The sequence below is a fragment of the Vulpes lagopus genome, chromosome 3 (genome assembly GCF_018345385.1).
Source record: "Vulpes lagopus strain Blue_001 chromosome 3, ASM1834538v1, whole genome shotgun sequence".
In the NCBI taxonomy this organism is placed as follows: Eukaryota; Metazoa; Chordata; class Mammalia; order Carnivora; family Canidae; genus Vulpes; species Vulpes lagopus.
This window is the reverse complement of record NC_054826.1, coordinates 36,576,239-37,152,954: the sequence shown is the minus strand read 5'-3', so window position 1 is coordinate 37,152,954 and position 576,716 is coordinate 36,576,239. Positions and strand designations below refer to the sequence as shown.

The 576,716-nt window shown below is 39.6% G+C and overlaps 3 protein-coding genes and 1 long non-coding RNA gene across 9 annotated transcripts; 2 read left to right on the top strand and 2 right to left on the bottom strand.

Moving 5' to 3' along the window:
* Positions 1-16,191: 16,191 nt before the first annotated feature.
* On the bottom strand, positions 16,192-35,109 carry UBLCP1 (ubiquitin like domain containing CTD phosphatase 1). Of its 2 annotated transcripts, XM_041750359.1 has the most exons (11): positions 34,790-35,096; positions 31,465-31,662; positions 30,594-30,685; positions 30,112-30,197; positions 29,913-30,028; positions 28,806-28,904; positions 26,083-26,120; positions 25,490-25,588; positions 22,215-22,331; positions 18,659-18,786; positions 16,192-17,303 (listed from the first exon to the last, which is right to left on the bottom strand). In XM_041750359.1, exons 2-11 carry the CDS (start codon positions 31,616-31,618, stop codon positions 17,276-17,278), a joined length of 957 nt encoding a protein of 318 aa, XP_041606293.1. In that variant the 5' UTR covers positions 31,619-31,662; positions 34,790-35,096; the 3' UTR covers positions 16,192-17,275. The 2 variants fall into 2 exon arrangements, with proteins under 2 accessions (XP_041606293.1, XP_041606294.1); XM_041750360.1 differs by lacking the exon at positions 25,490-25,588 and having other exon boundaries at positions 34,790-35,109.
* A 42,723-nt stretch (positions 35,110-77,832) lies between these two features.
* On the top strand, positions 77,833-136,551 carry RNF145 (ring finger protein 145). Its single transcript, XM_041749299.1, has 11 exons — positions 77,833-78,137; positions 84,101-84,303; positions 93,512-93,620; positions 105,973-106,064; positions 113,592-113,827; positions 116,681-116,856; positions 120,304-120,444; positions 123,214-123,396; positions 130,899-131,046; positions 132,118-132,474; positions 134,921-136,551. Exons 2-11 carry the CDS (start codon positions 84,120-84,122, stop codon positions 135,305-135,307), a joined length of 2,013 nt encoding a protein of 670 aa, XP_041605233.1. The 5' UTR covers positions 77,833-78,137; positions 84,101-84,119; the 3' UTR covers positions 135,308-136,551.
* A 25,926-nt stretch (positions 136,552-162,477) lies between these two features.
* LOC121488068 lies at positions 162,478-180,133 on the bottom strand. The gene is made up of 3 exons (XR_005986976.1): positions 179,013-180,133; positions 176,322-177,325; positions 162,478-163,128 (listed from the first exon to the last, which is right to left on the bottom strand). It is a non-coding gene; the product is annotated as an uncharacterized LOC121488068 (long non-coding RNA).
* On the top strand, positions 177,613-558,797 carry EBF1 (EBF transcription factor 1). 5 transcript variants are annotated; one of them, XM_041750331.1, is made up of 16 exons: positions 177,613-177,881; positions 180,006-180,162; positions 180,704-180,767; positions 181,412-181,467; positions 192,000-192,073; positions 202,118-202,186; positions 417,688-417,769; positions 434,134-434,251; positions 461,110-461,240; positions 480,439-480,565; positions 524,163-524,251; positions 540,701-540,766; positions 541,759-541,936; positions 542,607-542,786; positions 546,566-546,760; positions 555,606-558,797. In XM_041750331.1, the coding sequence occupies exons 1-16, from the start codon at positions 177,748-177,750 to the stop codon at positions 555,635-555,637; spliced, it is 1,752 nt and encodes a 583-aa protein (XP_041606265.1). In that variant the 5' UTR covers positions 177,613-177,747; the 3' UTR covers positions 555,638-558,797. The 5 variants fall into 5 exon arrangements, with proteins under 5 accessions (XP_041606265.1, XP_041606264.1, XP_041606263.1 ...); XM_041750330.1 differs by having other exon boundaries at positions 461,107-461,240; XM_041750329.1 differs by having other exon boundaries at positions 434,134-434,275.
* The last annotated feature ends 17,919 nt before the right edge of the window (positions 558,798-576,716 follow it).

The window sequence follows — 576,716 nt, the reverse complement described above, 5'->3', positions numbered from 1 at the left end:
AGTCATTCAGAAGACTGTGAGGGGAGGGGGTTAAGAACTGGGAAATGGGGATGTGCCTTCAAAAGCTTTCACCTCCACCTTTTTACCTTGGGAACAACCCTGAATAAGAAACAAACTGAGCACTTGATTCTTCAAATACTGCTGGCTGAGCCTGGTGCCAAGAAGCCCAGGGTTGCTCAATAAAGGTTAATTGAATGAAGGAATGACTCAAAATGGAACAAAATGGACCCCAGTGGGCAATTCTCTCTGATTATTTGCTATAAAATGGAGGAAACATTTACTCTCCACTTTTCTTAAGTAGCTCCACTGCCCCTAGATGCAGTCCTGCGTGATTTGAATGACTGAATGTAATCCCAATACTCACTTAAATTATTAGCCCACTTTCAAAATGGAATCTCTCCTTGGATGACTAATGCTCCTTTCTTGGGAGGACTAAGATGTCAGATGTTGAGTGTTTCCAAATAAGCAGATGTTTGATTTCATCAGGCTGGTGTGATTGTAGAGAAATAAGTGGTGAATAAACAGGATTTGGTATCCCCATGTGTACTTTACTATTTTTCATCCCTGGAATTTATATAGAAGGTATAAAGAGAAACTAATCAAAGGCAACCATTTCACATCCCATAAGAAACCTTTGGGATTGAAAGCCAGGAGGGGGCAGCCCAGATGGCTGGGCAGTTTAGCGCCACCTTCAGTCCAGGGCGTGATCCTGGAGACCTGGAATTGAGGCCCATGTCAGGCTCGCTGCATGGAAACTGCTTCTCCCTCTGCCTGTGTCTCTGCCTCTCTCTCTCTCTCTCTCTCTCTCTGTGTGTGTGTGTGTGTGTGTCTCTTATGAATAAATAAGATTTAAAAAAAAAAAAAAGAAAGCCAGGAGGACGGTGTCAGACTGTAGAGGTTTTAACCCACTTGGCCATGTATTTAGCTATAGTTCCTTACCACTTGTAGCCTCAATTCTCTTAGCTATCAAATGGAAGCAATAGTAGCACTTACTGCAAAGGGCAGAGTAAAGATGAAATGAAATAATTCATGTAAAGAGCTCAGAATAGAATGTGTGTTGTATGTTCTCGATATATGTTAACTAGTGTATTTGTTTGCCAGGGCCAATTAACGACGTACCACAAACCAGTTGGCATAAACAACAGGTACTTATTGTCTCACAGTTCTAGAGGCTGGAAGTCCAAGATTAAGCTGTCAGCAAGGTTGGTTTCTTCTGGGAACTGTGAAGGGAGAATCTGTTCCACATCCTTCTATGAGCACATGGTGGTTTGCAGGCAATCTCTGGTGATCCTTGGATTCTGCTGCATTACCCTGATCGCTGTCTTCATCTACACATGGCATTCTCCCTCTGTGCCCGCCTGTGTCCAAACTTCCTCTTTTTGTAAGGACTGCATAAGCTTTACCTGTACAATGACCCTATTTCCAAGTAAGGTGATATTCTGAGGGTGCTAGAACTTCAACATGTGTGTGAACTGGGGGAAGGATACAGTCTAATGTATAACAGTATTACTACTACTAACATTACTCCCATGCTTGGGTCAGATTACCAATTAAATATACCTATCTTTGTTTTTGATTTTTTATTTTGAATTCATTTCAGAGAAAAAAGACTGCAAAACCAGTGCAAGAGCTCCCTTATAGCCATTACTAAGCTTCCCCTAATAACATCGCCCGTAATCTTAAGGCAAGTATCCAAATCAGGAAATTCTTGTTGATACAATACTATTAATTAATCTCTAGACCACATTCCAGTTTTGCCAATTGTCCCACCAATGTCCTTTTTCTGGCCCAGAATCCAATCCAGGATGAACATTGCATTAAATTTCATGTCCCTATAATCATCTCAAATTGAAAATAGTTTCTTGGTCTTGTCCAATCATTTGTTACCTTGACATTTTTTGAAGCGTGATAAGTTATTTTGTAAAATGTTATTTTGTATTTGCCTGATGATTCCTCATGATTAAATCTGACCTCTGCCTTTTGGTCGAGAATCCCCCACAAGTGACATTTGGTGCTGGGAGTCAAGGTATCTCAGGACTGGTGATTTTTTTTTTTAAGATTTTTATTTATTTATTCATGAGAGACACACAGAGAGATGCAGAGACACAGGCAGAGGGAGAAACAGGCTCCACCCAGGGAGCCCGATGCGGGGTCTCCAGGATCACACCCCGGGCTGCAGGCGGTGCTAAACCGCTGCGCCACCAGGGCTGCCCAAGGGACTGGTGATGTTAACTTAGATCACTCAATTTAGGTGGTGCCTACCACGTTTCCCTACAGGAAAGCTTCTTTTTTTTCCCTTTAGAATTGATGTATCTAATAGAGAGATACTCTGAGAGTATATTAGTATTCTCTTTCTTGTCATACTTTTCACCACTAATTTTAGCATACGCTGATGATATTTGCTACAACAATAGCTTTGCCTGATGGTGGATTTTTTATTTTCATCATTCTTTCTATATTTATTAATTTGAATTCTACCATAAGGAAGGCTTTCCCTTCTTCCTATATTCTTTTCAATAAAACATCCCTAAACTTGAGGTTATATTAGAATGGGCCATGTGTCAACTTTCCCGGGATCCTTGATATCTGATTCTTGGGTCTGCACATTTGGGAGGTATTCACTTATACACCCACATAAGTGAAAAAAAAAAAACTCCCTTATTTTGTATTTCAGCCTCATGGTTTTAGTTCCCATTAATAGAATCTTTGAGGGAAGCTTGTGCTAAATGCTTTGCAGGGTGAAGAAGATGTTTAAATTATTCAAGAGAATTGCTTTTATACAATTTGGATGTACCCGTTTACACATAAAAATTAATGCTAATTAGATACAATTTCCATTTGTTCATTAAAACAAATCCCAAAGCATTCCAGAAATCCTTAGTTAGCCTAACGTTATTCTCAGCACTTAAAAACAAAATTGCTTTTCTTCAAACAGAGAAATCCTGACTCTTGTCTTTTATGAAAACCGTGTAGCACTAACGGTAGGGCCTGCAGCTTCTCTTTCTCCTGGCCACCTGCTAGTGCCCTCCTCCTAACCAAATGGGCACTCATTTGACAACTGCATAGAGACCCTACTGTGCACCAGCCTCTTGTCTAAGTGCTGGGGCCAACTGCCAGGAACAAAACAGCTCCCCCGCCCCCCCCGCCGGCCCCGCCCCGAAGCCCTGACCTATGGAGCTTCCAGAGTCATAGAGGCAGATACACTGCAAACAAAATAACAAATCCCAGAAGCGGTAGCTTCACAAAGAAACATGAAAACAACCAAGAGAGGAGGAGAATAAGGGGCCAGGGAAGCTCTATTCATGAAGATAGTGCAGATGGGAGGACCCCTCGAAGAAGAGCGAGGAGGTAAAACCTGATGGAGAACCGAAGGACCTGAGAGAGGAGCCCTGGAGCTGGCATAAGGAGTGGGGCTGGAGCCTGGGCAGAGAACATTCCAGGAGAAGGATCAGCAAGTGCCGAGTTCTATTTCAGGGGCAATGATTGGACCATATTTGCTAGTGGGAGGGGTTGTTGTGTGTCCTGCTCCAATCTAGTGCACTTTTGCTATGCATACATAGCCTTGTTCACTAAGTCGTACGCTTTTAGTCTTCCAATTTACTTACCCCCTCCCTATTTAATTTTTTTAACATGTAGTTTTGAGTATCTTTTATCATCTGGACATATGGAAGAGTATGATACATATGATAGATATAGATAGATAGATAGGTAAACATACATATACAAAGAGAGTCCAATTCCTTTTTTTTTATGATTGACAGTCGATGGCCTTTGAAGCCTCACCCCTCGTTCTTACCTCCTGCCCTACACCCACATTTGGGTAAGCTCATAAGAAAGCCTGGGTGCTCCTTCCTTTGGTATAGTATCAGAACCAAATTTTGAGTGAAGGTTCACAACACTACACACACACACATACACACACACACACACAACCTGCACTGTTCAGTACTGGCACCAGTCATATGTTGCTCAGTAGCACTTGAAATGTGGTGAGGTGTACGATCCGTGTAAAATACACACTGGGCTTCAAAGATACTATGAAGGAATGTCAAATATCCCAATAATAATTTTTATGTTGATTATATGTTGAAATGATATTTTGTGTATATTAAGTTAAAGTATTCTTAAAATTCATTTCACTTGTTTCTTTTAAACTTTTTATTTTTAGTTTTTTAAAAGATTTTACTCCTTTATTCATGAGAGACACAGAGAGAGAGGCATAGACACAGGTAGAAGGAGAAGCAGGCTCCCCACATGGAGCCTGGTGTGGGATTTGATCTGCAGACCTCAGGGTCTGCACATGCTCTGTGAGGGACAAGCAGCCTCCCGTAAGCTTTGGAGGAAGTGACTTTCTAATGGTGCTGGTAGGGCTTGCGAATGCATTGATGTGCCCAGGCCTTCAAGCCCTGGGTCCTTAGATATAGGACCTGCTAAATCTGGTGTGCTGTCATCTGAAACAAGGTGTGGCTGGCTCCATTTTTTTATATGCATCCCTGGGGTGGCCATTTGCACTTGACCCAATCCATGGACTCAACTGCTAAGCCACCCAGGCATCCCTCTCTTAAACTTTTTAAATGTGGGTACTAGAAATTTCTAAACTACATGTATAGTTCATATTTGTGGTTCCTTTTCTCTTCCTGTTGGAAAGCACTTATATACCAAGGTATTAACAATGGGTATATCCTAAGGTTTTTTAAAAATATCCTTCTTTCATCTTCTCTGTATTTTTTGAAAATGTATTTAAAAGTAAAAAGCTACTTCCATGCAGTCATTGTCAGTGGAGGTTAGGGGAGCTATTTCAGGGCTCAGAGGAGGAGAGATTGCCCTGCTCAAGAATTCCAGACAGTGAAAATATTGTCCAGTCTAAAACTGAGGTCCATCCCCTGTCTGCACATGCTCTGTGAGGGACAAGCAGCCTCCCGTAAGCTTTGGAGGAAGTGACTTTCTAATGGTGCTGGTAGGGCTTGCGAATGCATTGATGTGCCCAGGCCTTCAAGCCCTGGGTCCTTAGATATAGGACCTGCTAAATCTGGTGTGCTGTCATCTGAAATAAGGTGTGGCTGGCTCCATTTTTTTATATGCATCCCTGGGGTGGCCATTTGCACTTGACCCAATCCATGGTCTATACAAACTTTCAGTGTTTAGATTCTTCTTATTCACAAAGCACGAAGACCAAGCTCAGAATGGTGATCCAGGCACAGACTAGCCTGCTTTCCTCTGTAATGTTTTGGAACAGAGGAAAGCTGTATATACTTAATGATGCAAAAATGCTATTGTTTTGAAGAGGTCAGAATTCAGAATATGCTTGGTTGGTCCAGCAACTAAGGTTTTTATTGCCACTCACTCTCAACCCAGCCATTTGCACATAGGTAGCCAGCTCTTCCTACCAGAAGAATGGATAGCAAGAGAAGAAGGAGCAGAAGGAAAATAACCAAATGGACTTAACTGGATCGTCACACAAAAACTGCCAATGTCGTATCACTTTTCAGAAAAATTCACTGTCTGCTTTCAAATGATTTTGCAATTTGTCTCTTCTTTACATAAATGAATTTAGAAAATTCAACCTGAGTAATTTCAATTCTGTAAGTCTTAAAACTTCACTGGGTAAGAGAAATACTGAGTACTGAATCTCAAAAGGCAAGTGTATACAAATAAGCAATTTGTGAGTTTACATTTGGCCCTAGATCCAAAAAAGGGAAGAATTCCACTTTGAAATAATAACAAAGTTACTCAAATATATACAAACAAATTCTCATTTTTGGCTTCACTCTTTTAACTCTGAAAAGAAGACTGAAGCCATCATTAGCTACTAGAATTCGAATGCCAACTTTTTTTTTAATAGCTATAATGAGTATAATCCACATATTACACAATTAACCATTTATTTTTTTCACAATTAACCATTTAAAGTACACAACTCAGTGGCTTTTAGTGTATTCACCAAGCTCTGCACCCATTACCACAATTTACTTTAGAATATTTTCAATACTCCAAAGAAGAAACCCAGCACTCCTTAGCCATCAGGCTTCAATCCCAGGATCCCAAAACTCTCCAGCAGCCCTAGGCAACCACTATCTACTTTCTGTACATTTCATATACATAGAATTACACAATATGCAGTCCTTTAGGACTTCCTTCTTAGCATAATGTTTTTGAGGTTCAAACCTGTGATAACATATATCAGGACTTCATTCTTTTTATTGCTGAACAATATTCCATTGCATCGATATGCCATATTTTATTTATCCATTCATTGGTTGATGGACATTTGGGTTGTTTCCAGTTTTCAGCTATTATGAATAATGCTGCTATGAATATTCATGTACCTAAGAATAATTTTAAACTTAAGTAGTTCTTGCTTTATGGCATAAATGCATCCAAGGAAAGTGGGTATAAAGCAAACTTTGCTTATCAGAGCTTGCCAATCATAAATCAACTTTCCCAGGGAAACATCTCATAGCCTGATTTGGAAACATCAAGAAAGCCCCTCCTAGGCAGCCTCAGTGGCTCAGGGGTTTAGCACCGCCTTCAGCCCAGGGCGTGATCCTGGAGACCTGGGTTCGAGTCCCACGTCGGGCTCCCTGCATGGAGCCTGCTTCTCCCTCTGCCTGTGTCTCTGCCTCTCTCTCTCTCTGTCTCTCATGAATAAATAAAATCTTTAAGAAAAAAAAAAAAAAGTCCTTCCTAAAATTGTTTAGTCCTTTAACAGATTCAAACACACACCTGTTTATTGCATGCTTACTAAGTGCAACATGCTGTTTGTGGTGAATAGTTTTGAAATGTTAAACAATGTTTTTCTTTGTATTTCTTTGCACCCCCTGTCCCCCTTCCCAGTCAGTCATTGTCTCAGGGAATGGATAATTCAGAAGAGAAGAGAAGCAAAGAGAAGGAAGTGAAGAGGAGGAGAGGGGAGGAGAAGGGAGGGGAGAGAGGAGGGGAGAGAGGAAAGGGGGAGGAGAGGAGAAAACAAAGGAACAAAGTAATTGGCTTTTGGCTTTTGAATTTCAAAAGCCAGCTAATAAATTTGGGAACACAGATGTTGAGTCATATCAAAGCTTCCTGTCTCTCTGCACTCTATGTTAAGTTCTTCCAAAATTGAAGAAAAAGGAGCATAGGAGGAAAAATGAGTCCAGGAGTGGAATATGAAAGAACTCCATGAAGGTGTGTGAGGTCAGAAAACACAGTGAAAACATGCCTCTCTTCTCAGGTGGGGCCATGAGAGGCACCAAGATCTCAGAGAAGATGGGGCTGCAGGGTCTGCCTGGGGAGAGAACCTAGACAGCTTCACAGTCTTCCATTGGCTCAGCTTCACCTTCTGAGAAGGCAAAAGAGTGACCTGCTGCTGCTGAGAGAGGCTCTGAGGTAAGCACAGGGTTTTAGTGCTACTGAGTGTCTCAAGGCTGAGGGAAGCACAGGGATTCTGTACATTTAGCACAAGTACAGACACGAGGCGCATCCTTCAGACCTGACTTGGAATGAAGGATGATGTAGCAGAAACCTATGTGGACCAGTGACTAGGTCCAGTGTCTCAATCTCCTGCCCCCAGTGTCTTGGCACACAGTAAGACCACAGCGCTAAGACTCAACACTGGGGAAGGATAGGGAACTTCAAAATTGACCAGCTTACATTTACATTTCTACCACTCAGAAGAATAGGGGCTCCTAAGAGAAATTTAAGAAAAGTATATTTCTGAGTTAGTGGTCTAAGATTTGTACCTCTGGGGTTTTTTTTGTTTGTTTTTGTTTTTGTTTTTTTTAAGAGTACTACTTCAATGACACCAGGAACATAGCTCTAACATTGTTAAAGTTCTTATTCCCTGGATCACAAGATTTTACCTCTTTTCTAGAGGTGACCTACCTGTTCTCCATGTCCCCCAGAACTTTGCTACTTTCCTGTCCTTAGATCTGACCTCACCCATCCTCCTCATTATATCAGTTTCCCCTTATAATTTACATCCCATACTTGGAGTTATTGAATGCCTATTATCTTTAATGGACTGTAAGTTCCATGAGGGAAGGGACCATATATCTGTCTTACCCACCCAGCACTTAACATAATGTTTGATACACAATAGATGGTCAAGTAACTTTTTCCTACAGAACACACAAGCACACAGAATAGAGAAAATTTTTTTATTGCAGGATTGCTGGTAATAATACCAAATGATTCAAACTAAATGACCATCAATGGGGAAAGAGTTAAGTGAAATTAGAGTAGGATGAGCACTGGGTGTTATATATATAGAATACTATATGTTGGCAAATTGAATTTAAATAAAATACTAAAAAAAAATTAGAGTAACTAGTATACCTCTGTAAAATGGAATAATGTACCTAAGCAAAAACAATCAGAGAAAGAAAATAAATCTTAGAATTTATTTCAAAGTCAAGTTAGATATTATTCCTGAATTATGTCCTGCCTTAGATAACCATTGCCTTTGCCTTTCTCTCTGTATCACATAGATAACTGGTTTTGATGCCACCCTTTGAAAGACTCAAGTTCAAAACTGGAAACTGTCTATACTCTAAGAAGTTCTTACAAGGGCCAAGACTTAGGAAGACTGAAAGTAATTATCAGGATATTCATTGGTTATTACCAACAATTATGACACCCATCATCACTGACATTTATTGAATGCTCACTATGTGCCAGGCACCATGCAAACTTCCTAAGTGTCATTCACTTTAAATCTAATCACCTTGTGAAGTATTTTGATACCAACTTTACAGATTAAGGTCAGGAGTTGTGGCAAAGAAACCATTAAATAACCCTCAACGATTCTACCTTCTGGTGTTCGCACCTTTGTGCAATCCCCTCCCCTAGGTGGGGGGATCTGTCACTTGATTCTAACAGAATATGGCAAATGTGATAGGATGTCACTCCCAGGATTTTTTTTTTTTAAGATTTTATTTATTTGTTCATAGAGATGCAGAGGGAGAAGCAGGCTCCACGCAGAGAGCCTGACGTGGGACTCGATCCAGCCTCCAGGATCACGCCCTGGGCTGCAGGCAGCGCTAAACCGCTGCGCCACCGGGGCTGCCCGACTCCCAGGGTTCCTTCATATTATATAAGGCAATTCTGTTCTGGCAGATTGGAGTCAGACTCTCCTTGAGGGTTTGATGAGATAAGTAGCCATACTGGAGAAGCTCGTGTGGGAAAGAATTATGGGAAACCTCTAGAACCTGCGGGCAGCTAACAGCCACTAAAAAGTAGGGGGATTTCAGTCATACATCCAGCCACACAGCCCCAAGGAAATGAATTCTGCCAACAACCTTAATGAGCAGATTCTTGGGAAGCAGATTCTTCCCCCGGCGAGCTTCCACATGCAGCCTATGAGACTCTGAACAGAGGATCCAGCTAAGCTGTGCTGACTCCTAACCATGGAAACTGATGAGGTAATAAATGCCTGCTGTTGTAAGCCACTAAGCTTGTGGTAATTTGTTATGCAGCAACAGAAAACAAATACAGGAAGGTTAAGTCTTTAATCATAGATCCTCCAGAAGTTGTGGGGCTGGCTGTCCAATCCAGACCCGTTGACTCCCAAGCCCATGTCGCCAAGTGGTGCCTTCAAGGTTGTGTGAGATCCCAACTGGCACTTCAAAACATGATCTAGCTGAGTTCCTCTAATCACTCAAACCACAGGATCATCCCTGACCTGGATCCCCTATGGGATCGAACTATCTTTTCAAGTACGCTGAAGCTGCCTGATGCAGTAACAATAATGTGGGTCCACCCACTTTGGGCCCTATTCGAGAAGCATCAGAGCTCAGTGGCCCCGGAAGGGCCTTCCTTGGCATGTGGGCTCCCATGCACATTCACTGCTCTGCACAGTGGGGCGGGATGCATGGACGCTTGGTTAGTTACTCAGTGAACCGGATGGCAGCCGGCAAACTGTAGCACTTTGCTTTCAATGATTTGCTGTTTGGTGGCATCAGTATAACACATACCAGTCTCCTATTAATCAGAAAGGACAATCATATAGTCTTGAGCTCCCAGAATTCCCTGAGAATATCAATGTATGAGAAATAATTACAGCATTAGATATGGTGCTCTGCACTTCTATTACTGTCTAGTGAAGGCATTTGTAAACCACATGAATCCATTTACTACACTAAAGGCAAAATGTTATCTAAGAGACAGATGAAAATACGTCTCGTATATCATGGAGACATACAAGAGTGGTCCACCCATCCAACGTCATCATACCGGTAACCAAAGCTTACAAATTTCTTCTTTAAAATAAGCTTTCATGAAAATATTTTCCTTATTTCACTATATCCTCCTACTAAGGTGGATGGAAAAAAATCAATACAGGGATTGATTTTTTTGCAGGGATACAAAAAGAAAAGGGAAATAAATACGTGTATTATATTCTATCAGAGTCTTGTTATAGTTGGAAGCACTTAAAGAAGCAAAGGTAAAAATAATGACATTAAATACATGAATATTTTATGGGTTGTTTATTTACACATGTGTTATCTTAACTCTTGTTACAGATCTACCAGGTTCAGAAGCTTACTATGTACCTGGAAAGAATACAAAAGTAATAGAAATATGAGCTCTGCTTCCAGAGGCTTTCAATTATATGGATCTAAAAATAATCACACAAGCTAATTCAAGCACAGAGAGCCACTGAGACATGTCTAGCAATTCTTATACAAATATTTCATCAGTACATGGAGGATGAGAAAAGCCTGGAAGGAAGTGCATCACTATGTTAACTGGGTTACCCTTAGATGGTGAGATTATATGTAACTTTTAAAAATTATTTGTATTTCTCAAATAAATAAAAATAGTCTTTAAAAATTAAAACAAGGGTGTGCCTGGGTGTCTCAGGGGTTGAGCATCTGCCTTTGGCTCAGGTCATGATGCCAGGGTCCTGGGATGGAGCCCTGCACTGGGCTCCCTGCTCAGCGGGGAGTCTGCTTCTTCCTCTTCCACTCTGCCTACTTGTGCTGTCAAATAAAATCTTTAAAAAAATGAAAACGAAAGTTCTTTTAAACTATTAGGTCTGGGATCCCTGGGTAGCGCAGCGTTTTGGCGCCTGCCTTTGGCCCAGGGCGGGATCCTGGAGACCCAGGATCAAATCCCACGTCGGGCTCCCGGTGCATGGAGCCTGTGTCTCTGCCTCTCTCTCTCTGTGTGTGTGACTATCATTAAAAAAAATTAAATAAAAAATAAACGATTAGGTCTAACATTGACTAAACAGATTCACCAGATCCACCAAAACAGTGATGTACACTCATTCTTCTTTGAGCAAAGAGCCATATAGGGAGAAATGAGGAATATTCATAGTCCCATATTCTAATTATATCTTTAAAAAAAGATTTTATTTATTCATGAGAGACATAGATAGAGAGGCAGAGACATAGGCAGTGGGAGAAGCAGGTTCCCCACAGGAATCCCAATTGGGGACTCGAACCCAGGACCCCAGGATCATGACCTGAGCTGAAGGCAGATGCTCAGCCATTGAGTCACCCAAGTGACCTTCTAATTATGTCTTCTTATAACTGAGTAATATCAGCAATAGGGCTTAAGTGTTCCTTCATTATTTCCCCTCAGTAGAAGCTCAGGCTTAGTTTATTATTTTATGCTCTGACTAAAATTTCAAAAATTTTATAGCAGTGCATGCTCTGAAAGATCTGGTTGTAACACAGCACCTTTGAACCAGTTTGCTGGAAGAAGGGTTTCCTGGGATTGAGGGTTGAGAAAATACATGGCAGCAGAATTCAGCCACAGATTTACAGCACACACTATAGCCTCATCAGATGTTGGAAAGGAAGTGGTTATATTGAGCAGAAATGCAAAGTACTCTGTAAATGACTTTCTCTGCTGACCATGTATGAAACAGCTAGAAGATGTTCTATACTCCCCGCAACACTCTCCAGAGAAATGGAAAGGGTCTTGCTGCCTGACTGCTCCCCTCTGCACTGTCACAGGCCATGCAAGTTTATGCTGGACACTTCACCAGAGGTCTAGCCTCTGGACAAGGGGGTTGGCTGAAATCTCAGAGGGCTTTTTCACAGTTGTAGGTGGAATAAGAAGGTTCTTCATATGTTGACTTCTGATATGTTGTTCTCCATTCTTCAAATTAAATACCTTAGCAGGTGGCAAAGCCCAGAGGGATGAGTTTGTCAGGCATGGTCCTACACAGCTGCATGCTCCATAGGGCAGGGATCATGTCTGTCTTATTCACCACTGGAGACTTAGCACCTCAAACAGTACCTAGCACATTATGGGAGCTCAACAAGTAGTTAGGAAGTGATGCAATGAAGGAGTGAAGGAATGCAAACTTTCCTTTGGTCACTGGAAACCTCTCACCTGATTAACTGTAAACCTCCTAGCTGATCTTGTCCTTTCTACTTTTGACCCGCTATAATCCCTTCTCCACACAAGAGCTGGAATGATCTTTTTAAAAACAAGGTTCTGGGGCACGTGGGTGGCTCAGTGGTTGGGCATCTGCCTTCGGCTCAGGGCGTGATCCCGGGATCAAGCCCCACATCAGGCTCCCTGCAAGGAGCCTGCTTTTCCCTCTTCCTATGTCTTTGTGTCTGTCTCTCAAGAATGAATAGATTAAAAAAATCTTAAAAACAAAAATAAATAAGGTTCTAAAATTAGATCATGGTCACGGCGGCACAACTCTGTAAATACACTAAAAATCATTGAATTACACACTTCAAATGGGCCAATTTGATTGAGAGTCTGTAAATTTGATCTCAATAAGGCTACTAAAAAATTGTTCCCCTACTTAAAATCCTCCACTGGTTCCCCCCGTTTCACTTAGAATTCACCAGGGTACTTACTGTGACCTGCAAAATCCTATCCCATGAGCTTTGCCTACCTCTCCATCCCCCACTCCCACCAGCCACCACTTACCTCCCACCAGTCCCTGAATCTGCCTATCTTGCTTCTGCCTTAAGGTCTTGCATGTGCTCCTAGCTCTGCCCACACTACTCTTCTCCATATTCTGAGTGATGCCTCTTAGCATTCAGGTCTTCCCACTCCAGCCCACGCTATTGCCAATCACCTTCAATTCCACTTTCTATCATACTACGTTTTTGTCTTTTTTTTTTTTAAGATTTTATTTATTTATTCATGAGAGACACTGAGAGAGAGGCAGAGACATAGGAAAAGGGAGAAGCAGACTCCTCGCAGGGAGCCTGATGTGGGACTCGATTCCAGGACCCCAGGATCATGACCTGAGCTGAAGGCAGATGCTCAACCGCTGAGTGACCCAGGCGTCCCCATACTGTTTTTTTATAGCACTTCTCACTCTTTGCAAATTATCCTATCTTACGGTTTCCTTTACTCAAACACAAATTCTGTGAGGGAAGAGAATCTTCTTGTGTTTACCTCTCCGGCGCCGGAGACACATAGTAGGTACTAACAAATGTGCATTAATGTTGACTACGTGGTTCCTGCACAGTTCATTCTGCCAAGCCTGTCAGGAAAAAACTAGTATCTACCTTAGTATGGCTTTATAAGAAAAACAAATGTTTAAAAAAAATTATTGCTATTGCTTTGGAGTAATTTTTTATTTTTTACATGCATGGCAAAGTTAGCTAGCTTCTATCCAGGACCAGCTGCTTCCAAAATTAAAAGTGTTAATATACTGCTATACAAGATGTAATTATAATGCCCCTAAAGTTTTAAACATATCTACTTTGGGGGATTAGGAGTGGGGCTGGCAGGTCTTCTAGTCCAGACGATTACTAAAAGCAGTTGGACACTTACACAAACACGTAGACCATAGGAAGTCATCCTTATTCTACTTTCCTTGTTTAGAACTCTTAGGAAGTCATGGTAACATTTGTAAAATATATACTTAATTACAAAAGGTTTTCCTCTTAATACTACATTCTTGGTAATTATAATTATAATTATAATTTGGGCTGCTATTCCAGGTAATAAGAATGATCTAGCTCAGGGACGCCTGGGTGACTCAGTGGTTGAGCCTGCCTTGGGCTCAGGTTATGATCCCAGGGTCCAGGAATCGAGTCCCATGTTGGGAGGACTGCTTCTCCCTCTGCCTGTGTCTCTGCCTCTCATGAGTAAATAAATAAAATCTTTAAAAACAAAATCTGTATGTTCCTAAAAAGTCATCAGCTTGGCCTTTAGTGTCACAAATTACACACATATACAATGTTACTCATTTGTTGTAGCCATACTGACCTATGGAAATATCACTAATATTTAAGCAATCTGTTTTTGATATTATGTTTTCGAGATTTTTAATGATTGTGTTTCCACTGTTAACAGTTTTATAAACAATGGGTTGAACTTTTAAAGCTTTTCAGAAGGAAATCTGGTTTTAATAAGTAACACCTCATATAAGGAAATATCTTTATACCAGCATTTAAGTGCTTGCTTACTTCCAGAGTTTTAAACCATCATCAGTGTCAGAGATTTTGTAAGATTTTACATTCTACAGAGAAATTCATTGGCATTAGGTGATTGATAGCCTTTCTTAAACCCACAGGATGCCTGATATTTCTGTTCTAGTTCTTATCGTGCATTAATTTCTCATAAGTCTTTGGTAAATTTGTCAAATTAATCTTCAAGGATTTCTCCTTAAGCTCTAAATACTTAGTATTCCCATCAAGAATGACAGAGCTTCTCCAAAGCAATTCCAAAAACTAGTATATACTTACATAAATATCTAAGTGTTTAATCTCTAGAGACACCTCTTGGGCTGCTATTCCAGGTAATAAGAATAAATTTTGATGTAGAAATACTTTAGGGGAAAGTGTAACAATTTCTTCCTCAACCAGTTTATTCACTATTCACGTTTTATTACTATCCTTGACAACCAACTGTCATTTAAAAACCAAGCAATAACCAAAATAATTTGTTTTCCTTTTATGTGTATGTATCCTTCTTTCCCAGCCCCTCTTCCCCTGCACAGCTCCAACTACTCCACAAAACTGACAATCTTTACTTTCTGTGAATAAAGAATGTTTCAGTTGCTCACCGTTAATGATCCATTTATCTATTCTTTGCCTTTAAAACTGAGTAACCGGGATCCCTGGGTGGCACAGCGGTTTGGCGCCTGCCTTTGGCCCAGGGCGCGATCCTGGAGACCGGGATCGAATCCCACGTCAGGCTCCCGGTGCATGGAGCCTGCTTCTCCCTCTGCCTATGTCTCTGCCTCTCTCTCTCTCTCTCTTTCTCTCTCTCTCTCTGTATGACTACATAAATAAATAATAAAAAAAAAAAAAATTAAAACTGAGTAACCTCTACAGGTATCATTCGTCCAATAACTGATTTTCATAAAGGACCCAAGGGGCTAGAGATCTCAAGGTGCCCTCTGAATCAAAGGTTTAATGATGGTCTGCAGTTTTTAGATTAAATATACTAAGAATCTATTGCTTAAAAGTTTGGAACATATATATCACAGAACTAACTTGCTGTTTCATCAGCAAGGATATGTATCTCAATTAAGTCATCTCCTGGTTCTGTTGTGTGAACCACATACATAGAGATAGATAAGAGTGATCTAAATCATCAAATGCATTAGACAAAGTGAAACTCTAATACGCTATTACAAGCTGACACATGTGATCTCAGTAAGCTGCCAGTGACAATGTTCTCCCAGAATTGCTACATTTTGCATGCCAGCTAATAAACTTTGGTTTCGGCACCACCTAATGGCAGAAAATTTTTTTTAAAAAATCCTACTTTGCTTTCTGAAGCTTGCTCACTTTTATATTTTATATTGATTTAGAAAATGTTCTGCTCCTTATTGAACAGTTCTAAGGGTTCCATGCCTATCTTGGAATGATAAACTACTTTTTACAATGGGAAAATGCCCCAGTGAAATGAATATTCCAAAAAATTCTACTTCATCCTTAAATACTTAAATTTAGCCTCTTAATTTAGAAACATGTTTTTAATTGAATCATTTTAGTTACTTAACGGTTCTCAAACTCTTCTGCACTGTGTAACTTTATAATAACCTGTCAGAAAGAAAAATGGCTTATCTTCCTGAAAATGTGGTACTTATTAGAACTAAGTAATTTAACATATCTGAGTAGCTGCTAAAAACAATCCTGAATGAATAGTGATATACACACTTTTAAACCATGTACATTAGTTTCTTTCAAGAAGTCCTTGCCTCAGCCTAATGTTTATTTTACTTTATGATTCAACAAAGAGGCAAAATACTTGCGACAGGAGAAAGCAAAACCAATGTTTTAAGAAAAAGTATTTATTATTTACACCACTGAAATAGTCCCGTAAGAACAATATACACCATGTTTATTTGAAAGGATCAGATTCCTTTCAAATACAGTAACTGTATAAAGCAATACTGTCAACACAAAACAGTGGTCACATTACATATCTGCAGGCGTAAGCATTGCAAAACTTTTTTTTTTTATTCTTATGGCTAAATATTTTCACTGAAACACAGTGTTTGCACTTAGACAAGAGATAGCTGGAACAGAACAAAAACTTTTTGTTCATGCTTTTTAGGGCTGAACCAGTGATGTGTCCCACTTAAAAATGTAATGCCTTTAATTGCTTTTATGACAATGGTTTTAGGCAGAAGTGCTTCTACTTAGCCACCAAAAAGAAATAACTTTTGTTCCTTAGTTTTTATTGTTCATATTCAGTCTTATGTTTTCTATTTCTCATACTATGAGACACACTTGTATCACAGCTGACGTTTTCCAGTTTTACTCAAAGAACATGGACCCACATATAGACCAAACTGAGACAGCAGAAAAATTTAGAGATGTAAATAGTGCACAGTAAGAAAAGAAACTGTGTCTATGACAAAAGAATAAAAAAATCTTGGTGATTTTAAGCATACCAAACTAGGTTCCTTATTCAAAAACTTATTTTTGGGGGGTTTAAATGGGAAAAAGCAGTAGTTTCAAGATGGGTTTGGTCTTAGATTTAGTCAGACAATAACAGAATGAGACAAAAACACAAGACATAACTTGTTTCTAAAGCCACAAAATGACATTGCTGAGTATACATTTTTGTCCACTTTTGTGTGTTATATAGGGGAAAAAAACTCAGTACTCAATGCTGGAGAAAATATTTTTCAAGAGTAACAGTATATTCATATAGGGGGGAAAAGGATTTTTTTTTTTAGCATATTGCTATGATCTTCAAAAAATATAAAATTAAATTTACAAAAAACTGGAAGACCAAGTATAAGCAGTCTGATATTCGCTGCAGTGTCCAGCACTATCATAATGATGTCTAGCATAAAAGCAAGAAGTTCGTGATCTCAAGTATCCTCAGTAACTGCCAATATAACTTGTAACTACTGTCCTTGCTTCTTTGACAGATACCTGAAAGAAAAAGAGTAAAGATGTCTAAGCTATTTCATGATAAACTCACAATAACAATCTAATTCTCTTCCCAAAGGAAGCAGTTCATTCAAAATTTCTCCAGATGAGTAATAATTTTAATAGTTGTGAATACCTGTTGATTGTTTAATGTACCAACCATTGTTTTAAGTATAGGTATTAATTCACTCAGTCCTCACAACAGCTCTATGAAGAGCTTTCTTTTAGAACTTATTTTACAGGCATGAAGAGGCTAATTTTCCTATTTTTCTTGAGTAAAGACTGTGGAAACAAACTAAAGGACTCTGATCAAGAGTGTAAAGATACAAAGACTTTAATTTACTAAGTAAACAATTTTTCTTTCATGTTATTTTATAGGAATCTATCATTAAATCCAAATTTTTACATTTCTATTTCTTACATTTACAAATTACTATACTCAGTAGTATGGCGGTAGGGAAAGGGCTCTTAAAATCAGAAGATCTGGACACATTTTAATGGTGCAAAACTTGCTTGCTTTGTGGCATTTATTATCTCTATGCCTTGTTACATTATCTATAATTTGGAGATGAGGATAAAAATGCCTGCCTTTCCTTCCTAACAGGATTATGAGAATCATCTAATAAGAAGCTATATGTCAGAATGATCTAAAAAGCCAAACTGTCATTATTACATCAATAGTTTCTTTTGTTGCTGTATTAATGCAAGCAGATCTTTAAAGATCGAATTCCAAAAAATTAATTGCAGTACACTATAATCTCATCCACTTCCCCAGGGGTTTTCCCTGCTTCAGAATCTTAATGTTCATATGCAGTCTGTATGTAGATGTGTGCATATGTCTGCACTTTGAATAAAGACTAGAAAAACATACATCAAGATGGTAATGGTGGTTCTCTTTGGAAAGGAAAATCATTAAGTAATTGTTTCTCTATTGGATTACAGTTTTCTAATTTTTCTGCTATACAGAGGGGCTACTTGTAGAGCGATTTTTAACAGGAAATTTTTAGTGTATTTTACTTTATCCTGACCTTATTTTATAGTATGAAAAAACAGGGACTATCTTCCTATATGATTTATAAAAGAGTGACCTACCCAGTATCACAAAATAATTTGTAAGCGGCATCACAAATATGTACCAGTCTCAAATCCTCTCTCCTACAAGTATTAAAGATCTCGAGAGATGCAGGTTTATGAACAACGTAGAGGTTAAGATTAAAGGGAAAAATACTTATGGGGGAGATGTCACTGCATTAGAAAATCGTTTTAGAATTTACCCATCTTAAATAAAAGTTCAGAATTATGTGTATACCAGGGTCACCAATGTTTTCATTCATTATGAATAAGCAATTAGCACTTACCTTTCCCAATATTTGTGATTTAGGTCCAAAAAGTCATCTAATTTTGCTATCTCCTTGAGGTACTGAGTTAGTTTTAAAAGTTCTTTGTCTTTATCTCGATTTAGGTGAGCTTTCATAAAAGGCCTTATCTGTTAGAAAATAAACATTCAACATTTCACATTGCAATAAGGAAACTAGCACAAATCTATACCATCCTCTCAATCAAATTCAGTTAATGAGATTAAAATGTCACTTAGGGATGTCAGTACTAAAAATGACTCTTGCACTATCTCAGTGTTATAAACTGGCAGTCAATGTATAACATTTACAGTGCGAGGTTAAGAGCTCTTCCACCTCATTTACCTTACATTATCTTTTCAGTCTCAAACTAAGAACACAAGCCTTCTTACAGCACTTGAGCCCTACATGGCTTCTCTACTAGAGAAACTACTAGACTTTTTCCTCTTTGGTCAATCCTTAAATAACTTAATTCATGTCACTCAATTTGTAAAAAGCTAACCCAAATATAAGCTTGATCTAACAGGAGAGTGAGATAAATTTAACAATGATGATTTTCATTTCAGTGTTTTTATATAAAATTTTATATACCTAAAATATTATAGATTTATATAACATGTACCCTCATTTTATCACAAGCATTTTTATCATTAAAGTCTCCATAAAAATATTTTTTAATTATACAAGTTTCTCCATAAAAAGAAGTCATATTTTCCATATTTTTAAGGTTGTTATATTTTATGATAAAAAGCATTCATTTCAAAAGCATAAGAGTCAGGATGGTAGATAGGATAGAGAATTGTAATTAGTAAGGGATATTAATATCTTGACTTGGGTGGTAATTACATGTGCTATTTTTATAACAATTCGTTAAATTATAAGTTAAATTATAAATTTTATGTACTTTTCTATATGTCACAGTTCCAATAGAGTTTGGCTTTTTCAGATATCAGCTCAAAAATCTTTATAAAACTCAAGACAACCTTCCAAAATTTTTTCATTAATTTTAGGTGAAATGGTATGTCTGGGATTTGCTTCAAAGTATTACAGAGAGGGAAGTAGGTAGGGTACAGAGCAAGCATAATCATCTATGAATTAATAAGTTGTTTAAACTGAATAATGCATATAGGAGTTTGTTACATAATTCTATGTAGTTCTAATTATATTTGGCTTTTTTCATTTTATAAAAAAATGTTTCTTAAAAATCATCCTTCTAAAACACACATGTAAGGACTAAATTGTACTTAATAAAGTACTAATATATCCTTATTATGATTTAGAGAAAATGCAAACTGCTTATTAGTTATTAATTTTACATAGCAACACTGAAAAAAAGATGACATTAAATTCTGTCACTGGTTGAGAACAAAGAAGTCCATATTCTACCTATCAAGAATAGGAAAGATTTAAAATATGTCTTATACACTTTCTTCTCTGTTATCAGAAAAAACACACCATAAGCCTGAAATGCATAGAAGAAAACTTTTCCATGTATTCTACTCGCATCAGAACAGGTGCCGGGGATCTCCACAGCTATTGGTCAGCTGGGCTCCCACAACCTGCACGGCACCGGAGTGAGTCTGTGCAGAAGCAAGTACTTGCAGGAGTTCCTGCTTCCAGACAGGTAGAGTGGGCAGTGCTGCTTCACAGCAGCACCAATGAATGTGGGAGATCAAGATTCTCTTGAGGAATCAGATCTTGCTTAAGCCCTGGGGCTAAAAGTTAAGAGGCATGATATTGTGACGTAGTGAAATGAGTTTCTGACTAATCTTGGGCAATACTGTAATGTTTCAAAATCAAATAAAAATTATAAAGAAAACATGTTAACTTGTAAACTATTAATATATATAAAGTACAATGTGATTCCTAGTTGCCCAAGGCCCTTGGTCATAAGCACTATTAAACAGCAAAACTAAAATACTCCTATGACTCTGGATTTAAAACTTAAACAAGTGAAGTGGGGGAAAAAAAAAAGTCTATTATTCATCTTACTTCACTTGTTCTAGCATAATCACGTCTTATTGTACCATTCTTCAAAAATGATCTCACTAGCAGAGAAGATGACTATATATGACCACTATAGTCTCATATCAAAGAAACATTTTTAGAAACTTAAGATGGTCTGAATTATCTGCATTCTCATATCATTTCCTTGTATAAATAAAAAGGAAGTTTTCAGAGTATCTATTTACCCATGACCAAAACTCAAAATTCAGTCGTGTATTCATCATTCACAAAGCCTTCTATATTCTATGTCAAAGCTTAAGATCGGCAAGCTTATATTATTATAGGTTTACTGTTTTAAAAATAAGCAGTCATCTTTAAGATCTCTGTGAAATCTTTTTTGAGACTTCCATCAAGAACATTATGAAACTATGACAACAAAACACAGTAGGAATATTTCTCAATTTCAAACCTGCTTGTATGTCAATATGGGTAAATCATTAATAACTATCTTCTTGAAAGAGGTTTCAAAAGGAGACATGTGAGAGATTAGTGGAATGTTTAAAAATACCTCTCTTGAATTAAAACTTGGGGGGGGGGGGACTGTAGATATGTATTTTTAGAAATTCCTTCAGTGATTCTACAGAATGACTAGTTTAAAAAAAAAAATCCTGCTCTAAAGTAACATGAAGAACTAGAAATTTATACCATCTCTGCACCAGAGATAAGTAGGACCCAAATATGGGCTGGGAAAATAAAAGTTTCTTCTAAACACACACAAAACCAGTCATTGTATTTTTTTTTTTTTAAAGTTAAAGCTCTCTTCAAAAATCATTCCATGAATATTACCATTTCACCTCCTTTCCTGAAGAAGTATTAACCACTAATTTCATAAAGAATTTAGTGTAGAGAAACTGAATCTTTTCTCAAAAGTTTTTCTGTACCTTGCACCTGGTAAACACACAAGAAAAACACTTCTTCCAAAGCTACCAGGATTAGATGTTACTATCATGCCTACACAAGATTGCATATGACTCAATGCAATGATAAGATCCATCACTGGCCTAGGAATCAAGCCACCAAGATTTTAACTCAAATTCTGTCATTAATCAGTTGCATACATGATTTTGGGCAAGTTACAAATTTTCTTATCCTCAGATTGTTTATATAAAGAAGGCAGACAAGATGACTGAGATTCTTAGCTCTGGCATTTTATAGCTTTAAGATCTTTAACTGCCCTGTGTGAATTTTCAAAACCCTTAGTTTCAGTTTAAAAAGGAAAAAACAAATCCTTACTGCCAGCTTTCCAACTAACCAGAACATCAGAAATCCCAAGATTTGTATCCCTAATAAAATGTCTGTTGCTTTTACTGAGTAAGTCCATGTTGTTCCAGAGAGCTAACTAAAAAGAAAACACCTGAATGAGTTGGCAAACCAAGAAGATATCAATGTGGGAGAGAGAATGTTCAACTGTATATGAATTTTTCTAAATATGTTAGCTTTCTTGCCTGTGACCATAATACAATACTTCAGAAAATTTATGAAATTCAACAGTGCTAAGGTTCTACCACAAATTACAGATTACATAAGCATAGCAAGTAAAATTATATCTTACCTTTAGTCCATTCTGTGGGTTCATTAGAAAATTTCTTCCTATGTCATCAAACATTATAGTGTTTTTTTTGCTGTAAAACTCCGAAAACTTTCCCCATATAACACCGAGAGGCTTTACCTTAGAATAAAAATTTAGATTTAATTGAAATTTTATCAGTAATTGTTCATCCTTCCTTAAAAGCAGAGATACCTCAAAAATGCCCAAAATACATCACAGCACTGCTGCAGGACAGTGACAGCTGGCTGTGTGAACAGACCATAGCTGAGATGCAACACACTTTAAAGCACAATGGATCTCACAATATTAACTTCTGAAAGGTCTGTTCATGTCTACCTAACTAAACCTACTATAAGACTTTCCATAATTTTAAAATGAAAATTTGGGGTCAAAGGAGGAGTAATTATTTAAAATGTAAGAATTTATAATACTTATTTGTTTGCTAAGCAGTCACTGACTTCCTGGGCTAAAACATGACCCTCAGAGGTTAACTGTCACATGGGGTCTGTTTTCAAAACCAGAAAACCATAATAACAAACAATGTACCCAGTTCTATTAATACAGAATTTAAGTATTTTGTAGAGAAAAACGAAAAACTGATTCTGTCTTGATTGGCACAGGTGCACAATTTCTAGGGCAACTGGTTAACTTCAAAAGCACTATAATTTGTAAATTCTTAACTTTTGTTTCTGAGTTGTTAAAATGAGCCTTCAAAAAGATAACTCTTTACATATTCATATCAGTTGGTACTTGCATAAAGTCTCCAAAAGACCACATGAGAATAGTAGGAAGAGAAGACTAAGTGCCTAAAGGGCCAGGAGGAGGAATACTTTTCATTACATACTTTATTTTTATTTTTGAATCATGTGTTTATTTTACAATTCAGAAACACTTTTTAGATAAATTAATTTTTAGAAGTACTTTTTGCTGAAGACAGGAGTCTCATTTATGGTAATATGCGATTTACATGATAAAAATAGTTATAGGAGATTAAAAGGTAGTAAATGATAATAAAGGTTGTCATTTGGGCAGCCCCGGTGGCGCAGCGGTTTGGCGCCGCCTGCGGCCTGGGTTGTGATCCTGGAGACCCGGGATCGAGTCCCACATCGGGCTCCCTGCATGGAGCCTGCTTCTCCCTCTCCCTGTGTCTCTGCCTCTCTCTCTATGAATAAATAAATAAGATCTTAAAAAAAAAAAAAAAGGTTGTCATTTGAAAATGTTTTATTCTCTTTCTAGAACTTATTTTAATAGAGAGAAAGCCTTTTTTTCTTAATCTCCTAGCTACTACAAAGAATGTTATTGAAATTATTTTATTATTTTAAATAGTTTATTTGCCTTAGTTATTAACTGTTTGAAACTGTTTGTTTGTTTGAAACAAACTCCCCAAATACTTCAAGACAAGTATAGAACTGATACAATAAGCCAGATTTTTAATTTTCTTAGCTAACAAAAGCCTCAAGAAATAGGACAAGAGCTTCAGTTTATGACACCCAGGGTTAGAAATCCTATATCCTCTTAAATAGTCCTGTCATTTTCTAATTATCTCAAGTGCCATCTGTTCCATAAAACATAGACTACTTTGTTCTCAATTAAGAATTAATACTGCTGAAAAAAAAAAAAAAAGAATTAATACTGCCGACTATAGGGGGAAAAAAATGAACACACAGGAAAATTTTAAATTACCTATAATCCAGCCATTACCCAAGGATATATTTACCTCGGCTTTTTTTTTTTTTTTAAAGATTTTATTTATTTTAGAGAGAAAGTGCACACGTGGGGAGAGAAGGAGACAATTCCAAGTAAACTCTGCACCAAGCTTGCCTCTATGCAGGGCTCAAGCCCAGGACCCTGAGACTATGACCTAAACCAAAACCAAGTCAGATGCTTAACCGACTGAGCCATCCAGGCACCCCACCTTCAGTCTTTTTTTGTAAACATCAACAGCTTTAGAGTTCACAGATCCTTTGTTAAGGGGAAACCTGAACCAAATAAGGGATGAAATTTTTTTCTAATGGTCTACAAATACTGCTAAATACTTCCTTTTTTTTTTTTTTTTTTTTTTGCCGCCGCCTCCCCTACTTCCTTAACTTTAATGATGTATCATGAAAAATTTTTAAATCACTAATATTCTGTTACATCAAATGATTGGATGAACAAAAGCTTTTATATCCTACTATTGAATATTTACTCATTTTTTTCTTGAAGTATAATTAATATATAGGGTTTTATTACTTTCAAGTGTACAACACAGTGATTCAACAATTCTATACGCTACTCAGTGCTCACCATGATGAAGTACAGGCACCATCGGTCACCATACAACGTTATCACGTTACTGACTATATATTCCTTAGGCTGTATTTTTATTTCCATTACTTATTTCATAACTGGAAGTTTGTCTTTCTTAATCCCCTTTATCTATTTCATCCATCCTCTCACTTACCTCCTCTCTGGCAACCACCAGATTTTTATTTCTCAAATTTTTCATTATTATAAACACAACTATGTTTAACACTCCCCAAACTTTTTTTACTGTTTAGATTTCATAAATGTACTACTTTAGTAGGTAATGTCTTTCCCTTGATGTATGAAGTATTACCTTTATTGAATACATCTCTATGCACTTAAAGGATTCTGTTTTGGATTTCGATGATTTCAACAGTCCCCCCTATGCTTTCCTAGTTTGCTAAGTTTTCCCCAGTTAATCTTAGTTCATGTCCTTTCCAAAGGTATAGACCATGTCTCCTCATCTCCAACAGTGACTATCACAACACTTTCTAGAAGGAGTTCAATAAAAGGACTGGTTACTTGATGAGTAAACAAAGAATCCTAATCTTTTTAGCTAAACCCTTTTCTTTGATGATTCTTGTTGCTCTTCTCCAGTGCTACATGTACATCACACTGAAGTACATGCATCATGGTATCTGCTTTTACTTATCAGTTTTATGTAAGACAGGGTGAATATGCTTTGGCTCGCTTCTAGTATCTTCCTTGCTGATATTCGGTATTTTTCCTCACCTACTCTTTTTTGAGCAACAGTGTGCTCCCATCATCATGGGACAATTATCCATGACTTTTCTTGACAGTCTTGCTCAAGATCTATCATTAAAATTCCAATTTATTAAGCTTATATACATCTTCCTATGTCAAACTCAACTGATACTTCACTATCCAGTCAAACGTCCTTCTCAACTTTCTGTACTTTATTCCATCAACATAAATACAAAAAGTATTAGAAAATAAACAAGTCTTCAAACAGAAATGAAATGATTTCTTACGTCTATTAATCCTCTCCTTGGAGTGTGCACTGTTATCATAGCAGCACTGTCCAACATGAAGGTAATCTTATAATTTGCATTTGTGCTCACTCCTAGCTCCTATAAATAGATATTCATGTGGTTAAAATACAATAATATGAAAAATTCCAGGCTTTCTGAATATTCCAGCTACAATTTTCCACAATTTCCCAACTTTCTACTCTAGTGGCTACCACACCTTGCTCAACAACTACCAAGTTTTTTAGTCTCCTTTTGCTAAGCCAACAAATGGTAGTCCAAAGAAAATAAACTAGAAACAGATTATATCCCTTCTTCAATACAGGTATTACACACCAAAGCAAAAGAAGGGGGAAGAAAGCATTATTGTAAAATGAGGGAAAAAGGAAGGGGAGCTCCACTTTTTCTTGAAAAAGACTTAATTACTTAATACAATCCACCACTAAACAAACTTTAAACACATCTCAACTCCTGATAAAGACATTTGTTTACCTACTAAATGCCCTCCATTGAGAATGAAATTAATTCAACTTGGAACTTCCATAAAGACAAATGGCAATTTCAAAACATTCTTAAATGGATTTTCTAACACTTACTTTCATTTTAGCTTCAATCCACTTCATATTTGTTGCAGCTAAAATATGAAGAATGATAATATGATACAAATGAAAAGCTTCAACTTCATTTACAAAATTTTTCTTCTGTATAAATAAGTTTTCTAAGCAAGATTAAAAGTTTGAATTAATCACAAATAATAATTCCTAACATATTTACAATAATTTTAAGTATTTATAAAAATAAACTTAAAAAATTTTTTTTTAAGATTTATTTATTCACGAGAGACAGAGAAAGAGAGGCAGAGACACAGGCAGAGGGAGAAGCAGGCTCCACGCAGGGACTCCAGGATCACCCCCTGGGCTGAAGGCGGTGCTAAACCGCTGAGCCACCCGGGCTGCCCGATAAACTTATCTTTAGTGTATCAATACAGAATAGAAATTTAACAACTTTTATCTAAAAGATACAGGTAACCAATATTCAAAAGAATTTTGAATCTAGGAAATTTATAAATCAAGACCAAAACTCCTGTTTAAAAACAGCCCTGACACTATTCTCTATCAATCCAAACTTAAATATAGGGTGCCTGGATCTCCAATTTATCTCCATGTTCCCACTGCCATACAATGCACTGGCATATATGTCAATATAAGTAGATTAATGTTACATGCCAAAAGTTGATGTTAGAGATCACTAGGGCCAATGAAAATCAGCATTTTGCCAGGCTCAGGAAATTCAGTGCTCATTGAGCCTAGGAGCTTTTAACAATGAGTCTGAGACAACTGAATTCATAAATTCTGTCATGTATTTGCTCATTGTCAGACATCAACCAGTTTTGAAATCACTGATATTAAAATTCAGTCCTCGGGATCCCTGGGTGGCGCAGCGGTTTCGCGCCTGCCTTTGGCCCAGGGCGTGATCCTGGAGACCCGGGATCGAATCCCACGTCGGACTCCCGGTGCATGGAGCCTGCTTCTCCCTCTGCCTGTGTCTCTGCCCCTCTCTCTCTCTCTCTCTCTCTCTGTGACTATCATAAATAAATTAAAAAATTTTTTAAAATAATAATAAAATAAAATAAAATAAAATTCAGTCCTCAATTTTATATGCCCTTCTCGTCCCAAGTTATCGGACTAAAACTACATTACTATTACCAAGTAAAATGTTTAAAAAGGGAAAAGGAGTTTAATTGTTAAAGCATGTATACGTGTGTTTATGTATTTTTTAAAGGCAAAAGAGGTACCTGAGTTCTCAAAATAAAAATCTTTAGCACACATACACAAAAACTGAATCACCTAATGCACAAAACTGATCAGTTAATAAATATATATCTATATATATATATAGATAGATACGATATATATGATAGATCTATAATGACAACAATCATGAAAAAGGGAAAAATTTCTTAAATTCAGTATCTATTTTGGGTCTACAATCCCCAGATGAAAAACAAGTCATAGCTAATAAAAGGGTTTCCAATTAAGTAATTATGTCAGACATGGTACTAGTTGCTATAATAATATTTTTATTCTTATAGCTACTCTATAAAGTAGGTTTATTTATCTTCATTTCTCAGATGGGGAACTTAAGGCTCAGAAAGATTAACTGACCTGCCCAGTGTCACAAAGTAAGGACAAAGTTGGAATTTTAAAAATTTAATTTATTTAGAACAAAGTGAAGGGCCCCTTTCAACATACTACCATAAAATATCATACTTTACAAAAATAACTTATTTTAAACATATGACTGTAAAAAAAAATCTCTAAATTTCTAAAGCTACGTTAATAACATTTAGAGGAAAAACTTTTTTCTCAAATGTTATCTCAGGTGTCAGTTGCTAAACAAAAATTTGTTCCCAGGAAGCTTTCCTCCTTGTATCTCATAAGCCAGAAAACTATGTATTTAACTCTATATTTAATCTTAATGGCTGCAAACTCATATTAATACTGAACAATGGAGATACTCTAACTAAAAGGAAAAGTACAAAGGAAATTTAAAGACTGAAGTACCAACTATGTAGTCACTCATCAAAAATGCAGCATTTTTAACTGGTAAGATTTCATTTAATTCACAATCAGCTCTTTTCTGCCTATGGCTTGCCAAGAAGCCACTTTAAATGTTTGTAGGGAGGTAAGATATAAATTAATACACTGTTTCCCTTCTCAATAAAGTCTTGCCACAAAAAAATGTCTATTGAACTAAAAAGTGTGCTCAGTAATGTAGTAAATTTACTTTGTGGAGCAAACTCATGATCTTATCACAGACCTGTAAGTTCCTGGAATGGTCCACAGACCACAATTTGAGTAATACTGCTTTAGTCCATTTAATTTTCCTTAAGTAAATTCATATTCCTTTATTTCTGAAGAACAACATCACTGTGATTTTTTTTTATACGTCTTTCTCCAAGTGTTTTGAAACTAGAGTGATAAAGAAAGGAGAAAGCAACAATATCCTGAAGCATCAAAGATTCTATAGTAAAGATGAGAAAGAAAAGTTCCTAATCATGGTAGGGTCTTATGAAAAATAAGATCATTTTTATTCTGACACCATAATCTACATTCTTTCTGTATTTGACTACTTCAGTGGTATTGCTAAATATACATATAAGTTTATACTGTAATGCAAGAATGTCAAACATGTTTCATCAGAAATTTGCTTAAAAAAATGAAAAATGTATCATATTTAACTACAGGCCATTTTATGTCAGATTTTATAAAATAGCAACATTATTCCCATGGAAATCTAAACAAAAAATATAGCTTACACCAAATAACAATGTCATAATCCTCATATGCAGATGTTAGGAATTCGTGAAGATATGGCCGCATTAATTCCACTCCAGTCTCTGCACAAGACCTATGGTCTAAAAGAAAATCAGTTATAGATGTTTACTAGTTTCTTACCATGGACAAGTACCTGACATCAGTGAAAATTATGAAATGTAATACAAACATTCAAATGTAAAATACTTGAGACTGAATTACACTGGCTGACAAACAAGTGTCTTTCAAAGCACGCAATTTAATATCTTTGTGATCCAGTTTTAATGAATGTCTTTTGGTTAATTTGTGAGGAGCAATGTCCAGAATTCAGGCTCATATAGTAACTGTAAATTTAGTTTTCAGGTAGTCTTTAAAATACAGACGTTATTTTGTGACATGAAAAACAAACTAGAGGCACCTATACTCACTTTTAGCCATTCACCTTCCAGACACAATCACATTTTACTAAAATGACAGGCCCAACTAACTTAATAATCAAATTTTTAAATAAGTATACATTAATTTATGATCTGTACTTAAAGTTTAGGGTTAGAAGTAAATAAATTCATGCTAATATCAAGAGTTAACTAATCACTTCTTAGCAATATTACAGTATGAGATTAACATCTTTCTTTTTTGCTATTATGAGAAACTTTAAATTTAAAAATCTGCCCTGAATATAATTAAATGGAAAACCAGGAATAAAATACCAAAAATGATTTTTAAATAATCCTCAAAAAATTTAAATGTTAATCAATAGAGAATGACTTAAATTAAGATACATCCACAAACTAGAGTAGCGGTAACCAAAAACTGTATTTAATTCACAAAGAATAATATTAAATGACTGAAATATTCAAAATATCATTAAGCAAAAGTAGAAAGGATATACATACAAACACACTCTGGAAGATACACATCAAAATATAAGAATAGTTATTTTGGGGGTTTGAAATTACAGATAATTTTAGTATTTTCTACAATAAATGATATACTTTTTATAATAAGAAGAAAAACTTTTAAATATTTCATATTGGAAAAAAAAAATAAAAGGAAAAAAAGAGTTGTTATGGGTAACAGAAGGTAAAGCGCAATTTTAGCTGACTTACCAAATAATGTATAATCAACATCTAGTACCAAAAGCTTTTTCCCTTCCCTAGGAGGATTCAAAATTTCCACTTTATACTCTTTCACTCTACGAGAAATTTTCAGTAGGTTTTCTTCCCTAATGGAAAAATAAAATAAGGTGAAACATTCAGTTTTTTCAGACATTACAACCCACTTCCTTTGATAGTATAAAGTACTTACCTATTTTCTACTTCAACTACTTCATCTTCAATATCAAAGTCGTTGACAACATCATCATTGTCAGGAGGTGGACCTAAGACATCTTCCTATTAAGATGAAAAAGAGTTTTGTTTTACCAGATTATCTTTAACATAACAAATACATGCATAAAAAGCAAATAAAAGATACAGTCCAAGATCAAGAATCTTTCAAGCACACACTGTGAGGAAATTTCCACGTTTTATAATTCATAATATACATTCACTGAGTAGATTTACCGTGTTAAGTTTGACCATTTGCACGACTACTATGCTTATGCTAACTATATACTAAAAGTTCCCTAGTATTTGTTTTCTGCTGAGTTAATACCACATATACCGTGAAGCTTTTATTTTTCACGGACTGCAAAACTGACAATTTTACAATTAAAACCATGATACAACAGTGTAACATAAATCATAATACCTTCAAAGGGACAAATGGTAACAAAAGTAAACATTTACCAAGCTCTCCTCACGAGTTCCCATCATCATGATTTTAGTATTTGGTTTCAGTTTGAGAGCTCCAAGCTTAACATCATTTTCTGCAGGTTTGCCTACAATACAAGCAAATGACTGTTTTCTCACTAAAGTTCAGGTGCTGATTTCACTATCCCATTATAAAAAACCCTAATATCAAAAGGTTTGGTACAGATTCCACAGCAGTTTTTTTTCTTAAATTAACAAGCTTTCACTGCTGAATTAGCAATGTCTAACACACTAACAAGTAGCAACTAATAAGAAATTTGTTTTTTCCCCAACTCCATCTCAGAGGAACATCTTTATTCAACTAGCTAAACAAAATATTTTAGTTTGTTGTTCAAGATGAAGATGTTTTCCAGAAAGTCTTGAACACTGAGCACCTAAGACAAAACTCGAGATTTTTTGCTACCCAAAATTCACTCTTCAATGATATGCCAAACACAAACACCATGAAAGTCCCTTTCGAACTGGATATAAACACTGCTTATAATTTTTAAATCATCATTTTAAAACATTACTTTTGAAGCAGAAAAGATAACTTAGGGAGAGTATAAGAACCCAGCTGTAATGAAAAAGCTGTGCTAGAACACAGATGTCAGAAACTACACTGTTTTACCTGAGACTTCTGCACCACAGGTTTAACAAGCAAACACCAACTGTCAGAGGACTCAAAAGTAATCTTAACAGCGGTGGTATTTTCAAGTAATTTTTAATATTATTTTTATCATACAGCAATTTTAGGGATATCCCTAACAAAGAAATCTAAAGGAGAAAGACTTATTAAAGAGAAAAAAATAACATGAAAATTCATAAGTGTATCGATGCAAAAAGTTTAAAGTGAGGAGAGAATTACCTTTAACTTTGAGTCCAAGTAACTTTTGGCGTTCTGGTAGCACTCCTGTAAGAGTCTTAAGAAACTGTTTGAGATCTAGCACGGTATCATCTTCTGAAAGTGTGGTCACTGAATATTCCTGTCCACCCCATTTTACAATGATAGGAAGAGCCATCCTTGAAACATATGATCAAGCAGCTTTCACTCAGAAAAAGATACCTAAAAAGAAAGGGATATACAAGTAAATAAGTTAAAACAGATACATCAAAGACAGCAGCTAAATTTGTAACTAAGTTTTAGAAGCAATGCAGTTTGAGTCCTACTTTACAACTGGATGGTGGAGAAACAAGATTTTCTCCTTACAGAAATGTTACCAGAACACCAAAAGTTATTAGGCCTCAAAGTTAAAATTCCCCTACCCTCCCAATTTTTGGCTTAAAGTTACTACTTCCTAATACTCTGCAATGATCAGCTACCTATCCCTCCCTCTCTGTTTGACCAGGTTTATGTTACAGGTCAGTTCCTCCATCATGGACCATTCATAGTAACACTTGAGAAGTGGCACAGTGAGTTGTTAAAAGTGCAAACCCTAGAGCCATAGTACCTGGGTTTAGATCCCAGCTCTCTCACTTATTGGCTATTTTACTTTGGGAAGTTACCAGACTTCTAGTGCCTAAGTTTCCTTCTCTGTAAACTGAGGATGAGAATATTTCTACTTTGGGGTTCTTATGAGGCTTAAATTAGCTAATATTTGTAAGTCATACAGACCTGACACATAGTAAGCACTACAAAAATAAGCATCATCTAAATAAATTTTCTTAAAAATCTGAGCTGACGGTCAGCCCGGGTGGCTCAGCAGTTTGGCGCCGCCTTCAGTGTGTGACCCTGGAGTCCCGGGATTGAGTCCCACAATGGGCTTCCTGCACAGAGCCTGCTTTTCCCTCTGCCTGTGTCTCTGCCTCTCTCTCTCTGTGTCTCTCATTAATAAATAAATAAAATCTTAAAAAAAAAAAATCTGAGCTGATGTGTTCCAGGCACTGTGCTAAATAAAAAGCATCGTCATTATTTGTTTAGTATTTAATAAATTGGAAAGTTTTTATGCAATGTCATTTAACAGGGTTGATAAGAATCATCCCTCTTTTGCAATTAAAAAAATGGGACTTCAGAGAGGCTAAGTAATCTGCTAATGGGCACACAGGCGGTAACTGAACAGGTCTTCTGACTAAATCTCATGTTTCTTCCTCTACATCACAACTGCCTCTCTTGAATTGGGACCTACAGGAGGCAAAGCATCAAAGATCAGTAAATAAAAACCCACAGGCACAGATAAAAGTACACAAGATTAAATAGTGGTTGTTATTCTCATCAACAATGGCATGTAGGTCTTTTCTCTCTTAATACTTTTTATCAATTTTCCTAAGTCCATTTCCCCCCAGGTCAGAGAACTGAATTTCCTAATCTCCATTTCCAGATGCTATCACTTGTTTAAGGAAACATTTGATTGCATTCTCCCTGGATAATAACCAATGCAAGAAGACAAACTGTGAATCATTACATACAAAAATAACGTAGGAACTTAAGATGTCTTCAACGTGTCCACTAGAGGAAGCACTAGAAAATCAATTATACTTACGCTCATAGGTTTGTACCTGCTCTACTGAAATTTAAAGTAGTAATTTAGGGCAATGCATTCTGTTGAGATAACTTGCTCTAGGAAATGTTATGATTCTCAATATTAAGTGCCAAAAAGACCTTTCGAGCCAAACTAAAATGTGATTTAAACATTATTCCTCTGTGAAGGTGGCAATAAAAATGAAAATTTACAAGAGTTAAGAATGCAACCACCACTAACAGAGTTTACATTGTGCTGGGGGTGGGGCGAGAGCAGAGAGTTTGGAGTAACATCCTCTGAGCTCCAGATGAGCCTGGGCAAGTCATTTCACCTCTAGACCAGTATTTTCAAAGCATCGTCTAAGACCAAGCAACAGCATGACTGTACTTGGTAACTTGCTATAAACATAACGGGGGTTGGAGAGAAAAGAACCCAGCAACTTGTGTTTTAACAATCCCTGTCCCAGCCTCCCCCTCACCCCGTCTCTGAGGCATACGAAAAGTCTGAGAGCCAGTGCTCTAAACTCTTCAATTTTCTCAGCTAAAAAAGAAAACATACCAGATGGCAATGGGCTCTGCATGCTTAGTAGAGTAGTATACAAATGCTATACACTGTACACCTACACCCTGGTGGGAATTCCAAGTTGGCAATTGCTCTGAACGACCAAGCGTTAACAAAACAAACACCCTCGAAATCTTAAATGCAGAGTCCTTAAAACTGCTTTTGAACCTCATTTCTCCAATATTCAGATCACTCCCAAGGGAACACACAGCGCAAATGCAGGAGTCATTTTATGTTTTCCCATTTAAGCTCCTCTCTCACACAATTCTAATACTTTGTATCAGTCTAGGTCCTATCAGGTTAATACACCGAAAAATGATTTGGGGTAGGGGTGACGGCAATTAAAACTACTACCCAGGTAAGGACCGCAACCTCTACGGCGAACGTAGAGTCAAGAACAGCTGTTTGGGTGAGTTCCGCCTACCCTACTGAACGGACCCGTCCGGCCAATTCCAATTCCAAAACTCCTACCTCAAAATGAGGCGATATTGAGTTAACAAGAACAGTGTTAACGGATGAGACAACACCTGTGACAGCACTTTGTGAACTGTAAAGCCCAAGACGACTGGTGGCGATGACCACAGCCGCCACCTGCTGAAACAACTTATCTCACTTGATCTTTGCATTCCTGAACTGACGACTATGGCCTTCATTGTATCCACGTTAGAAAACTGAAAAAGAAAACAATTTTGTCCAAGGCCGCAAGCTGCGGAAACCTGAAACTAACAGCAAAAGCGAACGCCGGGGGCGCCGAGGGGAGGTGAAGTCCTCAACCAGCCTCCGGCGCAGCGGCGGCAGCTACGGGAAGCGAACGCCCTAGGCCGCATGCGGGCGTCGCAGGCACCCCAAGAACCCGAGGCCCAGGCCTTCACCGGGGGGGGGGGGGGGGGGAGGCGGAGCGACGGACAAACCCAAAGGGCGGAGGAATGGAGTCTGGGGACGCAAAACCCACTGGGGCTCGGGGAGCCCCCGGCACCAGCGCGGAGGCCAGACGGGAGGGCGGAGGCCCGGCGAGGAGCTGCCGGGGGCCACGGCCTGGGCCGCACACCAGGGCAGACGCGGCCCGGGGCGCCCGCAGGCCGCCGTGGAGGCCGCGTCGCGCGAACTGCAGCGCTGCGCGGCGGCCCCCCGGCCCCGACCGCCTCCCCCGGGGCAGCGCCCCGGTCCCCTCACCTGGAGAGCCGCGGGGCCCGCAGCAGTGGACGCAGGAACCGGCCACAGCGGAACCGACGGCGGCCGGAAGTGAGGAGCGGGGACCGGAACCGGCTAACGAACCGGAAGTTCAGGTTTGAAACGGAAACGCGCTGGAGACTGCGCGGCGGCTTCCCGCGTCCGTCTCCGGCAGGGTAATCCTAGAGAGCGGCTGCCAGGGATCTCCCGACCGGGCGCGGGAGCCAGGCCTTTCCGAGACTGTGGCCTGCGACCGCGGGGCGAACAGCTGGGGTCCTCGGACAGGGGCCAGCCCTCGCCGGTCTGCGCATGCGCCCGCCCGTGGGCGCGGAGCGGGGCGGGGCGCCGCGGGGTGACGTCTCCCGTATTGTTGCGCTGACGGCGGAGGTGGGTCGGCGGCGTGGCCCCGGCTGCCGAGGTGTGCGGAGACCTTCGTAGGACTCGAGCCTGGGACTCGTGTGGCTTTGCTGTGTTCCGGATGAGGGCTGAAGACTTGAGCCCCCTCCCCGGCACCAGGGGCCTCCAACTTGAGTGGTTTTAGGAGCTTGGACTTCCGCCCGTTTTATGCAAGGGTAGACTGAGGACCCGCAGAAAAGGGAAGGGGCAAGCCTAAGTCACTCCGAGAACCAAAGAAGCAGATCTCAGTACGAGAGCTGCCATCGAGGCCACCAAAGCCGCGTATCGAATTTTACCTCCACTTGCCCGTCCCCACCTCCACTGCCTCTTCCCTCTGAATGCGAGGAAAGCCAGTTACAAGCCCAGACAAAAGAATTGTAGACTTCAGTGGAAATTCAGAGCAGCCCCTATCTGATGCATACAACAAGCTCTCAACGGGCGTCACTTGCTGTCAGGCAAAAAAACAAAAACAAAAAATTGCCGCTAGATTGTTGCATATGGCGCCAAATAAAACTTAGATTTTGATGTGGAAGGGAAAATGCCGACATAATATTGGTCTGAGCTATGCACCGGTCTTTGAATTACATATATTTTTACTTCTACTTCCCAGTGATGTAAATAATTCACGTTCCCGTTTTGGCCACGATGGAAGGAAAGCAAAAAGCCAAGTTTCGTGTCTTCCCAGTTTTTTAGACAAGACAAACACTATTTTATGTTCTTACCTCTTTCTTTTGGTAATTTCTATTGCATTAGTAGTGTATGAAAAGCTGCTTGTTTTTAAAAATGAAACATCTTCAGTGAAATAAAAGTATACCCTCCTTACTTTAAAAAAAAAAAAGGAAGTGGGGTGCCTGGGGGGCTCAATTGATTAAGCATCCCACTCTTGGTTTCTGCTCAGGTCATGATCTCAGGGTGATGAGATGGAGACCCCCTCCACTAGTGCTGGCTGGGGAGCCTGTTTAAAACTCTCCCTCTCCGTCTGCCCCTCCACCCCAGCTCCCATATGCCACACACACACTCACTCTCTCTCAAAAAAAAAAAAAAAAAAGAAAAGAAAAAAGAAAAGAAAAAAAGGCAAGGAAAACCCCAAGTTAAAAAATTTTGTACAAAAATCACAAAATAGCAATCCAACCAAAAAAAGATGGTCGATAAACAAGAGACTGAACTCCAGAATGAATTATCATTTTCTTTCAACTCAGTCTGTTCTTTATTCATGTGCTAACCAGCTGCTTGGCCACTGTATATTTTTTCCTGTTACTAGAGAAGCTTGTTTTTGTTAATCATAAATGTCAACTAAGACATTTAAAATTTTAATTCTAAGCAAAAGGATGCATAAAGAGATTCTTCTTTTTAATGATAAAATAGCCATTGTACAAAAGGTTGATAAGTTTGATGCTACTCAAGTGTAGATAATTTTAAAATTGCAAGTGTTGAACAGTGAGTGGTATTTCTTAGAAAATAATGGTAGCAGAGTATTTTTTTAAATATTTTATCTTATTATTTATTCATGAGAGACACAGAAAGAGAGAGGCAGAGACACAGGCAGAGGGAGAAGCAGGCTCCATGCAGGGAGCCCAACGTGGGACTCGATCCCAGGACTCCAGGATCATGTCCTGAGCTGAAGGCAGACACTAAACCGCTGAGCCACCCAGGGATCCCCAGTAGCAGAGTATTTTGGACAAATACTCCAGTTACCAGATGATTTGCCCGTATCTCAGTTCTTCCATGTCCTTTTCTAGTTAGCTATATATTCATGAAATAAAAAAAATTATGTTAAGAATAAAGGACTTCTGGTAACTAGAAATAAATACAAAGTGGACTTAAAAAAAAAAGTGCTCAGAGCAACCCACAAGTGCCATTAGGAAAAGAATAATTAAATTTCTATTGCTCACTAGATCCTCCTTTTTAATGTGTGGAAAGTAATATACTTGTGCCTTACTCATAATTCTTTGCAGCAACTGAAGATGCCTGGAATTCCTCCCTAGGGTTTTGATAGGTTGTTAGGTCTAAGAGACTAAAATATGGAACCAATTTCGTAAAATCAGATGATAAACTGCTGACATCACTGTAATCATGTTTGGATTAGAAGGCTAATGGACATTCCTGCACCCAAGCCAGAAATCCCGCCACGTTCCCCTGACCTGTTTACCTCCTTCCCCTTGTCTCTAGGGCATTTTGTTTCCTCCCAAGTAAAAAACAATCCTTTCTTCCTCCCTCCATACCTCCCTCTTTCTTCCTTTCTTCCCTTCTTTCTTTCAAGTTAATGTTACTGTTTCTCCTAATGCCTGTTCCCTTGCCTTTTCCCTGGCTGCAGTCAGTGTGCTGAAATGATTAGAATCTGTCCCATAGGGCAGACTCCACAGCCTCTTAATTCAGCCTGGCAAGTTTACTGTCTTTCTCTATTTAGCTTGCTTTCCCAAATGACAACTTAAAACCACAACTCTCTTTAAACCTCAGATCTTCCAGTTTACGTGCTTGTTCTTGGCAAATGACATCGCCTTATATTTTTGATAAGAAAATAAGTCTCAAAAAAAAAAAATAAGTCTCAGGGTGCCTGGGTGGCTCACTCATTTAAGCATCTGACTTGATTTTGGCTCCGGTCATGATCTGAGGGTCATGTGATTAAGCCCCACGTCACATTCTGGGCTCAGCAGGGAGCCTACTTGAAGTTCTTTTCTTCTCCCTCTGCCCCTCTCTCCCTGGAAAAACAAAAAAAGGAATATAGAAGATCTCACAGAGGAATTGCCTCAACTTAAGATCTCTGAATCTATGAACTAAGTTATATCTGCACCTGTCTTTGCTTCTTTTGCTTCTGTTTTTATTTGGCAATTTCCTTCTACCTGAAGCCAACCCTTATACTTGTGCTCTGGCTCCTTCCTTCTCAGCCTTCTTTAAATCTAATATCTTTTCTAGCACTTGTATTTTTAATCTTTCTCTCTACTGGTTTATTTCCATCAATGATAAACATGCCATGGTATCTTGCCATCAAGATACCTTTCCTTTCACAGTTGGGCATTTCAAAACATTGTTTACATTTGTTTAAACTTGATACAATCTATAACTGTGTATTTCAGATTTTTTTTTAATGACAGTCTCTCACTGTACTGTAAACTTTGTAAAGAACCAGCCCCTGTCTGATTAATTCACCATTATATTCTTGGAGTCTAACATGATATTGGCTAAAGCAGGTAATCAAATATTTGCTGAATGGATGAATATTAATGAATAGAACATCAAGTAATGAGAGCTTATTATATAATATATATTATGTGCATAATAATCATATCCATGAATGACTATAATTTGTGTATGGCTCTTGATGCACAGGAAAGTTCTGAAATATACACCAAAGTGTTAACAGTTCATGGCGCCATGGGATACACTCAGTTGTTAAATGAGTGTATTGAAATTATCTCTTGATAGCATATAGAGCAAGTGATTTTCATCTTATTTATGTTTTTCTGTGTTTGGATATTTTACAATAATTTTGCATTCTTTTTAATGTAAGAAATTCATGAAGGCATTCTTTTTTTAAAAAAATTCAAATAATACAGATATATCTTTACTACATAATTTTTATGCCTATCCTTGCAAGTCTTTTCTATGCTTTAGATGTATATACATTTGTATATATAGTTTATATTAATGTTTAAAAATAATTATGGATTTACAGGAGGTTGCAAAGAGAGAGATCATGTTGCATCATTCACTGAATTTTTTCCTAATGATTATGTTTTTCATAGCCTTAGTATGGTCAAAAGGTTGACATTGGTACAATGTGTGTGCATGTATGTCATGTGCTATCACATATAGATTCATATAACCACTACAGTCAAGATACAGAACTCTTCCATCACTACAAGGATACCCTTGTGCTACCCATTTATGCCCACCTTTATTCCTCCTCTTACCACTCCTAACCCTTGGTGATTAATCTGTATTTACCCATGTCTTCACTCTTTCCATGGTTCTTCCTAATGTCCTTTTATTATTCACTTGTTATTTAGAGAACTTCTTTTAGCCATTCTATCAGGATAGGTCTGCTGGCGACAAATGCCTTGAGACTTCCTTCATTTGAGAATGTCTTGACTTCCCCTTCATTACTAAAGAATGTTTTCATTGGATATAGAATCTGGATTGATAGTTCTTTTGGCACTTGAAAAATGTGCTACTTCCCTTTGGCCTTCATAGTTTCAGAAGAGAAATTTCATTTGAATTGTTCTTTTCTTTATAAGTTGTTTATAAGTTGTTTCTTTTTTGCACCTTTCAGGATTTTTTTTTTTTTTTTAGAAGTTTGACTATGATACGTCTTGGTGGAGATGTATTTAAGTTTATTCTGTTTGAGGTTCACTTAGCTTCTTTACTATGTTGGTTTATGTCTTTTGCCAAGTTTGGGAAGTTTTTCAAAAATTATTTAAGTACTTTTTCAAGTCCACCTTCTTTCTACTGGCACAAATGTTAGATCTTTTGGTATAGCCCACAGGTCCCCAGAACTGTTTTTTTTTTTTTAAACTATTTTCTTTATTGTTCAGATTGAATCATTTCTATTATCTGTATTCAGGTTCACTGATTTTTCTGTAACCCTCTGTTCTTCAGTTGAGCCCATCCACTAATTTTTTTTTAATTTTATTTTAGGATATGGTTATTTTTCAGTTCTAAAATTTCCAACTTGTCTTTTCTTATATCTTCCATTTATTTGCTGAAACTTTTTTGTTTCAAGAATGTTCATAATTGTTTATTGAAACATTTTTATTAAAAAAAGAAATACTTTTATGCTGTTTTAAAATCCTTGTCCAATAATTCCAACATCTATCTTACCTCTGTGTTGACATTTGTTGTCTTCTCGTTCAAATTGAGATTCTCCTGGTTGTTAGTCTGACAAGTATCTTCTTATTGTAGCCTGAACATTTTTGGTATTATGATACTCTGGATCTTATTTAAATCTTCTGTTATAATAGGCTTTCTCTGATACTGCAGGGTGGGGTTAGGGAGATGCCGCCTTATAACTTCTTGGTTGTGGTACAAGTACCTATCCCCATTAGCCCTTCCTGTCAACCCATGTGGGCAGGAAAGGGAACCTCATTACTGTTGCATAGCAGTTGGAGTTAAAGTTCTCTACCAGGTTTCCATTTCCACTGATACCTTCCCAGTTGGGAGGTAGAAGGATTTCTGGTCACTACTCCCCACATGGCCTCCACTGACATTATGGGTGGTGTAGGGGAGGATCTCATTACCACTGGAAGACGGTAAAAGTTCTAGCTTTCTACTCAGCTTTCTCTGACACCATCCTGGTAGAGGGGCTGGGGTACCTCATTATAGTCTGGCATGATATTGCTGACAAAGGTGGGGGTGGGACCATCACTTTTTCTGTGGTACTTGGTTGGAGTATGGCAGTGTGCTGGGGTCTCCACAAACATTCTCGTGTTCAGTGATCACTAGAAGTACTCACAGGACTCAATGTACAGTTGTATTCTCTGATGATATTTTCAGCAAAAGATTACAAAGCATAATCAGCAAAGGGAAAACTTTTATGGAGTGAAGTCTAAAGAAAACCAGGCACGCTATTCTAAGAGTTCTTTCCCAATAGAATTGCCCAGGATGCACTAAATGTTTCCATCAGTGAATTGTGATAATAGGTATAAAGTATTGTCTTCCAGGAAAGTTTATTAGAGACTCAGTGCCCAAGGTTTTTTGGGGGCTAATCATATAGATATTCATTGCCTAGTACCAATTCCAGACTCCCAGAAGGAAAGTAAGTGTATAACTTAAACCATTATCATTTGCATGAACAGTCTAGGTGCAGTGAGACATCTATATAATTTAGGGAAAGTTTAATATCAATGTAGGGAACTGTTTTATCAGTGAAGATTCCCAGATGATTAGCCAAAGGCCAACCTTACAAGCAAGACTTTCTATGGCTCAGGCCTCCCACGTTAACTTTTTTCTGTATGAGTGGTTATTAACTGAATGATTTTTTTCCTTGTTAGGCTATGCCTTTCCTGGTCCTTTGTCTAGAGAGAGCAGACTTTTGGGGGCAGTTTTTGTCTGAGCCTGCTGGCGTTTCTAGGTTGCTTGCATTTCCAGCACCCAGTCTGAGAAATATGAAGCAAAAGGAAAACCCAGGGAACTCCCTGCCATGTCTTTTGAGGTAACTATCCAGTCTTCCTTTTCTCTATCTTTTAGAGTCTTCATGTATTTGTTTCATAATGCCATCCAGTGTTTTTAGTTGTACTTAGCAGAAGGAATGGGGAGGAGTGCAACAACTCTTTCTTGTCCCAGACCTGGAAGTCTATTACTTTTATAATTAGGAAAAGAGATTTAAATTTTTTTCATTGTTTTCATTAAAAACAAAACATGTATATGACATAGATTTAATTTTTTATTGAATTAAGAACACTTAATATGAGATCTATCCTATTAAAAAATGTTTGAGTGTACCATATATTCTTGTTAACTATAGGCACAAAGTTGCACAGTACATCCCTAGAACTTAATTTTAAGCCTAAAATTGGTAGGTATAACTTAATATGGTATCTAAAAATACCAACTGTAGGAAAAAAAATTGTGATTCGCTTCCACTTATTCTAGTAATAAAGTTTATTTCTCCCAATTATGAAAATAATATGTATTCATTATAGAAAGTTGATTTTAGGGATGCCTGGGTGGCTCAGCGGTTGAGCATCTGCCTTTGGCTCAGGGCGTGATTCTGGGATCTGGAATCGAGTTCCGCATCGGGCTCCCTGCATGGAGCCTGCCTCTCCCTCTGCCTGTGTCTCGGCCTCTCTCTGTGTCTCTCAGGAATAAATAAATAAATAATCTTTAAAAAAAAAGAAAGTTGATTTTATTTTTCATTATTTGGTAAATGGAGTGAGAATTTTAAAGTCAATAAAGAGGGCAGCCCCAGGTGGCTCAGCGGTTTAGTGCCGCCTGAAGCCCAGGGTGTGATCCTGGAGACCCGGGATGGAGTCACATGTCACGCTCCCTGCATGGAACCTGCTTCTCCCTCTGCCTGTGTCTCTGCCTCTCTCTCTCTGTGTCTCTCATGAATAAATAAATAAAATCTTAAAAAAAAAATAAAGTCCATAAAGACTACAGAGTGGCAGAAGATCCAGATTCATTTAACTTTGCCATCATTTTATAGGGTAAATATCAAGAGGAGAAATTTTCCTGTAAATGAAACTTAAACAGGCCCCCATAGTTGGTCCTGCAGGCAGTTTCCCATGCCCAGTGTGTTAATGACAAAGCTTGTGCTTCTTTTTTATATCCAAAGTTCGTGCATAAGAGATGGTATCTTTTCAATCATGGGAGAAATAATTACGAATGTCCCTATCCACAAATTCTAGACTAATGGACTATTTCTTGAAATGAAAATGTTAGTATAATATATTGCTAACTAATCAACATTCAATTTGAAATCTTAAACAAGAACATCAAATTGTTATTATGTTGCAGCATTTCACATTATGAGGGCAATTTCATTTATTTGTTTTTTTACATCCATGGTGACTCATAAATGGATAAATTAGTATCTCCCATTGTTCAAGAAATATTAATGAAATGTCTAGACTTTTACAATCTAAACATTTACAGCATGACAAAGCAAGTTTTGATTACCATTAAGCTATCTGTAATGAATAGACTACTGTTATTTATTCATCATATTTCCAATTATCAGGAAACATTTCTTTAGCAATGTGTTTATGTCCAAAGAGCATTATACAGGGTTCTAGAAGCAGTCTTGCCTAAAATTATCCTCCTGACCTTGAGGTAATCAATTTCCTCTAACCACAATCCCTGTTTATAAAAATGAGCTTATTGAATAACCAAAATATTTTTTTAATTCTATATTTCAGAATCTCTAGCATTTAATTCAGTAGTTCTCAAACAACAAGGTATAGACCTGTACTAGATTGTTACATAGTTTCCATCATTCTTCCACTTGCAAAATAAGAAATAAAAAGATCATATAGTGTATTAGTCATAAAGCCAAATGGGAAAACCATGTTCTTTCTTTTTATTAACTATTATTACCTTTCTGTTGTCCACATTTCTCTTCTTTGGAATTTCCAGAGCTTCATTATACACATTGAAATAGACTTTACAGAAAATTTACACTTACTATTTAGACTTTCATTGATAATGTAAAAGTGGTACATTTTTTGATGCTGCATAAATATTACCTGAAATGATTTGTTTTGAAATATTTTTCTGATTTTAAATAATGGAAACTTAATCAGGCTAGCCTGAGCCAAAAATATGGGGCTAAGAGGGCACAATATCTGGCATGGGGAATTAGTTGGATGTTATTGAACCAGGAGTCAAGGCAAGTTTAAGGTCCTCCATAATAAATCTACAGACCTTACTTATCCCGCAAGTACCACTATTAATATGACTCTGACTCCCAATCTCTCTCTCATTCACCTCTAAATCCCCAAATCCTGAGAGGCTCTTAATGTCTAACTTAGGTCACATTATCTCTGTGCATTGGGTTCTCCCTGAGCCTGCCCTGTGTGTGCTGTGGAGGGTTCTTAGTGAAGAGGCCTCTCTGTGGGCCAAACACTCCCAAAGTATCCTCTCCCCTGACAGTTAGTGGTGTCAATTCTCTTCAATATTGTTCTTTTTCTCAACATTCTAGCTCATTCGGTATCAGTATTCATTTATTCACTATCTTGTTTAATGATAGTCACATTGTATCAATAAGCAAATCATTTTCTTTCTCTCCATATCACAGCTCTTTGGATTTACATTAATTTAAAATTTTGCCACCTGCAAATGTATTTTATGCTGTTGCTGTTACTAGCATTTGTAAGAGGTACTAGACCATTCCAAATCACTCCATAGGTCTCAAATATTGACATGTTTCATATTTTAAATTAACATGAGTCTCTCCATTAAACTGTTTCTTAGAATTGTACCCTCTGAATTTGATTACATTTTAGTAACCCCAATGTTGACATGAGTCACAATTATTATTCTCTTTTGGTATGAATTTAACCTGTAGCTTTTTTTCTCTTCATTACTTTCCCATTATAATATTTCTAATAATGATAGCAGCTCTTATTTATTCCTGCGAGCACCATAGATGTGTTATTTTATTTAATTCTCACAACGTTATGGAAGTCAGATTAAAATTTTTTTGTCCTAAAAGAAAAAAACAGCAAACTATGTTCTAGCATTTGACTCATGGTTTGAGAAAAATCATTGGCAGCAGTCTGTTTAAAACTAGAATTCATTGCTTGTGCTCTACCTCTGACCTCAGTTTCTGCTGGGGAATGCAACCTTGGGACAGTTAACATCCACAGACATCTCACTGGCATTGCTTTTTACATGTATCAACTTTTGTTTCAAATCAACAGTTAATACATTTGCCTGATACCATTTTCTCCAGATTTCTTCTGTAACAACTAATATGGACATGATGGTTTTATGACCATACTATTGGGAAGTTTAAGTTAAACAATTGAAATACTATCTTCAGACTATCTAGAGACAGAGAAAATGACATTCACTTTTAAATAAATTTAAAACACTATCTTAAAAATTACAGTTCTGTTGTGCTTCCATTTGAGCAATTGTGTAATCACATAATGACAACAGACTAAAGAAGAGAAAATTGAAAAATACTTTAGGAGACAAAATTATTGTGTTTTTCTGGATCAGTAGAAGAGACTTGTTTAATAGCAACATCAAAAATAATATATTTTATGTAGAAATTGAATAAAATGCAAGTAATTTACTAATGAAACTCCTATTTATGTAATGTATATTTGTGAAACACTGTCCTAGGAATTGTGATTCTATCATGTTTCCATTTGAGTACTTGTATATCACTTAACTAACAGCAATAAGACTAAAAGAGAAAATATTCAAAATTATTTCATAAGGCAAAATTCTTGCTGTGTTCCTGGATTATTTTAGTGGATTTGTCAACAATAACAAAAATACCGTAATAACTATATCTACAAATAGAATAAAGTGGAAGCAAATTCCTCTTAAGATTCATGTTTAAATAATCTACAGTAATAAAACAGTATCTTAAGAATGATAATTTTCTCCATCTTCCACTTGAGGGATGGAATGATCACTTAATAGCAGTGAACCTCAGAAAAAATATCAAAATTACTTTAGGAGAAAGCAAAAATGCATTTTTCCTATGATTCTGATCTTTGGAAATAGGCTCATTAGACGGCTAGGTCAATTATGAATGTGCCTCGCTTCTGTTTTCATGTGTGGACAAAAAAAACAAAATCCGGCATTTGTTTAGAGATTTTTCTTGTTGCCAATGGAGGATGTGCTGGGCCACGGGCACTCCCTCTGTGGAAGAGATTCTTGAGGAGGCCCACACTGGCTTCCCAGAAAAAAGAACATGATGGGAGGTCTCTTGTCAGGAACTATTTCTTGGGACCCACCTGTGATATCTGACCTTTGATAGGAGGATGACTTAGAAGAACAGAGCCTGGGTCAGCTGCCTTCCATTCAGGTGAGAGGATTGAATCTTGTATTATTAAATGACCAAGATCATCTGTGGCATCATTCTATTGGCCTATATTTCTGAAAATGTATATGTCTCAGAGTTGTCCAAGGAAGGTCTTGAGCATCTGCCAGCATGCGGAGCACCAGGACAAGTTCTGTCTTGCTGTTGTAGAGGAAATGCTGTGTCAGGATGGAGTTGGCCTGATTGAGGAATGTGGTCCACGCAGGCACAAGATCCTCAATCTTTGAGCCACCCCAACTCCTTCCTTATACCAGGGAATTCCAGCACCTCTTGAGCCTCTGCCAAATGCCCCCTTTAGAATATCAGGGACATAAATATACTTTTTTTTGCAAAGTTGAGATTTAAATTCTTCCTATATCATTATTTCTCTGAAGTATGGATTTTTGTTGGCTGTTTTTTTTTTCAGCTATCTCACCAAATATCATGAGCATTTTTTCTTCTTCATTATAATTGATATTCAAAGATCCAATGGTTCTCTCTGATTTGCTAAAAGTACTTGGCTTGTATTCTGTAGGTGTCCATTTCTTCACATGCATAAAGGATCTTTTCATCTGCTTTGGACAGATTCTTCCTTTCCATAGTAAATCACTTTAGGTGGAGTTCTCCATAGTCACTTTATTTTATTGATGCAGTTTAGAACTGACTAAGTTTCTGCTGAAGCTCTGGAATCTTGCTTTAAAACTGGATTATTCTGACTGCAATGAAGCTTGTGAGTTTTTATGACTATTTAATATGATCTCTAAGTACACTTATTGTTTTTACTTCTACAGATAATTTAGTGTATATTTGGTTGCCTCTTTAATAGTCTTTAAAGACACATTTACTTTAGTCGCATAAATCCAGTTTCTTCAAAACTCCATTTAGTTAACATAAGTAAATCTTCATGACCTTAGTTTAGGCAATGATTTCTCAAGATACCAAAACCTTGGGAATCCCTGGGTGGCGCAACGGTTTAGCCCTTGCCTTTGGCCCAGGGCGCGATCCTGGAGACCCGGGATCAAATCCCACGTCAGGCTCCCGGTGCATGGAGTCTGCTTCTCCCTCTGCCTATGTCTCTGCCTCTCTCTCTCTCTCTCTCTCTCTCTCTCTCTCTCTCTGTGACCATCATAAATAAAAAAAATAAAAAATAAATAAAACTTAAAAAAAAGATACCAAAACCTCAAGCAACAAAAGAAAAAAATTGGTAAGTTGCATTTCACCAAAAGTAAAAACCTTATGAATCAAGGACACTATCAAGAAAGTGGAAAGATAATTCACAAAATAGGAGAAAATATTTGCAAATCCTTTATTACATTACAGTCTGGTATCCAGAATATACAAGGAACTCTTACAACTCAACAACATAATGACAAATAATTCAATTGCAAATGGGCAAAGGATCTAAATATTTCTCCAAAGAAGATATATAGAGGACCAATAAACTTGTAAAAAGATGCTCAACATCATTAGTTGTTAGGGAAATGGATGCAAATCAAAACTACAATGAGACTTCATGCACATTATGATAGCCCTTAAAAAAAAAAAGTAAGTGTTGGCAAGGATGTGGAGGAAATGGACCCTTATAAACTATTGGTCTGAATGAAAAATGGTGCAGCTAGGAAAACAATTTGGCACTTCCTGAAAATGGTAAATATAGAGTTACGGTATGATCCAGCAATTACATTCTGAAACATACCCAAGAGAAGTAAAAATATGTCGGAAAATAAAACCTTGTATGCAAATGTTCATAGCATTATTCATTACAGGCAAAAAGTGGGAACAACCCAAATGTCCATCAGTGGATGAATGAATAAACTGTGGTAGATTCTTAAAATGGAATAGGGGCAGCCTGGGTGGCTCAGCTGTTTATCACCACCTTCAACTTAGGGTGTGATCCTGGAGGCTGGGGATCAAGTCCCACGTTGGGCTCCCTGCATGGAGGGAGCTTCTCCCTCTTCCTGTGTCTCTGCCTCTCTCTCTCTCTCTCTCTCTCTTTCTCTTTGTGTGTCTCTAATGAATAAATAAATAAAATCTTTAAAAAATATAAAATAAAATGGAATAGTATTTGGTCATTAAAAAAATGGAACAGATACACAGATGAACTTTGAAAACATTATTTTAGCTGAAAGAGGCCAGATAAAAAAGGTTACATATTGTATGATTTCATTTATATGAAATATCCAGAATAGGCAAATCCATAGAGATAGAAAGAAAAACAGTTGCTGCCAGGTGGGGAGAGGCAAGACTTGGGAAAGCAGTTGATTGCTTATTGGGTATGGGGTTGCTTTTTGAGATGATGAAATGTTCTGAAACTAGAGAGTGGGGATGGTTACACACATTGTGAACGTAGTAAAAGACACTGAATTGTAAACTTTATTTTTTTTTAAAGCTTTTATTTATTTATTCATGAGACACACAGAGAGAGGCAGAGACACAGGCAGAGGGAGAAGCAGGCTCCCTGCAGGTAGCCTGATGCAGGACTCAATCCCAGGACCTTAGGATCAGGACCTGAGCCAAAAGCAGACACTCAACCCCTGAGGCAGCCAGGTGCCCGATTCATAAATTTTAAAGTGGTGAATTTTATGTGACTTTTACCTCAATTTAAAAACTCTGTTAAAAAAAAAAAAACTCTGTTAATATTCTGTGAAATCTCCATTGTCTGATGCATTCATTATGTCCAGTTCCAAGATCTCATCAATCTTTTGTTTAAGAACTGCAGCCCAATCTCCTATCTTTGGGAAGTTTTTCTTTTTATTAAGTTTTTTTGCTCTTTCTTTCCATCTAGCTTCTTTTATTTTATTTTATTTTATTTTATTTTTTATTTTATTTTATTTTATTTATTTTATTTTATATTTTATTTTTTTGGAGGAAACCCCTTTATTGTGTGTGGGGCCTCAGGAACCATCTAGCTTCTTTTAGAAGCAGATTTATGCTTTCCTGCAGGTAGGCATTTTCTTCCAATCCATGCTTTATTGCCACCTTGAGTTGTTCATTAGCTGTTGTACTTTTAAGATTGTTTTGGTGGCAGCTACTTGAAACTGATTTTGTTCTGATACATTTTTTTAAGTAGGCTCCACACTCAGCATGGAGCCCTAGGTGGGGAGGGGGCTGAGCTCACAACCCTGAGATCAAGACCTGAGCTGAGATCAAGAGTCAGATGCTTAACTAATAGAGCCACCCAGGTGTCCCTTGTTCTGATGCATTTTTTAAAGACTAAGTCTCTCTTATTTTTTTAAAAAAAGATTTTATTTATTTATTCATGAGAGACAGGGAGAGAGAGAGAGAGGCAGAGACACAGGCAGAGGGAGAAGCAGGCTCCATGCAGGGAGCCCAATGTGGGACTCGATCCTGGGACTCCAGGATTACACCCTGAGCTGAAGGCAGGTGCCTAACCGCTGAGCCACCCAGGTGTCCCCTAAGTCTCTCTTATAATATCAGCCATCAGCTCAACTTGTTCTAAATGCTTGGATATCTCTTCATAGTCTCTGAGCACCAAGTAAAGAGTTGGATATTTCTAGGTATTTATTAATGGTCACCAGTTTTCATATTGATGATCATGTTTTGCATTAAAAAAGACTGAAACCTCCAAATTCTCTCTGAATAGGCTAAGCTTCTAAAAATATTGTCTTTTCTCCGTAAGGGCAGAAACTCCAATGGACAGTCTTTTGTTTTTATTTGCTTAAAATTGTATTTTTAATAGAAATCTATGACTGGAAATACCATTATATCTCACAGTTATTGGTGGGGATCTGTGAGAAGCATTGTTCTAATTAACTTTTATTCTTCAGCTATCAGCTCAAATGTGCTTTTGTAAACTCATAGACTACTTGAGGCCCTTAATTATGAATTCCAGAGAAACACAATCCTTTCATTCAGAAACTTATCATAGTTCATAATCATAGGTCCCATCTCCACCCAGAGAGAGCCATCATCTTGAATTTGGTGTTAAGCATGCCTTTCTTTGCTCACCACAAATGTATATACCTCTAAACTATTCAGTTTTGTCTATTAAACTACATCAATTAAATCATATATGGCATGTTGTGATTACTTTTACTCTTGAGGTTCAGCCATTTTATGTGTGTGCTTCTTTTTCACTGCTGTATAAAAAAATCCATGACATAGATAGATCACAATTTTATTATTCATTTTATTGTCAATAGAAATTTGAATCTTCCCAAAGTCTTTGTCTATGGGGAGCTATTATGAGCTATTATACATCAGAGTTTCTTATAGGTATCTTTCGCTTCACACGTGAACAGATATTTTAATTTTATACTTAGGAATAGAATCACTTGTATATGATCTGTGCTTATTTGACTCTACTGGGTGATGTGATGCCCAATTGCTTTCCAAAATTGTACCAAACTGGGATGCCTGGGTGGCTCAGCGGTTGAGCATCTGCCTTTGCCTCCGGAGTTGCTGGATTGAATCCTACATCAGGCTCTTGCATGGAAGCCTCCCTCTGCCTGTGTCTCTGCCTCTCTCTGTGTCTCTCATGAATAAATAAAATCTTAAAAAAAAATTGTACCAAACTATATCTCCATGAAGAGAATATCAGTTACCCTGTTCTACATTCTTGTCAAAACCTTGGTAGTATCTCATTTTACATTTTTACCAGTCTAATGAGTTAAAATGGTTTCTCATTATGGCTGTAATTTGCACTTTCCTGATTAGTTATGAGATTAAGATTTTTTTCCCATTTCTGGACATTTGGATTTCTGTTTATATGAAGAATCTTTTTGCCTATTTTTTATATGGTTTGTCTATAGATACTAATATTTTGTGCATTATATGTGTTGTGAACTATCTTCTTCCAGTTATGTTTTTCCTTTTCATTCTCTTTATCATGCCTTGTTGAACAAAAGTTCTTAATTCTGAGTATGTTTAATGTTTTACCTTTTTCACTATGGGTGGTTCTCTTTGTATCTTGTATAAGAAATTTTTCCCTAGCACAGTCATAAAAATATTCTATATTTTCTTTTAAAGCTTTCAAGTTTATCTTTTATATTTGATCCATGGAAATTAAATTTTGACTATGGTATTAGGAATCCATTTTCATATGGGTTTGTTTCTTGTGTAAAACACAAGGTAGGCAATCTAGCAATGCTACTCCAAGGTATATACCCTGGAAAATGACTATTGGGCAAATTCTCCATTAGACATATGAACAAGCTTCTTATAACATTGTTCATAAGAGCAAAAAAAAAAAAAAACCTGGAAGCAACAGAAGGAATTTAATATAAAGAACTAGTTATAGAGCATTGGCAGAGCTGAAAATGAGAAGGTGAGGTATCTCAGAAATCAACAATTGCAGGGAGCTGCAGCCATCCCTGGGGAAGAAGACAAAAGGAAGATAGTGTCATTAGAACCTAGGAACCAGGGTATATGGTAGGATATAGAAGTTAGAGGAAGAGCCTTCTGCACCACTGGATGGACTGTGCAACCGGAGTTGCCAAAAAGCTGGAGCCATGGTAGGGTGTGAGCAGCAAGAGCTCAACCATGAAGAAGACACAGTCACTGCCAGGAATCCTGCCCAAAGCAGAGAGAGAAATACAGTCTTCTCCTCCTCGTCCTGCCCTCTAGTCTACCGTCTGTGCCTCTATTAGCCAAACCTAACCAAAAGCCAGCGGACAAGGCAGCCTGAGAAATGTGGGCTACCAAGGTCAGCGCCCTGTGATACAGAGGTAAGCAAGCAGGAAAGGGCAGGGAATGGATCTGCACACTAACAGGCACAAGACACCGCTCATGTCTGGCCCTAATGTATCTTCCTTCTCATTTTCTCCACTCCCTGCCCCCTTATACTGCTGTCTCAGCCACATCAGATTATTGAATACTTCTAGGCTGTGCTGTGCACATTCCCACTTTCTAGCCCTTTGATCAAACCATCCCCTCAGCATGAAATGCTCCTTTGTCTCCCTTGAGGTTTACTCATCCTTCAAGTATTAGTTTATGTCCTCATTCTTGAAACCTTTCTTCCCAGTCACATAAGTTTCTCACCCTCCAAACATCCTTTAAGTATTGGGGTGCCAAGAATTCTGTCGTTTCCTCTTTTAGCTCATGTTACTGGGTGACCTTAGTGGGTGATTTCACCCATCCCCATGACTTTCAACTTCCACTGAAGTAGTGATGATTCACAAATTGGGTCTTTCCTAAACACCAGACCCACATATATAGCTAGTGATTAGACATTTTCGCTTACCTTTTTTATAATGTCTCAGACTCAGTATGTCTAAAACTTAACTACTAAACCCCCTCTTCCAGTATACTTCTACTATATTTTACTCAGTTGCCCATGGCCAATATTTGGACATCACCCAGTGCTACTCCTTTCCTCTGACCACTTCCCCAGTTATAATCATAACAAGTTATTTCAGTAGCTACCTCATTTACATCCCTCAAAGATGCACTCTAAAAATTAGGTGACACATATTAAAAGTCTTTTTTTTTTTTAAGATTTTATTTATTTATTCACGAGAGAGAGAGGGAGAGAGAGGCAGAGACACAGGCGGAGGGAGAAACAGGCTCCATGCAGGGAGCTTGACGTAGGACTCGATCCCGGGTCTCCTGGATTGGACCCTGGACTGAAGGCAGCGCTAAACCACTGAGCCACCGGGCTGCCCGACACATATTAAAAGTCTTAAAAGACATGTCCAAATTTCTTATGTTGGAGTTCTAACATTTAACACATAAGAATATCATTTAGAGATAGGGTTATGGTAAATGAGATCATACTGGAATAGGGTGACACCCCCCAATACAATATGGCTGTGTCTTTATAAAAACGGAAATTTTGGACACAGACAAGCAAATAGGGAGAATGCCATGTGAAAATAAAGAGAGATTGGGGTAATGTAGCAGAAGCCAAGGATGGCCAAAGATTGCCAGCGAACCACCACAAGCTGGTAGAGAGTCATGGAACAGATTCTTATGCACAGCCTGCAGGAGAAATCAACCTTCTGGCAGCTTGATTGTCAATTTCTAGCCTCCAGAACTGTGAGACAGTAAAATTCTATTGTTTAAGCCTCTTGGCTTGTGACACTTTGTTCTAGAAGCCTTGAAAACTAATATAAATATGCATACTCTTTGACCAGAATGATCACACCTAGTAATTAATCCTTTGAAGATAACTGCACAAATGGACAAAGGACAAGAGTGTTCATAATTGTATAACAGGAAATAACCTAAGTGTCTTAACAGTGGGACACAAAGTCCGTGCTTGAGAGAAAAAGACATTCACCATATAATGAAAGGAGGCTACAAGAGTTATTATGAGGCTACTTTTTTGCAGCTTAAATGTACATATGTTATAAATGCATAGGAAAAAGTCTGAAAGTGTAGTAGACATATTTACAATAGTACAATTTCAGGTAATACACATTTTCATCTTTTTGTTTATCCACCTTCTAAGAGATGTGGTTTAAAAATTAACCAGTGTTTCTAGTCTTTTTTCCCCACTAGCCTCTTATAAAAAGGATACTATCTTCGCCTGGTTAGTCACAATCTCTCCCTATCTCAACAAGGAGGAAGGAAGAAAGAGTAGGAGGGAGAGGGGAAGGGGAAGAAGGAAAGGGAAATTGAATTGATTAAAGAACTAGAATACAAAGATTAAGGAATTTAGAAAGCAAAATATCAACATGAACTGTTTCCCCAGAAGGAAAGTTTTGGGGGGAATCCCTGGGTGGCTTGGTGGTTTAGCGTCTGCCTTCAGCCCAGGGTGTGATCCTGGAACCCGGGATCGAGTCCCACGTGGGCTTCCTGCACGGAGCCTGCTTCTACCTCTGCCTGTGTCTCTGCCTCCCTCTGTCCTCGGTGTCTTTCATGAATAAATAAAGAATCTTTTTTTTTTTTTTAAAGAAAAGTTTTGGGGAGGTAGAAATGTGAATGACAGAATCCAAACCAATATGGTTTGTGGGAGAAATGTGGAAGACAGCAAAAGGACACAGGAAAAATGTACCTGGGGGTTAGAAATGAGATCCTCTGGGTTTGCCTGCCTGGCTCAGTTGGTACAGCCTGTGACTCCTGATTCTGGGGTCATCGTGAGTTCAAAACATTGGGCCTAGAGCTTACTTAAAAATAAAAACCCTAGAAGAATAACAACAATAAAACACTTGTTTAAAAAAAAAAAAAAAAGAAATGGGATCCTCTGTAAAGATGTTTAAGTAATGCAAGTTAAAGTTCAGGATTTCATTTCATTTTTAAATCATTCTTAGCTGTTTAGACTGTACCTTTTTGAATACAGTGTCCATACAGAGAAAAGACTCAATGAGTGGAGGATTTAGTTTATTATCTTTTTGTGATAAACATACAGACTCCACGAAATAAAATATGCAAGAAATAGAACTTTATTTTTCTATCTTTGAACTTAATTTTAGTTTTTTGTAATTATTCTACCAGTGGTAGAAACTTAGCTTCTGATAATGCAAGTCTTCTGAGGTAGTATTTCTGAGGTAGGGGGTAAACACAGGCTTAGCTAGAGTGAGTCACATGGAAGGCCCACCCCACATGGGCTTCAGTTCTTAGGACAATGATATCTTTCGATATGTGCATTATCCCATCTGTCTTTGGTCATCTGTCCACCCATGTTTCTGTCTTTTCTGGTCTGGTGAGTCTCTTTGCTAGGGCCATGCTGTTTTTGAGGCAAGGAAGGACACTCACTGGGTCTACTTTACTCCCCGAGTCACACTGAGGCCATATCTACTTTACTCCTACCACACTGGGCTGTGGATAAACTCTGAGGTCTTGTCCCCTTCAGAACTTATTATGGGACCAGAATAAGGGCCCATAAACCCATTTAAGCTACCAGATCAGAGTGTCACTCTCAATTCTTTCTAGGGTTTCTGCAATTGCATTTTTAACCCCCTAGCTAACTCCCAACACATACCATGAGTTCTTCCAACTTCTTTCTCAAAGACACTTACCAAAAAAAAAAAAAAGACACCAATATTTATCTCTTTTGCATTATCTCCAATTCTCTCTCTCCTCCTTGGCCCTGGGAAGTCTGGTCACAATTTTGTGCTGTCTAGAGTCTTCTTAGGTTTCTTTTTTTTTTTTTTTTTTTTTAAAAGATTTTATTTATTTATTCATGAGAGACACAGAGAAAGAAAGAGAGAGGCAGAGACACAGGCAGAGGGAGAAGCAGGCTCCATGCAGGGAACCAGACGTGGGACTCGATCCTGGGTCTCCAGGATCACGCCTGGGCTGAAGGCGGCGCTAAACCACTGAGCCATCCAGGCTGCCCTCTTCTTAGGTTTCTTAGCATCCCTTCATTGTCTCTTTCTTAGACTTTCTGTCTTCTGTCCATGAAATATTCAGCTTCCTGGCATTCTATCTTTAGACCGTTATTTCTCTATTTTTCCAGGTTCCTCTTCTACCCCCAGTGAGTTAACTACCACTTCTATGCTGACTCCTGAATGTATATAGTTCCAATCCAAATCAATGTGTGTTTGCTATATATCTCTTCTTGATCTCCCACAAGCCAATAAAAAGTAAACTTATCCCAAATTCTATATATCTTCTACAAACCTATTATTTCCCTCTTTCTCCTGCATATTCTCTCTCTCTCTCTTTCTCTCTCTCTCTCTCTTTCTCTCTCTCTGACTTTGGCTCTCTCACTTGGTAGATATGATTATAAACTGATGAGATTATTAAGGAAAAGTGCTCAGTGCTCTGAGGATGTTCAGTGGAAGAGCTCTCCATTTGTTTGAGATGGGGAATGGGGACGTAAAGAAAGAATTTCTCACTTAGATATAACTGCAGCTGGCATTTCTGTACCTGCACAGCTCAGGAACCTGACCATGTCACTTCTTTGCTCCACATTTTGAGGAAGAACATAAAGTGTTCTACCCAGGGGAGTGGCCACTTGATAGAAGGGAGTATTTTCTCATTATTTAGAATTGTTGGCAATGTAGTCATTCTTATCATTGTTTTCAAATACTCCACAGAAAATGCACTCCCTTTTGTCTACACCCAGAGTGGACCATTCCAATTGCCTCCTCTTTGGTATGCTACTGAGAATTTGGAGGTCTCCAGCCTCCTCTCCTTATTTCCTTCTGCCTTTCAGGTAAGGATCTAAAGATTGTTTTGCTATTTCTCACTTCTGTGTTTTTTTTGTCATGCTCTCCCCTCTACCTGAAATTCCCCCATTCATACATATACTTCATCTAGCTTTTCCCTACTCTTTAAGATTCAGCTAAGTGTCATCTCCTCCAGAAAGCTGCCTATGTTCAGTCAACTCCAAGTTATGTGCCCCTTCTTAGGCTTCCATATCTTCTAAATACTGAACTGCATTGTCCTCATGGTGTTCTAATCTGTTCATGACCATGTCTTCCTCAGTTATTATGCACAAACCTAAGGTAGTCTTTTTTTTTTAAGATTTTATTTATTTATTCATGAGAGAGAGAGAGAGAGAGAGAGGAAGAGACACAGGCAGAGGGAGGAGCAGGCTCCATGCAGGGAGCCCGATGTGGGACTCGATCCAGGGACTTCAGGATCATGCCCTGGGCCGAAGGCAGATGCTAAAATGCTGAGCCACCCAGGGATCCCCCAAACCTAAGGTCGTCTTATTCATTTTTATATCTCTAGGATTTAGGGAAATACTTGTTACTAAGTGTGCCTTCAACAGAAGTTTACTTAAAGATGAAAAGATAAAACTATTTTTTGTATTTCACCTTTTTATATTGATTAAGATTAACATATTTAGTGTTTTTGAACTGTTAAGGATGTACAAGTTGATGAAAAAGGGTGTTTAGTATTATTCTTAAGACAGAAGTTATAAATTCTGCAGAACACTTATTTTCATGGAAAAAAGTGTTTAAAGCAATCTCTTAGTATCTTAATATCTTCCACTTCCTTTCCTGATACCTTTTAGAAACCCTCATATGAACTTTCCAACATATCCATTTAATGCCTGGGTCAGTCTTCACACATGCTGCCTTGATTCTGCAACATTCACAAATTGGAAAGCATTTCTGAGTTTTAAAAAGTGTTGTTCTCTAGATCTCTAGAGTTTTTGTTTTAGCAAGACAGTTACACTCAGTGACTGAGAGTTTGGGATTCAATTATTATTCCATTCAGTTAACTATAACAGGAAATGATGATAAAATTCAGATTCTATGCTACAATAAGGTGGAATTTTAAAGAGACACTTGAAATCTTTGACAGCTGAAGCAGGGACGTTTAAAATACACATGACAGGGAACCAAATTGTGAAATGTTCTCTTTGCAATCTTCTCCAAAGAGATGTGCTTGGAAATGATTCCTTTCTCCAGGGGAGAAATACAATCTGCTCCTCTCTTCCAATTGCTGCCATTAATAAACCACCAAGTCTTACAGAATTTTTCCTCCCAGTGTCTCGTATAACCATCCTGTGTTTTTTAACTGCAGCAGCTTTATGCATGTTCCACCACTTCTTACCATGTCTTATGTAGTGATTCTTTAGTGTTGAAATATTTTTAAAAATCTAGAGCATTGGGTGTTATGCTATATGTTGGCAAAGTGAATTTGAATAAAATATTAAAAAATAATTATAAAAAATAAACTACTGTTAGACATGGAAAAAAAAAGGCTGGAAGCAGTGGTGTGCTAATAAATGTATCACAACCAGCTCTTTGGCGGGAAAGAAGCTCTGTTTGTAGCACTTTCCAATTTCCATGGTGTAAATACCCCCACCAAGGCAGATTTCAAACTATCAACTTGGTGTCACTGAATGAAGAATTGGAGAGAGATGCATATATTCAGCTTTCATGAGCCAGTACAAGCTGCTACAGGTCCGCCCCAGTACACCACTGTCTGGAAGACTAATTTTTCTCAAGCACCATTTAAATCAGGCTACTCTCTCAAATTTGGGAATCTACCTGGACCTCAGATGTTGATTGTGGAAACCACAGATATGGTCTGTTCACTTTTCTCTATCACAAGTTTTATGCTAGATCACTTAATTGAAGACTGCATTAACCATTTAAATGATCACGTTGCTTCCACTCTGGCCCTGAAATTATTCTCCACACAGCACCCAGAGTGATCTTTTAAAAATCCTAATTTGGGCAGCCCGTGTGGCTCAGGGGTTAAGCACCTGCCTTCGGCCCAGGGTGTGATCCTGGAGACCTGGGATCGAGTCCCACATCAGGCTCCCTGCATGGAGCCTGCTTCTCCCTCTGCCTGTATCTCTGCCTCTCTCTCTCTCTGTCTAATGAATAAATAAAATCTTTAAAAATAATAAATAAATAAATAAATAAATAAATAAATAAATAAATATCCTAATTTGAGGGCAGCCTGGGTGACTCAGCGGCTTAATGCTGCCTTCAGCCCAAGGTGTGATCCTGGAGTCCTGGGATCGAGTCCCACGTCGGGCTCTCTGCTTTGAGCCTGCTTCTCCCTCTGCCTGTGTCTCTGCCTCTCTCTCTGTGTCTCTCATGAATAAATAAATAAAATCTTTTAAAAATCCTAATTTGATTATGTCACCTGCAGGGAGGCAGGCAGGCAATGTTGTACCATACCAGGGACAATGCCAGCTGTGTTCCATGGAGTTATATAGTACCCAGGCTGTAGAGTCACCTTAATTAGCACCTCTGGCCTCTGCTTAAAATGCTTGGTGGTTTTTCATTACCCTTTGGGATTTGTGTAATATTAGTATTTGTGTAATAGATGGTGTGACATGGCCTCTGAGGGTCTATCTGATCTGACCTAAGCCCCCCTCTCGATACAGCTCCATCTATTCTGTTCTCTTCCCAGGGCCCCATCTGGAACTTTCCTCTCTTTGATTTTCCCATGTTAATCCTTTTTTACTTTTTTTTTTTTTTAAGATTTTATTTATTCATTCATGAGAGACACACACAGAGAGAGGCAGAGACACAGGCAGAGGGAGAAGCAGGCTCCATGCAGGAAGCCCGACATGGGACTCGATCCCAGGACTCCAGGATCAGGCCCTGGGCTGAAGGCGGCACTAAACTGCTGAGCCACTCGGGCTGCCCCCCTTTTTATGACAACTCTGCTCACAAGACAGTTTCTCAGAGAGACCTTCCTTGAACCACCTAATCTAAAGTCCCCTCAATCTCTTTTTTCTTCTAGAGAAAAACTATTAAAAATATAAATAATATATTTTTTTATTTCCGTAAGAGAAGGCTTTGTAGTTTACTGTCATCAATTCTCACATTTAAGTTAAAATAAATACAGGGGCGCCTGGCTGGCTCAGTCAGAGGAACCTGTGACTCTTGATCTTAGGGTTGTGAGTTCAAGCTGCATGTTGGGTGTAGAGATTATTTAAAAATAAAATCTTTAAAAATAAAATAAAATACAACTAGGAGTTATTTTCTAATAGCCTCTTTCATGACACCATATTCTTTCCCTTAAAGGCACTATTGTGGGAACTGTCAGTATGCACTTTTTGGTGTCATTGATGGCAGTTTTATGCCCAGAAAAGATTACATATGATTAGTTTGGTTTTAAAAATTAAGACTCCCCTTAAGGTTATAAGATCAAAAATCTATTCAGCCATAAGATTCTAAACTCAAACTAAAAATAATATCATTCTATTTATAAGTAGACAAGACTTTTAACATTCCCTTTTTTAAAAAATTTTTTATAGTTAACGCACAATATTACATTAGTTTCAGGTGTACAACTTAGTGATTTGACAAGTTTATACATTATTAACATTTGCTTTTAATGGGGCCTTGATTAATGCATGAGCCCATTTACAAACTTAATGTGGTTTCTCAAACATTTAAATTACATTTATAAATTTAATGTAATTTTTTTAAGACATTCAATTGCCTAACAAAAATACCTTAAGTAACTATAATATATCAAACACATAGATATGGTGAATATTAGGTTCTCTTAAACATTTCAGTGCTGTCTTCAAATTTTTTTAAATTATTTATTTATTTATGATAGTCACACAGAGAGAGAGAGAGAGAGAGAGAGAGAGAGAGAGAGAGGCAGAGACACAGGCAGAGGGAGAAGCAGGCTCCATGCACCGGGAGTCCGACGTGGGATTCGATCCCGGGTCTCCAGGATCGCGCCCTGGGCCAAAGGCAGGCGCCAAGCCGCTGCACCACCCAGGGATCCCACTGTCTTCAAATTTAATAAAATTTTCTTACTGATCGAACTTAAATCACAAGTCTAATCAATTGCTCAATTATATAGTATAAGTTGAAACCACAAGGCAATTTTGTTTAATTCATTAAGATGCTAAATTCTCTAAAACATAACAAGTATTCCAAATAGTAAGCATACCCCTATTATTCTTCTAACCACAAATACATAAATAGATTTGAATTAATCAGTTATCATCATTTACTCCATTATCTTTAGTCTCAATTCTAAATCTTCCTGGAATTAAATGGACAGACGAAGCAGACAATTATATTAAACCAAACAATTTAGGGTTATTTTTCGAGGAGGAGGGCACTGAAGATACAAGTTGACCCATGGTTTGTCTGGAACTCAGGATTTTGTGTTCTCCCAACACACTACGGGCTATCTGTGTTCATGGTAACCAGAATTCCATAGCCAACAAGGGCCCTCTGCCCACTTCCTGAATGCTAGTCAAATTTGAATCTATAGCCTCTCAGGTTGTTTCACTTTATGATTGGATGCATTTAATCTCTTAAATTGTCTGCTAAATTAAATCACTCCTAAATTCTTATTCTTCCTAGCTGGCCAGGCTCCACTGTTTTGATATTTCAATAGTGTCTGATTGGATTTCACCTATCTCCTCTAGTTTGTACACCTTTATTTAGCAACAGGGATGGATCTCAATCTACAAACTCAGTATGTAAAAACTCTAAACTTGTTTTTATATAACTCACCTTCATTGATGATTTGACTCTCCATTCAACCAGGAATTGAAAACAATATTCGGGTCAGTACACACTGCTCCTTTTCTTCCTGGGATTTTATCTAGGTGCTAGGGAGCTTAAGTGCCGTGACATTAGGGGAGAGGAATCTGGTCTCTGACAGCCATCCATTCAAGCTAACCTCTGCTGTGAAGTCCCTCATCCCCTCAGTTTCACAGGAACAGTCTACTCTGGCCTCTGTTATCTCCTGGCTCCAGTCCAGAGGGCCCTCCGGGCACTGCTCTGCCTTGCTCCTTCCATATACGCAGTAAGGCTGAGACAATCCATTCTGCTCCTCCTGCGCCATACTGAGCTATGGAAAATTCTTTGAAGCCATCTAACATTTAATGTGTGATATGATAAATAAAAATATATATATATATTTGGTTTTTATTTCTGGTTCCTGGCACAGTGCTCCTAGAACTCTACAAATTTCCTGATAGTAGTTAGTGTCTTTTGTCATTCATGACAAGCCCCTTTCCACCACATTGAATTTATTCTAATGAGATGATTCTTGGTCTTTGGATAGCTTCAGGAGGGGGCTGGTCACCAGAGGAACCAACCACATGATTAGAAGATTAGAACTTTCTGCCCCAGTCCAAACCCTGGTCAGAGGAGAGGAGCTGGAGATTGAGTTCAATCACTAATAGCCAATGATTTAATCAACATGCCTCATCATTAAGCTTCTGTAAAATCTCTAGAACAAGGTTTGGGAATCTTCCATTTTAGTAAGCACATTGTTGTGTTGGAAGGTGGTGTGCCTAGAGAGGACATAGAAGCTCTCTGTGTGGGCAGCCCAGGTGGCTCAGCGGTTTAGCACTGCCTTCAGCCCAGGGCCTGATCCTGGAGACCTGGGATCAAGTCCCACATTGGGCTCCCTGCCTGGAGCCTGCTTCTTCCTCTGCTGTGTTGTGTCTCTGCCTCTCTGTGTGTGTGTGTGTGTGTGTCTCTCATGAATAAATAAATAAAACCTTAAAAAAAAAAAGCTCTCTGTGCCACTCCCTACATCTTGCCTTATGCATCTCTTTCATTAGCTGTTTCTGAGTTATATCCTTTATAATAAAACTGTAATGGTTAAGTATACAGTAGTTCTTCCCTTATCTGTGGGCTTTTTTCTTTTTCTTTTTTTTTTCTTTTTTTTTGTGTGTGGCTTTGGTGACCCATAGTCCACTGTGGTGGTGACCACAGTCTGAAAAAAGATGGTCCTCCTCCTGATGCATCATCAAAAGGTTGATAGTAGCTTAAGGCTGTATCACAATGCCTTTGTCATTCATCTCACTTCATCTCTTCACATAGGCATGTTATCTCATGTGATCACAAGAAGAATGGTACAGTACAATAAGATATTTTGAGAGAGAAACCACATTTACATAACTTTTTATAGCATATTATTATAATCGTTCTATTTTATTGTTGTTGCTAATTTCTTACTGTGCCTAACTTATAAATCAAATTTTATCATAGGTATGTATGTATAAGAAAAATACAGTATACAAGGGGTTCAGTATTATCTGTTCTTGGAATGAAAGCTTTGTGGATGAGAGGGACTACTGTAGTACTTTCCTTGAGTCACTCAAGTGAATTATCAAACCTGGGTGGGAGGGGTCATGGGAATTCCCAAATGTGTAGTCAACTGAGCAGGTGCAAGTAGCTTGGGGACCCCATTTGTGGCTGGCATGTGAAGTAGGGGCATTTTTGTGGGGGTGAGCTCTCCACTTGTGTGTCTGGCTAACTCTAGGTAGTTTGTATTGAAGCTGAATTGGATTGTTGGGGGATTCCTGGGTGGCTCAGCGGTTTAGTGCCTGCCTTTGGCCCAGGGCACGATCCTGGAGTCCCGGGGTCGGGTCCCAGGGTCGAGTCCCACGTTGGGCTCCCAGTATGGAGCCTGCTTCTCCCTCCTCCTGTGTCTCTGCACCCCCCCTCTCTCTCTATGCCTATCATAAATCAATCAATCAATCAATCAATCAATCAATCTTTGAATTGGATTGTTTGATGCCCAGTGAGTATCAAAAAATTAGAGAATTGGTTGTTCTTAGAAAATGACAGAATTACTGTTAACAAAACAATGCTATGCTTCTTTGGAATATTATTGCTCTTTAGATCACTTTGCTTTTCTGCACCAAAGGGAGGCACAGGTAATTCTTTGAGGCTTTGCAGGTCAAGTGCCTAGACCTATCACAAAGCCATTTCTTCTCTGAGGTGGTTAACTTGCTGAGAAGGGGAGGACTGTTCTCCTCTGCTCTCCTGTGCCAAAAACCCATCTTGTATTTCTGTCACTCACAGGAGCATGGTGTGGGCAATGAGATAGGATAGAGTCTCCCTTCTCCAGAGATCCAACAGCACCTAAGCTCCAATCACTTGGCTTCTGACCCTCCTCTCCTCCAACCTTTGGAAATGGTAATCTAGTAGACCCAGAAGCCTTTCTGACTCATCAGGTATTATGCTAAATCACTATTCATGCCAGAGTTATATTCTGTGCCTTCTGAAGCCTAGATTTTGAAACTCAAGAGCTAGGATAAGATTCCTGTTAGTTATCTTTGGATTTCACTGTCTCATACCTGATTTTTTATATACAGAATATTGAGCTGAATGAATGGGTAAGGGCCAAAGGGAAACAGATTGTACGAGAGATAAAAGCCACATTGATTAACATCACCAAAATATTAACCCAGCACATACTTTGGCAGTTTGTTTGGCAATTCCAAATGTTTACGGAATATTAACATTTGATGTCAGTCTTCCACTAGATTATAAACACTGAGGGCAGAGATATATCTCTGTTGTTTATTATTATATTAAAAAGTACCTAGAATAGTACCTAGCACACAGTAGAAACTCAATAAATATTTGTTGGAAGCATAAACTTAAATCCCTTAGGTTGATATTCAATGTTAAATGAAATGATAAGCTTGCTTTGATAAGCTAATTTTACTTCTGCACCGGCCAACTTTCCGTGTCACCTGAAGTAGTATATTTACAGCCTCTGCCACTTATCCATCACTTTTTTTAATATTGTGTTTCCTTGCTAAAAATGTTTTCTCTCCTCTCTAGTAATCATCTTTTCTCCTTTCAAACTATGCCTTAAAAACAAAACAAAAACCAAAACCTATGCCTTAAAACTGACCTCCAAAGAATCTTCTATGATTAGCCTTACTTGTCTATTCCCTCAGTTTCATTCAGTCCTCCTTTTAAAAATATATATTAAACTGAGTGAAATAAGTCAATTGGAGAAGGACAAACATTATATGCTCTCATTCATTTGGGGAATATAATAGTGAAAGGGAATAGAGGGGAAGGGAGAAGAATGGGTATGAAATATCAGAAAGGGAGACAGAACATGGAAGACTCCTAACTCTGGGAAATGAACTAGGGGTGGTGGAAGGGGAGGTGGGCAGGGGGTGGGAGTGACTGGGTGGCGGGCACTGAGGGGGGCGCTTGACGGATGAGCACTGGGTGTTATTCTGTATGTTGGCAAATTGAACACCAATAAAAAATAAATTATTACAAAAAATATATATATATTAAACACTTACTGTGTATTAGATACCACTTGAGGCATTGGAGACATAAATTAGAGAAAGTCTTTGTTCAAATAACCAAATACATAATTAAGGCATTTCTAAATAGTAGTGAATGCTTTTATTTTTATTTTTTTATTTTTTAAAATATTTTATTTATTTATTCATGAGAGATATGGAGAGGCAGAGACACAGGCAGAGAAAGAGGCAGAGAGAGAGAGAAGGAGGCTCCATGCAGGCAGCTCAACGTGGGACTTGATCCTGGGTCTCCAGGATCATGCCCTGGGCCGAAGTAGGTATCAAACCGCTGAGCCACCCAGGAGTCCCTAGTGAATGCTTTTAAAACACAAATACAGGATGGTGTGTTAGAAAGTGATTGGGGCACAACATTAGGTCAGGATTTAGGAAAGGACTTTTTTGAGGAGGTGATGTTTGAGCTGATGGGAGGAAGATGTGAGGTTGAAGCATTTCCAACAGCATTTTTGGCATGAAGATGAACAGGTACAAAGTACCTGGTACAGGCATAAATTATTCCTGGAAAAGCAGGGGTGAGATCATAACTGGAGCTGCATGAGCAAGAAAGTGGTAGTAGTCAAGGTAGAGAGGCAGGCAGTGCCAGGTCAAGCAGGGACCTGTAGGCTAAGAACAGGAGTGTGCATTTTATTCTAACTGTAAGCGGGAATTTTGGAGGCTTTGAATCTTGGGCATGTCATGGTCTGATTTATATTTTAAAAAATTCATTTGGTTGTTGGGTTGGCTATACAGACTACAAAAGCAAAAGTAGAAGGACCAGGTAGAAAGTAATTACAGTAATTCAAGAGATGGAACAAGGGTGGTAGTGAAAACGGAGCAGACAGATTGGGGATCTATTCTAGAGGCAAAGCTAATAGGTTTCCTTGGATTTGTTGCAGTGGGAGTGGAGTCTGGGATGGATGTGGAAAGAGCAAAATAAAATTTGATTTCTAGATTTCTTTTTTTATTTGAGCAACTGGGTGTTGGTTGTATCATATACTAAGATGTGGAAGCAGGGAAAGAAAGATTAAGGTGGGAAGGCAGGGGGAGTCAAACTTTCTATTTAGTTCATATCAAAGATGCCTATTAGACATGTAGGCACAGATGTGAAGTTGAAGTTGAATGTATGAACCTGGAGCCCAGTGGAAAGCCAAAGTGCATATAGCAGTCAAGAGGAGAGGCTGTGAGCCCAGCTTACCCAGTTTCAAATCCTGGCTCTCTCTCTCTATGTGGGCTTGAACAATTTACTTAACCTCCTTGTGCTTTACTTTCTTCGTCTATACATTGGGGATAAAAATAATATCTCACAAATCTGTTGTGAGGATTAAATTAATACACATAAAGAGCTTACAGTTGGGTCTGACACGTAGTAAATATCCTATTGGATAATGGTGTTAACTATTATTATTAATATGGGTACAGGTGAGGGCTGGAATGTAAATTTGGGAGTCATCAATGGAATCTTAAAACTGTGAGATTAAATGATTTCTCCTCAGGAGACAGTGTATTTAGAGAAGTGAAGGGGCCCTGGGACAAGCTTTGGGTCCCTGCAATGTTTAGAGCTGAGGTAGTGGAAGGAAAGTAGCCCCAGAAGAGGAGAATGAGGAGGAGCAGTCAGTTGGTAGGAAGAAAACCAGCAGTGTTAAATAGGGTGCCCCCAAATTCATGTCCACCTGAAATCTCAGAATGTGACCATCTTTGGAAGTATGGTTTCTGCACATGCAGTTAGTTAATTCAGATAAGGTCATACTGGATAACAGTGGGCACTGAATCAAATGACTGCTATTCTTATAAGAAGGCCATGTGATGGTAGAGGCAGAGATTGGAGTGATATGTCATCAGTAAGTCGAGGAATGCCAGGGTATCTGGGAGCCACCAGAAGCTGGAAGAGGTGAGTAGTAGTTTTTCCCTGGAACCTTCAGAGGGAACATGGCCCTGCTGATACCTTGATTTGGGACTTCTAGTTTCCAGAACTGTGAGAGAATACATTTCTGTGGTTTTTAGCTTCCCAATTTGTGGTACTTTGTTACAGCAGCCCTACGAATCCAGTGCAGAAATTAAAAACTGGAAGTGTTTCTAGAAAGAAGGTGACAGGCTCTCTGAATGCTACTGGTAGTAGGAGTAGAATAAGATGAGGACTGGCCAGGGACTATTGGAACTGCCTATGAGGAAGTCTTTGATGCTCTTGTTGGGAATGGCTTCAGTGAGGCATTTAGGGGGGGCTTCCAAGTGGAGTAGATTAAGGGACAAATGGAGGGTGAAGAAGTTGAGACAGCGGCTATGGACAATCTCTCAGAAAATCTTCAAACTGAAATGGGGGTGATGGTTGCAGGGCATGAAGTTAAGGGATTTTTTTTTAAGATTGCCATCCTAAGCATGTTTGTATGCTAGTGGCAGTTATCCATGAGAGAAGGAAGAGAAGATGATGGTACAGGGAAAAGGAGAATTATTGCAGGTTCTAAGCCCTTGAGACAGCAAGAAAGGCTGCGATCCAGATCGCTAGTGGAGGATGTGATCTTTGACAGGAGCAGGGAACTTTCTCCCACTGCAGGGAAAGAAGGCCCAGAATATTACCACAAAGACTGGTGGATCATAGCGGAAAGATGAGAAATTTGGTTGACTGTGTCCATCTTCTTACTCACTCAGGTGAAAGTGAGTGTAGGACAGAATGGGTGGTATTAGAGGTTTGAGAAGAAAGCAGAATGAGTCATTCTAGGGAGTTGAGAACAGTCTTACCAGGACAATGCAGTGGGTTTGTGGAACAGTGCTGAAGGCTAAGCTTTGAGATTCATTGCTTATGGAGTTTATCCAGCAGTATCAGCCTCTCAGATGCAGGTGCCAAGCAGATGGTTAAGAAAGTTAAGAACATTTATAAATGAGAAATTTAAATGATACACTATAGAATCTATGCTAAAGAGCATAGATTCTAAAGAGAGATGTAGGGGCCTCAGAAGGGTATGTAAAGAGTTTATAGGGTCAGTGGATTGGAAGCTTGAGGCTGAGAAGAACGCGTGAGTATATATATAAAAAAGTAAAAAATCAGAATATTTGTAGGAGTAATCAGAGAGAAAGATGCTCAAAATTGAGGTTTTGGAAGTTGACATAATGACAGTTTAAGATGTGACTCTGAGAGAGTATGGGAAGGAGGCAAAGATCATTTAAGAGAGGGAGTTAAACGAAGAAATGAAGAAGGGGAGAATGAGAAACAGCTGCTTAACAGGCATGGGGTTCTGTTCCGGGGCAATGAAAATGTTTTAGAACTAGGTAGAGGTGTTGTTCGTACAACACTGTGAATATACTAAATGCCACTCAGTCGTTCAGTTTAAAATGGTTAATTTGATGTTATGTGAATTTCACCACAATTTAAAAAAAGAAAAAGAGGGATGCCTGGATGGCTCAGTGGTTGAGCATCTGCCTTTGGCTCAGGACATGATCCCAGGATTCTGGGATCAAGTCCTGCATTGGGTTCCCTGCAAGGAGGCTACTTCTCCCTCTGCCTATGTCTCTGCCTCTATCTGTGTATCTCTCATGAATAAATAAATGAAATCTAAAAAAAATAAAATAAAATAAAAAGAAAACCCCACATGGATTATCTGTTGTTGAAGTCACCAAGAATGAGGACACATTTAATCTTACAAAAAATATATGAAGTGCATTGGGTAATTATCTTTATTCTAAAAATAAAGGAACTGAGGTATAGAGAGGTTAAGTAACTTGCCCAGTGTCACCTAACTAGTCAAGAGTAAGGCTTAGATTTAACTGGAGTTTGAGTTCTAGACTCAGAGATGTGGAGGCTCCTGGGTGGCTCAGTCAGTTAAGTGTCCCACTCTTGGTTTTGGCTTAGGTCATGATCTCAGGGTCCTGGGATTGAGCTTGGCATCATGCTCTGTGGTCAGCAAGGAGTCTGCTTGTCCCCCTCTCTACCCTCTGCTCCTCCCTGTTTGTGCCCTTTCAAATAAATAAAAATCTTAAAAAAAATTAAAAATAGACTCAGAAATGTGACTCTGTGTTACTTCTTCTGGCATGGCTAGTCTGACATGAAGCAGGGTACAATGTGATAATTCATGTGAACCACTGACAGAGCCTAGAACACAGTAAATAACCAATAACTATTAAACTCTCTTGCACAAACTCCTCAGTATTGCTTCATTTCCTTTGAAGTCCAGAGTCCTTAGCATGGCATAGAAAGTCTTTGCTGAGCTCGTGAACAGAGCCCAGTTTACTTCATCTCTCCTTGTATTCCCTCTGTAAATCTTAGATCCAGTCATAATTGTATTGCTTTTCATTTCTTACATGTACTTTACACTCTGGGGGTATCTGCTTTTGTTACCTACTAGCCCTTAGTATTTTTATTCAGAAAATTTATTTTATTTTTCCTGCCCTCCAATGCAAACTTGGACAGATCCCAAGACTTCTTAATTAATGAGCAGTCCTACTCACTCTAAGTTACAGATCTAATTTGGTAATTAGAATGTGTCCACTCAAGAGATTAATTAAATGCTTCAATCTCCCTTCAAACAGTGAGAGTTCTCTCCATATGTGAAGTGGTAGACTTCTGCTCTGTCCCCACTTCCTTCCTTCCTGTGTACCAGCAGCTGCATCAGACCCCACCTGGGTGAAAGCTCCCCAAAGCAGGACAGGTCAAGAATGGGGAAGTTCATACTTGTTAGTAGCATTCAAACTCTCTGAATCTGGCAGGTAGCTAAACTTGAATCTTTCTCTGCCTAGTGCACATCTCTCTCTTTTTTTAATAGAGGCTGATTGAGAAGGATATATGGACAATACAACTGAAAATGATAAATATCACTGACTTGCTAATGGCTCAGGATGCTAGTCCATGAAGTGACTTAGATGGAGGACCTGGTTCCAAGAGTGCTTAGGCTATTTCTATACTGGTTACTAGTTACTTTGTATAATCTGAACAATTAGTACCAGATTGCTACTGGTATATAAACTAGGAGAAGCTAGCTCACTTTTTATAACAGATCAACTAAAGCATGAAGCTGGTGACCCTCTGTGAGTTGTTTGAAGATTTCTTAATTATGGTATCAATGACCTGGATGGATATATATCTTTATTCTAGGTAGTCACATGTGACTCTCAAAATTGGATTTTTATCTCTATCCAATTTCTTATTGTCAGGGCCCTCTGCCCTTCTATGTAGTCCTACTGTAAAAGGCCCCAGACAATTGGGGTCAGCCTGCCCTGTTTCCCATGTGGTGCACATTTGCTCCATGGGAAACACCCACATACCTCTTACTTCCTTTGACAAACTCTAGCAATGATCATCCATCCCACAGCCACAGGTTGCTTTCACTCTCTCAGGTGGACATCAGGCACCAGCCCTTTGCAGGGAACACATTTCAAACTCTGTGAATGGTCTCATGGAAGATCTCATCACTATTAGACCAGAGGAGAAGGAGGCAGTATCCCCATGATGTCTCATTTGCTTGAGAAGAAAGCAGATGAGTCAGTACTCATCTGACAGCAACAGCTCTCTCCAAAGAAACTTTTCTCAAATCCTTTCTTTACTCACACTTTTACAGCATTTAATAACCTTATCTGGCTAAATGGGTCCAGGAGTCTTAGAACTAGTTTGCTCACATTCCTTTTGTAAATTATGCCCATAGGAGAATTTGCTTCACACCCATGCTGACATCTGATTCTATTGTTTTGGCACCTCATTTAACACTAAGGCAAGAAGTGTTCCACGTAAACATCCTTTCTGAAATGTGTATATAAAATGTGTGCTCTTACCCTCTTTGCCTCACCCTGTAGTCACCAGCTGATTCCTACCTATTTTTAACACTTAGAATGCCTTTCCCTTTCTTCCAGCCCATGACCCCACAGAATGGGTGAATCCATCCCATTTGTGTTTCCATGGTAACTTCTGCCCACCTTAGCATAACTAGTCCATTTCACTTTACATTAAAACATTTAATATGTCTGTCTGCAAACCCAAGAGATTGGAAGTTCTTGGGGACAGGGATTCTCTTGAGATTTACCGTTACATATTCAAAGACTAACACAAAATGTAAATTACCATTAGCAGTAGTGTCAAAAACATAAAATATCTAAGAATTAATGTAACAAAAGGTAATGTAAGACCTCCATGTTGAAAACTAGAAATCTCAACTAGATCTTAGGTAATTTAACAAGCACAAATTCCAAATTTGATTCCAAAATTGATAAAGAAATGCAAAGAGCCAAGATTCTCTTGAAGAAAACAAAATAAAACGAAGCTCAGGGGAGAGGACTTGCTCTACCATCTATCAAGACTTCTTATTTAGATACAGTAATTGAAACAGTTTGGTATCTACACAAAGACAGACGAACCAGTGGGATGGAATAGTTCAGAAACAGACCTACTCAAATACACACATCTGACTTGGGATGGCACTGTGGAGCAGGCAGGAAATAGGCTTAAAAGAAGCACTAAACATTTAAAAAATATTAAATTAAGGATTTATGTTCATTAAAAACACCATTTAAAGAATGAAAGGGAAGTTATGGAACAAGAGAAGTTTTTTCAGTGTAGATAATTGACAAAGAGCTTGCATTCAGAATATAAAGGATTATAAAACAACTTTTATATAAAACAATATAAAGGAAGACAAACAACCCAGGAGAAAATTGGGCAAGAGCCTTGAACAATTATACAAGAGGAAGTCTGAAAGGCTAGTAAACATATGAAAAGGTACTCACCCTCATCAGCAATTGGGGAAATTCAAGTTAAAAACCCCAGGAGAATGGTTAAAATTTAAAAGCTGACAATGTCAATTGTAGGCTGAAATATAGAGCAATAGGACTCTGAGGGATTGCTGTTGGCAGTGTAAATTGGTGCAAACACCTCTGAAGACAATTTGGAGTTACCTAAGAATGTTGAATACCTGCAGACTATGGCCCAGCAATGTACTTCTAAGAAAATGTGTGCCTGTGTGCACTGCGAGACAAGTGTAAAAATGTTGATGGCATAATTTGTAGTAGCCCCTGGGATTTGGGTGTTCATGAACCCAAATGTTCATACATAGCAGAATGAATAAATAAATAATGTTCTCTGCATGTGATAGAATTCTATACCACAATGAAAATGACTGAACTACAGTTTCACATAAGAATATAATTGACTCTCAAACACAGGTTAAGCAAAAAAAGCTGGTCACCGAAGAATATATACTGTATAATTCCATGTATATAAAATTCAAGTAGGGCAAAACTAAACAACATTTAGAGATTCATACTTAGGTGGTTAAACAAAGAAAAGGAAGTGACTATATTAAAATCAGAGAAATGGTTACCTTTGTGGTGAGATAGTTGTGATGGGAAAGAGTATTGGGGATTTTTTGGGGTATTAACAAGCTTCTATTTCTGGAGAGTAGTTAAATAGTTGAGTTTTATAACAATTTGTTAAGTTGTACAACTGTGTTTCTACCTCTCATTATTTTTTTTAAGTTACATCCTATGTTTATAACAGCATATTACTCTAACAAATTAAAAGGATCAAATGCCTTAGGACTTTCTTAACTGCAAACAGCAGAAAACACAACCTGACTGTCTAAGCAAAAAAAGGTAATTTATTGATGAATGTAGTTAAAGAACAGGAGGTGGACATGCTGGCTTTGGATGGGGCTTAGAACAGGACTGATACACTGGGACCAGATCCTGGTTTCTTTTTATGTTCTTTTACCTGCTTTGAGTCATTTTCAAGTTCTTACCTTTTAGATCCAAGATGACTCCCTGTAGTCCCTGAAATTGTAAGATTCCTTTTTTAGATTAAGCAGGAAAGAGAAACTTTGTTCTTTCAATAGTTGAATCCAAAGCTCTGGTGTTGAGTGTTGCCCTGATTCTCAGGTCATGGGTCCTTCTCTGGACTAACCATGTTGGGAGATAGGATAAACTGATTAATACACCAATAGACTACATGGCTAGAATGTTCAAGATTGTATTAAAAAGGGAATAATGGGTATGGGGAAGCAACTAACAAATGCCTATGACAATATCCATTTTATTCAGCTGAATATCATCATGCAGCACACAATTTTGTATTACTACCCATCCCAATCTCAATCAGAATCAATACAGATAAAGTGAGTGGGATAGAGGTCCACCAGAAGAGCTTAAATCTAAAAACAATGGCAACAATACATTTTCCTTACCTTGCTGATATGTTAGAGATTCAAAACAGGCACAAGCACTCAGATTGATTAAAAGCAAAGCTGTTTTGTAAGGTATAACAACTTAAGGCAATGAGTGAAACTTGCCTGGGTCTTGGGTTAGGAAAAAAGTTACCTGTAAAACATATTTCAGGGAGAACTGTGATAGTAAATGGTAAAAGTAGTAGGGAATTAGTAAAAGATTAGGGAATTATAATTCATTTTCTTAGGTGTGGTAAGGTCATTTGATAATATTAGAGAAAGCTTCAGAAGAGGCAGGCTGGAGTACTGAGGGGTGCAGTGTGTTGATGTCTGCAACTTATTCTCAAAGAGCTTAACACACAACACACACGTATAAAGCAAATATTTAAAACTTTAACAATTGTTGAATCTAGATGGTGAGTATATGAGTGATGATTGCAATTAAAAAAATCTTATGTATCTTTGAAACTCTTTAAGATAAAAAAATTGGGGAAATAAAAAATATTTTGGGGAAAATCCGAAAAATCCAAACCAAACAATGTATTTTTTCCTTTTGTCTCAGGCATTAGGTCTAAAGGAAGAAGAAAAAGATAACTTTAGGGGCAAATTTAGGAACACCTGGGTGGTTCAGTTGGTTAAACATCTGCCTTTGGCGCAGGTCAGGATCCCAGGGTCCTCGGATTGAGCCCTGGGGACTCCCAGCTCAGCAGGGAGTCTGCTTTTCCCTCTGCCCCTTCCTCTGCTTGTGCTCTTTCTCTCTCAAATAAGTAAATAAAATCTTTTTTAAAAAGATAAATTTAGGGCAGCCCGGGTGGCTCAGTGGTTTAGCGCCACCTTCGGCCCAGGGCCTGATCCTGGAAACCCGGGATGGAGTCCCACGTCCGGCTCCCTGCATGGGCCTACTTCTCCCTCTGCCTGTATCTCTGCCTCTCTCTCTCTATCTCTCTCTCTCTCTCTCACTCGCTCTGTCTCTCATGAGTAAATAAATAAAATCTTTAAAATAAAAAGATAATTTTTTAATTAAAACTATATAAGTTCTATTGCTTTTCCAATTATCCATGAAAAATATTTATTTGCACCAATTGTGTGTATGTATTTCTTATTGTTTAAAGGAAATTATAATTTTATCTCTGATTTTAGTACAGAATAAGTGTTGCTGGGACGCCTGGGTGGCTCAGTGGTTGGGTGTCTGCCTTTGGCCCAGGGCGTGATCCTGAGTCTCGGGATCGAGTCCCATGTCGGGCTCCCTGTGTGGAGCCTACTTCTTCTGCCTGTGTCTCTGCCTCTCTGTGTGTGTCTCTCACTAATAAATAAATTTTAAAAAATCTTTTTTTTTTTTTAATTTTTATTTATTTATGATAGTCACAGAGAGATATAGAGAGAGGCAGAGACACAGGCAGAGGGAGAAGCAGGCTCCATGCACCGGGAGCCCGACGTGGGATTCGATCCCGGGTCTCCAGGATTGCGCCCTGGGCCAAAGGCAGGCGCCAAACCGCTGCGCCACCCAGGGATCCCAATTTTAAAAAATCTTAAAAAAAAAATGTTGCCAATCAGATACCAAAGACAGAGGGAATAACATATATTGAGGACTTATTTTGTACCAGGAATACTAGCATATATTGTTTTATTTATTTTTTATTATAATCCTGTAAAATAGATACTGTCATTATCCCTATTTTACAGAGGACAAATGGAGATGTTTGTAAATTATGAACATTTGGCACAGGGTCCCATATTTAACAGGTAGGGGTATCTGAATCTAAGAGAGTTCTTTCCTCATATACTGCTGGTGGGAATGTAAAATGGAGCAGCCACTTTGGAAAACAGGTAAACACAGAGTTACTATACGACCAGGTAATTCAATTCTATTCTAAGTATATACTCAAGACACATGAAAACATGTGTCTACACAAAAGTTTGTATATGATACTAATGATTATAGTAGCACTATTCATAAGAGCCAAAATATGGAAACCACCCAAATATCTATCAACTGATGAATGGCTAGACAAAATGTGATATAGCCATACAAAGGAATGTTATTTGGCAATATAAAGAAATTAAATAACTCTCCATGCTACAACATGGAGGGACCTCGAAAACATGTTGCTAAGGGAAATAAGGCAGACAGAAAAGACCACATCTTGTATGACTTAATTTATATAAAATGTCCAGAATAAGCAAATCTGTAAGACACAGAAGGATTAGCAGGTGCCTAAGGCTGGAGGGAAAGAGAGTTTTTGTATTTTGGGTTTTTTTTTTGGAAAGGAGGTGGTGATGAAAATGTACTAAGTTGATTGCGTGATGGTTTCACAACTCTACGATAATCTACTAAAAAGCACTAAGTTGCACACTTTAGAAGTGTATCGTGTGGTATATGAATTCTATTTCAATTATATCTAAAAAAGAGTTAATTTCTCTTTACTGAACCATGTTGCCTAAGACTACAGTTTTCCTCTTAGAATTGACTTTCAAAATCAAATCATGAGGGTAGTCAGGTTGAATTAAATTTTATATATCATTTAGACTCTTCTACTCAAGAAAGTTAATTATTTTGGAATTAGAGAAAACCTCATGGTGCCCATAGGAATAAAATGAGTAAATACATTGAATATATGATAAGCCTCCTTTCCCCTGTATTTCTAGTGTTGGTTATCTGAGTTTTTTGGATTTGGGCCCCATTACCTGAAGTCTGTTATATGAGCTCTTTTTTTTTAAATTTAATTTTTTAAAATTTTTATTTATGATAGTTACACGGAGAGAGAGAGGCAGAGACACAGGCAGAGGGAGAAGCAGGCTCCATGCACCGGGAAACTGACGTGGGATTCGATCCCAGGTCTCCAGGATCGCACCCTGGGCCAAAGGCAGGCACCAAACCGCTGCGCCACCCAGGGATCCCTGTTATATGAGCTCTTATCTCTGGATCCAGAAGGCATAGTGAATTGGCTATCAATTATCTGCAGATTTGCAACAGAGGACAATTTCTATGGGATTATTAGCAGTAGTTTTTTTTTTTTTTTAAGATTTTATTTATTTATTCATAGAGACAGAGACAGAGAGAGAGAGGCAGAGACACAGGCAGAGGGAGAAGCAGGCACCATACAGAGAGCCTGACGTGGGACTCGATCCGGGATCTCCAGGATCACGCCCCGGGCTGCAGGCGGCGCTAAACCGCTGCGCCACCAGGGCTGCCCAATAGTTGGTTTTGTAAGGCATTCAAGCATTAGTCTTTTGGAATAACTAGGGCTGTAACAAACATGCACTTTTCCAAACTTAGAGAACAGGAGAATAACCTTTGGAGTCCTAAACAGTCTCCCACCATCATACACATTCCACTTCTTTCCTTCTAGCCCTGAAGATAATTCCTTTTATGGCCAGGTTGTAGCATTTGGGCATTTTCTTAAGCCTGGTTCCAGGTACTTACAAGTTTTACTCTTGACCTTTGCTGTTTTGGGTGAGTTGGGTGCTTGGGTGCCTCTAGCAAGTCGTTTCTACACTGTGCTTTTTATTTGGGCCATCTTCGGCAATCTTCTCTATAGCCCCACCCCCAGTTCTTCTCTCTGTTTTTTTTTTTCTTTCTAGTTTTATTCAGTTACCTGCATCTGGCAATGTGGAGCTTTCCCAAAACTGGATTAGCAGCAATATAATAGCAGTAACCCTTTCATTACCAGAGTAATTTTCTTTACTTGTTTTGAGCTTTAGCATTTATAGGCAGCTACTGTAAAATTCAAAGGTGAAAAAGACATGTGATTTTTTCCTGCTTTTACAAGTCTGGAGTACTTATTATTAGTGAGGGTTATAGGATTTTGAAGCCTTTTTTTTTTCCTTTAAAAAAGGAAACTTGAGAGCTGAGGTAAGCTTCTCCTCCATTTAAACAAAACATAAATCTGGTAACAATATTAAAGGAAAATTTCAAGATTCTGCAATTTACCCTAAAAGAATAAATAAAACCAATTAGAATTTAAGGTTATATAGATTTTGACTTTTTGCAATGTTTCTGACCTTACATTTTTTTGCCTGAGTCAGTAGTAAGGTTGTTAAAATGAGGAGGAAACCAAAGAATAAGGCTTTGCTTTCTTGGGCACTTTTCTATTCTAGTCATTAGTCATGTGGCCTCTGTAATTTCTTACCAGACTATATATAAAAAGACTCATAAAACTGCTGCTCTATCATGTATCAGGCTTGGTTATTCCAAAGTAGTCTAAGGCACCAGGATGAAAGGTGTCTATGGAAAGTTATGAACACACTTCCCAGAAATTTTTAAAACTTCATTTCGATAGAGCTGTCAAACTAGTGGAAAGAAAGTTCCTCTAAATCTGACTGAATGATACGTCCAGGAATTATATTTGCTAAAGGTGGAGCTTGCTTTTACAATTTTAGCAAGATAGGAAGGTTGTGAGGACTTGGAGGTCTACTATTTAAAGTACAGAAGACAGACTTGAATTTCCAAGGGGGGCCCCCAACACAGAAATCTAGACTGGAGTAGGTTAATTTCTCTGGTGCATGCAGAAGTGGAGGTTTCACAATTCCAGGATGATCTAGTATAGTTGCAACATCTTACCTACTACTGGGTGTGTATTTTCTGTGTACATACTGCGCTGCCAACATCAAAGGCCAGACTGGTTTCTAGTAGCGACTGGATCTCCATCTCCAGGAACTCACCAAAGACACAGCAAGGAACAGTGTAGGGTTTTTGTTGTTGTTGTTTGTTTTTGTTTTTTCTCCCCGGGGAAAAAGGAGGCAGATGGGGTGAGGGATTTGTGGAGAGTCGTGAGGCCCTAGAAAAACTGGGGAATGAGGAGTCCAGCAAAGCTCAGAAGCCTACCAACATTCTTGTTTTGTTCTGCGCACACGCGACGTGCCTCAGGCTTTGTTTGGGGAAGTGGGGAACAGTTTCTGCCCTAAAAGATGTTAACATTTAGGGTAGGAAGGCTGGTCAGTTGGGGAGAAAACAACCGAGCCTCCTTGACCTTGGGAACGGGGTGTATACACTGATCTCTGTTTTGACCCTTGAACCAAACGAAACAAATACCATTTAATTTCATACAATAAAATTCCTTGAACAAATTCTTTAAACCAAGGGGCGGAAATTTAAAATCAAGGGATAACCCGTGAACGTCTTCACTGATGCATCCACTCACTTATTCGACAGAGGCGTTAGGAGCCCCAGTTGTGTGCTAGGCATTGCTGAGCCATCTCAGACTTGGTTCCCGACGCCATGGAGTTGACAGTCGAGTCCAGTCAGCGAGGGAGTTAAAAAAAATTCCGGCATCGTTGCTACTGCGGTTGCACCGTGAGGATCAGCCCCTCCAGTCCTCCCACGTGGTCCCGGCAGGTGAGTGTGGGTGCGAGCGCGTGCGGCTCCGGGTGTCGGGGGAGTGTGAGAGCACACGTGTGTCAGAATGGCGCGTGTCACAGTGCGCGTGCAGGTGTCGGCGTGGTACGCGTCTCCATAGCTGCCTGAGCCCGGCCGCGTGGGCCGCGTGTCTCCCGCCCACGTACCGGAGGCGGCGCGGGAAGCCCCGGGCCGGTGCGATTGTGAGTGAGCGCGGGAGCGCGCGCCGGCGTGTGCGCGTGCGCGTGCGGCGTCGGGGTCGGGGGCGGGGCGCGCGGCGCGCGCAGGCGCAGAGCGCGAGAGCGGACCGCGGCCGCCGCAGAGCGCCGGGGGCGGGAGGAGCGAGCGCAGTAGGCCATGGCTGCCGCCGGCTGCTGAGGGGCTCGGCCCGCAGCGCCTGCTGCCGCGGACGATGGTGACCGCACGGGTCGGGCCGCTGCCGCCGCCGCTGCCGCCGCCTCCCAAGACGCTGCAACCAAGGCCCGGCGCGGAAGAACCGCCGCTGTGAGCCGCGCCGCCCCGGCCCCCGCCGCCACCGCCGCCGCCCGAGGAGAACGGGAGGGCGGGCGAGAGAGCCGGGGAGTTGCGGAGTCCGCCTGCCCGCCGGCGGCTCGCTCCCGGGGAGGGAGGCCACAGCCGAGGTGACCGAGCCGTCCGCGCCGCCGGCCCCCCGGCCCCCCGGCCCCCCGGCCCGGTCTGGTCGCGGCGCGTCCCCGCCCCCCTCCCCTCTCCTCCCCCTCCCCTCCCCTCCCCTCCCCTCCCCCTCCCCTCCTCCCGCCGCCCTTCCCCCAGCCCTCCGCCCGCTCCTTCCTCTTCTCCCCCTTCGCCCCTGCCCGGGTTCGTCTCCCTACTTCCTCCCGGCGTCGGCGACGTGCCCGCCGCGCCCCCTCCCCGCCGGCCCTCTCCCACTCTGTGCTCGGCTCCCGGACCCCCCCGAGGCCCCTCCGCCAGCCCCCGCGCGCTGGGCGCCGCCTTCCCGACTCCCCACCCTCCTGGAGGCATCCCTCACCTCCCCGCGGCGTCCCAGCGATGCCCCCTCTCAGCTCTGCCCCATCGCCTCCCAGGACCCCGTTTCGAGGCTGTGTCTAAGCCCCTTCGGGAGCTGCCTCTTTCCTAGCTGCTGCTTCCCAGCTCCTTTTTTGCAGTTCCACTTCCAACTTTCCCTCTTTTGCGTCTTTGTCCACTTTGCTTCCAAGCTTTCCCTCCCATTTTTCTTTTGACTTCTCCTCCTTTGGTCCACGCAGGCCCCAAACTCAGTCTCCTCCTTCCTCCTCCTATGCGGTTTGAGGGTGTTTGGGGGCGCAGAGAGGCCTGCCAAGCCATCCTTCGAGTGGGGGCCCATTTGCTCTCCATCCCATCTGTCCTTTTTTACCGTGAGAGCGCTCCCCATCCCTTCCTTTTTGTCCCCATCGTTTCCTCTCTCGCCTGCCATCCCTTCTCCAGCCTACTCCTGTTCTGCTTTTTCTACCCGAGACCCTTGCCCTCCCTTTAGGAAGGAGTCCCCTTCCTGCTCGGGGATGATGAACTTCTCCCGCATCTTTCTTTGGAAGCTTTTTGTTTGGTGCGTGGCGCCGCGGGACCAGCACCCTTGGCCAGACAAGAGGGGAGCTCCCTGGCACGGGCCTCTCTACTGGCAGAGTTTTTGCGAACGTAATCCCCTAGCCCCGCGGCGGCAGCGGCCCTGCTGCTGCGCTGCCTGCTTTGCGTCGAGCTGGGTTGGGGTTACTATAGTTCAAACGCAGCTGAGATCAGCAGGCGGGGTGGGGGAGGAGGTGCCGGGAGAGAGGAAGGGGGCTTTGCAGTGAGAAGGCATCAAAGATTAATGGATGGCTTTGCATCGCAGTCTGCAGTAAACAGGAAACTAGTTTGAAAGGAAAGGAGAGGACTGCGTGTCTTTTTATTTTTTAAAATACGGACCGTGCCGTTCTACTGAATCTTGAATCATGCCCAAAGGATGAGCTGTCGGTGCTGCAGTCGTGACCCAGGCTGAGGGCCCAATGGCAGAGAGAGCAGTTTTTATCCCCTCAAGTGTTGAAAGATGGTCCGGTTATTCAGAGTGGACTCCATGTCTTTGCCACTTTGGAGATATCGAGAAACCACAGAATTGCTAGTAGTTTATGTGGAAATCATACATGCAAAGTTAGCTAGGAATAGTGTGGGAGTGGGGAGGACCAGCTATATTTAAAACATGTGCCAATGCTTATGTAAGAAATGCGTTCTCCTCCCGGGTATCTCAGTTTTGAGCTGAGTTTACCTACGATTTTAGGTTCTAGTTTTGTCTCTGATATTTGCAGGGCTCACCGTCCTAACATATGGACAGCCAGAAAACCTTTCTAGATATCGGTTTTAGCCCATGGTGGAATTTTTTTCCCCATTGGATTGGACAAAGAAAAAATGATGATTTTTAAATTTTGGTGGGAGAAAAAAGTGTAGAAAGTTTCAGCCTTAAATTTTCTATTGTACTGAATTTAAAATTTGATCATACAACTTTCTGATTTTTGCCTTTTTTTTTTTTTAAGGCGTTTTATCTAGATGTGAATACCCTTCTTTTTTTTTTTTGTAAGATCAGATTTTGTGTTTCTTAACATAATTTTTCAACAAACTATGACTTAAAGAAGTGTATGATTTCTGAATTGTTCAGGATGATTTGTTTGATTTCTTCATATTCAAAACCCAAAATGCAGTGTTTTCAGGAATGTGTAGAATGAGACTCCTGTGTTTCCTAACCCACAAATATGAATGGTGAACTGTGCAACGTTATACTTGTACAGGACATTACTGTGTAAGTGGTGCTTGCTGCTTCCAAGTCTGGGAAAGTCATTTAATGAAATCATTGTGGTCCCTGTTTTTGGTTAGCATTTGTTGAGTCTTTTTTTGCTGTTTTTGGAAAGGTTTTTTTTAAAAGCTGTTCCACTGTGTAAAACATCTTTAAGTTTGAGTCACATTTAGTTTATATTACTTGCTGAGACATAGTTTTTGCATATTACTTTCCAAGTTCTTCTAACGTATCAAGGAGGCAATATAAAAATCTTTCATGGGAAAAAAAAATCTTTCATGGAGGAGAAAATTTGTGTAACTGTACAAGGCAGGAAATAACGTATATTTGGCTTTAGGAGAGTAAGGACTTTAAATTTTCGTTCAGTTCCTCTGCTTATTTGTGAGGATTATTTGATACTGTTTTGATTTTAAGAGAATTTTAAGCTTCCTCTGACTTGGAATATGCTCATTAGCTCTGATAATAAATCTCAGAAAAAGATAAGTTAGGCTTGAACCAAGCATCATAGAAGTATAATAATCTTTTTCCCCCAGGAGATGAATCTCCACTTTTACTTCATGCTTTTAATAGTGTGGTTTGGCAAACATGAGTGATTCAGTGATTTTACTTTATTTATTTTTTTAAAGATTTATCTTATTTATTAGAGCTGAGCAGAGGGGCAGAGGAAGAGGCAGAGAGAGAATCTGAAGCAGACTCCCCATGGAGTGGGGAACCCTGAGACAAGGCTCCATGCTGGGCTCCATCTCAGAGTCCTGAGATCATGACCTGAGCCAAAACAAAGAGTCAGACACTTAACCAACTGAGCCACTCAGGCGCCCTATTTCAGTGATTTTAAACAAGATAAATGTTTCCACATTTTGTTTAGACGATATTTTAAATTGTGTGTGGTGCCAGATTGTAGCGTGCAGTATTTATTTGTGATGGTGATCACCCAATCATGTGGTACTTACACTTTAGGAAGATTCAAGATTATCAAGTTTTAGCCGGGGGGGGGGGGGGGGGGGTGTTAATTTTTTTCCCCACAGCTTTTGTGGGTAGCATTTTAGATTTTTTTTTTTTTAAGTAGGCTCAATGTCTAATGTGGGGCTTGAACTCACGACCCTGAAATCGAGACTTGAGCTGAAATCCTGTGGGATGCTTAATCGACTGAGACTGAGCCACCCAGGTGCCCTTTGTAGGTACCATTTTAGATTTGGTTTTCCATATATTGAATTTGTCCAAATACAGGGCCTGCTTGCTAATGACTTGCTAAAATACCACTCACATACAGAAATAAATGTTTACTGAACAGTAGAATTTTTTTTTTTTTAAGATTTTATTTATTCATGAGAGATACACAGAGAGAGAGTGAGAGAGAGAGAGGCAGAGAGAGAAGCAGGCTCCATGCAGGGAGCTGGATGTGGGACTCCAGGATCACGCCCTGGGCAGAAGGCAGGGGCTCAACTGCTGAGCCACCCAGGAGTCCCTAGAGTTGTTATTAAGTGGGCATATTTCATTGTATCCAAGGTCCTTCTTAATTCAGACATTTGAATCTTGGGTTTACTATGAAGTAGAATTTGGGGATCGTCTTGGATATTCTTTTGTATTGAGAGCTATAGGAACTCAAGACCTTTTTTGTTATGTTTTGTTCCATTTGTGAGGTGGAATGGTGGTAATTGAGAAAGAATTTGTACCCTCCTGCTAATGGCCCTCTTTTGTAATAGAATAATCTTCCATAAAAATTAGGGAGGTCCCACCCTGTCCTGCTAAGCTGTCCAGATGTTGATTTCTGATGCAGGATTGGTTGTTTACATTTTTTTTCTTGACCCTTTTGAGAGTTACAAAAAATGGTGAACAAGTGGATACATTTAAAAATAGCAAAATATTTTTAAAAAGAGGAAGGCTCCTAGTCAGATGAAATAAAAATGGACCACAAGTATTAACTCAGTAGCAGTACCTGCAAAAACAATAGAGATTTATATTGGATTCTACATTATAGGAAGAGTGTTAACTTTTTTCCATTATAATATAAAGCCTCTTGGTGATATTATCTCAGTCTGTGATAATTTTCACGCATGACTGGTGGCTTGTGAGAAAAACCTATTCATGTACTTTGAAATAAACCAAACTGTTATTTATTTGACCGCCTGAGTGAGTAGTTAGGTTTTGTATATTTCCTTAAGTCATATAGATAGCTTAGATGTATTAACACTTTCTACAAGGAATTTCTTTTTTTAGGTCCCAATTATGGGTATTTTACAACATTTGGCAAACAGTAAAAGAAGGAATAAAAATCCCCTTGGCCTTACTGTGATATTTTGGTGTATTTCTTCTTAAGATTTTAAAGAAATTTAATAATATCATGAGCTGTGAGAAATTGAGGTTCCTGAATGCTGCAATTTACAATAAATGTCAATTATAGAGTTTTTATCTTTCACTGTTCTTTTCCCCGTAGGACACAACTACGTGGTTAGGATTCTTTCACAGTGTTTATTATGTAGGAAAAATTTTAAAGTGGTTTTGTTTATTTAAAGTAATTAGAATTTAGTATTTATTTATGAAAATGTTAACTCTGCAGTCTTAGGTTATATCACTTTTGAGTAATGAGAATGATATATGATAACTCAATGATCGATACAATGGATCAGTTTTTCAGTGATTGAGAAACTTAAAATAATGGTTTGTCAAGTTGAGCTCCTTTTTTGTTTTTTAACTGAGCTAGAAGCTATGAAAATTAGGGTAAAATGGAAATACTGACAAATATTTAACCGTAGCATAGCAATCTGTCACTGTAATTTTCTTCAGAAATAAATGTTTTCATTTGTCCTGTAATGTCTGAAATTACTGCCAAAGCTGGAAATATGTTTAGCTTTCTCAGCAAAATTCTGAAAAGGATATTGTTAGAGCCAACAATCCAGAATTATCATTACTCTTAAAATTGTCTTTAACCCACTTCTGTTTACCTTATTCTCATAATTCCTTGGATTAATTTAAAGCTCTATCATATAAAGCAGTGTTTCATAGAATAGTCCTTTTAAATAATAAATTGTTCTGGAGATCTTTCATTTCCTTCCTTTTTATTTATTTATTTTTTTTTAATTCTGTTCCTACAACTCATCAATAGCTGAGCAAAGACCGGGGCTGCAGACTCCAATGCCTTTTTCCCTGTGCCAGCATATCTGTGAATCACAGGAAGAATTTGATGAGCATTATTTCCCCACTTTGAAGGCAGATTATGAGAATTTCAGATGGAGAGTTTAACTTTAATGGTTCAAGGAAACAGTATTGCAAACCATGTTTTATTTACCTGTATCATGAGTTCTCTGAATTATATATATATCATGTAAATTCAGTACTTCAATTCTGGTTGTAAGCAGTAAGGAAAAGGATACACTGTGAGATGCTGCAAACTAAATGTGCAGTTACCAAATTTTTATTGAATAGCTTAGGCTTTTTCCTATAATAACCACTTAAAATTTACTCTTTTTTAAGAGCTACATAAATCTCAGTTTTATAGGAGTGAATTTTTTCTTTCAAGTTAATTGGATAAAAGCTATAGTATTATTAGGGTGTTTTATTGCTAGTGCCTAGAGTTGGAGTTAAGCTTTTTAAAAATAAATTTGAGGCCTTAATACTGATTCAGTTTGGGAAGACCTGAAAGAGTCAATGTGAAAACTCAATACAAGGATTATTTCATGAATAGAATATCTGGAAGTAGTAGTTGTGGCTAAAGAGTTATAAATTGTTACGTAGTTTTTGTATAGTATGTGACCATCCATTAGATTCATAGGATACCTAAAAGCTATTTGAGGTGACTTATTTTTATCTGTTATGTCTCCTGAACTTTAGGTCTGCTTCAAGAAAAAACATGGCTGCAAAGGAAAAACTAGAGGCAGTGTTAAATGTGGCCCTGAGGGTGCCAAGCATCATGCTGTTGGATGTCCTGTACAGATGGGATGTCAGCTCTTTCTTCCAGCAGATCCAAAGAAGTAGCCTCAGTAACAACCCTCTTTTCCAGTATAAGTATTTGGCTCTTAATATGCATTATGTAGGTAAGTGTCTGCATTACCTTTTCTTTTCTTTTTTTCTTTTTTTTTTTTTTAGAGAGAGGGAGCGAGAGAGCACACGTGTGGAGTTGGGGAGAGGGAGAGAGAGCATCTTAAGCAGGCTCCACACTCCTTGTAAGGCTCTATCTCATGACCCTGAGATCATGACCTGAGGGGAAATCAAGAGTCAGACACTTTACTGACTGAGCCACAGAGCACCCGTACATTACCTTATCTAATATTTTAGTGAGCATTCTGATTTATGTCTTTGTATGTTTTTGAATTTGAGTAAAATGAGATTTGGTTACATTGAGATGACAGTGATACAGTCATTGATGAATGTTTATGAATATGATTTGTAGTGTAATTTGTCTTACCATTGCACATGAGTTATTAAGGCTAGAGGAAAACAGTGTTGGATTTATTTTACTGGATGAAACTAGAAGGAAGAAGGAAACGTTTTAGATTTTAATATGATAAAATGTAAATAATGGAAACTACCTTTCCAGACATTTAGCCTGTTCTAATTTGCCTGCTTTGGGTTTTGTTAGTAATTCAGAAAGCTTTTTATTTATTTATTTATTTAAAAGGTTTTATTTATTCATGAGAGACAGAGAGAGGCAGAGGCATAGGCAGAGGGAGAAGCAAGCCTCCCCGTGGGTACCCCGATGTGGGACTTGATCCCAGACCCCTGGGATCATACCCTGAGCCAAAGGCAGACACACTCAACTTCTGAGCCACCCAGGTGCCCTTCAGAAAGCGTTTTAAATGTGACATTCTTTATTGAACATTAACATCAGTTGAACATAAGGCATTTCAGTTACATACGTTGGAAATGACATTTATAATATTAAAAAATATTCCTTGAAATATAAATGATATGATTTGGCATTAGCAGTAAATGTAATGTTAAAGAAATTAAAGGTTAAAAAGGTTAAGTGGTTAAAGAAAATAAAGTTGAGAAATAAAGGCAGTAGGGGCACCTGACTGGCTCAATCAGTAGAGCATGTGACTCTTGATATCAAGATTGTGAGTTCAAGCCCCCTGCCTTCGGTGCAGAGATTACTTAAAATAACCTTAGAAAAAAGAAAAGAAAAAAAAGAAATACAGGCAGGAAACATAAAAATTCATCTAGAATGAAAGTCATAATCCTTAATTTTTAGGTTAATTTTTTATATGTAATATTAGCAATAATATATTTTAATTTGACATTGCTGTTGCATAATTCAAGATGTGGTTTAAATAATGTACTATAGTGATTTAATAATATTTTTATTATTAGAATCACCCATCCAAGTATATGTTTTATAAAATTGTGAAGGGTTTGTCCTGTTTCTGTGATATTTATTTTTATTGATAGGAGGACTTTTGGATTCCAAAGCTTAGCCCTGAAAACCCCTTGCAGCTCTGAGAGATTTCCAAGTAAGCCATTGTAGAAAGAAGTGTGGTATAGTAGAAAAGGCAACACACTAGAAGCAGAACATTTGGGTACAATAAATTCATCTCTCTTACGTGGCACCACCTTGGGAAATTCTGTGAAATGAGAAGGTTCTTTTATGCTGCAAAACACTGTAATTCTCAGCCCTTTATTAAAGGGTTTGTATGTTAGCCAATTTATGGAAAATAATTCTAGTCTGTTATAGATGGGCAATTGGGTACTTGGCTTAGATTTTTAGCTTAATCAGCAAAGTAATTCATATTGTGATTTAAAAAATGTGCTTACCACATATATTATTTCTGAATAGATTGAAATATTTATTTTAAAACAGCTGCTAATAATCAGAAACATTAATTTTAGAAATTGAATGGATTCAAGTACTTTGAAGTTCATACTCTGGCTTATAACTTTAGGAACTCAATTGAGCCTTCTTAAATACACTTATATGCAATGGTAGTAAAGTCAGTGATTACACGAGTAGACATTCTCAGCGTGAACATTTTTTTTGGTTAGAGTAACTTCTGTGACAAAGTATTTAGGTAGTGTTTACAAAATTCCACCCCTAAATATTCTTACTTTTTAAAAAATTAGTGATGTATTTATACACTTGTTTATGTTAAGAAATCAAAACTTGGGGCGCCTAGGTGGCTCAGTTGGTTAAGCATCTTCCTTTAGCTTAGGTCGAGATCTCAGGGTCCTGGGATGGAGCCCTGCATCAAGCTCCCTGCTCAGTGGGGAGCCTGCTTCTCCCTCCGCCTGCCGCTCCTTCTGCTTGTGCTCTCTCTCTCTCTCTCTTTGTTATTATGTAAATAAATAAAGTCTTAAAAAAAAACATAAAAAATATACAGTGAAAAGTATCTTTCTCCAGCCTCTGTTCATCATCCACTAAGTTCTCCAAGCCCCAGCAAGTAGCTTTTTTTATTTCCTTGTGAAAAATTCTAGAGATGTTTTTGTGTACATATGTCAATATAAAAGATATATTGGTAAATACATGTATATAGTTATAAATGTATGTCTTTTGTACAGATAGGAGAATATACACTATTCTCAACTTTTTAACGTAATGTTACATCACGGCCATAATTACTGCTTTTAGATGTTCATGAAATAAAGCTCTGTATGCTGGTTTTATGTTGATGCTCTCTATTATGACAAATTTTAAGATTCTGATTAAATCTTAAGGGCTCATTCTCCCCCCAGCCCTCCAGTTCTGTTTTATAGTGGCATAGTTTATTCTTGTATGGCCATACCATAATTTATTGAACTAATTACTGTTTTCGTGGACACTCTAGTTTCTTCTGCTTTTTCATTCAGTGTGGCACCAAATAATTTTTTTTTTAAAGATTTTATTTATTTATTCATGAGAGACACAGAGAGAGAGAGAGGCAGAGACACAGGTAGAGGGAGAAGCAGGCTCCATGCAGGGAGCTCGACATGGGACTCGATCCCGGGTCTCCAGGATCACACCCCGGGGCTGCCCTGAATAATTTTATATAGCTATAATTTTGACAGGTGTAAATATAACCTTAAGATAAATTATTAGAAGTGAAGTTGCTGGGTTAAAGAGTATATATATTTATAATACTGATCGATATTGCTCTCCCTAGGATTTTGCTGTTTTGTACCTCCACAGTTCTGCAGTCTTAACATTCTTATCAAACTTATATTGGCTACTCCAGTAGGTGAAAAATGGGTGTGTTCTAACTAGTTTTAATTTGTATTTCTCTTCTGAGTGAGATTGTGTTTATCCACATGTTTAAGAAAAATGTGTTTCCTCTTCTGAGATTTGTCAGTTCATGTCCCTTGCCCATTTTTCTATGGGATTTTAGCCCACTCCCCCTTTTTTCCCCCAAAGGTACATGCAAAGCTTTATTGGGGGCTACACATCAATCTGAAGGGAGACACAGAACCAACAGAGTGGTTAGGCTGGCCTCCTCTGGATTTTAGCCTTTTCTTGCTAAACTTTGTGGGAGTTTGGTATACATTAGGGAGATTAGTCCTTGTCTTGATTTGGGCTTCTGTTTTTTTGTTTTGTTTTGTTTTTTTGATATATAGATTTTTGTTTTTAATGTGGTCGAATTCTTTTTTTATAACAGAATTTTGACTCAGTTATTTTTTTTTTTAATTTTTTTTTTTAATTTTTTATTTATTTATGATAGTTCTAGAGAGAGAGAGAGGCAGAGACACAGGCGGAGGGAGAAGCAGGCTCCATGTACCGGGAGCCTGATGTGGGATTCGATCCCGGGTCTCCAGGATCGCGCCCTGGGCCAAAGGCAGGCGCCAAACCGCTGTGCCACCCAGGGATCCCCTGACTCAGTTATTAAAAAAGACTTCTCTATCATGTTTTTTTCTCCATTATTTTTGTTTTATTCTTTTATATTTACAACTCTGCTCCACTTAGGATTTTATCTGCATGTACATTGTGTTATAGGTATCTTTTTTTTCCCCCAAATAACTATCTGGTAGCCTTCATGTATTTATTAAATAGTTCAACTTTTCCTGAGTGATTATTATATAACAAATTCTCATGTCTATTTAGTTTCACTTTTTTTTTTTTAAGATTTTATTTATTCATGAGAGACGGCGAGGGGGGAGAGAGAGAGAGAGAGAGAGACAGGCAGAGGGAGAATCAGGCTCCATGCAGGGAGCGTGATGTGGGACTCAATCCTGGGTCTCCAGGATCACACCCTGGGCTGAAGGTGGCGCTAAACCGCTGAACCACCCAGGCTGCCCTTTACTTTCATTTCTGAATATTTTTTTCCCTTTTCTTTTAGTGTGTGGTCTTACTGAATACTTAGACTATATTTTACTGTCTGGACTTAATCCCTTCATTGTTTTCTTTTATTTCTTTTTCACAGTTTTTCTGATATTGTTTGCTATGTGAACTTTAGAATTACTTGGTTTAATTAGGAGGAAGAGATAGCTTAAAGATGCTAACTCTTCTCTGTGTATGAACACAGAGAGCCTCCTTATGTTCCAGATTTCTTTTGAGTCCTTCTGTAGTGTTTTAGAGTTTTCATTATATAGGTCTCGGACATTCATTGTTAAGTTCTATTCCTAGGTATTATATATCTTTTATTACATTTGTGGTTTTTTTCCCCCTTTATATCCTTTGTTACTAAGAGCTCAAAAATCAAGGTAGGGTGTGGTTAAAGTTCATGTTTATGGAATATGTTCCTTCAAATTGAGAAGCTTTCCAGTGTGGGTTCTGTCTGAGGACAGCAAAAAGAAGTGATTGTTTAAATATAACTGGTGGAATGTTAATTATACAACTGTTTAGCAAAGTGTAGTATATAAAAAGGAAAATGGAAATAATATTGAAAAGCTAAAGTGGGGCCATTTCTGAAAAGACCTGAATACATTTATTAGGTATTACATTTAATTTGGTAGATAATGATAGGCCAGTGAAGGATTTAAAGCAGGTGAGCTGCATTTTAAGATGGATTAGTGGGATCCCTGGGTGGCTCAGTGGTTTAGTGCCTGCCTTCGGCCCAGGGCGTGATCCTGGAGACCCAGGATTGAGTCCCACATCAGGCTTCCTGCATGGAACCTGCTTCTCTCATTGCCTGTGTCTCTGCCTCTCTCTCTCTATCTCTCTGTGCGTCTCTCATGAATAAATAAATAAAATCTTAAAAAAAAAATAAGATAGATTAGTGTTGTATAGGCTGCTGCATTGGGGAGGGGAAAATCCAGAGGTAAGAAGATGAGTTAGGATTTTCGGCAAGAGGTAATGACAGCCAGAACTAGCTTTGTCAAAGTTGAGAAGGGAAGAATGGGTATGACAATAATTCTGTTGGAGCTGCAGTCATTAAAATGATTAGTTACTAACCTAAAATGTAAAACTCAAGCTTCATTTGTGTCCACATTCTGCAGATCTTCCCATGTTTATAAAGTTGTTGACTGCTTCCTCTTGACAGTGTTTCTGAATTCTTGTAACTTCCTGACCATTCTTTGAGTTTTTGCTATCATTCTTTAGACTTAAGTGTCCATAGGGTCCCGAATTTGTGTTTAATTTTCATCTTTTGTTCGTGTGATCTCAAATAGTTTCGGCTGCAAGTCTCTATTTCTGCTTTGCATTGCCTTTTTAACCCTGTAATCTGGGGTTGGTGTTCCTCCTCTATTATCCCACAGCCATCCAGTTATACCTCTGCCATAGCACTTATTCTGCTGCATTCTAAGGGTCCTAATGCTCACCTACCTTCGTAACAAGATTGTGAGCTCCTTTAAAGTAGGAATGGTATGGTCTGTAATCTCAGTATTTCCAGCACCTAGCTTGTGCCTGGTACTGAATGGATTTCTAATTACTGTTCAGCATCTCCACCTAAATATTCTGTACACACTTCAATTTGTGATTACTAAACTCATCTTTATCATTTTTAACTCAAACATCCTCCTCCTTCTGTGTTTCCTATCTTAATAGCAAAGTTGTCCTCTTGATTACTTCTCAAGCTAAAACATCAGACTCATCTTCACTTCCTTGTTCTCAACCACTCACCCATAGATAACCACTGAGACTTATTCAAATATGTATCTCATAGCTGATCCTGCCAACTCCATACCAAAGCTGCTGATTTATTCCAGGTCCTCATTTTTTCCCCCACTACTAAAATCACCTTTATTTTTTTTTATTTTTATTTTTTACAAGGATTTTATTTATTTATTCATGAGAGACACAGAGAAAGAGAGGCAGAGACATAGGCAGAGGGAGAAGCAGGCTCCATGCAGGGAGCCCGACGCGGGACTCGATCCTGGGTCTCCAGGATCAGGCCCTGGGCTGAAGGTGGTGCTAAACCGCTGAGCCACCCGAGCTGCCCTAAAATCACCTTTAAATAGCAGAAATTCTTGCATTTTGTTAGGAGCATTCATTAATGTTATTTTAGGTAGGTCATTATTTTTAAATACTGCTGGCCTTGCGTTTTAATTATAAATTACTGTTGGGTTAGCTTCATCATTATCAGTTGAGGTTGTTGAGGTTTGTTAGAATGAATAGTGATGCGTATTTGCATCAGCAATAGTTTTGGCTGGTGTTTTTCTTTTTTCGGCTTGTGTTTTTCAAATGATTAAATTATATGCATATTGTGGTTCAGTTCAAATAACTTATACTGTTTTGCTTTAGCAGTATTAATAATTCCTTAAGATTCTTCTTGTGTGGGGATCCCTGGGTGGCGCAGCAGTTCAGCGCCTGCCTTTGGCCCAGGGCGCGATCCTGGAGACCCGGGATCGAATCCCACGTCGGGCTCCCGGTGCATGGAGCCTGCTTCTCCCTCTGCCTATGTCTCTGCCTCTCTCTCTCTCTCTCTCTGTGTGACTATCATAAATAAATTTAAAAAATAAAAAAAAAAAGATTCTTCTTGTGTGATATATTTTATCAAAGTTACTTTTCCACTGGAATGTGAAAGAGGATATAGATGAGCCATAGGGTTTTTTGTTTTGTTTTTTTTGGCTTCTTACTTTAAGTATATCTAAAAGACTTGAGAACTGTTAGCACAGTCTAACCTCCTTATTATTATATATATTTATATTGAGGCATTAGTCACCAGATCTGTTGGTATCATCTGCCAGTACTTTTTTATTTACACCAAATTGTATTTTAGCCTACTAAGTTTATTGTTTCCCGAAAATGTCCTTTGGTTTTCATTCCTGCCATTCTCTTTTCCCAGATTGCTGCTGCTTTTTTCTTGGCCTGTGAAGATCCATTCACCCTTCTAGGTCCAGGTCAAACTTAATCATTTAACCAACCATAGCCCTTCTATTGGTTTATTACAGCACCAATATTGTATCATACTTTTGTCCATGTTTATTTTTTCACTAGACTGTGATTACTTTATTCTTGGGTCTTCCATGTCTAGGAATGCATATGGATCACACTTTACATGTAATAATCGGTTGAGTGACTGGATAATTGAAAGAATGAATGAAATCTGTATGTTCGGTCTAGAGGATTTGGCAGCTGTTTTATAAGATCTACACGAAAAGGGAAAGATAATACTTGGAAAGAGATATGATAGTTCATTAAAAGAATTTAAGGAGACGTTTCATGCAATAGATTGAATCCTTCAGCCACAAACACTAAACATGCTTGCTAAATAAACATCCCTTTAAATACAAAATACAAAATACAAAACCGCCACCCAAGGATCCCTAGAAAAATTATTTTAAGAAATTAAAAAAATAGAAATACTTCTCTCTGTTTTTGTTGGATTGTTCTTAAAGTTAGATGTGTGGGGAAATCTGAATTCTACCTCTTTAGTCCCTAGCATATTGCCCCTGTTTCTCTAGCTTTAAGTATGATTAATTCCTTAGCTTTAAGCCTGAGAGGTATTATTAGGGATATCCATGCCCTAATAAAGACTCATTAATAGAGTCTAGATTGGTGATGACATTAAAAAGATAACTTGGGTTTGAGTCAGAGTGAATGGGATTTAGGAGAAAGAGTGAGCTAGCCTGTTGAAGGAGGTGGTAGGAAGTTCAGTTTGTACACATGCATGAGAACATTTAAGTGGAATATATCTCTGGCATCATAAGGTAGGAGATGTCTGCTTAGAATAAGAAATGATTACTTTGTGTGTGTGTGTGTGTGTGTGTGTGTAGTAGGTAGGTTTTCAGTAACTTTATTGATAATATACATTTGGAATGGTATATTCTAAGCAACAGCATAAATTCTTTGAGAAACTTTATAGAGAGAAAAGCAATTATTCAGGGACTAGATTTCCTATGTTTATTTGAGAGAGTAAAAAGAAAGTGGAGATTTAGAGGAAATCCACAGAGCCAATTTTGAGTTTGGTTGCTTCAGGTGCAACCAGCCTCAAAAAGTTGTGCTGGCACAAGGATAAGCAGGATGTTTTGGATTTAACAAGTTGGCAGTGGTTGATTTCTGAGGTTCTTTAGAGTGGAAGGGTAAAGAGGGCTCATAGAGATTTTGTAGAGGATAAAGTGGGAATAGTGGATGGTTAGAAAACAGAAGCATTGGTAGAGGTAGTTTATAACATTTGTCAGTGGAATGAGAAAGGTAGGTAATAGAAAAAGGAAAAATCAGCACAAAGAGGTTTTTCTTCAAGATTAGAATAAGAGCCCTCTACATCCTTTGAAAAGAAAGGCGTGCACTGGTGTCAGGGAATGTTGAAAGATACAGGAGATAGAGGTTGTTCAGGAGTTGGAAAAATAAGATCTTGAGTCAAGTGGAAGAGGCAGCTTTAGAGAGGGACATTACGGACAGTTCTTCCTCTGGGACTAGAGAATGACAGAATTGATGTAGAACTAGTAAGTGGACATCAAGGAAAGGTAGGTAATGAGAGGAGTCCTGGTGTACCTTTGTGTGTTGTTTTGATTATAAAGTAGAAAAATCTACCAAGAGGGATCCCTGGGTGGCGTAGCGGTTTGGCGCCTGCCTTTGGCCCAGGGCGCGATCCTGGAGACCCGGGATCGAATCCCACATCGGGCTCCCAGTGCATGGAGCCTGCTTCTCCCTCTGCCTGTGTCTCTCTGCCTCTCTCTCTCTCTCTCTCTGTGACTATCATAAATAAATAAAAATTAAAAAAAAAAAAAAAAAAAAAGAAAAGAAAAATCTACCAAGAAAGTGAAAACTGCTTTCTTTTCAACAGAACATCTATACTGATTTATACTGTATTAAACTTATTTTGATAGTGAAGTAAAAAACCTCAAGGTTGTTGAAACCTAATTGGAAAGTAATTTACTTCAAATTCTTTTTATGTGTAATTATTTGGGAGACTGAATTAGAATCATTTTTTATTTATAATCTCTTTTTTTCTACTACAGGTTATATATTAAGTGTTGTGTTACTAACCTTGCCCAGGCAGCATCTGGTTCAACTTTACCTGTATTTTTTGACTGCCCTGCTCCTCTATGCTGGACATCAAATCTCTAGGTAAGAATGTGACCTTGCTTTCGAAATGTATGACTAAATTTGAAGTTTTTCAGTACTGATAAAATACTTTTCTTATGAACACTGTTAAGAAGCTGAGGCTTTGCTAAATATCCAAAACAGTTTTTTTGATATTTGTTTTCTAAGTAAATATTACTGTATAGAATTAATAGCTGGGGTTGTGCTTCAAATTTTATTTCCTGCTTTGAAAAACAATCCAAATATGAAATGGGCCCTAAGATTATGTTTACAGAGATACTTAGGAGCTTTTCTATATTACCTAAGAAAAGAATTTCTGAAGATAAGCCGTAGAACATTTAACAGTTATGGACTTGATTACTTTCATCATTTTACGAAGTCAGTTTATGCTGCATAAGAAACAGTGCAGCCATGTATATAGTGGATGATTTATATGATTTATTTGATGAGGTTCATGGTATAGCTCAGAATTCTGCATCTTTAGTAATACTGTGTTTGCATAGGTCTGCTAGTCCTAAATTTTAAGACTGTGATTTGCCAGTGAAAATGAACTTCCTACTTTGGAGCAAGAATGTTAAAATACTGGAGAACCAAAAGCCCACACAATAAATGTAATAGAGGTATAAATAGATTTGGGAGGTATAATTTTCTCTCTCTCTCTTTTTTTTTTTTTTTAGAGAGAGTGCAGGTGCAAGTTGGTGGGGGGCAGGGCCAGAAGGAGAGGGAGAGAATCTTAAGCAGACTCCACATCCAGCATGGAGTCCCATGCAGGACTTGATCTCATGACCCTAAGATCGTGGCCTGAGCCAAAATCAAGAGTTAGACATTTACCTGACTGAGTCACCCAGGCTCCTCTAATTTCTTTTGTCTTAACTGAAATGTATAACCATAATGAAATATACTCCCAATCCTAAAAAGAGTGATGGTTACTTTGCATGTATAAAAAGATGTAGCTTTCTATAGTTTTGAAAAACAGATTCTGGTATTGGCATTTAATGAATCTTAAAATTAATCTTAAAACAGCATTTTTATATTAGTAGAATTGAATTGACATAGAAACCTTTTCTACTCTCTGATTATAAAATAATACTGTTCGTTGTTGATGACTTTTGGGAAATAGAGAACATTTAAAGGCAGTAACAATCACCTGAAATTATGCTACTCAGAGATAAACCTATTAAAATTCTGGCATTTCCTCAATTTTTTTTAATACCTTCCAGTTTTCACCACTTTCATGGATACAAAAGAGTTTAAATAACAATAGTCACTGACTCTTGGCCCCTCTTGTTGAAGAAAGACTTTCATCCTCCGTAATACTTCATCCAGTTATTTCTTAAAGGCTCTATAGTATTCTGTAGAAACTCAGTCTTTTCATTTTCCACTCCTTTGTTCCTCTCTGATCAGTTTCCTCTTCTCAAAATGATGCCTGGAAGGTGGTGTTTTGCTCTCTAACTTTTGCTGTTTTGCCCAGGGCATGTCGCTGGGTGTCAAAGTTGGAAAATCTGGAGCTGCCAGAGTAGGGCTACATTTTTTATAATCGTAACAGTGCTTGAAACTGAACTGTTTTACTCTAAATTGAAGGCATGGGTTTTCTAATTTTGTATCACACAAGTGTGTCCCTGTGTCTTGGACTCTTTCATGGGAGCATGAAGTAGATTTGGAGCATCTTTCTCCACATAGTTTAAAATAGTTCAGGGACCAGTAATAACAGACAACATGGTTTCCTTCCTATTGCAGTACCACCAGTCCCAAACCCTGACACAGTCTGTTCCTGTGGCTTTGCCCAAGATACCTCTGAATCTGAGCTCAAGCTCAAGGTAGAGACATTTCTCTATCTTTATTCATTTTTAAGCAAAAATTCTATCTGTAGAGTATAATGCAGTAGAGTAGATAGGCTTTTTTTTTTTTTTAAAGGTTTTATTTATTTATTCTTAAGAGACACACAGAGAGAGAGGCAGAGACACAGGCAGAGGGAGAAGCAGGCTCCATCCACACAGGGAGCCTGATGTGGGACTTGATCCCGGGCCTCCAGGATCACGCCCTGGGCCAAAGGCGGGCGCCAAACCGCTGAGCCACCCAGGGATCCCAGTAGATAGGCTTCTGATTCATAATTTTTTTTGTGTAGATGAGTGCCTAGCCACCTAAGAGTGCCATATCTTTTGGATAAGTGCGTGGTGACTGGAGAATTTCGAATTCTGTGTTCCTTATTTACTACAATATAACCTTTGTGTCACTTATTAGAGAGATAGGTCTCCTTTTCCTTAATCTACAAAGTGGTAGTAATATCGTAAGGGACTATTGTAAAGATTCAGTAAGATAAAGGATATAAAGCTCTTAGAGTAGTTGAGTGTAGAGCTCAATGACTTTTTTCCTTTTTTTTTTTAAGTTTTAATTCCAATACAGTTAATATACAGTGTTATGTTAGTTTTAGGTATACAATATAGTGATTCAGCAATTCTATACACAGTACTCAGTACTCATCATGGTAAGTATACTGTTTAATACCCATCACTTATTTCACCCATCTTCCCTACCCCTGCCCAACTCCCCTCTGGTAACTTTCAGTTTATTCTCCATAGTTGACTCTGTCTTGATTTGTCTCTTTTTTCCCCCTTTGTTTTATTACTTAAATGCCACATATGAGTGAAACCATATGGTATCTGTATTTCTCTATTTTATTTATTATTATACTTGATAGCTCCATCCATGTAGTTGAGATGGCAAGATTTCTTTCTTTTTTTTTTTTTTGTGGCTGAATAATATTCTGGGTGTTGTGTTTGTGTTGTATGTATGTATGTGTATGCATGCACATACACCACATCTTCTTTATCCATTTATCCGTCAATGGACACTTGGGCTGCTTCCATAATTTGGCTGTTGTAAATAATGACACAGTAAACATAGGGGTGCATATATCCTTTTGAATTAGTGTCTTTGTATTCTACTGTAAATACCCAATAGTGGGATTACTGGATCATGGGGTAGTTCTATTTTTAATTTTTTGAGGAACCACCATAGTGTTTTCCAGAGTAGTTGCAACGGTTTGCATTCTGACCAACAGTGCAGGAGGGTTCCTTTTTCTCCACATTCCTGCCAACACTTGTTGTTTCTTGTGTTTTAATTTAGCCATTCTGACAGGCGTGAAGTGATATCTCTCTGTAGTTTTGATTTTTATTTCCCTGCTGATGAGTGATCTTGAACATCTTTTCATGTGCCTGTTGGCCATCTGTATATCTTTGGAGAAATGACTATTCATGTCTTCTGCCCATTTTTTTTTTTCTGCCCATTTTTTAATTGGATTGGTTTTTGGGTGTAGTGATCAGTGAATTTTTTTTTTTTAAAGAGAGAATAAGAGCTTGAGTGAGCAAATGGGTAAGGGAGAGCACAAGGGAAGGGAGAGGGACAAGCAGACTCCACATGGAGCATTTACCCCATGATGGGGTTTGATACCATGACCCAAACCAAAATCAAGAGTCAGATGATCAACTCATTAAGCCATCCAGGCCACCCCTCTGTTCAGTGAATTTTAACTAACATGTCTTTTTTATTATGTAGAAGTCTTTTATGAGCATTCTTTAAAAAATGACTTTAAATCAGAGTATTTTATGATAGAGCTATATAATGATAGCTTTTTAGAGTTGATGTAGTTTCTTCGATTATTTTTTAAAATTCTAAACTTGAAGGTAGGGTTATGAAAATTGTTGCTTTTATTAGTTATAATTCTGGGTGAGAAAACAATGATCCTGTACTTTCCTTCATGCTTTTTTGGTTTCTATGTGGTTTAGTGGTATAGTGATGGCCGAAGGCATGTAGCTCTGTTTTTATATGTATATATAGTATTACCATCCAGGCTTTTTCAGAGGTCAGAATTCTATTATGTAAGTATAAACAGAGCCCTGACATGTCAGAGCTGAATACAAACCTTTTTCTGACCATTTTTATGGTGGCAGTTTTAACTTTAGACGTTTAATTTATGGAAATGTTTTTTCTAATGTTTAAAGTTTGTTTTTATTGGGCAGCCTGGGTGGCTCAGCGGTTTAGCGCCCCATTCCGTCCAGGGCCTGATCCTGGGGACCCGGGATCGAGTCCCACGTTGGGCTCCCTGTGTGGAGCCTGCTTCTCCCTCTGCCTGTGTCTCTGCCTCTCTCTCTCTCTTTGTGTGTCTCATGAATAAATAAAATCTTAAAAAAAAAAAGTTTGTTTTTATTATTACAAAATCAAATGTACTTTAATCGCAGCTGTATTTAAATTTTAGAGTGTACAAATCATTTCCTATTTTTTATTTCATTTAGATCGTTTTTAATAATCCTTTCATATTTATAGAAGGAAAAACCAAAGTGGGCAAATAGCTGGGAGGAACAATCCCAGACTTTAACTTGATTGTAGATTTTTCTAATTGGTAGTTTATTCCCAGGGAGGCAGCATGGTTAGTGGAAAGAAAATAAATTCTAGAATTAGACTGAGTACGAACTAGTTTCCCTATGTTACCTTGGCAAGTTGCTTCTTTGAAAATGTAAAAGGAAGATAATGTCCATCTTAAGGTGTTAGTTTTGATATTAACCTAACAAATTTCAAGAAATGGTGTGTTGAGAATTTCTTTTCTTAGTATAATTTATACTAAATGATGCTGTCTTAGAAAAGGTTAGCAAAGATGTGTTACCCTTGAATTATTCATAATATGTCACATTTATAAATATTGAGGCTTGAATATTACATTTATAAAATTTTAAGGCTGAAGTTTTTTAGTTTTAGAAAACGTAATGGTTCAGATTTCATGTAGCAACCTTATAACTATCTTTTTCTTTAACAGCTTTATTGAGATAAAATTTACATACCTATTTAAAGGATATAGCTCAGTGGTTTTAGTACATTTACAGAATTATACAGACCATCACTATGATTGATTTTAGAACATTTTCATCACTCCAAAAAGAAACCCTGTACCCATCAGCAGTCACTCCCCATTTTCCATCGGTCCCTTTCCCCCCAAGCTTAGGCAACTGTCAGTCTATTTTCTGACTCTATGGATTGGCCTATTGTGGACATTTCATACAGATACATACAGTATGTGGTCCTTTGTGCCTGGCTTCTTTCACTTAGCATGTTTTCAAGGTTCGTCTATGGTGTAGCGTGTATTACTACTTTTTCTGTCCAAATCATATTCTATTGTACGAATATACCATGTTTTGTTCATCCATCTATTGATGAACATGGGTTCTTTCCACTTTTTGGCTATTATAAGTAGTGCTGTGAACATTATGGGTAGGTGTTGTGTGGGCATACTTTTTTCCTTGGGCATATGACTTTGGGGTGGAATTGCTGGATCATAAGATATTTGTGTTTAACCTTTTAAGGAACTGCCATAGTATTTTCCTTTTTAAAGATTTTATTTTTAAGTAATCTTTACACTACATGGGGCTCAAACCTACAACCCTGAGATCAAGAGTTGCATGCTGTACCCACTAAGCCAGCCACGCGCCCCTGCTGAACTCTTTTCTAAAGCAGCTATATTATTTTTACCAGCAATATATGAGGGTTCCAATTTCTCCACATCCTTGCCAATACTTATTGATAAGTCTTTGTTAGTATAGCTATCATAGTGAGTGTGATGTGATATTCCATCTGATTTTGATTTGCACTTCCCTGATGGCTGATGGTATTGAGCATCTTTTCATGTGTTCATTAACCATTTGTAAATCTTTTTTAGAAAAATGTTTATTCAGATTCTTTGCCAGGTGTTTAATTGGGTTGTCTTTTTTTTATTATTATTATTACTGGGTTGTAATACAACTCAATTCTAGATAGAAGTCTTTTATCAGTTACATGATTTACAAATATTTTTTACCATTCAGTCTAGTTATATTAAGGCAATGTGTAGTATGGTATTAAGGAGAATCAGTACTTGGATAATTTAATTAGTTCAGTACTTCAGAAATGGACTATATAAAAAGTCATTTGCAGTTACTAATTTCTTAAACTGAAAATTTCATAAGCTCTTGGGGTACCTGAGTGGCTTAGTCGATTGAGCAGCCGGCTGCCTTCTGCTCAGGTTATGATCCCAGGGTCCTGGGATACTGCTCTGCATAGGGCTCCCTTGCTCAGCAGAGAGCCTGCTTCTCCCCCTCCCTCTGCTGCTCCCCCTGCTTGTGCATTCTCTCATGCGTGCGTGTGCTGTTTCTCTCTCTCTGCCAAATGAATAAGTAAAGAAAATCTTAAAAAAAAAATTCATAAGCTCTTGAAAAGCTGGGTTTCTGTTTTCCCTTAAGACGTGTACTCAAATAGGGGTGTCTGGGTGGCTCAGTTGGTTAAGCATCTGCCTTTGGTTTAGATTATGATTTCTCGGGGTCCTGGGATTGAGCCCTACATCCACTCATTGGAGAGTCAGCTATTCCTTCTGTCCCTCCCCACCCTCCCTCTCTCTTTCTTTCTCTCAAATTAATATATAAAATCTTAAAAAAGACATGTACTCAAATAATGAAGCTGATTACCCTTAAATGAATAAAAACGTGTTTAGAAAAATAAACTTGTGTAGAATATGCTAGAATGGATATTGCTTATAGTTCATAGGAATTAAACTTTAGAAAATCCATGGTCTCAGGTCACATAGTATGGACATTTAATATTCTGTTTGAACTGATTAAAATTAGATAAATTTCAGGTTCTTGAACTCTTAAAAGTACTAAACTGTGTTTTTCATTTTGAGTAATATAAGGAATGTATTTTCCAGTTTCAATCCTGCTTTCAAATTGAGACTATCCAGAACTATAGGGGAAGATAGAAAAACTCTACAACTGATAGGACCATTCCTGCAAGGGTATGGTCTTGATTTACAACACAGTTGTGTGTTTTTCTCTAAAATTTTTAAATTCCAGTATTGAATTCCTTGTCTTACTGTTTGATTTATGAACCAACGTGTCCATTTTATGTGTGTATGAGTTGAATTAAGAGCCCATGGGTTTCACAATATTAAAAGTATACTCCTTTTTATCCTGCCTTGGTATGTAAGTAGGGTTTCAAATGTAAAATTTTACCAAGAATTATTTATATGTAAAATACAGATTATTGGCTACCCATTTTATGAAAGTTTGTCTCATTTAAGGTTTCTCTATTACAGGACTATTAGCATTTTAGGCCAGGTCATGCTTTGCTGTGGGGGCAATCTTGTGTGTATGTTACTGCCTCTGCCCTCTAGATCATATAGCACCCCATTTCTAGCAATTGTGAAACCAGAGTGTCCCTAATTGCCAAATGTGCTTTTCTGAGTAACAACATTCATTTCGTTCTTTTTCTTTTTCTCTTTTCTTTTCTTTTTCCTGGGTAACACAATTTAAATTTAACTGCTGTTAAATAAAGGAATTAATAAAATGAGTTTTGTCATTATATACTCTGCTTTTAATTTTGACAGGAATAAAATAGACCCATTTCAGTATTTGATAAATTTTCTTCTTTTGAACATTATCAGATCCAGGTACTAAATATTTCAGTGAGGGGTCAGAAAGAAGCTAAAGAGAGAAGCAGGGAGGCAGAGATGATTTAAATAATTGAGCCCAGGGTAAATGAACTATTCAGTTACTAGCACATTGTTTAGGGTATAGTAGGTACTCAAATACAGGTGCTAGAAAATCTGAGTATCTGGGATTCCTTAAATTGAGCAATGCCTTTTGTTTGCACACATTGCATAAGATAGCTTTGAGAGTTCACCACTTTATTCTCTGTAAAAGTAGATTAGGTTTCTTTAGAATTACAGTTTGAAAGCTTTAAGTGGCCGGAATGTACAAATTATACTAAGTCGTTCAGGCTCTTTAAGAGATGTTACCAGGTCAGTTGTGAATTGGTAAGCTTCTAGGTTTTGTTGTTATTTTTTGTAACTTGTATGCTTCTCTTTATAGCAAGAATTTTTCTAATTGCAAGCTATCCTTGAGGCTCTTTTCATATATCTCCTACATTCTTTTTTTTTTTTTTTTTTAAAGATTTTATTTATTTATTCATGACAGACACAGAGAGAGAGGCAGAGGGAGAAGCAGGCTCCATGCAGGGAGCCTGATGTGAGACTTGATCCTGGGTTTCAGGATCACACCCTGGGCCAAAGGCAGGTGCTAAACCGCTAAGCCACCCAGGGATCCAATCTTCTACATTCTTATGCCCCCAAACAGTTTCAATTGCTGTATAATAGGCTACCACAGGGGACAAGAGAAGTAGATTTTTTTTTTTTTAAATATTTTTTTAAATTTTTATTTATTTATGATAGTCACACAGAGAGAGAGAAAGATAGAGAGGCAGAGACATAGGCAGAGAGGGAAGCAGGCTCCATGCACTGGGAGCCCGACGTGGGATTCGATCCCGGGTCTCCAGGATCGCGCCCTGGGCCAAAGGCAGGCGCCAAACCGCTGCGCCACCCAGGGATCCCAAGAGAAGTAGATTTTCAAAGTGTTTAGTTTATTAGTGCTCAGGGTTGATCGTCAGTATTGTACAAATTGCACAAATGAAAAATGTTTAAGAAGGTAAAGATTTTATTCAGTTATAAGTAGACAGCAGGGATTCTTGCTTCTGACCAGCCTAATACATTTTACCATTTAAATCTTCTAAATTGAAAAAACAAATAGTACTTTTGAACATTTCATCTGATTCAGTCTTAAAATAGTTATTAAATTCTATTAAAAATTAGAATTTCATGACTCTTGCATCAGATTAATTTTTGGCTTAAAATGACTCATGGAATTTGGGTAATTCCTTGTCTGGAGCCTTCTTATTTGGTTTTACTGTCTTGTTTATTTATGTTGTGAATGACCCACTCTGTTGAGAGACTGAGTAATCAAGAGTTTTTATTGTCCAAGTAAGATGCCATGAAGTTGTTCATAACTTAGATATAGAGATCTTTGTTCAAACATTGATTCCTATTACAGTTCTTCTGTGTACTTTGGGATGCAATGTCTGGGTTCTTCTTTCAGAAGAGATAGCTCAGTAGAGGTTACTTGGTGAGACCAGTAGTTTAGCATTTAGTGAAGCCAATGCCCTGGCTCTGGCAAGCCAGGCTCAGCTGGCCCATAGAAGTACTACAGGCTTTCTTGGCATGGCCTTCTTTACTGAGGGGGGATTTACTGGTGAGTCAGCCAAACAGGGAAGATTCTGAAGGACTGTCTTGAGAGACAGGAGTTGAGCCAAAGGAGAAAGGGTCTAAGGTACCTAGAGAAGGTGTTAACTTCTTTGGTAGGATGATTGGACCAGTGGCTCAGGTCACACAGTAATGGGGGAGGTTGGAGCATTGAGGAGAGCTATTCTTATGGTCCTAGAGGAAAGCAGCACAGAGAGTTAGTGGGAGGAAATCGTGTAACACCATGTTGTTGTCATTAGGGCCTAAAGGATGATTCTTCTGGAAGGCAGTTCTCCCTTAGTATCCCATAATCTTGTCAAATCACAAAGTCATGAAATACAGAGACTGAAAAAGAAGTAAAAAGAAAATCATTCTCGATTTTTTAGAGCATTTATAAAATTGCAATGATTAGATTAAATAATTTGTTTAATGTGTGTTTCTCTTCCTGGTTTGTAAGCTCGTGCTAACATGTGTTTCTTGTGTGCTGTAGTATTCCCAAAGTTTAGCAGTGTGCTAGCAACATATTATGTATACAGTAAATTCTTTTTTTTAAAAAAAAACAGACTTTATTTTTTAAAAGATTTTATTTATTTGACAGGGAGAGCGAAAGAAAGAGAACACCGGCGGGGGTGGGGGGGAGCCGTAGAGGCATAAGGAAAAGCAGACCCCTACTGAGCAGGGAGCCTGACTGGGGGCTCCATCCCAGGACCCTGGGATCATGAACTGAGCCACCCAGGTGCCCCCAGTAAATTTTTGAGCTTAAAAGAAAAAGTATAGAGCTTGTTAATTTTCCTTACAAGTTTTGTTATGTGAAGTTAGAATTCTTAAAAGAAAGGCAAAGAAGCTATAAAAAAGAAGATAAACTAAGGTAGGCTAGGAAATAACACAAAGTAATTAAAAATATCTCAGCAATAAGAAATTTCTAGAGTAATGGTTTTGCTGAGTTATATATAAGATATCAGTAATAGGATTACAAAAGCAAACAAGGGAAAGGAAACATGTCAGGGAACCCAGCTCTGCAATCCTCCCACCCCCACCCCCTTAAGAGATCTGCTGGGGAAAAAAAAAATCTGGGGACTGAGCCCTCGGGGAGCAACTTTTTGGCTCTTCCAGGGAATAGTGCTCTTATAGGCGTCCCTACTCCCTTTTTATTGAATTCACATAAAACAAAAGTAACGTTTAAAGTGAATAATTCGGAGATCCCTGGGTGACTTAGCGGTTTGGTGCCTGCTTTCAGCCCAGGTCGTGATCCTGGAGTCCTGGGATTGGGTCCTGCATCGGGCTCCCTGCATGAAGCCTGCTTCTCCCTCTGCCTGTGTCTCTGCCTCTCTCTCTCTGTCTCATAGATAAATAAATAAAATCTTAAAAAAAATAAAAATAAAAAAATAAAGTGAATAATTCATTGGCATGTAGTACATTCATAATGTTATGCAACTATGACCCTTATCTAACTCCAGAACATTTTCATTACCCCACGGTAAAAACCAGTACCCATTATGTGTCCTTTCCATTTTCTCGCCTCCAGCCCCCAGCAAGCAGCAATCTGCACTTTGTCTTGGTGGGTTTTCCCTCTTTATAATTGGACCTATTGGAGAGGGATCTACTGTGTTCACAAGAAATTATGTGGCTTTTAGAGACCTAGGACTCAGAGCTCTTTCAAATATAAATTTATTTCTTACAGAAGTCATTTTCAAAGACTTCATATATGTTAAGTAGTATTTATATGTTTTCATTTTAAAGTTCATATTTCTCTTAATTCTTTAGTTTTCTGTCTTAAAGCTTTATAAAACATGATAATTTTACATTGATGGTTATGTAGTAATGTAGGCATCAGATATTTACATGTAATTTGCATGTGTAGCATTTATGCCTCTCACAGGGTTTCAACCACTGACCTCTGGACTGGCTAGTCCTTTGTTGTGGGTGCTATCCTATGCACAGTAGAACATTGTGGCAGCATGTTAGCCTAGGTCTTTTAGCAGGCCCAGCCCTTCTAATTTGTGACAACTAACAATGTCTCCAAACATTGCAAAATATCCCTTGGAGTTAAAATCACCCCTGGTTGACCACCACTGCTATAAAATCATTCTTTTTGAGAGTTTCAGTAAAAAGGACTGTTAACATATTATTTGTTAGAAATAGTTATCATAGAGTAATAGAGTAAAATTACTAAATCACCTATGAATCTAGGGCCATTATTGATTTTATAATTGTACCCCAAACTACTTCCATTCATAAAATGTATCGTAGTTTTTAATTTTGATTTTTTTGGCGGTACTCTCCTTGTGAATTATGTAAGAGTCATTTCTTGTTTGGCTATGCTACACTGAAGGATTTCAACTTGATTGCCTAATAGGAAGTAATTTCATGGAAAAAGTAAATACAGCCGTGGGTTTGTTCAGAAATACTAGAAACATTCAAACTGTTTTAAATACAGTGAATAAAGCATTCAGTAAGTGAAGAAAAGGAGGATTTTTTTTAACACAAATTTCCCTACTATGATGTCAAAAGAACTTAAGACAATAGTCTTCTAGTGTTATTATCTAGCTTACTGATAATAAATTCTCCCTTTCTGTGCTTCCTGGATGTGCACTCAAAGTTCTGTTTTCTTAGTTGTGTAAAGGTTTTTGTTACTTAAATCCTGTTACTTCTTAGTAATCACATGTTAAATAAATTTTAAAAGGAATATTTGATGTGATTTAAAATTTGTTTCAAAATAAATCTGTAGCTTGCTTACATATTATAACCCTAATTATAGATTCTTGAGAGTCAAAGTGACAGTTTTTAAGGATTGTCTTGCTGTGAGCCAGTTTTCTAGCTAGTTTGTGATTTACCTGTAACTGAGTACAATTGGGGATAAAACTGGGGAAAATAAGATAGGTGGGATGGTGGAAGAGAGCCCAAAGAGGGGAAATTTGTTGTAATATTATTGAGTATATCAGTTAAGTAGTAGGGTTGAGGAATGGCATATCAACTGTTCTTTTTTTACTGGAAATAATTTTTTATAAGGCCTTGGGAAGAAAGAAAATCCCATAGAGTGGAGCTTTGGCTGTCTTTTCTACGTAGTAAAATTCACCTTTAGTAAATCTGATCCAGTTCATGGAAGAAGGAAATGAAGTCCATCCTTATATAATTCTTTATACTTCACTTTTTCTTAGTATACGTGCGGAAAGAGGTGTTATTAACATAATATGCTTTTTATAAGAATACTGTGCTTTAACTACTTCTCTTTTCCATATGTGCTTGGAATGTATCTAATACATTCTTACCATTTTACTTATTCAGGGACTATGTCAGGAGTGAACTAGAGTCTGCCTATGAAGGACCAATGTACTTAGAACCTCTCTCCATGAATCGGTTTACCACAGCCTTAATAGGTAAGTATTATAAAAGAATTAAAAGTGTAGGTGGGGACCAGCCAGTCTTACCATTGTCTTTACATGCTTACAATCATACATAGCCTATAGTTGCTTGTGTTTTTTAATGATATTTTAATTATTTGGAAGGTTAATAAAGGCAATTATTACTATGCAATGTTTTAAAGTCGTCTATTGTTATTGAAAGTCATCACTGTAGTCCAAAATAAATTGCCAGAAACATCAAGAACTTGAGACATGACTGAAATATTTAGGTAGCAGAATGTTAAAAATAGGAGTGTTGGCTAAGACCCCAAAACAATATAACAATATAGGTATAGTCCCAAGTGACATACCAGACCCTACCTACTGTGACAGAATTTAAAAAGGGAAGTGAGAGAAGAAATGTGTGGGAAATATCAGAAAGGGAGACAGAACATAAAGACTCCTAACTCTGGGAAACGAACTAGGGGTGGTGGAAGGGGAGGAGGGCGGGGGTTGGGGGTGAATGGGTGACGGGCACTGAGGGGGGCACTTGATGGGATGAGCACTGGGTGTTATTCTGTATGTTGGTAAATTGAACACCAATAAAAAATAAATTTATTATTAAAAAGGGAAGTGAGAGAAAACATACTTTGCGATTCTTAAAGTCAGCATGTAGAGGCTGATAAAAGGTTGAATGTTGGTAATTAAGGAGGATTTCTACATAGAGCTGTTTTCTCTGAAATACCTCCCCATTTAGAGAATTCAGCCGTAGACCATTTGGAGAGTCACATGTCTTCTGTGGCTTAGTGGGGATACTATGAATGGGTGTCTGACCTATGCCTTCAAAATCTTAAGCTGCACCATCTAAAATTAGCTACATGTAGCTATTGAGCACTTGAATTGTGGCTGGTCCAAATTAAGATATGCTGTAAGTATAAAATACTAAGACGTAGTGCAAATATGGATGCAAAATGTCTTGCTAATTTTTTAATGTAGATTGAATGTTTATATGATGATATTTGGGGCATATTAGATTGAATAAAATAATATTGTTAATTTCACCTGTTTTTTTTTTTTTGTTTTTTTTTAAAAGGAAGCTCCTACAAGGTTAAAGATTACAAATGTGGCTCGTATTATAATTCTAATGAGGTTTCAAGGACAGCAGTGGGCTGACTGGCTGTTGAGTTTTCTGACTGCGGACATAGTGAAAATGTCTTGTGGAGTCCTCTTATATCTTCTAATCTGTGTAGGCAAAGGATGTTAGTTTCCTATGAACTATATAAGGGCCCCAAGAGTCAATGGTATTTTTTTAGGTCCTTCTAAGAGAGCCTTTAGAAGGATAAGACTCCAATGGGGATTGAACTTCCAGGAGTTAAGCAAAGAACCAAAAATAGCCAGAGAAGGGTATATAACAAGCACTAAGGTGGGAGAGCCACAGTGATGGTAACAATCTCAGAAGAACCCATAAAAATGCCCAGGAGAAAAGGCAAGGAGTTAAAAAAAAAAATTTTTTTTTTTTAAGGTGTAGGGCGGTGCATATGGGGAGGGAGGTGGAGGGGCACAGGGGGAGAGAATCTGAATCTTAAGCAGGCTCCACAACTAGCTCAGAGCCCAGTGGAAGGCTTAATCTCAGGATCCTGAGATCATGATTTGAGTAGAAATTAAGAGTCAGACACTCAACTGACTGAGCCACCCAGGCGCCCCAAGGGAATTTTTTATGCCCCAGCTTCAGGGTGCACCCACACCCTGTCATTTTAAGAGCATAGTTGAGTAACAATTTCCTACTTCCCTCTCGCCTTCCCTACATGCTTCAACCCTGGATAAGTCAAGAAGAGAGGGCGATGATGCTGGCAAAGAAGATGAAGCCTGCCACAACCTTTCCACCCCTCTCACAACTGCAGGTTTTCAATCTGTAGTCCTGTAGGAGGCCTGAGCTAGAGTAAGGGAAAAGCCTCAACTTCAAATCATTTTCAGAGTATTGGCTATTGTTCAATTGAGAGTGTGTAACCTAAACTAGATTAGAAAAGTTATAGGACTTACTTAGGGACAGGAGAACACTAATCTTCAGAGAGTGGATTTTAAAAGACGATAGGGGAAAAAATAATGTTTCTTTAGGACTGTATCCTAGGAGTTAGTGTATTTAATAGCTGTAACATTCAAATGTGAAAATACAGCTGACCCTTTAACCAACACGGTTTTGAACTGCGTGGGTCCACTTACAATCCAGTACTGTAAATGTATTTGCTTTTCCTTATGGTTTTCTTAATAACATTTTCTTTTCCATAGTTTACTTTATCGTAAGAGTATAGTATGTATTGCATATAAAATATAAAATGCGTATTAATTGACTATGTTATTGCTAAGAATGCCAGTCAACAATAGGCTGTTAGTAGTTAAGATTTTGGGGAGTCTAAAGTTCTGCAAGCATTTTCAACTGTGGGGTCTTGGCACCTGTAACCTTTGCGTTGTTTAGATGTCAACTATATTTGCTAGGTTAGAAAGCTTGTCAAGTATTATTTTACATTCTATAATTGGTGCAATATAGCATAAAATTGAAACATTTCCTTAAATTTTCCTATCAGTGGCTATGATATTCTGTTTATTCAGCTAAGATCCAGTTAATTGGAAATAAAATCCATAAACTACTAAATACTATGTTTTCATCCAATTTGGATGTTAAAGGTACTTTCTTATTTTCTTCCATTTCATTAATGAACTTTTAGTGAAAAACCAAGTGATAATAATATGCCATCATTTCTTAGAGTTGCAGACTTCTTGGAGCTATTTCTGATAGTGGAATCCTGACATCCAGAAATTACTTCGTGATTTTGATTTATTCAGAATTACTAATTGAAATAGGCACATCCAACTTAAACAACTTCCAGGTTTTTTGGGGGCTATAGGAAAGATTTCCACTCCTTTTCCACTCACCTAAATACAAGAAGTGGTCTTCTCTTAAAGAGAATTACAACATATGAGTCATATTCTTCTATGAAAGAAGATAAGTGAAGCCTATAACCCCAGAGTTGAGCACTGAATGTGCTGGCATAGACTTAGGGGAATTTTCAGAGTGTAGAGGAAGTTTACATCATGCTGAACAAGGAAATTTAAATATCACAGCTATGAGTACAGTGAAAGATAAGCCAGAATAAAAATTCCTAATCATTCCTAGTATTGAAGCATTTCCTCCAAGTACTTTCTTTTAGAGTTTCTGCTAATCCTTTCATCAAAAAAATACACTTATTTTTAAAAGTCAAGACCTACCACATCAGAGTTGTATGATGAAAATTGGCTCTCTCCTACATCACTTCTCTTCACATGCCTGTATCAATTCCCAGAGGCCTTTCTCCTTTTCAGTCACAATAATGTCTTCCCTGCTATTTTCTCTTTTGTTCTTCTCTGGAAATCTTATCAATTGGGTAATGTTCCTCCTACATTGACCTTTCTTACTGTTCTGTTTTCCTTTCTCTGTCTTTGTCTTTTGTTTCTGAGATTTCCCAACTTTATCTTCCAACTGTTTATTGTACCTTTTTTGTTTTATATTTTTAATAACCAGGAACTTGTTTCCATCAAATGCTTTTTACTATGATAGTCTTTATTTCTTAAATATATCATTTATCTCTTTGAAACTTTCTTTTGTTCCTTGAATTATCCATTTCCTCTGAGATCTTTTATTCTGTTTTGATCTTTGTCTGTCATGGGATAGTAGTGTTTCTCAAGCCTGGATTTGAAACACCTGGTTATATTAAAGATTTATAAGTACTGATGCCTAGGCCTCCTCTGAGGCTGTTTAAACAATAAGTTTTACTTAAATATCTGGGAGTCCTTGACTAATCATTTGTATTAAAGTAAGTTAAGTTGTTGATTGGAATCTCTTTAGGTTTACCAAATGGTGTGTTTCACAGTTGGTGTTCAAGTGGAATTGGCTGGTTTTGAGTATTTGTGTGTCTTTTCACTTGGACTTGATCATCTTCCCCAAGAAGGAAACTTCCTGTCCCCTGTAGGGGAGGCTATTATTAGTCACTAGAATGGGTGACAATAAACATGGCATCCATTCTTGCGTACGTAGAGAGATCTCATCTCTCAATATGTAAATTTTTGTTTTAATCCCCTCTTTTCATTTGGGCATCTTTACCTCTGCTCTGGTGTCCAAGAGCCTGTTTTGATCTCTGTAGAGAGCAGACTTTGGTTTTACTCCTGGGTGCGGAAAAGAGTAGTGGCTTGGCTAAGTTCCTTGCCTCCTATCTCTTCATTCTTTGTCCTTTAAAGTGTTCTCATTACACACTTGGTGGCCTCTCCTCCAGGTTTTCTGTTGTTGTTGTTGTTATTGTTTGTTTTAAGTATTATGAGTTTTCCTCCTTTTATGCTTTTATGAATATTTTTCACATTATTTAGATATCCATTCTTTAAAGGTTAAAATTAGTACTCTGTGGGAGAAAATACCACATGTTATAACATGGTAGATTGTTAACAAATGTTCAGCTTTGTTCAGAAATGGTTGCCATTTTTTTGTGTTCTTTTAACAATTGTATAGATTGAACACAAAGTAAAAATCTCAAAGTACTGTTTCGCTTTGGCAAGAAAGAAGAGAATTTGACTAAATGATTCCTATCTGGAAAATAACATGTTTAAGAATTTTCAAGAAATTCTAAAGGGAGCTAAGAGACGGGGCTTGTCCAGTCAGTAAAATGGGACAGTGTTGTATTGTCTTCAGAGTAGATAATTGAAAAAGAATAGCAAGGGGGCACCTGGGTGGCCCAGTCGATTGAGCATCTGACTTTGGCTCAGGTCATGATCTTGGGGACCTAGGATCCAGCCCCATGTCAGGCTCTCTGCTTTTCTGGGTGTCTGCTTGTCCTTCTCCCTCTCCTGCCATTCCCTGCTTGTACACTCTGTCTCAATAAAATCTTAAAAAAAAAAAATAGAAAGTTCTGATATAGATACAAATATATGAAAAATGTAAAAGTATATTAGAATGGCATTTCAAAATAATGAGAAAAGAATTAGATGGTTCTTTTTTTTTTTATTAAAGATTTTATTTATTTATTCATGAGAGACACAGAGAGAGGCAGAAACACAGGCAGAGGGAGAAGCAGACTCCTCGCAGGGAGCCCGATGTGGGACTCGATCCCAAAACTCTGGGATCATGCCCTGAGCTGAAAGCAGACACTAAACCACTGAGCCACTCAGGTGTCCTTGAATCGGATGGTTTGTTTGTTTGTTACTTACTTACTTACTTACTTACTTACTTACTTATTTATTTATTTATTTATTTATTTATTTATTTATTTATTTATGATAGTCACACACAGAGAGAGAGAGGCAGAGACATAGGCAGAGGGAGAAGCAGGCTCCATGCACCGGGAGCCCAACGTGGGATTCGATCCCGGGTCTCCAGGATCGCGCCCTGGGCCAAAGGCAGGCACTAAACCGCTATGCCACTCATTGCTAGTTTTAAGACAGCTGACTAAATATCTGGAAAAACCAACTTAGATCATTCTTACCTTATTCTAAAATAAATTCAAAATGTATTAATTTTTTTTAAGATTTATTTTAGAGAGAGCTAGCGTGAGTGAGGAGAGGAGCAGAGGAAGAGGGAGAGAGAGAATCTCAAGCAAGCTCCATGCCGAGCTGGACTTGATCCCATGACCCCAAGATCATGACCTGAGCCAAAATCAAGACTTGGAAGCTTAACTGACTGAGCCACTCAGACACCCCTCAAATGTGTTAATTTTTAAATTAAAGAATACTAAAAGAAAATGTAGGTCATTACTTGTATAATCTTGAATAAGTGAACTCATGATTTAATCATGGCATCAAAGGTAGAAACCAACAAGGAAAAATATTGATATCTTTGATTATTTACTGTAGAATATCCTGTAAGAGAAAAAAATTATTAAAAGATTCAAATCACACACTGGCAAAATATAATCACAAGACAAAGGAAAATGAGTATCTTAATCAGAGAATTCTAGAAGGCTATGTTCTCCAGTGGAAATGGCCAAAGACTGTGAACAAGCATTTCACCAAATAATTGCAGATTATTTTTGTAACTTATTTGTAATTGGTAATCAACAAATGTAAATCTGAAAAAGCTTAGAATATATTCATTGCTTTACCTTTTCTTAAATTATTTTTACTGCTGGCAAGTCAGTGGGAAAATGGGTGCCCTGTATATACACTGGGTACTTTTGTTTCTATGTGTCAAAAGCCTGACATGTTTCTTTGACTCAGTAATTCCACTTTTAGGAAATTAGTGTAGGAAGATACTAGGAAATGCACTCCAAGTAGTTTATACAAGGGTGTCATACATGTATAGGCTTATTTATAACAAGCATTTATAATTATGAACTATTTGAAAATAGCCAAGTGGTAGTACTGTGTCATATGTGTTCAGTGAAATATAACCATACAATTAAAAACAACTGTATGTATATATGAGTGTGTACACATATATACATACACACATACATACATTTTCTGATGAGACCCATGCATTGTATGTATTAACTAAAAAAACCTGGTTGTAAAATAGTATGTACACTATAATCTATAAAACATTTGTATATGTTCACATAGAATAAATCTGAAAAAGTGACAGTATGAATATGTAATTTAAAAAAAAGATTATTTGAGAGAGAGAACGTGCTTACATGAGCAGGAAGGGCAGAGGGAAAAAGGAAAGAGAATTTCAAGCTTACTCTGCACTGAGCTCGGAGTGGATGTGGGGGCTCGATCTCACAACCCTGATATCATGACCTGATCTGAAACCAAGAGTCAGACGCTTAGCTGCCTGTGTCACCCAGGTGCCTCTGAATACCTAGTTTTTACTGAGCATTTAACTAGGTTTCAGATACAATACTAAGGCTTTCTATGAAGTGCTTCATTTAATGGACCCAAGGTATTAATGGGCTATCTTTATGTGATAGGATTATAAGATACTGAGTTACTTCTCCTTTTTATTTCTCTGTATTTTCTAGCTTTTCTATAATGATCATGTATAATCCTCTGGGAAGAATTTGTTGCTTAAAACTTTTGGTGTTAACTTTCATTATTGAGTCATTTTGAAAGAAGGTTTGTATAGTCCTATAAATGCAATTAAAGCTTGAAAATCTCAGGATAAATTTTGTTACAGCATAATCTTAGAGAAGTAACTGTATCTCTGGGATTTTATGCTTTCACCTATAGACCAGAACAGTTAAATATTGAGGGCCTTTGTAAAAAGAGCTGTATATAAATAATAGTAGCTGAATAAATATAATATTGAATTAGACATTAAAAAAAACCTTTTTGAGTCATATATGTCATCTGAAATCTGAAGAGTATATTTGTGCTGCTTTTTTCAGATCAGTATCTAGGGAATTGGTGCTCAAAATTGACAGAACATGTAATAATTACAATGCATGTAATTACGGTCAGATGAGGTAAAAATTTGATTTAAAATATCATCTAAGAGATCTTAATTAGATATCTTCAAAAATTATGTCATCATTTTTATTGTCTTTTGTTTTTATTTTATGGATAGCAAATCTTAAATGCATTATGTTCTCCTCCCCATTTTAGGTCAGTTGGTGGTGTGTACTTTATGCTCCTGTGTCATGAAAACGAAGCAGATTTGGCTCTTTTCAGCTCACATGCTTCCCCTGCTAGCACGACTCTGCCTTGTCCCTCTGGAGACAATTGTTATCATCAACAAGTTTGCTATGATTTTTACTGGATTGGAAGTTCTCTATTTTCTTGGGTCTAATCTTTTAGTACCTTATAACCTTGCTAAGTCTGCATACAGAGAATTGGTTCAGGTAAGACTGACAACCACACCCAGGTCGATAAAGTTCCACACAGAAATTAGTTATATTAAAGATTTAGTTCATTATTTCACATTCATGGTCATGGTAACATTCTAAATAGCACCTGTTTTCTGCTAATTCGGAGCATCTGGGATTTTTTTCTGATGAAGTGTTCTGTAGAGAGGCAATGAAGTGAAGTGATTCTGTGGAAGCAGAGTGTCTGGGTTTTTACTCTGGCTCTACTGTTTATTAGCTGTGTAACCTGGACTTAGTCACTTAAGTTGGCTTATCTATAAAATGGAGCTAATAATAACAGTTATACTCAACTTGTAGGGTTGTTGTGAGATTTAAATGAGTTCAGTGTGGCAGACAGTATTCACTATGTGTTAACTATTATGATGAAGACAATACAGATTTGAAAACCTAGAAGTTAAAATCCTTATTTTTCTTCTGATTAAAGTCCTACAATTTTTTTCCACTGTATTTGCCTAAGTTATGTAAACTGAGAAGTTAAGTAGTTCTGGGTTATAATATGATAGATTTTGTCTAGATACATTGATTTTGCCAATGTCAATATGCTTCTATCTTATTTTTTTTAGCCTTTGCTCTAAAACAGATTATTCTCAGACAGAAACAATAGATACTTAAATATTTCGATTTGACTTGATGTTTCAGTATATAAAATAGATATTAAAACTGACATTGATATAAAAAGGGTGTTTTAATTAATTATCTTTTAAAGATTTTTATTTATTTATTCATGAGACACACACAGAGAGGCAGAGACATATGCAGGAGAAGCAGGCCCCATGCAGGGGGCCCAATGTGGGACTTGATCCCTGGACTCCAGGATTACACCCTGGGCCAAAGGCAGATGGTCAACAGCTGAGTCACCCAGGCGTCCCAAAAAAGAGAGTGTTAAAATAGGCATCCTTTTCTACCTTTTGGCTATGTGTATATGACCGTAAGGTACAAGAGGCCCTCAGATTGACTAAACTGAAATCACTAAGTGAAGTGGGATTTTTTTGTAGCCCCAGGGGCAGATTTCCCAAAAAAATTTCCCTGACCCTTGGCTTTAAGTTGATTCTACCTTCTTTGTTCATCGTATCTAATGATTAATTTGGGCAGTTTTCCCGAAAGTAGATCTTTCAGAGAAGAGGAAGTTCTTTTCATCCTCAGTGAAGAATTTTTTTCATGAGGAAGGGTTGTAGTTGTATACAGAGTAAGAATGAGTAAAATGTATTTTTTCTTTGAATTCTGTCTTGTGGAGCTACCTCAGTTTGTAGGAAACTGCAGATAATCAGTAAACATTATTTAATCATCATAAGGACAGAGCACTCATTTCTCAGTGTCATGTTCACCTTCTTGGTTGCCTTAAGATTCATGCATTACTAGATGTTGTAGTTGAAAATATAGGTTATGAAATCCGCAACCTGGAAAGAATTGGATAGGCAAGAAATGGAAACTCTCAGGCTTTTTAGTCATCTGTTGCTTGAATGGAAAGGAGGAAAAGTACTCTCTACCTCTCAATAATTAATTTGCTGCTAGTAATTTTGCTGCTAGTTGGACAGTCACTTTTTCTTTCAATATTTTCTAGTAGGGGAAAAAATGGAAGTTATTTTGACTGGATTTCAGAAAGCATTTGATTTACAGATAAATTTAGAATAATCTTAAATTTGAAGTCATTGCATTTTAACTTAAAAGATCTAGATCTTCCTAGGGATCGGTATTAATCAGAAATCAGGTGTGTATTTTAATTTAGTCTGTGTATTTTAATTTAAGAAATTTATAGTTTATTAAAACATTCTGGTAGCACATTGAGAGTTCCAGCGAGAGACCATTTTGCTGTGTAGGTTGGAGTTTGTAGCCTGCCTTGCAGAACTCTGTTGTGTTACCACGGTCTGGTCCCTGGCATAGTAACTCCAGAAACTTGGTTACATGTATGCTCTTAGGCTGAATCAGGTTATGATAATTGATTCCTCCTAATCAATCTCATAAGAGATTGTTTTACAAACTAGACAGCTAATTTGCTAATTAGTAGATTAATAAACTTGTTTTTAGTTGTACCTTTTTTCCTGGCGCTAATGCACTAGACAAATCAAATAAATTGAGAAATGTTGTTTGATAAATACACAGGAGGAGCAAGGGGAATCAATCTGTCTGGGGGAAAGACTTGCTAATAATTATCTTTGCTCTCCAGTAGAGTAAACTGTAGTTTTTATTCTGTCTTCCATCACACTGTTTCTCCCCTAAGACATTTCCTAAATAAACCCTGAAAAGTTCTTCCTGTTACATTGCTCCCTTTTCTAGCCATTCACACTATCACATCATTTATGGTAGTCCTGATCATTTTGATTTAGAGATGAGTAAGTTTACAAAGTCTTCTTAACCTGCCTTTGATACCTGCCTTTGATGTAGTTTTACTCTTGAAAGCAACTTTACTCTGAACCCTAAGGGCAGTTTATGATTGTCATTTGTGTTTTGTTTTTTTAAAGATTTTATTTATTTATTCATAAGAGAGGCAGAGGGAGAAGCAGGCTCCTCGCAGGGAGCCTGATGTGGGACTCGATCCCAGATCACACCCTGAGAGGAAGGCAGACACTCAACCACTGAGCCAGCCAGGCATCCCTGTGATTGTCATTTGATGAGTGTGTGTCAAGTGTTAATAACGCAAAATCAGTGAATTTTAGAAAATGTACTAACTCTCTGTGTAGGCTAATAACTTCAAAGCAATTTAGCTGAAACAATCCTACCATGAAAGAGAAGCGATTTAATTTTTCCTTTTAAGTACTTGAAATTCTTTTGTGTTTAAAAGTGTTTATTGAAGTGATACAAGATGTTGTCCTATCTTATGTTTTTATTTAGGTAGTAGAGGTATATGGCCTTCTAGCCTTGGGAATGTCTCTGTGGAATCAGCTTGTAGTCCCTGTGCTTTTCATGGTTTTCTGGCTCGTCTTATTTGCTCTTCAGATTTACTCCTATTTCAGTACTCGAGATCAGCCTGCATCACGTGAGAGGCTTCTTTTCCTTTTCCTGACAAGGTAATAAGAACATATGATACTGTACATAACCTTAGGAAAAGAAAACTTTTGTCTGGGAATAGCAAGTTTTGTAAATTTCCAGTTATATTAGAATACCCATATCTAATTAAGATAGGATTTTCATTCGGTGGATGCCTAGATTTGGCAGTGTAGGGAGGTGCTAAGCTAATAATGGTATATATTTGACTATAGCAAATGATTTGTGAAAAGGAACATAGCAAAATTTAAAAATACTTTTTCAATTTCAAGTTAAATTATTGGTTGAGTCAATAAAATGTTATTAGAAATAATTATCATTTACTAAGTATTTAATATGTATCAACTATGCTCCTAAACACTTTTTCTTCACACTTAACCTTGACAGCAACCCTGAGAGATAGGTGCTTTTGTTATCATTTACTATTTTAATAGCCGAGCAGACTCTACCAAGAGTAACTTGCCCCAGGTGACACTGCTAAAAGAAACAGTGCTGATGTCGAACTCCATCTTGAGTTCAAACCCAGTGACTTACTTTGTGCTGTGCCCCCATTATTTTTAATGTTTTGCTTCATTATTCAGATATAGTCAAATAATTGGGGAAATGAGTATATTGTAATTTTTTGCTGTTTACCCCAAAGGAATTCTAAGACTTGTTTTTTAAGATTTAGTTTTTTTAAAAAAGGTTTTTAATCGTTGAAGTCCTTTCTATATACTAAAGTATCTGTATTGTGAGCTTATGCTATATCCGCATTTGTTATTTTCCCACTCTTGAGTTTAAATCTGAAGCCCTCAGAATCTAGCACATGGCTATATATCTTCATTCTCTGGCACATAAAGACAAGAATGAAACTCTGTCCTTTGGGAAAGTATGTATAGGCAGATAAAAGTGTTGAGTTTTAGTTAATAGAGCCATTATTTCTCAGCCAAGCAAGCGATGGAGCAGTGTGCATTAAGTGGTGTAGGGAAAATGTTACACAGTGCTAAGTATCAATAAAAATGTCATAGAACAGTACCTATTTTATTTTAGTAAATAAGCAGAATAAATTTATTGGCACTGAGTCAGATTTTGTACTTTCTAAAAATAACACTTTTAGTTGATAAATAGCTTATAAGCATGCAATAAATTGATATCAAATACATTTTAATAGCCAGTTCATTACTGATTAAATTTCACTGCTGTTGTTTTTTTATGTAAATATTATGGAAGTTTTATGAAGAATTTTAAAATGATCCAAAATAACTCAATTTAAAGAGAAAGAATCCTTTGGTTAGGACAGTAACTTAAGTGTGGCACTGGGATTGGTCATGTCTTTTTTTTGAGAGAGAGCATGAGCAGAGAGGGGAGGCAGAGGGAGAAGCAGACTCTGCTGAGCAGGGAACCCCATGTGGGGCTTGATCCTAGGCCCCTGAGATCATGACCTGAGCTGAAGGCAGATGCTTTTCTGGTGAGCCACCCGATGCCCCGGGATTGGTCATGTTTTAATGTTTTAAACTAGATTATTAGCCATTAAAAAGCACAGATCAAGTGTAGCATAGTGTAAGGCTTAACAAAGCTGTGAAAGCTGTGTAGTAAGCTGTGAATGAATTTGGACTTATTTACAATTTGGACATATTTACAAACTGAGAAAGTAATACTGAAATTTTTAGATGAGGTTTAGGTATCTTTCCAAAATAATTTTCTCTCTATTCCTTTTTTATACATAGGATAGATTACCCCCCTCTTCAAAATAGGAATGTTTTGCTTTTTGTGAGAAGTTCTCATATAGTTCTTCTGTTCATTTATATCTCTGTAAGCATTGTTTGTTGTCCTTGGTGCTCTTTTGTGCCAGGTTACATTTGTGTGTTGCCTTGGTAAAGAACAACTTATTTACAAAAGGAAGATTGCAAGTTTATCAGCATACTCTGACTAAACAAACCAACTAAAAGCACATGCAAACAAAGGGTTTGTTTTTGCAGCCAGAAAATAGAAACTAAAATCAATAAAACCTTTCACTGAAGAGAGGACGAAAAGTTCTATGAAGTTTTCCAAACTCTTTCAGTTCCCTCAAAGTTAGGTGGGAACTGAGAGGCTTTTGAAAAATAGCCTCTTGAAAATGTAATTAAATCATACTGCTTGGATATAAAAGATTTCTCTAAATATGGAGTCAAGAATAGAGAAAGAGTCTGGATAATCCGTAAAATTTTCAGACTCTTCCAGTGAGAATGAAGTAAAATTTGTAGTATATTATTAGCCATGATTATCACTTTTTTAAGTTACTAGACAGTTTGTTTAAACTTCATATATAGTGATTTCTCTGAGAAAAATGTCACATTTCAGAAATTAGATTTGTAAGAATGCCATAAAATCATTCCTTTAGGTTTCAACCACCATGACTCATAGATATTTTGGCTCCTAAAAGAAAACCAGACATTTTTTTCTTATTATAATGTACATTGGTTTATATAAAAGTAGATGTTTTCACTTAAAAACTTACTTATAAGCAATTAATTGTGTAGGAAGGATAACTATTTAGCAAAAGCATAGAGCTATGTATTAAAGGATAGGTATTGTTTGCCTGAATGAATTCCTTATGTATACAAATGAAATTCTTCACTGGAATTCTAAAACATCTCTGAACATTTGTTAAATGCTGTTTAAGTGCTAAGTCCAAATTATTATTACATAATATTAGATATGTTTGTAAAATAATTATTAATAAGTTTGTATCTAATATGTTCAGTGAAAGAATTGAATGTATTTCTGTAAAGTGTGAAAGTATTTCCAAACTTTAGTTAGTGTAAGGTCTTTCAGTTCTCCTTGTAAGTAGTATTCATAGCAAACTTTTATGTTAAAAACTGATATTAAAATAACTTTTGAATGGTCTTGAATTATATTCTTGGATATGCTTTTGAAATAACCCAGAAAAAAATTCAATTATATAAACCTAAATTAAAAAGTATCAATAGTATGGAAAATACTCTAGTATTGAGAGGAGTTAAGGGTTGCAAAGTCGATAATGGGCCTGGCCTGATAGCATTTGGTCAAATAAAGAGTTTTGATAAGTCATCAAATTAGCACAGATCGTTCATAGTTTGAACAGTTTGAATAGCCAACATTTTTCAGGGGGAACTGTGGGCAAGTATACGAGTCTCTTCAATATCAGCACATTAATTATATGTTTCTTAGGGTTTGAACAAAATTTAAGCCCTTACTGCATTTGAAAGAGGTGATAGAGTAAAAATACTTTATTTCAGATATGGTGCTCTATACTGAGTATTTGCCAAAGAGATTTTTAAAAATGTAAGTTAGGATAATAGGGATTTAAATTATTAGTGGAGAGGTTAGGTGAATTTACCTCAAATTTTGGTTTAGGGTTTTTGAATTGATGAGGATCAGATCAAGGTTGGTGATTATTTGAAGACTTAAGATGGTTTTATTTCAAATGGAAAATTTTTATCTGTCGATATTCCCCCTCCTCTTCTTTCTAGTATTGCTGAATGCTGCAGCACTCCTTACTCACTTTTGGGTTTGGTCTTCACGGTTTCCTTTGTTGCCTTGGGTGTTTTGACACTCTGCAAATTTTACTTGCAAGGTTATCGTGCTTTCATGAATGATCCTGCCATGAATCGGTAAGTTCTTGACTATGGTTGTCTCTAGACATTCAAATATTATATATAACTTGAAGAACTAATAATGAATTTCAGAGGAAATGGATTTTAAGATTTTTTTTTGAATGGTTGCAACTATTTGGATTTGAATACTATGAAAAATACAACTTTCCATATGTAAAAGGTGGATTTCCATATGTAAAAGATGGATTTTTAGTGTATGTGCATATCAGTATATATTGGACACTTGTAGATTTAAGAGATTTGGGGTGGGGGGAGAGGGAGAGAGAGAATCTTAAGCAGGCTGAATACCTAGCATGGAGCCCCATGCGGAGCTCGATCTCATAACCCCTGAGATCATGAGTCATGAGCCGAAATCAAGAGCTAGACACTTAAACAACTGAGTCCACCCAGGCACCCCAAGAGATTTTTGATAGCTTGCTTTTTCCCATTTGAAGTTTATGTGCAGCCCTATTAAAATCAAATTTCTATATTTGATACTTAAAAAATTTTTTTGTGTGTGGACAGAATTTTGATAATGAAGTTTCAAAGGATGCATTAATGAGAATGCAGAATAGTTAATCTAGTTATTAAATCAGTAAGATCAGATATTGGGAAACCTTATTTCTAGAACTTGTCATGATTTCGGTTTAACGTAGGAATTTTTAATGGTTTAATTTATATAAATTTATGTAATCTCTTAAAATCTTTATGGAATATTTCAGAATTAGTAGATGGTGAGTACCTTGTAAATTAGAGGAAACAAATTGTTTTGGGTGTACATTAGTTTTTTTAACGAGAAAAAAACCTATGCTTCATAATCTTTCTGCTAGTCTCAGCTAACACCTTTATAATGGCAAAAGAGGGAGGAGGACAAGAAAGAAAAATTTGTGTATAAACTCACAAAATTCTTACCATTCAGAAAATACGAAATGGGAAGTGAAACTCTTCCTCCGCCTGCTTTCCATTTCCTCTCCCCAAAGGTAACAGCTATAGACTGTTTATTTTAAAATTTCTTATGGGAAAAAGTGCACATATGTATATTTTTGCTATTGTTTTGGTTCATCTCCACATACTATACACAGTTCTACACCTTATTTTTTCACTTAAATATGTTTTAGATATTTTTTATGTCAACACAGAAACCTCATCATTCTTTTTGATAAAGACATAGTATTCCAAAATACAAATGTTTTTCTTTTTTTTACTATTAAACATGGTACTGTTGTAGGTTTTCTTTTTTTTTAAAACTCTTAATTAGGAAACTTTCAATTAGCAAAGTTGAGAGAATAGTAAAATGAACCTCCATACACCTGTCGCCCATTTCCAGTAATACGGCCAGTCTTCTGTCATGCGTGCGCCTATCTACTCCACTTACTTTGTCTCTGCCATAATCCCCAGCTGCATTTGTTTGGTGCAAATACTATTTCACCCATAAATATTTTAGTCTCATTTGAAAAAGCATAACTACAGTAGCCTATTCATTCTCAGTAAGAGAAGAATTCCTTGACCTCAAATTCCTAGTTGGTGTTCATATACTGCCCCCCTCTTTTCTTTAACATTTTGTTTGCTCAACTTCAGATCCATAAAGGCACATATTGCAGTTGGTTAATATTTTTTAAGTCTTTCTTTAATATTTAGGTCCCTGCTGTCTCTGTATTTTTTCCTTTTCATTTTATTTGTTGAAGACACCAGATTGTCCTATTTAGTTTTTCAGTCTGGATTTTGCCAATCGTATCCCTGTGATGCCACATAACATGTTCTATATTATTCACTATATTTTTTTTCTTACACTTACATTTTTTTGTATACATCCATAGGGTAAATTACTACTAATAAGATTATTGAGTTGAAGGGTATGTACATTTTAAATTTATTAGCAAGTTTTTCTCTAGAAATATTTTATCTGTTTTATCAACATCAGTCTCCCCATTTTTTCTCAAATTCCTTGTCAATGCTTGCCTCATCAAACTTTGAAATATTTGCTCATTTGTGGTTTTGAAAACTGGACTTATCCTTTGCTCAGTTATTTTTGAGAGTTCTTTATAAATCAAGTTAGTATGATTTTGTACATATTTTCCATATGGAAACTGAATTTCAAAAAAAAGTTTATGTCTTCTAGTTCTTATAGTCTGCTTAAAGAGATCTTTCCTACTGCAAGATTATGAAGACATTCACCTATGATTTTATTTTTTATAATCAAGATATAGCTCATGATATAAATGTATATAATTCAGTGGCTATCTAAGAATGGTAGAGTAGCTGGCTCATTAGCAAAACCTGGTTAGAACACTTCTTTTTGGGCAGCCCGGGTGGCTTAGCGGTTTAGCGCTGCCTTCAGCCCAGGGTATGATCCTGGGGTCCCGGGATCGAGTACCGTATCAGGCTCCCTGCATGGAGCCTGCTTCTCCCTCTGTCTGTGTCTCTGCCTCTCTCTCTCCCTCTCCCTCTCTCTCTCTCTCTCTCTCTCTCTTTCATGAATAAATGAGTGAAATCTTTAAAAACAAAAAACAAAAACATTTATTTATCTTAGAAGTTGCTTTTTTTCCTTCCTCATTGTATGCTAAAATAATAGATATTATGTTTTCCACATATATAATGGTATGATTATATATTACTATTACATCAGTGTTATATATGTTAATATTCTGATCAGATTTTTTTGTCTAAGTCAGAATAGATCACAAATACATAACCATCTACATCTTTGGATTATTTTCTCTTGGAATGAAATGAAATTCTGATTATTGTTTGTTTGTTTTTGAAAATGTATGCTTTTTTTTTTTTTAGGGGCATGACAGAAGGAGTTACGCTGTTAATCCTGGCAGTGCAGACTGGTCTGATAGAACTACAGGTTGTTCACCGGGCATTCCTGCTTAGTATTATCCTTTTCATTGTTGTAGCTTCTATTCTACAGTCTATGTTAGAGATTGCAGATCCTATTGTTTTGGCGCTGGGAGCATCTAGAGACAAGTAAGAAACTTCCTAAAGGAAATTTTTGTCATATTCTTTATATGAGTTTGTTGTCTGAAGATTAACATAATGTTTAGAGACAGAAAATGGATGAATAATTGGTATTAGTTTAAGGTAACAAGTTTCCTTTTTTTATTTTTTCTATGTGTTTAACTTTTCTGGTTTTTCTCTCAAGATTGTTATAGTTAGAAATCCTATCAAAGGCCATGTAATTACAAGTCAGCTTTTTCTTCAGAGACATTTAATTAATACTTTTTATATTTGTCCAGTTTTAAAATGAAGAATGGAAAGCATCAAATTTAGTCCAGGAAATATAGTAAATAATATAATTTTGTTCTGTGTAATACTAACACAGAGAAAGCATTGGGAGAAAGGAGAAAATCATTTGAAGGAAAGAGAAATAAAGGCTCTCAGGAAGTCATTAAGATAGGCATCTATGGGATAAGGCCTCATCTGTTGGCCTTTAGACAGTTGCAACTTAGGTTTTAATGGGGATTCTTGATACCTTATGGGACCAGTGAAATTAATAGCTGCATTCATGTTCATGCCATATTTCAGAAGTTTTCTTAAGAAGTAAAAGTCAGGTTATTATTTAGCTCTAAGATTGTACTTCTTTTTTTTTTTTTTTTTTAAATCTTTATTTATTTATGATAGTCACAGAGAGAGAGAGAGAGGCAGAGACATAGGCAGAGGGAGAAGCAGGCTCCATGCACCGGGAGCCCGATGTGGGATTCGATCCCGGGTCTCCAGGATCGCGCCCTGGGCCAAAGGCAGGCGCCAAACCGCTGCGCCACCCAGGGGTCCCTCTAAGATAGTACTTCTAATTCTATCTTAGAATTAGTACTAATTCTCAGAATTCTAATTCTAAGAATTAGAAGTACTAGTTACAGTATAAAATTAGTTTATACAGGACATTTTTATAAAGAATTACTAAAAATTCACCTGTTGACATTCTGGTGATTTTTGAAATACCTGAATTTATTGCTGCTTCGGTAGTGTTTTATGAGTAAGGGAACAGGCAATCTTTTGGGAGATAAAATTTCTACAGCAGATTTTTAAAACATTCCAAATTAACATTTTAATTACAGTTCAAAAGATTTATCTTTTTTATTTATCTTTTTTATTTATCTTTTTTCAGCAATGTTCATTGCTGAACATTCTGAAATTTTTCTCAAATGGTAGAATGGCTGCAAGAATCAATTTAAATAAGTTCAGAGCTCTTCGATTTGTTTCAGATAATTATAATTAATTATCGTTATTTGAGATTTGGCTTTGAGGTTTAAGGTATCTCCATGGAAGCATTTAAGATGTTGAACTCAGTGGTGAACTCGATTAAATGCTCATTTAAATGATTGAGTTGTTTTTGACCTAAGTACACTATTTTGTCATTTCTGGGGATATCATTTAGCAATATTAATTATACAAATTAATTTAGCATATACTGATAAGAGTAATATAATACTATAGAAAGTATTAGAAAAGAGAAAGAAAAAAAATATAATTCCACTGCCATAAGAACCAGTAAATCCAGTTCTGATTCCCTCCAGGATGTTGAAGTAGCCTCATTACTGACTTTTTCCTCCAACGTCAAATACAGAGGATAAAGGAGCAAAACCAAGAAGCCTTGTGTGTGGGTGTGGGGGGGTTATTTTGCATTGGTGTCAGTGTTCTTGCTGGCGTCTGCTGCAGCATTAGCCTTAAGCAAGAGGGGCTCTTAGCTGTCAAAGGATGAAATAGGGATGGATTGGGATCCCTGGGTGGCGCAGTGGTTTGGCGCTTGCCTTTGGCCCAGGGCGCGATCCTGGAGACCCGGGATCGAGTCCCACATCGGGCTCCCGGTGCATGGAGCCTGCTTCTCCCTCTGCCTGTGTCTCTGCCTCTCTCTCTCTCTCTCTCTCTGTGACTATCATAAATAAATAAAAAAAAAAAAAAAAAAAGAAAGAAATAGGGATGGATTGATTGTTAGGGTTAGGTTCTTGTCTCCTACCATCACCTGCGGTAATGAGAGAGTACTATCAACAGCTATATGCCAATACTTTTTAAAATAAAGGAAATGGAAGAGTATGAGAAAAATGTAACTTACTAGAACTGACTCAAGAATAATTTAAAACCTTGGATAGTTAGCTGTTAAAGAAGTGGAAGCAAATGGCAAACATCTCAACCCAGATGGTATTATAGTCAAAATTTTTTTTTTTTTTTTTTTTTTTTTTTTTAGTCTCTCCAATTTTATTATAGGACGAGTGGGGAGGGGAGGGGAGTACAGATGGGTAGCAGGAGGGGGCTGGAGGCCCTCCCCCACCATGAGCTTCAAGGCACAGTGGGGGACAGGAAAAGGTATGAGATGAAGATGAGAAAGCCAAAGCAATCAGTGCCTTACAAGGGACAAGGACTGCTCACTGTGGGGCGGGCCCTCCTGGACCTGCACAAGGGGAAGAGCCTGCTGGGCATCGAAGCAGAGTCTCTGCTGCCTCTGTGTGGCTCATGGGACTGGCTGTGGCCACCCATGCCTGGAAGCGCAGAGACAGACCTAGGTGCCCTCCCTCCAGTAAGGGGAGTGGAAGCACTCCCTGTATTGAAATCAGATAGACAACTTGAGAAAGATAGTTTTATTTCACTCATAGTAGTGGGTACCATGCAGCTTTTGTAATGCTGGCTTCAGTATATACACCTTGAGTGTTGGAGCAGAGAGCCCCAAACGACCCCATGTATGTTGAACTTTGGTACATGACAGAGGTATGTCCGATGAGTGGGGACAGGTGGTACTCTTCCATTAGGTTGCTAGAAAAAAATGGTTTCCACTTGGAAGAGGATGGAATGGGTTCCTATCTCACATCATAAACAAGAGGATCAACTCTGGAATGTTAGAGACCTAAAATGTCAACAAAAAACTAAAACTCACATAGCCTAATATACTTTGGACTTTTTTTTTTTTTTTAGGATTTTATTTATTTATTCATGAGAGACACAGAAAGAGGCAGAGACACAGGCAGAGGGAGAAGCAGGCTCCATGTAGGGAACCCAATGTGGGACTCAATCCTGGTACTCCAGGACCATGCCCTGAGCTGAAGGCAGATGCGCTTAACTGCTGAGCCACACAGGTGTCCCTATTTTGGACTTTCAAGTAGGAAACAGTTTCTTAAACTGATAGAACTGCTGTGGAAGACCAAGACTAAGAATTAAAAATGATTATGATTGTGAGAGGAAAGAGTGATAAAGTTAATGATTACATAATAACTTTTTAAACCTAAAGTTAACTTTACGAATTGAGAGAAGATATTCATAGTATTTATACTTGCCCAGGAATTGGTATCAATATATGAATAGCTCAAATGAGCGAGAAAAATGGATGAAATTAATTTTTATTTTTAGGCTTTTGGTGAAAGAGGAGGCACATTAATATGAAGAGAGGCTTGCTATCTTTAGTGATGAGAGAAATGTAAATCAAGACCACATTGAAGTGCTATTTTAAACCTGTGGAATTGGCAAGGAGTAAATAAAGTAAGGAAGAAGGGAGAGAGAAAGGAAAGGCAACTGATACCTAGAGTGGAAGAAGGTCTGGTTTCTGGTGGGTGCGTGTAAAGTGGTGTAATCACTTTGGAAACAGTGTGGCCATTATCTCCTATGTGTATACTCAAGACATTCTTGCACAAGTTCAGTAAGGATATGTAGAAGAATGTTCATAGCACAATTCACAGTAGCAAAAATCTGGCAACAACCCAAATGACAATCAGACAGCAAAGTGGGTGAGTGAATGTGATGATAGTCACTGTGGAATGTTAGAAATATGGTGACACAGAAAACACTATGTATGATTCATAGTGTTATACAGTTAAAAAGTAAATCCAAAAAGATGACAGTATAGAATGTTATTTTTATGTTAAAAACTAAAGATTTAACATATTTTTCAGAAATACATACAGATTAAACATAACTAGAAATAAGGAAAGCAAGAAAATAAAAAGAACACAGATTCAAGTTAGTGCTTTCAATGGGTGCAGGGAGTAAGGATGTGGAATAGGCATGCCTGCTATATGGTTAAATGTGGGTTATTGTCCATGTCCTCGCTTTTGTATAGAGGTGGGTTCGTTACAATATTAAAGATAGCTAATTAGATTACTAATTCAATAAAAGAGGGACACCCACAGACCAGTGGTGACAGTGTATTCTGAATCAAGGATTATGATTAATTCAATATTCTGGGGATTGAAAAAGGAAATGAAAAGTATCTTAATTCTCAAATTAGAGAAATAAGAATATCGACATTCGTATAAAACTGCTCTCTGTCATTAAAGAAATAATTATTAGGGGAAAAAATCCTCCTATGTCTTTGGAGTTGCTTGGACTAGAGAGAATGCCTAGTGTTTAACTTAAAAAGGTGTCTCAGTTTTAGCCATAGGGATAATTGTTGCCTTTATAAATTTAATTCTAGTTTTTAACAAGGAATTTTAGAGCAATGGTCTCTTTACTCAAATTATACAGATTTTTAAATGACAAACTTCTGAGAAAATGGATTGGGGTGAATATAAAATTTTAAAACTTTTTCTAGTTGAATAACCTATTAATAAGATTTCAGGGTCATTTTATGTTATTTAATCTGAAATTAGATTTTTGATTGAATTTTAACTACTTAAATAAGGATATATATATTTGTGTATCTAACATCACACCTGTGTTTGTGTATATGAATTTGCATGTTTGTATGTATACTCACTTATGCCAAAATTAAACATAATTTATAACTCTTGGCATAATGGTGTCTATGCTTTTCTGTGTATATATAAATACACATTTGTGCCTATATGTAAATATATACCTGTTTTATACAAATGGATCATTGCTTGATTTTGAAAATATATTTAAAGTTTTAAGGCAAATTACCCTATTAAAATAATTTATAATTAAACATCTAATAAAGTATAACAACTGTTATAGTAATCCCTTCCTGCCTTTCTTTAAAAAGAATAAAGCTTTAACCGCTGACAAGTTTGTCCCATAACTTTGGAAGGTAGAAATGTTTTCAAGAAAAGATGTAAACAGTTCTAAAGTACCTAGCTTTAATTTGTATCATAATAATTCACTTTCTTCTCTGAATTACTAATTATAGATAGTCCCACACAGTCTAGCATTTAACTTTGTGGTTATTTTTCCTTCCCACCTATATTATTATAGCTAAAGGTAGAAAGGATGTTTTATGCCCCCTTTTTTTTGTCTCCTTGAGACTCTATGGATTTGACATCACAGATGATTTTTAATTAAAACCGATTAATTTTTTTGCAGCCATGGACTAAAAACTATTTTGGTTGAAATCTACATTTCCTCATAATGATTTTATTTATTTTATTTTTAAAAAAGTTTTATTTATTCATGAGACAGAGAGAGAGAGAGAGAGAGAGAGAGGCAGAGACACAGGCAGAGGGAGAAGCAGGCTCCATGCAGGGAGCCCTCCGCGGAACTCCATCCTGAGTCTCCAGGATCACACCCCGGGACAAAGGTGGCGCTAAACCGCTGAGCCATCGGGGCTGCCCCTCATAATGATTTTAAATAAATGTTCATGTTTTATAGGAAATCACTAATAATTCTAAGTCTTGATGTTCAGTTTACATAGATTGTAATTTCAATTGAGTTTTATGTTTTAAGAGAGAGGAGAGCTGTTTTGGGTTCATGCTGATTTCTTTTTAGATTTGTAATCACTATGTTAAATTATTCCATCTTTGGCTTTTATTTACCCAGGAAATGGAAATAACTAATATCTTTTTTTTTTAATCCTTGTGATAGCCCTCTTACCATCAATTTGCTTGTAAATTGGATATATAAAGTAACTATAAGTAAACTTGCAGGGGATGGAAATCATCTTTTTTTCTATTGTATGAAAACATTTTTCAAAGTTCTGCTTAAGGCACTTGTTGGGGAGGGTTTTGTTTATGTATCTTTTAATTTTTTAATTTTTATTTTAAAAAATACTTTATTTATTCATGAGAGACACAGAGACACAGGCAGAGGGAGAAGCAGGCTCCATGCAGGGAGCCTGATCTGGAACTCCATCCCGGGACTCCAGGATCACGCCCTGGGCTGAAGGTGGCGCTAAACCGCTGAGCCACCTGGGCTGCCCTGTTTATGTATCTTTTAGAACTTGTATACAATCTGTCTTACATTGGAGTGAATTTAAGGGATGATTTATTAGAATATTCTGAGGTATAAAGAGGTACACAAAAGAAAAAATTACATTCCTTCTCTACAGGGCTCCTTTGTATCCTCCATGAGATAACTATGATAACTTTTGTCCTGGTTATATCATAGGACTTTGCATTTGGTGGATAGATAGGTTAAAACAAAAGTAGTAATCAGTGGAAAATAATTTGAAAAACACAAAGCAGAAATAACTTTCAAGTTTTATTTGCCACTTCAAACAAGCCTTTGAGCTTAGAAACTGAACTTTGCAAAGGAAGAATTATTATTTTTTTCAAGGAGTTTAAATTTGGGTGTTAAGACATTTTGTGTGTGTACATTTATATTATTTAGATAATAACTGTAAAATAAAAATATAAATAAAAAAATATAAGTATACAATATATAAATATATCGTTGGAACAGTACTACAATTTTAGTGTATGATTGGCTGGTAACAGTGTTAAGAATTCTGAGAGGGTCAGTGATTCCTGGAGGAAGGATTCATGTTACCTGATTTGTTCAGTTTGAGGTAGCCGAAAGGGTTTAGAACAAGAGAGAGTGGAACAGAATCACTTCTAGTCAGATGTAAAAGTGCTTGTGTTTCTCTGGGAGTACAGTTCTTTAACCATCTTTGCTTATAGTGGGGAACAGATGTGGACAAGTTTGGATCAAAAAATTAGAAGTCAAGGAGCTCAGATGTCAGGCTAGAAGTTTAGAGAAGGCATTGACAATTTTAACACTAGTAGAACATTGGGAAGATTAATCAGGCAGGCAGTGTCCAGGATAGATCCGACGCTAGAGGAAGAAGACCAGCTAATAGGTCCTACAATGCAGTGGTTCATAGTTTTTCGCTCACAGACCCGACAGATGTGAGGATTAATTTAGCTGTTGGAGAACCAGTCCTCTTAGTAATACTGTGCTCATGGTAAGAGGTTTTCATCACAGTGCAACAGGTGGGAAGATGTCTCATGACTTAAGATCTCATATTACTTTTAAGGAATTGTTAAGGCTTAATGCTTCAAAAGCCTGAAATCCCTTTGAAATTGGTAGGAATGAAAATGGAACTGAAAGTTAACTATTGGAAAAAAAAGAAAGAATTGATGGTGCTTGGCAGTTTTGACTAAGTGGAGAAAAGAGAAAAGGTGAGTCATGTAGCTTTGAAATACTAGGGCTATGACCCTTGTCCTGAAATCTAGTACAATGACTGACACAGAGAAGGATGCTTAGTAAAGGATTTGGGAAATGTCGGTGTGGCCCAAGACCTATCACGTGCTAACGTGGTTGTTGTGGTCCTGGGTGACATGTGCTTTAAAGAAATATTTTTCTTTTTCTAGGAGTTTATGGAAGCACTTCCGTGCTGTGAGCCTTTGTTTATTTTTGCTAGTGTTCCCTGCTTATATGGCTTACATGATTTGCCAGTTTTTCCACATGGATTTTTGGCTGCTTATCATTATTTCTAGCAGCATTCTCACCTCTCTTCAGGTAAGCCTAGGAATAATTAACTGTATATAATAACTGATTTTTTTATTTTTCCTTCCAGAAAAGGAATTAAGCTATTTCTAGATGAATGATTATAAGTAGCCTATTTAGGTAATTACTTTCTGCCCTACTCATCAGAAAAACATTAATTACACTGATTTGAGCATTGGCATTAGACAGATGGTAGGTTATTAAAACCACACCTATCTATTTCACTGTATTTTTTTTATCAAGGTAAACTTTGCAAATGTTTAAAATGATACAGATCAATCATAAAGCTTAAATTGATAAGTCACTAAAATAGTAAAATATAATATAGCTTGTTTGGAGCTTTTTTTTTTTTTTAGATTTTATTTATTTATTCATGAGAGAGACAGAGAGAGAGGCAGAGACACAGGAAGAGGGAGAAGCAGGCTCCCTGCGGGGAGCCCGATGTGGGACTCAATCCCTGGTCTCCAGGATCAGGCCTTGGGCTGAAGGTGGTGCTAAACCACTAAGCCACCCAGGGATCCCCCTTTTTGAGCATATTTTTAAAATAAAAACCCACTCGAAAATATCCTTAGTTTCCTGATGTATATGAATATATGACGTGTGCATAATACATACAACAGACAATATTGCCCTGGAAATGATAAGCTTCTTGTAACTTGAAGATGGATCTTTGCTGCCTGATCAGTAAGCTATAAAAGGAGATATAGCACTGCGAACAAAGATTTATTCATTGTTCCTTGTAGAGGTAAAGGTTCTTTGAAAGTTGAGAAACAGGTATGACTACAGAATTAGGAAAATGTAGATAGCATTTTAATGGGTTTTGTTGATCTGGGGAATAAAAGGAAAGGATGAGTCAGGGAGAAGTGATGACTAATCAGAGTTCTGTCTCAAGGTATGGCTTTTTGGTATCAAATCCTTGGATTGCTGAGATCACCCACATTTTAATTATACCATGGTCTCCTCTGATATTAAATATGGTATCCTAAAAGTATTGAGAATATTGTTATTGCTTAACATCTATGAAAAGCCTTTCTTAATGGTCACACTCTGTTTTAAAATACATGTATTTTTTTTTTCCCCCAGGTTTTGGGAACACTTTTTATTTATGTCTTATTTATGGTTGAAGAATTCAGAAAAGAGCCAGTGGAAAACATGGATGATGTCATCTACTATGTGAATGGCACTTACCGCCTTCTGGAGTTTCTTGTGGCTCTCTGTGTGGTGGCCTATGGTGTCTCAGAGACCATCTTTGGAGAATGGACTGTAATGGGCTCAATGATCATCTTCATCCATTCCTATTATAATGTGTGGCTTCGGGCGCAGCTGGGGTGGAAGAGCTTCCTTCTCCGCAGGGATGCTGTGAACAAGATTAAATCATTACCCATTGCTACAAAAGAGCAGCTGGAGAAACACAATGATATTTGTGCCATCTGTTATCAGGTAACTCACACAGTAAGAATCCATTTGGGTGGGTTGTCTATGTTTTCCCTGGGACTTTAACCACATTAACCAAATTTAAGTTAAATTTCTAGGCAGAATTATTTCCTTGGTTAAAAAAAAAAAATAGGTCTCAGAAATTACTAAAGACCTGATACAATATTTCCATTTTATTTCTAAACTAAGTTTTTAATTTAGTCCCTCAAGTTCTAATTTATTGTTTTTCAACATTGCTCACCCATAAATAAAGGAAAAACAGGTCAGGTGTATTTTATGTTTACTCCTGAATACACACACACATACACACACACATACATATATATATATATATATGTACTATCAAATATATACTATCAATCAGGAGTCAGCAACTTCTGAAAAGTGGTGTGCCAAGATTTTGACTCTTTTACTTCTGGAATTTCCAGGATGGGGAAAAAGTATTCATTTACTTAACATAGGTGGAGAGAGTATGTGTTTATACATATAGATATGAGATGGATACAAGCTTGTGTTTATGGAAGTGGGGGCAGGAGGATATCGTTTAGGCAGCCAGTCAGTGTGCCATTGTAGTTGGCCTTTCTGGCATCTTTGGCATGTTTGTCATGACAATTAAAATTGAAAGATAGTATTTAAATGAGTTTGGAAACATCACAACAAAAAATAGGCCAGGAGTTTAGTCACCAGTAACCTGTGCAAAGGGGTGGTTGAGTAGCAGCTTTTATAGCTATACCGTACTGTTGGAAGTATGGGCAGAAATTAAGGGCAACAACACAAATTCTTCCTTTGAAATCACTCTTAAAGAGTGTAGGCTGGTGGAGTAAAACTATAGACTGTCAGTGACTGAGGGAATGTTCATTGTCAAGGCTGCTTTACAGTCTAAAAGGGGGTGTATATGTATTTGTATGTGTTTAAGATTACTTAGTATAAGAATTTTGTCTAAGAATAAAATGCAACTACCACTTTTTTATTGTTATTAGAACATACTTTTGGGTACTTGTAAAATAATGTGTTCTGGATTGTTGGTGCATTTGGGGGACTAAGGAGTATTGTAAGGTTACCCTCAAGTGAAGTGGTCATTGTCTTAGTTTTGCTTCCTTTGTGCTTGCTAGCATCATGGTACACAGAACAGAGCACATTAAAGACAGGGCACATCAGCTTCAGCAGCTGATGTCTAAATATTCCATCTCTGGGATTTAAGAGTCTTTCTTTTGTATTTCCTGTTGTCACATCACTTTTTTTGAGGTGCTAGAACTACCTGTTGATACCACACAGAAAATGAAAGTCAAATTGCTTAATTTCCCAGCTGGCTGCTTTTCCTTGGATGGCTTTCTGCTTAAAAGTTGACTCCTAGGTTGTTACCAGCTCTTGGCAAGGAATTTCTGTGACAACTACAACTCCTTGTTTTGGGACTTCAAATGAAATTAATGGTTGAGTCACCAAGTGTATATTCTTAACAACTGAAACATCATGTCCTCAGCCTTCCCTCCCCAAGCATATCTTCTGCAAGGAACATTAATGCAAAGTGTACCACTTCTTAATCCAGTGGTTATCAAACTTTACTGTGCATAAAAGTCATATGGGTGGCTTGCTGTTACTACAGATTTGTGAATGCCATCTTCAGATACCCCAATTCAGTAGGTCTGGGGTGGCCCCGGAATATGCATGGTTAACCAGGGTAATTGTGATGCCAATTGAGAAGTGCTAGCTTGTCCAGGCCATATTTTGAAGAGTGTATTACTATATACATACAGTTATGTCCCTTATTGAAATTGCCACTTCCTTGCCAATACCCTGGTGTTATGTGGCTGATTTTGTTTCCTTGCCAGTAATTTCATCATAGAATAGTCTGTTCAGCTGTGTTGAAGCCTAACTGTGGAAAGTCCAGTCTTCATCCAATTTTCTGAAGTTCTAATTACACTCCTGCCATGTGGGGGAGAGACCCAGTAATCACACTGCAGTAGTTGTGTGATGCTCATGTTTTATACTAAGGCAGAAGCCAGTTCGTTTCTTTCTCATTTTTGGTTTTTGCTTCTTTATTTTTTTTTTTTTAAACTGTTTAGCCAGTGGTTCTTGCATTGTTGGTATAAAGGGGTCTCATGGGACACCTGAGTGGCTCAGTGGTTTAGCGCCTGCCTTCGGCCCAGGGCGTGATCCTGAAGTCGCGGGATCGAGTCCCAGATCGGGCTCCCTGCATGGAGCCTGCTTCTCCCTCTGCCTGTGTCTCTGCCTCTCTGTCTCTCATGAATAAATAAAATCTTAAAATAAAAAGGGGGGGGGTCTCTTGATGGCAAGAGGATTATCACTATAAAATGAGTTTTATTCTAAAATCTGTGTTACATATTTTCTCTGGGGGAATTTGTGGAAAAGAAATGTTGGACCTAGAGTTTGGGGTTAGCAGCAAAGCTTTGAGATAATAGGCATTTATGAGGTATCTTTCCTCCCCTTCTAGGACATGAAATCTGCTGTGATCACACCTTGCAGTCATTTCTTCCATGCAGGCTGTCTAAAGAAGTGGCTGTATGTCCAGGAGACCTGCCCTCTGTGCCACTGCCATCTCAAACACTCCTCACAGCTTCCGGGGTTAGGAACTGAGCTGGCTCCACAGCCTCATGCTGGAGTTGAGCAAAACATCATGCTTCAGGATGGAACTGAACCTCCAAATCAAGAGCACCCTCCAGGGACCAGGATACAGGAAGGTTCTAAGGACAATAATGAGTGCATTGCCAGTAGATCAGATAGCCAGGAAGGGACTTGTGACCCTAAGGAATATCCTTTTAGTGCAAAAGATGAAGCATGTCCTGTCGAGGTCAGCCTAGAAGAAGAGAAGCAGAAGTAACACTGATACTCTGGAGAAGTTAACTTACTATGAAATTTGAGCTCAGATTTGAGGAATGAATGTATGAGATGATGAGGCAGGAAACTTGACATTCCAAGGATCTGATCCAGGAAGTACTCTGAGTGGAGACTGCTTGCTTTCATCCCCTTGACATTGTGGGAAAAATTTTGCAATGTATGCTAATCGAAATGTATTTATATATCCTATGCTGATATTTTGTAGAGGTTTGCCAAGAGAATTCAACCTCAACAACTTCAGAAACTGCCCCTAATTTGTAAGGGATAAATAAAATCGGATTTGAGTGTTTGGAAGGGGCTAAAGAAAGGAGGATAAAGAGCATCAGGACAGCATGGGAAGAAGCAGGCAGAAGCGGAACTGACATTTCACTTTTTATGGGACAGGATCATTCCTATTGCAGAGTATGAGTAGTGACCAGCCCTGTTCACCACCCCCCATTTCTCCCTCAGTTAATTGGAACTCAGTCAGGTGATAATTGAGTTTTGTACAGCACTGAAATTGAAATCAAAGACGTTAAGAGCATTGATTGTATTCAAAGATGGAAGCACGCTCATACTTCGTATGTGCTTTAGGGGAGTGGGTGGGTGGGCACTTGGGCCTTGCGGGTGCATTCATGTAATCTGAGACTCTTGAACTTTATGATGGAGTCTTCAATATTTTGATGTATATGAAACTTTTGTTAATATATTGTATACTGTGTTGGCTGTGTGAAGTAAACTAAAACTCTAATGAACACTTTGGGGTCCACATTAGTGTAGGAGACCAAAGTGGGAAGGGCTTTAGGGCACTGATAAAGGCCCTAAGTGTACTTTTTGATCCTGTGTAATGTTAAATTCTTGCAACTGAATCAAAACAGTGTTAAATTATGGCAATATTTGCACTTTGGGAATGAGTACATAACTGTATGATCACACTCTGCAAATGCCACTTTTAAAGCTGTTAATAGACTTTGCACCTTTTCTTTGACAAGGATGTGTCATATTTAAATTTTTACATTCATCATGGCAACAGGTAGAACTGGGGAGGGGGGAATGTAATTTTTTATGGGAATTTTGATATGAAAAGAAACTAGTCATTTATTTATACAATAGGCTTGGCTCAAAAAGTGTTTTTCAGACTCGATATTCCTAATGTGGGATGTGACTTTATTTTATTTTTAGTAGCAAATTTGGATGTAGACTGACAGACATAGCTGAATGTCTTAATAAATTTAAATTTGAAGATAACTGTTTTGTTCCTGTGATGATTATTACTGTAAAGTGTTTGAAATTCTCTTCTTAGAAGGTTTTGTTGTTATCTAGCCAGGTTTCTTTCATCTTGATCCCTGTCAGAAATGCCCTGCAGATGGCAGAACTTTTTGATTGAAAATGACCAGCTCTTTGAAATTGTCTACACCAGGGGAAGCAGACCTAGCTCTGCAGTAGAAGCATTTGGGGAGCTTTTAAAAAAAGTACACATTTCATGGATGGGCCTAGAGGGTCTTACACTAAGTGAAATCAGTCCGGCTGAGAAAGACCAATACTGTAGGAATCTGAAAAACAAAACATGAATAAGCAAACAAAACAAAAGCAAAATCAGACCTATAAATTTAGAGAACTGATAGTTGCCAGAAAGGGAGATAGTGGGATGGGCAGAATGGGTGAAGGGCAGTGGGAGACACAGGCTTCCAGTTAGGGAATGAATAAATCACAGGGATAAAAGCTACAGCATAGGGAATATCGTGGGTATCGTAATGGTGATGTGTGATGACAGGTGGTAGCTACACGAGTGGTGAGCACAGCATAACCTCTACAGAGGTGTGGAGTCGCTGGTGCACACCTGAAACTAACATTGTCTACTCTACTCCAAAAGTGCTTAAAAATTACACGTATCTGAGCTCAACTTCAAACCTAATGACTCGGCAGGCTTTGGGGGTTTCTGGGAATGTGCTTTTCAAAGCTTCCTGTTTAGAAAAAAGCTAGACTAGAGTGTGTTTCTCCCTGGGTGTAGCTAAAGTTGCTCACTGTTGTTGGCAGATGGCCCCCTCTAGTGGCAGGCTGGTAGCGATCTCTGATTTAAAATTGATTTTTAGCCTTTGTGCAAAAGGTGCATGTTCAAATATTCAACTTTTTGTTGCTTTGTTCAAAGAACTAAGATTGCAGTTAAAGTTGAAATCATTCTTATGGCATAGTGAACTTGGCCATCTTTTAACATTGTTTACACTTCTGACCAAAAGACTGTTCAAATAGATAATAAGAAACGTACTCAACTGTTTTAATAATAGTAGAGACTTCTTGGACATGTTTCATATAATAAGCTTTTTTACTTCCTACTAGCACAGAGACCCTAGCTCTACTCCCCAAGTCACGGGAGCCTCTCAGTTCACCAGCCTGGCGAACGCATAGCACAGCGTTCTGCTCTCTTCGGTGTAGATCCTTTTGTCTCATTCAGGAGAGCTATATTCTGCTATAGTAACAAAACCCTCCGTATCTCAAGTGGCTGTAAAGCAACAGCAGTTTGTCTCGTGCACACTGCATACCTGACTGCCGAGTTGGCAGGAGCGATCTATTTGGTACCGGCACTTGGATCAAGGCTGATGGAAGAGCCACCCTTGAACCTTCCCGATGGTCATGGCTGGGACAAAGGGCTGTTGGAAGACCGTTCATTAGCAATTCCAGGCTCCTCTTAGCAGTGGACACCTGCCCCTTCCCTTTTCCCCTCACCAGCATGGGAGGTGCAGAAGCTTGGTGTTCTGTGCGGCCTGGCCAGAGCACGTTAGCAGTGCTGAGGACCAGCACACCTCAGCTGTCGCAACACATCATTCTATTTACGTATTACCAGATTTGGGGAGCACACCTGTTCCAAGGATACAGACTGAAAGCCTGGCTTAATTTGCTACTTGTTTTGACATTCTGGGACCTTCCCCTCGTGTATAATGCCATCTGGGTTTCAAATTTCTGTTTCTCAATCATTTTTGTAATAGTTTCTAACTCAGACGTCTGACTTAAGACAATGTTTAACCATCTCTACTGCTGAAGAGAAAGTTTGATTCATTTTCTCTTCTCTTACATTTGCTCAGATTAAGTGAGAAAACACTACCCTTTTTGGGCCTTTTTTGTGTCCAGTTACTGATTTCCACTGTTTTTTTCAGAACATGTGTACATCTTTGCTCATAATCAGTTTTCTCTTCTTTTTATCACCCCATGAGCTTTGAGATCAAAGTTCATACTCCACAGTCTAAACCCTCATACTAGTTACATGTATTCCCACTTTGTGGTGTTTGCATGTTATAAGACTTGTTCCAGTGATCTAAACCATGCTGTTGGTGCTGTTGGCACAGTATGTCTCTAGAGGTCTGGTTTTCAAACACTAGCCCAAACACGAGGCTCCGAGATCCCTCATTAGGACTTCCATGTTGTCTCTGAAGTATGGCATGTTTTCATGAGCATTTTGCATCAGAAACACTCTGCTTTCCTGAAAGCTTTTGACGTTATGTCAAATTGTGAATTTAATTGGCTAGTGGAGAAGGAACAATTTTGTAGTTTCCAAGTTTAAAAGGGAGACCTTTTTTTCTATGGCTCTGGTAATGGGAAAAGAACCTTACAGAGATTGAAGTATTAATAACTTATATGCTAAGTTTTTTTTTTTTTTGGAGAAAAAAACCTTGAAGAAAATAAGTTTTACACTCTAGTTGCTTCTACTCTGGCTTTCATAAAAAATAGAGTAATTTTAGAATCATGGCAAGTTGAAGATAGGCATTATAAGGTTTCGATTATTTTTTTAACCCTGTATGATTTTTGAAAATACCTTTTCCTCTTTTTTTTTAAACACTGCTTATGATTTGGAAAGCAAAGTATTTAAAAAGAATAAAAAATCACCCATAATTTCAGTTTTGGTATTACTAGTATTTTCAAGTTACTTTTATAGACAGTGCTAACAGAACTCCCCTCATTGACAAGTACATCCCCACTCATCTGGGAGTCATTTTTACTTCTATTTTTAAAGTCTGTTGCCTATCGTTTGGTTTCTGAAATTCAAACACATCCCAAACAATTCTGTAATTCATCAGTTAAGGTACACCTATTCTCCCAACGTTGAAAATACAGAATGCTGTGACTTAAAGTTGCATTTTATAGGTAGCATTTGCTTGGAAAATAATTTTTTAAAAAAAATACTAGGAGCAGCTTACAGAACTAATTATTCTTGTGGCCACTCAGGAAAAGACTCCCTTTCTTCTCTAGGAGATTTGACATTCTGTTGCTATTGTTCAGAGGGAAGGCGGGACATTTTTAGTAAAGACCTAGTAAACCCTCCTTACTCCTACTCTAGAGTCCTATCCATTTTCCTTGCACTTGCTAAAACTAATATTGGTGTTCACCTAATCTTTTTTATGAATGTTGGCTGTTTGACCCTTGGTTTTTTTCTTTCTATTCTTAACTCCTTGCTTTTCTGTTGTTCTGTATGTTCTAAGGTAAGAGAATGGCTTCTGAGTAGCTGGAAATAATAAACCCCATGAATCTAGAAGAATTTCTGTGTCAATTCTAGATGGAATATTCTATTACTTTACAAATGAGAACTTGCCAAACTGAAGTCATCTCTCTGCGTGGCACCAAGCCTGCTAGTTTCCTCTGACAATCATTTATCAGTCCCTTTGGTTTTAGGCAAATCGGCACAGAAGAGGTGAGAGTAGGCCTAACTAAAGACTAGAGTTCTGGGCTATAATTTTTATTCCTTTTTTGAGCTGTGTGACCCTTGGCCAGACTTTGTTTTTTTCTGGGCTTCAGCGTCATCTGACAAAATGATCTCTGAGGTGTCATTCTGCTCTTAAGATTTTTGCCTGTCAGTATTTTTAATCCTTACCAGGGACTGAGTGATAAGCTTCATGGATTTTTTTTTAATCTGCTATGCCAGATATTAAACTTAGCTAAGGTTCCAGTACTACTTTGTTTCCAGTGCCTGCAACAGAGCAGCAGCTCTCTAAATACCTGAGTGAACAAATGAACTTAGTATGTGGCTCCTTATATAAACCCCATAGCTTAAAAATGGCAGAGAATTCTCTTAGTTCTAGGGGCAGAGAGCATAACATTACGTGCCAGTGAGATGAGGTCATTTCTGTGAGTGGTTTTTGATTCTCCAACTGAATTCAGATACAGAACTCAGAGCTTTCTAGAGGAGAAATTACAAACCTGGGACATTCAGATGAAATCTGGGCTGATGAATTTTTTTCCCTTGGTTTTATTGTTTGGCCTCAAAGATGCACTTTTAAATGACATTTTAAAAAACAATTGGAGTTAGTTGCCAATCATTTAAAAATTGCAAGCCTGGGGATCCCTGGGTGGCTCAGTGGTTTGGCGCCTGCCTTTGGCCCAGGGCGCGATCCTGGAGTCCCGGGATCGAGTCCCGCGTCGGGCTCCTGGCATGGAGCCTGCTTCTCCCTCTGCCTCTCTCTCTCTCTCTCTCTCTCTATGTCTATCATGAATAAATAAATAAATAAATCTTTAAAAAAAATTAAAAATTGCAAGCCTATACATACAAATCCAATATCTGGCTTTTCTTGGAAAATCAGAAGAGCTGGCTGCATGAGGTTACTCATTCCTGCCTGGCGACAGTTGGCAGAGCTGAAGTGAGTCGAGTCGGCTTTCTGATTCACCCCAGATCCTCTCCCCACCATTACCTGTTCTCGGAAATTAGGTTGTTATCATCAAACTTCTGTCCAAGTAGGAGATGCTGGGATTACTGGCGAGCTTGGCTTCTCATTTAATGACATTGTATAGTGCAAATATTCTGTATTCATCAAAGTGAAAAATAGAAGAGAACCAGGAGCAATGTGGATAAATCTAATGTTCGTTTGTGAAAGTGTAGAATCTGTATCTTCGTTTTTCTTTCATTATAGTAGTCATTAAAAAAAGAAAATCAGTGACCAGGTGTTTCATTTGAATGTATTTTCAGTTTGGCTCTACACTTGAAGTTTGTGATATCACCACCTTATTGCATGGACCTGGGCCAGAGTTCTTTCATCTTTGTTGGGCACTGGAAGCAGGTGGGAAGCTTGTGAAAACTACAGATGCTTGGGCCCAACCCCATAGATTCTGACTGGGTCTGTTTGGGATGGAGACTGAGTATTCTCTTTATAAATTTTGCAGGTGATTTTTAAAAAATATTTTAATTATTTATTCATGAGACACAGAGAGAGAGGCAGAGACACAGGCAGAGAGAGAAGCAGGCTCCATGCAGGGAGCCCGACATGGGACTCGATCCCGGGTCTCCAGGATCACGCCCTGGGCTGAAGGTGGCGCTAAACCGCTGGGCCACCCAGGCTGCCCCCAGATGATTCTGATCCATCAAAATGTGAGAACCTTTGACCTAGGGCAAATATTCCTGCTACTTTGGTGTGTGTGTGTGTGGGGGGGGTGGTGGTCCTTGTTTTAGGGACTATTGCTTTTATGGAAGAAGTTTCCTAAAGAAGAAATATACATAGAGATGTTTGCCGCTGAGAAACATTTATGGGTCAGGATTCCCATAGCTTATAGGGCTGCTACAGTGAAGCAGGAAAGCCTGGCGGGCATGTTAGGGCAGGTGCACGTGTGTGAGACCTGATCTAGTCTACCAACCATTGTGGTTGATTAACTACCCAGAAACATCTGCAGCTATTTATATTTTCAGTTTGACACTGTCAGTTTTTTCCCACAAACATACAGAATTAAAGAACTGTATAATTTTAGAAGTAAACCAGCCTTCAGAGATCTAGATCAACTGGCCCTATTTTATAAGGGACCATGCTGTCCAGCTTGTCCAAGGCCACACACAGCTGATGGCTGGCCTGGGCATCATTCTTAGATCTCTGAATTCTGGTCTAGTGCTCTTCCTATTATTTCTGCTCACCTCAAAAAAGTATCAAAATATCCATGTGTGTTATGTTGTATTCAAGAGAGCTACTTTGTAATATTTTTTTTATTTTTTAAAGATTTTATTTATTTACGAGAGAGAGACAGAGACAGAGACACAGGCAGAGGCAGAAGCAGGCTCCATGCAGGGAGCCCGACTTGGGACTCTATCCCAGGTCTCCAGGATCACACCCTGGGCTGAAGGTGGCGCTAAACCGCTGAGCCACCTGGGCTGTCCTACTTTGTTAAACTAAAAGGTATTGCATGGGAGCTTTGGTGAAAAGATGGAAGAGTGAAAGTTTTCTAAGCTGTCATAATATTTGAAACTATCAATATGACATCAATTTTTAAACAAATTGTCTTAAAAGGGGAAATGATTAAATAAAAGTTAAGGTGCAGAATGAACCTTACTATACAGCAAGCCAAAGCCCATCAAGACGTGGAAGTAGGAAATGGTTAGCTATGAAGTGTCCTTGTACCACTTTTTAGGAAAATGCGCTCTGTGTAGTTAGAGGCCACAAATGGTACAGACCACGCGATCGTGCTGTTTGCAGGAACAGATGAGCAGTGTTTGGGACTGGGGACTCAAGTCTTGATTTAGGGAATTTTAAAATATAAAACTACTCCCCAACCAAGAGGAATTTACATCACTGAGAGGCAACATGTAAGGGATAGATACAAACCTTATAAATTCTCATTTTCCTTCTAGTTTTTTTGATAAATCTTTTCCAAAACCTACTAAGTCTTCCCTAAATTACTCTGAAAGTTTTCCTTGTCCCTTAGAAGAGATGAAGCACAACTGAAATTTAAGGGGGCACTCACATTCCTGTTACAAGCTGTACTGTACAACCCACAAAGATGAGAGTCTGTGTTTGTGTTGCTGCGGGGGGGTGGGGGGATAGGTTTCTGGAGGGCCCTGTGTTTCCCCCATGCCCCTCTCCCACCCCAAACCTTTGTATCCTCAATGCCCTATCTTTTCAGGCAAGCTGACCTCAGATGCCTCTGCCACTGTTGGGGCTCAGAGCTGGCAAACTGGTACCTAGGGGGATCAGTCAGAGTGGCAAATATGCTTTGTTTTGCTTAGACAATGTTTCTTTAAAAATTTGAGCTAACATTTAAAAATTGGTAAATTTCACTTAAAAAATCTGGATTCTTGGGATCCCTGGGTGGCGCAGCGGTTTGGCGCCTGCCTTTGGCCCAGGGCGCGATCCTGGAGACCCGGGATCGAATCCCACGTCGGGCTCCCGGTGCATGGAGCCTGCTTCTCCCTCTGCCTGTGTCTCTGCCTCTCTCTCTCTCTCTCTCTCTCTCTCTCTCTCTCTGTGACTATCATAAATAAATAAAAATTAAAAAAAAATCTGGATTCTTGACCTCCCTAGAAAAATCAGAAAATCTATGTCCATTCCCACTGTGATATTCAGTAGAAGCATAGGAGCCTCTTAAGCTGGCATCTACTGCCCCCTCCCCAACTACCCTCTAGGTAATGCAGCTTCATAGAACATTCTGTGATGACAGAAAAAGTCTGGGTCTGCCTTGTCCAACAGGCTGGTAGCCTTTAGCCATGTGTAGCTTGAGCACTCGAACTGTGGCTAGTGTGACTGAAGAACTGTATCTTAAATGTCATTTAATTTTTATTAATTCAAATTCAAATAGCCACATGTGGCTAGTGATAACCATATTGGAATGAGTCTAGCAGATTATTGCTGAGCAGAAGTGAATGTGGGTCCAGTGTGAACAGATGTTCTGTTTTTACCAGAGCATCCAGGAGTCCAGATTTTTAATGAAGACTCTTCCATTTAAAATTTTGGCTCCATTTTAAAAATGTGATAGCCAAACAAAACACATCGATGGCATGAAGAGTGGCCTCTGACCACCCAATGATGCCTTCCACCCATTGGCTTAATGAACTGCAAGGACAAAGAGAAAAACATCTTGCACATCTGTCCATGGAAATCAAAAGGGCACAGTTAAATTGTTATTGCTCTGAAATGTAGCCACACTTTCACAAATTAAAGTTGGTTGAAATTTTGTCGGTGGCAGAGATTATAGGCCTCCTATCCTATAAAGGCATTTAACAAGTGAAGTGTAGGCTGAGACAAAGGACAAAAAGAAGGTCTTTGAATGAGAGGAAACAGCAAGGGCAAAAAGATCCAGAGGCAAGTGAAGGCATAGTTGGTTGGGACCCTAAAGAAGCTTCATGTGTCTGCTCCGTCTAGTATGGTAGCCATTAGCCACAGGTGGTACTTAAATTTAAATGAACTTTCAAAAATTAAGAATTCAGTTTGTCAGTCACATTAGCCGGATTTCAAGTGCTCAATAGCCATGGAGCTACCATATTGGATCTCCAAGTTATAGAACATGTCTATCATTGCACAAAGGTCTACAAGACAGTAATAGAGCTTAAAGCCTGGAGATAGAGAGGCTAGAGAGACACTCAGGGACAAGGTCGGGAGGTCACAAGGGGGCTAGCACACCATAATAGGAAGTTTGGACTTAGAATGAAGATTTTCTTTTCTTTTCTTTTCTTTTCTTTTCTTTTCTTTTCTTTTCTTTTCTTTCTTTTCTTTTCTTTTCTTTTCTTTTCTTTTCTTTTCTTTTCTTTTCTTTCTTTCCTTTTCTTTTCTTCTTTTTTCTTTCTTTCTTTCTTTCTTTCTTTCTTTCTTTCTTTCTTTCTTCTTTCTTTCTTCTTTCTTTTTTTCTTTCTTTTCTTTCTTTTCTTTCTTTTCTTCTTTCTTTCTTTCTCCTTTTCTTTTCCTTTCTTTTCTTCTTTTTTCTTTCTTTAGATTATTTATTTATTTATTCGTGAGAGAAACAGAGAGGCCGAGACCTAGGGAGAGGGAGAAGTAGACTCCCCGCAGGGAGTCTGACATGGGACTCGATCCTGGGATCCCGGGATCATGACCTGAACCAAAGGCAGATGCTCAATCACTGAGCCACCCAGGTGATCCTGAAGATTTTCTTTTAGGAAGGTCATGCTGCTTTCATGTGGAAAATGGATTGGAAGAATTGACAAAAGTGGATGGTAGAGCCTCTGGTAAGAGGCTGTGGCGGTGCAGGTAGGGGGTGAGGAGGCCCCAGCAGTCAGACACATCCATTTCCTACCATCACATCATGCTGGGCCTAAGACCTAGAAGGCAGTCACTGCTTACAGTGCCAGGTATAGAAACACCCGCTTGAAATAGCTCTAATTCTGCAGGAGAGACATTGGGGTTCAAAGCAGTGACATAAAATCATTCCGCGGATCACACAGCTAGTCAGTTCCACAGCTGTATTCTAACCCATGGCTATTTAGTTCCAAATCTGGAGATTATTTTTTTATTTTGTATTTTTCTCTCTATACGATATTCTTAACGACTTCCCCCCACAGCCAGTGAGATGCTTTCTCCAACTCTATCTTCACCACTGTATCTTCTTTTTCTTTTCCTTTCAAGGATGAGAATTCAATTTCAGAGCAATTTTTCTTTCATAGCTGCTTCTATTCCAAATTAAGGGTAATCACAGCTGGTTGGTTCAATGCCAGAACCCAACCTGGATGAGTCCTTTGTATGTGATGGTATTAAATGTGTGAGCTTTTATAAAAATATGTGTGCCTTTGAGGAACTCTTCAGATGTCTGGGGAATTTAAACTAGAAATTTATAATAGATTTCCTTGCCTAGCATGATAATTCCCTAATGAAAAAAGTGGGGCTTTCCCTCAAACTGTAGGCAGCAGTGGGAAGAGACTTAGTAGCTGAGACTTTGAAATTCTCAAGCCTCTGCGTACAGTTTTACTGATTTGCTTTGCACTTTTTTCACTTTTTTTTCAATAATAAGACATTTAAAATACCCTTAAACTTTATTTTCCCCTTTTTGGGTAACTTTATTTTGATGTAATTTCAAACTTACAGGGAAGTTGCTAGAAGACTACAAAAGAACCTCTATACCCTTCACCCAGGTTCACCAACTGTTACCATTTTGCCACATGGGCTTGTCATTTTTCTCTCTCAACACACACATTATTTTTTTAACTACTTAAGAATAAGCTGCAGACATAATGCTGCTTTATCCCTAAATACTTATTATTTATTTTTAAGGATTTTATTTATTTATTCATGAGAGACAGAGACAGAGGCACAGACATAGGGAGAGGGAGAAACAGGCTCCCTGCAGAGAACCTGATGTGGGACTTGATCCTAAGACCCCAGGATCATGGGCGGAAGGTAGATGCTTAGCCATGGAACCACCCATCCCTAAATATTTTAGTGTACATTTTCTAAGACAAGAACATTTTCTTATATAATCCAGAGTAAAATGATCAAACAAGGAAATTTAACACTGGCAGAGAAATACTATTTAGTCCACAGTATCCAATTCACAGGGTTATCCAAATTTCATCAATTATCCCATTAATGCCTTTTTAAAAAAGATTTATTTATTTATTTTAGAGAGAGAGTGCACATGAGTTTGGGGAGGGGCAGAGGGAGAGGAAGAGGGAGAGAGGAAACCAATAGACTTCATGCTGAGGGTCAAGCTCAATGCGGGGCCCCTCTCATGACCCTAGGATCATGACTTGAGTGGAAACCAAGAGTTGGATGTTCAACCTACTGCACCACCCAGGGGTCCATTAATGTCTTTTATAGCTGTTTACAACTCTTTTCCCCATTCCCTGTGCAGAATCCAAGCCAGGGATTATGCATTACACTGAAGTGTCACATCTCTTATAATTGGAACAATTTCTCATACTTTTTGACTTTTGTGACATTTGAATTTTTGAATAGAATAAAAAACTGATAAATAATGATAAATAATAATGATAAATAATGTATAGTGTAAATAATATATAGTATAAACCTTTATATAGTCTATCATGTATTGATTATATATAGATTATGGTCTATAACCTATACATGAATGCATAATCTATACTCTATATAATATTTTACATATATTATCTACTATATGGTACATTCCTGAATATACTCATGAATTTTTACATAATATCATCTACAGGGAAGAGGTCTTCAGGTGAGAGGGAACAGCAAGAGCAAAAACCCAGAGGCAAGAGAGGACATAATTGGTTGGGAACCTAAAGAAATTTTACTTATCTGCTCTAATTATGGTAAATACATGGTAAATTTATAACCATAAGTATATGGATATTTATACATATAATCTATTGTGTAGATTTTAGATGATGTAAGAATTCATGTGTACATACTAATAAACATATACAAACATAAATAAGAGAATAGGGAAAGCTCTTCTTTCTGTAAAATGATAATTAATAAAATGTAAAACAGCATGAGAGAATTAGGAATACCAGTTGGCAACCATTACAAAAATAAATAATTCAGGCAAGAATTATCAATGCATACAAAAACTAGTGGATGAAAGTTTGAAGAAGAAAAAGATATTTATAGGGCCTCAAAACATTGTCTCACAAATCACTTATTAGTTAGAAAGGAAAAGACAGTAACTGGGAGATAGCCTCTTAACCAAGCAGTCACAAGTAATACATAATCAGCGATAGGACAAATGATCAACAGGTGCCTCTTGATATGATGCACAAGGAGGGCAAGACTTCAATTACATTTATTCCGGTTGACAATAAATCAATTCATGAGGAAATAAACCCAAACAGGGATGTTCTAGAAAATGTTCGCTTTTTAAAGAAGCCTGCTTTTTAAAGAAGCATGCTCAAACCCAGGGTTGCCTCGGGAGTTGCATTATCAAAGAAAACCACTAGATGTCACTGTGGTTTTGCAAGTTGCACAAAGTTTTCACCATTTCAGTAAATCTCCATTCCTATGTGGCCTGCCTCCTTGCTTGGGCATCATTGAAGACTGGATATATGTAGCCAATTCCAACACAGCTTTTGAGAAGGCTACAAGTTAAATAATAGGAGTCTAAATAACAGGCTTAGATGAAAACTTGTCTCTGCATTACAAACGCTGAGGGCAGGTCCTGGCCCTGCGCAGGCTCTGAGTCTTGGTCTCCTCCTATAAAATGAGGGGATTTGGATTGCAGGCTCCTAGTCACCTCTAGCTCTAACAGTTTATGATTTTAAGCTGATGTTTTCTCAACAAAGATCATTTCAGGGCCCTTTGCAAGATTTTTGCTTAACTGTGCTGGACCTGCTACTGATTTTCCCTATTTTTTTTTTTCTCAGTGCTCTAATTTATATAATGTTGGTCTTTAAGTTGACTTGGTTTTTAAAAATGCAAATAAAGGAAATAATTTATAGGCCGATTACGAATGGAAACCAGTTCACTTGTCATAAATAGAGGGTAACCACAAAAATAAACATCATAAAAACAACATAATATAATTAAATTTGAGTAGATGTTATTGTCTGCCAAAGGCTCAGAGACTGTAGCCTGCTCTGTTTCTTCTTTTTAATAGGGAGGTTTGGAGGTGTTAAAGAGAAGGTGAAGACAGACTAGCCCTGAGACTTCCCTCTTGATGTAAGCAAAAGAATTGAGACTGAGAGACGATCTTTGTCTGTGTGGGTTCAGTATTACTTAATTCTGTATCTGTGAACTAACCACAATATTTCATATCCCATCTAAAACCAGTCCCATGCTTCCATAAGCTGTTCTAAGTTCATTTGTTCTTTTTTTTAGTTCATTTGTTCTTTCTTTTCTTTCCACTCTTGATTCTTCAATATTTCTAATAGACTCTAAAGAGTATGACTAGTAATCATACATTTATTAATTGTTTTTTCCAATCCGTACTTAAGCTTTTGTTTTATTTTGATAATCCTTTCCGTTTCGTATTGGTTTAGCTTCCTTTTCGTGTTTATTTAAATTTGCTTTTGGAGTCAGTCTTCTTCCAATTGATACACTCACTCCCTCCTTAACGGAGAAGATGATATATACCGCTCTGCTGTCAATGTCAAAGCAATTATATGCCACCAAATGGCTTGTGATTTGGCATCTTCTCCTGATAAAGGCTTATGATAGATAGGTTGTGGCAGAGGTCAGGAAATCTGCTGAGTACAACCTGAGGGTATGCTTCAAATTGCTTGAGCTTTATCCAAATCCCCTAGGACACAATCAGAAAACTGGTCCCCTTCAATTTTGGTGTAGAGCTTTCTTCTTCATTCTTCACAGAGATTCAGAGTGAAGACGTCTAAAGCTGAGCCATCTAATTGCACGCTTTACTCCCTGGCATTAGTGTAGCCCTTTCCTGCTTTGTATAATCAGTTATAATTACTAATTTACTGGCCACAATTAGCATAGAGTTTTATAGGAGCGGGGACAATTTCTTAGCTACACAGCGTTACTAAATAATTTAAAAGGGGAGACAAAGAATTTCTACCAGATGTGTTTTGTTTTCTGAATGCTGGTGTTGCCATCAAGGAAAACCATTCAAAGGTAAAGAAATCAGGAAATTCATAAAGATCAGTATACCAAATATTTCCCACATTACAAAAGTTATTTTTTTTATAATTTAATTTCCTTGGCAAGGTGGGTTTAACTTGCCATTAGAAACCCAAAAGCTGTGAGGTCAGTTGTTTCACTGTTCAACGGAACAGAATGCTTTTTGTCTTGCATTAAACACTGTTCCTATCTGGAAAAAAACCCCAAAAAACTAGAGGGATTTCTTTTCAGGAGAAATTTTCATTGAAAGGTTTATTTGAATCAGCGGAGTTTTTTTTTCTATACCGAATTTAGTAGAACTACACTCTGACCGCCCACTCCCCCAGTGCAGAGTAAAATCCCGCTTTTTCCCCCTCTGTTCATGACTGTATCTGAGTGGAAATCCAAACCACAGTGAGTAGATATTAGATTTCTCAATATATATAAGATACACTGAGTATACTAATGACAATCAGATTATGAAGCATGGTTATTTTCTGGTGAAAGAGTTACTTGAGCTTTGTTCAAGAATTTTTCGGTTTTCCTTTAGCTTTGTTTTGTTCCTGATGCCAATTCATGTTTATGATTCCAATATCCTCTTTATGTTTACAGATGCCCCCCCCCAACATTCAGTCAATTATTTTATTATGTGTTGACATTATTCTCAATGGAATGGATGATGGTATTCTGGGAGAGTCTCCTTCCAAGTTTTGCTGAGTATCAGTAGTAAGGGTACTTTGAGCCAATTTCTGGAACTATATCCCAAGGGCTGCAAATTATACTTTATTTCATTGTTTTAAAGTGTCTAGAGCCAACATGTCTGCTTGAGATACTAAGTCAAGTAGTGTTTTCCTAGCACATCTGTAACTATTGATTCCTATGAGAGAGGTCTGATTATATCTGTGCTTATCTTAGGACCACAGCATCGAAAGAGGCTTTAAAGATCCCTTCATCCCATCTGGTGCCCAGGTCCCCACCTGTGGTGCAAGTAATAGAAACCAACTCTGGGCGAGTTAAACCAAAAAGAGTATTTATTTTACTAATACAAGATAGCTCATAGAATTAAAAAAAATCCAAAGAATCAGCTAAGAAAGGTCACCACCTGTACTGACTCTGGGGATCCGGGTACCAGGTACTAACTGGCAATGTCTTTAGGAATTATCTACTGGTGACTCCAAGATTATTTTTTGTGGGGAGACTTTAACTTCCCCTCATCAGTTCTTAGTCTGGGTAGTCAAAATTTCTTGCATTTATTCAAAATGTTATGTAAAAGTAGTGTAAAATTGTTCCCCCAAACTTACCTTCAACCGGATTGCCACCCCCATCCTTTCTACAGAGATGTAATAAGGCTGCCGCTTACATTAGATGCCTTTGCATTTTCTACAATTTATATGATTGAAATCCAAAAAAATTTACTCTTTTTTTTCTTGTGGTTTCTTTGACATTTTATAGTTACTCTGAGGTTCATCAATGATATTCTGTAAATTAGCTCATTCTGTTTTGTTTCATTTTGTTTAGTAATATTCTTTGGATATACCATTGTTACTTTATCCATTCACCTGTTTATGGACATTTGAGTTATTTCCTATTTTTGACTTTTAAAAATGAATATACAAATATTTGTGTATCATTATTGATCTAGGGGGAAAAGGCTTTTATTTTTTCTGCCTCAAAGGAAATCTTTATTAATCATGTAAGGTTCACATGTTCTCTTTATAAAAGCCCAGCTTTCTAGGGGCACCTGGGTGGCTCAGTCAGTTAAGTGTCCAACTTTTGATTTCATTCAAGTTTTGCTCTGAGGGTTGTGAAATCGAGTGAGCCTCACTGAGGTCCACACTCAGTGGGGGAGTCTCTTTCTCTCCCTCTCTTGCCCTTCCCCCCAAAATAAATAAATCTTAAAAACAAACAAAACCCTCAGCTTTCTAGAGAAGCACTGTCCTCAAGGATGGCCTCAGCTTTGTATCATGAGTCTTAATTAAAAAAAAAAGACAGTGGTATAATTTGTTTATATTATGATACTTCTTTTCTTTTTAAGTTTATTTATTTATTTATTTATTTATTTATTTATTTATTTATTTATTTCTAGTTATCTCTACCCCCAACAGAGGGCTTGAACTTGTGACCCTGAGATCAAGAGTTGCATGCTCCACTGACTGAGCCAGCCAGGCACCCCTATATTTATGATGCTTTCTAAATAAATTAAAAAAATCTGGTTGATCTTTCCTTAAATGTGACACAAAATAGATGTAAAATGGGCAACAAATTAGAGTTCATATTTACAAAAAACTCTAAGTGCAAACAGTTCTAGATCATACATGCATTATTTAATCAGGTTAGTGTGAAATTGATTACCTGGTACATGATTGTGAAAAAGACATTTAAAAATATTCAAAAAATTGGGGGCGCCTGCGTGGCTGATTCAAGTAAGTGTCTGTCTTCCACTCAAATCATGATGTCAGGGTCCTGGGATCGAGCCCTGCAGAGGCTCCCTGCTCAGCGGGGAGTCTGCTTCTCCTCCTGCTCATGCTCTGTCCTTCTCTTAGATAAATTAATAAAATCTTTGGAAAAACTATTATAAGATTTAATCTGCACCTTCCTTTCTCCAGAAGAAAATTATGATTTCAGGTCATAAAAAGCAGGCCCACTCGAACTCATTCCTAAAGGCTGGGCGACTATTCCTCATTTTGTTTCCTTTGTTGGTATGCTGTACAGTAAAACGCAAAGAACCATTCCACTGAGATAGATGGCATATTGCAGCCAACATTCTTGACGTTAATATGCTTTTCAAAGAGCCATTCCAAAAAAGAAGAGGTGCAAAATTGCTTTCACATGGTACACAGTTAAAATGATGACTATAAAAACGCTTCTTGCCCCTGGCATCAAAGTATGATGGGTCTGCTCGAGTTCTGACAGTTGCCAAGTCCTGCCTTTCCTGGAGCAGGATTCGGCCTCCCTCGGTTTTCACTCACTGTCCCTCGCTCTGCCCTGCTTTCTTGAGTTCCTCCAAAGCAAATCCTTTAGATGATGGATGTCAGCTTGCAAGTTCCTCTCATGTCACTCTCTCCTTCTCCAGACAGTTCTGAGCTCTGGACTTGTTATCTTCTCTCTGTGGGATACCCTTGCTCCCAATCTTTATATGGCCCGCTCCTTCTGGGTCTTCAGTTTTTGGCTCAAATGTCATCTCCTCACAGAGACCTGCTGACAATCTGGCTTCAAGGCTCTCATCCTTGATGCCTCCCTCTAGCCACCACCCTGTTTTTCAGACTCTTTACTGTAATCTGAAAATGCCTTTTTTTTGGGGGGGCTTGCATTTTGCCATCTATCTTCCCACTAAGCTGTAAGCCCCATAAAAATAGAGATCTTATCATTCTATTACTGTATGCTCATTGTCTGGAACAGTGCCTTTCATACTAAGGTTGCTCAATAAAGACTTATTGAATACATTAACAAATAAATAGTATGTTTTATACAAGTCTTATTGTAAAGTATAATGTACATAAAGAAACACGCATAAAACTATATATATTCTTTAGGCAATGGTTATGGAACCTTGTTAACCACCATATAGGTCAAGAAGTAGAATAGTATTGGCTTCCCAGAAACTATCCCTGCGTTCCATGTATCCATTTCCACCTACAAACCCTTCCCCCCAGAGGTAACCACTATCCTCACTTCTAGGATTATCATTTACCTACTTATCTTCACAGTATTACCACTTAAACACTCATCCCTAAACCGTGTAGTTTAGTTTTGCCTGCACTAGGAAATCAATACATACAAAATTATACTGCATGTACTCTTCCACACCTTAGTTATTTCCTTCAAGATGATGTTTTTAGACTTCCAGTTTCCAGCATGATGGAGTGGGAAAGTTGACAAATCTTGTTTTCAAAAACAACAATTAAGTTGGTTAAAAGTTCAAAAACAACCATTTCAGTGCTCTGGCAATTGATCAGAAGCATACCACACTGATGAAATCCCTTGAACTTTGGGTAAGATCATATGACTATGTGACATTGTTGCGGGAGCTACTCCCACCCCTTCCCTGGGCCCCAGTTCTGTGGTAGTAGTTCACCCTGGGGTAAGGGGGGTCAGGCCTTGAAAGCCAACAGCATTATTGCTGCTACCAGAATGGGCTCTTTGATTTGGAGCATTGTCCGCCAAAGTGGCAATCTCGGTGCCAAGCAGAGGGGGAGAGCCAGCAGCGGGCCACTAGCCTGAGCTTATGGCCCTGTCTGGGGCAAGCAATGGCCTAGCAGACTGCCAAGGATTTAACAGGAATGTCCAGATGTGAGACAGCCCTAGGACCGAATGCATGTTTTTTTTTTTCAAATGCACATGTAACGTTCTTCAGAATGGATCCTATAGTGAATCATAAAACAAACCACAGTGCATTTTATTTTATTTTGATTTTTTGATTTTTATTAAGTTTCTAATTTTGATTCCAGTGTAGGTAACATACAGTGTTATATTAGTTTCAGGTGCACGATACAGAGATTCAACAGTTCTGGATAGTACTCAGTGCTCGTTACAACAAGTGCACTTTTTTTTTTTTTTTTTTTTTTTTTTTTTTTTTTTTTTACAAGTGCACTTTTTAATTCCCATCCCCTACTTTCCCTACCTTCCCACCCACCCCGTCTCTGGTAATCATCAGTTTGTTCTCTATAGTTAAGAGTTTATTTCTTGGTTTGTCTCCCTTTAATTAAAATCCATGAGTGAAATCATATGGCATTTGTCTTTCTCTGACTGACTTATTTTGCTTGGCATGATACTCTTTAGCTCTATCCATGTCATTCTTTTTAGGATTGAATATATATATCATATCTTTTTTATCCATTCATCTATCAATGGACACTTGGGCTGCTTCTATAACTTGGCTACTGTAAATAATGCTCCAATAAACATAGGGGTGCATATCCTTTTGAATTAGTTGTTTTTGTATTCTTTACATAAATACTCAGTAATAGGATTACTGGGATCGTGCAGTAGTTAGGGTAGTTCTATTTTTAATTTTTTTGAGGAACCTCCATACTGTTTACCATAGTGACTGCACCAGTTTGCATTCCCACCAACAGTGCATGAGCATTCTTTTCTCTCCACATCCTCGCCAGCGCTTGTTGTTTCTTATGTTTTTTTTTTTTTTTTATTTTAGCTGTTCTCACAGGTGTGAGGTGATATCATTGTGGTTTTGACTTGCATTTCCCTGATGATGAGTGATGATGAACATCTTTTTCATACAGCTCTTGGTCATCTGGATGTCTTCTTTGGAGAAATGTCTGTTCATATTGGATCATTTGGGGTTTTTTGGTGTTGAGTTGTAGAAGTTATTTATACATTTTGGATACTAACTCTTTATCAGATATGTAATTTGCAAATATCTTCTCCCATGCATTAAATTGTCTTTTAGTTTGGTTATTTCCTTCCTGTGCAGAAGTTTTTTATTTTGATGTAGTCTCAATAGCTTATTTTTGCTTTTATTTTCCTGGCCTCAGGAGACATATCTAGAAAATGTTGCTACTGCTGATGTCAGAGAAATTATTGCCTGGGCTCTCTTCTAGGATTTTGATGGTTTTAGATCTCACATTTAGGCCTTTAATTCCTTCTGAGTTTATTTTTCTATCTTTTTTTTTTTTTTAAGATCTTATTTATTTATTCATTGACACAGACAGGCAGACATAGACAGAGGGAGAAGCAGGCTTCTCGCAGGGAGCCCGATGCAGGACTTAATCCCCAGACAGGGATCACACCCTGAGCCAAAGGCAGACACTCAACCGCTGAGCCACCCAGGCATGCCAAGTTTATTTTTCTATATGGTGTGAGAAAGTGGTCCATCTTCATTCTTTTGGATGTAGCTGTCCAGTTTTTCCAACACCATTTGTTGAATGGTGTTGCATATTTTTGCCATTTTTCCCATTGCATATTTTTGCCTCTTTTGTCAAAGATTAATTGACCATATAATCATGGGTTTGTTTTTGGGCTTCCTAGCCTGTTCTATTGATTTATGTATCTGTTTTTGTGCCAGTACTATACTGTTTTGATTACTACAGCTCTATAGTATAACTTGAAATCTGGAATTGTGATACCTCCAGCTTTGTTTTTCTTTTTTCAAGATTGCTTTGGCTATTTTGTTTTTTTTTTTTTTTGCGGTTTTAGACAAATTTTAGGATTATTTTTTCTATTTCTGTGAAAAATGCTACTGATATTTTGATAGGAATTGCATTAAATCTGTAGATCATTTTGGGTAGTATGGACATTTTAACAGTATTTTTTTCTTGCAATCCATGAGCATGGGATATCTTTCCATTTGTTTGTATCGTCTCAACTTTCATCAGTGTTTTATAGTTTTCATAGTACAGGTCTTTCATCTCCTTGGTTAAGTTTATCCTAGGTGTTTTACTATTTTTGGTGCAATTGTAAATGAGATTGTTTTCTTAATTTCTCTTTCTATTGCTTCATTATTAGTGTATAGGAATGCAATGAATATCTGTACATTGATTTTATATTCTCTGACCTTACTGAATTCATCTATCAGTTCTAGTAGTGTTTTAGTGGAACCTTTAGGGATTTCCATATAGATTATCATGTCTTCTGAAAAAAAATGAAAGTTTTACTTCTTCCTTACCAATTTGGAAGCCTTTATTCCCTTTTTCTTGTTTGAGTGCTGTGGCTAGGACTTCTACTACTATGTTGGATAACAGTAGTGAGAGTGGACATCATTGTCTTGTTCCTGATCTTATCAGGAAAATTTTCAGTTTTTCCCCATTGAATACGATGTTAACTGTGGGTTTAATACATTTTAAAAGATTGAAATCATACAAAGTTTGTTCTGTGACCAGAACAGAATTGAATTAAGGATCCATACTAGTGAGAATTCTGGGTAAACCTCAAATATTTGGAAATTAAGCAACACACTTCCAAGTAACCTCTGGGTCAAAGAAGAAAACACAAGGGAAGTTAAAATATTTAACTGAATGAGAATGAAAACACAATATAATAGGGATTTATAATAGGGATTTATGGGATGCATTAAATAAGAGCTATGGGGGAAATTTTTAACTTTAAAAGCCTATCTCAGAAAAGAATAAATGCCTCCAATCAATAACCTAAGCTTCCTTCTTAAGAAGCTGTAAGCAGAAGGAGGTAAATAATAAAGATTAGAGCAGAAATTAATGCAATAGAAACCCCTCCAATAGAGAAAAGTCAATGAAACCAAAAGAGTTGACCTTCTGATAATATTAGCAAAATTGGCCAATCCTCAGCAAGTCTGACAAAAAAAAGACACAAACTACCAAAACTCAGGAATGACGAATTGACATCACTACCAATCCTAAAAAAAACTAAGGATTATACGGTAATATTATGAATAACTTTATACCAACCAATTGGACAACATAGATGAAATATACACACTCCTACATAGACATGAGTTGTCAAACTGAAGAAAAAATAGAGACTGTGGATAGGTCTGTTAGAAATAGAGGAAGTTGTAATACATGCTACAACATGAGTGAAACTTGAAGACATTATGCTAAGTGAAATAAATCAGTCATAAAAAGACATTTCTATGAGATGGTAGAGTAATCAAAGTCTTGGGCATGGAAAGTAGAATGGTAGTTTCCAGAGGCCAGGAGAGGGAAGAATGGGTATTGTTTAATGGGTTTCAATTTTACAAGACAAAAAAAGTTCTGGAGTTTGGTTGCATAACAATGTGAATATATTTAACATTACTGAACTGTATACTTAAAAATGGTTAAGATGTAAGTATGTTATGTATGTTTTAGCACAATTAAAAAATTTTTACTGGTAAATTATACCAAATACTTAAAGAAGAAATAATACCATTCCTTCACAACTTGTTCCAAAAATAGAGGACTGAACACTTCGAAATTAATTCTACGGGGCCACTGTTTCCTGTTACTCAAATAAGACAAAGACCTCACAGAAAAAGAAAACTGCAAACCATTTTTTCCTCATGAACATAGATACAAAAATTCTTAACAAAATATTAGTAAGTTAAATTTAGCAATATGTAAAAAGGATTATACATTATGACCAAGTGGGATTTATCCCTGGAATGCTAGGTTGTTTTAATGTTCATTTCTATAGGGCATATTCCTGGAAGTGGAATTTCTGGGGTATAGGGTAGAAAGTTTTATAGATAATTCTGGACTGCTTTTCAAAATGGTTGTATTATTAGCAGTGTAGGAGAGCTCCTACATGTATTGGGCAATGCTTGGTATTGTCTGACTTTTTAACTTTCACCTATTTGATGGGTATAATTGTATTTTGTTCCAGTTTTATTATGTATTTGCCTGAATCGTAATGAGGGTGCACTTTCTTATCTAGGTATTGGTCATTCCGATGGTGTGTGTGTGTGTGTGTGTGTGTGTGTGTGTGTTTGTGAAATGCCTGCTGGAACTGATAAATAGCAACAACAGATAACATGCTATTGAGTATTTGCTGTGTGTGAGGCACTGTTCTAAGTGCTGGATAGAGTCACTTTATCATCACAATAGATTTAGAAAGTAGGTACTGTTATTATCTGTATCAATATCTATTTTCTCTTTCATGATGATGATAACACAATTCTTCTCTTTTAATCTATTAATGTGGTGAATTGTATTACTTGATTTTCATTATGTGGCATCGACCTCAAAATCAAAGGCTAATCCCTACTTGTTGATGAGATATTATCTTTTCTATGCAGTGTGAATTCAATTTGTTAATATTTTGTTAATATTTTTTAAAAATCTGTGTTCAAAGGGGCTCTTGGATGACTCATTCAGTTGAGCCTTGGACTCTTGGTTTCTGCTCAGGTCATGATCTCAGAGTCCTGGGATCAAACCTCTAGGTGGGCTCTCTGATCAGTGAGAGGTCTGCTTCTTTCCCTCTCCCTTGGCCCCTCTGCTCGCTCATGCTCTCTCTAAAATAAATAAATAAATCTTTTAAAAAAATCTGTGTTCATGCATAAGATTATTCTGTAATATTCCTTTCTCATGATGTTCTTGTTAGGTTTTGGTATCAATATTATTTTTAATCTTCAACTCATTTTCTTCTCCTAGTTTGGAAGTGACATACTCTAGTTCTACAGTTTTCATTGTTACATTATTTATGGGTTGGAGTATGTTTCCCCACCCCCACCCCCAATTATATTGAAATCTTAACCCCTGGGACCTGTGAATGTGACCTGATTTGCAAATAGGATTTTGAAGATGTGATCAAGCTAAGATGAGGTCATTGGAATGAGTCCTAATCCAGTACTACTGGTGTCCTTACAGGAAGGGGAGTCAGAAACTCACAGAAGGGAGATGGCCACGTGAAGTCAGAGGTGGAGATCAGAGGTATGATGCCACAAGGTTGGGGCTACCCAAGGAAAGACTGTGAAGGAAAGAGTCTTCAGAGGGTGCTTGGCTCTGCCAACACCTTGATTTTGGATTTCTAGTCTTCAGAACTGAGAAAACGAATTTCTGTTGTTTCAAGCCTGTCACTATGTGGTAGTTTGTTATGGCAGCCCTTCTGATCTAATACGTCTTAGAATCTACAACCTGCATCATCAATACACCTGAGACTAGAAGTCACGAGAACCTTTACCCTCTCCTGGATGAATAAGGAGCACAAGGAAACTGCAAACCAGAATCTTTCATCCCTTCTCTTTTACTCATGCGCTTTTGTTGTCTAATATCTTAAATTAATCCCTTTATCCCCCACTAGAAATTCTCATTACTATTTTATACAGTCTATGCTTTTTTCATTTAACCACATTCTCTACTTTCTTTGGTCCACCAGCTTTCTCACGTCTCTGATCTTTTTTCCAGAACTATATTCTTTCTGCCTGAAGCACATCAATAGAGATCTTGCAGTGAGAACCCGCTGCTGACAACTTCTCGCAGGTTTAGTTGGGTTTTCACTGGGTGCAGAACTTGCTCTCTGGCCATTGCATTTGTTTGATGCACTAAAGAGACCAGTGCACTGTCTTCTGTCTTCCGTTCTTGCTGTGGAGAAAACATCTAGCTGTTTGCTAGCTATCTGCCGCCCTTTTAAAGGTAACTTCTTTTTTTTTATTCTGGCTGCTGCTTGAGTTTTTTCACTTTACCTTTGCTCTTCTGCGATTTCACTATCGTGCATCTAGTTGTAGATTTATTTTCCTCCCTGTCTCCCTTCCTTCCATTTTCCTGAGGTATAATTGACAAATAACACTGTATCTATTTATGTGTACAGCAGAACGACTTGACATTCCTATATATTGTGAAATGGTTTCCACAATAAGTTTACTTAACATCCATCCTCTCATATAGTTATAAAACATTTTTTTTCTTTGTGATGAGAACTTTGAGGACTTACTCTCTGAGCAGATTTTTAAAACTATTTTCATGGGGTTCCCTAGATTTTTTTGACCTATAGATTAATGTGTTTCTTCAGTTTTAGAAAATTCCTAGTGATTTTCTCCTCAAACGTTTCCTCTGCCTCATCGTCTCTTTCCTTTCTTTCTAAGGCCTTGGTCAAATGCATGCTAGATTTCTCATTCTATCCTCCTGTGTCTTATTCTCTCTTTATCTATTACTCCATGTTTCACACTGGATAGTTTATTCTAATTTATATCTAATATATATTATGTTGTATATAATTTGTAGATACAATTAGATATAATTTTATATCTAAAAATCTTCCTAGTTTGTCAGTTAATTACTTCTCCCTATGTTTTATCCAATCTGCTGTTAAAATATTTCACTGTGTTTAACATTTGTTATTTTAGTACTTATTTATAAAAGTTCTGTTTCTTTTTCCAATTTGCTATGACAAATTTTATAGTTTCCCATAATACAAAGTTGTTGTTAATATACCTGTTTCCTGCAGATGTTATCGGTTTGTCATTTGGTTCTTTGAGCATGGTAATTCTGGTGATATTTTAGTCTGTTCCATACTTTCCAAGTCTGAGCAGGGTGCTGGTGTGTCTGTTTCCCATGGGTTCTGCTCGATTTTATTACATAGTATTTCCTTGTGTTTCTGCTAGTCTTTGATTGCTTGCCTTCTTTCCTTTGCAAAGTTTTTGTAGGGATAACCAAGGCCTGGCACAGATATGCCATCCTTGAGACGCTTCAGGGTTGCTCCATTAGGATCCTGGGTGCCCTACCAGTTGGCTACCATCTTAAACTCAGAATCCTTAGCCAACTCTGGCTGTGAGTATCTGAGTATAAATCCTCCTCAATTCTAGTCTGGAGCCAAAAGTCTCCCAGCTTTGGGGGAAGTGGGATAGGTTTAGACTCACTTTGATCTGACATTGATAATGTATCTCTTTGAAATCCCAGCTTATGGTGAAAAGGTCTCCTGAAAATTGCCCACCTTGGAAGGGCTCTGAGCCTTGACCATTGCCGCTCCTCCCCCCATGCAGGTGCTGTGCAGAAGCCCAAGTGAACAGTAACCAGAAATGCTTTTGGGCATAAGTGCTGTAGTGCACTCATTCACTAATCTCTCTGGTTACAGGTTTTTCTTCACAACCTGATCTAGAAACTCCCCACTGTTGTTTTGGCACTTCAGCGTTGTTTTTTTTTTCTTCTTTGGAGATGTAAAAAATATTTGAACTGGGGGATGTCTGGGTGACTCATGGTTGAGTGTCTGCCTTTGGTTTAGGTCATGATCTCGGGGTCCTGTGATTGTGTCCCACATCAGGCTCACCACAGGGGTAAGCCTCCGTCTGCCTATGTCTCTGCCTCTCTCTTTCTCTGTGTCTCTCATGAATTAATTTAAAAACTTTAGAAATATATATATATAAATATATAAATATTTATAATAATGTATTAAAATATATAAATATAAATATATAGATATGTTTGAACCAGTGGCAGGAGTAGGGTAGGGTGTTGATCTGAATGACAGCTGCTATCAAACATGTCCATGATCTCTCCAGAACATAGTGAAATAGGAGTATGTAAATGCTTGTAAAGGACTATACACTATACACATAGCCATGGACTAGCACAAAAGAAAATGAAGAGAAAATGAAAATTCCAGGTATTTAAGAATATGGTTCAAGTCTTTACTAAACATCTGCTTGCGTGTCTCAAGGCTGTATGATTTTCACAAATCTTTTTTTTAAAGATTTTATTTATTCATGAGAGACACACAGAGAGAGGCAGAGACATAGGCAGAGGGAGAAGCAGGCTCCCTGCAGAAAGCCTGATGCGGGACTTGATCCTGGGACCCCAGGATCACGCCCTGAGCCAAAGGCAGACACTTAACTGCTGAGCCACCCAGGCATCCCATATTTTCACAAATCTTATATAAGAAGCTGAGCTTATTCAGTCTTTTTAAGTGTTAACATATTTACTGAGGCTAAAATAGGTTCATTTGAACAGATGATTAGACTTGTGAATAGAAGCCTTTAAAGACACACAGAGAACCCACAATTGCTCTTATTGATTAGGAAATGAGGCTATATTTCATATTTGAAAAACATCAATGTTTTCTCATACATGCCCTGATACAAAGTTAATGAAATAGAATATTTTCATTAAAGTGGTTAAGAATAGGAGCACTTGGGTGGCTCAGTTGATTAAGCGTCTGGTTCTTGATTTCAAATCAGGTCATGATCTCAGGGTTGTGGGATAGGGCCTTGCATCAGGCTCCCCACTCAGTGGGGAGTCTGCTTGTTTCCCTCTCCCTCTGCCCCTGCCCTTGCCACCCCCACTCTTTCTTAAATAAATAAATCTTTTAAATGGTTTTAAAAAAAAATCAAGACTAAGACTACTGTGAAGACTAAACATTTTTAAACCCAAATTATAAAATATTTGGGTCTGAAGATGTAAGTATATTGTTACATGTCCTCCGCTTATCTATTGTCAAGTTCAAATAATTGGAAGCAATAGTGTCAGCCTTTCTAATGATGTGGCCCACACATTTCAAAATCCAATCTCCATTCTGTTTTATAAGGTATGCTTTTCAAAGAGTACAGTCCAGTACACCAGAAAATATTTTATTTTTCTTACTTATAAAACACACATGCTCATACCATTCAATTTTAGAGAACAAATACTGACTTGATTGTTCTTTATTTTTTACAAGCGAAGTAAGAATAATGAGGTAAGAAGAATGGCCATAAAGTATATATCATAGAAAAGTTGTTTCCTTGTCTTGTGGTTTACATCAGCGGTGATGAAGTTGACATAGGGGATAGAGTGAATGTTGTGAGCATTTTCAGGGCCCCGGGCAGTGGTGTTTAGCAATGACAAGGGCTTCTTGCCTCAGATTGTGCAAGAAACCAGACAAATTCTACCCCTCTTGACTCCATAGCTTTCAGATGATCCACCTCAAATTCTAGAGACTTGACGTTCTGAATGGCCCTTGAGTAGCTGACTCAAGTCATCTTGCCTGAGTTTTCCATATTGGCTTTGCCCATATACTCAAAGGGGAAAGTATATTTCTCTTCAGAGTCAGCACAGCAGAATGGTGAAGAGAGCAATGTGACCTCCAGGGTGGCTGAGGATCAAATATTGACTTCACCACTTACTGCCTTTGGAACTTGGACAAGCTCCCCAATTTCTCTGTATCTCAGTTTCTTCATTCGCTCGTGGAGAATAATGACTATTTCCACTCCATAGATTTGCTGTGAGGAATAAACAAGATCATAAATGGAGAGAATTCAAACAGTCATTGGCATATAAAACATGCTCAACAAATGTTTGATATTAATATCCAGACTAGAGAAATATTTTGCACAGGTTTGGTTAACTCACCTGGGGAGAGTCATATTCTTGAGAGAGAGTTTTGAATATAGTTCAGAAATAATTAAATGCCTTCCTTGATTGAAATAGAAAGGCAATTAAGACAATGAAGCATTTTTCTCTGTATTATCTAGGACATATTTTTCTCATTTTCTTTGTGTAATGGGAAAATTTGAAACGCACACAGAATGGTGACAAATTACTCATCCTGAGGTTAATTGTTCCCCAACAAATACATTTCAAGTAGGGAAGGTGGATAAGATTCCAGAGGCTGCAGAATCCAACTTTTGATAGCAATGATGTTTGGGACTCAGGCAGGCCTAGGTATAGGATATTTCCAACATATGATTTTGGAAAAGTTTTTTAACCCCTCTGAGTCTCAGGCTCCCTGATTATAAATTAGGAGTAGAAATACCAAGCTGCAGGTTTGTAGGTGACCAGCGTAGAGTGCCATTACATAGTAGCTGAGCAAAAACCCAAAGATGATTTTGCAACATGTTCCAGAGACTTAATGTAAGTGGGAGCAAATTGTTCGCAGAAAGCAAACCTATTAACCAAGCAAACTGTCTCCCAAATGTGTGTCTGGTTAACTGGAAGGGGGCACAAAACAATTCAGATATGCATCTAGGTGCATTTAGGTGGTGAGATGGAGAGAGGTGACAGTGACAACTTGGAATGTCATAGATTGCATGATATGCATGTTCCACGCAGACGATTATCTGATGGCGTTTTATTTATCTCACTAACATGTATTGGGAAGGTTCTATGACAAATGAATAAGTCTGTTCTCAAAGGAATGTGGGGATGAAGAGGAAATCTATTATTTATAGAAAGTCATCTGTGTGATGGGGTATTATATCTGTTGGTCTAGAGTGAAATCTGGCACTGGGTCTGGTGCATGGAAGGTGAGGAGAAGCCGAAGAAAGTGGTAAACCACTCTTGGTAGGTGGTAGCACTCTTGGATTGCTAGATGGCAGGTTTCATAAGCAAGGGAACTTCCATATGAGGCTCATCTGGGGAGCTCACAAGACAAGTAAATCTCTGCATCTACCCACCTGAGCCTTAAAAGCTTATACAGAGGCCTTAACTGGGTTCAGTCACATACACAGTCCAGATGGTCTCAACAGCACATTGTTCTCTTAAGACTGCATCCTTGAAAACAGTTCCCATTGAGGGAATGTTGGGCAAAATGTACAGTCGAAGCACAGGAGAGGATGAGGATGAGGAGCTTCTGATTGCGTAGGGACAACTGATAGGTCAACCTGAGGTCACATGAGGTTGAATACTCCAGCAGTATTGGAGGACTCAGTTAATGCTGAAATACCCTTAAATCTCAATGACTTGTCATAATAGAAGTTTATTTCTTGCTTGAATAAAGTTTATTACCCCATGCAGTCACTTATGGACCAGATTTCTTCTACCTTGTGATCCTGACATATTCTAGAGTAGGGTCAGCCAACTATGGCTCATGGACCAAATTTGATCTAAAGTTTTGGTAAACCTTTTTTATTTTATTTTTTTTTTTGTAAATAAAGTTGTATGGGAACACAGCCATATTCATTGGTCATGCATAACCTGTGCTCTGTAGCTGCTTTCACTCTAAGATGGCAGAGTGAAGCACTTGCAACAGGGACTCTATGGCTCATGAATCATAAAATATTGCCTATCAGGACCTTTACAGAAAACATTTGCTGAGCCTTGCTCTAGAGCATTGGACTCTTGTGTTGGATTTTCTGATTCAGCTCACAGAAGTAGGAGGAAGAGGCATGAAAGACTATGTGGGAGGTTTTTATGAACTATGGAAATGACTTCCATCAATCCCACCTACGTGTTTTTGGCCAGAACTCAGCCATATAGCCAAAGTGGCTGCTAGGGAAGCTGAGAAATAAGGTCTAATGGTGGCCCTGAAGGAAAACAAACAGCAATTCTGCACAGAATGGTACTGCTCTAGAGTCTTACATTCACTCTGTCCTCTTTGTTCTTCAAAAGAACTGTTAAGTTCAGCTAAGTCATTACAAATAAGTTATTTAAAAAATTAAGCACCACCAGACTTACCTGAATAATTACCTTAAAACTGAGTGCTGACTTTAAATTTCTTTCTTTTTTTAAAAAAAGATTTTATTTATTTATTCATGAGAGATACAGAAAGAGAGAGGCAGAGACATAGGCAGAGAGAGAAGCAGGCTCCATGCACAGGTTCTGATGCAGGATTTGATCCCAGAACTCCGGGATCACGTCCTGAGCCAAAGGCAAACGCTCAACCACTAAGCCACCCAGGCATCACTGACTCTAAATTTCCAAGCTCAAATTTTAGTTTGTGCTTATTGGTGCCAACAATAGGCTGGAAAAAAAAAAAGGGACAGATCAGGATGCCTGGAGTGTGATCCCAAAGTCCGGGGATCGAGTCCCACATCTGGCTCCCTGCATGGAGCCTGCTTCTCCCTCTGCGTATATCTCTGCCTCTCTCTGTGTGTCTCTCATGAATAAATAAATAAAATCTTTTTTTTTTTAAAGGAACAGAGGTGGATTTGATACTGAAATGACTCCTTTAAGCTTTTCCTACGCATATGAATTCAGGAACGCTTTGAGGTAGTTTACAGAAAAAGAGAAAAGTGGTAGAAGAATTGAGACATTACACAGGGCATAATTATGTAGACAGGCCGTTTTCAAAAGAACCTATTTTACCAAACTCAGAACCATGTTGATATTCAAGTGGCAATTTAGTTTCTACAAAATGTTATCCAGCATTTTATAGTTTTCATTTATAAATCTTTGGTTTTGTGCAGTTTTTCTTTTTCATTAACTTTGTAATTTGGTTTCACAGTTGTTCAAATGTTATCTGCATAAAGAATGTGTCCATAGTTTTATACTTGTGCTTCTGTAAGATAGTAAAATTAATTTAAATAAAAACATGAGAGATCCAGAAGGTATTTTCATTCTAAAATTTAATTGCATATAACTCAAATTTATAAGAGTCCACCCATGAGAGATAGCTCTCTTTTACAAAATATTTAAATTTGAATTAGGAAACTCTACCAGTCAGGACAGACTATGTAAAGCTGCAATAACAAACATGCCCCAAGTCCTAGTGGCTTAACCACTTATTTACATTAAATCTATTGCATATTGCTAAGGAATTCTGTTCATTGTGATCATTGGGTTCTGATCATCAGGACCCAAACTGATGGAGCTACCCTCAGAAACCCTCTGTTTAGCAGAGCAAGTCCTCTGGGGGGGGCGGGGGGGGGAGGTTCTCTCACCTTTAAGTAAATGCTGTGGCTCAAGTAAGTCAGGTGATCACACCTACCTTCAAGGAGAGGACTACAATCTTTCTGGGTGCCCAGAGAAGAGAGAAATCAGGAATTGGTTGACAGAAACAATGTCTGCATCTTCTGTAAAGGAGTGCCCTGTGGCCTGGTTTCAACACTCTCTATTCCCCAGTAAAGTTGCAGACTGCTTTCTTAATTTCATAGGCAGTGTGGCTCCTGGGCTACAGCCAAGCTTTGCTGCTGGTGAGCCACATGGCATGGGTAAATCTAAACCTCAGCATCTCCTTGGTGAAATGGGGGAGAAATGTCAGTTGCATGGTTCCTTGAGAGGAATCAAAGCAATAACTGATGTGAAACCTCTTTGTCAGCTGTAAATTATTATCCAAATGAAGGTAATAGTATTGTTTCTGGCAATCAGTTATGCCACACTAAGGATAAGGAACAGATAGTAATGATTTCACCCTATAGCACTTGCCACACAATCAATATTTTGTCACACAAGTTTCCTGAAAATTCACAAGAAATTTCCTTAGGTCAGATAATGAAAACTGAAAAGAATAATTCTCGAATAAAAGTAAATTTTCCCTCTTAGCTGGAAAGTGACAAAGCATTTTACATGGCCTCAAATCTGTATGGCCCACTTTTCTACAAAATTGAGGTTGAAGAAAAAAAGCACTATCTATCTTGCCCAAGAAGCAGTTAAGTTAGCATCAGCATGAAAAAATTTTTTAAATGTCTCACAAAATAGTGCTGAGGATAGAAACACAAGACAATTCTTACACTGTAGCATCAACTCCTGAAACTGATATCACTCGAATATCTCAGAATTCCAGCTTAGTAGAACAGGATGGCATCCTGAACATAATCATGCCTCACACTTTTATTTTCCAGTTGAAGAAATTATGGTCTAAAAAAGTGAAATAACTTTCCCTAGGTCATGTTCCTGAAATATAAGTTGATTAGCCAAATATTTTTCACTTTCATCATCCTGAAGTTATGGAAATGAACACACCGAAGGAACAGATGTTTCTCTGTCCGCTCATACAATTGCTAATAAAATTTCTTCAAATCAGAGCTTATGGCTTACCCTTCACTGTGTATCTGCAGGCCGGCAAAGGGCCCCCTGGAAATTCCTGGGGAGGTCCAGCAATGATTCTGAGATTCCTTTTCAGCACTTCTAAAATTCAGTTGTCTTCCCCATTTCAGAGTTTTCTAAATGATGTTTTGACCCACAGGAAATGTGTGAATTGCATAAGAAAGTGAGCTTCTAGTTGAATAAATTGCATTATCTGATTATTTAATTAGATATGGAAGTCTTTCACTCTAGGAGAAGAATTTTAACATTGTCAAGAGAAAGAAAGAAAGAAAGAAAGAAAGAAAGAAAGAAAGAAAAGAAAAGAAAAGAAAAAAGATGAGTTACCTTCCTAGGCATATTAGTCAGGAAAGGCTCAGTTATGCTGCCATAAAAAAAAAATCTCTGGGACTTACAAAAGATTATTTCACATTCATGTTAAGTGTTCGCTGTGGGCTAGAGGGGCTCTACTCCATGTCATCTTTGCAGAGAGGGGTAGGCTGAAGGAAACTCCATATGCCTGCAGCATGGCAAGGGGAAGGGGATTGGGTGAATTGCACATTGGTTCTTAAAGCTTTTGCCTCTAAATAACACATATTACTGATGCCTCCTCATTTATCAAAGCAAACCACAGGGTTTAGTATTTAATATTCTTCTAAATGCAGAAGAATCAGAATACTCTACTCTCACTATGCACCTGGAAGAAGGAAAGCCATAATTTTGGTGAGCATCTCTAGTGGCTGCCATATTAAAAATAAAGAAGAAAAGAAAACAGAACAGACACGCCCTCCTCCCCAAACTGTGGGAAACAGTGTCTCGCTGTCAATATTACTCAAATCCCCAATCAAGGGTAATAAAATATCCGTCCGCTGTACAATAAAATCTCAACACATTAATTTGCTGCAGGTGAAGCTTCCTGAATTCATTTCTTCATCTGCACAAAAGGGTATTGCATAGAATGGGAAGCAGGTACACATGAACTAAAATAAATTGGGGTTGGGATAAAGTTTCTGGAAACGCATTGTGGGTCAGTGACATGGGGAGACACATTTATGCCTTTTGTGGATTTTATCAGACTCTTTTTGCTTATTTATAAGATAACTATACTGGTTAATAGTCTTTCTAAAATAATTTGTTAGTAAGAAAGTTATAACCTGACCAGACAGAAAAGTTCATTTTCACTTTAACTGCTGATAGTGGTAATTATTTAATGAATCATTTTAGAAAGAAACCCCAAACCTCTAAAACAGCCTTTTTGGGAAACATCTGATGTCTGGAATATGTTGAAACAACCCTCATTTGTTTTTTATTCGGGTACAATCATTTGCTTAGATACATATTTTTAAACTTTTAGTGTATTACTAGCAGCAAAGTGTTTCAAGTGGGGGAAAACTCAAACCAGCCCAGAATGTCCCCTAAATTAAAAAATAGAGTTTTGTACTTTCCAGAATAATAAGCACTTTTATAGTGTTTCTTTAAATCTTTCTTGGTAAAAAGCTACAAAGCAGGAGGAAAGGGTGAGAGTCAAAGCCTGCTGATTTACTGTTTAATTATATCTTTCCCCCCTGCCCCTTAAAATTTTATAACAGAGCAGGGTTAACATTAACACCCCAACCACAATAAACTAAACATATTTTATTACATACTTTATGTCCAAGATGAAAATGAAGATATAATAGTGAGATAATTTTATGCAGAGGTATGGTGAATTCTGTGTGACTAGAGGTAAGTCAATTTTGTGTTCTGCGCTTTAGTTTTTAAAACTATCCTTAATAATTATATGAACAGCCAACTTTTACTGAGTATTGATTACAGTACTAGGGCTTATATAAAATACCTCCCGTTTTTTCCTCATTTAATACAGCTAAACATACTTCTAAAAATGAGGAAATTGAGGATGAAGTGACTTGACCAAGGTTATCTAGCTCATTAGTAGTGGAATACATTTTTGGGATAAATCATTGTGGTACCATTTCAATCAAGGTATCTGATAAGTGCAGTGTTTTTCTAGCTTAACTCTCTTGGAGAAGAAAAAAACTTATTATATTGGCTGTGGTAGACTTATTCGTAAATATATCAATGCCCACTCTGTGCCTGGTCCTGTCTTAAAGCCTGTGGCTATAAAGCCGAGTAAGTCTGCAAGGCATAGAGGTTAAAAAAAAAAAAAAAGAGAGAGAGAGATTAAGACATATCAGACAGGCAGACTTGGGTTGGGCTCTGCAAAGCAACCTTAGACAGGAACGGTCTAGCCTCATCTGCAAACTGGGGAATTTATATTGATGTTTACTCCACAGTTATGCTGGGAAAATTAAGCGAGATAATGAGTAAAGTGGGTGGCATAGCACATTGCATTGCATGAGATGCTCCTTAGAGCATCCTTAGTGCATTCGTTAACACCAGGTTTTATTGTCATTATTGTTGCTAAGACGCAGAAAATACTGTAGGTGAGCTCCCTGATTAGGGACGGGAAAGAGACACTTGAACAAGGTTTCCTGTCCAATGTGATAAGAGCACCAGAGAAATCAGGGACCGGCACGAATGACTGCATAGGCCGGGTCTGCAAAGGTTTCGTGAAAGAAGTGAACTTTGGGCTCGTGCTTTTAAAGACAGAATTTCTCCAGGTGGACCGGGGAGTCGGCCTTCTGGTCGTGCGCGGACGCGCTCAGCGAGGTGTGTTTGCGGAATCTCGGGGCTCCAGCGGAGTGACACGTTCCAGTGCGGGGAAAGAGGAGTGGCGAGAGCGAATGGAAAACCAACCGGTACCGGGAATCTGGGGGCGCTGCGCCAGGGGGGGCTCTGCCCCGGGAGGCAGCGACGGGAGGGAGGCTGGGGACCGCGAGGTGGCGCTGTGGCTCCATGTAAGGGAGGACTCGGCGGCGCGCGGGTGCCGAGGCGGGGAGGGCCGCGCCGGTGGCTTTGGCACCACCTTCATACAGCCACCAAGTCGTGACGGTGACAGAGATGATACAAACATAAGCAAATAACCCGGAAGCGGTCTCTTTCGGGACACACGGCATCAATAGTCAGAAACTGTCCGCGAGGAACAATTAGGCGCTGGGAGCTGCCCAGCAGGGATCCCTGCGAGCGCAGACCCGGTAGCCGGCGGGCCCGGGCGGGAACCGGCCTCTCCCGCCCGCAGCCGGGCCGGGCGCTCACCCTCCGCCCCGCGCGCCCCGTGGGCGGCTCCCGCTCCCGCAGGCGCAAGGAGCAGCAGTGTCGCCTCCCGCCTGGGGGTGCCCGGTCCGCACACCTGCCTGCGCCTTTCCTTTCACGGGACCTGAGATTTTGGGGGCTTCTTCGCCGGGTTTCACATGCACACGTGGACAAGCGAACCACGTGTGAGCTCAGGCTCGCACAAAAGTGTACGATGCTCTTGCACACCCAGTGTTCCTCCACACGCACACCCACTCACATATGTGACACACGTCTCCACGTAACACATGCACCCACTCTACACAGGCTCACGTGTACTCACGCTTGCGTGCAACAATCCTGCTCAGCCAAGTGCGCGCTCTCCCTGGCACACACGCACCACCCAGGCCCACAAATATACAAAGTTGCACGCTCACATCACCCTCATCTGGCATCTCGACGGCCGACAAAGACCTCGAAGGGTCGAACGGTGAGTAAATAACTAATGGAGCGTGCTTCAAAGAACATACAAGTGCGAACTTTCTGTGACCCGGGCATCTCGAGCTCCTCTGCTAAACTTCCCTTTCCTTATCCTACCTTCCCGGAGCAAGTAGGCCTGCGTCTCCCTCCGTCCGCCAAAACCTCGCAGGCCTCAGTTCCTTCTTTTTGAGTTTGCACTACTGAAGAGATGCTAATTTCTAAACAATCCGGTTGCTCCCTTCTCGATTCCTGGGCCCCCTTTCCGCAGCGGGGGCGAGGGCCCTTCGCTGATCCGACTCCAAGCAGGACGGTAGGAGGTTGGTGGGGGAAGGGCCAAGGGCGGGGTATGGGGCGCGCCCCAGGATAGCCTGGGATTAGGAGACCCTTTCCCGCGGTGTCCCCCACTGTACTCCCCGGCTCGGTATAATTTTAGTTTTTCGCTGTCTACGGTCAGGCTAAGGCCACATGGTCTTCCTCTATTAAAGCGCATTCGCGGGTGTGCAGATCTTTGCCCTCTGATGGGCGTCGCAGGCATCCCCGAAAAGTCTTGTTTAGTCAGGAGGAATTAGAGGACTCTGCAGGCGCCAGGAGCTCTAAGACGTCAGCTGGGACTGGGAGAAGCGGCTGCCTGGAGGTCACATAGCACTCGAGGCAGAGTCAGGGCTGGAGTTAGCAGCACCCTGGTGTGCCCTGTCTGGGACTGCCCGGAGACACGCGTGCGGGTGGCTGCCCGAGGGGATGCGCTCCCAGTGTACGCACTGGAGCTTTTCAGGACAGGTTTCCCCTCCTCCGTCCCTTCTGCTGCCTGCCCGTGGAAAGCAACCTGCGCCCAAGCTCCTTTGTCATGCGGGTTACCCGGGGGCTCGAGGGCCGTGGAGATCTGCCCTGGAGGCGGGGCGGGGTTGGGGGGGGGCGAGGGCGCACCAGGGCAAACTCCAGAGATAAAGTGCCACCGCGGCTGGGTGGCTGGTTTGGATCCTAGGCCAAGGGCACAGACTGGGGAAATCTGGGCTCGGCGTCTTTATTTGCAGTGAGGCTGGACAGGTGGTTTCATTTCAAACATGAGACGTCAGTTTCCTCACCTGTAAAATGGGGGGTGGGGGTGGGATCTTACCTGCCTTCTTTGTCTTGTGGGAATTCAGTGAGTTTATGCCCGTAAAGCCTTCAACAAATGTTATCTATTATTATCTGGGGACCGCCCCAGGGGAAACCCGAGAGAGTCGGCAGGCTGGATCCGGGAAAGATTTGTTCGAGCTTCTCGCCCCAAACCCTTGTCCTAGCCGTCCGTGGGTGTCTTTGTTCCTCTCTAGGCTCAGTTTCCCTGTCTGCACTCGTGGGGAGACGCGGGCTCCCGGAGACTGGAGCTGTCGGTCTGGCTGGGCGAGCAAGCCCGCCGCCTCTGCAGCACTGGGGGGTCTGTGAGAGGAATCGGGGTCCGCGGGAATGCCCCCTTGCCCTCTGCGGCTCGCCGGCGAAGGCTGGGGGCCTGGAGGCAGGACGGACGGATGGCCGGTGGCACCGCGGCCTGCTGCTCTCGGCCGCTCTCCCAGGGCCGCAGGGGAAGGTCTCCGAGGGTAGCGGCAGGCTCCGCGCGCGGGTGGCGGGGCCACTCCGGTCGGCCTCCGGCTGCGCCTCGGGAGCCCTGCAGGCTGCGCCCCGCTCAGCTCCTCCATTTCCCGGGGACCCGCGGCGCCACCACCCCGCGCCTTGCCCCCGGGCCGCCCGCGCTTTGGCCCCTGCCACCCCGGCGGCCGCGACCCCAGGCCGCCAGCCCACGCCTTCAGGGCGGCCGCACGCGGTGGAACTGCAGCCTCTGGCCTCCATCGCCCCATCTTTCCCTTCCCCTTCTCCCCAGCCCCGAAGGAGGGGTCTTGTCTTCCGTCTCACTCTAAGCCGACTCTGATTAGCCGCCGGGGAAGGGGGGCATTTCCCGGGGCAGGCGGCCCTTCTGGGGGCGCGTCTTCGTAAGGAAAACAGACGGAGGGGATGTTCTAAGGACAGGTCCCGAGTCCGGCCTCCTGGGGGCGGACGAGCCGAGAAGATTCCCTCTTTCCCCGGGACGTCCCGCTAGTTCTAGTTCGGTGCTATTTATCTCCTTTCTACTCTGTTTTTTTTGGGGGGTGGGGATGGGGGTGGGGGGGGAGGGGGGAACGGGGACGCGTGTGTTCCCACCTGCACCTCCGGGAAGTTACTGGAGCAACTGATGCCCTCCGGGAAACGGAATGCTTTCCCCAGACTTCTGAGGCTTGGGACAGCCAAGAGTGAGAAGCTTCCAAAGTTCGAGGTGGAGGAGGGGTCTTGCCACCGGGTCTGAGCTTCCTCCTGCGCGGGGAGACCCTGAGGCCTGCGGCGCCTGCCTACTGTTTGGCGCAATGGAGACGGAGGGAGTGGGCGCCAGCCCTCCCTTCGGAAGAAACCCTGAGAAGCTCAGCGGGACGCTTAACTCCAGAGGAAATATCAAGCCTTTCCAATCGCTTCCTCCACATAAAAATGCATCTTGCTGTACATTTTTCTTATGCACTGGTTCCCCCCACCCCCATCACTTTTTTCCCTCCCTAATTCTGCAGATCTGGACAAGGCCTGGAAATCTGCATTCCCCTCATCAGATTAGGCTGATGAGCAGGATTTGGGGATTACTGTTATAAACCACTCTCAAGTCATAGCGCAGGTATTCTGTAAAGGCTGGCCAGTGCTAGAGCACAGTATTTTTCTTTACAGGATAAGTGAGGATGAAAAAGTGAAAAGATGAAGTCGGTCTCAGTGTAACTTCACACTACTCCTGCACACACCTGCTTGGCCTTCTGGAGGTGATGCTAACCTCACATGAGGGAAGATGAACAAGTGTTTAGGCAGTTTTTCAAAGTTTAAAGTTGCAATTGCTATTCAATATTCACCAGCAGAAATCCACAAAAACGTGCTACTCTGCTGGCTGGGGTGTTGTTCCCAGTTTTCTATCACCCTCTCAGTCTTTTCTAGCTTCTTGTTAGCTTCCTACCTACTTAAACATCTATTACTGGGTGAGAAAGCCAGGTTCAAAGTACTAGGACACCCAGAAGAAAAGCTCTGAATACACTTTGGCTGATTAAATGACAGTTGCCCCCTATCCCAGGTTGAGGTATCTGCTGCTTCTACATGGCCAAAAGGAATCAATCAGTGTGATCAGAATATTCCTGCCCTCTTTTGTTTTCCCTCCTTCTAGGGCCTGGGAGATGTGGAGATTGCTGCCCTCTTATTTAGTTTCTGGAGGTTACCTACATGGGGGGCAGGAATCAGGCTGCTGAAGTCTTCTTTCTCTGGGCCAATTTCTCTTTTGGAACAGGCCCCTCAACAAACACATCACTTGCAGAGTGCTCCTTAATTCTGTCCGCCCCCCCTAGAAATCCATCTATTGTATGCTTCACACTGATCTTGGTCCTCGCAGTGGCTGTGTCTCTCCTTTCTCTGGCACCTTTGCTGCTCCCCTTTGGCAGTGATCTGATCCCCACCATAGTGTGTACTGCCCATTACTGGGATATGTAGTCACCAGACTCAACTTGGAGTCCTGAATATAGATCACTGGCAGGTAAAATGGAGGCTCAGGCAGTTAAGGAGAGGGAGGCTTGAGTCTTTTGCTGTGGCTATCTGGGGCTCATTGATGGAAGGGTAGCCTCTGCTTCCTGGTTCCCCTTTCCTGAAGGATCCCCTCAGAGAAGGCAGGGGATGGTCCAGGCAGGGGGAGGGATTGGCTCTGGGGACTCTGGGCCTTGGGGGTTAAGCTTGGAGCTTTGGAAGTTTTCAGCAGGCCCAGTTTCAATTATGCATTTAAAATCTATAGAGATGGAGAAGGTCCAACTCCCCCTTTCTCCTCCCCACAAACCTATAATCCTTCCAATCTCACCACCAAGGTGAGATAACCATCCTGAACACGTGCTGTGTGCCAGGAACTCTGGTAGACACTATGGGGATCCTGATAGTTGCAGACAGATCTCTTCAGGAGTGTCTTGGTGGAGATCAAATGAATTATTATTACCAGGGACACAGTACCCAGTACATTAGCGATCCAAATTAAATGGTATGAGAGCTGGGCAGGCTTTATGCACAAAGATAAAGTAGTGTTTAAGCACAGTGGCCATGTACTCGCAAGCCTGAAATAGTCTTTTTTTTCCTGGTACAGGAATCAGGAAGTGGTTCTCACTTTCCTGCTCTGCCAAGAGCACAAAGTGAAATTCTTGCCTGTCTCCATCCATTCAACTTGGGCATGTGCACTGTTCCGTCACTGACCCCATGAGCTTCCTAAATCAAAGGGCCAAGGAAGGCCAGCAGAAAGGGGACCTGGATTTCTGGCAGAGAATTTCCCCCAAGGAGTCCTTAGCAGATTTGGCTGCAGTCAGGGAGTTCCTTTGAGGGCAATGAAACAGAAGTTCACCATGTGCTTATTAGAGGTTACAACCTGCTAAAAAATGATGGGGCACATTACCCAGAAACTTCTAGCTATTTTGTTTGCTAGCCACAAGCATATATACAGAAAGGTCTGAGGTAGGAGATTATTTGTCCCTCCTTCTCTCCTATCCCCACTCCCCACCTTCTTAACTCAATCTCTTGCTTTCTGGACAACTGGCAGGAGCAGAAGTTGGGGAGGGGTGTTCAAGTCCCCCATTTTAACACAAAGAATGAGGAACAGAGAAATCCTACAACAAATAACCAACTAATCAGAGACGTTGTTGCTTTGGTAGTTATTCAAAAGAAAAAAAAAAACCATTTTGGGGTAGGGGGGAGGGGTTGGGAGTTGAATCTGAATAAATTTTAAGACGCCTCCTGCTACAACTCCAGTGTGACAGCATTCAGTCCACCGTTTACACATCCCGCAGATTACTCGAGATAAGTGAGCTTGTTGAGGATAATGCCTAATACGGCGGGCTCGAGGCTAGCGTCTGAGCGAGAACCATTTCCGAAGCCAAGCTACGGGCAGAGTCGGGGGTCCCCCTACTCTCTGGGGGGACCCACAGAGCCTCGCTTGCCGGGGCCCAGGGTCCACCCACCTCTCCCGGCGTGGAGACAAGCGCCCTCCGCGATCTCCCGCCCCGACATCGAGCACCCATTTTTCCACCCCACCACCCCCTCCTCAAAGCGAAGAGGTGGGCACCTGGGACGCGCGTCCTGCTTTTTCTGCCCGAGCTCTCCCGTCTCCTCCACTTTTGCCCCCGACGTCCCAGACCAGCGGAGCAGGACGCAGCCTCAGCCCTGGGAGGGCGCAGCCAGTGCACCGCGAGCGCGCTCAGGGCGTGGCGAGGATGCTACTCGGACCGCAACGACCAGGATGCAGACCCCAGCTCAAATCCCTGAGAAAAATATCGCCCTTCCCTTGCGTCTGTTTCCCCTCTCCAGCCCGGCTCTGCCCGACTCAGCCCAGCTCTTCCCCAGCACAGACGCCGGCGCTCGGCGATGCTCCGCGCGCCACTTTGCAGGAACTTTGGCGAGCTCCCCCGCGCCACCCGGAGAGGGATGGTAATGAGGGAGCGTGGCCCGGCGCCGCGAGCCAGCCGGCTCCTGGAGCCCCGATTGGCTGCAGCGAGGCGGAAGGATGACGTTATGCAAATGAAGGGGCAGGCCTGCGAGGCGCGAGCCCCGCCTCCTCCCTTTGGGGTTAGTGTGCCTGTGTTTAGCTCTGGGGAGAGTCAAACTGGATTCCATAGGGAAAGCCTGCAAATCACTTCTATTTTAGCAAGGAGAAAACAGAATCTCCATCCAGCAGGGTCCACCCCTCTCTCTTTTTCCCCTCTCCTCTCTCTTTCTCTCTCTCTCTCTGTCCTTCCCCCCCTTCCTCTTTCCCTCTCTCTCCCCCCTTCCCCCCACCCCACTCTCCCTCTCTGGTGTATCTGTCTACGGCAACCAGCGTCCTCCTCATCTATACGCACTGAAAGGAAAGAAACATCTTTGGTTGGGAGAGAAGGAGGAAAAAAAAAAAGAGAGAGAGGAAAAAACTTGCCTGGTTGTGGAAAATGACACTTGAAGTAGCAAAGCCGGCAGCGCGAGTTGAGTCTATTGTTTCTTAAATTGCCATCAGGGCTTTTTTTTTTTCTTCCTGCTTCTTCAAGTGAAGGGTACCTCTACAAAAGGAAACTCCAGCCCCTCCTGTCCTCCACCGGCCTGTGATCATTACAAAAAAAAAAAAAAAAAAAAAAAAAAAAAAAAAAAAAAAAAAAAAAAAAAAAAAAAAAAAAAAAAAAAGAAAAAAAAAAAGCACCCAAACCAAAAATTAACCAACCAAACAACCCCCAACAGCCAAGCATACATCTCTATTTTTTTATTTTGGTCTTTTCGTTGGATTTTCCCTTCTTTTTTTTTTTTTTCTCTCCTTTTTTTTTTTTTCAGGTTATCGCTCAGTTTTGAGTGAAGGTTTACATTTTTAAAAAATTTGCTTTCCAGCCCGCCTTGATCTTCTAGAGCGAGTTCATCGTCTCAAAAAAAAAAAAAAAAATCTCTGGCTGGCGTTTTTCTTTCCTTTTTTTTTTTTTTTTTTTCAATATTTTCAAGGGGGAGGAGATTTTCCACAAGAAAAGGTTGTTTTCATGTTTGGGATTCAGGAAAGCATCCAACGGAGTGGAAGCAGCATGAAGGAAGAGCCGCTGGGCAGCGGCATGAACGCGGTGCGGACGTGGATGCAGGGCGCCGGGGTGCTGGACGCCAACACGGCGGCGCAGAGGTGGGTACCGCTCGGGGACCGCGGCCGGGGAGGCGAGCCGCAAGCAGAAGAGCCGGGAAGCGGCGGCGGCGGCCGCTGCGGGGCCGGGCCGCGCTCCGGAGTCCGCCGCTGCGCTCGGCTCGCCTCCGGGGCTCCGCGCTCCCCGGCCGCGCTGCCTCGGTCGCCTGCGGCCGGAGAGCCGCGAGCTGCCTGCGAGGAGTCCACGCTTTGCCGGCACTTTCTCCTGCTTCGCCTGTGACTGTTTTCATTTCGTTTTAAGCCAGAAGAGGCGTCTCACCAGCACGATGTTGGATATCTGTGTTTTTATGTGATTGCTCTTTCTTTCCTGGCTGGCTGTCTTCGCTTTCTTTTTCTTACTTTCTTTCCTCCTTTTCTTTTTTCTTTCTTTTTTCTCTTTTCTACCTTTTTTCTTTCCTTTCCTTCCTTGTTTTCTTTTTCTTCCCTCCTTTCTAAACTTTTTTCCTTCTCTTCTTCTTTCTTTTCCTCCTTTCCTTTCCTTCTTTCCTTCCTTCCTCCTTCCATCCTACCTTTCTCCCTTTCTTTCTCCTTTTCTACTGCTTTCCTGTGTCTTTTCCCTTCCGTCCTCTCCTCTCTTCCTTCTTTCCGCCCTCCCTTTCTTCATTCTTTCCTTCCCCTTCTTTCCTCACCCCTCCTTCCTCTCTTCTCCTTTCCTTACCTCTCTTTCTCTCCCCTTTTCTCTCTCCATGTGTCCCCAGAACCTTCTCTTAATTCCTCGGTCTGGTTCTCTGTCCCCCCCTGTCCCCCTCTCGCTAGCTTTCAGTTTTTCTCGGTCCACCGGTAGAACAGCAACTCCCAACTTTAATTCTGACATCCCCTAAGAGTCTTCTCCACCCTCTGTCACCGGTCCCTTCCAGCCCCTCTCCCACTCTCAGTTCCTGAGATGCTAGACTGTGTGGCCTGGAGGCACTGCCCTTGGAGATTGACGTGGGGGAACTTTTCTGGGCACTCTTATCACCCTTTCCGGGGACTCCTGGTCCCAAGTGAGAAATGGTCTTTTTTTTTTTTTTCCCCAGACCACCAGCTGGGCTTGGGGGAGTAGGAGATCTGGCGGCCCCTGGCCCTATCGGACTCGGAGAGGGCGGAAGGGGAAAAAGGAAGATGACTAATTACCTCATCCTCATCTTCTCCGGGCAGGGGACAAGTGTCTGCAACCCTGTTCCCATCCCCGCTGAGTACACGGATGGGGGTGGTTAGTAGTGAGAGTGAGTTGGGTAACTGGCCTGGGAGCGAAAGAGTGTGTGTGTGTGTGTGTGTGTGTGTGAGCGCGCCCTTGTGTTGAGCAGGTCGGGTTGTCAGTGGCCTCCCGGCGCCCCTGGCACCCGAGCCTCCAGGTCCCCCACGGGCGCGCTCAGTTGGCACCCCTGGTCCACAGGGTTTCTGGAATGAGTGTGTGGATTTCTGTGGAACAGCGAAACTTTGTCAGGATAGGTCTTTTAAAAACACCCCCAGCTCCCGGTTCCACAGCGACCACCCCTGACAGCTCTGAGCCCCCCCCCCAGATCCTTTTTCTCACTTGCTTTATTCGGGGAGGGGGCATGCGGTTTCCCGAGGCCGGGCGCCCGCGCTTGGCGGGGGCACATGAGGTTTCCTGGAGGCTGGCTGCGGCGTCAAGAAGCTGAGCCTGTTCCCCATCCATCCTCACCTGCCCTCGAAGCTGAGGCGGGAGGCTCGTGGGGGTGGCGGGGACCGATTCCCCTGCTCCCCTCCTTCCAGGTTGTAAAGGACCGGCTGTATTCCGCGAACGCGGGTTCACCGCATCCACCTCCACCTTTCTGCCTTCCCACGCAGCGCGCGTCAAGTCGGAGTAAACGCTTGCAGGGTTTTATCTCCTGCGCAAAACCCAAACAAAACTTTCGCGGCTCTTCCGCGAGTTGGGGGGGGGGGGGGCGCGCCCTGTGCTCGGCGGGAGGATTGGACACGCGGGAGCACGCATGTCCGCGGCCCGGTGGGCCCGGGGCGCCGGAGGGGGCGTGTAGGGCGCCCACTGGGTGCTCTGGGGGTAGAGGAGGTTGGTGTTTGACGGGCCTCCCGCGTGTGAGGGGTGACAAAGGGTCGCGCGTGGGTGTCCCGCTTAGCCGTCTAACTCTGCGTCTTTGGCCGCAGCGGGGTGGGTCTGGCCCGGGCTCACTTTGAGAAGCAGCCGCCTTCCAATCTGCGGAAATCCAACTTCTTCCACTTCGTCCTGGCCCTCTACGACAGACAGGGCCAGCCCGTGGAGATCGAGAGGACAGCCTTTGTGGGGTTCGTGGAGAAGGAAAAAGTAAGTGGGCGCAGCGCCGCTGCCCCTCGCCCCCCGCCGGGGAGCAGGCCCAGCCGCTTCGGGAGGCGCGCTCCTCGGCGAGGGCAAAGCATCCCTAACACACTCCTGAGGGGGTCCCCCAAGCCACTTCCCGTCCTGGGCGAACCCGGGCTCCTCGTCCGTGAGGTTCTGCTCCCAAAAAAGTTCGCGTGGAGCCCCAGAGCTGGAGAGAGGCGAGCCCGGCTTCGCACTCCAGAGTCAAGGGCGCCCGGGATGAACCCGCCCTCAACCGCGCCACCACGCGCGGCTCCTGCCTCTGCTGGCCCAGGCCCGAGCCCCCAGGCCCCACGGAATTTTCTGGAAGGGAAGAGGGAGCAGTAAGGGTCGGGAGGGCGGCAGAGGGATCACAGGTGGCCGCAATTTCTGCTGCTCCCGGGCCTGTCCGGCTCCCCGGCTGGGGGTCCGGTCCTTGGGAAAGTTGCCTCGAAGTCGGTCCACACTCGCTCACGCCGCGCTCTTTCCTGCGTCTCTTGTTGTGTCTTTGCGTCCTGCTGCAACCCAGGAAGCCAACAGCGAAAAGACCAATAACGGGATTCACTACCGGCTCCAGCTCCTCTACAGCAATGGTGAGGCTCGGGTCGGGTCCGCGCCGGCACCCTGGGGCCCTGGGTGAGGGCAGGGTGCGCGGGAAGATCCAAGCGGACCAGAGCCCCGAGCGCGCGCAGGCGTCCACGGTCCTCGGGGTCACCGGGCCTCTCCTAAGTTTCGCCTAAGGAGGTTTCACCCGAGGAGGCCCCGAGGAGCCGGAGGGCGGCCGTAGCGGGCTCGCGCATACCTGGGGCCAGGTGTGCAGGCCTGGCCCTCGCAGGGGCCATTTCTTTCCTCCTCCCATTCCTAAGGCCTGTTTCCTTGGCTTAGCCCCGACTCCAGGCCTTGAGTCCTTTGGGCTGGGCTGGGCTGGGGTGGGGTGGGGGGCTCGGGGCCTTGATGGCTCCCGGAGAGCGCGCAGAGGGGCTCCCATGGAGAGAGGGGAGGGCAGCCAGGTGGGGGTCCTGCCGCATTCTCAGCTGCCGCGCTTGGGGACTGGCCCCTCTCTGGACACTGGGGAACGTGGGGGTGGTGGTGTCCTGCCGGTGCTTCTCCGGGACAGTAGGCGTTGCATAAGCCTTAAAGCCCCATTCTTTGTTTTTTGTTTGTTTGTTTATTTTGCGGCAGATCCCCTCTCACTTAATTTTCTTTCGTTCCCCTTTCCCCTTCCCCTCTTCCCCAGGGATAAGGACGGAGCAAGATTTCTACGTGCGCCTCATCGACTCCATGACAAAACAAGTAAGTTTCTTAATTTCGCGCCGTGGGGTGACTCTAGGGCCTCGAAATTTGGGGAAGTCAAGAAGCTGGCTACTCTTTAGCGCGGGGTCTGGGACTTGAACTCTCGACGCCAGGGCGGACCTCAGACCCGGTTTCTCAGCGCAGCCTTCCAGGTGCGGATACACACACTAGCGTCCACCGCGTGGGGAAGATGGCTCGACGGCTCCTTCCCACCAAGGGAGACTCAGGCCTTGTGCTTTAAGACTACAGGGTCCTGAGTGGGGAGAGTAAGTGCTGAACTTCCTTTGACCCGCCGAGAAGCCCCAGGGGGCGCAAAAGGTGCCCGGGGGGCCTTGGTGTAGAGTGGGCTGAGCCTGTGAAACCCGAACCCCCTCCGGGCCTCTCCTGGGAGATACAGTGCAGGGAAGGGTGTGGGGGGCCTAGGGAGCTTACTCAGGAGTGCTGAGATGAGCTGAGAGCGCAGATGACCCACTCCACAGATTTTTTTTTTAAAGGAGGAGGTGGTGGTGGTGGTGCTGTTGGAAGAGGGAGCGGCAATTGTTAGAGAGGATATTTTGCAAAAATCCTCCTGCTTTTGCCTCCAAGTTTGGCAAGAAGCCAGGCAGCATGAGTGAGCTTGTGGTCTTAAAGGTACATAGACGGCATTTTCTTAAACTCTCCAACACTCGGGTGTCAAGCAGTATACATTAAGGTTGAGTTATGGTTTAAAAGATACAATTATGAGCCGAGTCAGAAAAGAGGCCTGACGTTTTAATGAGGCACAGGAGCCTTTTTTTTTTTTTTTTTTTTTGATTTTAAGAAAAAGTTTAGTTTCAGAATTAAGTAGCTGGTTAGGTAGTTGGAGGACTTAGGCACAAAAAAGAACCCAGCTTTATTGGGTGGAGGAAAGAAGTTAGAACAAAGAGAAAAGTTATCCATTGTGTACTAAAGAGGAATAAAACTTATTTGCTTGATTGCAATTTTAAAATATTCCCTTTAAAATAAGGATAAAATAAGGGTATCCCTTCTTTCACAGATACCGACTTGGAAGTTTTCAAATTATGGTACATATGCATATTTAAAAATTATTTTTAGATAAGCGCGGCTTAAATATGTTGTACAAAATACACATTCATAAGCTGCTGGAAGTTTTAAAATCTACTCAGCAAGAACCTTTCAATAATAGCTAATTTTGATTGTTAGGTCTCATATTTCATTGTCAACCAAGTAGAAAACATGAGGGTGGGAAATGTAGTTTTAAAAATAATAAATAAATACCTATTGAAATCTATTTCAAGTTATGTCCTTAAAATATTTGATTTTCTTGAAGATTTATTTCTTGGTTGATTGGTCAGAGTAAATTCACATTTATACTTTTAGTCTTGGTCTTATTTTCTTTACTTATTTTGATTATTACATAGGATAATTCTCTTTCATTTGGACACATTGGATTTTGTTAAAAAAATTTTTTTCCCTGCCAAGCAGAAACACAAAAGCCTGATTTCAGTAACTTTTTTTCTTTTTCTTTTTTTTTTTTTTTTTACTGTATGAAAACAAAAATGTCTTGAGTGGAGTTTTGTTTTAAAAAATTGTCTTTGATACCCTAGATATCTTTTCCTGCCATTTTCATCAGAGGAAAGAAAACAGGGGAGGAGGAGGGAGAAAGTATGAACTCAAATACATATTCCATATGCATTTATTAGAAATTACTTTTTAAAAGATAAAAAAATCCCCACAAATCAGTGTGAAAGGCTTGTCTACTTGTGCAACATTGGTCACTTAAATATGCAATCATAGGCAGCACTATGAAACAAACAATTGTAAGGAGTGCAAAACTAGGACACGTTTGAAGTGATTAACTGCCTTCAAAACTTTTAGACCCCTTAAACAACAAATGCCACCAAGAACTGATTTTTCCCATTATGAAATGAACTGACTTTACACAGTCTCATATGGTGGAGGAATTATCTTGATTTTTATAAAGCAATACATCAAATATCATTTTACTAACGAAGTCATTGAGCTTAAGGAAAAATGACAGCATAGGGCATTCTTTGACTGCCTGGTATTATAAATTCTATCAATTGGAGGTGGGGGCCTAGAACAAGATTTAGTTTATTTTTAATAATAACAGGTATGAGAAAGTCATTTGCCATAATATGACATCTCAGTAAAAGTTACAATTATAAATGTATGCAATTGTGTATTTTGATGGGGAGGGACCTGAAAAAGGTTTAAATGGTTATCTGAATTTGTTCTAAAAATATCAAAAGAAAGGGATTTCTTTTCTGAGGCATACCTGTTTGCTTTCATAATAACGGTCTAATGCCTTCTGTGTAGGTTTCACTTTGAAAGGCAATCCCTGCCCATTATCTGTTTGTTGATTATGTGCTGTAAGAGTTTGGGAAGTAGGTTAGCTTCTTGTATACACCGTTAATATAATAGTCTTAAAAAAGCAGATCAGTGTGAAGAAGCATAACTTTTCCTGGCTTTGACATAATTATTATATTTTAGTCTTAATGAGTAAAACAGCAGATTCTCATCTAGCTTGAAATTACTGTGATTTAAATTTTTAAAAATTTCATATTTTCATTAAGTATGCAGTGGCCCCTTGAATCTTGAATCAGAAGTAAGGCTTGACATTAGCTGACTGATTAAATAGTTAAAATTTTGTTTCCCCTGTGAAATTCTTCCAGATAGACTCAGGATTTTTATATTTAGAGTACAAAATAGGATAATTTGAGTGAAGTTATCATAAAATTTTGGAGGGAATACCTAGCCAAAGTTCAAGTGTCTTCTCTTAGCTGCTTGTTTGTAGCATTTTTCATATCAGAGATGCAGCTTTATGTGTGTGATGTCTTATCTTGGACTCAGAAGTTGGGGTTAAAACTCAAAGAGAATCTTTGGCAAGCAAAATCCAAAACTATCTGTGCACTCAATATTTTTATAGAATGTTCCTGAACTTGAGTGGAGTTAGCAGCATTGAAATCAAACAGAAATGTACTCAATCAACCAAGATGTATTGGCATGACACAGTATTTCACACCTTTTCAAAGTGTCTCATTACACTACCTTGGGTAATGACTCTTAATTTTGGACTCAAGCAGGAAAGATGAAGTTTTATTATAAGTGAATGTATAAGGATCCGAGCACCCTTATCCCAATGCCTCTCTCATAAAACACAAAGGATGTGACGATATTTAAAAAATTCATCCACCAACTAGAAAATGAGAGGCTTGCTTTTGGGAAGGGTTGTTCAAAACCAAGTTTAGCCGGACTAAAAATAGGTTGTTTTTGTGTCATTGCTGTTTTTGGTATTCCATTAGTGAGCATGCAAAAAGGCCTGTAGGATCCAGAAGTTTATGGTTGTTGCATTCAGAAACAATATCTACTGCAGAAGCTCAAATGAACCCAGTGGGGAGAGGTCTGATGTTTAATGTGCCTCATTTCAGACTTTCATGTAGTATTTGAAATATGATTACGTTCTGTGATTGCTTAGGTGGGTTAACATTAAATAATTAAAAAAAAAAAGCCTTTAACTTATCTTCTCTCCTACCATCTTGCTTTTAAAAAAGTGACTTTTCTTATAATTTAGAGAAAGAGTACTAAGTTCCATAAAGTTATCAAAAACAAAGTATTCCTGCCCACAGACAGAAGCTCTTTTTTTGGAAAGGGAAAAATAACAGTCACATAATCCTTGTCGAGTATGGGCTTGAAGGTAGATGATGTGGTAAGGGGACCCTAAAAAGTGGAAAGCATAGTGGGAAGTCCAAAGTACGATGATCAGAAATACTGTCCTATTTCTCTTACAAGCTAATCTTCTTTATGTATTTGTTTTGTTGTTCCCGGTACTTTAAGTTATTGATGCAAGCACATTTCTTCCTATTGATTGTTTCATTATATCCTGCCACAGCTACGTAGATTTGATTAACAACCCTTTCAGTTCATGGTTCTTCATTGGTAGATAAACACATTTTTAGTATATCAATAAGTTCCAAAGGAATTCAAGAGGCCAGCCGGGAGATTCTTTCCTACATTTGGAAAAACCTACAAACAGAAAAAGACAGGGCAGGTTTAGAGTCAGGAGCCACCTTGTAGCAGCTTTCTCTCTCCTTTGGTAACATGTCAAAAATGCAGGTGATTTAAATTTCCTTGCACATAGAGGAATGAAGAAGTTTGGAATTTTTATGCATGATCAGGACCTGTGTTTGGGAAAATGTAAACTCATCACAGTGGAAAATGTGTTGTTTGGAGTCTGGGGGTGAAAACAAAGCTGATGGTTTTGGAGAGATTGCCGGAGCCAGATGGCCTAGTACTTCCCCAGTCTGGCGGCCCAACTGCTCCCTCCTGGATAATATACAGCCATTTGTTCGGGGATATTTACGCTAGAGCTGTTTCCATGTGAATGTTTGAACAGCATTAAAAACGAACATATTAGTAGTGATGCATTTATCGAACTCAGATGACTACACCAATAGTCTGTTCTTACGTCTTTCCTTATAATGCTGAGAGGAGTGAAGGAGTGTTTGGATGTGGGTGAATTGTTTATATAGTTGTTGAGCAAGAATGATTTGATCTCAGAGTAATTAAAATATGTAAGCATTTGGAATAAAACTAATGGAAATAATGATAACACCTACCTTGAAGCTCTTTTGTGACAATTAAATGAATTCATACATGTGAAGTGCTTAGAATAGTGACTGGCACATATTAAGTGCTTAATAAATTAGCTGCTTTTATTATTTTATTATTATTATTATTATTATTGTCCCATTGGGTTGACAAAGCCAGCTGTATCTACTAATATAGATGTAAATGTAGTTATCATATGAGTGAAATATCTCTTACTACTGTTAGAAAAAGAAATACCATGTGGGATTGTTAGAGTGATTCAGTTTTTATCTCGGTGCTTGAATAATATCGGGGATTTTATTTCTTTGAGACATTAAAGATGTATTCTAAAGCTAACTGCTTTCGATACACATTCTCTTTTTATTCAGGACTGTGATGTAACTGAACAGCATACTGAATATGATATCATTCCTTTGCAACTTTCCTAATTCAGTTCTGAAAACAGGCCTTCTTAGCTGCTAAGCTGAAATTACATCTTTATAATTTGTTCACCAGTAGCCCAGCTGCTAATTGAAGCAAAATAATTTTTTATTTTATCCCACTATTAATGTTGGATTGCTGTTTGACACAATTGTTTATGAAATGTCAGATTTGTAGTGTTTTCTTTGGCACAGGTTAATTTTTAACTAGGGCTCCTTCACCTACTGGAAATTTCTGGGATCACATAAGCTAGCACTTTTTTTTTTCCTTAATGACAAGTAATATAACTTGGTGGTTGAATGCAATGATTAATATTATAGTACATTGATATTGTAGGTGTTCATATTATTTTTTGATTCGTTCCAATTCTTGGTAATTTGCTACCAAAGGCTTGTTGACAGTCTGTATTTAGAGGATATTTTACTTCTGTTTGAAGGAGGTACTTTGTACATTCATGAACTTATTTTTGAAGGTGACAAATTCGGTTTGGCCTTTATTTTGTATGTAGAAAAAGAAGTAACATTTTCAAGGTTACTGCTTTTACTTAAATGGAAAATTAGGAGTTTTTGTTAATTATGAATCACCCATCTCTCTCTTTTCTCTCTTTCTTTCTTTTTTCTTTCCTTCCCTCCTACCCTCTCTCTCTCTCTCTCTCCTTCCTCCCTCCCTTCCTTCCTTCATTCCTTCCTTCATTACTTCTTTCCTTCTTTCCTTCTTTCCTTTCTTCCTTCCCTCCTACCTTCCTTCTAATGATGACATGTATCCTATTGTTTGCTTGTAAACCAAAAAAAGGCTTCTCATGAAAACATTTGTTCCTAAAATGCTTTTGGGTTTTGAAGAACTAAAGTCAAAACTATTTTCCTCACCCTCTTTGTTTTGGCATAGAACAAAAAGAGTTAAAACTATTAGAAGAGTAAACAAAGAAAAGGCCTGCTTAATTCTCTGTATTTCCTTTGGCATCCTATTGAAGTGTGATCCTGGTGCGTGTTCACTGTGTATTTTTCGTTTTTTCTGTGTGGTCTTTATCCATAGTAAGTTTCAATTAACTTCTAAGACCCAGTGATATCCTAGAAAATCAGGGATGAATCACACTTTACAAGATGCTATCTAAAACAGTGGCAACTGAGGCAGATTTTCTCCATTGATTGATTTATTCCTTTTCAAAGGCTGAATAGGTGGATTTATAATTGGGAATTTGAAATTAATGGCATTTTAGTCTTTCCCAGTAAAACTTCGGGCACTGCTGTTGCATAAGGGTATGAAAGTTTAACAATTCCCATTTTTTCCTCATTTTTGTTCATTATGAAAAAGTATTCTAAAAGAATCCTCAGTCTGAAAATTAATGAGGTGTTATAAATCCTTGGATATTTTCTTTCTGCTTCTTAGAACAGGACATTAGGGAAAGGGGAAAGAGGGCCAATATGTCAGGAAACTAAATCTGCTCCACATAGGTCAAGTTTTGACAACTTCATTATCAATTTCACCAGGTTTTTAAAGTTAAGTTGAAGTTAGTGCTGTTTATTCTTTTAGTTTTCTTCCTGCACAAGTATTTCTGCCACCTTCAGGGATTTACTTGCCATTGGCAGAATTAAGGTCAATATCGTTTTCTGCTTGATACTGTATTTTTCATTTCTTAGGTGAAAACCTGCACTTGCTTTGCCATCAGTTCATTTATTTAAATAATATATTTCATATGCTCTCCCTCCCCCTCCTGCCCATGTCTGTAACAGGCCTCTGGTCCTTACTCCTGATAAACACATTGATTTATTTAAACCACTGTTGTCTTTGTCACTCTCACAACAGACTACCTTCCTCACAGTGAGCAGACACATGATTTACTATGGAGGATGAAAATAAAATAAGCCTTCTTCTTCGTGTTCCATTGTCTGGGCCCTAAACCAGCTGTCTATTAAAATGGTTTCACTTAAAATAGTCAATGCTGTTTATATGCTTCTGTGATCTCCCAGCTGATCCAGTCCCAGCAAGCTTTATTCACACCCCACAGAGACACATATTTAAATTAGTAAGAAAAGCAGAAACTTCTAAGTTGGTATAAGAAGCTCCTTTTCCTTTTAGGCTTAAAGTCTGGGTTTGCTGAACTGTGAACCCATCTTGACGTGTGTACAAAATGTAGATGGTAGAAAGTTGATGTGTGGCTCTCAGTTGTGTGTGTAAGCTGCAGGGAAAGCCTGGTGACATTTTTCAAAAGTCTGTCTTACTAAAGACACTCTGCTTCAGATATACTCAGCAAAACAAATTTATCATATTTTACCATTTTGGATCTCATTAGAATATTGATTTCTTGGCTCATATCTTTTATATGATATTGTATGTGTGTGTGTGTGTGTGTGTGTGTGTGTGTTAAGTAGGCTTTTCAGTGACAAATATTGCATCAGTGAGGTCAGAGGTAGATCTGCCTGTGACTGAGGTCCACTCTTTAACTAATTCTGTTATACTAATGTTCTAATCTATTGTACTTCCAGGATTTTAGTTCTACTTCATAGGAGAATGAAAAGACTCCCCGTTTCTCTTACTTTTATTTCAGAAATCATAGAAGTAGCACTTCTTTCCCTGTGTTTATGTGCTAAAAAATATTGCTCTGTTGAGGCATCAAAAAGAGGGATGGCAGAAACTTTATGCTTCCACTCCTCTCTAGAATTCCTAACTATTTCTGAGCAAATCTGAAGTCATGCTTTTATTTTTCTATGCTTGATTTAGAGGATTCTCCATTTTGATTCTGCTGCCAGAAGTGAACTGGCAGCTTGGCATTTAGTAAAGAGTTGCATTACAGAGGTGCTGGGCCTTCAACAAATGATATTCAGTCACTAAAGATAAAAACCTGGGATCCCTGGACATCCATGGGTCATCTACTGTTTAGGGCAGTGGTGAGCATATCTGCACTGTGGCATGCCTTTCATTGAATATCACCATGGATATCACTGGTTTTGGTGGAATCAGCAGCCTCAACAAAAATAATATCATCTAGAAAGAATCAAAGTGAAAGGCTGATATAACTGAAACACATTCCTCTTAAAAAAACCAAACTTTTTTTTTTTTACAGGAAGGAAAATCCTACCATATCTGTGGATATATTTATCAAGTTACTTGTATCAGTTTAGCATAACAAAAAACTGAAATTGAAACAGAGGGTTATTGGGATATTAAGAGAATATCCCAAACATGTAGTGATAATAGGATGTCACAAAAATGCATGATTAAAATTTTTGATCAAAAACATTTTTTTAATCACCATGTTTGATACCTAATTGGTTACTTACAGTTATTTCTTTGATTTGAGCAGTGATTGGAATAAATAAAGCAGACAGGTAAAATTTTTGGCTTTCAAAATGTTTTTGATTTACTCTGCATTTTCTTGAATAAAACAACTTCTTGGGTATTTGAAAAGGTCTCTTAAGAATACAGGAAAGAATCATCAGTGGATGCTGACACTTGTGGATGAAAATTTTAGGCATCATATGATATTACCATAATGGAGATGATCTCTCCAAGAGGATGGTTATGCATTACATAAAGTGAAGTAGTAATCTCACAGTGGGGGAAATCTGACTATGATCTCTAGTGGATGGCAGTCACCACCTTAACCAAATGGTCAGGGTTTACTGCCAGTAATGGAACTAGTTGACAGTGTGATCTGATATACTGGGAAGAACCCAGAATCACATCTGTAGCATTCTGGCCTTGAATCATGTAACTTTAGTCTAAGTCTGAGGAAACATCAGACAAACCCAAACTGAGGATACTGTACAAAAGAACTGGCTTATCGTCTTTAACAATGTCAACACCATTAACTCGACTCAGGAACGTTCTATATTAAAGGAGACAGCACAACTGAATGCAGTGATTGGTACTGGATTTTTAAAATCATTTATGTATGTATGTATGTATGTATGCATGCAATGAAGGACATTATTGGGTAATTGGTAAATGTCAGTAAAGTCTAGATTAGCTTATGGTATATCAGTGCTAATTTTCTAATTCAGATACTTGTACTGTGGTTATGGAAGAGAATTCTTCTTTTTAAGGAAAATATATGCTGAAGTATTTAAAATATGTCTGCAGTATACTTATAAACAGTTTAGAAAAAAATAGGAAAGAATAAATGGTTTTAGTGAAGTGTAAATATTTGATTACGAGCTGATTAAGGAGTATCTTGTAATTCTTTATATATTCTTGCAGCTTTCCTGTAAGTCTAAAATTATGTCAAAATAAAATGTTAAAAAATACAAGGTTATGATAGACTAACCATAAAAAATGGTTTTGACGGCTAGTGAAACGTTTTCTCCTTATACAAGTACTTTACATCATGTTTTTATTTGTTGCAATTTTTGTTCTGTAATGGAATTAGATATTATACCCAGAGCCTGCTCTAGAGTCTGCCCACACTGTGTCTTCTAAAAGTCCCAGGTTTATAAACAAAGCACATTAAAGCCAACTACAAGAAGGTCACCATAGCATCTCTGTACTAAATAAAGATAGTCTCTGGTTAATTTAAATAGTTTTGCCACCAAGAAATTGAGAGTTATCTGAATGTGTGAAAGTAATTTTATTAATAATTTGAAGCAGTGTTTGTATTATGCACTGATAGAGTGTTAAGTTAGTTAAAATGTATCCTGATGTAGAGCGTTACTCTACCAATAGTTGTGTTTTTCTCCGGCCCAGGTATTAGCTTGTCAATATTCCAGGAGGCTGCCATCTCAGGGAAACTTCAGGGTGATTTTAAGCAAAATGTTTGTATGCACATTACTAAAAACAGACAAAGACATACTGGCTCATGAGGTAGTTTGGAGTCCAAATTTTGGGAGTCAGATGTAATTCTTCTCAGTTTAGGGAGATAACTCCATGGCTTAAGCCCACACACACACAGCATATGCCGGCGCGTATTACTGTTTGGGTGGGTGTACACCCTGGAGAGCACATGTTTTCAGCCTGTAGGCGGGAAGAAGGATTTTCCCTGATTGATGAATCATCTCAAAGAAGACACAGTTAGTGAACGGACTCATTAACCATACCCCCACTTGTTTTTTGCTACTCATCTCTAGAACAGTAAATGCTGGGGCTGGAAGTAGTAAAATGAAGTGACAAATGCATGTTTAGATGTCAAATCCACGTGCTTTTCTGTATTTTAAATCACTGGTATCTGAATCTGCTAAACCTTCTGGATTTTTCTACCTTCAATGATTAGGTTTATCTTATTCTGAATTGAAAGGAAAATTGTGGTTGTCTTGACAACAGAAGTTCATCTCACTTACTGATCCAAAGGTGTGCGTCATAGTAATGTAGTTTACGGGACAGAGAGGAACATATGCCCTCTACTTGATTTGAGTTGATCCTTAACAATGTATCTTGAAATAGCTCAGTGAGGCAGCTCCAGAGAGCTAATTGGCTCTCAGCAATGTTGAAGTGGTCAAGTACTCAATTGTTAATAGTTTGTTCTCTTTACTTAGTTCCATTTTTAGCTCAAATCATGCCTTTGTTTTCAGGCCATAGTGTATGAAGGCCAAGACAAGAACCCAGAAATGTGCCGAGTCTTGCTCACACATGAGATCATGTGCAGGTAAGAAAAACCTTGTTCTCTCCCTTTAATTAGCAGAGAGAAGATGAGTTCGCATCTCAAATCTAGGTGAGCTCAGGATTATTTAGGGGTATATATCTTACTTGTATTAGATAATTTAAAAAGAACTGTTAAACACGAGTATTGGTAGTAAAGTGTCACAGACATCTCAGTAGTTCTTGACTATCAGATTTCATATTGAAAGACATATACTTCCATTTTGATATCACACTTTTAATGGGCACAAAGCAGTGCCCTCTCCTTCTTCCTTTCAATCAAACAAAATACAGTATATCCTTTTAGTGTTAATATATGTGCTCAACTGCATTGCTAGTAAAATGAGTAAGAGTTCTATTGATGTCAGCAAAGCCTCTGTTTGGATAAGACTTGAAAGTTATAGTTCCCCTTTTTAATTCTCCCACTTGAAAATGTGACCGTCGGTGCAAAGGCATCATTCCTCCTTAAGTCAAGCGTGGGTTTTTCCCCCTTGCATCTGATCTCTCATCTTAGTGACCCAGTATAGAACTGTGACAGTGTAGCTAATATTTTTCAGTGACAGTGAGCTTTTAGAAGGATGGCAAATGTTTACACCTGAAAGTTATAAAAATTCATGTCACCCACAAATGAGTGTATTTATTTTGCCTGTAATCAGACATAAGCCACACATTTGAAAATAAGAGCAGACCAAATTCACTTTCATGGCCTCAGCCAGTCCTCCACATGTGAGAGAGTAGACCAGAAAACAGCCTTTAAACTTGCAGTATAGGATTCTCCTTCTTCATAAAATAACACCAGCATAAAATAACACCTGATATATTCTGAGTAATTGGACAAAGCATGAAGATGCCACTATGCATCAGGGAAAGGCTACTAATTGCTTTGTTAGCCATGCAGGCTCTCCCTGGCACAAAGTATGCTTGGCTCCTGACTATTACTGACCAGTCGTTTTAGGCTTCAGCTGCCACTTCGGCATGGGTGGGCTTTATCTGCAGCTCATGGACTTATGGGGAAAGCAGTCTTAAAACTCCACAGGTGGGAATAAAATAAAAAGGGCTTAGTGTGTTTTCTTACTGAAATCCCAAATATTAACTTCAATATCTGTTATTATGGATGCATGTAAAATTATTATTTTTCTTTTTAAAGAGCATACTTTCAATAGATTATTCCAGATTCCCCAGGTGTTGGACAAGTTTTCACTTCAGTGATTTGTAAAACTTGTCAATTATTCCATGAACAGGTAGCTTTTCCTTGCTTTTAAAACAGTAGCACAACCCAAAAATATGGTCATCAATTTCTTAGAAGATATTATTAGATAAAAATTAGTGTTGTACCATATACAGCAATTGTACAGTTAAAGCTGAGTTACACTTTTCAGAATTAAATGAGTAAAATCATTTTGAAAAGCATTTAAAAAATGACCTCCTTTGTATTACTGTTTTTCTGATCATATCTCTATTTTAGCTTCCTGCAATTAGCATGTCATTAGAATGAATTTTCCATGTTCTGTTATATGTGGTTCTGGCAAAGAGGGGACAGACAGGAAGATGGATCTCCAACAATAGGCCAACTAATGTCTATGTATCATAGATTTGCATCTCATATCTGTACACGTTTGGACTGTGCTAGAAATAATTCTGTTCTTGAAATACTTAAAGATATATTATGCCTTTCACACACAAGCCTACCCTCTATTAGTGCAGTTTATATTTTTCTTGTTCTTAAAATTCATTGGTCCAAAGTACTTTATTATGCTGGTTGGCGTGCTTCGCTGCTGATGTTCTTTCTATTTTTCAGAAACATAAAAATAGCAAAAATAAAATTCTCAAGCCACTGAAGGCAAATGATGATGTTTGTACTGTGTGGCTAAGAGGGAAAAGCCATATTCAAAATGTCATTCTGCTAATGTTACAGATTACGGTTTTCCTGGCTGCCTATAGATGTGTAAGGGGTACTGTTTGTTTACCAGGCCGCCATGACCCTATTACACAAACCTGTCATCTATTGTGTGGCTAACAGTCTTTTAAATTGCAAATCTGATGCTCTTTAGGGGGCTTTAGGAAAAAAATTCTCACTTTCCACACCATCCTATTTCTCTTGATTTCTTGCCTGTTGTAAGTGGAAGTTGGGATGTGCTGAATTTGCACCAGGGGTGCAAATGCAGGCTCAATTATAAGCATAAAATTAGAGTCTGTTCACCATTAATCAGCCTGGCTAATTGCTATGCACCACCATTAGCCATATGGTGTGAAAGACAGCTTGCTCTCCCCAAGATGAAATTTCTTCATTGCAGACATGAAATAGTGAGGGCCTTGGATTTTAAAATAGCTTGTTTTAGATATTTAATTTCTAAACAACTTTCTGCAGTGCTTTCTATCAAGGCTAACGGCACAATAAAACTTTGCATTTATGTCACAAAAGCTGTATATTTATAGTACATTGGAGCTATGGTAAAGGAGACACAGAGAATTTAGATCGACAAGAAAGGGCTTGGATGATTCTGTTTTGTTGCAGGCAAAGAAAAAAGAAAAAGAAAAAAAAACAACAACAAAAAACACCAGGGAGTTGTGTCTCAGGTGGTTGCAAATTAAAAAAAAAATTATTTTATTCTGTTGAGAGGGTAACCCCATTGCATGAGCTGGCTTAAGGATTTACTGCCATTAGATTATAATTACTGCCTCTCTTTGAGACAAAACCTCTTTGACTTGATGACATAGAACACTTTTTGTGGGATTCTGGGAGAGTTTCTGCATTTCTGGTAGTTTGGAATCTATCATACCAATTATCATTATATTTTGCTAATACTTAGTAGTTAAATTCTTTAAAAAATATGCCCCCCCCCAAGGATTTTGTAAAGTGGGAGTCTATAAGGGATTTGATTATATGTGCATCTCAATATCCTGTGTTTAAATGTAAATGGAAAATAAGAAATATGCTTGGTGGGTGAGCCCTAGTCCCCAGCCCTCCAGGCAGGCCATAACTGATTTTCTCCTTATCTAGTGCACAGGATGATTGCAGAGGATAGGTGCTCTGTTGAGGAAGGCATTCTTTTTCCATTAGCAGTGCCCAGCCTCTTGGGGGACTGTGCGTTCCCAGGGCAAACCTGGCCCCTTGAAATAGTCTTTTCTTTCTTCCTCTTTTGCCAACTTGTTCTGGTTTTGTCCTTCAGATTTCTACTTAAGCATGGGTTCTTCAGCAAAGCATCCCTGGTCCTGGGCCTGAGTTATGTCCCCTTGCTTTGCACTCCTATTATATCCTATGCTTTTCCTTCATAGCACTCAGCACGTTGGAACCATATGTCCAGGACCTGTCCTCCTTTGCTGAACTAAGAGCTCCCTGAAGGCAGAGAAGTCACTCAGCTTTCGTCTCTGCTTTAATTGTCCTATGTGTGAAATGGGGGGAAAATGTGACTTCTCTCATAGGGTGGTTGTTAAGCTTAAATGCTATAATCCCCATAAATATTTAGCATAGTCAGTACTGAGTGTCTATTGTTACTCCTGATAGGAATAGCAGTAGTATTAGCAGTAGCATCAACAGAAGCGGTAGTAGTACCAGTGGCAGCAATATCTGCAGTGTCTAGCTAAGTACCTGGTACATAGTTGCTCAGAGTGAAGGATGATAAGTGAACATTGAAGGGAAGTGAGGTGCCTACTACAGCATTTACATACCTTGTTCATTGGGTATGGTGGTTAAGGATATTTTCATTCATTCTTGTAGTACCTGCTATGTGCAAAGCACTGTGGAATGCAGAGCCAAAGGACTGGTCCTATAGTAGGAGTGGTTACAGATCAGCCCAGGAGATGAGATCTGTAGGCAGATGACCAGACTGCAATGTAGATAGGGTTGACTGTGATGAGGGGTGAAGCGAGGGACTGTGGTTGTTCAGAGAAGGGAGGATGTACCTGATGGTGGATAGTGGCCACAGGAATGAGGAGGAGGGTGAGATAGGACAGGAATTTTAGAGGGTGTATAAAGAAGTGTTTGGGCCTGTTTGTTGGTGGTCTGGCATGATTTCTCTGGGGATAGGATTGCAGGTGGGCGGGCTGGGGCTTGGAGCTGGGGAGAGAGTAAGGGTAAAAGAAAGATAACCAGCATCAGAGACATCTTTTCCCAACAGTGGAAGCTATAGGCTTACATGGGATTGGAAAGGGTAAGAGAATAGAAAGAGTAGAGGCCACGGGTATATTCTTGGGGAGTGGTAATATTTAGCAAGGAGGCAGGGTGTTCAAGAATTAGAAGAAAGGGAGCACTGGGTGGCTCAGTGGTTGAGCATCTGCCTTCGGCTCAGATCATGATCCCAGGGTCCTGAGATGGAGTCCTGCATTGGGTTACCCACAGGGAGACTGCTTCTTTTTCTGCCTGTATCTCTACACCTCTCTGTGTGTCTCATGAATAAATAAAATCTTTAAAAAATTTTTAAAAATAAAGGAAACATTAAAAAAAGAATTAGGAGAAAGAACATTGAGCATCCAGGGCATAGAAGTGAAAGGAAAGTTATTTCCAAGATGCGGAGCCATCCATATGATAAGTCCTGGGAAATCCAGATGGATTTGCACAGAGAAAAGCACCAGAAAGTCACTGGTGAACTTTGAAAAAGGATATTCAAGTAGGTGCTGAGGCCTGGAAGTCAGATTTTGTGGGATTAGATGGCAAGGAATGATGGCGACTCTGGTGAGGAGAGAGGTAGGCAGTGAAGAAACTAATTCAAGAGAAAAGGAGAAAAAATTTTTTTTTAAGATAGTGGGAAAACTTGACCTCTAGGTTACAAAGGGAAAGAGTGAACCTATCCTTATCACTATTAATCAAACTATTCAGATAATTCATGTATCTCATTCTGTAGCCACTTGGGCTAAACAGGAAAGATAATCTTGTTTTCTGCTGTAAAGCTTAGAGATTGAGGTGATCCTTTTCTCTAGTTGAGAGAGCCTCTACTTCTAAGAAGAGATGCCATGTCTGTAAGATGAGGATCTGCAGGTCCTGTGACGGGGAAGCGTATAAATGTTGCTTTCCCTGATTTAGGAAGCTGTGTGTCAGCTCCCTGGAGATATGCCACCTTGTGTTAGCTGCTAAGGGGGAAGCTCATACGTTGGCTTTGCCCTGGGTGTGCAGAATTATCTGGGAGATGCACCATCCTGCCAGGGAAAAAGGAGGCTATATTTGAGTCCACAGTGTTTGTAGATACTGGGTGCTGGATACCCACTCCTGTGACCCATGCCACATTGCCATCCTGCCTCTTGAGTTGCAGGTTGAGAAGGGATGTGAAATAGTGGGCTTCCTGCTCTATGACAAAGTCAATCAGGAAACTCTGAGCCCTCTGATAGATGCCCACTTTGGGGGTCAAATGCCAGGTCTGTGCCTGGTACAGTAAGAGCCAAAGAAACAAGTTTTCAGTGGATGAAGATCCATCTGTCATGCAGTGATGAGGACATAATTGTCACTGCCATTTCTTTCATTGACACGATAAATTTCCCTTAAAGAGGTTTCAGGTCTCTTGTTCCATGCACTGTATTGTTTCAGCCTGAGTGTTCTGCCTTAAACAGGAGCTAATCTGTTCTCCTTTCAGCCTGTCCTCTTCGGTTAATGCCTGTCTTGTGTGTGATGGAGGTAGTGCCTACCTTTCTTGATCCTTCTGAGTTCAGTAGAAGGAACTAGGAGGCACTAGGTTTAAAGAAGAGATGAAAGAGAAGGGCGAGAAAGACTGTCATGGGGAGGAAGGGCTAGTTCCTGCTCAGGGTGGCTTTGGGCTCGGAACTAGGGAGCTGCATGTGGGGGGCAGGCAGTGGGGAGGGCAGATGTCAGTTCAGCCTAACAGAAGACATTTGTTCCCCAACTTGATTGATTGGTTGATTTTCAATTTTTTTAGTAGGAAAGTAATATTGCAGTACAAAGCAGAAGACTGGGGGCAGGGCAAGATGGTGGAAGAGTAGGGTCCCCAAGTCACCTGTCTCCACCAACTTACAAAGCAGAAGACTACAGAAGTGTGGAAATAAAATATATACCCTCCATTCCTCCCTGCTTCTTATTCTATTCCCTACAGGTGACTTCTTTGAAGTTTCTATTCATTTATTCAAAACCCATTTCCTGAGGGTCTGCTGCTGTGCCCTGGGCTTTGTTCTAGTTGCTGGGAATATGGGGGTGGACAAAACCGTCTAGGACCTTTTCCTCATGGAGAGGCAGACAGCATAGGAGGAAGCAAATAAATATAAAATATGATGTGATGAGTGCTAGGGAGAAAAGTGAGACAGGATGAAGGAGAGCTCTGGGGGCAGTCAATCAGGGAAGGGCTTGCATAGAGATTTGAGTGAAGTGAGGGGTGAACTGGCTTGTGGCCAATTCTCTCTTCCTCTCCTCTTCCCCTTTCTCTTTCACTCTTTACTTTTTTACTCCCAGAATTAGGACCATACCATACATACTATTTAGCAACTTGGCTTTCTTGATTCATAATTTGATTTTGACTTCTTTCCATGAGAGTGTATAAAAACCCACCTTCATCTTTTTAATGCTGTACATAATTCCGTATATACATGTATATACACACACACATATATGTATACACACATATATGTGCAATATCTATGTCTTTTTAAAGCAGGGCTCATCCTGTAGACACTATTCTGTCACCACTCCAGGTGCAGAGTAGAGCCCAAGGCTCCCATTTGGGGAATGATGGCCATGTGATGCAGGAACATGACCCCACCCAGAAGATAGGAAACCTGATAGGGGGGCCATTTTTATACTTTGCCTAAAGTTTTCTTTTCATAGGTGTTAAGTGACCTTCAGCCCCCTGATTTTGTTTTCTCTTCTTTCCTTCATTACCTCCTTTTATTACTGCTCCATCTTTCCCCTCTACACCTCTGTTCTTCACATCTGCCTTTCCCAGGGGTCCCTTGGGGCACAGCAGAGAGAAGTGGTTCTCATTTATGCTGTGCTTCAAATCATCTGGTTGTGCTCAAGGGCATTTTTGTTTTAAGGGGATGAAGAAAGACAGGGCTTAAGTCAAAGGACAAATCTCAGGCCTTGTGTGGCACTTGCTTGGGGGAGGTGGTTTGATGCATGGGGTGGGATGGGAGTGAACCTTCCTTCCATCAGCAGTGCCTGATCAGAGGGTCAGCTTGGCTTCCTCTACCCGTCACCTTCCTATTTTCTTGGTTTGTATTTCCCCTAGTACCTTACATCATTCTTGAAGTCATTCGATCAATCAATCAATCAATCAATCAATCAATATTTGAGCATCCCCATTCTATTTCAGGCCTTACAGTACTCATTAGGTAAATAAAATTGACAGTTTCTTCCTTTATGAAGCATCTGGATTAGTAGGGGAGGAGGTTGAGAGTAGAAGGAGAGTAACAACACAGAAAAACTTATGTAAGAATAATTTGCATTGTGTTACATGCCATGTTACATTGTGTTGCAAGGAAAAACCAGGAAAAGCCCAAAGGATGTCAGGGAAAGCCCCCCCCTGGAGATAGAGTGTAGAGGCTGAGACCTGAATAGGAAGTAGAGGCTGGTCAAGTAGGGAGGGGTTTGAAGAAGAACAGGCCAGGTTGGGAGACCTGCCCAGGCCTGGGTGCAAGGTCAGCCTGAGTGAGGCCTATCAGAGAGACTGGCCAGTGGGGTTGGAGGTTGGCAAGTCAGAGGAGAGTGACAGGAGGCTGGGAGGTGGTCTGACATCATGTCATGCCATAGATCTATTCTAAGTGCTGTGGGAAGCCATGAAAAGGTCTTGGTTGGTGAAGTGACACAGTCCCATTGACATTTTGAAAAGATCACTCTGGCTGTTATAGGAAGTAAAGAGTGGAGGCAGCAAGGCTAGATGGGAGGCCACTGCAGAAGTCCAAGTGAAGAATGAGAGTGACGTGACATGGATGAGGGTGATGGCAATGAGGAGAGAGAACCAGACATGACATATAGATTCTGCTCTGAACTTGCCATCATGTAAGGTAGAGCCCCTGGAGGGCACTGACTCTGGTGAGGGTTCAACCATCAGGAACTTGCCTTGCCCACTCACTGTTTGGGGAAAAAAGTGGGGGAGTATGGAAAAAGATGAAGAGAAATAGGCCTTCTCACCCACTGGTTTTCTCCCTGGGTAAAGGGGACATGAGATCTGTTGATAGGCAGCTATTGGAGACCTGCTGCTTTTGCAGAGTGCAGAGCAGCTTTGCTCAGGTTCAGAGGAAGAGGAGGTCAGAGGAGGAAGGAGCAAGGAGTGATAATGATGCTATGATGCTAACCTTTGTGCAGCAGCTAGTAGGACCAGTCGCAGAGCCCAGCTTTATACCCTGATTGCATTGAGTCTGCACCCTGGCACTTGGAGGTGGGCACGAAAGTTGTCCATGGTACAAATGAGGAAACTAAGATTCCATCACCTTGCTTAAGGTGGTACAGGTAGCTCTGTCTGATTCTGGAACCATTTGTTCTTAACTACCACACTCTTCTGGCAAGCCTTTGAAATGTAAGTGTAGGGGATCACAGTGGAAGGATCATGATGTTTAGTTTTTAATTTTTTTTTTTGCAAACATTCCAATCAGGGCACTTCTCATTCCCTTGTTTCTTCATCTGCCTCTTCATTGAGATACTTTGTGCTTTCTATCCCCATAGTCCCATTAGAACTTAGGGCTAAAGGAAATAGTTTCCTTTGAATCAGAAAGGGAAAGCTATAAGGTAGGTGTAGTGACGTTCAGCTGGGGCTTTGACAAAGGAGATAGAGTTCTTACTATTGCTTTCTGAAGATATGAGAGACAAAGAGAATTAACACCAAATTTGGAAGCTGATTCTTTTCTCAGAGATATAGTCATAGTCAGGAAAGAGACTTCCCAACTTTGGTGAAAGACTCTCCATCCAGGAGTGTATTTCTGGGTCCTGCAAATGCAGCTCAATGTTTGGTTCCCTCTAGCAGCTTTCTAAATTTAGGCCCTATGATTCACTAAGTCAAATGTGTGTGCGCACGCGCACACATGTGCGCGTGTGCGTGTGTGTGCATACATGCCTGTGTAAGAAAGAGGGAGAAAAGCGCATATTTTATTGGTGGCACATCATAATGTAGAACCCTTGGATAACTTTCTCGCCTCCTTGACTGATCAAACATGTGCCTTTATAGTGTGCCCCTGGGTGTAGAGTGACCAAGGCACACATATTTTATTTGCAAACAGGTTTCAGACGGATAGTTCTCCATCGATCATGGATAATTTTCGAAAAACCTTAATTTTTCACCGCCTGGAAGCATCCAGGTTTTACAGAAACCGACAGCCTTATCATCAGAGCTGGGGTGGGATTTTGATAGTGGGTGCTTTTCTTGTCCTTCGCTGCTTTTTCTCTAACCTAATCAAGAGCATCCACTGTCAAGGCTGTACTAGCCTTTGGATCAACTGTCCATAATGCTTCCAGAAAACTTAAATGATGGCCAGCATAGGACATAGAAGCCAGACAACATGTGGATGTCCACTTTGTTTTATCTTGCCTTTTCTTCGTCTTCTTTATTATGTTGTAGTTTTATTCTCATGAAGATGGTTCAAAAGCAAACAGTTATAGCTTTAGGATTTTGGGCAGGCTACGGTTGAAGAAAGCATCTCCCTTGAAAGAGAAAGGAGAGGAAAAAGGAATCCATTTAATACAGAATGACTGGAGGGGGAGAAATCACTCATACCTCATTATTGACGCGTTCCACACAATTAGAGTGATCTTGAGGGAAGAACGTTTGAGCCACCCACAACCCTGAATATTCTCATTGGGTAGATATAATAATAATGCATTTCACAGTGAACTCCTCAATGCTGCGGGCAGTTATGGGGAGACCCCATCTTAGGGCTGTCAGTGTGGCTCCAGGAGAGTCTCTCTTCCTCCCTCCTTCTTTGTTCAGGGAGAGGTTAAGCCTGGCCATTAACCCATAGGCGACCCACATACAATTTTCTGTCCCAGGGATCCGTTGATTGCCAGGTATGGCTTTGTGGTAATTCTAGCATTTGCAACCCAGCAATTTGAACCTTCTGTCTGCCTAAATGATGATTTTACATTGTAATGGTTGTACTAAATCCTTTCGCTTTTGCTCCATAGCCGCTGTTGTGACAAGAAGAGCTGTGGCAACCGAAATGAGACTCCCTCAGATCCAGTGATAATTGACAGGTAGGGACCACTCTACTTTCACTGGATTCTTATTCCTCATTATAATGAAACACCTGCCTTGTGTCGCTCATGGGTGAGGGTGAGGAACGCATGTGGCCGAAATTTGCCTGTTGGCCATGACTAGTCTGCGCCGAGCTTTTGCGATTCCTGGGAAAACCATATGGAATGTTCTTTGGAGGCCTGTTTTCTTGGATTGCTTCGGTTTCGTGTCTGATTCATGATCTTAAAGGAATATTTTTTTCTTTCCTGATTTTCTGTGGCTCAATCCTCATGCTGTGCCAGGAAGCTTCAGAAATAAAATAATAATAGTTTGTGATTTATGAAATGTGGTTGGGTGCTTATAAATATTTAACTTTTATTTGAAAAATGTTTGAATCATTATCACTTTTAGCTACAGTAGTTGGACGTAATCCATCTACATTTTAGGGTTTTATTTATGCATAAAAGCAGTTTTAAAGAGATCTGTGAACCAAGACTTTCCACTCTTATCTCCCGGCATTTGATGGTAGCTCATACTGTATTGTAAGTTGATTAATTTATCCTGCTTGTCTTAATTATTGTGTTTTTAAAACAGATCCATATTACTAATCTGACATGACCAAGTAAATCACTGTAGAACAATAAATCTGTTTTAGTTGTTTGGTGCAATTTGGAATCGGTGTGTGCACATATTATGCAGAGTTGCATCCCAAATATTCATTTTACATTTTAATTATTGAAATTCATTGTATGGAAACATGTATGATAAACCATTTGTTACATAGCATTACTCATTGAGAATTAAATGGCCTGGAAGGTTTATAGATACTGTCAGTTGTCAGTTAGGAAAAGCTAGCACCCTCCACTAGCTGGTAGAGTCTTGCAAATTAGACGGACTGATCTGATCCCTCATTGAGAAAATTAACAGCTGAACAAAAGTTCCTTTTGAGTTTGGTAATAATGATTTTTACCAAAAACAAAACAAAACAAAACCCCAAACATACCCTATCTATCTGTCTTTCCAATTCTTTACCTTTTGGGGTTTACTTTATTGTTTTTAGTTGACTGAAAAACTGCTTCATTGTAACTTATGTCAAAACATTGATTTGTTCATTTGGATTCATGTGATTCTTCAGGCTTAAACCCAATTTTGATTGCCAAGTAGCTTTATAATGCTTACATTTCAATCAGGTATTTTCACTAAACATCTCTCTAATAGTCACTCAAAACATACACCCTTGTTTGATAACTGAGTGTTGTTAATATGCTTGATTCAAAAATTAATACATGTGGATGTTTTAGTGTGAAGTGAGGTTGTGTGCTGCCTATAGAGCTGGAATAGCATGTTTGTCTGCAAGAGCAGACGCGCCATTCGTGTAATTCCTTTTTCTGCAATGGAAGATAAATCTTCAAATGAAAAAGGTCAAAAATAAATATAACCTTTATGCTGTTTGTTTTATTTAAACCCATCTCTCCGAAATACCATTTGTTATTTTAAACAAGTTTTTCTTATGCTTCCGTTAAAAAGAAAGTGTTCTGATCAAAGGACCAGCCCAAATATTCCCCCAAACTTTGAAACTATAAGGATTCTGTTCTCCCGCGCAGTTCCTTTTGGTGTACATGATGACAAGCAACCGTACTTTGCCACCCGCAATGAAAACACTTCTTTTGCTTGTGAATGGGTTAAGCTTTTAAGTTCTTCATTTGGTTTTAAGCCGTGACTCTGATATAGAAGGTTGATATGACTGTGGTTTGAATAACATTTGATTTTGACCTGTTCTTGTGGGTTGCGATGGCATAAGAAACTTGACTCAGCAGCGCTGTAATTAGCCCGGCCCGTGTTTTTGAAACAGGATTGTGTTACCTGGATTGCATTAGTGTGGCTTCTATTGTTGCCGCCTAGCATCTGTCCCAGTAGGGTACTTAAAACCTTTTCTTGGCTGGGGTAGTTCAAACAATTTAGGCAAAATAAGTATGCACTTTATACTGTTGGTGGCTTGAGAGATATTACTCATGACATTTCTCCTTTTCATTTTTTCCCTTTTTGGTTTGACAAAGTAGAAAACAGTGTGTAGCCAATGTTGGTCTCTTAAGAGAGGAGTATTTTAAAAACGGCTGAAACCCAGTGGATCTGCAGAAGCCTCAACATATGTTTATTTGCTGGCGATTGCCACTGTCTCCCATGAACTGTCTTTTCAAGCAGTGATGCCAGCTGATATGCAAAACCCCATTTAGCTATTTTTATTTGCATCTGAGTTTTCAGAATTTATTTGTCCTTGAGTCTGCCAAAGGTTTTAAAAGCTCCAGCCCTGTCTATGCTGATATGTGAAACTTTCATTTTTAACAATGAGGGAAGAAAATAACAACAAGAAAAGAACTCACACAAGGAAGGGCAAAATAGAAAAGATTTTTCAATTCCATAAAATTGCTGCAAAGGAAAAAAAAATGATGGCAACTGTGTTTGAATTTCATAGTTTCCAATTTGATTCTATATTACTGATTGCATAATATCTGCGTTACGTGCTTAGGGTTTGATTTGCTTTCAGATTTATGGATGTGAATCTCTGCATATTTTGCAAAAATAGGTTATGGGGCCTGCATTCAGTAGCAATAGTAACTGTTTTTACAAGATGCATACAATATGCAATTATAGAGCTGAAGGTATAGGCAATCACTGTGTTAGGATTTAGCATAGTTTTAACACGAAGTCACCTTTTGGGCACCAATAATTTTTAGCTCCCTTTGCTTGTCCTTCGGATTTTGGAAGAACACTGCTATTTTTATCAGTCAAAAGACTTTTAGCAGTGGTTATTCAGGAAAACTATTTATAGGATAGATAGAAGAGGTTTTCTGGTCATACGGTAATGGTGCAGGGTAAGCTATTTTCTGTGTTGAATTTTGGCTAGATTATTTGCTGCCAGTGATTTGGGGACATCACCATGGCATATTCTATCAAAAAAGTGGGATTAACAAAATCAGCAGTTGCATGTCATGATTTAGAAAATGGGTTTCTACTTCCTTCTTTTATAATAGCATGCAACAAAGTAAGAAAAACATGACCCAAATTCTTTTTTACATTTGTGACAATTTGTCAAGTCACTTCAAAAAAGTTTATAGGAAAATTTCTGTGAATGTAGAAGGTTTGTGTGTGAAGTTGACTGCCAGGTCATATTTCAGTCTGATGCCAAATGGCTTGATTAAGAATTATAAAGACCAGGATGTGCCCAATGATCCAGATATTTGGGCTATGTAGACATGGAAAAAGTCATATGTGTTATGTTTAATAACCGATGACCAGGAACTAAAAAGAGCCAATTTCATTATCATTGAGGTAAACGGCTATGTGTGGTAATTGTTGTTAAAATAAAAAAGTAAAAACCGACTTACTGTTATTAAATTAAGGTGGAGATTGATTTAACATATTCACACAGTAACTCATATTTGAATTTAAAAGGTTTGCAATAAAATTCATGTTTAGAAATTGAATAAATTGTAGTTTTATTACCACATTGGATATCCTTGTGTCCTAACCTTTTTCCTTGGAGTTATCTTAGTTCAATAAATAAAACCTCATTAGACTATTCCCATTTCAACGAGTTTATTAAATTTTGCAGGAGTAATTAGCATAAGCTGTGCTAATTTTTCTGGAAGACTAATGAGGGAGGTTCTTAATTAGGTTTACTTTGTAAGAATCAGAAAAGATGGTAATGACAAAAGTCACACAGGGTAATCTGAATCGGGAACCCAGTTTTTCTGAATCTATAAAAAAATCTTCCATTTTTAAATATGGAAACTTCTTTATAAATACTTGAACTGAACATATGAAGTGTGCAGGCTGTTATTGCATATCTAGTTAGTTAGGATTACCATCCATTCTTGTTTTGCTTCACAAAACTCTTTATTTTCCTATCTTTGACTCACTAAGCTATCTTTGAGCGATGACATGGGTGAATGCAGATGGTCTTACAAAAACATTTCTTTCTCCCAATTATATCATAGGATTCCTTTTACAGAGAGCCCTGAAGTTTCCAGCCCGATTAGTTTTGCTTATTTCCAGTAGGGCAGGTTAGGGTATGGCTCAGTATCTGTTTGTTTGTTTCTTTGGTTTTTCAATTTAGGATCAGTGTGACTGATGAAATAGACCACCAAGTAAGGGGAGAAAATAAGTGCCCAATTCTTCATGTCCTTGTACTGTGGATCCTGGGTAGTCAACAAGTGGCATTTTTTCATTTACTAGAAGTAATAAAGGGTGAAATTCTTCCTCAAATTATGTTTTCCAGTCTCATGTGAATTTAGACATAGTCCTTTTGAGATATAACATGCTTGAGTAACCTGCAAGTTTGGAGTTCCTCATAGCTGGTATTAAAAACATGGATTTTTAAAGCCTATTGACTAATATACCCCTAAAAATTTTGGATTTGCTTATTATAACTTTAACAGATTTGTCTTTTTTTTTCCATTTATAAGATCCTTATATCTGTGTTTGAGATGTAAGCCTTGTGATACATTTTTAAATATACATGAATTTTATAACATGAGAAACCTAGCTTGTTTAGAATTACTTCTCTTCAGGCCATACTGACCGAAGGAAGTCCTAAAAAAGAAAGAAAGAAAAAAGCCTGTATTTGTCTTTTCCAAGATTGTCTAAAGATCTAGATCACTTTCATTTAGGCAATACTAGTTGGATTTGCTTTATGATTATTAGCTGATATAGAATGTTAAGGAGTGAAAGTAATACAAAGCTTACCTTACCTGTTGAATTTACATGACACACATCATATGAAAAGCTTGACCATGTCAGGGTTGTTCAGAGGAGAAATTTTACTTAAGATCCATTCTTAAGCTGAGAGGTGTAAATGCTATGACTGAACTTTCTAGAAAAGCCCAATGTTGTCTTGTCAACATCTAATTTCCTGAGTAAATTGGCCTGATGTATTTGTATAAGATTATGTGTCCACCTATATAATAAGACAATAGTAAAACTTTAGAATTATCATAGAGTAAGGTGGGGCATATAATCAAGTCCTCAATTACGGAAATATATACTTTGTTGCAAATGAGGCTTTTCGTCAGAGTTTCATTTCATTGACCTTTCAACTCTTTTTATTTTGGCTTCTACCCAGTTTTTAGAAGGACCCACCACTACAGATAATCATGCTATGAGATACACAAACTGTTGTCTGGGGCGTGAGCAACCGGAGGTGTAAATGCATTTCTTGGAGTTTTGATAAACCTTCATACCATCTGATTTCCTAACCTTGAATGCTCGGTTAAAATAAAAAGAGGGAGAATTCACCCTTGAAAATTGCCCCAGGCAGGATAATTGCTGTCTTCTTTGTTGTATTGAGAGGTTTGCATTTTTCCAAAAGTGAAAAGCCAGCATTGACATTGAGCATGAATTTATGGTTGTTTATTAACCCTAGTGTATTTAAACATTTGTTTTCTCAGTGGGAATTCCTATGTGATTATTAGCGATGAGGCTTATGTGAGAAAGTATCATTCTAAATTTTATCACATATCAGATAATACCATTCTGAATATGAGATGAGCTGGGTACGTTTGTGTGCTGTTTGCTACCGTGATAAGAAAATAGCAAATACAATAAGCTAATAGCAGTCTGTATTCCATTTGCTACCAGCTATTCCCAAATACACAGCCAGGATACATTAACATGCATTTCAAATATGCTGACAATATATCATAATGCAAAGTACTTTTACATGGTATTATACTCCTGCAGACACTGTATAATGAACAACAGTGGTTTTCCTGTAAAGGAAGTAATGGCAGCAACTTCCAAGAAATGTATTTAACGAAGCTTCAGAGAATCAGCAGTGTATGTGTGTAACTGGCCCAGGCGTCTGCTTGTAGTGTGTGTTTTTATCCCTTGTCCTCATAACTTTGCTTTTGTGACAGTTTTGAAAAAATACAGAAAAGCAGTACAAAGTCCCCTGTGTGTCATCTAGCAACTTTGCATAGTCAGTTTGTGATGAGAACATATCACTATATTAAATATGCTTTTACTTTTCTAACAGAAGTTGCTTAGAATGGGAAAGAAAACCCCAAAACCCTCCCCAAGTGCAACTCTCCATTGATAAATTCCCCTCACTCCTCCCTACTGCCAGCACCTGATCAAACTCTCTAAGAAGAATTGACCAGATTTTAAAAACCTCATTTAAACTTTTCTTCATATAAAGAGATGGTATTTTAGTCATTTTAATTTGCATGAGGCATTATCTGAAACAGACTACTAATTCCTCATTCTCCCCTCTCCCATGTCCGTCCCATCCTTCCTTTTACAAACTGTGTAACTCTACCCTGTCCTGGACAATATGAAAGTGACCTAAATACTTCAATTGCAATCAATGAAATATGGTGAACAGTACAGGTTTGTTTTTGGTTGCTTACTGGCTTTAAAGGTGTGGGTAGATGAAGATAAATCTCCCTCGCAAACTCTCTAGTTACAAGCCTTTGTCCAGAAGCAAATGAAGGTTTTAACGTTACAGTACTTATTGTAATAGAATTTTAATTGCCTTAATCCTGCTAAAGTGTGAAGCTGAGTGTGTGTGTGTATCTGCCTGTGTGTGTGTGTGTGTGTGTGTGTGTGTGTTCTTCATGGGAAGGGGAATCAAGCCAAAAAAAAAAAAAAAACCCTGCATATTTTCAATTGGAGGGTGTATGGGGGTCACATATGGTAAATGATGCAAACTTAATGAATCTGATTCGGAGGGAAAAGAATGCCAGTGGCGTTTCATCCATGCCATCTACACTCCACTTTCAGTGGGAACAGAGTGGTCTTCGCTGTGCTTTGCGGATTTTTATTTTTGAAGGTGAAGTGCTTCGTTTCAGTTCCAAACTTGCCTGCAGACCCTACTTGGAAAGACTTAACTAGACACGCCGGCAAATGATATAGCTCGATCCCACACAATAACCTCCAAAATGGCACTCGGTAACTATACCATCCCGCTAACTGTTTGAGGCACAAGAGTTTTGTAATATAATATAAAGTAATAGTGTTAGCCAACACATCTTTAATAAGATATTGTTCGTGCCTTTGCCATATGCTACAGAGCAGCCTCTCACTCGGTGGGCCTTTTGATTCCTCTCAATAAGATTATTTCAAATACTCTAATCCTGAATCATTGACATGAATACAAAAGCCTAGTGACATCTAATAGATGCCTCTTAGCTTTGCTTTTCCTCTTGTTCCTTTCCTTTTTCTTCTCTTTTTACCTGACAAAAAGCTTATAGACACTTGGGCTCTGTCTCTCAGTAGCAGCATGGGGGGCTCCTCATGAAGTATAAAGGAGGAGAAAGCACTGACAGAGGCCCGATAAGCTACAGAGTGAAGGACCATAGATTAAAAGTAAATGCCAGTAAATCCTACCCTGTACACTTACTTGTTCTTTTATTGTTTTCTTTAACACTTTCAGTGCCAGGGCAGAGAAAAAAAGAGAAAATAATAATTAGATTGCACATTGCATTTTTAAACATAGACCTGGTTGCTATACAGATTGTGGAGAGTTTTGGCAAGATTCTCAGATTTTGGTTCGTGTAAAGTTTGTAATGGTTAAAAAAAAGCCCTTTTAATCAGTATCAAGAATCCCCCAAGAACTTTTTTGCTCATTTGCTGCTTGATTGACCAAATATTGATAACTATGTGTATGGGGAGGTGGGTGAGTAGACCAGAAGAGCCCTTGTCTGGGATGTGTTGAACACTCATGACATGACATGTCAGGATTGAAATAACTTTTTGTCTTTCTAATCAATGAATTGGAAATTAACAAAGGGAAATGTTAGGATGTTTTACTCCACGGTATCAGCTGCTGCTTTTTCGTATGGCCTCAGACCCCGCTAGTTCCCCGAGCACTCTGCCTGCACTGGATGGTGCTCTCCACTCAGGCGGACAACTTTTCAGATGGTCAGAGGTTGTTTTCTCCTCCATCTTTCTTAGAGCAACCATGATTTGACTAATGCTTTTTTTCCCCCTGCTTTATCTAAATATCAGACAATCATTCTATTTGCAACTTATTTATTTTGTTCAATAGAGCAATAGTTTCCTCCTATGTTCCATACACTTCCCTTTTATTAGTATGCTGATGTTTTTAGTGTCTTAAAACACCATTTTAGTAGTCTCAGATGCCTTATTGAAGTTTTCTCACAAAATGGGAAGTTAGTTTGGAGAACCTTCGTACTACATCAGGTTTGATTTCTTTCACACCCACACCTACATACACACACACACACACACACACAAACACACATACACTCTTTACAAAGACAAAAACAAAGATGAAAAATGAGAGGTCTCTTTTGTATTTATTAGAAAGTTCTTTAGAAAGTTGGTTATCTTTTTTTTTATTTTTAAAAGATTATTTATTTATTTATTTATTTATTTATTTATTTATTTATTCATTTGAGAGAAAGAGAGAGAACACAGAGAGGGAGAAACAGACTTCCCACTGAGCAAGGAACCCAATGCGAGGCTCAATCCCAGGACCTTGGGATCATGACCTGAACCGAAAGCAGATGCTTGACCCAGTGAGCTGCCCAGTTGCCCTGAAAGGTGGTTATCTTTGAAATTATTACAGACAATGTTGCAAAGCCATGTTTCTCTATACAATCTTGGTGTTTTCTTAAAACCAGATTATAATCTCAGATGAATGGTGTACATTTCAGAGTATCTTTAAAAATTTGAGTCCTTGGACACCTAGGTGGCTCAGTGGTTGAGCATCTGCCTTTGGCTCAGGGCATGATCCCAGAGTCCTGGGATTGAGTCTCCCATCAGGCTCCCTGCCGGGAGCCTGCTTCTCCCTCTGCCTATGTCTCTGCCTCTCTCTCTGTGCCTCTCATGAATGAATAAATAAAAATCTTTAAAAAATTGACGTTCTTTTTGAGGCTGTGGAGGTGGGAGTGTCCTATTCTAGCCATTCATTGTTCTCTTAAAGACTAGCATCTGAATCCTGGCCTATAAACACCTTACCTTAACACAGAACAAATAAAATCCTTGACTGTTATGAGTGGCATGGTCGCTTACATCTGAATGGTACTTGAAAGTTTTGGAGACCTTTATAATATTTCAGAGAATTGTCTTCACACAAATGTGAGGGCACAGATTAACTCCATTTTACAGTGGGTATACTGAGGCATGCAGCCTAAGGAACTCTGTTAGTGACAAAGCAAGTGATTAGAAATCCTATCTCTTAGATCTCAGCTTGATTTTTTTCCCTTCTCAATTGCCCAGTAAAGAAACAAATGCTGTTTTCTGTAGTTCATGTAGTCTTATTTTTCTTAGTATCTATAATTCACCCTTGGTCCATGGATTAACCCAAACCTTTGTATCTAAACAATTTTTCTAAGGAGATTTGGCACTTTGCTTTCCAGATTTTTAATATGTTAATAATAATAACATGACATGTAAATTATTGAACCCATTGCTGGGACAATATTTGAATTCTCATGTCCTCATCTATTTTGATGAGTAGATGAATGTGTGTCTCATTGGGAAAAAGCAGGCCTTAATCCAAAGAGAAATCTGGGACAAAGGCAGAGTATGATGGCAAAGGCATAGGTTTAAGAGTCCTTTAACTGAGGATCAGATCCCCTCACTGCTACTTACCAATACCTGTGTTTCAGGGGGTTCAGCTTTCCCATCTTTAAAATGGGAAAAGTCATTTCAATTTTGAAGAGTTGTGAGGGTTAATAGATCTAGTACAGGGCCTAATATGGTGCTTGAAGTCATATTAGGTGCTTGCAATTTGAACGTAATGTATTCTGTGTGGATTGTTATTCCTAATGTGATGATGGCTATGAGACTTTCTTATAAGCAAAATTGCCTTACTGAAGTTCATCATAGTAACTAAGTCCCCTTGGATGAGGATTCATTCAGTTTTTTCTTTCCACAAATATTTATTGAGCCTCTACACCAGTCACTGCTTTCAGGGTTGAGGCTGTAACAGTGACTAAGACATGCATTTTTCCTGCCCTCATGGAGCTTTCAGTGTCTCAGAATTGAAAAAACCCTCCAATAATTTGGAATATTAACAAAGAATTAAGGTTAACAAAGGTTAACAAAGAATATATTGATTTAAGGAAAATAGAAGACTGCTATTTTAGATGGGGAACACAATCAGAGGAAAAAGATCCCTACATTGAAGTTGCCTTTTAGCTTTTACTCAGTGGTATTGAACTTGGGCAAACTCCGGGGCTTTATATTGCAGCCTAAAGGCAGTCCACACATTGGTTAAGACCACAGGCTGTGGAGTCACAGCACCTTGGATCAAATCCCAGCTCTTCCACTGTTGACTTGGGCTGTGGGTAAATCACTGAACTTTCCTAAGCCTCAGTTTCTTCATCTGTAAGACCAGGGTAAGAGTAGTAGTTCATAGAATTGTGGTGAAGAATAAGTGGATAATACATGGAGAGTACTTAGCACAATACCTGACACATATATCATATTCAAAGATGGATGTTATTTTTAAAAATAAGGACTGCAGTGAAGAGATCACTAAGATCCTTCCCAGCTCTGAAATTCTAATTTTAGTTCCCTCTGGTATTGCTGAGGCAGGTGAACTCTGGGAGGTGGACTGGAAGCCTCAGAGGGCAGTGATATGTGTGTGCTGGTCGAAGCTATATCCCCAGCACTCAGCTCAGTGCCTCACTGCCTTGTAGTAAGTACTTGGGTATGTTTTTGTGAAATGAAAGAAAGGATGAAAGCTAGAAATGCAGTTGTTGAAACTGGTGGTCTCATCTCTCTGCATAAAGACAGGCTTGTTATAACTACACAATAAAGTGAAAATGCACTGCCATTAAAGAATGATGAGAAACAGAAAATGTAAGATAAAATATTAAATTTGTTACACTTAAAAATGTTAATCTTCACACGATTACCATGCAAATCCCCTCATTGCCTAACTATTTAATTGATGAAGTAAATCACAGAGCAGACAAGTAAGTGAAAAACCCTGCTGTTGACATTCTCACAAAGCACATTTTCAAGAATATATTCTGTTAACTACTATGTCTATTACACACGATCACGTGAATTTAAAACACTCACACACACACAGAGACACACAGCATCCTTTGCAAACAAGCAGATTTCAGAGAGTTTGGGAGAAAGCTTTATTTTTGTATGGCAACTTTTGTGATTCCCATTATTACACCAAATGTGAAGTCAGTATTAGGGTAACATGGTTCAGCAGTGTCTTTGTTTTATATAACGTTAGAAGACTGAGGAATTCACCCCTTTTTCTTTCAGGCAGGTATAATTGACATGTTACTCCAGTGATTGAAGGGTTAATGAATTCTCTCCCCACCTCCCCAACTCTCTTCCTCTCTCTCCCTCCCCCAACCCCCTTGTCCCCCACCTCAATCCCATCATGTGCCTGGTTGACTCTGAAAGAAGGGGCTTGAAGTTGCCCACAGGGCATCCCTTTTCCCAGCCTTCTCCAAGGCCACCTGGGCAGACGGGAGCTTGCCTCCTGTCCTTAGGACACAAAATCCAATCAGGCAGAGCGTCTGCCGGGCTCTCTGACCTGCTGGCTGGGAAGAGGGAGGAGAAGCAGAGGCCGCTCACATTTGATAGGCTGATCGCTGTGGCTTTAGGGGGCTCCTGTGTCTACTGGAGGAAGGAAGTTCTCCCCTATTTTCAAGATAAGGTGCCATCCATGAGAGCGATGTGCTGAACTAATCAGGTTAATTGAGAGGCCCCGAATCGTCTTCATTGAGTCCATCTCTCCTTCCTGGTAAAGGCAGATAGTGCAGACAGACAGATGACATGTATTTTAGTTTTTCCCCCAAAGCCCATGAAGTCTGCAGGCGTTCAGGGACTGTAGGTTCAGCAGAATGTCATTCAGGCCATTTATTTAAGCATGGGTTCTTACTGCACGGCATAGCATTAAACAGCACGGAACGAAACAAAAACAAAACACAAGCTCTCCTTGAGTTTGAGAGGAATGCCTCCAAATGTCTAATTTCCTCTTCTTCCTCCTCTCCCCCCCCTTTTTTTAATGTTAAAACAATCTCAGATCAATCTTTTATTGAATATTGAAACTTAAAAAAACAAAACAGAAAACTCAGGATGTGTCATCAGTGATAGGGAGTTTCTCAGGCTGTGTTTCGATTCTTCTGTGTCCAAGGCGGACACTGGGGACTGTGGCCCTGAGTCATGGCATCTTGGGCCTCCCCCTGGAGCAGCCGAGTGGAGAAGAAAATAGAGCTGGTTCAACTGAATTCCGTGAGGGGCGGGGGCTCCTTCTCCCTTTTCTTCATTCCACATGATTTGTCATAGTTTAATTTCAAACACTATCATTGACTATTCTTTCTTTCGACCCACCTCTTCCCTCACCCCCCCGCCCCGCTTTTTTCTCGTGGAAGTTCCAGGAATGACTTTAATTATCTCCACAATCAAATTCTCATTGCTGCCTCTGTGAAAGTGTGTAGTCATAGATGGCAGGGATTATTTTCTTTAGCACTTGGGGATAGAGAAACCGGTTGTTTCAAAATGAGAACCAGCTGGTTCCACAGAGCCCTATTTAATGGGGAGCCACTTTGTACACAAACCTTTGCTCAGGTCAGCCATTACGCCAAGGCCCAAATCAGCAGTGTTTGGTCTATCACCCTTTATTAAATGTCGAGTGAGGAGTGATTTGGCCGATATGATAATAATAATAATAATTAAAAAACAACACACCTTGCATCTTTAATTTTACCTCTGCTGAACGCTTGGGTTTAGAAGAAGCATATCTCAAACTTCTTCCTATGGTGATTATATTGTAGACCTAGTTTACCACTGCTCTGTCATAGATGGCTGGTGTGTGTGTGTGTGTGTGTGTGTGTGTGTGTGTGGCTTTAACCCTCTCTAAATCTAGAAAATAAAATTAAGCTCATCTTTCAACATAATCTTTTATCTGACAAGCACAGTAGATAGATGAAAGGTAGATAGCCAAGTTGTGGGTCCCATTAATAGAACCAATTGGAGGGCAGAGATAACTGCTATTATCAAACATCTTTTATGCCATCCTGTAAAATAAGAATGAGGGTGATATACCATATATATTTTGCTGTCTTTCTCGCTTGTAGAAATTGGTTTGTTGTCATACCATGTTAATCTCTAGCAGCACCAAATTCAATTTGAAATGAAGAAAGTACTTTCACTAGTTGACTGTACAAAAGACTTTTGAAGCATGCAAAGAAGGAAAAAAAGCATAAAAGACATAAAATCATGGTAGATATTCAGTTATTACAATGATTTGTTTTTAGAACTCGGGTTGCATTTTATAAGATAAACTAATTTTGGGGCTGCAATGTTTATTAAATCAGGGTTTGAAGGATTAAAAAAAGAACAGCATCTTAAAGATTTTTTTAAAAAATCTAACAAAATTTTGTCTTACAAATGTGAGAGATTACTTTGTATTATTAATAAAATACTTGGCTAATTAAAAATATTTTTTACATTGACATCAACACAACATAACAATTTGAAAGGAGGGTAAAAATTTAGAAATTTATTCTCACAGGGCATTTGATCAGTAAGCCCACCCTGGTGTATAGCTTTGTTTTACTTGTCTTGTTTTTAAAATTTCCATACTTTGAAACATGGTTTGGGTAAAATCCTATCTAACGATTTTTTGTTTGCTTACCAACTACTTTGATTATGTAATGTCTCTTTAGTTCAAACTGTAATTCTATTGCATATTTCCTATATCTGTATTTAAGGAAAATTCTGTGGGTTTTTTAATATAAAAAACAAATAACTGTTATATTTCCAGTCACTCAAATTTGAACTGAATTTTACTTCCTGTTTCAAAGGTCAAGGCAGGCTGACCTCAACAGCAGTGTGGAGGCTGCTGAATTATTCATATCATTGACTTTGTGTCAGCTTCCACATTTGTGGAGAGGGATGTTTTATTCATTTATCTCATTTAGGGTTCTTCTCTGCACCTGTTTCTACCATTAAGTACCCTATAATTTGCATTTGATGCTAATTTAGTTTCATATCAGCCTGGTCCCCCCTTGTTAATTTAATTTTCTAAGACCCTTTTCATTACAGTAGAACTGTTTTCCTCTTTAAAGCAAACATCTATACAAGTAATTGTATAAACTGCCTTTTAAATAATATCTTTTAGAAGATTCCATCGTTTAATTCCTTAATTCCTATAATTAGCCATGGTTTGATTAATGTTTCAAAGGGTTAAATTAAAATGCAGAATTACTCAAATGCATACTTGAATAATTTCTTATATATGGCAGTGTTCGCGTTTTGGTACTCTTCCTGATAATTCTCAGAACAGTATGTCTTAACAGCAGTAATTTTCTTTATTTAGAGTGCAGTTTAGTTTACTAATAGTAGTTTCTTTCAAATCATTATGGTGCTTTCAACATTACGTGTGAGATGTTAGTTTTTTCTTTCATCAAATTGCTGATAGACAATGGCTTAAAAATGTTTCTGCAACATTAATCATGACATACCCAAGATAATAAGGGCAGAATTAGGTCTGATTCTTCGAGATATCATGAAGTTTGGTATTCTGAATTTCAGGATACCGTGTTACATTATGTGTCTTTGTATTTCTGTCTGCTGTTCTGAGTAGACTGCCTGGCTATTCCTCAGTTTCCCATACACAGTGGTTGTAGCAAGCTTTTGTTTGGATCTATGAGTACCCATTGGGCTGCACTTGCCAGCTAGATATTGCAGAAATTAGGAGTTACTTGTGTGAGGAGGTCTGATTGAAATGGTGGCTACCCTGGTAGGAGTAGCTGTGTCCCTAGAGTGTTCACTGGGGATTAGGAGATCATGAGAACTCGCAACTCATATAAACCAGGTATGCAGCCTCCTGATTGTTGGGAAAAGAACTCTACCCTCAGTGCTTTCCCTGTAACTGGAAGTTTTTTTTTGACACAAACGTGTCAGTATTTCTTACAGGCTCCCTTAGAGGTGGGGATTTAAAATCAGGAATATGAATTATGAATGCAAATTCTAAGGTACGTGGAAATGACAGAGAAAGGAAAGTTGCAGCAGTGCCTGGATGTTACTAAGAGCTTAGTTTGAGCTCTACAGTGACCCTTCTTTCCACTGGGTTGGATTAGTTTTATCTGTTGCTCATATTCTCTGGGGATACCAATGGCGCAGTCGCTTTGGGTTTCCAGAAGGATTTCAGGCCCGTTGAAACCGGAGTTTGAAGGTGGCTTCTCTTGTTCTTTCAGTTATAAATGATGCCGGGGGGGGGCTCCCACAAACAACTTTGCAATTGTGGAAAAGTGAAAGGGAATCTCAATTTTCTAGCAGCCAGCTTCATCTGTCTGGTTTCAAGACAGAGTTGTGGGTGGACTGCATGCTTCCCACAGGTCTCCGTCAGCGGGGACTTCTCGAATATGCCCCATCGCAGTGCATTTTTCACATCCTATGGTTTATTAAGCTAGCTTTGTGCTTGTGCTGGTGGGCTTAAAACAACGAGAGAGTTCTCAGGACGGAAATGTGGGCTCTTTATTCATTAGCCGAACATTTGCTTACTGACCTTCTCTTTCCCCCATACAGATATTCTCTGTAGCTTGGACAAGTCTGTGAGCTCCACCAGAAAAGTCTCCTTGAAGTTTGATTAAACAGCTGGGTTTCAAAACAATAAGGAATATTTGCAGAGCTTTTCAGAATGCAAAGTTTTCCCACCCGAGCCTAGTTGGTGCTTGGCATTCTACTGTTAGAATGTCATTCCTTTAGCTAAGAGCCTTTTTGATCTTTCCTAAGACATACATAACTTTGGGGAGGCTAACACTTTAATTTGATCACCCATCTACCTCTGAGGGAGTGAAATAAAGATTTTATAGTGTTTAGCTCTTTTAATTGTATAGAGGTCTTTGACCTACATTGCTTTAGTTCCCACAACAATACTGTGAGATAAGCAGGGGTTTTTGGACCCATTTCACAGATATAGAGGATGAATAGTTTAGCTTCATAAAAGTAATAGTGAACCTACCCAGGTCTCAAGGGAAGGTTTTTAGAAGAATCTAGGTTCTTGTAGGAAGAGACCAGGTTTCCCTTTGAGCTGAAGAGACTCTCAGAGATTACAGTCCCAGTCCCAGTCCCTTCATTTTACAGATGAGAAAGGTGAGGCCAACAGAAGCTCAGTAACATTGCCCAAAGCTCTAATTAGCCTCAGAGCCAGGACCTTAAGCCAAGTCCCTGGCTCTGATTCCAGTGGCTTTTCTGCTACTACTCTGGCCATCTGGGTCCCGCTTCGCTCTTCATTTCACCTTGTGTGAGATCAGCCTCAGGGAAGTGTATAACTTGTATTTTCTGGATTTGGGTCTAGGAATACCTGTGAGACCCATATCTTCAGCAACACCCAGAATTGTACACTGGACATACAAAGAGCATGTGTTAAATTGCTTCTAAGAAATTATAACAGTCCTGGGGAGGGGGAAGCTACAGAATATCCCATCATAAAATATTACTTTATTTTTAAGAGCTTACATATTTCACTCATTTGCAACTGTGCTTATTTATGCTATGTCATAACATTTGCAAAAGAAAATAGCAATTTTGTTTATATTTGTCAGAGATATGTCATCAATAGCCATCTTTCAGTAGGAATTTTACAAAAGTTCTTCAGTTCTAGACATCTCATCACAAGCAGTTGTCTCTGACTATTATCTTTCTCTGGAAGGCACTGACATATGTAAATATTGAACTTGGCAATTTTCAAAGTAAGTTCTCAGTTTAAAAATTATCTTATATTTAAACCTAAACAAATTTAATAAACCGTCCTTTCCAGAAATAATAATAAAGGAAATGAGGTATTGTTGTACAATCTAATTCTGAAGAAATCGTAGTGGAAGAGGGAAGAGTACGACGAACTTCCCTCTACTCATAATTGCCTTTGTCTACCATGTTGCCCGAGTACGTTGGTCACACCTCCTAGACTGCCAGGGAGGGGCAGAAGTCATGGGTGTGGTGCTGAGAGAAGCTAGTAGCCCTGGTGTAGTCTCCAGCTGAGCCTCACGAGAGTGATTCCAAAGGGCAAAGGCTGTTCGCTGGGGAGGCTGGAGTGGATAATCAGCAGCTTCCGTGCTTTTTTTCAGGATGTGGGAGAAAGGAGGAAGCAACATACACCTCAGCCTCTGGATTATATGTCTATTCAGCTTGCCTAAATGTATTTGGAGGAATTTCAGTTTTCCATCTTGTTTCAAATATGTGACCGACTGTCACTTAGCTAAGGGCTAAGCCTTTTTCTCCCACATCCACTATTTGGTCATTAAAGGCCAATGCCTAGTTTAAAAAGGATGCAATTTTGAATTTGTCTATCTTTCCTTCTCTTTTCCTCTTCTCACATTATCACAAACCATTCAACAAGACGAATTCCCTTATGCTCCCAAATGTTTGGATGTTGGAACCCAGAAAGAATAATTCTGCTAAACCTATGAAAAAAGTGTTTCTTAATGGGGTCTTGTTTGGGAGCCATTGTTTTCATTCACAGCGGCGATGGAGACAAACATCCACTGATTTCATTGACCTCAAATAGGGAAGATGAGCTGGCATGTTAATTTATTCACTAAATGTTTGGGAAGCATCTACTGTATGACATAAAATGTATCCCCTGTCCCTGAGAGGGGATTGCCCTAGAGGTATCATGTGGCACTTCCAGGGCCCTCACTCACCAAAGAAAGAGCATTTGATATAGAATCGCTTTCTCCTTTCCAAATCACTCCCAATTCCATTGAGTCACATCTTTTTCCCTCATCCCCTGGCCCCCTCCCTCATTTTCATGAAGTAACTCATTATGCATCAGATTCAGCATAGGTTAATGTCCTACTATGCTAATTTTTGATCTTCAAGATATTGTTACCTCCATCACAAACCCAAATTCACGAATATCCTCTGTTCAGGAGTGAGAGTGCTTTGGTTCTATTATAGGCCTGATAAGTTAAATTGCTCACGCTGAAGTTGGATTTTCATTTATAATGAAAATGAGAAGCAACCTGGTGAAGATGCTGAACTAGGACACAGGAGACCTGGTTTTTAATACTGCCTCTGCCATTATTTAGATACGTGAGCCTCAGCAAGTCTCTTAACTTCTCTGGGTTTCAGTTTCCCCATTTATAAAATGAGGGAATTGAACGCTTAGGATTTGTAAGCCTCCCTCTCTCTCAATGATTTTAATCCTCTATACTCCTGTAAATCTGTCACCTCTTATATCTAACATTGGACAGTAGTCTGTTCTTAAACATTTGCTTGGGCGGCAGCTGCATGATACAGTAAATAGTAACCCCACAGTTTGAACTGAGCAATCAGCAATATTCACAACCACCTTTCACTCCTTCATTACTTTGTCCCAGGTATCAGCTAGGTAATAAGAGGGCAAGGCCCACATGTATTGCTGAGATCTACGTTAAGGCAGGGGGCTATTGGGTGAGGTCATTAGATGATGTACCTTACAAGACTAATTGAGTTGGTATATTTAAATTTACTGCAGCTTAACTTGGGCAAGATGGGAAAGGGAGCTAGCAGGAAAAATTGTAGGCTTGTAAAATATGAAGCATGGAACCCCAAAAGGCTGTCAGTAGAGGCAACCTATGTGACACCATAGCACGTCTAACCAGATTTTCTGGTTTAGACTCTTCCAGAAGAAGCAGCCTAACTGTTGATACATAACGATGCACACTGAGTTGCACATAACATGTGCTTATTAAATAATTGTTAATTGCCATCAGATATTACTTCCTATCTATACTTTCCAGATGGATAACTCTCTTTAAGACCAAATAACTGAGTATCTTTAGAATAAAGCTATGAAATTATATGCTAGTATACTGGACTTGTGCTTGTATGTGAGAATACAATGTATATCCCTTAAGCTTAAAGAAATAAGAATCTCACAAAATCTCAAAAACATGTTTTCTTTTGTTACGTGAGGAGATGCAAGACCAAGAAACAAAACTTTGTCCAGGATTCTGTATATGCAGAATATGTACATCTATCTATATATGTATATTTTAAAATTTGAAATGAAATTCCTGAACCCATACATGTAAACATTATAATATTTTGGCAGATTACCAAGGAAACAAACTTGTGAGCCCCATGGATAATGACTTTCTGAGAATTCCAGGTACAGAAGAGGCCCTCTCAGGATTTCCTGTTTTTCGTTTTCTTTCCTTCATTTCTTATTTTATGTCCAATAAACCTTTACTTTAAGCGGGATCAAGTGTTAAGACAAACCAACTACAAAGCTAATGTATTGAACATTAATTCTATAGTAATGCCCTATAAAAACCAAAAGAAATAATACTAACTATTAAAAGAAATCCATAAGTCTCTGGAATTTTTATTAGTGATAATGACCTTGGTTCCAGGGAATTCAGTAACAATTAATGACCAGCAAGGGGTCACTGGCCCTATGGTGCTTTGGGCCAACAATCCTTCCCAACGTGGACAAGAACTGGTCATTTATCCCAAAGAAGTGCCCTGGGGTGAGGTCCTTATCCTTTTGCCATCTGATTATAATTTAACCTCAGCTTTTAAAGGGCCCAAGAGCAAAATACAATGGGTCATGCTTTCTGTATTTTAAAGAGTTTATTTTTGCCATTCAGTTCATAATTGAGTATCATTTAATTGAATTGTCAAAGTAGATAATTACGTTCCTTTCATGCTGAGGTGTGTGTACTGATTTTCTGTGTATCTGCTGGCTTGTATTGGAGTAGGATGCATCCATGTATGCTTATAGTCATATTCCTGTGTCTGGTGTGTGTCTCAGTGTGTGTTTGTGTTGTGTTGTGTGTATGTGTGTGTGTGTGTGTGTGTGTGTAGAAGAGAGAGATGTTAAAAATATTCAGTGGAGTATAAACAGAATAAAATGAAATTTGGATTATAGAAACTTCACATATAGCAAATACCAGTCTTATCTGCAGCTTGGCAAGGACATAGACATAGTTGTGTAGTATATAAAATAAGAAGCAGGAGTCTGAGTAGAACTAGCCTTTTCCTGGGGTACACATGACCCATGGCATGGTAGCTGGCATTGACTTTTACATGTTCTATATGCTATTGTTGTAATTACGGTAATTTCTGGGGATGATGATGATAATAATAGCTAACATTTATTAAGCTGCGTATTTGCTAAGTATTCTCTCTCTGATCCTTAACAATAACTCCATGCAGGGAGTATTCTTATTTCCTCCCATTTTATAGATGAGGAAACAGGGACTCTGAGAGGTTGAATCACTTGCCCAAGGTCACCATAGCTATTACGTGCTGGAGCTGGGACGCCAGCCCTGCTGTGTTGGATCCCAAAGATCAGGGTCTTAATCATGACACCATTCTGCCTCTATTTAAAAACTAACATTTCCATTTTCTGAGTGCAGCCTTTAATATATTCATTTAGGCAAATTTCCATCCTTTGCTGGCATAATCGCTATTCCTTTTGTTGGTCATTGCTCCCTTGGGCTTTCCTCAAACATGGTCAGAGGTGCCCTGGACTTTTTAAAGATGGAAGAAAGGCCACATGGCCCTGCATAATTTGACCGAGACAGCTGTGCAGTTGGTTGTCTCATTTAAATTACAACCACAAAAAAGATGTGCCAGGCTTCATTGACACAAGGCTAAGGGCAGGAACACGAAAGAGTTTCCTGAACCTGCCCTGGGTTACTGCCAAAGGTAAGCCGCCACGCTCAGCAGGGTCTCACGGACCACTGAGGAGGCAGTGAGCTTCACTAAAACAATTATCCCTCCCTGGGCCTCTCCCGAAGGTTCGAAGGTTCGCAGCTCCAAATTCTCAGGGTAAAGGATCTGTCCATCTTTTAATTCCAGCTTGGAATGGCTGATGGAGGCAGGAACTTGAAGACAATTAAGCTGAGAGTTAGTGGGGAAAACAAAGATGCGGGATTTAAAAGGCTCGTGTTGCAGAGGGTCATCTCGACATGCTGTGGCTCAGAGTTAGAGGAACCCCAAACTAATTTGCAGAAGGCTGACCCCCACATCGGGTACCCACAGACCGGGAAAGTATTCACTAGACCTGGCAAGCTTACTTTGAATACAGAATCTGTTACAAAGTTTCATGTGTGTATTTTTGCTGTGGGCTTTTTCTATATCTTTTGGAGTTGAGTCTGATAGTCCAAACGGTAGCTTTCATGTGCAATTTTTTCCCCTTTGCCGTGGGGTAGTTAAGAGGTTTTGGGGGTGTGTGTGAAGCAATAACTCTTTGTCTATATGACATTCCATTTCTCCTTTTTTTGGTAGAATTTTTACATCACAGATTCTTTTGCTCTGCTAAATGATTTCCAACATCAGTTGCCTTGTTTTCTTTCCCATCTTTCTGAGACTTCATTCGTGGTAGATGCTTCCCAAGTCAGGTTTATTAAAATTATATTGTCTTTCTGAAACAAACATGACTAAATCTCCCAGGAAAGTTCATAATAGCTGTATGATTATTTTTGCATGTGAGTGTGTTATGAGCCTGTGTGTGTGTGTGTGTGTGTGTGTGTGATATCATGTAGGTTTGTGAACACATAAGGATGTAGAATGCCTTTTCTCTTTCCACTAATGACCAAAGAACCTATTTTAAGCCTGTTGGATTTTTAACAAGTTATGATAAAGGGGAGGTGGTGGAGATGATTTCTCCCGGCTCATGGAGAAAAAAATGATCATAAAATGAATGAAGATAAGCTGCCCAACTGCGCATCGGGATGGGCTGGGAAAGAGGCCCAGGGAGCGAGCCCACGGATGTTCCTTCCCCCCCTCGGTGCCTCTCAGTAGTGGCATTGTGGGGACTCATGAATTACTTCTTACAGTCGGGCTCCTCGCTATAAATCCAGCCTGGTGCCGAGCGCACTGTGGGCAGCGAAGCACAGAGCAGGGGCCGGCGGTGTTTGTGTTGTTGTTAGCGACACAGAGCGAGTTCCTCCTGAACGGAAAGGCCCCGGCTCCAGTTTGTCGCCAGTGAAAGCCGAAACATGAGTCGCACATGTGGCCGGGAGCCGCCGGCCGCCTGGGGCTGCAGGGGGAGCGGCCGCCTCAGGAGGGGGGAGCCCAGCGCCCGCCTGCCCACCAGGGCATTTGTTTGGGGGGGTGGAGGGGGGAGGGTGGGAGCAAAGAAAACAGCTCCAGAGGAACTAGGCGCAGGATGCCCTGACCCTTCACTGTTCTGTGCCTCCCCACTACATATCACTGTTTGTCTGCCTACTGGAGAGAATAAAAAATATATATATATATATATATATATATATATATATATATATATATATATATATATAGTCTTTAGTGGCGTGGCTTTAAAATGGTTTTCTTTCTCAGGATATCCTGTGTCTGTCTTTGGGTGGGTCTTGCATGGGTTAGCTGGTTAGGAGATGTCTTCTATCCCTTTAAGAGGTTAAAACATGAAAAATGTAAATGTAGGGACTTTAACACTTCCCCCCTTTTCTAACATTCATATAATTGCTGTTAAGCCACATTGAAAACCCTGGGGCCTGGTGTGCACCAGGGTAAAGTTACATTTCACAAGCAGAAAATTGACTCACCACTTAGGAAAATTGGCTACCAATTATGTGTCAAAGGCTCTAAAGTCAGACCTGAGGTTTTCTTTTTGCCAAAATGTTGAATTAAAAAGAGTACAGGCGTCCAGCTTTGTCCCCTCTACCTTCTCCCGGGAGAAACTTGTTTCTTGCAACTGAAGATTCTGAGTTTCGTTCTGAGATGGCTTCTGGGCTCTGGCAGGAGGGCTCCCGGCCCACAGAAAAGGGTGAGCTAGCAGGAGGACAGGAGGCAGGAGGAGAGGAGACCATCAATAGTTAGAGGTTTGTTCATTCACAGTATTTTAAAAATCTGCTTATGGCACGTGGGGAGAAAGTTACTCTTGCCCTGGTTACAGTTGACCCAAGGTCTGAGAGCTGTGTGATTGAGGGACCCCAGGGATGAGGGGGAAAGGAGGTGTCCTGGGATACCTGCTGTCCCTGGTGACTTGGCTGTCACACCCTCACCATGTGTGAGCCCCTTCAGGAAGCTCATTGATTGCTCCTGTTGGAGGAGAAGTTGTCTGGGCTGGTGGAGGAGGGGGTGACCAGTTCCAGGATCTGGAGGTTCCAGGGTCCTGGGGACGAGACAAGGAGGGTAGAAGGCAGGAGACAGAACGAGAGTTAGAAAGAGAGAGACAGGGAGACAGAGCAATGGAGGGAGGAAGGAAGGGGGGCAGGCGGGAGGGAAATTATTGAGAACGTGGGAGAGAGAGGAAGGTGTGGAGGAGAGGGTGAAAGAGAATGAGGTGCAGATAGGGAAGAGTGAGAGGAGAGCGCCAGTGCTCTGCACCTCCCCGTGTCTCCTTACCACCCCCCTTGCCACTGTCCCCCGTTTCTCCTTTATGCAACTTTCTCCACACACTCCTTGCCTCCTGTCGAGGCTTTCTGTTCCCGTTGGCCTGGTTTATCCGAAGTTTTATTTCTAATGCCTTGCAATCAAGCCTTATTTAGTGCTTCGATTTCTGCCTCTAGAGGGAGAGAAAGAGAAAGCATTCAGACCTGCCAAATTGAATGAATCTGCTGTGGTGTGTTGGGGAGAGTTAGTTTTGCAGGACAACCAGGATGCAAATTCATACCGGAGATTATCCCGAGATAAGCATCCCTCCTGACAACAGAATGTGATATGTAGTAATTTTAGTGAGAAAAACCATCCTAGTTTTCCCTTCTGGGAAATCTTATGCTAACTGTTTCTGTTTGATTCTTGCTTTGGAAAATTTCCAGAATTCCCAAGAACTGTCTGAAATCCTCAATGATTTTGACAGAGAAGACTGTTTTGTCTAAGGGGCAGCGATTCCACAGCCGAGTCTCACCCAAAAGATCTAATTTCAAGTTAGTCCTGGCATTTTAGCTGGAACAAAGAGAGCAAAAATTTATACTCTGCAGAATATTTAGTTCACCTCAGAGTCTTTATTGGTTTTAAAAAATGTATGTCTATGTGAGTTTTTCCTTATTTAGCAGTTCAGCATGTGAAAGTTTATGTTTTTCTAATCAAGATGCAAACATTTGGAGTGGATTTTTTTCCTCCACCATCCTATGTATCTGAGACATCTTTTCTAGTTTTAAGAATCTTACAGGCTCCCTCAAGTGATGTTAATTAGAGAAGCCTTCTATCCACTAAGTATTTTCTTAAATGTATAATTGATTGTGCAAGGAAGGAAGAGCTGCAGGAGTGGAAATCATACATCATTTCATTATTAATGGCAATGTCTAAATAAAATGCAGACTTTGTCATGCTAATGGATAGCTGAGTATGTTTAAATCAGAAGCTTTTTTCTTTCTTTCTTTCTTTACCATTCTGGGATCATTTGAGGAAGTTTAAGTAGCATTTAATACGTTGATAAATATGTTTTAACATCCTGGGCCAGCGTTGGAAAAAAGAGTCAAATTGAACTCTGAGGACTTGAGTGAATTGTGTGATAAAACCAATGATTTGGGAAGCCACATACATAACCTCCTTTTTACTATGGTGAAAAAGCTAGATTTTTATTTGGATTTAATGCATAAGCTATGTTTAGCACCTACTATGTGCTCTTTTCACGGTAACTTTCCACAGATGGTCCTCATAGGCAGTGGAACTAGAAGAGTTTCTAAAGTTTCTGTTTTCAGTTTTTCATGGACACTGAAATGGCAATTCCCATTGGAATCTGTCTCAGCTTGAAGTTCTCTTGCAAGGAGACCTTCCACAAGGATTTGGATGTGGGTAGTTTATGTGGGCATCATCCTAGGAAGCAGGGAGTGAGGAGAGTGAGAACGGATAAGGCGTTAAAGGAGGACAATGGGGCAGTCTGGGTGGCTCAGCGGTTTTGTGCCAGTCGGCCCGGGGTGTGATCCTGGAGACCCAGGATCGAGTCCCACATCAGGCTCCCTCCATGGAGTCTGCCTGTGTCTCTGCCCCTCTCTCTGTGTCTTTCATGAATAAATAAATAAAATCTTTTTTTTTTTTTTTAAAAAGGAGGACAATGATGCATTATCCGAATCACTGCTTAGTTAATAGGTGATCTCATTGGAATGTCCTAAGAGGCAGAGTAAAATATGCCCCCTAAAATTATGCTTTTGAAGGACAAGAGGCACTTATCTCCTGACTCCTATACCCATTGGTGGAGGGTTGTCCCGGGATGCATTGACACCTTGACTCTTGTAGGCTGGGCTTCTGTATAGACAAGGTAGCTCTTTCAGAGCTGGCATGCCATGGAAGGTGAGATACATGGGTGAAATCAGAGTGGACCATGGAGATGGGTGACAGGTATCAGAGGCGTCTGTTATTGAAGCTCAGTAGGAAGCACCTCCAGGGAGGGAAGCTTCTGATGCCTGAGTTCATCCTTTCGTTTCTTAAGGAGTACTTGCTGTGTCTGCATAGTAGGCGTTCAGTGATTGTTTATTGAATCAATCAATGAGCATACGGATGCATACACAATAAATGTTTGATGAATGTGTAGTGTATGTTTGGGGACTAGTCTGTCTTCTTTATCTAAGTGTGTTCATACTGTCAGACCAGGTGTTGTGGTTTTGCTTTAGAAAATATGGTACGAAAATATGGAAACTGGGTACCCATGTCTTGAAGGTCCAAGAGATACAGAGATGAATGAGACATGATCTGAGTTTCTTCAGCCTTAAATACAGACAATTCTGGCAGAGATGACTCTGTTAGATCTTGCATGTTTGCCATTTACCAAGAAGCAAAGATCAGAAAGCAAGTTTTGATGGGGGATTTGGGGAAAGATACAGATAGGATTCCATGAATCTCCTAAAAGTTTTGGGGAAGTAGATACTGTGAGGGAAGGGAAATAGCAGTGCATGGTAACTGTTGGAAAAGGAGGCTGGGAAGAAGTTAGGGGCCAATGCATGAAGGTCCCTTAAGGTGTGTTAAGAGATATGGCTTTTCTTTTGTAGGGAGCCATTTTTACATAATTTGGGGGATGTAAAATCCAGGTTGAAAACTCAGTGTCCAAACCTGAACTCTCCATTCTATTCTCCAAACCTGGTCATCTTCTTCAGATTATCAACAGATTTGTCTATCCCTTCAGTGGTCGAAACCTGGGAATCACCCTGGCCACTGCCTTTTCATTTATCCCCACAGCCATGTGAAGTATTTCTCAACACTGTCCTCTTCAAACCACCCCACTCCTGCTGTTAAGTCCACAACAGTGTCCTGCATCCATTTGGCCTCCCTAGAATCCATTCTTTCCACACAGGAGCCATAGTAAGCTTTTTATTTTATTTTTTATTTTAAAATTTTAATTTATTTTTAAAAATATTTTATTTATATGACAGAGAAAGAGAGAGAAAGCATAAGCCACGGGGAGAGACAGAAGCAAACTCCTTGTAGAGCAGGGAACTGGACACCGGGCTCAATCCAGGAACCCTGTGATCATGACCGGAGCTGAAGGCAGATGCTTAATGACTGAACCACCCCAGCACCCCCATCATAAGCTTTTTAGAATTCAAATCTGATAGTGCCCTTCCTTTGCTTAAAGCTCATCAGTGACTTCCTGTTGCCCTAGGATAAAGGGCAAATTCCTTATAAGCTATTCTTATTGCTTCTGTCAGGGATGCTCCCTCCCTTCTTTGAACACTTAAGTTCAATTCATCCATCAGATTCTGGCTCCCTTTCCTTAATTTTCAGAGACATTTGCATTGACCTTCCCAGCTGGGTCAGTATCTGTATCCAGGGGCCATTTGTTCACTATTTTATCCCTACCCAGCGCAGTCTCTGACACATAGTAGATGCTCAATAAATGTCTATTGGATGATTAGTTGGGTGATAGGAATTTACCTCGTAGCTGTGGGGTGTATAGATCCTGTCCAGTGGTGTGCTGCAGCTGGCTTGCACTGACTCATAAGAAGCAACTGAGCAAATCCCTTCCCACCTCTGTTCACTAATACTACATTTGTAGCTTAAAATCCTTCATGGTGGGAATATTCACAACATGGAAATTGGCAAACACGTCAACATAGGGTTCCCTCTATCCATGTTACCAGAACTGCTGATCTTTTTTTTTTTTTCTGCTGATCTTGTCAATCATTATTACTATTAAATCTTTTGTTTCTCAGACTTTCCTTCCATATTGAGTCATTGTCTTTAGTTTTCTGGAGGGCATATCTTATTAGGCTTTGAGTTGCCACCATGTAGTAAAGTGTACAATTCTAGAGCATTTGTTTCAAAAAACAATTCTAGCATGTTATATTGTCTGTACTACTGAACATGTTCCTTCAGAATAGGATTTTGAAATGATACTTTGACCTACTGTGGGCCTCTTTCCATCTACCTTTCCACTTAGGCCAATGTCTCTTACACATTATGTTGTAGAAGCATATTTTATTAAACAAGATGCTTGTCATCATGGACAACTTGGCACAGTTCTTCAGTGAAGAACTGAATTCCACAATAAAGCTTATGGATTCAATTCAACAAGATTATCAAGGATGTCTTTTGTGTGAGACCCTGTTGCTCATACACTAGTGAAACAGAAGGTTTTCCTGCCCACAGGTGATAGTACCATTGAGAGAAGTATGCAGAAAGCTATCCAATCAGACATGTAAGGTGGTATAATTCTCTATCAGGGAGCACCCACATCAGGGAATGATGAGTTCTGTGTGGGCTCAGGGAAAACTAGGAAAAAAATATTTGAATTGGAGTTGGGGGGGATGAGCACTGCTGTAGAGAGTAGATCCCACAGGCATGGAGGCCAAGTCTGGAAGTTCTATGATAGTAAGGCCCAGAGATAATGAAGTCTTGGTTAGTGCTAGTGGTGGCAAGAATAGAGGAGAGTAAGCAGTGAACAAATTGGTTGTAGGGAGGTGAAAGAGAATAGAACCAATAAGAACTGTGACACTTGGCTGGTTTAGTTGGTACAGCATGTGACTTTTAATGTCAGGGTCATGAGTTCAAGTCCCATGTTGGGTGTGGAGCCTGGTTAAAAAAAGAAGAGGAAGAAAAAAAAGAATCAACAAGACTGCTCAGATCATTTTCCCACCCCCCTTTTATTGTGGTGGTAAGATGGGAGAATTGAAATGATCTAAATATGGTTTCTTAACGTTCATGTTATTCTGACTAATCTTGATAAGACTTTATGACAACTTTATCTCAAGCTGTTGCAGTTTCAATAGAAATTGGATTGTAGAATGCACAATTTGATTTAGCCAAACAGCTTTGGACTTACGTTCTAATTCATTGTCCCCGAGTTTCATTATTCTCATTGTCTGGAACTTAATTCCATTTCTATTTGAACCACTCATTAGGCACCTTAAAATTAAGTATGTGGTATATTCACAAGATAACATATGCAAATAAGAAGCACCCCTCACCCAGTTCTAAATAAACACTGTGGGTTTGTTAAATAAATTTGGGAGTTTCAGATCATTTCTTTTATGTAACAAAATTGTAACCTCGCACTTCCAATACAGTTAGGCTTTTTTTTCTTCCTTTAAATACAAGGAGAAAAAAGAATAACAATATTTTCATGTTGAGTCAGAAGGGTTGGAAGGGGGCGGTGATTGTAGTGGAGAGAGATGAGAATGGAGGGAGGGAATGTATACAGCTTCTCTTTTGGGTTTTGGCAAAAAAGAGTAATTCCCATCAACTCAGCTTGGCTAAGAGAGGCCTCCAAATAAGAATTCTTGAGAGCTCTGACTTTTGTCCACATAAAAATTTTTTAAAATAATAAAAAAAAGAAGAAATTACAAATGATCTGGTCTTGAAGGCCAAAAGTCTAACCTTTGATGTTGGCTTTTCGGAAGTTAAATAATAAACCACAGTTTCTTTTTTTCCTCTTTTTAAAGAGGACTACTTTATAAAGCCTATCTTTATAATAAAAAGAAAGAAAACATAAATAAAAGACGCTCAAATATTTATACAGTTATTCAAAGGATTAAATGTATTTGGTAAGGTCCTAAGGTTATTTAATATTTTTCCCTTCTTTTGAGTCTTTGTTTTTAGCTCTGGTACATTGAGGATATTTTTTTTCCTGTGGTTTTGTTTGTAGAAATTAACTAATTCCCTTATGGTCCTGGCAGAAGTTACTTTAGAAACTTGCAAATACGGGGGATCCTTGGGTGGCTCAGAGGTTTAGCATCTACCTTCGGCCCAGGGCTTGATCCCGGAGGCCCAGGATCGAGTCCCACATTGGGCTCCCTGCAAGGATCCTGCTTCTCCCTCTGCCTGTGTCTTTGCCTCTCTCTGTCTGTCTGTCTGTCTGTCTCTCTCTCTCTCTCTGTTTCTCATGAATAAATAAATAAAAATTTTTAAAAAAAGAAGTTTGCAAATACAAATGAGTAAGAAGAGAGATATGGCGTATATGAGACAAATTTCAACAATTGCTATGCTCTTTATATTACATTGCTTAGTTAACACCAAGAATTATTGAATAAGTAACCAAATAAAAAAAATTAGTAACAGGCTACTTATTTGACTCAGAGATAAAAATCTCAGGGATCTATAGTCTCACAAAGTGTAATTTTGTTTAAAATTTTTATATTCTCTATGACAATGTCCATGTTCAGAAGCATTTTTTCTTACTTAAATTGGGAAAGAAGAGGAATGGTTAGTTTATATGTTAAAAATGCAGTGAATTTCTATTTCACAAGTCTGGGCTAGTTCTGTGAACTTTCTTCCCTCTCCTGCACCCCAGCTAGGCTTCTCTTGTGAACACAGACAGAAGGTACTTCAGAGTTTTGGTTTGTTTTATTGTGTCAGAATTTAAATATCCAAACAGTAGTTTCTGATATATTAAAACAACAACAACGGTAAGGCTACCAGACACAATACCTTGATTAACTTACAGCTATTTGAAAGTCCTGACATTGTAATTTCTTAATTGGTTAGTAAATCTCGGAGGTTGGGGCCGAATATCTTCCACTGAGATTGTCACTTTCTACTTAGGATGAATTAGATTTCTCTTAACAAACATTAGCAGGTATTCTATGTAGCTAAACATTTTGGTAAGTAGATAATTTCTTCATATGGTATACCCAGAACATCATTTTCAGATACAATAACATGGTTATGATCAATATAGTGTTATTCAACAGTTATGTGTTGTATAAAGCCTCTGGGTGAGTTGTATAACATGGTTTCTACTCTGAAAGAACTTCTCACCTAATGTCATTTTTCTGTAATCCAGAGGATACCTTAGTGACTTGCTGTGAATTAGGGTCATAATTATGACCATCATTTATCATCGTACTGTGGCTGTACAAGTGCCAGTTAATAGAGGGTTCAGATGATAGAATGCAGGATAAATCACATCACCTTTTCCTGGAGCAGTGTCTTGGTGAGCTGAAGCAGAAGCAGAGAATGGAACTGATATGATTTCCATCTGCAAGCCTTCATGACATATGAAGTGCCGTGAGACATTTATGGTTTTGCTGCTACCATCAAGACCTTTGGCAGAGTTCTAAACTTATTTTGGTCTCTCTCTCTCTCTCTCTCTCTCTCCTCCCCCCTACCTCCCTCTCTACCCTTCTTCCTCTTGTCAGCTATTTCCAGCTGTTTATTTTTATCTTACTTTGAGATGTTTAAATGAAAGACATAATTTGGATGTAAATTGTGGTAGTTATCAGATCTGGCTAGAACAATAAGACAGTGATAGCAGTTTGGGTTCTCCTGGCTATGGATTTTGCACTAAATTACCAAGAAGGTAAGGTGGAAGTAGTGGCTCATTCATTCATTCAATGAACACCTACTATGTGCCAAGCAGACTGCTTCAGACCTTTTTAGACTTCATAACCTGAAAGGTAGTCATTCAAGGAATCATATAAATAAAGGTTAAGTTGAAAGAATCACATAAATAAAGGTACTGTGAAGCCTAGTGCAGGAGGATGATTGGAGTGTATATATCAGGGAGAAGAACGGATTTACTGAGGGAGGAGGTCAGGGAACATGCCTCCAGGGAAGTGATGAACAGACCTGGAGCAAATCTCTATGTCTGTGTGCTCCTTTTAGTCAGAGTACGTGTTGCAGAGCAGAAATAGCATGGACTCTACTAGAACCAGAGAGACAAGGGTTCCAAACCTCCATGTGACCTTGGATGAGTAACCTCATCTCTTTGAAGCTTAAGGTTTTCATCTGCAAAATAGAGACAGCAATATCCATCCTTCTCGATTGTTTTGTGTTGTAGAAGTAATGTGTTCTTTAAATGCCTGAGTCAGATAGTAGGTGCTTACTATTATTATTTCATCTATGACAAAAGGTGAGTTGTGTAAATGAGGCCTTACCCATTCGGGAGAGATCTTTTTAAAGATGCCTTTCCAGCTCATGTAACCTAAAGCAGCTCCCCACCACAACATTGTGTTTAACTTTTAATTTTTCTATTTTTAATATTTGATAAATAAAAAATAGTATATGGGACACTTCTCCTATGAACTATAATAAATCAAGACCTGACAGTCTTCCACTGAACTTAAGAACTTAGTCTTTTTAAAATGAAAGCTATTAACGCCTGTGAGATCTATGATATAATACTGTTGAGAAGATGGATTTTTTTTTTTAGAAAAATTAAGATGGTAATTTTGTTAAGCTTCAATACAGTTTTTGTTGCTGGGGGACCAAGAAACAAGCACACACACAGCGCCCCTCCCCCCCCCAAACATAACATACAAAGAAAAAAATTATTTTTCCTTTGGGAAAATGGTAATATGCCTAAGTTGGTTTGGAGGAAGTAAATTGTTTTCTAATCAGAAGGATATTTGGGATAAAATTTGAATTGGTTGATCATAGTTTTAGGTAAATGAACTCTGAAGTAGGGTCAGCTTTTAGACCTATGGAGGAGGAGGGCTCTGGGCTAGGATAGTAAGAGCAATGCTGAGTTTTGGTCCTGGCTTTGCCTTTGTCTTTGGTTATGTACCTGGGATTTGTTTATTTTGCTGTCCTGGGCTTCAGTTTCTTCAGCTTTAAGCTGAGTGGATGAAGTAGCCTCCAAAGTGTAACAGTCCTTCAGACTGTGCCTCTGTGGTCTTCTCAGATCTAGGTTCCTTGGTAAGCAGAGAGTACAGGCAAGGGCCAGGTCCCAGGGAGCGAGAGAGACCGGCTGCAGGTGTGCATCCCTGAACGCAGTGTGCTGGCTTTGATGGGTTGGCGCTGACTACAAGCTTCTTTGCATGGGAAAAAGTTCTCTTCCAATTACACAGCAGTTTTGTGGTGGCTGAGGGCTATAATGGGAATGCTTTGCAGCCAAAGCACTCTCATTCATAAATTCCACTGTGCCACTCTCTAATTTTTTTCTTTTGGATAGATCAGTATTTTGTGGTTCTCTCTACCACAGCCATGCAAGCAAATGTGAGTAGTTAAAAATTGTCATGGCCTTTAAGTCTCTGTAATAGGTGGACATGATGGTGTCAATCATAAGCAATATATGGTGCAGTAAATAAAAATGAACTGACCCAATATCTTCTAGGAAGCTGTCTTAAAAGGAAGTAAAGAAAGAAGATGGGAGCTGATTTGTTCTCATTTATGGATTTCTCTGAAAATGGATATTTTATCTAGGTAGAAGGATATAGCCTGTGTGTTCATCACACACAACTAGATACATATGCTGACTGTCAACCCCTTTGTGTAAGTGTGAATATCTATTGTAAATTATGGAAATTTAAGCTGATTTTTAAAAATATTTTCTACATCTGTTTTTGTAGCTTGCATTATTCCTAAGTTCCCTTTATCGAAGTCTCTAAAATGCAGAAGGAAAATCAAAGTAAATATTGTTCGAAGAAAAGTTACATATATTTGTTATATATATTATATATAGATATAATAACCACATAGAATCCACATGTGACAGACTATTTTAGTATTTATTTATTTTTTAAACATAAGAGGCATATTCCCTTAAAGCCAGTGTATTGGTTCCTTTGGCAGGGATCTAAAAGATTTATGCCTCATAAAAAACTTATTCCTCTGAGAATCTATAACCTGTGCTTGCATAGGTATGCATGTTGCACAGAGCATTAAAAAGTTAACATTTGCTTTCTGCCATGCAGTGTTTGCTGTGTTTTCATGGCAGTGATGAGGGATATTGCAATTATGTTTAGCTTAAGTGTAATTTCAGAAGTACTATTAGCTTATTAAAGCCTTGAGGATTGGTCAAGCTCAGATTAAATGATTGTAGATATGTGTGAGAATGGGTACCGTGTTGTGGTAGTGAACTTGTAGATCGTAACTCTGCCAAGGATTTGCCTCTGTATTTCCCTTCAAAAAAGATGACTGTTCCTCTGTAGATATGTAGCACAGAATCTGTTTCTAAACAGCTCCAATAAAATCTGTTTATTGGTGTCTCTTGTCTACATACAGCCACCTGTCTAAAAGCATAAATTCACATGTATAGAGTAGTCTATTCTCTCCTGCATACGTATATGTCACCCCCATCGGCATCAATGAAAGCTGTGTGCTTACCAGCAGGAGAATAGATTCATATGCTGTGAAAAGGTATGGAATTCTGATTTATGGTCTGTGTTGCTTTTAATGGATATACCTGCAACAGCCATAGAGCTAAAAAACTGTAAGGTGTTAAAATAAAACATTTTACAGTGCAATATATTGCCTGCTTGTTAGTTAAAAGCACTACCAGGGAGCACATTTTAGCTAAATTTGATGGTATTAAAAATACATGTGGAGTATCCTTGCTTTCTTTTCTCCACTCTGGTGCTCTGTATTTCTCCAAGCATGCCTTCCCTGTGCAAGGACTGGCTGCCTGTGACCTCTAGGGCGCCGAGGGTGGATATTCTGTGTCGCTCGAGACAAAACTAAAATGAGAGATTAAAGCAATTCTGGAAGATTTCAAGATAGGCTGCTGCCAACTCAGCTTCAGAGGAGGAAAAAAGAAAAGAAACTAGTTTCTGGAGTCGCCTGTAATCTGGATCATAGATAGCCATTTTGGTGGCATCCTCAATGGATGTAAAGTAGCTAGTGCTTTCAGACTCTTCATGCCAGGGCTCAAAAGCCTTTGCAGAAATGTTTATTAAATATTTAAGCATTTCCTCTTTCTGCCTCTCACTCAGCCACAGAGAGAGCCAGAGAGCAGCATTTTCTAAACCCAGGGAGGTACCAGTGTGCGATGGTAGTTCCTTGGGTTTACAGGCGAGGGTCAGCTTTGTTTTGTGGATTGTACTGCAGCCAGTGTCCCCCACCAGTCTGTGGGGGCACCCATGGCCAGAACTACAAGTGCTAACGAAAGCCTTGGATCCATGTCCTTCTGTATAGTCTTTAATTGAGGTGCCCTTTTAAAGAAATTCACAGCGCTTTAGAGGATGGTTAATATTATATTTCAGTGGAAAACAATTGCTGGCATAAAATTTAGGATTACCTCAAGCAAATTTTTTGTTTTGTTTTGCCATCCTTTAGAAATACCCCAAGAAATATTTTAAACCTAACCATACCCATCAAGAACCCGTGGGCCTCATTATTAAAAATGCTGGATTGTACTCATTTGGTATTTTATGCTTTACATGTTTTACTCTCTGCCCGATTCTTGCTTTTTAGGTGAGCATGAATCAAATCCAAGGGGACATTTTTAGCTATTCCAAGAGCTCTTGAGAAGGAATAATAGTATGAGTTGGTTTTAAGTTTCCTGGTAAAACCGCTTTTAATATTTAAATAATTTTTCTTCTGAAATGGAGAACTTCAATAAGAAAGTTATTTAATAGCCAAGTTACTTTAGCAACTGGCTTTCCTATTTCTTCCTTAAAATCTGGAATAGTGCTAAAATAAAATATAACATAATATTTAAAATAAATATACTGAGGACCTGCGAACATCCCACTTCACAGCATTTGTAGGGAAATGTAATGCATGCAAAAGTACACAGTAGTTTATATAGTAGTTTTATTTTAACTAGTACAATATAACAACCTGACATGCTGTGAAAAATAAATAACTTTTTGAAAATGCATTTTCCAAGTATGAAAGTAATATTGAAAAACGACTGAGGTAATCACTTTTGTATAGATTCTGAAACTGGAAGAGAGGGGAAGGATAATTTATGGCTTAATGCATAGAGTTACACAGAGGTGTGAAGGATTTTCTTTTTTTTGTGGAACAAGGGAGAATAAGCTGTGCCATTTTGCAAAAAAACTCAGGGAACACAGCTTGCTTATGAGTGAATGCTTGTAGAAGTCTTGGCTAACTTATTTATACCACGGACTCTCTCTGTTTTGGTTTTGGGGTTAGCAGATTGGATTCCTTTTTATTCCTTCATAGGGAAAAAAACAAAACAAAACAAAATCTCTTTTGGCTGTTAAATTCCAATTTTCCAAAGGAAGTAAACATTCCATCTTGGGCTTCTCACACATTCAGATAAACAAACCACTTTGAATTCCATAATGTTTATGGAAAGGAAGTAGCCTCTGCATTTTATATGTGGGGGTCCAGAGAAGATGTGACTTGCCTAGGGTCACACAGCTAGTCAATATCTAGACAGGATCTCTTTCTACCCAATCCCAAGAATTTGGTGGGGTCTGAGATTTTTCACAGGTGATTCTAGGTGCCCAGGCACCAGGTCATGGCCAACACCAAAAGTATTGCTGATAGTTTTGCTGATGTGATTAGATCCCACAGCCCAAAGCAAACCAAGCATCATTAGATCATTGGCGCTACCAAGGAATGGCTTGGTGGTGGTGGTGGGGGGGGGTAGTTGAGGGGACTTGGTTTCTTTCCCTTAGTCTCTATCAGATCCTCCTAGTCCTTTTCAAATAAATATACACTCTAAGTAAAAACTGTGTTTGCTTGCTGTGGAGCTTAGCTTCTATTCAAGTTTGCAAACTCCCCTCACCCTGTAATAATCATGCCCTAAACTCCTTTTCTCTTGATATTCTAGAGCTACCCCTGCATTTGATTTTAAGTGCTTTGGCCTCGAGTCTTGATATCTCTTGTTGGTGTTATTTGCTAGGTTCATCTTAATTGAAGAATATATACATAAAATGTTATTTTCCTTGGCTTTAAATGCCTAGGCTGTTATTTAAGTGGTAGGTAGAGAGGTGGGTGGATATCCTTCCTCATTTCCCTTCATTGCTTCCCATGGTGTTTTGACTTTTTACATGAGGTTTGTAGGTTGAAGGAAGAGGAAGATGAGTCTACATTTCTGTCTCCTGAAAGGGGTAGTGGCAGTGGGTCATGAGCCAAGGGAGAGAGGACTACTGAGACAAGAAAAGATTGCGAATTCCTAGGACAGCAGAGAGCAATGACGGATGAGAGGAAAAATCAAGATACTCTCCTACCTTAGTTTCTAAGGTCCTTATCACTCTGGCACTGCCCAGGTGAAGGCATTTGTGCAGAAAGAGTCTTTGCAAATGGAATTGGAGCCTAGACCTAGTCTGTTAGTTCTAAGGATGTCTGATGTGGCAGGTGGGAAGATGACAGTGGTCCTTGTTGCAGTGGAAGCTTATGGGATTCAAGAGATGAGCTTTTCTTCCTATCTGGAAGTGCTGACCCACCCCTGATGAGATGATGGAGCAGCTGAATGGCAACTCTGGCATCTTTCTCAAACTCCATTTGTGCTTCTCCTTTCCTGCATTATTAACTCAATCTCTCATTCTGCAATCTCTCATGATGCCAGTGCTCCCCAGAGCCCAAGTCTCTACTGACCAGGACAAGGTGACAGGAACAGAAGGAAATGGTTTCACGTTCTTTACCACTGAGAAAAGGAGGAAGGAGAAGAACTTCCATGTTAGGACTTTGGGGGAGAGTAACCCAAGGACTGAATCTTTAATGATAAAATTTGAGGTCCTCTAAACCCAAGAAAGAGCAATTTTGAGGAGTGATTGGTTATCATAATACTTTCCTGTTTATGCAAAGCCGGGAGAGGTGATAATGTGAAAGGTACATTCTGATCAGTCATATCCTTCAGTCTCCCACTTGTAAAATGACTTTTTACCTACTCATGTCAAATATCTTGGGATCTGATTAAATAATAAGGACAGCCAACATTTCTTATTACATGCAAGACTGTTGTGGTCATCCTTATGTATAGATGAGGAAAATGGAAGCTCAGAGAAGCAGAGTGGCTTATACAAAGTCTGTGACTAGTTAGTAGAGACACTGGGATTTGCATCTAAGTAGTTTAACTTCAGAGTCTGTGTACTAAACCACTATTCTCTATAGCATCCTTCAAATGTGGTCTAAGATTACTCCTTTGATTTATGGCATAAAATTGCTGTTGATAATTTAACCTTTAGTATTGTTTAATACCCAGAGCTGCCAATTGGATTTCCCGAGTTGGAGCTCACAGTTCCTTCCGGCATTTACTTTTCATTTATTTTGGTGGTTTTTACTGATGCTTTATACAGTAGAAGCAAAGCTGAGAAATTTTTGGTGATTTAGGAAGCTTCCCTTTCTCGAATAAGCCTTCGTTGTTGATGGTTGATGGGCCTGTGTATTTATTGCTCCCTCGATGAAACAGTGTCCTAAACTCAGCTGATTTGGTTCTCTCGGGCTCCATCTCTGCCTCTCTCTTTGATGGCTTCAGTGAGCCAATAATATAATTATGTGACAAAAATAGAAAATACCTAAGGCTTCTGGTTTGTTTTTAATTTTCTAGGAGGAAATATCCTCATTCCTTGATGTTCTCTTGCATATGTTTCCAAAAGAGCTCCACATTGAGCCAGATTTTATTGACTGGCCTTTGTTTTTATGAGGGAAAAAATGGGGATGTGGCATCGTCCTGAGCGGACCAGGTAGGTAGGAACCGTAGGGCGGGAGGATTATGAGCTTTGCTCTTGGTTTTTATTACCTGGAGCTCCATCATGAGTCTCAGGGTGGATTGAAATCCTATATTGAGGCCAAAAGTGAAAGGAAAACCAGGACAAAGAAATCCGCAGGGCAAGGGGTGTGGCTCGCTTAGTAAGAGCAATGGAAAACAACAATGAAGTAGCTTGTAGCTTGCCGCCTAATATGTGTAAAGCGTTGGTACAGGCAAGATGGAGTTAATTCAATAAAATAAATATAAAATACTCTCTCCTCTGTCAGGCCGCGCTGGAAGCAGGTCAGAGGTCACTGAGCCGCTTCACTGGAGCACTAATCGATTTGCTGTCAAGGTGGCCTGCTGGGGTTTCAAGCCGGAGAGGAATTGAGAGGCGCTCTGGCCCAATTTCCATAATTGTTCACTGCCTTTAGTGTACAACCTTTTATGAAACACAAAAAATATATCATGGAATTGTATTGATTAGCCATTGGGCTGAATAATTCACTTAGTATTTATTACCTGACCCCAAGAGGTTAAATAAATCCACTATCTAACTTGGGTTTGTGAGAAATATTACTTATTCATTGAAATGTGGGCTGATTATTGCACAATAGGCCTAGATCTTTGTTTCTTGATTTTGCAAACAAGGTTAAGCCTTCTTGAATTTTGGGGCCAATAAGTTGGGGGCAGGGAAAGCATTCTTTGAGTGCTCCCCAAAATAAGCCCAATAAAATCACTGCCGGATCCAATTTTGAAGCAGTTTTTTGATCTTGAAATTGAATCATTTGAATCAAGTTTCAAATTGCCCCAAACTTTATGGATGGCAATGAAATATAGGCATAAACCTGGTTTTCATCGCAAACACTGCATTTTATAATAATAGACTTAACTAATGGTGAGATCTAAGCTCAGTTTTATTATTAGCATTTTTGGAAGCTTATCCTGTTGTACTAAATTCTCTTAAATTAAGGGTCCCATGAAATGAAGGTGTGTGAGGAGTGGGTAGGTAGGAAGAAGACTCCTTCTGTCTTAACCATGAATTAACCATGGCCAGAAGATGATTTTTGTCCTAAAAAAAGATGATTTCAAGTAACTTGACAATATGATGGAATTTAATCCATAGGGCATTTTTTGAATTTATAAACTTTGGGGCACTCGTTAATTATTTACAGATATTTGCATATTTCTTTTACTCTGACTGAACAGTAAATCCGTTTTGATGTGCTATACATCCCAGTCACTACTACATGACATCCAAATTTAATTATGTTATCGGTTGCCATAAGCTCTCACTGTCAAGATGCAACCCTGCCTTGCTCTGGCCCTCCCTCCAAAAAAGATGTTTTTAACTTTTGTGTAAAGTCTTTCTTCAGTTTCCTGTCCGCATCCTCCAGCATCTCAAAGCATTGTTTCTGAAGTTTAATGGAATTTGTTGTAGGTCAAGAAAAGGAAGCCATGTGAAGCTTTTGTTTTTTTCTCTCCCTTCAATGAAAGGGAAAGGAAAAAAAATTCATTTGAATTCAGTGCTAACTTTATGTTTGTTGATCGTTTAACATTTCTGTATCCAGGATCTAATCTTACGATTAATGGTAGGAAAAGCCAGGGCTCCGGTGTTGTACTCAGAATCTGCCTTTCCTGTGCTGTGGAGTGGAAGGAAAGAGCGGGCTGCAAAGCAGGGGTAAATGTGCACAGAACTTCCTAAAGCATGTTCAGGTGTGCCCCATTTCCCGTCTTCCATGTGGCTGCTCATGTGAATTTGGGCATTGCGTTTAATGTTTGCGTTCCTGTTAAAATGATTTGTTGATTATCACTTTGGGAATGTTTTAGTTCAAGTTTTGGTATTTGGTCTCTATATTTAGTTTGGGGGTGGGGCGGATGTGGGAGGGTGGAGAAAGTAGGGGAGGCAAAAAGAGAGGGAATAGAATATTTGACTTTTTTTTTTTTTTCTGTGACACTTTGAGTCTTGCTTTCTTTCCCCTCCCTTCTGTCTGTGTGGGGCTCAGTGAAATGGAGAACATAGTTAACGAAATGACTTGAGAGCTCTTGATAGCCTCTTGAGATAATTTGGTTGTAAGCACTGAGCAAAATGCATTCTCTGGATATGCTCATTCCAAGTGCTAATTGTGAATGCTAAATTTTTAAGGAAGCCAATGTCATAATAACTGTTCATGGCAATTCCAAAATAAATATTAGTGAGACACTTTAAAAGGACAGGGTGGTGTAAGAGAGAGATAGAGAGTCAGACAGTTTTTCTTGCCATGAAATTCTTTTGTAATTTAACATGGGCTCTGCCATAAAGACACAGGAGTTGCCTGTGTTCAATAATAATAATATATAGATATAAGAGAGCTATTGAAGAAGTTAGAAGTATCACTTTGTTTGATGCCAGCTTTATATAACAGTCCAAGGAAACTAGTTAGGAGCTGATCAAGGAGCAGTGTTGGTATGTCTTGGTTTCTAAATAGAGCTGTTTTGGGTACATGAGGGGACTCAATTCTTATGATATACATTTAATGAAAAGAGGCTGGATTTTGGAATCAGATGGTGTTGTGTTTGAGTCCTGACTACCGCTTGTACCTGAGCAGTTAGTTAACTTGCCTTGTTTCTTTAATTTGTACAGCGGGGGCGATACACAGGCCGTGGATTGAAGACTGAGGATTACAGGAGATGATTCTGGCACATGGTGTATAAATGAGTAGTAGTTGTACTATTATTATTCCTCAGGAAATGAAGCAGGGGTATTTGTTAGAACCCATTGGTGTTGACTGGACATTTTGGTACTGGTTTTGGTGGAGATTCTAAACCAAAAACAATCCACATGTTCCAGAGCATCCAACAACGCATTCACCAGAAAACCTAAAAGGAAAACACAGTTCAACATTGAAAAAACAAGAAAAGTCTTTTTAACCATTAAAATTCCTTCAAGGAGAGGAGGACTATGGCAGATTTTCAACTACCCCCACAAAGACAGAGGTTTTGTTTTTTATTTTAACTAAAAGTGGCCAAGATTTCCCAACTGTTCTATTTTTACAAATTTAAAAGTTTCATCGCTGGGTCAGAGTTAGGGCCTGTGTGGGAAACGGAGATCTCTGCCAGCAGCTCAGCAAGATTCCTGCTGTGTTGTGGTTTCCATGTATTTTTACATTCCATGCATTGCTGAACTGTGTATAGAAGGGGGCTCTAAATCACCGGTGCTTTATGCGAGTTTGCAGCCTTTTGATTTGGGCTTCAGAGTTAATGCATTATTTTAAAACAAGATGGTCCACTGGTGAGTCCGCCACAGATTTCGCCTCCTCCCCTTCTCCCTGTTCCACCCTCACTTCCCCAGTGGAGGTCAAAGGTAAACTTTATATAGCACAGGAAACATTTGGGACTGCTAATAAACAAACGTGAGACACGATGAAGCTTTAATTGTTGGAGGTACACACGCACTCAGCACAAAAGTAAGCCTGGGTGACATGGCAAGGTGAGGAGGGGGTTACTGCTCCCCTTGAAGGGACAGATTTCTTAGGGACAGATTCTGTGTCTTAGTGGATTTCAAGCATGTTGTTGGAGAGTTTGAAAATTACAGTCCCTTCCCAGCGGGGTGTCCTGGGCTGTCCATTCCTGCAGCTGCAGACCTGGATCTGCCCCTGCTCCCTCAGTGCCCCCCCCCCCCCACAGCCCCCTGCTGGTCTCCTGGGTCCCACTCCTCACCATCCATCCGCGGTGCCTGGCCCAGCACACATGACAGCCACTGCGGCCTCCATTAAGTCCAGTTCCCAACATTCACTTCTGCTCACAGATGTCTAATGGAGCACTCTGCCTCCCCAGTAAAGGCAAAATTCTTGGGCCTGTAGGCTCGAACCACTTTTCTAGCTTCATGTTCCTGGAATGTCCCCCAGGTGCCTCATGGGTCTGCGACCCAGACTTCCTCCTTTTCCCAGACACATACCCTGCCTTCCCACCTCCACCTTCTGACTTCCCCTCTGCCTTCTGCCTGGGCTTACCTTTCCCACCTGGTCCTTCTTCATGAGGCCTTCCTCTAGCCCCTCCAGAAGGAATCCCTCCTGCCTCTTTCTACTGCTCTTTTTTTCATGGTTGGATTTTAGTTTAAAAATATGTCTCTTTATTCACCCAGTATTTATGGAGTGTCTCTTCTATGCCAGTCCCTGAGATGTAGAGAGATGCTGAGATGTAGAGAGAAATAATAATGCATGGCCCCCTGGCCATCAAGGTTATTTGTACTTTTTTTTTCTTTAATAAGTCATAAAAGTAATTTAACTACGTTACTGAAAAATTGGGAGAGAAATAAAAAAAGGAAAGAAAAACCCCACAATCTAACCGTGCTCATCATATTGCATTTTAAATTCATGGGCACTTTTAAAAAAGTTATGATGGTATAACTACAATTGTGTATTCTTTGTTTTAAATTCCAATTATATATATGATTCTGATATTATATCATATATATTTATATGTAATCTTCCATTTCTCTAAATAGCTAATATTTAATGGTGAATAAATTATTTTCCTATTGTTTAATTTTTTTTTCATTTTCACTATTATAGTGCTAATTAAAATATTCATATTTTTATTTATTTTTATAACTTGGATTATTTTTTAAAGAGAATAGTTAAAAAAAGAAATATCAGAACTCCCTTTGCAAGTAAACTCTGTTATATAGGATCCTGAATTTATAAAACAGACTATGCTGGCTGTCATGCGGTAGGGTATCTAAACCCCCTCTTCACCTTTTATAACCACCAGGGGCCTTGTGGCTCCTCTGCACAGGTGCCTAAGGGGTGCTTGGGTGGCTGGTCTGCCTTCAGTCTCCGTCATGATCCAGGATCGAGCCCCACCTCTCACATCAGGCTCCCTCTTCAGTGGGGAGTCTGTTTCTCTCTCTCCCTCTGCTCTTCCCCCTGCTCAAGCTCTCTCTCTGTCTCAAATCAATAAAATCTTCTAAAAAAGAGAAAATATTTTGAAAGCTTTGTGTTACATCTCAGAAGAATTACTTTTTCAGACATTATAAACATTTTCATAGCTCTCAATGCATAACGTCAAATGGTTTTCCAACAACTTGAGATCCCTGTGCTCAGTTCTATTGATGATTTGTGTGAGTACCAATTTCTCTAGATCTTTGCCAACATTGTGTATTATCATTAAATTTACTTTTTCCTAATTTAATACATGAAAATTGGACTCAAGTGTATATGTTTCTTATGACCAGCTTGGTAGGGCATTTTTTTCAGGTACGCATTTGTTATTTACATATTCTTCTTCGTGACATCTGTATTTCCTTCTCACTAAGGATCTCTTTATGGGAATCTTAGTATTTTTATAATCTGTTTAAATCTTTATGTAATAAAGATAATAGCTATAAAAATAATGTCTTATACATATTTTAGGTTTGGGAACGCATATGATTGATTCTTCCATTTTGTTTGCAAAAGTAATACCTGAGATTTCATTCTTATAAAACTCTGGCTGAGGCTTTGTATTCTCTGTAGTAGCTGACATTGAGTCATTTATGCATCAGAGGTTCTGAAAGTCCTGGCTGAATGGATAAAGTTACTACCACAACTGCCTACTGTTTTCTGTCCTTGGTCCTCATTATGTTCCCTATTTGGGCTCTGGTCTCTATCCCTGCCACTGTCCTCATTGCCCTGGGCTGTTTCCACCATGCTCCAACCTCCCTGGCCTTCTTCTGATCTGCCAAACCCATTCATGCTTTGGGATCTTGATGTTTCTTCCTTCTAGAACTTTTCTTGCAGAACACTCATGACTGCTTCTTTCTTGCTTTTCAGCTCAAATGTCACTTTCTCAGAGAAACCTTTCTTGGTTGCTTTTTCTCTTGCTTTTCTTTCTATCCCTCCCTCCAGCCAACTTTCCATTCATCCTTTAAGAAATGTTTATTGAATCCATATTACTTTACTTGGTTTAGAGGATGTGGTAGTGAGCAAAACAGACGAGGCTCTGCTCTTATTCAAATATCTTATTTGTTTACTTGTTAATGGTATGGTCCTTTCACTTCCATCCATAGAATGATAATTCCTTGTGAGCAGGCACTTTATTCTTGTTCATCATTACAGTCTAGCCCTGTGTACACTAAATAAATATTAGATGAGTGAATAGATATTTCACCCCTCCCCTGCCCCCAATATGGTACCATTTCAATTGCTTGGAATGTTGATGGCATCATTTTAGAAGCTTAAACTTTCTTAGCTTAGCAGTCTATTTTAATTGGTTTTTCTCTCTCTAGCTCATCACTAAGTTCCTGGATAGAATGAAATGAAGTGCTGTTCTCTCTTTCCCTCATCTCCACCCCAAGTCTCCCTGTTCCCATCCCGCCACCTACTAGGCTTGGCCCAGAGGATGTGTTCTTCCTTTAGTGCATGGGCCCACCTCCCATTAGTGTTAATGAGGATGATCGTCTCTCATCTAGAGCCTGCTGGGATTTCTCAAGCACTATACACGCACTTAAAATAGAGACACTTCAGAAAGTAGGAAGCAGTTGCACAAAGCTCCAGCTTCAACCTGCTTTTAATAATAGAAACCCTTATTTGCCAAGTTCATGTCAGTTTTTCCCTTGCAACCTTTATTTGGAAAAGGAATGGGCTGAAGTTCATTCTCTCAAAAGAGAGTAAATGAAAAATCCATATGGATTTGGGGAACCCTGAGCATGACAACCTCAAGAGCACTTTGTACGACTTGGGAGCTGCAGAGATCTCTGTGAGATTCAGCAGTGCTTTATTCTCTTAACCACCTGTTGTATGAGGGCTGGAATCAGAATGTCTTTGTTTCAGTTCAGTGTTTATCAAATGCCGGCTATATGCTAGGCATAATGCTGAGTAGACTGATTAAGACATGGACTATACTCTCATAGGGCTAACATTTTAGGGCAGTTCTGAGGATCACCTGTATGGGAATCTCCGAATCACTGTGGTCAAATGAAGTTTCCCAGGCCTCTGCCAGAATCAGAATTTCGGGAAACAGGTGACTAAGAATTTACATCTTCAAGATGCTTCTCTTAGGATTTTTTTTCTTTTTTTTTTGCATTCTCAGGCCTACCAACCACAAGTCTAGTGATGTGAGAGAGAATGATAGTAAATATTTATTGAGTGTTGACTCTTAAGTGTTGCAGGCAGCCTAACCTGATGAGGGAGTGAGCGGTGGTCTCGGAAGACTCCTCAAAGGAGTGGTATTTTTTCAGTTGGTGACTTAGAAAAGAATGGTTTAACTAGGAGAGGATGGGGCGTAGGCCTTGTCTAAGATAAGCCATATATTAATAGGAGAAAAAATTTAATAAGTCTCAGAAATATTCAGGTCATCAGAGTGTATGAGCATAATGTCCATGTGTTTACCAACAATGAAGAATGAGAGTAGTGTGCAAGTAGGGATCTCTTACTTATGAAAACATTCAGGGTGTGTAGACAGTGGCCCTGCCTCTGCTGAAATGCTGGGTATACCTTCTTCCTGTTTTCTAATGGAGTGGCATATGGATCAGGGGCAGTGATCAAAATATGCACTAATGGTCCAGATAGATTCTTGAGGCCAGAAAAGCCAACTGGGTGGGGTTAATGGAAATTTGGCAGGGCTCAAACCAAATAAAATAGAACCTATCTCTTCTTTCTCTTCATTTTTTGTTTTGTTGGATTTCCCCCCAGTGGAAATTTGTGTGTGCTGTAGACAGATGCCTATTTTTCCCTCTTATCTTAGAGACACAGGGAGGGTGAGGGGCAGACAAAGGAAGGTTTGATGGTTAGAAAATAAAGAAAGTGGCACTGACCTTATGCTTGTCTATCATGCTATATTCTTCGCAGGTAGAACTTCTAAAAAAAATGCTTGTCTGATGTCATAGATTTCAATTATCTAGGGTTGTACTAAGCTCAGGGAAAGAAAAGTTTGAGAACATGCATTGCTTTAAGGCTTGTACCTCTGACTTATACAGAGCATGGAGAACTTAAGTCCAGCTTCTGGGTCTTTTCTTTCCTTTTTTTTTTCTGTGCCAGAAACAAAAGCATGGAGCATCTTTGCAATGGTAAGGGCAATAGTGGCTAGCCTGGATTGCTCGTTAATGGAGCGCTTGGACTTTGTTGGCTGTTGGCTCAGGTTTTCCCATCTTTGCTGGTGGGAAATGTTATTTTTGCCACCACCATTGTTGTTTACTCTTCTGTTTGCTTGGTTTGTTAGCGCTGACTGGCTTCCCTCTCTATCCTCTTCCGTCTCCTGTGGTCTTAAATGTTCTTACCCTGACCTGGTTACTTAAAAGTGTGAATTTGCTGATTTGGGGATATTTGTATTCAACCTAGAATTTTTTTTCCCTAAGTCTGAGTGATAAGAAAACTAGTCTTCATTAACACAGGAGTCTGCTCACCAAAATACTTGCTAAATCTGGCTGTAGAATTTGACTTCATGACCTTTTAGGGTGGTGAATGTCAAAGACTGAGCCCGGGGCAGTGTGAAATAATAAACAACTGGGCTGTAAGATCCAGCTTGACGGGCATCATCTGACATCACCTCCCTGAATTTATTAGAGTTAATCAATCCAGGCTGAAAAACGGAGCTAGCAAATCCCACCCACCATGCTCTATTTCATTCACACTTACACTGAGTAATAGAAGTTTGTGGGTTTGTTCCACTAGTGGATTTTGTTGAGACAATCAAAAGAGTACCCAAATGGACAATCCTTGGATGTAACTTGAAAAGTGATAAAATGCCCAAGAAGAAAATCATTGAGTTGTTTCAGTTGAATCTCTCAGGCCTTTTTTTTCCAAAGGTAAAACTTTTTCTTCCTATTCTAAGGTACATGTTGGCGGTGACTAAAGTTAGCAGGAATCACATCTCATTTCAAACATCCAGACAGACCTGTAGAGATACATTAAGGAGACGACCCATTGAAAGAGAACTACCTATAGAAAAATCTTTCAGGGTTCAGCCTAGGGCAGCTGCTTGTGACCTCAAAGATTGGAAATAAAAGGGCTGCTATTAGTTCCACGTCGGTTCTCAGAGTGAATGTTGCAGAGTGATGGAGGGTGTTAAGCTGTCAAATACTAGCAAGGGTTAATAAGGTTAAGGAAGAAATAAAAGCTGGTCAACAATAAAGCAGTGTGGATAAATCAGCTCCAATAAATAAAGCATGTCACATCATGTATACACTCTGCGGGAAAAACAAAAATCATAACTCACATACTCAGGCAATAGTTATAGAATTTTGCACTGGGACATCCCAGATTATTTCCTTGGGCATCTTGCATGCTCACTTAGAGACCTCTATAGCCACTTTTCCTCTCTGGAAATCACTTAATCACTTTCCTTGTGGGAGAATTCTCTAACATCAATCAGAGAGTGTAAAGTATAAGAAGAGCAGAGCCAGGGTAGCTTAGCACCTGATGTCAAGGAAAGGCCATTATAAGCTACCACACCAAGGAGGTGATTCACTTTCAGTCTCCTTTGCCCTTTGCCCTGGAAAGGAAGGTCAGAGAGATGCCTTCTGTGTGGGCTGAGTTTGCCCAGCTGACTGGAGAAATGCAGGGCTTTGGTGGCCAAATGATTTTGCAATGTCTTCTGTATATTTCCTATAAGTAGTGCTAGATTCTGAGGACTATGCAGCTGATAATGCATTTACACCAGTAGACACTGGCCATTTGGCCACAGCAAAGTCTTGGGAACAGAAGTCTTGCAGAAGACGGGACTCTTTTTACCTATGTAAATGCCAAGTTTTGGCTCAGTTCTAAGTGGTTGATGACTGACCATTTTAGCTGGCCCATGAGCCTTACTTTTATTGTTTCATGTCTACTTCCAGACCCAGGGGCCATGGAGAATACTTCTGATTAGCAACCAGTCTCATTTAGAAGTGATTCTATAAACCATAAATAACAAGTCATATGACATATTTATTTTTTAAAGAAGCACATCCCCACTTATACATCTAAGTCAGTAAATGTCTTTGGGAAGCCATGGGCTTAAATGATTTCTTTAAACCTTGATTTGCCCTCAGTCTGGAGCACATTATTTTGAAGATCTTCGATAGAGATAAGTCTTCATTTTGGGAGGGCTGTGTTTAGAAAGAGCCAAATGTTAGGAATCAAGCAAGTGGTCAACTTGGATGATTTTTCTTTGTTGGATCAGATTATAAAGTATGAGTGATGGTTTTTTTTTGTTGGCTTTTGTTTGCAGTAGAACTATAAGGGAATTTCTAAAAGAAATTCCAAAAATATATCAAGCAAGGGCCATTAAATTGGAAAAATTGCGTGGTTACACCAAGGTTTAAGTTCTGGTAGGCATGTTAGTTAAGCATCAGCCCTATCATATTATAGTCCAGGTTGTCATCAATTGTTGAGCAGGTAAAGTTTATGAAGGTGAGGCTTCTATTGTCAGGAAGAATCTTCTAGCAGGCAATTATAAATCTATGAAAAGTGACCCTGGTGGCTTCTCTGCTTGGATCTGTTGAGCCTTTGGAAGTTGGCTTGTAGGGTATAGAGGCTTCTAGGATCTCAGCGTCAGGGGTGGCCCAAATCATGGAGATTTTGTTGGCTTTCCCATTCTAGGAAATACAATTCTTACCTTAAACTGCTATTTTTTTCCCCAACCATTCATCTTTCCTTGCTTGAGTAATCCCAGGAGCAACCTAAAGAAAGAATTTTGATCCCAAAGAAACAAACTTGGAAAACTGAATTGTTAAGAAAACATACTTGTTTCTCATGTGCCTGTGTCTTCTCTCCCCCATTCCCCCACTCTCTCCCTTGCCTCCACATTTAACCTAGAATGGCTTTATTTAGACAGCAAGGCCTGATTATTTTCATATGTATTGATTTCCTATCAGTGGGTTTTCTCTGTCATTCTTCAAGCTATTTCATAGTAGGTAATACACTTGGCTGTTCTTTCAGGATGCTTCTGGCTTTCCCTATAAATTTGAACAGAGTGAGAGGTATGGAAATTAGTTTCTAGAATTTTGTTTCTGTGAGTAAAAGAGAGTAACATAAAGATTAAACAAACACAGTTCTTTCCTATTGACATCTACAGGTTCCAAACCATACAAATTAAGTGACTTAACAAATAGAATATGGTGGAGGATGGACTCCTACGTCAAGGCTTAACTCCTTGAGAATATATTTTCAGGACCCACAACATAATGCATATCCATCTGAGGAGAAGGACAATGGGAAGATGTACGAAAAAAATAACTTGGGCATCAGGCAGACTGGGTTTGGGTTTCAGCATTTTCCATACCCGTCTAAAGACTTGACTTGGTTCAAGGTGAGCTTCGTTTCCTTATCTGTACAATAGGCGTAATTCCTGTTTCATAGGTTTTTTAGTACCATATATATCATGTAACTATTGTATCATATGATAAAATGAGCACTCAGTGGTCTCTTCATCCTCTTCTTTTGTTTAAAGTTATGTGCTAAAAATGAATTGCACAAACTTAGTTTTTTTTGTGAGAAAATTCTGGCACTGATATAGAAAATAAATTAATATTTGCTTAAAAGTTCTCTTTTCTACAAGGGAAGGATAGCTTTTTATTACTGTAAATGACTCCACGCTTTCACAATTCCCAAAGCTGAGAAGTAAGTCCAGGAACTTTGCTATATTGAAGGAAGAAATGGGAAGGCAAGGTCCAAACCCAGGGCCATTTGGAAATATAGCCATTTAATTTCACAATTCCTTTTCATATTTTATTCAGCGCATTACAAAACATTTTTTAAAGTCAAACGCAAGGAAAGAGAAACCTTCGAATAACAAAGTTCTAGCATGTTCTGTCCTTATCCTGTCCGTTTGCCCATATGCCCTCATTTGGTACCACCGGGTCACTTTGAGAAACACATGACATCACATTGTTGAGCAGCCTGTACCTTCCTCCCAATGTCCGGTCTTCAGAAAAATAGAGAAGACCCTTCCTAGTCTTTCTTCCCTATATGCAAACTGTGAGGCAGAGAGCCTTTTTGCCTGTCCCCTAATTCCTTAGCCCATCCTTAATTAGTGTTTTTATGGTTAATCCCTACCATATATCTTTAAGAGTTTCACATGAGTCGGCTCCCTACAAGTTTTATTGCATTCAAAATAGAGGCAAGCTGGCAGTGTGTGATGGTGGGAATATATACAGTCACCGAGAGGGGGTTGGCTGTTACTTGTAATTGATTGCTCACTGAAGCCTGCCCGCACACTTTACCCCGAGGCCTCGCTCTCGTCCATATGCCTAGTGTCAGAACGTGGAAGCCAGCTGGTCAGTCAGCGCACATCCTGTGGGAAGCGGCAGACACAGGCGGCCGGGTAGCCATCAGCCTCCCTGAGCACATTTCCTCTGTGTTTTGATAATAGTTCTGTAAGCTTTAATTATGCTGTGTGACAACACATTCATGAACTATCAAAATAAATCCTTTGAGGAGATGGCTGCTAACAAGTTTTGAAGCAACAGTGCTTGTTGCAGAGGAGGAAGGAGCGAGAAGGAGCAATCAGATTTTTCAGGATCCCCCCTCGACGTTGAAGCCAGATGAAATGTTCTCTTGCCTTTCCTATCGTGTTGACAAATGCTCCTTTTAAAGCCATGCCCTTAAGAAGTTAACTGAAGACACTTATTGCAACACTTGAGTGTATCCAACACAAGGGCTTTACAATTAGCAGCTGTAATGTGAGCATAAAAGCTGTGCCCCAATATCGGTATATAATCTGAGGGAACACTGCAGGGTCCATTAAGACCATTTACAGTTGAGACGGAGACTAATGGTATTAAATTATTACAGCTATTGCTAAAGGGACATTGGAAGTGAATCCCTTCCAGCTGGGTTGGTTGTATATGCTCTTTGTCAACAGTACAGTCCTTTAAGGATATCCTTATTGTTCATGATCATTTAGACGTGATGCCATGTGCTTTACTGAAAGTATAAATAACACCCAACAAAAAGACTGGGAATTAGTATTTGATTAAACTTGGCTCAGAGTTAAGTGGAGCCGGGTAGTTCTTAGGCAAAGTGCACTTGCCTTTACACACACGTGCGTATGCCTATGGGCTCACGTATGGGATTATCTGTGTTCGTGAACTGTGTGTGATGGTGTTCTGTTGCCTGGCTACCCGTGCGCAGGTGAACCAATAAGTTAGAGTTGTATCATTGTTCTGTGTGATTGTTCTGTTTGGAAATTGGCAGAATTTAGGGAATTAGAGCACCAGAAGAGAATTCTGTGTAGAATCCAACTTTTTTAAAAATAAGAGGAATTTATAGTCTTAGGCACACGTGAGTCTCTTTTTCTCCCCCCACCCCTTGAGTGTGATTGCCTTTTATTTGGCTGAGGAATAATAGGAATGTCCTTCAAGGTTAAGATAATTAATTAATTTATAGGTAGGCCCCATGCCAGGCATGGAGCTCAAACTCACAACTCTGAGATCAAGACCTGAGCTGAGATCAAGAATCAGATTTTTGAGGTGCCTGGGTGGCTCAGCGGTTAAGCGTCTACCTTTGGCTCAGGGTTCTAATCCTGGAGTCCTGGGATCAAGTCCTGCATTGGGCTTCCTGCGCAGACCCTGCTTCTCTCTATGCCTATATCTTTGCCTCTCTCTCTCTCTCTCTCTCTGTGTGTGTGTCTCTTATGAATAAATAAATAAAATCTTAAAAAAAAAAGAGGCAGACACTTAACTCACTGAGCCACCCGGGTTCCCCAAGCTTAAGATATTTTAGCTCCGCCAACATCCAGTCAAACATGGGGAAACTCCTTTACAGAATCATTGAATATTAGGGTCTTTGGTTTTAAAGTTGAAACCAAATTTAAAAATTAAAAGCAAGGAAATTGTAAAGAGAAATTTGGGAATAAATTCAAAGTTGCTACTGAGCTTGAGTCATGAACAAGGCATGAATTAATAACCTGAAGCACAACACAGAAAACACAGAAATACACAGAAGAACCCTGCTTTTCAGGCAGGGAACAAAGATCATTGCAAATAAGATTGAGTTGGTTGCCATATTAAGTATATTCATATTTATCATCATAACTATTATGCTATGTATGTGTATTTTCTTCCTATTGTATGCATTGATTACATAATTAGGTAATTAAATCATTTTTGTTAATTACCCTCATAATTTGCCTTGGTCAGATATATTTATTGAGCATCTACCTGCTTACTTTGTGAGTTGCACTATACCAGGCTCTTACAAGGAAGAGGAGAACCATATCAGACATGATTCTTGCCTCAGAAAGTTTGTAATCGGGTTGTGAAGGATAAACAGCAGAAAAGATAAACTTGTTCAATGGCATTATATGGTACTGGTTATGATTCTGATACAAGTTTAAAGAAGGGATAAAGTGTATATAGTAAATTTGTAGCAGCCTAGAACTGCAGCAAAGAGGAAGTGAGGAGAATGCAGAGGATCCCCCAACAACAAGAGCATGAAGGGCTGCAGGGGGATTGAACAGAATGGGTTTGGGGGACTCCACGAAGGACCTCTGGGTTCAGGCAGAGCCTTGTCTTACCAAGTGCTGTGCTGGGCTCTGGGGACACTAATGGACAGGACATCGTCCTACCCACAGGGAATTTGGAGCTTAGTGCAGCCATTCTCAATATCTGCACTGTTCCACTGAAATAAAAAGTACGTTTGCATGAAATTCAAGGAATTCCTGTCCCTTTGAAGCCCATTCATGGGTTCTTTAACCCAAGGTTAGGCACTGTCACCTCATGGAAATTCTGAGCTATTAAGTTTAAGGTGGGGCTGGTTTGAGGATGGCAGAGGACCAAAAACCTGGCAAAGGGATGTGATTGACATGGAAGACACCAGGGAGCCTCTAAAAAGACCAGCAGAGGATGAGAGAGGTAGGCCATTGTCTATCTGCCTTGTTTTCAGAAGGGGAAACTGAGAGCTACAGGCAGAGATCACTGCCCAAGTCCCTACATCTGTTCCTAGGAGCTCTTTATCATCCTCCGCTAATGGACACTGCTGCCTGGGTCAGGCGCTCTTAGGATCTATCAGGGTAGCAGCAAAGGGTGCAAGATGAAAAACTGACCTTAGGCCAAAATCTCCTTATCAGAGATGCTCCCAGAACAATCAGGGGCCACAAGAGAAAAGGGATATTTAGGAGGAAGCTAAGAACAAAGGATGGAACCACTGGCATGAAAGAAGCTCTACCAAATATAGTTTTCATGCACGTCGCTGTCGGCGCTTGAGACACTTTCAGTGGAAACCTCTTCTTGAACTTTGTGGCAAAGCGGAGAATCTTTGCAATCTTTGAAACCTTTCACTTTGGAAATATCCACAAAACAAATGAGAAAAACAAACATTAATGAGGCAGATATAAAACACTTTGGAGAAAAAATAATTTAGCATTTTTATAGTTGCTATAGAAACACCTCAGCCCTGACTCTTGCTAATTAGTTGAATTTTACACATTTTATATTTGGAAATGCAAATCAGTTTTCATAAATTATTACTTATTTTTTTCACTTATATTTACAGTACTGTTACCAGATACACACAGAAAGTCTAGGATATTATTTAGTTATATAACATGATATATTTAGTTATATGAGCATGACATTTATATCCACAAGACATTTCTTAGTTTAAATATTCTCCTGTTAAATGTTGTGGGAAATTATACAAAGATTTATAATTTTTGCAGAAGAAAATGAGAAAATGTAAATTATGTAGTGGGTTACTAAAGTGTTTTCTCATGGAGTCTTGAGAGAGAAGGAGGGAGTCCTCCCTCCCTAAATAATAAACATTTAAAAACTTCTCTCTAGTCGTGGGAATTATGGTTGGTTTGGGTGTCTTCTGAACTTTTGGTACTAAACACTCGCCATCTGTAAACACTTACTGGACTTTCACTGATTGGAGAAGACACAAAAATGTTTGGAGAAACGGAAATGTAGGGCAGGTCCAAGATCTGCAATGGCTTATAGTCTTATGGAGAGGAGGTGAGTAAACACTCAAATTCAATCGATGGGAATTATAGATATATTTTCAATATATAGTCATAAGACCAGAGGAATGAAGCTGCAGACTTTGGCTTTATTACTGAAAAGGGGAATTCTTTGACAGACCTGGATCCTACTCCTGACCCCACTACTCACTAGCATAAGATTTGGGGCAAGTTAATGGACCACTCCAAGCCTCTTCCTATACAATGAGGAGAAATAGAATGAAAAAAATCAGAGAGTTTTTTGTGGAGATTATAATAGAATATAAAGTTGGGGCTCAATACATTGTAAGTATCACTTAGCCAGTGATATTTATTGTAAAATTATTATCATAGTTGATTTTCATTGTGCATACCTTTATCAGATTTCAACTATGTATGGTTGAACAAAAAAAAAAGAAAGCTAAGAGCAAAAGAAGAGTTTAAATAGTGTTCTCCATCCCACTGTGTACATGCCTCTGAGCGAGTGAGCTCTAAATGTAAATCTGCCAAATCAGACCTTTGTATATAGATATTAACAAGTAAGGTTGTAAATGCATGTATACCACACTCAATATGTAGTTTAAGGGATTTTCAAGGATTATTTTGACTTTATGTAGTTTTTATTTTATACACTGACTTTAGAAGCGGAACTCCCACACCACAGTTGAAGCCACTGTATTATTATTGTTGCGTGGCTAATGTTATTATTGGCTTGATGTGAAGAAGCCAGTAGGGTAGCTGATGGAATGGCTTGAACTTTCACTTGAGCCCTTGGAATAAATCTGGATGTCCCTGGAGGATTTTGATAAGGCAAGAAAACAGGTAGTAGGGAGAAGTGGTGGAAGACTTAAACCGCCAGTGTGAGAGAGAGGGAATAAAGGACGTGAGGCTCAAAGTGGGAGATGCTGGGATAGACCATGACCCCTTGCCCAGAGGTCTCGACAGGGGTGGTGGCAGAGAGGAAACCAACCTCAGAGAAACGGGAGCCACAGAGAGGAGACTGATGGGCGATTAGCCACATGTGGGAAATAAGCAACACAGACAGAAAAATGTTTATATATCCTAGTATTTTTAGAGACCAAGGTCCTTTAGTGATGTATTTGAATAACAAGGTGCCCTAATGCTTCATGCCTTCTCAGTTTTGTGTCTTCAGTTATTTGAAAAGCAGAGTAAACAGGATCACTTCCTTCCCTAGGCTGATTTCCGTCTTTTCCTGAATCAATAAGCAAGGATTTGTTTCTTCTTTGTGTATATGACCCCATTTAAATTCAGGGTTCATGGTAACATAAATGGCAAGTGGGAGGAAAACAAATAAAGTACAAATACATAAATACATTGCTTTTTCAAAATTCACCACATTAAACAAGCCAATAGTTTGATGTTATCTCTGTTGGTGGTGGCTGTGCTATTTATTGCGCCTACTGGGGTACAGCCAGGCAGGAAGTGTAAGGAATTAGAGCAATGGGGACTGATAGGAACTCTGGCAATTGGAAGAGAATGGTCCTTTCAGAGGGAGGCGTTATGGGGGGGTTCTCAGCTCTACTTGCTCCTTGCTATAGGAGCATTGAAACCCAGGGCTATCAGATACGACCTTTCAATAGTAGTCAGAAATTGGAATTTTAATGTGAAATCTGACTTTGAATGATGGCAACTCATTAAAAAGTTAAATCACTCTGAAAGCCAAAACCAAATTAGTCTATGGGCTATTGGTCTGTCACCTTTCTTTTAGAGCTACACAGCTCAATATGGGATCCACTAGCTGGATTTGGGTGTTGAGCACTTGCACAATGGCTAGTTCGAATGTAGATACAAAGTATAAAAGACACACTGGAACTTTAAGATTGTAGATATATCAATATTTTTAAAATATTGATTGTACATTTAAATGAGAATCGGGCAGCCCGGGTGGCTCAGCAGTTTTAGCGCCACCTTCAGCCCAGGGCCTCATCCTGGAGATCCAGGATCAAGTCCCACGTCGGGCTCCCTGCATGGAGCCTGCTTCTCCCTCTGCCTGTGTCTCTGCCTCTCTCTCTCTCTCTCTCTCTCTCTCTCTCTCTCTCTGTGTCTCTCATGAATAAATAAATAAAATCTTAAAAAAAAATAAATGAGAATGTTACAGATACGTTGAATTAAATAAAACATCTTTAGTAAAATTAATTTACCTGGTTATTTTCACTTTTTAAAATGCAGCTACCAGAAAATTTAAAATGGCATGCAAGACTTGTATTTGTGGCTTTCATTCTATTTCTGGTGGACATGCTGCTCTAGAGTTTGAGCTGCGTTGTCCCACTAAGACATTATTTCAATGTGTTTGTGGTTTTCTGTGGATGAAGGTCCATAACCTTATTAATCTGTGCAGCCCTTTCTTCCTTCTTAGATCAACCTAAACATCACAAAAGATCTGCCTTTTTGGTGAGTCCTCCAGCCAGGTCCGTTTTGATCCAAGGATAGAGCTAAAAATGGATCTCATGCCTCGAGTTCAGGTTTTGGTTGACTGGCAGGTGTGCATCCAGCTGCCCACCCCCACCGCAGCCCCAGAAATGTGTCCCAGTCATAAGCACAGAACCCTTGGTAGTTAGGTTCTTCAGAAGAAATGGTGAACTCCTGGGAACCACAGTTCTTTTGTTTGCCTTAATGTTGCTTAAAAGCTTGTTTATGTTGGGAAAAAAAAAGCCCATTTAATTATGTAAATTAAATTTGCCCCAGGTGAGTGTAAGCTGTCACCAGAACCAGATGAATGATGCTCACATTTTGACTTGAATCAAGTAACTAACAAAGGATGGTGACTGGTTGGCAGGTCAGTGGAGCCACAACTGGAAAAGCCAACTTGGAAAGAGCAGAAGCTGCTGGACTCTTCTCCCCAGATTTTCAGTGAACACTGTCTGTGGGTCTAATTGAGCAAGTACTAGTTCAAATTCAGGAAATATTGATCTACCTGCTGGGTCCTTGGTTCTGTACAGAATGTCTTCATAAACATGATCTCATTTCTTATTTCACAAAATACATCTAGTACCTCTACTGAGGTTTTGTATGCTTAATATCAAGAGAGGAAAGGAAGAACTTGTCAGAGTCTCCTTCCATCCCCAGACATATGAGAGATACAATAATTTTATTTAAAGCAGAGGAGTTTGAATGTCCAGATATAAGCATATAGTCTTTCTTTAGTCTAGTTCTATAGTTCTCAAATTTTAGTGGGTTGTAAATACAAACCCACCTATGTAATACTTTATGGAGGATCTAAGTGATTTTTAAGGGTCATTTTGACTATGTGTGATTTTTGCCTTTCACGCTAACTTTAGTATCTGACTTCCTGGCTAAGATGTAACTCTTCTACATGTGCAAGAGTTCTTAGCACATGATTTCAGGTGGTTAGACCCAGATATGTATTGTAATTGTTACTGCTCCCAGTGCTTACAGAATAATGTCTGTTCTTGAGCAAAGGTTGATGGGATGGAGAGAAAACCCATTGAAGCTTATGTGGTCTCAGTGCTCCTGAAGTTAGGGAGCAGAGGGCTGGTCAGTCTATGGGGGACACTTTCTGGAAGTGGAGGTGGCAGCAGAAGGCAGTCTGAAAGGGAAAATGACTGGGTCCCACAGCTGCCTAGGTTCAGGGATCTACAGACATTAATTACAGGTCCCCTCTAGGTGGCTTTACTTAAGCCATATTCATGTTATCTCAAGGAGGATCTTCAATATCAGCTCCAAGATGAGCACCTGCAACTTCCAACAGTGTCAGTTATGGGGCTCACAACTCAAAATACAGGCTGAATGTTGGAGCTTTGGTGATCCTTATGGAGAAGAACTCAGTGAAATTTATCAACTCTGTGAGAGTTTGCTGTGAGTTCTTGTGTGAGGAATAGGGTGGTAGTAAGCTAACATTTATTGTGGGCTTATTAATGTCAGGGATTGTACTAAATATCACCATTACATCTTATCTTATATCAGTCACACAATACTCTGAGATAGGCATTATCCATCTTGTTTTATAGACTAGGAAACAGAGAGGTTAAATAATTTACTCGGAGTATCCCACTTACCTTTATGTGACTGTGACAGCCATGATTAGAGTTCACAAGTGAGGGAGCCTGTGCCCTGCCCTGCCCCTCCAGAATCAAAGAAAAACAGTGATCTAAATAAGAGAAGTTTATTACTTTTATATAATTGATGCCTAGAGAGGTAAGTAACCCAGGGCTGTGGCAGAGGCTCTGCCCTACAAAGCTTTCAAGCCAGGTTCCCTCTACCACATTCTTCTACCATATGGAGAGTGGGCTCATTCCTACTGTCAAAAATGGAACAATGGCTGCCTCAGCAGCATTCCTAGTAGCAGAATGGAGAGAGGAAGGGGCAGGGCAGACGTGGTCTTCTTCATGATACTAGATATTGCATACAGCATTCTGCTTATATCTGACTATCTAGATTTTGGTCACATGATTATCTACCAATAAGGCAGTCTGGTAAACACAGTCTTTATTCTGGAAAGTCATGTGCTCAGGTGAATAGTGGAGATGTTATTACTTTAGAGGAAGGAGAAAATAATATTTGGGATCAGCAATAGACTTTGGTCACCACAGTGACCTTGGGCAAGTCACTTTAGCTACTCTTGATTTATCTGTAAAATGAAAATGATGATGATAGTAGATCCTAACTCCAAGGATGTTATGAAGAAGAAATGAAGCTATTTTTCCAAATATTTCCAAATATTTTTCCAGCATTTGGCGTAGTGTCCCATAGCTGGCATCATTCAGAACATCATAGCTATTTTTAATTTAACATGACTAATCTTTTTCTTATTTCTGTTAATTTTGTGTATATAGTAACATAGTCACTAGAGAGAGATGGTGGTTTTCTATATTTTCTCCCTCATGTTCTATTTTCACTATTAAACAATACTTTTGAGTCTCTTGGTCCCCACATAGCTTTAGTTCAGTATCTATCTCCTATCAAGCTGGGGTGGTAAGATTTGGTGCTCATGACTTCTAGAAGATTTAGAGAAGAAATCATGAAAGGCAGTGTTACACTGGTTTTCTTTCTCTTTCTCTTGATACCCTCACAGATGGTCTCTTTTTCTTGTAAAGCTTAATTTTACACTGTGTGCTTGGAAAGCTGAGTGTTAATATAACGATAATTTAAAATAATTTTGGGACCTGCTCATTAAAGGAAGGGATTACTTGTGAAATTCTATATCTGTATCTGTATCTCTATCTATCCTGGTTGTCACTAATTAGATGGGCTTAGAAGAGAGGCATACATTTTAAATTAGAGGCTTCTACTCTGTTTGGGAACACTGAAGACTGTCATTAATATCCAACACCTTTGATTGGAAGGTGTATGAGCTAGATATATGCATGGGACAGAGAGTTTTACACCTTTTGTTTGGAGCAAATCCTGACAAAGTGATGCATTGGATGCTAAGCCAGAATCCTTGAGTGGAACTTCTCTGGATGAATCCATCCGGATTCAGTGCACAGTGCACGGCAAGGCCTAGCTCTGTTGACCTTTCCACCCCCCCACCCCTGCCTCATTGGCCCAGCACTGTTGACCTTCTAACCCCATCCATGCTCCCTTTTACCTTGGGTTCTTCTGCAGTTTGATCACTCTGCCTGCATTACCTACCTGCCTTCTATGCCTACATACCTGCTCCTCATCCTTCAAAATCCTCTTTCAGAAAAGCCTCTTGATTTTTACTCTCTCACTTTTTCTTCAGAGCACCCGTCTTGGTCTGTGAAAATATGCCTCTTAGGTGACAATTTGATTTTCATCTGCCTCTTCCTTTAGTCTGTGAAGGCAGGGACTGTGTCTGATTTGGCTCTTCACCATGTCCCCTGTGCTTGGCCTGGTGCTTAACAAATATTTGCAGAAGAAATGTATTTGAAAATCAATAAATTACCCATAGATCATCCTCGAGTAAGACATCCTTGGGTAAGACATACCTATAAACAATTTTAAAAAAATCTTAGTCTTTTTGGTGGGCATCATGGACTCTAGCTAACATGGAAGGCTGATGTTCTTCAAATCACATGTCAGTGTTTTCTGAGCAGACACCAGAGTCACTGAGGCCCAGCCTGGCCTGGTTAGAGAGATGCCAAGCCAGGCAGCTTCTGAATAATATAGCAAGGAAGGCAAAGAATAGGATCCTAAGGTTATGTGGTTCACATTTCAGAGCAAGATTTATTTTCATTATATATTTTTTCTTAACTGAGGGCATCTTATCTAGTTAGACAGGTTTTTTTGGAACCAAATTTTGTTCTTTGTGACATTTGGAATTAATACGAGGAAACACTCTTTGTATTGCCTGGTATTGAAAATGTCAGTAAACAAACTTAACAGTCAGAGAAGGGGGGCTTAGTAACAAAAGACATTGTTTCTTGGTGCAGGAGGTAAACAAGAGAGTTTAGAACAAAGGTTTTCTCAAAATAGGCTTTTTAGCAAACTTTGGAGCCTGGCTCTCCAACCCCACCCACCTCTATTCTGCTGAAGTGGTGATGCTGATGATAATACTTATTATTTTAACCAGCCCCCAAAACTTACCAACACAAACACACTCTTAATGTCTGGGCTGACAGCAGGGCTGGGAAGGTCCTTATAGGATCACAAAACAACTGGGGGGCAGTTGAGGGCTTCCGGCAGCCAGCTAACAAAAATATACTCTCAGAGGATGCAGCTCAGGGAGGCGTGGGACCTGCACAGCAGTGAGCCTGAAAGTCGGCCTTTCCGTTTTTATAGAGCTTCACCCCTCACATCTGGTAGAGTTGTGACAATCAGCGCTGGACCATTTTAGAAATCAGATACCCTGGGTACCAGGAAGTTGATTTGCCTTCCACTTCCTTAAGAAAACACACATTAATATTTAAACTCAGTTTTCATAAAAGAAGATTGTGTTTGAGATGTGAAATAAAGTCAGGGGGCTGGGAAAAACCCTCTCAGATACAGTGACCCTGATGCAATTCAAATCATCCTCCAGATTCAAAAAAGGAAAAGGCTCACCCTCACGCCCCAGACCCCTGCACAGTCCTTGGTGGCATTTGGTATTGACTGTTTTATGGTGTTTGCCTATAGTTTGGAAAGAGCTGGACTTGAAGTTGTAACTTCCTTATCCTTAAACAGAAGTTGAAAGTCCATGAAGGTTACTTTCTGAACTGATCCCAAGAAACAGTGTTTATGATTTCCCCTTCGGTATTGTTTCTTTGCAGCTTTTTTTCAATTAGAGAGCTGTGTGGCACACAACATCCGATAACTGGGCTCATGGTGGCCACTGGGCTCCTGATCCAGCCCTCTGCATTTTCCTGCCCTACTTTGGGTCACTGTCCAAGGAGCCAGCATCGTGAGATCGCGTCAGATAAATCAGGCATGACAATTCTGTGCCATCTTGAATAAAGTATGAATTTGGTGTCTCTAAAAGAGACAAATACAGTTCTTAAAGGGTGAAAGGGTTTTTTCAAAGATCAGTGTAAATGGTTTACTTTAAAAATAAACATTTTAAATCACTTTGATCTTGGCTGTCCAAAAGATGCAAACTAGTCATGCTTCTGGGGGAGTATTTTCCGGGGTTTTAAACCTAACATAGACCATTTCCTCTTTGCTTGCAAGAAGATAAATAATTTTGGGAACAATAGAACACATGAAGAAACAATTCTGCAAGTAACAGGCAGGTAGGATCTTGAAGGTGCTATAAGAACAGAAGCTGGTTTTACATTTGCCAATGGAGATTTAGGAAACTTGTCTCCGTCAGATTACTTATCCAGATTGGAGTCCTGCAAACTGCATTTCCTCTCTACATGTCTGTCCACCCACCCACCCACCCACATCCATCTCACCTGCAAAGAGTATACTATGACTTTTCTTTGTCAAACACCTTAACAAAATTTTTTTTTTCACCCTGTGCTTTGGCATGTCTTCGGTCATTTGCTTTAATGATTAAAGTTTATTCTTTTGGATCATATATTTGTCTCCTCACTAGGCATCATCATTTAAAGATAATTCTAGCATTAACTGATACCTGAAAGCACTTGTATCTGGTATTTTGGTACAATGGTTAATATTTGGAAGATTGCCTGGATTTTAGATTTTGAATTCTTTTTAGGATTTATTTATTTTAGGGGGGAGGGGCAGAGAGAGATACTCTTCAAGCAGACTCCTTCCTGAACAGGGAGCCCAATGCGGTGCTTGATCTCATGACCCTGAGATCATGACCTGAGCCGAAAACCAAGAGTTGGACACTTAACCCACTGAGCCACCAAGGTGCCCCTGGATTTTAAATTTTGATTAAGTAAAACATAATTGCAATGGGAGTAAGTTCTGATATACTTTGAAAACCCAATTATAAATTACTCAGAGATAAAATGAAACATATTTATTTTGCATGGAAAAACAAATGTCAGTTGTACCACTATCACATACCATTTAATCCTTAAACTATTTTTTTTGCTAGTTTTATATGTGATGTATGAAATCATTATCTCATAGATAACAGAAAGCTGTCCCAAATAGATCACCCGTCTTTTTCATATTTGCACTATGAATTGTTATTCTAAAGATTAAGTTGGTAAGTGATCATTTTCAAAGAAGAGGCTCTATAACCAAGATTGATATAGTAAAGGAAGTCTGATATTTCATTTCAACTGACTTCTTTTTTTTTAAAAGATTTTTATTTATTCATGAGAATACACAGAGAGGAGAGAGAGAGAGAGAGAGAGAGAGAGAGAGAGAGAGAGAGAGAGAGAAGGAGAGACACAGGCAGAGGGAGAAGCAGGCTCCATGCAGGGAGCCCGACGTGGGACTCGATCCCGGGTCTCCAGGATCACGCCCTGGGCTGAAGGCAGCGCTAAACCGCTGAGCCACCGGGCTGCCCTCAACTGACTTCTCGTGGCATTTCTTAAAAAGTGCTCCTTTTTCAAGCTCTGTAGTCATAGGGGGTGGGTATGGGGGATTCTGTGCAAGAAAAATGTGGGTGGTTGTGTGTGGGTTTCTTACCACTGTGAAGCAATTAGCTGACAACATGTGTTCTCCCTTGGACAGACAGAACCAGATCCTACAGTGGACACAGGAGAAACGGAATTAGGATCTTTGAGTTCTAATCTGAGATCTGCCACTAACTATGTGATCCTTGGCAAGACCCTTAACTTTTCTAGGTGGTGGTTCCCTCATCTATACATTGAAAAGAGTTTGACTTGACAGCAAATTAAAAATATAAGGAGAATAAATAAAGGCAAAGCTTCTGTAGTAAAGGAGAACATGAGTCTGGGGTGGCATTCCACTGGCTAGGTCTCCCCACTCAGCCATGCTGTGGCCCTCAGACTCCTGGAGCACCTCGGGATGGTATACTCCAGCATGTCTTCAGTCTTCTGTTTTAATAATTAGAGTTTATTGTTTTGGATCATATACTTGTCTGCTCACCAGCCATCATCATTTAAAGATATTTCCAGCATAAACTGAGTATCTGAAAGTATTTGTATCTGGTATTTTGGTACAATAGTTAATATTTTGAAGATTGCCTGGATTTTAGATTTTGAAATTTTTAAAAGTATTTATTTATTTTAGAGAGTGCGAGCAAGTTAGTGGGAAGGGCAGGGAGAGGGAGAAGGAGAAAGAGGACACCAAGCAGACTCCCCGCTGAGCGTGGAGCCTGACATGGGGCTCTATCCCATGACCTTGAGACTATGACCCAAGCCAAAATCAAGAGTCAGACTTAAAAGTGAGCCACCCAGGTGCCCCAAAATAAACCTATTCTTTTTTTTTTTTTAAGATTTTATTTATTTATTCACGAGAGACACACAGAGAGAGAGAGGCAGAGACACAGGCAAAGGGAGAAGCAGGCAGGGAGCCTGATATGGGACTTGATCCTGCGTGTCCAGGATCATACCCTGGGCTGAAGGTGGCGCTAAACCGCTGAGCCACCCAGGCTGCCCAACCCTATTCTTTTATGTAGAAATCTGATGAATTGTTCAGATGGATAGGTGAAATAATATTCTGAAAAATCCTGAACATGAAGCAATTCTTAAGGATTACAGAATAAAATATATCTTCTGTGTCATTATTAAATGAATTATTATCCTCATTGAACCTTGTGGCAGAGAGTTGCTTTCCAATTTGGAGAAACTGACCTGCAAAATCAATGCTAACATTTGCCATATAACTGAGATCTATCTGATTGCTAAGTTTTTTCTTTCCTTAACATCTTATGATACTTGCTATTGGTTTAAGCAAACAGAACTTAGGTGTTTCCAACTCCCCTATTTCTGAACTCCTAATTTTGGAAAAAGAAGTTGGAACTGTGCATTTTGGGGAGAGCATAAATGCATGTTTAAGGTATGAATGCTTCTTTCAGGAATTGATCTGCATTTTGGCTGGCAAACCTTTCAGGTGCGTGAAAGGACCCTGATGGAGGAATATATTTTAAAAATGCTTTCTTGACCTTCTTCTAACTTGGAGACAAGCACATTCCTCACTTTTTCCCAACCAAAGCGAACAAAATTTTCATGTGCAGAGTGTGTTTTCAGTGGATTAGACCCAAAGCTATGTTGTTCTAGAGGTCTTAGAACTGCTTATGTAGTGCACAATAAGCTTCGTAGCACAATTTAAATGTTGATTTTAACATATAAACAGTCATCCAAAAGTGTTTCAGAAAAGCTGTTTTAGCAGTTGGCTTAAAAGTACATTGGATAATGATTTTCTAAGCATGTTTATTTTTTCTTTTTTGGTGTCTTTATTTAGTCATATAAAGTTTTTCCTTTTACTTAGAGCCCATAAAGAAGTTCTGGGTCCATTTTCTCTTTCTCTCTCTGTGTTCTTTCCTTTCTTTTCTAGCTGTTTCTTTTATTCATCTGAGACATTAGACAGCATTCTTTTATTTTGCCGACAATGACTTATTTATACCTAATTGCCTGGGTTCTGAGATTGTTAGGAAACTGTATTGACAATGATAATTTTCAGTTGTCTCACAATGAGGGTACATGAATTAACACAGATCCCAATCAAAACATGGCAAGTGAGAAACAAAGCCCCCACCAATGGCATGTTTCTGACATTGCCTTTGTTAACTGTTGCATTAATAGGAAGGTGACATTCTTTTGAGAAGTAAAGCATATGTAAATAAGAAGAGTTTTTAAAAATAGAATTCTGCAAGTCAGACTCATTTCTACAGCTTTATAAGGCAGAGAACAAGTTAAGCAGAAACCTTCTCTTAATAGAGAATTGAAAATTGGAATTGTTTTCCTGCTTAATTTAGGAGCCAAACTTTCTTCTGTGTTGGGCATAGTTGGGTATATATCTGACAAATCAATTCAGTGTTTGAATTTCATCATCAGGGAGAACCCAAGATAGGCCTTTTTAGGTGTGACTATGACTGTATGAGTTTGTGAAATTGCAGACCTAACTTTAGGCAACATTAAAAGTGGTATTTACCTGAAATGGAGTCCCTGGCTGCTTTGTGATTTGGCGATTGTGGCTCTTGATGTATTCTTCTCTCCAAAAAGGGGATCAAAGTGCTGCACTCACTAATGACTGAATTGGTCTGTTCCACTCATATGCCCCATCCAGCCTCTTTGCCATCTAGCCTTTTCCAAGCTAATCTATTGTAAAATTAGATTGTAGAAATGGACACAGTTACTACCACCCCAGGACAATGGTGAAGGACTCACAGCATCAGTCCCACGAAACTCCCCAGTGGAAATCATTACACAGTTCATTTGTGGTGTCACCCAGCTCCCCAAAGAGCTTGGCTTCCTTTTCAGCCCCAGTTATCTCTTGGAAGTGTGACCCTTTTGGTTTGCTTGCCCTGAGAATGCACACTGTTTTCTCTTGATGGTGGAGCCCCCTCTCTCAAGGTCTGCATGTTAAGTGGCAGAGATGCAAAAACAGCTCTCCAGACAGTGTTTCTAATTCAATTCTCCCTTAAACAATCATGCATAAACTGAGTAATGCATCCAGTGAAGAAGAGAGGAAGAGAGGGGTCAGGAGGTGTGGGTTCCAGTAAAATTTAAATAGCCACTGCACTTGCAATGTTAAACCGTGAACACCATCTGTAAGTGCTAGCACACAAGACAAGTCAATTAGATGAACTGATTTTTCATGGTTTTGGGGATTATAATTCAGGGATGCTTAACCTACAGGCAATTCAAGACTAGATTTCAGGGGGCAGAGAGCGGTGAAACTTTTACAATGGATGGAACATCTTTTATTATCTTTTATTAAGTAATAGGCATTTTCCTAAGGAAAGGCTTTTATTAAGTTCTCACAAGGGTCCATAGCCCATAAAAGGTTAAGGAACCACTGCATTCTATCTTCATAATTTTTTAATGTTTTATTTCAAAAGTTGATGTTATGTTTCCTTTTATACAGAAAAGACAAAAGTGTGCATAACTCTGATATTCCTTGATCTTTAATTTCTTCTCTGTCTTGGATGTCCCATAATAAATGTACAGGAAAGAAATATAAAATGCTATCCAAACTCAGTTAATAGCTCTGAGAAATGCACATTTGGAGTGCTTTAAAATCAGGTTACAAATATAATTTTCAATTTGCTGGGGAGAAAATAGGAAGGAAGAGTCCTTTGGAATACAGAATAAATTCATTGTATGTACATTATCGGTGTTGGCTCATTATATTCTTCATTGGCCTTCAACTCAACATGTCTTTAAGAACCAGAAAGTGCACACACTGTCCCAATTGTTAATGTTTAGGAGAAGGGCTCACACATTGTGAACTACTGTGAGTTGGGTTCTTGGAGTCAAAGAGATGGTAAGTGAAGTTACATTCTCTGGCATCATAAATTTCTAAAGGCAAGCATTATCAGTTAGGGACACTTAAAAGATTTGACGGAGAAATTTACTGCTTTTGTAGTTTATTTCCTCCATTGTGGGGTATTCTGAATGAATGTCAAGGCTTGGCCTGATAGATTCCAAAAAAGTACGTTCATCTTAATTTCCTTTGAGCTATAGGACCTTGTATGGTCATCTCTGGGTCCCTGTGATATGTAAATCCTGGAGTTTGTAGGAGCAGACTTTTCCCTCTTTAAAGTTTCTTATGTCCCACAACTGATTTTTATTATTCTCTGACATTCTGGAAGTGTTGCTGTGACTATTTAAGATGTGTGTGGGGCAGCCCGGGTGGCTCAGCAGTTTAGCACCGCCTTCAGCCCAGGGCCTGATCCTGGGGACCCGGGATCGACTCCCACATCGCGCTCCTTGCATGGAGCCTGCTTCTCCCTCTGCCTGTGTTTCTGCCTCTCTCTTTGTGTCTTTCATAAATAAATAAACAAGCAAACAAATAAATAACTAAATAAAATCTTAAAAAAGAAAGATGTATGGGCAGATATATCGCTGAGTGGCTACTTATGGAAGAGTTACAATGTGTTGAGTTTGGCTGTTGGTTGTAAGCAGTTTGATGGCTTCCACCTCAACTTCTCAGCACCCTAGGGACTTCCCACATCCTGAGAAATCCAGGCTCCCATCACCTGAAGCCATTGAGATGATATGACACACAGAGGGTCTGGAGAATGCCAAAACACTTGGTTGCTAGTAGGGTAACACTGTACTTATTCTATGACAAGCTAAGCAGTCGCAAAATGAAATACAGCAACAACTACCTTCCCGCCAAGGGACTTTGGTAGGCTTTGATTATTTGTTTTTCAGGTTTGCCACTTTATAGCAAAATAATGGTGTATGGGAAGACCCAAATTTTGGTCCTGGCTCTTGTAGTCATGCCTGTTGAACCTTAAGATAGTTTATTTTTTAACGTTTCTGGACTTTCTTTTTCTCATCTGTAAAATGAACATAATATTTGCTCTGTTGACTTAATGTTGTTAGAATGAAAAGGAAATGAGAAATCATATGGATGTCACTTCAAGAAGCATTTTAAAGCCAAGTGGAGATTGCTCTTTCCCTTAATACAAATCCTCCCAACATTTCAGTCTTACTCAGAAGTCACATATTTTAGTGCTCACAATTCTGGCTCCGAAGTCAGACAGAGTGGGATGAGCATCCTGGCAGTACCACTGACGCATATATGACCTTTAATAAGTCACTTGTATAATCTGAATCCCCTCCTGCTCATCTTCAAAATGGGAGTAACGATAGTTCAGACCTAATAGTTGGAGTATGAACTGAATGAGATAACTATGTGAAACACGGTCCTGGTGTGTCGTCGGTGCTCACTGTCAGCTGTTGTTAAGGGTTTGAATCTTTTTACCTACATTATTAAGAATTAGGACATCCCAGAAACTGAGCCCTGCATATGTGCTCTAAGAGGCAAGCTGTCATTTTAAGAAGAGATCACCCAGGGTCTCCTGGTTAGTCTTCAATCACCACCTTCTATTCCAATCAAATTGGATCTTCCAATGGTGGCAGGGTGCCAATTTTTCCTACCATTCTCAGTTTCCCATGCCATCCAGTGGTATTTAAAATACTTCACAATTCGACTCAAGAAATTTAGCACATCTTCAGAATAAATTATTATTGTCATTAGCACATTACCACCCAAGAAAATCTGTACAGGAACAGGATGCCCAGAGTGAAATGTCGTATGCTCATCAACTTGTGAACACCATATGTACAAGGATGTTTTTGTTTCAGTTGTTGCTTTTTGTACACCAAGCTAAAAACAAGACACACCCGATGGTGTTTGTTGATCTTGTGACTATCAAGTTAGCAAAGACCCAGTTAAGACAGTTCAAACAGGCAGGAAGATAAGGGTGCCAGTGTGGAGAAAGGTCACAGAGGCCATACCTCCTGGCAAAGGGCAAACATGACAACGATGTAACCATCTTACCTTTATTCAGCGTATATATGACAATGTGTCTGGCAGTGACAATATTCCTAACTTGCATTATGAATAAAGGAACAGAAAGGAAAATCTTAGTTATTTCCATAAAACTTCCTTTTTGATGTGGGCTGACGTTAGTTAACTTTCCTATCCACCCGTAAATCAGTTGGCTAACTATCCATCCACCCGTTGCTTTCTTTCCTTGTGATTCTTGTTACATATGGCTTAGCATGTGACAGATCATTTTTACCTTGCAGGTTTCCAAAGATGATAATTTCTTGCATTTTACATGACTGTGTATACTAAACATGAAATATTGCTTTAAAGTAGGTACAGTCTCAGCTGCCCAAATTGCTTCATCCTTTTGAATAGCATTCTTTCCTTCTTCTCTCTATTTCAGCCCTGAACCCCCCTGCCCCAAAATTTCTTCTATTAAAGGATATGTTCATTTTTTATTTTGAGATGAATGCCCTATGGATCCTTAAAACTAAACCTGGAAAATAGGAAATAATTCACTCTGGCTTGAAAAGGGTGGGGATTTCTTTGTTTCTTTTTATATTTATTCAGGAAAAGCTGACAATCGTCCTACATTAATGAACTACACCATCAATCACAGTGTTGACAATGAGCGGAAAAGCGAGGTATATGTCAGGCTGACGGCATATTGCCTTTTTCAGTGAGGGCATGGCTGTTTATAGCACTTTCGTTGGCAAAATTCTTTTTGCGCTGGAACAAGAATAGAAAGAAGAATTAGAAAGGCAGCCAGTGGAAAGAGCTTTATGTTTTCAAATTATGGAAAAAAGTGATAGGGGAAAAGAGAGAAATGATTATTTTTGTAGTTTGTGTACTTATCCCACATGACTTAAAGAATAAATGGAAAATGAGGAAAAAGTTTTTTGTTTTTTTTCCTCTTACCTCATTCTACAGGGCTGGTTGCCTTTCCCTAAGAGCATGGCAAAAAAGTTTCAAAGATTACATATGTCAACTGCAGGTGAGTCCCAAGACTATCACAAAAATGAATTGGAAGTGATTGGTTTACTGTGAACATCCACTTCGGGCTACACACGCATACATGCCTGCATGCACACACACACACACACAGCTGGTGATTGATAATGGAGAGGACTTTGGTGGCCTCAGGAAGTGATAGAATTTTCTCACTCTTCTTGGCTTTTACTCTCCTTCAGTATGAATTGGTAGGATAGAGCGCTTGGCATGGTGGGATTACTGTGTCAGATAGTATTGTGGTAAATTGTGACTCAGGCCAAACAGCCATGTGGCCATATAACCCATGAGAGGTCACCATCATCTTTTGTTTGGGGGGCAGTTTCTGCTCTCCTTCCAAATCCAAACAGCTCTCACAGGTGTCAACTTAAGAAGTTGGAGACAAGGACAAGATGAAGGTGCTATCAGCAGCTAGTAATTTTGAAGAATCTCTTGTGTATTAAGGATAGTGTAGACATTTACTTCTTGGAATTCTCAGAAGAGCCCTCTGAGATGGGTTGGGGGAAACATCTTTACTGTTACATATAAGGAAATGAGGTTCACAGAGATGAACTGACTTGTGCAAAGGATCACACAGTCGATGAATGGCTGCATTATAATTTGTGGGTTTCTCTTAACTATAGACTCCAGTCCCTTCTATGCTACAGCACTGCTTCTTAAATCCTTTGGCTTCAGGGCCCCTCTACATTCTTAAAAAAAAAAAAGTATTGAGGCTCCAAAGAACTTCTGTTTATGTGGCTAATGTCAAGTCAACTGTATTATAAATGAAAATGAGAAATTAAAAAAATATTTATTATTCTTTTGAAAAGAAAATACCAAACTGATCACACTTTGAATATAAATAACATTTTAAAACTAGAAACAACTCTGTTTTCTGCAACAAAAATATTTAGTGAGAAGATTGGTATTATTTTATATTTTTATGAATCTCTTTAGTGCCTGCTTAATGGAAGACAGGTTTCTCATATTTGCTTCTGCATAGGTTGCTACATATTACTTTGGCTAAAGTATAGGAAGAAAATCCAGGGCAGCCCCGGTGGTTCAGCGGTTTAGTGCCACCTTTGGTCCAGGGCGTGATCCTGGAGACCTGGGATCGAGTCCCACGTCGGGCTCCCTGCATGGATCCTGCTTCTCCCTCTGCCTGTGTCTCTCCCTCTCTCTCTCTCTCTCTGTGTCTCTCATGAATAAATAAAAATCTTAAAAAAGGAAGAAAATCCAGTGTTATAAATACATGTAGTTGGAAAAAAGAGGAGTATTTTAATAGATTTTTTAGATAATTATAAATATTCTTTGATACTATACTAAAACTCAACAAGTGGTAGTTTAAGAGTTAGTTGCAGTGTTGAATCTGAAACTGTATCAATGAATTTTTTGTACTGTTTATATTAAGATCCATTGGTGTAGCTTTCATTTTGAATGGATCTTTTATCTATCATGAATTTGTAACATCATGCTTTGGTTATTTGGAAAATATTGGTTTACTGAGTTACATGACATATTTTATTGTACAATATTAAAAATTCATATTTGTTATTATCAAAATCTCAGCAGAAGAGTTATTAGTAAGCTATCAAGTTCATACTGGTGGATATAGGTTTCACAGAATTCCTATTTTCATTTGAAAGCTGGAATTTTATCATTGGCAATACATGATTGTCAATTGTTTTCCTTTCCCTGAAGTGACAATCTCACTTTGCTCATTTTTGGAAAGCTGTTTGCCAAGTATCCAAGTGTGAATGACCACTGTTTGTCAGTTGTACTTGCATGTAAAAGTGGTGTTCTGCCAAAAAAACAACTGGTTCAGCTCACAATTCAAACAGTTGCACAAGTACTTTACCTGAACATGCAGCAGAAAGCTTTATTTGTATTTCCCATTTGGGCTCACAGAATTTTAAGAAGATGTAAGAAGGGTTGAGACTTAATAAAACATAATATTTCCATAAAGTTTAATAAATTAATAATTTTTACTACTTCATCAGGAATATTCTTAAATGGAATGGCTTTTACATTGTGTACGTATGTTTGTGTGTGTTTACTGTGAGTTCATGGCAGTGAAGAATACAATGATTACTAAGTACAATTTGGTGCCATTGTCTTGATTCTAACTAAGCCATCATTTTGCTTTATGCATCATTGCTTTTGCACCTTTCATTCAAATGTCAGCATAGTATTATGTATATAGTATTATGGGGAAAATAGTTTTGACCTCACGCGCCTCCTAAAAGAGACTCAGAGACCTCCAGGATTCCATGGGACCATTTGAGAACTGCTGCTCTTCACAATACTATCTCTTAAAAATGCTAGTGATGTATGAACAGCTCTCTGAAGCAAAACAGCAGGAAAAGCAAACAGCAGGACAGCAAAACAGTAGGGAAAGAGCTGGATATTATTATTCTTATAATAAAGTTTTAATGCGTATTTTCATACACGAATGTCTGTAGTGGCAAACAACATGTTGGTTGGTTTTTAGTTCTTATTAAATCTTTGTGCTTCATTTCAAATAAGGAAGATAAAAAATCTACGGTGGATTAGCAGATAGCACACGTTTGAAGCCATCAGTGACTGCTGAACTTCGTTTTCTCTTTACCATGTCGATGTTGGAACAGACTGATTCTCTGTCTGTTTATAATCTTGAAGACTAGCTACTTGGAATAGATTTAAAATATTTGTGTATAGTTATACCATTTTAAGAGGCAAAAAATCGCCGATTTCTCACGAATGCTTGGAAAAATGTCTTTTCTATAACTGAAAACATCCCATGTTCCCTCTTAGCCAAGAGAGAGAAAGTTTGAAGGCTGATATTTCAACTAGATGTAGGGAGTTTTCTAAAAAGCTAAACATTGCAACTAATTTTGAAAGAATCTTGAAAAAGAGTGCTGACTTTGTTGAAGTGAAGAAAATTTGGGATTTTTATAAAAACTGATTATAAGTACTAATATATATTTTAAAGCTATCCCACCATTGTTTGGAATGACTCTTGGCCACATTTCCTATTCTAGGGCATCACAAAGACTCAGAAATTGCTAGTGTCTCAGGCCACAACATAGATAAATCTTGGAGTTAAGTCTCTGGGCAAGAGTTGTCAATAAGGGTCTTTCACTCTGTTTCTTTTTCTGTGAGAATTTTTTTTCTTTCAGAGAGAAAATGAAACAGAAAAACTCTTGTGTGTGCTTGAGGTTCATTCACTGCAATCTGAGAAGCATGGTATTTGGGCTAAGCCTTTGAAGCTTCCATGACAGAGAAATACTTAGGGTGTAGGTACTAAATTTTTCAGGTTGTGGATATTTTTCAGTAGTAGGTGAAAAGCATGCATAACATACTTTGCAATCCGGCACAGTTGGGGAATCGAAGATTTGTTTGATCAAGTCAATGCCATTTCCCAAAGTGTGGTAAGTTACCAGTGTATGTACCAGCATTGATCTATAAGATGATTTTAGGAGACATGCATTTTCAGTTTAATCATCATATGCCTATTTTTATGGTTGTCTTCAATTTACTGGTTTTCATGTATAGTTTCCTTTAAAAACAATTATAATTAAATGAAATCATGAATCTACTTAAAGTAAAATTATTAAGGAAATGATAATACCTGTGGTAGGTGGGATTGGCAAAAAAAGATAAACAATGAATTGAAGCTTTAGGAAGCTGAAATAGTTTAAACATGTTTAGTGCATTCATTTACTTATCCAGCATCATTTATTGAATGCCTGCCTATTCTAGGTACTGTAGATTCAGCAGTCAATAATATAAACAAAGTCCCTGTCCTTGTGAAATTCACATCCTGTATGGAGAAGATAACTACATAACGAGGTGTCAAGCATCTAACGTTATAAAGGATAAAGAAGGGTTAAGTGCTAGAGCTGGAAAAAAGTCTTATTTTAGAGGAGACTGAGGGGAAGCATTGTTGAGAAGGTTGCATTTGAGAATATAGCACTATGGTTTGAGTTTAGTACATTTTAGCAAGCATGTATTGGGTGTTTGGCTTTGGAATACAAATAGAAATACAACTGGTCAGAGAAGCTCAGAATTGGGAGGCAGAAGTTATATAATTAAAATTTAATAGGATGGAGTGCAAGGTAGTGATATAAGGAGGATGACTTTGGTACCACCGAGGAGGGGAATGGCTGTTCCAAGCAATCAGAAATGAAGTCATGGGAGGTGTCCTAGAGGAAGTGGTTGCCCTGAACTAAATCTTTCAGAATGGGGAGGAGTTATCAAAGGAAGCATATTGCGGGAGGTCAAAGGGAATAGCATGTGCCAGAGTAAAAAACATTCCTAGTCGGTGGAATCTGGACTTTTGGGGATTAAGAAATAGATGGAAGGTGAACAACCACTAGGTATGTAGATTAACAAATTTTAGAGAATTGGAAACTGTAAAATACTTAGTTCTAAACCATATAGAATGCTCAGTTTTTCCATTGATTGAGAATGTGTTCAATGTTCAGTATCAATCAGTTAAGAGAGTCCTCTGCTCTGGACTCTGCTCTTTAGAGGGCCTCAATTTGGACCTCTCCCAGCCATACCACTCCCTATGGGATGAGAGGTCCTTGGTGCGAAAATGCACACCCTTTAGATCACATTGAGAGTTCTTATACCCAGGAAGTTGATGCCTCCAAAGTCCTGAGTCACTTTCCACATGGGTCTCTCATCTGGGCCTACCTTCCCAGGGTGTCTCCTGGTGTGTGTGTGTATCCTAGTCTTGAGAGGTGGACAAAGCATTGTTTGTAGAGGATGAGGAAGGAGATGGGCTGTGAGGGCTGGAGTGTTCCTCTGTGTGTGCAGAGCCCCTTGAAGTGCTGACCTGAGCCAGAGGTGGAGGAAGAAGAAGGGTGGCAGCATGTGATGAAGCTACTCTCCCTAGGCCACCAAGCTTCTGAGTGGAACTTTGAAGAGTCCAAAAGTTCTAAAATCAAACCTGGCCTTCCAGATTGTTATGAAGGAATGAATGTCCATCAGATAAGGAGTATGGCATATCTCCTTTAGAGTTTGTCTTAGAGCTTTGATATATTTAGGCATGTGATATGAGTCTCCTTTTATTAGGGATGGGCCTGAGTATCATGATTTTTAATTTTGGTTGCCCTTACGTTAGAAATATAGTAATAATTGGTAGTGGTGTTCAGTTCCTATAAGGCTACTTAAGCAGACTTCTACTAAACTGCAGGGTGATGGTGTTACTTTGAGAAACTACATTAAGATTTTCCTCCCTTGCCATCATTTCCTCATGTCTTTGGCCTCCTCACTGCCTCATAAATTCACATCCAGAACTGAATTAAAATTAAGAGTAAGTTCACATTTTGAAATCACTTTTGGAAAGCAGATTTGGAAAAAGTAAAAAAAAACACCACTTTTTTGGGGAATAAAAGACAGAAATCACAATTTCCCAGATCCAACACCTAAAATATCTTTGTGATTAACCTATAAGGTGAGAATTGATGAAATAAAATAAATAAAAAGAAACTAAGGCAGAGTAGGAAATTGCTCAAGCTTACACAGACAGTAAATAGCAGAACTGAGATTTGTCCCTCTGTCCCCATGCCGTTAGTACTGGGGCACTCTTTCTGTGATGAGAGGACACTGAGACACGTAGCAGGTTCTATGGCTCAGGCTCAGTGTTGGAATCTGCTTATGGAGTTCTCATACATTTCAGTGGCTCTTGTTATTGCTTGGAAAATGGGAAGTGAGGGCTTTCATTGACATCAGCCCATGTTTAGAGTTCAATTCTGCCATAGAAGCCAAGAAAATACAGAGCCTTCTAGAAAGAGTGTAATTCTGTTATTTTACAGTTCCTACCACAAAGCAAAAATACATTCACATCTGCTCTTGCTAACAATAATTTTCATTAGGTGTAACAACAGATAATGACAGACAAGGAGACCAAGGTGCCGAGAAGTTAAGGGATTGGCTTGACGTTACACAGCTAGTTTTTGCTTGAGTTTGGGCTAGAAACTAAACTTCCCCTCTTGGAGCTCAGTTTTGTGTGGAACCACATTGCCTCTTAAAACCAAGCCCAGTGTTTGTTTCCCAGGACTGAACTGGTGACATTTCAGTGGCAGTTGGTCCTTGCGTGATGCTGGTCTGGTCTCACCACCATAGTTCGGGCCTGCCCCGGTTGCAGGAGGCTCCCGACTTGCCTCCCTGCCTGATGTGTTCCTCCACACTGCCGCCAGAGAAGCTTTTTTTTTTGCTGTGCGCTTCTGGTAGTCTCTTTCCAACCAAGAGACTTACCCTCGTCTCACAGAGCCATGATGGCTGAGTATTGTCTCATGGCTTTCCTGACAGGAATCCAGAGGCTGGTTTACCTGAGGAGTCTCTGCAGCCTGTTCCACCCCAGCTGAAGAGCACCACTGGGGTGTCATGTGATGTTTTTCTGAGTATGTACTTTATATTGCTGGCTCTGCACTTGGACTGCACCACCCGCACACTCCACTCCTGAGTTTATTTTTTTTTAATTATTTATTTATGTAGTCATACAGAGAGAGAGAGAGAGAGAGAGAGAGAGAGAGAGAGAGGCAGAGACATAGGCAGAGGGAGAAGCAAGCTCCATGCACCGGGAGCCTGACGTGGGATTCCATCCCGGGTCTCCAGGATCGCGCCCTGGGCCAAAGGCAGGCGCCAAACCGCTGCGCCACCCAGGGATCCCCACTCCTGAGTTTAGAATCGTTCTCACACTGTGCCAGGAGGTTCATGTTTTGATTCCACCTTGAGGTGTCCTCATCTGTCTCTTAATCCCCTCCTCTACCATTCTGTTGTTTTTGTTTGGATCTCTCATGTCACTCATTACTCTCCACCTTGCATCCTAGTTTTTTTTTTTCTCACGTTTTAATCCCCCTCCTAGGACTGTAACCTCCATAAGGACTGTGCCATCTAGAACTTTGCATAAAAGTAACATACCCCATGGCACTTAGCACAGCAACCCGGGTAATCAACCTGTGGCTGTTATCTTTAACGAAGGAAGGAGTGAGTTACAGCACGTCTTGGATGCTGTTATAACAAATTAATATGTCTTGAATAAATGAGCACATGTGTGAATGGTTGGATAGACCATTCATTTGGAGTAGTTGTTGCTGTCCTGTACTTGGTGCTCATGGCTACTCTGCTCTCATGGCCATGAGCTGGCTTTAGAGCTGCCCACAAAGGGAGAAACACTTGGTAAGAAGGGCTACACCATTGCTCCAAGTTTCTCTCTCTGCCTTGATCCTGGGGATGCCTGCATATGGTTTTATTTGGTGGTGGAGTTCAGGGATCACCATGAATAAGTACTTTGACTATTTCCAAGAGCCTGATGGCCTTTTGTAGCCATCATTTGATATGAAGAGATTTGTGCCTACTCTACAGCCAGACAAGAAATTGCCCATCATTTGGCATAAGAACAGTGATCTCCCATCCCCACAGTCTGTTTTCGGATCCAAGGGTGTATTTTATTTAAAGCCAAGAATCCCAGCTTTCTGACCTGGGGTTTGAAGAGGTGGCTTTGCAGAAAACCCTCCTTCCTTCCCCAGCCCATCCTTTCCTGTTTCTTGCTGGCATGGAAAGTGCAGGCTACAGCTGTGCAACTACCTTACTATTGGAGGATTATGGCTCAGTTGGGTGTTGGGGGCAGGCGGGAGGATTCACAGGGTATCAGAGAGCTGGGAAACCAACACATTGCCTGGTGTGCCTCAGAAGTAGGGAAGCAGTGCTTGCATCCCAGGCAGGACATTTTAACAATCTTTTGTCTAGGCAGAGAAGGGGGAAAGCCTGTGGTGGACAAGACCAGTGGCTGCCAGGGGGCTTTCTGTTGGAACTGGGTAGAAGTTGGTTCAACTGGAGACTCCAGCTGCTGAGTGAGGCAAAAGGAGAAGACCCATCTGAGGTTCTTTTCCTCCTCTTCTTCTCTGTCACTTCATTGGCTCTATTTTGCCCAATTCTAAGCCAGATAGAAATGGAGCGAAGTATTTAAAGTGGGTATCTCTTGTCTGCATCAGCTGGGATAACACACTATGCATGTCTTCTCTATATTTATATTATTGATACGTCCTGGGAGGCAGACTCAGAAGAATGGCAAGGCCTATTTAAAGGCTCTTGGAATTGCACCAGCTGATATGACAGCAACCGTACGTACTCAGCGGCTCACTTCTAAGACGGGTCACCCTTTGGGGATAAGCTAGAGCATTTGACTCTTGATAACTTAAGCAAAACTATAGGGATTTACTGGAGAAATAACTGGTAAGCTTAAACGTCAGAAGAAGAGTTGAATAATCAGGCCTTGGGAAGCTGAATACATAAGGCAGCCCTAGGGATCTGGGTCTTAGGAAGTAACAGTCTCTCAGCTGCTGCCAGCCAAAGGCTTGGACTCCTACCATGTCCTCCCCTGTGTCCTACTCTTCTCAAGATTCAGCATCTTGGGAAGCAGAGTTGGATTGATCTGACTTGGCTATCAGTCCCCCTAAGACCACGAAGAATAAATCAGGGGAAATTGACTACAGGGTGGAAGGATTGGGCAGAAAAAATGACAGACATCTACTAGAATGGTCTAGATTTGCTGCAGATGGACTCACAGTTTCTTCCATCCTCCTCAGCAGAGTCATTTATTCATTCATTCAATCAGTCCACCTACTATGAGTACCTACTATGGGGCACATAATGTACTAGATGCTGGTAATACAGCACTTAATACTTTAATTGTCCGTCTCATGAGATGTGCTCCAGAGACAGAGGAGTTGGGGATAATGATGTGCTTTCCCCACAGTGCTGCTCCAGTCAGCCCATAGGATGCCATTCCCAATTCTAGAAAGTTTGCAGCAGGCATAGAAGGGCTCCTAGGGCCCTCACTGTCCTCCAGGAAGTCTTCAGATGTCATCATCCTGGCTTCTACTCACATTAATAATTGCTTTTAGTAATTTTCTCCTGGGTGTATTTATCTGTATAATTTGCAGTTTATTAATTCCAAATCATTTGTGCTTCTTCAGAAGTATTCTTGTGTCTTTTTTTCCTGGGCAGTTGTGTTTTAACCCCCATTAATTTTCCAGGCACTCAAGAACACATATAATGTTTCTACTTTTGGTGTTTCTACCTACTTCCTCCTTGAGTGTCTCATAATGGAAGAAAGCTCAGGGTTATGGAGCCTACATCTAGCTGTGTGATTTTGGAAGTCTTCTGAACATCTCTGTACCTTCTTCATTCACTCATCTGTCAAATGAGGTAATCTCTGCCCCACCTACCTCATCAGGTTCTTTGGAGGATCAAATGAAATAATGGATGTTAAAAGGCTTTGAAAAGTTGAAAGTGTTCTTAAAGCCCAGGGGAATATTAGGATTCTGTGGCTCTAGGGTACAGGGTTGAATATGAGGAGTGATGACTCATAGTAAAGAAAATAAAAATAATAGCAGTAACAGTCCAGTTTTATCGAGTTTTTTTTTTATCCAGTTTTTATTATCCTTCAGGTGCTATGCTAAGTATTGACATGGATGATCTCATGTAATGCCCATTTGACTAGCCTATATGAGAAATAGCAACACGACTTCTAATTCACAGAAGAAACGGAGGCTTAGAAAAGCAAAATAATTTGCCCAAAGGCACATAGTTGGTGTACATGGGAAGCCTACATTTTACTGAAAACCTGTCCTTTTTATCTCCCCAACTAGACCAATAAAAATTGCCTAGTGATCTTCTCAAGACCTCTTAGTTCTGGGATGGGAAGCTGCAGTGTTAATACAGGGTTAGAAGCGTGGGTGCTGGAATTGCACAGCCTCAGCTTTAAATGTGTCTAACGCTTTGGAGCTGTGTGGTCCAAGTGAGTTTTTCAGTTTCTCTGAGCCTCAGATACCGTTTTGTGAAATGATGATGATAACAGTACCTTATTCATAAGGGTGTTTAGCAGAAGTACATATGAAAAACTATAAAAATAGTAATCATATTCATTATTAATTAGATGTTGAGTGATTGAATTGCTAAGCTAGGGTCCAGACAAGGGTCATGTAAGTCTGGCAAATCCAATGAAATGGAAGAGATTAAATTCATAGGAATTTGCTCTTTCCTTCCCTCAACCTCACAGCTTATAGATGTCCCTAAATGTGTGACTCCCTGACTTAATTCAGCTCTCAGATGCATTTGGTTAGGTCTGCAATATATATGAAGCACCAACATGATAAAACCAGAAGATTTCAGATTTAAATCTGTATATCTGGCTTTTTGTAGACAACTGGAGAATATATAACTATGGGCTCAAAAAAACCCCCCACAAACTATGGGCTCAGATGCCTGCCTGGCAACCCCCACTTTGCTGGTGATAACTCCTTTCTTTATGTGGGGGTTGGGGTGTAACCCTTTTGTGTGCTCCTGTGGGAGTTTGAGTTTGAGCTCCCTGCTTGAGAGTCACCCAAGTCAGCCCAGGAAAACTAGAGGAGGAGATAGAATTGACTCTTTTTAGTGAAAGAAAGGAAGGAAGGAGAGAAGAAAGGCAGGAAAGAAGGAAGGAAGGAAGGAAGGAAGGAAGGAAGGAAGGGAGGAAGGAAGGAAGGAAGGAAGGAAGGAAGGAAGGAAGAAAAAGAAAGAAGGGAAGAAAGAAAGAGAGGAAGGAAGGAAGATAGGAAGAAAAGGAAAGAAAAGGAAGGAAGGTATCTAGTCCTGAAAGGGCATCTGTCCTTGATTTTATCCTGATCTTATCATCAGTGTTCACTTGTACCTGCTATATCATGAAGAAGGCAGCACCCCTACCCCCAACCTCTTGCAGACTAAGGAGGGGGAGATGAAAGGGAAAACCAGAGAGGGACGGGAAACATGTTGTTTCTTAATTAAGCTGGGGAAGGAGACAGGGGCTGGAAGAGACAGTGCGGCTTGTGGCTTGGCATTTATCACGCTGTTGCCCCCTGACCTGGGGGCTGTGCTGGACGGAAGAGCCAGGCTGCTCGGAATGGCTTTGCTGATACGCCATTCCTGGGGTAAGTGGTTATTGATGAAGGGGCTTAAGTGGCATATGAAGAACACTAGCCCTAGAGCTAATGGTCTGGGCTCCTGCAGTGTCCACATCTCCTGGGAGCTTGGCTCCACAGTTCTGTCCGTGCTTGGATTCAGGAGCTGAGTTGCATGGGCTCCACTGGCATCCATGTCAAGGGATTGTAACTTCCTCCTCCTCCTCTCCTTCTCCCTGACACTAGCTAGAAGTTAGAAATCTGGACTATCTGTTGGGATTTCCAACTTTAGACTCTGATGCTGCTGTTTTAATGGTGTTATTATTGTTATTACTGAGGAATAGGAGAAACAGTGCATTGGTAGCTTTTGTGGATGATGGCCATTTGGGAGGTGTCACATCAGCAAAATTCAGAAAGAATATTTTGATCTAGAACTTTGCATGAAAGAGAGGGAAGGGGCACCTGGGTCTCAGTGGTTGAGGGTCTGCCTTCAGCTCAGGTTGTGATCCCGGGGTCCTGGGATCAAGTCTCACATCAGGCTTCCTGCAGAGAGCCTGCTTACTCCCTCTGCCTATGTCTCTGCCTGTCTCTCTGTGTCTGTCATAAATAAATAAATAAAATCTTAAAAAAAAAAAGAGAGAGAGAGGGAAGTTTTGAAAAGAAAAAAGAATGAGAAAAAGTAAAGAAAGAGAGAAAATAGACTTTTGCACCCCTTATGTCCTATCTAGAGAATATTAGGATTCAGAAGATTTTAGAAATCATCTCTCCCAGCAGTTCTCAGCTCTGGCCTGGCATTAGAATTTCCTGAGAGTCTAAAAAACAAACACTGATGTTTAGTCCCTGCTTCTAGACTTTCTGAATCAATTGGCCTGAGGTAGAGCCAGGCATTTTCTAAAAAATCCTGAGGTGATTGTAGTGCACAGTCAGATTGAAAACATCGACCTAAAGCCCTCCCTTTATGATCGAGATAAGTGATGTTCACTGACTTCCAAATGGTCACAAAGCTGGCGAGTGGTAAAACTACCCCTGCAAAGCTAGGTTGTCAGTTTCTGAGCTCAGGAAACCCTGCAAATATCATCCTTTTACCACTTTCATGACTTCTGCCATAGCCTTATACCGTCTGTACTGTTTTTACAAATAAATTTATTTACATCAACTCACTCTTTAAACTTGGCTTTATTTGAAAAGGAGACTTTATAGCGCTGCAGTAAGTGCAGTCGAGCCCTCCTGCAGTAAATAGAAGGCAGCCACGCAGTGGAAAGAGCGGCAGCGCGGGGATGTAGCTGGAGGCTGCTGCCGCCCAGGGACGCTGCTCCCCACGGACACTGGCCCGCATCAGGTGTTCCAGAAATGCCGGCACTGGACGGAGACTCCCCTTTTTGACTCCATCATAACCAGGAGGAGAACACTGAAAAGGGGTAGATCTCAGTATGTGACTTGATGCTATTTGAGACACGTGTACTCGCACCGCCAAAATAGTCCTGAATACATTGTCGGTGCTGCTTCTTTACCTTGAGCATGTGACGGTGGTACTTGCCAGCAAAATACTCTTTCTTGTGGGTCAAGTCCCCATGAAATAGAGCAGTGAAGTTTAGACTTAGGTTGTCAGGCAAGAGACGTTAGAAACTTAAGAGAATAGAAGTGACAATGCCTGAGGTAATCATGCACAGTATCATAAAAATCGAACTTCAGACCAGGTGAGGATTTTCACCTGTACAAGTTTGGCTATTTGAGTCATTGTTAATCACGCTCTGTCGGTGGTGGTCATGACCAAAGCGATAAGCTGAATTTAGCAGCGTCTGAGGAGCTAACGGCTTGGTTCCTTTTGCTATTTTACCCCTTCGTTTGGGATTCCAAGTGTGACTTGGAGGCCTCAGAGATTCATGGGAAATTAGCTAACTAGAGGACTCCAATATTGTAACAGTCATCAGTATTTTAGTTCTATTTTTGTTACTGAGTTTCCATCCGAAGAAATAGTTCTATTTTCTTTCTTTGGTTGTACACATACCACACACACACACACACACACACACACACACACACACACACACAATTGCAGGATAAGATTCTGCCCAGAAAAAGTACTAAAACTCCTTGAGTTCTTTTTAAAAAAATGGCCTGTCTTCGGCCTGGAATCTATTTATTTTAGGTTTTGGTTGAGCACATTATCCCTGGTTTGGTCCTTGCCTCCTCCCTCCACACCCCAACCCCCATCCACTTGGTAGCATTCTCTTTCCAAATTGAAATATCTGCTTCTTATTCCCTTTGATTTTCCAAAGGCATTAGAGCCGATAGGGAGTCGTAGTCATTCGGTCAATACTCTTTGATACATTTACCTAAATGGTATGTTCTTCATGTCGTTGCATCCACGCAGTAATTAAATGTGCCTTCAAACAGTATTGAAGGTAGGTAGTCTGAGCTTTATTGCTTAATTAGTTCAGGTTTGTCCTGCAGTTTCCCATCACTGTGCAATCAATACTGCTCTAGAGAACATTCCACCAATATTGGAAAAAGATGCCTCCCGCGTCCACGAGTGGATGCAGCAGAGTTCAGATAGTGTTGTAAGTTAGTCGTATTGGAAATATCACGTCAGTCATACTTCCAGACTTGCTAAGTGAACATACCTCTTCAAAACACTATTTGCATGGAAAACCCCTACCTGCTTCTTTGGGGTCTGGTCTTCCCTTTCTCCTCTCATGTCTTCAGGTTACTAAGAATTTCAGCCAAGTGAAAGATATGGCTTGAAAGGCTTGCTGCCAAAGGGAACTATTGTGCTATTTTACCACATTCTGGGCCATCGCAGTAATTTGATTAAAATGAAAAGCTGATATTTTTCTAATGTGAGCTCTGTCCTTATAAGACTGAGACACTATGGGCTGAGGTAGTCAGGAGCCTCCATGATGTGTCCCCAGGGCTTGACACAAAGTGCAGCCTATGGAGCCGGGGGATAGGGACCACGGGTCCTGGGAAGACTTAGCCCCATGAGGTGACAAAGCCATATTTCTGACCACTTATTGTGTTGAATTTCCTTTCAGGGTAATTCTGGTTAAATCAAGAGCCTCCTATATAGGCTGCTGGGGGCAAGTTTGGCCCTATTCAGATCACAAACCCATATCTTCCCCTAAATACCATTTAGATTATATTTTCCAAATCAAGTGATCATGGCTATTTTATTAAATTACTTGTAGCTGGACAGCAGTTTTCAAAGATAGCAAGCTGGATTTGTGATGGAAAAATCCAAGTATGGTAAATGTAATTAGACTGTGAATGCCTTGTTAATATGGATTTTTGTTTGGTTACTAATTCATTTCTTCCACAAATATTTGTCAAGTACCTGTAGTGTGTCAGGTACTATGCTAGAATCTGGAGACATAGCAGTAAATAAGACAGACAAAGTTATGGCCCTCAGGTAGCTTAGTAAATCTTACTACTCTTTGCATTGCCCAACCCAATGTCCAACATACAACAAATTGTCCCTCAACAAATAATTGTTGACCTGAATATAAAGTATGACCAAGTGCATCATCTCCATCTGTGTTTTTAAGCTTTGGTCAATCTGTACCTTTGACTGAGCCTTGCTATGCTAATAAAACTATTAGTAACAATTGTAGTAGCTAATATTTATTTAATAAATGTTAGTTGATTTGCATTCATTAGTTCATCATCTCAGGGCAGTTTTCTATTTGACCGAGGATTTCTAAAGACATTCCTAGGCATATTACGAAACCTACCAACTATCTACCGTTAGGGCGTTTCAATTAGTTTGTGGTTTGGTCTAGGCTGGTAGTAACTTATTTTGAATTGTCCTCCCCAAGCTATTAATTGACAGTTGAATCCCATATGCGTAGCTCATGTTGGGCACATGGTAGGAACTCAGATAGCTTCTGTGTGAGTGAACCAGATGTAATTTTAAAATGATGTTATCAAGTAAACTTTCCTAGCTAAATCTTAAATCAAGTATCTTAGATCCTGTTTTGCTGTATGTGTCTGCTGGACCCTTTAGTTTTTGTTTTTTTTTTGGTAAGATTCTAGCAACACTGTTTTGCCGAAATACTTTTTTAAAATAGCAATTTTCGGGGCACCTGGGTTGCTCAGTCAGTTAAGTGTCTGACTCTTGATCTCAGCTCAGGTCTCTATCTCACAGGCCTTAGTTCAAACCCCATATTGGACTTCATGCTGCGCATGAAGCCCTCTTAAAAGAAATCAAACAATTTTTAAAAGTCTGTCAATGCATTTCCACAAAGTAACCTTAGTTTCTTGCACTATTTTGCTAGGAGCTTAGAGGTTATATCGTATATGACAACAAGATAAAACCTTTAAAAATACAGAATTCAGAGTACTTGAACGTTTGTATTTTTAAATTAATTTTTAATGAGTTTTAATATTTTAATATTGTACTGATTTTAAGTAAGAAAGTTGTTCTTATATTAGACAGTGGTGTACAATATTACTTCGTGGGATAATGTTTAATTAAAATACACTAATTTATGTATTTGTTTATTAGCTTTATCCCTAAAGCGGAGAGAACTGCTGCATAATTTTATGAAAAATGTAAATGAGGGTTTTGGCATCACTAATAAAGTTAAATTAGCATAGGTAAAAATGTATGCTTTCACTTTCAAAACCTGATAAAAAAGAACCTTAAGATGTTGATTTGACATATAATAAAGATCACTTTTCAGTGAAAAGATTAAACTCTCATGAAAACAACCTTCTATTTTTCTAATTTCCTTTTGGCTTTATTAGGTTTTACCTGATTTGTTCTTGTCTCAAAACATTTTCTCTTGTTTCTGTAATTGCGGGAGTCATTTTGATGCAAGGATATTGTAGTAAGTTTTTTTTTTTTTTTTTAACATTTGGAAATAGTTAGCTCCCCTCACGCAGTATGATCCACTTTGAGTATTGATGTAACAAATGAGAAACACCTTATTGAATGTTATATGTTCTTTGCTGATTTTGCCTACCCCAACTTAGATTTTACGCTCCTTGAAATTGGGGTCTGGTTTTTGTGAACTTCTGCTGCGGTTTTGACATCCTTCATATTTTAGAAATCAGCAATAATATCATAGCCTTAACCTTATTATTATGGAACTTATTGGCTTACTCTTCCTTTTAAAAAATTGTTTAAATCTCTTGATACGGGCAAAGAGAAAATGAAGAGGAATGGCATTCTCCAGTTTTTCTGAGTTTTATATAAATGTTCATAAACACAGTACATAAACATCTACTGTGTTTCCTGTCCCGGGTGCCACGGGTATACCTTCAGTAGCATCATGTTTCCAAGCAGAAAAGAAAACAGATTCAAAGTGCATTTAAAAGGGGAGAGCCCTGAGATATTTTCTCTTCTGTTCTTCTTTTGTTAGTTATTTATATTCACACTTCTTCACTTCACTACATTCCTTAGTAAACAGCTTGCAGGGAGGTTGATGTTTGTTAATGAACTGTCAATAAACACATGTTCTTCAGGACTTCTTTAAAAAAAAAAAAGACAATTTTGGGGGTGAGCGTGCTGGTTTCCAATTCCTGTTCACGCCCTGGAGACAGAGCGAGGAGTGTTGGCTGAGGACCCGGCCCGGAGCTGGGCACCGTGGCAATCACGTGGTGGGAGCGCAGCCTTTGTGCTAGGAGGAAAGCGGCAGGTTTTGACAGAGTGTGTGCTAGCAGTTTTCAGGACGAAGTCGGGAAGTGTTTGGAAACAGGGCTGCTAGCACTCCCAACAAAGCTGGAGGAGTCTCTCCAAAGAACAAAAGGCAACACACACACATACACGCACATACTCAGGATGAGGACTTTCTTCTCTGTTGACATTAGAGTGAGTCAGAGGCTGACCCATGTTTGGCGAGAGGACAAATAATCACATCTTTGTTGGGGGAAATAGGGTCCAGTCATTTTCTTTTCGTTCTCCTGTTCTTATTCTCTCTTCGCCTCCTCTTTTCTCTCGATAGCTGCAGATCTCCACTGAAGTGTCTAATGAAGTCCTTATGACTACAAAATGTCCACGCAGAGGAACCTCAGCCATTTGCAAACATAACACTTTCTTTTCCACCGTGGTTCGCTCAACGTGACTTGTGGGCAGAGGGAAAAGAAAGATATGTTACCCGGAGGGTGGACACGGTGGAGAGGCCAGAAGAGTGCCCTTTTGTTGTTGGCAGTCTTAAGCTACAAATTAAACAAGAGAAACTTAGAACAGCCTTGAAAGAAAACTATTTATAATTTCATTAGTATTATTACTGCTCTCTATTCATTGTGAAACAAATTGTCCCAAGAGCAACAATTCTGGAAATTTGTGCTTTAGAAAAAATGTTGAATTTCCCAGTATCCTTGTCTGTTGTTGTTTTTTTTTTTTTCCTTAAAAATTTCATGCATTGTTAGGGAAGAAAAGTCTAGTCTAACTCACAAATGCATCCTTATTCTCATGTATATTTGATACCGGCCCCAGTCTAATCTGATAAAGTGCACTTTGCCTGTGGTGTCTTACAATAAGCTGGCTGCATTAGTGCCGGGAAAAATCAATACCGATTTATAATTTACCATCGCAAAAACCTATCACTTTTTATGACCCTCCATCCTGGCTCATTAATATTACATTAAAACACACACACCCACTGCAACAGGGGGAAATTGTAGCTTGTCAGGTTTACAGCCATAAAGAAACCTTTAATTGGGCTTAGTTTGGGAATTCAGGCACAGATTTTGTTTATTTGTTTTCTTTTTAATATATAGTATTTACCTTGGTGCATTTTAAGATGATGCATAATATACTTATCTATTTCTCTGTAAAGAAAGAAGAAAAGTCTGTCACAGAAATTCCGAAATGTACTTGCACATAGCTCTCCAAGTATATATTTTAATTGTACCTAATAATATCTTCTCTGTTTTTTTGTAGCCTCCAAACCCTTTCCACTTGCTTCTTTCTTTCTTATTGTGTGAGTGTGTGATTTCTTTCTCTATGTGGAAGCATTCTAGCTGATGGTATTCTCTTATCTTTTCGGCTTGTCATAGTTGATATTTATTTTCCCCCTCCTCAGATCACGAAGAAGCTAAATGCCATCTTTTGCATTGTCTGTCTCCCAAAGAAAGGATGCATATTTGATATTTCTTCCACACTGAATGGAGAATATTACGTTGACCCTGCTTGGAATCGGAACGATGCTCCCAGTGCTTGCTTTTCCCTAGCAGAGAACTATAGAGTGCGTGTGCGTGTGTGTGTGTGTCCTCAATTCCTTCACCTTAAAGAAACCCCAGAAGAAAAATTAACAATACTCTTTCCTTAAAGACCACATCTATTAAACCGCTTTGCCCTCATGTGTTTTTAGACTTAAAAGTCTTATATCTAAATTCTTTCCAGATAATGTAAAAAAAATGATGTCACTGTTTATGTTGGCAGCCACAAGGTGCTCTATTTATTTCATACTATTCAAATAGTTTCCAGGGAATTTTTCCTGTTAATATCACAACGAACCAACCTCACCACATGGCTTGCTCCCTTTCCCTGGCTGCCTGAAAGGTTAAGGTCTCCCCCCAACACCCCCCTCTCAAAAAGAGGTAAAATGAAGTGTAAAGCAGAGCCAAATAAATAAATAAATAGGGGGAAGGGGAAATTCAGTGTGTTCTCAAGTGTGCAGTAGATCCGCACCATGCAGCAAATACATGTCGTGATTGGGTTTTTAAAAGACGTCCGCCTCGCCTCTGACTGACAGGGCCTATTGATTTTTTAGGTTTCTGCCGTCATCGGTTTCCAGCCTCACAGCGGCCGCGTGTCGGGGGTCAGGGCGCACCGGGGCGCAGTGAGCCAGCCCTCGCCACTTCCCAAAGTGAAGGGCCGCTGAAAGAAAATCAATCATGTCATAAGTGAGAAGCATCAAAAATTTTCCCCCTGTATGGCCAAGACCCATCAGCCTGTCTCCACTCAGTAGCTAAGGTTAGGCATCTGTCAAGTCAGACTAGGTGAAAAGTATTAGAAATGCCAGTTAACCCGTGGGTAGACTGTGTAGGTGCGATGCTGCTCTTCTCTTTGTCTGGCCATCCCGGAACCACACGACTGGCGTGTTCTCACTTCATTTTGGAGCGGGCAGCACCCATTTCCCACCCCTTTGGCCTCAGTGTCCCTCCCCGCTCTTCTCCCTCTTACTTAAAGCAGGACGGCTTGGGGCCTGGTGCCCTGGTTACTGTCGAGCTGATGAAGAGTCCAAATGGATGCTTTGGCTCAGCAGCCCACTGGGAGGCCAGGGCTGTTGTGTTTCACCAAGTCACACCGTGTGTTTCCCTAAGTGAAGCAGATTTTCTCCACCCTTTTGGTATCCAGCTTTGGAAACACACATTACGCAGATAAGTCTAAATTGTAAAATTAATTGTGTACATCAGGGGTAGGAGATTTTTATTTGACCACTGCGCTGATGTTTCTGAACTGATGGGGCACTAGATTTTCTTCCTGCTTGACGAATGGGGAGGAAATATATTTCCACTTCTCAGAGAAATGATCAGGAGAATGCCATTCATTTGAAAGCGCCTTTTTCTATTTCTTATGTTCCAGATCTATATAATTCAATTGTAGAGTTTGGCAAAAGAAACAGTATTAAGTGACTAGCGTGGAGAAACCCTTTGACACATACCTTCTAATTCTGCATTTGGTAATTGGCTGGAATGTGATGATAGGTACCTTTCAAGATATAAATTATAGATGATGTATTCTGTGGGAAAATGATAGGCCTTGATTCTCATATTTTAGTTTGCATTTATTTTAATCAATACAGTGAAAATGAATAGTTTTGTTTGCTTGTCTGTTTGGCTGGTCAGGAAGAGTGGGTTGGAGAACTGGCTGCTGTCAGGCTGGCCTTACCTCGTGCTTTCCACCCACTCAGTGTCTCTCCTTTCAGGCTTGTCTCTGTTGGTTGACAGTGGTTCCATGATAGTCACTGCCAATTTAAGACCAGTTTGAAAGCTCCTTTCTGGAAAATCTGCAGGAGGAGTTCATTTAGGTGGAGGGGCAGATTCTAAGATCTCCTCTGCTTGGGGTGGCCACCTCAGGAGCATTAGAAGAACCTGAAACTGGATTGAACTGAGAGCTCTGTTGTAACTTTCCACACCTAAATTGACATTCACTGCCTGAACCAAGATGTATACTCACTAATAAATATTTTAGCTCTCTATGCTTCGGTGATTATGCTGGCCATTCCATACAGATAAAAAGACAAAATGTTTCTTTAATCAGTACTGTGATGTGAGACCGTTAAGGTAATAGTGCTTGAAACTATTAGAATCTCGAAGATATTGACTGGCTTGCTTTTGGCATGGCAATTATAATTACATTTTTAGGTTACATTTTATGGGTTTATACTAGTTATTCTAACATAAAAGAAATTGCTGTCCAGAATTTTAACAGAGGGGAGAATGATCTAGGTTGAAATCTTCAGCAGTCCAGGCATCAGGAGCTGCTAATATACGATCTAATTGTGATCAATACTTTCTTTTCTAGTTTCTGTAATGACAAGGCCTTTGCAATAAAAACACTACCATCTTTTTGAAATCCACAGAATGATAAATGACCCAGGCCAACTTGAGGGGGAAAGTGTGGCGTATTTTACATTCCTAGTGATTTATTATGGATTTGTGAACATAGCTGGTGTGAAATCAAACTAAGGGAAAAGAGAGGGAAAGTACCCAACAAAGAAATCCATTCTGCCTAAAATGCCTAGGTTTAAGTCCCATTACCATTGATGTGAGCTAAGTACTCTCATCAAGGGGCTTAGGAACCCTTGAGTATTTAGATTCTTTTTGTTACATTACAGGAAAGGGAATAAAGCCAACACAATGAACCAGTACTTTGCTATGTATGAATGGGTAGGTCAGCCTACCTCACATGTTACATAAAAAGGACCAATTTGATTCTGTCTTGACAATAAATGAAAGCTTAGCTTTGAAGGAACTCTTAGCTGGGTCTGTTTGCTTTCAGAGACAGTATTTTTGGGCAGGCTCTAGAGGCAGGTTATTTCAGGTGTAAGAACGGGAATCTGCTTGTTTCATGAACTATTAGGGACTTACCTTCCTTTAGTGGAAAGCTGAATCCAGTCGTCCTCAATCAAGCTTCACCTGTGTGGGAGTGCATTGCTGTACTAATCAAGCTCAGCTGGTCATCCAGACCTGAGAGGCGAAGTATTTGAGGAAGGCCAATAGAGATTTGTGAACTTTATAGTAGTGAAAAGGGAAAAATGGGTACCCCTGGGTGACTCAGTGGTTTAGTGTCTGCCTTCGGCTCAGGTCCTGATCTTGGGGTTGTAGGATCGAGTCCTGTATCAGGTTCCCCATGGGGAGCTTCTTCCTCTATGTCTCTGCGTCTCTGTGTGTCTCTCATAAATAAATAAAATCTTTAAAAAAAAGTGAAAAATATGCCAACATGAGCCCCTTTTCAGCCTCTACCCCGATAAGGTATGGCCAATAGTGTTTTTCATGTGTCTACAGTTAAGTTTCTCAGTCTTTCCATTTCTGATTTTTGTTTATAGGTTGCCTGTTGACATTTTGCTTTAGACCAGGTCTTAGTACATAATGTTTATGATTTCTTTCCATCGTCTTCCCTCCCACTTCCTTCCTCCCTCCTTCTCTTCTTTCCCTCTCCTTTCTTCCATCCTGTCCCTCAACTCTTTTTTCTTTAAAAAAAAAAAACCCTTTTTTTTGTCAAGAGTTGAAAAAAATATGAAGGCTTTATATAGGATTCACAAATTTGGGACTGATACAATATATTTTCTAACAGGGTTCACTAGACCCTTGCATCTCTTAAAGAAAATTTCTGGTGTGATGTTGTAGTGAATGGATTTTTCTTTCCCTATCAACCAGGAAATGTCCCATTTTCCTGTCTTAGTAAACATAGCACACAGTAAGTAGTAAGTACAAGGGCTAAGGGGTCTTGTTCATGTGTTTTCTTTGGTCAGGACTGTGGAAGGAGATACCGAAGGTGTAAGAGACTAGGTTTTTACATGAGGTTATTAAGCATCTCTTTTCTCCAAAATCAGGCTTGAGACAAAAAGGAAAAAAAAAAAGTGTTTTTTGTCCTTAAATATCCAATTCATCCTATCATATTTCCCACAGTGACTTTCCCCACCAAGGTCTTAATGCACTACTTTGAGAATGTCTCATCAGTGACCAGAGCTGACGGGGTCTTTGAACATTAGACAGTACCCATTAGTCAAGGTCCCTGGGCTAACATCTTTTGGATGGCATTTTCTTCTAAGTGTGCCATTAGTTAGTATAATGGACTGGTGTCTGTCAGCCTTTGGGACAGGACAAGAGAAGCATCCAAGACCCTTTGTTAGAAGAATGGGCTGTGTTTTCCTCTAACCTGGAAACATGTTCCCAGCAACATTTTAGCCCTTGAGACACAATAAATGTTAATGGCTTCAGTGAAGTCTTTATGATCTCCCAGGTCAGAAATCTTTTTTCCCCCCTTAAAACCTCAGATATGGATTTACAAAATACTCTTCAGAACCATTATGGTCTTTTGGGTAAATAGTTTTCATTTAAAAACATTTTTATATACACGTTTTTAAAAAGTGTTCTAAATATGTATTTTTACGATTGATCATGACAGCTCCTTAAAGAGCCATTCTTGCCTATCAGGGGTAATGTGTGTGTATTCAAGAAATTGTCTACAAAAAAACCATCTCAAAACTGTGTATGTTTCCAATGAGGATTTTTTTTCTTACCAATATACTTGAAAAAATTATGCAAATCAGATTGTCAAAGTGAGATAGTTCAGAGCTGAGGATTTTTGAAATGTCTCTCAAGTGGCAACTGAGAAACTCCAGGATATGAAAGATCAGAACTGCTGGCTACCCTTACTTGAGACTGTGAACATAGGTTACCAGAGATTTGGGTGATTTGCCAGACTTTCTTCCTTAAGCTTATATGCTTTTGAAAGTTAAAAGACGAGACTTTGATTTTGTTGGATTCTTTGAACCATAGGTTGCTATCTAATCATAGAGGGCTTGAAATCAGTCAGAATAGGGCATCTCCTTGTTGGTTTATTCAGACTTTTATTGAATATGCCATTGTGCTGGGAATTAGAGATATAAAGAGAGTAAGCTGCATTTATGTCCTTGCATAGCATGGAAACCTGTAGATACATTCAGAGAGGTAAATTCTACAAAGGAAGCATGAGAGAATGGGAGCACCAGTAATGTGCATTAAGAATAAGAGTAGGATTGCAATTGTAAGATAAGGGTGTCTGTAACTTTCCTCAGAGTTCAAGGTGGTTGCAAATGATCAAGGGTGCTGGGTCAGGTAGGTGGTATGGTGAGAATCAAACGATGACATTGTGTATGATTAACAGTGAGATTGACCATGACTACCACTCCCACTACTATTACTAGGGCTGGGTAGGCTTTTCTGGGGGCATTTGGCTAAGAATATATGTGACTTATTGTTTACTTCAGAGGATACATTTTTATCTAATTCAAGCAACAAATAATTATTGCATGCCTTCGGTGTGCTAGTAAATTGGGGTATAGTGTTCTGTTCTCATGGAACTTATATAGTATTCGTGGGCCTGGGGCCCTGGAATTCAGACATTAATGACAAAAAGGCACACACATAAATGTGAAATCTATAATGTGATAAGTCTGTGAGAGAGGACACCAAATATTTGGTTGATTTTTTAGGGTCTATCTAATGGAGGTAGGGGAGTGTGTATGGTGATTTGACCTAGTTTGAGAGGCCTGGGAAATGTCCAAGAAGATGGTGACAGAAGAAAGAGGGTTAAGAAGGTGGTGAATGGGGTGACATTGGAGTGGCAGGATACAGGAGAATATTCTAGGGAGGAAAAGTGGGAAGGAAGAGGGAAAGAAAGCAGAAGGAGACATGAAAGACAGGATACAAGCAAGGGGATATAGAATAGAATAGAATAGAATAGAATAGAATAGAATAGAATAGAATAGAATAGAATAAAATAGAATAAAATAGAATAATAGCCTTTCTTTCTTCTTTTCCTTTTCTCCTTCATTCTTTTGTGCTTTCAACAAATATTTATTGAGTACCTCCTAGGATTCAAGCACTGGTCTAGGCACTGGGGATCCAGCATGAATTCAGTGGTAAAAACAAAACAAAATAGCTCTCTGCCCACACGGAACTTACATTTTTATAGGGAGAGATGAACAATAAACACGTAAAATATATAGGATATCAGATGGTGATGAATTCTACTGAGGAAAATAATTCAGGAAATGGAGAAAGGGAGTATTTAGGGTGGGACTGGCATTGCTATTTGACATACAGTAGCATGGGATGCCTGGGTGGCTCAGCGGTTAAGCATCTGCCTTTGGCTCAGGGCATGATCCTGGAGTCCCGGGATCAAGTCCTGCATCGGACTCCCTGCATGGAGCCTGTGTCTCTGCTTCTCAGTCTCTCTCTCTCTCTCTTTCTGTCTCTCATGAATAAATAAAATACAATCTTAAAAAAAAAGAAATACAGTAGCTTGATAAAGTGTCTCTGACAGGTTGCTAATTGAGCAAAGACCAAAAGAGCAGAAGGGAGTGAGCAGATATCTAGGAGAAGTAAAGTAAGAGCAGACCAAGCAGTGTGAAGTGAGACCCCAAAAGAAGAGTGGATCTATGAAGCTTGAAGAAGAGTAAAGGAGACAGTGTGATCAGAACAGAACAAGCAAAGAAGGGAGTAGTAGGTAGTACTGCCAGAGACAGAAAGGAGCTATTTTGTAGGCCATATAAAGATCTTGGGTCTTTACATGAGATGGGAAGCCATTGGCAGTAGATGAGAAATAGATGAGAAGGTTTTCAGGCAGTGATGACGATGTCCATCCAGTCATTAAGAGTAAGTAAATGGATCCTAAACTAAAGGGAAGTATTTCCTGGTCTGGTGTTTCCTGAGTGAAACTGTAAAACCGTTGCAATTTAAGATTAATTTTTTTAAAATGGCTTCTGAATCAGGTCCACTAACAGGATTTTTCATCTGATCTTTATTCATAAAGATGCATTTTGGGATTATTCCTTTTCACCCATTAGGAATCTGCTTTGATAACCCTATTGCTAAAATTCTTTCCGAACTATTTAGTTGTGTGACAGTTATACACCGAAATAGGCAGCTTGTGTGCTATATGGGTAGAGTGAATGAAATAAACTCAGCTGAATTTTGAGTGACAAGGTACCCAGCTGGGAGGGTGAAAGAGAGGGGAGGGAAAAGGAGCAGCTGGGGATGCAGATTGAGGTGGGCAGGCAAGACAATGGCCTGTCCTGATAAGCACCTTTTTGCAAAGGTCATCAGTCAGTCACTGGAACTCAGCTCAGACACCTTGGCTTTTGTGCAAGCTGGAGTTTTATTCTTTAGAGAAACCAGTGGGATCTCTAAAAGGAAGGTTAAAAATCACTGTGGCAATTAACAAGATGATCAAGAAGAAGAAATATTTTGTTATTCATATCTAAATACTTCATTGTCCATATAGAAGTGTCCTTATTCTCTTTCCCTTTCTAGCATCAGAGTGGTATTCCTTTGATAATAATCTTTGATATTAATCTTTCAGCACTAGAAAGCAGTTCTAAAGTTATGGGCTCCAGATTCTCTCTGCTTTTACCAGGTGGAGGCGAGAGAGCTTTTCCAGAGTATTACTTAGCTCTCAAAGACAACCCTGAATGGGTGTTGGTTTGCTGGATTTTTTAGAGGCCACAACAAAAATCTTCTGATATTTATACCTCTTCAGGCTTTGAGGCCATTTGCAGTGTCTTTGCTTGTGGTCTTTTGATTTTCTCCTCCACAATTCCCTTCTATAGCATTTGTTCTAGGAAACAAAGAGGTCCTTGTGAGGCTTGGGGCAAACTCTCCTTCTTGATTTCCAGTGAATATTCATCATGCACAATCAGTGAGTCTCTTTAGGCCTTGACCTGAGTTGGGAGGTATGTGGTAACCCAAGCAAAAGCAAAGAAGACCCTAAGAAGGGAACCATTGAGAGCTGGTGCTGTAGGGTCCTGGAGCTTAATGCTGAAAAGTAATTTCATTGATGTTTGCTTGTTAAAGCCCACATTTGCTTTTCTTGGAGGTCAGCTCCCAAACCTAGCTGACTTTTTACAGTCATTCATTTGGCTGTAGGGAGCTAGGATTCGCAGACCTCCTCGGACAGGCTATTTCCTGGGACCAGTGGGGATAAGAACAAATATCATTCACACGGTGATTTTCATCATCAAAGTACTTTCTAAATAGAAACGAATTCCGCTTGCAAGAATCAGGTTAAGCATTCTTATCCCCACTTTATAGACGGGTGTGCCCAGATTTCATTATTCCGAAGATAGATTTTGAGTCCACGACAAATGTACTTAGCATTACAGTCAATTGAAGATGAAAAGGCCTATTAGGCTGCCCAGCATCACCCCTCCCTCTCCACCTCCACACAACCAGAACAGGAAGCTCCCTGCAATCTACTTTCTACTTCTTTGGCCTGGCTTCGTTTAAATGTCCCAGGGGACCCTCCCTATAAGTCTAACCTTGGAGAAAGAATCTCCTTCTAAAAAGCCGCTTTTGTGTTCTCAGTGCTGCGACCACCCCCCTCTGCTGAAAGGCTCTTGGAAGTGAGAGGAATATGGTTGGAAGTCTTTTTTCCTTTCTCTTTTAGGTGAATTGCAAATTCCAAGAGTCACATGTGTATCTTTTCCTTTCATAGTAGATTTTTATATGCCTTTCTGGTTTACTAACAGACATACTGGATTTTGAGTTACAGTTGGGACATGAGCTCATGAAATTAGTATTAACTGCTTTAACCTGTGGGTGCTCGTGTTTATGGAATAAGCAAGTCATAATCGCTGACCACAGCCATTAAAATCTGATGTGAGTCAACTTTGAGTACAAAGACTTTCTATAAGCCAACCCTCTTGAAGCAGAAATGATCACAATTTAATATAATGAGAATAATTAATAAGGAGTGTGCCAGTGACCTTGAATATTAATATTGTTTCCTTTTCCTGTAAACAAACCGGGCTATTTTATTATTATTTTAGTGTGTAATTTGGCATAAACACTCCTTTTCACATAATTTCCCCAGGTGACTTTTGTCTCCTTGGCAATTTCCGGCTTTAATAAAGAAAACCTAATTAAGAAGGAGCTGTTGATTGGTTTGCTAGTGTAATTAACACAGGTGATGCTAATGAGTTTCTATGAAACCGTTGGTTTATGGGAAAAATAAACAGACCGCTGTTGCATATGGCCCAACTGATATGTGCACTCTGGAAGAAATGATGATTTCCCGGTCTCCTGTGAGTGGTTTGTGGGCATGGAATAGGCAGATAAAATACTTTATAAGATTCATTAGTGGAACTAGACCAAATTGGAAGCAAAAGTTGCAGTGTTAGGCGATATTAAAAAATCTGATCTCTGATTGTACTTGTTAGGTCTGTTTTTTTTTTCCCCATGTGCCTAAAAGGGGCAGATTTCTGTTGTTTAGGGTGGGTTTCTGACCATCATGGTAGCCATTGTAAGTTGGCAAAGCCCCCAGCAGACTTTCTAGAGACATTTTAATTTTCATTCTCTTCGCCCTAATTTTGTTCATTAACCCTTGGAAATGCATTGACCAGGAAAGCACATGGAATTCCTATAAAAATTAAGTCTCCTGAGACCCTTCTTTCTTGGTCTACAACTGTTTCCTGTGGGACACTTGGTATTTATGTTTTCAGGGGCATCCATGCTAGTTTGGTCAATCCAGAATAACTTAACAGAAGCAAATTTTCTCTTTCTTTCTTTGCTGGGTTGGGAGAGGAGGTAGACACCATGATTCAGATTTCATTTAGCAGCAACTTTATAAGATGAACAAGATTCGTGGCATCGATGCACATTTTCTCATTATAAATTTTATTTAGAATACCTGGCTGTTATTTGTGATAATTTATAGATACCATCCTCAATGCAAAGTCGATTTTTGAAGTTATTTACATAAAAGACTTGATATACTGAGACCTTTGATGTTTACCTAGTTTTTCTGGACCTCGTTCCTTTTCCATTGGTGTGTTTTCTCAAGTCCGTCCCTTAAAACATGTGTTTTTTTCTTTATTTTCATCTCACTTTTATAATCAGCAAGTCAGTTCTTCCTCTTTTTTTCCCCCTACCTCCAAAAATGCATGTTCTACTTTCTCTCTCATCTATTGCTATGTGACAGAAAAGCCAGAGACATTCTGTGTCTCGCAGTGCACCTCCAGGGACATCTTTTGAACTCTCATAATTTGTATTTATTGCCACCCACTTTGTAAGTTCACAGTTTAATTTGCCAGCAGTGGCAGTGTTAGGCCGACACAGTAAAACAAGATAACGTTAAAATGTCAGAATGAGAGGGGGCATGAATGATGCATTACCCCTACTAGGACTTGCACTTGTCATTCCCTTCCACCAAAGTGATGTTAACTACCTTTTGAGAGCTTTATCTGACTGGTATTACTCAGAAATAGGATCATTAGTTCACTGTTCTGATTAGGAAGCTGCTATGCTTGATTAACTCTTCTTGGACTAGGATCTCAGTGGAAGCATTAAATGAATAGCACAGACTTAGACATCTAGAACTAATTTATAATTATTTTTTTGCAATTATTTGTAGTTGTTGACATGTGTTTTTCCATGATGTGGTATTTAACCAGGATGAGTTAAACCTACTGGAGAAAAGACAAGCGTGTTTGAGTTGCGCTTGTAATTCACATTTCAGGGAAGGTCTGCTAGAATTTTAAAATGATTTCCCCCATGGATGGATGCTAAGGCATATTCTTAATAGCATCCATGTTTATTCCCAAACCTTTTGAAATTTCTCAGTTTGGGAAATTGGCCCTTTTGTGGTTTTCTCAGACTTACTCTCCTAGGAGGAAACTGATGGAATTCATGTTTATTCATGGTGGTGACTCCATGTACAAGAAGAGTTAATACGTGTCTTGAGGAAACTTTCCAAGTGATAAATGTAGGGTATTGGGAAGGGAAACACCTCCTCCCTTTCTTATTCCCCCAAACCACCTTCTACTGTTCTTTCCCTCTCTAAATTTTTCTTTCCAATTGTGCTGCTGAAATCCTAGCATATTGATTCTCTGGCTTCTGACTAAATTCATAACTCCTCTTTCCCCTTCCAAACATATGCTTGATACTAAGACTTTAGTGTAAGGTTCTCTTAAGAGCTGGTTTTGATAGGGAATGTGTTGAAAGGCTAGGACATGAATATGGGCATGGCACCTATGAGGAACTTTGTCCTGGAACAAGGATCTTGATGGTAGTGAAGACTTCTGGTTCAGCCTTTCTGAAATAAGAATATTTTTCATCCTATGCTTCCCTATAGGAATTGAGCTACATGGAACAATCTATGAGGGATCTGTGAACCTTGTTCACCACTGTGTGTGCAGGGTCTAGCTCTTCTGGGTGCTCAGTGTGCATTTATTAAATGGAGTGGATGAAGCGATCACTGAAGAGCAGTGGAACAGTGCTTCAGTGAAAGTACTTCCCCCCATGAAAGTACTTCCCTCTCAATGTCTTATTTCCTGAAAGGGCTTTTTATCTGGGTAGATCCAGAAACTTGAATTGTTATTACAGATGCTTCTGATGAACCTGGGGTTACCCTGAGCATATTAACAGCATCATCCCATTATCTTCCTTTATCATATACTTGACATCCGCCTTAAGTTACTATCCTTCACTATCTGCTCAAGTCAGGCTATGTTCTCTTTGGAGATTTCTTGGCAGCTAACCCTTGCTGTGGATACAGACGAATTGGCCTTCATCTATTTCTATTAAAGATGTAACCATGTGGCAGATGGTAACTACACTTGCCACAGTGAGCATAGCATACTATATAGAATAGTTGATCACTGTGTCATATACCTGAAGCCAATATAACATTGTATGTTGACGATACCTCAATTAAGAAAATGTAACCATGACTTGCTTGTCTGAGAAGATGATTCTAGCCTTATTTTTAAGACCAAGCCAGGTGCCTCTCTTTGGAGGACAAGTTTAACCAAGGGGGAAGCTGAATATCAGTTTAAGAATTCAAAGGAGAACTTGGTTTCAGAGTAATGTTGAGAAAACCCTAAGAAGTACAAAAAAGGGAGTATGTATTTGGTTTGAGGATTCTTGGATCTATTAGTTGCCTTCTAAGAGTATACTTTTTGTCAGGGTGAATCATTTATAGTGAATTCTGGTTTATTGATATTTCTCTCTGTGAGCCTCTTTTTCAATGGTTTTGCCCTGGATTGCCCAGAGAACTGATGCTCTTTGAGATTTGGCTATAATGCTGCTTTTGTAGAGTGGAGAAATGAAAGCAGAGAAAAATAAGTAGTTTTCTATAAGCCTGTGTGAAAAGGCAGTAGTCAAATTGGAAAGACTTTTTTTTTTCCCTGTCATACTTCTGTTGGGAAGCTGTTTGATCAATATGGGTCAGGCTTGATGAAAACTATTTTAAAGCTAGTCTCGTGTGGAAGTTCCCTTCCTATACCCTTTCTTAGAAGGGAAGGTGGGAGTAGAGTTCTAAAAGAAAAGCTATTTGGCCAAGAAAATATGAAAACTTTTCCCCAGGTCAAAGTTGAACATACCAGCATGTGCTTTGGGGAGGTGACAGATGTGACTTACCCCAGAAATAGTTGTTGTAGCAGAATTATGAGTACTTTCCTAAATCTTTCCCTCTGCATTACTCAAGATTTCCTGTGCCCTGCGTTGTCCCAGATAGAGAACAAAATGAAACTCTCACCAATTTTGTCTACCTTTTTTGCTCTAAGCCAAGGCTTTGCAGCACCATTAGGATGTAGATTATCATATTTAAAACCTGTGATGACACCGTTGTACCCATCTGAATGATTAATCTGCTCATTAAAAGAGTGCCGATGGGCTAGTCTAATTGGAACATGGATCTTCTTAAAGGACGTTACAGGGTCGGGAATAGGAAATATTACTCATAACATAAAGTAGGGATTAATTATGCTACTAAATACTACTGTGTGAAATTTACATATGCGTCTGGTTGGAGACAAGGATTAGAAAAAGTGTAGCATCCCATTTTGTAACATTTATGTCAACTTTAAGACAGGTGGTGTGTTCCTTCTTTAATCCCAAATCTTAAATCAACATTTACAAAAGCTGTTATAAACTCAAATGCCACAGAAGGCTTAGAGGTTGGGATAAACACAGAATTTGCATCTGTGAATCACTGTGATTTAACCATATGGATTTAAAAAAAAAAAACTGCAAAGATCCAAAGCTGCAGAACAATCTTTACTCTCTGTTAAACCCTAAACTTCTGGATAATATTAATCTTCCTAGAGGAGAATGAGAGTACAATTGGTAACTTTAAGAAAATATGCAAATCTGTTGAGCACAAGTTTACAAGCTTTTTTTCTTCTTTTAATAACATTCCTTTAAACAAATAATATGTATGAAAGATGTAAGAGGATTGCTGTAGTTGCAAAGAGGATGGGAGTTTCGAAGTGCCACTTCAGAGCTTTTCTGCTTCGGGGATCCTGTAGCAGCAATTAAAAAAAAAAGAGCTTGATAACAATTTTTGGGTTGAAAAGGACCTTAAAAAGTTTTTCATCCTATTTCCCTCATTTTATTTTTGTTTTCTTTAAATTTTCCTCAAGTTGATTTTATTTTTTTGTAAAGATTTTATTTTTAAGTAATCTCTATGCCCAGCTTGGGCCTCGAACTCACAACCTCAAGATCAAGAGTCACATGCTCCACCATGACTGAGCCAGCCAGGTACCCCTATATCTCCCTCATTTTAAGACAATGGAGCACAAAGCTTACACAACTAGTTAGTGATGAGCCAGAGCTAGAAACCAAAGTCTCTGACTTACAATCCAGTGCTGTTTTTGGTTAAAAATACAGCATCTCTAGTCTGGTTACCAAAAAACCTGACATGTTGGATTACTTGTTGAACACACCATGTCTTAAGATATCTCTGTTTACTGAAGTCAGATCTGTTTGACAAATGTGAAATACATTTTTACACATATTGAGGATTTGCTGCATTTTCACTGCTTGAAAATTCATAATCTTTTTTTACTTGTAGGCAGATGTCACTTCATGTGTGTAGTAAAGAAAGGCAAGTTGCTCCTCCAGAGTAAACATTCTTCCATGCTAGCTGGTCTAGTCAAAAGGAGGAAGATCAGGTTACTTGTTTATTAGTGGGCCCCTGCCTGTTTGAGGAACTGAAAGGATTACCTTTTAGTTTTTAAGGTGTTGCCAAGTTCAGAGTTTCCTTAGGCTTTGGTGACCACATGAGGTTTCTGGAATTGGGGAAGCTTTGGGCTGAAAATGATGAGCTGAAAAGTATGTTACCCGGTTACTAGTTCAAATGCTTGCATACCTCTGGATCCGCTCAGCCACTTCCCATGTTCATTCTTCCCTCTCCATCTCATTGCTCTTGTGTTATTGAATGGAGTTCGCCATCATCATGCAGACTACTACAATAACTTCCTGGCTATCTCTTCGCCTCTAGCCTTGAGTGGGCTCCATCTGTTGCCTGCACAGCAGCTAGAATGAGCTTTCTAAAACCCTTCTGACCTTACTCTCTTGCTTAAACCTGGCTGTCAGTTGGATTACCTGGCTCCTCATTGTCCCAGAAATAAAAGTCCCAGCTTTTTAGCATTGCATACAGTATTTCCCCTGGCCTCATTTCTCATTCCTCTCTTCCTTATGTGGGACCACCTGGCACTGACACAAATTCCCCATGCACTCTGAGCTGGTTTCGTCTTTGCACCTTTCTCTCAATAACTGGATATCCTTCTTAGCTTTCTCTATGCCTGAACTTTCATCTAGTTGTCTCTGACTTTTCCTCAGGATTAAGTTCAGCATTAGCTTCCCAAAGAAGCCTTTGCAGACCCATTTATCTATGATAGAGTGTGCACCGCACTCTCTTTCATGATACTATTCACACTGCATGGTGATGCCTCACCTTATAGCTCTCCCTCACCAGTGAGCCTCTTGAAGGCAGGAAACCTATTATTGTCTAACGTATTGCTATTTCTCAGGACTATGTCTGATTCCAAGGAGGACATCAATAAATGTTGAAGGAAGGAAAGAAAGAAATAAACCAGGACAAGAATTCTCACTCTTTTAAGCTGTGTGGAAAGAAAGTCCTAACGTTCTTTGGCTAGCTAGCCATTCTATGATATACTGTCTTTCAGGAATAGCTGGATCAGTGCCTTTTTATACCCAGCTTTAATGTTTTGGTTCAATATCTTTGTTTTTTTACAAAACAAAGTCACCTGAGTACCATAGAAATCAGTTGACCTCCACTTTCTCTGGTCACACCTTTAAAAACACTGGTTCTCTGATGTTCTATGGTTATTTCACTTCTCGGGCTCTGTAATGTGTTTTGCATGTAGGCAGAAACCTGTAATCAAGAGAAGAGGTTGGGAAGTTGTTTTTCAGTTGGAGAGAAAAGCCTTTGTCATGGATTTTGGAGTATTCTGTAAGCTGGAGTTGTGGCATGTCTTGGAGGTCAGTTCTAAAGATATACTTGCTATAATCTCATGTAAGAGATGACTTTCAAAGAAGCCTCTATTGTCATTCTGTGAAAGTTAACAGCAAAGTATCATTGCAAATCTGTTGAAAGATGTTTGTTTTTTGTGGTAAACCTCTGAACATTTTTAAGACTCAAAAGTGGTGTGCAGGGAACCTTTCTTTACAAATTCAAGTCTGGTGGAATACCATAATTGTCCAGTGGTGAAACAAACATTTGGGATAATATTCTTCAGTGAATATCATTCATTCCTGGACTTCCACAGTCTTCAAGTGAAAATGAAAACTATAGGCCACCAAGAAGTTAACGAGACACATTATTATAGTCAAATTTTGTTGGTCAGGAGGCCAGGGAAACGGAGTGGTTTGTGAATTTTTTTCCAGCTTGCTGGTAGAAAAGAATTTCTTTGTCTTCTTTGATAAATAATGGTCTGGCTATGGAGATGCTCTGTAGGAGGCATAAGATGTTGGGCTAGATGTGAACTAACTCTTGGAAATCCCTGGGCTGTTTTCCTAAATTATAAAATTATGGGCCTTTTGAATAGAAAGAACTTATAATCTGTTAAAACCTCGTCCTTGAAGAAGTAGAAGTGGAGATCACAGAGATGAGTCAAGTGGCCCAAAGTCCCAGAGCTAGGCAGTCCTGCAGATAGGTTTTACACCTGGTCGTGGGACTTCTGATTCATTGTCTTTTGCCCTGTACTGCCACTCTCTACAGGGGCTTTAAAGAGCATGTTTCTTCCCCCCCACTCTAAGCCCAGTTCAGAAAGCAATGCTGATTAATGGAGGAGACTAAATAGGATGTGACAAGTCATAGTCTGATAAAACAACACTTTGCTATAGCGGCACTCTGGTTTATAGCACTGAGGTCTTCATCATTCTGTAACCTCATAACAAAACATTTTCCTAGGAAGTGTGGACTCAGAGTTGCAGCTGTAATCGTATTTGCCAAGGAAGCACTTTTTCTGGCCGGCACAGTGCTGCTGCCTTTTAGATGGGGTGTATGGGTCTGCAGTCACCCTTGTCGCTGCCGTTCCCAGCAGCTTTGCTCAGTTAGATTATTGGCCTGGTCTCAGAGGCTTTTGAATCAGGAGCTCTGGTTCCTGTGATCTTTTGTTTTGTTTGGGGCCTAAAGGAAGGCAAAGTTGGAGATGCCCATTTTATTTTCAGCTCATCTAAGAAGGGGGCCTATGTTTTGGGGATGGGCTGGTTGTTGGCAATGTTGTTGACATGCTTGGAAGCATACCGCCTCTCAAGCTGCTGCTGGCTTTATCAAATCACTGAAACCAAGCCCTGTGCTACCATCAACATGAGGCCAAATCTGTCACAACTGGCAACCTTCAGCATTTGTAGGAGAAGACGGTTAATCAGTCTGTGCATCAGTACAGATGTAAGGCAAAAGCGAATAAGATTAGTTCATTTGTGCCACTAATTGCTCAGGTTTATACAAAAGGTGGCAAGATTTTCCTGTCCTGTCCGGAAGAAGACTTTCTAGGATTTAGAGTTTTCATTTTTCTTTCTTTTTCTTTTTTTTTTTTTAATTTTTATTTATTTATGATAGTCACAGAGAGAGAGAGAGGGGCAGAGACATAGGCAGAGGGAGAAGCAGGCTCCATGCACTGGGAGCCTGATGTGGGATTCGATCCCTGATCTCCAGGATCGCGCCCTGGGCCAAAGGCAGGAGCCAAACCGCTGCGCCACCCAGGGATCCCCTCATTTTTCTTTCTTAAAAAAGTTCTCACTCACTCTCTTTCTCTCTGTCTCTCAGAAACTTAGACCAAAAAAAAAAAAAGATTATTTTTTAAATAGAAATGATCTCCACAGATGGAAATTTTATGGGATGGTGGGTGGTAAGCATGTCATTTATTTCTTGCTCCTATAATTTTTTAAAAATAATTTTTAAAATTAAAGGAGTAACTTTTTTTGTAGAAAACTTCAGAGAATACAAACATGAAAACAGAAATTATTTTTATCCACACGCTTGAAAAATATTTTTTAACATTTTCTATAGTTTGTTTCAGAAATTTTCTATAAATATATTAAAACCATGTATTTATGAAATTGAAATATACTGTTTTTGTATTTTGATTTTTAAATTTAATATATTGTGTATATTTTAATGTATCTCATAATTTTAAAAAAATTGTGCAGCATTACATTTTGTGGATATAACTTATTTAACCATCCTCTTGTTAGCCTGTTTTTAGTTTTTTTGTCCTTGTTAAAATGGAGCAATGAGCCACCTTGTACATAAATCTTTGGGATGCAATTTGATTTCTTTTTCTTTAGGTTAAATTCCTTGAAGTGTAATCTTTGAATTAAAGGATATGCATATTTTTACACCTGGTACCTGTTACTAAATTTCCCTCCAGAAAGACTTTACCTATTTATTCTCCCACAACCATTTTAAGAGAATTCTGTTTATGAGCATCCTCAACAGAACTTCCTCACTTAAAAATCTTTGTCAACTTAGTAAACTGAAAAATACTAATATTTACTTCCTATTTTAACTTGTGTTGTGTATCTAGTAATGAGGTTGAATTTTGCATTTTTTGGTCATTTATATATTTTATTTGTTAATTGTTTCTTCATTTTCTTCTTTTCCTTTTTAGTTTTTTCTCATTGATTTTTTATTTAGGTTTTAAAATAATAAATATTTATTATCTCCTTTCTATAGGAATTTGAGAATAGTGATAGTCATCTGAAGGCTTGACTGGGGCTGGGGACTGCTTCTAAAGACGTAGCATCTCAAGGCTGTTGGTAGAAGATTCAGTCTTTTACTACTTAAGGCTTTCTAAGATTGCTTGAGTGTTTTCATGGCATTTAGAATATGTGGACATAGTTTAAAACCATCATAGAGCTTATCTTATTTTTTTTTTTTGCAATATGTCATTCAAATATTTTCCTACAGTTTGTTATTGGTCTTCTAATTATATTTTTTCATATTCAGAGATTTAAAATTGTACTGTATTTAAGTCTTTTAATCATAGACTTATTAAAATCTTAAAATGCTTTTATGCCGGTTGGTAGATAGCTGCTGCCCTGAGGCTTCCTCCCCTTCCTTCTTTCCTCCTTCTTTTTTTTCTTTTTTCCCCTCTAATTTTATTGAGAAATAATTAGCATACATCACTGTGTAAGTATAAGGTCTACAGCATGATGGTTTGATCCACAAAGACTGTAAAATTATCACCATGGTAGGTTCAGCTAACAGCCATCTTCTTATATAGATACAATAAAAAGAAAAGAAAAAAGGAAAAAAAAAGTTTTTGTATTCTGATAAGATTGTTGGGATTTCCCCTGTAATGACTTTCCTTTATATCATACAGCAGTGTTAGCTATAGGCATCATGTTGTACATGACATCTCTAGTATTTACTTATAACTGAAAATTTGTACCTTTTAACCATTGTCCTCCATTTCCATCTCCCCCTAACTTCCACCTCTGGTAAGCAGAGTCTGATCTCTTTCTAGAAGATTTGGGTTTTGTGTGTGTGTGTGTGTGTGTGTGTGTGTGTTTGCTTATTTGTTTGAAGATTCCACAGGTAAGAGAGATCATACAGTATTTGTCTTTCTCTATTTCACTTAGCAGAATGCCTTCAAGCTCCATCTATGTTGTCACAAATGGTATGATCTCCTTGTATTTATGGTTGGACAGACCCTTCTTTATCAATTAAGAGGGTCTCTCCTGGAACATTGAGGAAGGTGGGTGTCCTGGCTCCCAGACTGGAAGGTGGGTGTCCTGGCTCCCAGACTGATACGTGTTGGTATCAGTCCTGCTATTTTGAATATCAGCCCTAACTAAGGACATATAGACACATCCTTCTTATTTTGTCTGTTGATTGGTCTGTCTGGTCTGATTCCCTTACAGGCACAATTTAAATTTATACAGCTATATAATGTTTTGATATTATAACCCCCTTCAATTTTCATAACAATTTTTGCTTATTTATTCTTATATATAACCTATAGAATCATTTTTTAAGATAGTTCTTTTAAGAATCAAAGTTATATTAAAGTTTGAAGAAGTTGACATCTATACTCTATTAAGCCTTCCTAAAGTGAATGAATATGTGAATGAGTATATATGGATATATATGTATCTCCATTTATTCAGGTCTTTAATATTCTTAAGTAGAGTTCTTATTTTATTTTATTGTTTTGGTTGTGCTTATTCCTGTTTTATCATTTTTAAAATCTTCTCTTTTTTTTTTGCTTTTGAGAATAACATTTTTCTAAAACACAGGCAAAATGGTTATTACTGTAATTTATTGTTTGCATATGTTAATTATTCAGGAGTCCTTTAAGAGGGTAATTTTCCAAGTTTCAGAAAATGAAAATTTACTAACATCCTTTAGAGAACCTCCTCTCCCTAGGATTTCAAATCACCTTGCTATGATTCACAAAAATTCTGGTCACTTACATTGTGTAAATAGTTCAAAATGACCAGGACAGCTTGAGTAATGTGTGAATCACCTGGGCCAGTTTACTACTGATATCCAAAATACCAGCCTTTAAATTTCCTGTTTCCGAATGTTTCTGCTTGAAATCACTCATGGTTTAAAATGCAAATAGCACATGGCATTGAACCTGAGGAGTGTTGTCACGATTTGAATGGGATGATTTGAAACAGCATTTCTAGTTTTATAAGATTCTCTCATCTGGATCTGAAGCTTGTTCCAGGGAATACCAGGTCTTTACCCCCCTATGTTATAAAAATGATTGGGTGACTGTTAGCAAAGCAATAATACCAGTGGGATGTGTATATTAACCTGTCTGTGGGGGGAAAATGCTGAGAGCAACAGGCCTATAATTTAGGTAATAGCGTTAGTCTATGAAAAACATGCTGCTTTTGCCTTGATGCTAATCAGGAAACCATCAGACAGTCTTCCCTCACTGAGCAAGGGCAGGGCGGGAAGGAAGTCAGCTGTCATCATGTTTTTGAAGAAGAAAAAAATGAGAGGTGAAGTGAACTCTGTGATAGGAACCTCACTCTAAAGCAGCTTCCTGAATCTAAAGGTGTGGTAGTCCAATCAGTAGCACAAATTGGAGGCATCTGATTTGCATGGATTAACAGGAGTGGGTCACAACCTTCTGACAGGTCAATGGCACCACTGGGGATTTGAAGAAAACTTTGATTCTTCCTCTTTTCCCCTTCTACCATGAAGCAATCATGCTGTTCTATTGTAAAAGAGGATCCCTTACTTAGAAAGCCAAGCTTGTCATTTAAATTCACCCAAGTTAGGACACCACGGAGCTCTGTCAGATGTCAGTCTCAATACTGCAGGAGAATGTTTTTCAACAGCTTTCTAACCCCTTTGCCTGGAAACACAGAGGCCTGGATAAAGGGGGAGGGGCAGCTGACTGGGGCTTGGACGATTTTTACAAAGGCAAGATTGGAATTTTTCATTTAAGGCAGGTTTTCTTTTTCTTTGCTTTTTCTTCTTCTTATTTTTTTCCCTTTTTGTCCTTTAAGCCTTGTGTCAAAGATATTTCCACAAAAGGGGAATGAAAAAAAAAAATCAGATTGGTTGTAAAGACTCCTTCATTTGAGGGTCTCCTTGGAGGCATTTAAGCCTGAGAGTGATGTTGGTATTTTTCTGCATCAGAGGTGATGGCTGTTTGCCAGTCACTTCCCTTGAAAAATATTGTTTGGCTTTAAGGTAACTATGAAATGTTTGGCAGAGGAACCATCCGTGGCAGAATATGGACAAAGAGAAATGGAAATTTTCCGATTAAGCCTTCTAGGCCCCTGGTGCCCAATCCAATCAAAATAAGAGGCACATGCCATCAAAGTGAGGCTCAACTTCACGGAAGCACCTTCTGTCATGGGCCTTCAAATGGTAGTTGTACCGTCAGGACTGTTTTTTCCTTATGCCCCGATTAACCAAATGCTCAGGAGACAGTGTGAGCTGAGAATTCTAAAATATTTGCTTGCCACTTACAATTTTCTACATTTATCAATAATCGTTTATTAAGCCTGTGCAAAGGCCAGACATTGTGCCACGCCCTGGGGACCCAACTTCCAACAATATAGTGTTGGTTCTTGCCTCCTTGGGATTTCCTCTTCAGGTCGGCCTCGTCAATTTGCTTTTCTTACGTGTCTTGATCTTCGCAATTTGAATTCCTGGGCCTTGCTGGAAAGCTTCAATATGTCATTCTTTCTTGCATTCAACCCCATGTTTAGCATTGCAATTCCTCCACAGAAAGTTGGGTGAACTTTTCCTCTAATTTGATCGGTTATTTGTCTAATGTTTAAATTTGCAAAGCCTCAGTTTTCTCATATGTAAAACAGGGATAATAATACCTCTCCCACAGCGTCCTTGTAGAATAAATGATACAGTGCATGTAAAGCACTCAACAGAGAGCATGGCACGGGTGCTCATACATTTGGGAACTGTGAGTATTTTTAATCAGTAGAATCTGAGTGATAGTGTGTGCTTAATACCTAGAACCTCTGTTCTTGGTAATGCCATTGGAATCTCCCTGTAAGATGTTATACTTTTACTAAGCACTGTCTCTTCCAAAGAATCATTGGTTATTTGGATACTTGAAAAATGACTTGGAAGATCCTGAGGTCAAGATTTGAGACAAGTTTTCAGTAGTTATTGTAGATGACATACCTGACAGGGTGTGTGTGTGTGTGTGTGTGTGTGTGTATTTTAAGATAAGACCTATAATTAAGCTTCCAGTTATAATTCCAGTTTTGAACTCCAGAAGTGAAAAGCCCCTAGAACTTCTTTCTCATGGCTTCTCTTCCTTTTAACGGCATGAATATCCTTTTGGAGGTGGGTCTTCTCATTCTCCTCCTGGTGTAAACATGCAGAGACCATTCGGGTACAACACAGTGAAAGGAAATTGCCACATAGAATTTGATCTGGGAAGGCCTATGAGGTGATTTGGCCACACTAGCTCCAAAGCAGCAGCCCCGCTAACAGAATAGGAGGTGGATTGGAGCTTGCGCACTGGAGTTCCACCTGGGTTCAAATCTTGGCTTTGTCATTTTTTATTTTTGTGACCTTGGGCATGCTTCTTTTTTGGGGGGTGTGCTTCTAAATATCAAATGCACACACACACATTTATAGTTATTAACTTAGTTCAGTGACTGGCACATTCAAGCACGAGCTTGTAACAAATCAATATTCCTTGCATGAATGAATGAATGAATGACCACTGAAGCTACAGTTATTCTTCCTTCACTAACGCCATTGCTAAGTGTGTTTTTGCAGCTTCTTTTCCTCTCAGTTCCTTCTTGAACTCGCAACCTCTTCTTACGGATGTTCTGGGTGGTGGCACACTTCCACTCTTTGAAGGTTGTTCTGTGATTTGGAAACTGCCAGCAGTGATTTGGTGCCAAGCTTGGTGTAAAACATCAGCATATTAAAGGCCATTTTGGATCAGAAATTATGTGTGTCCGCAAGGATCTATATATTAAGGTGAACTCAGAACTTTGCCTGGATTCAGTGACTGGCTGCACACACTTTTGAGCAGAGTCTCCCAAAGCGACCGTCAGGGATGGCTTGGAATTCATTTTGATGTGAACTCTAGTTCGTTTAAAAATCGATCACACTTTAAGTCTCACTCTGGCTTCTGTGTCCTGGAAAGAGAGGGAGTGAGATCTGGCTCTTGGCGATATGAAAAGCAGACTGCTAAGACCCCAGGCTGTTGAGCTAGCCCTGGGTTTGAATCCTGCTTCTGCCACTTACTAGCTATAAAGCCTAAGGCTTATTACTTAAATCTTTGACTCTGCTGTTACTTCTTCGTAAAATTTTATGCCCCCCTGAGGGCTGCAGGAGAAACTGCTTGGCACATAATACTCCATGTTAAATTTTAGGATTATTTCTCCCTTTTATACTATTTTAGTTTCCTTTTCACATATGCTCAGGGTTCTAATATTCCTTGGCTCCTGGAGCCATAGAAATAATGATCCGAGAAATAAATTCACATGAAGCATTACTACCTTGGTCTCTTATTCTTTTTACCCTTCCCATGAGTATTCGTACTTAAAAGATGGTGTCTAGAAAGGGCAGTGCCTCATGGAGATTAACATGTTTCTAATTTTAGCATCTCAGGCCTAGTGAGGCTGGCATTTGAAGTCAGGAAGGCCAGGGGACCACCCCATGTCCACACTGCTACCAGATTCCACTAGGTTGACAGAAAGGTTATACTTCCTGGAATCTGTCCCCCACTGCTCACTCCGTCCTTAGGTTAGTAGCCAATACCAGTGGATATTTCTGTTGCTTATAGAGGCATTTTTAAGTAGAGGTGCCCCTAAGAACGATTCATTGCAAATGGATGGCACATTTGTTCTCATGGCACAACTTTCAAAAACAAATTAATTATAAACTGGTTGCAATTTAATTCAGTTTGTCTGGATTTTGTGTTTGCAAGGCCTGTGAGTACATTTGGCACTGGTGTTGGCCCATTTGGATTTTAATGTTTTTGACAAGCCATAGTTTCCTTGGCCTGGGTAAACTGCTTACTGCCATACCCGTCATTTAACTGGATTGTGCCAGAATGACTCTTTAGCTTCGGGGCGGGTCTGTGGCTTGCAACCCCCCACCCCACCCCTATTAGCCATGCATCCATCTACACATTTACTGAGAAGCTGGGAACTACAAGCCGTATACAGGATACCCTGAGAAAATGATGGTTAGTGGCATAGAAAAGTTTAACTATTTGCATCAGCACAATAATACATAGGCACATAAGACTTTCAGTTCCCCAAACCCAAGACGTGGTTTCACGAGGTTATGTGAAGTCTGACATCCTGCTATACACATATATGTAAAAGGCAGGTTGGGAAAAATCAGTAAAATCTCCCCTTTTGGGCAGAGCCCTGTGCATATTTATTTTCCTAATTATGGAAGGTAGCTCCCCCTCACCCCCTTTTTGAAAAGAAAAAGCCGGTGCTTTCAGCATGCTTATGAGACTCAGTTACACAACCATGGGTTAAATGTCCAGTAAGGCCACAGGTTACACTCTTCTTTAGGACTCTTGGGCTCTTCAGCGCTTGTAGCCTTCTGCTGCTGGTTCATCCCCCCTCCCCCCGCCCCCAGTGCCTTGAGAATCCCATGCCATAACTCTCAAACTGAGGTGGGCTTCAGCATACAAAGTGGTAGCCAACTAATTAAGGAAAAAGGAACCTGTGGGCAGCATTCTTATCTTCCCAAACTGTGATTTGAACCTTCTTCCCAAATCTTCCTCTCCTTCTCCCTCTCCCTCTGGAGAAATGTGTATGATTGCTGATTTCCTGAGTTTAGGAGGATGAAGCATTAAACAAACTGCCCTTACTGAGGTTTGAACTTGTGACTCAAGGCACTGACATTTGTGAGAGAGAGTTAAGCTCTTGAGACCAGACGGTTTAAAGCCCCCAGTCTCTGTTTCTGTTGCCTTTTCCCAGGCAGGACCATCTCTGCCATTTATTTATCTGTGAGACTTGCAAAATCATGGTCTGTCATAATGGTAAATAAAATGTGTTAGAGTTAATATGAAGAAGAAAGGAACAATTACAACTGCTTAAAACAGTCTTAAAATATACTTAAGCAGAGGTTTGCCACGTAAACACACAATTAAAGTAGGAATTTGTGATGGATGCAAGGATTTGAGGGTCTCAGACATACTGTTTACTGGTGTAGTTAGCAGATGGATAAGTCAACTGATCCCAGATGTGCAGCTTATAAATACAAACTCACTTCTTCCTGGTGATGTGTGTCTGGAAGTAGCACATACTACTTTCTCTGTAACTCTTGACTATTTGCTGGGGGTAACTTTGTAATAGTCTCTTGCTTAAAAAATAAAACAAAAGGATTTTTAACGGGCTTCCTCTTTCAGAAGTGGTAACCAAATACCTAGAAAAGGGTACTTTTGTTGTAGGAGTCCTTTTAAAGGACAGGTTTAAATAGGTTTACTTTTTTCTTTCAAGTTCAGATATCTAAGCCTTATATCCCTAGCCACAGTTTTCAGATATTTGCAGCTAATTAATTCTTAGGAAATCTAATCTGAATTGAATTAATTTTCCTTTTTAGGGCACATGAAGCAACTTTTAGGTAAAAAAAAAAATGAAAACAGCTTTTGTTGCACATAACTCTTGCAACTAATGAAAAGTAATATTGCTGTTCCTTTCAAATAATGCAATAACAAAAAACCGAATGAGAGCATTGCATGGTATTGTTATATTTGCTGTTTAAATAATTTAGCTGCAAAAATCTGAAGGCTGCTTTAGCTGTAATTAATTATTCATTAATGACATGCTAATTGCACAATACCTTTGAATATTTAACAAAATGCAAAAGCCAGGCTCTGAAGTTATGTTTTTAGTGCGGGGGTGGGGGATGGGGGGATCCTTTCGTCCATCACTGCATCAGGAGGACAAAAAAAAGTCTTTTTTCAGATGTGAGGTAAAGTAGTAGTAGTGGCCTACTTTCCATTCACCATCTCCGCCACCCTTTGTGCAGTGGAATATAATGTCCTTATCTAGACTTAACAATTGACAGGGTGGTAAATCCCTTGACTTTTGTCCAAATGATTTCTCTACAAAAATGGGTTAATTATCGCCTTTCCCTAGCTTTTTGACTAACAAAAGGCCCTGGATCTCTTTTTTCCTTTCTTTCCTATTTACTGTAAGGAGCCCTTTGAAATGTGATAGTTTAATCGGCAACACCTTCTACAGGGGGAATACTGAGAAGCCAGCCTGGCCCTTGCCTGGAGCTCAGGTTGCTCTGTGAACATTAGCGTGGTTAGGAGAGATGACCTTTATTATGCCAAAGCCATCCTGGACTTTCAGGATGAAAAACTCCTGAGTGCTCGGTAGTCGACTTCGTTTGTTTCTGCTAATAAAAGCTGGCGGGTTTATAACAGTGTCTTTTAGTGGGTGGGATGACTGAAGGGCAGCAGTGTTGAACCAGCTTCGTTGTGTTTCATTAATTCCCCTGCAAGGCCAGGAGTTTGCATCTTTCTGCGCCCCATCTCTGTTTCCAAGCTTCAAAGCTCCACATTGTCTCTGACCTGTAAGTCAGGGATAGTCTTGGTAGTGGAAGAGCAGGGAACAGGGACTGGTTTTTTCTTTTTATTTGTCATTATCACCATCTTGGTCCCAATCAGAGAATCCCCAGCCCCTAATTTAGCACAAGGCAGTGAGCTGTGTGGCAGCTTGTCCTTGTGGTTGAGAATAGATTTCATGCACTGGGGCCTACTTACTCAGTCATATTTTGCATTTGACTCCCATTACTATTAATGGCATTTATGAACACACATTGGCGGGAAGAAGACCCCATTGAATCTGTGCATTATCAGAGAGATGGGGAATTAGCATACTCTCATGTCTAGTCCATGATGGATTTTACTCTGCTGTGGAAATACTTAGCAATTAAATGAGAAATCACCATTGCGAACATGCACCTGCCAGGAAGAAAAAATAATGGAGTGGAGAAGGAGGAGCATTCACTCAAGTTGATGCCAAGTTCCCTCTTTTACTTTGGCATTCTCTCTTTTGGGAAATGTTACATCTGCCTGTAGCCATTGTTCAACATGGCAGTGTATAATAGAGTCTCTGTTTAGTAAACGCATGGCATCCCAGGCCCACCCAGCCAAAAGTGTGTCAGGGTCAAAAGTGTTTATAGTCTATTTGGAAAGTCACAGCTTGCTAAGTGAGAAGTGAAATAATGCAAAAGCAGTGTGTGATTCAGTGCCACATGAATCCAAGAGTTCAGGGATTTCAAAACGGCGAACCATGCACTGGATCCAGTCCACAGTCTCATGTGCTTTGTTTGGCTTGTATTTCTCTCTTTTCAAGTTTGAACTAATATTTAAAAGTTGGGAGATTTATATAAAAATTGAAATTTCTATCTTCTCTTGAAAAGTCAGAAGATCTAGCAACATGGGGATGCCATTCCCACATGGCAACAGTTGGCTGGAGCCAGGTACCCTGGCCTTGTTCTCTCCAATTGGATACCATACCTGGCTGGTTTCTACCTTGGGGTAGGGGATTTGAAGTGGAAGTGACCATGGTTGGAGTGGTCAGGGAAGGCTGACTTTCGGACAAACTCCAGCAAATTAACTCTACACACTCCCAAGATGTTCAGCCATGATGAGATTTCAGATGATTAATATCATTCATTTGTTGCTTTTTCCTTTTTTCGATTCAAAGATGTCACATGGTGAAGAGTGTCTGCTAGGCCACTGGGGAAATACCTTTACTACTTTCTGCATGATCCTCAGGTTGGTGCCAATTTCACCAGCATCTGAATTTCTTAAGATATCTTTTTTTACCTCAAAATAACTTTCATTAAGCATCTTCTCATTGTAAGATACTGGCTGGGCACTTCCCATATGAGTCAGTTCCTTTTCAGTTCCATAAAGGCCAGAGAGCAGCACATGTATTGGACTGCTAGAGTAAGACACTCACTTGGACTGAGTTTTGTTGGGAAATGACAATATGAAGAACAGATTGCTCTTCTTCATTGGCTACTGATTCTGGGCCGTTAGCCTGCCCTGAGTACCTTTTCTTGAATTCAATCGCTAAGGATTCATGAATGGGGTTGTTACATAAAACTTGCTTCTTCCCAAGTCCTGAAGTGAATAACATCCAAGGGAAGTAGGTAGGAGTGCCAAGAGAAGCCAGTTTCTCTTGAACCTGAGTGTTAATCAGATTCCTTTGGGCCAGGAAATAGAGAAGCATTGGTAAGCACAGTAAAGCATCCATAATCCATTTCTCCTTAGCTCAGTGCCTCCATGGAAGCTAGCCTGAAACCTTTCATTTTGCTTAGCAGTATCAGGGAAACATCTGTGAACAGGCACTACCATTATACGACTGAGAATTGCTTAAAAGTGATACAACATTAATCTGTCAAGTGAAAAATACTGCTGTGGGGAGCATGACTTATAAACCATGTGAACATGTGAACCCTTCTTCCTGGAGGCTTGGATAGAGCTAGGGAATGGTGGTTACCAGAAGAGAATTTATTCTTAGTGTGAGTAAGAGGATAAATATTCAACATGTGAGATCTCGAGTGTGAGGATTCTTGGTTAGATAAGGGTAGGTGAGTTAGAGCACATTAATGGTTGGGGAAACTCATTCAGCAAGGTTATTGAATATATGCACTCCAGGAAGGCCTGTGTTTGTGAAGAGATGTCTAGAGACATCTGAACTTAAGTTCTAGATTGGCTGACTGTGTCTAGATTGGTTATGGGTTGCTTTTTTGTCCTCTATGAAATTATCTTACTTGTTGAGGTGACCTCTTTTGGGAAAAGCTTGAACATAATTTCTCTATTGTAATTTGTCTTTTTAGTGATGAAAATGTTTTAAAAGAGCAAGAAGGATTATAAGTTTGCACACAATCATGGTATAGGAACTATGGTAATATACAAATTAAATCTGTTCAACTGCTTTTGTGAATTAGAGACAAATGATTATGGATTAGGATATGAATATTCATCAATCAATTGGGGAATTGTATAGGATTATAAGGAGAGTAGGAAAAGGTATAAAAGGAGATGGAAGTTACTGTTCCTCTATATGCACAGACGAAATCACAAATGTCTGGTATAAGAAAGGAGGGGTCTTGAAATCCATTGGCATTTCCAGAAAATATTCCATGACCTACTCCTGTTGCAAATGTGCCTTTTACCATTGCAGGGTGATAAAATGCCACGATCCAACTCCAGAGTACAATTAAGGGCTTGTGTGATACAGCAGGCAGCCATTCCATACTTGAGAGTTTTCATTGTATAATTAAAATAAACTGAGGGGCAGGAGGCAGGAAATGAAGTGAGGGAGGAAGGTCTGGCTGAGGCATATTCAGACATGACATTTTCTGATGTCGATAACCATCAAGAGGTTGGCTTCTCTGTCCATGAAGACAAGAATGTCACATGCCAATCAAAGGCAGAGCTGCTGAGCAGGGCTTGAGATTGAAGGAAACCACATAGGGTCCATCTGGCTCGGGTGGAGCTCAGACTGGCCTCCTCTCAGGCTTTAATTATGCTTTCTTAGTGTCAAGGGTGTCCACATCCAGATTTCTGACGAGTACTGATGAATACGGGGAGATAGGTAGTGCAAAATTTGCTCTTCCCTTTCAAGCTGGGATTCTAGGCCATGCTTAATCCCAGTGGAATAGATAAAAATAACATACCCGAGAAGCAATCTCAGAAAGACTTATATTTTTGAGAACCATTTTAACCAGTTTTGGCTGGTATTCAGTATACTTGTGTAATGCCCCTGCTCCAGTGGCACACTTTTTTTTTTTTTTAAGCATTCCAGTATACATTCTTCCATGGGTGTCTTTGTTGCTCTATTGATATCACTGTAGTAAACTAGCTTCCTCATCCTTTGGTTCAGAAGAAGCTGCTATTGGTCTGCCCTCAGGCCTTCCCTGGTATCACTGAGAGGAGCAGTTGGGTAGGAAGAACCCAGAGCACCCAGAGCAAAGAAGAGGATGAGAGCTCCACCCTGGGAGGATGTTGGTGATGTTCTCAGGGGACCCTGCATGCTCGCACCCCACACCCATCACTGGAAACTGGAATGTCTGCTCTCCATGGCAGCCTGTCACTTCTGGCTTCTGAACAGTGCTTAGGAAGCACACCCATCCTCTAGAAATGAAGGATTTATTTCCTTTAAGGATCATTACAAGTTCTTCAGCTTATGTGAAGATTTATCATGTTGCAGTTTTAGGGAAAAATAGAGAACGAGGGCTTTATAGGCAAAGTTGGATTTTAATGGAGTAAGAATGCTTCACCTATTTAGTGAGGGACTTTGAAGTCAAGCTACTCCACCTTTCTACTGTTCACCCCCTCATTTCTACGTACAAGGAAAATGATTCCCATTCCAACTCTGCTTTCACATGTAGCTGTGCTCTGACATAGTTACTCAGCCTTCACGATTTCTACTGGCTGCAATTCTTCTGCTTACTCCCCAAACTTTAAAGTTACAGATTGTCATGGCATAGATTAGAAAGGACCTTAATAACTGAAAGAATTTAAAATCAGTGTTGTCTCTCCTGCTTACACAAATCCATGGCAAGAGGCTGCCTGCAGTGCTTTGTTGAGGAGTATAGGAAGAAGGGAGTGCCATGACAAAGCAGTAACATTTATTTCCTGCACAGGGAGAGGAGGAGAGGTGACTGTCCGGTATTTTCTGTTGCTGACTTTGCCTAATCTTCTTATTTCCTATAGATCACGAGAGAAGTGATTCTAAGTGACTTGATTGACCATGACTTACAGCAGTTATGCTGTATAGAATATTCCAATAATGCTGCCCTCCTTCTAGGCTCTCCTCTGCCCTCCCTTTCTGCTTCCTATTTCAGCTGAGATTTCAAGGATGGTTCAAAGTGTTCCCGGTCCTATAGGCTGCTACTTAGAATAGGCATGAACATTCTCTTTATGTAAAATCCACTCAGCTTGCCTCCCCTAATTCTAGAAGCCAGATTCATTTTGGAAATTAGGTAAGGACATCTTCTCTTCAGATTCTGTAAGGGACCTGTTCTGTTTAGAATTCCATAGGGATTTGGATCTGATCAGGGATGCCACTTATGACACATAGCATGATTGGAATTAATGACTTACTTCTGCACTTAATTGCTTTATAGCTATCTGTACATCTAGATTGTAGGCTCCAAACGAGCCATTTTACTGTCTTCTTTCATTGGTGTGTTCTCAGAGCCTTGCAGCATGATACCTACCTAGTGGGTGCTCAGTGAAGAACTGCTGAGTAAATTGGATGAATGGACATCAGGAAACTTTGGGACTCTAGAAGTCAACCCTGAGGGATCCCTAAATACTGTCTAGTTAGAATGAACACAGGCCTGTGTGTATGTCATTTTGTTCACTCTTTGTTTTTCTGAAACAGATCGAAACCAAAAAAGTCTTTTTTTCCCTTTTTACTCCCTCCCTCCTTCCCTCCCTCCCTTCCTTCCTTCCTCCCTTCCTCCCTTTTGTCCTCTTTTTCTCCTCTTCATTTTCTTTTTTCTCTTCTCCTTCCTTCCTTTTCCTACCCCTCCTCCTTCTTTAAAATTAGTCTTGTAAAGGCTCTTTCCTTGCCTTTGCCATCTCTACCATTCTCATTCAGAGACAGATGGTCTTTAACCAGCTGTGGATGATCAAAGAGACTTTCTAGGTGGCCACTGCACTCTGTGTCTTTCCCGTACGGTATGTAAAACCCCACTGTCTCTGCTTCCTTAGGGGCCTCTTTATCATACCCATCTACCTTTGGAAACCTGTGCTGGTTCCCGGTTTCCTTGTGTATGAAATTAGAACACCTGTTTGAAATTCATGAGAACTGGTGGGTAATCTGTTACCACTCTCCCAGGCCTAGTGTCCACCGCAGTTTAACCGCAACTACCACTTACTGAGGGCTTTCCATGTGTCAGACACTGTGCTAAGTGTTTTCTCCCTATGGGGTTCTAGGTATTGCTTTTATCTTTAGTTTATAGATGAAGTTACTAAGGCTTAGAGAGGTGAAGTAACTTGCCAAGTTTACATAACTAGTTAGTGGGACAGTCAGGATTTGAACGCAGGTGGTCTGATTCCACAGACAGAGCCTTTGACAACTAGTTCCTGATTTTATGTTTGATATATACCTTGTGTATCACCAGATGGGGGGTTTATACAATTCAGTGACACAGTGCTAAATTTGGTGATCTCTAAAGGCACTGCTTCACAATGGGAAGAAAGGATTTTTATATAGCACCATATATATATTTTATTTTAAGGAGCACAGTTTTTCAGAACAATCACCTAAACGATCTACGTGTTAATATCTAAATTTTACCTACTTTTCCCTTTTCTTGTTTTTAATATTGGTAGTAAAAAGAATATCCCATATGTATAAAATGCATCTTTTATCTACATGTTTTTTATTACTTCAAAAAGTAGTAAAGGCAAACCACGAGAAACTCCTGACTCTGAGAAACAAGCAAAGGGTTGTGGAAGAGGAGGTAGGGTGGGAGGATGGGGTAACTGAGTGACGGGCACTAAGGAGGACACTTGATGTAATGAACACTGAGTGTTTTATACTATGGACAGAAAGATAAGATGAATGAATGTTCTCAGCCACTTGCAATATTATTAGGCTGTGACTATAGGTGGTTCTGTTTCACTGGTTGCTTTGTGTCAGAATAACCAAGAAGAATACCTCAAGAAGTCATTCTCCAGATGACATTCACTGCATTTGTACGTGCTCCTGAGCTCTTGATTGCACGGATCCAACCCCTTACATTATCACGCTTCCCAAAATGCGTGTGTATAGAATGAGCATCTCTTTCTCTCACAGCAGACCTGAGGATTTGGCGCTTGAATGGCTTACAAAAAGCCCCAAGTGCCATATGTTCACTGTTTTTGTTTTCTGTCCACCCCAATACAGCTGGTTGTAAGCTGCAACAGATGATTGTTTTCAGTTTTGTCTTTTCTTGAGGCTAAGAGCTTCACCTTAATGATCTTCGAGGTGGTTGACATTTTCAATTAAACTCTGCTCAGTCAGACAGACATAACTTCTCACAAGAAACTGTCAGGAGCTACCTCCTGCCCAAATGTTACACAGATAATGATTATAATAATAATTGGTTTCAACTCGTCCATAGGCCATCCTTTCATCTGGAGTGGTTTTATACCAGGGTTGGTCCACAGGGAAGCACCCTTGATTGGGGATTTACTTCCTGTCAAAGTCCATTTGACCAGTGGGGGGCAGAAGACTCGCTGTGTGGGAAGAGTTTAATTCTTCTCCTACTTTTATAGAAGGCTGTAAGGTAAGTAACTGGTGCCTTGCTAAGTAAACAGCCTGCCCTCTCTGCTCCGCAAGATTGTTCCAAGAAATAGAGCAACCAAATAGCATAGAAAAATGGTTGAGATCCTAGGCTCTGGAGTCAGACAAACCTAGGTTCAAATCCCATCTTTACTACTTGCCAAATGTCTGGGCTTGGGGAAGTCATTTTGCCTCTTTTTGCTTTTGTTTCCTGGGCTCTCACATCGGGCTAATATCACCGGATCTTTAGAAGGAAATGTACTTTGGTGGCCTGGAATCCTATAGTTCTGCAAGTGGCAGCAGGTGCTGTGCCAGTTATCATTCCTCCCTTGATTCACCCCCATCTCATGTGGGACCTCCTATTCTTTGGCAAATCCTCTCCTTTGGGTTTAATGGTGAGTAAACATCCTGGGCACAGTCTTCAAGTCTCTCCTCTCCCAGAGGAAGCTGTTTGCATGTGTCGTCCCTACAGCACCCTTTGGCTGGTTGCTTTGTGGCTCTCTCACAGGCAAAGGCTGCAGCTGACAATAATGCTAAATAGAACCGGGGATGGAGTGGGGGAGGAAACCCTCCCAGAATGCATCGGGGCAAGGTCAGGCGCTGCAGCTGCCCTCCAGGTAAATGAAGCAGGAGGTCTAGAAGTTGGACAGGGTCTAAGGAAGCCCCTGGGCAAAGCCCTTAATGAGGAAAGTGATAAGAAAGCATGCCAGCAAATTCCCTGAGACCCTTTCAGAATTCCAAATTAGGATAGTCAGACTTCATAATCCAGGGCTTCTGTTAACTTGGTTGTTGTGTTCTTGTACAGGATCCCGGCTCCATAGCTCTAAGAAGGATGGATTTCCACGATGGGATTTTGTTAGACAGTTTCAAGGGGGCTGCTTTATAGTCTCCCTTCACTCGGGAGAGAAGACGTATTTGACCCTCCAAGAATACCAACTGCTTGCTGGTTGGCTGCTTGAAAAGGTTTTCTTATAAATTGTAACACAAATGTCCACTTCCTACCAAATCACATACCACAACCACAGAGCAAAGTCTGATTGCATCACTCCCTTGTGTACATAATAAGGTTGAAGCCTTATATTCAAGATGCTTGTGGTCAAGGCAGCTTCCCTAGAAATGAATTTAGTTCAATTCTATTATTGAGCCAAAGGCGCTGGAGACTTCCAGCTTCTGTGCCTTTGCTTATTCTGATCTTTTTCTGGTATACCCACTTTCTGGGTGTCATCTATACATCTCATGTTCCACCAGCCTCTTCTAGGAATTCCCCCAACCCAACTGGAAATGTGTGTCCTGCCTCTGAATTTCCATAGCACTATGTCTCATGGCACATTTAGCTTTGTACCTTAAGGTCAGGTTATTTATTTGTGTATCTTCTCTCCCAGTCTAGACTGTAAGCCTTTGAGGATTAGTTTCTAGCTCTTCTTTGCATTCCCCAGAAGACCTAGCCCTTGTCTCACACATCTTAAGCACTCAAGTACGCATTGAGACTGTGAGGAGCACTGAGTGCCCATGGACCCTATTTAATGTGCTCCCTCTTGATTAATATATTGCATAGAGGAATACTCTGTGTACCAGGTTTCAGAATTATAGCAGAGAGTAAGATGGGCACAGCTTCTACACTCTTGTGGAATGGTAAGAAGGTAGAACAAGGAAATACATGGAGGGACCTCATGGGGCTACATCCGGGATGGCTTAGATGCCAGTTGGAAGGGCCCTAGCTCAGTTTTTGCCAGATCAGGAAGACTTAATGAAGCTAACATTTAAATCTGTGTACTGCAGGAAGGAGACCAGTAGAATGTTCTAGGCTGAACGTTTGTGTCTCCCTGAAATTCATATGTTGAAGCCCTAACCCCTCCATGTGATGTATTAGGAGGTGCAGCCTATGAGAAGTGATTAGGTTTAGATGAGGTCATGGGGGTGAAGCCCCTATGGTGAGATTAGCACCCTTATAAAAAGAAGAGAGACCAGAGTTCTCTCTCTCTCTCTCTCTGTCAGCCACATGAGGGTAAGTAAAAAGGCAGCCAGCCAGTCACCAGAACCCAGTCATGCTGGCACCCTGATCTTGAAATCTCCAGCTTCTAGAACTGTGGGAAATAAATGTTTTTTGTGTAATCCATCCTAAACTGTGATATTTTGTTATGGTAGCCTAAGCCAATGAATATAACAATGAAGATAGGGAGAGCACGAGAGTGTTTGGGACAGAGTGCACACAGCAAGGACAGGGTCCTGGAGGAGAAGAGAATGCACATTGTTTGGAAAACACTAGGAGGCACATCATGGTGTAGCAGAGCGGAGGGGAGGGGAGAGGCAGGGTGGGGAGGGAAAGGTGAAGCTGCCCAGGTCATTGTGGGTATGACGGTCCATGTTAGATATGTCAGCCCCTCCCGTGGAGGTAAAAGGAGCTGTCTGACCAATTTGGAGAATATATGAAACTAGCACAATTTTATACTGGCCATTCAGGGTCCTGTAATAAGAATAAGGAGTTTCTTTTGATTTTGAAAGAGTCTCACACAAAACAAAATAAAAATATCCCAGTTCTAGGAGAAAGACTAAGGCATTGGAGCCAGAGTTAAAATTCCTCCTTCAAAGCCGTGTTTTGCCTTCAAGTGTGAACACGCAGGATCCAATGCGAGATATTATTCTCACGGCTCTTGCTGGCAGCAAGGAGCCGTGGAGGGTCTCTTGAAGTGAATGGGAATGTTTCTTGAGTGGCGTATTGAGAAAGCACAATGGCCAAGGGTGTGTGTGGGGGGGACAATGCTTTAGGCTTTCGCCAGTGGGTGCCTGATGAAATACATCTTGACGTGTCATTGAAGTGTGGAGCCGTGCGGCCCTGTGAGGTCACCTGTCCCACCCCCTGTGCAGGCAGATTGTTCCTCACACTCTCTTTCTCAGCTCTTTGTCCAGTGGCTTTATGCATCTCAAGCGATGGGGCTTCCACTGCCTCCCTTGGGAAGCCATTCGGCACTCGAATTGAGCCCACGCTTAAGAAGGTTGCCCTGATATTCAGCCCAAGTTTTCCTTTCTGTAATTACATCCCATTCCTCTCTGCTCTACCCCTTTGCGTGACCCCGAGCAATTCTTTCCCTTCATCGGTGTGCCTACACCCTTGCTCGGGGAGAGTATTTGATCCTCGGGCCTTTTTGTCCTCCCCGAGCTTTGCTTATTCCTGGCTGGTGCTGCGGGAACCCTTATAAGTAGCTCCCGCTGCTGTTCCCTTTAATCCTCGTGGCTTCCCTTCTTTGATTTCTGTCCAATTTGCCTATTTCTTTCAGGGGTACTGAAGGGCCCAGAATGAATCCGAGGCTTCCTAACCATATTATTTATTAATCTTTTATATGGAAGACTTTCTCAATGATGCTAAACCAGGTTGGGTGGAAAATAAAAATCTTTTAGAAAGATGGAGCTGATGTGAACCCCCCGCATGATAGGACTCAGGGCACTTCAGAGAAAAATGAATTTGAATCCCAGGACAGCCCCCGCCCCATGCAACCCCAGTCCTCTGATAATCGTGCACCTGCACTTCCCTGTACTACGGGGGGCAGAGGAGGCATGAATTTAGGCCACGGAGGGATCGGAATGACCCTCCTCAATTGGCCTCACTGATCCAGCCTTTCTCTGAGGCCACACTTTAGGGTTCACTCCCCTATGACACTTTCTTTGGTCATACCCCTCCGCCCCCACTTTGCTATCACCAGATAAAAGTCATCTCTCCTTCCTGTGAATTTTCATAGCACTTTTGTAGTGCCTGCTTTGGTGGTACTTCCTGTTCTCTATTTTATTCATTTATCTATTCAGCAAACATTTATCTAGAGCCTATTCCATTCATGATATGTGGTGCACATTGGGGTAAATGGAAGACCAACAAGATTAAAACACCACAACAAAGTTCTTGCCCTTGAGGAGTTTCCAGTCCAAAAGAGAAAGCCATGCAAAGCCATAGGTAGGTGCTGGAGTGTAAACATGCTTGGAAGCTTGTGGCGCAGGAGTGACTTGGAATAGAATACTGTTCCCCCTTGTGGATTGGGAGTGTGCGCCTGCAGGGAGGGTCACTGTCCCACTCATCTGGATATCTGAGGATTCCCCCATGATGCCTGGCACATGCCTTCACTGCAGTCGGTGCCCAGGAATGTCTGTGAGGAGCATGTCGTGCATGTGCCCCATAGTGCACTAAGCACTTTATATGTGTATCTCATTAACTCTTTACGATAACTTTGGGTAATATTATTATCTCCTTTTACCAAGGAGGAAACCAAGTCTGAAGGATCTAAAGTCACACAGGTGGTAGATGGTAGAACTGAAGTGAACTGAGATGCTTTCCCTCCAGAGTCTATTCTCCCATCGGCTGTGCTATATACATTGCCCATCCATTGATGATCAGCCGACGTGGGAAATGGAGTGCTGGAAAGATAGCTCACAAGGGAGTAAGTGAAAGACCATTTTCATACTATACTCCATGTCACCTTCCCTTTGCTCGTATTGACAAAAAGCAAGAATAGGATCAGCAAAGCATTTCGTAATAGTAGTCAGACAACCTGGGGGCACGCACAGATATGTATTTATCATAGGTGGTGCTGGGCAGAGGGTGGAATACTGGGCTCGCTTCTTCCTTCCTTTCTTTCTTTTTCTTTTTCTTTTTTTCTTTTTAAGAATCCAGTAGCATCATGTATATTCCATTGATCCATCTACTTGACTACATCCTATTGAGGGCAGAGTTAAAATGGCCCTTTAGGCAAAGAAAGCTGGATAACAATGAAACATGAATCATCTGCATATTTGGAAAACCTCTGGGTATTTCGCAGATCTTTGGTGTCATGTGGGTATTGTCTTGTATATCAGCACACTGTAGGTGTTCATTACACATTCGTTGCAATGAATACATGGCCACCATTCCTAGGACTTTTATACTTTTTGAGGTGAGTTATCCAGTTGTATCAATGTACAACAACCAAGAAATGGCTAATCATAGTGCTGGAATGTTTGATCGTTTCTAACAGAGTCACTAAAGGGGAGGAAATAATATTATTAGTTTGCCTTTTTGTATGTGCTACCCTCTCCTCTTGGGGGGATATATCCGGTTTTCTCCTGCTTGCTCTTTCCATGTAATTCTTGTGGTGCGCGTGTACATGTGCGCGTGCGAGCAGCAATGGCTGCAGGATATTGGATGTTCTATTGGCTGGCCTTCCCGGGGTTTGCTAATGCTAATTTGGGAGTGGGACAGTAGCACCTGTGCCCATGACTCCCCGGAGGCTCAGTGGGCAAAGGGGGGTAGCTGTGCTGCAGAAAGCACATTTGTCTCATGTCTTTGGAATGTGTCCTCAGCTTCTTGGTGCCATGGGGTGTGCTTTCTGTGTTCACCTTAACTGTGCCCTTAGAGCATGGCCTCCTACCAGTGGCCAGCTCCAAGTTCCCCCAGGCAAATCCCTTGTTCTCATCTTCCCTTGGGCAGAGGAGCAGGATGAGTGTCAGGGAGCTGGATGAAGGGCATGTGCCTTCCCAGGTACCTTTTCTGAGGCCAGACAAAAACTGGGCCCATCATTTTTCAAGGTTAAATTCTAGTGTCTGTGTTTCTTTTTAATAGAATGGGCAGATTTTTAACATCATCACAAAATACAGTATAGCCATTAACGGCTCCAGCTCAGGCTGCGGAGCCAGCCTTCCTGGGTTTCATCCCAGCTCTACCACTTACTTTCTTTCTGAATCTTGGGCAAATTAACCTCTATGGGTCTGTTTCTACTTCTGTCAAGTGAGAATAATAATGGCATCTACCTTGTAACATTTAGTTCAGGTCCAGGCTAATTTTTGGTTTTGCTTCCTCTAGTAATGACATTTAGTAGACACTGTGTCAGGCACTGTGTAAACACTGCATTACCTCATTTTATCTTATGACTACTAAGGACACTGGGGCTCTGAGAGATTAAATAACTTGCAGGGATTTGAATTTAAATAATCTGTACTCTGTCCAGGCATTGAAAACTGCCCATTTCAAGGCCTGTCTGAGAGTTGAAATTTGAATGACTTATTTGAATTATGGAAGATTTTTGAACTTGAGAGTTCAGAAAAGAGGAAGGTAAAGGAGACTCTCAGGATCTTTTACTCTGGAAGCTTCTCTTTGCCTCTGTCTTCTAAATTACCTGCCCAAAGTAAGGTGGCATCTAATCTTCCAGGTGACTTTAAGGAACCAATGAAGTCGGGCAATAGTAGGGCTGTTCCTATGTGTGTATGTATGTATGAAGTGCACTACTGTCACTGATGGAAGGAAGGAAGGAAGGAAGGAAGGAAAGAAGGAAGGAAGGAAGGAAAGAAGGAAGGAAGGAAAGAAAGAAGGAAGGAAGGAAGGAAGGAAGGGAAGAGAAAAGAAGGAAGGAAGGGAGGGAGGAAGGGAGAGAGGAAAGGAAGGAAGGAGGGTGCTAATATGCACATAAATGACACATGGTTCTCAAATGTGATTCAGCTTCCTTAAGCCATTCAGGAGAGTCTGTGTCAGCCTCACTGCCTGGTAATCACATGATATCCACACTTATACATGCAGCACATGTATATTCTCATTTGCCTGTTTGTACTGGACATGGTGAAATTTTCCTGTGGTCCCATATTATGGTTTGGATATCCTGTTTTCATTGATATGATAGACACTGGGCAAGGGCAAGTTTTTTCTTCCTTTTTTTATGATTCAATAAAAGCCAGACAAAAAAAGAGTATTTAAAACTGTGACATTACTCTACACAGAGACATTACTCTACTCTATGTGTAGAGTAATGTCACAATACCCATAATTCACAGTTTGTCCTTCTATATGAGCAGAAAGCAAAGGAGGTGCTGTGTTTCTTAAAAGATCTGTGATCCAAATGTATTCATTCAGGTTCTTTCCTCTTAAGGCATGTGCAGATCTAATTTACTTGTTTTTGTGTGTTTATCTTAAAATGAAAAAAAGTCCCAAAGATATAGAGCATTCGACTATTTCTCGCCTATGGTTAGGTTATTTAGCTTTTCAACACACTTTGAGAAAAACCATGCACAGATAAGGGTCCACTGGTTCAGAGAGGTTTAGTCACCTGCCTAAAGTGACAAGTAAGCAATAGGACCAAGACGAAAGCCTAGATCTCTTTGTTCTCAGCTCTCTTTCCTCCAGCTCATGCCTTTGAAAAGGTTAAGACAAACAATCCATGAGCCCTTTGATGACTAGTTTAAATTTATTTCATTTACTCCTTAGTAGAGAGAAATCTATATTATTTTTCTGAGTATCCCAGAAGCCCAAGTAAATCCAGTTGTATTAAGAATGTGATTGGGAGGGCAGCCCGGAGGGGGGCTCAGCAGTTTAATGCCGCCTTGGGCCCAGGGTGTGATCCTGGAGACCCAGGATAGAGTCTTACATCGGGCTCCCTGCATGCAGCCTGCTACTCCCTCTGCCTGTGTCTCTGCCTCTCTCTCTCTCTCTCTCTCTCTCTCTGTGTCTCTCATGAATAAATAAATAAAATCTTAAAAAAAAAGCATGTGACTGGGAAATGTTAGGCAAACAATTTATTGATTCCCTCATCGCTAGCTGACAAGGTAGCTTGTTGGGCACCTCTTTCGCATCTTCATTTCTGTTGTAATTATGTTATCCTTCAGAGGGATGATGGCCGCCTATTGTAGTAAGTTTTCCTCTGGCAGCTGGACTTACCCCCCTTTCCTCTAGTGGGAAACATTTCCAAACATTCCTTTAGAAAACACCCTTGGTAAATAAGATTAATTAGATGTCATATTAAATTTCCCTTCTGTGCTTTGAGTTTTTATTTTTCAAAATTTAGATAATACCCAGTACATATATATTGTTAGTTTGTGACTGATTACAAAAAATAACAAAATAGTGACGGTAGAAACAACCAACAACAGCAAAAGATCCACAGAAACTAAGCCATGGCTCTGTCTGTCCTGAGCCCAGGGCAAATTTTTTTACCTAACTGGAAAATGGCTTCAGAAGTTCTGAGAAATCTGAGACAAGAGTGTCTGTAACTCTGTAAAATTAGTAATGAAACCTGTAAGGAAAATATCTATCCATGAAGACCCCAGATAGTGCTATGAAACGATTTGAGACTTCCAACATTGCACTCTTGCCTTGTGTGAATCTGCAGGAAACTTTATACGAATTGAGATCACTACTATGGTCATGAAACGCGAGGGTGTCTTTTAAAGGCATGTTCTGGGAGTGCTGTACTGAGAGCCTTGGAATGGTAGTTGCCAGCATTTCAATATTCTCTGAGCTTCAGGGAGCTGGAAATTATGAAGTTAATAGGAAAAAAAATGTTTAGACTGATTATGTAATAAATTATATAAGGATATAATTATAAAATATACCATGAAATAAATTCCTAATGCCGACAGGGTGCATTCTAAAGAAGATGTATTATTGAATGACTTTCTGATTTTAATATTATTAAATGAATATTTTTATATAGTATAAATACAAACATTTAAATTACCTTTTATTCTATCTTCCAGCGATAACTACTGTCTACGTTTTGGTATCTCTTTTCTATTTGTTTTTAATGCTTACATAAATAGATGTTTTGAAATCTGTAAATGTGGAGACATAATATATATGTGTGTGTGTATATATATGTAATGCCTCAGTTATATCTTTAGCTTTCTTTGTTGCTTTTATTTTTATTAACATGTATTCCTTGAACATGTTTTTAATGACTGCATAATATTACATTGGGTGTATAGATCATCATTTCTTTAACCAATCGGCCAATGTTAGACATTTAGGTTTTAAATTTTTTGTTATTATAAATAATGTTTTGACGAGTGTCTCTGATTTCTTTATGATAGACTCCTGGAAGTGCAATTATGGGATCAAAGGATATGAATGTTTTTAAACTCTTAATGCAATACCAAAGTGCTTTCCAGAGAGGCTGTACCAGTTTCTACTGCCCCAACCCCTCCATGAGCAGGAGCACTCACCTCTCTGTACCCTCTTTGGCACTGCATCCTATCATTTATCTCTGCCATTTTACTAAGGAGCATCTGGATGATTGCTAAAGTTAAGAGGGGAACCATAAAGCGAAGCAGAGGTTTAAATTCCAGACAATAAATCAAAATTGGTAAAGGGATTCTGGTTCTTCTAGAAATATTCTTTCCTTAATTCACAGATGAGGATCTGTTGCTTCTATGAAGGTGCCTCAGCACTTTGCAGCCTCCTAGATTATTATTAGAGGCCCATGAGCCTCTTGATGTATGTGTTCTCATATTTCATTAATTCACATTAGAGAGAAGAACCTTTACTGCCTTGCTAATACTTCTGAGTCATTCTATGTTTTTCCTGTGTTCAACTCTTTGATAAAAAGCTGGTGACCTCTTATACTTTCCTGTAATACCAGAGCATTTTGAGTTTCCTCTGCAACCAATTAGTTGAAAAATGACCAGTTAAGTCAAAGTTTGATTTGCTCCACAATACTAAATATTAATTTTCCTGAGATGTTTTAGGGAAGTGGCTAATAGTTCAGTCTTTGAGAGTGCCCTGAACAATTCCACAAAGTCATCTAATTCATTCCCCTGACCCAGAATCAAACCAGCCCAAACTGGGGGTGTGGGGAAGAAGCAAAGCAATTTTCAGTTCTCAGTCACAGTGGTTAAAAGTGACGCAAACACCTGTTTTTCTTGATCTGTGGCTGGTCAGTCGGTAAAGAAGTGCAGAGCCTATTTAGTTTGCTATAAATTAGCAGCGCTGTTGTCAGAAGAATAGTTCCTGCTGCAAGTTAGGAAAGATGGTGGGTTAGAATGGATTTCCCTTGGCATTAAAAAGCAAACTCTGTAAATGGAAAGCTTAGGGTGGGAGATAATTACTGTTGTCCAAATCCAGGGAAGACATGAGACCTGCTAGTGTGATGAAGACTTTGTCATTAGTAATGGTCTCACTCAAAGAAAAACAGGCTGTTGTAGAAACATTGTAGAACTTTTAAATATGTCCAAGATATGAAAATGAGTAACCTAAGGAAATCAAGAGTGAGTACTTTGAATTGCAGAGGTTAACGGTTTGATTTGATGAGAAGAAGAGAAACAGGGATTATTCCTGTCTGCTGTGCCTCAGACCTGGGATAAATTACTTTGCTCAATTTTTCCTATCTGTAAAATGGAGTATTTTTATTGCTCTTCCTCTTCCCCCCACATCTCTCAGAAATGTGAAAAATTATTTTCAGTTCTTAGGAAGTGTGGAAATTCATAATGTGATAATTAATTTCTCAAAATGGGTCAGACAACCGTAATTGTATTTGGAAAGCTGGAACCATTTTAAAAGAAAAAGTATCCAAAATGTCCTCATTTCAAGTCAAATGCTGAATCATACAGTGTGCCTTTGCTGCTGGTGGAGCTGCTTAGGCATGCAGCTATGAGGTGCGCAGCTCTGGGCTGTCAGAGCAGCAGAGTCCAGAGACACAATGGCCAGGATAAGGAGAACATCTTTCTCTCCCTCATGACTCCCTTTGATTCCAGCATTCCTTGATGAGTCATTTGCATGCTCATTTTTGTTCTGTTTCTCACTGGCAGGGTCTGTTAATTATTGAACAGGGGAGACTTATAGAAAATAAAGCAGAGTGAGTCTTGTTTGCTAAAGTTTTGTTTTAGGTCCAGTAATTTGAGTTGGAAGCAGAAGAAAAGAAGTGCAACAGATACACCTGACTAACTTGCATTTCGTATTTCTAACACTCAAAAGTACAATGCTTATGGTAATGAATTTTATCTATTACGAGGGAAAACAATCACCTTTGATGACATTATAGAATAAACACATTTAACAGCATGCTGAATTGCTGAAGTATCATTTTCAACGACCTCATTAGTGTCACTTAATTAAAACTTCCTGCTCTTGACTTTGATGCTGGTACAGGCAAAAACACAGAGGGAATTGAACAAACAACAAAAAGGGGGGGGGGTGCATTTTCTAGTGATAAATCGCAGAGGTTGCTAATGAAACCAAATTATGTACCTTTTTCCTGCAACTCCTATAAAATAATATGAAACACGCAGCAACTTTGCATCAAACAAATTAATCAGCTGTCAGCAGATTTGCCTTATAATAATCTCTTGCACTTATTGATCATTTAAAAAGGGGGGGCTCTTTTTTTTCTCTGTACACAAGCATTAGGTTGGTGATAATTAAAGCCTCAGCTTCAGAAATGCCATAATAACCGTTAATTAGCAGGATGCTATTTTCAACATAATTTGCTAATTAGGCAGTGAGCTGGTATAGTGTATATACCTAATTATGAAGGGTCTTGTGCTGTAGACACATGTGACTGGAGTGTAAATGACACCATTATAGGGGTCCTAGCAGATTTTTAAAAAATATAGTTTGTTCAGAAGAGCTTAGATCTTTAGAGACTTCTTGATATAGGGACTATAACTCTTGGCTATTTTGCATGAGATTTAGAAGAGGAAATAGTATATGGAAATATGCCATCTCTTTTATCAAGACAGTGGACTGAGAGAGGACTACTAATTCTAAAGGAGCTTTGTTGTCCGGTGCCTAATGTAAAGGCTAATAATTTAGGCACTGAAGTCATGCTTCCTCCACTAGTAAAGAATTATTCTCTATTTGCCTGCCACACACAACTCATCTGTGGACCAAGATGCTGTAAATTTTTTAATGCTATATGCCTACCATACCTTGATTTTTCTGCCACATGCTGATAACCTATAACATGTATTTCCCTGCCAGTCTCTTCTCCCTCCAATATTTCCCTCCATGTCATAAAGAAAATCTAGACTTTTTGAAAATGCATGTTTATTTCTGCCTGGGTTTTCACCAGTCCATTTCCTAACTGCTTTGGTTTTAATTTTTTTTTTTTTAAAGAGAGGAATGATAAAGTATGAAAAGTAAGGATGAGCTCTCATGCAAAAGTCTCAAATTATATGCATATTAGTAATATTTATGAGTTTAAATTTGGCTTTTCAGCAGAGCATAAGCAGAGTGAGATCATTTGCAAATATATAAACTGGCTTCCAGGATCATAATAGCCGATTTCTTTTAAATGTTTTACCTTGTTTCAAATAAAACTATATTTCTTTATTCCCTTTAAACGAAATGAAAACTTAATTCAATAATAAATGAGCTTCAGAGCAGCACAAGAGTCACTTAACTTAAATCTTTTTGTAGAGGTTCCCACTTAAGCAGCTTGAAAGACAGTAAATCATGCTGGAGAACGGACATCCCAATTTCATTGCCGCGCTGTAGAGAGCTGAATTAATGGCCTTCTCTTTAGAATGTATGGATGCGCTTTCCAGCTGCTGAGCCTGACAGTGTTATAGCTCAATTAATGTGATTTTGATGTAATTGCAGATAGGGAACATCGTGCCGAAAAATTATCTTTTTTCATAAGAATTACATTTTATCATCCAGATGTGAGGAGGAGGGTTTCACGGCTGACTATGATAAGTTACAGGGCGCTATTTTTATTTTTCATTAATGTATCTCTAAAGGAAGGAGAGATGAATGAATCAACATAGTTTTATATTTTGAGCACTAACTATGTGCCCTGCAGTATGCAGAGGACTTGACTCAAACACATCATTTAATCGTCATAAGTCTGTGAAGGAAGCCCTGTTATCATCCCCTTTTCACAGATGAGAAAAATGAGTCAGAGAAAGATCAAGCCAGTAAGGAGTAGATCTGAAATATGAACCCCCGTGTGTCAGACATCCTGAGATCCTAATTAACCATTGTGTGGCTTGCCTCTGCATTGCCATCAGAGGCTTCAGAAGGTGGTAGGATCCATGCCCATTTAAATGCTTAGAACAGATTCCTAGAACATCACAGTATGGTGTTCTGAGAAGTAGGTTTTAGTCAGGTCATCTGGGTATGAAGCCAAGATCTGCAATTTTCTAGCTGTATTTGACTCCAGGCGAGCTTTTTAAATCTTCTGAGCCCAGCTTTCCACAACTGTAAAGAGAGAATAATAATGGTGACTCTCTTGTACAATTTGTCACAAGAATTAAATGAGAAAATCTGTGCAAAGTGCTCAGAACAGTGCCTGGAATATAGTAAGTGATCAGTAAATGATATCCATGCTTACTGTTAGCTAAACGCAAGCCAGCAAGGTCATCCGTCTCGTCTAGTGCAATTTTCTTTGCCTCATCTTATCTATTGGGTGCAGACTGCCTCTGGGAACTTGGCTGCTGCCAGTGTTTTCTGGGAAGGACCCAGAGTGGCATTTAGCATAATATAGGCTGTGCCTACTGGTATTGAGGTAAGAGGCATTTCTTTCTTGTTCTTGAGTCATTTAAATCCCCATGTTATTAGAATAGGGATGGTGATGCAGGTTCAGAAAATGGTAAGCTGTGTACCTGTCAGGGTGTAGAGCCATACCCCCTTTCACCCGTGCTTGGCCTGCATCTATGAGCAAAGCACTGCATTCAAGGCAACAGAGGAGGCTCTAGGAGACAGAAAGAAGGACAAGATGGTGGCACTGACCTCATGGATTTATGAACTAAAAAAAGGTTCGAGAAACTCTTGAGTTCATTATAGGAAATCCAGTTAAGAGCACAGGGAAAAAAGATGATGATGACAATGACGATGATGGTAACTGACATTTAATGAGAGCTTACTATTCGGCAGCACTGCTACATTATCCCATTCAGTGCTCATAATATCTCTACAGATAAGAGCTAGTGTTATCCCTACTTAGAGTTGAGGAGGAGGAAAGATTGGAAAAGTTAAGTCACTTGCTCAAGGTATTTAATATAGCTGTGAATCTCTCTCCATATTCTCATCTCAGCCATGACCTAGACGGCACAGATGAAGTGCAGCTAACTGAAATGAACCCCAAGGTATGGGTGGAGGGAAGCAGTCAAGAGATTTGGGTTACTTTTGCTTCTCATCATATCTTACATCAACGAGGAAGACTTATTTTTCCATTGGCTCACCACTTTGTAAATAATAATGTCCTCTATTTGTGGTTGTATTGATTGAGTTGCAATTAATAAATTACTAAAGTCTCTATGGACAAATTTATTAAACAATCTATCATACACAAATAATGTACAATAAATCCTGGGCATTTTCATTGCTGTGGGTCAATAATTTAATTTAACTATGATAGTTATTTCTAATGATACACAAGATTAGAACATTTTAATATAATAATCCTGATTTGTATGGGAATGTCATTACTTCTTATTGTTACCTCCAGAATCAACATGTAAAAATTAATTTTAAATTTTGACACCACGTGGATGCATTTATATAACAAAAAATATCATCATTTGTTTATAGGTTGACCTGAATAAAAATGAGCTAGAGTACCTGGTAAAATTGTTGAATTGCAGACAAATATGCATAGATAGGCTTCATTATTTTTGTAAAAAATAGTTCTGGAAAGGATTTTTTTTTGTTGTTGTTAGAAAGGTACCTCATACATTAAAGGTACATTTTAATGGGGGAAGTATAAATAAAATGTATCGAACAAGTCTTATTTGCATTCATGGTTTTGCCTTCTAGTAAACCTCCAAGTTTGAGGCTTATTGAAAGAAATTCCTCTCGTACCATTTGGATCCATTTTTAAATTTTGTCCCATTTCTATTCCACCAAATTTTGTTTCTGGACAGGTGAGTAGTGGCAGTAGCACCATGGACCATGTCTGTTCATATTGTGTTAACATACTGATGCCCTTCTAAGAGCATTCCCTTACTTTGCAAACAGTAGGATAACTAAATAGGTGGCAAGTAATACCCTGTCATCTCTACCTACCATGATCCCACCAAATAGCAGTAAATAAAATAGAAATTTATTTTTTTCTTCTGTTTAAGAAGCCCAGAGATAGTGCAGAATGAGATGGTGCTTGATGGTGTTAGGTCCCTGGCTTTTATTTTGTTGCTCTGCTGTGCCTAGTTTCAATTCCCAAGGTACCTAATGGTCAAAGATGGCTGCTGGAGATCCAGCTTTTACCCCTGTATCACAGCCAGTGGACAGAGAAAAGAAGGGCATACCTCTTTCCTTTTAAGGCACTCAATGAAGTTACACTTAACATTTCTCCGCACATCTTCTTTGACAGAAGTAGTCACATGGCCACATGGGAGGCCAGAAAATGTAGGACAGCTCTGTGATCAGCTGAAAATCAGGGGTCCGATTACTAATAGGCTCTGCCACAGTCCATCTTACCTTTTAGGAATCATAGACCCTTTGGGAATCCCATGAAAGCTGTAGAATATCTCCTCTGAAAAATACACGTAAATAGAATTTTACATGTAATTTGAGAGAGTTCAAGGACTTCTTAAAGCCCAGGTGTCCATGAATCCCTTGATTAAAAAAATTCATTTTTTCTTTCACTTACTGATCCAGTTATTCATCGTTTATTCATTCAACAAATATTGTGCACTCACTGTATGTTTTCTTTATTCCTGGCAATAGAGAGGTGAGCAAGACAGACAAGGTCCCTGTTCTGATAGCTCTTGCATTCCAGGGGCGAACTAGACAATGAATAAGACAAAAGTGATACATGCTTTGAGGAAAATAAAGCAGATTGATATAATAGAGAGTTGACTGATGGCCATGGGTGGGAATTACTTTGGATGGGACAGCCAAGGGAGTCCTTTCTGGAAATCTGACTTAGTGAGACAGAGCTGGCCATGTGGTGAGTGAGGGAATGGGGAGGAATATTTCAGGCAGTGAGAACAGCATTTGCAAAGGGAATGACTTTCAGTATATTTCAGGAACAGAAAGAGGGGCAGAAATATGGGTGGGCTTAAAGAAGTAGGCAGGAACTAGGCCATTATAAGGGGTTTGGATTTCATTCTAAAAGCAGTGGAAACCATTTGGAAGGTAAGGGAGGAATGGTTTGTGATTTTTAAAAGATCATTCTGGAGGCTCTAAGGAGAATGGCAAACCAGTGACACTAGACCATCCTGCTGTAGTTGATGTAAAGAGAGGAGGATTTATCCTCTGCTTCTCATGTCTGTGTTGAACAAATGAAGGAAATTTTTTGCCCGGTGGCATCTAGAGGTTTGTGTTTTCCCAGGGCCTTATGATGTGACTTTAGCAACACACTGAAACATTTGCATGTTTATAGACACAAAGCTCCTTAAACCACATTTAAAACCACCTTTGTTTCTGCAGTATCTCTGCATGAGGAGGGTAGTGAGCATTAACAGTGAAAAGACAGGAGAACTATCAGTAAAAATGAAGCTACCATTGACCAAAAAATCTGTCTTCTTGGCCAATTGTTTATTCACCCATGATGGGGCACAGCAGACATTAATGGGCTCCCGGGGCCCCAGGGTGAGCCCAGCAGCAGAATAAAAAGTGAGGTAACTAAGAACATATGATTTTCTCTTGTAATTCTCACAAGGGGCAGTTTTGTGAATGACACATCTGGGCTATGCGGAAAGTCTTAGGAGCTTAAAACAACAAGTGATTAAGACAGCACAAGGCTGTGTGAACTCAGTTCTAGGATGACCATTAAAATGATGCTGGCACCCAAAGGGCCCTGAGAAAGGCGGCACTGTCAAGCCGTGCACAGGTTTGGCTTAGAGCTCAGAGGCAATTGCTTGTGAATCTTCCTTAGCTTACCACAGGCTGGGGCTTGACTGGTCTATCATTACTTCATGAACTGTGAGTGTTGTAGATTCAGAATCATGGAGCTTTGGATCTGAAAGGGACCTTAAAATGGACTGAACCAGTCTCTGGTTTTACACATGGGGAAAATCTGGCGCCCAGAAAGGTGGTGATTTGTCCGCTCTTTCTTGATTCAATGTTGTTTCCTCTAGAGCTGATTTAAAGGAGCTAATAGTATATCCCTTTGGTATAGTGTGGCTCTTTTCAAATCCTGCCCCCCACCAAACACTTTTATTTCTTGCCCAGTATTGCAGAAGCCAGCAGAGCTACACAGTTTAATCAAAACGAAATTTCCTGTTTTGAAATCAAATTGGCTGCATGATCTGAGATCCACCCTCCAAAGCAAGGGAAATTTCCTTAAAATATTTTGAAAGCTGCATTATTTTCTCTCAGGAAGAACTGAAAGATGGATTCATTTTCAACATTAAATGTCTCTGACATTTTCATCTATAATTTTATGAGAAAGGCAGAGAAAGAAGGAGATTTTTATAGATAAAGAAGGGTTGGGCATTTACTTTGTTTAGAATATGGATATTTACTGGCACCTGCTAAAATCTTAAAAAAAAAAAAAAAGTCCTCCCTCCCCACCACCACCATTGGAAGGTTGATACAGTACTTATTCCTGGAACTGCAGAACTTTAGAGCTATAGGAAAAACTATAACAATGAATCCTCCGATTCTGAGCAGCTGAGTTCTGCTTTGATGGAGTCCCCTAACACCCTTCCTGGGGTTTCTCGAGCTCCATGGAGAGGCTCTCTGCATTGCCACCGCCCCTCCCCCAACAGGCAACCTAATTGGCTAATTGTAGGCTCAGCCATTCACTTGGGTTGCAATTAGCCACTTACTTCTTACTTTGCAGATAGAAGTGGCCACTTGAATCCTCAAAAAGTCCGTTGTGAATTCAGTTATTTGTGTGTCCAATTTCACCTGGGTAGAGAATAGTCAGAAAAAAGAAAATATAATACATGATAGTCCTTGAAACAAATTCCCTCTAAAATCTGGCTCAGGCTTTCTCATGTTGGATGCGACAATTACAGGAATAGATAATTCTCTTTTTTCAAAAAATACATATTAAGCATAATATACACAAATATCCCATTAACTGGAGACTACTTTTCTTCTAGTATCCTTAATGTAGAGCAAGATACACCTGCCTGCTGATTTTCAGCTTCATAACTTTCTGGAAATCTACTTTTCCAAACCCTTCAATCTGCTGTTTATAATGTAATCGGCTACTGTACCGTTCTGTGTAAAATGAATGTGCTCATTTCTATAGTGATGCCTTAATTCTGTTATCCACAAAACTCTGGAGAATGGGAAGATCCATTTTAAAGCAAAGTGTGGAGCTCTTGTTTTCGTATGTCTTTTTGATGTGGTTGGTTATTGTTATGTTGGGTCAAAGGGATCTACCTGGAAGATGACAGATGCTGAAGCTCTGCCACCAGTTTTCCTTAGAAGCATACAATAGCAACCAAAGAAAATCACTGAAAGAACACTGGGCAGAAAGTTGCTTTTGGGGGAAATTCCAGGAAAGAGAAGATTGTGACCTCTGTTGCTGCACAGTGTCAAGGACAGATGGGAAGAAGGTATGAATCAATATATGTCAACTGCACAGATGGTATAGCCATACAGTGTCCACATCCTGATTTTCTATCCCCTGAAACTGAAATTAATAATGCCTTCATTATAGGCAGTAGCTGCCAAGCAGCTGAGAGGACCCGGAGCAACTCAGGGCACTGCTCTGAGCACAGGGTTTAACCCAGGCATCTCTCTTCTTCTTCCCCTCCCTCCCCTAAGGAGATTAGGAATGCTACAGATCATAAAGGGGGAAAAGGAATCATCTTTTGATGCTGAGTTTTATAGATCAACCAAACCAAAGACAGGGAGACTCTGGTTGCTTCCTGCTTTGTAATCCTTCTATTCCAAAGCATCTTTTCCCAGGTTCCAGCCACGCCATAGGGAGAGGGTTAACTCCAGTGTGCCAATTATTGAGCCCCGGGTGTTGAAGATCTCGGACTAGGGTTGGAAGTGGAGTGTAAAATAAAAATAAGCAACCACAAACCACCAAAACAAGTATTGGCACATCTCTACAAGCTCCGGCTAGTAATGATGAATTCAGTATTCATCACATGGACTAATTAATGCACGCTAACACATCCCAGTGCAATTTGCAAGTCACAGATTGCATTAGGTGATACAAATGACTCATTTGTGAACCTGAAGGATGACCTTTGGCAGGACTATCTGCTGACCTCAAAAATATTAAAGAAAGGTTATTTCACCTTGCCATTGTCTCCAAATGCCAAAATAGCCCAATTAAAAACCTTGACTTGGAACCATAGGAGCAGATGCGAGTCCTAAAGGGCATTAATTATTTTCAGTGTCAGCTGGTTGTATAACTGAGGCCAAATGAGAGTTTGGGAAGCTATTAAGGCACTGTATTACAAGCGCTAGGTCTAAGATTTGAATTCAGAATAAGGTATAGATTTCCTCTATTTAGGCAAGCTGCATAGAATTTGTGCTGGCTGTCCTGTTAAGAATTAAGGACTAATGTAGGTGAAATGAAGCTCATCACCCTCACTGGGGTTCTCCCCTCTGCAATCATTCATTTATTTTCCCAAGTCTATTTGCAGAACCATCATTAGTTACCATATTGTGAGGTCAGAAGCATAAACATGTGTTCAGTATTAGTTTGCTTCCAAAAGGACTTTTCTCCCTCTCCACAAGCCTAAACACTACAATGATTCTGTAGTGTTTTCTCCCCAAATGTGGTGACAGATGAAGATATGTATCCAAGCTAGGTTCCCATATGGCTAATTTCTACATTGTTTGAACAACACACAGATTTTTAGGCAAATTAAAACTCAAAGACCTCAGTATTCATGGCATTCTCTCCAGTTCTGTCCTTTCTTTCTCCAGGTGAGTGTTAGTGAGCCATCCCAAAGGAAGAGCCAGCACTGAAAGGAAAAGGGGCAGGCAAATCCATTGGGCGGAACAGGCTCACAAGAGTTCTAGTGACTTTGGGAAAGCGTTTGCTCGCTGCTCATGTCTTGCATGTCACTCACTTATGCAACGGACGTTGACTGTCAGGGCCTAGTGTGTGTCCAGGTGATGCAAATTGGAAGTGTAGAAAGCAGGCAGTAACACATCTTTTTTAGCCTCTTTAGAGTTGAAGGTCAATATTCTGTTTTGCCTTCATCTCCAGTTGAAAGGAATGGAAAAGGAAGATTTTCTTCCTAGGAAAAGACAGAAGGTAGTGGTAGAAAACACAGGGCACAGGGAGTCAGATGGATCTGAGTTTAGAGCCCAGTTTGGTTAGTCATTGTGTCAACCTGAGGATGTAACTGAATTCCTCTTGGCTTTGGTGGCCTCTTCTGTGACTTAAAAATCATAATAACACCTGGCAGAATGGGTAAGAAGAGCTAATGAAACTGTACATGTGTGCCTGTGCACGCATGTGCGTGAGAGGTGCTTGGAAATTGTGGCTGTTATCTTCATTATGGGGAATTTAGAGAATGTTTGCCAAGATGCCATTTTTTCTCTAGATTTTTTCTTTCTGTGCTTTTGTGGGGGCTCTGTGCAATGTATATGGCAGGTAACAAACACAATTTAGAAATTAGAGTCCTATCTTTAAATCCCTCTTCAGCTGGGAAGTTGCATAACCTTAATACAATTCACAATTCTATTTGTAAATTGGGATAAAGTCTACCATAATATGTTTTTGCGAAGTTTAAATGAGATAATAGATGCATATAGTGCTTAGCATTTGACAGGTGTTTGATAACTGAATGAAGCCCTATTTTTTTTGCTTCCAGAACATTCTTACTCTTTCTCCCTACATAGACGACTAGTGAATCTTTGGCTGAGGAAAGATTGAGTTTTTTTTTTTAATTTTTAAATTAAAAAAAATTAATTCCAGTATAGTTAACATATAGTGTGATATTAGTTTCAGGTGTACAAGAGAAGGTGCAGTTCTTTTGTAAGTCTTAGTCTAGGCCAGTTCATTGCTGTCTTATTCTGAAAAATGAGCACCCTTGTAGGAATACATCTTCTTGAAACATTGACAGTTTGTAACTTCTCATTCTCAAGCCTGAAGGAAGATCGCTTCCCCATTTGGTGTCGTTATGGTTCTTCATTATTTGCCAGCACATCATTTGGTATCCTCCCATGTTTCATATCAGTGTGGCAGACACTGAGATGATTCTCACTGGCCCCTCAGATGTGGGTGATCTTATCAATGAGATAAGAACCCTCTTAGGGGTTTCCTGTCTGGCTGCTCAGACCACATGTTACCCAGGTAACATGACTACCATTTTTCTCCTACAAGGTTGCTATTCTAAACTGCCATTAAAAAAATTCTAATTTCATTGTAAGATCCTCATAAATACCAGCAGTTAATGAAAGCCGGTTTATTTCTTGCTCTTTGGGAGGTGACCACCCATGTTAGCATTAGAGGGTGTCGGCACATCCTTGCAAGGTCCAACAAGTGGTAAACAGATGGAGTCTGAATCCAGAGCTGAACTGCCAAGAAAAAAATTGTGTTCTTTCACCAAGTGAAAATTTTAACATCCATTTACAAAGAACTCTAGGCCATGGTATATTGGGAGAGTTGGCTCCATTGATAATGAATGCAGAAGCTAAAAGCCCACACAAACTCTATCAGCAGCTAATTTCTATGTACAAGGCCACCCTTAGTTGAAATTTGGAGAAAGTATGCATTTAAAATGAATGCCTTAGCTTCGTACCAGAGTGGAACTGGCTATTGAGCAATGGCTTGTCTTCTTTTTGTTTAAATGCCTCGCCTAGCACACAGTATGCTCCTCTGGGTACTTGGTTGGTAAGTCATAACTTTATGGTTACACCATTCTCTTCAGAAAACAAACCAACCAACCTGAGTATAAAGGAAGGGGAAGTGTGGAAGAGGTAGGGAGGGATGTGTGGGTGAAAGATAGGCTTAGTTACAAGTACTAAGATAACTTTATCATAAGGTGGCATAGTCACCAAGACAGTGTTCCACTGAGGGATCAGTAAATTATTAAATCCCAGTTTCTCAGTCTTTCTGTGTTGGTCACAATTTCTTTATCTCTTACTAGTTCTGTTTCTCTCTTAACCCTGGTTTGTAATCTATCATTCCACCATATTGATTGTTAGGTTTTAGCTCACAGTACAATCACCCAAGGAGCTAGTTAAAAATGCACATTATCAGACTTCATTCACAGAAAGTCTGTTTCTATAAAGTACTGGGTGGGGCCCAGGTATTTGCATATTAACAGATTATCTCACCCCACCACACCTTACCTCGACAGATTCTATTATAAACGGCCCTTGAGCCTTAATTTGGGAGTAGCTGGACCATACTGATAGACCAATTTGCCTTCCTGTGAGCAAAGTTGAATGGCACAAGAAGACCAAATCCAGCAGCAGGTGAAGACTTTAATCATCTCATCGGCAGAAACCTTTTAAAAGTCTTATGTAAAACACTTTCTTCAAAGAAAATCAGATGCTGATCCCTCAAATTAAACCTAAGTCAAGTGGAGCTGCCTGGCTAAAGAAGAAGAGAGTGCTGATATTTGCTCTCTCAATGGCCCCAGGGGCAGCTCTGCAGCCTTCTTGGAGTTCACTTTTCCTCTTTCTTCCCAAAGTGAACCAGATGAAGCCCTAGGTCCCTGGGTAGAGGAAATAGCACCTCACTAGGACATCTGAGATCCAGCTCCAGCCTTGCTTCTCCTTTGCCACATTGCCTGCCCTTCCTAAGCTCCAGATCATCCCTTGAGGAAAAAGAAGGGTTAAGCTAGATCAGTTCTTCTGGAAGTTCTGTCATTCACAGAATACCCTTGTGACTTTTGCTGTAGATGAGTACCACCAGGAGTATTATTTTGTACCGAAATACTCACTTAGGTTTTGAGCTAAGCAATGCTATATGTGAAATCATGAGTTTGATGTGCTTCTTATGGTTTTTCTTTTCTAATACATGTGAAAATAAATATGTAACCACTAAATAATAAAAGTATATCACCTAACACCAGCGGTGCACACATGACCCTTGAGAAACATTGAGCTGGATGATCTCCAGTATTCGGTGGGGTTTGGATCCAGGTATGACTCTCTTGTTATTACCTTGGGGATTTGTAGGTAGGGGCAAGTTATAGGGAAAAACAAAGAAATCCTCTGGGTGCTGGAAGCATGTGAAAGACTAGTGGAAGCCTGGAGGGGAAAAAGAAAAACTGCTTGTACTGCTGTGAAGAAGGAGGGTGCTTGAGGCTTGGACTGTATGTACAAAAGATCTAAATGGCTCAAAGAGAGTTTTTAATATTAATTTTGTGGAGACATAGGGCCACCAGCTGCTTAATTTTATTTAGGTCTAATAGAAAGCTTAATAACCAAGAACATCATTGGTTTCTTGTTTGTTTCTTTTATTGAGTGTCAAAGAGCTAACAGCTTTTATTACAGATCTTCCAGAGCTGAAGTTGGCTGGTTAGGACAGTGGCTACATGGGGCTCTAGGGCAGAGTCCAAGGAAGGAGCATTACCTGGGGCCTGTCATGCTTTGAAAACTTAGCTCTAAATATACGGACTTCAGGAGACACCTTATGGGAAGTAGAGGATGCTAAAGTATTGTTTGCAGTACACATTGAAGAATGAAAGACAATATTTATGACCTGCTTGTTCCATGTAAGGGGGATATAATGACTCCAAATGTATACCCACTGAGCTGGCTTACAAATGGCGTGGGCAACTTAGCAGTCATGGTGGTCCAGAGCAAGGAAATGAAAATGTAATTGAGAAGTGAGGGAAACTATAGCATAATTAAATATGCCCAGCACGTAAGCACACTGTTATAAAACAGAAGTCAGTCTAAAATACATATTAGGTTAACAGCTTAGGTTCCAGAGACAGACAGACTTGGAATACAGTCCTGACTCTGCCACTTCCTGGTTGAGATTTCTTCCTTGGGTAAGGTGCTTAATCTTTCTGAGGCTTGGTTTATTCACCTGTCAAATGGGTGTAATATGTACTTCCGGGGCCACTTTAAGTCTTTAATGACTCGAAGAACTTTGCACAACGTCAGGTATTTAGAATAATTTTCAATAAATTATGGGTACTGCTTTTTTTTAATGGGTACTGCTTTTATCACTATCACTGTCATTGTTATAGAATTACTTTATTTTAATTTTTCTATCAAATCTAATGAGGTGAGTGGTGTAGGTGGCCCACAGGGATGAAACTGAGATTGCTAAGTCTCTGGTATTTTCCCAGGAGTTCTCATGGTGTACCTCTGTAATGACGCACTTTTATGGCTAGTATTATTCTTTGAAAATTATTTCTTGATGATCTTGAGATTACCATGACTGGATTGTACCACATAGAATCTAAGGCTTCAGGGATAAGAGGTCTTTTGGATAGATAATTCCCATTCTTGGAATTAGGCACTTCTTAGCAGGTGTCAGAGCAAATAAGTAAAGAATTACGATTTGATTCTATTCTGCCAACATCAACCAAATTTGGAGCCCCCTTAGATGGCAAGGAAGTCACCTGTCCCTATCAGGAGCTACAGGTATGGAAGGCATGAAAGAGCAAGGTCTGCCAGGATACTGAGAATCAAGAAGGCCAGACCCTTGTTCTTGCAGACTCCCATGTGAAGATTCTTAATCAACTTTCACACCTGCCAGTGAGTGTGAAAGTCCTCAAATGTAGACCCAATCTTGATACAACTGGCACTTTTGCTTTGAGTTTTGGAATCAATTTCTGGAAAAGATAAAATAGGTTTTTTTTTTTTTATAGCTTCTTTTCTTATTTTTACTTACTATGTCTTCGTGTTAATTAACAACAACAACAAAAAAGAATGCCAGTGTTTTCTTGTAACATCAACCCTCTTCTCTACAGCCTTGCCTTCCTCAAGGAGAATGTGTTGGGCATCTCCTGCTTTAGGGACATCTATTGTTTGTGCCATAACTGTGTGTGTCTCCAAGGCTTTCCTCCCCGTCAGTTGCTTTATATAAATGTACAGTTAATACCAGTTAAGAAGTTCTTGTTCATTGTCTGTCTGAAGGAAGACAGTGAAGGGAACCACAGCCGGCTCCACTGCTCTGGCTACATCCTCTGTCTGTGATGCATTACCATAAACTTCATTCCACATGTTTTTGCATTGTTTCTTCTTACATTTATCCTCTAACTATTGTTTCCTTTTGTTCCAGCAACAGCTGGAAACGGTAAATTCATGTTTTGAGCCAATGTTTTCCTTTGCCCTGGCATTTCTAAACATTTATTTTCCTATGAGCCAAAAATACCAGCAAAAGATGCATTCTGAAAGATCTCCATCTCGCAATGCCCATCGTCCTCCGATGCTGTCCCTTTAAATGAGGCCCCCAGAGTTCACTTTCTGAAGTTCATTAGCTTGTGTTATCAATAATTTAGGATAATACTCCGGTGGAGCCGGAATGCCTGGCCCGCCCCGCTTTCACTGTCAGTTTTCTCATACCCTAGCAGTCCAGTGAACTTGATAAGTGTCCCATCATCCTGTTAATCAAATTACTTATGAACTAAAATTGACAGTTTTCATTAATTATAAAGGATTATTCTAATTGCAATTCAAATTTATTCATTTAGAACAGACGGCATTCAGTAATATTTCAGGAAATTTGCATATTAAATGGAGAGGGTCGTCCATTAAGTATGGTAATGTATGCATATTTCCTTATTTTTAACTTCTAGGCCATATGCACTGCCGCTACTTCAGCAGGTGAAAAACCAGAACGTGCTTAATTTGTTCAACAAACACAAGGGCCAGAGCACATCTTTTGGCACTCGGTGCTGGCACCCTTCTACCTTTATTCCTTCTGCTCTTCCTTTCCCCACCTCCCACGGCCCTGTACACAGCCAAAACCACGGTTGATCTTTCGAAGAAACTTTTTTGATAAACCTGGGCATTTCCACCCCCCACCCTTTTCTTTTTCTTAAATGTAGGCACAGCTGGTAAGGGTTGATTGAAATGTTTTGCCATAGAAGCTGTGTTCATTAATTTCTTCAAGATGCTGAAGTAGGCATTAAGGTTGCCGGCTGGAGTCCTTCCCTGTGACATGTGGAACAGCAAGGGGCCTAATAGTCAGCCTTGTAACATCAACTGGTTACCCCCCTCGTGCGGCATGAACCTTTCCCCTCCAGTGAAAAATGAACCTGTCTGAGACAAAAGCACAAACCACGCATGCAATGAGACAGTGCCATTATTCACACCCATATAGGCTGTTTTCAGAGATCATTAAAAATCATATCTCCATGATATTAATAAGCACCTTCTCTGATCCAGGTCTTGGGTAACAGGAAGGTATATTCAGAGCCGCCCCCACCACCTACCTAATCTGAGATCATGAATCTGGAAGGAAAAGAAAAAAAAGATGCATGTAAGATAAAGGCTAACAAACTGGTGTGGAAGGAACCACTTGGCTTTTTAAACAGCTGATATGGCCCCGGCGTTTCTTGCAGCCCTCCTCGTTGGGGGGTGGGGGGAATAAGGGTGGGCCCCCAACCACACTGAGTTGCTTCTGGTGAATTTTGCCTCCAATTCTTAGGAATTATTGATATCTGTTCTTAATGATTCGAAGAAAGCATCTGCCAGCTCATTCATCTCCAAAAATTCACATTGAATAACTGGTTGCTCATTTAGCCTGGTTTCAAGTAGACTTGTTTTTCATTTTCTGCAGTTAAACTAAAAGCTTTGTTGTTTCACATACAGATATTTTATTTGCTGAGCATATTTATTTCAGTCTGTTTGTATAGCACTAGTGCTTTCGTGGCCATATGTTATTGATTGCAAAGCCTCTGAGAACTCGAATCCTGAATGGGCGCTGTGTCCTTGGGAGGTGTCCGAGAGGCAGAAGACTGGGAGCCTGTAGCCGCCTGGCCAAACCCATGCTAGGGGCCCTTTCTGCTGCCTGCCCCCCAGGCCAGACGGAAATCAGAACTGGCGTAGAGTCTGATTAATGCTTCAGTTTTCCACGCAGTCTCTCCCTGAATTTCAGTGGGAGCGCATGGTATCCCGCGTTCCCTTGCTGGGGTACAGCCCTTCCTGGCTGCAAGTACTAGGAGCCACTCGGAGGAAACAGACCACCAAAGGCTACTTTAGAGAAATTGATGGAAAATTCTCGGAAATCATTCAAGCCCACTGGCGTGTGTTGAGTCAAGGGAAATTTCCCCCCGCCCCGTCCCGTGTAACATCTTTTCCTCCACTTAGTTCAGCTTTAGAACCATGAAAGCCCCAGTCTTAATCCTATTTCTGATGAGAGTTAATTTTCAATGTAAGTTTTAAAAAATTTAATTGTCACTGATTAATGACATGCAATAGTAAAATAATATAAAAGAATGCCACAAATGATTAAAGGAAAACTTAACAGCATATACACTAAAAACAATCCCTTAACTCTACTTTTGTTATGGGAAATATTACATTGCCTAATGTGACCCAGTGGTATAGGATAATTGCTTAAGAAGCTGTATTATACAGATATTTTGTGTATTATATCCTCATGTATAATATTTCTGGTGATTAATTCCTCAGCAGAGGGAGGTTCTCTTGAATAGATGTTGATTATATCAGAATGTGAACCAAAAGTAATGCCAAGAGTGGAGAGTAGGCACAAGGATGCCTGGCATCCTCTAGAAATATTAGGAAAAATTCATCAGGGATGGCTTTTGCAGTCAGCATCCCTACTATCTGCAAGAATGACTTCTAGGCCATCTTGAAAGTGCTACATATTATTTGATGCGGGCAGATATAGAGAAAGAAGGATAGAAACATGAGTGATAGATAAAACATGATATAGAGCTAATGGAGCAGAATTAAGGGTATGAAGCAAACTTACTTCTCTGAGCTCCATTTTTGTATCTGTAATGGCTTCAGTTTTTCACACAATCCCCACCCCCCCCCCAAATTTTAGTGGGAGCATGAAGTACTCTGTGTCCCCTTGTTGGAGGACAGCCCTTCCTGTGTGTCTGCCTTGCTTTCTTCATGGGCCTGCTGTAAAAATCTCACGAGACCTCTCTGTTTCCCAGACTTTCCTGTTCATCAGAATCACTTGAGAGTAGTCAAATACACATATTTCCAGGCTCTTCTACCAAGGGATTCCAATTCAGGAAGGTGGGGCTTGGGTGATTTTTAGGATCTAACATATACTAGAAGGCATATAGTGTATACTAAGTGCCTTACAAAATATGGTACTCTTGGGAAACAAGATTCTCCAAGTAATTCAAAAGTAGTTCAAGACCATACCTACACATCACACCAAATTTTAGATTGGGTAAAGCTCTGGATTATAGGAATTCCAAGCAGTAACTGCATTCTGGAGTTAGAACTCTGGACAGGTAAATCACTGGGATCTATTGATGATATTTTCAGTGTTTGTGAAGAAATGAGACCTATATGGGTCCATCCAGAAGGATCAGGGAGGAAGGGCCACTTACACCCCCATTAAGGCAAATACAAATTAGTTAGAAGAACCCTGAGCCAATAGCATGTGCTTTTCAAGCAAGTATCTAGGCCGTTCTGTGAATATTCTTTCTAGTTGAATAGACCTCAAGGAGGTGAAACTGTCATTACTCACCCACTAAAGATATGAACTTGGAGAAATGGAAGAGAGAGCAGTTTCCTGTCTGTGAAAGCATATGGAAATGGTGACAGAGTTTAGGTACGGCTGTATTTACTAACCGTTATTGATGCAGAGCCATATCATACCATGTCAGAGTTGAATAAATTGGATAACAATGTTATGGCAGCATCATCTAATCTAATCTCAATGTTACTTAGTAGTTACATTTCAGCTGTCAACTTGGGCACATGGAGTAGGTGCTGAGGCTCTCAACAACCAGTAGTTCCAGCTAAGGGTGAGAGTAGGAGCAGTAGGTATACTGTCCTACTTGAGGCACTCATAGGCCTGGGCAAGGTGCAAGGGGCTAAGTGAAGTGATTTGCTCATGCTCTGTGCTATCATAGGTGAAAAAGCCTTGCTTCTTGAGGTTGTGGTGGTTATGGGTTGTAGGTTTTTAGGAAAGGTGGAGAAAAAAGATTGGTTTTCTTTGCCTCTTTCCCTTTTCACTCAGGATTTTAGGCAATTTAATAACATCCCTATCTTCACGAAACACTTTTTATTAATCATCTTGTTATAACTAGTGAACTGCCAGGCTGGTTAGAGAAAAAAATGAGATGGTTGTGTCTCTGACCTCTGGGGCTGACAGCTTTAGTTAGTAATACTGAGCTAGGCATGCAACATGCATAGATGAATGAACAAGACTGAACATTAATAGAGTAAATTAAAGAAGTTCCGAGCATTTTGTATAAATGGATGTTGCATTTAGTTTTAACATTCAGTGATTTAATGAAAAGGAAGAGATTTGTAGAGGTTCCCTGTTCAGATGAGTGACTCATTGAGGAAGGTTTTCTGAAGTTGATGCAGTTTCAGGACGGAAGATGGAAGGGGGCCTACGGTTCTTAGGAGAAGGAAATTCTCTCTGCTGGGCTACAAACATCTGCTCCACCCCCTCCCGCAGGCATATGGACACTACATTAAAATGTAAAGGATTTATTTTTCTTATGAATGTAAAACTCTAGATTAGTAAGAGCTAATAGGAAATAAAATTTTGTAGATTACTTGAGGAGAGCAGTGCTTTATTTTGGGGCCAAAAGTTGGACGTCATAATATCCTATTGAATCACTGCAACAAGCTTCAGCCAGTCTTTGTTGGGGGGACATTCCAGTACTTTACAAAATTTTGCATGTATTACTATAGTGTGCATGTAGAGATGAGAGGGCTTGCATTCTCTAGGTCTTTACATAAACTACACATGCCTTTTATTTGGAGAAACATTTATTTATTTAAAACATTTCCAGTTTATTACCCTCCCCCCCCCCCCCCAATAAAAGGCAACAGTTCACATTACTTTTCTCCTACAAACCTCTTGGAAACACTAATCTGTTCTTTACCTATGAGCTTGGTTTTTTGTTTTTGTTTTTTTTTTTTAGATTCCATATATAAGAGAGATCATACCACATTTATCTTTTTCTGTCTGACTTGCTTCATTTAGCATAATGCCTTCAAAGTCTGTGTTATTGCCAGTGGCAATATTTCTTTTTATTTTAAAGCCAAATAATATTCCATTGAATATATATACCACAATTTTTTATCCATTCATCTATTGAAGGACACTTAGGTTGTTTCCATATCTTGGCTATTATAAATAATGCTGCAATGAATATGAGGTGCATGTATCTTTTTTGAATTAGTATTTTCATTTCTATAGATAAATGCCTGCAAGTGGAATTGGTTGACTACATGGTGATTTTATTTTTCATTTTTTGAGGAATCTCCATATTGTTTTTGAGTGGTTACACCATCTTAACATCACCACCAACAGTACACAAATGTTACCTTTTCTCCACATCCTTGCCAACACTTGTTTTTTCTTGTCTTTTTCATGCTAGCTGTTCTAACAGGTGTGACATGATATCTCCTTTTGGTTTTGATTGGCATTTCTATAGTGATTAGTGCTGTTGAGCATCTTTTCACAGACCTGTTGGCCATCTATATGTCTTCTTTGGTACAATGTCTAGTCAGATCTGCCCGTTTTTAAATTGAATTTCTGTTTTTGCTATTGAATTGTATGAGTTTTTTGAGGAGAGCATTAGCCCTTCATGAGATGCATAACTAGCAATTATTTTCTCTCATTTTGTTGATGCTTTCCTTTGCTGTGCCGAAGCATTTTAGTTTGATGTAGTCCCACTTGTTTATTTTTGTTTTGGTTTTGGTGTCAGATTTTTAAAAATCATTTCTAAGGGCTATGTCAAGTAGCTTATTGCCTATGTAGAAATTTCACGTGTTACATTCAAGTCTTTAATCCATTTTGAGTTGATTTTTGTGTATGGTGTAAGATAGTGATCCAGTTTTATTCTTTTATATATGGATACCTAATTTTTCAAACAACATTTATTGAAGAGCTTGTCCTTTCCTATTGCATATTCTTGGCTCTTTGTTGTAAATTAATTGATCATATATGCATGAGTTTATTTCTGTTTTCTATTCTGTTCCAGCTGATATATGTGTCTGTTGTTATGACAATCCCAACCATGTTTTGAGAAATATTTAAATATTGGAAAAAAGATCGCCAAGTATTTCTGAAATTAGTCTGAGAGCATGCATAAATTGTTTTTTCATTGAGCAAAGAAAATCCTCATCCAAATAAAACATGTGTGTTTTTTTTTAAAGATTTTATTTATTTATTCATGAGACACACATACACACACACACACACACACACACACACACACACACACAGAGGCAGAGGGAGAAGCAGGCTCCATGCAGGGAGCCCAACGTGGGACTCGATCCCGGGTCTCCAGGATCACACCCTGGGCCAAAGGCAGGCTAAACCTCTGAGCCTCCCAGGCTGCCCCCAAATATGCAGTTCTTAATGCAGTATCTAATCTCAGCAAAGTAATTGAAGCTCACAGGTCTCCTTGGGACATTTTCCAAGCAAGAGGTAGGTTTAGGATTTAATGGTGCCCCATGTCCCTCAACATATCTTTATATTTGTTCAGTTCTGCAAATTTCCAAGTACTATTAAGTACTATTAACAAAAGCTAAATTTCTAAGAGAAATATTGACCAAAGGTTATGCTTTTATGAAAGTCAAATCCACATATGAAAGGCCTTTTAAAATTGTCATTACACTTGCTGCTGGAATAGTCCATTTTACCTTTGGCCTGGTGGGTGGCCACCCTGTTTACACCTGGCATGGTGAATATATATTTTCATTTTACAGATTAGGACACTGAAACCGAAGGAGGACAAATAAGTTGTTGTTGGCTAGTGTTAGGGTTGGTAATAAGATGTCCAACTTATTTCAAAGCTCAATTAGGATGGTAATGCTTCCTCATTTCAAATGTATGCAATTGGGAAATCAGGACATAGACATCTGAGCACATTAGAAACTTTAAAATTTTCTCTTCTAGTTCTGGTTTTGGTTTTTCCCCAGCTTCTTACCTACTCTGTGACTACAAAAACCCTCCTAAAGCCCAGTGCCATTCCCCCTGAAAGAGCCAGGTGTTAGAGGAGGGGTGAATTCTTCCTAACCCTACAACGATCAGAGTGTGCCCTGAAGCATGAGTTTTGATTACCCTTAATTTAGTATGCATAACTTCAAATGGTCCTAATGGTCATAAAATTATCTGATCCTCTTTAATATGCAACCAGGGTTCTTGGTCCTCTGGTAAGCTGGAATGTTTTTTTTCACCTAAGCCCCTGTTTGGCATTTATTTCTGTCTTCCAAAACAAAACACAAGAAAACAAATAAAAATAAGACCAGATTTAAAAACCACCACCCTAACCAGAGCATATTTTGGGGTTCCATCAGAGAAAAAATCCAATTTGGTGCAGTTTATGATGCATCCATACATTTCCCTTCTCATATTTCTGTTGTCCTTTTTTGTTGCAGCCTATGAGTTTCATTTTCCCATGTGCCATAATATTAATGTTTTTCCCTGCTGGCTTCCCAGCCTGGGGGTCACAGCTCGTGTTTCACAACACGAGACACCCAACCATAAATCTCCTTTAAATAATACAGACGGCAGGAGGGTCACTGTCGGGAGAGCCAGTCGGTCTGAACAAAGTGGCATTGATGCATGGCAAGTGGAACAGCTTGACCACGGCCCCGTTGGACAGGTAGAGTGTGGAGCAGCCTTTAGTTAAGGGGAGGGAGGCATGTGCTCTGCATGGTTCCAAAGAGCCAACCAGTTCTGGTTCTCAGTAGGAGTTGGCTGCCAATCACCAAGGTTTGCTGAGAATAATCACACCACCTCTTCCTTGGCTCAGGCTGGAACATTTGATTAACATAATTCGTATTTGGAGGTGCAAGTGCATTTATGTGGTTATAAATCTGGATTTTTTGAGGCCTCTTACCCATATATTTAAAAGGAAGTTGGGAAGCACCAGGGTGGAAGTAACAACGCAAATCTGATTGGAATGCAGGAAGTGCTTATGGTGAAGCTCTTTCCCTATTCCAGGACTCAGAATGGTTAATTTAAGGAGCCCAAAAAAGGCTCGGTGAAATTTGAATCTTGTAGCTAGGGTGGAGTTAGTAGAAGCCTCAACTTGCAGAAGCACTCAGTAAGATGGGAATGGAAAGAGATGAGAGTTTAGACAGGGATTTGTTTTTGTAGACAAAAATTATAGTAACATATTGACACTCTTGGGCCAAGGTATCATGTTAGAATAATATATCTGCAACTACAGCTCTTGTGAACAAAGATAATACATGTGCAAATATGTACAGACACACAGAACATGGGCAACGTGTACAAAGATAGTTTGTGCATAAAAATAACATGGTACATAAATGTGCATGTGTCATACTCCAATAGTTTGGAAAATGATTGGCAAACATACAAGGTAATATGTATTATAAGTAAAGGTGGGGCAGTGAGAGGATGCACAGTTTTCACTGACACAGTTTTTCAGGGTTTATTCATTGTTTATTAATTGCCAAACCCCAGCTCAGTGATTTTCATCTACCTAAACATGGTGGTGGGGTGATGGTGGATGAATATTAGCATCTCCTTTTCTTAATGTTTTCTTGGCTGCCTTTTCTGCAATTATTGTCACACTTTTTAGAAAAGTCAATGTGGCTTCTAATTTCTCAATTACCTTACTCAACATAGTGATGTGAGGAGGGAATTTCCATTGATGTGATTTCTAGAATCTATTGCATACCTGATAAATGCATTGAGAACAAAAGAGTATACATCAACTCAGGAGATGATTATGCTCGTTTTGGTTGGTTACACCTCTGATCATTTGATATTTTTTACATTGTTGACATTAATTGCTGCTGTAATGTAACAATCATTCAAAAGATACACTTTTGGGCCATGGTGGTGGACTGATTCTGTTCTTATTCATTTAAATTAACATTGTTGATCACTCAATAATTTGTCATGGAACCAGAAGATTCATGAGAACAGAGTCAGAAATATGCTTTGGAAAAAAAAAAAAAAAGAAAGAAATATGCTTTGGTAACATATTGACATCTTTACCTCTTGCTTATGTTCAGAATATTTTGTTTTTCCAACCTATGCAGTTTTACATAGGACATTTTCAAAGATGGGTGCATGTGTTACACATCTTTTAATTAAAAGTTAATTGAACATTTAGTAACATGCTAAAGAACATAAGCATTTTCTCATATTTTTAAGCTGTGTGCATCACTTTGGCCTTATTTTTTTTACTTCATTAATATGCATATACTTGAAATTATTTGTAAAAGCTATATATATATTTATATATGTCTCTGATTTTATATATTTGGATGGTTTTTTAGACTTAAGAGAAGCATACAGACATCTATCCTGCAAGCCTGTGCTATTTCTCTGTTCTTACTTCTCTCCTTGTCCCATTCCCCCCACTCTTTATCTGGCTGAATTTCCATTAGACTGACTTCTGGCTGAAAGCAGGGGTGGTGTCTAATTCACTACTGTACCCCCAGTTTCTTGGCATAGTAATGGTGACCAAGTGCCCTGTTTGCCTGGGTCTTTCCTGGTTTTAGCACTGTCACTAAGAGTGCCAATCCCATGGAGTCCCCCAGTCTCAGGCAGTCTTGATCCATAAGTGCTCATTGATATTATCTAAATAAATAGTAGAGAACTTCCTCATAGTAGAGAAGTTATAGAGTTATGTGAGAGAATAGTGTACGTAGCTCCTTCTTAAAATTAGCCAGCATCATACATTCCGTGTCTCCCTTGCTGATGGTAGAGGTTGGGAGGGCAGGGACAGTGTCTCTTTTATTTGTTTGAATTTCCCACAGTGCCCTAGAATCCCTTTCAAGATAGACCTCCATCACGTGCTAAAACGGAATATAACCAAATAGCAAATTGTTCTATAGTGTCAACTCAGATTCTGCTCCTTCCTGGCTATATGGGCCTGGGCAAGTTACTCCATTCTCCTCACTTGTAAAATGGAGATGATAACAGTATCTTCCTCTCGGGGCTGGGGCCAAGATTCACTGAGACAAAGGACAGAGCACAGTGTCTGCTCTACAACAGGTAGTCAGTGTGTCAACTGTTTCTCCTGCACCCAGCTCTTCCTTCTCCAACACATGACAAATACTGAGCATGTTCAGGTAGATGACAGTGTCTTTTTGGCACGTCTTGTTAAACTGAACTTGCAGTTGTTTTTGTGTGGAATAGTTTGGCTGGAAAAAGAATACTCTTCTGTGTGTATGATTGGTTTCTCAAATGCCACATCTATTTTACCCAGAGTCTATTGACTTCTTTCCACATTGCTGGGGTTGGAAAGACAGTCAACCTGCATCCAAGCAAGTGACCTGTTACAGGAGGGTTAGTGAGAATGTCACTGACAATATTCTGGTATGGAATGGACATGAAGCAACACCCAGATTGGCAAAGAGGGGAGCTTTGGGTGGAGGCATGTTCTATGTTGATCCTGCTTTTACCCCTCTCTCCCCACTGCATTACCTTCTGAATGGTGGCAAAGCCAGAACCCGGCTTTGTCTGTGGCAAAGTTTCTACACTGTTAACCTCAAAGAGACTGAAAGTCTACCTGGTGAAATGAAAAATCAATCAGGAATGATTTACAAATAGCTCCTGTTAGCAGAGGCAGGTGTTTCATGGAAATGATCTCGTAAAAATGACTGCTTTATTTTGTCCTACTCCTCTGTGTCCCTGTATCCTTCCTGTACTGACCAAATGGGAAAGGGGCAAAGATTTCCTTACAGGTTCCTTGTTTTCTTAATTTGTCCGGTGGCAAGCAGCAGAACAGAAAGGAAGTGTCACTGGAATGCCTTTAGAACTTTAGTCATTAAATCCTCTTTGCCCCAGCTCTAGCGATGCATATTTCAATAATGAGCAAGAAAAATTGTTTTATGGTAGTTTAATAAAAACGGGAGACAAATGTTGCCCCTGCGCAAAGGAACTGAATTACACACTTCATGAACCAAATTAGTAGCACCACACTTGGCTTTGTTCAAAAGGTGATACACATTTACGGGCCCATTTTTCAGCAAGATAAATATGACACACGCCAAGATTTCCTGGAAGTAAATATTGTAAATAATAAAAGACTCTGCCAAGAAAAGCTGAGAAATGACTTAATCCTCACCCAGTTACACCGTGATGCCAAAATGCCACTGTCCAAACTCTTGAACAAACTGCCCGTTTAATCAACTCATCTCATGATTAAGAGAGTGCAAGGCCCTTTAATTTTCCAATAATAGTCAATATTCCTCAATTCTGGCTTAAAAAAAATATTCACATAGGAGCTAGGGCGTTTTATGGCACAAGCAAATTTGATTACCAAGTAACAAAATATATTTTGAGGGCAGTTGGGAGTCACACGGCAGAAATGTTTATGTGAATAGGTGCAAATTGGGAGATGTTTACGGAAAGGAGAAGCTATCACTCGAGGCCTAACTCTGTAATCTTAATTTAGTTTCAGCTTATTCCAGTTTGATTTCAGTTCCAGTTTTCTGCAGCAAAATGGGCTGAATGTATTTCTTCCCTCAGTGCAGATTTGCTTGTGAGAAGCTGGAGTGTCAAAGAGAGTGCATTCAAATATTATGGTTAAGATGAGAAATCACAGTGCTGGCGAGTGCAAGTCATCTCTCTGGTTCTAGGGCATGTTATAACAGTTTCCGAAGCAGGGCCCACTGTTGTCTTAGTGCTGGCAAATTTAAACGCTGCTTTAGCTGGGCACTTACATAAATGAGTTGAGTGGTAAGGTTTGAGAAAGACGTTAGGGAGTAGTGGGGATTGGGGCTAACCGGCAAGCAGGTGCCCTGTCTAAGGAGGCAGTCTCTGCTGCATCTCAGCTAATTATTGCCATGCAGGGGGGTGGACCTAGTATTGTTAGAATGTCTCATTTTTTAAGAAATTTGAGACATCTTGATTTTTCTGTGAAAGCTCCCAGTTTTTAAGTGCTGGCCAATAAAAAAAAAAAAACCAAATCCCCAAATGTTCTGTATCCCAAATAATGCAAAGGCCATGAGCTCAGATTGGTGACTTCTGCTTTGTGGTTTAGGGCCTGAAGCAGGACAAAACATACATGACATGATGGATAGCACTTAGGCCTGTGACAGAGGTGAAGATGGCAGCTCACATTTGTTGAGGCCTTGCTGTGTGCCAGGCTCTGTCCCAAGCTGTATGTGGTTTGCTTCATTGGATCCTTCTACCCTGTTTCGAGTAGGCAGTATGAGTAGGTACTATTAATGTTTCCTGTTGTACAGATGTGGAAACCGAGACCCCCAGAAGGTGGAGATGGGATCTGAACTTAAATCAGCTCTGTGAGCTCTTAAGCACCACTCTGAGTTCCCTTGCCATAATTTGCCAGTGTGACCCAAAGGGAAGTAAAATGGAATGGGGTCAGCAAGTTGGTTTTGGGCTTGCAGTTGCCCTCTTGGTGTGAGACTGGGACCTTCATCTGACACTGTGAGCTCCCATGTCTCACCTTAGCAAGTGGAGATAATATTACTTGCCCATTTACCTCCCAGGGAATGGGGAAGGATTACACCAGGAGCAAGCACAGAAGAGCATAGAAAATTATGAAATGCTCTGTCAACACAGTTGGGGAATGGTGCTTATAATTAATCAGAGGATACAGAGAGGTGAGATTGTGAAGCTGCTGATTGTTTTTGGATCAGATACAATTAAAAAACAATCCCTTCTTGACTCTTTGACTCAATAAAGTGTCTGTTTGTAGAAAAGTGGCTTAAAACTGAACTCACTTTGAAAATTAGTCAGCCACCACTAATGGCTGGAAAGTTAGCAGACTGCATTTATTTTAAGTGAAAAAGAGAGAGAGAAAGGGAGAGAGAGAGAGAGAGAGATCCACCTTCTGACCTGGAGATAATAGTCCTGCCTGTTGTCTGCCAGCCTCATGACAGGGAGGACAGAGCATGAAGGCCCCCTACTGCCAGCGCGCCTTCCACACCCCCTAATGAAGGGACTGCCCTTTGGAGAAGCCAGTGAGGGAGGCCATGGCTGGCTTGACTTGGAACAGTTATTTGATGCTGGTTTGTAGGAGAAACTCCTCTTGACCTGGACACACTGAGCACTTGAAGAGGAAAAGAGAAAAGAGACACGCAGCAAAGGTGTAGGGAAAATACCCCCAGGATGATGCAGAAAGCTGTTTATGCATGTAGGCAGTGAGTAATCTTCTTATTTATAAATGAATGAGCTGACCTGGCGAAGGGGAGTTTTGTGGATTATAATCACAATCCCCCATGACAGGCTTCCTCACCGAAGGGACTCTCTTCTCACTGACAGCCAAGGTTCTTCATCCCAGGGTCTCAACCTAATGGTGGCACTCATTTGTCCTCTGAACTTTCATTACCTAAAGAGCCCAGCTCTTTGAACTTACCAGATCTACTTTGTTTCAGGAAAATGTCTTCTGTCCATTCTAAATGTCCTGGTTTTCCCCTTTTCTCTTTTTCCCTCTTTCACTCTAGCCCAACAAAGTCTCTCACTACCAACTCATAGAACGTTTCCCATCTCTGGGTTTTGGGTCAGACTGCTCCCCATTTGGAACCCTGAACAAGTCTTCTCTGTAAACAATTGTGTCTCACTGGAAACTGTGCTAAAATCTGTTCTTCTCCAACAAGAAACCTTTCTGCCTTCTCGCTACTCTGACCATTTCATTACTCAAGTCAGTTTAGGATTTGGGAATAGGGTTCCATCAATACCCTTGCTTTGTAGTTGATCTGTAATTATTTTAGAGATAGAGTTTTGATTGCTTTGTGTGGTTGTCTTTTTAATTTGTGAATCCTTCTTTTAGCCTCCAATGAATTTCCTCTCCTTTCCTATAGCAATAAAATAACACAGAGACAGACACTCCTTACTATTAGCAAATGGAGGGTAGTGTACTGTTGGGGTCGGAGTGTCAGTTTTTTTTTAAAATTTATTTATGATAGTCACATACAGAGAGAGAGAGAGCGGCAGAGACACAGGCAGAGGGAGAAGCAGGCTCCATGCACCAGGAGCCCGACATAGGATTCGATCCTGGGTCTCCAGGATCGCGCCCTGGGCCAAAGGCAGGCGCTAAACTGCTGCGCCACCCAGGGATCCCCGGAGTGTCAGTTTTATAATCAGAAAAGTTGGTTTCAAGTCTCTTCTTTACTACTGGTTGTTAATATAAACCTGGGGAAGTTACTATCTCTCTAAACCTCTGTTTTCGTATCTCTACAAAGAGGGTCAAAAGGATACTTAAATCATATACCTAACTAAAATATCTAATATATGCCTTGGTAAACTCCTAACAAATGTTAGCTATAATAATTATTATTATGGTAAATGCTTACTGACTGACTGAATTTATCGCTTAACACTTTTCCTGGCATATAATTGGTAGATGTGCTTACTAAGTGCTGGATGTTGCATGAATGAATGGATGAACAAACAGTTGAATGAATGCATGAATTCACTTGGGCCGGAATATATAGATGTAGTACCCATTTGTTGCTGACTACCTACTGGGTAGCAGCTGGGGGTGTAGCCATGAATAAGACAAACAATATCCCTGCTCTCATGGGCTTAAATCCTAGTGGAGGCAGATAGATAATAAGGAAGTTAAATAAGTAATCAAGGTAATTTTTCTGATGGTAATGGCAGTGCTAGGTGAATATGAGGAATAAGAACTAACAGTATTTATTCTGTAGTCAACCCAGTGGAGAAAAGAGTGGGTGCGATGTCCCAATGTCCAATGAGTTGTACAGGAGAAAGACTTGTTCCAATGTTACTAAGGGCAGGCAGGATCCACAACCAAGTGGTGGGAACTAACAAGGAAGTCGGATTCAGTTCTGATTAATTAAGACATTCCTGATTCAGTCGTGTAAGAGCCCAGATTGCCTTGAGGGCACTATGTCATTAAATGAGGACCATAAGCAGAATCTGAGGGATACTCCTAGCATCATCTGTATGGTTGTTTTGGATGATCTTTAAGATTCTTTCTAGTGCAAAAATTCTTTCTATAATTTTCTATTATCTAACTTAAAGATGAGGGTATCTCTTACTATCTTTCTGATATATCGTAAGTAGCAACTGGGGAGGTGTTGTGGCAGAATGAAGAGAATACAGGCTTTGGGATCAGATAGACCGTGGTTCAAATCCTAGGTCTACTACTTAGGACTTGTGGGGCCATATTTAACTTCTCTCAATTTTACTTTTCTCCCTGTAGGGTAGGTAGATTCATTGGGATGATGTGAAGATTAGATTAATTGAGACATGTTAAGTACCTAGCATGGTACCTAGTGGCAAATAAATGACAGTTGCTGTTGAAGGTGATATTTTTGTGGTTATTGTTATAATCACCAAAGCTTGGGCGTGGTCACCTTAGAGCTTTGCTTCAGGGGGCCCTCCCTGCTAGGGCACAACTGGGGAGTCAATCAAGGGGTAGGTATGGGGAGGTGGGGAACAGGAGATAGCTGCCTTGTTGGAAAAAACTAATGGCTGTATATATGCTACCAATGTCCAGGCCCAGGGCTTATGTCATCACCAAATCCAAACCACCCAGAGAGCTCTTCCTCATCCCAGGTGACAGACAATCCATTTCTCATTGTTTTTCTCTTCTTAGCTGCCCTTCGTGTTAACTAAAATGGGATTTCATTAGGAAAGAAAAGGTCGGAGTAGAAAATGATAGAGGAGTAAGGACACAGTGTGATTTGTTTGTATACCCCCACCCCTCTGCCTAGCACCACAGAGGTCTAGGGAGATGGCTCTGATACTACCTTCATATATGCCTTTGGATCCAATTATCTTTGTGTAAAATATAACCCCAGAGTGAAAAAACATAAGATCCTCTTCTTAGATAAGAACCTGCCAGTTCTTCTGGTCCAAAATGACTCTGTGTGAAAAATGCCCTGCAGAGGAAGGAGGAAGCTCACAAACAGAAGAAGCATGAGCCACATCTGGAGGGAGCCCAAGCCGGGAACCCGAGGGCCTGACCATCTGCCAGAGGGCCAGATGCTGCTGCTGGAAGCCTCTCGCCTCCTGGCTTGTCATCTGGGTCCGATGATGCCATCCAAAAGAAGGAGCACAGAGTGGGAGGGCAATGAGCAATCCATCTTCTCCCACCCACAGTTTTTAATTGTGTGACATGGCCCAGGGGGCGTGGGGAAGGGGATTAAAAAGTTTGCCCACAAAACCGCACCTTCTTCATGGAAAAAGCCATCCTAAAACACATGGCTCTGACCACCCAGAACGTATAGAAAATTATGCCATTAAATATCTCTTTCTCATTCTTTGGTGTAAATAGAATGGGTGAAGGGACTTAGCTGTGTAGTTGCCAATGGGAACTGCTGTCTCTGTCAACTTGGGAGTGTTTGGAGTTTCTAACCAACTACCTTGGTCATTACATTATAGGATTTCCCGGATTGCAAGTGTTCTTCCTATTAACAGCTTTGGTATCTGATTTTGGCCAAAGTAGATCATTGGGATTCAGGAGGATATTCTCTTCTTTTTCCATTGCAGAAGCAATCAAAAGTCTGTGCATACGGTTCTCATAAAAGGAAAATGATCAAAATCACACACACAAAAAGGACTATTAAATTCCAGATGAGATTATTGCTTCATGTGATTCCCACCATTCAGGAATGTCTTTCTGCTTCAAAATTGCTCCCTGACAGACAGACTTACAAATAACATGGTAAATACAGTAGGATTATCTCTTACCCTTTCATATGTGTTTTACGTTAAATCCATAAGCATCTAGGACAGTTTGAGCTGAGACATGTTTTAAGTGCCAGAAAATGTTGTGTATTATATTTTTATTTTAGTATATGTGATTTACCTTCCCAAGAGTTGCAGTATTTTGGGGGGTATATGCAAGACAGAAATTGTTTTAATTTTAAAGGGGCACCTGTTGGAATAGTTTAACACATAATTTTTAATCTCATATAATTATCCAGATACATGATTGTTTAACTCAGGAATTGAGAAGTTATATTCATACTCAGCAATATTGGGAGAATGCTTTAAATCTAAAATCTTAGGCTGCCGGTAGGAGAAAGACTGGGGCATTGTGAGCTGAAACCTTGTTGTCACTGTTTACTGGGAGCAGGTTGGGGCATTGCAGTGGAGGGTGGCTGTTTTAAGTTTCCTCTCAAGACTTTTCTTTTTGCAGAGCTGCTAGGATCACCATCTCAGACAGTCTCTCCCTGCCTTGAGATGTGGGGTACTTCTAAAGCTTCACTGTTGGGGCACCTGTATGGCTCAGTGGTTGAGCATCTGCTCAGCTCAGGATCATGATCCCAGAGTCCTGGGATAGAGTCCCCCATTGGGCTCCTCACAGGGAGCCTGTTTCCCTCTCTGCCCATGTCTCTGCCTCTTTGTGTCTTTCATAAATAAATAAATAAAATCTTAAAAAAATATAAAGCTTCACTTTTACAGTGTGTAGCAACATCTGCCCTTTAGAGTTGCTTCTGCAACTGTGGTTCTTGAGAAGCAAAAAAAAAAAAAAAAGATAATCCACTGCTCAATGCACGGATGACAGCGCCACCGAATACAGTACGACCAATGGAAAGTCTGAGGTTTTGAAAATAACAGAAGTGAGGAGAATGAAAATGTGATGTCAATTTATATCCAGCATTGTCTTCTATACTTTTAAGGCTGGCACATATTCCAGTTGGAAAGACCTCTGATATGAGTAGTTTGAAAAAGAATAAAAGCTACCCTTTAAAAATTTAAAGAAACATCCTTTTGTGAAATAAGTGTAAGTACCTCAAGGCTCAGTGGTAGAAAGAACTTCTGATTTTGGTTGGTGATTCATCTCATATGCTCCAAGGACTTGGGTACATTTGCCTAGAATGAGTAATTTCTGAAAAAGTATAGTGAGAGGCAAGAACTCTTCTGCCAGCGTCAGAAATTCTTAAGTCTGATGTCAAATGTTTAGTAATGATGTGGAACAGTTGCCGATGCAAATATCGATAAAAGGAGAGCACCTAGAGATATAAAAAAAAAAAAAAACAGGGGCTATTCAGACCCAAGGTGAAAGTCTCTGGTGTTCGGTAGCTGATTACATACATGAGATGTAATAACACCATTTTTGATACTTTCTTTTAATTTCAAAGACCAAGGGTAGACTTAAAATTCGTCCCTTAAATAGCAAGAGAAGAAAGTCTTCTGGGGAACTGAACTCTGACAAAATATTCCCTTTCATATAGTTTCAGAATTGACAATGACCTTAAAATCACAAATAGTAACAGGTAGTGTTTGTCAATCACTGTAGACACCATGTCTGTCGCCTTTTGTGAGTTGTCTCATTTTTTCCTCACTGCTTTCCAGTAGAGGTACTATTAATATCCGCATGTTCCACTGCTGAAGCTCACACCACTATTCACTGGTTGCGACACGACATCATTCTTCTTTCCCAAGCTAATCATCTTGTAAGAGGAAAATGAAAGTGACTTGGCCAAAATACCCATGGAGACCATGGCAGAACTTGAACTTGAAGCTAAGTCTCGTGGCTCTAGGCCAGTGCTCTTTCCAACATTGGATGGGGGTTCTTCTGAAAATTTGTTGCATGTGATTAGCATCATCAACTTGAGCAGTTCCTTTATTAATTTCATATGTATATTAGCTCTTTTTTTGGACTAGATAAGCACAAGAACAATTTTAGTTGTCTCACAGTAGTACTGAGTGGCTAATAGACCCTTAGTATGTACAAACTGACTTCTCAAAATGATTCTTGAGTTAAATGTGCCTCGGGCTGTAGTCAAGAGGCCCACATTCTAACCCTACCTCCATTACTGCTTTGTTGTATGACCTTGACACATCTCTGAAACTCTAGTTGAGCTGTCTAGATAGGTTGGGTAGAGGCGGAGACATCCAGGTTTCTCCTGATCTCTCAAGGAGAGAAATCAGTTATCAAAAGTGAAAAGCCTTTGGATTTTTTTTTCTACAAGAGATTTTTTAAAAGCATATTAGAGTCATTTTGGTTACAGAGATAATTTTGATGGAGTAATGAAGGAAGATGCCGAGATTATGGAAGACAAAGCAACTACCCATGTGAACATACTGTATATGTATCAATGTGTACAACACATATACATGACATTGGAAGAGCAAGAACTTTTAAATCACACAGTTTAAGTCCCAGCTTCTGGCGCTTTGCTGTATGATCTTGAGCAAACTATTGAAGCTTCTTAAGTTTTGGTTTCTTCATCAGGAGACTGTGGTGATAATACTCCCTGAAAACAAGAATAGATGAGAGAATTCTGAAAAACAACCAACACATGGGGCATTATGAGTCCTCAGAAATTGTAGCTATAACTATTACTATTGAATGAGATGTATATAAAGACTAAGAGGATACAATAAAATATGGGGCAGAGCTCCTGTCCTCTGGATATGTGCTGTCTAATCTGCAATTGATAAAGAAAAAAGCCAAACCTTCTTAACACCAATGTAGCAAATAGTACTGAACAGTCGATAAATGAATAGTCTGTGATCTGATCTCCATAGAAGATGATACCATGGTCCTCGAAAGCTATTTATCATCAAGTGATTGAGGAGTATTTTATTTTGATTGTAAGTGATTTGGAACTTGCCTTCTGTGAAGGATAAACAATTCATATTATTATTGTTTCTTTCATTGTCTTTGGGTCTAATGGATATTTCCTTGTTCAACTTGCCTTTGCCCTTAATTTTTTTTTTTACTTGTTGTCTGTGGTGTAGAATAATTTGGAATTTCTCTCTTCTTTCCCATCTTCTTTGGAACTCCTTGTCTTCTTTGCCTTTCTCTCTCTGTCTCTTTTTTTCTGCATCAAGAACGAATGTCAGAAGAAGAAATGTTTGTATGTCTTAATAGTTCCAAATGTATAATGTGGCTGATCTCAGGAGTTTTATTTTTAGGACTTGGAAGTTACATGTCAACAGCTGGTTGGGAACTCAAACTTCAGATACGTTTACAGACTGGGAGAGGTTTCCACCTCTGTCTCAAGGGATCCAGGTTATAGGTTGGGTAGTTCAAACTAGTAGACTTCAGAATCGCCCTTGGCTAGGTCACTCCTCCCTATTCAAATTGCTTACTCTTATCCTCTCAGGAAGTATCTTACTTATTGATGGTCCCCCATGAGAATGACAGCAGCATCTTTAGTACCTGATCTGGGCAGGTGACTTCCCTTTTTTAAGCCTCAATTCTTCCCATCTGCAGATTGGGCATAATACTTGGGATTGTTGTGTTAAATGAGATAATGCATTTACAATACATAGAGTCTATAGGAAGCGCTCAGTAAATGTTAACTGAGGTTATTATTAATTTATTATTATAAATAGTCCCAAATATTATTTTTTACCTCTTTTGAATACATTCAAACTGCTGTGCAGAGTATTTTGCTCATAATGAGTGCTTAGTGAATAATGTTGATGACCAACATTTCCTACTGGCATCTGACTTATTGTTGATGATTAGAGTCCTATAAATAAAAATGATAATCCATTCTCTTCAGTTGTCAAATGAGAGAATTTGGACAAGATTCTTATAGATTGAAATAGATTTTGGTATTCATCATGATCTTTGCTTATTCCATTTAATGTTCATATTCATACATTTCACTGATGGAGTGCTACCTAAAATGCAGTATGTGTGGGATGTGTGCCATATGACCTTTCTAAAATCTGAAAAATTCTGAATTGTGAAACATATCTGATTCCATATAGGGTACAGATAAGGGATTTAGAGATGCGGAGGAATTTGTACTTTATAATGCTTTTGTGTGTACATTAGCCCATGTGATTGCAGACAAGTGTATTGAGATTGATAGCGCAGGTGTGAGCTCTATCGTTCACGAAGGAATGAAAATTCAGGGAAGTTAGATGACCTGCCCCTCTGACACAGTAAATGGGCTGAATGCCCGTGTTCTTCCTACCACACTCTCTGCTCTCCTCTATAATGTTGAAAGAACAACTAATTCTGTCAGTAATACCATGGAGGAGGTGATGTCGAGTTTGGACTTTAAAGGATGGGTCACTCTCTAGATGCCACACATAACTATAGATAGGGAGGGGCTAATGCTTCTGTCTTGGGACCTTCTTAGTGTCATGGAGAATAATCTGCCTCTTGACTTAACTCAGGATAGTTTCAAGAAGTATGAGCAAGAAAGGGGAGAAAGAAGTAAACCTGAAAAGGATAAAGACACATGTAGGTAGCAGGAAAATTTTACTCTTCATGTCTGTGCCCTCCATCCTATATTTTCTTATGTTTGTGAATACAGATGATTTTCAGGAACCAAAGAAAAAATTTAAATCTGCTTCCCTAACCGAAGCTTGAAAAACATCAGAAATCAGATACATCTATTCTCCCAGCATTATGGTTTTTTTTGCATCAGAATTGTATGGGGAGATTTAAATTATTTCTTTATGCAATAAATACTCTGAGAACCCTGCCACTTTTGCCAGGAACTTGGATGTTGCATTTTAGATAGCAGGTTAATTTTTTTATTAGTGACCTTTTTCCTTTGGTCATTCACAGGACCTTTAGTTTTTTTTAGCTTAAAATACATTTTAAATCAAGCTTCTCAATTCCTCCCTTTTCTCAATGACATAAGCTTCGATCATTTCAAATGTTTTAATAGAGCTCTTTGAAGCACACCGTATCTCTGCAACATTTCTCGGGTAATATTGTCCTCCACCTGGAACACAAGCCCCATTTTGAGGCAGTAATTTGGTCCCTGAAGGGCCTTTCGGACTCTGTCCTGCTGCCTGCCCTGGCTGAACTGTCTAGGAATAAAGCCCAAGATAAATGGGGCTGGATTTATGCAGAGTAATTTAAAGCCTCCTGCCTATTCTTGTCTTTCTTGTGGAGAATATACTTGGAAATTCATTTTAAGTCTGAAGCATTCTTTGAACACCTGATTTTGTGATTTTTGTTTTCTTTGTCGAACCTTTATTAGAATGTTGACGAGGCAGGCTTGGCCTCAGCAAAGGATTAAGTGAGCAGATTCTTCAAGTAATAAATCTAAAGACATATTAAAAGCAAGGAAAAGGGATTTCCCCAGTGTTTTGGGGGGATTTATAAGTGCCAAAGGCTAAACAACTTACAAGAGAAGTAAGATTGCTCCCTTTTCCAACCTGGACATGTTCTAATATTGTGACACAGCGTAGAATTAAGCTGGCTTACTAAGTAGAAACATGTAACATAATTGAAAATGCACAATACAGGGAGGAATTCTCAATATAGCAATGTCCTGTTGTAAAGATTACACTGATTTATAAGGAATGCCTTAACTCCTAATCCCAGCCATGCAAGACCACAGAGTCGACTCGAGTCTTTTATAACCAGGGAAAGAGAAAAAGGCTTAATAATATATATTCCTAAAATTGAATATAAATTTGGAATTGGTGGTCGAGCAGGCCATTCATTTCTCTTAAAACAATGTAGCAATGAAAACATTTTTATTACATTTTGACATGTGGATTTTCAAAGAAGTTCAGGCATTCTCTATTTCAGAAATGATGGGTATAGCCAAATCATGGAAGAGTAATGAAAATGAATGGTGTGTGGGGGGAGAAGAATAGATATTGTGGGACATAAACTATTTAGAAAAGATCAGCAAAGAAGGAAAGTGTCAGGCTGGTGGAAATAAAACCAAAGGAATAACCTTATGTATAAAGTAAGGGTTAGAAAAAAAATCGAGGTAAAAGGGGACCTTGGAAAAATTGTTGAGGAAGCAAAATCATTATGGCTTGAAATCAAAGATAATAAAGAATAGAAATTGAGTGCACCAATTTTTTTGTTGTTGTAAAGCATCTTATAAGGAAAAGTCAGATCATAACGTCTGATCAGAATAGGGATTTTTGGAGCTTGCTTATGCACCAAAGAAACAGATGCTGACCCTGGCCAAGTTCCAAGTGGCTTGTAGGTCCTTCTACTTCCTTTTATCCTTCTTACCTGTGAAATGGGAAAATAATATTTTATCATTCATGCTGCATTAGCCGGTATTTGGGTGAAAGGAGGAAATATTATTGAACAGATTATGAAACTTACAGAATAACTGTAAATGTGTATGTGTAGGAATAAAATCAGAGGGAAGATTATCATAAGATCATATTCCCTGGTATGTTGTGTAATCACAACATAAATGAATGTGGATAAAATCAGTATAGGCTATGTTGACTATATGCATAGGACAAGGGGAGCTTTTGGCTGAACAATAACCAGCTGGAAATAAATAAGTATATATTATATATATAAGTATATTATATATATGCATGAGTTATAAATATATATACATATATAGCCAGTATTGATTGACCTTTGCTTCATTTGTGTTTCAATGGGATGAGAAGAATGAAAAATGAAATCTCAAAAAAGATTCCTAGTCCATAGGAATTGGAAAGCTGTGGAGTTAGAAACAGTTGAATATCCAAAGTATTGCCAAGGAGAATTTAATAAGCCAAGAGTAGCTAATTACTGTTTGCGTGTAAAGTGTGCACAGGCATACACATGAACATACACACATACAGATGTATGTATGAAGTATACAAAAGTATATTTATATGTGCATATGCATGTATGACTACATATCTATGTATACAAACACATACAAGTGTATGGGCACATACACACACTGGTTAGCAGGCTCTAAGATGGAAATATCTAGAAATAATGATGAGCCCAAAGTTCGGACCTAGAGAAGTGGTGGTTCTGACAATGGCAAAGCTTTAACACTGGATCTGCTTTGATTTCCAATGAAATGCAGAGATGTCCTGCTTGGGAGATTTATTTTTTGCTTGCAGAGAAGTGAACATCAGGGGAAAGATACACATACATATCAGTAAGAAGGGGAGAGAATTTTGCTACCTCAAGAGAAGGATGAGGTCCTTCCCACAGTTACAGAGATGCAGTTTCTATTGAAATCAGTTTCCGTCGTACTGAGTTTTCTAAATCCAGAAGTTGGCAAAGTACAGGAAGGGTGTCTTAAAGCCAAAATAAAATATTGGAAAGAGGGAGGGAGACATGGGTTTTCAAAAATGCCATTCCGGTCCCCCAAATTAGAAGCTATTGTTGTACTGAAACAAAAACAAACCCGAACCCAACACTTAGTGTGTGCAATGGGAAATTATGAACTATAATGCCCCCCAACTTTAGAGTAGCTTGAAAAAGAAACTCACAGACTAGTTTGTTTGGAAAATTTCCTTCCTCAATAGACAGAGTCTGTCTTGTGCTCAAGATTCAAGGTGTTTTATTATTTGTCCTTAACATTTTAGGCAGGAGGAGGAAACCTAACAGTGGCCCTTTTAATGCCAAAATGAGATAGACATTAGCCCAGGATGTAGAGAAAGAACACAGGGACTGCGTGGCAGTACATCATGTCATGAAGACTTGGCTAAAAGGAGGGCAGAACTAATGCCATTAAAGCTTATTAAGTTTTATTTAAAAATGTTAAAAGATCCATCCCTAAGTCAAGAGAAAACGGCATACTCCCAGCTCCAGAATACAAAACTCGTCTATTTGATACCAGGTTTAGCAGCAGGGTGGTGGGAGTGAGAGGAGGGACCAAAAACAAAGACAGCAGACAAAATGAAAAGTTTAAATATAAGTATTGAATATACAGTAACCTGGAGGAAATTACTGTAATGCTGCTTACAGTTCTTGTCTCCATTTGTAACAATGAGAAAGGAAAAATGACAGAGGTGTGCAAGATAATGCTATAGGAGTCCCGTGAATTAGACAGGAAAAGGGTCTGTGTCCTTAAAAAAGAAACATAAAAAACTCATAGGGGCCTGTTGAGAAGTTTGCATGGTTCTGAGAGGCTTGTAGGAGTAGCTGTTGGCTATTTGCTTACATGTCAAGTTTGGGAAGAAGAGCTTTTTAAATGAATGAGCAAATGGAGATCTTTGACTTACTTTGTAGGAACACGTAATTACCACATTGAATAAAGGCCTTGTGGCCAGAACAGTAGAGATTATGCAATTTAAAAATCATATAAATATAACAAAAAAATTCAATATTGTTCTATCCCTTATGATAGTCTTTGTGAAGAAGTTCTTTTGCATCTAGCACATATATTTTTTTATCCTATCATTCTCACGGCATCCTGGTAGATTAGAAGAGCAATATTATATCCAATTTACAGGAGGAGGAGAGGAGAAAAAGTGAGTAGAGATCTAGATTTTTTGCTTGGTTCTGCCAGTCCTTCATTCTGTCTTTTCACAAATTCCCTTAATCCCTCTGGGTCTCGAATCTGCAAAATGGGAATTGTTTGAGCAAATAATTGATGAAGCCTTTCAGCTCTAAATTCTAGGAATCTTTGGTTGTCAAGTTTCACTGATGAATTAGGGATAGCAGAATTTAAAATTTTATTCTTTTGGCTCAGTATCATAATTGCCTTGGATGCATTTATTCTCAGGCTTTTTACTCATCTTTGCCAACATCTTTGAGGGATCCTCCCCCACGCCCATCTCATATACAACATTAGGCAGTAGAGAAATTGCTAGAAGTTTAACAAATTTACCTTAAAATTTTAACCTCAAGAAATCAAAATAGAATGACAATATGAATCTCTTCAGCTGTTCCAACTGAAAAGCTAAGCTTAAATACTGTCTTTAGCAGAATATTTTAGGGTCCTTCCTTCCTAGCCACATTCTACTTGCAAATAGTTTTTCCCATCTTTTGATTTAGATCTGAGTGGCTGGTCAGCAAGTATTTATTGACTGCCATCCATGAACCAGATATATTGCATTAGCTGTTTGAATTAGCATTATGGAATGCTGGTCACTTTCTAAAAGGCGAGGTTTGTAGTTACGGGAAATCAGGATAGTTTTGGTAATGATGTGAACAGATCTTTCTCAGTAAGGTACACTCAGAGAAAAACACTAATACATTTGGTGGGAATTTGATGACTAAAGACATTGGTAAGATGAAGGCAGGAAAGGAGGATAGTTATTCAATGAATCGGTGGGAGAAATAAAAGAAAATTCTCCTTGTTTTGGTTAGGAGAAGAGCACATCTATTGTGGGAGAGGCATAAGGAGGAAAATCTGGTGGGAAGGTGGAGAGAAAGAAGGAGGAAGAGAATCTTAGGTCCATAGGTGGTGAATATCCCGGGGGTGTAGCTTGAGGAGAATTTCATTCTGGCAGAGATGGTGGGATATTAGCACAAATATACAGAAGCAAATTTATTTAGAGACAGCAATCAAACCCTTTTGGTTAATTCACTTTCCAACTGCACACTTTCCCTTCTATTCAAAATATATCAGTACGAGTTCTATGGTCTTTAAATATAATTTGTCAATTTTTATTGGGATCTGGTAGAGGTATGAATTTCAAATTGAAAAGGTAGAGTCATAGAAAACGTTTTCTGCTAACTCACTGAACACATTTAGCATTCTGGGTGTGAAACTGTCTGCAGTTGTGTAGACTTATTGGACTTTTGACTACAGACTTGGTTCATATTCTTGCCCCTTAGGAATGTACACAACTTTCTCTGAGAACAATTTGGCCCAGTTATATTTTATTAGCCATAATGCATACTAGCCATAGTCAATACCCTGATATTTTTATTTTAACCCAGACATTGATTCCACACTCTACATACACAATGAGCACACACATACACAAGAAGAAAAAATGAATTTTTAAGAGCCTCTTACTCCTTCACCAACAGGGAAAAATGGAAAAAGAATTCAGAAGTAGTAGCCGTTGATATATGTTGCCTTTCTGTGGTTCTCTTTCCCAATTAAATAAATCATTTGTAAGGTTTTGATGACGAAAGGATGTAACTCCTGGAGAGCCCTCACCTGCCAGCATGACTCCATGGAGTCCAATTTAGAGATTTAACCAGAGAAACCAACCTTTTCCCTCATTTCTCTCTGGAAACAGAAAGCCCAGCAGTGGGGTAATCATTTGAATTTTGCAATTCATATTGAAGCAAAACAGAAATTATTCTTCACCTCGGACCCTAGAAATCTATTGGCAAAGTTTTTTAGAGCTCAAGGTTAAAACTTTTCTTTCCTTTTGAATCACAAATATGAGATGCTTTAAATGTATTGTTTCATAACCCAGTCTCCCACTGAAGTGAATCCTATTGGGTGATACAAAATGGAGTGAAAACCAATTCTAGAATACCAAGTTCGAGTGAAAACAAATAGAGGAGTATGAAGGGGGCTTCCAACCACACAGGAGCTGGTTGAAGATGAAGGTAGTATCTACCCATGAGAGTGGTCATTCAAAATGGTAACTCCCCACAGGTTTTTTTTTCTTTTCTCGTTTTTCCTTTTTTTTAAAGATTTATTTATTTATTTGAGAGGGAGAGAGAGAGCACACAAGCCTGAAGGAGCAGGGGAAAGGGCAGAGAGGGGGAGAAGGAGGGAGTCTCAGGCACTCCCTGTTGAGTGCAAAGCTGGACTCAGGGCTCAGATCTCACCCTTGAGATTATGACCTGAGCTGAAATCAAGAGTTGGTCACTTAACGGACTGAGCCACAGAGGTGCGCCCCAACCTTTCTCTGCACAAGTGTTTCTTAATAGTTGTCTGTAAGCATTTGTAAGGACAATGATCAAAGGTATTATATGTGAAAATTAGGTTAAAATCACTTCTGATAAACTGGGTATTTCCAAGATGAGCCTTGGCTAAAGCTCACTCATTCTAGACTCAGGGAACCTCACAGCAATAGTGCAGGTATACTTCAATTGGTATAATGACTGTTTCTGAAGAAGCTATATATAAAGTGACACTTATTTTTAAGATCAGAGATATAAGGATGACTGGGTGGCTCAGTGGTTGAGTGTCTGCCTTTGGCTTATGTCATGATCCCAGGGTCCTGGGATCGAGTCCCACGTTGGGCTACCTGCAGGAAGCCCGCTTCTTCCTCTGCCTATGTCTCTGTCTCTCTTTGTGTGTCTCTCATGAATAAATAAAATCTTTAAAAAATAAAATAAAATCAGAGATACCGAACAATGACAGATTTTGCAGCTTATTTTTAGGACCAAAGATTTTGAACCTTATTAATTAAAAAAAAGATGTATCTTTGGCTGATTGTTACCACTCAGCAGACATCTACGTACCTGTTAGTTTTCTTGACTATATTTTTCAAGTAAAAATGGGGACTTTGTGGGCTGATAAGTTTAAAAAAAGTTACGAGGAGAACAGAACAGAAGCCATTTATTTGCTCAGTCATTAAAAAAAAGTTTATTAAGTACCAACTTGTTTTTTGCCAGCCTGTGTGCCAGAAAGAGGCTGAATATCTGACATTGGAATCTTTGAAAAATCTAGGTTTCTGTATCTTTGGTGTCCCCTTCTGAAATGTAAAGTTTTCTTTTGTAAAGAGAATATTCCATCCTGTCCGTGTTTTGCAATTAAAACAAATTTTCATTTTCCTAAAGTGGCTATACCTTTGCTTGAATATTGATCTCTTAGTAGTTACATAGCACCATCTTACATAGGTATTGGGCCAGGATAAAATCTTGTCTACTTTGAAAGAGAAACAGAAACATTATTTACTTTAAATCAGTCGAAGAGAGACATAGCCTCTGGTATTGGAGCTCCCCGTGGTGAACACTGTCCTTTATCCCCAAATCCTTACAAAAGTGCTTTTGTATAGTAATATGTTTGTGGATCCTTTGGACTCAAATGCACCAATGCAAAGCAAATGCCCATCCATCTAACTTGGAATGTTATTCTTCAGAAATAGCATGGAATTTGTCAGTTATTGATGAGTATTGCTGGAAGACACAGAGCGTCTGGCTTCAGACCAGCCCCTGATATGCCAATGCAACGCATGTCAGTTGGGTTTCTGAAATTTGTGGTTTAGCCGCTGGTCCATACTGCTTTTCCAGTGTGACATGCTGATGACAGAAATGCCTCAAATTATGACTCTTCTTTGAACAGGCTCCATAGATAACAGCTATAACCTTGTAGGTAATCTGGAAGGCAGTCACTGCTGGGTGTTTTTTAAGGATTAGGACAGGAGAATTGGGCGCAGGCAGCAGCACACCTTCCCATTCACACTGAGCGTTGCCAGCAAGGCCAGCTTCCTAGGCCTGTTTCCTTTCTTCCTCCTGCCTTAGAGCAACCTCCTTCAAACTGCACTTGGAATGGGGGCTGGGAAGTCATGGGGAGGACACAAGTGATGTGCTTTCATAGGTACTTTGCATAGTAGACCCACTAGATTCAATCACATTTTTTGGTAACACGCTAGAAAGAGAAATCTAAAAAAGACATAGAACATCCTGGCAGAGAATAATGATTAAGAACATAGACTCTGGAGCTTGGCAGACCTGGGTTTGAATCTCATTTCAGCCACTCAGTAGAGTGACAGATAGGTGACTTGCCCAGATTTTGTAGACTTTGTTGCCTTGTCTGTAAAGGAGCCAGTATGTTCCCCACGCACAAGTTATGAGGATTTGATGAGCAGAGGTGAGCAAAGTGCTAGCTGAGTGGCCAGCCCATAGCAGATGCTCAGTAGACCTCAGATAATATGGTAATGATCATTGCATGTGCCCTTTCTCCCCCTCACAACATTCCTGGAGCATGTATATTATTAACTCATTGCAGAACCAACAATACCACAAGCCAGCCAGCTTGATCAGGCCCAAAAGATATCACCTCACTAACAGTATTTTGTTGAGATGACTCATGATAATGGATCCGATTTGGTTTAGTATTAATGGAGCTCTTCTGTTCCATAAACCAAAAGAAGCCCCCGAAAATACTAGAGCAGTGACTTAAGCATTCGGAGGAGAAAACATTAACAAATGACCATGTTGTGCCAGAAACTTTCAAAGGTGCAGGACATTTATGTACCTGTTGTGGCAGGTTTGTCTTAGAGGAAAGACGGTATGTGTGTGTATGTGTGTGTGCACATGCGCACAAGCATGCACATTAGAGTGCACAACCTCTAGGAAGACCTCCTGGCTTTTCTCCCACGTCAGTGCTGAGTTTGCCATGTGGCCCCTAACTTTCCACCCTGCTGATAGGATACTTGTTTCTGCCTTGTTAGCTAATTGTGTATGTGACTTTTCTGCTAGACTGTGAGCTCTTCCAGGGCAGGGGCTACTTCTTTATCCTAGTATCCTCCCTGGCTCCTTGGGTGTGCCAGAGGGAGGTGATTAGCAGCAGGAGAGGGAGGGCACAGGCTGTAGAGGCAGGCAGAACCAGGCTCTGCCGCTTATCAGCTATGTGGCTCAAGCAAGCTGCTAACCAGCCTGAGCCTCAGCCTCCCTGTTCCTAAAATAGGGCTAACTACACTTTTGGGGTTGTTCTGAGGATTGAAGACAGTAATGTTTGTTAGGCACTCTGCACAGTTCCTGGTACTGAGTCAAGGCTACTCTTTATGGAATACTTACCACTCAATGGAGCACAGTGTCTCCTATCGAGGGGCTCAGGAGTACTTGCTGAATGTTTTATTAGCTATTCATGTAGCCTGGATATGTGTTTATTTTTACTGATAGAAGTGTGTGTATATACATGTATGTACATTACAAAGTGAAGGGAAGCTGACACAAGAGACATTCTTTTTTAAAAGTGACATTCTTGAAATGTGTGTGTATACATATATGTACATATATACATGTATACACACATACATATAAACATACCAAAAGCGAGTGTCTCTTTCTCCCAATGGCCTCCCTTCACTTTTTCCAACATTATATATATATATAATGAAGACCAAAGATTGATTGGACAAATGTTAGTGGTTGCAGGTATTTTATGGGCTTGGAAATTGTCTTCTCTTCCATAAATAAATAATAAAACAAAAAGAATGAAGAAATAAACGAAAGATTGAGAAATGGGACAAGAGTCATTTTGCTCCTTCTTTTTTTTTTTTTCAAGGTCTGTGTCTTTACCTGCAGATAAGCACATTTCTAACACCATCATGCAGATTCATGCATGACTAGCAGGGCTATGTGACATATAGTGCTGGGTACTCTATGATGTGTAACACGACTGTGTGTATTGCTCCATGAATATCCTTGTGTTATTGAAGCCTCCTATTGGAGAAGATATGTCAAAAGACCACTATCTTTGTAGTCTAAAATCAATGGCATCTCTATGAATTATTGAGTTGTTTGCCATCACTTTTGTGTCCTTTTTTATTATAAGGGCTCATTGTTGTGATAAGGTTGGATAACATTTTTTTTTCCTTCAAGAAACTTTATGTATTTTTATCTTGCGTATTGTCAAAAAATGATTAGGAGTGTCCACCTCCTTCCACACCTCTCTTTCTACCTTGGGCATTTAAATGTTTCAATACTTGCACTTAGTCCTTTTTTGCTGGTTGAGAACCAAGCTTCTAGCACATGGCAACCCAGTATATGTGGCAGGCCCTGGGGACTCAAACTCATTTTAAGGAGAAAACACTCATTTTTCCTGTGACAATGAGCATGACATTCACATGCTTGCATCCAGTGCCGTCATGCAGCTTTTATACCAAAAGGAGAGACGTTACTAAATGAACATTTCTTGCTCTTGTGTAAATAGATAGATTAATGGCATTAAGTGAAAGCCAAGCCTGCCTGAAATGTTAACTTCCTTATGGGGTTTTGAGTTTCTCTTATTTTTGATAAATGGACCAATCTGGCAATAAAATCCTTGCACAGTAGGTTAATAATGTCATAGCTGAACTGTGAAATAGTAATGTGTGTACCATCTCTCAGCAAACAATAATCCTTGAAGCCTGATAAATCTATTTCCAGCCCAATTGCATGTTCATTGTTACCCAGGACTCCTTCTTTGCAAATACAAAGCAGTTTTGTCACATGCATTTTTAAGCAGAAGCAACCGGCAAGTCAAAGGCACGTAAGGCTCTGAAGGCAGAGGGGACAGGTTCATTTTCAGCCCCCTCGAGCTTCTGAAACTCTCAAAGTCTACAAACCCTGCTCAAGGATCCTGGCATTGCTGGTGGGGCGGGGGGGCGCTGTGTACCCTTCCAGTCCTTCCCGTGCCCAAAGAAAGCATTGATGTGCTGCTGGAGGCAGAGAAAGATTGGGATTTAGGAAGCAGAAAATCCCCCCAGGCCCTTCGGTTTTCATTGATCACTTAGTAGCAGGCAAGGTTTGGTGCTATTTACCCCAAATCCCTGATGACAAGAGAGGCAGTGGGGAGACGTCTCTCCAGTGACTTCCTGTAGAGCTGGGAATACAGAATCTGGCAAATGTCTGCAGGCTTCAGACAGCCCGCAGCACACACAGACTGTGTGCAGAACACTTCAGCACCTAAACAAAAGACAGCCAAATGCCCTCCTTGTATTAAAAAAAGGGAGAAATGTAGCCCCTCCCCCATCTGGGGCCAGTCACCGGCAACTCCAGGGTAAAATTTATTTCGCCGTTGCTAAAAAAGAGAACTGTATCCAAAATCATCGCTGATTTGGGAGGAATTATTTAAGCATCAGAATCTAAGTAGCTTGGGGCAGTGCACATAAACTTGACAAACAGGCTACTTTAGTCCTGTCTGACTGTATCAGCATAATAGGGCAATGAAGCTTTTATTCATTCAAAGAAAGGTTGAGTTTGATTGGCAGGGCAGCCTGCCTGAACGCAAGTGGCTCTTTTCCCCAACACTTCACTGCTATCAATTACCGTTTTGAATACGAAGTGTTTCTAATGTAAAATAATGCCAACCTCTGCCTCTATCCTCAGGCCAGAAAGCTTCTTTGTGTTATTTATTCCCGGTCTGTGACTGTTCTGAACCTTCCTCTCTCTGCCGTTTGTTTCCTGCTTCTTCTTTCCTTTCAGTATCTAAATGATGTAACATGGCCTGCCGAAGTGAGCCTCATGCAGAAGACATTCCTGTTCTTTATTTTAATCAATAACCTCCTGGGTGAATGACATTTCCACCTTAGTGATTTAAAATCAAAAGACCTGGGGATGTCCATGCTTGTGAATCACCCCAGGTTCCAGGAACAAAGGAGGCATTTTTGTTTTTTGTGATTTCCCCTTCATACTACAAACAACTGGGCTCTGAAGTTGATTTCATTTAGCCAGTCAACTTCTGTCTGGAGAAATGTGCGCAACTGAACTGAACGCTGTTCTTATTTAAATCGGCAAGTGATTTGCTTTAGCTGCCATCTGTTGGCCGGTTAGCTATTTTAATTTGATGCTAGGGACATTACCTGACTTAGTATATTGCATTTTGATCTGCATCATGTTTGAGAAATGTCTGAAAATGACTCTAAGGGAGAGGACTTTGAAGGATTCTGTTGAACAAATATGTACATATGTTAATAGAGCGCCGGGCATACAAGTGTGGGAACATACAAGTGTGTATATATACAGTGTGTCTTACCTAATAATCTTTATGGCCAGACTGATAATAAATCCGTCAAACTTTTTTTTCCTCCACGCTTCCAACTAACCCTCCTCATTTAAAAATCATTAACTTTGAGCTTTCATAGTCTCCTTACCCATTTTTCTAGAACTGCAGCTTCTCTCGTTTGCAGGCCTGTTGAGCAAGGTTTGGATGATGAGGACAGCATGGTGGAGGACCTGTGCATGCTTGAGCTCTGAATGTGGACAGCCCAGCCCTCTTTTTTCTCTCTCAGAGAGTGGGGACTTTAATGGTGCTTTGTGAATATTTATTGACAGCCCCCCTGAAAGAGGCACCTGGGCAGTTTGAAAAGTGTGCAGGGCAAAGAAGTCAACGGACCTTGGTTTCATGTAGTGACTGGGCCTTATACACCAATTAGTTGTGTGATTTTGGACCAGTCATTTAACTTCTCTATACTTTCAGCTTCTTGTGTGTAAAATGAGGTGATAGTATTGGGTAATCTCTAACTGGCCTCCCTGCCCTAATGTTCCAGAAAGTCTGCTTCAGGAGGAAGAGGAAAGGAGCACATGGCCTGGTCTCTACTCTCAAGTTTTTCACAATCCTGCTGAGACCATAGGAATTATTTATATTCACTCCACATTATAGAACTGGGGCTACTTGAGTGCTAGAGTATCCTCCTCTCTGTTTCCTCTCTCTTCACTAATAAACTTCCTACAACTTTTGAAACAGATTTTTTCTCCATCTTGCCTTCCACATGATGTTCTTTTCTGCACAGCTTCTTCCTTTGCTGCTCTGTAATATTTGCTCTGGGCCTTTCTTTTCTCTCATTCATTAACATTCAGGTAGAAATACACAAGAGCTTTTCCACTTGAACTTCCCTCTCTCTCGGGACAGCTTCTTTGTCAAGCTCACCTTGATATGTGTATTCTCTCCCTTGAGCGCATGTGCTTACAAATGCTGTGTACAAGTGAATCGTATTTTGCCACAAAAGGTACCTCCAGCTTATCTGTTCACCACTGTCATCATTGATAACATTTAAGTCCTCAATTTCATACTGTACAGACCAACCATCCCACTCCAAGCACTTATACTCTAAACATTCAGCAACAGAAGGGACCTATATGATAATAAGGCAGAGCGGATGAGAGGATCCAGGAAAGAGTGACTGATGGGACACAGATTGGACAGAAAAAAACCTGGGAGTCTTATTTCAAATTTGGAATGATGGGACTCATATCTTCCATTTATTGGAACTCAGGAATTTGTGAAGAAATTTAGGCTAGCTAGTAGTAGAAAGATGTGATCTTGGGCAAATTACTTGACTTGTCTGGGCTGTAGTTTCCTCCTTGAAATGTGAAGGAAGTAATAGTAGATGCCTATATCATGGAGTTGCTACGGGGATGAAATGAGATGAGGGGATTGAACGAGATAAAGCATCTAGCAGGTCACCTGGCCCACAGCAAGGAATCAGTATTTTCTATTGTTGCCACTATTATGTGGAATCCCTAACACCTGAAACCAGTGTCATAGTTGATGATATTCTCCCAAAGAAGTGAGGTACCAGCTTTGACTTGGAAGCCTCTGAAGTCAGAAATCACTCCCATCTATCCATCTACACTTTGCTGTTTCTCCTGTTCCTCTCCCCATGCCAATTTCTCATACCTATTTACAGGTTGGTGTTTTCTTTTTTTTTTTCTCCCCTGACAGTTATAAATACAGATCTGTCCCATGCCATAGCAACTCAGTATTCTCACTGCTGTTAGTTGCAGAACTGCTGGTGATTTATTACCAGTGGAAATAGTTTTTGGATTCTGCATTTGCATACCCAATTTGTTGGTATTTCTGGGTCGTTGTCTGCTTGTAAATGCGTTTAAACTTCTCCCAGGAACAGCCGCAGCCTCCCTCTGGAAGGCAAAGCCTGACGGAGTAGCACTTGGTTTCAGTTCCATACAGCAGTCACATGGGGTTATGTTCTTTTCCATTGTGACTCAAGAGCTGGCATTTTGCATTCTATTTCTTGCTGGTTTCACAGGCAGCAGAAGCTATTATTTCTATACCAAGATATGGCAAACGGAAATGATTTCTTCCCCAATTATTCTGATGAGGTTTCCTAAGCATTATTGGAAAGAGAATCCATGGAAAGTGTACGTCTTCACAAAACTTTGTACCATCAGCATCTATCAGGTCTAAAACGTTTTTCAGAATAGAATACCAACTGAAAAGGGGGTGCTTGCACGTGCATTTATAGTATTTGGTTATTCTCGTAGCTCAGGGTCACCAAAATGTCTCTTTAAAGGGAGAATGGCCTTAACAGGAATGAAATAATTTAGTCTCTATTTCTTATGAAGCTATAATAATATTTTTGAACAGTCAGCTGAATGCCTCCTAAGTTGCCTAGATGACTAAAGGGCTTAAAAAGTTCTTCCATGGAGATAAATAAGCTGTCAATTCATGATGAAGAAAATCAAACTCATGGTGTTGATCTTGGCCGGGGTGCCTGTACAAGTATGAAAGAAATTTTTGCCGAGACGTAGCACAGCCCATGTGTTAGCAGTTAGCACTCCAGTGCCACACTGAGCCTCTGCTAGCCTTTTCAAAAGATAAACATGGTTGTCAAAATAAGGAAAAGAAAAGATTAACCCATTCAGTTGCGTGTAAATAATAAATGACACTCCAGCTCCCTAGGGTCTACACTAAGAAAGGAGGCAAGTGTCCGGAGAGTGGTTTTTATTGTGGCTTGGATTTTCTTTTCTGAGCACCTTCTCATGCTTAGGTTTGGAACTGCAGGGACGAAGCTCTGAAATCTGGGCACAGTGGGAAAAGGAGGTGCAGAGGGAGACATCTGAAAGAAACACATGCCAAAAGCCAATTCATTTACTCAGGTCCTTACACTCTTACAACATAACAGTATTTCTCTGACCTTGTGGTCTAAAGTCATGCATATTTTGGAGTGAGCACTTAAAAGAAAATAGCAAACAGGATAATCTGTTATACCAGCATAGCGCACTAGAATAAAAGGACCTGTGTGTGTCATCATTCTGATATTGAAATCCAGAGCTGGGCATGGGTGGGGTGGATGGAGGTGGGGTGGGGGTCATATTATTTTTTAAATTTTCCTTTATATTAATAAAGCCAAAAGAAGCGTACACAAAACACAAGACTAGCCTGCCCATTGGCTGCTCTGATAGGTGGTGTCTCAGTTTGTTGCCTTGGGCTATATAGAGTCTCAAGGTATTTTCAAGCCTTGATCTAGCATGAGGTGTGCACCCAGTAGGGCAGCGGCTCAGAACTTTAAAATCTGAATAATAGGGGAATGCCAAACATTTTATGGAATGTGTTGTTCTTTTTGATGTTCTTGTGTAAGTTGTAGGAGCTTCTGTTTTTTGTTTTTTTTTGTTTTGTTTTGTTTTTGCTTTGCCCTCGGATGTCCCACCAAACAGCCACAGTAAAATGGAAAACCTCAGTGTGTCTCACATTTAGGAAGTCTCCGGTAAAAATCAATGACTCCATACCATAAAAGTGTCTAGTAGCTGAGGCTTAAGGACAGAATTCTGATATGTCTTCCCAAAGCCTGAGGCAGGTGGGAAGGGTCATGGGACCGAGATACTCTTAACCTCCCCAAGCCTCGATTCCCTCATCTTTATGTGGGGACAATAATAGGACCGACCTCTAGAGGTACTGGGGAGAACCAGGGGAGACAAAGTCTGCAAGCACCATGTCTGCCTTTGTTGCAAACTCTCTATAAATATTTGAAGTTGTTACTGATTAGTATTGTTTTTGATATCATTATATCTTATATTGTTATTGGTCCTATCGTTTCAACTAATTTGTAAACTTTTCTCATTTGCCAAGTGAAGGAATTGGACCAGATGACATCTAAAATTCTTTCCTGTACTAAGATCCTAGAGTTCTAAGGACCTCTTTGCTGTAACCCAGAGGAAAATGCACAATCACATGGAAAGTGTCATAAATCCAGAGGTCTTGTGCAAAGGAACTAGGAAAAGTCTGAGAAGTTTTAGGTTGTAATTAAGCAAGTGGATTATGCTAAAATTGCCTGTACGAAGGCAGTAGTGTTTTCTCTAACCACATGGATATTATTGAGTATGTGTAAATAAGAGACGGGTGAAAAAGATGAATACTAATCTCTGCAAGATTCAAATGAATATTAACTCTTATTCAAATAGTACAAGTACATTGCATAGGGAAATCAGGACATGAATTCATATGATTTCATTTTTTTTTCAGCTGTGCACATCCTTTGGTTACAGAAGCAGCTCAGGACTTACAGTACTGCTCATTTCCTAGTAAAGTATGACATCTGGGCTGTTCCTTTAAATATAGTACCTTGTTTGCTCAGGCTTATGGCTTAGTAATATTTGTTTTGTCTTATAAATGCAGTGAAAGCGAGGATTACAGGTATTCCTCAAGGAATAATTAGAAATAAAAGCTTATTTATACGAGGGAAGTTTTCGAGTAGAATGTGTTCTTGCTTGAGTCATAAAGAAAGGATACTGGTTTCAGTTTCAATTTTGATGCGTTGGAACTCTATACTTTTTGTGGAGTCCATTTGGAGAGGTTAAAAAAAATTGCTCAGAATTCTCTGCACAAGTTCGAGTTAAAAATGGCTCGTCTTTCTTCCTCTATTTCAAGCTCTTCTACCCTACTGGCAAATCCTCTCCCCCATTCCTCTGTTTGGATTTTAAGAAATAAATTCAAGAAAGGAAAAATATATAACTATGGGCACTGTTCCTGTAAAAAAAAAAAAAAAAAGGTGTGCCAGGGATCAAAGAGAAGCCTTGTCTTGGAATACTATTTGGCCAAAACTGCCTGGTGTGTGTATGTGTGTGTGTGTCTGTGTGTGTGTTCATCTCTCCATGATTCATTCTGAGGGCTGTTTTAGCCTTCATAAAATATTCATGCTAGTTGTGCATGGTTCTATAATTGCCATCTCAGGCCTTGAATTATTTATAGGTTGTACTGTTCACATAGTCTCATTTACTGATAGAGAAGATAACACCATACGAGAGGATCCCAAACACTCTGAGGCCTGTTACTTTGCATTAAGTAGTGGAATTATATTACTGTAGGTGTAAAATGCTGGCCTTTTTTCCCTCCTCTCCCTTTAATATATCATTTTTGTATTTATAATATGCTAATTGTCAGGATGCTGTTAAGCCTCATAATTCCTGCCGAGTTTTGCAGAAATCAAGATGTGGCTGAAATGATTTAGCTCTTGATCCCAGAATGATTGTTCTAAAAAAACCCTGTCTTTACACACAGCATAATTTATTGAAATGATGTATGACTCTACATGCATACCTGAGCCCTTTTGTTTTGTACTATTGATCAGTTTGTATATCTCGGTGTTAACCAACACGTGGTTGGTTTAGGTAGACATTTACCAAGGAGGCTTTCAAGCTTGCTGTCCCTAATTAAATACTGAGTCTCAATTCAGTTGTGTGACAGTTTCTGTGCACCTATTTATTTTGCCTTCTTAATGCTCTTTTCTCTTTTCTGCCAACTTGATCTCTATTCCACATACATCATACTGTTTTGAAATTTATTCAAGAATGGGAATGTACCGTAGTTGTATCTCTTCTTCCTTTCTTTCCTTTTTTTTGTATTATTTAGTTTCAAAAGCACATGCTAATGTTAATCAATATCAAAAGCCGGACTCACCACGGAGCGTGCTTTTCTGGTATTTCACTGCCATTTTCCATGTTTAAAGAGGAAAAGCAGATAGAAAAATTCATGGCAGCTCATAACCCACTGCTGATATATTTTAGCTCTCTCCTGCACCAGTGGAAACTCATGAATTTTCTGCTGGTTTAGGGACTTCCAACTCTATACAAATCATTTAACAAACCTTCCTCCATCTTCTCTCCCAAGACTGATCAATCTTTTCCCTTTAGCCTTCTTTCCATCACACAGGTTGCCCTCCCTTCTATGTGTGATATGCACTCTCCTACACCTCTATCAGCCAATTCACTGCTTCTCAAAATACACCTGCATGCTGCTGGTGGTGCATGGGATGATTTGAAGTTGGCAGGCTCATGATTTTTTAGGTGGTACCCATATGTGGGTTTGCACAACACTGGATCAGGTAATGAGTAAATAATTCCATGTAAAATTTCTTTTAGTCCTTCTGATCAGGCCAAGGTTCCAGTTTGGGGCTAATCTGTCTTTAACACCTCTCTCACACTTACTTCATCTCTAGTTTCAATAAATGCCCTTTGGCAGGAATATTTACTTAGCCAAAATTTAGTAAATTTTCTTTGCTTTGTTTTCACTTGTTTTTATTTGTATCACTTCCCTCTATCTAAGGTACATGGTATTGACTTGTGTTCATAATCACAATGGAAAGAGTCATTTAAAAAAATGTATTAGTAGTAAAAGGAAGTGAGTCAATATCCATAAATTATTAAATAAATAATGTAAGTATTATGTAAACATGGAAAAATTGTGAACACACTTTTACAAATGAAGTTCAGAGAATGCTGTGATAGTGCCAAGGCAGTGGCGAGTCATTCCAGAGAGCTGGGGATTCAATAGAGGTAAAGAGAATGGAGGACTGGGCAATGGGTACAAAGAAGGTATAGAAACTAAGATGATGGAGAGAGTGGAGGCAGTCATTTTTATGCAATTCAACTATCTCTTCAGATGGGACGGGTTCCACTAATTACATGGGGTTCTGTTCAATTTCCCTTTCTTACTAATTGAAGATCCACTTGTATGGATGAAAAAAAATTTCTAGAGTCACAAGAGTTGCCTCTCTACCATAGTAAGACAGCACAGAGGGTAAGAGTGACTATCATTAATGAACGAGAGTTTTTAGGGCTCTGGCAGATTTCTTTAAACTGCAGTGGATCTCGTAGATTAATGTTGATAGGAGTATAGGAAATTAGCATAACTTTCTACAGAAGAGCCCTTGGACAAGCTACATTTCTTAGTAAAGCCAGAATATCAGCTTGTTTTGTTATCTAAAGAGGCTGTGCTCTAGGAGATTTCTGGCCTATGCCCAGGGACAACGCCTGGCATGTCATAATAGCTTAGCACATATCTGTTGTATTGGAATCAATGGTAGATAGCAGGGCTCTGATGAACTAATATTTCCTTAGAAATATACACACAGAAAAGTGAAGTATGATTGAAGATGAAATTAGATCACTGTTTCATTTACTCAGTGTATCCTGCAGAGTAAATGCCTAAGTCTGTATACTGGGTGGGGAGGGGGGGTGGGCAGGAATAAATTATATAGTTCTTCGGAGCTTGTGACAACTCACTTGACACAAGTGAGTTGTGTGCTAAGCAGGTTTTAAAATTAAAATTCAGATGTGAATGTCTTACATTCTTATTTACCTCCATCCTATCACCCAAATCAGAACAGACTAAAACCTTTCTACGTGGGTAGACAGAGGGATCCTGTCTAAAGACAGAAGGAAGCTTAAGGCCACCTTGGGGTTGGGAAAACTGTGTCCCTCCTGGCTACTTGTTAGTATCTGTTTTGGCAACAAAATTGAGTTGTGAAGCATTTTAGAGATTTTCTCAGCCAACAATCTGTATTTTGGAAGGCTACAGCTACACTTCTCCCAAGTACCTCTGCACCTGCTCTGATAACTGTCTGTCTTCTTTCAGGCTTTTATCCCCTTGGTTCTGACTATTCCAAGCTGGTGCCTTGTGCTTTGTTGAAGTTTGGATTGAAAAGGTGAATATGATGCATTATATGGAAAGAAGTCCTGGGCCACGAGGCTCCAAGTCTGGGGAAGGCGGTAGCCTCAGCTCTGTGGCTCATGAAATATGTGCCAGTGAGGAAGTCCATCAAGCTACCTGAGCTTCTGTCTCCCCATCTGTAGAAAGTTATGATTAAATTTGCTATTCTCTATCCTCATGTTTTACAGTTCTTCATTCCCTGTTCATACTTGTGACATGCTTCAGATCCCTGGCCCCCATATAAAGTCAGAACATCATTTGCTATAATGTAAATAAGACTGATAATTGACTACCTTTTATTTTTGCCTCTATAGATGTGTGATCATTTGTAAAAATTACTCATTGGCTATTTCTTCCCTATTCTGATAGTTGTATTTATCATCATCATCATCATCATTTAACTATTCCTAATAGCAACAGTTGTGTTAATTAAGTTGTATGGCATTTTTCCAAGAGGGTCAAATGTGTCTAAACATAATTCAATAAGAAAAGGGTGGAGGATAGAGAAGAATTATAGAACTTTGTTTTTATTAAATACTTGATATTTGATTCTGATTTCTTAATCTGTTTTCTGCAGCAATCAGTATGTCAGAAGTTGAAATTCTGCAAGCTTCTGCTGGTCATAGACTAATGACTTGAAGGGAAATTAGTGTCCAGATATATAAGCACCTCACTGCTTTGATATTTCTGCCAAATGGTGTCTGGTCTATTCTTGAACTTGTGCAGTGATGGGGAACCCATCATCTCATAAGGCAGCTCATCTCTCACCATTACAGTGTTCTTTCCTTCTGTTGAACAGAAATCTGCTTGATGAAATGTTCAGTCTTTGGTCCTTGTTATTTCTAATGGATTTTTTTAAAGAATAGAACTGCTTTAGCCATAGAGTAAATAGTTTAAATATTTGGAAACAGCTATCTTCTCTCATCAAGGCATCTCTCCTTCAAACCAAATGTTCCTTCAAATATTCTCCCTATGACATTGTATTGAGTCCTCTGACCTCTTGACCACTTGATGCTAAATATACACAATTGTGAAGAGCAGGGGCATTGGGTCAATCAGACATTAGTTCAGATTTCAGATATGCTGCTTACCTTGCTATATGGCTACAGGCTATGAGGTTAAGCCTCAGGTTTCTCATCCTTAAAATGGTGGTAATATTTGAAAATATCTAACATCATCCAGGGTCTATAATAGATGCTAAATGAAATTTTATTGCTCCTTATTACTTTCTCCCTTGTCTATCTGAAATTATGACATCCAGGAATGATATGGGGCTCTAAGAGTGCTGAGTGCATTAGAGAATAGATCAGAATCTTCACATCACCTCAGTTCTAGTAATACATTGTATTTGTAGTAATATGGCCAAATGTTACTTCACCTATGGTTCAATAGAGGGCATGTGCATTTGTTTTCAGCCCTGTGTATCCAGACTTCGCCAATGTGCTTTGGTAAAAACAAAAACAAGAACAAAAAACAAAACCCTTTTTGTATTGGCACCAGGTAGAATGCTTGTTGGTAAACAGTAGCAACTTTGGGGCATGAAATCCTGCTCTTAATAAGTGTTTGCCATTTTGTGGAATTAGAATTTTGCCTTCCCGGGGCTTTCTTCAGCAGTCTCTCTACCTGGTCCTCAAAACAAAACAGTAGGAATAAATATCACCCTCAGACGTGCCTCTTTCAAATTCAAAAGAAGGGCAAAAAAAAAGTAGGTGCCCTCTAGTCCTCTAGTGCAGAATAGAATACACTGTCTAGTCATCTTCATGAAAGAATAAATATGATCTTTCCAGGATTCACAAGATGGAGGACTGAATGTGAAAGGCATGATTCTAAGTCACTGCCTGGATGAAAAGGCAGGATGGTGAAGTGAAAGAGGAATAGGGAGACTTTGGAAGTGGGCTGGTCCCCAAAGATAAAAATGGAATAAATTGGGGGGGGGAGGATGTAAGAGGGGGCTGCGTATGAGGACCTGTGCCTGAGTTGGGGGGGTGAAGAACACCACCAATATGGCAACATAAATGCTTTGGAAGAGGAACTATGAGGGTTTCATGGACTCTCTGTGGTAAAGTAATACTAAAAGAGGGGGGAGGTCCTCCCTCCTCTGCCTGGACAAACTGAATGGCAATGCCCTTCTCTGCAATGGGCTGGACTGAAAAGTGTGGTGTTTTTTTTCTAAGGGTATCCTATCCTTTGGGTCCTCTGATAAGCAACAGCACATTGTTATGCAAATTGTCCCTATTCCCTGTGGGATTTTGCTGTGCCTTGTGAAGGCCTCTGCTGGGAAAAGCGCTTTTCAGCTGTCTCCTCCTGGGTTGATATCTTTATAGAGCGACCAGAGCAGACAGTGTTATGCATTATGTTCCACACAGTGCCCAGAGTTCTAGTGTCTTCCATTTCTGCCTCACCTTTACACACACACACACACACACACACACACACACACACAAACACACACACACACCCCACGTGCCTTTTCCTTCTGCCACACTCCAGAAGACCCCAGCACTGGAAGGACAAAAAGTCGAATGCCTCCCTTCAGGCCTCTGAAGGAAATTACACATCATCCTTCTTTTCTTTTCCATTCCTTCTTTGTCAAGGGAACATAAAACCTCCTTCAGTGGCCGTGAGTTGGCTTTATGAAGTCATTTTGAATCTTTTCAAGAGTAGGTTACAAGTGAATGCTTTCAACATCACACATGTTGAAATCACCTCAAGTTTTGCTTATGCCATTCTCACCCCCGCCCCTGGCAAGGTACTGCCATGACTCTTGCTGTGCAGCTTTTTCAGCATCTTATTGCCCTAAAGTTGTGCAAACACCAAGAGACTGGGGCACCGAGTCACTCAACTCATTGGTCCACTAGCCTTTCTAGTTGGCTGTGCGGTATGTGACCTCAGACGGTACTTTCAAACCATTTTCTTGAGCATTAGACATTGCTCAATTTTCAAAAAGCAAGAAAAAGAGAGCCCTTGCGTCACTGTCGGTTTCTCTCTGCTCTTTGAGGCTGTGTGAAGGGTGTTAGACTTGACTTAGACATTCATAGACCCCAGGAAAACAAATTGGGCAATGCAATCCCTGCCGGACTAAGTACAACTCAAATACTTTTGTCATAAATGTGTAATGAAAACATGTTTGCACTGCTCACTTTAGTTTCCTTTACATTTCTGAGTGGTCTTTTTTAAGAAAGAAAACAAATGGCATGTTTAGCACTCCAGTGTTTCTTGGATATGAATTGGAAGAGCTAAACTCTGAGCCACACACAAAATGAAAGTCTGTAAACTCAGGGTTTATAAAATATGAATCTTTGTTTAGGCAGTTAAATTAAAGCTCTTATTTATGAAGATTAATTTAATGGTAGAATGGGGAGTATGGCAAAAGATTTGTAGAATCTATTTTTGTTGTTGCTATTTGTTTCTCGAATAACCTTAATTTGACTCTGGGCCACTGTGTTTGCGCCAAATCCATGTGACAAAACTACATACAGGATTCTCAGATATAGGGACGCCTGGGTGGCTTAGCAGTTAAGCACATCTGCCTTCGGCTCAGGTCATGATCCTGGAGTCCTGGGATTAAGTCCCACATCGGGCTTCCTGCATGGAGCCTGCTTCTCCCTCTGCCTATGTCTCTGTCTCTGTCTCTCTCTCTATGTGTTTCATGAATAAATAAATAAAATATTTTTTAAAAAAGGAATTCTCAGATATAGATGTACAAATTTCGGGGGAATTTTTTTTAAAGCTTTTGTAGGGTTTGTATCATTAGGTAGTGATGGTACCTTCTGAATTTTGTGGGCAAGTGGAAAAGACACGTGAAAAGGGCTCTGAGAATGAATGGTTGAAAGCTTGTCAAAGAGGAGGTGTAATAAGGACCCTGTAGGATCCATTTTGAATTTTTCAAAAACATAGTTTTTTTAGATTTTGTTAATTTTAATGTTTCTTAAAACATTAATTTCTGGAATTAAGATGAGCTAGCAGAGAGAAAGAAAATAATCATAATCAAAATAATCATAACATAACCATATGGGGGCACCTGGGATAGAGTTGTGCACTCAGTGAGGGAGTCTGTTTGTCTCCTTCTCCTCCTGCCCCTCCCCCCTCAAATAAATAAATAAATCTTAAAAAAAATACATAACTATAAGAAGTTTTGGTACACTCCAAAAAATGGAGCATTGTATTTTTCCAAAATCAGGCAAGTGGAGAGAATTGTCATCTATACTAAGAGCTCAGCCCACAGAACTGTGGCCTTGAATGTAGATGAACTCCCAAGGAAATTCCTGGCCTTCTTTCCCCCTGGGGTTTTGTCATTATGTGTACTGCTCAACGTACGTGTGTGACGATCCAGACTCTTCTGTCAGTGCCAGAGCTGCCTCGGGCATGGCAAAGTAATAGAAAGGGACACCTGTTAAAGAAGCATCCTTTCTTCTTGACTCTTGAATCTAGTGAAAATAAGGAGGTTGAGTTACACCCAAATTACACGCTAATGATTTTGTGAAATATGAAGTCATGGCTTAGAAGGAAATATAAATTATCCAGATCTGTTTAGAAGTAAATAAGTACTCTCTTCCATCCCAACATCCAGAGACCATCAATTTTCACAAAGAAATGTGGACCCTTCCTCTAACTGCTGATATTTTCATCATAACATTGGCCCTCCCCTTTCATCAACACTACTGGGCCTTCATTATTAGTTAGGATGTCAGGTTGTCCTGAAACCTGGCCAGGAGCAACAGACCAGAACTTATAACAAATTTGAAATTGACATTGACCACATTTATGGGACTGTCATGGTTACCAGTGTGGCATATTTAATCTGTTGGAGAAGAAAGTATAGGGGTTATTACATAGTTCTTTGCCACAAATTATGCATCGTATTTATTCCACATTTGTGCCTGTGTTGTGTGTATTGGCATGCTTTGTTAATTTGTGTGGGTATGTCTCTGTGTGCTTGGATGTATATATAACATGTGGAGATACATATATATAAATGTGTGTGTATGTGTACAATATATATGTGTATATATATATATATATACATATATATGTATGTATTTATGGAGTCCCCGGTGTACAGTTTATAGTTTGGAAAGAAATCATCTTCCATCATTCGTCACTGCCTAGCTGTTGTAGACTGGGCCAGAACATCATTTGTTAACAGCGACAAAGCCGCACTCATAAACGCCGACATGTTACATTAATTTATAGGCACTGAGTGACTTATTAAAAGTGACGTGTGAAATATAACAGGACCCGGTATGGATGATTAGGTTTCGGGCTTTGAATTGTTGACAAGGCAGGGGTAATGAATTGCGGGACACCAGTTCCTGCGTTTCCCCCTCATTAGTCAGTATTAGCTGCATTAATAGTAATAATTGGATATATTCATCATTTAAAATGTTTTAATAAATGTTTGGACAGTACCCGATCGGAGCTGTCAAATATTAGGCTGGAAGAGTTGTGACAAGAGAAAAATGATGATGTTCCTTAGGTGAGAGATTTATGCAGCTTTGGGGATGCCAGCCTTGACTTTCTACTCCCTAAGGAACTCTGAGTTCAGATAAGCTAGGGATACAAACCATGGAAATGGGGAAACCTGATTCTCCTCTGCCTCATAGGACAGTTCTGCAAGAAGACTTTGAAGGTGAGCAGAGGACTGTCTGGGAGTCAGGCCTCTGACTGCTTTGCTAGGATGGTTTTCTGGGAAGAGATTAAGAGTCTTAGGGTTGACCCAAGTTAGTGGTGTGACCTTAGGCAAGTTCCTTTATACCATTCGGAGCCTCTGTTTCTGTGCCTATGATATGTGCCATTTGGGTCCCTTTGAGAGCCAAGATTGTGTGAGTTTCATCATCAATGTGATCCTATAAGTCTAGGTGGACTTCTAAATGACATCCCCCTTCCTTCACTCCTCAATATTTACTAAGGACTTATGTGTTGGCTCCAGCACAGTCCTCATGTGAGGACTGAAAGGATGCATGAGAGCATTCTCTTGCCCCCAGGAAGGTGATGAGAAATCATTCAGTATATGCAGCATTATCTGAGTTATACGGAAAAGGCTTTATTTCTACAGTAACTGGAGTCTAGATGCATCCCAGTGTTATGATTTAATGCTTTATTGATCTTTCTCTGTTCCTATCATCAGATTACGACTATTGTATTATATGCAAAAGACATTGAGAGAAAGAGGCTTAGTATTTATTTATTTATTTATTTATTTATTTATTTATTTATTTTTTGGCTTAGTGTACATTTAAATGGCTTTCTAGCCCCCAATCTGTTCCCTGGTCCCCACTACTGCAAACAAAACAAAGCAAGACAAAACATAAACAAACATGTATTTAACTTGCATTTGAACAGATATAGATTTTAGACCAAGATGGATACTGACAGAGGTTATATAATAATAATAACAACAACTAGTAATAATGGAAACAACTAAACTTTACTGAACATTTACTACATGCTATTCATGGCCCTGTGGACTTCACTTATATTCTTTTATTTAATCCTCACAACAATTCTCCCATGTAGATATTATAATTCCCATTTCACACATGAGGAGACAGAGGCTTAGAGAGGTTAATTGATTTTTCTTAAGGTCACACAACTGATAAGCGGTAGCGCCCAGATTGGAACCCAGTTTGTCTGACTTAGTATTTTAACCACCCTGCGACTGCCCCTAGCAGTTGGGGGGCCTGCTCATTTCTGATGGTATGGTTCTGAAGGGATGTTGTCTAGTGAGGGAATTATTTGGAAAAGGATGACTAGAAAGGTTAAGCATCTCGAAATCATGTCCTGAGATGGTAGAAGAATAAGATTTGCTTGTTGAAGAATAAGATCTAGTGGCCACTTCAAATTACTGAATTGTTATCTTGGGGAATAAAGGAGTGTTGCTTTCTGGTCTCGGGCTAAAATGGGAATTTCTGAAGGAAACATACAGTGCTCTCTGGTTTGGATGGGAGGCACTGCCTCCCCATGATGGGACATCTTCCATCACAGCTTGAATGATCCCATTCCCTGTAGCACCATTCACATCTCTTTCCTCCTTCCTTACTATCTAGTCACACTAACCTTTCAGCTAGCAGGAATGCTCTTCCTCTAGATGTTGGCATGGCTGGCTCCTTCTTGTCCTCTGGTCTCAATCAAAACATCATTTCCAAAAACTTTGTGACTACCAGGGAAGTTTAAAAGATCTCCCCTTTCTGCCAGCAATCACTTCCCATCCGCCGTGTTCCCTGTCCCAGTAACTCTGATCGATAACAGATATTATCTTGTTTAGTTATGATTTTGTTTTCTTGCTTTTTGTCCTTCTTCCTCACTGGAATACCAGGTCCATGAGGAGTGAGAGCTTGCCTATCTTCTGCATTTCATCTCTAGCTCCCGGGACAGACATATGGTTGCTCTGGCAACTCTATGGAATGTTGAGGAAGGGATCTCTTCTTCAGCTGGGAAACTACACTAAGTAACTCCTGTATTTCTTGCTTATTCTTGCAGCCCATGAGCTGTTAGTGTTAGAATAGTTCTCCTTGTTTCATTGCCTTCTCAAAAAGACAAGAGAGTGTTTGAGAGTTTAAAAGACCTCAGTACCTGCCTTTGTCTGTTTAGAACCAGGACTCTCTTCATATCGAGGATAACCCTTGAATTAATGGGTTTGATTTTCTCCCTTAGTAACTGATACTTCTCTACAGTTTCTGCCATTTATCATTGGATTTATGTGTCTTAGCATGAGATTCTGGCATCATTTATGTCAAATTTGTTTAGAATGCACCAAAGAAAAGGTTTGGATTAGATCAGCGAGACTTTACAGAACTTGTGTTTATTATTAGATGATATTCCCCCTTTCGTGGAAAAAATAAGATTATTGCCACGTAGTATAAAACTGTGGGTGGTTTTCATTAGTACAATTTGGTTTCGCAGACATTCCAGCATGTGGCTTCTTACAAGAAGTCATGATGCTCTGCACACGCAGCTCACAGCTAGAATGTCTTGGTGCCCTCAGTTCATTTATTTTGGTTTCTCAGTTGTAGGTAGCATTTTATCATGCTACCTACATGCTTATTGTTCTTTCAGATTTAAGCATATATTTATAAATTATATCCCAGGTTCCGAGGATGCAGGGATGAAAAGACATTGATCTCATCTTCAAGGATATTACTCTCTAGTTGCGAGATCAGTAAGTAAGTAGAGGGTCACAAAGTAACTTGGTAGATGTGGTTCTGGATGAATATGCCATGGGAACTTGGAGGTGGTGGATTCTTTGTTTTCCTGGAGGAACTTGGGAAGGATTCTCAGGATGAGAGAAGGCATTTGTGATCATTTTTTAAATACAGAGGATTCTTCTAGTTCAGAAGTGGGCAGCATGGGGGTCTGTGTCGGGGGGAAGAAATAGCATTTAAGGAGACCGGAGATAGCTCTAAGGGCTTCCCTAAGTATTTGTATTTATAAAAATACAAATGTTAGTTGTTAAAAATTGAGTATTTTTTAACATAAAGGAACATAATGGACATGAGATGAGATGTAGCTGACTGGATTGCTGGAGGCCAGGTCATAAGTGGTGGCCTTTGTGCCTTGACACAATGAGAAGAGATCATGTACAAATTTGAGGCACTGTCAACTGTATTTGAGGCTAATATCTCAGGAAAACAGAATAATTTCAGGCATCAGAGGTAGGGTCTGTGGAATTCACTTGGAGAATGTTAGTGTAATAAAGGAGTGCTGTTCTTGCTGGGATGGAGTTGTTGAACAGTTTCCAGGTATGATTTTAGGAAAATGATAACCATGTTATAGATCACTTTCTTTAAATGTTCCTTAAAGTGTGACCTCACAATATGATGCTTACCCTACAGAGGATGCAATTTCTCAGAGATAATAGGATCCCACTCAGCCTTTAAGTAAAGATCTCTTAAAATGGACTCCCTCTCACCCTACTCTTGGACATGGCATCTTGGTGATAGCATGGACCTAGTGCAAACCCTGACTGTGTCCAATGTATAACTGGCTTAGCTGGAGTTGAGTCCTTTTCTCAGCACTATAGCAGATACAGTGAGAGCAGTATTAGTGGCACACAGAAGGCTGTTCTTAGGCTGCCTTCATTTGTGGTTAATTATAACTCAAGATGATGACTATGTTGTCATGGGTATTTATACATTCTATGACTACAGGTGAAAACACAATTGGACTTGTGGATATGAAATGTATTCATTGTGTTTAGTTAGTTGTTTTTTATAAACATGGATGCTCTGGAACCTAAGTTATCAAAACTTCCCTGTATTATTGGGCAACTCAAGGGTCACTTTTTGAAGCTTCCTCAACCTAGTTTGATTGAAACTCAAGTTACTCTGACCCATATAGACATTTTCAAATGAAATTGTTTTACACTTGTTCTCAAGTAAGACTCCACTTTGACCTGGCAGTTCTTGTCCTCAGTAATTATTTTGAAGAAATACTCAGATACACGAATAAAATTTTATGCCCAAGGATGTTCACCAAAGTATTATTTATAATAACAAAATCTTGAAAGTAATCAAACAATAGCAGATTTTAAAAATATCTACTATGTGTGATGAAATATTATGGAGTAAAAAACACACCACATTTTGAAGATTACTTACATGAAGAAAGGATATAAAAATCTGTATATTGTTATGCAATTTGTATATACATGGAAAGACTGGGAGGAGATGAAGTATAGATGGCTTTTATTTATTTATTTATTACTTTTGAGAATTTAACTTTTTATAAAATGATGACTCAACATTTATAATCAGGAAAAAGCTAGACACCATTTTAAAATATACCAACTGGAATTTTTACGAGGTGTTTACATTTAAGATAACAAAGAAAAGATAGTGTGATACATCATGGCAAAAAAGTGGGAATTACTATGGTCAGACTAAACTGCTTTGGCACTAGCATCTTGTTAAGCACCAGAGGAGCATTTATTTAAGGCAGCATTTGACTAAGCTAATTCCGGACATTTCTCTCAACTCCTGTGCAGTTGGTTTTAAGTTGCAGGGGAGATTTCTGGCTCAGGCCAATTGAGGGAGTATACATAAACATGGGGTTTATTTTGTCAGGGATGTTCTTGAGAGACTCAATTCTCTACTGATCTTTTTTGTTCTTTGTGGCCATTTATTTACTTTTGAAAATACCCCTGCAGATCCTCACTTGAGTGAAAAGGAGATCTGTTCTCATGGCAGGGCTCAGTCGCTGATCAACAAGGCTCTAAGAATTGAGTACAAATTCGGTTACTGCTGTTTTTAACATTTTAGCAAGTTGGCTTCATTTCTATAAATGAATGATGTTGCTTCAAATCTTTTTATAAATTCCCATCCATGTTTCATATTCTTTGCTTACCATGTCATGGAAAGCATTTAATAATGTTTCTCCCCACCCTCTGGTTTCTTCTTCTTCTTTTTTTTTCTTTTTTATCTTGCCTTTAAATGAGGCTTGTGATGACGAAAGTTCTTACCCATCACCCATTGAATTCTCCAGGAAACACTGGGGACAAATGACTAGAAAAGGTCTGAACTGACCCTACTCATCCCTTTAGTGAGTGCATGAGAAGAGAGGAGATTTACAGTTAAGGTCCTAAATCAGATCTGGCTGTTAAAGTTTTTGTTGAGGATTTAGGGAGGCTAAAGCTAAAACTGAGTGTCATCTTGGAGGTTAATCCACCCGACTGTGGAATGTGTGTCCTGCTGCCTATGAAACTGACATGGTGGAACAGCTGAGGATGAGAGGCCCTGGAGTTTGCCTCTGTGCAGGGCATTGGGAGTGGAGATAATGATGACAATGCCAGGGTTCTAAGGCAAAGGTGTTTATGCCCTGAGATATGCATGTGGTGTAGACATAGGATATTCCATGGGCCAGGAGTGAAGGGGAGCCCAAAACAGGTGCCCCTAAGCAATCAGAAATGTCACTTGTCTATCTTGCAAAGCATTAGGCAATAACCCTTTTAAAATTCAAGCTGACCACGTGGACTGAGAAAAGGATGGCTGTGAGGGAGTCAAAAAACTGAGAGGGTTTCCTTGTCCTTCTAAGGGTGAAAAGTGCTTAGTGGGACCAAAGAGAACCATGCCAAGATGGTGGCCAAGTCCGTTGGCAGTGGAAACTATGAGAGATGGCTCCTTTCCACATGATGGTGGCATGTCTCCAGACTCTGAATGGGGCCATTTTTTCTACTTCACATCTTCATCCCTATACCTGAGAACTAGGGTGAGTAGGCAGGCAAGGGAAAGCACCCTCCACAAACATCTTGAATACATTTTGAATAGTGATAAGCTAGATACAAATTATTTAGTGAAAGAGAACATTATATAGGCCTTAGTCACCCCTGGGTGTGAATCCAGATTCTCTCACTTACTAGATTGGTGATCTCAGACAAATGGACTACTAATAATATCTACCTTAGAAGTTGTTACCTTATGGTTTTGGCTAATGTGGTCAAGGAGGCTTTGGTGTCAGCCTTAAAGAATGGATTTTGTTTCCTTTTGAGTAGACAGTTTCAAGCAGTGGGGACAGCACATCTAGCAGCTTGGAGATGGGAATTAGCTAGCAAACTTTCAGGGAATGATGGAGCATCTGACCCAAAATTAAGAGAAGGGTAGCTTTGGAGTAAACTATAAATTAATCAGTTTCAACCAGGAATATGGTCCCTGAGCTTAGGCACAGCCTTAACCCCCATAATCCCTTCACCTTGGTTCACAGCCAAGTGATCCAATCAGATTCATGCCTACATAATCTAAATATAAAATGGCCTTGGGAAGTGCAAGAAGAAAGACACCTTCAGACCTGATTGCTTTAGGTGGCTGGAGGAACAAGACCTGAAATCTAAATGGAAGAATCTGGGCAGTCTTACTGGAAGAAAAATTCTTAGTCAGACCTGGAAGGATGGAGGGACTTTAAAAGGGAGAGAAAGGCATCATAGGAAAAAGAAACGATGCAACTAAAACTTGGAGGTTGGAGAAGACTCTTCTTTCCCAGTGAACATGGGTCATACATATTATGTTTGCAGGATCATAAGGTTATTCTATTTTGAGATAAAGACCAATAGAGTTTACTGCACGTCACTTGGATAAAATGGAGGATAGATGAGAAGGACTTCTCATATGCTATTTTTTCACATTACAGCTGAGATGTATCTCAGGGAAAATGGAACAGGACTGATTCTTCTCTTGATAGGCAAAAGGGAAGATGATTGCTGTGGATATCTCTTAGGCCACCCATGTGTCCCAGACAGGAGAAGGCTGTATCCTCAGTGCCTGGAGCTTACTATCTAAAGAACGAGGACCAATGGCCCATTTGACCCATTGTCTTCTGTCACTCACCTGACCCTACCCCTGACCTCATCAGGAAGGGCTTACCTCCTGTTATCAATCAATTAATTTAACTATTCAACACCCAAGATCTGCTCCTTTCTTCCCAGCCCCTGTCTTCCTGACCAGACTGTGGACGTCTCAACATGAAATACAAAGGCACGATATATTATCTGTGTTCCAGAAAAAGGGAGCAGAAGTTCAGCCTCTACTAAATGTTTGTTATTTAAACCATGGTTTCTTTACCTTATGACTTTGCTGCCTTTATAAGAAAAAAATCAAGAGAAAGAGCAAGTGCAACACCTCCCAGATTTATTTGATGATGATTTTGTTGTTTAATGGTGAATTAATGTATGCACATGTGAGCGTGTATATGTGAGCATATGTGTGTGTGTGTGTGTGTGTGTGTGTGTGTGTGTGTGTGTTCCTCCCACCCTCTTGAGCAAACGGGTATGAATAAGTGTTACTTGAGAAGGCAGCCTATGTCAGACGGGTCTACTGTTCTTTTTAAAAAATTGCAGCGTCTCAGCTTCTGGATTTCTTAGGCACCTGAACTAATGCTAGTTTACCACTAGCTAGCACACAGTGTAATGCCAGTGTCATATTACAATTAACAGCAATTCTGGTGGCTGTCATCACTTACTCTGAACAGAGGATCTCCACAAAAGTATGACACCGTTACGGTTGCTAATTCAAAAGCATTGTGTGAACTATGACAGACCCTGGTGTGCCTTTTATGCTTATTCAAATGAATAAAGTCTAGCATCTTAAATGGAGTAGAGGGAGAAAAAGTTTTAACACATTTCTGTAGATGAGCCCAGGAAGGGTCAACTTGGAAAAAAAGAAGTTGTGTTAAGGAAAGTAATTAAACAGAGGCAGAGAGATTGAATATTAGTGCTTTTATAGAGTAAATGAGGATAAATTCTGTTAATTATGTGACTTTTTCCAGTACTAATGTGATAATAAAGTACTCTAATTCTGCGGAGGCTTGTCACAATCCCAGCTAAAGCAGTGACCCTTCCACTAGGTGAGACCAAGAAACTACTTATAAAGCTTTCTAGCAAAAAGCAAGAAATCACAGTTAAATGGATTTTTTTTAACACTCTCCATGTTTAGTGTAGAAAACCACTAACCGACACCGTCATGAGACTGTTGGTGAATGGACTGTCTTACTCGAGGCACAGAAGCACTTATGCTTGCCTTTACTTTTGGTTCCTAAGGGAAGAAATGTGAGCAATTCAAGAGTATAAATAGCCCAGTGCAGGATTCTAGTACAACGACTAATAACACCAAAAAAAAAAAAAAAAAAGATCATACTTGGAATGTTGGTGAAATTTCAGACTTCAGGACTTTAATCTTACAAAAATTTATGTCATCATAAATGAGTGAGAAATTGTGTTAGGGCAACAGAGAAACAAAAGTTTGATTGCTTGCAATGTTATAATTACGGTGGGAAAACAGAGGAGAGAATTTCGGGGATATTTGGGAGAGTCAGGGTGGTGTCCCAGTGCAACGTATATTTGAACTTGGTCTTGACTGTTGAGTAGTTGTTTAGATGACAAGGATGGGAGAGGGAAAGAGGAATTATGCTACGACAGAGCTGCAGCATGTGTAAAGATGAAGAGTTGGCAAAGCAGAGACAGTGTGGAGGGGAAGGAGAAGTGGTCCCGTGTGGCCGCAACAGAAGCTGGGAGGCAGACTGGGAGAAAAAAAATAGTCATAGGGGTAGGTTTGATCCAGATCCTGAAGGAAATGGGTGCTACAGAAGTGGAAGGAGGCTTTAAAAATTTTTTTTTTAATGGACAGGCATATGCAGGTTTTAGCACATAGAGTCTCAGGACTGAGAACAATCCGGTAGGTGCCCGAGCATATTAGTTAGTGCATCTCTCAGTAGCGCAGAGAACCTGGGTTCCTGGAGAGCCTTGTTCCAGCTCTCAGAACACAGGCTGCCTAAGGGAGACTGCATTTAAGTCTTATCTATACTTGTCATGAGCTGTCTGTTGGTAGGCAAGTTACTTAATCTCTCTGTGATTCGCTGTTTTCTTGGAGAATTGGCACAGGGGTAGAGGGTGGGGGACGCCAGGGCTACAGTGAGGATAAAAACAAAGTATGCATGAAGCACAGTACGTGGCACATAGTAACCACTCACTTAACATTAGCTATGCTTTTACTTGTGATTCCTCTTCTAAAGCCTAACACTTGGTAAAGTATTCAACTAGGCTATGTGGGAGCAGTCTTTCCCTTAAAAAGAAAATCAGCCATGGGCAGAAGGAAAATTGTGTCCTGAGTCATCTTGGTTAAGAATCATCACATTAGAGCTCGCATGCAAACTTGATCCCACAGTTCAAGGAAAAATACATGAAATCTCCTATTTTCCCAGGCTGTGGCTCCCTTTGAGAACAATTTATCATCATCATTATCTTTGTAAGGGAAGAGCCTTCTTTATTAAAATAAGACTCAAAATACACTGTGGGTTCAGGGAAATGGATCTGGAAGTAGACTAGAGTTCCAGCAGACCCACTGCTCTCTCTTCACAGCTCTGGGCCCTGATTGGGGGTGGGGGAGTGGTATCAGATTTCAGACAGAGGCCTCTTTGTTGCACATGGCTGCCATCAGCAGCAGAGCCCGGTGTGACAGATGAAAACTCAGGGGGAGGACCTAGGTAGGGACGTTTCCTGCAGCCTTTAATACCCATCTGCAGCCTCTCCTCAGCCTAACCCCTGCGCTTTTGCTTTAGTGGGAAACCAGTCATTTATCACCATTTTATTTCTCTTTCTGCTGTTGTGTGGGTCTTCTTTCCATACTTAAGAATCTAGCTTTGAGTCAACTAGGAAAGAGGTTAAAGACCAAGTCTGTCTGTTTTTCCGCAGGGAGGTCCCATCATGGTCTCAATTCAACAGGTGGGTGCTTAAATTTTGCTGGGGCCAGATCCACTTTCATCCATCCGTCTACAAGGGGATCTGGCTAGAAATGCTAAGGAGAAAGACCTGTCACTTAGTCATTATTATAAGTTAGAAAAATCAGAAAATTGGAAACCCTTCAGGCATCCACACACTTACTTGTTCATTCATTTAGCAAATACTTGATTGCCAGATGCCAAGTGCTGTCAGGTTCTGGGGACTAACAGGGGTCTGTTGAGAAAGGATGCAGGGAAGGCATCCCTGGGGAAATGTTGTCTAAGGGAAACCTAAAAGATGAGAAAGAACTAAGGTCAGATCATTTCAGGGCCAGAGTGGGAAAGAGCTTGGCATGTTTTTGGAAGTGAGAGGAAGCCCCCACAACTGGAGTGCTTAAGAATTGGAACAGAGGCTCCTACTAATTAGCTGGATGACTTTGGCCATACCACTTGACCGCTTTGAGCTCAGTAGACTCATCTATCAAATGGGGGTGACTTTGCCCACCCTTACCACATCCTTCAAGAATTTTTTTAAAGATTAACTGAATAAAAGTTAGAAAATAAATATTTTTAAAAAAGATTTTATTTATTTATTCATGATAGTCACACAGAGAGAGACAGAGAGGCAGAGACACAGACAGAGGGAGAAGCAGGCTCCATGCAGGGAGCCCGACGTGGGATTCGATCCCGGGTCTCCAGGATCGCGCCCCGGGCCAAAGGCAGGCGCCAAACCGCTGCACCACCCAGGGATCCCAATAAATATTTTCTAAGTGAAGAATGGTTTTATTTTTATTTTATTTTTTAAAAGATTTTATTTGTTTATTCGTGAGACACACAGAGAGAAAGGAAGAGACACAGGCAGAGAGAGGAGAAGCAGGCTCCATGCAGGGAGCCCGATGCGGGGCTCGATCCCAGGACTCCAGTATCACACCCCGGGCCAAAGGCAGACGCTCAACCACTGAGCCACTCAGGCGTCCCTGAAGCATGGTTTTAAAACTATAGCCTATTTTTTTTTTTACTGTTGATTTAGAGAAGAATAATTACTAATAGAACTTAGCACAAATTTGAATATCTCTTTTTCATCCAAAGAGATTTATCCTTATAATACCAGAAGCATGCTCTAATCACATAGTTTAATTTCTAACTGGGTACAAGGATAAGTAGTGAGCCCAATAATATAGTCTTGCTCCCTGTTATAAACTGTATTCTGACCTCAGATCCCAGTTCTGCCATTTATGATTGGTCTCTTTCACCAATCTCTCTGGCCTGAGTATGAATATACTCTGTGAAGTGGGGATATTATTACTACCTAACTAATGTGCTTATGGAATGATTCCTGTAAATGCCAGACTGGCCCACCCTGAGTGAAATGGGAGCTTTTCATATTAAAAATGGGAGTGATTATTATGCCAGTGAGGCCTGACCAGATTCAAGTGTCCTCCCATTAAGTATAAGAAGGAAGAAGAGTTGCTTGTACTGGGCTGATGGTGTCTTCTTTCATAGAGAAAGTTCCAAATTGCTGACTTTTGAGGCCACAGACTCTTCAGAAGCCAGGAGGAAGGCACAGAGTCAAGTGGTTTGTTTCCTGCATGGTTAATTGGTTGTAAAATGCTACTAAAACTTACTGTTTCTGATTGAATTAAGTACCCTGGGAAATCCAGCTGTGAAGAGGCAGGCATGGGAGGTTTTCCCTGTCTGTCTTCACTGTCCGTGGACAGCTTCATGCTGGTGAATATGCCTTGCCTTCACTTTTGCTTTTGGCTGCAGACACTCTTCCCAACCTCTCCCTACCCAACACGTCAGCTGCCAAAGGCCTGGGAGAAAATCAAGCTTTACCACATCTGGATTTCAGGTGACAAGGATGCTGAGAAATAACAAAACAAAAGAAAACATGCTATTGCTTTAAAAGGAAGAACTACTTTTGTTATTTTTAAGGAGAAGAATCTCATTTAGTGGAGCCATGGGGGTTCTTCTTATAGTATAATTTTTTAAAACTCGAAGATGGACACGAAGAAGTCCCGCGCTGGCCACACAGGCAAATGAGTTGCTACTACTTTGGTTATTACAGTTTACAACAAGAGATGCAAACTTTTCTAGATTTATTTTGTCTGGCCCTTATGTCTTCTGGAAGATTGGCAAGTTTCACACTTAGCAGTATGTATTTCCAGCTTCTCTTGAAATGAGAGTCTCTGGCAAAACTATCTTAATATACTCTACGGAGTCAGTTGGCTGGAGAATAGCCAAGGCTGTCCATTGTAGACAAGATATTTACTCTTCCTTTCATATAGCTACTGGTACTATCTGTGGTTATACACACAGCCTCGTTGATGCATTGATAGTTCCTACTTAGAATATATCTATATCTGTATCTTATATAGACTAATATAGATATATATGACTTAGGAGGAAGCCATAGGATGTTGCAGTTGTATAGTCTAAAATTACCAGGGCTCAATAGATAGAGTATCCTTTCTTTTTTATATACCTTTTTGAGACCCTCCCTTCTGCTCCCTTCTCCACTTAATCATTGTGTCAGTAATTCCATCTTTATCTTTCTACCTTTTGTGGAGGGCATTGTCTGATATTAGCTCTCCCTGTCTTCTCTCCTCGCCACCTATCCCAGTTCCTTGTCCTATGATCTCTATCAGATGGGGCAATGGATTATATTCTATTATGGACTCCTCTTTAAATATAGAGTTTGTAAGCAACCCAACCTTATTATCTTTCTGGGTTCAACTCTAATAAACCAGGACCCAACTATCAACTGTTTTTTAGCCACTCAAACAAATATCCTGTGACTACCTTGGATTGGGCCTGATTGGCTTGATTTAGGTCACATGTCCATCTCTAAGGCAATTACATAGTTGGAGGATGTGATATTGTGACTAACCAGACCCAGATCACAAGCACCACTCTTGTCCAGGCTTGGAATGAGTTTGTGCTGCTGAAATACAAGGACTCTTGAGTGAAGGGGAGGAAGTTTTCCAAAAGGAGAATAGAAGACAGTTATAAAAAAAGGGGAAAGTGGATTCTGGGCAGTCAGCTCACAGACTTCTTCCACAACCTGTGAAAACTCTGGACCCATTCTGCAGAAACATGTGTGCAAAAATTTGGATTCAATGTTCTGGTGTTCAAGAATTCCAGTAGATTACCCATGGACTCTAGCTTAAGAATATCTGCACTAGAAGATTTCTAAGGTCTCAACCCATTCTAGTGGGTTTGTTTTATTAAGTTTTTGAGCAATTTTCATGATAAAAGCTTCTCTCGAGTTTCATTTCCAATGCTTCTGATTTAAGCTGTTAAAGAGTGACACATGGTAGGGAGGGCAAGGGGGTATGACCTGTGAGTACAAAGCACCCCCAGAAAGACTAAATTGTGTCATTGTTCGTCTACAATATTGCTTTAGTTTCATTTTCCCATCAGCATCCTCATGATATCATGATAAATAGTGCTTAATAAAGTGTCAGACTCTATTTTGCATTATGATTTTAAAATGATAAATTTCTTCTTAAATTTTTATGGACTAGAACACGCAGACTTATTGGATCATTATAATATAAACTGGAATAATTTGGAGCTCATGAGATTATTGTCAGTGCTCTGTGGGCATAATGCTCACTGGTCATTTTTATTTGGAGACTGATCCTGAGCTTTAAATCCAAATTAAGGAGTCACTTGTTTTTGTCTGAACTCAGCTTGTGTGACTTGTTGGAATGCAGTAATTTTTTTTTTCCATGAAAGCCATTGCTCAAATTAAATTTATTATCCCCAGTGGTGTGTGAGCCCAGAGGATGGGAGGCAGTGCATGATGGTGCTGAGATTGGGATCAGGGAAGGTGTGTCCAGAAAAGTGAACAGACAAATGAAGTGGATTTTTGAAAGGGTGCTGATGATTTCAGCAGGTTTCAAAAACAATTTTCATCTTTAGCAAGACTATACTTTTTCTCTTGGGACACAGATTTTTAGCTGATGGCTTTTTTCTTTTATTTTTTATCTTTCTGGTAGAAAAGTGAGCATGTTTCTTTTCTTTGAAGCAAAAAGTTGTCAAATATCAGCTTACTCTGGCAACCAGAAGCTCCTTTCTTTTCTGTGGCTTGTGCTGGAGATAAAGTAGAATGGGTGAAGAAATTTAATTTTTCTTTTTACTCAGAGGTGATTTGACATAAGTTTTTGTGTTCAGTTTCCATGACACACAATTAGATGTTTATCCTTTCTCTGCAGTTAAGTATTTCTGATGCATAACACCATCATTGTGTTTATTACATGGTATTGACATTACTGTTGAATTTTAAAATATAAATTGGATATTGATTCTCAAGGTTCAATGTCCCTAAAAATTATTTGAGTACCTTACCTCCTAACCAGGGCAAATTCCCTGATAATTCTGATGCCAGTGATCCAGAAAGTATATTTTGGTGAGCTTCCATAAGGGCAGGGAAAAAGTTGTCTCTATGCTTGTGCTTAGTCCATAGTAGGTGCTTAGTAAGTACTTACTGGATGAAAGATGGACTGAATGAATAAATGGATGACTTAAGGAAGTAGGGTGAACCAAGAAATAGCTAACCATAAAGAGCTTAATCACTGTATTTCAACAAAGTCATCAGAAGGGTATGTAGAATTTTAGAGAGAGGAGATCCATTTCATATTATTAGTTACATGTCCTTTTGTCCCTCTGGGTTATGCTTAAATGCTTTAAGAACAATGGAAAGTTTAACTTAGAGATAATATTTTGATGTCGAGATTTTTTTAAAGTAGGAAGTTGAGGACATCAATAGTGTGGAGTCTGCCCAGTTGATAGTCTTTTATGAATTATGCATACGTGAAACTAATAAATGATCTACATTTTACAAAGTGTGAGATGGATGGCTCTTAACTATTCTCATTTGAATTAACTGGCAAATCTAGAGCATAAAGACTTTGGTGAAGACACTCATCATTTTTAGTTCTTAATTTATCCATCACAGTATGGGGGCAACATTTCCTAGGTTCTATGCTGAATGATACTTACTTCAATTTTTACAACAATAAGGTTGATTCTTTTTCTTAAAGTAATCCAATTTTTAGAAAATTCAGAAAATATAGGAAAAAATAGAAAGAGGAAAGAAAGAATCTTTGTGTCATGATTCAAAGTTACTGCCATTCATATTTACAGTCAATTTAAATCAGACATTCATTTTCCGTTTCTATATGCAGCCATACTAGGTCTATGAGGAACAGAATGGGACTCTAAAAGTGTCTGTAGTGTCATGGAGAGTCATGTGATTACTTAACTAACTGGAGTACAAGATGTGAAGACCAATTGTGACAGGAGCTGTAATAGAGTGGAGAGAAAAAGTGGTTAATTCTAGCTGGGGTATTTGGGAAGGTTTCATGGGCTCAGGGCATGTACACTGCATCTGGAAGGGTAAGTAGAATTATGGGAAACTCAGATGGTGTGGAAGCAGGGAAGGCATTTTAGACCCAGGAAGGCAGCCTATGGTGAAAGCAGGAAGGAAACTTTATGTTCAGGGGACAGGATGTAACGCAATGTGATTGAAGCAAAGAATGCTGGGAGGCGAGAGGAGGCCAATGTGTCTGGAAAAGTAGAATCTTAACACCTATAGGAACTTTGAAAGATTCCCTGATTCATGGGTATTCAACCTTTCTTGGAAAATGCTCGAATACTCTGTCATCCTCAGAGTCCAAAAGTTTTCCTAGAAGTTTGATTTTAAATGCTTTCCTCTGTCTTATCTTTCTTCTGGAGGAAAACTCGAACCAAAGTAATTGTGATCTCAATACAACTGGTATTAAAGGGGAAGAATTGGTACATATTAAGCTCTGGAGGGAAATCTGTTGGTTGACTAAATGAATGACACTGAATGTTCATACTTTATAACATCTTGAAGAAAGAGTTGAGCATCCAGAAAAAAACCCACATGCTTCCGTTACTATGAATTTAAACTTTTTGATCTCTCTCTGACATCTATCACCTCCACGGGGGACATTAATATCGAAACCTTTTGAGTACCTAGGAGGAAAAGTGAAATTCTAACATCAGATTCTAAATGAGTCTGCTTTAAAATCTTAAACACGTAGGTTTTAAACAGAGGGGTATCAAAAGCCTTTGATTTTCAACCTGTGGCTTTCTATGTGTGAAAAAGTCACTCAAAGATAGTGACTTATGGGACTGGTATCTACATAATATATAAATAAACCCTTGAAATGATGTTCATTGACTTCTCCCAAGAGACCCAGATTATATTGGTTTTGCTTTAGCCATCATTCTCCAAATTCGGTTTGGCTCTATTACCAGACCCACTCACTGACTGGGCCTTCATTATAGTTAAAATGCATTTGAAATAGGCGAAAGTGGTCATGGGCAAAATTGAAACACATTAAAATTTGTAATTGGGAATATTCTAGTGACAATACCAGACATTTTTATGCTGACTTTTTTTCTCATTTTGAATGAATCTGAAAGTGATACTAAATATAGTCAGTATGGTCAATGATCTGTACTGCTATAATATAATATGTATAAATACAAAGGTCTGTAGTTTAATGGATGTGGACTTTGAAGCCAAACTGTGTACATTTAAATCCAAGCTCTACCACTTGCTAGATAGGAAATCTTGGGCAAGTTACCTAAGTACTATATCTCAGTATCTCAGTATCGTTGAGATGAGAATACAGTTAGTACTTCATAGGGTTGTTGTGAATTAATATATGTAAAGCACTAAGAACAGGGACTCCACAGTGTTTATTCATGTGTTTGCTATAATAACTACTAAGTTGAGGCATTGAGTGAGACTCCTCCTATCTCACTTTTTATGCTTGGCTTGTTGGAGTGCGTCATTGTTATTAAAGCAACGTTACTGCTTGCATTTGCCTCTTTTCCAGCCTTGTACTAGTGACCCAGGATCCCAATACCTGATGCCTGTTTCAAATCCTGTCCCTTGGTCTGCAGGAGTTCTGTGCTGGGTGATTCCTTGCCCATCATGCTCCTTGTAATGAAAACGGCTTAAGACGAATATGTCCTTAGTTTGTCCCCAGCCCTGAGAAGGACAAACATACACTTGAGTTTGTTCTCTGCCTTCATTCCTGCTGCAAAACAGTCTCTTAGGATGACTTCAAATGTCTGCCAAGGGCCAGTGTTTGTACCTGAATGCATTTTTGGCAAGAAACACTTGGCACTTGAGTAATCTTTGTGAAAGAGTATCCCTGAAGACGAACACCTTCTCTACAACACATAAGCCTTCAACTCCTTGGACGTGTCAGACTTTCTCACTTAATTTCCATTCAAACCTTGCAGCAGTAGGTATTAAGCGGCAGCACCCTTGCTCTGACTTCTCTTCCCTGTGTCATTTCTAAAGAATTGCAATTTATTCTTTCCCTGCTGGCCAACGGTTATATGTCCCCCGCTTTCCCTTTTCACTATCCTGATGCTTTTTCCTAGCTTTCAGATTTGACATCTAGCATGAGGAGACTCATTTGTAGTGCATCCTTTTTTTAAAAGCTATTTTTAAATTCTTTCGTCTGCTGCTATTCTATCCCAACACCTTTTTTTTTTTTTTTTTTTTTTGTAAATTCTTGCCACTAATTATGTCCTTCCATCAAGGCCAAACTCTGAGGTAACAAATGCTTAACAAGTTGATCATGCTCATCTCTGCAGACTGAGAACACTTTCCAGAAATGCCCAAGATCTGAGGGATCTTGGCCAGGAGAAAAAGTAAACTCCTTGAAGTCAGTGGCCCGTAATACGGGCAGCCACATGCTCTCCCCCTGGGATCCCCAAGATAGTGCCACAACTTGGGACAATTCCACCTTCCACGGTGGGGAGAGAGAAGAGAATTTGCTTCGTCTGCAAAGAGTCCCCTTCATGATCTTATTTCTCTCTTTCCTCTTTCCTTGCCTTTCAAACAGAACTGCAGTGGTTTGAGTCAAGGCAGATGCTCTCCCAATAGTGCAGTTTAACATCAGAAAAGGAAAGGAGGTCAGCCTGGTGGTGAGAACCCTTTGCCCTTACAAAGGTTTGGCCTCCTCAGCCTGCCCTTGTGGCATCCTTGGGATTTTGGCAGACTTACGGGTATCATATTTTCACATGGATGAACTGTACTCTACAACTTCTTCTGTGTATGAGGAACCCAAAATGTTGACATTGAAAATAGAGTTTTTTCTTTCTAGCTGTTTTGACTCCCCTGTTTTCAAGGGAGATCTATTTTTCATGGCCGTGACCATGGGACTCTTGTTTACCTCTCTGTGGAGGGTGACCATGGGGTAGTGATGGTGTTTCTGAAAAAGCCTCTGGAAGCTTGAGAGGTCTGGGTAGGGATAGCTGCTTTCTGGTTAAATATTTTCAATTTGGGAGAATGCTGGTACTCCTGGAAAGCCTTTCTCGGTTATATCTGGGCAGTGGATTTGGTCATGAGGGCAGGCGGTTCTGTACAGCGTTGTCAAAGCAAAGATGATGGGGCAGTCTATGGAGAGGACTCCAAAAAGGACCTTTGATTCATGAGGCATTTCCCTCTCTACCCTCCAGTTAGTGTGTGTGGGAGCAACTTGAACTTCACACAGAAGGGACCCCACAGTATTTCCACACAGCTGTTTCCTGTGTTGGGGCTGAGTGAGTCTCCGTGTCCTGAATATCTTTGGAAAGGATCATCTGCCACATAACCATCTGTGGGTATAAGTCAGAGGAACTTTTGGGGAGCCTTAAGACTGCAAATGGGGGTTTTATGTCCTGGTTTAGGTGTGCCTTGATGTTTTTCTTCTCTAGCCTAGACATTATGAAAGCAGCAAAAACATCCAAACGTGGTTTTTTTTTCAGAATTTGGGTGGCGGAGGTAAAAACTCAACCTGCTCACCCTAGATCTATTACAATGCTTTGCATAATATTTAATGATGTACAAGCTGTTGCCTACTGGTTGGTTTTACCACGTGTGCCCTTCAGTTCTGACTCGCTGGAGTCCTCCATGGTTTAAGCTGGTACCTCTCTTCTTTCTGTGTCTTGCTTGGCCTTTGGGTAAAGCCGCTCTAGTCATTATTGTCTCTCCTTGTTTCTTCTTTTTTCTTTTTGTAGGTCATTCAATGAAACCTACAGTTCTTGTCAGTTACATAGGTCTTTGCTCTTTTTCTTAACCTTAACATTCCAAGAGAGAATACTTTTTATATCTGAAAATCTGAACATTCTTAGTGCTGGGTAGGGAGCAGTTGCCAGAAATAAATGATGATGGAAATAATTATTCCTTTTTCTATGCTGGGTACTATTTAAACATTTCACATATGTTATTTAATTATCAGTGACCGTCTAAAGTATTTCTCCCACTTTACAGATGAGAAATTTGAGGCACAGAGAAATTATGTGATTTGTCTAAAGTCACACAATTAATTAAACAGTAGAGTTAGGATTGTGATGAATGCCACATAGTGGTGCTGGGGAGAAATACTGTTATGCCCATGTTTTTTTAATAAGGCCGCTAAGGTTCAGGGAACTGCAGAAGTTTACCCAGGATTATTTTATCTCCAATCCAAGCTCTTGTCCAGTATTCTCTACTGCTGTCTTTATTGTAGAACATTCTCTTTCTACTCCTTGGAAGTCCTGGATTCTGTTTAGTCGAACAGATTTACTGAAAACCCACTGGGTTCTGAATCCTGTGTTATGTGCTGAGAATACAGAGATGATTTTTATTTGTTGTTATTTTATGTCCTTGGATAGATGGATCACGTTCTGTTGGCTAAATCAATAAATTTTCCTTTTGGGGGAGCCTAGAAGTATCTTTGGTATCCAGCACTGTGCTAGTCAAATGGAAGGAGACTCAAAAAAAAAAAAAAAAGGAAAAAAAAAAAAGGAAGGAGACTCAATGTACTGACTATGTATCAGTTGGGAAAATGTGATAAGGGTAAACCATTGAATAAACAATTTTGTTCTGCAAATGTATGTGTTCGGTTCAGTTAATGTTCAATGATGGGCTAATGTCCTACATTAGTCTGATTGATGAACCCAGACACAACTTTTAATAGAATGTCACTTTTAGTTTTATGACTGTCACTTTCCTAATTGAGGTAGCTGACTAAAAAGTTCAATAGCTCAAGTGTTGAGCACTTATTGGGTTGGCTTTTGGAAACCTAACATTGTCTTGAAAAAAATCATACAACTAAAAATCAGGACATGTAGATTGTAGGCCTAGCTATCATAACTATTGTAACTCTGTGGCTGTTATCATGTCTCCTGATCTCTCAATTTTCTCATATGCATAATTAAAAAGTTATCCTAAGTGATAGTTTAGGTCATTTATAAAGTCCTGTGATTCATGGGGAAAAAAAACTTATAAGGAGTCCTTTGACTAATACAGAGTATGGGTTTAGTTTTGACTGTAGATAAATATCTTAATTTTGTTGAGTCTTACTTTTCTTTAAATAGGTTGATAATTCCTGGCATGCCTAATTTATAGGACTTCTGTGAGCATTTAGTGAGATACTGGAGATATAAGTGCTTTGAATCATAAAACACACTGTATGAACATAACATGATATTATTCATACTGAAGGTTAACAGAAGGGTGTTGGGTTTCTTGCCTCACCTCTTCCATTCCCCAAAAAAGACTGTAGTTTGGTTCTGGTTGGGCTATTTCCTGGAGTTTCTGGAACTCCTTGGAACTCTACAGGGTCAATAGGGGCTTTGTCCTGCCTCCAGTCTGTTTCCCACGGTTGGGATAAGGCTGCCACACTCTTTCTCCTGACAACACTTTATCAAACACACCCGCCACACAAAATGTGGCAATTCATGAGACAAAAGTGAGGTTTTGAGTTACAATAACCTCTGTTTTGTTAGAAACCCCCTCGGAATCCGAGATCCTCTCCATAGGCCAGCAGACATGCATGCGTCCCTGGTTTACAAATGCCTTAAAAACAGCCCGATAAATCATCCCCAAAATGTGTGTGCCACGTCTAACTCTGTCTCTCAGTGGGGATATTTTTAACTCCTACTTCTAACTCCTCTCAGTTCCTTTAAGGAAGTGTGATCCGACAGGGTCAGGCATTTGGCATCTACTTAGGGGAAACTTTGAAAGAATTCCTGAGGCTCCCCCTGGGGTAAGGCTGGCTTTCCCCAAAAGAACGGGCCCTTCAGAGCGTCTTTGCCACATAAGGGCTTGTGTGAGGCCCCAGGCACCCGTTGATGCCGTCTCTTCCCTGCGACAGATGGTCAAGCCTTCAATTTCAGCAAGCAATCCACTGTCGAGAGGGTGGGCAGGACATTCTGCCAACAGGCCAAGTGACAGGGCAGCTTAGGGTAACAGGGATCCGGTGTGTGCCCAGCATAGCTTTTGTGCTAACGATGGGCTGGTGACAGGCACCTCGCCCCTGCTCATCGTTAAGGCAGAAGATCCCCTGCTCCCTTGATTCTGTTTCTATCTGGCAGAGCTAGCGTCCTGTTTGCTTGTCTTTCAAAATCCATTTTGGCACCAGATGGCTCCCCTCATGGTGGCTAGCAGTTGTCTGACTTGAAGATGCCAGAGGGTGTGCTGACAGCTCCTTCTAACACAGCCTGAATCTGGCTGTCGGGTCTGGGCTCAAATGTCTTAGACACACACCCGTGGCAGTATTATCAACCCTGGGGAACCAGGGGTGGGGGACACTAGAGAGGAATGGCAATGATGTGTCCCTCCACAGTACTTCTGCTACTGGTATGGAAATAATAATGCTAATAATTATTCTTATTTGTAAAGTTACTCTTATTTACACTTACTAGTGTGAATGCCATTGTGGTGTAGTGACTACTGATGGTACAGGTGGTACTAATATCCGTACTGTACTACTTCTATTATTACTGAAATTACTGTAGCATAATCGTTAAAAGAGTACATGCTCTGGCCAAATTTGAGTTCTGGACTCAGAGTTACTAATCATTGGGCAAGTTTTTTTAACTTCTCTGAACCTCAGTTTCTCCATCCATAAAATGGCATTAATAGCAGAGGTTATTTAGGGGGATTAAATGGGGAAAATATATTTGAAGTTCTTAGTATGTAATACATGGAAACCATTATTACTCCTGCCACCGTTGCCATGCTTACCAGGTGCCAGACGTTCTTGCAACTCATGTTTACAACTGTCTTACAAAGAAGGGACTGTCACTATACCCAGTTTACAGATAAAGGAAGTGCAGTGCAGAAAAGCTGAGCTATGTATCCAAAAACATACAAGCAGTACCTGTCAGAGTTGGGATATGAACCCCATTCTGGGTACTTCTAAAGGCTATGGCTTTTCCTCCACACCACCACACTGGTTGTCACTGTCAGTTAGTGGCATTCAGTCCTCTCATGGGGCTTGGCGTGGCTCTTAAAAATGCCCTTCCAAGGAGCTGTGCCTGAAAGAAGCAGCTAGTTTTCACATTTCAGATGTCTTTGACCCGAACCCAAGAAGATGGCTGCCTCACTATCCTTGAGTTTCACCACCTTAGCTTCTGAAAGCCTCGTGCTATCACATAGCCACTCAGCGCTGGCCTTCTGAGAGCTCAGAGGAAAGGACAGTGTGGAGGCACTTGGGGTTGTGACTTCTCCCTCAAGTCTCCATCCCTTCCCAAGTCTTCCTATGGAAAAGGGACAGGAGTCAGGACCAATTGATGGCCCCAGGGAATGACAGTGCCATTCCTCGTACTAGGGAAGGGGTGCCAGAGCCAGATTCCATTTTTACAAATTTGGCCTTCAGTGATGTTCCACAAGTCATTTATCTTGTACGAAAGGTTGACAAACTTTGGGCTCTGTGGAGAGAAACTGGAAGTAGGAACAGATGATTATTCAGAGGCCTGCTTTTATTGATGGGTGGTTGAACGGTGCATGATGTTGAAAGAGTCATTTCAGGAAGATGTTGACATTTTAACATGTTCTTTCAGTTGAAAAAGTTATTGTTGCTCTTCAAAGAGCTACTCCTACACCATATTCTCCTGAGGGACAGAGAGGAGAGAGATTCTTTTGGGACCTCTCTCAGTTCGTTATTCGGAAACTGGTTCAGTTCAGTGCCACTCTGTTCTGTGTTCTTGTTTCTGAAGACCCCTGTGTTATTTCCTTAATAGACTTTGTGCTCAGAGCTAAACTGAGGCATCGTGGTGTGATAGTTCTTCACAAGTTATGTGTATCAAGGTGGGAATTTTATACTCTAGCGTAGACTTGAAGTGGGAGAAAGGTGAAGAAAAGAAATCCCTACAAGAATTTAACTGACTGGCATTTTAATGCATTCTGATGTTTTTGGAACATATTTGTGCCTGACATCCATTAGCCTAAAAGTAAAAGAGAATGGAGAACTTAGGATGGCTTTTAAAATGCTTCTTTCTTCAAACATGGGCCAATGGAGAACATGTAGATCGTCAACATAAATGTCCTAATAGCACTCTTTTGATAACTTCTGTCCTCCTGGTATAGACTTTAACAACTACAACCTAAGAAATAATTCAGGGGGTGCCTGGGTGGCTCAGATGGTCAAGCATCCGTCTCTTGGTTTCAGCTCATGTCATGGTCTCAGGGTCATGAGATTGAGCCCCATGTGTGGCTCCGTGCTCAGCAAAGAGTCTGCTTGAGACTCTCCCTCCTCTGCGCCTCCCCCTGGCTTGTGCATTCATGCACTCTCTCTCTCTCTCTCAAATAAATAATAAAGAAATAACTCAGAAAGTTATAAGGTGACCATCTAATTTATCATCCGTGACAGGACACTTTGAGAGTTAAAGTGGGTACTATTAATACTTACAACACAGTGTAAGCTGGGATTGTTCCTGGCAAATTGGGACTTTTGGTCACCAAAACTCATGGATTGCACTCTAGAACCAATTCAGGGATCAAGGTGATGGTGAGGTTCTTATTCAATCACAGATAGGCTCTGTAAGAAAAACATACAGGAAATCTTTGAGTACTCAAAGGACTTTAGTCAGTATGTGAATCTTATCTGCTTCTTGTGGGTACTGCTAATTAAGGTATTTTATTTGGAGATGCTAAAATAAAAGTGTTTACCATCTCCTTATATTCATCCAGCGTGCATTTTGCTGGTTCATCGTCTGTGAATTTACAGGGCTTAAATTACATGTTGTTGGGAACCGTGAGTAATTCTCAGGCAATTATACCCAATTGGAATCTATCTTAAATTATGGTGAAGACCTTCCCTCTGTCTGAGTAAAAATACTTCCTTGGGGGCTTAATTCTTTTGTGAGATCTATTGGCTTTACTGAAGGTGTTTCCTTCATAGAGAAAGTCCAGCTTAGATGCAAAACAAAGGCTAAAGCTTTAAACAAAATACTGGCTCTAACACCATCCTAAATATTTCAGAAAATACTTGGAGAATAGAATGCACAACCCAAATGCAACTTACTACCTTTTTCTTCCCTTCTTCTGTCTCAGGACTGAAATATTAACTGTGATAATTTGTTTCTTCACAGGTTCTTCTTGAAATTTTTCCTCAAATGTAACCAAAATTGCCTAAAGAATGCAGGAAACCCACGTGACATGCGGAGATTCCAGGTGGGTTTGTCTTCTCTTTCTTAAATCTCAATAATGCATGAATATCAGAAGAGGATAAAAAAGTCTTAGGCAGAAGAAGATACAGAGTCTATTTATTTCCCCAGAGGTGATGAGCAGGTGAGGCTCCTGGTCCCCCGGGTATCTGCACTCTAGGAGTTGTTTTTATTAGGGAAGAGTTGCAACTGAAGCACTTGTGGTCACTGGTTGAGGCAGTTTTGTCCTTTGAGCCTAGTGTGGCTTCCTGAATGGACTCGCAGGCTTAAACCGTTGCACGTTAAGTGAAGTTCATAGAAATGATGGATTTTTTGAAAGTATTACAAGTAGAAAACTGTTAAATAAGAGCTTTGTTCTGTTTTAGGATTATGTCCTCTTCCTTTCTCTCTGTTCTCCCCTTCCAATTTTGGAAATCGTCAGCAGTAATTGTCTATAAAAAACAGACCCCTGGTACAGCAGGGCACATCTAGAGTAATATGGATGACACTTAGTTCTGTGTCAGCAACATCCTTGTACAGCATGTGTGAAAGTCCTCAAACAGCAGTCAGATCTGCCACCATTCAAAGCACAAGGGTTATGTTTGCCTCGTATAATTATACATTACTGATGGCAAAAGATGTGAAAGCAAAGTGTTAATTTCGAAGACACAAAATGGTAGTTGAGTTTTAGGAAAGGTTGCTAAGTTCTAGATGCTGGTGCTTCTCAAATTTGAAGGTGTCAAGAACTCCTTGGGGATCTTGTTAAACTGCTAATTGAGGTCTCAAGGGGACCTGAAACTCTCCATTTTTAACAAGCTCCCCAGTGATGCAGGTGCCATGGACCACACTTTGAAGAGCAAGGTTCTAGACTTGTGTTGCTTTCCATCTCATTTTATGGCTAACTCATTTGTATGATCAACGTTCGTTTTCCTATCAGAGTAATGACATTATATATATATATATATATTTTTTTCACCCATATAGCCTTTCAGTGAAAACAGTGTGGTGTTTAAAGTATACTCTTAGGTATAGTTAGTCAGCTTTAAGTGTAGATTGAAATGTATGATCTCTGAGAGAATCTTGAAAAATTTTAGCTGCACATCCTCTGATGGGAGAAAAGGATGCGATGATTCTGAGCATCGATTTTTAGATGTCAGGATCTCTTTGTCTCCAAGATGATATTTTTTTGAAAGATGAGACTTATTGGTCTCAATAAGGACAAATTCAGTAGAAAGAAGACAATGTCTTTCAAGATCCTGAAGTATTTTTGTAAAATCATTTTGGCTTCACCATCTTTTGTCCTGACAGAGATGAGTAAAGAGAATCCTAGTTCCCTGGGAAATGATTCTCCTGTCTAGCTGCCGACTTCCAACCAAGTTGGAAGACTTAGGTTCTCTTGTTCCCACACAGGATTTTTTTATGTGTGTGTTGAGTTGGAGTTAGCTTTGCTGATAAACAACACATTTGATGCCACTAAGTGTGTGTTGCTCAGTGTCCTACAACATGAGGTTGGCTTTCATTATAAACTGTTTTGCAGCTTGCTTTGGCCTTAAGATGAACCATATGTATCTCCTGACCAAGCTTGGGTTAGGAACAAGGCATATCCAGGCACGAACCAATTAATGTCTAATAAACGTGTCTAATAGACATGTGTCATGCCTTATGAATATCAGGATCAACTTTGCTGTGCTTCTCAGGGCAGCAGAGTTAGAGATTGACTTTGGTGACATTGGGAACCTAAAAGAGTATTTATATAAGACTTCTGGGGCCCTGTTTTCTTTAAAGGACCTGGCTAGTGAAATGTCTGAGATCCTTAAATTATAGGAATGTAGCTCTTATATGAGATGAAAAACCAACTCAGTCCATTATTTTTGATAGTATCTAGAAAGCTTTATTTTTGTAGATAAAATAGTCATTCTGTGTTTAGCAGAAGGGCTACTGAGACAAGGGGGCATGAATTAAGTTTCTGGAAAGCCTCAATTTCTTCAATTCTAAAATGGAGTAAAAATTATGATTCTGCTTATTTTGCAACATACGAATGATAACATTTTGTATACATAATTAATTTGCAAACAATAAAATATAAAAGCTTTTGGAGAAAGTACTTGTGATAAACTAAAACTGGGTCATTATTTCAGTACAGGGTTTCTCAACCTAAGCACAACTGACATTTTATTTTTTTATTTATTTTTTACTTTTTTTTTTACAACTGACATTTTAGACTAGATAATCCTTTGTCACACTTATGTAGGTGCATAGATTCGTCCTACTCACTGCAGGACATTTACAGTTTGTCACTGGCCTATACCCATAGAGGCCAGTAGAGAAACTCCCCCAGCCCCTAGCCTAGTCATGACAACTCCAAATGTCTCCAGACATTTGTCAGTATTTCCTGATTGGAGTGAAGATGCAAAATTGCCCCTCTAGAGAGTCATTGGTCCAATCTTATACCTAATGACATCTGACAAACTCTTCCTGGTGACAGTGCTACAATCCCAAAGAATGCTCTTTTTTATTAGGAATGAGAACTACCTGACACAAAGTACATACTGTCCTTCAAATACATATGCTTTTTCCTGTGAGTCTAACGTAGGTAGATTTCTCTAAATAGAAGCAGCAACCTTGGCCACTATAGAGTTAATTTTTGAGTTGAGGAAGAGCTCTTTCCACAATCAGAGATAAATTCCTTACTGGGTCTCAGATTTAACCTGCTTTGTCCCCATCACCCACTCATCACTTCCTGGGAGAGGATAGAGGGACCTTATGGTAGAATGAACACTGATGCATTTTGTTTTGTATCTAAGTATGTTTACATCTTTCGTTAATTATAATTTTCCACAATTAGCACATAGTCTTATGCATGTAGGCTTGTGGATGTTTATGCAATTAGAGAATGGACAAATTACCTCAATAGAGTTAAAATAACACCCCAAATATCCCTACTGAACCTATTTTTTTCCCTCAATCTTGTTTCTTTCATGAAGATTTCCTCCTATGGTTCTCTGCATCATTTCATGCTTCTTGAAACCATCTTGGATTCCACAACAACATTCACTCATTCTCAGCCTTCTTGAAGGGATGCTGTTCATTTGCTCTCCTGTATATGTTGCCCTTCCCTAAGTTTTCTTTTGAGATCCAGATCTCTTCTCACTTTGTAGAGCTCTCTTGAATATCTTCTCCATCCTCAGCATTTTAAATACTATTTGGGCACTCAGATCTCTTGAGTCAGGTTCCCTAAGACCTGACATCCAGATCCAGACCTAGCTGAGCCGCCTGTAGAGACTTCCAGGAACTTCATCTCAGTGAACCCAACATCCATTGTCATCATCTTTTCTTTTCTTTTCTTTTTTTTCTTTTCTTTTCTTTTCTTTTCTTTTCTTTTCTTTTCTTTTTTTCTTTTCTTTTCTTTTTCTTTTCTTTTCTTTCTTTTCTTTTTTCTTTTCTTTTCTTCTTTTCTTTTCTTCTTTTCTTTTCTTTTTTTCTTTCTTTTCTCTTTTTTTCTTTTCTTTTCTTTTCTTTTTTTCTTTTTTTATGCCTCCACCACAAGCTGACTTTTCTTCCTATGTTCCCTGTCTTGGTTTATTCCTAGTTACATTAAACACTGGGGAGATGACTGTTTATATCTGTGTCTACATTCAGTGTGTTCCATATATGTCTGTATAAATACACATGCTCATATGTGTACCTTGATATACATCTATAGACATTGGCCACAATGATGGTAATGATAAAACTAACATTTATTAAGTACTTATTATATGAGAGGTATCGTACTAAGTATTTTACACGAGCTATCATTTTGTCTTCACAATGTCCCTGCTAGGAACATGCAAATATTATATTTGTAAAATGTAATTTTACACATGAGGAACTGAGGCTTAAAGGAGTGAAGCAATTTGCTCAAAGTCACACATCTACTAGGTAGTGAAGAGGCGGTAATTCAACCCAGTGGTCTGACTCAGGTGTTGTCTAATGTGGAACAGTAAAGAAGCTGTTCAGAATCTGTATGGAGACACTTAGTGCAGAGAAAATAAGGAGGTCTCTCAACAGCTGAGAGCCAGAGTGGCTACCCATGAACATGTGCTGGCCCTTCAGGAAAGCCAATGAGAGGTGTTTGCCCTATAACAAGCCTAAAGCTACCATCTGCATGAATACTGGAATGCCACCAAAGTTCATCAGGCAGAGAGTGTAGTTGTATGGAAGGAGAAGAACATGAGCATTGTTTCTGAACAGAGCTACAGCGCTGGCCAGTTTCTACTTGTATGAACCTTAGAAAGAGAAGCTATTACTCAGAAGATGGCTTCAGCTTTACTTAACTTATGGTGGTTTGGGCCACTTCTCCAGAGCAAGAAAGACCCATGATGGAGCATGAGGAAAATGGCCCCTGATGTTTCAGAGTACTCTGTGAAGAAACCATACTGAAGTTCCCAAATCTTAGGACTTGCCTAAGAAGGGAAAAATTAATTTTCCCTGCAGCTACCCTGACTGACAGAGATGCATCATAGAGACATTGGTTGAAGGTTGCCTGTGAAGAAGACAGAATTTTCCTCATTTCTCTCATAGTACACCATTAGGAAGTAGGTTTTATGTTGCTATTGCCTTTAAGGAGGAATGAGAAAGTGTCTCTTTGGCATGAGAAAACTCTGGCCTACCCTTGACATCTCAATGTGGCTTTTCCCAGTTATACTGAAAACCTAAGACCTAGAGACATCTGATCGAAAATGTGCTCTCCTGACTATTAAGTGGGCTCTCTCCAACAATAGTGGCTGCTGCTTTTCTCTCATCTCATTTTGTATGCTCACCAGGCCAGCCTGATCTTCATACAGCCACACCAGAGCGTGTCTCCTCTGAACAGCAATCAGGGGCCCGTGTAGGTGACTGAGGAGGACATAAGAAAGGTTGTTGATCTCTTGACATGTAAAGACATTCTGTCAAGCAAACTCAGTCTCACAGCGGCTGAGCTTCTGGTGTGTAAACAGAGACTACTTAATTACACAGGTCATGTCAATTAGTGTGACCTTAGCGTTTTCAAGAAATTAATCACTTTCTGCAGAACTCGGCTGTGTCCATACTTTAAGGCTTTATGGAATAAACCTTGTAGAAAATCTGGTACAATCTTTTTTCCCCCCCTCCTTCTTCTTAATTTACAATGGATGTTTTCTTTTGAAATCCCCAGGCTGTGGCTAGGGCAACAAACTTGCTCAAATACAACAGTGGATACAGGCTTCATTCAGTTCTGGTGGGTGTGAGGAAGTGGGGAGGAGAGGAGAAAGTGGGGGTAAGGTAAGATGGAAACAGCTCATGACAGGGAGAAATTCACTGTGACTAAATGAGCCTGTTTCTTCATCTTGACACTAAAAAGATGCTAATGTCAAAGGACTGTATTAAAACCATGTCATGGGTCTGATTTTTAACTGACAGGAGCTAGACAATTCCAGGTGAAGATTTAAATCCTTATCAATAGCTTTCCTTGTTGGGGCTGGCAGAATGAGGATGATGAGGGAAGGAACAGGAAGTGGGTACAAGCTGTCATCACAGTAGATGCCGGAGTACCTGGGGACTGGGAAGTAAGGCATAAATCTCCAAATTCATCTTATCCCTTCGACAAATTTTTTCAAAAGGCTACAAATCCATATTCACATATAAGTGTTAGATATATGACTATAGATGAATATAAATTTAAGATATATTCCTTCCTTCATGCATGCATGTACTCAGTAGTATTTATTGATGTGGTAGGTGGTGAGTATATTGTGATGAACAAGAAAGACAGGGTGTTTGTCGTAATGAAGCTTATATTCTGGTTGGGGTCTATTTGTTAGGATAATACTGGCTGCTCTAATAAATAGAGCAAAGAAAATAATGGCTCACTCACAACAGGTTATTTCTTGTTCACATGATGATACAAGGCAGGTGTTCTTGGTCAGTGAATGAATCTTGTACATAAAGTGATTTGGGGGATCAGGGCTCTTTTTTTAAAAAATATTTTATTTATTTATTTATTTATTTATTTATTTATTTATTTATTGGAGATACAGAGAGCGGTAGAGACACAGACAGGGGGAGAAGTAGGCTCCTCAAGGGGAGGCTGATATGGGACTTGATCTCAGGACCCTGGGATCATGACCTGAGCTGAAGGCTGACACTCAACCCAGGCACCTCATTCTTTTTGTTTTGTGTGTCTGTCTCTCTTATCCCCTAAAACTTTGTTGTCTCTGTCCATCCAACTGAAGGGTAAAGAGTACATGGAGGGGGCTCATGGACTTCTTAAAAACCTCAGAAATGACCCTTGTCAAATCTGTCACATGGCCATATAGACATCTGTCACATGGCCTTATAGAACCACAGAGCGACTTGCCAATGTCTACTTGTACAGCCTGAGAAGGAGAGAAAATGGATGTGTGGGTAACTAGCACCATCAGTTGCTATAATGTTTTCAAATTGTTAATTACAAATTATTAAAACATTTTTCATTATTTCTATAAGAAATATTAATAATATGAGAGAGAATACATGTGGGATGGGGGATAAGAACGTGATTTAAAGTGGGTGACCAGGGAAAACTTCTGAGGACATGATATGTAAGCTCAGAGCTACAGGATAAGAATAAACTATCCTGAGAAGAGCCAGAAGAATTTTCTGAGCGGAGAGAACAGCAGGCTCCAAATTCATGCTTATCTCATGTTTATTGGAGGAGACAAACAATCCTCTTTCACTTATTAGTCATATGGGGCGGGGGATAGAAAATATGAGGAGAAACGACCAGTTTATCATCCCAAATTCCCACCAAAAGTGTGTTCTTTTAAAAATGCTGGCATGGGAAATGACAGTAAAAGGCAACTCTCTGCTCTTGGTTTTTGGTGAATTCTATAAAATTTGGGAAATCCTTGTTATTTATTCAAAAGCCCACAGAGGCTCTGAATCAATATATTATAGCGTGTGATTAGAGGATTCTTAAAACACATGCCCTACCTCTGCAGTTTCAGTCTGCTTTTAAAGGCACTTAAATAAAGAAAGAAATATTTGTATCCTTTTTATTTCTCTCCCACAGTCCCCCACCCCCTGTTTTATATTGTTTTGACAAACAGCACATCTTGCAATTAAATTCTTTACCAACAGAATGCTAGGGGGGCCCGAGCTGCAATCACTCTCTTCATACAGAATAATTTCAAGATGCACCACGCTGATTAATTATACTGAAAGCAGCTCTAATGATAGTTTCAGAATACAGGATTAATTCACATAACATGGTAAATACAAATGGTGGATTTTCAACCTGATATATTAAACCATTACGGCTTATTGGGCAAATATGTATCTTGGCATGCGCCTTATGCTGGGCCTTGGCAGAAAATATGCATCACTGAGAAGGAATCCTTATGAACACGATTTGATGAGTGGTGGCTCTGCACTTAGAGGAAATAAATTTCTACATTAAGTACAGTCACTATTGAAGAAATGTAAAATACATGAAAGGATAGATGTTTAAAAGTGTTTGGTTTGATCACTGTTGCCAATGGACATTGCTTCTGACGATGCCTGTATTTAGTGAGACTTAAAAACAAAAGATTTTCTTACATTCTGTCACTTTTTAAGTTGTAACTTCCAGAGCTTTTATTATGTGTGAGACACTGTACAAAGTGTTTTGCATGGATAATCTTACTTATTTTTCCACTGCTCTTTCCCTTTCTTACTTTGTTCCAAACCAGCACCTTGGCCTTCCTTTATTTTCTTTCATTTCTCTTCCTCAAAATACACCAAAGTCATTCCTGCCTTGAGATCTTTGCACTTGCTATTCCATCCTCCTAGAAAATTCTTCTGTGGCTTCAGTGAATAGCCAGCTACGTCTTTTACTTATATTTCAACTAAAAACATCACCTCTTCAGAGACACCTTCCTTAATCACCCAATCCAAAATAGCTCTCACCTAGGTATCACTCTGTCCCATTTTATTTTTTTCTTGGAAATTTTCACATCCAGAAATTTGCTTTTATTGCTTACTTACTGCCTGAAAATACCTTTCTGTCTCTGTTGAATACTAATTGGTGGACAAATAATTTATCTGTCTTGTTCATTGCTGCTTCTTCATAGAATAGGCCTGGAATAAAGTAGGCTCACACCAGCGGGGCACTTGATGGGATGAGCACTGGGTGTTATGCTATATGTTGGCAAATTGAACTCCAATAAAAAAAAAAAAAAGTAGGCTCACACCTATTCCTATGATTGAGTGACTTAGCTAAGGTTAGTAAGCAATGGAATTGGAGTTCAGACTCAGGACTCTCTGACTCTAGAATATGAGCTGTTGACTAATATGCTGTTTTCTTGCTCCCAATTTTCACATCCATGTGTCAAGGTCTCGTTGGTAGAGAACACACATGGCGATCCTGTATGTTTTGGCTCACTGCTACTTAAAATAGCCAGTGGGAACACACAAATGGAGAGCACATGTTCAATGCCAATGACACCATCAAGAGTCATCAAAGGTATCCTGACCCACAGAATGGGGACCAAGTTTCAGGTCACTAATTAGCTTTTATATTGAGTATGTGTCACAGTTCAGGAGAGAGAATCTGAGTTTAGTTTTCAAAGGTCCAAATTGTTTTAGCATCAGTATCTGAGGATTTAGAGGTGTCTGCTTTTGAAGAGATATTTTTGCCTTGAGCCTTAAAGAGTGGATTTAATTTGGTTACGCACTCCCTTCCTTTCTCCCACAGTTCTGCTCTGCTAAGTCCTGTAGGTTCACGCGTCCTCCATAATTTTTAATGAGTTATTTGGGATCTTTCAACCAGATAGAAACTAGCAATCAGGCAGGTTTCAGAGACTATCTCATTCCATATCAGTCAAGGATATTATAAAGGACAAAGTTAATGAAGACCTAACTCCTAACTGCTGCAGACCATTTTTATGTATATAATACTGAAAGTATAGTCAGTCACATTGAACCCAGATATACGTCCTGGAAGATCCCAGCAGAGTTAGTAGAGAAAAGACTTAAACCAGGGGTTTGTTCTGAGAAGCCAGAGGCTACTATAGGTGAGAACTGGATCTGGAGTCTGGGAGTTTCGCTTCAGGCTTACCCCTGCTCTTAATTTGTCCTGTGACCTTGAGGATGCTTTTAAATTTCTTGGGCCTCAGTTTTCTAAGCCTCAAAAAGAGGAGTTAGACAAATCTGCAGTGTCTTAACTACTGAGGACTTCTTTTATTATTTTCTTTTATGAATCCCATGTGATGACCTATTTTTTTGTATATTTTTTTACTGGAGTTCGATTTGCCAACATATAGCATAATACTTATTTTTGATCCTAATGGTATTTATTAAGAATCACACTCGGTTTTTTTTTTTCAGTTTTAAAATTATTCAAAGCCACGTGACTCCATCAATTCAGAGCTTCTCACACGCATGAGATAACCAGTGTTCCCATGCAGATAATTCAATCCTGTATCAACTAACTGTTGATAATATATACTATCAACTAAACTATATGTTTTAAACATTTAGACCTATACTAAATGTTTAAATATACAGTCTTCCTGTGGGTGAATTTAGGGTTCCTTCTCTGCTACGTTGTTCCTATTACACTACATTTGAAAACTCTTAGTTGGAAGCTAGATTGGATGATATCTTATATTTTGGTTGTAATATTCAAGGGGTCTGTAAAGAATGAATGGTTTAGCAGACAGGTAGGGTAGAGAATGTGGGCTGTGTAGTGTTGATGATATAAAGATTTAATTTGTAGAGAAGTTTTAGATTTACAGAAAAATGAGGGGAAGATATAGCAAGTTCTCAGACTCCCTCAATCCCACCCTATGTTTCCATTATTAACACCTTGCATTAGTCTGATGCATTTATTAGAACTGATGTGCTATGTGATACATCATTGTTAACACAGTATAAAGTTTATAGCTTATAGTAGGATTCATTTTTATGTTTTGTATTATATGGGTTTGGACAAATGCAGGATGTTACATATCCACCATTATAGTATCATATAGAATGGTTTCATTGCCCCTGTGCTCCACCTATTCATCCTTCCCCTATCCCTGGCAAATGCCTGGCAACCATTAATCTTTTTACTATCTCCATAGTTTTACCTTTTCCAGAATGTCATATAGTTGGAATCATACAGTAGCCTTTTCAGATTGGATTCTTTCATTTAGCACTATGCATTTAAAATTCCATGTCTTTTCATGACTTGATAGCTCATTTCTTTGTATTGCTGTATAATATTTCTTCCTGTGGATTACTAGTTTGCATATCCATTCACCTGTTGAAGGATGTTTTGATTGATGATGCCTTTTATTTAGTTGAATTTTTTATTCATATAGTTGTAGATTCACATGTGGTTGTATGAAATAATACAGAGTGATCCTATGTACCCTTTACCCAGAACCCCAATAGTAATATATTGCAAAACTATAGTACAACATTACATAGTACTATATAATAATCATGCAGGATATGAGCACTGATAAATGCTTATTCAAATTTCTCTAGTTTGACTTGTAGTTATTTACATATGGGTATGTTTTTAGTTCTGCAAAATTTTATCATGTGTAGATCTGTGTATCTATTACCACAGTAAAGATATTGAGCATTGCCATCACCACAAGAATCTTTCTATTGTTTTTTGTAGTAGCCACATCCACCTTCCCTCTGTCCCTATCCCTTGGCAAGTGCTAATTCATTCTCCATTTCTAAATTTTTTTAATTTCAGGAATGTTAAGTAAATGGAACTATGCAGTGTATTACTTTTCCATGACTTCCATAACAAATAACAAAGACTGAGTGGCTTAAAAATAGAAATTAATTTTCTCACAGTTTTGGAGGCTAGAAGTCCAAGATAAAGGTGTCAGTGGGACTGGTTTCCTCAGAGCACTCTCTGCTTGGCTTGCAGATAGCCACTTTCTTGCTGTTCCTCACATGGTCTTTCCTCTTTGCACGTACACCTGAATGTTTCTCTGTGTGACCAGATTTCCTCTTCTTAAGATGCCAGTCAGACTGGATTAGGGCCCATGCTAGGCCTTATTTTAACTTAATCACATCTTTAAAGGCCCTGTCTCCAAATACAGTCACATCCTGAGGTGTTGGAGATTAGGTACTCAACATGTAAATTTGGTGGGGATTGTGTGTGTGGGTGGGGAAATATACCCATAACATGCAATATGTAATCTTTTGGTATTGGCCTTTTTTCACTCAGCACAGTTCTCTTGAAATTCACATATCAATAGTTTGTTTCTTTTTATTGCTGATTATTATTCCATGGAATGTTGCTTACTCCCTTTTTATTTCATGTACTTCAAGCCAGTGCATTTAATGCCTTATATTAGGGGTCTTGAATTAATGCAGACATAGAAGAAGTTAAAAAGGTGAAAAAGTCATGCAACAGACTAACCCTTAGCACCAGTTTCCTACACTGGGTTACCATATATTAACTTTGAAAACCAAATTTATAACTTTATATTCATTCAAAATTAATTTGTTAAAGTAGTTAGTTTTTGGAGGGAGGTACTTAGTACTAAAATATTCTAAATTTAAATATTGAAAATATTTTTATGGTCTAATCTTTTTCTTGATTCCATATTTGTTGTAGAAATGTTTAAAAATATAGATTTCAACTCTTTTGGTTGCTTTTGTCATAACCCCTTCTTTTACATGAGCTGCTACTTTTGTTAATGTGATCTTCCACCCTTGACTGAATTCAGTGGCTTTTGTATTTTTGAAAATCTGCTCATGAGACAGAGAGGTCATGAATCTTAGATAATTAAGTTTAGTTGGGACATATAAGTTCCCCTGCCTGATATGAAGGAAAGAGGGACAGCCTGAAGAATGATAGTAGGAAATATAACCAATAACAAAACTCCCAGAGAATCCTTCATTCATACAGAATACTCGGAACACTAGACTGAATTGAGAAGATGTCTAATTTATAGATTTTTTTCAAAGCAATAAGATTTTGTTGAGTTTCAAGCCTATAATGTAACAGGCTAAGATTCCAGTGGGTTCTAGAAAGTAAAATTAAATAAACCAGTGAAGTTTGCAATTTACATGAGGCCTAAATTACTAATTACGTATTGTGAGCACAAAAGTCCTTAAAATTCTACAGTTTTATTATTAGACTGATAAAGCAATGAACATATTAGAGATAATTTCTGTATCTCTATAGTTTATGTGGAGTCCTCTTTATGACTTCAAATGATCAGCCAATACATTAACTTGAACTTTTTGGTGAGTATCTCCAACAGAGTAACAGCTACAATACTACTGCTACTAACATTTGTTGAGTGCTCAGTATGAGCCAGGAAGCATGCTGCCTGCTTTAAATAATATAAGCCTCACATAACAAGGTACTGTTATTAGTATTTCCACTTGACAGGCAGGAACACTGTGGCTGAGAATTAAGTTAACCTGGCCAAAGTCACATCAACCAGGAAATCTTGGGACTCAAGAATCATCAATTTTATGTTGAATTCTTTTTAATTCTAAATAGAGGGGGTGAAATTATAAAAATAACAACCTTTTGGGATAGCTAGGTCCAGGATAAAGCAGAAGACATTCTGAATCACTGAAAGAAATGTTAGTGTAAGATTTCCATAGTCCATGTGTACCTGCTGATTTATTTTGTTTTGTTTTTTAATCTCCTCATACTGGATGCCCTCACCTGGAGGGCTGGACCCAGATATAAGGTAGCATGGAACACACTGCATGTTCATCAGCACATCTATGTATTGCTATATTAGAAAGCTATGCCCCAAATAGAAAATGAATTCTAAGAAATATAGTGATAAAAAATACTTGTACATAACCTTAAACATGCTCACTTAGGCAAATACCTATTTCAGGAGATATAATTTGGACATCTTCATGAATAACTTGGAACAATTTATTTCAAAACCATTCTACAGCAGCACTGTCCAATAGAGCATTCTACAATGATGAAAATGTTCTATATCTGCCCTGTCCAATATGGCTACTAACCACTTGAAATGTTCCTATGGAAACTTAGGAACAATGGAATTTAACATTTTACTTAATTAATTTAAATGTAAATAACTACATGTGTGGTTATTGTATGGACAGTACAGTTCTAAAGAGTAAAGATTTAATTTAACAGATATCATAAAATTCTAAATATACCTGTTCCTCATATTCCCTTCATCCTCTTTCCCTGGGCAGGAGAGTGAGGAAGAGGATAGAGAGAGAAGTGTTGAGTCCAAATGTAAAATCATTTTCTGTGTTTACCTGTCCCAAATTCAAGCTGTGTTTTGTTGACAAAATTTGGGAAGGTTGAAGATTTGGCAGGCCTGTCTGTCCCCTTGCCTGCATGAATATGTCAGCACCTCATTAATCTTGTGTTAAACTGTAAAGGCCCTTTTCCCTCCCACTATGGGCCTATTTTTAAAGGACACTTCAGTGCCCCCTTTGCATCTTACAATTAGATTTTTTTTAAAAAAAGATTACAAGTTGCTCTATGGATTAATTTCAGCATATGTTTAATTGAAATATGTCTTGATCATTTCCAAATTGGAATGAGAGAAATTATTTTGGGGAGAGGGAAGTTAAAATGTTTAGTCATGAGTTTCTGTGAGGAACGCTAGGTGTTTATTTTCTGGAAATTAAAGGCATGAGGATTCTGTTTTATCCTTCTCCAATTTTAATGGAACTTTCAGTGAAATGGTCCTGTCACACATGTGGTCTTGGTGATCCTTCTTTTATCAAGAAAAAACACATAGGATGTAGTTGTTGTTTTCTTTTTAATAACCATTTTTGTCATTTTTGTTCAATATAGGAATTAGATGACAATGTCTTTAAACAATACTGAATATTTTAAGCCTAAGCCTGTAGCATTTTGTCTTACAGGTGCATGGTGAATTGTCATTGCTTTTTTTTTTCTCTTAAGACAGACATCTAAAATAACAACTTTCTGTATTTCCTGACACTGGAAACAGATACCGTTTGGGATTCCTTTTATAGTTTCTTCAGCTAACGACTCCAGTGACCACTCAATTGTGGTCTCGTAGTAAATCAAAAATTCTTTGAAAGACCCAGCTCTGTTATATAATTGTAAATGTCCCACCTCCCTAACTAAAAAGAAAAGTGAGTTTCCGTTGCCTTAAATAATATGGACTCTGTATTGGCACATAATACTTTTTGAAAATAAAATAATAGACCATTTTCTTCTCTTCCTCCTCCTTTTAAATTAACCTACAATTGATGAGGCATACACATAACCTTCAGGCCGTGTCAGATCTGGTTGGTCAATCATGAGGAAAGAGAAAAACCACTTTGCAAACTGCTACTTCAAATGTACTGAGTCCTCCCATGAATGACTTGCCCTAGTTGGAATTTTGGTTTTCACAATGAGTGAAGCAAATACCCTGAGTCCCAGAATGGACTTTCAATTGTTTACTTTGTATTTTAATAAAATAGAATTAAAAAATAAAATCAGGCCTGGTCGGGAGTTATGGAAAAGACCCCAAAAGAGGACTCAGAGGGAGGACCCCACAGAAGCTTTGCCCTGAAGTCATCCTTGGGAGGCCCCAGGGTAGGATGACTATGTGTGTCATCCACATCTGGGTCTGAGAGACTGTAGACGCTGAATTTAAGGATCAGGGCTTCAGATCTGCAGAAGGGAAGGCCTAGAAGAAAAAACAAACAAAAACCAGTAAGCAGATCAAGTCAAATCGGATCAGATCAAATGAAATCCACCCCACAATAGTTTTGGGAACTGTATTCACAGCCGGAGTTTGTTGCCATCTTTGAGGCTGCGAGGAACGGACTCCACCATATTTTGGCCTGATGTGCTTAGGTCAAAGACACTGACAGTGGAATTTTTAAGTATGGCTGATATTGGTTGGAGTGGGAGGCCATTGAGGAGGGCACTTTGCCAGGCAGAGCTGACAATTCTGAGGGATAGGCCAAGGCCCAGCGTCTTGCCCTCTGCCCAACTCAGGGGGTGACATTGCAGCATTGCACAAGACTCTGGAAGTGGGAGAAAAGGCTTCCCCAGAAACTGGGGCCTTAGTGTGTGCCAATCCCTGTAAAGCATTTCACCTCTTCAGAGGCTAATGCCTCTCAAAAACCAAGAACAATTAAAGCGAGAGTCTTTCCAAGCAACTGGGGAATTGAGCAAAATAAATCAGAAATCCTCAGCTTTGGCTCTGGAGGTTCGCCTCATTATGAGAGCAGATCTATTAGCCCTCTTGCCTTTGTCTTTCATTTCTCAAGTGAGGTGATTCTAATTAAATTAATCTGCATGTCAATCTATCGGTGATCAATCAAAGAGCCCGAGGTCCCCCCTATGCTGCAGGGTGCTTGCGGCTGACAGGGGCTGATAATGGAGGAAGAAATAAACTGTCGAGGAAAGTTAATTAGTCAACATAATAGGTGGATTAAACGGGAGCTGGCTGATTGCTGTTTCCCATGTCAAAGCATGAGGTGGGAGCTGAAGCTGCAATTACAGACAATTATTATATTTGGTTGTAAGAGGTCGCATGAATAAACATATCTCTGTGGGTTTCAGTTTTAATCCTCTTCCCTATTTAATATAAGGAGAAGTGTAGGTCATTTCTTCTCATTGTTTTAGTCAAAGTTCTCTGAGAAAACACTTTTGCCCGTGTTCCTTCTGGCAAACTAGGTTCAGAGTCAGTTTATGAGTGGCTAGGGTATCTGAATTATACCCGGACCAAAGTGTTCCTTCTTTTTGTTCTGTTTTGTTGTTGTTGTTGCTTTTTGTTTTGTTTGTTTTTTGGCTTTGAAACAGATCTAAGGCCCTTAATTAGCAGGGATCTTTTGGAGAGGGGGTGGTGGTGGTGGTAGTGGTGATGGGGGTGAGGGCAAGAGGAGGAAAGGTTGGTCTGATTAATCAAAGTGATGTGGGAAGAAAAGTACAAGAAACCCCAGAAAGACACGGGAGAGAAAGCTACAAACCAGCTCTCGCTGAAACCTCTCTTTTTCATTTCTCTATCCTCTTAACCCTGACGCAGTGGGGGGGAAATATTTTAAAGATTCAAAAGATTTTTATTTGCATGATCAACTGTGATATCTGCTTCAGTGTCTAAACTGAAGGGTAATTTAGGTGAAACACAACCACCGTTGTGTAAAAAAATATGCTAATAAAGATCCTCTTGTTAAAATTATGGTTAACAGTGTACCTTCTGCTGTATAACTATAAACTGTGCAATTTTACTTAAAACTGCATCAAAAGCGTTCCATGCCAAAGACCCACTCATCAATAGCTCCTCTTGTTAGACTTGTACAGCATAAGCACCAGTTATTATGTGAAATAGCTATGCAATTTTCTTCAGCTCCCAGCTGTTATTTATTTAACTTGAGTTTATTACCCTCCATGCTTTTATATTAAAATGTTCATTCATTTCTCTCTTCTGTCTCCAGGTCGTGGTGTCTACGACAGTCAATGTGGATGGCCATGTCCTGGCAGTCTCTGATAACATGTTTGTCCATAATAACTCTAAGCATGGGCGGAGGGCTCGGAGGCTTGACCCCTCGGAAGGTACGCCCTCTTATCTGGAACATGGTAGGCAAATCATTTTCATTGGTTGGCATTGTTACTTTAACTGTGAATCTATTTGGTTTCTTTCTTCCAACTCCACCACATTTTCTACTGTTTCCAATTTCAAATGTTCTGTTGAACAATACTGATACTAAGTATTTAAAGACAGGAAGATACCTTTGAGGCCTTTCTTGTTGCACATCTCTCTATCCTGGAAATGTCTGATGTATCTTTCCTTCAGGTTGAGAGGGTCAGGGGGAAACCTGGACCACTGCTTTATTTTAAGCCCCTGCTTGGTGAAAAATAAAGGAGGGCCAACACAGGGTAACAAATACTATGATACATTTTGAGTTTACAACTGACTTGGTTGTATAATGAACTCCATCCTCTTTACGATCCTGCTGGTATATCTCTATAACTTCATATGAAACTTCATTTAGAGATAAAATCCAAAGTCTGGGTCAAAGGCATTTTCTGAAGATGAAGCCCAACTAAATGTCCCTCCTGTGCCTTGTGCATAATCCTCCCTTCATCACCGTAAGATAGAGTCTGCTTTCTGTAGGTGGACTTTGTTTTGGGGAAAGTTTGTCTTGAATTTATGGCTAACTAGTGGTACCTTTGAGAGGACTGGAGGAAACCAGATAAAAATTTGAATCAAGGAATGTGAATGCCACTCAAAGGAACCATGGGCTAGATTGAATGTACACCTGAATATTTTTGTACTACACGTATATACAAGGTATACATCCTTCCATCTGTCCATCCATCCATTGACCTATCCTTCTACTCATCCATTTATCCATCTATCCATAATCCCTCTATCCATTCATCCATACATTCACTTTTCATGCATCTGTCTGTACATCCATCCATCTGTCCTTCCTCCATCCACCCATCCATGTATTCATCTTTTATCAATCCATCCATCCAACATCCATCCAAGAAACAATGATTGAGACTATACTGGATACCAACCACTAGGCTAGATTTTCTCTTATCTCCTTCAAATTAGACTCTATACCCATTTCTCCACTTCACTTTCCAGTTTGCTAGGTCAGCAGGATTCTTTTTAAAAACACTACTGCACAAATTACCACCTGATTGCCCGATTTTTCCAAGGGCCATGAGCTGTCCATGATATAATTCATAAGGTAGAAAACTCCCTTCCCTGCCAGCATTCTAATTTAATAAACACACCACTATCATTATTTTTGCCTGATTTTTTCTGCATTTAACGAATACACAAACTGTACTTTTTATTAATTAGCCAGATGTAACACTCTTGGAAGGGATTCTTCACCACATCCAGTTTTACAGTTTTTTTTAAAGTATACCATCATCTTTCAAAAGCTGCTTCTTTATGGTTTCATTAGTGCTGAGATGGATGGATATTACTTTTTTGCAGGAGGCCATTTGAAACACCTGCTCATGATTACATTCCTAGTTCCATTCCTGTACTTAAAATTATTCTGATCCTCACTTTACGGTAATGCTGCCTTTTTAATACCCTTGGAGTCACTTAAGGCATTGTATCACTAAAAGTATTTAGGGGAAAGGAAGAGGAAAAACTAGGCAAATACTCAGTGAGCACAATTTGGAAAGCTGTGGTTTAAAAACTGAAGTTTTGTTTTCCACTGTGGCTGGTTAGTTATAATTGTTACCATCCTGTCCAGGACAGACTTGACTGTCAGTTCGAAATGTATCAGTTATGGGTTCACAGTTATGAACTTGTGCTCCAAGTTCAGACCACAGCCGGCTCCCATTCCTGCCTTTGGGAAGTTAGGGACAGATCAAGCATCTCTCCCCCGAAACAACCCAACACAATCCAACAGAAATGACCTGCTAGAAAGGACACCTCTAGAGCATGGAGATCAGGACCATTATTTTGCATCATGATGTGGAGGAAAGAATCTTGAAGTAGGAGCCAGGAAACCTAAATTCAATTTTTAGTTTCACCTCTTGCCTTTATGTGACCTTGGACAAGTCACCTTACCTTTGGTATCTTTAGTTTTCTTCTTGGTAAAATGAAGGTGATGATCTGGGCATGTAACAACAACAAAAAAATGTGTGTCTTGAGTGGGGGCAGGTCATGTACAGAGGGGAAGTGAGCTGGGTGGAGGCTGAAGAAGAAGAGCAAGTTCATGTTCTGCTGTCCTGTGGCCCCAGACAGTTGTGGCCAAAGGGACTGAGAGCCCAGTGGGAACAGATGTGCTAGTTTGGCAAGAATTAAAGCTCCTCACTTTTAATTGTTGGTAACTAATTATAAAACTTTTCAACCCTGAAGGGAGGAAGGGGGCAATGTCACTTAGCAAGAATATAGCCAAAGGCTCACAGTTGGAGATCTCTAGGCTAAAACATCTCTAGGCTTGTTCCCAACTCAAATATTTTTGCTTCTAAGTGTACATATTAATATTTCAAGTGGAATAGCATATCATTCTAAGTTTTAGAGACAGCATTTTATTCCTCTTCTCCAGCTCACCAGTCCACAAGTGGCCATGTTATTATTAACATATTGTTCAAGAAAGTGATGACAATTCACTGTTCGTTAGTGATTAACCATCATTAGGGATGAGGGGGATGTCCTATCTTCTTCAGCTAGGGGGCCTCACTGTCACCAAAGCCTACTTTATGTCTCTTCAGGAGAATAAAAGGATAGATACCATGAGTTTCCTTGTAACAATAATACATGGAAATCTGCTTCTCTGCAGAATGAATCAACCAACCACTCAAAACCACCCACTCAGACACTTCAGGCTGATACATAAATATCTACTCAGCAAAGGGTGACTACTGAGCTCTTTCACTGGGGTTGTGTGGGAGTGGACTTCGCTGTTAATGCATGTTGATTGGGGGTATGGTAATACTCTATCTGCCATTGAAAAATCCTGTTTGAAAGTGCCCTGTTTTAGATTTCCAGAACTAACCACCATACTCTTCGGCTGTGCCATTCCTTCACCCCCTCCTCAGACAGCTACTACGCAGTGAGACTGCTACTAGGTATTTTCACCTCGTAGGTGACCTGTAGGAGCCTTCATTTTTTCTCACTCTGGGCTTTTTACCATCTCATTTACAGGTAGCCTGAATTATTTTGAGCAACTCTGCACATCTCTATTTATAGCCTGCTTGTCAGATAGTTGGAGGAAAGTTCTCTTTCGTAGCTCATCTTTCTGCATATAAGTAGAAAAAAGAGACTATGCTTTACATTCATGCAGTCTTCCCTGTGTGACCCACGGACTTCCAAACCTCCATGCTCAAATAACAGCCCCTGTATTGCAAGTAGGAGTGTTGAAAAAAGCAAATTTATTTCATAGAATCTTGCATGGTCCAAAGAAGGTGAACCCTGGCATCTTGTAGCTCATGGTAATTGCTCTACCTCGTTTTTTTCTTCATTCATAAATACTGAGATTTTCTTTGGCTGGATATTTATGGGAGAGTTCAGGCCAGTGAGGGTTCGTCTTGAAGCAAGCAATGGCTTTATAGAAGATGTGTACTGTGGAGAGAGGTAGTATTAGAAGGTGACTACTCTCAGGGTTTCAATTTTTGAAAAGCAGACACCTGGGGCCAAAGATGCAGAATTGTCCCCACCCACAGTGATGTGCAGCCCTAGCTTATGTGTTTGTCCTGTCTTCCTGTCTCTTGGGCAAATTCCTGGGGACTGTGTGCTAGGGATCTTTAAAGGCTTGGGTGTGTTGATATTGTTATTATTGTTCTCTTGAGTTTCAGGTTGTGTTTACTTGAATTTCAGGCCAATTGTAGCATCAGTTTCTCTATTTTTTCCCTCTGTGGCAAAATGCAGTGCCCTCACAAAGCTATAGTGCGGCGACCCTGTCAGCTTGCATGCACTAACACTTTATTATCTAATGATCTAATATGCAACAAGGCAAAGTGCCGGCGCTCATCATTCTGACATAGAATGCCGGGAGAAGTGACTAAATTACTTTATGTACCATTAGCGCTAGCAGCTATGGTGAACTCACCGGCAGCATTTATGCAAATGCCTGTGAATACACTCTAGTGGCTTTGTCAGGATGCCTTCTGACAAGCAGTTTAAATGCTCATTTTTTTTTTAGGGGACTTTTTTTTTCTTTTTTTGGTGGCATACATGTGTTTGTATCCCTCCCCATCTTCTCTTTCCCTCCACTCTCTCCCCTTTTTGGATTGTTTGAGGTCATGCCTCCTCCACGATCACTAGGAAATCAGCGGGTCCAAGAGCTCAGCGGGTCACTGGTAGGCACCTTCTCTGGTTTTAAGGCCCCAACTGATGTTTTTCATATTTAGGTTCTTTTTAAAAAATCCATATGATTTTGTACAGTCATCATGTTTATTTGAAAAATCAGGTTTTAGAAGGTGAACATTTTAATGTTTGTGAACTCTGATCTAAGATCCTCCTTAGTTTCTTTGCTCAAACATAGATGTCTAATTATTTTTTATTTTTTTAAAGATTTTATTTATTTATTCATGAGAGAGAGAGAGAGAGAGGCAGAGAGACAGGCAGAGGGAGAAGCAGGCTCCATGACAGGAGCCTGACATGGGACTCGATCCTGGGACTCCAGGATCACACCCTGGGCCAAAGGCAGGTGCCAAACCACTGAACCACCCAGGGATCCCCAACATAGATGTTTTAAAAACACTCCTGCTTTTTAAAATTGAGAAACAAGTCACATTTACTTTTTGTGGGCATCAGATACAAATGAATTACATTTCCCTTCCAAGTGGTTATACAGAGAAAGACGTGATATATCAATGTGCCAGGACCCCAAAATGAACCAAATCTAAACAAAAGTAGGGTTTAGTCAAAGTAGAAATACTTTGTAGAATAGAGTGGTGATAGAATCACTAGGCCCATCTCCTTGCTGTAATTACAGCGTTAGAGAAGCAGAAGCAGATTTTCCCGACCACCAGTTAGTTCTGACCTCTCCATTGCAGTGTCCCCTTCCAGCTGTCCCTGACAATATGGTGTTATTCCTGCTCTTTAGCATTTGACCTTCTTTCATCCTTCTGCTCCAGACAGAAGCAGTTTTTGCTTCTGTTGGTTGCCCCTGGGTATCCAACCCCATTGACTCCCTGTGCCCAGCTGCACTTAAATTTGTTGTTTTATGGACATGTGGAGAAAGATGATTCAGGCTTGGGAAGATTACTCCAAATTGAGAGACAGCATGGAGCTCCCAATAGAAAGGAGAGATCCCACTCATCTCCGTTCTGTGTAATGAGGCCCTAAGAAGTGGTTAGTAAATAGTTGGATCTAACAGAGAAAGGATCAGGCTGTCTCATGGAAGATCTGGATTTCTGGACCCAGCTCTGCCATGAACTAGTTGTGTAACTCTGGGCAGGTTACTTTGCTTCCATGGCCTCAATTTGGTATGTGTTCAGTGAGATCTGGGTTGGGTTATCTCTAGACCTCCTTTTTTCTTTTCTTTTCTTTTCTTTTCTTTTCTTTTCTTTTCTTTTCTTTTCTTTTCTTTTCTTTTCCTTTTCTTTTCTTTTCTTTCTTTCTTTTCTTTTCTTTTTTCTTTTTTTCTTTTCTTTTTCTTTTCTTTCTTTCTTTTCTTTTCTTTCTTTTCTTTTCTCTTTCTTTCTTTCTTTCTTTCTTTCTTTCTTTCTTTCTTTCTTTCTTTCAGATTTTGTTTATTTACTTATTTGAGACAGAGAGAAAGAGTGCACAAGCAGGGGCAGAGGGAGAGGGAGAAGCAGGCTCCCTGCTCAGCAGGATGCAGGACCCTGAGATCATGACCTGAACCAAAGGCAGATGTGTAACCAACTGAGCCACCCAGGTGCCCCTAGATCTCCTTTTAACATGTACAATTTTTTGGTACTCTGAACCAAAATCGCTGACACATGCCTCCCTCTATCTGGAGGTGCCTTTGGAGAAACAGGGCTTCAGGAGAACAAAGAAATGCACTGGCTGTTTCTAGTATAGTCCTTTCTTTGGCTCTCCAGCCAAATCATTTCTTCCTTTATTCTGAGCATCCAGTACTTGGCGGGCACCGAGTTAAGGTACAGTAAGTAGCACAAGGCAGATGCAGTCCCTGTCTTCACAGAATTTATGATGTAAATAGAGAAGAAAGATATTAAACAAAATTTACAACCAACTCATAAGAGTTATGTATAAAAGGGGGACCATAAAAGGAGTGGGGAGGAGTGAGGTGTCAGGGAAGCCTTCTTTGAAGAAATCACATTTATGCCCAAACATAAGAGCTGAGTAAGTTTTCACCAGGTAAAAGGGACAGAAACAAATTTTCAGGAAGAGGGGACAACATGTGCAAAGGCTGTTTTGCGTAGGTGAGTTCAAGAAACGCAAAGGAAACTAGGATGAGTCCTGTTGCTCCCAGTCACTGAGGGGATGAAGCCAGAGTGGTTGCTAAGGGCCACATTATCCAGGCCCATGTGAGATGCTCAGGTCATGGTCGGTGGCAATTGTGAAATGGTGTGAGAGGCCAAGCAGGGCTTTGATGAACTCATTTTCAATTACATGGACTCCTAGTGTGTCATGAAAGCCCAGGGCAAGATCACTCTGAGTTGCTTATAACTTTGCTCTTCCCTGCCGGCCCTTGGAAGCTCACCAGGGAGTTGGCTGTGCCTGGGAGCAGTCCCCTTGATCACTCCTCATTCTATCGATAGAGCAAGTGTTCAAAATAAGAAGAAGGTCAAACATTTTGAGAGTTCTTTTTCTAGATGCTTTTGGCTTATCAATTTGCTTTATGCATATGTAGCTTAGAAAGAATTTACCTATTGACTTCTTCTGAACTTGTAGAGACTTTCTTAAGGCCTTTAGAATGGAGGGCTACATGCGGCCTATAAATTGTATATTCTTTGTCTAACCCCCAACAAACTAAAATTGAATGAGTGAATAGAGACTAAACATTGAAGAGAAATGTACCATCCCAAATTTCTCTCTCTTCTCCCACTATGGTGACAGCTCATGTCAAGTGAAGAGTCACTGAAGTATGGAAGGTCATCCAAGACATCCTATCATTTTCCAGAGAAGGAAACTGAGACCTCACAAGGGGATGTAATCTTCTCACATTCACATAGCTAATTTCTATCAAAATCCATTTAGTGCTCCTTGCCCATGGTATGCTGGGGGTGGGGGTGGGGGGCAAGTTGAATTTCAGGGGGTGCACAGTTTTATGGTTGCTGGGTTACCCGAAAAATTGGAGGGTTGGGGTCCAGCCCTGATGCCTTTGCAGTTCAGGTTGGCCCAAGCTTGCAGCAGTCTCTCTGGGATTCCAAAGATCACGAAAGGAATGTCTGTAACATTTCTCCAGCTTCCTGACAGAAATGCATCTTCAAAACACAAGGGCCAAGGATGAATGATGCAGAGCTTTACACTTAGACATTGGCCCTTCACATGACTGGTTTTGGGGCAGAAATCCAGCCAGGATCACTTGGGCAAGAGTATTTTGGTGAAGAGTCCAGGTTACCGTAGATAAATATTGATGTCATGCTTTGTTACTTAGAATGGCACATTACATGTTATCAATTGATTTTCCTACTTGAAAAAGCAAGACAGATGAAAGGACAGAACATTAGGGCTAAGAATATCCAGATGTGTCATAGAATATAGTGCAGAGGCGCCAGATTTTCAAGCATCAAATCAGGTCTTTTTCTTTGTGAGCGGTGGGGAAGTTGTCTTTTGTCTTCCCTTGCAATAAAAAAGGACATGGCAAGAAGTCAAGATAACAAATACAGATGAAAGTGCAGACCAATTTTTCAGCGGATACCCAGAGTAATCCATGGAGTGGGTAACACCAGAAATCCTAACGTTGGGGGACTTGATAGCCAGTAAGCTCTCAGTGTTAGGCAGATGAAAGAGTTCAGGAGCCACAGGTCACTGTGAAGCAGATGATCTGTGTTATCCTTATTTGAATCTGACACCACCCACAGCACCACTGGCAAAGTAGAAATAGTGTTCAGACTTTGCTGCCCTGCTTAGTGATGACCAGGCCTGGTGGTAATGTGTAGTATTATTATTATTGCTATTGTTGCTATTTGGGGGCTATTATCAGCTAACATTTACAGAGCATTTACTCTGTGCCAGTACTGGGGTAATTATTTTACTTATAAAGTCCTCGAACAAATCTGGCGAATTATAATGATTATTATTCCCATTTTACAGATGAGAAAACTGGGGTTTAGAGAGGATCAGTAACTTACCCACAAAACTAATTAGAATTGGACCTGAATCTTGACCCCTGGTCTACCTAACCACATAGCTCTGCATGATAATAGTACTAAGAATAATGACGGTAACCCCCATTGAGCCTTTCCTATGCCATGTACATAGTGCTAGATTAAAGAGAAGTTAAATTAACTTGTCCAGAGTTGCACAGCAAATAAGTAGTATATGTAGGGTTCAAATCCAGAGAGCCTGATTTTGGAGCTGTACTTTCAACTTGCTTGCTCTGTATATTATGCTAAAACTCTTTCCATCTCTTATTCCAGTGTTTTTACTTTTTCTCAGTACAAGAAGACAATTATGCTAGTGTCTTAAATAGACCTTTCAAAAGTTAGCCCAGAGTGTATCCTTTTTTTCTTTTTTAATGGCGTGCTGTGTATGTTTACCTTATAGCTTATTTTCCTTCAATAACCTATTTTTCCCAGGGCTATACCACAGTCTGTTAGTCAAATAAAAAAAAAGAAAATAAAAGAAAAAAAACGCTGATTTTATATGATGACTGGTATGTTTTCTAGGAGGTTGGCAAGATAAGAAGGAGGCCGATAATATTTTATTTATTTGCAAGGATGTTCTAACTCATCTCTGTAGAAATCATTTGTTGACCATATGGACTCCCTGGCATGTATACAAGGTATAGAAAAAAGGAGAGCAGGGGTGTGAGACCATGAGTTAAAGAACTGTTGGGATACTAACAGTCTCCTTGTTAGGGTACCGAAAGGTTACTAAACCTCGTGCTACAAATACCATGGGAAACTGATATGTATTTGGGGAGGCTATTTTCTTATATGAATTCTTGACCAATCCATCAACTTTGGGAAACTTGCAGTATTTGGTGTTTTAAATGACCTAATAATTGAGTGAGCCATACCTAACTTATTCTAATGAACACAAAGTGTGTGGGGAAGAGCATGGTGGGAGGCAAGGAATGATGCTTACTGCTTGTATTTTGGACCAATTATGGTCTATCATTAGATAGAACTTTTTTAAACCTATTTTTTTTTGTCTTATATTTGGTTACAAAAGCATTGTAATTCCAATTGTGCTTATTTGAATAATTGATTGTTCCAAATTGAGGGCCTTTCTCTACCTACTTGCCACAGGAATGTCCCTCACTTGAGAATTTCAGAGGATTCAAGTGATATGAACATGCAAATGAAAGCTTCTGTGTACTGGTCATTAATCTTATTAAGAGGAGATATTTAGGGTCAGTGACTAGGAGCGGGCTTGAAACATCTTTGTTTGAGCATTTTCAGTTATACCTTCATAAATAAATAAAAACGGATCCTGCCTGTACCTTGCTGCATGACTCAAGTATGTACTTTGATTTTCTTGGGCCTCAGTTTCCTTATCAATTAAAGGAGGAGCTTGATAGATTCCTTCAAGTCCTGAAGATTTGTTGTTTGAATTCAGTTGATTGTGTGAGAGGTCTTCTGTCTCTGCCCTGGGGAGTGGCCACCACAATGCCAAGATGATGGCCATTCCACAGGATAGATCTTAGGCCAACTTCCCTTCACCTTGAGCATTACTGCAAGAGATTAACAGTGGGTTCTGGGAGGCCCTAGAAAAGTCCCCATGTGTGCCATGTACAACCACTTAGGTAGCTCTCACCCAGAAATTCTCTCTGAATTTCTTTAGCCGAGATCGTAGTGTTGAAACCACTTGATGGTTAGCAGTGAGCTTTTAGACTGTGTTTCCCTTGCAGCATGTGAGGTGATTTTAGGTAATGAGAGGAAAACATTAAAAAAAAAAAATTAAATGATTATGTGTCTATCTTGATGCATATGCAAGCAAGCAAACAAACAAAAACATAGTACTCCAAAGTCATGATCTCTGTTATTGTTAAGGGCAAGACTGAATTTAAAGAAAAAGAAAGTCAATCTAAACAAAAATAGCTTCTAGATTAATTAATATTAAGTAGGTCATAGTGTAAGTGGTACTGGGATAGAAAAAAATCAGGACTGAAGTTTGGGAAAGTGTTTTAGAGGGCTTAAGGGTTGGGGAAGTAATAATTCTTTCAAATAATCAGGAAACAGTGCAGGACCCTGGGAAACAATTTTTTTAAAGAATCAAATGTTGTTTTATTTTTTTAAAAGAAAACCTTTTTAGTTTAGTTTACCATTAGAATAGACTTACTGTCCTTGTAGAATTTTAAAAATCAAAATGTTTCCCAAGCTGTTAACTCAGTTTTTATTTTTAAACGAGTCGTGTCTATATGTCAGAGGGCAGAAATTAGTGTGGAAAGGAGGATTTGAGTCAAGGGAGAGAATCAGCCAGGGTCCACCCAGGCAGCACATTATGATAATATATACGGAACCAGCTGGACACTGAGCAAAGCTGACATTGTGTTGTCAGGGGCAGAATCGCCCATCAATTTCCGAGATAGAATTTGAGTTCAAATGACAGAAAGAGCAGCAACTGTGTTGAAACTGATGCATGGGGGAGGGGGTGGGCAGGCAGGAACCAGCCAGGCCTAAAGACAGGAAGTGCTGGTACCTCCGGAAGGGGGTGGCTCTGTTTTCTCATCTGGCTGCTACCCTTCCTTCTAACCTTAACATCTGTCAGCAAGATCCACCTGGGCCTTTGCATGATTAGAGCCCACTGCAGGGGGAGCTTACTGGTGCTAATTTTAGCTCCCAAGAGCATAGAGTCCCTGCTGCTCCACTGGGGGCCAGATCAGCCTAGGAAAATTAGGATAACAGATTCCAAGGAGCTACTGCTTTTCCATTTAGGAAGTGCAATGTGGATGTACTCATGATTGTTAATAATAAGTGGAAGAGTTCTCAACTTTTAAACTACTCTGTTTACTTCCTTAAAATCCTGACAACTCTGATGATTCTTCTCTACTTCATTCCTTATTCATTCATTCATTCGTTCGTTCATTCATTCATTCATCTATTTAGCCTATGCTTATTGATTGCCTATTGTATTAAACAATAGGGATGCCAAGATGAACAAGGCAGGGACAGCTCTTGACATTTTGAGGTATATAGTTGTGTGTGTTCGTGTGTGAATATTATGCAAATAATTACAAAAAATAATTTAGAATGACTTAAATTGCAATGATGGTAAGCACTATAAAAGAGAGACACCAGACTACTAAGAGAGCTTTAAACAAAGGGACTCAGCCAAGTCTAAAGAATTAGAGACACTTTTAAAATACAAATGAGTAGCATTTTGTCAAGCAAAGAAAGAGAGAGCATTTTTGGCAGAGGGATAAGCATGTCCAAATTCCATGTGGAGGCAAAGTATTAGACACCTGGGAGAGGGTTAAGAGGAAAGGTGAGCTAGGTCTGAGATCCATTTTTTGAAAGAATAGCTTTGAGAATTTCCCGTAGATTGGTTCCTCTTTGACTTGGAGATAAGGGTCCAATGCATCTTCTTAACCACAGACTAATAGAATTCTTTGCCCAGTAAAATGCTAGTAGGTTTTAGACACTGTTTTGAGTTAATGATATGATAGCAACTTTTGAGCATTTACTACCCATTAGGACTAGGGCTAAGCCCTTTGTATCATCTCTATTAATACTCTTAACCACCATAGGAGGGCAGTACTATCATTTTCTCTGTTTAGCAAATGAGGGAAACTGAGGCCATCCTTCAAAGATTTGGCTGTGGCCAAAGAAAAAAAGAGTTCAGTTTTTGCATCTGTAGCATTTGGGCCTCCAAGTAGCTGACATAAGGCAGTCATCACCACTGTTCTTTCCCACTGTTTAGTTAACGCTAATCTCCTCACATTGGACTTCAGAGGTGGAGAGAAATTCTCCTGCTATTTGATCATGTAATATAATTCCTGCTTCAATTGAAGCAAATTGACGAAGTTACTCAAAGGCAAATTGAAAAGCCAGATCTGTGCTAAATCCCCAGGGTTTGTTAGTTGGCATGTGCAGTGATATATGGGAAGGTGCTTTTCTGGGTTAAGATAAAAAATCCTGGTATCACGTCACGCTATCAGGCACCCCATCTTAATCTCCCTGTGCCAGCCCTGCAACTTGAAATACTCAGTGGACAGAAATGAAACTTTATAGAAATTAGGTGATCATCATCCTTATCAGATGAATATGATTCCATCAGTATGATTTTAGCATCTTCAGGAAAAAAAAAGGTGGGGAGGGAGATTTACCTGGAGACGAGCAAGAAAGAGTCTGAGAGGTGGACTGTAGAACTTTTCAGCCAGTCTGCCTTGGGCAAGTTGGCTGGGAGATGGCCTAGTAATTAAAATCCTGCTTAAACATATGCTGCTGGTCAGTCATAGTAGAGGCACCGACATGGGAAACCAGACGGTAACCAGAGAAGGAAAAGAAAAGTGAAACACAAAAGTAACACTCTGGAGCCCGCAGGGTGCAGAAATAGATCTGAATTGGACGAATACTTATCTGACCACTAAGCATGAAAGCGGAACCCAAGCACTAATATATTTTTATCCCAATCTGCAAAATTAATCAATATTTTATATGTGAACATATGCTCCTGTGTTGCTGGCTTATTTAATTGACAGTTGCAATCAGCAGGACACCAGTTATTCAAACCCGCATTCTTCACCCGTAGTTCTGGGGAGACATGCAGCAGGAGAACACAGGGAATAGAGGTGCAGATAATATCAGCTTTGGGGCCTCGTTTCAACACGTCAGTTTCTCTCATTGACCTTGGGGCAAAGTAAGAAACATTTCAAAGGATGAGCATAAAAAAAAAAAAAACAACAAAGGATGAGCATATGTAACATATGTACAAATAGTAATAGACTTTGGCTGTTATTTAGAATGATTAAAATGAATGTGGTTGGTACAAATTGAGAGCTTTCTTTAATTCTTTATTATTCTTTGTCTACTTTGGGGTGGGGGGGGGGCAGAGATTGAAAGCCAATAGATTGTAAGCATCTATTTGATGCCCAGCCTGAAGCAGATGTTTTTGAGTACAATATGCATGGAACTGTGGATGCAGGGACTGTGTCCCAGCAGTTTCAGAGTATTTTATCATTTCTTTGTAGAGAAGGAAAATACAGTTTTGGTCATTCTTTGCTAAAATCTTCTGGCTGAATCATCAAACTAGCTGTGCCCTTCCAGTAACTATTATGTGCAACAAATCAATAAAGTCAGATCTCAGATTCTTCTACCTTTCAACTTTGGCAGAATCCTAGAAACTCTTCTTGATTTGGTTAGCGAAAGTCTGTGGAATTCAATCCTTGTTGCTCAAAAGAAAAAAAAAACAAGTTGGAGAAAATGTTATTAAGGTACTGTTTTAGGATAACCTATTTAGCCAGTAAACTTTTATTATTTTCTTTGTATGCACAAAATTCTATAATGAACACCATTGAGATGGATAATATCCAGATTGGAAATGAAAGTTAAGGGGACTGCTCTAGACTTTAAAAATGTAAGTTCTCATAGTACTGCCACACTTATATTTGATGTTCAGACTTTGACTGTGTGTTTAGCAGCCCAACTTGTAACAATAGAAATGCTTCTAAGCCTGGAAGTCTGGCAGTATTTCCAGTGTTCCTGTGTTTAAATTGGCACCTGTGGTATTATATTAGGATGCCATTTTTTGAACTTGGAAATAGAAGAAGGTAGAGAGAGATTTTACTATAACTCATATGTGGGGCTGAGTCTTAGGGGGAAAATAACTTTGCTTGGAAATAGAGTAGTAATATTCTGTAAAGTTAATAAATATCTGCACTCTATCTTGGGAATAGGAATTGCACAACTAAGATTTTATGGGATTTTGGCTGTAGTATTTGCATGATTGAAGTGAATGTTTTAGCCAAACTGAGCAGAAATTTTAGATAAATACCAAAATTGAAGGGTAGTTTGTGTGTTTTAAATATTTGACTTTATCAACCAGTGTGGACTCTCAAAGTCTCAAGTTCAAGTGAGTCTCTCAAATTCAGTTACCTCATTTGTAAAGTGGAATTTAGAATAAACAGCTGCTTGTCTGCTCCTCAGAGTTGATACTGAGAATAATTGAGAAAATGCATGGGCAAACCCGTTGAAGACTTAACAATGCTAGTTAATTGTCAGGTGTTGGTTACGTATGGAGTACTGTCTAACCAGTTTGTGAATGAATGAGGTCCCTGCCTGCAGCGGATGTGTTGACTTTGGGTTGATTTGCAGACCCATATAGCCCCAGGATCCACATACATACATATCAAGATAAAAGTTCAAGAAAAAGTGCAGTTAGTGACAAATGAATGGGAAAGAGATGAAGAAATTCACCAAAAAGTATTTTATAGCCTGGGATAGGAAGAAACTGTTTCATGCAGAAGACTAGTCTTTATGGTACAGTATTGTTTGGGTAGAACTTTCCTGAAAAAGAAATGGTGGAGATGTGCAAAGCACATTTGGAAACAGTGAATTTAGAGAGTCTGTCATCATCATCTTAATTTTCTTTTTCCTTATATTCCTTCTCCTTCTCCTGCAACATCTCATCTTTTTCATTCTATCTCACATTTGGTCATTGCTTACTCCATGCAGAGCTCTGTGCACATGGATTAATTTATTAAACCCCACAACAACCTCATGAGATGAGTTCTCTTATTGTTATTCCCAATTAAAGCAATAGAAACTGAGGCTTAAGAAAAGCAATTTGCCCAAGCTGGTAAATGATGAAGCTGTAATGTGAGCTGAGGCCTCCTGAATCCAGAGCCAGTGGTCCCAACTGTTGCCAAGTCCTGCTTCCAGTTTGAGAGAGATGGGGAATGAGGTTGGAAGGGGAGAACTGGCCAGACTCACGAGGGTGGACTTGATCCATAGGCCAAGGGGAAAACAGAAAGCTTTCGAACAGAGCAGTAACATTTTGAAAGCTGGCATATGTGGAAGGTTAATCTGGGTTTTGGTATGTAGGCGAGATTTAGCACATAATTAATAATCCGATAGTAGAAATGAATTACAAACAAGCAAGTGTGAGTGTTTGCTCTTTGCAGCCCATATGGAACAGCCCAGACTCCAAAGAGTAATTTTTGAGGAAGTTGAGTCAGTCACCATGTCCACTCTACTTTGCTCCTCTGTCTGGATACATTTGATGATACACATTCTGGTGCTTTGTGACGTCACTGATCATCACCACGGAAACATCTGGGCTGTAACAAACACTGGAGTGTAGCGTCACTGAATGTGTCAGGGAGGAGAGGAAACTGGCTTAAAATGATAAGACTCTCAATAATAAAAATTCAGTCAAATACGTGAGCAGTAGCAGCCTTGGTCATGAAGAGAAATAGAAGCATTACTATTCTGAAAGGCACAGAGCAGGAGTTGTGCATTACTGAAGGTTGAGCCAGGTTGATTTTTAGATGCTGCTCACATTCAAAACACGATTTCCTTAAAAAGTCACTATCTATGCTGTCTTGCATGATGACAGTGGAAATCTTTCAGGAGCTGGGAGCTCATGTCTCAAACTGCTTCTGGAAAACCTTCTACATAGTGGAAGTAGGCTAGCTGGGGACCTTTACATTGTTATGGGAGAAGTCTTTAACAATCAGAAGGAGAATTGGCAGGGGTTGTGGTTTGGGTTTATTGTTTGATGAGTCAGTGGGCAGTATTAGTTGTATAGTTGCAGAGATTAATAACTAAAAGGTGATTCTTGGCCCTTCAAAAATAAAGATGTTCACTAGTCGATCAAATCGTGAATTGACTCTGGCTCTAAGCCATGTGTAGTTTGGTTTGCATGGTGCTTTAAGAAAGTGTGTATTTGTTGCTTTACAATAGAAAATAAAGAGATTTTACCTAAAATCCAGGTTTGCAAATTATCTTTATATTCAGAAGAGCTGGTAATGTTGGAGCCATTTTCATATGGCAACACTTAGGTCAAACTGAGAAGTTGTGTCCCTTTTGGGTAGGGTATATACTCTATGGTTAGCCACAACGTGCATGTCTCCCATTTTGTTATCCCTAGACCATTTGATTTACTGACTTTCCTGCTTGGCTCTGTGAGCATTGGATTTTGTGATCATTGTTGAAGGGATTAGAGATTAGTTATTCCTAGCACAGTTCCTGGTATATGGATGGTACCTCATAAATGGTAACTCTGATTGTTCTTTATCAATTACAGGCTCAGTTATTTAAACTCGATCCTTAGATCAATGCTGCCTGATATGACTTTCTGTGATGATGGAAATGATCTCTGTGCTGTCTGATGTGATAGTCACTAGTTATATGTAGCTATTGACCACTTGAAATGTGGCTAGTAGGACCAAGAAAATAATTTTAATTAAAAATTAAATTTCAATAGCAGTATATGGCTAGTGACTACCATATTGGGCAAAGCAGATTTCATTAATGAGATTGAACATCCACTGTCCTCGTTTACAATACAATGTGGAGAATAGACACTAGGGCTGTGTGTTCATTGTACAAGCCATTACTTAGAGTGAGCTTCATCACTTAGGATCACCTACTTCCTGAAGGGGAGCCACCTTTTATCACTCGTCTACAATTCTTGACAAAAACACATGCCATAGACATATGTTTTATAAAATGTTGTATGTACATTTGTACCAATATATGCAAGTCACCTTAAGCTCGAATGCAAAGTTTCACTGCTTTCTGCCCTCTAGCTGTCCAGTTAAGGGTACTGTGTAAACATAATAACTAGACCTGTCTGTGAAAAAGCCTGAATTTTTTGATGAGCTGCTGGCTCCTACCATTTATGATGGCATAAGGCCAAGAGCCAATGTTACCAAGGGAATTATGGAAAACAGTGGAGCCCTCCTAGACTGCTAGAGGGATCTTATATCTTAAGACTCAAGCTCTTCAGGCTGCAGTCTCTTGTGTTGTTTCCGTCACAAGCCTACGTTGAGCACATTTGATGATCACATTGCCATAAACCAGCCCCAAAGGAGGATTCTAAAAGATCCTTCTTTTGCAGAACTTATTCATTCATTTGCATGTTGTCTGCTTTGCTGAGCCCAGCAGTCACAGCCCTCCCTTTCCTCCCTTTTCCTTTGTCACAGGGTTGGAAACCCCAGCACCATCTACCAGGCTCTGGCTTATTGGTTATTTACTGGCCTCTGGCCTGAAACTTGCCCCAGCCTACTTTTCCAGCTGAAAAATAAGTAACTTCACCTCTTCTAGGGATGTATGCACAGGAGAGCAAAATAGACATTAGCCTGTTTCATTCTAGATGAAACTCTGAGTTACAAACTCCTGCCCCTTAAAAAAAGCCTCCTGAAAAACATGGAAATTCTCCTGAAAATGATAGAAATGGCTATGGTAGCTCATTTTATCAAATGATGATGAATACCAATCTTCTTGTAATGAAAAAAAAAAACATATGTGAATATTCTGCTTGGATCATTCATCGAGTCTGAAGTGTATCTCATCTTTTCTCATAGATTCTGCAGAGAGAATACCAAGTCTTCCTTTTTGACCTTTATGGGCAAATATCTTTATGGGCAAATATCAGTGTAAACTCGTGCTATGACAATGATTTGAATGAGTCCTAGAATTCAGTAGGAGAAAGACTAAAGCCTCTTACAACAATAATGAAAGAGCCTACATAGTTTTAAATTCCTTCTTAGGAAAATTCTTTGCAAAAATGTTTTCGAGAACAAGACCAAGCTGATCTCAACTGAGACTAACTAATGAAATGTTAAATTATCTGCACACAGATATGTTTTCAATGTTGAATTTAGTCCGGCTCCCAGACACAAGGCGGCTAAAAATTCATATTCAGATAAGGAAAGGCAAACCTTGGCGAACAGATGGAGCAGAGTTCAGCATAAAGGTTTAATCCTATCAGGCCGATTCCTGTATGACCATCTGGATAATCCGGCACACACATTCAAGGCCTGTTAAAAATACGACTCCAGCCAAGATTAACATCACAGATTTTCCACTAGACTTGTTCATATTTGACTTTATGATTTTCTAGGCCCAAGAAGATTGCCTGTGAATAAAGACTTGAGTATTCCTTGAAGAAGCACTTCCATGTTTTTTTTTTCAAACCTGTAAATTGTTTCCTCTTTTCACAGTATTGGCTGTCCATTTTTGGAAAGTTATTTTCATTTCCCTTTCTTCCCTAGCTTTCATATCTAGAACTTTTCTTATAACAGGATAATAAGGAGAATTAGGCTAAAAATAATTTTGTGCATGAAAGTTCTCCTTGTCAGGAAGAGTTATTTACTTATTGTATAATCAGAGGCAAGTGAATTTACTATTGTTGCAACAAATATCACAATTGGATCCATGAATAATTCATTTTGAGGGTTATCTCACTTTCCACCATAATTTTTTTTTCCAACGGTGTGGCTGATGATCATAGAACAAGAGAAAAAAAGAAAAGAAAAAAAAAAAACCCTGGTGGCAGTTATTTGCCGTTAGTTGTTGTAGGATTAATATTTTGTACATTTTAATTTTGGATTTGGCAGATCAAACATGAAGTGGAAAACAGCACATTCTCACCTCCTTGAGTTATAAAATTCTGAGCTTCCGAAGTGTTAACAAACAATTTTTGCATATTATGAAACAATGCTGTGTTGCATGTCATTGAATCAAAAAGCCTTCAACAAGTCTTTCAAGTGCAATTTAGAAGTTACAGGTACATCAAAATGTCAAGATTTTTCACTGCTAAATTGTTAAATAACCCTGTTACTGAACCTGCGCAGAGTTATGGATCTCAGATAGACAAACTCAGAAATCTAAAAGTGCTTGCCTTAAAATGTTTAGATTACAGTTGTTGCACTAGGATTTCTGTCCTTCCCTTGCTCAGGTCTATGTCCACTGATTGTTGAAAAATTTTGCTGATTCACTATAGAGTAAGAAAGCTGCAAATTAAACAGAAAGCTAATGGTTCCTATTTGGGCTTGCTCTGCATTTAGCAAACGGCATAGCTTGGAACTTAGCTAAACTGAGATACACCTAGATATTCACATTAGGTTAACTCTGTGTTAATGTAGATGGATGTTGGAACTACGTTTCCATCCACTGACTATGAATTTTTTCTCTTCTCCTTTTCTGTGAGAGCCATTAGTGTTGTCAAAATGAAGGGCTTTGCCAAATAAAGTCATTTTGGAATAAAGGATGAAAAACACTTGAAATTCTCAATCTCCTCATTTAATATTTAATAGATTTAATTGCATCTGGTACTGAGAAATCTCTGTATCATGGGTTACATTTCTCTTCAAAGTGACACACACACAGACACACACACACAGAGGCAGAATCTCTTTGCATATATAATATATTATTCTTTGCCAAGTAATATCTAGATGAGCTAGTGGATGGGGTAATAAATGCAGACCAATAACAAAACAAAATGAAGACCCTACTAAAACAATAAAATGCTTAACTGCATAAAGCAATTACTGAAAAAAAAAATAAAAGAAGGCAGAAATAAACCTAGTAATTCAAGAGTTTTATTTATTTGTTTATTTATATTCGAGAGCTATGTGTATTTGTTTACTAGCTGACTAGGAGTCTGTGGTGAGGTTAGCAATCTGACAGTGAGGTTTGCACCTGCTGGTGCTAGGGTTTGGGTTGGGCATTATAACTGCTGTGGGTTTCCAAGGCATCCAATTGGAAGGTTGGTGAATCCGGAACAGTTTTACATCCTGTACATGGTGAAAAGATAGAGGGTCAGTCTTCCCACTAGGGGAGAACTTTCTGCTTGTCCTTCTCCCTAGCCAGTAGCTGCCAGTTGTCAGGATCAAAGAATATGCAGATGTTGATGCTGCTGATCTGGGAGTAGTCAAGAGAGTAATCATTTCAGTTAAAATACGCAGCAAGAGCAATTGTTTTGACTTAACATGAAGGGCAGATATGTGTGTGTTGAGTCCACGTAGGAGTACTTTGAGTTCTGTCGATCTTTGGGACAGGCCTGCTCTCAAACACAGCTTCACCAAAATCCAATAGCTACAGGGATTAAAGGCCTGAGATTATATGAAGTCACAGGTATCCTAGAGGAATGGGGTGAGTTCATGGTTTTCACAAGTCTCAAAAATTTGGGACAACAACAGTAAAGTCAGTTCCTTATTTCTGAAAAGATCACCATTTATATTCATTCCAGGCAAATGAGAGCCTTAAAAAACAAACAAACAAACAAACAAAAAAAACCCAAACCATTCCCCCTTGTGGAACTGATGCCAAATCCACCTCTTCAGTAAATGTAGCTGGCTAGGTTAGCAAGTGACAGGATTGGAAGTTCCTAGGAAAACTACACAACCTGGAATGACGAGACTATTGGGTATTCTAGTGAATAAATAAACTCTCACTAATGGGGAACTGGTGATAACGATAATTATTATAGCAGCAACTAGCATGCTATGTGCCCGGCCCATAGGAAAACAACAAAACACCAGCAGACACCTGCATTTTGCCACAACTCTGTGAGCAGAAACCACTGGTGCCCCCTTGAGGGGGGAGACCTTTAGAGAGGCTAAGTGACTGCTTCAAGGTCTCACTGAGTGAGAGAGGTGGAATTTGAACAGCTGGAGCTGTTGCCCATTTGCAAATACCATAATACTCTGGATGTTGAAACAACTTAACATACATAATTGCATCTTTCTGTCTTTATTCAGGAGCCAGTTAAGGACTGGTGCCAGCATCTTCACCTCCATTGTAAGCATCAGTTATCTGCTCCATCAAAATGCTCATTAATAGAGAGTTCTGGCTAACAGAATGCTGGAAAAGGAGAGTTTACATCTTTTCATATGCTGTACAAAATAGAAATGAAAAATGAGCTGAATATCCATTTTAGTGGAATTTTATCTTGAGGTTTAGAATGGGATTAGAACATTTCTAAATTTATACATTTTACCAACTGATGAAATGCTGTTTCCCCAGCACATATAAATACAGGAATGGAGAAAAGAGCCAAACAATACATCTCTAATGAGGCTTCTGTAAAAGAACAACTGTCACAAAAGCCTCATTTTGGAGATAAGAGATAATAAATCTTGCACCCAGGTCATCTACACTGCTATTCCAAACAACTGAAGTATTGATCACAGTACAAAGATTTCGGAGGCAAAAGTAAGAGCAGCCCCAGGACCCTGCTGATAGTGGCACACACCACTAATTCACCTCAATGGGCAGGCACCTCTGAGCTCAATTAACCCTTATTCCCAAGGCCACCCATAAACCCTGAGGTAAACATGGCTTTCCTGGCACTTGCTTTCTATCAATGAAATAGATCATTTCTATTGGAGGCTAAGGCACAATTTTAACTTACAAATTTACCTTGCTATAAAGAGCCTGATGCTTCCAATGCGAGTGAGCAGGCACTTGAATCTTGTAACATTGATTCTGTAAATCAGAGAATTTTATTTTTTTTTAATTAATTTTTATTGGTGTTCAATTTACCAACATACAGAAAAACACCCAGTGCTCATCCCATCAAGTGTCCACCTCAGTGCCCGTCACCCCTTCCCCTCCAACACCCGCCCTCCTCCCCTTCCACCACCCCTAGTTCGTTTCCCCGAGTTAGGAGTCTTTATGTTCTGTCTCCCTTCCTGATATTTCCCAACATTTCTTCTCCCTTCCTTTATATTCCCTTTCACCATTATTCATATTCCCCAAATGAATGAGAACATACACTGTTTGTCCCTCTCCGATTGACTTATTTCAATCAGAGAATTTTAAACTGCTGAAGGCATCTGTGATTTCTTCTGCCTTCTGTGGCCATTGGAAGGAAATATAAATGCTCTGGATCGTCTACACACAGAACATTAGTAGTTAATATGTACTGGAGGCCGAATGATTTCCTTCCTTTCTTTCTTTCTTCCTTCCTTCCTTCCTTCCTTCCTTCCTTCCTTCCTTCCTTCCTTCCTTTTTCTTTCTTTCTTTCTTTCTTTCTTTCTTTCTTTCTTTCTTTCTTTTCTTTCTTCTTTCTTCTTCTTTTCATTCTTCCCTCTCTTTTTCTTCTCACCACGACCATTGTTCAGAAGCAAATTTGAAATCTGGTAATTAGGCCCTGACTCACGGTGTAGTATTAGAGTCCCGAGCCAAAGTTCAACACCCTGAAATGAAATTTAAACCAATTAATCTGTTAGATTTTTATCGCTTGTCCGTGTTTTCTCAGCAATTCCCCCAGCACGTGGCCTTTGATCAACTCTCATACAAACGCTAAAATGTGTGCCTGCTGCTAGCAAGATGGGAATGACATTAACATGGTACTCATAAAACAATCAGAGCAGAGAAGCCCTCAAACAGGCAGGGCATGGTAATATTTAATAAAAGCACACACATAATCTTCAGAATTAGCATTTTGTGCCTTGCAGTACCTTTGGGAGAAGAGCTTTTATTTGTGGAGTGATCATTATTATAACAAAGAAGAGCTACCTAATAATTTCCACTTTAACTCTGCAATGTGCCACGAGCATTTCAGAGCCATTATGCTAAACTGTGGTGGGGTAATCATGTTATTGTCATAGTATGAAGGAAAGAAAATCTCCTCTACTTTGGTGGCTGTTGGGGGTGGGGGAAGAGGTAAAAAAGAAAAAAAAAAGACCAAAAAAATCAACTTCAACTTTTATTTTTAATGAGATTTAGAAGCAGGATTTGACTCTCTGTCCTTGTGGTTACCAAGAGTGTGAAAATTCCTTGGTGAAGAAGAATCTTTTATTAATTAAATCAAGATTTGGCTGGTGAAAGTGGTTTTGTATTTGATCAAATCCACTCCCTTCCCCAATTTTGTAATATTTTCATGGAGATAGAATTGTATTGATTATTACACTCTTGGGTTGGACTGAATTCATTTGTAAATCTTCTCACTTCAAATTCTGCTGAACACATCCACCATGACTATTAAAAATGATCTCTCCTTTTCTTCCTCTCTGTGTCTTTTTGGATATCCTGAGGGAAAGAAAAACAAGTCCTTGGCTACTTCAGATGTGATCTGGGCTTTCTCAGAGTAAAGCTTACCCAGAAAGAAGAGAGAAGGAGAGGCTCAGGATCTGTTAATCAGCACAGCTGGACCTTTTTTTTTTTTTTTTTTTAAATTAGTATCAATTTGTTCTAAATAGTACAACCTTTATCTCTTACAAAATTAAATGATGTTATTTAATTTTTATTATGATAACATATTACTTTAATGTGTGTTTATGGAAAATATTCAAACCATACCACTTTTTTAAGAGTAAATTTAATGGTCTCCTTGCCCCCTCTGCCCCATTGCAGTCACATTGCTGTGTTTCATATGGACCCACTGGAGACAGTGGCTATACATCCTTCCAGATCTTTGTTCACATGTAACTACATACACACAAACACAGGTGTGTCTATGGGCTCATATATGTCATTTTTTTAAGTTAACAGGATCACACTGTTCATTAGACTACCACTTGCTTTTTTACTTACTAACATACTTTGTCATCTTTCCATGTTAGTTTGGAAAAATCTTTTCCATCCATTCAAATGACATTCCTAATATTCTGTAGTATGGATATACCATCATTTATTTGGCCACTCTCTTATTGGAGGCACCTAGATGCTTGGATTTTTTACTGTGAATATCGCAGCGAACTTTTGGGTACCTGTAGTGGTAGGCACATTTGCAAGTATTTTCCTGGACTGCTTTTACTCTGGCAAGTTTGTGACTACGATAAAGGGGTAAAATGGTGGCCTAGGAGTTAAAGTTAGATGATAAATATTTTGTTTACCGCCTGTACGTTTAAAAAATTTGAATTAGCTGCCAGCATTTAAAGATTGGGAAATTCACATAAAATTCTGGTTCCCAGCCTCTTTCAAAGATCAGAAGCCCAAACTGCACTGGGCTAGCACTGGTGTGGGGGTACCAGTGGCTAGAGCTTCTCCAATTCTTGGCATCAGGGGCCATCCATCTCATGCTTGTTCTGAGACTCTGAGCTTCTGTATTCATTTGTAGTTTTTGCCTTGGCCTGTATGGATCTGTGAGTGTTAACAACTGCTCTCAGGCCTGATCTGCTTAGCTAGTCACAGTGTCTTCTACCTTGCATTATTGACACTTTAGAGTTCTTCATTTGGTGGAACTATCCCCTGCATTGTTGAATAGTTAGCATCTTTGACTTCCTGGCACTAAATGCCAATAACATCTCTTTGCCCACCCCCGCCCCCATCAGTGTAACAGCACATGAGTCCTTTACATTTTCCAAATTTCCCAGTGGGGAAATACCTCAGAGGTTCCCCTCAAGACTGCTATGCCACACAGATGTATAGAAGCACCTTTAGAATGCCTTGAAGCCCAGCTTTACAAAGGTCTACATAACTAACTTGTTCTAGGAATGACATCTAGTCTCTAAGATAGAACAATGGATCGTTGTGTATAGAGGTAGGATGGACCAAGGGGTGCGTCACTGTTTTCATGAAATACCCCCTATTTTATTCACCAGAAAGCTAAGAAGATGGTGTCACATATTGTCTCCTCACCAGCTTATCTCTGGAAGCTTGATGATCTTTCTTTCCTCTGGGTAGTTGACACTTAGCTTTGTTTCTGGTTTATTGCTCACAGAATTTGAAAACATTATCACTTTCCTTAGGAAGTGTTTGAAAGCACATATGTACACACACACACACACACACACACACACACACACACACACATACACAGACACTTATATGCCTTCTTTATCCTATAAAAAACAAATGGAAAGAAGTGGGAGAGGACCAAGTCTAAAACCAGCTACCAGACCATGCTACCAGATTGTCTTTAGTATAGGAGAGTCTCTCAGAGATAGACCAACACCATTCTGCCTCCTTTGTACAATGATAAGTAAGCCTGAAAGATCCATACTTATTTTAAGAAATATCTAAAAAAATATACTTATCCAAAGAAATTTGCATGATTACAAAAATAAAATTTTAAAAATTAAAAGAAAGTTAATACAGATAATAAACATCCTAAACAACTGTTTTGTTGTTTATGAGAGTAGTCACATGGTGAGCATTTATTTAATCATACCATTGGATTTCACACTCTGTCATTAGGCAAGTCTCTTTGAACAGACAAGTTCAGTTAAACCAAGATCCTGTTCTCAGAAGTATTTTGAGATATGGCTCCCTTTCTACCCTACTTTAGCAACTAAGTACTCTGACTTAGAAATTAAGAATTGAAATTTTGAGACATTAACTAGAATGTTTCCAAACTGCTTTTATTTTAGGAATTCTATATAGTTTTTAAATGTGCTTTATTTCTCTTATAAATTTCTTGAAGTCATGCGTCATATGCTATCATTGGTTTGGGAATACTCAAGCATGCATTTAAACATCTTTACTTTTAAGGAAAAATTCTGCTTAAGAAAAAGTCCTGTGCCTGTGGAGCATTGATCACAATCTTTATGTGTGTTAAAAATTGGACAAAAATTTTCAAGTCATGAATCATTTACATTTTCTTGATTAATTATTTTGTTTTTGGGAGAAAGTGAAGAAGAGAAAAGGCATCTGAATTGCCCAGTTTTAGTTGTAAATGCATTACTATGAGTTCAGCCAACATGAAATGTTTAGTTTGGATATTTCCTAATTTCTCTGTGCTATTTTATAAGATGAATTTGAATCAAAATCAAACCCATTCTACTTGTTTGTGTGGTGGCACGTGAGCAATGGTCCCACCGGGCTAGGCTTTATATTTTCTTTTCTTCTTGCAAAAGTTAAAGTGTGATATTTTGCCAAATTTGACAAAGCCCGATAGTTTTTTTTTCCAGCTTATTCCCGTTAAAATTAACTGGTGCTCCCATTGGCTTCAATATTTGGAAAGTCAGTCTTGGATACTTAATAAACTTTTTATTAAAGAGAAGGGTCTTGTTTCCTCTCCTTGCACAATATCTCTCTAGCTTTAGAATTTTGCTTTGTTCTTGTTCATAAAAGTAATCATGAGAATAACAACATGGCATCATGGAGTTAAGAACCCTTGGTGCCTTCTGAGACATTTCAAAAACATAATCCTACAATTACATTTATGCCTAGCAATTCTGTTGAAAGTATGCCATGCTCACCAGGCAAGCCACCTGTAGTCTGTTTGGAATCATGGTATTTGCGAATAATTTCCCACCTCCAAGGGCCATTTATAGTGGAAAGAGAAGAGATATGAAAATTTTAAAAAGTCTATTCAAGAGTTTTATGCCTGGAAATGGCAACACAGCAAAGGTCATGGGACTTTCTGTGGTTCAGCCCTGACAGCTATTTGGTTACATAATTCACCCTGGGTGACCTGCATACTTTACATCTATAAAATGGGATTCATGATATTGGTTGAGACAAACCTTAATGACTACTAATGAAGAATGTTGCTGTGTTAGTGTTACAGATAGAAGGCACGGAGCAAGAATATTTTCTTGTTCCAGCCTTTCTTTCTCACTTCCCTTTGGACAGAAATGCTTATCTAAAAATGTATCGATTTTCTTTTCGGGAAGAATGTCTAATTATGAAGCAATTCTATAAGGTCTCCAATGTGTTCCAAAAAGCCACCCATTCTTTTTTATTTTTAGCTTCTCACAAATTAAATTTTGCTTCTGTGTTTTATTTCATAAGATTTCAGGTTTGAAAATAATTGGGCAAAATATATGTATGTCAATAGAAACAATGGAAAAAAAAGCTTTTAAAAACTGAAATTGCACCCTTAGGTTTCAGGTCCTAAAGCAGCTAGGAAATGCTGAGATCTTGGGGGACTTTCTGTTAGTGAAAAGATAAAAGATATATATTTTTTTCTTTTTCTCAAGTCTCCATCATTAAAGTTTGGTTCTAACAGCAGACTCCTTCTCTTTTTCATGTGTGTTGAAAAGCAGCTACTCCCTGTATCAAAGCCATCAGCCCGAGTGAAGGATGGACGACGGGAGGCGCGACTGTGATCATCATAGGGGACAATTTCTTTGATGGGTTACAGGTCATATTCGGTACCATGCTGGTCTGGAGTGAGGTAGGTGTTGTCTGAACATTAATATCTAATAGCTTGGTCTAGTTGAGGATACTGTCTACACTTGAATTTCTAATAGAGTGTGTGTAGAATTTCGTGGTGCCACCCTGGGTGGGCCAGCTCTAGTCTGCAGAACTCTGGGAAAGTAGAGGACGTGGGTTGGGTATACCTGGAAGTGCCACTCTCTACTGGAATGACTTCCATCCTCTGGCCCGTAAGCACCAGGAGAGCTTCTGTTTTGTCATTTGTCCTCTTATGCTAGCCATGGTGAAGAGGCCCTATTATACATTGGAAATTGGAAAGGAGATCCAAAGTCACAAAATATAGAGGAAAAGCCTTGTTCAAACTTTAACAAGGTGATAATCTGTGAATAGCTGTAGATGGGATCTACTGTAGGCCCATCTTCAAGGAATACCATTCATATGACAGTAACAATGCAGGTGTAGATGGATCTTGACTTATTCAGTGATTCTTCGTCCAAGAATGAGTGATTTCCCAGGACACCCTTGAAGAACCAAAGGCTTTTTCCAGCCCTAGGAATTTATGGCTCACAGGCATCTCAGTATGTGACCACAACCATGTGAAAATGACTTTTTTCTGTGTGTATAGTGCTTCCTAAGCACTGTGATCATTATTTTAACCTGCCAGTTGACTTGTCTAGCAATAATCAACATTAGCTCAAGATTATAAAACATGAACCTCACTATTATATAGATGCCGTGGAAAACTTGCCTTTGCTTTCTTTCTATGTTCTGAGCCTGGATTTCTCATCCAGTGTGCCCAGAGCTCCTTCTCTTTCACTTCCCCAAAAGTTTAGAATAAAACTCATGTTAGGCCCATAAGGTACCACTAATCTTGTCCATGCTGTTTGTTTTACAAGCAGTTGTGTGAATCACTAAACTTTATTGAGACTTTCTGTAACTAGGCACTGTGCTCAGTTATTGACACAGATCATCTCAATCCTTTCCTCTGCAGCATGGGATAAATACTCTTAGCCTTAATCTGTTCTTGATAAAGACACTAAGGCTGAGAGTTAGATATATAGTTACAAAACCCCAAAACAGCTACTGGAAGCCCATGAAGTATGGATCATATGTATGCAGCCACAGAAGTCAGTAGCAGAACAGGAGCTAGAACTCAGATTTTTTATTTCCATTCCTAGCTGTCCTCCCATGACACCACTGTTTAGACCATCTAGATACTTTGTGTCTTCTCTCTAGGCAGGCCACAGAGGTAAGCAGAGTAAGGACTGTGATCTTTGAGTATTTTTATCTTTCCAAAGCAGAGCCCGTCTTTCTTTTTAAGCCTTCTGTGTGCACTTCTCACTGCCAGTAACTCACTCGGGCCAGCCTCTTGTCAGCCTGTGGGTCCATTGCTTTTGTGTTTCCCATGCCGCCAACTAGCAGCATGCATTTGGCCAGAGAATCAAAGCTCTTGTAAAACTGAATCAGGGATGGGCTTCTCAGTCCACCAAACTAATTGTTGTCCAAGTTGGATGGAACATCCCAGGCACAAGTAGTGGACTGAGCTCCTGCTGCCGATTGTACCCCATTCTTTGTTGGAACGTTGGGTTGTAAAATTAGAAGCATCACATACATGGCATATTTTGCTGCTAGTCTGGTGTCTTTATCCCTGCTGGAGACGGCAGTCCTCACAAGGACAGCTTCTCCCAGGTCTTGTAAGCTATAAATTCATCCCTTTCTATCCCTCATTCTGTTGCTTATCCTGGAAGTTGGGAGAGGGGAAGAATAAATATATTCTTGGTCCAAATATATAATATGGACTTCTTGCTCCATATTATAGAGACCTGAGAAGTGGGGCTCAGAATTGGCAGTAAGTCCTACTGAACCTCTGAGAATAAAGTGGGTTAGTCTGAAGTTTCTTTTAAAGCTTTGTGTCTGTCTTTGCCCAACACTACATTGGTTATGGAACAAGGGCTTTGACATACCAGGAGATCATTAATTTGTACTTCCACCTTGTTCCTAGTCACGGTCCTTGTGTTTCCTCTCTGTCTGCCCACATTCTTGCCCTCTCTTGGGAAAAGGTAAGAAAGACAAAATTCTAATTTAGACTAATCCAGATTGCTTCAAAGTATCTGTTTCCATATGACAAAATCAATACAAATCATGTAAAAAAAATACCCCAGTAAAGCCATACCTTTGTCTTCCTCCTTCTTCAATCTGTCCACCACCGCCACTGTCTTGCATGTACCAGAAACCCCTCACGGTGGATCTTAATGGATCCAACTAGGAGGTGAGGCTGGGGAATGCATGCTCCTTCTTTGGCCACCTCCTCCTCCCAAACTGCTCTCATGTGTGACTATGTCATAAATCAACTATGACCCTTTCCCAGTGCAAACCTACCAGGAATTTCCAAAATGTGGATATTATTTTAAAATAAGTAAATCCTCTGTAGCATTAGATTGGGTGTCTGGGTGGAGGATTTTAATTTAGGTTGTTATTATAATAGTCTTGACATTAAGAAAAAATGAGCCTTGCTGAGGTGAACTTTTTATAAATATTTTAAACTATTTGTATATCTAGATTTTCATACAGGCTATTTGACAGACATGACTTTTAGTGGATGGAGAGAGAATTTGGTACTGCTTCAAATCCAAAAATCCATTGTGTAATAATGAGAAATAGCTCACATTTACAAAGGGTTTATCATGTGTAGGTAATTATTTGATCCTCATGGTAGCCCTGTGTTAGATACACATGAGTAAACTTAGTGTAGGAGAGGTTGAGAAATTTGCCCATCATCACACAGATAGCACTAGAGATGCATTTGTATCACAGTGGCTGTTTTTACAAAAAAAATTAAAGCCCAAGTTACTGAGAGAGCAAACGAACACATATGAAAGGAAAGAAGCACAGAAATAGAAGAAAGAAAAAAACATGCATAGTAATCCAGGTAATAGGGTAGTAGAAGTAGTAGTAATAGTAATAGTAGTAGTAACTTCGGTGGGTTTTAATCACATAAAATTACATATGTGCCTTTCATTTTGGTAGAGGCAAAAAATATCAACCAGGTCTGGGGCCATTTCTACAGGCTTCCATAGGATAGAATCAGAACTCACTCAGTACTGTGAATATTTAAAAGACGGTATCTGTGAAAGATTGGTGGAAAAATGTAGAGTATGACTAATATTCAGCTAACATTCACTGATCACTTAGTTCCTGCCAGGTACCATGCTGAGTATTTGGTATGGCTCTCATGTGACCATCACAACATCTGTCTACTATGTTGTTCTTGTTTTACTGATGAGGAAATTGAGGCTTGGGGAAGTTAAATCAGCTGCTCCATGTTCAGAGGGTGGAGGTGGAATTTGAACCCAGGCAGCCTGACTCCCGGGCCTCATCTTCTAAACCGTCCATTATTTAACCTATGCCAAAATTGTTACCCTAGTGTTTTAACACATCAGATAAGGTGTAATGCTCACCATTGCCATTGATGCCTTGTACTGCGGTGAGGCAGGGGTGGGTATCTTAATAGTTATTATCGCCTTCCAGGCTGTGGTAGACTTGGGATGCAGAGAAGTAAGAGCTATCCCTTCATATTCTAGTTGTATAGGCTTGTAGATGGAGCCATTGGCTTCTAGGAAGAATTTATCTTTATGCAGGATACATGCCCTGCGTCAGGGGCAGAAGACAACCTCTTCCTTGTTGACATAAGAGAACTTGGCAGGACGGTTAACCTGTTTGGGTCACATCTCTAGATAGGACCCCTATCTATCTGACTTTTTGTCCCCTGGCCACGTGATCTCTTGAGGTTATGCCACCTCTAAGATCTAGTACTTCTGATTTTAAATAGACTTTTATCTCTTCTCCATTTCCTCATCCTATAGCCCAAAGCACTCAGGAAGCAGGCTGGTGGGCCAGGACAAGCAGATAACATTTTAGATTAGCAGCTGATGTTATTATTTGGAATCTTTTTTTAGCTTAAGAACTTTAAAAAGAGTGAGAGAAAATAGGGCTGGCTTAATTTACCCTCATCTGTGCTCTTTCCTTACTAACCCAATCTTTTGCAAATGAGTGATTCAGTTTAGCTCACTGATTGCCGCCTGAGGGTTGGGGAAAAAGAAAGGTGGCACTCCATTGCTCCCACCTCAGCTCTGCTGTCTGTGAGCTCCCAAGTTTGGGGTGAACTACATGGCTTTCCTGTGAATTTGGTTTTCCATCTTTGTTACTCTTCCTTATTGGTTCTTGGCCTTTTTCCTCTCTGTCTTTCTAGAAAGCAAATTATCATACTGATACTCTTGTGCTTTGTATCCTGCCTTTACCCAAAAAATTTGCCAAAAAAAAAAAACCTTTGTAGTATTTGATATATAAACCCAGGAAAATCAACAGAGCTGATGTGTGCTCATGATTAATGTGGGTTAAGTTTTTTCTTGATCAGAGATATACTTGGTTGTTTTTGCTTTTCCCATAACATGTGATTTGGAGGAGGGGAATGGCTCCTGCTTCTGGTTTGTAGAGCTAATACTTATGTTAATAACTCCTGAACACCTCTATTTGCTAAGCCATGAGTACTGCTTGGCTTGCCTCTTGGTGTCTAGCACTGGGATAGTTACTACGGGTAATCAAAATTAGGCTTTGTGGGATCTGGTGTTTTATTTGGAACAGCACCTTGCTCCTATGAAACAAATTAGGGAGTTACATAATATATTTTTATAATCCAGTGTTAAATTACTAGCTTAAAATTCAAGGCAAGGTTCTAGAAAGCACAGAGAATGGTATGGTCAGAAGTAGACTGTTCAAATAACAGTCAAGCTTCTGTTATGTACGGATGGATCTCTGTGCTGGGCATTTTAGGCTCTGACAATCCTTTGATTTAATCACTGAAATCTCTGGGAGAATTTATACAGCTTAAGGTATTTAAGATGCCTGTAAAGAAAGTACAGTGGTGAGATTGGTGAGGAGCAGAGGATGAAGGGAACTTCATGCAGACAGTCATCCAAGCAAAGGTTTACATTGCATGAGGTGGCAGTGGGCAAGGAGCTAGTCAGGAGACTTGGGTATTAATTGCAGTCTTTCTGTTGCTCAATCAGAGGACCTAGATTTTAGTGTTGGTCATTGGGCCTTAGTTTCCCCATCTGAAAATGAGGGGCTTAGACTAAATCCTCTTTGAAATCAGCTATAATTTTATAATTCCTTTATCTAGAGTTTACTCCCCTGACTGTCCCTTCAAAGTAAGAAGCACGAAGTGATGATGGGTAGCAAGTAGCTTCTTTTCTTCCACTATTGTGCTTTACTTTTACAACAAACTTGTAATATACAACTATCATGTTTATTTGCAAAAAGATTCTTTGGACTTCATCAAAACCATTTAATTAGCTACAAAGTTGGATCTCCCTATTGATATATCTTTAGTCAATTTATTTTAGCCTCTACACTTCATGTTCTGGATCTGGTATAAACTTGAGACCACAATGTTGGTCTAATTCATTTTCCAGATAGTTCTGTGGAATACCTCAATTCTTGGGGATATCAACAGGCACCCCATGGGAGATAGGGGAAGAAGGTTTTTCCTGGCGAGTTTGGGAAATGTTGAGTCAAATAAATTAAACTGGTCCTTGTTCTAGGACTTTGCAAGTCTTTTGAGATACTAATGTACACTGTGAATACCTAAGATGAAGTTTACAACATGTCCCAGGCTTTTGTGACCACAGAACCTTTTTACAGGGTTCACCTTATAGGAGGATATATTGGTGGTGGATGGATTTCATGTTAATGAAGTAAAATCACGAAGTCCAGTCATGAAGTGATCGGTCTGGGGTAGATGTGAGAAAATCATCTGAAATATTTGCAGAGTATTATTCAGATTAGACCAGGAATGTGTAGAGCCATTATTCTTTAATACTGCAGGCTTTGAACAAAATTTCTTTCATATTTTGCATCTGGTTTTAGTCACCACACACTTGGCATTAGATGCCACGTGATTTTGCAGGGCAGCTATATTTAAAGATTGCCGGAACCACTTAGCTCAGATTGAGAAGTCAGTTTCATCATTGTATGAACCAGTAAGCCTCACACAGGGACTACATGCTGTCTTTTGCACCCGGATGAATATTTTCTTCCACTACATTCCCAAAGATAGGGAGAAGTCAAAGGGAGAAATCTATGAGGGGTGGGGAAGACCTATGGGTGAATATGGTTGGGTAAATAAATGGCAGTTTGGGGGCTGAGAAATGATTTCCTGCTTTAATCCAGAAGTTGGAAAACAAGGTTTTAAATGCAGTTCCTGACTTCTTTCTTCTTTCCTATCTCTACTTTCCATTCTCATTTGTACACATAGCTCAGAGGAAGGATTGTAAATAAAAAATAGCATTTGCTCCTCTGTGACATTAAAGAATGAATGGCTACAACTCATACATGTTCCCACTGGAAGTTTCCCAGGCCTTTTTGTTTGGCCTTGATTTTTACTGAACCACATGTAGAATCACAAAATTTTGAGGGCTTTGAGGAACCTTTCCAGTCATGAAGTGCAGCTGTTTTTGGAAATGAGGGAAAAGAGGCTCCAGAGTCATACAGTGACTTGTCCTGGGAACACATTAGCTATTACTTAGTTCTGGGGTTACAGAGCAACTCTCCAGACACCAACCTCACCCCCCATTTAGCATTCTCTTGTACCAGTTTTCTCATGGTATTTCTTTAGTCCTTTAATAAATTTCCTTATATTTATCAAATCCTCCCAAATTTTATACATGATGATACTGACATTCTAATGGCTGATATTTGTACCACACTTATATGCAATACAATTCCATTCAATTAAAAAATAAAATTAAGAAAGGCAGAGAAAGACATTATCACAAATATCTTTTAAAATTTCATAATGTAAATATGGCATATAAATGGTTCTGTCCTGTATTTAACATATATTGAGGCTTACATGTAGAAGTTTAATTTAAAGTTGATGAAATGGGGAATCCCTGGATGGCTCAGCAGTTTAGCACCTGCCTTCAGCCCAGGCCTGATCAAGTCCCACATCAGGCTCCCTGCATGGAGCCTGCTTCTGCCTGTGTCTCTGCCTCTCTCTCTTTCTCCCTCTCTCTCTCTGTGTCATTCATGAGTAAATAAATAAAATCTTTAAGAAAAAAAAAGTTGATGAAATGCGTGGATTTAAAATAATTCATGCATTCCTACTTTTCCCAAACATGTAAGTTGCCAAGTCTGTATGCAACCTGTACTTACTGATCACCTATTAAGGGGAAGATGCTTAATGTAAAATTATAAACTTTATTTTAAGGAATAAAAGGAGCAATCCGAACTGGTTGCATTCAACTTTGAATAACATCTTTCAAGCCCAAGTTATTTTATGAGGAATCGTTTTTAAATGAGCCAGTATATTTAAAATAAAAAAAACAGATTAAAAATACTCTAATGGCCTCTTTAATGTGGTTAATAGTTACAACCGTGCTCACCTTATTCCTAAAAAAGCTTTAGTCTGTATTTTTGTTTTTAATGACTAAGGCACTTGAAATCTCTCCTCTATGTTGTTAATTATAGATGGTTAAAAACAACTTTAAGATGACATTCTCAGTTAGTTTTTTTATGGTGCTTTCAGGAGGTACACGTGTGTGCCTATCACTTGGAAATGGAAACCAGACAAGTGTGATACATTGCTAATTTTAATATGAATCAAAGACAAAGTTCTCACCTGGCTGCAGTCATGTGACTTTGATGAAGAAAACGGATATCTATATAGTGTTGTGTTCATTTTATATCTGTGCTCAAAGTAGACTCCTGGAATGGCTCCCTAATGGTCTGAACTAAAGCCTTCCTCCTTATCCAACTTTATTGGCTTCCTCCTTCCTCAAACCACAACTCCTTAGTTTGGGATTCATCTTAACTTATACTTTACTCATACTGAGTTGTTAGCTCCTTATACTCATAGTGATATTTTGCCTCTGTACTTTTACCTTTCTTATGCCATTCCTTCTTCCACAATGTTTTTCTCTTCTCTCTGTGCCCACATTTGACTGCCTTTTAAGATCCAGTAAAATGCCACTTTTGTCTGTGAAATCTTCCCTTATAGTTCAGATACTGAGTATTTCCCTTCATCCTAAATTTACATGGTCTTATCTGTACCATATTATGTTTCTTCTAACTTTCTGTCTTTTGTGATTTAAGGGGATGTTCTGTCCCAAGCAGGATCCATGCTAAATTCAGCTTGGTCTTCCAGTGTTTATTTAGCACAGATCCTTACATGTCAGGGGTATTAATTTATATCAATTTATTCAAAACAATGTTGAATGACACTGCCCCTCCCTCCTTCCCTCCTTTCCTTCCTTCCTTCCATCCTTCCTTCCTTCCTTCCTTCCATCCAATGCTCCTTATTAGCAACTGTTGTATTCAATGATGCTTCAAAGTGTCAGTACCAGATAGCTAGATTGCAGTGTAGTTTTTGTTAATGCATGTGTGATTAGATAGTTTATATTTAGATATATTTATTGTGTGATAAGGATGCACATATAAATTAGTGTGAATCTGTTGATTATGGTGAAGATTAAGTAATAATAAAACTAGCACTTTCTAAATGATTAATACCAATGAGACCTTCTCCTAAACTTATTATAGGCATATGTCAATGAATCCTTAGGTTAATTAAATAGCTAGCCTCCTCCTGCTGTCCTACCTTCTTCTCAGGTAATGGGACTGAATGCCAGAGAGGTTGAGTGACTTTCCAAAGGTTCCACAGCCGGTCATTTGCAAACCTTGGACTTAACCTAAAATCCGTGTGACTCCAGAGCCATCTTTTAGCAATCTAATAAGAATGTAGTAAAACCTCACCTATTCAGAGAGACTGTTCTATAACCTCAACTCTCTCTCTCTCAAAAAAAAAAATAATAAAGAAAATAACAGACTTTGGGATAACCAGAACAGTAATTTTTAACAAACTATCTTATCTGTTTCTCCAGATCATAGCAAATCAGAAGGAGCAACCAGAGGCAGGTTGTTAGAAGCAGGCTCAGTGACAGCAGAAATGACAGCTTAATGTCAAGGGCAGAAATGGAAAACCTAAAAAGCAGACGCAGAACTATATTACTGTGTGGCATATTAATGACTGTTCGTAATGACAGTGGCCCTGAGTCATCAAGACAGAGATGGCAATTATATTCAATGTATTCTCTCTAAAACAGCAAGATGGGGGTAATGCATCCTCAAAAGACTTCCAGTGAAAGCAGCTGTCGTGGCACGTTATTAAAAGGGGTTTGGCTCTAGTTTTCTGTGGCGCTCACTTCCTGAAGGGACATGTTAAATGAGGAATTACCGAATCTATGTGTGAGTATCAGCGTTTACAATATGCAAATGTCAACTCAGGTGAAAAAAAAAAGGTTCAAATGAATCTCTGTTTAGTACCTTATAGTTTTAATATCCTTTTCTTGGAACTCAGAAAGATCTTAAAAGTATTTTGTTGAAAAGTGAGTTCATTCCCTGCTATCCCATCTATCAGTCTTTGGCTTTTCTATTTTTCCTTCCTAATTCCATAGGCAAAGATTCTCCCTTGCAAACAGCCAGCTTTGATAGCAAACACTTAGTCTCTTCCATAAATGTATCTGGCTTTGCTTTTTCTTTTATATTTTAATTTTCAAGCAAACATGCCGCAACTCAGGACTCTAAGCCAGACCCGAGTAGGGAATGATGTCCCTTCTTAACTGAATTTAGGAAAACAAACTTTGAGAAAGAGCTCATTGTGCAGTTTCAAACCACAGACGCTGGCGTTCCTGGTGTCCAGTCCTCTCCTTCTGGAATACTCTGGACCTCAGGAACTCACCAATGCTTTTCCAGCTCCCAGATGGTCAGGATGGGATCCAGTCTTTAATGGGGCCCAGTTGGCACAAGATTTATATCCTGGGAAAGAGCTAGTTTATTTAAAAAATAAATTACTGAAAAATAAATAAATAAATCAACGTGCAAAGCCAAAGGTATAATGTATTTCTTTTCACTTTTTTCCTCCCAAATCTGTTATTTTGAAATATGATCTTGTTGCTGTTTTGTTTTGTACAATTAACTGCATTGATTTAGGGACCTGGTTAGTTTCTTGGTCAGAAGAATTAGGCAGTATATTTTCGTGAATGCTTAATGAGGATACCAGGAAGCTTGAAGTTTTTTGGGGAAGGAGTAAAAGTAAACAGATTTTTTTTTTTTTTAGTTAAAAGTTTTTTGAGTCGAATGGCATTGATTATTTCTTTTTTGTAGATTCACAAGTGACTTTATCGACTCTTTATCCAAAATTATTAGTGGTGGTTAATAGCATTATGGTATTTATTCCTTCAGTGTTCAGCAAGTATTTATTGAGTGCCTACTGGTTTCCACGCACTGTTAAAACTAGAAACATAGTAGTGAAAACAAGAAAGACAATGTTCATCTAGTCATGGGCCTTTTATTCTGGTTGGGGTTGCAGACAATAAATAGGAAAATATACCTGCATCTCTCTACTCTGTCTCCATCTATAGCTCTGTATGAGGGGAGTTTCAAGCAGTGTACAGGAAGACTGCTGACCATTCAAAAGCTTAGGTTTTAAATTCCTCATTTAACTCAACTCCAAGACTTTAGTTTCAGGTCTCCTCTGACATTCATACATAAAGTTTCTCTTTGTGAATTCATGTGACCCAACATATTTTGTTAAACATTGGTTTAAAGTTATTTTCTTGAAAGGACAAAAGGAAACCAGAATGTTTGTGAAACAGTAAGTGCCTCTACTGGCTTTCTCTCACGTTCTCTGAGAAATCATATACTGCCTTTGAGACAGGCAATTCTGGGGAATGAAAAAATCTGTGTTACGAAACCCAGAGAACTCTGATTAGGGAACAACCAGAATACACTGAGGGACTCAGGAGAGAGATAGCATCCCCTGATTTATGTTGTATCTACTTCAGGGAAATAGAGAAATAATATGGAGGTTCAGCCAGTATAGCTGCCCGGAATATACACTTTTCATATTTCAACTACCTTTAGGAACTCCTGAAAATAATATATTTTAAACACCATATTTAACTATAGAAAGATGAATGTTCCAGAGTGGAGGAAAAATATGTTTGCTGGTTTGGTCACTACTACTGTAGTGTCTCTTTAAAAATCCTTAGTCAATTTGGTTTTGAAGCTTTAATTATGCTTTTATGTTACAGTTTTCTTATTTAAATGTCTGCTTCATGTCCATCACTCAGCACCTCCTGCCTCTCTCAAAAGAGATGGATATTATTATCCTAATTGAGGAGGAGGGAGAATGCTGTGAGAATTATTAATACATAAATTAAAAAAATTAATCTGGAAAGTGCTTTAGGGTCCCTAGAGAAGCTCTATCCAAACACAAAGCATATTTAACATTATTACAAGCGCTCCCACAGAGCAGATAGGCCAGTGCAGTGATGAGTAAACTGAGGCACAGAGTATGACAATGGGTGGTTGGGCCAGTGCATGTTAGAACCCTAACCCTTGGGACGCCTGGGGGGCTCAGCAGTTAAGCAAGCATCTGCCTTCGGCTCAGGTCGTGATCCTGGGGATTGAGTCCCACCTTGGGCTTCCTGCAGAGAGCCTGCTTTTCCCTCTGCCTATGTCTCTACCTCTCTCTGTTTGACTCTCTTGAATAAATAAATAAATAAATAAATAAATAAATAAATAAATAAATAAAAAAATCTTTAAAAAACAAAGAACCCTAACCCTTGGGGGGTGCCTGGGTGGCTCAGTAGGTTAAGTGTCTGCCTTTGGCTCAGGTCATGATCCCAAGGCCCTGGGATTGAGCCTGGTATCTGGCTCACTGCTCAGTGGAGAGACTGCCTCTCCCTCTCCCTCCGCTGCTCCCCCTGCTTGTGCTCTCTCTCTCTAATAAATAAAATCTTAAAAAAAAAAAAAAGAACCCAGACCCTTGAGTGACTGACACCTAAAGACCACTGCACCACTGGACAAGAGTCCACTTTAGGCTTTTTCTAGTCTTGAGTGTTAATTATTTCTCCAGAGAAGAAGCTTTTCTTTCCTTTTAACCCCTTCTCTTTAAGTCTTTGCTTGTTTGAACTGTGTATGTGTGTGTTGAAAGTGATTAAAGCTCTAAAATATTAAATCCTAAAGCTAGTAAGGAAAAAATCACTAGTGTGCTTTCTAGTAATCTCAGTTATTTTTTTGGCTTTGTGGCTTGGAACTTGAAGTTGCATTTATTTCATATAGTCCCATTGGTTAGAAAATACACATAAAGGCTTATCTTGGAATGGCTTCTTTGTTTTGCTGAGGAATAATTCTCATAGCTTCTCAACAATGAAAAAGACTATTTTGAGTACCGACTGTACTTCCAGAATCTTGGAGGATGTAGGAGAGCTGCAGACCTGTCCTATCCTGTCAAGAGTGGAGATAGGTTACACGTAACAGCAATTATGGAAAAACCATGAGCAGTGTTGGGAGGAACAACTTTGATTGTACAATGGTGGCTATCAGTCAGGCAGACTTGCCACTTCTTCATCATATTTCTTAACTTGCGTAAAACTCATCTTCCACATCTGTGAGCCAGCCCACCCCTGCCCCTAATGCTGCAGGACGGAAATTGCTGAAGGAGTCTTGTGCAGCACTTGGCATGTAGTTAGATGTGGGAAAAGGCCACTGTGGCAGAAGCCACTGTTGAGGACAACCGTCCTCCATTTAGTAAGAGCTAGAGTGCTACTGGCTCCCAGAGAAGAAAGTGATTCTAAAGACTGGCCCTTTTTACCCAGAATTCTGCATCGTGTTTCCATTAACATTTTTAAATACTTAGCTACTCTCTTTTACCTCCCATGCGGGTCCTACTTTTGTTCCTGCGAGAGGCTTTTATAAAAACTATTTAGAGAGGGGCACCTGGGTGGCTCAGTGGTTGGGTGTCTGCCTTTGGCTCAGGTTGTGATCCTGGGGTCCTGGGAATGAGTCCTACATTGGGCTCCCCACTGCCTATGTCTCTGCCTCTTTCTGTGTGTCTCTCATGAATAAATAAATAAAATCTTAAAAAAAAACTATTTAGAAAATTATCCTCTCTCACACCCTTCTTCTGGGTTTCCAGAATTTGCAAACTACCTCTCTGGAGGGCATCTACCTCTCCGTGCCCTTCACAATCCTCCCTTTATCCACAGAGGAGCTCCTCTTCCCTGTTTCTTGTACTTCTGTGGAGGATAGGCCCCTGCCACTTCCTCAGCTTCTATGCTCCATCTCTCGCCATGAGCATGCCTCACCTGCTGGCAAGCATAAGACTCTTCTGCTCCTGTGCTCTGACTCTGGAGGAGAGAAAATGCTCACACCAGAAGCTTGGAGGGAGTGTGAGCCCTGCTTCCCCAAGTCCTTGGTGTGCTGGCAGCCTCTTCTGGGGCCTTGTGGAGACCATGTATATCTTTTTATCAGAACGCCACCCTTAAAAATTATTTCTTCTGATTGTAATATGAATGCACTCTTAATTGTTGAGAAGTGAGAGAATTCAGAGGGCTATGCAGAGGAAAATAAAACTACCCATGGCTTTACAATCTAGTGGTAATGATTCTTGGCACTTTGATGATTTTCCTTTTAGTCTTTTTTTCCATGCAAATATATATCTAATTCTTGCATAATTAAATGCAATACACATTGCACAAAACTATATTATTCTACATTTGATCTTTAGTAAAATTTTTCTCATAATAAAGGTAATACCTGTGAATGTACAAATTTATTTATTTCAGAATTATTTACGTGATTATTTCCTGTTAAGCACACACACACACAGATCAACACACAAATATATACATACCCACATAAGGAGAAAGAGGGAGAAAATGAATCACATATCATGTCATCAGTCCAGAAATAAATAGTTAACATTTAGCATTGTTCTTTTGTGGGCTACTTTCTTAGTGTTACTTTCATAACCCTTTTTTCTTTCCTTTATTTCTTCTTATTCCTTTCACAGGAGTCACAGACCCTTAGACATCCTCTTCTATTTTACCCCTTAGATGAAATCTGACTAGAGGTCTCATGCAGGGACCTGAGTGTTGAGCTAGTTGGATATTCATTTTAAGAGCAATTTAGGGAATGAGAGTTAAATATTATCAACAGTGAACTCTTATGGATGGGTATTACTATGCCTAATGGAGTCAAATCTCTTGTGGAATTCTGTCCTAATTTATGTGTGTATTTATTTCAGAAATATTTTGGGAATATCCTATATGTAGCACATAAAGTTAAATACTTTAGAGGATACAAATATGAGTTAGACTGTCACTGATCTCAGGAACTATCTAATGAGAGAAAAATGTGTAGGAAAATCTTCATGGCACGTAGCAAAATAGAATGTTAAGTGTTATAGAGTAAATGTCATAATTATATACATTCTTACAAAGGTGCCGATAACTCTGACTTTTAAGATCAAATAGATCAAGTATAACTTATTGGAAGAGAGAGTATATGGTCTCCAAGAACAAGTAGAATATCAGTAGGGGAATGTTTAGGCAAGGAATGAAATGAACAAAGCAAAGATGTTAGGCAAGGCTGTGGTGTTTTCATGGATCTACATGCCCTACACTCCAGAATGGAGAAAGGCAAGATGGGAAGTCGAACTAGAAAGGGAGATTGGCTCTCAGGCCCTGGAGAGCCCTGAATATTATGCCAAGGAGTTTGGATTGTATACTGTGTGTAAAGGGGGCACTTGAGGGTTTGAGTAAGTCAACAACATGATGAGAAGACATATTTGAAGAAGATAATTTCGGCAGAAAAAGTAGAAGTAGAGAAAGACCATTTCAAAGGCAATTGTACGATTGTAATTCTCAAAGAAGGAAATGGTGAGAAGAAAGTGGTAAAGCAAGTGGAGGTCAGTGGAGTAAAAATCAAAATGACTAAAAGAAAAACTGAAGGGAGAAAAAATAAAGATGATCCAAAGGAGTAGCATTCCCTTAACTGAGAGTGGGAACATGGGAACAAAAAATACGTTTATAAGTAGTAAGATGATAAATTTAGCTTGGGTCATGTTGGGATTCAGGCAGCAATTAGACATGTTCAAGGAGATTCTGTTACTCTGTTGCTAATAAAAGTTTGGTGCTTGGCCAAAGAGATCAAAGCTACAGGTGTAGATTTGGAAATCTGTCTAACTGAGGTGGTTGAGCCAGTGAGTAAACTCAGGAAATGTTAGGCAAGTAAGAAGAAAATGCCGAACAAAATTTGTAAAATGTCAACAGTTAATAAATTGGTAGGAGGGAAAAGCTGGTGAACAGAAACCAATGAATAAGAGAAGAACTCTAGAAAAACACTTATTTAGAAGCAGAAGATACTGGTTTTCTTCCTAGTGTTTTAAAACAGTGTTAGTCAAACCTGCTCGACCCTCAGCTTTTCTCATCTGGAATACATATCCTGCAAGGATGGGTTTTAAAAGAGAGTGAATGTGAAAGTGCTTTAGTAACCCATCAGACATGCAAGTCGTAGGTCTTATAATTAGTGTCACAAAAGTGAGGAGTGTAGAGACTCCCAACAAGGGAGAAAGTAGTGTCAGATTCTACCGAGTTTCATAAGAATATTTATTTTTAGCTCAACTCGTTTGGTTTGTGATTTAAGGAAGTTAAGAGTGAATCTGTTCTTTAATCACTTAGAACAGCATTTCCCAAAATATGGAGCATGTGGCTCTGGTGTTACAGTAGAGAACTTTGGATTTGACACCAGACATCGAGCAGAACTTAATCATACAGTGAGAAAGTTATTTTTTTGTTTGTCTTAATCCTTCAGGTTTATGTTAAGGGAGAAAGTGTCAGTTGGGGCAAATAAGTCTGTAGCATCTAATACTAGCTAGTTTCCCCTTTCAATAAACTCCTTCAGGTTGTGAGCATTACTTAGTTAGAATTTAACAACATCATATTAACTTTAAAATTACCATCTCTACTACCTTCTCCTTTTTTCAGGGATACCAGTTTTCTAGTTTGGAGAATGTTATCAAGTTTCCTTTAAAAATAAGCTATTTTAAACAAAAAAGTAATTTATTTAAAAAATATTAAGTACATAATTAAATAGATGGTATACAGTTTTGTCAAAACTGAGAAAGTGATATTCCAATAATGAGAGTTTGGAAATTTTAGATTTACCAGAGCCCTTCCCCTTCTGTTGCTTGGAGTAGCTGCCTTAGTTCAACCAGATTAGAACAATGTGGGAAATTATCCATCTTGGGATGATGGTGGTGTGGTGGTGGTTGTCTTGGGTTCTAGAATTCCAGATCTAGACCCTGTTCCTCCTTTAAGATGTTGGCTCAATTTTTGAAGCCAGAAGATTTTTCTAGAATTTTGTGTCTTCAGAAGTTAAAATGAGAGGGTTAGTTTTAAATGATTATGAGTTCCTTCCAGCAATAAAGCCAATGATTAGTAAATAAGCCTATGCTTTCAAATGGATATAAGTTAGAAAAAATGTTTTTCCTCTGTAAGGCATCAATATCATATGTCAATGCCAAAGGTTGTTTGCAGACCAACATCCACAGCAAGGAAAACATCAACAAATTCATTCTTTAATGATAATTCATATTCTACCTCATTTGTGAGGGATAGTTATTTCCAGAAGGAATCTCTGCTTTAGTTAGGGTGATGGATTAAAATTGAAAGTGAAATCGTAAAAGAAAATTTGTTTCAATTTCCTGAGCCTACTGCTTTCTACCAATACCCCACTCTTAAACAGTAGTTTCACTGCAGTCCTATAATCAATTCAGAAAGCCCATGAATTCTGTTACTCAGTGCAGCAGCTCATAGGTCATAAGTCCTTATAATGTAAAAAGGTGTTTCTATTCATCTTTTTACTAATATCTTTCCATCTTTTAAAATTTATTTCCTCTGAAAGGGAGGGAAGGTAAGTAGATTCTCACTGGCTGGAAGTTCTCCTAAGTATTATTGTGATTAATGTAACTCTACATCTCAAGTAACTCTTAAAAATAGAAGCATATTTGGAATCTAACAATATGGTGACTTCCATCATCAAAAATACAGCCAAGGATCAGGCAGCAAATGAAAAACGGATATAGAATGGGGTTAGAAAAAAACACGCACCCTGTCTTGGGATCTGAAAAATTTGAGTTTATTACTTCCTTTAAAAAGTTTCCATATGAACAAGTTCTTCTCTATTATTAAGTAGGTTTGTCCCAGTCATTTCTTGAACCGCATCAGTGTTGAGTCTCGCTCTAACTTGCGCCAACAGGGATTATCCTTGTGCAAGAAGCTTAGCCATTTTAGGATCGTGTTTTCACATCTGAGGAAAAAAGGGATGATAATAACAATAATTTGGTTATTGATTTGACCAAATTAGTGTCCGTATGTAAATTCCTCAGCAATGTAGCAGATACTTCCTAGGTACTCACCAAGCATTAATTCCCAACATTGCAAAAACACTCTGACCAGTTGAGATTAAGCATGCACTTGATTTTGGAAAATCATCTTTTACTGCCCTTCAGAGCCTCTTTCCTTCTTTTGTTCTCTATATAATAGTAAACTTGATTTCCTGATTTTGATGCTTACAGATTAGAAGCACAGAATAGAAGGTGGAAAGGATGCTGGGAGAAAAAAGGCAAGAAACTGAACAAAATAGAAATAATTTAAAAATCGAAGTTACCCAAAGCCATTTAGTGCAGGAGAAAATAGTCCCTCATACCCTAGTAGTCACTAAGTAGGCTTTTCTATATTACAGCAAGATATAATAAGGAGTATTCCAAATGACAATCTTGATTCATCAAGGCTAAATTAAAGTATATATATATACTTTGCTTATTTTACAAAAAAATACAATGATTTTGGAAGAAATTAAATATGAAAAGGACAAAATTTTAAGTAAATACCTTTTTGGTATGATTTTCCCATTAAAATTTCAGGCAGGGGTTCCATATAAGCATCATTTTACAGAAATATCTTTTGTGTGTCCCCAGCAAATAAGCCAGAGTTCCACACATTCTACACAAAGGGACAGGCATTTCTAATTACTAAGTTAAAATGATTTTTATGTAGATGGCCTCTTCTTTATGTGTCAAAAAAAGAGCATTTGACAGAAATTACTTGTGGACTTTCACAGTAGCAGCTTTCTCAGATTCTTTTCTCTGGGACTTGGTGTTAGGATAGTTTACCCAGGTAGGCCCCAAGGGTGGACACCTTGATTCTCATGGTATCACCTGTGATTTTTCAGGCAAAACATTTGAATTGAATTAATGTGATTTTCACATTAAAAAAAGAAAAAAAAATGCTTTTTCTAAGTTATCTTTGTGAGAATGGTACAAACACAAGTCAGTACAAACTCAATGGTACAAACTCAAGTGATAATCCATTGTATACTGACTCAGTGCCACAAATATCGAATTAAGTGAATCTGATAGGAGTCAAGAAGTGGGCAACATCAGATACCAGAGAAGAGAGATCATGTGGAATCCAGCACCGTCAGAGGTCAAGCAGTCAAATACCAGGGCTGAATTTTTCAAAGAACCAGATAATGCCCGTTTTACGACCATTAATAACATTTCAGTTATATAAACAAAGATAAGACTAATAAAAAATAAATCCTGCTTCTCAGTGTAATCGGATTGCCAACAGGATTCAGAAATGAACTTCCTCATTGTGCATGTGGCATCGCATAACGGACCAATGATCATTCTGCAGCCCCCTCCCCAACCTTCCATTTCCCTTTTATGGACAGTCCTTAGTTCTGCCAGGGAGCTGTTCCAGGGAGGCAGATTCTTTGGTTTCCCCTTTACAGCTCTTTGATTGTGCCTCTGGTAGTTAATGCACCAAATGGTCTTTAGGGGTATTTCATACGTGTGCTCTGCAGCTAATCAGAATGCCTTGGCCCACTGATTTCCTACTTCTGTGTTTTCCACATGTTTAAGGGCTCAGTTCAAACACCAGGCCCACCAACTTCTGGAGAGGCATGGTAAGAGTTCAGCTCTGATTTGGGTGTCTGCCTCAAACAGAGATTTTTCCAAAGGATATCCTGTAGTAGATGAATCATTCCATTAGGCCAGGTTCACTTTTCAAACCAGGAAGCAGAGTGCCTGCTGTGTAGGGAAACTCAGATAAAGTTGTGGCTGTGCTCAGAGTGCTTGTAAATATTGTTGCCAGTGTCTTTGATACAGGTTCCATCAAGATAGTATGTAAACACTGACAGGTTAATTATGTGTTTTAAAGCTATGTTTATTGAGAGCTGATGGGAAGGCTCTGAAATGAGTCTTCTACATATTGCAGTGACAGTTTTCTCCCCAATATCTTCCCCAGCTGATTACTCCTCATGCCATCCGTGTGCAGACCCCTCCTCGGCACATTCCTGGTGTTGTAGAAGTCACATTGTCCTACAAATCGAAACAGTTCTGCAAAGGGACACCGGGAAGATTCATTTACACAGGTAAGAACCACTGCAGATGGTGGACACAGAGTTTTCTCCTTGGCCTTGTGAGTGTTTTAGTTTATCTTGTATGTGTATGTGTGCATTTTATTTTCAAATCTAGTTTCTAAGACACTCTTTCTTTGTCCATTTCACCATCGACCAAAATACTTGCTGTTATTATCATCATCATTATTTAAGAATTCATCCGGGTGTCCATGTTGACTGAGAAGATCAGTAGAAATAATTGGTTGGATACCTAAAGAAGCAGCATGAGAAATAAGGAAAGGAGGAAGAAGTGCTAGAGAATCCTGAGTCTCTCTGAATATTAAGCCATCTGCATTGGGGTTTATTTGCTCTGTGGAGTAAGGATGTGCTTTAATGAAGAGTACAACTTTCTTCTGGTCATAACTAGAGAATTGGTTGTCTCCTATTTCATTGTGGCTTGGTACTTTCTTCTCCTGTAAGCTGCATTTGGCCCTCCCAAACCTGCCCTGCAGTAAGAAACCAGGGTTGCAGAGTGAAGATAAATTGACCACGCAACAGATGGAGAGAACCAGGCAGGTTCCCTGTAGAAATGCAAGTATGCATTTCTTAAGTGTCCTGTGTGTACTTTAGGAGATCCCCAGATTATAATGTGCTAGCCAGACACCACAGATCTTTTTATAATTAAGATTCTGATTCAGTAGCTCTGGGTGGGATCTGAGACTCTGCATTTCTAACAAGCTCCCAGGTGAGGTTGATGATCTTGGTCCATGGACCACACCGGGCATAGTGACATTCTATACCCTCTGCTTACTACCTGTCATCCTAGGTAACTGTCTCCAGGAACTCGTCCCACACTTCCCTCTTCATTCAACAGAGGACCACAAGGCTTGACTAAGCATAGAGCATAAGTTGCTTTCACACAAAGAAGCTTTGGAGCAGTGAAGAGATAACTCTGTTAATACATCCTAATTATAACCATACAATTAAATGGACAAATTTTACTTTGCTGTGACATTTTACCTCAAAGCACCTTTCCTTTTGTATTTTAATACTAGGAACAAAACCAACCATGCTTGTTAGTCTCAATTTCTCTCTCCCTGCCTCTCTCTCTCTCTCTTTCTCTTTCTCTCTCAAAATTATAAAAACAATTAATGCATCCTGACCCTTGGAAATGCCTCCCAGCCCTTTAAACAAAATGCAGGTTTGGTGCCTGCCTGACGATTAGTTTTAGTTAATTGAAAATTATAGGATTGACCCAAGAGGAAAATTTTGTTTGCACTCCAATCACTTTTACAAATTAAGGAAAATTACCACAATTTTGTTTAGCTAAGGTTTCACACTGAGTTCAAGAAATTAGCTCAGCCATCCCAACAAAGTCAGCACTTTGTTAGTGAGCACTTGAAAAAATAATAGTCTATCTGGAGTTTTGTGGTGTATACAAACGAAGCATAGAGAAAGCTATGATGCTTTATAGAAGTAGGCCAAGTGTTTTTAATTAGGCTCATTGGTTCAGCGTAAGTTTTGAAGAACAATCAAACTAGCAGATTAGCTGTTTCTTTTAAAGCTAGGATTTCTTGCCATTCATTTTTCCCATGAGAACTTCCACATAGCACTATTTTTTTTTTTTTTTACAAGCCTCATTATGGGCCTGCAGGAAAAGGACCAATTGAAACTTCTGATACTGTAACATTCCCCACCATCATTCCGATGGATGGGAGCTTTTCACAATGTTCCTCACTGAACTCGGTGTTCTGGAACATATTACAAAACCACAGAGGCCAAATGTTTTCTCTGAGGAGTTTGGACTCTGTTTTTGGCCAAAAACATTTAGGCCTTGCTGGCTGCTTATTTACTCTGCTATTAAGAACAAGAAAAAGGAGAAGAAAAAGAAGAAGAAGAAAATGCTTGTGTGGTGGGAGGTACAAGAGGCAATCAGGCATGATTCCGCTTTGGTGACAACATCCCTGCCCATTAATGGTTCCATTTTGTGGTCAGGTCTCATTTAGAAGAAATTATTTTTAATCAGTGTTCAACAAAATATCCCCTTGAGCCACCTGGCCATAAAAGTTAAAAAAAAAATCATCCCCACTAAATGACTTAAGTTCTTAAAAAGAAAATAGCAAGGGACCCATTATAATTTGGGAATTTTTTTTAACTACTAAAAAAAAATTGCCATCAATTCAAGAAATCACATCTTGGAAAACCCGTATCATACAGGAATTAGGATCAAAGATAAAAGCGGCAGATTGGCAAGTCTAGCAGAGTAGTTAGTGATAACAGAGAGAAATCCTTGGTGTTCATGCACATGTATAAGTGTCCGGGAAATTTAAAGTATGAACAAATGCTTCTGCTGATCTTGCCTCAAGCTGTGGGAAATAGACAAGAAGACATGATCTTTTAAGTGTTCTAGGAGAGAGTTTAACTTCTCTCTGTGTTGGAAAAATGACATTTTGAAGAAATTAGCACAAAAACTTCTCTACTGATAAGAGTTGGCTCTCCAGCTCATGGTGACGTTACATCATTTCTAACAAAGGGGAATCTCTGTTGGTGAAAGACACATGGCCTCTTGATTAGCATTAAATGCCCCTCCCTAAGGTCACTTGTTCATGGCTGGTGCTCCTGGCCCCAGTGATTTACTTGGTTTACCTCTATGCTTGTCACCACTTACCAACCAAGGCAGAGAAGGGTCATAAAACCTTTCTGTTCTTTATATCCAAACAACCACTCAGGTCATTGTAAACATGCAGGCATCTTTTTCCATCTGTCCACAGAAGCTCCCCCTTCATTTTCTTTAACTTCCATAGCATTTCAAGATGTGAAGCCTGATTTTCTGGATGGGCTGAGCTGACCTCTTTTTTCTTAGTGGAATGTCACTTGGAATTTTTCCCATTAAAAAAAAAAAAAAAGAAAAGGAGGAAATATCCGAGGACTGAACACTCACAACCCTAATTTAAGCACTGTTGGGTTTTCTGAGTGTTTGGGAGAGTTTGGGTGTGTATATGTGGAAGTCTCTAAAAATCCCTAATTGTTAAAAAAAAAAACACACACACACACACACAACTGAGACAGGAACAGCATGACCTAATCTATGCAAATAAAGGCAGACTTTTTGGGGAGGGAGGAAAGAATTTGACTAAACACAGATTGCCTGCAAGCTGGCTCCACTTGTAAGGAGTGGGAACGTTGCGCTCCATCATTGAGTCTTCAGATCAGGGACACAGGAAGAATTCTTAGCTGCCAGATGTGCTGGTCTCTGTGTTCGCCCAATCAGTGAGGGAGCAAAATGAATGCTGGCTTGATCAGAACAAATAGTACTTCTCAGATCTTATTTATTGTGTCCAGTTATTCTTATTTATTAGGTAAATTCAGGGCAAATCAGACTTTAAATTTTAAATAATGTTTCCTGCTAGCAGGACACAAAACTCCTTTCTAACGACAGGACTGTTTTGAAACCCCTTCCTGATGTCTGCTCCGACAGTCCCATAGGAAGTAAATCCACCATAAACCTCCACTGCCATGGAAAAAGGTCTCCCCAATACCTTTGTTCTTCCCCCAGCTTGTTTTCCTGCTGTAGTTACATCTTTAAGCGTCTTAGACCTTTTAAAATTGTAATCTCCTCTGCTAAATTTTCAGTAAACTTGGGAGCTGATAAAGGACTCTAAGGAGCCTTTCGAAGCTTCTTCTAAGTTCTATAGTTGGTTTTCCTGATAAGAAGTGGCTAAATCCAAATGCGGTTTTACATCATCGTAGTTCTTTCTCTGCTGGAAAAGCTGCTATCGTTGGGGATACTGTGCCTGGTAGAATGAGCCACCAGGACCGTGTCTGACCAGCTCAGGTGTGCACGGAGAGCTAACAACTCCCTGCTCACTGTAAAGCTGGTGAAAGCCCCAGTGAATGATCATGTCACAGCTCAGATTTTGGTTAGGCCACTTCTCAGATCATTCTGTCATGAGGTTCCACCGTTCTAAGGATTTTTCACCAAATTTCCTGTCATTGTGAAAGAACTAACTCACATTTCTGTGTGTTAGTCTCAGAATTAACTTTGAGATGAAAATTCTTCCTGGAAATACTTCCTGTATGTGCCTCATATCCAAAACAACTTTGCATGTAGGAGGGGCTGCTTGGGCTGAATATGCTCTGTGGAACTTGATGACATGTACCATGTCTTTCAGGTTTTCTTTTTTTTCCTCTCTGTTCCTTTTGCTTTCTCCTCCTTCCCTTTTTCTTCCTCTCCCTCCTTTTCTTTCCCTCTCCTGTTCTTTCCTCTCTTACTCCCCATGGGACAATATGTCATAGTGATTAAGGACTTGGGTTTAAGAGGCAATGGGTGTAGATTGAACGCTCAGCTCTACCACTTACTACTGAGGTTATTTTGGGGACATCATGTGATGGCTCTGAACCACAATTGCGTGTTCTTTACTAAGGAATAATCCCTTATCTGGGTTTGTTTTTCAATCGAGAAAATACATGTAAAGCACCTTTCATGAAAGCCAGATACTAGTAGTTTCCATTATAAATGGTAACCATTATTATTATTCATTAATTCATTCATCTGTTGCTGAGTCCCTACCATGGTGTAAATATTTTACACGTATTGTTTATCTTCACCATCATTTCCTAGAGGTCTAAGAAATGTCCTTTAGAAAAAAAAAAAAAAAGAAATGTCCTTTAGGATTTTTAGTAACAGAATTGTAGACACCCATAAATAAGAGAAACAAGTAACATCAATCAACCACAAATAAAAAGAGCAAAATACAAATAAGGTAGCAAGAAAAAGAGATTTATAAATACTAATATAACAATTTTGATATAACAAATACTTTCTCAAGAATAGCCTCAAACAATAAATATTTTAATAATGAAGCTCTGATTTATAAAGTTCTCTGGTGCTTATTTTTCAAGAAAAACACACACTGGTCTTCTTGTTCCCATTCAAATTTCAGACCTTCCTCTGGAGACCATAGTTACATGGATATAGTCCGTCACCAACCTCTTCAAGGGTGTTTAGGTTATAATTGCTTCAATTCCAGGTTTCAAGGCCAGAAGGCTCTGTTTGTAGTTCTTGAAAACCTCCTCCACAAATGAAGACTGCCACCCTAGAGATAAACAGAGTTGTCAGTTATAAGGGAAAGTGAGGAGTATGTACCTAATGAATCTCATGTTTCTTAGCCTCTTCTTATACTAATTAATTGTCAGGTTAGGCTTCTGAAAAGCCACTGTCATAGCATTACTCTGCATAGAAAGCTTCCCTTTTTGCTTACTCTTTGTGAGATGTGGCCCAAACCCTATACTTGGCCAAGTTTACAGCTCCCTGTTGAATCAACTACACTCAAACCAGTCTCCTCTGGATGCCTGGATGGCTGAGCCATTGAGCGTCTGCCTTTGGCTCAGGGCGTGAAGTTCTGGGATCAAGTCCCACATCAGACTCCCTGCATGGAGCCTGCTTCTCCCTCTGCCTATGTCTCTGCCTCTTTCTCTCTGTGTCTCTCATGAATAATAAAATCTTTAAACAACAATAACAACAACAACAACAAAAACCAAAAAACTGTCTCCTCATTAGATCGCAAGCTCACTTCATATTTAGCAATTCTGGACATGGTAATTCTCCTATACAATCAAGCTGAAGCTCTATTCCCCCCTGAAGTGCTTTCTAGCCACTTTAGTATAGTGGGCAGAGCCCTGATCTGAGAACAAGAAGGCCTGGTAGCCCTAGCTCTGCTGCTAACTGGCTGTGAGATGTGAGACACATTGCTTCCATGGTCCACATTCTAGTTTCTTCAATGTGAAATGAGCCAGTTGCACTAGGCAACTTTGATGTTTCCTATGGCTTATCTTGATGGGCTAGAAGAGTTTATATCCTTGAACCTCTTCTGTTGCGTATGCTTAGGCCATTCATTTACCATTCACTTCCTTACACTTTTAGATCTCTTGTTTTGTTCTTAGTTACCCAATCATAAAAAGTCTACATCTACCCTTCCCCGATCTTATATTATTTTATACACTGTGTGGAAGCAACTTGACTTAGTATCTTACTTTCAATAGATGTTCTCTAATAATTGATTGACATATAGCCCAGGATCAATGGGTCCTCATTGATTTTTGTGCTCTGGATGACATGGAATGTAAATAAGAGCTGTTAATTAAGAATCTATCTCCTTTCACTTGGAAGTTTTACATGCAGAACACAGTAGGGGGTTTCTATTAAAAAAATATGGGTTGGATCTGTACCATAAATATTCTTCACTGTCCATTGTAAAATGGGAATATTTTAATAGTATCTATATCTAAGAAGTAAATGGATCAATATACAAAATGCAGTGCTGGGGATCCCTGGGTGGCCCAGTGGTTTAGTGCCTGCCTTCGGTCCAGGGTGTGATCCTGGAGTCCCGGGATCAAGTCCCACATCGGGCTCCCTGCATGGAGCCTGCTTCTCCCTCTGCCTGTGTCTCTGCCTCTCTCATGAATAAATAAATAAAATATATATAAAAAAGAAAGAAAATGCAGTGCTGATAGTCCCTGGTACAGTGCGAGTGCTCCCTAAAAGTAAATTCAAAAAAAGAGAAGCAAATAATAAGAGTGTTTCTTTTGAAAATCCAAAGAATTGGTCATTACAAAAGATTTTGGTTTGTATTAAATATGTGTCAGCTTTCATCATAATCAAAGAAATTGTTTCTTTCTAGTTGTTAAGAGTAGAAATCAAAAGATCTGAGTTCTAATTATTATATTTTAGTGCTTCCTTTGTTCATTCTTTCAGCTAATATATATTTATGGATTGCCTGTTCTATTCTAGGCAATGTTCTAAACCAATTTTGGCAATATTCTAAAACAGCATTGAGCAAAACAAGACATGGTCCCTGTTCTCATTGTTCTTATGGTCTAAGAGGGAATGTAAATGTTTACTATTTCAAATTCGATGAGTGTCCAAAAAAGACAGGAACCGAGTTCTAATAAGCAGAGAAAAAAGGTATCCCAACTGGTCAGTTAGGATGTTTTTCCTCAGGAAAAGATGAGCTGAGGTTTGAAGGATGATTAAGAGTTAACCTGGCAATGGGTGGAGAGTGGGAGAAGGGTGAGGTTGGGGAAAGAGAATTGGGTGTTCCAGCATAGATGATGTGCAAGTAGGCATTGAATGGGAGCTAATGTGACTTCCTGGAAGTCTGGAAAAACTTTAGTGAGACTGCAAAATTAAGAGAGAGGAGAATGGCGATAAGGAAGGCTGGAGAAGTAGGCAGGGGCAAGCCTATGCAAAGTCTTATAAGCCAGGGGCGGAGGGGTGGGAAGCTTAGTTGTCCTCTTGCGAACAATGGACAGTCCTTGAAGTATCAGAAATGACAATAGAGATGACTAGATTTGCGTTTTGGAAAAAAACAAAAGCAAAAATCTCTGACTGGTTGTCATATAGAAAGCCAGAATGGATATTAGAAGACCAGTTAGGAGGTCATTGCAGTAGTCTGGGAGAGAGATGTAGTGACTTTCATTCGAGTGGTAATGAGTGGAGATGGAATTAAATGAGAGAATTTGAGTTATTGAGGAGGAAACAGACAGGACCCAGAGATGGGTTGGACACAGGGATGAGAGGGAGAGAGGGCTTAAGGCTACCCGGCCTTTGGCTTCTTCAGCCTTGGAGGGGCCATTCCTCCTCTGGACATCCATCCCCAGGGTCTTGTGAGTATCCGTGAAAGAAAGAATGGTCGTGAAAATGTTCTGCAAACAGTAACCTTCTACACAGATGTTAATTGTTAGAAAGAGGCCTATGCAAACTCAGGAAGAATCAGAGAAAGGAAGGCACGAGGGTGTTTTCTCGGGTATCAGATTGTTTTCACTTAGGATTCAGCTGAGAGAGGGCTGTGTAATGAACACTTGACTAGCAGTTCTGCCTTAGCAGTGTCCTAATTGGAAAAGATTCAAGAAGAAAGAAAAATTAACAGGCTGCTCCTGTCCACATGTCTTGAATATTACTCCAAATGAGCCATTTACACACAAAGAAAAGAATTCAAGGCAGAGAGAATATTTATTCTTTTTACTTTTGCAATCCAAGGGGCAAGTCCCACGCCTCTTCTCTGCTGAAGGGAGTTTTTTTTTCACAAAATGTGACTGCTCCTGATCTGATGTATGTTGATGTGATTGGTTATCCCAGACCCTCTGGCGTTTGTAAAGTTAAACACTCTTGGTACCATAACAGGGACAACAGCAACAAGAATCACTAAAAGTACCCATTGTACTTCTGTGACATCTATAAAATGAAAGCCGTTTCTGCAAAGAATAAAGCTGGTCTGAAGGAAGCATATTATTTTGCATATTTTATGTACATACTTTCCAAGAAATATGACCCTTATTTCCTATTTGGAGTGGAGTGTAATCAGGACTTGAGTAGCTAGTGTAACAGGATCATTAAAAGGGATATTTTCACTGACATTAGAGGTCTAAATGGCCACTAGGCCTTATATACAACCTTGGCTCTTTCCTGTCTACCCAGAGTTAATAAGTGATAAGGCCGGGAGAGAGATAAATCACAGAAATCCCTGTCCAAAGAAAACATATTGACTACAGCCAGGCAAATAACAGACCATAACCAACGGTCCCATTCATCATTCATGTAATAGGGATATAAAGTATTTCCTACCAATGAAACCATATAGAAGGAAAAGGCAGATAAGCTTCCCCAATCTAAGGCATGTGATTTGGTTATTAAAGGACATGAACTATTTGTCACATGGCTTTAATCTTTAAGATGTGTTGCCATTTCGAAACTATAAATTTCTGGTCAGGGATTAGAAAGCTATTAACAATAAAGGTAGGAACTGAGCTTTATGTGTATTCTTGCCAACATAATGCAACACTATAAAGTCTTGAACCTCTAATCTATTTAGTATGATATAACATGATTTGGTTTTCAAAGCTAATAAACTCTATGGAGGTTTTCAAGGCTTTTGTTTTTGTTTTTATCCAGCATCCTGATAAATTAACCCTTCAGTTTTAACTGTGTATGTTGAAACTTTCTCTAACATCCTGGAGGGTGGAGTGGGTAACTAAACTAAATTTTTTTTCTTTATCTCCTTTCCTAAGACTTACTTCAAATGTTTGGTGGAGGGTTATTTTCTTTTTATTTGTCCGTGTTTGCAGTGCTGTGGATGCTAGTCTTTCTGTTCATTGTTAACTAAGTGATGTGGCGCCCACTAGAGCATTAAAACTTGTTTTTCTTTATTGCAATATAGTACATACTGATTTCAGATAATTTCAAAGTACTCATTGGAAAATTATTAAAATAATTTGAAAATTGCTCACATTTCTACCAGTTTTTAAGACATTAAACACTCGATAAGTGTTAGCTGTTGATATTTTTAATGGCATATGTCTTTCTTCCTATGCATATATCTGCCTCATTACCAAAATAAGGTGAGACCTTACGTCATATTGTGTAATTTGTTTTTTCACTTAACAGTATATAGGAATCAATAGGTATTATGAATTTAAAATAATTTTTAGGTTTTATTTTTTTTAATTTTTTAATTTTTTTTTTCTTTTTAATTTTTAGGTTTTAATAATCATTCCACATCTTGGTAGAGTCTTATAATGAGATAAACCCTTATCTTGTTGTAGTATAGATACCTGGGGATTTGGGTTCTGGTGGTCTCTTTTGTTTCCTGAAAACCTCCAGTCCAGGTCAGTAGTCTCCTACCCACATTCTTTGGTTGTACACATTGGTTGGGACCCATCAACCAACCCCAAATGAGGAAGTGGACATAGCTCTGAGGGCCTCATTTCTCAGAGGCCCTGATATCTCAGAGGCTGGTTCCGGCTCCCACAAGCACATTCAGTTAGTGTGAAGCTGAATGAACCACCCCCGGGGACCAGTGAGTTCCATAAACTTCCCCCCTTGCCATGTGAAGCAGTACCATACTTTCCATGCTAAATATGGGAACTCGTGTAAGAGGCTTAACATTTCTGAAACTCAAAAAAATCCAAAATTATAACAATCAGGTAGGAAATTTAGGCCCCTCCCTGCATCCCCCTCCCTAGGATAGCAACATTCCTTGCTACAGTTTTGAACTACTCTTTTCTCTCTTCTCCCTACCGGGTTTTCCACCCCAGTGGGCTTCTGACCACCTTTCTTCAGTTTTATCTTATCATCTCCTCCTTCTCCACACTTTTTTTTTTTTTTTACAGTGGCATCTCTTTCAATCTTCTTTCTCTCTTTGTTACTGAAATGTAAAACATTCTCCCCACTCCCCCACCGAGAATCTGTGTGAAGTCTGCTCTATTATTAGCCCATTTTATAAGAAAATTTAGCGAGGTAAAGTGACTTCCCCAGGGTAATGTAGCTAATAAAAGGAGGAGCCAGAATTTGGATCCTGATTGAGGGAAACCAGAGCCAGCAAAGTGGCAAACCTTCTGTGGTACTACTTTAGCTCGTTCATTTTTGGAAATATGTGATTCCCCTAAATTCGACTGGTAGTGATGGGAGAGTGTGGGTATTTTTAGGATATGTGAGGTCTGACAGGAAATGAAGCCTTCTCTCTCTCTCTCTATATATATAATACATATAATACATATATAATATATATAATATGTATGTATAATATATACATTATATATATAATATGTATGTATATTATATATATGTATTTGTATTTATATGTACTGGTTTTGGGGTTTTTTTGTGGTTTTTTTTTTCTTTTTGAGAGAGAGAGAGAGAGAGATAGGAGAGGAAAAGCAGAGGAAGAGAGAGAATCCCAAGCAGACTCCCTGTTGAGCCCAGAGCCCCATGTGGGGTTCGATCTCACGACTCTGAGATCACGACCTAAGCCAAAATCAAGAGTCGAAGGTTCAACTGCCTAAGCCACCCAGGTACCCACCCCTCTTTTTTTTTAGAGAGAGGGAGAGAGAGTAAGGATGCTTTCCATATTTTAAACAAGTTGTATCATTATGAATATAATGTACACTAATAAAGAAAATTTTATTTATTTATTTATTTATTTATTTATTTATTTATTTATTTATTAAGAATTTGTTTATTTAGCCATGAGAGACACACAGAGAGAGGCAGAGACACAGGCAGAGGGAGAATTAGGCTTCCTGATATGGGACTTCATCCCTGGATGGGGATCACACCCTGAGACAAAGGCTGAGCCACCCATGTGACCCCATACAGAAAATTTTAAAAACACAGAAAGTATGAAGAGATCCATTATTCCCATTTCTCAGAAACAGCCATTATTTATTTTTTTTAGTCTTCCAATATTTTCCTTTGTGTTATTTTTATGAATTTTTATCAGAATGAATCACGTGGTTATATAATTTTGCATCCTACTTTGAATTTAATGGTAAAATAAACGTTTTCTCTGCTAATTCCAATTCTTCCAAAGTGCATTTTATCAGGTATATAATAGTCCATTTTGTGGCTGCATCATTCCCCCATTGTTGGATAGCCACATCTTTCCTTCCATAGAAGTTTTAACATCATATATGCCAGAGTAGAAGATGATCTTGAGCATAAAGCATTCCCCCATCTTCCCAACAAAAGTTTTTCAGTTTTAGGAACAAGTAAACTGTACATATTTGTAGATACTAATGAATCATCAAATGTCTACTTATAATATCTTATAAGATTATATATCTTATAATATCTCACATATTAATGTAGTTACACATGCATATTTAAAATCACACCCATTATTTACAACTTTTACAAATATGATTTTTTCCACTTTGAGGTTTACAGCCATCTTTGACATCAGTGTTTTTGTCAAAATCAGAGCCATTTTAAATCCCATTGTATTCTACTCTCCGTTGTTTGAGACACAGCTCTTTTTAAATCTACGCATGATGCTTTTGCTGGAAATTTTATCCTAAGCCATCAGTAACTGTTTGCTATATTTAAATCATTTAAATCTCCAAAGATAATCACTTTCAGATACATTTTAAAAACTGATATTTAAAGGGCTTGTTTGCAGGAACATTGGTCATGCTGAAAGGCCAATCTGCTAGAAAGATTACTAAATTTATGCTAATTTTCTATTTCTCTTTTTTGTTTTGACTTCTTTAGGTGACCTTTATATGTATCCCCAAACCGCCCTTGCTTATGATTGTTCATGCCCCAAACAGCACTTAGTTTAAAATAACATAATTGGAAAAGAACCTTATCATAAGAGAGACTTTAAAATTACTCAAATATACATAACAAGGGAATTATTTTTTGAGAGGAATATTCTCTCCATCTATTTCAGCACTTTCCTATTGGTGGGTCATATGTCATATGTGATCCTTGGTGCAAATTGAATCCCAAAGCACATAGGATTTCTGATTTGGATAAAGTAGGCTCACTCTTCTAAGTGGACCTCTTATGATTTAAGGTGCTGAATGTGCAGGTAGAAACCATCCCATTCGTGTCAGATTGAGGAATTTCGGCCAAAACTTCTTAGTGGCGAGGGGGTAGACAAAAGCTGGGACTCTCTAAATTGAAGGCAGAAACAACAGGAGAGCAGACTTCTACTTGTGTCCTCTGCTCTTTGGCCTCCAAATGTAAATATTCATCTTTTTCCTGTTAACGTTAACTGTGGTTCACTTCTTTACATCTTGGGTGGAACACCTGACCTGCTGGACAGAGCAACCTAGAATCAGCATTCTGGTTCATGTCGACAAGTCTGAATGCCCAATTAATTTGGAGTTAATTAGATCTTTGTTTAATGCAAAAAACATTCACATTCAAATATCTGCAAAGAACAAGACCTTCCCAGTGATTCTGTACATGTGTATTATTTCCTTTTAGTGCTAACTGAGTTTTAAAATATTCATTGAGACCAAGCTGCCTATTTGAGGCTAAATGGAGGTTTGGGTGGAGGAAAGTCTCTGGAGGATCTGTTCTGAGCAAGCTTATAGGTCTGTATTTCTCCAGTCTCTTCAAGACTAGAAAAAAATGAAACATTTGCACTGGTTAGCTCAGAAGATATAGGGTATCATCTAAAAGCTTGAAAACTAAACTTACAAAGTTATTAACATTAAGCTAAAAAATTATGTGACTTGTCAGAAAGTTATGTCAGGGCCAAAGTATAGGCTTGGCTACTGAGCCCCTGCATGTCCAGCCGTGTCTTATGTCTGTGTAATTAAGTCAATTTAACTTCAGTGCAGTTTTCACAGTTGGCCAAGTCTTTTCCATTCAATTCTTTTTTGTTAACCTATGAGGTAGGAGGAACAGGTATTTTTAGCTTCATTTACAGTGTGAGAACTGAAGTTTAGAGAGAGATGAAGTGGTATATTTAAAGTCATTTAGGTCACCTAGTGATGGATCTGATATCAGATTTATATTACTCCAAATGATTGGTTATTCTATATGGTATCACATTTTTTACATCGACAAAATGGACTCATACTACTCTTACTCCTTTTTGTTTTGTTTTGTTTTGTTTAGTTTTGTTTTCTATGGCTGTAATTCACTAATTAGATTGGGGGCTTCTGGAGTTTTAGGCTACCTTTCTAGTACTCACGTTAATTTCATGTATTTTATACTTAGTACTTACCATCAGCTGATATGACCTGGATTATTTTTCTGTTTACTTGTGTGTAGTCTGTATATCTCAAAAACATAAACTGCATGAAGGCAGGATCCTTGTCTGTCTTATTTGCCACTGTATTCCAGTGCCTAGTACTGTATCTAGCACAGAGTGTGACAGCTCAATAAATGTTAGTCAAATCGTTGGAAGAACCTAGGCTGTCAATTTATGGAATGTGAACCTTAAAGATGACCTAGTTGACCCAAGTTGTTGACTTCTTTATAGATGAGGAAAACTAAGCTTACAGAGTTTAAAAGACTCAGCTAAAGTCACTCAGCTGGTAGTAGTATATCTTTATACTGGAGTCCTCTTCTTTGGCCTATCAGCCAAGAGCTTATCTCCACACTGTCTATTATTTCCCTTATGCTTTTAGTTATAAAGAAACTGTATGTCTATAGATCTCAGGAATCAAGACATGCCCCAGTTTGAATCCTGGCTCAGTCCATTTCTAGCTAGTTTCTTAACCAATCTGAAACTTCATTTCAGCATTGTAAGATGGGAATTATATCTCATAGGATTGCTGTGATAATTCAATTAGATGGTGCATATTAAAAGCTTAGCACAGTGTATGGCATCTAGTAAGTGCTCTATTAAGTCTGAATTTTAGATATGGAAAGACCCTCAGAAATAGCCTAGGCTAATTTTCCTGTTTTGTGGAGGAGGCAGCTGAGGCTCTGATTAAGGAAAAAACTTTCCCAAATCAACACAGGATTGATTTGTATATATAACCAGAACATCACATAAAAGTGGATTTACTAATTATTTTTTAAAATGCCTTCAATATTTGCAAATATTTAAAGGCATCACAATTTTGAAAATATATGAAAATCCTTCAACCAACATCACCATGGTCACTTGGCAGGCTCTTTTTTAATTCTTTAAGGTCTTTGAATACACTCCTGAGAAAAAGATGTAATAGTAGAACATGTTGAATTTCTTGGGCCTCCAATATATGATCAGTATTTTTTAAAATGTGTCACAGACATCATTGTTCTGATCTGTTTGTTTACATCCTGTCTTTCTGTTGACAAAAGAAGAACAAACTTTTCTTCACCTCCAAGTACATCAAAGTCTCATAGGAAAGTTGACTGCCACTCCCACCATTGGCAAAGTGGAATCATGCAATTTAAGAGCATTTCATCCATCCTTTCTTTTTGTGAGAGCCCAGTATTAGACAAAACATCCATCAGACACCCGGAAGATGATGGGAGACCTCACTGGGACTGGAGGGTCATTTTTCCAAGGTCTAGATCGGGGAAGGACTTGATGGGGTCCACCTGAATGTATTGTCACTGCCACAAGCTACTACCTAGGGCCTGTGGGAATTCATGGAAAAGGTCACTTCTAGCCCCAGGCCATCTGTGGACCCTCTCATTTTGACTTTAAGTCTCAGTTCCCTGGGGTTCTAGAGGAGATAAGATGTGTTAGGCTTTGTCATATTTAGTGATCTTCTGCTTAGTGGGTTTGGAGGCAAAATCATCATCATGAGGATTAAGAGAGAGAGAGAGAGATTTGCAAGATGGTGGCAATCAGAGACAAGATTAAAACCTGCTTGGGGGGCACCTGGGTGGCTCAGTGGTTGAGCATATGCCTGGTTGAGCATCTGCCTTTGGTTCAGGTCATGATCGTGGAATCCTGGGATCGAGTCCCATATCAGTTTCCCCACAGGGAGCCTGCTTCTTCCTCTACCTGTGTCTCTCATGAATAAATAAATAAAATCTTAAAAAAAAAAACCTGCTTTTGAAGAGATCTCTGCTACTCTCCTGGCACAGTGAGGAGACTTTTTGCTGCTCGACTGCCTGATAATGCATGAATTGTTGTCAGGTGCGTCCTACAGTAATCAGTGAGGAGAGTATCACTGTAGCAATAGCATACCCTATCCATGAAAACAACAACAACAACAACAACCAGATTATATAAGGTATTCTACTGTATACCTCTGCTTGGAACTTGTGTTAGAATGCAAATAGATTTTTCTTCAGACCTTCCTAAAAAGGCACTCAGTTGTTGGTGAAAAGCACCAAAAAAAAAAAAGGGGGGGGGGGGGGGAGATGTCCATTGCTGCTAAATGTAATGAGTAGAGTAAAATGTAAAATATATTAATTCCACTTTCCTAACTGCAACTAATTAAGGGTGGCTCATTTAAAAACAGACCTAATTTAATCCACTAATATAAGTATTCAATTAAAGTTGCTCCCACTGCTTTCTTCTCCTCAGAATACTTTTTTGTATACTTATATGTGAAGCATTCATGGTGTGAATCCTTTCATGGGTCTAGGTTGTAATGGAAGGGCAGTTTCAGGACTTCATAATTGCCCAAATTAAATAACATGTATGTAAATGGAAATTTGAGTATAAATCGTGCCCTGCAATGCTGTAAGGAATTGAGTCCCTATATCCTGATACCTTTTAGCCTATCAGAATGAAGTGCTTCTCGTTTTATTCTATACTACTTAGAATAGTTTATTGCATTATTAAGTACATGTTACAAGAAGCACATTGTTGTTTAAGACTCATTGATTTAAGCAGAACTATTCTTATAAAGTTTCGTAGGCTTTTACATAAAAAGAGAAGAGCCCATATAAAATTATAAAACCTTAATGTAATATAACAGCCTATAATATAATATTCTCCCATTTTCTAAAGAAGCCTCCAAAAATTTTTAATGAGTTTATTAGGACTACTGTTTGTGAATTCAGGGATGTCATGTCTAATTAGACTTAATGGATTTAAGTATTTCTTTAATGAAATCTGTAGCTTAACTCATCAGGGTTATATTCCTTGTCCTCCTGCCCTTAAAGTGATTTTACTTTATTTTTATTTTGGGTGGCATTAAAAAGAAATGAAAGACTATGATTCTGCCTCATTCTCAGATGGATATAGTGAAAAATACAGTGCTTATTATGAAGTTAATGTGAATTACCATGTAATTACCACTGGCTGCACTGTAATGATTATTTAGTTACCACTGAGCATTCCCTGCCAAATAACACACATTATTTCATAGGAAGCATAGAATTAACTCAAGTCATCCCGGAACTCACGGAGGGAGTTCTATTCCTGATCTCTTTTGTTAAGTGTAGGCGCTGCTAATGTTAACATCTAAATAATCAAGCTTGGAGCAAACCGACAGCAGAACAGGGTATGAGTTTACATGATTTGATTTGCTGATGTTTTAAACACTTAGCAGGAGACAGCTATAGAAGCCAATTAAATCTCTCCAAGGTGCATAGAGTTATCTCCTTTGTGAGAAACAATTTAAGGGAATTGCATTGGCCCTTTAACTGGAGGGGAGAAGAAGCATTAGGAATGAAATTTCAGATGCAAAGTGCTGATCAATGGAGCCTCCTTTTGTGTTTTTGAGCTTTGTGTTGTTTGGGCTGCTGCTATTTTTAAAGGATTTGCACTTTCATTTTGCAAGCACAGGGTTATGTTAAACTTTTCTCCGTGCAGTGTTCTTTTGGCTATTGATTATGATGTGCCTTTAAACAAGGCATTGTGTCTAAAAGAGTAAAACAAAAACAAAAACAAAAAAAACATGTCAGTACATTCCGTCCCTTTCGGATACTGCATCTTACTTAGTGTACCGGAATTCCCAGTTTAAAGTAATCACAAAATTTATGGAGAAACGGATAAAAAAGGTTGTAAAATATCGATTTGGGGAAAATAATAACACAACTCATCTATAATAAGAAGAAAAATGAAGCAATAATTCAGGGGGTATCGAGCGGCCTGCTGCTGGGAGTATTGATCCAGTCCTTTACGGTCTAAGATCGCACCTGAGATTGCTCTGAAAGAAAGAACAGCATTCCTTCGCTCATTATTTCTCAGATACCATCGTCTTGTTACACAGGCCCTGCAGAGTTGGGGTTGTTGCAGCGGGACAGTGGGACCCGCAATAATAATAATAAATAAATAAATAGCTCAGAAATCTATATTGCCTGAAAGCCCCGGTGCCTGGTCTTAATAACACATTGGCTCTGATTTTATAAATTCTTCGTTGCCTTATAGGAGCTAATGACAACTCCAATACTGTGTGGTTCATTTCAGGAACCAAACAGATCTTCATCTTATATAATGGGATCTTGTGTTTGGAAGGAATTCTTGTCTTGGCTGAAGAAGCATGCATCTGTTGTGTTTCTTCTTAAGTCACTAAATGGAAAACAATACATGTATACCGTTTGAGCTATAGGAAATGTTGGCTTGAGCTTTCTCATGGAATGGCTTTAGAGTTTCAGACAATCTTTGGATGAGGCAGGAGTAGTATTGTTTCTGAGCAAAATCTTTAATATGACCCGAAACTTTGAAATCCACATTCACAAATCATGAATTTATAAATTTAACTATAAGATGTTAAGTGACAAATTGACTTGGCAATGTGTATAGTCATCACAGTAACTCCTTGAAGTGGCGGGCTGTTTCATTGCTGAAGAATTCTAGGTTCTGTCTAGACTTGAAGATTATCCTATAAATAATGTTGGGGAAACATGATTTTTTTTTTTGCTCTCATTTTACTGTCTTAGCAGAAAGGGTGCTATAATATTCAAATTCCAATTTAATAAAAAAAGTTTTGATACCTGTTATGTTTTGGGCATCTTCCAGGCTTTGTGATCCAGAAAGGTGAAGTTCTTGCCCTCAAAACACTTATAGTCTAGGAAGGGAAAGAAGGCAGTACACAAGTTAACTAGTAAATAAGATAATTTTCAAATTGGTAAAAGAAATTGGTTATGAAAGAAATAAGAGGGTGATCAGTAGAACATAATTGGGATGGAGGGGTTTCTGTAAGTAACAATTAGTATAATAGAATATATACAGTATACAGATGAATAATACTTTGTGCGTGCACAGCATCGTGTAGACAAACATGGTTTTGTTTCTAAGCATCCATGTATTTTTTCCCCCAGTGCTGAAGTCATGCTGTCATTTGCCCAGAGGCTTCACATTCCTACCCCATCCTCCAGTCACTCTGTGATCATTATCTAGAAATATGAGCCATACTGGCTGACTGTGTTCTCAGCAGATCGAGCATCCTGAAATTTCAATAAGCATTGATCCATGTCATTGCACCAGATCCTTGAAATTGTTGTTTCTATAATATTTGTCTGTCCATTTCTGATTCTAAAAGAAAAAAAAGTTCTATGGAATAAGAGGCTGATGATGCCTGGTGTCAATAAAGGTGGATGGAGAGGGAAGGATGGAGAAGTAGAAAGAATAAAACATCTAACTATCAAGACTAACTCCCAAAATAGCTTTCAATAAACTGCAAAGCATACCCCTCTTTCTTTATCTACAAAGTAAGATTGAAAGTCATCACTGAGTCTTAAACTGTGAATATTGAAATTGTGAGATGTATGGTACATTTAGTAGAGACGTTGGTGAAATGCAGAAGTCATTTTTACTTTGTCTTTTAATTTTAAAGATTTATTGGCTGCAAGGAAAGAGAATATTTATAAGCGTTCTTAGGTATTCACAAAACATGTAGTTGCCAAACAGTGCAAAGAATGGAAAGAAATCATCATTACGAAGCTGGATGATTCAGGAAATGTGGTGATAAATATGGGAGTGACAACATATTATCTCAGCCCCTTCTAGCTCCACATTTTTGAGTCATGATTATCAAGTGTATCACTGTGGGGAATGTGCTAAGTCAGTTTGGAGCTAGGGGAATTTTAGTTTTAAAAGAATAACTAGGCAATGTTTGGGAAATACAAATACAATAAATGATGTCATATCATCTCAGCTTGAATAAATATATATTGTATCATTTGCTTCTACCCTTTAATTTCCTGTAATGAAAGTGGCAAGCAACAAGAAGGCAATTAATTGCAACAATGATTACTTAGCTTCTGTAGTGCCTGAATTAAAATGAACATTAAAATTACTTTTCTAATAGCTCATATGTTTGTGTTTTTTAAAATCATTAATGCTTTTAAATGGCAGGTGCATTTGATTGTTTTAAAACACTCATTTTTCCCACTTTGCAAACAGTTTGTCAAAATGAGCGGTTGGTTATTTTGTGTTGTTGTCCCAAATTCATGAAGATAAATGTCATATCATAGCTAATCTATTATCTTTTTTGTTGTTGCTTGCTTTTTTTTTTTTTTTTTTTTTTTTTTTGATTTGAGACAGGCTGCTTACTGAAAAGCAAACTTGTGGTTGTCACTGATTCATTTGTGTAAGCTAGTTCTCTCATTAGCAGAGTCTGGAAATCAGCAGTACCTATGGATGATGAATGAATGAGTGGATTAAGAGAATGAATGGGTAGATAAGAGCCCTACTCTCTGGCCTTTGACAGGTTACTTTACCATTTAAACCTCAATTTTCTTATCTGAATAATGGGGGAAATAAACACATCTTATTCACTACTTTGTTGTAATGATTAAAATAGATAATATGAGTAAAGCACTTAGCACATTATAAATGGTGCACATTAAAAGCTCAAGAAATGGTAGTTCTTATTATTGATGACTGTAAGTAGTTCTCAATCTGTGAATTGATTTTCTGACAATCTATTTCTACTTGGCACACCAGTGTATTTACTAGTGCCTAGTACTATGCCTGGCCCAGAGTAGATGCTCAAAAAATGTTTGTTGACTAAATGAGTCCCCAGATGCTCGTTCATAAATAACAATGGCTATGGCTGCTAAGACTTCAAAGACACTTGTTATGTGCCATACACCATCGTCAAGATGTGATATATTTTTAAACATCTAATCTTAAAAAACCCACTAGGAGACAAGTACTATTATTATCTCCACTCTACACATGAAGAAATTGAATCAAAGAGGAGTTAAGTTATTCAAGGTCATGCAACTAGACTGTGGAAGAAACAGAGTTTGAGGTCACGCAGACTGACTTCAGGGTTGTAAGCATTCAGCATTATCTTCAGTATTTAGGCACAAAGATAACATGAAATCTTGCAATATGCTGTGATCATTCAATAGATGTTGCTAATCATGGTCTACATGCTTGTTACTGGAGATACCATATAAAAGATGGGCATAGTCCCCACCCTCATGGACATTTAACTCTAATGGGTCTGACTTCCCAAATTTTAATTAATCCCATACTTCCTTTAGTGACTGTTAGAATTAGAGACATTTAGAGGCCTTACCTGATGCATTAGAAGGAGGGCCGTACACCTCTGTACAAAGGAGAGTGCAAGAGTAACCCTGAAAGAGAGACAGTGAGGGTGGCTGTAATGATTATTATAGGTTACTCAGCATACATCCTACCATCTCTTTAGATAGTATAGGATGCATGCCTTCTGAAGCCCTACCTGCTGCTGGACCCCTTCCTACTTTCAAATTCTGTGAGCAGATGTGGCCTTGCCATCTGTACCCCACGGACCTGTGGGGGCAGTGCTGAGCAGAGTGCTGCTCCAGTCTAGCCATGAGGAGACAAGCCCCTGGCTCAGCCTGGGAAAGTGGTGGAAGGGTATGTGGACAGAACCCATTTGGTCTTCTTTTCTGAGCATCTGGGTCAGGAGTCATGTTGTTTACAGAGAAGTCCTACCACCTGCTTCTTTTGTGTCCTGCGCCTCAACCTCAGGGCAATGGGATTTAGTGGACCACATTTTAAATCTGTGGCAGAATTTCCTAAAAATTTTTGTGTGTTTGACGATGTCACAATGTCAGTGATGCATAAACCTCATTCCACTCTGCTTGTTTCTCCTGTTGCGGCTTGCCTTCTTTATTAGCTCATTCACTCCTTATTTTCTTTATTTACCAAATATTTATTGAGGAATGAGGGGGAAAAAGAGACTCCTGGAAAAGTCGAGTTTGCAATTTTGATCACTTTCAGCATGATGCTTGGTGTGGAGTAAAAAGTCCAGTAGTGGTTGTTGACTGGACAGATTGATGGATGGGTGAATAAAAAGAAAAGCAGAAAACTATGTTTATAACTTCAAGGGATTATTTTTAATTAGGATTGCATTCAAACAAAATAATTTAAGTAACTCTTGAAGAATGAGTAAATCATTCAATATAAAAGAGGAAAAAAAGTAAAACCAAATCAAATTCATCCCAATAGGCTTCAGTGGTTTTTACAAAAACAAATCCATTGATCTAGAATCTCCCAGTTTCGTCTGCCTCTGCCTGTGGTTACCAGTCAAGATGACTGATTATCCTGGGAAAGGCTCTATAGCCTATCTCATAAACAGAAAACACACAAACACACACACACACACACACACACACACACACACACTATCTCACATGTGGTCAGAAGACAGCTCAAACATTTTGTTTCCAGAGGCTGGGAAAGTTTTAGCTGTGGTTGAGATTTGGCTGAAGGGGAAGAGCCTGCCGGAATGAAAGCTTGGATCTCAGAGGCTCAACCATGACCAGATGGTGTGAACTGACCTCAAGGGCAAAACACCCTCAGTAAGTTAGGATTCTGGGCCAACTCCAAAATTTATTAAGGTTTGCTACTAAATTTTCTAAGCTGTGAAAGTACTGCAGACATTTTGGCCAGGTTAGAAATTTCAGGAAGAGAGAGAGAGAGAGAGAAAGGAACTGATTTCACAATGTGCCATTTTAAATCAGGAAGCTCACACCTGTCCTGAGCTACACTCTCTTATTTAGAATCTTGGGTGATTGTCTTTTACCAAACTATGGCTTGACTCTACGGGCACTAGCGTCCATATCCACTGGTAGACCCTGTCCCAAAACCTCTCATCTGTCTTCACAGGAATTCTCCTGATGTCCCCTCATGGCAACCATTTTGTGCAAAGTCCTGCACTTCCCTCCCTGCTCCCATGACGGATGTGTGTATGCTCAGCTCCTAAATATGCACTTGCTTTATGCCAAGCATTGTACTAGGTCTGTTATATGTCTCAGCCTTTTACCTTTTAAATTCTGTGAGAATTCCAGCTCTACCAAATATCTCCAAACCCCCTCACTGTCCCTGTCCTATCTCTTGCCTTTGGGTCTTCAGCTAACTCGTCCTAAGAAGCTGCAAGGGGATGCTTTGAAGCTTGAAGCTTCTAAAAATGTACTGAAGTTCCTAAAGGAGAAGCAATTCTGTGGTTTCCATGAGTTTCATTCTTTGCCTTTCGATTGTCAATTCTATGCAAAGTGTGATGCAAAGAAATGGGGATACAAACATGGATCAGGTGTGCAGCAAAAATGAACTGAGGGCAGGCTGTGTTGGCATGATGCTAATCAAAGTGGTAAAATGCTCTGGTGGAAATCTAGGTGAATGGCTGCAGGGAACCCAGCCTGGGAAACCAGGGAACTGGAGACTGGGGAGTTGTTTTGGCTGGGGGACTGAGAGTATAGGATTCCTTTGAATTCTAGTCTCCTGCTTTCTCCCCTTGTTATTGAGCTCCATCATCTTAAAAATAGATAATCTTCATATGTGAAAATTATATACTATAAGACACTATAAAGCTCTGCCCCATCCTTCTACCTTCCATTATTTTTGTCTCTTCATTAAAATATGTTCTACAGGATTCCAGGATCCATATGCAAATAATTTCTATGTTCATTATTTGCATTCCTCTCTCCCTTCTTACCACCTCCCCCCATGAGAGATTTTAAGGCATTTAGGTATTTTTCTTGTTATGTAAAATTTTGAACATTCACTTCAATTCAGTTTTGAGTAAGAGCAATAACTTGCATTGAAGTGAGTAGAGTTTTGTATCTTCATCCAGTGCCATCCACTTTTCTTAAAGGGTGATAAGGTGCTTGTAATGATGAGCAAAGCACATTGGGGCCCTTGCCAGATAAGGAAGGTGGATTTGGAAATAGGACTGGGAGTGGAAGGCACAGGTGAGGGGGGCTTTTATGGATAAGTTTTTAATACATGAATGAATACATGAATGAATGAAGAACACCTCAACCCTGATTTAAGAGTAAGCCTTTTCATTTGCTTCCCTCTCAAGACGTCCTTTTGTGGGTTTCTCTCTAGCTGGATTATTGCAGTTTTTGAGCATTTTGCTGTGAAATCCTCCTATTTTACTGCACCATTATTTTGTTCTAGACTACATCATCAGTTAAATAGTTGGGATTGAGATACATGTGAAAACTGTGGTCAGCTGGGTCTGTGCTCAATGAAAAGTCATTGCTAGAGGGTTGGGGTAACATGATGCTACAGGTAGGGAATGGCTTTTCACCAACACCAAAGATTTATTGACTTTTGGACCGGAATGGTCAGCTTCTATATTTCTGGAGAGTAAACTACCTCTTGTTAATTGTGATGCCTTAAAGGACATTTTGGATAGCGAACTTCGGCTAGAGCTTTGTGCAGTAATATGTAAAAAATGCAGTTGACCAGAAGTTTACAGTTTTGACTAATAGGATTATTAGTCAGTGAGTAATACTTCAAGTTTGCCAAGTCCCAGTTTATAGCTGGATCTTCATAAGTCAGAACTTAGTGTTCCAACAGTCAGAGGCACTATACTTGCAACTTTAATCTCAGATAGAAAAATATTAGCAAACGCTCCATTTTGGCCAAAAAATAAAACATAGGGGTATTGCCATTATACCAGGTACTTATGTTAAATTCGGTTGGCTTCGTTTGTAAGATACAAAATACAGGTGATCATTGTGGTTGTTGCAATATGTCTGAAAGTAAACTTTTTGGAAGTAGAAATTTAAAGAAGCCATATGGTACTATTAAGTAACATGGGCCCCGGAGAATTTGATCAATGAGGATTGACAATTTTGATGAAATTATTTATTGTCTGGATAATTTTTTTTATTGTCTGAATAATTTGTTGTGCCCAGCACATAGACATAATCTACATAGCTAGTAAGGCAAAAACAGTGGTCAATTTAAGGAATAAAAGAACACATTCAACCCAAAGTTTGGCACAAAGGGGGAAACAAACCCCCAGCTGGTTTATCGATTTCATTGTTTGCACCCCAGCCCATGGTTTTGGTGTGGTAGACACACATCATGGGTTTCTTGTCTTTAACATTCACTACCTTGAATAAGGAAAGTGTGTTGGTCTAAGATGGTAGCCAAGATCCAAGAGATAGCTATCATTTCCTTCTGCTAATAATCTCTTTCTTGTCTTTCGTTCTGTTTCTAGGTATGTGTTTCAGTGATTTCACTGTTAATTGTTTTTAATAGTTCCTCTGAAGTTGGTGGCACTTTTGGGGAGAATAAGTTGGGGATGTACACAGCCTTTCCTCATTAAGAGATTTCCTGTTATACAATGCATTCAGGTTGTCAGCTTCTACTCCTGTTTCCTTTCATTCTTTCTTTCTTTCCTTTTGAACTTGAGCTTGCTTCACCAGAGGGAGAAAGACTAGCTCGATTGTGTTATCCTGTTAGATTGCTTAAACCATGTTTAGATAAAAAATTACTTTATGCTTTTCTTACTGCAGTTCATGATTTCCATTTTGTAAGGCATCTTTTCTAAATTTTGTGCTTTATTATTCTTGCGGTGTTGAGCGAGCGAAAACAAACTCTAGTTCATAATTCACTTTAAAGAACATACCCTTTCTTTCTATTTTCTTGTTAAAACCAAATTGTGTGCAATTTGTAGGAAATTGAAACCACATTTTTCACTTAACTTTCCAAAATTAAAATTTATGGGGAAAAAGAGGCAATAAAACAGTTACAATCTGGTCATCTATAATTATCTATGTGGTTTGAGCAGTTCCACATTTAAAAAAAGTGACACCGAGAACTTATCAAGATTTTACAACCATGGGACATTTCACTTCTCTTTTGTTGCTTTGGAGCCAAGACCTCCACCAAATGCTCAAAGTTACACCATGAATTTAGAAATTAGATGTATAAAGAGTGAACTTTGAAATGCATACAAAACAATGGACCGTATCTAAAAATAGTCATTTTCTGCTCTCACTTAATAATGAAATTTATTAAAGTAAATTTTGCCATATTATATACTGTTCTTATTTCAAGTGTCGTCTCTGATTTCAGTTGCTTAGACATTCTTTTGTCATGCTTTACCTGGTAAGAAGAAACCACAGAACCAGCCAGACACAATATTTCTCTTTATTGGTGTGGCCATTGCAGTCTTGGTATCTCTACACCAGTGCTCCCTCCATTGTGATGAATCCTGTAGGAAAAGGGTCCTTGAGGACAGATGGGTGCTGAGCTATAACATTTTTCTCAGAATAAATAGTTTTTTCCTTCCCTTGTTCTTTTGCTATCTTATTGCCTCCATAGTATAACAGTAACAAGTTTTAGATTCTAAAAAATTAAGCACTTCAGCCTTAGCTCTTACTATTTCCTATTGTGACATATGCCCATAATTGGACAACTTGGTGCAGCCCTGGTAAAGTACTTCATTCATTCATTTTTTTTCATTCAGCAAACACTTATTGAGCACTTATTTAGTTTTGAGTCTTATGTTAGAGACTTGTAGCAAAAAAAAAAAATGCTATGGACAGTCCTGGCATGTAGTATTTTGTTGAACCTTAGCATCTTCATTAACATTTTAGAAATGTATAGATGGGCAGATCTTTGACAAGTACAGAAAAAAAAACCATTTAAAACCACTAGAGTACTGACTTGAATTCAACTGAAAATGACATTTCTACCCTAGATGAGCTTATCAAAAAACTTACAAAGACTTAAATGTTTTGCAAGTATTTTAACCGTGCCCATCTCTTCATTCTGATTTGCACAAGTGAGAATTTTATTTTACTTATTCTACTTAAATTATATCAATTATTTATTATGTGTCACACTGTTCTAAGTGTTTTACAAATATTAATGCATTTGACCTCTATGAGCTAGGTATTTTATTGTCCTGATTTTACAGTTAAAGAAAGTGAGGCATGGAGTGATAAAGTCATTTGTCAGAGTTAATCAAGTGGTAAGTGGAGGAGCCATTGTCAGACCCAGGCAGTGTGGCTCAGGAACCAATCCACCTAACTGCTCTGTTTCGTTGTCTTCAAGAAGAACTTCAATATTTATACCTTTATTAAAAGAGTGACAATCTCTGGGTGTCCAACACTTGGAACACGTCTGGTAGGACTCTGTGGAAAACTTACTCTGCTTGTAAACAGATTTTCAAAGAAGAGCCAATACAAAAGCCCCTGGCATGTGACAGGTCTCAAATATTTTGAGCCGAGATGTATGCTAGTTATAGAAAATCTGAAGAACAGGATAGAATAAGAAATTAACATCATCCACTACCCATCACCCAGAGTTAACTACTGCTAACATTTTCATTGCTTCTTTGATATTTTTTTTCTATGCATAACAAATGTATGTAAACATTTTTTCATATTTGTGGTTGTACTATATATGTATATACACACACATAGTTTTACATCCTGTTTTTTTAAATGTAGCCTACTAAGCATTTTCCCACGCATTAAAACTTCTTCATAAACATAATGTTAAAAGGCTGCATAATCTCCCACAGTGTGGATTTACTAAATTTATCTATTCCTCTATGGCTGAGTATTTATGTTGTTTTATATATACTTTTAACATGATATACTTCTTGTTCTTTTTTCTAAGTTTGATGCTTTAGAAAACATTTCATTTCTGGAAACTAAATATTCTAATCCTTTTTGAAATACTTTAAAAAAACTGTCCTCAGTAGTTCCTTTTAGTAAAAGGTAGATTTAAAAATATGTATTTCAAATGATTTTGTTTTTATTATTTTAATATTTGCACTATAAAATAATGCTACAAAATATATAATAGTGGAAGTAAAATATGTCCGAGCATACAAATGAACGTGCGATTAGCCTAGGAAATTATATCTAGCTATAAAGTGAGCATATTAAAGCTCTTGTACATATTAATACAATCAGCCATACCTTTTAATGTGTAAGTGTTTAATCTATCAGTGTCCTTTCTCTTTTTTATCACCCAGCTGCAAACTGGATTCATTTTGGAATAATTACCTTTGGTACTAAATGTATATTATCTGCTCAGTTAGGAAGGAGATTGGAGAGAATTCAGAAATCAATAGTAATAAAGTAAACAGAGAGAATGGAATCCATTTCCTCTCTTAGAATTTATTTGGATCCACTCTGCTAAAGACAGGGACCCTATCTAATGGACTTTAGACGGAGGACCACAAAGAAATTCCATTGGGATCAGCTCTCCTTTAAGAATTGATCTGATATTTCAGTAAATACCCTCCTGTTAGAATATTAAAATATAGGTCTTTAATGACCCCAGGAAAGCTTTGACTTCTGTTTACAGAATTGATTTTAGTTTCTCTTTCAATGTTTATATGTCTACAACTGGGCGTGCCTCCTTTATGCCCAGCCTCTCTCTGGCCTTCATAAAACTATTTTTGACAGAGGATTGATGTTGGAGTCACTGGTGTTATGCTAACTACAATCTCATTGTCCGAAGGGAAATAAATCCAGGGCCCCATACTGCTGACTATAAAGGAGGCTCTCTATAAAGTTTCAGTGTTGGTGTCATCAAGAGGAAAGATAATTTAATACTCAGATTGGGACAGGTCTGTAGTAGCTCTCCTTTAGCACAAATGTGAGAGAGCGAGTTTACCTTGCCCAGACCTCTAAATATTCTGGCAGGCTAATGAAACTCAGAGAATTGGCATGCCCAGCTTCCCTCGTTGACATTCTAAATCCCACAGCCAAGAAAATATTCCTGCCACGTAAAGGAAACTCATAACTGCTGTTATTCAGTGTGTGTTTATCTCCCTCATGTAATACTGTTATTTTGTTTTCTCCAAATCCTAGACTCTATGGGAGCCTATTGACTTATGTCACAACTAATGGCATTACTACAAGCAGGTGTACTGGAACCCCACATTCACACTGTGTCCTACTGAGTGTGGTTTTCATTGTAGGGTGGTTGGTCTGGGATTCAAAATGACCTGATTTGGTGCCTTCAATACCAAAGCCCAAGGTCAGGGCTATGGTGAGTCAAAGATCTCTTTTCTGTGTTCTGAGTTAGTTAGAGCTGATTTCCGAATCTTGGCCAAGGGAACACAGTCAGATTCTGAATTTATTTCAAAAGCAAAATCAGGCTAAAAAGATGGCATTGCATATTTTGGGAAATGGATCTTCCTGATTCAGGTTTCTAATATTTTTGTGGCAATTTTCTTAAAAGTTCAATAAAGCCCAAATCATTTCCCATGCAATAAGAAATTCAGCATGCTTCTATCTTTTACAAAGTCTAATTATAAATGTCTTCATCATCAGAGTCCCAGTCTTACACCCTTCTGACTTCCACACTCAGTAAGAGGTACAGTTGGCATATATCTCCCGCAAGAGACTTGCTGCCCCTGGCACAGAAAGGCTATCAATCTCATGTCTCTCATGTCAAGGGACTTGCCATGCCATGGGGAGCAATCTGACAAGAGTTTTCAGGGGGCATACTTCAACCCCTGCTAAGATCTTTCTGCTTTGTAGAGAGAAAGAAAAGTAGGACTTTGAAACAGGCCAAAATATTTCAGGAGAGAAATGTGCAATTAGTTTTTCCACCCATCTCCCTTGCCATTATACCGTCCTTTTACGTCCATGAAACTCTATTTGCAAGCCTTGCCTTCCCTCCACAGGCACATTTGAAGCCTGCTTAACTGGTATTCCGAGGGCAGAATGGCATTATTTGTGATTCCCTTGCAATCGACTCAGAGCACGGACGGGAGGATGTCAGTTTTGCAAGGACAGCATTACTGGCTGTTCTCTCTGCTTAGCCCCAGAATGCTCGTTTGCTTGTGAAGACGAAGGCTTAATGTGTTCCCTTCTTCTCCCCTGTCCTCTCCATATTCCTGCTGAATCTCACATTCCTCTAAGCACAGCCCTGAGAGCTCCAGCCTTTCAACAAACCAGAAAGAGGAAGACGTTCTCTGAAAATGAGGCATTAATCGTTTGTGAATCCGAAGATGGTTAACTGTTGTGTGCATTCAATTAAGATAAGGGTTTTTTTTTTCAGTTAAGAGACTCCCCAGGAAGAGAGGGTTTATTCTCATTTCTGGGGTATGAGCAGTTAATGAAGAAAGCATATCACAATTCCACCCGTGTTACCCAGAGCTGCCTCAAGATTCCATACAATTGTCAAGTTACTTGATTAAGGAAAACTTGCCAGGTGAGGTTAAACAAGCTGGAAGGTGGTAATGGAGAAGTGTTTGTCACTTCTCATCTTTCCTATGGGTGACATCACCACCATACACCTCACAGAAAATGATTTGGGGCTTGGTGTGATTCAGTTTGGAAAATTTTCCCGTTTTAAACTTATGTCAAATCTTGATACAGCATATGTAGGTATGTATTTGTATTTTCAAGTCGAAGCTGGATAGTTTTTCTGGAGGCATCTTTTATTGTTTGTTTTCTTTTATGTTGCCATGAAGGGAAACAACACCATCTCTCTCGATGTATTAAATGCTTCTGTGGGGGCAGTCCAGAGTAAAGGGTGAATAAGTGGATGGGCACTGGAGACAGAAGGCCTGAGTATTAGTCCTGGTCCTCGGGGACTTCCCTTAGCTGTAAAACAGAGATGACAACAACACAGTCTTCATAGGGATGGCTATGACTTCATGATATATAATATAATGCTGAGCACAATCTCTGGGACATTCCAATTGTGCACCAGTTACTATGGGCTACATTACGATCACATTTTCATTACAAGATTGTAAGTCAAGTCACGGCATATTGTTTTTAATCCCAGGGTTGATTTGTTTTGTTTTACAAAACAGACTTTAAGAGAGATTGGTAATGGTTTAAAAAAATGTAGATACTTCATGGACATGATCCATAATGCTTTCAGGATCCTTTGGGAACCTTTATTGGTCTTCCTTGTGGTCAGTGTTCCTTTGATAAGGTGGCAGGGCAATTTGGATTTGAAATGGACAGTAATCTAAGAGATGGATCTTGTGATGAAGATGTTGCTGTCTGAAGGGCAGGCACCTTTTCCATAGGTGCAATTCAGTCACACTTCTTTTCCCTCACCCCAGATTAATAGCCTCTATTTTCTCATCTGTGAAATAGGAATATCTTCCTCTTGGGGTGTTGAAGAAAAAAATAAGTTAACAAAAGTAGAATGCCAAGTATCACTTTGCAATAAATAATACTTTTTATTTTAAATCAAGCTTACGTGGAGGACTGATGCAGGGGATCTAGGGTTGATTGGGCTCCAACATTTGAGTTTTCATTCTGGTTCAACTGTTAACTGATCTTGTATTGACCACTTATGGTCTCTGAGCTTGGGTTGTGTTTGCTGGAAAAGAAGAGATCTTTGCAGCACTAAAGTCCTGAAATTGATTGAATGGATGTGCCCCCCTCCTGACCGTATCAAGATCAAGTTAATGCAGAGTTAGAAAGGAGACTCAGAGGAATGTATTCTTACCTAAAAGTTGTTTTGGTAGCTTTTGAAAAATGCAATCCAGTACGTTTGATTTTGTTCTTAAAGGGTCACAGTGCCTATTGTCCCAATGTAATCATAAAAATTTTCCATCTTGGAATAGGTCAGTGGTTTATTAAGCTTAGTCTCTGCCCCTGCAGATATGCCCCAACCCTCTGAAAGACCCAGCAACGATATCTGACACAGTGGCCTCAGGCAAAGTGAATTCTGCAGATGGAGTTCAATATGTATTTTCATTTTCTCTAAATTTGCCGGCCTCCAATAGGACAGGCAAAGTATATAGAGAGAATACGGAAGGCAGGTCACTTCTTTTTCCTTGTTCCCATTTATTATTCATTTTAAGAGGCTCCGTTACACCCATCAATTTAGAGAGAATTGGGTGATTCAGTTTGGAGAATTTCAGTCTCTACTTCTACTTTGAAGGAAGAAGAAGGTCCAGGGGAGTCAGAGCAGGAATGTGTCTTCTTGAAACACAAGATGCCATTTCTGAAGGCTGACAAGCCTGGTGTGAGCCTGTGCCCACTTGGAAAAATAGACTTGTTAGAAGTCGATTGTGTAGCTACCAGGTCTACTTTGGGGGATGTTTCCGAATTGACTTAGTCTCTGCACTTGGTCCTTTTTCCTCTCCACCCACAGCCAGTTTGGCACCCCAAAAGCTGTCCCAATTTCTAACCACCATGAGTGTATAGCATATTTCCATTTCTGTCCTTGAGGATTTAACCTATCAAAGTCACTTCTGTTAGTAAAAATTAGTCTACTATTGCTCTATCAGCAGACTAATGCTGTTCTCTAACAGCATATTGTCATAAAGTCTATTCATGACGCACATATTCTAAGAGAACCATTTGCAGCTCTTAGAAGGGCTAAACAGAGGTATTAATTAAATGTCTTCCCAAGAGCTGAAAATCATCAAAAGCCACACTTGCTAATGGAAACAATCATGATATCCTTAAATATGGACTGTGCCATACTATCCTTAAGAGTTCTTGGCATAGCTTTGACTAAGCCTCTCTCCCACCCCCAACACCCTCTTGCCCTTGGTATTCATGTGGATTAGGGAAGCCTTCAAGCACTTAGGAAGAGAAGTAAAAAAAGATCACAGCTTACAAGTGGAGGCTGGTTTGTTTCTTCTGTTTATGCTTGGCCCACCAGCAATAGCCAGTGTTTCCTTTACCTCCTGGACAGTGTGGCCCATGTTACAATTAGACTCCCACTTCCTTCTTTTCCCTCTATTTTTAGAGAACAAATCCTACCACCATGGTGATTGCTCTCTGATGCAGTCTCTAGATCCCTTCTCTTTGGGACCTGAATTCAAGTAGGACTCTGAAAGGCTTTGGGTCAATAATTTGGTGACTGGTTCATTCTCTTTAGCTCTTAAGAGTTGACATAGGCTTTGAAAGAAAAAAAAAAAGAATTGGCATAGGCTTTCAAACAGAGACTTGAAAAAGACATACAACAGTCTTCTGTGCACCTGGCTTAGGTGGGTGGGTTCAAGGCTTTTCCTTTCTGAAGGTCAGAACCAGTGTCAAATTTACAGCAAACCCACTTATGATGCTTGCTGCTCCCTTTGGTTTTTATCGTCACAGTAGGTTTAACCTGACCAAGAAGTAATTACACCATTATTTTTTATGTGGTGCTTTATTACTTGCTTTTCAAAATTGGTTTCCAGCATCTCATGAGCTAATAGCAACAAATGTGTGATTGTAATGTTCACTCTGTCAGGAGACGTGGGGTTATTGCGGAAGTGGCCACATACCCATTGCCCACAGAATAACTGTTACTCCAAAACAAGTGAATTGCTTAACTAAACATCTATTGATTGTAAGTCATCAGGGACCAGTATTAAGACCACCAGCATCCAAAGAAGATTAAATTCTGGTTACATATACAGATGTATTTTGTCAATATTTGGGTTAAGGAGCCCCATTCTTTTGTGATCTACAAGTCCAAATCTCGGGCAGGTTGGAAGCAGTAGAACCTCACTGGGTTGACCAGTAAGTGGCCAACCTGGTTCCATCTACTCTTTAAAAGACAGGTGTCAAGATTGGAGGCATAAAAAATATTAAGAGCTACAGAAATTCCCTCATCCTCATCCCTGCTATTCTAACAGGAATTATTCAGATCTGAAGGTAAACTTGGCATCATAACTTTTGCCTTGGGCACCTGGAATTCTACACTATTCTTAGGCCTGAGTTGACTCTAATTTGGAATTGAATGTCCCCTACTCTCTTGTATGCCTCTCGTGATTAGTTAAGCTTCTCATGATAAGCTAAGTTAATCAGATTTGCCAACATCCCTTATTCTTTTTGTGTGCTCAGATCTTTGGGTTTGCTTAGTGAGATAAAAGAAGGTATTGGATTGGATTAAGGCATTCATGAGTCTCCTAAAGTTGTGTTTGCTATCTACACCAATGATCTTGGAATGGTCTACTTTGACAGTTTCTCCTCAGACCTCTCTTGGTTGATTACCCAGGTATACAAGATGGTTGGACAACACGTTTCATTTTAAGCTTTGGAGTAGATAATGAATAAAGGGACAATGAGGATGTGTGTTAAGGCTTAAAAAGAAAAGGGTTCTGACTCCTGTTCAGGTAGAGTAGGCTTCCTGGCTGAGTCTAAAGCTAATGATATGCAGCAATAATAATCATGTAGGTTGGGTCAATACTGAAAAAGGCTGATTTCCTGGAGTTTAGGTGCAAAATAATGTCTAGGCTTATCTGCAAAGCCATTGTAGCTCTCTATATAACATATTTGGGATGAGTGCTCTTTGATTTATTGAAATATTACAGAATAATCAGTTAATCCTCTAATCCCTCATCTCAGTTACAAGTACTTTCCTGTCTTATTAGTGGAATTAATGGATTATTTGGAGTCACTTTTAGTTTGCTTTTCTTGGGACTCTTTCCCCCTCTCCATCTGTCTACAGAGCCCTGCTATAACTTCATTATCCAGCTCTTCTGAAACCTGTCCACTGGCTTAGAGGAAACAGCTCTGTGAACGGTGGGAGTAGTTTTTCGAGTTGTCTCATAAAACCGTGATATTAACAATCACAAGTAGGACCTCAGCCCAGAACTCTGTGTTTGGTTAGTGCAGGGCTTGGTGAAGGAAGGGTTTCTTAGCTTTGGAGTCTGGACTCGGTGCTGTTCCCTGCTGAGAGCCATAAGTTACCAGTAGCTTGTTCTAGGAGAGTAATAAGTATTGTTGTTTAGCAATTGTGTTGTTGAAATTCAGCTCCACTATGTCTGACAGTATTTATCTAAAATACTTTCCCTGGTGCGTGTTCAAGTTCCAGTAAACCGTGTCTTATTGTGCGACCTTTTCATTTTCCAGTGAAAAGGGATCAGCTCGTCAGATAAAAGCTACAAGCCAGAGTACAGGAAAAATGCGTGCTCAGAAAATCCAAGCATGATTGAAAACAAGATGTGTTAAATCAATGCGGTTTATCGCCTGCCTATTCCCGGCAATTGCTGTTCTAAGCTCATTCTGAACACACACTAGATGATAAAAGTACGGTGTCAAGCACTCGCTGGGGTGGGAACGTAAGAAAACATGTTTATCAGACAGGCTGGGTGATTTTACCCCCTTGATAACAGTTATTGTCAAAACTCTTTGGGAAGAAATCTGAAGAACAATTATAGAAGGAATATTACTCTCGTTATATCAGAAGATATGCCAGTCGGGAAGAAAATTATGGATTTATCCTTAAATGCTAAGAAAGACAGACTGTGTTGGCTTTCAGTACTTAAACACCATCATCCATTACACAGAGAAAATCATCCTCCTCTTCTACTTCAAGTGAGAAAATCTGGCTTTGAGACCTAATCATAAGTGAATCCAATTAAAAAAAAATTCTAAAGTGAAAAAGATTGAAAGGCCAAAAAAAAAAAAAAAATCAACCCCAAAACAAAACACACACACACACACACACACACACACACACACACACACACACGAAGATCTTTAAGCTTCTGTTTGCTTGAGGGATTTAATTTTAGTTTTAAACTTGTATCAAATTTGGAAATCTAAATTAAGGCTCTTGAAAGGCCAAGCTGTTCAGAGCACATGATAGGCAGTAACAGGGGCAACTTTTCTCATCAACTTTATTACAATTAGAGAGCAGTACAGTTTTCCCTAATTATTATACGTTCACCTACTTCCCATTTTAGATAGAGTGTAACCCTCCAGGGCAAGAAAGGGTCTGTTTATGAAGAGATGCTCTACTTCTGCCAGTGACTTCTCACCAATGATCATCTAGAAAATACCAACTGGTTGTGATATGAAATAAGTGGGTTTAATGTATCTCAACAGCATTCTGTGTTCTCTTTTCCCCAAAAGACAAATCAGCCTTTGAGAGCCCAATTCAAACCTGACAGAAAACACGAAGTTTCGTGATCATTTGTGGGGAAAGTTTAAAGATAGCAGGGTGGCCTCCCCACAAAAGCTTTGTGTTTGTTGACGGTGAGCTTTAAGTGAAGAAACGTGATTTGTTCGCCTGTACAACATCAAGAGTCTAGGCACAAGAATTCTTCCTCAGGTGGATTTCTGTTCAACAGATGCTTAGTGAAAAGGAGCCATTTAATTGATTTGCTACCAGAACTTGTCAATATGTTTCAAATTGGGATTCATCAATATTAAAATAAGGTAGTCATCCTGAAAGAGTAAGTAAAGCACTGAGGCTTTTGTTCTGATTTGTACAGCCAGCACTGTCTGTGCCTCAGTTTCTCACCTTGGAATTGAGAGTAATGATTTTTGACATGTATGTCAGGAGGAATCACTAAGATAATGTGGAGGAGTCACTGAGATAATGTCTATAAAGCACTTGATGTTTCTGGTAAAAGGGTCTTATGTGACCTTAGGGTGTGTTTAAAATGACACCTCAACAAGGAATCATCATGATTGTTAGCATCTATTAAAAGTCTTCAGAGGTCCTTATAACTTAGAGAATATGTGAGGTTTCAGGTGCAAAAATCTTAAAAATTAGTTGTAACTTGTCAAAGTATAAACTGGTATACATTTGGTAAAGGATACTTAGAAAGTGTATGTGTCAAAAGACTTGAATTGTACATATTATTTTATCCAAGAATTTCTCCTGAGTGTTGTTCATTATAGCACTTCTTAAACCAGTGAAAATTTATATAAATTTATATAAATTTATAAATTTATAACCAGGGAAAGAAGGCATACATCCCCATTAACAGGGAATTTGTTACGTAAATAATGACCATCCATATAATGCAATATGCTACAACCCTTAAAAAGAATGAAGGTGATATAAATATGTACATCATCTATATTTATATAAAACAGTATTGTGAAAATGTCCAAAAGCATATAACTAATATAAATGATGACTGTTTATGAATAGGGTTATAATGGGGCCTTTATCCTCTTCTTTGTATCTCTTTTGTATTTTTTTTAGACAATAAGAATGTATTTGTTTTATTTTTTTTAAAGATCTTATTTATTTATTCATGAGAGACACACACAGAGAGAGAGGCTGAGACACACAGGCAAAGAGAGAAGCAGGCTCCATGCAGGGAGCCCGATGTGGGACTTGATCCCGGGACTCTAGGATCACGCCCTGGGCAGAAGGCAGACGGTTAACTGCTGAGCCACCCAGGGGTCCCTGTATTTGTTTTAGATTTAGAGAAACAGTAAAGTTGCTTCTATTTTAAAAAACAAAAGCAAGTCACTCTTGACTCTTTCTCCTGCTCTTGATTGCTTTTGCTTCTTGTAGAGTTATTAATTTCCAAATGTACACAGATTCTTTGCATTCCAACTGACAGTCCTGATGGTCTTTCATCTCTTTCTCCAAGAGCCTCCATGCTTCAACATCCTGGGTTCTGATCCCCTTTCCCTCTCACTTTCCCTCCTCAGTCTATATCTCGCCTGCTCCCCAGCTCTGTTCCTTGCGGACTTTGTAATGAGGACTAAGTCACATAAGCCAACGAGTACCTCTGATGCATCTTTAGTAGACAGCAGTAGTCACTCCTTCACTTGATTTTTGAATCTCAGGGTTGTTGCCACACATACAGAAGTTGGAAGGCTACAAATAAGAAGTCAGGGCACGCTCAAATTCAGTTTAGAAATTTTCCTTTGGCTCCTATTTTGGTAAATTCTGCCCATGTTGGCTTCATCCTGACACCCTTCTGGTTCAGCTACAGCTCTCTGCAGCTCAGTGAGCCTCTTCCCAAACCTGTCCTGAACCTCACTGGCTCCTGAGGCCAGGCACTGAGCTGTACAAGCATTTCACCTTGAAAGCCGGCTTTGCTTGCAAGAGGTATGGTTTTTGGTTTTGTAGGGAGTCCATCCCTTCCAGAGAAGAGACGACGGACCAGAATGTCACTTATGCACGAAACATCTAGGAAGATAGTGAAATATCTAAGTGCCTGGAAATGCAACAAATTTCTTCATTAACCATATTTCTGGCTCTTGATTAGGTTTCTGGTTGATTTTTCGGTTTATATATTTTAAAGTCAGTCTTAAAGATAGGTTTGTGAAGATAACTTGCTGTTTTATTGTGTACCTCTGGTTGTTAATTTAGTGACTGAGGGAAAAATGGGGCCATTATGGAACAAAAAGGCTCGCCTAACACATATGTAATAACTCTCATGCCCAGAATGGATCTGCCTTGAAGGGAAATGCTCCGCTGTTACTCCTTTAGTTCAAATATAGAGTAGTCACCAGGGAAGCTTGGAGACCCAGGTGCTGGTTTTATCATTGCCTCTGCTATGAGGTTTTATTTATTACTTGGCATAGAGTCTAGATATTTGTTTGGACATTAAATGGCAATAGAATATAAATATTACCTTCCTAATATCTGCATTTCTTTTTATTTCCAGTCAAAATGACATCATGTCACACAACCATTAAAAAAAGGAAATTAAAACCCCAGAAATATGTTAAAGCGCTGCAGTGAGTCGCTGAGCTATAAAAGCAGAGGAACTCTGTGCGCTAACACTGGAATGGCACCGAAAGTGCTTTTCCTGTGCTGTTTGGGAACACAGCTCTCCAGCCCCCCATTTCCATTGTTTCCAGGAATCAGTATCTGAGAAGTTAAGAAGGACGGAGGAGTGATTTCTCTAAAAAGAAACTCTGAAAAGAGAAAAATCAATTTTCATAACTGAGGAGGCATCCTTCTTGACTACATGATTTTGATTCACAAATTAATCCCCTTAAGAGAATTTCCTTATTCGATGTGTTTGTGAAATGGATAAAAGAAAGAAAGAAAGAAAAAGACTAACGGCACGAAAAGGCCACAAATCGCATGTATATTTAGTTAGAATTTGCTCATTACCAGATGTTTTGAATGGATTTTGTATTCTTGTCATTAGTATTAGTGCATAAAATCGAGTTGTATTATTTTAAATGTTCTTTGCATGTAGCATTTCATGCTGCATGATCATTTGGACACTGGAAACAATAGTTTTGTAAAACCAGAGTTTATCTGTCTTGACCAGGACCGCGTTGAAGCCCACAGAAGGGCTCTGCCTAGATTGGTTTTGCATAGAAAGCTACTGGTTTCTTTTGGAGGAGTCTGAAATTGTGAGATTGGGAAAGTACCCAAAGCCATTTATAAGCAAGTCCAACACAAGGCCATATATAGGGGTTTGATTTTCTTTTTTAAAAGATTTATTTGGGATCCCTGGGTGGCGCAGCGGTTTGGCGCCTGCCTTTGGCCCAGGGCGCGATCCTGGAGACCCGGGATCGAATCCCACATCAGGCTCCCGGTGCATGGAGCCTGCTTCTCCCTCCGCCTGTGTCTCTGCCTCTCTCTCTCTCTCTGTGACTATCATAAATAAATAAAAAAAAAAAAAATTTAAAAAAAAAAAAATAAAAGATTTATTTGTTTATTTATTTATTTATTTATTTATTTATTTATTTATTTCAGAGAGCTAGAGTAAGAGAGTGCAAGTGAGCACGTGAGATCATGAGGGAGGGAGAAGGACAGATGGAGAGGGACAGAGAGAATCTTAAGCAGATGCCCGGCTGAGCGCAGAACCGGACGTGGAGCTCTATCTCAGACCCTGAGATCATGACTTAGGCCGAAATCAAGAATCTGACACTTCGCCAACTAAGCCACCCGGGCAGCCTTGATTTTTTTTAACCATGTAATTAACTTCTACTCTTTGAAAAGTAATGACTTTGATGCCCCTGAAATTCCAACTCCATGCATAGATCACGTGCTGTCTACCACTCTCCACTCACTAGTATCATATCCTAGCTATGGGTGAGAGGACTGTTCTGAAATCTCAGCTGATACATCTGCCCTGAAAACTTACTTTCCTGTGTAGAAGCATTTGATCTTGCTTTCTATGCATTTATAGGAGAGCTTCAGACTTACCGTAGCATATATACACAGCTCCATAGGGTCCTACGGAGCTTACTCAGCTAACATGTATCTATCTCCAAGTTTAAACAGGACAGTTGCAAACATCTGGAATTCAAATGTTTGTGGCTCCTCAATAATCTGATTGCCTTAAATCCGTGTCTCCTACAAAGTGTGGTGTGACCCTAAGCAAAGGCGTCATGTGAAACAGGAGCAGGGGTGGTAATCTACTGTCTGAGCCTCGGGAAGGCAAGAGGGTGGACTTCTGAATGGAGGGAAGCCTGGGTGTGAAAATTGGAGCTGTGTTCCAACTCAACAGAGTAGTTCGTCCATCTTTTGGAGTTGGATTACATATACCTTTCAGGAAGTTTATTGTCAATGGCTTTTGGTGTTGTGACACAAAACAGTTAATTCCTACAAATGCTGTCTGGACATATGGTAGGCACTAAAAATGATCATTGAATCAATGGAGAATTTATTATCTTGTCAAATTTTTCAAATGCCTACATTGCTCCCATTCTATTTCAATGATTTAAAAATTAGGCCTTTTAAAATTTGGGAGTACAGATTTTTCTAAAGTTCTGAGCTTCCCTTACTCTGCTACTGTCCCTGCCTGGTTTAGGATGACCTCTGCAGCCCTCTTCAGAGACTGTGGAACAGGTGTCTGGAAGCAGAGTCACATAATGCTCTCTCATCCTTGCATTCCTTTTGCAGTCTATAGCTTCATCTGCTTTTCTTTTTTCAACCTAAGATGCTCATGCTTCGTTATTTGTGGTTAATTATGCCCAATTAAGTTTTTTTTTTCTTTCTCTACTAGATTCCCGGAATTGTCCCAAGTTTTAGGGGGAAAAATTGATTAGTCCCATTTCTACTGGTGCCTCCTGAGTACCGTGCTTGAATACAATGAGGTCACTTTGTTGAAGGATTAACTTTATATTACATTCTTGCAGAGTAGACGTATGTCCCTAAGGTACGACTACCCCCACTGATGAAATAAATATACCATTCTTTATGATTCCTCCTCGTTACCCTCTCTGTTGATTTTCAGAGAGTTTATGAATAGTCACATATTTATACAACTGGCCAAAAGTATACTACTTATTTTTCTTATGGTCTGTAATAACCTATGCAAGGTTATTAAAGGGTATACAGACCCCTTTTAAGGCATAGTTTCTTATGTCATTACTTTATACAAGGAGGTCAAATTCCATCTCAGCAACAATCTCTTGCTCTTAACCTTTTTCTCCGATTATAAAAGTAATATATGTTCATTGTGGAAAACTTGGAGAATGCACAGAGCAAAGAGAAGGAAGAAAAGCACTTTAAAATTCACTTTTTAGAAATAACTACTGTTAGGCAGTCTCTACACAGATGCTTTTTAAAAAAATTCTATGTACATTCATTTTATAAAAGTAACCATATTGTACATATGCTCCTGGAATCTGCTTGATAACCTAGGGATATATTATATATCAATCAATATTTTTTCCTACGGCATTGCTTTTGAGGACTGCATCATATTCCATTCATTGGTATGCCATGATTTAACCATCCTGCTCCCTAAACATTTAATCTGTTTTCAGTTCTTTTGTTTTTTGTTTTTTAATTAATAGCCTTTATCTGATGGACCCTCTCACTGAGAAATCAGTTATTTTTCCCCTAGTCAGTGCAATCAAAGAAATCAGGCACCTGTGGATTTAAGACAATGAGCGTTGTCTTGCATTTTTTTGGTGTGTGTTATCTTTGTTGATAGCACTGGACCATGCCATTCTAGTATTCAGTATCTGAATTAAGGGAAGGTTACAAAAAGTGAAGAGAAGCCATCTATGTACTAGTTCAGGGAAAAAAAATAAATGACCTATGATTGTGTGGATTAAAAAAAAGGGCAGGTTATTATATTTAAAAATATGAGTGTAAAGCAAATCATAAAGGCATGGGAAATAAATTAAAAGCCTTTGTCTTACTATCCAAAATATTTCCCCTCACATGGTATACTTTCCATAGAGTAGATGCTTATTTTCCTTTGAATAATGGGTTTAATATATCTAACTCAATTACTCTTTGTGGCAGCAGAATGTCTTCTCCTCAGCTCTTTAGCTATTAGTTCCATATGATATTTGAATTGGTTCTTTTAATTGCAGATATTAAGTGTTGGTCATTCTGTTGTGCGTTGGCTGGTGGACAGAGAAACACATCCTCCCCATACATGTCAGACATTCATTTAACAACTATGGGTTTCTTGACACAGTAGGCATTAATTCATTATGCAAACAACTGAATGAGCAGGTTAACAATTCAAGTTTTATTGGTGGCTTAGAATGAAAAATAAAACCAAGAATTAGAATTTTCAGGATGCTGAATTATGTCTTCAGATATTAAAATGATGCATTTAATTGTCTAAAGCTATTTTTATGGTTAAACATCTTTGATGGTAATTAGTATTATGGGTGGGGGATGGATGTGATATATAACTTAAACCTAGGTGCCCATTCCTGTCCCTTCCATGCATTTCTTGATTAAATACTGTGGATTTTACGAGTAACCGCTTCCCTGCATAAAGAGTTCTATGGCTTTTTCTCTACACGTCTAATTTGAAAAAAGAATTCTTCTCAAGGGTTTAGAAAGTAATTCATAAAATGGGAGGAATAATAAATATTGTGCCTTAACTCATATACTAGTATAGATAGAGAGATTTGGTACACCTGGGTATAATTTTAGTTAATTTCCACAAGAGACAGGTTGAAAGTTTACTGTTTGGAAGCGGGGGAAGGAGGGAGAAGATGGCTAAATCTCATATTTGCAAAAATGATTACATTGTCTTAAATGAAAATGCTACTCTATTAAAAACTTCAATAAGCATCACATTTGGGAAAAAAATCTTTTCAATAAAAAGTTACCTGAAGTTCACTCCAACTTAAAATATACAAGTGAAGAAAAAGTACTTACTCTGATTTATGTGTCTTTTGGAGGTGTAATTATTGGCTTTTTACTCACCTATGTAAAACAATGTACTTTTGTAAATGGATTTCTGGCCACTTTACGCAGCTTTTTTTTTTTCCTTACATAAAAAGTAAGCACTGTCAATCAAGGAATTTTAAGGTTTATTTCCTCTTTAGAAATGATTGATAGCCTTTTAGATTTACAAGTTGACAAGTTAAAGGGTTCTATTGGTATAATTATGTACTAAATTCACAGTCTTTCAATTTAAATGTCCTTTTAAAACCACAAGATTATCATACCTGTATTTTGAAAAGTGGGCCAGTCAGTTTGGGTTGGTATACAAATTGCTTCCATTAGCCTTGGGACCTATTTGAATTTAATACAGTTTTTTAAAGTTAGTAGTAGTATGAATCTTACTTTTAAAATTTAGGTTAATGGAAATGCATTTTAAGTAAAGCATGTGGCAACTTGTTTTCTAATGTATAGCTAAATGTCAGAACTACAAAAACTGTCTTTTTACTCTGCATGGGAGAAAATATGTGGTTGAAAGTGTTAGTTACACTAAAAAAGAAAAGAAGGAAAAATACCCCCCCACACACACCCTCCTATTACTTAGAGGATACAGAGGACGTGGGTAGAGGACAGAGCTGCCATCTTTTCCTGGTCAGATGAGGAAGGCTTGATATTTCATATCTTAGGAAGAAATTTGGAAAATTCTAGACCAGAGTCTACTTTGTATCACATTTAATTCAAGGATGCTTTGAAGAGAGTATAGACAGTATGGGTACAATAAAGCCCATTGTCTCCAAATATTATTACAACTTTACTCTTCTAGTCTTTTTAAGAATTTTTCTTGGAGACCCAGCTGTTCTAAGCTAGTGTTCCACAGAGGCTGATCTTCTTCCTGAGATAATATTGATGTTGGTGAATGAGTCTGTCATTTTAGATGTGAGGGTGTTGTATCAAGGGCATTTTCAACACCTACCACCTTGCAGGCTCTATCAAAGGGTAGAACAGGCTTTCTATGCCAAGAAGATCCTGTCTCCCTGTTCCTGACCACATTCTTGCAGGCTTACTTGCCATGGAGGCCTGAGGTATATCTGCTGAGGTCCACTAGAGATTTTTCAGTGAAGCAAGTCCTTGTTCTCCTGCTGTTTGTAATCTATAGATAACTGCAGACAAGCCCTTGAGTGTTTTGACCTGAGCTTCGAACTAGAGAATCCTAAAACTTCACATCAAATGCCATTTTACTTTCTCATTTTGATTATGTAAGGAATATAGAATTTGGCCAGAACAGCAGAGTTCAGGACCTGCTATTAATGTTCTTTTGAGTGTGTCACTGCCCACCATGGTAAATAGCAGAAGTAGATGGTGGGAATGTTCAACAAGGGTATTGTACATCTGATCACCTCATGATCTAATTCAAAAGTACAAATTGAACTTTGGACTTCCAGTTATTTTATACCATCAGTATTACGTTCTGTTTTATTTCCTGAAATTATTCTAATCATGTGACTTTTTCATTGCAGCGCTCAACGAACCCACCATCGATTATGGTTTCCAGAGGTTACAGAAGGTCATTCCTCGGCACCCTGGTGACCCTGAGCGTTTGCCAAAGGTCAGGATACTTCTATTGGGGGTTATGGTCTCTGGACACTTGGATTTAGGGAATTAGCAGAAAACTTTGCCATTGATAAAAATTAGTTCCTAGATAAACAACTCAATGTTTGTGTCCTTTGTGCGTTTGGTACTATAAGGCAAACAATATTAAAGGTAGCAAGCATTTATGTGCCAGGGAGTATTATACTTACTTTTGCATATATTATGTCATTTCTTCCTTTCAAAAACTCTCTGAGATTGGTACTACTACCAAGAAAATAATAAAGCAAAGAGAGGTTAAATCATTTGCCCAAGGCCACATAGCATGTGAATTGCTAAACTGAGAATCAAACCTCTATAGCCTGGCTTCAAAGTCCAGGTTATTAATCACTGCATCACACCAACTCTCAAGAGGAAAAAGAACACTGACTTCCTACCTATGAGGATTTATACTTATCCCTGGTGTAGCTAGAGCTCAAAAGAAACATATTGGTAGATCTTGCATCTGGACAAGTAAGACAGAGCCTCTTACCACCAGGGGCATCCTCCTTAGCTGGAAAATAGGGCACAAACATGTGAGAAATCAAACAAAAATTCAAGACATAGTAATATATGTCATGCAGCAACATGTTGTTAGTTGCTAATACAGAAAGTAGGAAGTTCGCATTTATTGTCTGCTGTTCCATACCTGTTGGCACTGTTGGCAGCATTTCCATCTCTATATCCTTGTATCAGAGAGATCACCGCACATAACTAAATCATAACCGGAAGTAACAGGTACATTTAAAGTACAACTAAAGTTCTGGGAGGACTCAGAGTCTCTACTATATTAACTAACAGTTAAATGCTAAGGAATTTCAAAGTACAGATTTAGTGGAACTACCACTCACCATTTACTGACAGTAAAAGGAAGTTGCATTTACTACACAAATGAAGACTATGATGAATTGAATGAGTAGATGAGGGATGCTCTCCTTGCCAGAGTAAGACTGGAGATATGGCATTTCTAGGTCTATTTCTCTTGTAAAACACTTATAAAAATGAAGTTGGTGTCCTCCCTAGCTCAGCCGACTTCTTTTGGGGATCAGTTTATCATCAAATCCTACCTGTGTGCCTGGTGCCCTGGGGAGCAGAGCCACCTGTCAATACAGGCCTCAGGAGAAAGGTGTCCCCATAGCTGATGCACAGACGAAAGGAGCCAGTAAGAGAGGAGAGGAACACCCATGATTAAAGAGAGGAAGACCTGTGACCAGCAAGAGCAGCCCCTCTCTACCTAGACCTGGGGCAAGAGACACACAGGCTTCAGTTTCAACCTTCAGGTTCCAAGGACCTTCTGCCTGGTGCTGTTCACTTCAGGGAAAACTTACTTAAAGCATTTCACCTTAGGAAAAAATCATATGATGTGTCGGGCCTCCATCTTACACATCCTTCTCTTTCACCCTGTCTTATTCTTGGTAAGCAATGAAATAATCTCATAGTGATAGTGAATGGCAATCTCTTTCTCTAGTGTAGATGTGCCTTGGAGAGATTTATTTTAATTCCCTCTGCCTAGCAAGAATCTAGCTCCCGTGCATTTTCTATGGGACTGTAATTGGTCATTTTATAGCACAATGATGTGATCGATGTGTGTCCACCCAATGGTCAGTGCCATGGGTGTCTTGGTGGTACAAAAAGGCATGGCCACAATGCCAGATTTTTCTTAATCTTTCCATGTGGGGATGGTCTTCACTTTACATTGGGCATTTGATGTCTCTAGAATCTGCTAAAGGAACTGGAGAGTCAGATTGGTAGGGGTAGAACAGATAGATCAAAGGCACTTACTAGCCATGCAATTGTGGTCAAAATTCTTTTTTTTCCTCCAAAATTCTTTACCTCTCTGTGCCTCAATTTCCTTCTCTATCAAATGGTAATGGAAACATTTTCTACTTTTTCTGGTTGTGATCTTAACCGCTTATTTAGCACTCAACAGAAGGTAGCTACGATTATTTGCCAGCTGAGTAAGAGAGGCGTCCTTGCTTCTGAGGGCTCTTCTATCCAATCTCTGCAGAGCAGGAAATCCTAATCCTGGAGAGCAGTTGAATGTGTGATTTATCTTCGGTGCCTCAGTTTCTCATCTATAAAATGGGGACAATAATCATGCTGACTTCACAGGGATCATGTAAGGATAAAAAGAGGCAATCCTGTGGTCACCCTCTAGCACAGCGCTCTAGCTCACAGTTGCCTCTCTGTAAATATTTATCAAAAAACCAGAAGATAAATCTGATTTAAAAATTAAGGTCTAAAGAAACCAGGAAATAACTTTTCTTATTCATAAAGAAATAAGAGAAATAGGAATACAGGGCTGAGTTTTGTGTACTTTTAGACATTTTTATAGTTGCACATCATGTTCAGAAATGTTGAGCAAACAGCACAGGCACGTGTCACTTCATCCCCGGTGGCCTGATGGTGAAATTCCCAGCCCTCTTTTCCCGGGTTTGGGAGGAGTAATCAGGACACAATGGATTTGTGTGTTAAGGAAACACTCGGCAGCCTGCAACCAGCCACTGGACTGTGCAAGGGCTCTGGCCGGAGCCCACCCCAGGAAGCTCGCTGTGTGACTCAGATCAGAGTGCCTGTCCGCCTGGCTCGCAGCATTAAGGTGGAGTGAGAGTTCAAGAGCAGGGTCAGGAAGTGGCGGATGGAGCCAGCTTGAGGTATTCCTGTGGACTTGGGAGATTTATACTCCTGCTGTCCATTGTTAGGAGGATAAAAATGGGCTCCACCTTTCTTAGAATCATGGTCAGTGTTTGTCAAACAGGAGTGTTTCAGTGAGCCATGGACCACACACCTTAAAAAACAAACTGCACTTTATTAAACCCATGTGTTTGTGAATAGACAAAGCTAGATTCATACAACCACCCACATATTCTGTCAAATGAAACTGCTCCAAAGACCAAGCAGACAGCTTTCCATAATAATATGCCTTTGTATACCGGCTGGTGCTTTTTCAAAGAACTTGTACATGCTTTGTTTTATTGGAGCCCGTCTTAGGAAAGAAGTTGGGAAAGCAGACATCATTCCCATTTACCAAATGAGAAAATGGGAGGAAGCTGAATCCTTCTCCATAAATCATTTTGTCCCTGAAATCACCATTAGTGATAGTGGCCGTATGCACAGATCTAAAATACCATAATTATCCTCAGCCCAGGTGTCTTTGGGTTTCCTTTTTCATGTGCACAGGGAGAAGGGTGGGTTAAAATTTTAAATGGAAACATTCTGTCCTGTTTCATACAGATTTTCTTCCTTCTCTGGATCCTGGCAGGAGGGTGAGGAACATGTGACCGACTTTGGGGTGAAGGTTGACTTCGCATATAGTGTAGAGGTGAGGGGATGGGGATCGTGGTCAGTCAGAGTCTTTGAGACTCTGGCATGCATAATGCAATGCAGAAACACGGAACGAGGAGTTGTCTCCATTTTGAAGGCCAGAGGTGTCTCCAGCCCCTCTCAGTTTACCAGTTGTCTTCCTGAGTGGTCAGCGAGCATTGGCACAAAGGCAGGGAGAGTTGGTGAGACTCACCGGCACCCCATGTGTCCGCAGTGAGTCCCAGGGAGCAGGCTGCCTGACTTCACACCAATGGTGCCCCTGGCACTGCTTTATCTAGGTATTCGGAGAGTACAGAGGCCTAGAGAGTGAGTCCTGAGTTCAGACAGACATGGAGTTTGAAAACCAGATCCACTGCTCTGTGCAGTGACTCGGCCTCTCCAGCCTCTGTTTCCTTCTTCTTCCTGTGGCCCCGCAGTGTTGCTGTTGGGCGTTAGTGAGATCATTTATGCAAGGAGGCCCCTCGGGGGTCCAGCAAGACTTCCGTACGCGGAGACTCCAGTCCCTGCAAGGTGGGTGCTCCCTGTTCCACAGGAGTCAGAGTTCCAGAGGGCTGGTGACTTGCAGTGACTTCACAGCCAGCTCGGCGGGGGTGGGGGGGGAACCAAAAGGTGAGACCTCAGGCTTGATGACCTCACTGGTACTGCGGTGCCATGTTCCCACTTTTCCTTCAGATCTGGAAACCTGAATCATTCTGTCTTGAGGTGACAGCTCCTCCCCCCCACCCCTTGCCTCCACCTCACTCCTACCCTACTTAAACTCTTGCCAGCTTTCTCTCATCCCCCTACTGAGAGGGGTTGGCTTGGGGACCTCGATGGGGCAAACGTTTTTTTTTTTTTCCTGCAAGAGCCAATCCCTCTTTTAGAGAAAATAAAGCAGTTTGAGAAAAGTAACAAAGGCGGCATTTGTGTATTTTGCTTTATGGAGCTGAAAATATCTGGTAAATTGATCCAGTGGGAGTAATAAATACACATTACTTTATCTTGTTCTTCATGTCCTATACCCCTGAGCCTTGATAGAACAACACCACTTAATAGACTTAAAAAAAGAGTAATTACACTCATTGGTTGTGTGATTTTTCAACCCTCCCAGCCCTGCCTGACCTTCTAATTTAGCTCACCGTGTCTAACTAATGCATTTATATTCATCTTTTATGAAGCATGTATAGTACAGAATTGACTTCAGAGCCTTTTTCAAGCTGTCCTCCCAGGTCTCCAATCTGGCTAGTAGAAAGGAGAGTGGGAGCCATCCATCTCTATACGTTCACATGTATCGATAACGCATTCGCATGGCTCCCGGCATTTTTTTTATCCTTTATGAAACATAATAAAAAGTATTTATTACATTTTTACTTTAAAGCTTTTATACATTCTAGCATTATTTACAGCTAAACATGCAGGCAAAAGATGCGAGTGTTTTTAAAATGATTACTGTTAATGTTTCTGCTTGTCAGAAGTGCTTAAATTTTCCTGCACTTTGTCTAAAAACTTAGTACTGTTGCCTTTTAAGAACAACACATTTAAAAGATCTTGCAAGTCAGATTTGCAAACACTGCTGACAGTTTGTGATGAATGATATTGCAAAATTTGCAAGATGTTTGTCATTTTGCACAGCCGACATATTAAGGAGAGGATTAAGAAATGCGAAGCCCCTATGGAAAACAACCATCCCAAACAAAACCCAAAACAAACCTCAAGCAAACCTTGAACCCAGAGAGCACACACACCAGAATCTCTCACCCGGGTTTTCTCTCCCAACTTCCCACTCAGCCAGTGGAACCCAATTGTTCTCAGTGCATTTTCTCTCACCATATGGTCTCCTCATTACCATACACTAAGAGTCCATATGGGAAACTTGTGAAATGAACTGTATTCATTTTAACTGCCAGATGAGCAGCCTTTTGCTTTGCAAGCTTAGCTTAAGTCATCTGCTGTCTTCATGTTGTTATGGCAACACGGCACCAATAAAAAATTCTAATCTACTGTAAGTGATCACAGTATTTTAAGTGCTTGCCTATAACTGCCCCCAAAGGGGAGGGGGGAAGGAGGGTTATATTCTTCCAAGGAGCAAAGGGTTGTTCTTCATTCCAGCAGGTGTCAGTAAAGAAGCCAGTGAGATGGGGAGAGCTGCCGGGGTGGCTGTAAAGTAGACCTGGATCATAAGGGGTGTGAATTGCTGAGGAATGGGTGGTTCCAAGGATAGACTATAGATACCCTTTGGGAGGGTCTAGGGAAAAAACAAAACAAAACAAAACCTCAAATGTCAAAAAACAGTTCTTCCAGCAGACCTGTTAACTCTGCTGGAGCTATGCAGCCTGCCACAGATAAAATTCAAAATTCTAGACTACACAGGCAGCAGATCCTTTATGGAAGCTTCTCCTTCATTGGCATGTGAAAAAATCTCATCGTCCACAAGTCTGCTCTTCCTGTACATGGGAATTAGTCATTTCCAACACCATGCTAATTAAGAGTACCTTGAAGTAATGGAAACAGGCAGCAACATCCTTAAATATAAATCATTTTCACCTCCGCAGGCCACATGATATGTTGCATCTCTGTCGCTCTATCTGTATTGAAAGTGAATGTTTATAGTCTCAGTTCATCAGTTCACATTAGCCTCATGCTGAATATTTAAACACAGAACAATTTGAACACACCATGAAGGAAGACAGTGACTGCACTTTCATTTGGAACAGCAAGGCCTCATCTAATAATAATTTAGTAAATCAGCCATTTAGTGGCTCAGTTGTGCATTGCATTGTGCCAAATATTATTCAGTTCAACTGTACAGTTGCAGAATTGAAATTCAGACTCTAGTCACAGGCACTGTTTTTGCTCAATGGAGAGACAAGACCCAAAATCACCCTCCCTAAAGAGCGTTCGTGTTTAGTGATTTATCATAAATACAGTGCTGGGGCAAAATATAACTGGAGTCGGCTGTATACAATGCATTCTAATTATGCTTTTATTGTTTTAGTCTTTATGCAAAGACTATCCATGATTCAAAACCTGCAGTTGCATCAGTGAAAATACAAATAAGAAATCTTTGCATAACCACATTGCCTGTTAGCAGAAAGGGGGATGAGTAAGGGTTTCAGAAAAGGGTAAAGAAAAACCTTTCATCTTTATCTCCCACACTGTGACACTGGCCACCCTCTCACCTTGGGCATTCATTTATTTTTGTCATTTGAGGAAACTCTATTAGCATTATATTCAGGAACCCAAATGACTCTACTCAAACAAAAATACAGAAACAAAAGCAAATCATATGGTATATTGAACTTTTAGAAAAAGCACACTTGGGTTTGAACACAAGAAACACTTTGTCTCTGCATTCTCTTGTCAAAAGAGAAGACTGCACTCTGGAATGCAGCCCCTTTTCCTCTTCTCTCCCCTCTATCTGCCAGAAACCTTATAGGCAAATTCCACAGCCTATTTTGATAATGTGCTCGATTTAGAGGCTTGGTGTGCCCTCTACTTATGCTTCTTGTATCAGGGGAGTTTAGCCTCTTTCTGTGCACCCCTGTGATTGAATGTAGAATCGTGTGTGGGGGTTAGGAGGATGCATTTTTGGGGGGAGGAAAATTGTGGCTTCATTTAAAAAAGCCCATGATCCTCACAAGAACTATGATTTTCCCTTCGACTTATTTTTTGGTCAGTTACTCTGCTGATCATTATTGTATCAGGCCCATTTTAGAGATGAGGACATCAAGGCTCAGAGAGGCCAAGTAATCTACTCAATCTTATGCAGCCAGTAAATGCAGGCTGTCTACCTCATCAGACTGCCTCACTGTTAATCTGTTCAGAATCTTTCAGTGTCTTGTAAATAGGACTGTATCTCAAATAGCACTCAAGGCACATACTGCACATGGACTCTAAGAATGCAAATAATTTGCCAAAGATTCTGGAAAACAAGTGAAGGTTATCAATATTAGTGCTTGCTATTGCTCAGTAAAGCACTAACTATATGTCCACTGAACCAGATGCTGGCATTAACCCTGCTTTACAGATGAAGAAACAGAGGCACTCATTTACAATGGTAGCAAGTGCCGGAGCAGGTATTTGAGCCAGCTATATTGAACCCCAGAGCTAGGATCCCTAAGCACTGCCTCCTAGAATTAAGAAAAAGTAATTTTAAGGAAAAAAGGCCAGTTTGCAATCCAATCCTAAAAAATTTCTCAAGCTTGGCCAGGGCTGGATGGGGAAAGGTATGGGGAGATGTAGTGGAGGAAGAGGGAAATGGTAGCATGGACTGAAGTTCGCTTCAAAAAGGCTGAGCCAAGCAAAAGTGGCAGCTGGCAGTGTGAATTAAAAACATGCACATATAAACATGGGAGATAATTCTTTTTCTCTTTGGAGCAGATTCATTGTCATCGGGACATGTAATATCAGCTGAATTCTGGAACCTCTTTCGAGTTCTTTAGCACTGAGCTCTCGGGGAGGGTGACCACGTTTATCCTACTTGACATCACACCCTGTGCACTGGGGCATTGAATGTAATCACTGCTTAGTTCAGGGAGAAGTCACAGGTGGAACAAGGGGCTACTCATGGCTACCTCCCCACCATCCAAAATCCTCCTCTTGGACTGAATTCTTAGAAACAGAGACACTAGGGGGTAGGTCTTCAGCCTTAAGTTACACTTCAATTAAGCATCAGAGTAATAAGAACAGCCCCAGCAGTCTCGAGGCAGTGGATTTTAATTGCAGTTATACTCAGGACCATCTGTAAAGCTTTGGGAATTTACAGATATCGTTCATCTGGAGGTGCGTATCATAACTGATGATGTTCGACAATTTAAGAAGCAAAGCAAACTATATTTTTGCCTCCTTTTGATAATCCTTAAAGTACAACAGAGTTCCAGCATGCACATATCACTTATTCAAGTTTAACTATACATACTTGTCCCAAAATATAAATATACATGTACATTTGTATACACACACACCAAACACCTAGACATAGATGGAGAGGTACACATACACAGGTATGGCAGTAAATTTCTCTGTTTACTCAGTGGTCCTTTTACTTTCAGGCCAGATATTTATTCTGCTTTGCCCTAGGGAAAAGGAAGCCACAATCCAAAGACAAAGAGAAACAGAAGTAGTTAATTTTCGGCTTTTGTATTTCTAAGAGCCTAGGCCTTGGCGACTTAAAAGATTTTCAAGGGTAATTTTGACTGTAGGCAGTTTTTGTTTCATGTGCTGACTTTACAACCTACCCCTGAAAAAGGCACCTCTGTCCATAGCCTTCTCTTTAAGCAGAGACTTTTATCCTGATCAGAAAGTCGATTTCCAAGGCCACTCAGCAGGACCTAACCCAGAGCGTCGGTCTTAAACCAGTACAATGAATTGGAATAAGAAGAGCCGGCCAGAGGTTACCAAGTTCAGCTCTGTACCTCCAAGCAGGTCATATTCACAAGGGTGCAGACACCATTTTTCACTGTATTTGTGGCGGGAAGCACCCCAGGCTCCCATTCACCAATTACCATGACACCATTTAGAAGAGAATGCCAGGAGACCAAAAAGAGGGGGGAAAGCCATTGTCATAACTCTTCTCAGGAATACCTGGTTTCACAATTTATACTTAACTGCTGACACTTGAAAAGTCGAACATTTTGGTAAAATGAATCAAGCTGTAATGTTTCTTTTATGAGATCCCCTTGCAGGAGGGAAGGGAGGTTTGGCACCTTGTGGAGACCAACCTTAGTTATCCATCATAGTAGTCAGCTGTCCTAGCCAGCTTCTCAGAGGTCACACGATCGAACCGACAGCTCTTACAACTGTATTATTGCTTACGGAACAGGAATTGGGGCACCAGATAAAAATTACCTGGTCTAATAGGCAGCGAACAATTTTCACTCAATAAAATTATAAGCCAAATCATTCATTTCATAACACTCTGGCTAATTTATTTGTTGACCTTTTATTATCCATAGCTCTTCAGTGGTATTAACTGCAACTCAGACAAAATCTCTTGTTCATTTCACTTTCATTGATTTTTTTTTCCATTGAGGCAATAACGGCTGCTTGAAAACAGCCTTTTGCTTTCCACTGTAAAAGTCAATCATGTAAGTTAGTATGTCTTACGTTGATACAGCTGCCTTAGCTTACAACCTACTTTAATTTCATGTGATTCAGAAGCCTTCTATACCATGTTTGCAACAAAGGCACAGCTTTCTGGTGTGCTTCTAGCCACGTGGCCTGATGGTACATAATAATATGTTTGAGAAGAAAGAGAGGGCTCTCATCTAATCTGAACATAAAATCAACTTTAAAATTAGAGAAGGCTCAGAAGTCCCCCCACATTTTCTTTAGACTGGATTAGAATACCTCCAATGCCTCTTGTATTAATAGCAGTAGACCCTTTGGATCATTTAATTCCTTTGTTCTGGATATTTCTGCAGATTTTAATTGTGGCTTGACTTTTATTTTTCTTTAAAGGCTATGGACAGTGAGTATGTGCTAAAACATTCAGTAAGCTTCAGCTAAAGCTTCTTATATAATAAAATACTATGAAGTCTTTAGAATGCAAGGTTGTAAAATATAATCGTTACACATTTGGCATTTTATGCCTCCCTAGAAATAACCACTTGCTACCTACACCTCATGTATGCTCCTCCTTTCCATTTCAATTTACTCTAAAGTGGTCCTTAGCCATAATGAGAATGCCCCTTTCAACAGAAACATGTTTAATTACATCCATGCTAAATGTAAGTGACTCCTCTCAGTCATAGGGCTTCTGAGTAAAGAGCGCTTCAAATGTGACACTAAAGGTTCCTAATGATCTGTGGTCAGTTCTCTTTCAAGAATTCATATTACCAGAAAAATGAAGAATTTGAGGAATGTCTCAGAGGACTGGAAACGAAAGAGCACTCAAGTATTATTTTGGTTTGTTTTACTCCTTCCCTCCCAGCCCTCATTATATGACTTTTTAGAATGCAGAGTCTGCCATTGTAGAATTTTCCATTTGGCTGAATAAACATGAAGGACTTCGGGATGTAAAACGACCTTCCACATATATCGCCTCTTGGTACAACTAGTATTTATTGTTTTGTACGTCTAGCTCTGCGGGAAATGGGCTGCAAGGAACTTCCAATTAGGTTTTCAGCTTTCAGGTGTTCCGATCAGCTGTGTCACCCAGACTTTCGGAAGGAAGCAGGGAAAGAGCTAGAACTCAGAGGCTAGTGAGCTGGGTATGCTGTTCAAAATCTGGACACTTTGATAAACTCTGGAGCGAGGAGGCACATGAAATTCATGCTGATTCCATTGATGGGTGCTTATCTCTTCTAAACCAGGAGTGATCGTGCCACTCCACTTCATTTAATGTTGCTGATATTCGGGCCCATTGCCTCTTGAATCCCCTGATAGAGCAAAGCAGATTGGTGATAGATGGATATCAGGCAAATGTGCAGTGACAGAAAGTTATTGTTCTTTCTCAGACACCACCCAAGTCAACTTGAAGTTGCAGTTTAGCCTCTGTTTTCTTCTATATCCTGCAAAACACTTCCTGCCTGAGCGAGCATAAAGCCAAGCAAAGATTGTCCTCCTAAATTGCTGAAGTATCCTTGGGCTTTAATTTTATGAGGGGGGGTTCCCAGAGATTCAAATCTGATTCAGAAATTTAAAATTAATGTTGGGTTGGTAAAGGGGCATTCCTCTGGCTTTATGAGTTGCTCTGAAAGAAGGAAAGTTCAGTTCATATCCTCTGCTCATTTTGGTTTGAATCACTTAAAACACTGAACTAGGTTTATAAATGGACTCCAAATTAGACAGTTAGACAATCTAGAAGGCTAGAGATGACCAGTGAATGTGAGCTTATTGCCTACACATTTGAGGGCAGACACTGAAAGAGAAGATTCACATGGAAGGGGAAAAGTCCCCAGAGATTCTACTGTCATGAACACAAAGGAAAAATGAATTAGCCATATCTGCATATCAGACATTATATGCCTGGCTCCCAAGACTGTACAAATACCTAAGTATTTCTAAGGGTCTAAGAGTACAGTTAATAAAAAGCTGATGTACATCAGGACCAACCTCATGTTGCTAGCAGCCTATAACTTGAGATAATGTCTGTACCCAACATGATTCATTATATTAATCACAAAATTAAAATGTAAGCACAAGCCAGCAGGACTAAAAGAGCAAATTCATAAAAGAAAAAAAGGTGGCATAAAAAACCCCCACAGTGAGCAAGACTTGACCTTGGGGAATTTATATATTGGATTAAAAGGTCTGGAGCCAAATGGAACACCAAATTTAAGTCTTCTGCTTTTATAAACCAGGGCAAATATATGCCTTTGTCATTTCATCATATAAATCAAGCATGTACTTTTAAAAATCAGAAACCATCTTAGAATAAACTTTTCAATGAAAATTTCTCAAGGCCTGTGCTTTTCTGGACATTGTGCTAGGGGCTTAGAGAAGTGATCAAATATTCATGGCCTCATAGGGCCTACAGTCTTTACAGAGAGTGAAGACTTACATAGTTAAAATCAGAGCAAAATGATTCCACAGCCATCTATTGCTGTGCTGTGCTGTGCTGGATGGGACAGTCAGCCCTGTTCTCAGAGGAATGAGAGAGATTAGAAGCTGTGGTGAAGGGGAATTCGTTCTGATAGAACAGTGTCATTCTCAAGAGCCTGGGCTGTGATGTCTAACACTTGAGTTAGGCAGTGGTCAGTTGTGTGGACACAGAGAAAGTTGGCTGACCTCTCTGAGTTCTTAGTTTCCTCATCTGCCAAAACGGTGGTGTGGACAGCACCATAAGAGGCTCTCTGTGAAGACTGATGAGTTAATGTTCCACTTTCCACAAATGACAGTAATTTTTATCATTAAGCAAACCGTAATCACCACCTTTATCACCAGGCTTTGGAAGATGAGAAGGCATTATAAATGGGCACAGATTGAAGCCAGCATTCCAAATAAAGAAAAGGTGAAAGGAATGAAGGCCTGGAGATGGGAAAGAGCCAACATTTTGCTTCTAGGCTAGAGAGGACTAGCTAGACAAGAATAGAGAGCCATTCTTCAGATGTGTAGGGAGAGGAGATTGGATAGAGAGGGTAGGACCAGATGATAGGGAGAATCTTCTGTAATGCCCTTTGAACCCTGTACCTTAATTCTAAGTAGATAATATGCCTTGAAAAGTGCTGGAGAGTAATACCAGTTTGTTGACTGCTGGGGCAACAAGAAGCTCAAACATAATTTGTTAATTGATGGGGTTGCAACATAGGAAGTACAGATGAATCTTCCTTCCTTATTTCTAGTCCATTCAACATCTTTATTACAAAGGCTCTGAAACATAAGTAAAAACCTATAACAATTAGCCTTGAACTGTTTCTCTTGGAGTTGGGTTTCCCCAGTGTTCCTGTAGAATCTATATAGCTTATCCCCTTTTTTCTTTGCAGAACCTCACTCACATTATTATCAGCCAATGGTCATAACAGGATAAGGGAAACAAGGTTTTAACTATGAGAGAAAATAGATTGGTGAAAGTTGTTGTTTTTAAGGAGTAAAAATTTTTTTTGCTTCTTTAAGAGAGGAGATGCAGGGGCATGAAAATAAAAATACTGACTCAGGATGTAGATTGGAAAACAAGCATTAGCCCTATAAGGAGACTCTGGGGCTTTTCAATATTTAGGATACTAGTATTTGTCTTCTTTATTCCCTACTGGGATATTTTTTTAATCTAAGGATAGGATTAATTATCTTAGAAGAATCTAATCTTTACCTTCATCTTTTAAACTGCAAACAGGGAGATGTTTTAAACATTATGAAAAGAAGAGAAAATCTCTCCTGACAAATAAATGCCTTGAAAAATTAGATATTAGTACTAGTCAAGTGCTCTTTCTTTTCAGAAATATTAAAATTGTATATTAGCATGGAAGAATCCTTATACTATACTCCCTCCTAATGCCACAAAAAATAAGACTTTAGGAACAATTTCAGAGACAAAAGATTATATTAAACATCCAGTTCTTCCCCTTATGGAAAATTTCTTTCTTTTTTTTTTTTTTAACATCCCAGGCTCAATCATTTCCTAATGTGAAATTACAGATTTTTCAAATTATCATATAAAACTGCGAAAAAATTACACTTGTGACCACAGAAGAGATAGCATACACTATCAATTTGATTTTAAAAGGCATACATCTTTTATACTACCTGTCATTTTTATAATGCCTTTTACAAATTTAATCAATACATTTTAACATTCTATATACTTTAAGTGCAATATACAATAAATATTCAAGTTTCATCTTAAACATGCTTTAGCCTTTAAATTGTTAAAACTGCAGTGCCCTTTCAATCTACTTACATAATGTCATAAAATATACATTTCAAGGTAAATGAAGTCAGCTACTTCAATTTAGTCCCTCAAACTGGTAGTAAATGAGAGGTTAACACTATGGTGCCAAACCCATTATTGAGTAAATTTAGCACCTTGGACAGCTCTGTAAAATCTTTATTGCTTTCCTGACCTGCTCGTCATGTTCTGTCTGTGTGTTCAGTGGCTCTCAGCTCTGATTGAAAGGCAATATATTAGATCCCCAACACAAACACGCTTGGGGGCTAGTTCACTGGGAGCGTAATGACATGGAGGTGAGAGCAATTTTCTGGTCACCAAAATCCAAGCACCTTCCAGGTCCGTTGCACTAACTCATAGAGGACCCAGAAATTTCCTTTTCCCTTCCCATTTGCAGAAATAACTAATAGAAGCTGAATCACACTGGCAAAGCTGAATCAAATGTGGGCTGTCCCTTAAACCCCAAAGTCGATACTGCAGTAAAGGACATTTTTAAGTGGGCAAGATATCATTTAAGGAACTCACTCTCAGGACAAGAAATCCAGGTTCACTCACCACAAGACTGCTGGTCTGAAGTGATGCTGGGCTACAGACCCACCTATGGCGATGTGCCTAGTGGGAAAGCATGACCCAGCTCCTTGTATGGAAGAAGGATGTAACTTTATGAAGCAAGATTCACATGTTTCATTTTCAAAAGATTAATGGTGGTTAGAGTTCTGAGTATTGAACAAGCAGAAAAAGAAACAATTGGATTGTGTCATTGGAAAACTTTATCGTCAAAAATATATGAGAATAAAATGTATAACATATAGGTAGTTGGATTTTTTTCAGATTTATGAAAACTTCAAAGATCTTGGAGCTTATTTTGAACTTCCCTCCTCCCTGGTTCTGTGAAATTAATTAAAATAAGCACTGCTCAGAGTCCTCAAAGATGGTGTTCCAAGACTGAAATTCACAAGTGCAGCTTCCAACTGCACCTCATCTTGCCTTTGACAAACAGGAGGCTTGTTTTCTTCCTAAAATGAAAAGAAAGAAAAATACCTTCTCTGCCAGACCCAAACACTGGCATAAATATTTATTTGGAGATACAAATGAATGTAGACCCAGAGAAGTCAAATCTTAGTAAATAAACTAACTTGATCCTATTTTGTTTTAATCTTCCCTAAGAGCCAGATAAAGCCATGAGGTTTTAGTGAAAGCAGCACAGGCCGAATTTGATATGGGGATAGGGTTTAGTGTGGCCATACCATAGTAAATTATTAACTGCTGTGGTCAGACAATACTGCAAACAAAAAGTGGTAAATTATCTTGTAGCTTGCATTTAAAAAAATAAAGAAATTATTTCAGATGTATTGATTCAAACTCCATTGATTATATAATGCTTTTCACTCCTTATATGAAAAATAACTGAACTGTTTTATAAATGGGGTTTAGCAACTTAAGGCAAGCATAAATGTTTATTGAGAACTGAAAACCCCTCTCTCTCATTTTTGAATTTAGGACATTATATATGTCATAAGTAGTTATTGCAGTATGACAACTATTTTATCTTATATTATAGAAAATTTAAAATTGAAAAATGCTAATATGTATCTAAAAGCTTGTCATTTCAAGAGTTGTTCAAGGATTTTTGAAGAGGCTATGGTGACAGCAAAATGAATGTAATTACATCCCTATTTTCTGATCAGCGTCTACAGTATACGAAAATCGAATAGCACTGCTTCTCCATGCAGAAATCTATTGTGTAAAATATTTAAAGTTAAACTTCTTTTTGAAACTTTACCCACAGCAAAAAAAAAAAAATTATAAAAGTATCTTTTTACAAATCACCTCTGATAATCATGCCATACCTTTATGTTTGATTCTCTGATAAGCCTCCATTTTACAAGCTTAACTTTCCTCTTCCTCTTCCAGTTAGGGCAGACAATTAGGGCAGAATGAAGAGAGAACAACTTCTTTCAGTTGAAGGAAAAAATTACCATCACACACACTTTTGTAGAGTGCACTATTTATTAGAAATAAGCATGCAAGCTAAAAATGGAAGCCTACCTAAATGAAAAGAGGGAGACATTTTTTTTTCTTCAACTGGAATGAAAAGCAGGGCATATATCTAGGATGAGAATGAATGAACAAATGTGAAAAATGACAAACAATACTGAAATAGCAAAGAATTGCTATAAAAGAAACAGACTCTGCCAGTCATGAAAATTGGTGCTTCCGGGGGCAGGAGAATCCTTTTGTAAGAGCCTCTGACAAACAGCACATTGCCTCAGAAATGTGGATTTACTCCATCACTCCCTTATATCATGGCTCTGCCACACAAGGGAGATAAACAAAAGAAGTTTAATGCTACATGCTTCTAGTAGCCAAAGATTGATTGGAAATCCCTCGAAAATGACCTGTCTGATAAGGTCATGGTTCCTGGAATAAGCAATTAAGTACTAAATAAACACATCTTAAGGATTCATAACATGCACTGAATGACATCGATTGTAGTAATCTAGTAAATGACCTCGCAATTGTATTCAGCAATAAACATATGAGTGCTTTATCGTGCCTATGGCAGACTATTGAGTGATGTATTTTATCTTGCAGTGCCAATGATGCTCACCTTTTGACTCAATTAAGTGTGTATGTGAACAGGGATAAATTGGCGATTTAACACCATTCTGGGGTTCCCCAAGCTACTGCCTCTAAAGCAGTGCGTTAGCAAAGCATGGCCAGGGGGAACTGGAACGTGATCTTGTGAAAAGATAACAACTGGCCTTCACTCGAGGATTGTGTCTGCTTTTCTCTTGACAGGAAGTAATCCTCAAAAGGGCTGCAGACCTGGTGGAGGCGCTGTATGGGATGCCACACAACAACCAGGTGAGCATTACTGGCTCTCGAACCGGTGTGGGCTTCCACATTCCATTGACGATCTCGGATTCCTTATTGTGCTGAAAAAGGATGAAAAATATGAAAGCCACTTGCATGAGTTCAGTGTCATCCGGCCATGTCAGGCTATTCAGTTCTTCTCTCTTATTTTGTAAATCTTTTATTATCTTTGGTATGAAATCATTTTCCTTACGAGAAAAGGTACTCTATTTAAAATGAATCTTCTGTGGGAATGGACTTCCTAATTGAGGAAGAGAGTTACTGATGTTTTACTTCATTCCTCTCAGGTTTTTAAGCAAATTTAGGACGAAAAGGGGGGTTGGATTTCTTCTCCTAAAACGCATAATAAGGCCTGAATAGAATTGTCTGCTCCTATTCACAGAGCAACTCCATGTATATGATTCAGATTGCTCTGGAAACTATGAGTCTCAGCGACCATTCACTCCTTTTTTTGTGTCACTTGAATCAGTGTCCAAGGGACACAATTCCACTAATAATCGGGGACGCAGGTAGTCATCTACAACCTGCTTTTAACTTTAGCAGGGGAGATGAGCTGCAGCCTCTGTGTGTGTGTGTGTGTGTGTGTGTGTGTGTGTGTGTGTGTGTAGAACACCAGTGCTCCTGTGTGTTACTGGCAGCAAAGGGAGACCCCAGGCTGCTGTCATATGCAGTGAGGGATGGCTAAGACAATGACCCTTCAAAGCCAGACGAACAAGGTTATGAGGCCCAGCTCTGTACTTAATTAGGTGACTGTCTTTAAGTGAACTCTCGTGTCTCTCTGAGCCTCAGTTCCCCCATTTGCGATATGTGCCCAATGGTGATAAGACTTGTCCCAGGTTTGCTGAGAGGTTGCAGAAGTTAACGCAGTTAAACCACTGAAAGCCCTGAGCACCGTGCCTGGCAGATAATAAACACTGGAAAAGATGGTTTTCCTGGGCGTATGGCTAGGGGTGGCTAAAAGGGGTATTCCTTTTACTTTGCAGGAAATTATTCTGAAGAGAGCAGCTGACATCGCAGAGGCCCTGTACAGTGTCCCTCGCAACCACAGCCAGCTCCCGGCCCTCACTAACACCTCGGTCCACGCAGGGATGATGGGCGTGAATTCCTTCAGTGGACAACTGGCTGTCAATGTCTCCGAAGCATCACAGGCCACCAATCAGGGTCAGGAGCCTGTTTCCTCCCTCCCCATTTCCCTGCCTCTTCCCAACCTCAGGCTTCTCCACACAGCCCCGTACCGCCCACCCCCCCATCACCATATATTTGGCACAAAACAGTTTTTATTGAAAAACAGGGTTTTTTTTTTCTTTCCAAATGGGGAGATTTCCTAGTTTGCGTGTATCAAATATTGCTGTGGAATTTGGTTTAAAGCTTTCACGCCCTGCCGTGTGGTCTCAGAGGCTAGAAGGGATGCATGCACTTAGCCATCTCTCCATTTGACTTTTCCCCATAAAGCACGAATGACAGATCGCAAAGAGGGTTGGAATTAAAGTTCTGAGGGGCCAAAGCACATCATCCTCGCCCAGGGAATAGGAACCTGTTAACTCCAGGGTACATCTCTTAGATTGGGATTTATTTCTGCTCCAAAATGATAATTTATAGGTCCTGCATTGCCACTTCTCACGGCCCTGCTAAGTATTTATGATCTCCTAAGAAATGTGTGTTTTGCTCGCTTCCCATTTTAATCACAGAGCTAGCGCCACCAACCCACGCACATGAATCACCCAACCCCTTCCCTCTGGGCTGCCACGGCGGGACAAGAAACGGAGACCTTGCTCTCCCTCAACCTTCCTGGATTGCCGCCCTCATCCCTGGTTTTGCCCCCATCGCTCAGGTTTCACCCGCAACTCCAGCAGCGTGTCACCGCACGGGTACGTGCCGAGCACCACCCCGCAGCAGACCAACTATAACTCCGTGAGCACGAGCATGAACGGATACGGCACAGCTGCCATGTCCAATTTGGGCGGCTCCCCAACTTTCCTCAATGGCTCAGCTGCCAACTCGCCCTATGCCAGTAAGTAGAGATGTGGGTCCTGCCTTTCTGCATGCTTTTGCCCCAAGAGCTGGCCCTGTGGCCGGCGTGTGGCCCCGCTGTGCAGGTCTCCTCAGCCTCAGGGCCCCCACCAGGGGATGCGACTGAAGGTGACATTTGTCTTCTGCAGAAATCTGTGCCCTCCCTTGCTCACCTTCCCCATCCTAAAGTCTCCCTGGTCTTCAGAACTTTGCTAAAAGCCTAAAGAGCAGTAGGATGTCATCGCTGGAACCCAAGCTTCGAGTCGAGCAGGCTTTGACTCCTGCTCCCTACCAGTTCCTAACTGGAACTTGGCCTGGTGCAAGTTCTCTCCCTCCAAGCCTCAGTTTGCTCATCTGTAAAATGGGGAGGAGAACTAACACCCACCCCAACCAGTTGTTGTGAGACTTTGATAAAATAATGTATGGAATGAGCTTGCCTTAATGTCTGGCCCACAAGACGCACAGTCAGTAAATCTCAATCACCGTGATGACAGTGATCCTAAGTGGTGCTGCTCGTGTAGCATTGGCAAAACAGGCTAAAACTTCACATGTCTCCCTTTAGGAATAGGATTCCTTTTTTCTTTTCTTTTCTTTTTTTTTTTTTAAACGCTTGAAGTTCTTTCCCCTTTGTACTTGATATGTACTAAAAACCAAACAACAGCAACATCAAAAAACAACAAAAAAAAAATTTTTATTTTTTCCAAAAATCTGGCAAGATGAAAAAAAACACATACATAAGAAAAAAATATTCTTTTTGGTGCATTGTCCTTGCGTTAAAGAAGTTTAGTTTAAGGAACTTTTTGGTACAACATTCAGGTTGCACCTAAAGAACCTCAGCGAACTGGCATCTTTACATATAAATGTCCTGGGCTACGTCTCTACAATCTCTCCATCTCCCTCTGGGGATTTTTACACAGATAACCAAGTTTATCTTGGACAGTGTGGGTAACTCTTCTGTTTTGTAAAATGAGGCCAAACTCTTAGACATTTGTGGAATGATAGAAGATGTGTTGTTAAATGAAAGAACACTCACATTTTTTTTTTTTAAAGAGTCGTGGCTAAGAAACCCTAAAAACTATGCTGTCTCTAATGGTGGAAATATGGAATGTTCTAGTCTTTGAAAGAGGAAAGATCATTATTGGCCTTTGAGAAAGGTTATTTCTGAAAGTAATACTTAAGGCCTTTTACTTTCTTGGTGAATTTTTATGCTCAGTGTGTGCTAACTTTCATATTTCCACTTTATCTGTTTGGAATAGCAGCTTTTTGTACCTTTAGAATTCCCCCAAATAATCTGCATACATTAGGTCTGCCTGTTCCAGTCAATGAGACCAGTTTCAGGAATTTGATTCATTGAAAGATTGTTTCTCATAGATCTATCATTTCAGTGTTCTCCCATCTACTCAATCAGAAAATGTTTCAATCATGACCTGAAAATTAAAAGGTGGCATTCTTAATTAAATCAATAAACTAATTGCTATATGGTAGCAATTTAATTTAGGGGCTTGGATTGCTGTCTTCCCAAGCCCTTGCAGACACCCACCAACTTCAGCCTGAGATTGCATCTGTCAGACTGTGAAACTTCCAACATTTAATTTCCATTAATTGATTTCCTCAGTGCTCACAAATATAGTATTAAATTCTCAAATAGGCTCTCAGATGGGACTGTTTTATCTGCATAAATGCAAATAAAACAATAAACACAAAGCCCAGCTGATTTGAATTTTTGCCTCCATAATATTTAATTATTCATAAACCACTCATGTTGAAAAATTCCGAACAGAATAAAAAATAAAATAAGACATTGCACTGGTGAACACACTTTGTGGTGTGGTGGCTGATAACTAATAATGTTATAACAAATGGAGCTGCTTGACTATATTTCAGCCTTTCCTCTGTGAACCACCCCCCTCAAACTCCCCACCTCTAAATACACATAATGATCGCATTTGCCAACGAGATTAATTGCCTTCCTCAGTGAACCAGCAGGATTTCAAGTCTACGAATATTTAAAAATCAAACCTCCAGTGCAGGAGTTTTGCAATTTAAATGGGTGTTATTATTGAGCGTATTTTCACATTTACAAATCCTAAGAGATGTATAAAAATGCTGGCCTCATTAAAAGAAAAAGTACAGTTTAGAACATGTTGGTGAAAACTCCAAGGATGGCGGCCCAGTGTTCTGCTCTGTCAAGCGTTTGGTGCCTTTGGATTGTGTAATGCTGAGGGCTGATTCCAAGGGGTCATTTCCCTCTGATGGCAGTTGCTGCCCAGATGGATTTGATTCCCACTTCCCTCTTTCTGCAGCCAGTAGGCCAAGGAAAGGCTAGCCCCCTACATAGCAATTTAGACTCTGGTGGGCTCATGGGAAGGGGGTCCTTTCCCCCGGTGATTGTTTCCTTTGTAGGGTAGTGTAGTGGAAAGGACAGTGGATTTGAGTCTGGTTCCTGGCTTCATCACATTCTGCCTCTGGCCCTTGGGCATGTCACTAAACTATTTTCTGAGTCTCAGCTTGTTCAGCTTGCTCAGGTGTAAAAAGGATATAATAGGCCTCAACTTAGGGTTGCTTTGACAGTGACATAAGATGAAAAAGGCATGAAGATTCTTGTGAATGATAAAGCCATATGAAATGTTTATTACATAATGGGAAAAATAATACAGTAGAAGGAAGTACTTAGGATTTGAATTAAATGCCTGAAAGTCACTGGGCAGGATTCACATTTTTCCCAGAGATGGAGGAAATAGAAGGTGAGTGTATGAAAATACTGCTCGCAAGAGGAGAGGACTCACTGTGCACAAAGTCTCTGTCTCCTGAAGTAACCATGACATTATTAGCAACTAACGAAATATGAATGGCCAGGCTGAAAGGACCGTGGTTGGTAGAGAATGTGCCTCCACCAAACTCATATCTCCAAGCAACTAGGTTTTCCTCCCTCCATGAATTGCCAAAATTCTCCCATCATTGGTAATCCACATCCCCACTACTACTAGACTGTGAGTATTCACTAAAAAGCTCCTATCCTACTGCTTATTAATTCACAAGTATTCGTGTACAGCTCTACAGGGGATAGAAAGAATTTGGAACTTTGACTCGTCGTTCTGCATTATCCACAAATATTGCCTGTGGCAGTCTATTTACCCACCTGGCCTCCTACCTACCTATATCTGTGTGTGTGAGACATTCAGGTACAGTTGTATCCTTAAGAAACTCGTAGCTTCATGGGGAGAACAGGAACACATACACACCACCATCTGCCAGTGCTTTAATTTGGAATCCTGGCATTGACTTCAACCTACCCTTCTTCCTCACACCTCTCATTCCATCTGTGACCACACTGTCTCAGGCTGGCCTCCTCCTGCCTCTGATATTCCCAGCCCCTTTAGGTCCCACTCAGAATGCTTCCCTTGACACCTCCCCCACGAAGCCTTCTTTGGTTCTTTTCTCTGCCTCTGCAGAGTTTGCCGTGCTCACCTTTGTTGTTGTTTCATGCTACTCTATCCCTTTGAGGGCACTTTTGTTATGTGGCCTGGGATGCCCCAGTGCTTAGCACACTGCCTGGCACATAGTAGGCCCACAATAATCACATAAAAGATCACCACCAACAAGAGGTGGCATGTGCCAAGTACCAAGTGATGAAAGCAGATAAGATCCCAAGAGTTCAGAGAAGGATCATGCTGGAAGGGTGGCCTGAGTCGGGTGGCTGGGTGAAGGACAGGGCTGAGCCACCTCATCTCAGGATGCCAGGAGAGGTGCTGATTTCTCCTCTCCTGTTGCCCCATTCAGTCGTGCCATCCAGTCCCACCATGGCCTCCTCCACAAGCCTCCCCTCCAACTGCAGCAGCTCCTCGGGCATCTTCTCCTTCTCACCAGCCAACATGGTCTCAGCCGTGAAACAGAAGAGTGCTTTTGCGCCAGTTGTCAGACCCCAGACCTCCCCGCCTCCCACCTGCACCAGCACCAATGGGAACAGCCTGCAAGGTAAGCCCCACCCAGGCCCCCCAGGATGCCCGGACTTCACCTTCCCAGGGCCTGAGGCAGATGCATCACTGGTGCGAGGGATCCACCTCGGGCTGGCCTGCTTCTCTCTGCCCTCCTTCTGTTTGTTCCTTTGTGTTCACTCTCCTTGGCCCTGGCCCCGCACATCCCTTCTCAGCTGGAGTTGCCTGAGCTGTCCTCTTTCCAATGCTAACAATTCTGCTCAGGCCTGGGATTTGCTTGAGAATACTATTTCCACTTACTAATATCATCATTTCTCTTTTCTCCTCTTTCATTCCCTGTGGTCGCCATAATCAGACCAGTCTTTTGTGGACTCTAGCAAGTTCTCCACTGCAGGGTCTCTCCCGGGACTGGCCTTCTCCTGAAGTAGGTCACTCAACCTTCCCTTCCTGTTGCCTGTGTTGGAGTGAACGTGTGTGGGGTTGATGATGTGGAGTGGGTGAGCCATGGCCTGACTGGGAAGCCCTGAGGTTAACACTGGAGACCAAAGTCCCAAGACTGACTTCTGGGAACCAGAAACCCCAAGTTGAGACTAGAGCATTCTGGTTCATATTAAAATTGTTCCATTTTTGTCTCCATCCTGGAATATGGAAAATAAGAGTCACCAAGAATTGAGGTGACCTCTCTATTCATTGAGGAAAAATAACCCCACCCTATTAAAATGGGCCCACTGTGTCTTACATTCTTCTCATGTGCTGGCACTGTTGACCTGCACAAGCTCATTCATCCCCCATAGCAGTACTGTGTGTTGGGCATTTGAAGCCCTACTTTCCAGATGAGAACACCCAGGTCAGGGAGGTTATGATAGGGCTTGACTTCCCACAGTAGTGTGTGGCCAAACCTAGCTTCAGACTCCTGAGCTCAAAAATTCATCTCCTCTTTCCGTCTCCCAAGCACTAACTCAGAGGGGGTAAAAGGGATGCATCCAGGATTCCTAAGCCAGCTGGCAGGGAAATAAGATCAATAAAATAATCAGCTACCATTTATTTAGCACTGAACCATGTGTCAGGCACTGTGCTCAGCACTGAGCATGCTTTATCTTATTTAATCCTCATAGCTTCCTAGTGAAATATGAGGATATTATGATCTCCATTGTACAGATGATGAAACTGAAGCTTAAGGAGAGGAAATACCTGCCTGTAGGCATAGACCCATAAATGGTGGAGATGAATGTCAACCCCAGCAGGGTCTGCGCCCCTCACCCCTCAGCCTGCATGGTTCCCCACAGTGCCTTCCCTCAACGGTCGTCATGCCATCTTCTCTGGTAGAGAAGGGGGGCGGGAGAGTGGCAGATCCATCTGGGATTTCTCGGCCCTACCTCTTATATGTATATTATGTATTCTATGTACATGTATGTATATTATGTTATTTATGCAGAGTACACATGTACTCTGCACCAGACACCTTACGTTGATATAACCTTATATTGATTCTTCCAACGACCCTGTGAAACCAGTGCTCTTCCCTCTCTATAGATGGGAAAATTCAGGCCCAGTTTGCTTAAGGTCACACAGCTGCTACTGACAGAGCCAAAAGTGAACCCAAACTGTGTGATTCCAGGACCTGAGCTCCTGATTGCTCTGACTTTCTGACTTCAGACAGGCTCTGCTAAACATTCTGCAGAAACCTGCTGGCAAATCTACCTAGCACAGCCAGTCATGCCTAGTATGACCTGCCTATGTCCCTCCCTTGAAGAGTGTTGGCAAAGCCATCTGAGAAGGCAGAGGAGAATAATCTGAGTTGCATTGCAAGCAATATTACTCACAACGGGTCCCGCCCGCCTCCATGAAGGGAGCCACCCAGTCATACAAATCTGACTCTTTTTCAGCTGCTGGTGCTTTGTCACCCTCAGTACACCTCTGACTGGCAAACTGAGGATAACTTACAATGAGTTTAAATAAAGATAACACACAGGGAAGCAGAAATCTGCCGTACTTGAGCTGCCTATCACAACCCTCATTAAAACATAGATTTGCCATCAAAATAAGGTAAAATAGGGTTTGTAATCAAGAGTGGGGAGGCGGTGCTTGAGAAGAAAAGGCCCGCAGTGACTTCAGCAGGCAGTCCTTTTGCAAGGCCCAATGTCTTTGCCTGCATTTGGACCCCTGGGGGGAGGGGGAGCAGGAAGGGCTGAAAATAGGGACTTAGCCCAGGCTGTAGAATGTCCTAGATTTAGGGAATATCTAGTGGTGGTGGTGGTGGTGGTGGTGGTGGTGGTGGTGTGGTGGTGTGTGTGTGTGTGTCTGTGTGTTTACGCGCACGCATGCATGTGCACACACATGCCAGCAGGTGCTCTTAAGTAATAACAAAATGGCTTCAAAAGGGACTCATACAAAATTTGTTCATTTGTCACCTGGGGCATTTCTCTCTCTCTTTTTTTTTAATGAACTAGATTTTATTTATTTTTTATTTATTTATTTATTTATTTATTTATTTATTTATTTATTTATTCATGATAGACACAGAGAGAGAGAGGCAGAGACACAGGCAGAGGGAGAAGCAGGCTCCATGCAGGGAGCCCGATGTGGGACTTGATCCCAGGACTCCAGGATCGCGCCCTGGGCCAAAGGCAGGCACTAAACCGCTGAGCTACCCAGGGATCCCCCTCACCTGGGGCATTTCTAACCCAAGTCTGCACAGGTTCTGAAAGAACAGAGACTGTTCCCCTCTGTTCTGACCAGAAACCGAATCGCCACCTCTCCATCACATTTCTCACGTGCAGCTGCACAGTGGGAAGGGTTCAAGGTGAAAAATTTAGGAACACACTTTGTGCTCAATCTGCTATTGTGGATGACGTTGCCCTTTCCTTCTGATGGAGCATGTGTCCAGGAGATTCTTTCTGCTGCTTTTTTTTTCCCTCCAATATGTTCATGTACCAAACATCTCTACCTTTGAGAGGTGGCCGGGCGGGGGAGAGAGGTATGAGTAGAGAAATTAAAGTTGAAATAACTGACACCATTTTCCTGTAAACTGTCTCGTCCATCTTCCTGCCCACTGCATGCCCAGCCACCACCCTCAGCAGGCAGGGCCCACATACCTGGAATTGCACCTTGGCCCTCTATCCACATCCCTGCAGCCTATGTTGCATTCCATCATTGCTTCCAGGGAGCTCCTGCCTGGCCTTGGATTCTCCCCTGAAGAAAGGGACATTGGAACTCCTAGACCTGTAACTAAAGAATGACCTCATCATTCAGGACATAGGTGGCCTATAGGAGGCGGGGGGAGGGGGGGGCGGAGGGGGGCGGAGGGGCTCTTCTTCCTTCTTCCTTCCGTCTTTCATTGTCACAGTAATTCCATTTGGATCCACCTAGTTCATAACTGTGGTCATTAAGACAGGGCAAGTGACAAAGGAAGACATTGGTTAAGCAAATGGACTGTATGAACAAGCTCAGAGGTGACACGTTTAGGCTGTTTTGAGTTTTTTTTTTAAGATTTTATTTATTTATTCATGAGAGGCACAGAGAGAGAGAGAGAGAGAGGAGAGAGAGAGAGAGAGAGGAGGCAGAGACACAGGCAGAGGGAGAAGCAGGCTCCATGCAGGGAGCCTGATGTGGGCCTTGATCCTGGCACTCCAGTATCATGCCTTGGGGTGAAGGCAGGTGCTAAACCGCTGAGCCACACAGGGATCCCAAAGGTTTTAAAGACCTGTGTACCTCCAACTGCCACTCTACTAATTTTACATTATTCTGGGTTTTTTTTTAGCCAACTCCTTAAAGGCCTTTTTCCCAGAAGCCCTGTCTTGGCCTCCTCTAGTCACTTCATAGATGTTTATTCCCCAATGAACATGCATTGCAATCTCACATGATGGTGATGATGATGGTCACAGCTACTAACACAGGAGGGCTTGTTCCCAGCTTGACTTCTGCATTATCTCATTCCCAACCTGTAGGCTATTTGTTGTCACCATTGTATAGATGGAGAAATCAAGCCTTAGAGCCAAGATGGCTCATTCAGAGTTCCACAGCTAGCAAATTGAGAGATCCTGGGTTAAAACCCAAGTGTACTGATTACTATGTTAAGCCCCAGTGCTATATGGCCATACTGTCATCAAGCCACTAGGGTAGGCCATGTGAACTACAAAATCCTGGCCTTAAAATATTTCCCTGTATTAAAGGAAACGCAACAGTGGGAGAGGCTGGGTGCCCACCTGTGGAAGTTCAGAGGAGGAAAGATTAGGGAGAAGTTAGAATAGCTTCGTGGTGAATGCTGCCAATGAACTGGACCTTGGATGAAGGGCAAGAAGGATTCAGGCAGAGGGAGATGGAGAGGGGCTTTCGAAGAAGAGGATTAAAGATACCTGGAGCCAAGGAGTAATGTGCCGTAACCAGCAAGTCACTTGGCATCCTGGGATACCGAAGTGGGGATAAGGTTGAACAAGGGAGTCCTTACTTGGAAGCCATAAATTCCATTCTGTACATATATTTTATAATTCACAAGTTCTACTGCGGTTCTGAGTGGCTTTTCTCTCCCAGGTAGAAAAAACCTTGGACAAATTACTGTATGTCTGAGAAATTTTGGAGGGATAAAGCAACTCTTATCTCAGCACTTTTGGAGTCTCACTAGATATGCTTTTTTTAAAAAAAAAAAATTTAATTTTGTGGTCAAGCAAATCTAGAAAGTGGCACTTACTGAATCCCAGTCTTGGAGAGCCACAATGCACCTAAGTTTATTAAAAGCTCTGAGACATCCTACAGTTAAGCAAAAAAAAAAAAAAAAAAAAAGGACTGTTCCATTTAGTTCTCTAAATTTATTTGCCCAAAGAACTCTTTTGTGAATGTTAAGACCAATTAACAGCCCATGAAAAACTTTGGAAAATGTGGCCGTATTTTGGATTTAAAGAGATAATGCAGAGACATCTTCTTCCATTCCTATCTAGGTAAAGTCATTGATAAATACTGATCCTGATTCCCCAGGTGTGTTCTATTTTCATAGGTCAAAGACTTGAGTGACCCACTATGCTCAGCCACTGTCCTGGAGACGTCCTCTCTCTTCTCCGAAAGCTTATACCCCCTACAGCATGGATTCTATGCAATTTCAGGCCTCAGAGGACTTCATTAATCAAGAGAGAGGCAGCCCCAAGGAGGCTGTCAGTATGCCATTGGACCTCCCCACAGTGTAGTGATTTTAAACCCTAACCATGTCCTGGACAGTCCCTGCAACGAAAAGTTAAAAACAAAAGACCAGCGTGATTTCACAGAAATTGTACTCACACACTGATTTTTTTTCTCACCTCACCTTGTTGAAGCTCGGGCTGGCTGGCCCCACCTGACTCTAGATGTCACGCAGTCCAGGGGTGATCTTGTGGAATTGTCTTTTGCTCTGTGCACATGCTCAGTTTGTGCAAGATCTTCCCCCCATTCTGTCCCTGATTAGCTCATAATTCTTACACACATATGGTGGTTCGAGGAAGACCATATTCCACCCTCTCACTCCAAACTCTCCCAGCTCGGCCAAACTTTTCATTTTGTCTTTATTCTTATCAAAATGTGAAAAACATAATGCAAAATGCATGGCCTTTCAAGCCGATAGTTTCTGACCTTCTGTCAGAGATCGTGATCACCCAGCTGCTGGGGAAGATGGCAGAGCCACCCTCGGTCTTACGATGTCTTGTGATGTTTGGCATATCTTGCTCTCTGAGAGTGTTGTGTCCTCATGGAAATCTTCATGGCCCCTACTTGGGCAAATCAGTGTGCTAGCGGCATTTCTGGAACATTCCAAGCCTCAAACACCATCTCTCTCACCCACATAAGTAATCTTGAGGATTGCAGCACAGATACAAGAAAAACAGCTCCTAAAAACCCAGGAGCTTTCCCGCAGTCATGCAGTGGAGATTACATTATAAAAAGGCCTCTTTAGAGGTGTAGTAACTCACAGGCTGAAAACTGAGGTCTTTTCCTAAAATTCATTTATCAGGAAGTATTCTGTGACTGGAGTTTAGGAAGTCACAGATGAGACTTAAGGAACTGTGACCCCGGTGTTTTATGCAGAGTTCTGGGTGTAGGTACGAATGGGCCTTCTTCTGGAGAGAGATTCCATGGTTTCCATTAGACTCTAAGAGAAGTCTGAGGACCAACAAAGGGAAGGTAGGAAAGTATGGGTAGATCAAAGCCACCCCCTAGGTACCCTCAGATGTGTCTGTTTGCATGTTTTTAATTTCAATTATTTGCTAAGATGTATAAACCGGGCTCTGTTGTATTTTTAAAAATGCACATCTCCATCATCTCTTGAAAGAATTCAGATCTGGTGGTTGTGAGCAGGCATTTCTGCGCAGCAGCTTTTTTCTTTTTTTTTTCTTTTCTAAAGAAAGCATGCCCTTGGCAGAGTCACCTCAATCCCTATCAGGGCACTATGCTCACTTATGTTCTCCGTCTGGGCTCTCAGGGCATTAGAGTTTGCAACTCCTATATTCCAGATTGAGAAGCACTGTTAGCTATGAACTAGCACATCACTTAATTTTGCTTTACAATTTTTTTTTTTTTGCTTTACAATTTTTAATGGGGACCTAGTGGAGGTTTAATCTAATTAATCTAGCACATTATTCAGGTACAAAACACTGCTAGATTTTTTTTTTCCTGGCCATCCAGAATTTTTTAAAAATCCCAATATTTTTAGGGTCCAATTAATAAATGTTGGCTGGTTCCACTGACCAAATTAGCAGGAAGTTTGTCAGTTCTCTGCTTTGCCTCATATTGACACTGCCTGAGCTGCCCCAGTAGTCCAAGAGGGGACTGCCCTTTAATGTCAGGCGTACAAAGTAGATTTTGGTGAAGGGCAGAGCTAGGGCTTGCTTCTCTTGCCAAAGGTTTAGAACTCCCACAGAAAGGCCTGTCTTTAATAAGGGTGCCGGGGACCCACCTCCAGCCTAGATGAAAGATCCTTAGGGAGGCAGAGCCATGCTGAGCTGTCACAGTGCAAAGACCCCCTGCCCCCTTGCCTTTGGAGCTACAGCATCTTGAATTCTCCTGTTAAGACTTGGGTTGAAAATCTGAGCTCCCCATTTCCGTCAGATCTAGGGCTCACTTGAATCTTAAGGGGGACTGCTTTTCCAACTGATCCCGAATCTTTGGGGGTTTAAGTTGGTCTGCGTTTGGCAAGAGACACTTCCTGTTTCTAAGAAAAATGGCTTATGAGGGCTTACGAAAAAGACTCCAGGAGCTTTTGGACTGCGAAAGGGCTCTTGCAAAACAACATTTGGATGATTTACGTGTACATGAATCAGAAACATGTGGATTAAATTTCCCTGTGAATACAGATGGGTTTAAAAATTAACGGAAAAAGTGTTTGGCAAAATACATTTTTTAATTGAATTTAAAATGCCGGGGGTGGGGGAGGGGAAGCAGGAGGGTTGGTGGGGCTGGCAGGGCTCTGAGCCTTAACTAGCCTCCCTGTGTCTGCAGCAGCATCTGTGGTACTTGGGGTTTGCTTAAAAAACACGCACATTCTTCTGGACGTGAGAGTTAGGACACGAAGAGGGCCACTTTCTAGACTCAGTCATCACTGACAAGAACATCAGTTTAAATGTAGAATTGCCAATAAAAAGAAAGCAATGACTTTCTCTCTCCTCTTCGGAAGCAAAGGTGGCCACTTCTTGCTTCTAATGTCCGCATTGCTTTTCCCTCAACGTATTTCAAAGTTGCCATACTATTTTAACTTTCTTACAGACGTCCCTTCATTTCTCATGCTCATCATTCAATGGGTGGTGCCTATTGATTGAAGAGGAAGCACAGCCCAGAGAGGTTAAACCATCAGCACAAGGTCACACAGTTAGTCTAGCAGCAGAAGGGATGGATTAAAAGTAATAGCAGCTAACCTCTATGAGGTCTTTACTCGGAGCTGCACCTCACATATGTTATTTTATTTAAATCTCCAACAACCTTAAAAATATCACTGGCCTTCCAAATATCCTTAACTGCATTTTCTAGCTGAGGAAGTGGAGGTTCAAGGAAACAAGTTAACTACCTTGGGGTGGGGGGCGTGGGTGTAATGAGCACAGCATATTCAGAAAGCAGGAAAGTCAGAGGTGGAAGGTTGGCCTATTGGAGTCGCTGCTTTTCTAAATACCACTGTGTGCGGCCTCCTAACTCAGGACCCTTTGGAAGATTTTTTTGATTACCCCAGGATCTTACCCCAGCTTTCCTAGGCTGTAATTTTCTAGGAACGTGGTCAGACCATTCCAGAACCTTGAGTGAAGCAGTGGTATAGGAGACATCCTGCAGTTTCTTGCAAACCTGTCTTCCCCTCCCCCTTCATACATTATCCCTGCGTCTTTGCCCCAGGAACAAGGCCTGCGGTGGTGGCCGTGCTCCCTTCTCCCGGGCAGGAGGACTGAAAGGACGGCAGGATTCCTTCTTCATGCAAATACAGAGCACAGAGCCATGCTTTTTGTTTTTGTTTTTGTTTTTGTTTTTTTGTAGAACTAGCTGGCATTTGGGATAAACCAGTTCTTTTATTTTGTATGATGGAAGTGAAGGGGAGGGGAAACAAAGAGTGACAAATTGCAAATTCTTACTATTTTGCAAGATTTGGGGGCTGCAGCTTTCCCAGCGGCATTCAAACTATGCAACTTTCCAGTTACGTTTTTAAAATTGAAATCAGACTTGGAGGATGTTTAGCATCTTCTGTCCCATTAAAGACACATACACAGGCTGATATATTATCATTCTTAATAAAGTACATGTACATTTTATAACAAAAACTCATTCCAGGGAAGATGAGAGGACATTATTCAGCCAACAGTGTTGTGTGGGTGGTTCTCCCCCCCCCCCTTTTTTTTCTTAGTGAGAAGCTTGGATGCAAAACCATTGACTTTCATCTTCTCTTTCCACAGCGATATCTGGCATGATTGTCCCTCCTATGTGAAAGAATTGCCTTGAAGAATTTTATTAATGAAGAGGTTGGATTCTGCTACAGAGAGTAATCTGATACAAGTCCCCAAGTGGAACTTTTAACTCAGGCCTTTTTAAGAGGAATCACAATAACTGCAGATTTTTAAACAAACAATATCACCGACCTTGCAAATACTGAAATTGGAAGGGATCTGCAAGTGCAGAGTGTTGGTTAAAAGTTGTACCTCCCGAGTATTTGGGGGATATATTTATTCTGTGTTGATAAAAGCAAATCCACTTTTTCTTTTACTTTCTTTTTTTTTAAAGCTTAACTCTGCAATCATTGGTCTTTTATAAACCATAAAGCTGTATACAAGGGACACTATAAATAAGACTCCATGTTTTAATTTATGATGTTTTTAAAGCTGTGTAAAGGGAGAATGAAGTGGTGATATTTACAAAAAAGTTAAAAAGAATAAAAAAGAAAAAAAAAAAAAGCTTGTATGGGACAGAATAGGAATGCCAGTTAGATTTTTTTAGAAAACTAAGGGTCGGCTTTTGCGCCTTAAAGCATATCAAATGGTAGTTAGCTCAGACAGTGCATTTTCAATATCTAACTTAACACGCCATCCCTTAGCAGTGCAAGCTTATTTCTCTCTTTTGTATTGTTGTCTTAAGTAACTGTGTAAATAAATGCAGCCTGGAAAGTTAAAAAGTGATGTAAGTGATCACATTTTTCCCTTCTACTCAAAAATCCAGTGCCTCTAGACAGATTGTTAAAACTGCGTATTGAAACCTGATATCATTCTCTCTTTCACTTGTGTCAACTTCTTCTGAAGCCGATGGCCTCTTGAGAGCTTGATGGCGCACATACTGTGTGAGAATCTCCTATGAGACTTCATGGAACAGGGTCCAGGCACAGAATTCCACATTATGCCCTCCAGTTACCAAGCCAAAATCCCACTTTCACACCGCCATTTGCAAGTTTAAAGTTTACTCATCCTAAATGCTGACTTCCTACCAATCCTCCACAAACTGACAGAAGCAACATGGCAGGTATTTCAGATTTCCCATTGGAGATAACGCGCCTCTCTTGGTGACCCTTCCCATTTGTAACATAATAGATTAGAGCGACAGGTTAAGTGCTTTGGAATTAAGAGTAAAAGGAAAACTGGGAGAAAGGAGAAGAAGGTTGAGAGCTCCAAAACATAGTTTTCTGTTCTATGGAATTTTTGCTCTCATCATCTGGGAAGTGTTCTTAAAAGTAAGAATAAATAGCAAAGATGCAGCAAAGCTCGGAGGATGCATTTGCCTGATATTTTTTCCTTTGCTGTTGTGTTTTTGTATGTAGTTATAAATACTGTAGATTTTTTGTGATTTTTGCCAAAGTCGTTGTTCTATTTATACATTTTAATGTCTTAAGACAGTTTTTCAATATCACAAAAAGATTTTACTGCATATTTTGCAAAGAAAAAAAAAAGCTCACTACCTTTAGCTTGCACATACTTGCGAAGTTAATTAAAATGCTTTTTGTTTTAAAGGGGATTTTGTAAAATATCCATATAAATAATGTATTTATCTTTGGAATTTGTACATTGCTTTCCCCTTCTTCCTTTTCCTCCCACTCCCAGTTTATTTTATTGTGTATGTTTGCTATGTGAAAAGTGCGTATTTGTTTGGTCACCTACAGTTGTATTAGCTGTTTCAATGTGATTTTTAAACATTTCATTTATAGTTATTTTTAGTTTTGTTTTAAACCATGCTTCAATTTTTTTTATTTCCACCCAAAAGCCATTGTCTATTTTTGTATTATTTGTAAGTTAAGAAGTTTTTTCCAATATATGGCAAAAAAAAAAAATAGTAGCATATTATTCTTGTAGCATTTAGTTCTGTAGATTAAAAAAAAATGTATCCTTTGCTTTGGAAGCTTACAGAAAAAAAACTAATGCTGTTTTACTCTATTAATATGCATGGAATCTCTCCCTTTGGAGTGACGCATTTTGTGCATTAAATTTGGGGGAGAAACTTCATAGAAATCAATGAACATACTTTCTTTCTTAAGTCTGCTTGTATATTTCCTCTGTCTTTCACATAAATATAAACCAGCAGATTGGATGCCTTAACAATGCAAATCATATTCATTTCACTTGTACATTGTAACTGTGCACCAGAATTGTCAGTCATCACTAACATTCTAAGAAAAAAGAAAAAGAAAAAAGAAAAAAAAAAACAAAGAAATGGAAAAGCACAAAAGAACTGTTTTGTTACCTTAAGACAATGTAACTTTTTCTAGTAGAGCAAGAAATTTACAACAATGCTGCAACTGTGCATGCCCCCATATGGATTTTGCAATGGTTTTCACTAGACTGGCGGAGTGCGATTTTTATGGGTTGGGGCGGGTGGGGGAGGGGAGTTGTGGGAGGGAAGGGAGGGGAGGAAAGCTGATTTTTCAAGGTGAGAAATAATAATAATGATGATTAATAATAATAAAGAAAACTGGAAAATGTAAGCAAGGTGGACGCATTGCTTCTCGGTACTCAGAAAGGTTGTCTGAATTCGTGTGGTAAGCGCTGGCCTGAAGATGTATACAATTTAAAGCCATATTTTGTCTGGTGAGCCCATTAACCGTTTGTGAAGGAATGGTCAGCCGGCGAGGTGTCCGGCTCAGACCCTGACAACAAAACGCCACCCGTCTGTCAGCCATGTGTAGTGGTTAGAACTTTTCTGGAAAGTCCAAAGAGCCTTTAAAATGTGTATAATTTGTGTTCTGTTGCCTCTATTTATATTGATTAGATAAAAAGATGTTCTGGCCCTCTGACCCTCTTTCTTCTACACAAAACTTCTACAAGTAAAAGACGTTCCCCTAACTACAGAATATGGCTTTAAGAAGAAAATGAAACAGAGAATTAAGATTTCAGTTTTGGGGGAAAAATACAGCTTCTGGATGACTGGATTGCCTGACATGCCCTGGCCTCACATTGTACTAGGATGCAGCTTAATGAAGTCATCTCTGAATCTACTAACCTTTCACCTTCTTATCAAACTTTTTGAATAGACACGCACTGTACAGTTCAATTGTTAGAGAACCTAACTACTGTAGAGATTGTTATAATTTTTTTTTTTTTTGCAAAATTCAAGCTGTAAAAACTTTTCAACTTTCACAATATTTAATTAAAGTTACTTCCTGTCTGTGATGGCAGCTTCTAGTTGTGTATTCATTTCAGTATTTCAGATGAGCCAAAGTCCAACATATGTAGAAGGTCTGTGTTTGCAATTACTCAGACCAGTGTTGACACCCAGAGAAAAGAAATCTGGGTAGTCCTGGGACACCCACTCTCTTTCTTTGTAAATCCTTGGGGATTTGCCAATCTGGGATGCAAATTGCACACGCACAGCGTACTGCTGCCCTCTGCCGGCAGCAGATGGAGGCGCACATGTGTACACTGGCCCACAGAGGAGCCAAGAGCCCCAACAATTTCAACAGCCAAGAAGCAGTGCGATCCTCCTGCCCTGACTGAACTGTGAGTCCAGGATCTGGCCATTCTAGAACGCCATCCTCCGTGCCACGAGTCTGAACCAAGCCCTTCACATGCAGCTGCTAATTAGTCCCAGTGAGCCTTATGGTCAATTAGTTATGTGCCCTGGCTCATTGATGAGGAGGCATGTGTGAACTCATAACCTTCCATGATCTATAGATTTAGATCCCTTGTGGATGAGACACTCTCTCTGTTGGATAAAAACAACTTTTTCTGCAGTCTAACATTCCACAGACACCCAGTAGGCACCTTCTCTTGTAAAATGATTTTAAATTCCATCATAATCATAAGTCTTTCCAATTGTTCCTCCAATGCATGCCGTGCCCTTGCAATTACTGGACATGATACGGTTACCAATACTTGTGAAATGCCGCAGAAACCTAGCGAGTAGGCCAGAGACCACAGAAACCTGATGACCAGAACTAATAGGCCATCACACAGCCACCATCGTGGTCATCTGTAGTGGGCATTGTTGATACACTTTCCAGTCTTGAATACAGCCCAATTTGAGGTAGTGAAAGAGTGTAATGAATACGTTAATAACTGGAGAAACTATCATCATTTTCTTTAAAAGGGAGTCCATTGATTAGTTTGGTCATTCCATTGAATTCTGTATCAGACACAGGTCCCTGTATTAGATGCAGAGAATTTTAAAAAATGAATAAGAGGACCCTGCCCTCAGGATGCTCACCATCTCAGACAAGACAAATCTATACTCAAAGCAGCTTAGGAAGTTTAGAGTGACACATCTAAGTCACAGTGCTGCACAGAATAAAACAGACATCTACTCCTCTCCACACTGGCCTCCACTTTCCTTAAGGCCTATTTCTTGGCAGCATTTGTTCATTCATTCATTCACATTCACCTTGGTGGTTTGCTGTGCACCCAGGACCAGGGGAGGTGCGGTAGATGCCACAGCGAGCGCGGCAACGCTGATCCAGCCCTCATGGAGTTCATAGATGAGTGGGGGCAAGCAGACATTAAGCAACCACACACGTAAATATTAACAACCCCACAATGACAATGAAGAAAAGTCTACAGTGTTCTGAAAGTATATTACAGTGGGATCCGATTTAACCTGAAGGGCTGGGGAAGGTTTCCAGAGAAAGTGACATTTGAATGGAGATGTGAGGGACTAGGTAACCAGCTGGGGTGGGCCCCTTAGGCCCAGGGGATGAAGGCAGATGTAAGGATCTGAGCTTTGGGGGTGAGTATGTGTCTTCAGGAACAGAGAAACCATGTGAGTGGAGCCTCTGGGTATGCAAGATGACACCACAGAATTGGGGAAATTCAATTCAGTACACACACTGAGCACTGGGCTTGGCACTGGAGCAGATGCTAGGATGTGCAAGGAGACCAGTCATGATTCCTGCCCAAGGGGCCTAAGTCTCAACTCAGCACGGTGCATAAATTCACAGCCCTGTATTTGTCCACAGGGCTATGCTGGTAAAGCATGAGGGGGTGAGCTGGGGTGAAAACAGACAGCGAGCACCTCTCTTGCTCTTGGCAGTTGCTCCCACATGGGAATTTGGGCCCAGTGATGCCCATCTTTAATTTTTCAAGAATGCTATGTGTATTACTGAATTTTTTTTTAGTGTGAAATTTTCATTTTTTAAAACATTGTCATCTGATCCAAAAATAGTGTCTTAAAAACACTGCACTGGGGAAACAAAAACCATGAGCCTCTAGAATGTCAGTTTGGGGCTTCTGGCCAAAAGACAAGTTGCTAAAGGAGATGTTTACACAGCCTGATTTGAGGGTCATAGTGATCTGCCCTATCCATGAAGATCAAGAAACACTGCAAAGAGGGGATGCCTGAGTGGTGTGAATAGGAACTCTCCAAGCAGATAAGGGAAAATAGGGCATGAAAGGCCATGGCCAATGCCTTTGGAGCTGGCTATATGAGGAAAAAGTACCTGAGATTAATGGAAAGGAATGGAAATATGGGAAAATGAAATATGTGATCGTGGGAAAAAAAATCCCTAATACTCTGCAGTGGCCACATTCAATGTAAAAATTTATGCATCATTTTTTTTTCAATCTTTTTGCCTTGCGGAAAGACCCCCCATGAGTGAATTCACTTTTAGGTAGACTTCCAGAGAAGTAAAGTTTTTCCAATACACCAGGGCTATGCCTGCCCTAGCATGCTGCCCGTCAATCACATTCTCAAGAACATTGCTCCTGGAATTATTTCCCTCTCTCTCCAAGTCATCAAGTTCTCCTACCTCAGTAGTACTTTCTTACCAGCCTACAATATGATGGCATTTTAAAGCAAAGAAAAAAAACTATTTGACCTCACTGTTGTTTCAGCCTGCCATCTTTCTGCTCCCTTTAATAGCAAGTTCCCTCACAGGAGTCCTCCAGGTCATCTCTCTATTCTCCATTTCCCTGTGCATCCTAGCATCTAGTCCAGTGCCAAGCACACAGTAGGTGCTCAGTGTATGTACTGAATGGAATTTTCCAACTTCCACCATGTCATCTTGCATTCCAGAGGCTCCACTCACACGGCCTTTCGGTTTCTGAAGGCACATACTCACCCCCCAAATAGTCCTCATCACTATTGTTATCCACATGATAATAGACGTTTACTCTAACCATGAGTAGTGAGGGGTCGAAGACATTGTAAACAAGGGATCAAACCTCTATTTTGGAAGTATTATTCTCATTGCCGCATAGACAATGAATTGAGAGGCAGAGGGGAACTGGGGAAGATGTATCAGGCCAGTGCAGTGTTCTAGGCAGGAAAGTAATAGCTTGGACTAGGAGGACGGACGTAAGGAAGAAAATAGATAGGATCAGAAATATTCAGCATTGTGATTATAGTCAACAATCACGTATCATCTATTGCAAAGTTGCTAAGAGAGTGGATCTTATTCGTTTCCACCACAAAATGAAATGATAATTATGTGACGCAACAGAGGTGTTAGCTAACAGGAGGTAGTAATCATATTGCAATATAGAAATGTAGCGAATCAACCCATTGGGCATTGTGAAATTTAAACTTACACAATGTTACATGTCAATTATAGGGAATCATTTAAAAAAAGAGAGAAGTACTTAGGGAGAGGGAGCCACCAGGGCCTGGCAACTGATGCGATGTGGGGATTGAGGAAGGAAAAAAAGTCAAACTCAGTTTTCTGACTGGGGCATCTACTATCAAAGACGCGGTTGATGTCTTTGGGTGGTTTCTTTGCTATGAAGCTGTGGAGATGGGTGGTGAAATCCCTTCGTACTGTTCCCTTTGCTTTTCTTCCCTCTCCCAACTATGATCTTCTCCAGAGGCTTCTATATTTACATTAGGAATGAAATTCAGTTTCCGGAACTGGAAATATTTTGTTACTTTTTTTTTTTTTTAACTTAAGCATCAAGCAGTTTTATCTCTTCTCTCTGGAGAGTTAATGCTGCAGTGGGACTGATTTTTATCTACTTGGCATACTTTTTTCCCACCGGTTGTAGAATTTCCACATTTCTATATTAAGAATGAAAGTTCTGAGCCCTGGAATGAACCACAGGCCTGAGGTCAGCTTTCTGCAGGAAATACCCTGCACAGGGAATTATGCTATAAGGAGAATCTAGTACTCCAGAAAGGAGTTGACAAAATGTCAGCAGAAAGGAGAGAGTCCCATTGAAGTTGACTTGTTCAATAGCACAGACTTGGGTGGGATGCTGGCAAGGATGGTAGCAGCCATAAAATGAAGGGAATGCAAGGGGAAGGGAATTAGAACCAGGCAGTAACTGTGGCTTTCTCCTAACACATTTGTTTAAGGGTGCCTGGGTGGCTCAGCGCTTAAGCATCTGCCTTTGGCTCAAGTTGTAATAGTAGGGTTCCGGGATCGAGTCCCACATTAGGCTCTCCGCAGGGAGCCTGCTTCTCTCTCTCCCAGCGTCTCTGCCTCTCTCTGTGTGTCTTTCATGAATGAATAAAATCTTAAAAGAAAAAACACGCATTCTTATTGAGGGCCCTCTTTCTGTCAGGCACTGTGCTAAGGGTTGGGGTGTGATTGTGTCTTAAATAGACACATTTCCTTCTTCCATCCTGCCTGAGGGGGGCACAGATATGAATCAAACAATCACATGAACATATAATTTCACATTGTGATAAACATTACTGTAACCCTAATTTATCTGAGAGAGCATATGGCTTCTATCTTTGCACACAGTCAAGCCTACTTCAACACCAAATTTAGGTAGAAAGAAATTGGATTTTTTAGACATATTTTACTTAAATTCAATTAGTTAACATACAGTATATCATTCATTTCAGATGTAGAGTTCAGTAATTCATCAGCTGTGTATAACACCCAGTGCTCATCACATCAAGTGCCCTCCTTAATGCCTGTCACCCCATTACCCCACCCCCTCTTCTCCATCAACACTCAGTTTGTTTCCTATAGTAAAGAGTCTGTTAAGTTTGTCTCCCCTTCTGATTTCATCTTTATTTTTCCCCTCCCTTCTCCTATTGAACCTCTGTTTTGTTTCTTAAATTCCACATGGATTTTTCTAAATTTAAATCCTTTAAAGGCCATTAAAAAATAATCTAAATTTAAAGTCCATGGCAATCCCTACTAAAATTCTCTTTCCTCTACTATCCTTTCCTTGACTCCTCACCTTACTCAGACACTGGTTTCCTCAATCCATCTGACAAAAAGCCGATTCTGAGTTTGCATGATTTTTCTTTTTTCCTCCTCTCTTTCCCCATCTCTCACTGTATTATTCTTAGTGAAATCTTTTCCCCCTGTAAGAAAATCTTTCCTCTTCAGTGGAGCTGGGAAAAGGGGAGATATTGGGCTGGCCAAATATAATTCCCTTTGGCAGGCTGTGGGAGGGGAGAGTCTATAAATACTTCCTTGTGAATATTTGACCTGTTATGTTCTGAGGAGCAAGAATAGAAAGCCATGAACACATACAACAAGATGCGGCATTCTGCTCATGCTTGAGAGCAGACTTGATGGAGCACGAGTTAGCAAGAAAGAGCTGGGAGTAGAGTGGAGAGAGCATTCCCAATGGAGGCCACAGGCCACCACAGAACGAAGGACAAGTGCATTCGACTTTTCCCCTCAGAAATGCTCCTCCTTTTCGGTTTTTCTCCTCCTTCTGTCATTTCCCTTCTTAGTGCATCCCAACATTGTTTCCTTCATCTCTATTTATGCAATAGTCCTAATCCATGCTTGGTTCACTGGTAGCTCTCTAAGCAGAACCAGTACCGTGGTTTATCTGGTCCCCTCTGGGCAGACCTCTCCTTCCTGCCCTGACTCCTACCTGCCCTATGGGTATGTTGCATGGCTTTCTAGGGACATGATCAGCTGCTCTCCAATCGGCCGCTGGAACCAGATGAAAGAGATCTCTAAGATTTCTCTTTATGATTCAAAGTTAATATTCCTTCCCTACTCTTGATGCCTTATAAACACCCATAGCCCAGTGTTCACCTGAAAGGGCCCATGTTCTACCTCCATTTCTTCCCCACCAGCACAGAATATTATGACTCACCCTCATGTCCAGAAAGATGCCAACTTGCTTAATTAAATTTAAGGTGAACCTAAAAGAGAAAATAAAAATTAACAGGGAAATGGTTTTAATGTCAGTTGGCATTCCCTTGTTGGGGGTCAATTTTTATATGGGGTGATATTCTAGTAACTTTATAGAAATTTGTTTGTTAAATTCTGAGTGGTCATATAATATAGGTGTAATTATCCTCAATTAAAAATGAGTTGCTCATCAACTTTGTATGGGGACAGAGGGTCCCCCTTGGACCTTGAAAGCCATTTGTTTAAGACACATATGAACTCAACAGTAGGTATATCTATGGAATGTATTAGCCCAATAATCAATATATATTGAAATGACTTCAAAAAAAAATCACTCAACTTTTCTAATCCTCAGGGTCTCCTCCACTGGAAAGAAGTAACAATAGGAGTATTTATCCTAAGAGATATCTTAGAAGATGATGTTAATAAAATAAGCCACACATTGAGTTATCATAACGTGTCTGGCACATATTAGCCAGTCTGTCAATATTAGAAATTGTGATTCCACTGTGTGCACATGTGTGTGTGTTGATAGACAGATAGAGACATACATATATGGATTTTTCATACCATATTTAGCTGATCTCAAAATGATAGACATTAGATTCTTATTTCTTGATATTGTATGCAGCATTGTGATGGACATCCTTGTCTTAAAGAAATAAAATTCTTGCAAGTCCTTCTCACTTCTCACAAGCTAACTATATTGTATCCCTGGCATCCAAAGGGTCACCCTCAAAGAAAGGATTCCTCCTTTAACAAAAGAAAATGTTTCCAACAGCTCCTATATCAAACCAAAAGATGATGTGTGACTGATGCTTGTCATAAGCAAGATCAAAACAATAGATATTCCCCAAATCATTTCTTCTCATTATACTTTAGTACCAGAAAAGGTACCAGTAAGCTCCAGACAGGAAAGAAGAAAAATTATTCCAGTTATTGTCACATGCTTAAGGAAGCAAACCCTGGCAATAAATCTCAGGGCAGGGCTTGGCACTGCTGCTCAGGATGGGAGAGGATACAGGTGAAAGGTGGGTGACCTGGACACACAAAGCAGAAAAGTAAAGAAACATTTCTTATATGTTGGTATCCATAAATCATTTCTTGTTGGGGGATCCTGCAATGCTGCTTTGTAATTAAAACATTTAACTGTCATAGGTTTAGGTGAAATGTGATGAAGTGAAATTTTGATATGGTTAACAAAGTTATAGAATGGACTCGGGAGCTTGTTCTACTCAGAACAAGAAACCTCTTGAAATTGCTTCTTCCTTTTTTACTCATTCATTCAAATATATAAGTGGCTAGTGTGTGTTAGTCGTTATCCTAGGAACTGGGTGTAAGAGGCACTGGGCAATAATTCAGTATAAAAACAAAAGAAAATGAATAAGCAAGCATGTGACTACATGTTCAGAAGAGCCTCAGTGGGAAAATTGGCAGGGTGTTGGATATCTCCTCATCTTACTGATGTTGAGCTGGGCCATGTGACTTATGGTGGTCCATGGAATGGTAGCTGACATGATAAAGGCAGAGGCCATAGACATGACTGTGACATTTTATGTGGTTCTCATACTCCAGAGATTCACTGTAGGAGGAGCTTCCTTCAGGAAGCTGTTGAAACTTCCGCCCAGGTCTGAAGTGTCTACATGTGGGATAGACCAGACCATGCTGACTAGAGCTGAACTTCACTGATCCTCAGCCTGAAGCAGAGTCACCAGCCATGCTGACAATATCGGCTGTTCATCACATACACTGCCCTGCAAATCTGCGACCATGAGAATGGATACTTGTAGAGGCTGCCAGCACTTGAGCTTTGGAGCAATTTGTTATGTGGCGTTAATTGTAGCCATAGCTGACTGACCCAGAAATAGAAACCTATAAGGAGGTATAATTGTAAGGAAAACCTGAAAAAAAATTTTTTCCAACTCAGTGGTAGGTGCTAAGGAAACAGGAGATCAGGAGAATCACGACCTATGTTAAGCAACAGTGAAACACTTAGTAAAACATGCAATTAAAGTAGTACTTCTGATCTTCTAGAAAGGCAGACACACACTTCTTGAACCCAGGGAGTACATGAGGAGATATGCATATGGAATATTAAAAGCCTGAACTGACTGCAGGTAGTCACATTTGATAAGGTGCCACACAAAAGAGATGAGCTCAGAAAAGAATGGTCTGGTTCACAAACACAACTGAGAGAAAATATAGAGAACGTGCAGAAAATCAGGGATCTGCTGTGTAGAAAATGATACTGTTTTTCATCTCTATACTCCATCCAGTAAAATATCCTCAAAGTAAAATAAAGCCAGAGGGAAAAGACCAAGAACATGGCCATTAAAATAAAGCCTAGGAACATAGTCTAAATCAAGAGTGTGGTCATCACATCCTTTGTTAAGATCTCTGAAAAGATTAAGTAGGTCCTTTCCACTACACAAAACACTCCTAGAAAGATCACACAGAAGCCTGGGGTCCTCAAATTAAGAACTACAACTAACTCTAAAGAGAATGACATTTTTAAAAAGAATTACGAGTGGGACATCAGTGCATGGAATTCACTGGAATTAAATACATAACCAACCCACTCAGTTTTTGAGACAATTGCATTGGAAATTACATAGCCATCCTGGACTAGAAGAGACTGTGGCTGTTAGAGATTTAAAAAGACATCTGAGTCACTGGAATTTCTACGGGCAGGAAGCAGACTGAGAATGTCGCTTAGTTGCTGAAAGGGAGAAATCTTTTCCTTGCCCTTTTAGAAATGCCTGAAGAGTAAAAAGAAAAGTTCCCCAGAAGACAGAGCCAGGAGTTGAAGAAAACAATCCTCTAAGAATCTGCTTCGAGGAAGCAGAATGTGGATGCACTAAAGTTACCCATTGATATTGGGTTAACCATGTGAGTTGCTTTGACCAGTGGGGTATTAATGGATATGATGTGAGTGGAGGCCATGTGGCTTGCTCAGGATGACATTGGTCTGGCAGCATTATTGTGGCAACAGCTGACATGGCAATTCCTGCTCTTGGATAGACCTTGGGCCATATGAACCTAATTGACCTCGAGTACCCAATTAAAGTAGATCCTTTTAGTCATCTTTTCTGACACCACCACTTACTTTTTTTTTTTTAATAGAAGGGGACAGAGAGGGAGAGAGAGAAAAAAAGAGGGTTGGGAGAGGGGTAAAGAGAGAAAGAAAATCCCAAGTAGGTTCCAGGCTCAATGCGGAGCCTGACATGGGGCTCGATCTCACTACCCCAGGATCATGACTTGACCTGAAACCAAGAGTCAGACACTTAACTGATTGAGCCACCCAGATGCCCCTAATTTCTTCACAGCTCCCCTTTCTTTCTAGAATTATCTCATTTGCATATTTATTTCTGAGCATTTTTATTTACTGCCCTATCTGAGTGCCTACAACTGTTCTTGGCTCATAGCAATAATGAATAGATGTGCTTTGACATAAAGCATTCCTCTCTCAAAGACTCTATCGTTCTCACAAGCTAAGATTGCACTGGGGGTGTTAGTTATATATCAGGAGTAAAAGGAAGCCATTAAAAAGTTGACTGAGAAATTTATCGAGCAGCTTCCAAGAGGCTCAGGTAGACATTGGTGACAAATACTGGGGAGCACGTGGAAGACAGTTCTCAAACAACTCTCTTTCCACTAGTGAGCGCCTGTGGACTGGAACACAACAGAGTTCTGTTTGCCTCATCGTGCCCAGGATGCCATGTGTCAACTTGTAATAGTTGGTTCACCTTTACCTTTCCATGAAGCCCGTTATATTTTAAACAATACCCATCAGATCTCGTAAGGCTTGATATTTATTTTATTTCAACTATCACTCTTCTTTGTCAAATGTAGTCTCACGCACAGCAGGTGAACTTTAATGGTTTAAGGAATAAATAGAAAACTGACGGGCTCACACCCATTAGCTAATGGATTACTAAGCAAAAGGGACTACATTCCACCCCAGTGCACTTAGCCCAGGGTTGCTGGGAATTTTAAAGACTCCAGGCTAATGCTTCATGGGCCCAGGGGATAGAAGCTCAAACTCAAATATGGCTTCTTTGATAGACAGGTGAATGAATGTGGCTATCATTATGTAATCACACAACTTAGGAGTTATTTATTATCGACTGCACAACACATTCTAGGAACATACTGGAGGCACTTGGCTTGCCACCTTGGTACATTTGTTGGCTATCACCTGGCAGACAGAAGGACCCTGGTGGGAGAATCACAGCCATCTCACCTGTACTGACTCCTTCGGTGTCCCAATATTTCATGGGAAAATATGTAAGGAAAAGCAGGCTACTTTAACCACAGCTCTTCGAAGTAAAGGTGTGTGACATTCTCTTACCTGGAATGCTCCACATCTTTGTAAATTAGCCACCTTGCATGTTGTACCGAGACCTTCTTTCCATAGACTTTAGTCAGTTGTCTCAGATATATGTGCCTCATTAGCATCTGAGCAATGCAATCACTTTTTTATCCCGAATCTCATGATTTTATTGGGCTATTAAGAGCTTGATTTGTGGGCAGTGGGAACAGCAAGAGAACTCATGCCATTGATCACATTATCTAGGAGGTGTCCAGCAGAATGAAGAAACCAGCAAACACAGCCCCAGAAACAGGCAGGGGTGGGGCCGGGGACAGTGAGCACAATGACAAGCCAGCCTTCAGAGCTCCAGCTCACGCATCACCTGAAGCAGCTGCTGTGGCCCACGTAGCTGCCCTGGAACACCTTCATTTGGTGGATGAGGGGGTGGGAGGAAGGACCTGGGAATTACCTGCTTCCAGAGGAGGTTCTTACATGGTCAGGGTTTCAGGAAAAGGCACCAAAAAACATAGGAAGCGAACCACTAGGCGATTTCCTACTTGTCTACCTCAGAAAAATCAGTAGCTAACGAGCAACCTCTTGTTCTTTGCTCCAATTAAAGGCCAAAGAATCACAAGTCCTAGGAGCAGAAGGGATAACCTTAGAGATTCTTTTTCTAATGCCATCACTTACAAGAAGAGACTCAGGAAGGGGCACCGTTGTGCCTCACGTCACGTAGCACGAGGAGAGCTGGCACTAGAAGTCTCCATCTCCACCCCTAGAAAAAGAGCTCCTGTTCTCATCCTCTTTCTCTTCTCCCTCAGTGGCTGGGGCAATGGAAACAAACATTTGTCAAGGGGATTTTTAAAGGCGGAGGGTCAAATAAAAGAGCAAGTGCCCTCTTCTTTATTGAGAGGTTCCTGTAAAATAATATCCAAGAAATATTAAAGCATGTCATTTTTAGAAAGCTTGTGTAACTTCTAATTTCTAATTTTATGATCCATCCACTAACATATGGACAGAATTCTAGGCAAGGATCAGGAGAAATTAATTAGTCAACAGACACATCCAAACTCCTTCTGCTCAGTGCTCATCTCTTCTGATGGGATGAGCTCTCCTGGGGTCTGAAAGTTCAGAAATACTTGGAGCTATGCAGGCACGAGGGGACGGCCCCGCCTGACTGCGTTTCTGCATCTCCTCATAACCTGCTCCCCATTAGCAGCAAGTGTGGTCTCCATACGTCACAAATGAGATTTGAAAACCTTTCAATAGCTTCCCACCACTTAGAATGAAACACCATCCTCTTCTCAAGGCCACAGAGCCTTACAGGATGAGCGCCTTGCTCCTCTCTCTAAGAAATGCCCCCTGTCCCATTGGCCCACTATGTCCCAGCTACAAGCCGTGCTCTTTCCCACAACAGGACCTTTGCACTTGCTCTTTCCTCCACCTAAGAGATTTTTTTTTCTTTGTATGTCTCGTACCTCCTCAACCTTCAGGTCTTGGCTCATATGTCACTTTCTCAAATGCACTGTTTGAATCTCACAAGTTCCAATCCTTTTCTAACCCAGACATGCCTACCCCAAAGTCCTGTGTTTCTTTGTTCTAGTACTTAGCCCAAGTACTCTGCTTATTTTATGTCTGTTTACTTGTTTGCTTGTACCTCCCATGAGGATGTAGGTAGTACAAGGGCAGAAGCCATGTCTACACAGCTCATTATTGCATCTTCAGCACATGCTGGTACAACATAAGTGTTAGGAAGTATTTGGGGAGGAATAAAAACAGATCTTACCCTGGGAACAGAGAAGAACAGGGGTTATAATTTCTATTTTGCATGAAGAAACTGAAGCCCAGCACTTGCCCAAGTGGATCAAGAGCTATAACTTTGCCCAGGACTTGTTGGTATGGTCCGATGATCGGCAAGGGTTTCCCAGAGGCTGCACCTCTAATGCAAAGATGCTGGAGTGGGCAGCTGTGGAGCTCAAGAAGCAAGGCAGAGTGCCCCAAAAGCTTTCCAGAGACTTCCCCAGGCTCTGACCAGCTGGTGACTCCTCCTCCTCCTTCAATTCACACAAGGCCACTGAGCTGTTAGGTAAGTGCAACACTGGGTCTGATTCCAAAGCTCAAGTTTTAAATCACAGTGATAATCCACAGACTATAACTGGCATGTGAGTAACCTAAAAGACTGAAAAGGACCTTCTCAGTGAGAAGATCCTAGTCACCATTAACTATGTATATTGTTGCCATTGACTCTTGATAGAAAATTAGTTAAAACAGTCTTGAAACAAAGGGCAGTTTCGTTAAGCTGTCCAACCCTAACACTGAAAAAGTGAGGACAGTTGGTTTGATAGTAGCCATACATCTTTCTTTTTCTTTCAGATGTCTCCTTCTACATATCAACCTCCACATTGGTCCAGGTCACAAATTCATAAAATGGCTGTGACAGGACAGGAAGAAAAAAAAATGTTTCTCTCAGGCTTTTGTGCTCCACAAACCCTCAGGGAAACAAAGATTGTAGACACTCCGAAAATGTTTGGGAAAGGGCTCATGAATAGACCAGGTAGGCTTCTGGGAGACCAGGAGCTTTCTGGAGCCCACAAGGCTGCTCCGGACTTGGGGAAGGGTGAGGTAGAGGGGATCTGATGAGGGCAGAGAGGTAGGGGTCTGGGGGTGGGGGGGCTCTGTCCTCTGCTTCCTCAGGGTGGCCCAAGACTGGTGGGCGGGAAGGCCATCGGGGGACAAGGCAGACAGGGCAGGGCGGCCTCCCTCCGGGCGCTCGTGGGCCCTGGGCCATCCGCCGGCGCGCCATCCAATTTACACCGAGTTTCAAGTTGATTTTGGAGCAAATGTATACAGTTTACAGGCTGACGGCGTCGCTTCGTCCCGGAGGACAGGCAGCGGACCGGCTAGCAGTATCGAGAGGAGAGGGAGGCGAGGCGTCCCCAGGAGACCCCGAGATGAGCCCCCGAGATGCCAAGAGGGCAGGTGGCAATTGTCAGAGGAGTTTCATCGCTCGGCTTTTACCTGCTCCCAGCTTCTCTGAACAATTGTCCTTCGGGGCCCAAACTTTCCCTGTTTAGTCTCAGCCCGAAAAGTGAGTTGGCAGGAAGTTTGAGCAAAATCGTCTCGGGCATCCAGGAGTTACGCACGCAGGCAGTGAAATGACATTGTTTCCGCCTTCAAAATAAGTAAGAGTGTTTGGTCACAGAGAGCTCCGCGGCGAGAACTCAGAAATGCCTGAACCTCCAGACGGCACAGTCCCGCATCCCTGGTAAGCAGACGCATCTCAGAGACGTGGGGGAAGATGGTCTGGATACAGAAGGTGCAGCAGCATGAAGGGGGGAGGGGAAGCAAACAGGTTCTATTAGCAGCCTGAACCTTTTTCCATTTAGGCTGCATGATTACCAGGTCCGGCCTGGAAACCCCTCCTCTTATTCCCATGCTCTTCTGCTCAGCCACGGAAGAGAACAAAATTCCTTTGGCTAGGCCTCCAGAGTACTCCAGGACCTAATCGTGCGGTTCCAAATGGACAAAGCTTTGTGCTTTCCCTTCTGGTCTCCCTCTTCTCACAAATAAATGGATGTTTTAAACACAGCACCTTCAAACACAAAGTAGTAAAATGCTCTAGATCCAGAGAAACAGCATTTGTAAAAGAAGATACATAAAACTATTTGTACATACTGTGCAGAAGCCAGGAAAAAGCACAAGGCCCATCTACCGGGCACACTTCTACCTCTGATGTCTCTCTCTCTCTCTCTCTTTTTAAAGATTTTATTTATTTATTTATTCATGAGAGACACAGAGAGAGGGAGAGAAGCAGAGACACAGGCAGAGGGAGAAGCAGGCTCCATGCAGGGAGCCTGATGTGAGACTCGATCCCAGGTCTCCAGGATCACGCCCTAGGCCGAGAGCAGGTGCTAAACCACTGAGCCACCCAGGGATCCCCTTCTGATGTCTCTTAATCAGTGAGTGCCTCATAGGTCCAAAGTGGCAGCAGTTGGTGTGGGTTATGTAGCTGAGGTGATGTCTTTTCTGGTCTCTGTTTTTGTGTTTGTTTTTTAACAGCGTGGCACTCTATAATCTGGAAAATGGGCTCTCTAATGTCTATTTCCCACTCTGTGCCTGTGAGGCACCACCGCTCACTTGAAAACAAGCCTTCCTCTTTCTCATGCTGCCCTGCAGATGAGCTATAAAATGGCAGAGAGGCAGGCACATGTGCATGCAGGAGAAACGTGCTTTAAACATCTCAATATATTACCTGTCTGGCTCTGGCATGCAGCAAGCATCTCCCCTGCTCCGCAGAAGCCTCCCTCCCGCCCTCCCACCCTTTGATATGCAAGGAGCTAAGGCCAAATCAGCCACTCTATAATTTCAATTGTAAGCATCTTTAGAGATGAGTGCTTTGGCAGAGAGGTGCCAGGGCCCCAAATTGGACTCCATAATGAAGCCCTCAAAGAGGAGCGATTTTGCAGAATTTAATGGGCTTTGGGGGACAGTTTTACAGGCTGGTTTCCAGGAGCACAAATATTCAAATTGCTCAGCCCCTATTTGAAGGCACATCTGAAGGTGCACCCTACAACCCGTGTGAGGCAGGCTCTTTTGAATCTTGTCCTTGAAACAAAAAAGAGGGAAGAGGAAAGAAAGAAATGCAGTGCCCCCTGGGACTTTGCCAGCAGAGACTCTGGGTAAGTGCGGAGTGACTGCAAAGCCCTGCCAGGAGTCCTTGGGGCTGGAGGGAGGAAGTGGATGAGAGGGTCGGGAGATGAGAAGGGCCTTCAGCAGCCATCGGGGAGGCGGCGGCGGGGGAGAAGAAAGGGAGACACGCGCTAAAACAACAGAAACACAGGTGGAAACGGCCTTGTGGGAAATCAGCCTGTCAACAAACCGAGCTGCAGGCTAGAAACCGCTGCCTCCCCAGCCCCGGCTCCTGGGCAAGGAGATCGTTCTGTAAATAAATTAGCGGTGGCTTTGACTGCTAGGAAATTAATACTGACACCATGAAAGCTGCAAATGACTCCCTTTTATCAGGAGCAGAGGCGCTACACTTCGCAAAGGGATCTTTTTGCCATTCTGCCTTTTATTTTGCTTTGTTTTCTCGGGGAAAGTAAATTAGAGCCACTTACATCAGCAGCTCAGGTTAAAGAAAGGGGAAGAAGAAAGAGAGAGAGAAAAAATAGTTTCATTTCATGTTCCAGTGGTTTAGAACTTCATTTAGAGCTAATCACACCCCCGGCTTCCTCCGAGCCGGTTCTGCCAGCAGCGCAGCCTTCCATCCATCGCCCATGCCCATCGCAAGACAAGACGCAGGCACCTGATCTTCGCAGGAAGCTCCCCCCAGGCTGCAGCGAGGGTCTCGAGCCTCCTGTCAACGGTTGGGCAAGTTCGGTTTCTAGAAAAGGCAATTAACTCCTGGTCAGGTAAACCAGGAACGAATTGTTCAGATCTACTCGGTGTGGGCTTCTTTGAGAGGGTCTGAGGCATTGCCTTCAACTTGAGCTCTTCCTCCAGAACGATGGGGGCATTTTCCCCTTTCCCAAGAAAGGAGTAGCTCCCAGCTTGTTAGAGGAGTAACCTCCCTTAAGAATGTGACCCAAGGGGCACCTGGGTGGTTCAGCGGTTGGGCATCTGCCTTTGGCTCAGGGTGTGATCCTGGGGTTCAGGGATCGAGTCCCACGTCGGGCTCCTGGTGAGGAGTCTGCTTCGCCCTCTGCCTGTGTCTCTGCCTCTCTCTCCCTGTGTCTCTCATGAATAAATAGATTAAAAAAAAAAAAAAGAAAAGAATATGACCCAATATGGCAAAGCAGAGGCCCTGGGACTATAGTCATGTTTCTGTTCTGGTGAGAATCAGAATTTCTTCCTTTCTATCCCAGTTCTGCCTGTTGACCATCCTTCTCCCCACACCAAATATACCCAGGGTTTTAAAGATTGGATACCGGGATCCCTGGGTGGCGCAGCGGTTTGGCGCCTGCCTTTGGCCCAGGGCGCGATCCTGGAGACCTGGGATCGAATCCCACATCAGGCTCCCGGTGCATGGAGCCTGCTTCTCCCTCTGCCTGCGTCTCTGCCTCTCTCTCTCTCTCTCTGTGACTATCATAAATAAATAAAAATTAAAAAAAAATAATAAAGATTGGATACCTTTAGGAAAATTGGCGTCTTACAAATCCCTGTCATCTAATATCCTGTTAGTTAAAACTCTCCCTTAACAGTTTCTGTACTTTTATGGTAAACTCAAAATCGAGGGAAATAAAAAGGACTTTGAAGCCTCATAAATTCCGGACTATCAGAGATATAATTATTTGCTCTAAGTTTACAGGGAATTACATGTTGTCTCTCTACGTCTTGGGAAAACAATAATCCATAAATAGTTCTGGTGACGACAGAATGGCCAGGACTCGAGATTAATGAAATGGGTCCAACACCAGCGGAAATCAGAGGCTTTATTGGACATGAATGTGCAATACCTTTAGCTGGTATGGAGACAAGCTTACAGGACTCCTTTATGGCTTTGTTACAGCTGCACTCCCAAGTAGACAAGAAACAACTAAGTGTCAAAAGAAAACCCAGCCCTTGGACACCGAACAATAAGAAAGGAGTGGACACATAGGACTCGCTCTCAAAGCATCACAAATCAGTTCACTGAAGTGAAATAAAGGAGTTCTGACTGGCTGCATGGGCCCCTCAAACTTAAAGAATCAAGAAGCACCTGAGCCATAGCTGGTGCCGGATGAGACCCAACAGAAGCAGGGCAAAGAGAGCGGATCTGTGCCAGGGATGCTGGGCACATTCGTGGTGAGCCACAGTGACAACACAGAAAGTGACCCCGCTCACTTGCAGCAACAGAAGTGGCACAGCCCCATCTTGCCATCTCACCCAATCACACACTACAGAGCTCTAACTGAGCAAGGGCCACATTTTCCTATGGGGCTCTAGGACGTGCGCGTGTTGGGATTGAATTGCCAGAAAGGTCTCTGGACAGTTGCTTCATGCGAAACAGACCAGTTTGCCAAGTGAGCAATTCTTGAATAACCAATTTGTCAAGTTATAAAGTACAGAATTCATATTGCATGAGATGATTTCCACAGCTTTGGAAGATTTGTTTTGTTCAAAGTTTTAGTTTCAGCAATTAGGAAAGTTGCCATAGATTGGTGAAAATTAACATTCACACAAAGCCACCATTTGGAAAACAAATCAAGCCCACAAAAATGAAAAAGGATGCAAATTAGCATGGAACATTTAAAAGGCATATATATCCTTTGTGTCTGAATGGTTGAGACATTTGAAATTTGAATTCTACACAAGATACACACTTAATCAGCTACTTTAGCAAATCACTGAGTTAAGAGATGATGAAAACACAGTAGACTAACTCAGAAAAGGCTTTAGAAGAGACCCTCACTTTATCACTTATGTCAACCTGGACTCACAGAATGCCCACTGCCACTATCACAGAATATAGAAGGAGTTTTCATTCTGAAAATTCAGAGGCCCCAAGGAACAGAATGACATGGACCATACTGAACCTTGGCTGGCCTCTTCTGAATCCCTATGACAACATGACTGGCTGATTCTTCCAGATCTGGTTTAAGGTATTTGAGAGTGTTTGGTTACTTGATAACTTGTCGGATTGGCTACTTACTGAATTTACTTTTGGAAAGCGGACCTAGAATCGTGCTCAGTGGTCCTCAAATGCATAAGTGCCTATGTGGAACATAGCTGGCTGGCTATGTTCCATAGTTGGATGGTGTG

Excerpts from the sequence above, each read along its gene's own strand:
- UBLCP1 (XM_041750359.1), bottom strand. The coding sequence starts at position 31,618 with ATGGCTCTTCCTATCATTGTAAAATGGGGTGGACAGGAATATTCAGTG. Across the intron at positions 30,198-30,593 it reads GAACTCGTGAGGAGAGCTTG|GAAGATGTCTTAGGTCCACC; the intron begins GTAAATGTTTAC and ends TCATCTTAATAG. Across the intron at positions 26,121-28,805 it reads TTATGACATTGTTATTTGGT|CTGCAACAAATATGAAGTGG; the intron begins GTAAGCTATATT and ends TTCATATTTTAG.
- RNF145 (XM_041749299.1), top strand. The coding sequence starts at position 84,120 with ATGGCTGCAAAGGAAAAACTAGAGGCAGTGTTAAATGTGGCCCTGAGG. Across the intron at positions 106,065-113,591 it reads GTTTACCACAGCCTTAATAG|GTCAGTTGGTGGTGTGTACT; the intron begins GTAAGTATTATA and ends TCCCCATTTTAG. Across the intron at positions 120,445-123,213 it reads AATGATCCTGCCATGAATCG|GGGCATGACAGAAGGAGTTA; the intron begins GTAAGTTCTTGA and ends TTTTTTTTTTAG.
- EBF1 (XM_041750328.1), top strand. The coding sequence starts at position 177,748 with ATGTTTGGGATTCAGGAAAGCATCCAACGGAGTGGAAGCAGCATGAAG. Across the intron at positions 180,163-180,703 it reads GGTTCGTGGAGAAGGAAAAA|GAAGCCAACAGCGAAAAGAC; the intron begins GTAAGTGGGCGC and ends GCTGCAACCCAG. Across the intron at positions 480,566-524,162 it reads GGGAAGATTCATTTACACAG|CGCTCAACGAACCCACCATC; the intron begins GTAAGAACCACT and ends TTTTCATTGCAG.